The following is a 487587-nucleotide window of genomic DNA, read 5'->3' on the forward strand; positions in this document are numbered from 1 at the left end:
TAGGAAAAATGTCACATTTGAGTTTGGGTTGTTGACCTAGTAGAATTTAGTAATGAAGAGTACATAAGTCACTCAGTATACATGGGTGGGTCTCAGTTTGTCAATCGGAATAAGATGAACTGCCCTACAAGTCATAAAGGAAGTATGCAGAATAATGAATGATCTCATTTTGGCTCTGGTAGACACATGTGATTGATTCTTGGAGAATGCCTCTATAGATGAATAGTTCTAACTGTGTTGCATGTATATTTGTCAATGTATATTTTCAGTGATAATTGTTCTCATTTGGAGACAAAGTTAATGTCAATGGTAACATTGTTTAACTCTAGAGAAGTTTCCTAAAGTTTTTGAGGGTCTGGTGAATTTGGGAAGAAACACATCTAGAAGATTGAAAAGAATGGATTAGTAATGTGTAAGCTATGCTTGGATTATCAGAACGGTTGGTGCAAATACTTTGAGAAGTTGGGTAAACGTTTGTTAGTGGATTGAGACCTTGGAGATAAGCAAAGCAGTCTGACTCATGTCCCTAATGTGGTTTCAGGTAAATTTACTTTCTGAGTTTCATAAAAACTCTGATGCTATGACCAGATAGCTGAAAAGTAGGTTCACACTAGATAATCATATTTGATTCAACCTATTTGAACGTAGGGAGGATAGTTATGCTGAGCTACTTTCATGTACCAACTTCCTACTAATGAAGAAACAGTCATAACATGGGTAAAATTTTAGAAATTTTACAAATTAGTAAATGGACACAACCTTCCCCCTCTTTTGCTGGATGTTATAAAAACACTGCAAATATTTGAACTTGAACTTTATTTGTTTATTTTAGCCCTTAGCCATTTGGCAGTAAAGTTATTAGAACTTGGGCAACACAAAGGAAAAATGAGAGTAAAGGGAATCCGTTCAAAACAAAGAGAAGTGACGGAAAAGTTTATATAGTTCTTACCAAGAGAAGCTAGGAGACAGACAGCTGCATGGGCTAAATTCTCTCCCAGTGATCAAACTTCATCTTTGATCTTTATCTGATATGAAATAATATTTATCTACAAACTACAACCGTGGCAAAAGATCGCACATTTAGTACTTCTTACTTTGACCTACACCTTCTGCAAAATGCTTGATACACAATAGTGATTTTGTTGCATTACCTCACACATCTTTATAAAAATTGTCACTAGAATTCAGTAACAAACTGCATTAACTACCAGAGCTCTTACATAAGAATTTACTGGCCTAAAAAGCAGGCCAGATTTCCATGAAGTAGTAACTGGTATTGGTTGTGCCAGTGGCTGATGGTAAATTTAATTGGAAATAAAATTTATTGAATCATTATGGATCTTCCTATAAGATTAAGGCAAAGTTAGTGGAGTTTGTTGTTATCTTTTCACAAATATTTACAAAATGCATTTTTATAATGCCATGTGTTAATATTTTTTCCCCTCTAAAAACAAGTAAACTTTCAGGGTGCCTCTGTGTTGTGGAGAAAGCTATTTACTAGTTGGTACTGCACATTAGTTTACAACTTTATGTATTATACAACTAAGTGATGGATTGATAACAGATATTTAGTTGTTTCTTTCCACTTGAAAAATGAAAACATGTCAAATAGCTTTGAAATGGGAAATAAATTTGTTGACAATATGAAACACTGCTTAATACTTCTATGAAAGACTTAGATGGAGTTTTCCACAATATATTGTAGCAATTACAAGACACCTCTTGAAAGGATAAAAAATGCTGAACAACCATACCTTTAGAATATGAGCAGCCTGTGGATAAATGTATTCATATTAGGATCCGTACTTTTTTCTGGCTTAAAGACTTCTAAGCTCATGGGAAAGTTTTTGTGAATAAACACCTCACAAATTCTCTTGTTCCTGAGTATATTTTCATTGTATGCTATGGTTGCATTATTTAGAATTCCTATGCATGTGGTTATTTTTGAATCTATGATATCATTCTACTATCTTAGCATATATGAAATCTCTCATAGTAAGTATATTTCTATCAAGTTTTTCTTATATTTCTAGTAATTTTTACTGCTATAATATTTGTACATATAGATTTATACCCTATCTGATTTCCAAATTTCATCTTTTATTGTTATAGAATGCCTCTCCTTTTCTTAGGCAGTGTCTATAACCATTAATTCTTTCTGGTCTAACATCCATTTCTTTTTGTTTGTCTTACTCCAGTCTCATATTTTTAAACTTTCATTATCAATTATTTTCACATTTTTTGTGAACACTATGTATATAGCTGTTTCTGTTACTATTTAGTGTAATATGTTTCTGCCTTTTCATGAGAGACTCTAATGCACTGACATTAGTGTAACAAGTGATACACTTGATTTTAGTCTTTGAATCTTATTGCTTATTATTTAGTTTACTCTGCTATGACATCTTTTTTAATTCATTTTTCCGATTGGCTCAAACTTCTCCTTCTTAACTTGAGAAATTTCAAGAAATTTTCCATCCCATTAATCACCTTCCATTTTCAGGTACTAATAATCTATTTTTTCATTTTATAAAAATAAAATTAATTTTCCCATTTATTTCCAGATACTGTGTTCTCCAAGTTCTTTCTTTAGTCTAAAAAAGAACATGTCATTTCCCCATGTTATTTTTCCATTCCTATATGAGATCTTGGGAATTATTTTACATCCCTCCAACCTTCTACTCAGCCCCAGTTCTTGAGTTTGGCCAAAATAACTTAGAATTTCTAATTCCAGACAAATATTGTACTATCATTGGCAGTATGAATCTTTGATGCCAAAGCCTATGACACATTCCTATGCTTTGCCTCCTTGCACAAAGTTTACGAACTCCACAGGGAAGAAATATCCACAGGGAACCAACAGTGAAGGGAAGAAAGCCAGGGTTCAAATATATAAATTGGAACATAACAAAAACAAAACAAAATACACAGAACAGCCAGAAAATTGAACTGTATGGAAGTTCGACAACCAAGGATTTAAAGAAGACATATTCACCCAGGCAGGTAGGAGGGGTGGAGATGGGGAACCCGAGCAGAGAAGACATGGTGTGGCAATTGTGAGGCAGTGTCAGCAGTGGCCAGTGGAAAGGGCAGCCCTACATTAGGGATATCTGGGGAGTGAGCTTCAGGCCAGACCATGCAGACCGGGGTTCCAGTGGCAGGGAATAAAGCCTCATAAGTCCTGGTTATAAAAACGAGTGGGTGTTTGGGCAGTAGAAGAAACTGCTGGTCTCTCAGGAGAGTCTGTTGAAAGGGCCAGAAAGGTCCTAGAATATATATAAACCCACCCACCCTGGGAATCACAACCAGGGCAACAGCTAGAGGGGCGCCAGTTGCATAAGGAACTGGAAGTGGGGTGAGTGCAGAACAAGCCTCCAGCAGCCAGGCAGCAGCATTGTCCCCTCTCTGACCCCTTCCCCACATACAAAATGGTGAAGTGGGCTGCACCCACCCTGGCAATTACTTAAGGCTCAGCCCCATATAACATAACAGGTGTGTTAAGACCTGTTATGTAGTCAAAGGAGCTTACCTAATACACAGAAACAAACACAGGAAGGCTGCCAAATTTAGGAGACAAAGAAATATGGCTCAAATGGAAGAACAGAATAAAACAGAACAAAGAAATATGGCTTTATTCTGTTCTTCAAATGGAAGAACAGAATAAAACCTCATTAAAATAACTAAGCAAAATGGAGAAAACCAACCTATCAGATGCAGAGTTCAAAACACTGGTGAGAAGGATGCTCAGAGAAATCATTGGGTATAACAATCATAAGTGAAGAAATGAATATTACGCTAAGTAAAATAAATATCCACAGGGAACCAACAATGAAAGGAAGGAAGCTGGGGTTCAAATCAATGAATTGGAACATAAAGAAGAAATACGTAGTCAACCAGAATAGAATGAGTAAACAAACACGTAAAAGAATAAGGAAAGACTGAGAAGACTCTGGGACATCTCCAAACATGCCAACATCTAAATTATAGGGATATCAGAAGGAGAAGAGGAAGAACAAGAAATTGAAAGCTTATTTGAAAAAAATAATGAAGGAGATGTCCCAGATGTCCCAGGAGATGTCCCAGGAGATGCCAAATTTCTAATTTGGCAAAGGAAATAGACATACAAGTCCAGGAAGCACAGAGAGTCCCAAAGAAGTTGGACCCCAAAAGGACCACACCAAGACACATCATAATTAAATTGCCCAAGGTTAAAGATAAAGAGAAAATCTTAAAAGCAGCAAGAGAAAAGCAGAGGGTAATGTACAAAGGAGTTCCCATAAGACAATCAGCTGATTTCTCAAAAGAAACTTTGCAGGCAAAAAGATACTGGCAAGAAGTATTCAAAGTGATGAAAAGCAAGGACCTACACCCAAGATTACTCTATCCAGCAAAGCTATCATTTAGAATGGAAGGGCAGATAAAGTGCTTCTGAGATCAGGTAAAGCTAAGGAGTTCATCATCACCAAGCCCTTATTATATAAAATGTTAAAGGGACTTACCTAAGAAAAAGAAGATCAAAACTATGAACATTAAAATGACAACAAAATTACAACTATCCACAACAGAATCTATAAAACAGAAACAAACTAAACAAAAGCCAGAACAGAAGCAGAATGTTAGCTATGGAGATCGTCTGGAAGGTTGTCAGTGGGGAGGAGAGAAAGGGGAAAACGGGGGAAAAGGTACAGGGATTAAGAAGCACAATTGATAGGCACAAAATAATTGATAGACAGGGGGATGTTAACAACAGTATTGTGTTGTAGACCACTCTGCCTGGTTCTAGGAATTGTAACTCTACTCCTTGTGGCTAAGGGCGAGGGACGACCTTTGGAATGTAAGCCACAGGAGACAAAGCTTGTCTCTAGTAGCAAACACTGCCTCAGTTTCCTCTCCCTGCCCCCAAAGATTGGTCTGAAGTCAATGACGGGTAAGACCCCTCACTGCAGAGGACAACCTAAGCCAGATTCGATCACTTGGGAGGCCTTCATGGAAGGACTCCAGGGACTGCAACAAAGAGGGAGCAATGGACTCTCGCCCCCTGGCTTTGACATAGCCTGAGTCCCCATGTCCTCTGGGAGAAGCGCTTCCTGGCTCTAATCCTCTTAAGCCTGAATACCTGGTGGAGAGGGGTGCAGCTTCTTGCCTTGCAAGAGCATGTCCTGAGGAAAAATCTGGCATTCCAAAGACTCCGGATAAACCTGTGAAATCTGCTCTGCTAAGAGTGCTTTCATTCATATGTTAAGGGTTTGAGAAAGAAACCCTAAAACTCTTCCTAACAGACTCTTGACTCAGACTAAGCCCTCAGATTTCTTTGAAATGTTATCTACTGTTTGATCCTTGCTGCCCTGTATTCCTGTGTATTACAACTCAATAAAAGCCCCTGGAGAAGGGAGCTCAGTGCCTTTTTCCCCTGAGAAACTGGCCACTGCTCACGGCCTATTTCCTCTGGGAAAATGGCCACTTCTCCCCAAGCAGATCACATCATGTCTCAGTCATGATTACTCTCATCCGTGGTGGCTGGGGGGACTTTTGAGGAAAGTCACCCCCACAGTATAGGAAATGGAGAAGCCAAGTATACTTAAATGTATAAGCCATGGACATAAAATAAGGGGCAGCAGATTGCTGGAGAGAAGGGGCATACCACTCAGACGGGGGCAAAGGGGGAAAAATTAGGACGGCTGTAATTGCATAATCATAAAATATACTTTAAAAAGCATAGGACACATTTCCAAAATATCTTTTTTCATTGAAAGGCAATTTCACATTGTAGTTATGAGCTTGGGCACTGGATTCAGACTACCTGGATTTGTGTCTCAGCTCACCTGCCTGCTAACCATGTAAGTTGGTCAAATAAAAATGTTTGTGGTCCAGAAGAATAATAAAAGAATAATAACATCATAGTGGTTTAAAACACCCACATTCTTTGAACTTCCCTTCCAAAAGTGGAAATTAATTTCACTCCTGTTTCATGTATCCTGAATTTAGTCTCACTTCTCATCACTAGACAGTGTGTGACATCTGAGATGAGGTCATAAAAGGCACTGTAGCTTCTGAATCTCTCTCAGAATGTTCACTTTGTGGAAAGGCAGCTGCTATGTTAATAAACTCAGATAGCCCTATAGACAGGCCCACATGGGGAGGAACTAAGGCTTCCACCCAGTAGCCATGTGACTCGGTCATCTAAAAAGTGGATCCTTCAGCTCCAGTAAAACCTTCAGGTGCCTGAAGCTCCGGCTGGAAACATCAGTATTCCTTTCTCACATCCTTAGATGGTCCATGGCCAAGCTTAATGGAGACTTTGCCAAAGAATGTTTGATTTCTTTCCATCTTGTCTCTAACCATGCTGCAGGAGGTGTAAATAGGAGATGGGGGAAAAGAATGTTCTGGAGGAAACAGAATTTGGAGGAAGTTACAGTTTGGTGCATGACCACTTCTTATATCCCATAGGGTTGGGCAGGGGGGACTGAGGTCGGAACATAAAACTTTTGAAGTTTGCATGTAAGCTGGACCTACATTATGCTATCTGCTTCTCATGTGGAGATTTCTGAAGGCAAGAGACTCTATGCAGGATCTGAGCCAAGGAGGAGATGGTGGAATCACATGGTAAACGGAGTCACTCACCTCCTCTTTATCTCAGAGGATAGCAAGAAAGATATCTCAGAGGATAGCAAGAAAGATATCTGAGAGCAGCTGAGGGATAGAAGTTAGTTGTGAGCTAGCCTGGTGCTAGATCAGTGGAAGAAAGATGGACATAATTCTTCAATGAGCATGCGTGATTTATGGGCTCCAAAGAGAAATGCAGCTGAGTTTAGGCTTAACAGGGGTTTAGAAAAACACACCTATTAGCTACATGGAAACTATGGAAACAGCACATTAGTAATAATTTAAAAATCAGACTCCACCTGCCCAGTTTCTGGACAGGACAAGCTGATGACCCCAGCAGTAGAAGACAACATGGTCCAGCTGTTTCCACCAAAGAAACATTAGTCACCATCACTCATTTAAGTAGATTCTCTTTGTGCCTTCTCCTCCATTCTTTCTCCTAGAAGCAGGAACTAGTGATGAAAATGTGCTGATACTGACAGTACTTGGATTTCACTGGCTCATTATTTGTGACTGTTATTATTTGTGACTGTAAAATAAGAGATTTTATAGAAAATCCTAGATTGAACTAGATGATTAAATAAAAACATTCAATTGTCTCATACCAAGTGAGAACAGGGGCTCTGCAAATAATAATACAGTTGGTTATGGAAAGGGTGACTGTGCACTAGTGGTTTTACTGGGACACACTGGTTTACACCTTGTGTTTAGGCTTCATTGTAAGGAGGTATTGCAACCATCTCATCTGACCATGAGGGGACAAGCCTCATAACAGAAGCCAACCATCTAAGACTAGAAGAAAAATTCCAGTAATGTAGGTGTTTGGTTAACTTGAATTAACTTGGACCTGCCCTACCGCTATCTTCTTATCAAATGAGGTAATAATTCCCAGTATTCTTTAAGCCATTTTGAGATTAGTCCCTTACAGCCCAAAATATTCTGACACAGCATCCTCAGTGGTTCATCAACATTTGATACATTCATTAAATAAATATGTTGATGTCTGTCTCTTCTATGTAATATAAATATGATCCGAATATCCATCCAGAAATTATAGTTGGTCTGTAATTACAATATTATTCCTTCTCAGCCTTCCTGTACTATTCTATACATAGGCAAAGCAAATTTGAATCATTATGTTGATTAGACAAAACATAACCAAAAATCAGGATTTCCTATTATACATTTATTTCAATTATAGGAAAAGCCAAAACCTTTCTTTCCTATTTAACACTTCTCTAGAAAAGTAGTTGAAATAAACTAATACTATTTTAGAATGATTTGTGAACTATCTAGACCAGAATAAGGATGTACCCACAAAAACTATAGGTATAGGTGCAGTTGTTTTAGAAATAAGATCTTTATGAAGAAAACCTTAAATGATCGACTAATCTTAACTGATTAAATAATTTTTTAATAAATTTCTTTTTAAAAAATATTTTACTTATTTGTTTTTAGAGAGAGAGGAAGGGGAGGAAGAGAGGGAAAGATACATCAATGTGTGGTTGCCTCTCGCAAGACCCCTACTGGGGACCTGGCCTACAACCCATGCATGTCTCCTTACTGGGAATTGAACTGGCAACCCTTTGGTTCACAGGCCAGCACTCAATCCACTGAGCCACACCAGCCAGGGCTAGACATTTTTATTAAATGAACCCTTAGCCAGTGCATCTTTTTATGATTGCAATAATTAAAATATAATACATATTCAAATCAGTAAGTGAATTTGTTAAAACAATATGCTCAGCTCACTGAAGACTCTTGAATTAACACAATTCAAGAACCATATGTTTATATTTCATAGCATTTACCTCATCTTAGTTTACTGACTGTCCTGTCTTGCACTACAAGAAATTTTACTTTGATTTCATTTTATACTATTTATAGGCTCATATCCATAGGCCATAGGCCGCATCTAGGTATGAATATAGATGAGGAGTTTTTCTTCTTCTTTTAATTAAAAAATACATGTTTTATTGATTATGTTATCACAGTTGTCTCATTTCTCACCCCTTATTCCCCTCCACCCTGCAAACCCCTTCTCACCCACATTCCACCCTACTTTAGATCATGTCCATGGGTCATACATTTAAGTTCTTTAGCTCCTACATTTCCTGTAGGAAAAGAACTATTCTTAACCTCCCCCTATCTATTATCTACCTACCATTTATGCTACTTATTCCCTGTACCTTTTCTCTCATTCCCCCTCTCTCCTTCCCACCTGATAACTCTCCGCGGGATCTCCATTTCTGTGATTCTATTCCTGTTCTTGTTGTTTGCTTAGTTTGTTTTTGTTTTTGTGTTATTTTATGTTCAGTTGCCTGCCCTGGTCCTCCATTCTGGCGGCAGAGCCCTCTCCACCTGGCTGCTTGTCTCCACCCCTCCTACGGGTCTGGATGAATGTTTCTTCCTTAACTCCTTGGTTATCAGACTTCCGTACAGTTTGATTTTCTATCAGTTCTGGTTGTTTTTTGTTTCTACATTTTTTGTTGTTCTTCTTTTGATTGTGCAAGGAGGCATAGTGTGTCTACCTACCTCTATCTTGGCCAAAGTGGGGAGTTTGTTAATATACTTGAGAAATACCAGGGAAACAGTCTGATTAGTTTTTCACTCATTCGATCATATTTCCCACTACTCTGTTCAACTTTGCGAGTAAGATTCATGACATGATTTTCATTTCATATGAGCAACCAGCAAAATGATAATTTCATTAGTTTTTCTGTACTATGTTCTTAAAACAATTCACGTTTAAAACAGTGAAGGAAGACTTCTTTTTTTTTTTTAAAGATTTTATTTATTTATCTTTAGAGGGGAAGGGAAGGAGAGAGGGAGAGAAACATCAATGTATGGTTGCCTGTCATGAGTCCCCTGCTGGGAACTGGCCTGCAGGGAACCGGCCTGCAACCGGGTATGTGCCCTGACTGGGAATCGAACCGCGATTGTCTGGTTCGCAGGCCCGCGCTCAATCCACTGAGCTACACCAGCCAGGGCTGGAAGACTTCTTTTTATAAAAGAATTTGGGAAGAAAACTTACTATTTTTTTCATGTTGCTATCCTCAAGTTGCTTAAAATCATGTCACTATGATTTTAAGGTATCTTTCAGAGATTTTAGGAAGATCATTTAGCAGGAAAAGTACAAATAAATTTATATTGTATTACAGTAAACATTTTTTTCTCCTAAATTACTTTTGAAATTATCCTTATGCATCTGGTAATATAGGAAGAAGAATTTGATGGAGTAATGTAATGGGGTAACTTGGGTTTTAGTTCCTGTAGTTCAGGGGTGTCAAGCTCATTTTCACTGGGGGCCACATCAGCTTCACAGTTGTCTCCAAAGGGCCAAATGTAATTTTAGGACTGTATAAATGTAACTACTCTTTAACAGTTAAGTGAGAGCTCTGCACTGCCACCAGGTAGAAACAAGGTGCTGGGTGAAATAAAACAAGGAAAAGGGCCAGATTCTGCCCACAGGCTTTATATTTACTACCTATGCTGTTGTTGGAAACTGCCCTGCCTGGTTCAGAAGCTATAACCCACCCATGGCTGAGGCTGAGTGATCGACTTTTGGACCATAAGCCACTTAAGGAGACAAAGCTTATCTCCCTGGCAGGGGTGCTGCCTCTGCTCCTTTTACTTCACCCTGCCTGGCCCCCAGTGTTGAACTGAGTTCAACAGAGAAAGAGGGTGATGGACCCTCACCCCTCAGCTTTGACATAGCCTGAGTCCTCATTCTGTCTGCAAGAAGTCTCCTAATCTCTTGGCCGCCTTACTTCCCCTGCCTGACTTAATCCTGAAACAATGCCTTAAGCCTGAAACAATGCTGGAGGTGAGTGTGAGCTTGTGCTGGAAAGGGCAGGTTCCCTAGGGTGATCAGGCCTAAGAAAGCAAGCAAGCAAAAAATCCTATGAAATGTGCTTGGCTAATACCCCCAATTTAAATGATAAGGGTCCAAGCCTGAAATGAATTTGTTTCCCTCAAGTTTTGTGGCCCTTTAGCTATCTGATCCTGACACAAAATAGGTCCTCAGAGTTCTTTGAATGTTATCTATTGTTTAATAATTTCTGCCTGACACTGATTGATGAGCTTTATTTCAGTGCAAATTAAACCCAATAAAAACTTGTCAAGGCAATGGTTGGAGAGCTCTCCTCTTGAGAAAGTGGCTGCACCGTCCCTTTTCCTCCACAGGACTCAATAGTCTGTTTGAATTTGTCTTGTAACTCATCCACAATGTCGTGGACCCCATGAGTCCGGGTTTGCATCATGCTGTAGTTGAATCCTTGTTTGAATTACATCTGGAGGAGATCCAACCGTGACACACAGCTAAGGCAACTGGTAAGGGTGATGGCAGACAGTAAGATTAGGTCTCAGTCTCCAATCATCATTCAACTTTCGCTGTCCTCACAGCAACTCATCCATTCATTTTTTAAAGGGAGCTTTGAATAATTGAACAGTTTTTAAACATAATCTTCTAAGCAAAAAAAAATTATTCATTGACTCGTTTGTTTAACAAATTATCTTTAAGTAACTACCATGTGCCAGGCACTGTTCTAGACATTGAAATACAGTACTGAACAAAATAAATTCTCTATGCTCATGGAGTTCATACACTTATATACTAGTTGAGAGGAAGAGCCACATGCAAACAAAAAATGCAATTCAGGAAATAATAGGTGCTATGAAAAAAAGTAAACCATGGGAAAGGTTATGCAGAGTGCTGGGTAGAGGTACTAGTTCATATAGGTTGGCCAGAGAAGGCCCCTGTGAGAAGAAGACATTGAAGAAGAGAGTGAGCCCAGTGGATTCTGAAAAAATATTCCTAATATAGATAATAGTAACTCCAAGTTGCTGAGGCATCTTTGTCCTAGGCAGATCAATAAGCAGAAGGAAAGTGCTGTGGCTGGAACATAGTGTTCATGTTTGGGTGATGGGAGATCAGTACTTCATAAATGGTTTTGAAAATCATGGTAAGAACTTTGGCATCTTCTCTGACATGGGAGATCATTGGAGGTATTTGTGCAGAGGAATGATAGGCTTTTACTTAGAACACGAGTGGCAGACCCAAGGCCCGTGGGCCAAATCCAGCCCTCCACCTTGTTTTATCCAACCCGGCACCTTGTTTCTACCCAGTGGCAGTGCTGAGCTCCTTGCCCCTAGTTAAGGAGTAGTTACATTTATACAGTCCTAAAATTACATTCGGCCCTTTTAAGGCAACTGTGAGGCTGATGTGGCCCCCAGTGAAAATGAGTTTGACACCCTAACTTAGAACACAAAAGGGTTGCTCTGGCTTATCTGTGAAAAATTGGGTTGTAACGCAGTAAAAATGAGGGAGAGAAATTAGGTGATTGCAGATGTTCAGGTGAAGGCCGATGTCTTGGACTAGGGTGGTGTGACAGACTGATTTCAGTTGATGGGATCAATTAACACCTCCCTGCTTATTCTTGTTCTCCTTTGAGCCTGACTTGCCTGCTGGAAGATGGGAAGGCATGTGGAACAGAGCCCATCATCGCAGCTGAAATCACTCTGGATCAGCCCACTGGCAGCTGCTCAACATATGTGAGCCCCACTCAAGACCAGAAAAGCTCGCCCAGCTGAGCTGAGCAAGATCAGCAGGGCATCTCAACTCATAAACTTACAAGTGTAGAGGAAGTTGTGACACAAAATTATGGAATTATTGTATGGACCATATTTATTGTATTGCAAGAAGCAGATGGCAATTATGGAGGTGACTGAACCAACTGGCTTGAGTAAGAGAAGCCATGTGACTCCAATATTCTCCTACTGGACAATTAGAATAATGAATATGAATCATGGAAGTGTATATGTGTGTGTATGTGTATAAAAAAAAATATATATATATTTTAATTCTATTCCCAAGGATATGTTTAGTGATATTATATAGAGAGGGAGAGAAATTTTGATGTGAGAGAGAAATATTGATCAGTTGCCTCTTGTAGGTACCCCAACAGGGGATCGAACCCACAATCTAGGTAAGTACCCCGGAAGGGGATGGAACTCACAACATTTTGGTGTACAACACCACTCCAACCAACTGAGCCACCTGGCCAGGGCGGTGGTGGATACTGAATGCAGATTGAATCTTTGTTCAACATATTGGGACTCATCGAAATGAAAATCATAAAATAAAAATTGTCCTCAATGTATAAAAATTCCTGAAGTAGTTTTCTTCTTTCTCAAGGAAAAATCAAACATCAGGATGGCTTTGGCTAGAGATAGAGAAATAAAAACTCAGTTAAAAAGCTGCTTCTCTTTATCACTTTGCTAAAGGCGATATACCAAAGTCATACACCCATTTTTTAAAAAATAACCAGACTTTGAATAAATATTCCTCCATCTATTGTGGAACTGGATGCTGGTAGATGCTGACCCTTTACTTGACCAGGGCTTTTTCCCTCCAGCTGCTGTGATTGCTAGTAATGGGTCACAGCTGCCCGTTCTCCTGAGACTGCCCTAAGCCACTGGGGCTCATCCACCAGGGAATGCCTGGGTGCAGGGGTGAACAACTCTGTGGTGCTGTTTACACTCCAGAGTTGCTCCATGATCAGATAGAGGCTGGATCTCAGTGGCATCCCCATTGCTGCTTAGCTCCCTTTCTTGGTTCTCTCCTGAATTCCTCAATCTCTCATTGGTATCCCCTGAGAGTACTCCCTCAGTAGAACACTTGGCTAAGAATCCCTGCCTTATGCTCTGTTTCTAGGAAACCCGAGATAAGACATAAAGCATTGGACAATTTGCTAAGTACTCTTGGCCAGTGATACCATCAGAAGAGAAGTATTATTGCCATGATTTTTTAATATTTGGATAGCTAATTTAATTGTCAGGACACATGGGCATAACATCAATTTCATAGAAACATTGAGAGCGTGCAATACAATATTTTCCATGATTTATTGAATGATATCAGAGAAGGAAGTCACTTTAACATTTTCATGAAAATAGATTTTCTCAAAGGGAAGAATTGTGTGAAGAAATCTCAGAGTGTTTATTACATAGTAAATTATTAGTAATTTGGACTGATGAAGAAAGCTAAATAGAATTAATGGGAAAGGCAAATATTATTATTAAATGTCTCCAGTTTGTGGCATTTAACCAAAATGATCACTTCATGTTGGGGAAGCATCATGTTAATAGTTTTTCATGCCAATACAGTAACTTATGCATTGACTTTTATAAAGTTATTAGTGTGAAATTGGGGAAAAAGAAAACAAGTATTAAATATAGAGAAAAAAGTTAATTTGGGGAAAGCATATGTAAATACCATTTTAACTAACTCCAGGGGATTCTCACTATAAGTTCTTTGAACTACATTTTGTTTATTTTATTAACTATTGTTTGTTAAAACCACATTGAAAGTGAAGACTATATTGGTATCACTATAAATGTTGTGTTGAAATTGACCTGTATCTGTAACTATGTATAAAAATGTCACAAACCCCAGCCTTAATTCTGAATCATACTTTATGTTATGGCTACTCTATAACACATAGTTCATAAAATTAAATGGTATGTTTGAGTATGATAGAAATTAAAAATTACCTAATATAATTCCAAAAGAAAGAGATGTTAGAGAAATCTAGTCTGATTTTGACATTACTCAGCTAGGAAACTGCAAGTTAAAAGATTAAGTGACTTATTCAAAGTCATGGAGTTAATTAGTGTCATGCCTGGAACTAGAAGGCAGAGTAAGATGTAATAAACATACTCATTATAAGGTATAACTGTTGTACTTGTTATTCTTATCTTTAAAAAGAATGAAAATACATTGAGAATAAAATGGAAAATTGATAGTTATCAATATAGTTATTTCGAATAGTTCACTTATCCACATAATTCAGGTAAAAGTCCCCATCATAATTTAATCCTAAATTAAATAAATATTTTAAAGGTTTTATTTATTTATTTATTTTTAGAGGAAGAAGAAGGGAGGGAGAAAAGGAGGGAGAGAAACATCAATGTGTGGTTGCCTCTCACATGGCCCCACTGGGGACCTGGCCCACAACCCAGGCATGTGCCCTGACTGGGAATTGAATGGGTGACATTTTGGTTCACAGCTTGTGCTCAATCTACTGAGATACACCAGCCAGGGCTACACCAGCCAGGGCTTAGAATATTTAATACTAATTTTCCAATACATAGAAATTAAAAGAAAAAACCCTAGTGATATTATCTAGTTGCTTCCTCATATTTAAAATGTTTAATTCATGCAGTTAATCAGAATCTTCAGCACTTTTGCTGTTTTCTATAACTGTGCTGCTTCAAGTCACTTCCTTTTGGAGAGCTCACAGCTAATAAGACAAATTTTGGTAGTGTTGTGCGGAATGTTGTTTAGGATTACTTAGTTCAATACAGCAGGACTTCTTAAACTTTTAATGTACATGAGAATTGTTGGGAGTCTCCCTGCCTGGTTTCAGGAACTGTAAACCCCTCATTGCTGAGGCTGTGACCGACCTTTGGACCATAAGCCACTAAGGAGACAAAGCTTATCTCCCTGGCAGGGGCACTACTTCTGCTCCTTTTTTCATAACTGGCCTCCAATGCTTGATCAGTTAGCCAATGACGGGTAAGATTCCCCAAGGGGGGAACTACCTAAGACAGGAGTGAAGACAAGTCCAGCAAAGGACTTGGGGGGATATGGAGAAAGGGGGTGATGGATCCTTGCCCCTCAGCTTTGATGAAGCCTGAGCCCTCATTTCTCCTAATTACTTGGCTATCTTGCCTCCTCTGCCCGACTTAAGTCTGAAACAATGACCAAGGGCTGTCCAGCCCTGTGCTGTCAGGTCTCGGTAGTCCATGTGAATTTGTCTCATATCTCATCCATGACACTGCGGGCACTATGGGCTGGTGCACGCATCAAGAATCATCGAGATATTTTGCTAAAAACATAGATTTTTAAAATGCAAGGTCACAAAAATGAAATTAAGAAAACTGTTATTTACAATAGTAACAAAAGAATATTACATCAGAATTTTTTTTATAACAGAGTGCAAGACTTGTAACTGAAAACTATAAAACATTGTTGACAGAAATTAAGCCATACCTAAGTAAATAGTAAGAAATCCCACATTCATGGATTGTAATCCATATAATCAGAATCCATTAATCCACATAATGCATTAATATTGTTAAGATAGCAGTATTCCCCAAGTTGATCTACACGTTCAACAAAATCCTTATCAAAATTCAAGCTTTTTGCAGAAATTGACAAGCTCATCCTAAAATTTGTATGGAAATGCAAGGGTCTCATAGCAAAAACAATCTTGAAAAGGAACAAAGTTGGAGGACTAACACTTTCGATTAAGAAACTTAGCTCAAAGCTACAGTAAAAAAAAATGTGGCATTGGTGTAATTGTGGACATACAAATTAATGGGACAGAATCAAAGCCCAGAAATAAACCAATATACAACATTTATAATCAATTTATTTTTAATAAGGTTTCTAATTTTTTAAATATATTTTATTGATTATGTTATTAAAGTCGTCACAATTTTCCCCCTATGCCCCCCTCCACCTGGTACCCCATTTCCTCCAGCAATCCCCCCATCATAGTTCATGTCCGTGGGTCATGCCTACAAGTTCTTTGGTTACTCCATTTCTTATACTGTTCTTCCCCACCCACCCCATAATATTCTTAACATGCCCTGTCTGTTTGTACCTACCAATTTGTGCTTCCTAATCCCCCACCTTTTCCTTTATTCTTCCCCTTTCCCCTCCCAGCTGATAACCCTCAAAATGATCTCCCTATCTATAATACTGTTCCTGTTTAGTAATTTGCTTAGTTTGTTATTTGGATTCAATTATTGGTAATTACAAATGTATTGCCATGTTAATGTTCATTGTTTTGATCTTCTTTTTCTTATATAATTCCCTTTAGCATTTTATATAATAATGGCTTGGTGACGATGAACTCCTTTAGCTTTAACTTGTCTGGGAAGCACTTTATCTTACCTTCCATTCTAAATGATAGCTTTGCTGGATAGAGTAATATAGGTTGTAGGTCCTTGCTTTTCAACACTTTGAATAGTTCTTATCTTTTCCAACCAGCAAAGTTTTTTTGAGAAATCAGCTAATAGCATTATGGAAACTCCTTTGCAGGTAACCCTCTTCTTTCCTCTTGCTGCTTTTAAGATTCTCTCCTTATCTTAACATTTGACATTTTAATTACAATGTTTCTTGGTGTGGTCCTCTTTGTGTTCATCTTGTTCGGGACTGTGCTTTCTGGACTTGTATATCTATTTCCTTCACTACATTAGGGGAGTTTTCTTTTATTATTTGTCAAATGAATTACTTGCTCTTCCTCTTCTCCTTCTGGCACCCCATGAGTTGGCTATTGGTACATTTAAAGGTGTCCCAGAGGTTCCTTAGCCTATCCTCAGTTTTTGAATTGATTTTTATTCCTGCTGTTCTGATTGCTTTTTTCTTCCTTGTGTTCCAAATCATTGATCTGATTCGTGGCTCCATCCCCTCCACTGTTGATCCCCTGTGGATTTTTCTTTTCTTTTTTAAAGTATATTTTATTGATTATGCTATTACAGTTGTCCCAATTTTTTTCTCTGTTATCCCCCTTCCTCCCTGCACCCCCTACCTTTCAGCATTCCTTTACCCCTTACTGCATGTCCATGGAGGGTACATATATGTTCTTTGGTTTCTCTATTTCTTATACTATTCTTAACCTCTTCCTGTCTATTTTATGCCTACCAATTATGTTTCTTATTCCCTGTACCTATTTCCCCCCATTTCCCCCTCCCCTCCCCACTGATAACCCTGCATGTGATTGTTATTTCTGTGACTCTGTTCCTGTTCTTGTTGTTTGCTTACTTTTTGTTTTTGTTTTTTAGGTTCAGATGTTGATAGTTGTAAGTTTGTTTTTATTTTACTGTTAATAGTTTTTTTTTTTAATCATCATCTATTTCTTAGATAAGTCCCTTTAACATTTCATATAATAAGGGCTTGGTAATGATGAGCTCCTTTAACTTGACCTTGTCTGGGAAGTACTTTGTCTGCCCTTCCATTCTAAATGATAGTTTTGCTGGATAGAGCAATCTTGGATGTAGGTTCTTGCCTTTCATGAGTTGGAATACTTCTTTCCAGCCCCTTCTTGCCTGTAAGGTTTCTATTGAGAAATCAGATGATAATTTAATGGGCACTCCTTTGTAGATAACTCTCTCCTTTCCTCTTTCTGCTTTTAAGATTCTCTCCTTATCTTTAATCTCAGGTAACTTAATTATAATGTGCCTTGGTGTGTTCCTCCTAGGGTCGAAGTTCTATGGGATTTTCTGGGCTTCCTGGACTTGCTGGCAATCTATTTCCTTCACCAGGCTCCAGAAGTTTTCCCTCATTACTTGTTCACATAAGTTTTCTATTTCTCACTCTTCCTCTTCTCCTTCTGGCAAACCTATGATTTATTATTGGAGCACTTAAAGTCATCTCAGAGGTTCCTAAGCTTCTCATTTTTTTTTTTGAATTCTTGTTTATTCATTATGTTCTGGTGAGATGTTTATTTCTTCCTTTTGCTCCAAATCATTGATTTCAGTCCCTGTTTCCTTCCCTTCACTATTGGTTTCCTGCACATTTTCTTTTATTTCACTTTGTATAGCCTTCATATCTTCCTTCATTTTGTGACTGAAATCAGTTAACTCTGTGAACATCTTGATTACCAGTGTTTTGAACTCTGCATCAAATAGGTTGTCTATCTCATCACTTAGATTTTTTACTGGAGTTTTGATCTGTTATTTTATTTGGGCCATATTTCTTTGTCTTGGTGCACCCATTACATAGTAAGGGACAGAGCCTTAGTATTCATCCAGGTGGGGCAACCCATGTTGCTGCATTGTGGTGCTATATGTGCAGGAGGGGTCAAAGAGGGCACAGTGCCACTTCCTTGGCTCTTAGTCAGCTTTCAGTCACTTCCCCCACTACCTTCAAGGAAACTAGGCCCTTTCAGGTGCTCATTCCCAGGCCGGTGGATTTGAAAATGCTCTAGGACCCTGTAGTCTCTCCAGTGAACTCTCCTGTGAGGCTAAGAGCTTCTCTCGCCTTTGCAACCACTACAGGATTTTCCTACTAGGGGTTTTTAGTCTTTAGTTTTCAGGTCATCCAGACCCATCCTCACCCTGACAGGTTTCTAATTTTTAATGCAGAGAAAGCTTTTTTGATAAATGGTGCTAAGATAACTGTATATCAGTATATAAAAAAAATAAAGTTGGATCTTTACTTCCCATCTTTTATGATAAATTAACTCAAAATAGTTCAAAAACTTAAATATAAAAGATAAAACTCTTAGCAAACAACATAGGAGTAACTCTTTATAACCTTAGATTGGTCAATGGTTTCTTAGGTATGACACCTAAAGTAAAAGCAACCAAAGAGAAAATAAATTTCTGGCCAAGGTGGAGGTGTAGGTAGATACACTGTGCATCATCGCTCAACCAAAAGAAGGACAACAAAAAGTTTAAAACAAACAAAAAAAAACCAACCAGAACTGCCAGAAAATTGAACTGTATGGAAGCCAGAAAACCAAGGAGTTAAGGAAGAAACATTCACCCAGATGGGTAGGAGGTGGAGAGACAGGCAGTTGAGCAGAGAGGACTCATGGAAAGATGGTGGCTGGAGGAACAAGCAGTCCCACATCTGCATCAGATAAACCAGGAGGAACAGCTGGAGAGTGAGACAGACCACACAAACCAGGGTTCCCCTGCAGGGAAATAAAGCCTCACAGCCTCTGACTAAAAAAATCCTGTGGGGGTTGAGGCAGTGGGAGAAACTCCCAGCCTCACAGAAGAGTTGACTGGAGAGATCCACAGGGTCCTAGAATGCACACAAACCCACCCACATGGGAATCAGCACCAGAAGGGCTCAACTTGCTTGTGGGTAGTGGAAGAAGTGACTGAAGGCCAGCAGGAAGCTGAGAGTGGAGCAAGCACCCTTGTTCTCTCGTGAACCCCTCCCCCACATACAGTGCCACAAGGTAGTGACTGGGTTGCCAAGCTCTAGCGAATACCTAAGGCTCCGCCCCTTACTACATAACAAGTATGCCAAGCCAATATATATATATATATATATTCCAAATGAAAGAAAAAATCAAAGCTCCAGAAAAAATACAATTAAGCAACAAAGAGATAGCCAATGTATCAGTTCCATTACCAGTTCAAAACACTGGTAATCAGGATGCTCAGAGAATTGGTTGAATTTGGTTGAAAATTAGAAGAAAAAAATGAAGGCTATGCTAAGTGAAATAAAGGAAAATGTACAGGGAACCAAAAATGATGGGATGGAAACTGGGACTCAAATCAACAGCATGGACCAGAAGGAAGAAAGAAATATCCAATCAGAAAAATATGAAGAAACAGGAATTCAAAAAAAATGAAGAGAGGCTTAGGAACCTCCAGGACATCTTGAAATGTCCCAACATCTGAATTATAGAGGTACCAGAAGGAGCAGAGGAAGAGCAACAAGTGGAAGAGGTATTTGAACAAATAATAAATGAAAATTTCTCCAATCTGGCAAAGGAAATAGACTTCCAAGAAATCCAGGAATCTCAAAGAGTACCAAAGAAGTTGGACCCAAGAAGGAACACACCAAGGCACATCATAATTACATTATCCAATATTAAAGATAAGGAGAGAATTTTAAAAGCAGCAAGAGAAAAGGAGACAGTTACTTCCAAAGGCATTCCCATAATACTATCAGTTGATGTCTTAAAGGAAAGTTTGCAGGCAAGAAGGGGGTGTAAAGAAGTATTAGAAGTCATGAAAGTGAAGGACCTGCATCCAAGATTATAGCAAAGCTATCATTTAGGATAGAAGGGCAGATAAAGTGCTTCCCAGATAAGGTAAAGCTAAGGAGTTCATCTTCACCAAAACCTTATTATATGAAATGTTAAAGGGACTTATCTATGAAAATATGAACAGTAAAATAACAAACTCGCAACTATTAACAAAGGAACCTATAAACAAAAAACAAAAACCAACTAAGCAAACAACTAGAACAGGAACAGAATCACAGAAATGGAGATCACATGGAGGGTTATCAGCAGGGAAGGGAAGGGGGGATAGGGGACAATGTACAAGGAATGAATAGCATAAATGGTAGGTAGCAAATAGGGGGAGGTTAAAAATAGTATAGGGAATGTAGAAGCCAAAGAACTTATATGTACAACCCATGGACATGAGCTAAGGGGGAGGGGGCGGAATGAGGGTGGGAGGGGTATGTAGGGCAGAAGAGAATAAAGGGTGGAAAATGAGACAACCGTAATAGGGTAATCAACGAAATATATTTTAAGAGAAAAAAATAGATGAATTTGTTTTAATAAAAAAATTAAAATGTATGTATCAAAGGACATTATTAAAAAAGTAAAAATACAATTCATGGACATAGAAGAAAATATTTGCAAATGATATATCTGATAAAGTTACAGTATCCAAGATTATATAAAGACCTTCTATAACTCAACAATAAAAGACAAGTGACTCAATTCAAAAATGAACAGAGGATTTTGATTGTCTTCTCCAAAGAAGGTAAACAAGTGTTAAACAAGCACAGAAAAAGAACGTCATTGATCTTTAAGGAATGCAAATCAAAATTACAATAAAATACAACTTCATACTCACTAGGGTTTCTATAATCAAAAATAAGAACAAAAACAAGTGGTGGTGAGGCTGTGGAAAAATTGAAACCCTTAAACCTTAATGAGAAGAATGTAAAACGGTGCAGCCACTTTGAAAAAGTTCACACTTTATCAAAACCTTAAACATAGAGCTATCATATGATGCAGCAATTTCACACCTAGGTTTATATCCAAGAAAATTGAAAACAAGAGACTTCTGCCAAGATAGAGGCATAAGTGGAAGCAGTTCGCCTTCTCACACAACCAAGTTTAAAAACAACAAAGTTTTAGCAACAAAAACACAGCCAAACCACAGAAAATTGAACTACACAGAAGTCTGACAATAATGAACCCTTCAGCCAAACTGGTAAGAGGGGCAGAGCCAGCAGCAGAGCCGTGTCAGGCAGAAAAGATCCACCAGACAGACCCGGCGCGCTACCCAGGTGCACCAGCAGCCCTGGACAGATCCCAGGTGTGGAGTAGCGGGTGGACCCACTGAGGGTGCAAGGTGTTGGACCCACTGAGGGCAGACTGTGGTCACACATTCTCGCACAAATAAACTGGTGAAGGACCTAGCAGTGGTGAGACAGACCGCGCAGGCCCCAGCAGTGGAAAGCAGCAGAGAGAACCGCCATTGTCCTTCTCTGACTCCGCCCCCACATACAGCGTCACAAATCAGCGACCTGGGTGGCCCCTCCCTGTCTACACCCCCACATACAGCATCACAAAACAGTGACCTGGGTGGCCCTGCCCTGGTGAACACCTAAGGCTCTGCTCCTCATACCTAACAGGCACAAACAGATTGAAACATGGCTCAAGAACAACTCAGAGCCCCAGAGCCCATAAATCTAAGCAATGAAGAAATAGCCATACTTTCAGATGCACAGTTCAAAACACTGGTGATCAGGATGCTCACAGAACTGGTTGCTTTTAGTCACAAATTGAAGGAACATATGAAGGCTAAACTAATTGAAATGAATGAAAATACACAGGAAACCAATAGTAATGGAAAGGAAACTGGGACTCAAATCAAAGGAGTGGAACAGAAGGAGGAAAAAAAATGACCAAACAGAAAAGGATGAAGAAACAAGAATTCAAAAAAATGAGGAGAGGCTTAGGAACCTCTAGGACAGCTTTAAACATTCCAACATCCAAATTATAGGGGTACCAGAAGGGGAAGAGGAACAGCCATGAGTGGAAAATTTATTTGGACAAATAATAAAAGAGGCAACTTCCCCAATCTGGCAAAGGCAATAGACTTCCAGGAAATCCAGGAAGCTCAGAGAGTCCCAAAGAATTTGGTTGGATCCAAGGAGGAACACACCAAGGCACATCATCATTACATTAGCCAAAATTAAAATGAAGAAGAGAATCCTAGAAGCAGCAAGAGATAAGGGGACAGTCACCTACAAGGGAGTCCCCATCAGACTGTCAGTGGATTTCTCAAAAGAGACCTTACAGGCAAGAAGGGGCTGGAAAGAAGTATTCCAAGTCATGAAATCCAAAGACCTACATCCAAGATTGATCTATCCAGCAAAGCTTTCATTTAGAATGAAAGGGCAGATAAAGTGCTTCTCAGATAAGATCAAATTCGAGGAGTTCATCATCACCAAGCCCTTATTATATGAAATGTTAAAGGGACTTACCTAAGAAAAAGAAGATAAAAAAGATGAACAGTGAAAGGACAGCAAACTCACAGTTATTAAGAACCACACCTAAAACAAAAGCAAACTAAGAGGACAGCTAGATCAGGAGCAGAACCATAGAAATGAAGATCACATGGAGGGTTAGCAACAGGGGAGTGAGAGAAGGAGAAGGGGGGAGAAGTTACAGAAAATAAGTAGCACAGATGGTAGGTAAGAAATAGATAAGGGGGAGGGCAAGAGTAGTATGGGAAATATAGAATCTAAAGAACTTGAGACATGTGGTCATAAACTAAAGGGGGGGAATGGTGAGGGAGGGGTGTGCAGGGTGGAGGGGACTGAAGGGGGGAAATGGAACAACTGTAATGGCATAATTAATAAAATATATTAAAAATAGGAAAAAAGAAAATTGAAAACATGTGTTAATATGGACACTACGCAAGTTCTACATAAGTGTGATAATAGCCAAAAGATACAAACAATCCAAATATGATATATCTATAAAATAAAATACTCAGTTATAAAAAGGAATAAAGTACTGATATATGGCACAAAATAGAAATATCATGCAAAATTTATTTTCAGTGAAAGAAGTCAGACACAGAAATCAAATCTTATAGGATTCTTCTTACATAAAATGATCAGAATAGGCAAATCCATGTTGACAGCAGGTTAGTAGTTGTCTAAGGGTCAGGGAGGGGGGAATGAAAAGTGACTGCTCATGGGTCCAGGATTTCTTTTTTCCCTTCTCAATTACATTTGGCAGATAGTATTTTATTAGTTGCAGGTGTACAAGAGTGATGAGACCTGTATTAGCTTACAAAGTGACCATCCCAATAAGTGTACTTTCTATCTGACACTATACATAGTGGTTACAATATTATTGACTACATTCCCTATATCTTACACCTTCCATTACTGGTTTTATGACTGGAAATTTTTGGAGTGATGAAGATAGTCTGGAATCAGATAGTGTTGATGATTGTACACTTCAGACGAGATTGGGCATGTTCAGGGTGGTATGGCCATAGACTGAATCGTACGCTTTAAATGGTTAAATTTGATGGCATGTGAATTATAAAAATGCAAGATTGGAGCGTGGCCCAGAATTCTCATTTTCTTAAAGCTCTCAGGTGATGTTATGCACCTGGTTCACAAATCATACTTGGTATAACAGGAGTTTAGAGAACTCTTTCTGAGATCTGGGTGCGGCATACTTCAGCAAGTAATATTAGCAGTGTAGTTGTATTTTGCTGGAAAGGGATATCACTCTTATGTTAAATATATCCTATGTTAAAGTGGTAACTGAGCAACAGATATTGGGTTAATGTGTGATGTACATTGTCACAAGGGACATCCTCCTATCTCCCTAAGATGGTATGTATAACGTACATCTTATCACCCCACCCGCCCCTACCCCCTTAGGGACAGAGTAGGCTCTAGTGGAACGAACATCAGGGATGCTACATCTGGGAAACTAGACAGTAGACTAAGAACTATATCAAGCTGGGACCAACCAGGAAAACAGAATCCATTCATAGCATTTAACACAGGGGAAAATTTACTGGGAATTTTTTGCATAGTTAATGAGTGAATAAGATGACAAATGGGATAGTGAGACACCCTAGATTTTAGTAACAGTAGGAAACCCCTTACATGCCTTGGCTGTTAAGGAAAGAGCGTGTATTAACAAATTCCATGGGCCAGATCATACCCAGGAAATTGAAAGCAGTGAGTCTGTCTCACTCTCTGGCATGTCAGGAGCGGGAAATGCAGAGGGAACAGCTAGAGGCACCACACAGGTAGAAAGGACGGGAGAAACGCCCTGGCTTCTCCCTTTCTCCCACCCTCCACATCCGTGTGGGTTGCTATAACAAGATCCACAGACTGGTTGGCTTTCAGAATAATTCATCCTCATAGTTCTGCAGGCTGGGAAATTAAAGCTCTTGATGTTAGCCTATTTGGATACTGGCGAGAGCTCTCTTCTTGGCTTCCTTCTTGCTATTTCCTCTCATGGCAGAGAGAAAGCTCATCTCTCTCCTGCTCTTTTTATAAGGACCCTAATTCTACCCACCTGGGCTCCACCCTCATGACAATTGCTTCCCAAAGACCCTGCCTCCAAATAGTATCACATTGAGGATTAGGGCTTCTATATATGAACTTGGGAGGAAGCAAACATTCTGTCCATAGTACTCTAGGATCCTGGAAGGGCCTCCTCATAGCTAAAATTCATTGGAAATCAGCCGACATGCCAGCTGGTCCCAGCCTGGGAACAGTATATGGGATCAGCCCAGAACAAGGGAAGAAGAAGAATGGAGAGAAAAATCGACCAAAGACTAGCATAAGGCCTTAAAGGAAGGAGTTATTTCTCATTTATCATCATAAATGCCAAGGAATAAAAAAAATCAGAAGGCCTGGTTGAAAAGCTCTTTCATGTTTCCCAACTTTGGCTGCACATTAGAAGGTTTTTAAAATATACTGCCACACTGCACCCCAGGCCATTCAAAATCTCTCCGGGTGGGACCCAAGTATGAGTGTTGTTTTTTTTTTAAACTACAACATGCAGCGAAAGTTAAGAAAAACTACTTTAGGAAAAGATTTTTGGCAGATAATATTTTATGTATCTTAGTATTAGGATTTACAGTAACAGAGAGCATCATTTTTCTACTGGCCTTGTATCACAGTAGGAAACCGGAACAAGAGAAGAAAGGAAGGAGACAAGCAGAACAGACAAGGAAGGTTCACGAATAGGTTTGTTTTTATGGCGACTATAACATTTTAGAAAGATGTCTAAAAGGAGAGCAAAATATTGAGCTGGCAATCATAATCAGAGCAATTCAAATAAAGAATCTGACTAAGGAAAATAAAATCATTGGTGTTAGGTGGTGGAAATAAGAGAAGTTAAGCTAATAAATCCAAGAGAAATTAGACCAGCTGCACACAGAAGAGACAGCCACAAAACAAGAAAAGAGGCAGAACTGGAGAAAAGATTGCATCCTTTTGACCACAAAAAGGTGTAAGGGACCACTTCCCTCTTGAGGGAGTGGCCAAGGCAGCATTAGCACTCTCCCCTTGAGAGAGTAGTCCTGCCTGTTCCCTCTTTCCACACAAGATTGTTCTCGCTTGTGCATTGATTCTCCTCATCAACCACAAAACAGGCGGACTCTGCTGGACAGAGTCTACAACAAAAAGGTCAAACCACAGGATCCAAAAGCATAATAGAAAACCTAGAGGTGGGGTGACATCATTAGACAGTGTTTGTGCTGCTTCTGGTTGCCCAGGAAATGGGAACCCCTTCCTCATTCTAAGAACAGCATAATGAGGAAAAACATAAGCAATATAGTCACAAATAATTAGAGGCGGATTCAGACCTGGTCCAGGGAGCTTCCTTGGAGAAAGGCTAGGTAAGAATTGGGGTGGGATTTATATGAGAGGTTGTAAGAAAATAAATTTAATTTATGTGTGAAAGCCAGAAGTTGAGGCTTCTGTAGAGTGTCTAGAAATCAGGAATTAACAGGAGGCTGCTTCTCCATGTTGTCTCTTGATGCACTGGGCAGGTTTATCTGGGAATGCAGATTCCAGACAGCTGGGGCTTGGCTGGTTCTCCACTCAGAAAGTGGAAACACTGATGTCTGATGTAGAAGGAAAAAAAAATCATAATTTACAAAATTTACTCTGCCTGTTAGAAATATGTAAATGCCAATTTTTGTTTTGTTTTTACTCAGTTGTTCTGCCTCTCTAGATGCTAAAAATTCTAGTTTTAATATTTTAACTTCTTAAAAGGATTTTATTTATTTATTTCTAAAGAGAGGGGAAGGAAGGGAGAAAGAGAGGGAGAGAAACATTGATGTGTCAGAGAAATATCAATTGATTGCCTCTGGCACACACCCCAACTGGGGACCGGGCCCACAACATGTGCCCTGACTGGGAATCAAACAGGCAACCTTTGGCTTTGTGGGAAGACACTCAACCAACTGAGCCCCACTGGTCAGGGCCCACGTTTTAGCATTTTAAAAACATATTGTAAAGGGATTATCTTCACAAACTATTTTTGATATTTAAAGATATTTTTAAGTACTTTTTTTATATCTTAGGACAGAAATTTAAGTACAATATTTTAATTTTAAAGGTTTTTTTTCAGTGATTAAAGCAGAAATTGAAATGCTTAATGTTTTAGAGCAATGTTTCTCAAACTTTCCTGTGTACAAGAATAACCTGGGGATCTTGTTATAGATTCTGCTGGTCTGAGCTGAGGTCTAAGATTCTGCATTTGTAACAAGCTCTGAGGTAATTCCACTGCTGCTGCTCTAAGGACCTCACTTTGAGAGGCAAAATTTCAATTCATTAATAGCAGTTAGCAGGAAATACAAATGGAAATTTGGTAGTTAAATGTTAACCAAATATACTGTTCTTGTTTCATGAACTTTTTTTCACTTGTGGAAACACTTTTTTGGTCATATTTTCCTTTTGTAAATTACACAGTAATGAACTGTTATAAAAATTCACTAATTGTAGATATGGGTGGAGTAAAAGAAACTCACAGTTATTAACAACCACACCTAAAACGAAAGCAAACTAAGAGGACAGCTAGATCAGGAGTGGAAACATAGAAATGAAGATCTCAAGGAGGGTTAACAACAGGGGAGTGGGAGGAGGAGAAGGGGGGGAGAAGGTACAGAAAATAAGTAGCATAGACAGTAGATAGAAAATAGATGGGGGGGGACAAGAATAGCATGGGAAATATAGAATCTAAAGGACTTGAGACACATGGTCATAAACTAAAGGGGGGTAATGGTGGGGATGAGGGGTAGGGTGGAGGGGAATAAAGGGGGAATAGAACAACTGTAACAGCATAATCAATAAAAAAATTAAAAAAATAAACTTTGTACATATTAAAAAAAAAGAAAAGTCCATGTTTATTCTCCACCCTTCTCCTCCCTCAGTCTCTTCCTTTTGTAGATAATAAATATTTTGGTATAGTAAACTTTCTGTATATGTAGATAAAAATAAATGGGAAGAGAATGAATATGTTGGTATTTATTGAGAACTTTTACAATGTCACAGTCATGCTACGTAATAAATTTACCTGCAAATTCAGTAGTTTACACAACAGTAAGCATTTTGTCCTCACGCTTGGGGTCTCATCTAGAACAGGCTTGGCTAAGCAGCTCTGCTTCAGGTGCTCTGTCCCAAAACAGAAACACCTGTCTGGGTCTGCATTCAAGTTGGCTCCACATTTCATTCTGCAGCCTAAGCTGAAGCCGAAGAAGAGCAGTTACTTGGGATGTGTCCTCTTCATAGAGGATCACAATTGCCAAGAAGACAAGTGCAACATTCAGGTTAATGCGATGTCTGCTAACTTTGTTTAAACAAGTTACGTGGCCAAGCCCAGAAACCAAGCTGTTCACTCAGTCAACCCTAATGTCATGGCAGAAGGGTGTATTTATAATTTCATTAGAAGAAAATAAAGAATTGTGAGTTTTTCATCTATGAAGCCATTGACACTATTTTCTTTCTAGCTTTTCTTCTATGTTCTGTTCAGCCTTCTGTGCCTTGTGAAATCAACTTCATTTAAGTCAAATTTTCATAAATTGTCATTGTTCTTCTGTCAGAAAACACTGGGTAAGGAAAAAAAGGGTCACAACCCTTCTCCTCTTTGAATGACTCCACCTCAGTGACAGTCCAGAACAATGACTAATACCAGAGAATCAAAAAATCCCCAATGGTTTCCATGTGTTCATACAGGAACAGAGCAGAGCAGTTACTTAACAGTTTGGGGAGGGCCTTTGTTTATAGGGTAGAGCAATAAGCATGTTGGTTTCTTTCCTAATTTGTTCTTCAGCCACAGCCAATGGGATTTTCATTAAGGGGCTCTAATCCATTTTGAAGTTTTTGTCTGCAAATTTTAACAAATAATCTCAGTTTCAAAGCTATTTTAGTTGCCTCTAACACTTTACTAATTAAATATTCTTCATTCCACCTACATACCAGAAGGAGGTTTTCGCTCTAATTTTTCTCTGTGTTTGGACATTTTGACCTGTGCAAAACTATCTCAGGGTGCACAGTAGAAACCACGATGCTCCAATCTATATGTCCTTGGCCAATCTCTGGATTCACTACAGCCCTATGTATACCCATCCCCTCTACCTCAACCAGCCACACCTATCTGCTTGCTTCTCTGTCTGTATGCAGGGCAACCTGGAAGTACCATAGGTTTGTGCTCTGGAGGAACCTTCAATTAGTGAGGAACTGGAGCCTGTGCATAGACACCCAGCTCCAGTCACTCAGTGGCACACGTTAATAGAAAGACCGAAATATGCTCATGTACACACACTGCCTTTCCTTCCCTGCTTTACTCCCCACTCCCTTGCAGCACTTCCTGGGGTCACCACCCAAATAAACTACTTATACCATGCCCTTGCCTCAGGGTCAGCTTTTGGAGAAACTCTAACTAGGGCTGCAAGTATTAAAACCTGAGAGGTTTCCATAAAATTCACAAAACTCAGATCACCTAAAGAGATAAAACAATTTATATGCAGATAAGAAGTAGCTAGCAGATGGCATTGTTTTGTCAGGGCTGGCAAATTAAAATGAGTAGTAACCAAATACCAAAAACATGAATAGGAAGAAAAACTCCCACCCAGGTGTTGGTCTCTGTTTGAAGCAGAGGGAAGGTGGAGTTTGGTTCTTAGCAAGGGCAATGCCCCCGAGGCCCTGGTGTCTTCTGATCTCCAATTTGTGTCTCTTTCTGGCTGCCCCTTGGTCTGAGTGCCCCTTTCTCTATCCAAAAGGGATGGATATGATCCTGTGCTCATTATTTCCAGAGCAGACAGACTTGCATTTGGTTCATGTACTGCTAAGAGAATGGTCTCAATCATTCTCTTGTGCCCCAGATGACCTCCTTTGGCCCACCTGCTTACAGTAGCCAGTTTGATGACTGGCAGCACCTTCCATCACCTGGCAACACCAATCTCTTGCTTTCTGTCCTGGAGCTTCTCTTTTGCCATCTCTTAAGATGCCTTCTGGAAATCATTCAACTGTTCTGAAGCATGGATTAGATAGATACAATCCTAGAAGTTCAAGGTCATGAACACCCTGCAGAAAAATTCTTGACCAAAGGGAGAAGAAAGCTGATGGATAATTTCTTGTTTATCCTTCTGGTGGACAACTTTGAGGTGTATTCTATGCAGCTTTTTAGAGCGCCCCCTGGAGGATTGAGCCAAAACTGCCCATGGTGTTTAGCTTGACAATTCAATGTCTTCCAGTAGTTTGGGGATGAAGTGCCCAAAGTAAACTTTCTGCACACATATGCTATGCCCAGCCCAGTTCTCTAGGGAACCAAGTACAGCTTAGTTCCACATCCCAGAATATCAAGGTTACTTTGTTTCTCCGTTTCCAATGGCTCTTCACAGACCTTTCCAGCCCAGTAGCTCTTCTGTTGCTGTCGTGGTCTCATCTTGTTCTCCCATGAACGAGAGTGTGAATGTCTGAAAAACTGGAATTTTGCTGCTGATTAGCTACTCTTAAGGAACTAACCATTTGTAAAAATATGAACAAACACTTAAGACCCTAACTTCTGGACCTTCTTGTTGAATTTTGAGAATTCTGATAAGCTCATTCCTCTGCTGATGGTCCTCCATTCATTTTCACCTTTCTTTGAAATTTACAGCATTTATACCTGTGCATTCAGGTTTGGTGGGTTGATTGACTCAGAAAAATATTTAATAATATTCATGGCATTTGGAAAAGCACTATTGAGAATACAAAGCAGCTGAGGAGAAATTGCTGGAATTTAGAGATAATTTGAGGATGAAATAGGGAAAACTTTACAAATAACTAAAGCAAGTAAAATGCAGAATGTAGTAAGTGTGGCAAGCTTTGACAAGGTGTTATGATGGAGAGAGAAATCACATACAGTCAAAGCTGTAAGATAGAGCCTTCGTACTGTTTCTCATTGCGGTAGTGAGGGATGAGGCTTCTCCTGGACCACAATGAGAACAGCAGAGGCAATGGCAAAAATGCTCTGCTTGGCTAAGGCAGTTTTGAAGGAATATTTTTAAATTAAATTTGTGAAACATTTTGGTGACTCTGTACAGTTAAAGCTCCAAAGGCATTTCAACAAGTTTTAGTACTCTGCCATCAAATGGCTTGTTTATCCTTTCCACAATTGAGTTTTTAGAGTTATAAAATGTATCTTTTCTGAGGTTGTAATGTCATAATAGATGAGTTTTTGAATCATTCCAACTCTTCATGCCTCCTGGGTATTTCTGCTCATTTATGAGAACTTCATTGCTATTCATGTGTAGATGGTAGTTTGACCTAGAAAGAACAAAACATTAAAAATAATGATTACATAATCCATGCTATCCTTAATGAACTATTTATTATGTTCAGAGAGCTACAGATATTATATTACTAACAGATTGTTCACATAATAGTTATGTCTCACAAATAGGATATTTCTTAGCTTGAAATTCTTAAGCAAATTCTGTTTGTTTCTTTAAATTAAAAAGGTTGGTATTAGGGTATGTTAATGACATTTTTGTTCCTATAAAATGAAGAGCTAAACTAGCTGAGGTCTAAGACTACTCTAGCACAGTGTGTTCTGCAAACCAGCAGCATCCATGCCACCTCTGGGCTTTTAGAAATGCAGAATCCTGGGCCCCAGCCCAGAACTACTGTCTCAGATTCTGCATTTAACAAGATGTCCAGTGATTCATAAGAACTTTAAATTTTAAAAGACTCTGAAGTACTATTTTCTACAACTATAGTTTTACGAGTTTTAAGAACTAACTTTGGCTTTAATTGCAGTAATACCTGACATACAGGACACTCTTGAGACACCTGGTGACTGAGGTACTTGGGTTTTAGAATATATAAGTATATTTTGAAATATTAATTTCTAGTAAAGATTTTCTGTTCCTCCTAAGAAAAGCCCAGTTATAGGTTTAAAGGACCTTTCATTACAATAGTGCTTTTTTCATGTACTGATCATTTATGTACTACTGAATCTCAAGGAAAGTTAGGTTTTAGAAACTTAGAACCACCTTAATAGACATATATTGGATGTATCTCTTGGGAGGGGGTAAAATAACATTTTATATTTGCCCAAATGGTAAATGTCTAAGTAGTGTATTCAGTTATATTCAATAATATTATGAAATTTTATGCTGGTTTTTAAAGAATTTTTTTCTACGCATTGAACTGAGTAAGGAGTGGCGTCATTACTCCAGGGTTTGGGAGATAAACCCAGCCTGAAGCACAATTGGTAAAGAAGCAAATTGACACAGACTCTTTGGAGGACATATCTACAGCTTTTCAGTGGGCATACATTCTGAAAGAAAAGTTTCACTTTGGAAATCTATAACTACATTCCCATATGTTTATAGAAAAATCTGTACTAGAATGTTCACTGATACCATTTTACATAAACATGAAAACTGGAAATTACCTGAATGTCTGTTATCGCTAGTAAAGAGATACATTGCTGTCCAAGATATGTTATTAGATTCAAGTACTTATACAGATTACAAAGACACATTTAGATGAGCTATAGATATAGGTGTATGCATAGACAATGCTTGAAAGAATAAATAGCAAGCTTATCACAATGGCTGCCTCTAGGAAATGGCATGGTGAAAAAAATGGAAGACTAACTTTTCAGTTATTTATTGTTTGATTAAAAAATAAATCTACATTTTAGAAATAATTATTGTTTTTCTTTTGAATATCTTCCTGCTAGCCAAAAATTATATATGGTTAGATTAAAACATAGACTTATAACCCATATGTTGTGGCTCAGTGGACTGAGTACCAACCAGCCTGTGAATCAAAGGGTTGCCAGGTAAATTCCCAGTCAGGGAACATACCTGAGTTGCAGGTGGGGTCCCAGTTGGGGGTGTGCAAGAGGCAACCACATACCGATGTTTCTGTCCCTCTCTTTCCCTCTCCCTTTCCCTCTCTCTAAAAATTAATAAACAAAATCTTCTTTTAAAAAATATAGGCTTAGAAATTTTAGAGTGTGTGCAAGCTAAATAAATTAAAAATAGAAAAAATTCAAGAAGAGTTACTCAGGAAAATATTTCTTAGCAATTCTCAGCTGCAGGGTTCTGAGAAAACTGAATTCTGAATTAATAAGTTTCCTATTATTAGTTTAAGATATTTTGGTATATGAACAACACTTAAACTCACTTAGAAATTTTTATCTTTTAAGGCACCTAGTATATTTTTAAAAAATGAATAAATGACCAAATTGGATTAAATATTTGGATATATTTTCAACATTTACTTCCGAGAATTTGAGTGGTATTATCTATCATTCAACCCCTCAGCTTCCCTCTGTGACTGTACATGTAAACTGTGAAAATCACATCAGAGCCCAAATATGAGACCTACTAAAAATGTCAGCCCTAGGCCTGTTCCCTCCCCCTCTGTGACTCAGGCCCTGAGAGAAGAGCCTCACTATTTCTTCCACCATCCAGAAATAGTCACACCTGAGAGAAAGCAGTGAGTTCAGCAAACTGGGCGTGTTTACGCTTAGGAATTGTTTGCCAGTGCTGCTTTCCATATTAGCTATGATTATGAGACAAATTGTATGTCACTGTCCCAAAGTAACAAATAAAAGAATATATAAAATAATATTAAATAAAACATTCATTGTACAAGCAATAGCCTACATAGAAAACCTTTTTCCTTCCTCCCTTCCTTCCTTCCTTCCTTCCTTCCTTCCTTCCTTCCTTCCTTCCTTCCTTCCTTCCTTCCTTCCATTGAGCTATGATATTAGTTTCTGGAGTACAACGTAATTGCAGATTTTTCTTTCACAGATAAGCCACAAGCCTTCTTGGTGGTCAAGGCAGTGATGAAACCATAAAATAGTTTCACTTTTTAAAACACTAGCCAGTGCCTATCTCTAGCATAGTGCTTATTAAATTGACAGGTATCTAATGCATGACTGTTGATTAAAAAGATAAATGAACAAGTATATAGTGCAATCTGGGAGAAAATCCTTGATTAGCATTCAAGGGAATCACACTCCATGTTGGAATAAGTTATTAAAATCTTATTTAAAATACAGTACACTTATAGGGCATTTATTATTCCTTTTGGATAGGAAGAAATGCTACACTAGTTATTGTGGCAGACAGATTACCCTGGGGTGGTGCATTTCATTCTTTTCCGATATTAAATACTTTGTTTCTCTAATTACTTATTTGGAACCGAAATGTGCTCATATATAACCATGTGCTAGATAAAATGAGGAGTGAGCTGGCATATTAAAATCTGTGGCTCTCTTCAATAAAACTTAATGAGAAAATCTAATTAATACTCATAATAGAGAACAATTATTTCCTTTAAAAAGATAATCACCTTGATGCATTAAAAGTATTTTAGTTGACTAATATTTAGGGTTGACCAAGCAAAGCCAGGTACCATTACCGTTACTGCAATCCAAAATTGAACATACCAAAGTTTATAATGTGACCAAATGGTTTGATCTAAAAATGTTGAGGTATTTAATTTCCAATACATTTATCCCAACCTTTAAAAAATGTTATATAACATTCTATGGGCTACAAATTCCTGGCCCTGGCCTGACCCTTGAAAAGTCTGTGGTTTAATGGGAGGAGACAGGGGCATAAACACACTTACAATATAAAATCAGTGCTATGCTCAGATGTAAGAAAGAACAACATGAACTCACAGTGACAGTAGAGATTTAGAGATTTGTTTAGCCTGGAGCCAGCAGGAAAACCTTTACTAAATTGGAGGTATTTTAGTTTGAAACTTGTTTGTACTTTGTCCAGTAAAGAAAAGAGGACATGAATAAATGAGTAAAGGAATGTCCCACTCAGAAAAAACAGCACGGGCAAAGGTAAGGAGGAGAAAACACTCACTGTGTGAAAACCGAATACGGGACACAAATCATGTCTTATTTATCATTGTCAAGTTACTGACAAGCCATATAGTATCTGTGTGTCTTCTTTTAAATGTACTTTCAAATAGGAAAAACAACAAAACAAATTGCATTTTATTCAGTTAACTTGCTTCTTTCTGACTGAGGAACATGCCTCTCTCAGGAACAAACAGGTTTGCATTAGTATTTATCTTGTTGCTGTGATAAGCATGTCCAAAACAGTGATACCAGGTCCAAGAGTGCTAATGCTCAATTGAATTAAATAGCTCCCATTGGGATATTATTCCCAAAATAAATTTGAGTAAACATTGAAAAACAAACAAACAGTGATTTTTAGAACAAGAGGTTCTGAGTGACGGCCAGTGGGGTGCATGGGGAAGTGTACTAAAAATGAAGCTGCAGAGATAACGCCCGTGCAGGCCAGCTTGGATGGTCTGAGGGACTCCCTGACCAACCCTGAGTCCATTTTCATGCAGGAACATTGCTATGGGTTCTCCCATTTCTTGCTTAGCTTGGCTGCTGACCCCTTGCTAGTTGCCTTGCTAGTAGACCTAGTGCCCATCCCTTGCTTCCAGATAAACCTTGTCCAGAATCAGGTCTGTCAGTACTTGCCCATACTCTCCACCCAGCACCACACCCCTGACTCCTTAATCTCCATCCTGTGCACCCTGTTTGCAGTTGTCCCTTTTATCTTTTTTTGTTGTTTTTCCATTTGCACTAATATAAAAAAATATAATCTCATTTCTCAGGGAACCCAGAAGATTAAAAAAATATGGATATGACTAGAAAATTCAGATAGTTCAGAAAGAGATGACATGAGTAGTGAAATTCTGTCGTTTCTCTACAGATCTCTTTCCCCAAAGGATGTGATATTGTTAACTTCTTGTGATTTCCTTCTGGGAAAACTAATGTGTAAATATGCTTTATTCTCTCACAGGGGTAAACCTTATCAATTCTATTTTCTGAGGCCATGCTCCATGTCACCCAAAATTTCAGTATATTTGCAATTTGAAAAGTACTTTCTTTGGGTAGTTTTAAGTTTTTCTTGTTTTTGGTTGCTTGTCTTTTCAAATTTTAATATTGTGTTTTTCTTTCTCTCTCTCTTTCTTTTTTCTTTCAGGTAGCTTCATCAGTAAGTTACCTATTCTATTACTTTGCTTTTCAACTTAATCTACTTTTCTTTCTTTCCAGTTCATCAATTTTGTTTTTATCTTTATTTCCTTACCTTTCTTTGGGTTTATTTTGTTATTGTTTTGTAATGATTGGTTTTGAGTAGTTAATTCTTTTGTTTTCACTCTTTCCTTTTAGTTATGTGGGTATATAAGGCTATGTATTTTTCTGTGCTTTCAGGTGATAATGTTTATTGTTTTAATTATAATAACTTTCTAGATACTCTGCAACTATATTTTCATTACTTCTTTGATCCCAGATGTTTTATGGGAGGAAAAATAAAAATTTTCTAGGTAGTTGCAGTTTTTCTCTTTGATTTGGTTATTATTTTTTAGGCTTACTTTGTGTGCATGTGTGTACATCTAGAATGTAGTCTGTACTATTTCTACTTTCTTTTCTAATACATGGAAAATTTTATATATGAGGGACTAAAATAAAATAGTTTATTTTTTATAAGGATGTGACACAATACATTTTTATAACTTCAGGTCAATTTTTGTTTAGAACTTAAAATTCTTATATATGTATAGCTATTTTTTCTAGCATTTTTATAGTTTATGATTTTTTTGTTATGATATTTACTGGTTAATATTTTTGCTATCTTATTTAAGTAATTTTTTTGCTGTGAATTCGACTTTTAATCTTTATGTGTTTTGTCTCTTTTAAGCTTCTCTTCTCTGATACTAATATTATACCCTCAACTTTACATTAATATTTTACTGGTCTGGATTCCTTTATACTTTAAAAGTTTACCCTTTTAGTATTCCTTTATTTTATATTTCTGCATTTTATACAATATGTATTTGTTGCTATTTACTCAATCCATGATAAATGGTTTTTACTCATTTTAATTTTGACATTTTTAAGAGAAGAGATATTTTTAGATTTATTTTTGTCATCTTGATATCTTTTCTGCTTTCTTTCTTTTTCTTAAAAGATTTTATTTATCTTTAGACGGGAAGGGAAGGAGCGAGGGAGAGAAGTATCAATGTATGGTTGCCTCTCATGCGTCCCCTGTTGGGAACTGGCCTGCAACCCAGGCATGTGCCCTGACTGGGAATCAAACCACAATCCTCTGGTTAGCAGGACCGTGCTCATCTTTTCTGCTTTCAATATTATAAATTCAATTTAACTAGCCTTTAAATTTGTAAACTAATATTCATTTTACCAGACTTTTTCTAGATTTGGACTTTTGGGAAAATTATTTAGATACTTCTTTGCCAGTGGCAGATTCAGGCATGGAGTAGTCTCAGGTATAGGACAAAAAGACATTAATTATACAGGACTTTCTGAGAAGATTGCTTAAGCCATTGAATTCTTCTCAAAACCAATAGGAGTTTGAGGAAATCTAGCATGAGAATAGTTACTGTGAAAAAAACAAACAAAGCAAAAAATACTTAGATCTAAAAGAATGCATTTCAACACAAGTTAGAGTGGCCCAGAAGTAGTGACTAAAAATACTGAGTAGGCATTCCCAAAAATACTAAGTAGGTATTACTGCTCAAAAATTTATGGGTCAGCTGGTTGGGTCTTCTGGTCTCAGTGGGCTCCCTCATGCTTCTGTGGCCAGGTGCAGGTCAGGTACGTTGTTCTGCTGATCTCAGGTGGGCTTTCCCATGTTTGGGGGTCTGTGGCTGGTCTGTGGCTGAAGACTGGTCTGGTGTGGCCTAGACTAGGACAGTTGGGCTCTGCTATGTATGTACTCTCAACCTCCAATAGTCTTGCCAGGGCTTATTCCCAAGGTGTTGGCAGGACTCCAAAATAGAGAGCAAAGTTGGAGGTCCCATGAGTTCCAGGCTGGGAACTGGTTCACTCTCACTCCTTACACATTCTATTGGCCTAGTCAAGTCCCAAGGCCAGCCCAGATTCAAGAGGTAGGAAAACAGGTACAGACACATGCTGAAGAGAGTAGTTATGAAGTCACCCTGCAAAGAGCACACGGGGTCAAAGAATTGAAATACTTTGGCAATCAATACTCCATATGTTACTACTCAGGATTAAAATCCTTCGCATTCATACTCTCCACTTTGTGCACCCCAGGCTTTCTTAGAGTCTTCAGTATTCTTCATTAGAAGACTATTTCATCACACAAAAAAATGAAATGATGTCTATTTTGAAACAATTCATTTGGGGACTATCATAATGTGCTGTCCTGTGCCCTGAGGTCAGCATTTCCATTTTGAAGTTCTGAGCTTGTTCAAACTCTGGAAATATAGAAAATGTTTATATAACCACATGAGAACTTTCCATGAATCTATAGTTTTTAGACTAAAAATAATTGGAGAAAATCAATATTTATTTATGTATTGGCATTTAAAAACACTAGTACAAATGTAAAAAGATAGATTTTATACAGCTGCTGATAGCTCTTATTATAGTTATGTCTATATCACATATTATGCTTTTTCTCTGAATGATTAATTATATACCTAAGATTTGTGAGCACACAAATACAGCCCCATGCCTCCATGAAAGTTCTGTTTATACTACTTTTCTCAGTCATACTACTAGAACTCTCTAGTTAAATAAACTGAGATGTGAACAGCACAACCCTGAGAAACAAGAGCTTTTCCAAATATATTTGCCTAAATTTAGCAGGTCTACTTCGGAAACATAAATTTTGTTTTAAAAGAAATCTGTAATTTGGTCCTTTTGAACTTGTCATGACTAACAATGACATCAAATCATAGTGTCAGAGATGTTACTTAGTAAAACTGTTGGAGATCAAAATTTGAAATAAAAAAAATTATCCAGAATGCATACATCATTATTTTTTCTTATGCAGAAAACCATTCACATGTAAAGTGAAATGGGGATTCAGGCATTCTCAAATACTTCAAGTGCTACTTGATTGAATTTTAGTTACCCTTGAGAGGTATATTGGGATAATTATTACATATGATGAAAAGAGGGTAAAATTACTTGCTCTGATAAGTTCTCTCTTTTGTGATCAAATATATTAGGTAATATGAAATGAAAATTTTGAAACAATTATGGTATCTCATATAATTAAAACCAAATTTAAATAATTATCTAATTGATTGTCTTTATTATAATCTATTTCTGTCAGTGGTCTTTAAGAACAATTAAAATAGGAAGGCTATTAGCTATTTATCCATAAATGAAAAATTTTGCTCTGCTCTTAATGATGCCTGGCTACTAATTAAAGATATATTAAATTAATTAAATAAACACAATGAAAGAAAACTAAACCCCAAAGAGACTGTAGTCTAGACAAATTATAAATAAGGATATCTATTTTCCAGTAAATATTTTGAATTGCATTTCCATATTTAATCTCATTTAATCAATACAACAACCTAGTCATCAGTTTGGGCAAGTTTTATTAAATAAACTGTGTACTTATAAGTTTACATGACTGCCCAAGTTCAGCTAGTCTATGGTGGACCCAGGATGTCGCCCACCCCAAAACACCTGCTCTCTCTACCAAAGCAGTACTGACCTCTGGCCCTATCTGTGGCCCTTCTGTACACTTTAAGAAGTTGAGATACAAGCAGTGTAAATGGAGTTAGAGAAAGGAAGTCAAAGAACACACAATGAAACAATGTTCCCCTCTGAAAAATGCCACTGAAAGGATGGATTCAGCTTCTAAACACTATTTTCCAGCATATAAGCCCAATCTGTTTAATTGACATCATGGAAAAATCTCAAAAAGTAAAGCATGTGGATTTCAACTCCTATATTAAACTTCACTCTGTCAAAGTTAAGCTTGCATTTTATTTCATAAAAAATAAGAACCAATTAATAATAATATTGATAATGGTATTGATTATAAAGCTTTGTATTCTCTTGTGCCTTGTGGGCATAAGAGACTGCCCAGCACCTACTCACCCTCCTTATGAAAGAAGTGCACTTCTTTGCCCTAGTGATGTCATGTCACTTTCTTTGGCCAAAGGAATGTGACCCAAAGTGACAAAATAATAGTGTGCTAACTCCAAGCCTACATCTTAGAAGTCAACACAGTGTCCCTCTGCCCTTGTGCTCATGCCTTTGCCATGAGAATATCATGCCTCAAATAGCTTCCAGTCCAAGGAGGATGAGGGACTTGTGGACCAGACATAGACCCACTATGCAGCTCAGAGCTCAGCACAGCCAGGCCCAGCCTAGAATCATTGGTATAAGTGGGTGAAAGACCAAGCCTAATGGAGGTATTCACATTACTCTTCTCCAGTGAGTGGGAGTTATAGCAAATCTTTAAGCATACAAACAAGTGCCAATATTACATCTTACTAAGATTATTCTTGTAGTCATGTGCAGGAAAAATAAAAACATGATTTCAGTTTGGTGCCAGGACTAACATGTAATGAAGCAATATGAAGATTAGCTAGAACCATGTGAAGAACTCAGTGTTGGAAATTTATCCAAAGGAAATAATGAAGCCAAACCTCTGGAAATATAGTTGCCACCTATTTGGGGATTTTTGCATAAGAACAAGCACACAGAAAAGTTTGTAGCTGTTTTGTATTGTCCTTAACTTTGGTCTCTCTTGGTAGGAGTCTTCAGATAAGGCCATCAGTTCATTGTTATATTTTCTTAAAAGTATGTGAATGGCCTTCCTAAGAATTAACTACATCTGAACATCAAATGAATTCTTGACTCATCTTGTTCGAGACTGAAAGCAAATTGAATAAATGTGCTGTTAAAACTGTTATGAATTGTTTTAAATTCATATAAGAACTAGCAGTACTTATTTGTAGGATTTCTGTGCTGGGGCTCACCAGTATTAAATTCTTCATTATGAAAAGCTAGCTAACTACTTGGGACAGGCCATAGTCATTAGTGTCAAATAGAAACCAAATAATCACTGGCTAATAAAGGTAATTTAATGATAGAGAGCCTAAGGCAGTCATTTTTACTCTGCCCATACATTACAACCACCTGGGAATATTTATTTAAAAACATATTCTCTGATGAGAATTTAAAAAATTCCATTCTTTAAAAAAATATATCAGGGTATTAAAAAGTACCCCAGCCCAAAGAATTACCATTTTTAAAAGCTTTTCTGGGTGATTTTACTGTGCAATTTGGAGTTAAGAGTGGGCATGTATGTTTTATATAATTTTTAAAAGCCAAATAATCTCAGTAGTTTACCTACACAAAATGCCCATGAAAAGCATCATTCCTGATAGCCTAACCAGTTTTAGCATGTAGTTCAGTGTCATTAAGTATATACACATTGTTTCGTTACTATCACCCCCATCCATCCACAGAACTCTTTTCATTATGCAAAACTGAAATGCTGTACCAATTAAATCATAAATCTCCACTGCTCACATGGCCAGTTTCTGATAACCACCATACTATTTTCTGTCTCTATAAATTTTATAATTCCAGATACCTCATATAAGTAGAATCATACAATATTTGTCCTTTTGTGAATATATTATTTCACATAACATAGTATACTCACAGTTTATCCATGAGGTAGCATATGTAAGAATTTCTTTTTTAAGACTTAATAATATTCCATGGTATGTATACTCTACATTTTGTTTATATATCCAACTGTCAATGAACATTCTACACTTTGGCTGTTGTGAGCAATACTGTCTTGAACATGAGTGTACAACTATCTCTTTGAGATATTCCTGCTTTCAGTACTTTTGGGTATATACCCAGAAGTAGAATTGCTGGATTATGTGGTAGTTCTAGTTTTCCTTTTTTAAGGAATCAGCATGCTGTTTTATATAGCAACTGCACCATTTTACATTCCCACCAACAGTACACAAGGGATTTAATTTCTCAATATCTTAACTAACACTTGTTATTTTTTGGTTTTAATAGTAGCCATTCAACAGATCCAAGATGGCAATGGAGTAAGTAGAAGCTACATTAACCTCCTTTTAGGACCAACTGGAATTACAACTAAATTATAGAAAAATCATCCTGAATAACCAACTGAACACTAGATAGAGAGAAGCCTTATATCTAAGGACTTGCGGAAGAAACACCACCACGACAAGACTGGTAAGAACTGTAGAGGCATGAGAGGGCTAGCTAGGCTCCCAAGGGTGGCACTAAAGTTCTGGAGAGATATTTCAACAGTTGGGGGGTTCTCCCTGAGAAGTGTGGGTCATAAACCCCAAGCTGGGTTCCCAGGCCTAGAGCACCAGAACTGAAAAAGGAACCCAAATAACACTTGGCTGTGGAAAGCAGTGGGAGAGAAGGCAAGAGATGCAGAGATCTTAAAGAGCCAATGCACAAAATCTTATTAGCAGCCACTTATTATGGGCTTGGCAGAGGGAGGGCAGAGTGGATTAGAGCCATGAGAGGAAAGTCTGGGGTTGGTGGCTCTGTGGAGAGAGTTAAAGGGTCAGCTACAAGAATCCCTGTGCTGAGTCAATTCCCATACTGCAGAAGCCATCTTTCTTTGATAGAGTACTTCCCTCCTTGTAGCATCAACCTGGAGGGAGGTAGTAGCACAACTGGCAGGGATACCTTTCTCTCCATGCTGTGGAGCTTAAGGCTGGCTTCTGAGGAGTATAGCTGGAAGCGCTTTCAGTGACTAAGCCTAATAGAAAGCCTGCAGGTGAAGGCAGATCACTAGAGCTTTGAGACTTCAGCTGACCCTCCCTCAGGCCCATTGCTGGTAAAAGCTGACTTTGGTGTTCAGCTTGTTTCTTTCTGCACACACTCAGGGCCAACAGAGGGAGCCACAAGCTGTAGATCACTGATATCACCAATAGGTTGCCCAGAGCCAGACAGAGGCAATATCTGACATAGGCCAGACATAGGCAGTATGAGAGTCTTTGAAGATCTACCTAATACACAGAAACAAAAATAAAAGAGGTAGCCAGAATGGGAAGACAAAGAAACAGGCCCAAAATGAAAAAAATGAGAAAATTCTTCAGAAGAAGAGCTACCAATTTTGCCATGGATAATACACACCCATGTTTTTATGCCAATTATACATGGGATTATTATGTCCATTATTATACTCATGATATGTAATCATTATACCCATGTATAATGCTCATCCTTCTTTTTCCCTCAAAAATTTGGGCAAAATTGTACCTTATCTATGATAAATAAATTGTAGGCAAGCAATGTATCAGATATATAGTTTAAAGTAATGATTATAAGGATATTCAACTGCATTTAAAAAGACACAGAAACCATAAAAAAAACTGGTCAGAAATACAGAATGCAATAATGCAAATCTGAAATAAATGATACACTGGAAAGAATAGAGTAGGTTCAATGAAGCAGAGAATCAAATCAGTCATTTGGAACACAAGGTAGAAAAAACACTCAGCAGAGGATCAAAAAAGAAAAAAAATTAAAAAATGAGGAGAGTTTAAGGGACCCTTTGGGACAACATGAAGTATAACAACATCAGCATCACGAGGATACCAGAAGAAGAAGAAAGTGAGCAAGGGATCAAACCTATTTGAGAGCTTCCAGCCAAGATAGAGGCATAGGTAGATATTCACTTGCTTACACAACCGAAACAAGGATAACAACCAATTAAAAAAAAAAAACCAACAGAACTGCCAGAAATTGAACTGTATAGAAATCTGACAACCAAGGAATTAAAAAAGAAATATTCATTCAGACTGATAGGAGGGCAGAGATGGGTAGCTGGAACAGAGAGGATGTTTGGCAAGGTGGTGGCTGCAAAACTAGCAGACCCACATTCACGTGTAGATAAACCAAGAGGAAAACTGGAGAGTGAGACAGACCAGCAACACAGGGTTCTAGTGCAGGAAAAGAAAGCTTCAAAACCTCTGGCTGAAAAACCTGTGGGGGTTGTAGAAGAGGAAAAAATTGCTAGTTTCACAGAAGGGTTCATTGAAGGGGCTCACAGGGTCCTAGAACATACACAAGCCTACCCACCTGAGAAGCACACCAGAAGTAAACATTCACCTTGTTTGTGGGTAGCAGGGAAAATGACTAAAAGAAGGATGAGAGCTGAGCAAGAGGCATTGTTCCCTCTCTGACCCCTCCTCCACATACAGCACCACAACACAGCGAAGTGGGTTGCCCTGCCCTGGCAAATACCTAAAGTTCCACCTCTTAGAACATAACAGGAGTGCCAAGACAAAGAAAAATGGCCCAAATGAAAGAACAGATCAAAACTCCAGAAAAAGTACTAAGCAATGAGGAGATAGCCAACCTATCAGATGCAGAGTTCAAATCACTGGTAGTCAGGATGATCACAGAAATGATTGAGTACAGCCACAAATTAAAGGAAGAAGGGAAGGCCATAAAAAATAAAATAAAGAAAAATATACAGGAACACAACAGTGAAGGGAAGGAAACCAGTACTCAAATCAATGATTTGGAACAAAAGAAAGAAACATTTACCTGGAACAGAATGAAGAAAAAAGAATTCAATAAAATGATTAGAGGCTTAGTAATGCCTGGGACAACTTTAAACATTCCAACATCTGAATCATAGGGGTGCCAGAAGGGAAGAAAAGTAAGAAATTGAAAACTTGTTTGAAAAAATAATGAAAGAAAACCTCACCAATCTGGTGAAGGAAATAGACATACAAGTCCAGGAAGCTCAGAGAATCCCAAACAAGTTGGACCCAAACAGGGCCACACCAAGACACATCATAATTAAATTGACAAAGGTTAAAGATAAAGAGACAATCTTAAAAGCAGCAAGGGAAAAGTAGAGAGTTACCTACACAGGAGTTCCTGTAAGATTATCAGCTGATTTCACAAACAAAAAACCTTACAAGCAAGAAAAGGCTGGAAAGAAATACTCAAAGTCATGAAAGGCAAAGATCCGCAGCCAAGATTACTCTACCCAGCAAAGCTATTGTTTAAAATTGAAGGGCATCTCTTCTTGGCCTTTTGGCCAAGATAAAGTATAAAGTTGAAGGGCAGATAAACTGCATCCCAGATAAGGTACAGCTAAAGGAGTTTGTTGTTACTGAGCCCTTATTATACAGAATATTAAAAAAATTTATCTTAAAAAAAGATCAAAACTATGAACAGTAAAATGACAATAAACTCACATCTATTAATACCTGAACCTAAAAAAAAACACAAAAAACAAAAACAAACTAAGCAAATAGTTAAAACAGGAACAGAATCACAGAAATGAAGATCACATGGAGGGATATTAGCAGGGAGGGGGAGAATAAGGGAAAAGGTACAGGGAATAAGAAGCAGAAATTGCAGGTACAGAACAGACAAGGTGAGGTTAAGAATAGTATAGGAAATGGAGAAGCCAAAGAACTTGTATGTACAACACATGGACATGAACTAAGAGGTAGGAATACTGGAGAGAAGGAGGTACAGGGTGGAGGGAGATAAAAGGGAGAAAAAATGGGACAATTATAATAGCATAATCAATAAAATGTACTTAAAAAACCTATTTGAAGAAATAATGACAAACACCTTCCCTACCCTGGTGAAGAAAAAAGACACACAAGTCCAAGAAAGTTCATAGAGACCCAAACAAGGAGGACCCAAAGAAAGCAACACTAAGAGACATCATAATTGAAATGGCAAAGCTTAAACACAAGGGGGGAATCTTACAAACTGGCAGAGAAAAGCACTTACTTAACTACAAGTGAGTCCCCCTTAGATTGTCATCTGTTTTCTCAACAGAAACATTTCAGGCCAGAAGGGACTGACATGAAATATACAAGGTGATGGAAAGCAAGAACCTACAACAAAAGCTATTATACCCAGCAAAGCTATCATTTAAAATTGAAGAAGAAATAAAGAACTTCTCAGACAAGAAAAGTCTAAAGGAGTTTCTTACCACTAAACTAATGTTGCAATGTATGTCAAAGGGCTTCCTTGAAGAAGAAGAAAAAACAAAGGAAAAAAACAGAGGAAAATAGTTTAAAATACAATGCAATAAATGCATATCTATCAATAATCACTTTAAATGTAATAGGCTTAAAGACTCCAATCAAAGACATAGGGTAGCTGAATGGATAAGAAAACAACACTCACATATATGTTTTCTCCAAGAGACACACCTCACAATGAAAGGTACACACAGACTGAAAGTGAAGGGTTGGAAAAAGATATTTCATGTAAAGGGAAAAGAAAGTAAGTTGGGATAGCAATACTTACACCTGACAAAATAGACTTTAAAACGAAGGGTATAGTAAGAGACAAAGAACACTACATAATGATTAAGGCAATAAAAAAAATAAGAGGATATAACACTACTAAACATTCATGCACCCAACATAGGAGCACCAATTATGTAAAGCAAATATTGATGGACACAAAGGGAGAGACTGACAGAAAGATAGTCTTAGTAGGTGATTTTAATACCTCATTGATTTCAATGGATAGTTCTTCCAGACAATCAAAACAAGATAGCAGCCTTGAATGCACATTAGATCAATTGCACTTAATTAATATCTTCAAAGCATTTTACCACAAAGCAGCAGAATATAAATTCCTTTACACATGGACTTACACATGGAATGTTTTATAGGATAAACCATATGTTAGGACACAAAACAAGTCTCATTAAATGTAAGAAAATGTAAATCACTTCAAGCGACTTCTCTGACCACATTGCTATGAAACTAGAAATCAATCACAAGAAAACTGAGAAATAGAAAAAATAAGTGACATGTTATTAAACAGTAAGTGAGTCAACAAAGAGATCAAGGAAGAACTCAAAAGATACCTCGAAACACATGAAAATGAGAACACAACAATCCAAAATCTGTGGGATGCAGGCAAAACAGTGCTAAGAGGGAAGTTTATAGCATTACAGGCCTATCTCAAGAAACAAGAAAAAGCTCAAATGGAGCCTATTCAAATATTTAAGTATATTTTATTTTACACTTAAAGAAACTTGAAAAAGAACAAACAAAGCCCAGAGTAGGAGGAAATAATAAAGATCGGAGGAGAAATAAATGAAATAGAGTCTAAAATATACAAAACATCAATGAATCCAAGAGGTGGCTCTTTGAAAAGATAAGAAAGATTGACATACCTTTAACCAGATCCATCAAGAAAAAAAGAAAGGACACAAATAAATAAAACCAGAAATGAAAAGGCAGAAATAACAACTGACACAAAAGAAATAAAAAGAACTGTAAAAAAATAGCATGAACAGCTATATGCCAACAAATTGGACAATCTGGACAAAATGGATAAATTCCTGGAAACATATAACCTTCCAGAATTAAAACAGGAAAAATCAGAGAACCTGAATAGACAGATTACAACTAGTGAAACTGAAGCAGTAATCAAATACTCCCAACAAATTAAAACCCTGGACAGGATGGCTTCGCAGTTGAATTTTACCAAACATTCCAAGAAGAACTAATACTTCTTCTCAAACTATTCCCCAAAAATTAAAGAGTAGGGAATACTCCTAAGCTTATTTTTTGAGGCCAGTGTTATTCTAATTTCAAAATCAGGTAAAGACACTACAAAAAAATTATTGACCAGTATTTTTTAAAAATATTTATTTATTTATTTATCTTTAGAGGGGAAGGAGAGAGGGAGAGAAACATCAATGTATGGTCACCTCTAGTGTGTCCTCTGCTGGGAAGTGGCCTGCAGGGAACTCACTTGCAACCCAGGCATGTGCCCCGACTGGGAATTGAACCGCCATCTTCTGGTTCGCAGGCCTGCGCTCAATCCACTGAGCTATACCAGCTAGGGCTTGACCAGTATTTTGGATGAACGTTGATGCTAATATCCTCAAAAACTACTAGCAAACTGAATACAGCAATAGATGAAAAAGATTATACACCATGATCAAGTGGGATTTACTCTGAATTTGCAGTTGATACAATATTCACAAATTAATAAATGTAATATGCCACATAAACAAAATGAAGGATAAAAACCACATGATCCTATCAATATATACAGAAAAAGCAACTGATAAAATTTAGCACCCATCTATGATAAAAACTCCCAGCACAGTGGGAATTAGGAAACATACTTAAACATAGTAAAGTCCATATATGACAAACCCACTGCCAGAATCATACTCAAAGGGCAAAAACTACAAGTTTTCCCCTTAAGATTAAGACCAAGACAGTGATGGCCACTTTCACCCCTTATTAAACATAGTACTGGAAGTCCTAGCCACAGCAATCAGACAAGAAATAAAATGTATCCAAATTGGAAAGGAAGAAGTAAAACTGTCATTATTTGCAGTTGACAAGATTCCACAAAGAAACTAGTAGAACTGATAAATGAATTCAGCAAAGTAGCAGGATACAAAATTAGTATCCAGAAGTCTGCTGCATTTTTATATGCTACTAATGAACTATCAGAAAGGGAAATTAAGAAAACAGTATCATTTACAATTGCTACAGAAAGAATAAAATACCTATAAATAAATTTAATCAAGGATGTAAAAGACCTGTACTCAGAAAATTCTAAGACACTGAAGAAAGAAATTGAGGAAGGTACAAAGAAATGGAAGCACATACTGTATTTGTGGATTTGGGCTAATTAACATCACTAAAATTTCCATACTACCCAAGCAATTTATAGACTCAATGCAATTCCTACCAAGATATCGCTGATGTATTTCACAGAAGTAGCATGAATATTTCAAAAATTTATATAGAACTACAAAAGACCCTGAATAGCAACAGCAATCTTGAGAAAGAACAAAGTTTGAAAAAATCATGCCACCTATACTATATCAAACTATACTACAAGGCCATTGTAATTGAAACAGTATAGTACTGGCATAAAAACAGAAACTTAGATCAATGGAACAGAATAGAAAGCTCAAAGATAAATCCTTGCCTTTATATTTAATTAATATTTGACAGAGGAAGCAAGCACATACAATGGGCTAAAGATAGTTTATTCAATAAATTATGTTTGGAAAATTCAATGGGTACATGCAAAAAAAAGTGAAATGAGCCTTCTGATGTTACACACAAGAATAAATTTAAATTCGGTTAAAGGCTTAAATGTTAGACTAGAAATCATAAAAATCCTAGGGGAAAACACGAGCAGTAACATCTCAAATGTCACTCATAGCAACATTTATATATATATATATATGTGTGTGTGTGTGTGTGTGTGTGTGTGTGTGTGTATATATATCTATATATATATATATATATATATATATCCTCAGGCAAGGGAAACAAAACAAAATAATAAACAAATGGGACTATGTAAAACTAAAAGGTTTTTGCACAGCAAATAAAATCATCAACAAAGTGAAAAGATAAGTCACTGAATGCAAAAACATATTCACTGATAGATCTGATAAGGGGTTAATATCCAAAATTTATAAAGAACTTATAAAACCGAACACCAGAAAAACCCATACAACCCAATTTTTTTTTTTTTAAAAAGAGCAATGGTCCTGAATAGACACTTCTCCAAAATGACATACATACAGATGGCCAACAGACATTTGAAAAGATGCTCAATGTCACTATCATGAGAGAAATGCAAATTAAAACCACAATACAACATCACCTTGCACCTGTCAGAATGGCTATCATCAATAAATCAACAAACAACATGGACTGGTGAGGATGTGGAGAAATTGGAACACTTTTGCACCATTGGTGCGAATGCAGATTGGTGCAGCCACTGTGGAAAGTGGTATGAAGTTACGTCAAAAAAATAACAATGGGACTGCCTTATGACCCAGACATTTCACTTCTGGGAATTTATGTGAAGAAATCTGAAACACTAATTTGATGCAATATAAGCGGCCATATGCTCATTGCAGCATTGTTTACAATAGCCAAGATTTTGAAGCAGCCCACCTGTCCATCAGTAGATGAGTAGATAAAAGAACTATGGTACATTTACACAATGGAATACTACTTGACTATAAAAAAGGAATAAAATGTTACCCTTTGCGACAACATAAATAGACCTGAAGAACATTACGCTAAGTGAAATAAGTCGGTCAGAGAAAGACAAATACATTATGATTTCACTCATATGTGAAATCTAATGAACAAACTGAAAAAAAAACCCAAAGAAAACAGACAGTTTCATAGATAGAGAGGAGGTTGACAGCTTGGGGTGGGAGTTGTTGGGGGTGGAGGGATCAAGCAAAAAAGGAAAATGGCTCATGGACAGGGACAACAGTGTGATGATTACAGGGGACCAGGGGTACATGGAGGTGGAAGAGAGTATAAGGGTGATAAATACTAATAAAAATTCAATAAAACTTTAAATAAATAAAAAAGTAAGAACTATATCGAGCCATTAGAAATAAATTTTAAAAATGTTTCTTTTAAAAAATAGTGGCCATGCTAATGAATATAAGGTGGCATCTCATTGTTTTGATTTGCATTTTCCTTGTAATTAGTGATGTAAAGCATCTTGTCATGTACTTACTATTTGTATACATTTTTAAATTTATTTTTAAAATATTTTATTGACTATGCCACTACATTGTCCCTTTCCCCCTTCATTTCCTTCCACACTCCCTCCCTCATTCCCCCCCTTTAGTTCATATCCGTGTGTCTCAAGTTCTTTAGCTTCTACATTTCCCATATTATTTTTGCCCTCTCCCCTGTCTATTTTCTATTTACCATCTATGCTATTTATTCTCTACCTTCTCCTCCCTTCTCCTCCTCCCACTCCCCTGTTGCTAACCCCCCATATGATCTCCATTTCTATGGTTCCACTCCTGATCTACCTGTCCACTTAGTTTGTTTTTGTTTTAGGTGTGGTTGTTAATAACTGTGAGTTTGCTGTCCTATCACTGTTCCTATTTTTTATCTTTTTCTTAGATAAGTCCTTTTAACATTTCATATAATAAGGGCTTGGTGATGATGAACTCCTTGAACTTGACCTTAGCTGAGAAGTGCTTTATTGGTCCTTCCATTCTAAATGAGAGCTTTGCTGGGTAGAGCTATCTTGGATGTAGGTCCTTGTATTTCATGACTTGGAATATTTCTTTCCAGCCCCTTCTTGCCTGTAAAGACTCTTTTGAGAAATCAGCTGACACACTGATGGGAACTCCTTTGTAGGTGACTGTCCCCTTATCTCTTGCTGTTTCTAGAATTCTCTCCTTCATTTTAATCTTGGGTAATGTAAATATGTTGTGCCTTGGTGTGTTCCTCCTAGGGTCCAAGTTCTTTGGGACTCTCTGAGCTTCTTGGATTTCCTGGAAGCCTATTGTCTTTGCCAGATTGGGGAAGTTTTTCTTTATTATTTCTTCAAATAAGTTTTCTACTTGTTGCTCTTCCTCTTCCCCTTCTGGTACCTCTATAATTTGGATGTTGGAATGTTTAAAGATGTCTTGGAGGTTCCTAAGCCTCCTCATTTTTTTGAATTCTTGTTTCTTCATTCTTTTCTGTTTGGTTGTTTCTTCCTTCCTTCTGGTCCACTCCATTGATTCTAGTTCCAGTATTGTTTCCATCACTATTGGTTCCCTGTGCATTTTGCTTCATTTCACTTAGTGTAGCCTTCATTTTTTCATCTAATTTGCAAGTAAAATCAACCAGTTCAGTGAGCATCTTGATCATCAGTGTTTTGAACTGTGTATCTGATAAGTTGGCCATCTTTTGGTCATTTACAAGTATTGGCTCTGGGACTTTGAGCTGTTCTTCTGCTTGAGCCATAATGTTTTGGTCTGTTTGCACCTGTTACTTTTGAGGGGCAGAGGCTTAGTTGTTCACCAGGGTGGGTCATCCCAGTCCCTGAGTTGTGACTGGGGGCAGGGTCAGAGGGGGAGCTATGGCATTTTTTCCACTCTCTCTCGGATATTGATCCCCTCTGCCACTTCCCACAAACAAATTGGGCCCTTCTGGTGCTGGTTCCCGGGTGGGTGAGCTTGTGTTCATTCTAGGACCCTGTGGGTCTCCCCAGCAAAATTTCCTGTGGGGCTAGCAGCCTCTCCCAGCCCCTCAGCCCTAGAAAGTTTTTCCAATCAGTGCTTTAAGGCTTTATTTCCTGTCACTGGGGCCCGGGTTGCGCGGTCTGTCTCACTGATCGTTTTTAAACCTGCCTGGTTTATCTGCGCGTAAACGTGTGTCTGTGGTCAGCCTGCCGCCTTGCCAGCTTTACTAGGTTTCTGTCTTTGCCTGCCCCAGTCGCCAATCACTGCCTCTTCCTGCTGCGACCCCTCTCTGCCCCTCTTATTGGTCTGGATGAATGGTTTGTTGTTGTCGGACTTTGGTACAATTTACTTTTCTGTCTGTTTGGTTGTGTTTTGTTTCTAAATCTTTGTTGTCTTTAAATTTGGTTGTGTGAGGAGGCACAATGTTTCCACTTATGCCTCCATCTTGGCAGGAAGTCCTATTTATACACATTTTGTAAAGAAATGTCTACTAACTTTTTTACCCCTTTATAATCAGGTTTGGACTTGTTTTTGTTTTCTGAGTTGTAGGAATTATTTATATATTTTGCATATAAACATCTTATGAGATACATTATGCACAAATATATTCTACCATCTCTTGGGTTGCTTATGCAGTTTGTGGGTTGTATTCCTTGATGCACAGTTTTTAATTTTGATGTAGTATAGTTTATATATTTTCACTATTTTTGCCTGTGCCTTTGGTACCACATTCAAGAAATTATTGCTAAACAATCCATTTACTTTTAGCAAAGTTTGTCTTCTAAGGCACAAAGATGATTTACAATGCAAATCAGTTGAATAACTTGAATTAATTTACTCATTCAAAACACAGGATATTAATGAATAAAATTAACATTGGAAAATTCTGAGGTTTTATTGAAACTTTTTTGAAAAAGTATTAAATTTGTTTAACTGGTTGATTACTTTGCCTGAGGTTTCTCATTAATGTCTAGTTCATGGATTCTTTCAAAAAGAAACACAATGGGAAACTTTTGAAGTCTAATTCTAACTATTGTGTCTTTGTTTTGTCAAACTGTCTAGTACAGTGGGTAGCTCAAAGCATCTACTCAATTAACCTTTAAAATAATAAAACATTAGCCCAACAGTGGCTATTATTTATGCCATGTATTCATTTAATGGGTGAACACATTGAGATCTTGAAAGAAAAGTATTCTCAGTAATCAATACTGAATACATCATAGAAGCACTGCTTGCAGAGACAACAAAAATGCATGGGCTTAGAAGGCTGGACAACCTGTCCAACCACTGGGGTAACAGACACCTATGGAATGCAGGTGTGCATATGATGTCACTCTTTCATTGTGATTAGGTGTTACAATAAGAACATGGGGATATATTTTGGTCTCCAAGAAAATTTACTTCCAGCCCTAGCTGGTGTGGCTCAGTGGATTGAATAGTGGCCTGAGAACTAAAAGGTCGCTGGTTTGATTCCCGGTGAGGGCACATGCCTGGGTTGTGGGCAGGGCCCCAGTTGGGGGCGTGTGAATGGCAACTGGTACCTCTCACACATTACTGTTTATCTCTGTCTCTTTCTCCCTCCCTCCTCCTTTCTCTAAAAACAAATAAATAGAATCTTTTAAAAAAATTTACTTCAGGAGTTTTGCCCTCAATTCTATAAATGCTCCTGAAAACTATGGCCTTGTCCCATGGGTACTCCAGTTATGCATCCCTGAATTATTAGCAAGACATTTTGAGAGACCTTCTGTGCAAATTGCCATCTTGGCTGACCAAGTTTTGTATCTAACTCATTTTATTGTGTAAAGCTTATACTATTTTGACACCTAAAGAAGCCTTCTAAGTCATTAGATTTATATCCCCTTCTTTTTAAAAGGAGGTCTAGAAAGGCAGTCATTTAACACAAATAAACACCCCAGAGGGGTGTGGGTTAAGATCCTAATTGGACTCCGAGATCCAAAAGCTTATATATTGTTAGAAATATTTCCAGAAGCAGGAACAAGAAAGGTACAATAGGTATGCATTCCAGGTCTTGAGTTCCCTCCTTGTCTTGCAGGTTCTGAAAGCTTGCTCTCCCTCAGCCATCCACAAAGCCAGAACATCTTTGGTATCTAGTACCTCTAACCCTTGAGCCTAGTACCAAAGCCATGGGACCTTCCGCTCATAGCCCTGGGTCCACTTCAGCAGGTTCCACTGTCCTCAGAAATAGGATGATGAACCCTTTTTCAATTTTCCCCACTTTCAGCTACCTCTGATAAAAAGGGCTTTATTCTGTAAAGATTAACATACTCAAAGTGTTGCTGTTTTCTGTGTTCACATAAAATTATATTGACAAGATTGCCAATGTTCCAAAATGTTTAAAGTCATCTGATTTTCCAAATAACAACATCCACTGGAAAATTATTGGGCATCTGGATGGGTCACCTGGGGTTGAATTAAATTTTTGATATGCTGTGAAACTGGGTCAGTGCATTAGAATTGCATTTTAATAGTTATGAATGTGCTAATAGTTGTGAATTTAATAACATGCTGTTCCTCAGAGCAAATTGGCAGCACTCCCAGATTTCAGGAAGCTTATAAGAAATGAATTTCAAAATTCCTGATTAACAAATATATATAAGAAGTCAGAAAAGATAAATTAAGAATCTCCTCTTACAGTATACAATAAAACCTAGATTATTTTAGTAGTTATGATCATAAATGGGGCCTATTTGCACTGCAAAGGGCAACATTGTTTCATGGTGTGAGTAGCAACTAGAAATTCAGAAGAAGAAAAGTTTCTCTTCTGAGAATTTTTTATTCCAGTGAAGTCACTGTACTTGGCCAACTATTTTTTAGATGGCTTAATCGGGCAAAACCAGGACAAAGAAATGGGAGTTGTAGGGGCTTGAATTTGTATTGGATATTATACAGAACTTCTTTAACAACAGGCTCCCTGTACAGCTCATGCTTATGCAGAAATGGGACAACCACCTTTCAAAGATATTGAAGAAGGTATTTCTTAATTGGATGAGAAGGGCACCCAAAGACTTTCAAGGTCTTTTTTAAATTTTAAGACCATGCTCTTACATTCTGTAAAATGAAGCCAAAAGGAATTTTAACTGAATCTCTCTGGTAAATAATACATCTTAGAAATGAATTCTCACCTAACAGCATTTAGAATTTATTAGAACTAAATCTAGGTTTTCTGGAACCCACCCATGGGACAGTCACGGCTTTTGGATGTGAAAAGGACCTAAAGGGAGCTGCAGGAACCTGGTAGAGCACAGCACCCCAATGCTCTGTGGAGCCGGCAGGTGCTCTGAAGGCAGCTGTAAGATGAGCACATGGTGGAGGTTGAGCAAGCCTCAAAGATACTCAAAATATAAAGCAGTTTTGGTTTCTTTTCTTACCGAATCATTACCATTGACCCTAAATTTTTTTACATTAGAAACAGACAGGAGATGAGAGGTCTAGGACAAATGGTAAACACTGTGCAAATAGTCTTTTGTTGGGGTACAGCTATAGCCCATCTTCACCTGGGTGGTAGCACAGTCAAGTACAGATGTTTCTTAGGTATCCAAACACTTATGCAAGGCAAGGTTTTATGTTTGATCATACCCAAGGCTTGCATGTCATGCCCCTTCATCCTTTGTCCATACTTCTCCCTCTTACCCTTGCCCCTTCTTTCTATTTAGGACGTGTTCTTTTGTCACTGCTTAATCAAAGTTGACCTAAGCTGTGTCCTCATCCCTCCGGGTCTTCTAGATAAGTCAATAAGCTAATTAAAATTTAAAGACAGAAAAAAAAAAAAACAACCCAATCTGTGTAATCCTTCCATGTTTGCATAATAGTTGAGTTTTCTTAGAACTGAAAAAACCATTTCACAAAATAATGCTTCTGTAATTGTAATTCCATGCAGGTGGTCAGGTTTATAGTCTGGTGTAGTTATATACGTCACATGCCACAAGATGGGTCACCCCCTCTACATCTGGGTATAAATGTGGAAACTACATGATGATGAATTATCTTAAAATTCCTTACTACAATCTGTACTCATTCAACAAAATGTATTTATTTCTTCTGTAGAGAGTTATTGTACTCAAACAAATGCCATGGCTAAAACATATATAACATTATTATATGAAAGTTAGTTCCTCACTTTCTAAAACTTAAGTATAGCCTTCTTTATTGTGCTTTGGTTTATTTTTTATTTTTGACACATTTTCCTATTTCTTTTTCAGCTTTATTAATTAGAAATTATACTTATTCAAGGTATACAACTTGTTATATATAACTGTATACCGTATTTTTTATTACAAGACCCCCCCATTTGGGAGAAATAATGGTTGTTAATGCTGCTGTTGAGTTCTGTTTACATTTGCATTGGTGAAATATTAAGTTATTTTTGTTATTAAATATTTTACCACATTTTTTGCTTCAATTTTTTCTATTTTCCTCCTCTAAAACCTAGGTGCATCTTATAATCCAAAAATATGGTATATTTAAAGTATGCAACTTGATGTTTTGATACAAATATACATTGTGAAGTAATCATTGCAAGATAATTAACATATCTATCACCTCATATAGTTAGCATTTTTTGTGTGGTGAGAACACTTATGATCGACTAAAAATTTAAGTATTTATAGTCCATGGGATTAAGTTTATTATTTTTCCTATTGAGTACAATTTTGCTACTTTTTTCATAAGGAGTTCATTTGAGTGTTACCTTATATAGAGACTAAGGTTTTGGTTTTTTGGAAAGAAATACTTCAAAGGGTTATGATGTCAAAAATCCTCTAGGCATTGGAGATGAAATATGAGGAGAAGGGCTTGGCTCTAAGAAGTAGTAATCACAATGACTACAATAGAATCTACTTACCAGAGTCTTCTGCAAGTTAACCAAATATTGTTCCTGTGGAAAATGTATTTATGTACTATAAACATATAAAATTATACCATAAAACCCCAAACACAGGACACCTATTATGGTCACTTATCTGACAATAACCAAGACAAAGCTGATTCATTTGCTTCTCTGAACCAAAGCAATGAAACAGAAATAAGGTACCAGGTGATTCCAAATGAGTCCAGTTTCCGGCTTTGAAGTATCACTATTAGATCACCCTGAATTTTTTTCCCTCGCAATCTCCCGTTTTCACAGCACACTAAACCAAAGAGAGTAAATCTCCTTCCCACCATTTCACATGCTCAAACATTGTTTTTGCTCCAAGGACCATTTTGAAAATACATCAACCAGTGGAGCACAAATACTGATTACCTTTGCCACTTGGAGCCCAGGAATAAACAGCAACCTGTAGGTGGAAAGAACATCCATGTTCTCATACTTTCTCTTCCACTAAGGCTATAGCCAAACTGCTTAAAAGAAGAGTGAAACAGAAGCTTCAACCTTTTGACCTGTGTCTAACCATTGCTCAGGAGAGATAATAACATGGGTAGGACTCCATGTTTTTCTGAATAAATGGTACTTTGAGCTGAAAACAAGAACTGTTGTAGTCCCTATAGAGGCCACCAAGTCCATTTTTGGAAAACGAAAGATAGTGATCAAAAGCATTAGTTTATTCTTCTCCTCTGACATCAAGCATGCATATTACTTGTATTATCTCATTCACAAAAGGGAGAATTAAACTAAATATTCCACATGCTTACCTTAAACAATATCTCTCATATAGAATAAAGATACTGGTCCAAATTCATTGATTAATAAATATAATATTGTGCACAAGTTTCTTTGTTCAGTAAAAATACCACTCAGGAGTAGTGAATGCAGAGTTAATGGAACCAGAAGCTTATACAATTTGGGGGCAGGATGTCTTTTTAAAAAGATACCTTTCAGTTGGTTGGGTCCAGTGTTCCAGCAAATCTTCCCATGGGTCTCCTTGCTCCAGAGAGCTCATCACTTTTTACGAGAAATAACCACTTTCTTTGGACAAGAAAGCCCTTTCTCTTGAGGCTGGAAAATGAACAGGAACCCTTCCGGAGCAGACTTTCTCTATATTGCCTGCAAATGGCTTCCCAGAAGCATGGTTAGAAGAATCCAGTACCCAGATTCTGCCCTTGTTGATGTCACAGCTTTTTTCCATCCCCGTTTTGAAAACATAGAGAAGGACTAAGATAAAAATACCTGTGACTGCTATGAAGTAAACAGCATATAGGATAACAAAAATGGCTAAAGCAAGCATGAGATCCACAATGAAAATGATCAGCTTTGCCAACATGTCTGCATTTCTCCTTGTTCACAGAAGGTACTTAAAAAAATCACAAAGGCACCCACAGTGCAATTATGTCTTTTTAAGATGTGGGCAGGAAAAAAGACATTTCCAGACATGCTAAAGGATGTTGCAATTCTTCCCAGTATCTACCAGGGAGGCTGTAGAATATATTGCAATTTTTGATTTCTCAACTAGTACAAAACAGTGACTAAAGGTGAAGCATGGGATATTGCTCCACCGTAACTACTCTGGTGGAGAGAAGTCCAGGGGCTCATTTTGTCCCCTAACTGTGTAACTGAGTCACTTGGACTGGAATTTTCAAAGGTAGGAACACACTAATGTGATGCATTTATAATATGCAAGGCTACTATAGAAATCTGATGATTTTTTAAAAATTAAAATATACTAGTCTATTATAAAAATAAAAATAAAGCCATTTCAAACATGCAAAGACTCTAAAAGTTTGCCTCATTTGCATGTGTTTGAAAAAATGCTAGAAGGTATAATCCAATAAAAATATCTTATTTGTTAAAAGAGGATTACTTGGTGTATAGAATTTAACCATAGAGAAATTAATTAATTAGCTAGTTAATTAATTAACCCCAGAATCACTGCTCAGCAGCAGATACACAGGTAATAAATTCACATTGGAAAAGGAAGTTAGTTAGTGAACTACCAGAGATATTCTTTAAGAAAACAGTCACCTTCCTGTATTAAATGGTATGATTAAAAAGCATGATTATCTAAAAACAAGATATCCAGGATATTTCTTAGTTAACAAGGTAAATGAAATGTAATAAGAGAATGCAAGAACATAAAGTCGAACAATAAGGCATGGTTCTCAAATGAAGCAAACAAACTGAAGCATGATTTTGAATAAGCGATGAACTACGAAACATGAAAATCTATTTATTCTCAATATTCAGAAGCTTTACTCTAAGTAGCAGATCAAGAATGTGAGACTGTATTGCCAAAGAGTTGAATCATACTGCTTGATTTCACAATGAGTTTCTCCAAAAGCTTAATATTCTAAATGCTGTCTACTAGTATTATATTTTTAAGTACCAAACACACACAGAAACTATTAATTATAGTAATAGAACAGACTACATAGGTTATAAACCTCGACAATTTCAAAGTAATGGAATTTAGTTACAAAGTTTGGAGGCATAGTGAGGGAAATGGAGAGAGTGAGGGTGTACTGATTTCTATATCTTGCATCGCTGAATTTAAGGGATACTGTCAAATATCAGTGTAAGAAATAAAAATTAGGTATAGTTTTGAAAATAGTACAGAGGATCAACACAAGATCTAAATATATGAATTTTAAAAGATTGGTGAGATAGAATGTGTTTAAGAGGGTGTTAAATTCTTCATTTTCATGGCAGGAAATCAACAGATACTATTCAAAATTGCTAAACAAACTAGATGTATATTATCTAGACCCGAGATGTCTGATATGATAGCCACTAGCCACATGTGGCTATTAAAAATTTAAATTTAGTCTGAATTGATATGTGCGCTAAGTATGAAATACACTTAACATTAAAAACATGTATAAATATCTCCACATTTTAATATTGACTACATGCAAAATGATAACATTTTTATATGTGATTTTCATATATGATATATATTTTTATATATAACATTTTAAAATTATTTTCACCTCTTTCTTTTTGCTTTTTGAAGTGTGACTATTAGACCAATTAAATGTGGCTCACATTATATTTCTATTGGACAGCATTGGTCTAAAACTCTAGAGCTAATCACCAGGAGACCCCAAACCAAAGAATGTTAAAAATGGTTTCTCTGGAGGACAGGGTAGATGTGCAGGAGGAAAGACATTATATTTTCATTTTGTCTCATTTTGTATGGTCTCAATTTTTATTACCACCTCCATTATTTTTATTATTTTGAATAAACAGTTAATAAAATACAAATAAAAAAAAGTGCACAGTAAGTACAAATGCTGATACATTTTTCAAAAATGAATTTAGTGAGTGGATTGAAGGCAAAAATCAAAAGAAGAAAGTGAAGAGAATAATATAGATAAAATGTGAAAACAATATACCTTTTAATATATGAGAAAAGAATGAGAGGAATGGTAAGTAATTATAAGTGGAAAGGGAAGCTAAAATTATAAAATGCATCATATTCACCAATAGTTCATCTTTTAGTCTAAAATTTAACTTTAGTAATTATTGGGTAACTTTATACAGATTAGATAAAATAATAAACATGAAATAACTAGTAGATAATGGAATTGTGATGGTTGATAACAGCTGTATCTAGCTTTATATTTAAGTAATACATTTTGGCAAAGACATAGACTTGTTGTGAGTGCTTCCTTTAATTTTTAAAGTATATTTTATTGATTATGCTATTACAGTTTTCCCAGTTTTCTCCCTTTATCCACCCTCCACCCTGTACTCCCCAACCCTCCAGCTTCCCCACCATTAGTTCATGTCCATGGGTTGTACATAAAAGTTCTTTGAGTTCTCTTTCCTATACCATTTTTTCTTTCCCCATCTATTTTATGCCTGCCAATTATGCTGCTTCTTCCCTGTACCTTCCCCCCCATTCCTTCCTTCCCACCTCCCCACTGAAAACCCTCCAGGTGATGTCCATTTCTCTGATTCTGTTCCTGTTCTACTTGTTTGCTTAGCTTTTGTTTTCATTGTTTTTCTTTTCTTTTAGGTTCATTTGTTGATAGTTGTGAATTTATTGTCATTTTACTGCTCAAATTTTTTAATCTTCTTTTTCTTAGATAAGTCCCTTTAACATTTTATACAATAAGGGCTTGGTGATGATGAACTCCTTTAACTTGGCCTTATCTGGGAAGCACTTTATCTGCCCTTCCATTCTAAATGAAAGTTTTGCTGGATAGTGTAATCTTGGACGTAGGTCCTGGCCTTTCATGACTTTAAATACTTCTTTCCAGTCCCTTCTTGCCTGTAAGGTTTCTTTTGAGAAATCCATGGGTAGCCTTATGGGCACTTGCTGCTTTAAGATTCTCTCCTTATCTTTAATCTTGGGTAACTTAATGATGATGTGCCTTGGTGTGTTCCTCTTTGGGTCCAACTTCTTTGGGACTCTCTGGGCTTCCTGGACTTCCTGCAAGTCTATTTCCTTCACCAGATTAAGGAAGTTTTCCTTCATTATTTGTTCAAATAAGTTTTCAATTTCTTGCTCTTTCTATTCTCCTTCTGGCACCCCTTAATTAGGGTATTGGGATGTTTCGAGTTGTCAAAGAAATTTGTAAGTCTCCACTTTTTTGAATTATTGTTTCTTCATCCTGTTCTGGCATGATGTTTATTTCTTCCTTTTCTTCCATATCATTGATTTGAGTCCTGCTTTCCTTCCTGTCACTGTTGGTTTCCTGAATATTTCACTTTATTTTATTTTGGGTATCTTTCTTTTGTTCTTTCATTTTTTGACCAAGCTCAATCAGTTCTGTGAGCATTTTGATTACCAGGGATTTAAATTCTCCATCAGATAGGTTGGCTATCTCCTCATCATTTAGCTCTCTTTCTGAAGTTTTGCTCTGTTCCTTCATTTTGGCCCCATTTCTTTGTTCAGGGCCCCAGTTAAGTTCTAAGTTGTAAGGGGCGGGGCCTAAGTATTCACCAGGCAGGACAACCCTTCTTGCTGTGCTATTGCACTGCCTGTGGGGAAGGGGCCAGAGAGGGAACAATGCAGTTCGCCTGCTCTTCTCTAGCACACTTTTCAATAGACTCTCATGTGAGATTGGGAGTTCCTCCCACCGCAGCAACTGCTATAGTCTGCAGCCCACTTTGAGTCTTAGTTTCCCCTTAAATCAGCCCCGCCTACTCAGCCCACCACCTTGCTGGATTTCTCTCTGTCCACCACCTTGCTGCTCTGTTTGTTCTATTTGACTATTTCTTTAATTCTGTGGTTGTTGGACTTCCATGCAGTTTGATTTTCTGGCACTTCTGGTTGTTTACTGATTTTAGATTGTTTGATGTCCCCCTTTTGGTTGTGTGAAGAAGCAAAGGGTTTCTACCTACATCTCCATCTTGTCTGGAACTCATAAGTGCTTCTTTCTTAAAAGAAGCTTGTTCTTAACTAAAGGAAGTGATAAAGAACTTCAGGATCAGACAGCCTTAAATATTATCTTGTAAATTTAACCCTTTAAGCTTATAAAGCTGCTAGAGAAGTAACATCATCAGGGGAAAAATTCAGATTTTCTCTTATTATTGCAATTAAAGAAAATTTAGTAAAACTAAAGTTGCATACATTATTTAATAAAACAAAGTATATATTAAAATTTCTTCAAAATATTATATAAAGTTTAATTAATTTTAGTAATAATTACAAAAATATGAGTTTGGTCTTTCTGTCATGATGAACAGTATGTTTTCAGAGGTCATGTTAAGGAAACTTCTTTGTTGCTAAGAATTTCTTCCATCAAAAATGCCTAAAAAATTTTCAGAGTGGTAAACAGAAATGTAACGTAAGTATGAAACAATTGTCTTTTTGGATCATTGCTTTTAAATGGTCTCCACTGTGTAATTTTACAAAAGAGAGGACTATATCCCACTTTTATTTTTGGTTGTCTTTAATTTCCCATTAGAACATCTTGAAATATGCATTCAATGGTTTATGCTAACAGATTATATTTATTGTGTGGAGGTATTGAGATTTGTTGGTAAATTCTTTTTTATATATATATTTTATTGATTATGCCATTACAGTTGTCCCATTCCCCCCCTTCATTTCCCTCCACCCTGTACACTCCTCCCCCCACCTGCCCCCCCTTTAGTTCATGTCCATGTATCTCACAAGTTCTTTAGCTTCTATATTTCCCATACTATTCTTGCCCTCTCCCTGTCTATTTTATCCCCACTGTCTATGCTACTTATTCTCTGTACCTTCTCCCCCACTCTCCTCCTCCCACTCCCCTGTTGTTAACCCTCCATGTGATCTCCATTTCTGTGGCTCCACTCCTGATCTAGCTGTCCACTTAGTTTGCTTTTGTTTAAGATGTGGTTGTGAACAACTGTGAGTTTGCTGTCCTTTCACTGTTCATATTTTTATCTTCTTTTTCTTAGATAAGTACCTTTAACATTGTATATAATAAGGGCTTGGTGATGATGAACTCCTTTAACTTGACCTAATCTGAGAAGCACTTTATCTGCCCTTCTATTCTAAATGAGAGCTTTGCTGGATAGAGCAGTCTTGGATGTAGGTCTTTGGATTTCCTGACTTGGAATACTTCTTTCCAGCCCCTTCTTGCCTGTAAGGTCTCTTTTGAGAAATCCACTGACAGGCTGATGGGAACTCCTTTGTAGGGGACTGTCCCCTTATCTCTTGCTGCTTCTAAAATTCTCTCCATTTTAATCTTGGGTAATGTAATTATGATTACATTATGTGCCCTGATGATTACATTACATATGTGCATTACATATGATTACATTACATATGTGTTTTGGTGTGTTCCTCCATGAGTCCACCTTTTTGGGGGCTCTCAGAGATTCCTGGACTTCCTGGAAGTCTATTTCCTTTGCCAGATTGGAAAAGTTCTCCTTTATTATTTGTTCAAAGAAGTTTCCCATTTGTTGCTCTTCCTCTTCCCCTTCTGGTACCCTATGATTGGAATGTTGGAATGTTTAAAGATGTCTTGGAGGTTCCTAAGCCTCTCCTCATTTTGCTGAATTCTTGTTTCTTCATTCTTTTCTGTTTATTTATTTCTTTCTTCCTTCTGATCCACTCCATTGATTTGAGTCCTAATTTTCTTTCCATCACTATTGGTTCCCTGTTCATTTTGCTTCATTTCACTTAGCGTAGCCTTCATTTTTTTCATCTAATTTTTTACTAAAATTAACCAGTTCAGTGCACATTCTTATCACCAGTGTTCTGAACTGTGCATCTGATAGGTTGGCTATCTCTTGGTCGCTTAGAAGTATGGGCTCTGGGGCTTTCAACTGTTCTTCTGCTTGAGCCATAATGTTTTGGTCTGTTTGTACCTGTTATGTGTGAGGGGCGGAGCCTTGGGTGTTCACCAAGGGCAGGGGGGCAACCCATGTAGCTGGGCCGTGATGCTATATGTGGTGGTGGGGTCAGAGAGGGAGCAGTGGTGTTTGTTGGACTCTCTCTCAGGTTTTGGTTCCCTCTGCTGCTTTCCACAAGCAAATTGGGCCCTTCCGGCGCTGGTTCCCAGGTGAGTGGGCTTGTGTACATTCTAGGACCCTGTGGGTCTCTCCAACAAACTCTCCTGTGAGGCTGGGAGCCTCTCTCGGCACCTCAACCCCTGAAAGTTTTTCCAATTGGTGTTTTTAGGCTTTTATTTTTATTGCTGGGGCCCTGGGTTGCATGGTCTGTCTCACTGACTGTTTTTAAACCTGCCTGGTTTATCTGTGCACAAATGTGTGTCTGTGGTCAGCCAGCTGCCTTGTGAGCCTTACTGGGTTTTCGTCCCTGCGCTGGTCCCAGTCTGCTAACCACCACCTTTTCCTGCCGGGACCCCTCTCTGCCAGCTGCCGACTCCACCCCCTTACCGGTCTGGATGAATGGTTGGTTATTGTCAGACTTTGGTACAGTTCAATTTTCTGTCTGTTTTGGTTGTATTTTTGTTTCTAAATCTTTGTTGTCCTTTGAGACAACAATTTGGTTGTGCAAGGAGGCACAGTATTTCCACCTGTGCTTCCATCTTGGCTGGAAGTCCTTCTCGGTAAATTCTAATAAAGATTATTTACCATATTTTTCCATCTACAATGTGCGCACACATTTTTGTGCACATTGTACATGAGATTATGTCCTCATTATACCCATGTGTAATGTGCATCCTTATTGTTTCCTTCAAAAATTTGGACAAAAAAGTGTGCATTATACACAGCAAAACACAATATTTTAGTTCGTAGGCCAGTGGTCAATCCACTGGGCCACATCAGCCAGACCTAAAATATAGTATTTTATACAAATAGGTTTTGGTAGGAAAAGTGAGTTTGAAGCATTAGAGAATAAAAGGTTTCAACATAGGGAGGAATATGGAAAGGCTGAGCTCAGAGATTATAGCAAGCCTTACCTTCCTTCCAGACTTAAAACAGATGCGCCTCAGTTGTGTGAGACCCTGCAAGCATCAATTGAGATTGTGGTTTTTTGTGTCTCTCAGTGAAAAGACTAAAAGACTTTATGTTTAATTCTCACCCAAGTATATGTTTAATAATTATTTTCAGAGAGGGAAAAGGGAGAGAGAAAGAGAAACATAGATGTGAGAAACACAGATAGGTTGCTTGCCATCTATACCCTGGCCAGGGATCGAACTCGCAACCTGGGTACATGGCCTGACCAGGAATTGAACCTACAACCTTTTGGTGTGTGGGATGATACTCCATCCAGCCAAGGAAAAACTAAGAAGAGTTTAAATGTAGACTGATTTCAGGCTCCGGATTAAAAAACAGGGGAATTCTTTCATCAAACACATGAATCCTTGGTTCTTATCCTAAAATATGACTAGATCTAGAACTAGTTATAATAGAGATCAGTGCTTTCATATGTGAAGAGGTGACATATGACATAGATTTTAATTAATGGATGGCTTTTTTCTTTATGTAAATTACAGTAGATCTTAATTATAAGCACCAAAGATCACATTCAACTTTTCATACAAATGTCCCACAAATTCATCCCCAATTATTTAAAATACATTTTAAACCAGCAACAACTAAGGCTTCAACCCATGTAAAACTATTGCATGACTCCTGAAGTTAAATCATACGTTTAATATCCCTTACTTTCAGACCATCAAATCCCCTGAGACTCACTATAAATCTCTCTACTTCTATCCCATAAATACTTGGGCAGAAACATTCCGAGTGAAATGATGCTGCGACTTGATTTATGTACATCTGGACTTTGAACCCATTGGTTTTCCAGCACTCTATCAATCTTTATAAAGTCCTGGTAACATACTTGAAAAGAACTGCAAGGCCCTGAGTTAAAAATGAGGCCTGGGTTTTTGCCAGTGTTACAAGATAAGGAGCTGTGTGACCTGGCCCTTGCTGTGTAGCTGGTGATGGAGGACTGGTGGCACTTTGGGCTCACTAGCCCCCTTGGTGCTGCTGCTTATCCCTTAAGTCAACTTCCACATCCTGAAATGACAGCTGCTGAGAAAGGTCCAGAGTGCTTCAATGCTTGAAATTCCTAGCATTTCTTTTATGAGGTTAGGTTGAAACTGGTAGAGCTTACTTGCATTTTTACCCTATTAATTTATTCAAATAGAAAGCTCCCTAAACCTAATGTAATATAATTCACTAAGTCTGATGATTGCATTATTATTCCTAATATTAGATGACCCTTCCTTCCCATAAAAAGATCAAAGTTTCTAGGCCTGTTAACATCAGACTTGGCCATGTGACTTGCTTTGGTCAGTTAATGTAAGCTAACATCATTAGCTATCTTGCCTATCTCAAAAAGTTTCCAAGACTATCAAGTGCTGAGAAAGAACTTATAAAGTTTATGAAGCATTGTTTTGTTGTCTTTTATTGTTCACTTTGCTGTACAACATGATTAATTTTGCTTTGATTGAAATTCTTTGAGAGATAGCAATAATTTAGGATGTTTAATGGATTTACTTGATGAGACCAGTTTCTTTTTATAAGACCATTGGACTCAAAAACAATTCGCCTCCACAAATCAGTCTTAAAATGCATGTCGAAAGTGGTAAAATTTCACAATTTGGTTGATTATTTGCGTCAAATTTTTAATTCCAAAGTGACTTTCTTTTTATACCTGGACCTCTTTTTAAACCATGGAGACTGATTTCACGAAATTAACAGGAAGATGATGAATTCATCACAGATTAAAAAAGAAAAAGAAAAGAAAATCTATTCTTCGTGCACAAAACAATACTTTAAAGATTCTTGGCTATTTATTAACAACCCATATGGTTCCTTTTTCCTTTAGCAAGACTAATGTTCCTTTTGAGAGATATTTTGAATTTTACAGAACTTATTGCAAAGTATCTATTGTTTTAGTTTAGGAATTCAAGATTATTCATTCTAACCTTTTCCCAAAAGATTACTGTGGAATCATTCTACTATATGTTGTAGAAATCAGACGCTCTCTGAGTTTTACTCTCTCCTCTGTTTCCAAAGGCCTTTGTCCCATTGAGTATTATTATCCATGTGGGATAATGGATAGTTCAAGTCAGTTAAGTCTGTTCAAGTCAGTTAAGAAATATCAGAGATCTATTGAGTAGATATCCTTCCTTGCAATATCCACATAAAAAGGACATGTTGGCCATAGCTTTGGTCTGAGACATATAACTTGAGCCCTTCAATTCAACTCAATGAGATAATGATACGTGATGCCTCAAGTTCAAGCAGGAGAAGCCAAGAAATGACACTGACATTTCTTGAAGAATTCAGAAGTGAGGGGTATGTTTTTGTCTTGAGTTCTTTCTGACAAATATTTTTCTCAAAAATGTTCCTTCCCCCTGTGTTTCTGGGTACTGCGCATAGCAATAGCACCACCTATTGGCCAATGCTATCTGTTTTATTTGCTGTGTTGAAGATTTTGTCACTACTCCCTTGAAACATACGGAGAATTCAGCTTACAGCTTCACTTTTATCATCTACCTTGTTTCTACTGAGTAGCTTTTTTTGCGGTTTTAAGCTTAGTTCAATAGCTTACCAGTATTAGAAAGAAAATTCAAGATAAGCTGTTTGTTAGGTCCTAAACTCTCTTCTTCGAATAAGTTGTTTGAGCACTGTAACTAACAATTTTCATTAGTTTTTCTATTATAGTATAGTGTGAATAAATGAGCCATCTTAGGAGGCACATAAAGTTAACTGTTTAATAATACTGGCTAATTAACCTAATTCAGTTTTTATTTTCTTAACCGTAAGTATTGTTTCTGCTGTAGATATAGACATAATAATAAACCTAGAGTTATGAGTTTATATTAACTTCTTGTTTAAATGGAACTAGAGAGCATATTACGTATATGTGTGCGATAGCATCTTGAGAGGACTTTATGAATATGTCACTCATTTAAATATCACACTTGCAGAAGACATGAAAATTCTACTTTATTTCTATTTTTGCCGAATTGTGAAATTGACCAGACAAAATATAAGTCAAAATTCTTTTGAAGCTCAGTGTAAAGACCTCCATGCCAAGGCTGACTTCTAAAGGAATAATCAAATTGACCACTAATAGTCTTACCACAGCTTCCTGATGTTTGGCAAATGACTTGCACACAATAAGGGATTCATAAATATTTTTAAAATAAAAGAAGGGAAGAAAGAATGAGTACAAGGATTAGCAAACCATAGTGCATGTAGGTCAGGTTCAAAGCAGAGACTGAGACACCTATGTGATATACCAGAGAAAAACTCTTTGGGAAAAACCCATAACAAAGGGAATAAAGCAGGATCACAAGGATGTGGTCATAAATAAGGTCTAGCCTCAACCAAATCCCATGGGAGAAGTATGGAGCGCAGGCCACATCACAAATTGTATTCTCCTATCCAAGTCAGTCACTGGCTGTAAGTTCGTCCCCAGTTGCATAGAGGGAGACATAACTTCCCTGGCAAGATATCTCTTACACACTGAGATCAATTTTCTGGAGAAGAAATAGCTGCTATTCATTAGCCTCTAATATTCACAGCAGCTGGGAGGTGGGCACTTTGGCTTTTCTGGGGCATCTGGGCAAAAGGTATCCAGGTGAGGCTCTAAAGGTATGCTTCCAGAGTGTATCATTTTGGACTTAGTTTTGTGTTTAAAATGCATTCAATGTTCACCATCAACCATTTTATTTAACTTTCTATTCCCAAGGTTTCTAATTTTTATTCAACTCTGGATTGGACTTTATTTTCAAAAATTTCCTTTTAAAAAAAGAGTTCATGGGCATGACAGCTTGTATATGACAAGGACTGTCCAGAAAGGATCCAGCCACACACTATGAAAAATAAAGATACTTGTTGAAGATACAAGAAACATTGTACATAAGACAATGATGCCTCATCCCCTTCAAAGTTGGCACCTTTCCAATAAAAAAACATAGTTAACAAGGTCCTGATGTTGCTGTGAATTTGCCATACCTTTGTCATATTTTCTTCAGGCGTGGAGAACGAAGCAACTTTCACTGGGATGACTGAGGCTTTATTTCCGGCTCTATAGGCACAGACCCATGGTTCATCTTCGGTTATGACCTTCATGAGGAAATGAAGGTTCCTCATGATTCATTGGTAGCAGTTCATTGGTAGCAGTTTCAATGAATCTGGTTCATTGGTAGCAGTTTCAATCAAGTCATTGGCACAGTGTTCCTTCTGTTCTGGTAGCAGAAGCCATGGAATGAATTTTGTCATGACATGTTTCATGCCAAGATTCTGCATCAAAATTTTGGACACAGTAGTTTTTGGTATCCACGGGTCAGGTTCTAGTTCTCACACTGTCAGTTGCTGATCTTTGTTGATTGCAGCCTGCACACATTCAACATTCTCAGGTGTTCTGCTTGTTTCAGGCCTTCCAGAATGTGGGTCACTTTCAACAGATTCTTTACCATCTTTGAAGTGTTTGTGCCATACTTTTATTTGTGCTGCACTCATTACATCATCCTCAAAAGCCTTCTGAATCATCTGAATAGTTTCCACAGAGGAATGTTCAAACTTAATGCAAAATTTGATGCAGAATTTTTGCTCTACTCACTCAGTCACTTTGAATGTGACGGCCACACCGTACACATGCTCACTCAATGGTGTCTACTGCCCACACTGACTAGTACAGTGAAGTCATCATTGTTCACACATGTGCATTCAAGTTCACTCTCCTTGGCTGCCAGGTCATATTGATGCCATGCAAACTGTTCTCATTATATTAACTGACTGGCCTTTTCCCAAACAGAACTTGTATTTGAAATGTTTGTTTTGTCTTTACACTTGAAGGACTATTTAGAGTTTATAAAAGTCTTTGGTCCTACTTTCTTTTTCTCAGTCTTACTCTAGTCTTCTGTTATTGATATTTACTGAAAAAAGTATAAATAAACTTTTTTCCTTGTATGTCACTTACTTTTCCTGCTTGTGATTCTCATGTGATTTTTTTTATCCTTGAACTTCTGTAATCTTATCAGCATATGAGTTTGTGTCTCTGTGTCTTGTATACTGTGCCAAGTCTCCTTCCTATTTTTGGGGTGGTGGGTATATAATGCAGTATACAGATGACATATTATAGAAGTATACTCTCAAAGCTATATAATTTTATTAATCAATGTTACCCCAGTAAATTTAATATTTTTAAAAAGCAAACAAAATGAAACTACTGCAGAGTAATATTGAATGTAAACTGTAATTTAAAAATTTAAAAAGTAAACAAAGTAAAAAAAAGTTGGTTCCTTGATTGGCATGGCTCAGTGGGTTGGACATTGTCTCACAAACTGAAAGGTCACTGGTTCAATTCCCAGTCAGGGAACATGCCTAGATTGCGGACAAGGACCCTGGTTGGAGGTGTGCAAGAGACAACCAGAAGATGTTTCTCTTGCACATGGATATTTCTCTCCCTCTTTCTACCTCCTTTCCCCTCTCTCTAAAAGTAAGTAAATAAAATATTTTTTAATGTTATATAAAGTTGGTATGTTTTATAACTAAATTCCTGAAATTTGAGATCTTATTTTAAATTCACAATCTTTTTTTCTCCTCCTTTAGCATTACAACCAGAATTCTTATCTCTTGTTTCATGACAACGGTAATAAATTGACACTTTAGTGCATACTTCATCATTTAAGGCATTCTAATTTATAGTTTTATTTAAAGTTGTACCTTCTTTCTTTAATATTTTATTTTATTTTATTTTATTTATCCTCACCTGAGGACATGCCTATTGATTTTAGAGAGACAGGGAGAGGAAGAGAAACATTGATGTAAGAGAGGAACATTGATCAGTTGCTTTTTGTACATGCCCTGATTGGGGACCAAACCCAGGGCCTAGGCATGTGCCTTGACTGAGAATCGAACCCGTGACTTTTGGTTTACAGGAGGATGCTTCAACCAACTGAGCCACACCAGCTAGGGCTTTTTTTTACCTTAAAAAAAAATAGATATAAAATTTACATATCATAAAACTTACCCGTTTAAAGTGTACAATTTAATTTTAATTTTTTAGTACATTCAGGTCATTATATAACTAAAGAGAAATTTTATACCCATTAGCCATTACTGATAATTAGTCCTTCTCCTGACGAGTCCCTGACAACCACTAATCTGCTGTTTGTACAGATTTGCTTATTCTGGACATTTCATATAAATGGAATCATGCAATATAGGGTCTTTTATGTCTGGCTTTGTTCATGTTAGCATAATGTTTTCGAGGATAATCCATGTTGTAACACATGGTAGTACTTTATTGCCAAATAATACTTCATTGTGTGGGTGTACCACATTTTATTCATCCATTTATCTTCTGATAAACATTTGGGTTGTTCCCACTTTTGGCCTATTGTAAATAATGATGCTATGAACATCTGTGCACATACTTTTGTGTGGACATGTTTTCAAGTCCATCAGGTACTCTTTTTCTCTTTATAGGTGGAACATTTCCCCCTCTGTTTATCATTCTTCTTTCTGTGGTGTGTTTCAAGAGGGATGTGAAATAAAAATTCTTTTACTCTTCTATCGTTAATCAGAAATTCCCTTATCTAAACCTCAGATATAAAAACTAAAGCCCAAAGAGCTCACTTATATAAATTGCTCAGGGGCACCAGCCAGTTATCAATATAACTGAGAATAAAAGTTTGAGTTTATAAGAGCACTTTGTTATAGTTTTCTCTTATGTTTCCGTAATAGCTTGATTCGTTTTCTCCTAAATACTCCAATTAGCTTTTGCTGCATAATAAAATACTTCAATATTTAGTGATATAAAATATCAAACATTTATTGTTTTTCATAAGTCTTTCACAACTGGGGAGTTCTGCTGATCTAAGTTGGTCTTGGTGGGCTTATTCATCTCAGTCAGCTCTTGACCTACTAAATGTATTGTTGTGATCCTTAACACATCCAGGGTCTTAGCCGGAATGATTTACTGTAGCTTCTCATGGACTCTCATCCTAAAACAGAGCAGCCTCATGCCAAAGTCAGGGCTCCAAAAGAAAAAGAAGGATGCAAGTTCTGCTGAGGTGCAGACCTGGCACACCATCACTTCTGTGCTACACTGTTCCACACAGGACACTCTGGCTGTGCCCCCTCCAACCTCCTGTGTGCTGTGTGTGCCTCCTGTTGTAGCTGAGCCTTGAATGCTATTGTCATGTCAATGGGAGGGATTTATGCCCAGGCTAAACAGCTACAGTGACTGGCTGTGACCAGCAACCACAATGGAGGATCAGCTGTGCAGGGGTCCACCCCACAGAATAGGACTTACTTCTCTGGCCTTCTGAGTCTTCCCCTTGAGTATGGTGCTGTGAAGGTGGTTGGGTGGTGCTTCAATGTGGTCCAAAGCTGTCTGTGCATTGGCTCTGGAGCCCCCCAGAAGGTACAGGCCAAGGTCAGCCACTGCCTGTGTTCTGCCTAGGCCACCCAGACTGAGCAACAAAGCAATATCAAATGGCTGCTACTTATGCTGGGCTTGGAGGTACCCAGGAGACACCAAGCTGTGTACCAAGTCAGGCTACTGCTAGTCCCAGGCCTGGGGCAACTTAGCAAAAGTACAGGGCATGCTGAGGTTAGATGTTGCTTGTCTGAGAGATTTTAGAAAAGTCTGATGTGTGAGCCAAGACAAGCATAGAAAAGGCACTGGAAACAGGTTAGGTAGACCCACAAGTTTAATGGGGTGAGGTCTCAGGGAATCACCAGGGTGAGTAAACAGTGATAGCCAAGCTGATGGAGACTCAAATGTGGTACCTGCCTGCCATTTCTGTGGAGTGGAGGGTTCATCAAAGGAAAAATGGCCCTTGCCACCACGTCTTTCTGCAAGTAAGTTTCCCAACCCCTAAGGTTTCACACACTGATGCCAGACACTTCAGTTACTTCTTGTATGCCCGTAGTGCCTTTCAAGCTGCTATCCCAGCACTGGAGCTCAGGGAGAATCAGTCTGAGGTGGTTCATCCATGGGCCCTTCAAGAGAAATTAATTGGGACTCCAAAAGCCCTACATCACACTAAGCCTCAATTTTTACTGGCTTTTACAGCCATGAGTTCTGGGGGCTTTTTTCCCCAGCACTAGAACTCTGGACTTGGGAGTCTAATGTGGATCTGGGACCTCTTACTCCTCAGGGGGAACATCCACAGCCAAGATACACCTCCCAATTTTTATCTGCTACACATGGGTTTGGGACCAGCTTGCTCTGTATCTCTGCACCTCCTACCAGTCTTGATGTGGCTTCTTCTTTAAATCGCTGGTTGTAGGACTTTCTTTATTCAGCTAGATTTCAGCTCATTTCGAATGATTGTTGTTCTGTAGTTGTAATTTCAATATGCTTGTGGGAGGATACAAGTACACTTTAAGTCTAATTTTTATTTTATACTCCACTTCTAAAAAGAATTTGAAGTGACATATTTTTAATGATACAAAATAGGTCATTATGAGTAAGTACTGGAAAGAATGGAGGAACCGTTTTATAATAGCAATGTTCCAGAAACCTGATACATTGTAGTTGCTTTAGCAATTATGGCAAATAGGGAAACAAAACTAGAGATCTCATTTTCAGAGAAACTCTTCTTAGAGGAGTTTATATAGCTTCTCACATAAAGAACATCAGCATGTAATAGATGTCATCTATAAACATGGTTTTATAGAATAAGTAGAAACATGTTTCTTATGGCCATTTCTCAAACTGACTTTCAATTAAACCCAAGGTATTAAACCCTAGCTTAATGATGACTTTTCTGTGGAGAGCTAAACTAAAATAGTCTAGGAGTGCTTGTTTCTGGTATACCAACTCAACATAATGATAGAGTTTCAGGGATGTAGGCTAACAATAAATTTTCACTTTCCTGAAAATTTTGCTCACAAGTGTTTGCAAACATACTTGCTACTGGAAGGTTTCCAAGACCAACAGATTCAACACTGAACTTACTCAAATGTGCCAGAAGTATATGTTTTTATCACTGACTGAAATGTGATCTACAATAAAGTTTATATACAGATCACTAGGAGATAATACTAACATATTTTTGTGAAAAGGAATTTCATGATAAAGAGCTCACTGCAGAATACAAGAGAGTTGAGAAAATGATTCTAAGGTATATTTACTCAGGAATGTCTTCTCACATTGTCTCACAATGTCTAACTCATATGTTTTTTATGGGTAAAGTTTGTTCTTATATTTTAATTTCTTTACATTCCCCATAATTTAATAATGAAATCAATGAATCCAGGTTGAATGAGTAAATGAGTGAATGAAGATATAGAGAAGCAGGAATTTGATAGAGTGGGACCATTGTTGATGGTAGAGATCTGTGGAACTGGGAAGGTGGATGTGTTGGCTATTTTATTTCTCCCCACCCATTCCCTGTCTCCTCTCCTCTGCTCTGTGTCCCAGAAGGCTGATGGCTTCCAATGGGATTACCTGCTTCTCTTGTAATTTGATGCCATTTTGGATTTGGCGAATGAGAAGCTCTCTGAGAGATCACAGTGAGAAAAGAGCTCAGGGTATTTATTTCCTACTACCTGTCAGCTTTCAGTTTTCAGTTCTGGAAACTTCTGAGTCCATCAATAATTGTCTATAGCATCCATCTGGCAGCCCATCTTCCATGGCTCCATCGGTCACATCAACACTGCCCCACATCCTTTCAAATCTATGGGTGGTAGCAGCTTCCTGCTCTTGCTAGTCTCTGCGCATCTCATCCTTCCTCAGTGGTTCTTTTAATGATGCCCATACCTCTATAAATAGTCTCTCCATTGATTGTCTGAAAAAAATGCTGTTTCCTGCTAGGACACTGACTTACAGGGTAGAAGCTATTATATTATGATTAAATAGAAATTTACAATAGATTATTTGTAAGTAAGGGGAAATAGCAATGAGGTTAGATATTATTTTAAGACTATATAACCTGGTTGTCTTTTTAGAAGATGAAGATTTATCTCAGAATATTTGCTTGGCCACCATAGAAGTGAAATGTAGGTGGAAGGCAAGATTTAGATATTGCAATGAAAAGATTAGTGGGAATAAAGATGAAAGCCAGCACCAACCTGGATATAAAAAGTGGTGTGTGTGTGTGTGTGTGTGTGAATTAGAGTAGGTGAAAATGCAAGAAAAGCTGGTTATTTGTTTTTTCTGCAAAATATGTTTAAGTAGCTCCTGGATTTTAAGGTAGGTGTGAGAGAAATAAACAATTGAACCACTTTTTAAATGTTGTAACTCACGACAAGAGATTCAGTGATAAATAGTCAATTAGAATTAACTGGCAAGATGGTGGCCGTAAAGAAAATGTTAGTGTTTTTCTCACCAACCAAAATGCAGCTGCTTTTTTCCTCTCCTGGAGCTGCCACTACCAAGCCTATCAAAACCATCATTTGGAAGAACTATGAAGTAGACAAATGCTTTTTTATAAATCCCCAACTTCATTTTTCATAAAATGCTTCAATCAACAGATCAAATTAATTGAGGGCTATAGAGGAGAAAGGCCTTACCATGAAACCACCATGTCCTTAGTAGAGTCTTGATATTTTCTGTGCGCTCTGCTCTCTCTCTTCATTGAACATCCCTTCCTTCCCAGGATTCTAGTTAAGATTAAGTGAGACAATGTTACACGAAAGCCCCCAACACTGTTCTTGGGCCAGAAAGGGCAACCAGTAATTTTCTCATTTGTTGGGAGATGAGTTTTCATCCAGCCTCTGTCTTATTATCTATGAGCTTCTGAGCAAGTTACTTAGTCTCTGAGAGTTTCAGTTCTTCATCTGAAAAATGGGAGAATATTATAGCACCCAACTGTGATGAGATATGTAATCCACATAGAATGAATGCTGTGCCCTTCTCAGCGTCAGTTTCCTCATTAGGATCATTTTGATTCCATTGAATTGTTGACCAGGAGTAAATGAGATAACACATGTGAGCTTCCACACATTCTCAATGCATGCCCTTCTTACCTCATTTCCCCAACCCTTGTGATTTTCATCTGCAAGTGACAATTTGTATGCCACATGGAGGAGGTAGTGGGAGGGAAGTTCTTGCCTAGCCAATTGAGTATAGTAAGCCCATAAGGCTAAGTGACTAAGTGACAGTTCATTTGGCCCACATAAAGAATTTTTATAAGAGGACACAGGCAAAATTAAAGGCACAGAGATGGGGAATATGTAAGACCATATTTCAGAGCAATCACAATCTAAGGCTTTTTCTCAGAAAAAGGGGTTATAACTAGGGATGATGACTAAAGCCAAATTGCAGGTGGTAACCTTGAATAAAAGGCAAAAATAGTTTTGTTTTTATTTTCATTAAACAGTGTGGATCCACAGAAGGCTCTTAAGAAGACAAAAGGTAGGCTGTTGGATTTAGACAGGAAGCCAGACATGAAGACAGATCCTGTGGACTCTACATTTTGAATGAAATCATTCTTAGTTTATTCATGAGAATGAGGATATAACGAGTGACATCCATTGAGTCTAATGAACATGCATAGGGAGAGAAAAGATGATTTTACCAACTATTGTGTCCTCAATGCCAGCATTAAAAGTTATATTGGAGTGACTTATCCATATGTCACAGAAGATGTTTTATAGGCTGCTTTGCATGTTATCCTCCATTTGCCCACCCCTTCACATAACCAGATTCATTTTCTGCCCTCCTGTGCCCTGTTTAATGCCATGGGCCAAAGGGTAATAATTCCTATGAACTTTCTGCCCTGGTCTTCATTGTCCTCTGGCTTCTGGTTGGATTTTGGAGGCAGCAGCAGGACATAGGATGGTAGGAGAAATGAGAGAAGTCAAGATATTCATTTCTCTGGTTCCCTCCCTAATTTTGTCATGTCTGTGGCAGTGGTTGCCAAAGAGCCCCTGTACTCATTCTGGTCCATTAATAGTACTTTCTCCCTTTGTCCTTTCAGGCCCAGGCCCAATGTAGTCATAGCTTTCCACCATTGCTAGTCTCCTGGGTGCTGTAACCACCTTGTGGGTTCCTTTAACCCCACCCACACCTCTGTAAGTCACTTGAACCATCTACATTGGGTTCTGTTTCCCAGTAGGATCTTGAATGAGTTGCTAAGCCATGGTTGAAACATCATGAGATTTGAGAAAGTCTCGAGGGACTTCTGTATCCTGGCCCTGGTCTTAGTGCCAGGACATTCAGCACCAATTATTTCCTTTCACCCCCACTTCCCCACGTCTTAGCTATCTCACTAAATGTTTCCACCACCCACCCAGTTGTTCACACCCAACTGAACTATTTTCTGTTACTCCATTTCTCTCACCTTTCACCCCCTATCCAATCTATCACAAAGTCTTGTCACCTCTTTCTCCAAAGTATATCCTGAATCTGCCCACTTCTCTGCACCTCCACTGCTCACAACTTAACCCAAGACCTGTATCATTTCAATGGTCTCTTAACTGTTCTCCCTACTCTCTCTTGCCAATTCATTTCCCCCCCCAGCAGCTAGAGTGATATTTTACAAGTAAATTAGACTACATCACTCTCCGGCATCCTTTAAAGTTTTATGTTGCTCTTACATTAACTCCTAAGTCTTAGCATGAATGAAAATCCCTGTATCATCTGGCCCCTTGGGTAACAGCTCTTACTTCCTTGTCTTTTTCTTACTAGGATATAACCACCCAGGCTTTTACTCCATCCTTAGAACACACCACACTTATGCTCTCAGGGCATTTTCACTTGTTGCTTTCTCTCCCCAAATCTCCACCCACAGTTTGCACATGGTTTTGTCTCATCATTCAAATCTCTACTTAAATGCTCTCTTCTCAAGGAGTCTCTCCTTCATTATTCACTATAAATTATTGCTCCTTCTGTGTTACTATCACATCATGTGTATATTTTCCTTACTGTCTGAAATTCTCGTGGGTGTTTTCTGAAAATTTGTTGTTGGTTTTTTTTTAAGTTTACTCCTTGCCTTTCCCAGGACCTCTAGAATTCAAACTGCAAGGGAGCTGAGGTCTTCGTCTCATTCCCCTCTGTACTGGTAGTGCCCAGAAGAGGGCCCAGACATCATAAGTGATCTAAAAATATTGGTTGAATGAGTGAATGAGCAAACATCTTATATACTGAGAAAAAACAGAAAAGAAAACTCAAATGATCAATCAACAGTTGGAAAGAAGCAGAAAAAAAAAGAAAAAGATATTTGCATTCATTCAATGGAAAACAAATTAAAAAATTGCCAAAATCAAGTCTTGACCAAGTATTTTAAAAAACAAAACTTGCAAGCATTACCTTGAGAATGTCAAGTGGTACACTCATTTTAGAGTGCAATTTGGCAGTAAAAAATTGAAAATGTGCTTAACATTTGACTTAAAAATTCCACTTGTAAGAATCCATATTAGCTTGCATATTTTCATGAGCACATATTATGACAGTATTTATTATAGTACTTTTGTATTAACAGAAAAATTAAAGCAACTAAATGTCTATTAATGAAAAAGTAAATAAAATGTGACATATTCATATGATAGAAATACTATACAGCAATCAAAAAAGATGACTGTTAGGTATATGCATGTAAAAGCATAAGTATGTAAAAACCAAGTAGTTATATTTCCAAAATATAATTTAAAGTCAAAAATAGAAAGATGCACTTTTTGGTATCACTTATGTAAATAAAAAACACAGTTATTGTTCAAGGTCTAAAACACGGAGTAGAAATAAACCCACAATTTGTTATTATTACCTTTGGGGGAAGAGTATAGGGATGGGAACCCAGAGGATTTTTCATGTAAAGGGACTGTGTTTATAATGTTTTATTTGATTCTGAAAGTAAATATAACTAAATATTAACAATTGTTAATTCTGGATGATGACCATATGAGAGTTTTTCCATTTAAAAAATTAAAAGTTATATTCAATAACTTTTAATTTCTAAAATAAAATAAAATAATTAAATGATGTCAATTATATATCCCTAGGACAAGGAATATAAAGGAAAGAACAAACAAATGGGACTACATCAAATTAAAAAGCTTTTGAACAGCTAAAGAAAACATCAACAAGATGAAAATGGACCCAACTATATGGGAAAACATAATTGCCAATGATACTTTGGACTAAGGTTTGGTCTCCGGAATATATAAAGAACTCACATGACTCTACTCCAGGAAAACAAACAACCCAATTAAAAAATGGGCGAAGGACCCAAACAGACACTCCTTCAAGGAGGACATACAGAGACACATGAAAAAAGGTTCAACATCACTAGCCATCAGAGATGCAAATTAAAATCACAATGATATTACTTCACACCAGCCAGAATGGCCATCATAAACAAATCAACAAACGATAAGTACTAGAGAGGCTATGGAGAAAAGGGAGACCTAGTGCACTGTCAGTGGGAATGCACACAGGTGCAGTCACTGTGGAAAACAGTATGGAATTTCCTCAAAATCCTAAAGATGGTACTCCCTTTTGATCCAGCTATCCCACTGCTGGGATTATACCCCAAGAATTCTGTCACCAATTCCAAAGAATGTATGCACCCCAATGTTCATAGCAGCACAATTTACAGTAGCCAAGTGCCAGAAACAGCTTAAGTAACACACATCAGTAAATGAGTTGATCAAAAAACTGTGGTAGATTTACACAATGGAATTCTACACAGCAGAAAGAAAGAAGGAACCCCTCCCTATCCTTCTGGACCGCATGGATGGAACTGGAGAGGATTATGCTGAGTGAAATAAGCCAGGCAGCGAAAGACAAACACAATATGACCTCATCTATAAGTGGAACCTAAACAACAAAACAAACAAGCGAGCAAACTAGAACCAGAGACATGAAAATAAAAAAAACAAACTGACAATGATCAGAGAGGTGGGGGAGGGTAATAAAAGGGAAAGAAGGGCATGGGGTAAGTCAACGGGTATGAATAGAAGACTCATGGGCAACGACGATGGTGAGGGGATTGACTGTGGGAGTGATGGGGGCAGGGCTGGGAAGAGCAACAGACAAAAACTTGGGACGACTGTAACTGAACAACAATAAAAAAAAAACACCAGAAAAATGATGTCAATTATTTGGAAGTGGGAGCAACTGGGAAAGACTGACTATCAGAGGGATGCAGAGGCTGAGAAAATAGCTGAGTCAGGCTGCTGACTGCAGAAAGGGGATGCTATTAGGATTTATGCCTGCAGGCCCTCTGCTGGCTACAGCAGTGCAACCATTACTTTCTGTTGCAAGTTTTGGCTACAAAAGAGCTCTACAGGAGCTCTTTGTCCACTCTTCCGGAGAAATGCCTCATCCTGCAGTCCCTGGGCTGTGCTGCAGAGGACCTGAGGCCTGGCCTCACTCAGGTGTTAGCTTCTTCTCAAGACCTGAGTGAATGCTGTTGATATGACCATGGGCATTTTTATCTCAATTAATTTATTGTTTTCCTGTACTTAATACAATGTCAGTGAAATTTTCCTGGAACAAACCTAACCCAGTCAGTTGGGGGAGGGAAGAGAATTAGTTTTAAAGTAGTTTAAAATGATGAAAAATAAATCCTACACCAAAGAAGAAAAAGATTTCTTAATCTTACAGTATGTCCCCATTTCACCCAATTGGCTAAGTTTCTTAATATGAAACAAACACACCCATTCCACAATTGTAATGGCAACAAAAAAAGTAGAATGACAAGAACCAGGACAAGGCTTCACATGTAGTCATATGAATCCATTCCCCCTAAAATGGGTGAGGGACCTCTCATCATCCAGGATTGAAGAGCTGAAGTCTGAAAGTGAGCTGGGCCCTCTCTACATGTTGCCAAGGATAGGCCCAGCTCACCTGTACCCAGGTGGAGAAAAGCTGTGTCCACAGGTTCCTCACCTTGCTGCCTGGGAAACCATGGTAGCAACTATATGCAGAAGTCCTTGCCTCTGCCTAGATTTATATTATTTTTTATATAATTTAAAGGACTAGATAAAATTGGATGGGTTTTCCAGTTACATCATTGACTAGCTAGTGTGGGCCATGAGTAAATTACTTAACTTCTTTGGTCTTCCATTTTCTTGCATTGTAAAGTAGTTGTTGGAAGGCTTCAATGAACCCATGCATTACATGAATCTATATTAGGCACATAGTCAATGTCAGCGCCTTTTTTGTGAGCTAATGCGAGCTTGGATTGGCCTTAAGAAACACCTGCTACTCTGGCCAGTAGTACTACTTTTTGACACCTTTGTGCCAAAAGAAATGGGCTGTAGTGAATCCAGAGGTTCCCCCAGCAGAACACCCATCCTTTCACACTCACTAGAAAAGTTCTAGCTTTGCACATGCTGCCAACAGCCTTTATGACCCCTCAAATGCAGCACGATAGGAGCAGAGGCTGAAGCAAGGCTATAGTCTGGGTTTCCTTTAAAGAAACCAAAACATTTCATTTCTTGAAAACATTTTTAATGTGTTTCACCATTTAAGAACTTATCATTGCTTTTTCCTTCATCTATATATAAAGTAGCACAATTACCATAGCTTATCACCAGCAGAGGTTAGAAATAAAGTCTTGTAAAGAAATCTAATACCCTTTGCTTTCTCAGCCTTTACCAGAGCAGCTGCTAGTTTGTTTGATATAATACATTTGGTGCCAAACAAACTGGTAGATGTTATCACATAATTTCAGAATATTGTTTCATTCATGGATCAAGTAGAGAATTGACTGTTTCTGTCCCAATTTCTCACCCACACCTTTACTCCAAATTTATTCTTTTTCTTTCTGTTTACTCCTTTGTGGGAAATATTTTGACATTTCAATCTCCTAGCAAAGATGGTGATTTGGTGATTGAATATACACATTTGCTTTTTTTCCCCCTCCAAAGGCCTATTAACAAAACAGTAAAGTTATTTTTTTAAAGAGAGTAAAAACCACTAGTAAGTACAAAGGACAAGAGACGCAACTACACCACAAAATGTTGGAAACTGGGAACTGGACGGATGACAGGAACTTGATTAGCAAACAAAACAAAGCTCAATTATAAATCTGAAGTGGGGGAAAATGAGAAGCAATCCAATTAACACCCTCAGTGACCTCTAATAGGCCGTGAAATCAGCAGTATTGGGTACTCCAGAAAGTGGGCAGGAAGAAGGGGACAAGACAAGGGATTGATTGGGAGTTTCTTAAGGAGGGTTTATTCCAAGATCCTATTGTCCACTTTATGTAGCTGCACAATTGCCCTTTTGCATCCTGGTAAAATATAAGTATTTACATTTTGGAAGAGGGTAATTGAGAGGTCTCTGGACTGGGAAGGGCTCTAGGCACAGTTGAGAGTAGAATAGATGCCATAGTGAAATCAGTGAAGTTCGGGTTTTCTGCTGGCATTGACAGACCACAAAGGAAGTGTGCCCATGTAGGCCATGGCTCCTGACCCTACTGGCCCTCTATTCCTAGCCTGGTCCCTTGCTTCACCATTAGGGTGAGCACTGTGAAGATCCAGCCCTCCTGTTCAAGTTCTACAAAGTGCCCACAAACTACCCTCTAGCTCATCCCTTGGTTTTGGGTGGGGGACTTACACTGGTGTGTGGAGTGAGTAACCCTAAGAAAGGTAGATTGAGAGAAGTCCACACAGTCCCTGGAGGCAGGTTTGAGGTAATTCGGACAGAAATCCTAAAGCACAGTCTAGGAATGAGGGACAGGCCCTCCTGACCTTGGGGAAAGGCAATCCAAAAAAGGTCTGGAGCAGTGCCCTTTAAAGAAGATTGCCCTGGCTAAAGCAATCAATGGTCCTGTACTGAGTTTAGCACCAAAAGTCCACATCCCAGGAAGGTCCTCAGTCCTGGACAAACAATGATGGTTGGTAACACTGCCAGACTTAAGTGTGGTACTGTATTTATATACTCAAGTATTTATATACTTAAGTCTCTTCCCATTTATTTAGTTCCCAGAGTGCTGTCAGCAGGGCCTATGTCTTCCAGGCAGGAAATTAGAAGTCTCCTTTTGGGGAATCTGACCTGCCCAACAAGAAAGGACTAAAGACTTTGACATTAATGATTTCCTCAGAGAACTCCCTTAGATGCCTCTACAGTAACGCCCACCCATTAGCTCAGAGCATCCAAACAGCTCTTTGGGGACCTAGGTTTAACTATAAGCAGACAGCAAAGGATCAGTAGGCATTAAGGAAATCCTTAGGCATAAAAGATTAAAACCAAAAGAAATAGGAAAAAATAAAAGGGTTTTTAGAAGGTAACATGTTGTGCCAGGAGACGAAATGTTAAAACATCTAATTAATATCTTCAGAATCATATAAGAAGATTTTGCATATATGAACAAAAGAATAGGATGTTATAAAAAGATGTGTTCAGATTTAAAAAAAGAGCTCTTAGAAATTAAGGTCTGAGAATTTCTACACAAAAGGAAGACTACAGAGATAGAAATTAAGATAAAAAAAGAAAAGGGAAGATAGAGTAAACAGTCCAGTCTAAAAGTCCAAAAAAAAAAAAGGAACTTCAGACAAAGAAATCAGGGGTCAAAGAAAAGGAAACCATAATTCAAAAAATTCCCCAAACTGGATGGACATAAATTTCCAGATTAAAAGAGCCCAGCAAATGTCAAGCACAATGAATGAAAATATGCCTATGCCAAGATACTAGAGTAATGCCAAAGAAGGGACAAAAAGAAGATACTACATGAAGAAAAAGTCACAAAGAATAAAAGTTGAGAATGGTCTTGAACTTCTCATAACTAACACTAGAATCTATAAACAACAGGGGAATGTCTTCACAATTCCAAAGGAAATTTATTTTTGACCTAGAATTCTGTACCGTGGCAATGTGTGACTCAGTGTGAGGACAGAACATTTTCAAACACAAGATGTCTACAATTGTTCTTCATCAAGCTATTGGAAGATATGTGCCACTAAAGCAAATAAATAAATCAAGAAAAAAATACAGGTTTTAAGAAACATAGAATCCAATACAGAAAAGAGATAAAGAGAATCACCTCAGGGATGTTGATTCACAAGGCACAGGACAAGTCTCATGCTTTCTGGCATGATAAGAGCATGCCAGAAGGCTTTGGGAGTAATTTATTTGAGAAAATGAAATTATTGGAATAATAATATATCTGAATATTAAAGAAGAGATAAAAGTCATTGAAGGGAATTTGGGGTTGAGTTGCAAGAAAAAATCCATGAAGAATTAAGGAAATGAGAAAAAACAGATAATTATTAATTATAAACAAAATTTAGTTTTCAAGAAATGAAAAGTCATTATAGTATATCACATAGATCAGTCGTGGATAGCATTTGTGTATTATTTATATATTGTTCTAACTCAAGTTGGGATATAACTACCCTAAGAGAGTGCAGAGAGGGATAAGATGCCTTCAGTGGGGGATAAGAGAGCAGGGAAATGAAGAAGAAATCATCATTTCTTATAATAGGGAGAGAAGTAATAATGACCAATAAGGAAAATTAAAAGGGAACAACATAAGCACACAATTTTAAGCAATGTGGATATTCAGAACAAAAGAATAGCATAAAAGCTTGAAAATATTTGCCTGTTGGAAGAGACCAATGACTGTAGAGGTGTGGAAAACTGTCATTTTTCATAACAAACATTGGGAAACTATTTTATTCTTTAAATTATATACATGTGTAACATTAAATTACCCCTCAAAAAAAGAACAGGAAATTCTAAGCTTCCTTTTATTTTGTACTTTCTATTTAAAGATTTTCATACAACAATTTAAATGTCTTTATTTAAATGGATTCAATCATATTGATTAGAATAACTCACAGGAGACCATAGTGATCCTGTTTTAGCTTTAGGTTATATTTAGTTTATTAAACTGAAAGGAATCCAATAATGTGGTTTTTGCTTTTCATTAGGGAAGTACAGCATTTTTTAATGAAATGAGAAGTTTAATTAGCTTTGTGTTCATGAGCAGGATAAAGTGAAAAGTTTATTTATTTAGAATTATAGGAAAATTAGATCTCATTAATAGAATAGTTTGATTTTGTAAGTGTGAAGAATCGATTGCAAAAATGTCTTTAGTTCTTCGCCTTTCTTACATGCATTCTCTGTGTAATGTGCCTTTGTGGCAACTTCCATTGATAGGTGGAGTCTATTTCTCCACTCTGGAATCTGGGCTGGCCTTGTGGTATGCTTCACTAATGGAAGGCCATGGAATCGTTGGTGTGCCAGCTCTGAAGAATCCATGTATATTGCCACACTTTCTCTGTGAAACAAGACAGACTATTGGATTGAATGTGGGAGACAACATGGATGAGAACTCACTAGCCCTAGCCAAGTCATGTTAAAACATCCTAGAGCTAAGCATGTGAGGGAGGCCCACTTGGGTCAGCAGAGCTGCCAACCCAGCCAACTCCTGTTTGCTCCTGTAGAAACAGGAGTAAAACCATGTAAGACCAGAACTGCCTAGCTCAGCTGAGACCCCATGAGCAATAAAGTTTATTGCAAAGCCACGTGGTCCCCCTTTTCTCTCCAAAAGTTACATGGTCCCAACCTTACTCTAAGCTCTCACACAAGCGCTGTAACCAGGGGGAGTTGCCACCGAGTTATGTCATGGGTTGAAGTCACTCCTGTTTCCCTGGCTCAAAACTTGACCACAGTTATTTAACATATCCATGAAACCAGATAAGAGTTATAGATATGTTAAATAACCATGCCCCAGGATAGTAGCAAAACTGTTGCTATGCAGAATAGTTCTCAATGGCCTTGTTCAATGTGTCCCATCTCACAGTTCAGACTTATGGCAGGGAGGACGTACTATATATATGTATTTTTAAATATTTTTGGGCACTCTGAGTTTTGGACCCCATTACAAATCCCATCAGTCCCTGGCTATACCCTATTGCAAGACCAGGAAAGCTAAGGAATCTTACAAGTATTGACTGGATTTAAATTGTCTCTAAATGAAGGGTGGGAATTAGGCACGTGGGAAAAAAGGGAAAATGAGTAGAAATTAAATAATTTATTCTGGCAACAGGAAGGGGGCCAGTGGAGCTGGGATGGGACTCGTGTGATTGGTAAAAATCAGCACTGCAGGGAACTCACATCCTCCCCTGACCAATATCCATTGCCTAAGACAATCTTCCAGAACAGTCTCCACAACACTGAAGAGCCCAAACTAACTGCTTCTTTCTATGACTTTGTGATTCAAGACTAATTTCATTTGGAGAACCCAACTTGCTAAAATTATGTGAAAAACTTGGTGCAAGTCAGGATTCAAAGAGACAAAACTTGAAAGTTTGGGAGTTAGGACTTATCTTTTTTAAATATATTTTATTGATTATGTCATTATAGTTGTCACATTTCTCCCTCCTCATTCCTCTCCACCCTGCACACCCCCTCCCACCCACATTTCTCCCCTTTAGTTCATGTTCATGTGTCATAAGTTCTTTAGCTTCTACATTTCCCATGCTATTCTTGCCCCCATCTATTTTCTATCTACTGTCTATGCTACTTATTTTCTGTACCTTCTCCCCCACTCTCCTCCTCCCACTCCCCCGTTGCTAACCCTCCATGTGATCTCCATTTCTGTGGCTCCACTCCTGATCTAGCTGTCCACTTAGTTTGATTTTATTTTAGGTGTGGTTCTTAATAACTGTGTTTGCTGTCATGTCACTGTTCATCTTTTTTATCTTCTTTTTCTTAGTTAAGTCCCTTTAACATTTCATATAATAAGGGTTTGGTGATGATGAACTCCTTGAACTTGACCTTATCTGAGAAGCACTTTATCTGCCCTTCCATTCTAAATGAAAGCTTTGCCCGATAGATCAATCTTGGATGTAGGTCTTTGGATTTCATGACTTGGAATACCTCTTTCCAGACCCTTCTTGCCTGTAAGGTCTCTTTTGAGAAATCCACTGACAGTCTGATAGGAACTTCTTTGTAGGTGACTGTCCCCTTATCTCTTGCTACTTCTAGGATTCTCTCCTTCATTTTAATCTTGGGTAATGTAATTATGATGTACCTTGGTGTGTTCCTCCATGGGTCCACCTTCTTTGGGACTCTCTCAGCTTTTTGGATTTCCTGGAAGTCTATTTCCTTTGCCAGATCGGGGAAGTTCTCCTTTATTATTTGTTCAAAGAGGTCTTCCACTTGTTGCTGTTCCTCTTCCCCTTCTAGTACCCCTATATTTCACAGGTTGGAATATTTCAAGATGTCCTGGAGGTTCCTAAGCCTCCCATCATTTTTTTCTGAATTCTTGTTTCTTCATTCTTTTCTATTTATTTGTTTGTGTCTTCCTTCTGGTCCACTCCATTGATTTGAGTCCCAGTTTTTTTCCATTACTATTGGTTCCCTGTGCATTTTGCTTCATTTCCCTTAGTGTAGCCTTCATTTTTTCATCTAATTTGTGACTAAAATCAACCAGTTCTGTGAGCATCCTTATCACCAGTGTTCTGAACTGTGCATCTGATAGGTTGGCTATCTTTTGGTCATTTAGAAGTATTAGCTCTGGGGCTTTGAGCTGTTCTTTTGCTTGACCCATAATGTTTTTTTGGTCTGTTTTCACCTTTTATGTATGAGGGGCAGAGGCTTAGGTGTTCACCAGGATGGGGCAACCCAGTTGCTGTATGCGGGGGCGGGGTCAGAGAGGGAACAATGGTGCTTGTTCCACCCTATGTCAGATTTCAGTCCCCTCTGCCACTTTCCACAAGCAAATTGGGCCCTTCTGGTGCTGGTTCCTGGGTGTTTGGGCTTGTTTACGTTCTAGGACCCTGTGGGTCTCCCCAACGAACTCTCCTGTGAGGCTAGGAGCCTCTCCTGGCACCTCAACCCCTGAAAGTTTTTTCAATTGGTGCTTTTAGGCCTTATTTCCCATCACTGGGGCACTGGGTTACACAGTCTCTCTCACTGCCCATTTTTTGCCTGATTTATCTGCATGCAAATGTATGTCCATGGTCAGCCAACCTGCCTTGTGCGTCTCACTGGGTCTGCTCGTTTCCTCCCCACACCTGCGTCTGCTAACCACCACCTTTTCCTGCCAGGACCCCTCTCTGCCAGCCGCCAACTCTACCCCTCTCACCAGTATGGATGAATGGTTCGTTGTTGTTGAAAGTATGAAACAATGAAAGTATGAAATCCCATTAAAGCTTGCTTTCTCTCCATGCACAAAAGACAGCACTGGCAACATATTTTGTCAACATTGAATCCTGTGAACAGAGTGCTAAGTTACATTTTTAAGGCATGATCCCATCTTTTTTTTAAGGTTTTATTTATTTATTTTTAGAGGAGAAGGGAGGAAGAGAGAAAGGAAAGAAACATCAATGTGTGGTTACCTCTTGCATGCCCCCCACTGGGGACCTGGCCTGCAACCCAGGCACATTCCCTGACTGGTAATCGAACCGGTGACGCCTTGCTTTGCAGGCCGGTGCTCAATCCACTATGCCACTCTAGCTAAGGCCATGATACCATCTTGAATAACATGGTGTTCAAAATTTATCTAGGTATTATGAGGAAATAGTAGAATGTTATGAACAAATTTTTTCTGTGAGTAACTAAGGGCTAAAGTTTCAGGTGATATCTATAGCCAAGAAAGCTTTCCTCCTGCTCTCCTTTCATGATTGAAACCCTCTCTTTCAACTGCAGACCTCCCACCCTCATTTTAGCAATCTGTGAAACTTCCCTTGTATCACTGAAATACACTCTAAGTGGGGGTTTCTTTAAAGACCATGTAGAAGTTAGAGCTTCTCTAAAATGCTGCTGACTGGTCCAATTTGCACTTATATATGTAGTACAAAGAGAAACTAGGCCTATGTGGCTTTGAATGGTTCATTTAAAATTGCCTTATTTCCTATGGGCCAAAGTGGCAAGAAGAGCTGAGACTCTCCTCAGCTTTCTCTCCGCAAAGTCTATCTGAAGTTAGGATGGCCGTATCATGTATTACTCACACTGAAACACTTTCTAGAATTAAAAAGAGGGCTACTAATAATTATACTCCAAGTAAATTGAGTCTGTTGGGGCAAGGAATAAGGCAGATGGAGATTCCAAAGAAAGATCAACTCTAGAATCCCTTGCCCACAATGAATTGTCATGAATCTATCTACTGACCATCAAGGTATCAACATTCTACTAATAACATGCTGATCAATGTTGCTCTGGTTTACAGATGCCGATTGTTATTAGTATGTGATTGCAATTGATGTCAGGCTTAATCCCCCAAGTTAGTTAAATATATAATATACATATTTTATACATCTTAATTTTCTATTTTTCTAAAGAAGAGCATTTTTGGCTATTCTTAAACTCCACAAGATTAATTAAAAATAAATTGTTCCCCACTTCCTTTTTCTTTCTACTTGTATACAAAGCTGTGGCTAGGAAATATCATGAATTAACCAAAGGACTTTTAAAAATCTCTTTAGTTTCTTCTCTGTATTTGCATTTCTTTACAATGTATATTCAAAGAGCTCATCTGGTTTTCTTTTACAAACCAAGGAGAATTGAATTATTAAAAAGTCCATTTCAAATGTCAACAGAAAATTCTTTTCCTCTTCCTTCATTGATCCTGGGCCCTTTCAAGCCTGGACATCCAAAATATATTTACATATTTTATTTCTATTATCTGGAATGAAATAACTTGAGTTTGATCCTAATATAGTATAATTTTAATACAGAAATAAAACCTAAAATGGTTAGTATTACAGGAAGCTACTGTTCTTGTGACAATTTTCTACTCTACGGCAATCCCAAACATGGTGCTATTGAGACACATTAATCAATCAAATATTTCTTGAGTAACTCACATGTCAGCTGACCTAATGCTACAGGGTGTCCTGGCCTGCTCTGGGTGAGTGGGGCATCACATGAAAAGGTGGTTGGTCACAAAAAACAAAAAAGAATATAACGTTTTATTTTTTGTTTGTTTGGTTGGTTTTGAAGTCAGACCAATGGTTTGCTTCAGGAGATTTTGTCATGATGCACCCACAGAGAGAGCAATATAATGTTTTAATTTAAAATTTTCCATTCATTGTGATAATCATCTGTCTCTAATTTACATACTTTTGTATATCCATCTAGTTTAGATATTAAGTTATTAAGAGGGTTCTTTCTCTAGTTTTATACATCTGGGCTAGAAATTATCTAGTATATCTTAAACTCTAAATGATTTGACAGCTCTTCTAATCAGTTTCAGAGTAAAGATTTGTGCAAAACAAAACTGAGGACTGCTCTCTGACAATATATTCTCAGTTTTATATGGCCCACATGGGCTTTGGTGAGAGCAGGGCATTTGCCTATAATGATAATAGACAATGTCATTTCCAGAGACATCCGGGTTTGGTAACTTAAAGGAGCAAATGGCCCTGAAGTTGAATTATATGATTTTCACTCCAATAAATACTCAGGGCCAAAAATAAACCATGGCAAGCTGCAGAGAAATCAGGCAGCTTGAATAAAGCAAAAATAAGTACAGCTTTATTTGCTATTTTTATTATTAATTTTAAATGTTAGCACATCTTATGTCAGGGAGGAGCCAAAAAATTCCACCTTTTGTTGGGATTTTTATTTTAGCTCTTTTGAGTAAGTTTCTGACAAGATTTTATTATATTGGACTTTGGCAGCAGCATTCATTAGCACAGAATGTGTATTGCCTACTGGAAACAGAGAGTTATAATGGGCAAAGATTGTGTGTGGCAGGGACAGGCACTAGGAATAGTAAAGGGTAATTAATTTAACTTGGGAGTTTTCATGATTATCAGACAGACAAATCTCAGAAGATTTCCCAGGCAACTTTGTAAGCCTGGGGGATATTCGGTGATGATAATCCTGGAAATCATTGTTGACAGCATTTGGAATGAGGTGTTGAAGGAATGGCATAACAGTTTGAATGACTCCTGACAGCATTTTCCTTGGTACATCATCCCTTTTTTAAGTTATAAGAGCATTGTAGGTTGAAAGGTACTCAAACCATCTAAAAATAGGCAAGGAAAAAACAAAATCTCCTTCTCCCCAATCCCATTATCCTGAATCCATTGTTGTTAACATTACAGTGTGGATTATTTCAGAATCATTTCACACACGCAAACATACACACTGAATCAGCAATGTAGGTCTACCAAATTTTTTTTGTAGAGAACTGGAGATGGATAAACTACATATATATTTTTCATTTTTCAAAAATAAGATCTTTCTATTGTTCTGCAACTTGTTTTTTTTTTACATTTACTAATTGTCATGAGCCTCTTCCATGTCGGTCCTTACAGATATACTTTTAAAAATCTGTATGAAATTCCTTAATGTTATTGTACAATTTTAACATTGCCTTTATGATGAACATTTACATTATTTCTAATTATTTGATATTAAACCAGGACACAATAAACTCTATATATCTTCCTCAAAGTTTAAGTATTTTTAAAGGTCAGATTGCCAGATAAAGTACTGTTAGATCAAAGATTTTTGGATATTGATTGATAATAACAAGTTATGTAGGGGATACCTTCTTAAACTTATTTTCTCACCATAGGTCAATGAGAGTTCCTTTATTCTGCCAATATTTGATACTATTTTTTATTTCAGTGAATCTAATTTTTATTAAAATGTATACAATTATTTTCTGATTGCTAATGAGAAAGAAGATTCTCTTATACTATATAAGTCACTTTTATTTCTTTTTCTGTGAATTATTTTTGATATCAGTTCATCATCCTATCTTTATTGATTCATAGAAACTCTTTGCATATTAAAACTTCTGGTAAAAACTATGCATTGGAAGTCATTTAACTTTCATTCCAACCTTCCAGCATACGGCAGAAACTTGATTTTTCTGACTTTTCTGAAACTTGGGTGCAAACATGATCTAGGAGGCACCAGTCAGATGCATTTACAAAGTGCTTTGTTCAGAAAAGGGGGAAGAAAGCAGCAGGGCCCAGGACACTTATTCCACAGACATGAGTTGGGGTGGAGGTGGTTTGGTGTTGGGACCAATGGTTGCAATGTCAAATTTCTAATCTGTGTTCAGCTTCTCAATCAATCTGCTTCCTTAATTAATGAAGGCAGCACTCCTGAGTTAGACAAATGTAGCCTGGATTTGTCTTAGCAGTAGCAGAAGATTCTGGGTTTCGTAGCTTCCTGCAGGAGCCATAGTCAATTTTCCAGATCATACCTAGGGCAGAGTGGTTTTTGGAGCTGGAATGAACTTCTGTGTGTGTGTGGTTCTCTCTTTTTTTCTTTTTTTGGGGGGAGGGGGTCTATATGCTGATTTTGTTTGCACCCTAGTCCCTGTATTAGATTCTGTTCAGCCCAAAAAAGCTTGTGTAGATTTCTTTGTCTATAGCTGAAACCTAACATTACAGAAATAGTATCTGTTTTAAACTGTTACATGTATTTTTCTACTCTGTCACTTATAAGTTTGTATTCACTTTATAGTTTTAAAATTTTTGAGAAAGTCAAATCTAGTAATCTTACCTTTATGAATTTGGGATTTTGAGTCGTACGCAGGAAGACCTTCTTGAACCCCAGCATATGGTGCTGTGTTTCCTTATGCTTCTACCTTTATGACTAAGACTTTATTCCACCTAGATTTTACTTCTTAGGGCATGTGTAAGTAATTGATTTTATTTTCTTTTCCAAAATGGAGGGATAACTTATACAATAGTAATATAGTTAATAACTTCCCCCCACTGAGTTAAAATAATAATTTCTCATCTATCATGAATCTATTTTTGAGTTCTTTTCCATTATGTTATTTTTTTATTTCTGATCAGACACCATACTGTTTCTTTATAATCTTAAAATATAATTTAAATTTCTTAATTTAGTTATAATAAGAAATAATAAGCATAAGTTTAAGTAACTAGTCAAGTATCTAGACTAGCAAGAAGCAGAACTCAGTGTCTGAAAGTTCCCTGGGGTCAATTCTACATTGTATCCATATTTGTATTCATGACCATGGCAATGGCAACTGGCATATGACAAATACTTTTCCAGTAAACAAATGAAACAATTAACTTCTTTCATATAAATGGCACAAAATTATAAAACTGACAATCTGATTATTGTTAACAACTATTTTATAGCATGTTTTATATGAAGTTCATATCGAGTTCACACGATCTTTGATTCAATCACCCATGCGTCCAAAAGCAGAGGTTAGAAAAGCTTTGTGTGCAAATTCACAAATAATGTTAGTACTAAAACCCCAAAGAAGCAATAGTAGAACAAAACAAACTATAGTCTGTCAAAGAAAATGAAAATATAGAAACTGTTAGATCCCTCAAAATTTGGAGTGTTGTGTGTGCTGTTAGCAAAAAGTTTTGAAGATAATTTAGTAATGAAAATGACTATGATATGTTAGGCAAAAAACCCCAAAACAAAATATGTCGTTATATAAGAAATCCTTTTTTCTATATCCAGCCTTGTTTTAAAGGGAGTCTATGGAGGCATTACCGAAAAACTTTGTATGCATTTGCAAAAGCAGTAGAAACTCAGAAAATAATGGACTATTTTTATTGTGGCGGTGACAAGACTATGTGTAATATTTTGGTTTATTTTTATTTTAATTAATGCTAATTTAATAGTGCCTTTACAAAAAATAAATAGTTCTTTAAGCCCATTTAAAGGCATTGGTTAAAAATTTTTTTCAGTGATAGACAATGTCAAGGCTGGAGTCCCATAGAAAATAAAGCCTGAGGCAAAATGTGCTAGTGCTTTGTGGTGGATTGTAAAAATGTCCCCAGCTCTCTGCTCCTTTCTATGTTAATATATTTACAATGTGTCCCCATGACACCCTTCATGTCCACCACCTCTCAAATCTGGACCAGGTTTGTGATGGGTTTTGCCCAGTGAAATGTGGTGAGTGATGATGTGGCAGTGCCGTTTAGGCTTAGAGAGGCCCTGCATACTTCCACTTGCTTTCTTGCAGCACTGCTGCGATGAGAACAGTGGGACCAGCTAGCTGGAGGACGAGGTGCTTGTGGAGCAGTATTAAGCCAGCCTAGATTAACCAAGTTTTAGTCAACCTAGCAACTGACTAAGCTGAGGCCAGAGGAGTTACCCACCTGAGCCCAGCCCAAATAGCCAATCTACAGAGTGACCTAAATAAATGCATGTTGTTTTTAAGCCACTAAATTTTGGAGGTATTTTGTTATATAGCAAAACCTAACCCTTCCATGCTTTGGGGGCAATGAGAATGAGGAATGAAAGAAGAGAAAGAAAATACAAAGAAGTGCCATTTAGAGCTGGCCAATTTAAAAAACAAACAAACAAATAAGCTGATAGCTTGTGTCATAGCAGAAGTGTTCTGGAAGGACCTTATGGAGACATAGCATTTCGGAACAGGCTGTGAAAAAGAGGGAAATAAAAAAAAATTATCTGCCAGACACTTTTACCTCCCATCTCTTATTGATCCAAATTTGCTCCACTGAGAATTAATACCCATGCATTTCTTAATTGTGTTATACTGTCCTGCTAGTCACTCCAGAAAAGCTTGAGCTCATGAAAGTCAAGATAGTAGCATCCTGGGTGAATGTGGTAGACTGATTTAAAGAAATGTCCTCCATTCTTTGCTTGGCCTTATAGCCATATACTTTGCAATATGACTTTGCAGTTTCTCCCATTAAGTGGTAAAACCTCTTTTTTGGTGCCTCAAATCTGAGTTGGACTTTCATCTTGCTTTAGTCTATGGAATGCAACAAAAGCAATTTTGTGCCGGTTCCAAGCTTAGATCACTTTTGCTTTCTCTCTTTGGACCCTCGTCTGTCTGTGTGAAAAAACCAGGACTAGCCTGGTGGCTGATGACTCAGTCTTCCCTGTTTGGTAACAGCCAACAGCTAGCCAACTGCAAAAAGAAGAGTCACCTAGTTAATCAACTGCTGACTGCATGCACGTGAGTGTCCAGCCAAGACTAGAATAACCACCCAACTAGGTCTAGGATGAATTGCTGTCTGAAGATGGTGAAGGGATAAGACAAAGAATGTATATGCATGGCCCATGGACATGGACAACAATGTGGGGATGGACTGTGGAAAAGAGGGGTGGCCTGGGGGAGAGGGTCAAAGAGGGGAAAACTGAGACAACCATAATAGCATAAATAATTTAAAAAAAGACTGAATAAGTAAATAACTAAAAAAAACAGAAATATAAGACCTGAATGTTTAACTGCTGTTTTAATCTCTTAAATTCTGAAGTAGCTTTTATGCAGCAATAAATTACTACTTTGTGGAGTGATAAATGATAGAATGAGCTGCAAGTGAGGGAGTGGCTCACACATAGAATCAAAACTTGAAAAGGTTCATAATTTTAAAAATCTGGAGCACTCTGAACATGCAAACTTACTTATGCCATTGTATGTTTGGATTGAAAGAGTTTGCTGCAAATCAGTTTTTAATTAGTTGAGTTCCAATATAATGAGTTTTTAAAAAATCCTTCTTTTAAAAGCAATACATGATACTGACAAGCAGCTTGATTGTTTTTTGTACTGAAAAGTGTTAATAACCCATTCCCTTGTTTTTCATTAATTGTTGATTAATTTCCTGTGCAATGGATAGACTTCTTTATAATGGTAAAACCTGAAAGAAATGTTTGCTGAGATTGGTCATCCAACACAATGGACCCACGTTATTTATATAACAGGGCAGAGCGGTATTATTCTCCATCTCCAGGAAAAAATCACTCTTAAATGAAGAATTATGACTTCTCAGTTTTATTGCCCATAACATGGGGTTAATGGTAGCATAATTAGGATTTTAACTCATAATTGCTTCATTTTCATAAGGTGGTTGAAAATTTTCCTTTTGCTTTAGAGCTAGGTGATGAGATTAGTGTTCCTGACCCCTGGTTAGGGGGGAAAAAGAAAGACCAAGTATGGCAAGACCCAACTGAGATTACTAAGGAGACACTTTAAATGTTTTTTCTAATTAGTTCTAGGTAAGTAGTTAAAAGCAGAAGAGAAATGCTATAAGCAGCATCTCAGAATTATATAAGAGACAAGCTCTATATTTTTACCTCATAATACTATAATGAAATATTTAAGTGGATTATAATTAACTCAGCTTTGAAGTGAAACAAACTATACCTAAGCATTTGTCTCTTTAAATCTTGCTCCAAACCAGGGTTTCTCAGTCTTGGCACCATTGACATTTGGAACCAAGTAATTCTTTGCTGTGGAGCTGTCCTATTCATTGTAGGGTGTTTAGCAGTTTCTCTGTCCCCTGCTCATTAGACACAGTAACTGCCCCACTGCACATTTGCGACGATACTAACCGCCTTCGGACATTGTCAGGTGTCCCCTGGACACAAAAGTGCAGCTACTTGAAAATTTCTGCTCCATTTCAGAATCTTATATGGTCCTTAGGGTAATAAGCCAGGAAACAATAAGCTCTCTGTATATATCTTTCTCAAAGTTTAAGTATTTTTAAAGGTCAGATGGCCAGATAAAGTACTGTTAGATCAAAGATTTTTGGATATTGATTGATAATAACAAGTTATGAAGGGGATACCTTCATAAACTTATTTTCTCACCATAGGTCAATAGGTCAATGAGAGTTCCTTTCTTCTGCCAATATTTGATACTATTTTTTATTTCAATGAATCTATTTTTTTATGAAAATGTATACGATTACTTTCTGATTGCTAATGAGAAAGAACATTCTTTTATACTGTATAAGTTGCTGTGATTCCTTGGGGGCTACTGTAGAAAATGTTGGGAATACCAAATAAGTGAGACTTCAGATTTCTTAATACTACTTTAACCACAGAAGCTCTAGTTTTGTCTGTTTAGTAAGTCAAGTTTTATTGTAAAATTTGTCTTAAAATAAATTGACGCTAAATTAAAAGTTTTAAAATTTTTCCCTAAATATGGAAACATATTAGTACAAAGATTCAGGTATTAGTAACAAAAAATTACTTTTCTAGAAAGAGTATCTAAAAAAATATCCAAAAGCCTGTTATATTCTAATGCTGTTGGGTCTCCATCCACCTTATGGGAAAACTTTTGGCTCATACAGTCATGACTCAAGTTCATGGCAGCAACATCATTTATCATCAGCATCTCTAGGAAGAAATACAGCAACCTCTTAAGAATTTGAGTTGCACTTGCCATTCTGGAAAGGGATGTCACTGGTCACAAAATAGGCTAATCAAGAGAGTAGGGAGGGTTAGCAGAAGACACTACAAGTGCTGCCTACCATATGTTACTGAAACAACTTAAAACATACTCTCTTGTATGAATCAGAAGAATTTAAATATTAGTTTCTACAATAAAATGCAATGTTATTATAGCCATGAAACATCTTTGTCAAAAGAAATTTTATACAGAATCTTAATATATAAAACAGATAAAAGAACTTTACAGAGCAACAGGAAGTTATGGTCCCAGAGGCTCAGCCAGGCACTTAACATCAGTAGTAGGTTAGAAGATTATGTCTCCATAGAAATATGAAAATGAATGATCTGTATGAACTTTTATATATCCGTATATGATGGCTGTAATCATTACAAGGTTTTATGTATCGAATGAATGGGCCAGTCCACTCTGCTATGATTGCACATGCATAATATCTGACCTTAGTGGGCAATATTCTTTCTGGTTATAAAATCAAATTTTGTTCTTTATAATCAAAATAGTGAAGCTGAAATTATTCCCGAGAGCCTGATTGCTTTTATTGAATTATAATTTATATAAAATGAAGCACACAGTTCTTGTGTTCAGTTAAATTAGTTTTGAAAATTGAATATGGCTGTGTAACCACTACCCAAAACAAGATGTAGAACTATTACCACCCTAGAAAGTTCCCACGTGCCCCTTTCCAGTCCAATACTCTCCAAGAAGTAACCACTTTCTTAATTCAATCACTGCATATTAGTTTTGAATGCCCTAGACTTCACATAAACAGAATCATGCACTATTTATTCTTTGACTCCATTTTCCCCCATGTTGTAATAATGTCTGTAAAATTTACCCATGTTGTTTTATGTATCAGTAATTGGTTTCTTTTTACTAAATTGTATTGAATGGCTCTATGCATCCTTAAAAGCTTCCCTTTATGCACTATTTTTGTGTATACAGGACATATTTTATGAATATGAAATCTCTACCAAAGTGGGTTTTTTATGATTTTTTATTTAGATATAATCTTCATATGATAAAAATCTACTTGAAGTTAATCCAGCACTTGAGAAAAGATCTTTTTTTAAACTTGCTTTTGTCTTCCTGTCCTGCTAATATGATCATCAACTTTTAAAGCAATTAGCTATGTAAAAATAATCAGCATTGAAGAAAAGAGCTGAATTTACAGCATACAGTCTTCAAAAGCATTTGCCTTTTATGCAACAAGAATAATGTGGGCTTAATCAACAGATGTGCCTAATGAGAAAAATCTACCTCCTTGAACTTTGGGGGAGGTGAACATTATTTTAATACATCACTTGGGACTGCTATAAATTTCTTCATGATAAAATGTGATGAGACCACATAGGTTTATAGGAACGCTCAAAATGTCATTTAGGTGAGAAGCATTTAATCAGACATTAATGTTGGCAATGCCCACCTATTTAAACTGGTCTCTAGGCATGTTTAAGTCAATTGCTTAACAAACAGTTCTTGACTACTTGCTGCATTTGAGGCCCAAAGCTCACTGTAAGTCAATAAATATCAATGAGTTATGGCTAGTGATATATGAGTATATCTATACAATTATTATGTGTATCTTTTATTTACTTTTCTCCCCTTTTCTCACTACTGATATTTTGTCAAAGTAACTTAACTAAATAAAAAGGAGAGGTCCAAAGGAAATTTCGTATATGCTGCCTTTCTTTTAAAATCCCTGTTTGCTTGGTGTTCTAAGTACTGTTTAAGCTAACAAACTGTGTGTGTCCGTGTGTGTGTGTGTGTGTGTGTGTGTGTGTGTAGAGAGAGAGAGAGAGAGCAGGATCAATACAGTGGCATTGGTCCGGTCAAGATAAGATAAAGTATATAAAACAAAATGGCATCACTGGTGTCAACCAAGATGGCTGCCAGTCAGCCATGACACTTTGGTTCAAGAAGAGAAACTACTTAAGTCATGCCAGACATATCTGGCAAGGATGCATGCCTAAGGTATCTGTACACATGACCAGAATAGATGTCTCTGCAGAACAGGACCACCCACAGATAGGCTTCTGGCAATATTCCCCACATGCCATCAGGGGTGTCAAGACACTTATCCAGAGATGCAGAGGTGGGGAGTGAGTACCAGGCCTGGTGAGCCTCTTGTCTATTCCTTGAGACAACCTCAGAGCCAGGTTGCTCTGTAGGGAGCTCACTGAGCAGTCTACCAGCTGACTTATAAGAAAGACTGTAAGGTGACCCTCTCTCAAGGAGCCATTTAGGAAAAGGCCTTCAAAGTTGCTTGTGACTCTGTGTGTGTGTATGTGTGTGTACAAGGAAGTAGTCTTTCACTGACCGTAGCAGAGCAAAAAGAGAAATTCCTGGAGAAGAAGATGGGAAAACCAAATACTGCCAGAGACAGCTCGAATTTTGCAAGTTGGATGAAATTAGAGTAAATTATTTTCTAAAGTTTTCTTTCCTGCTTCCAAAAATGAAAAAACCAGTAAAGGCACATATGTCTAATTTCAATACCCAGAAAATAAGACCATCAGTTAGAATTTTCAAAGCTAACTGCAGCTAAAAGACCAATTTTTGAATAGTCCTACTCCTATTTTTGCCTTACCCCAAGATCATATATTTAATTCACTGAATTCTAAATTATAAATTTAAAAGGTTCTATTTCTAAACATTTGAGGGCTTCTGTAATCTTACCAGAAAAATACTCCCCTCCCCACAAATTCTTAATCTTCATATCGTTTATCTACCTATTGCTATATAGATGGATAGATAGATATAGAAGAGGTAATTTGTGTTAGTTATGTACTGCTACCTATTCATGTCAGGACCTTCATGGCTGACTTTGCCTTCCTTGGTTGGGTATAATTGCAATTCTAATATTCTCATGACATAAGATAGACTTGTTTCTAAATCACTAGTGACAGGTGCCATTCATATGAGTATTCGTATTATTAATTTGTGTAAGTATTTGAGTATTCTTCATTGTGTGAGTATTATTCTTCATTCCTTTCACTGGATCAGAACACTGTGAGGAGTTAGATGCAGGAACCATGGTTTGTTTTCTCTCTCTCTGTGTTTCTTTCTCTGTCTCTCTCTCATTATACTATAGAATGGAAGACTAAATGACAAAGTGCTATAGAGATCAACAGAACTGGGTTCTCAATTATAAGTACTATATAAGTGGAGAAAGATTTCATTTTGTGTATTTTCATGCGAGTACAAGACTAGTTAAGAAGCAGGTTTCTCCAATTTTCTCCTGCTCTACTAGTTTTCTGCATCCGGTATAAATAACAGTATATTCTCATCTCACCTAATCACAGCCCAACGCACCACTTTCCAGCTTGTTCCACCCTAACTACAATGACATCTCTCTTCTAAGTTCACCAGTACCCCAGTACTGTCAAGTTTATACGTCTTTGTAATTTCTTATTTTTTAAGACCTGCTGCAGCTTTTGACACCACTTGTTATCTATCCTTTTCTTCTTTTCACTGTAAAAAGTGTTTTAATTGTAATAAAATACACTAATAAAATTTACCATTTTAACTATTTTTAAATGGAATGTTCAATAGTGTTAAGTATATTCACATTGTCGAGCAACCGATACTCAGAACGTTTTCCTCTTGCAAAACTAAAACTCTGTATTCATCAAACAACCCCTCCTTTCCCCTCCCCACAGCCTCTGGCAACTACCTTTCTGCTTTCTGTTTCTATAAATTGAACTACTCTAGATATCTCATATAAATGGAGTCACACAATATTTGTATACTGTGCTTTTGAAGTGATTTTCTTCTCTGCCTGCCATGATATTGTATCTCTGTCAATTTTCCTCTGTATCCTCTCTCCAGAAAGTCCCCCTCCCTCCCTGGCACTCCCCTACCTGTGACACTTAGGGTTGCCCCACAACCAGAACCTGAGACAAAAATTTGCATGCAAGTAATTTCAGAGGTGATCCTAAGAAACAATGGTTTGAGAATGGGGAGGTGACGGAGAAAAGATGATAAATGTACATTATAAAAAAAATGCATTACCATTATGGACAACTAGGCTCTGAGAGACAGTACAGGACATAATTTAGAGCTGTCCCCACTAAATGGGAGAAGACTGGGCATCTACCTGCCACTAATGCTCAGTCCTCTCCAGCTAAGGACTTTTCCTAGGGGTGCTAACTCCATGGTTTTCCAGCCCAAGTGCTTCATGAGCCACTGTGTGCTATGGACAGAATGTCTTCAAGCAGGTGGTGCAAGTGCTAGCAGAGGAGCAACAGGGAAACTGGAGATATCTGCTAATGTCCTCTTTCCTCTCTTGCCCTTCTCCCTCTACACATGGTCTCAGCTAATGCATCTTATTAATGTCCATGCCTTATGTTACCTTTTATATGCTGAAAACTTCTAAATATTTGGCCCAGATTTTTCTCCTGTGATCTGGATTTTTATATACATCTGTTTACTGGATAGCAAGTTCTGGGGAGGGGGGCGGTTATGGTATCTAAAAATCACCAAATCTGTTTTTTTTTCCTTCTAACCCTAACTGTGGCTGTGTACCACCCCTCACCCTGCTCTTGTACCACTTCCACCCCCACCTTGGTTAGTGAAACAGGGACTCCCTCTGTCTCCTGGGCCAGAAATCCAGTGGTCACCTTGCAGGCCTCCTTCACAAGCACTTCTCAAGGTTACTCAGTAATAAAGATCTGTCAATTCTAATTCCTCAAAAGCTCTATAGTACATCTCCACTACCACCATGGTTATTTTATATGAGTTCTTATTACTTCTCACCTTGACTATTGCAGTATTGTCCTAATTTCCCCTCCTTTTTCTTCAATTTAAGCTTCATCTAGTTCATGCCTCAGGCAGCAGGAAGCATGATCTTCAGCTGTAAATCTGGTCACATTAATCCCTTGTTTAAATTCTTTTAATGGTGATTGTTGCAGTTATTCTAAAACTCTGTTTTATTTTGTCAGTTATAGAGACATAGATTTTTCTCTTTTGCTACTTTCTGGAGAAAGTGATAAACAATAGGAATTAAGCATTTCTTAAATATATGAGAGATAGCCTTGGCTGGTGTAGCTCAGTGGATTGAGCACGGGCCTGTAAACCAAAGGATCATGGTTTGATTCCCCTTCAGGGCACATGCCTGGGTTTCAGGCCAGTTCCCGACAGGGGACACATGAGAGGCAACCATACACTGATATTTCTCTCCCTCTCTCCTTCCCTTCCCCTCTAAAGATAAATAAATAAAATCTTTAAAAAAGTATATGAGAGACAATACTTATAAAACCAGTGAGACATGGGTGTTTTGGAAAAAAGTTCTTAATAATCAATTTAATTTTTTTATTCTTACTTGCCCATTTAATTTCTCTCTACTTTGATTATGTTTGCAGTTATTTTTCTAAAAAGTGTTCATTCCACCTAAGCATTCAAATTGATAGACATAGAGTAAGTCACAAAATTCTTTTTTATTTTAAGTATTGGTTGCATGTAGAGTTTTCTCTTTCATTTTATTGATTTATTTACTTGTAAATTTTACTTTTTCTCCATTTACTCTTGCTGGAAATCTGTCTTATTAAGCTTTCAAAGAACTAGTGTTTGGTTTTGCCTAATTATTGTCATTTGCTGTTATTTCTATTATTCACAATTTAGTAAATTTATGCCTTTATTTAAACATTTTTGTCTTTGATTTATTACATTTGCTGGCCCATTTTTCATATTATTTATTTGCATGCTTACTTCACTTTATTTTTTTGCCCTTTTTGGTTTCTTTATGTATGTATTAAACTATCTATATATTCTCCCGTAGGCACTCCTTTTATGTCCCTCAGAATCTGACATAAAGTATAAAAAAGAAAACTCCACTTCTCTCTGCTACACACACATTTGACACCAAATGCATAAGTTTTTTCTCCCTACCAATTTTCTCCTCTGACCAATTATTTGATATCAGCCAGGTGTCCTACAATTCAAATAATTCTGACACTATCCACCCAGAGTAAGTGTTGGGAACCAGTCTGCCTGGTTTCAGGAGTTGTAACTGCCTTCCACGGATAAGGCTGAGTGAGCGACCTTCAGACTGTGAGCCACTAAGGAGACAAAGCTTATCTCCCTGGCAGCAGCACTGCTTCTGCTTCATCCATCTCTGGCCCCCAGTACTTGGTCAGTTAGTCAATGACAGGTATGACCCCTCAGAGGAGGGGCAACCTAAGCCAGACATGATCACTTGGAAAGCCATCAAGGAAGGACTTGGGGGGCTGCAGCAAAGAGGGAGTGATGGACCTCCCCCCCCCACCCCCAGCTATTCTGACATAGTCCGAGTCCCCATTTCCGTCTGGGAGCAGCACTTTCTGGATCTAATCTACTTAAGCCTAATAACCTATGACAGGGAGGGTGGTGCAGCCCTTTGCTGGCTAGAGCAGGTTCCAGGGTGATCAGGCATAAGAAAGAATTTGTAAAGTCCTGTGAAGCCTGCTTTGCTAAGAGTGTTTTCATTCATATAATAAGGGTTCGAGCAGGAAATGACTATGTTTCCCAAAGTTTTTGCAATCCCCTTACCTGACAGACATCGACTCAGATTAAACCCTCAGATTTTTTTGAAATGTGATCTATTGTTTGATCCATGCCGCGTGACATTGATCGATGAGCTTTATGTGTATTCCTGTGTGTTACGAACCTAATAAAAGCCCTTGAGGAAGGGGCTCTTGGTCTCTCACAGGGGTTCTTGTGGTCAAAGATTGACCACATTTCCTCCCCAAGCAGATCATGTCTTGGTAGTTTCATTTTCATCTGTGGTGGACAGGGGGACTCGTGGGAAGAATTGCTCCCACTTCAGATGCCAATCATAAGTTTAGGCCTTCTATACTTCGGACCACCTTGCTGTAAATCTGGGATTCCCACAACTCCCTTCTCATAATTTGATAAATCTTTATCATGTTCTTATTAATATACCTTATAAGAGGTTTTCTGCAAGATGGATATTTCAATATGTATTATGTCTATTTGTATAAAAAAATGATGTCCCACTTTTTTCTGACAAATAAAATGTATTTGGCTGATAATTTAAAAAATAAGGCCCAGAGACTTCCGGTGAGGATGGAGGCATATGTAAACATGGCTTGCTTCATTGCATGACCACATCAAATTACAGCTAAACTATAGAACAACCATCACTCAGAGCCATCAAAAATTGAGTTGAATGGATGTCTAAACACTGTAGAATTAAAGAAACCACATTCATCCAGACTGGTAGGAGGGACAAATATACAGAACATGCTGGTCCCAAAGCCATGTGTGGTAGATACAAATTCCAGAGGGATATCTTGGGAGCAAGGGGTCCCAGTCCCCCACCAGGCCCCCTACAGGCCAGGGTTCCAGTGTCGGGAAGATAAGTTCCTATAAATTGTGGCTGCAAAACACAGTGGGGATTGAGTCAGTGGAAGAAACTTCTGAGTCCCAAGCAGTTCCTCTTAAAGAACACACAGATGTACTTTTTGATTCACTTCTTCTGAGCTCCAGCACTGGGGTAGCAGCTTGAAAGGCACCAGTGGTCTATAGGGAAGAACTGAAATGTCAGGAATCAAGGCAGGAGCTGGAGGATAGCTCTCTCCCAGAAATAAAGGAGAGCAGAGTTCATTGTTCCTTTTCTGAATCTAGTGCCCACAGAACCACAAAGCCTGCAAGTGACAGGCAGGTGCCATATCTGAAACTACATCTGCCTGGCTAACACTGTTTGCTCTGCCCTGGAAATTCCCAGAAACTCTGTCCTACTCAACTGATGTGCCCACTCAAGCTGTTAACGAAGGCTTTTACAGGTGAATGGCTGCTCTTGCCTCAGGCTTCACAACTTCCTAATTCTCTCAAACAAGCAATAGACCACTTCAGTGAACTCCCAGCCCCTGTACTTCTTGCTAAGTGCCCCAGGCTCAGCATTAGCAGCAGCAAATTTTGGATCACAGTTTGGCTTTGCCTCCAAGCCCAGCACAAGTAGCAACCATCTGCAGATTGCTTCATATCTCATGCAGGCTGGCCCTTGACAGAACATAGGTGGAAGCTGACCTTGACCTGGACCACCTGGAAAACCACAGAGTCTGTGCACCTAGTGGAAAGCTACACACCATGTTAGAACACCACTATCCTGCCTCTGCACAGTTGATTTTTCATGGAGGGCAGAGGTTGGTGGTCAGTGGTCACAGCTAGTCCTTGCAGCTGTGTAAATCCCTCCCATTAACCTGCCAACAGCAATCAAGGCTCAACTACAAGATGAGGGTGTACTCAGCTCATGTGAAGGGCTCATCTCAAGTACCCACCTTGAGTGATAGGGAAGGCTGTTCCACTGAACCCCACAGGACACCTACTGTACTAAGCCATGCTACCAAGACAGGGAGTCATAGCAGCTCTACCTAATACACAGAAACAAACACACAGAGGCTGCAAAAATGAGTAGACAAAGAAACATGGCCAAAATCAGATCAGAACTAAAGAAAAAGAACTAAACAAAATGGAAATAAGCAATCTATCAGATGCAGAGTTCAAAACACTGGTTATAAGGATGCTCAAGGAACATAGTGAGGACCTCAAGAGCATAAAAAGGATCCAGTCATAAATGAAGGATACACTAACTGAATGAAATAAAGAACAATTTACAGGGAAACAACATTAGAGTGGATTAACTCAGTGAAATCTATGATTTGGAACATCAGGAAGCAAAAAACAACCAATTAGAACAAGCAGGAAAAAAAGATCCAAAAAACAAGGATAGTGTTAGGATCCTCTGGGACAAGTTCAAGCAGTTCAACATTTGCATCATTGGGGTGCCAGAAGGAAAAGAGAAAGAACACGAAATTGGAAATTGACTTGAAAAAAGAATGAAAGAGGCCAAGATGGAGGCATAGGTAGAAATACTGTACCTCCTCACACGACCAAATTGAAGGACAGCAAAGATTTAGAAACAAAATACAACCAAAACAGGCAGAAAACTGAACTGTACTGAAGTCCGAGAACAACGAACCATTCATCCAGATTGGTAAGAGGCGGAGTTGGCAGCCGGTGGAGAGGGGTCCCAGCAGGAGGAAGCAGTGATTGGTGACCTGAGCGGGCATGGGATGAAAACCCAGTAAGGCTTGCAAGATGGCTGGCTGACTGTGAACACACATTTGTGCTCAGAGAAATCAGGCAGGTTTAAAAATGGTCAGTGAGACAGACCGTGCAACCCAGGTCCCCAGCAATGGGACATAAAGCCTAAAAGCACAGACTGAAAAAACTTTTGGGGGGTTGAGGTGCTGGGAGAGGCTCTTAGCCTCACAGGAGAGTTCTCTGAGGAGACCTACAGGGTTCCAGAATGTACACAAGCACACCCATTCAGGAACCAGCACCAGAAGGGCCCACTTTGCTTGTGGGAAGCAGCAGAGGGGACCAAAATCTGAGAGCAGAACACCATTTCTCCCTCTCTGATCCGCGCCCCCCATCACAACCCAGCAACTGGGCTGACACACCCTGGTGAACACCTAAGCTTTCACCCCTCACATGTAACAGGTGTGAACAGAACAAAACATTATGGCTCAAGCAGAAGAACAGCTCAAAGCCCCAGAGTCAATACTTCTAAGCAGCAGATAGCCAACCTATCAGATGCACAGTTTAAAACACTGGTGATCAGGATGCTCACTGAACTGGTTGATTTTAGTCACAAATTAGATGAAAAAATGAAGGCTACACTAAGGGAAATGAAACAAAATGCACAGGGAACCAATAGTGATGAAAACAAATCTGGGTCTAAAATAAATTAGGTGGACCAGAGGAAGAAAGAAGAAAACAAACAAAAAAGAATGAAGAAACAAGAATTCAAAAATAAAAATGAGGAGAGGCTTAGAAACCTCCAGGACATCTTGAAACATTCCAACATCCAAATTATAGGGGTACCAGAGGGGAAGAGGAACAGCAACAAGTGGAAGACTTATTTGAACAAATAATAAAGGAGAACTTCCCCAATCTGGCAAAGGAAATAGACTTCCAGGTAGTCCATGAAGCTCAGAGAGGCCCAAAGAAGGTGGACCCATGGAGGAACACACCAAGGCACATTATCATTACATTAGCCAAGATTAAAATGAAGGAGATAATTTTAAAAGCAGCAAGAGATAAGGGGACAGTCACCTACAAAGGAGTTTCTATCAGACTGTCAGTGGATTTCTCAAAAGAGACCTTACAGGCAAGAAGGGGCTGGAAAGAAGTATTCCAAGTCAGGAAATCCAAAGACCTACAACCAAGATTGCTCTATCCAGCAAAGCTTTTATTTAGAATGGAAGGGCAGATAAAGTGCTTTTCAGATAAGGTCAAGTTCAAGGAGTTCATCATTACCAAGCCCTTATTATATATAATGTTAAAGGGACTTATCTAAGAAAAAGGAGATAAAAATATGAACAGTGAAAGGACAGCAAATTCACAATTATTAAGAACCACACCTAAAACAAAATCAAACTAAGTGGACAGCTAGATCAGGAGTGGAGCCACAGAAATGGAGATCACATGGAGGGTTAGCAACAGGGGAGTGGGAGGAGGAGAAGTGGAGGAAGGTACAGAGAATTAGTAGCATAGACAGTGGGGATAAAATAGACAGGGAGAGGGCAAGAATAGTATGGGAAATGTAGAAGCTAAAGAATTTGTGACACACGGATATGAACTAAAGGGGGGAAATGTGGGTGGGTGGGAGTGTGCAGGGTGGAGGGAAATGAAGGAGGGAAATGGGACAACTGTAATGGCATAATCAATAAAGTATATTTGAAAAAAGAAAAGAAAAAATAATAAAAGGAAACTTCCTTAATTTGGTGAAGAAAATAGATATGGAAGTTCAGGAAGTATAGAGAGTCCCAAACAAAGATGAAAGCAAAGAGGCCTGCTCCAGTACACATCATAATTAATCTGTCAAAGATTATAGATAAAGAAAGAATCTTAAAAGCAGCAAGAGAATTACCTACAGGGGAGTTCCCATAAGTCTGACATCTGATTTCTCAACAGAAACTTTGCAGGCTAGAAGGGATTGGCAAGAAATATTCAAAATCATGAAAAGCAGGGAGGGGACCTACAGCCAAGCTTGCTCTATCAAGTAAAGCTGTCATTTAGAATCGAAGGTCAGATAAAGAGCCTCCAAGACAAAACAAACAAACAAACAAAAAAAACAACTAAAGTTCATTATCACCAAACCATTATCATATGAACTGTTAAAGGGACTTATTTAAAGAAAAGAAGATCAAAACTATGAGTAATAAAATGGCAAAAAATGCATATCTATCAACAATTGAATCTTAAAAACAAACAAAACAAACAAGAAGAACAGAGAAAGTATCATGGATACAGTTAGCTTTTTAATGGTTTCCAGGTGGGAGGAGGGTGTGGGAAATTGGTGAAGAGGTGAAGGGATTAAGAAGTATAAATCTGTAGTTACAGAATAGCCATGAGGATACAAAGTACAGTATAGGAAACAGAGTAGCCATAGAACTTACATATGCATGACCCGTGGACATGAGCAATGGTGTGAGGATTAAATAAAGTTACAGGGAAAATAAAAAACATAAAAATAAGGCCCAGCTTTGCCAATTAAGTCACTCAGGGGTCTTTTTCATGAATTGATCTATAGCTCTAATTTTTGATAAAGAAAATGTATTTAAGGCATGTAATATCTTCAGGCATTTTAGAAAAATATTTTATTCACAAGGCATTAGACATTAATAATATTTTGATTTTCTAACACTTTCCAGTGTATATCTTTAGGTGAAACAGTGAAAAGCCTACTTAATAGTATTTGATTATTGTTGGTAAATCCTCTTTTGTTATTCCTCCCAGAAACTGAGATATTGAACAACTTTAGTGACTGGGATACAAATGCTTTCCCAAGTCTGGGGGTTTTTGAGTGTTCAGCAAATTGAAGGAGGGCTTTGTCAGGTCCACTGTTTATGGAATCATTAAAAGGTTTTTATGATGAGTTACCATCATATATGATGAAATATCATATATGATGGTTTTGGGATATATCTGGAAAGTTCAAATAACTGAATGCCATGGCTATAACTAAACTTCCTTCAATCTTGTGTACTCTTTATGAGAACAAGATTTCACTGTTATTATATATGCAAAAAAAATAGAAATTGAATCTATGATTAGATTTATGTCCTTATAGTATTTCAAAAATATATATCTTTTTCATAAATATTCACAAATATATGAATTGGAAAAAAGTCTTATTTATGTCATTTAGAGATATATTTGCAAAAACTTTAATTTTTGTGTTAATACTTATCAAATTTTAATAGATTTATAATTTTTATTATTTATAAATTACTAATAATTATAGTGCTATTTCATTATGTTTTTAATATATCATCCTTTATGGTAAAAATTTTTTCAATTTATTATACGTATTTTTGAACTTTAGAAAAATGTTGAATGAACAATAAAATTTTTCAAATATAAAACAAATTACAGTAAAAAAATAATGAAAAATGACTGACTCTCATTGGAAAATTTCTTCTTTTTAATGAATGATCCCAAAATTTAAAATGCCATTTGTAGTTAGATTCCTTTGGATATATTTAAACTATGATGTACAGTGTTATTACATCATTGGACTCCACTTAGAATTTGGAAGGGGATCAATAGTTCGTCAAACTTAGTTTGAGATTTGGCAGCAAAACATTTCAAGGCCACTGTCTTGGAATTCTACTCCTAGGGAAACAGGTTCAAGTGTGGGCAGTATCAGGGACACATAGCATCCCAGCCACCAGGTGGTAAGGGTGCTTTGAAAGTGGGATGGACTGTGTTAGAAGTACAGATAGAAATATCTCAGAAAAAAACCTTTGTTGTTCTCACTGCCAGCACAGCTAACCTCTCATCTCGGTTTTCATGGCTCTTCCAATAAAACTCCAGTTCCTGCAATTCATGGCTCCTGCTAGTAAGAAAATTATGCAAAGTTCTGCCTTTTTGTGTCATGCTAGACTAGAGTATTCTTTAACAAGCTTGCCTGAAGTTCACCTGGTGGGTTAGGGAAGTGCAGTTCGATGTGAACTTTCTGTGCTGTTTGGCAATGATCTGTATCTGAGCTGGTCGATGTGATAGCCACCAGTCTCCTGTGTCTACTGAGCATTTGCTATGTGGCTAATGTAATTAATGAACATAATTTTAGCTTTATATAAGTTCAATTAACTTAGGTTTAAATAGCCACATTCGACTTAGTTACCACATTGGACAGAACAGCTCTAGTATAACAGACCTTTGTAGATTTACTGTTTATAGTGCTGTTGATTTGGGCCCAGCTTCTCCAAAGTTAAATGTTAACTTCTAAAAGACTGATAAGTTGCAAATCAGTTCTATCCTGTATTACAAGGCAATAAAACTTTCATTGCACTATAGTATATTAACCAGTTTTGTATTTAATTAACAATCTTATTTCAATAGTTCTTTCACTGACAGTATGTGCTTCAACCTTTTGAACTCTTAATTAGACTTATCATCCTATTTCTGCCATTAATGGGGTTCTACTATTTGCTATTAACTGACATATGTTCCATATATATTTGTGAGAAAGAAGTGTTATTGAGGTTTTTGAAAATTATACTCTGATCTTGCTTCTCATTTGAATTTATTTACTATTTACTGAGTTCATCAAGTCCTGTGGTTTTGCTCCTGGTTACAAGCCTGAAGTATTTTCTAATGACTTGGCTCTATTTGGAGCTCAATTCCTATTTATATTTGCTAGAGAACAAATTATGGATTTTAGAGTCACTTAAACCAGAGCTGGATCTTAACTTGGCTCTGCTATTAATATCACTGTGTAACTTGGAAAAAGTTATTATGGAAAAATAATAGGAACTACCTACTAAGATTGCTATGAGGAGCAAATGAAACATCATAGTAATAAGTTCAGCATTGTGCTGAGTAATGGTGTTTAAAACTAGTGTTTTAAACACTAGTTTAAAAGTGTTTAAAGGAGATAGGTGTTGAGCCTATCTCCTTTCTTCTTACTGGCCTGTGGCCTTTAAGAGCTTTGGAAGCCTTCTTCCCTGCTCACCTTTTACTGAATGTTCACTGAAGCCACTGTTATGGGTTAAATTTTGTCCCTCTAAAGTTCATACATTAAAGTTCTACCTCCTGGTACCTCAGAATGTGACTGCATCTGGACATGGGGTCTTTAAAAAGGTAACTAAGCTAAAACTCAGTCACAAAGGTGGGTCCTAATCCAATAGGAATGGTGTCATAAAAAAAGGAAACTTGGATACAGGCAGGCACCAAGGGAAGACCCTGTGAAGACACAGATGAAGATGGCCCTCTACAGGCCAAGGAGAGGGGCATCAGAAGAAACCAATCTGGCAGGCACTGTGATCTCAAACTTTCAGCTTCCAGAACTAAGAGAAAACAAATTTCTATTTTTTAAGTCACCCTGCCTTGGATACTTTAGCACAACTGCCCTAGTGAACTAATACAGCCATTTAAAAATCAAATGGTCTATGAGATCAGTTAAAATGCAGAAGTTCCTTAAGAAGAAAAATACTTTAATCTTCTGTTAGTCATTAACACTTGAACATGAATTAAGGCCAAACACTGAAGTGAAAAACTGGAGAGATCGGACTGGAGACTCTGGTTTCCCTAGAGTTACCAAGGAACTATCATTTGCTTATGGAAAGGGTCAAAGAAAGGGAGTAAGGAATGTAAGCACCAAGTGTTCACATGGGACAAATGTTGGCTGGCCCATCATGCCAACTCAACCACTAACAGATTTTTTTAACAGACCATCAGATCAGTTAACTATGGCTAAGCAACAACTATCCAAAATCTAGTAGCTTAAAACAACTCTATTTCTCATAAATCTGTAGATTGGCTATGTGGTTCTGATGATTTGGATTGGGCTGCTTCATGAGCACCCAGTCCCTTGAGGCTGACTGATCTAGGATTGCTTTAATCTGGAAACTTCAGCTCTCTTGGTCTCTTCCTTTTGCAGGCTGGTTCAGGCTTGTTCTCCTGGTAGTGTCCAGAATCTAAGAGTGAGATTGGAAGAGAAGAAAACTCCTGAGACTCATGCTCGGAACTGGCACAATATCACTGTTGCTTCATTCTACTGGCCAAAGATAATCCCAAGGCCAGCCTGGAGTCACTGGGTGGGGAAGTCTCCTAGTAGGAGGGCTGGCAAAGTCACCTTGGAAAGGAAGTAGATTTAGGAAGGAGCAGATAATTTGAACAATTTTTGTAATATGCTAAAAAAATTATAAGCCTAGTATATATTACATTTTGATATTTTAGAACTTATGCACTTTTTGCATCAGTGCCTTCTTGGGTTCTTTTTCCATCCACAGAGGAAAACATGCATTAAAAGCTGCAAATTGTGGAAAATTAACAATTACATGGGTTAAACTTTCATTTTCTTTGGTTTTCACCTAATGCAAACAGTATTTTAAGTATAAAATAATCACAGGAAGGAGTTTCTCCTCTCAGGCCTCTTACAGTATAAACACATTGTCTATCCAGATCTCAAAATATACCCTCTTTACAGGGCATGTGTCAGTATTTGTGCATTACTTCCTCCCAAATGCTGCACACTGTACTATGTCTCCCATTATTGTCCCTCTTTCTTCCTCCTCCTTCTTCCTGTGAAATCTGCTCTAAGAGTGCTTTCATTCACATGTTAAGGGTTCGAGAAAGAAACCCTAAAACTCTTTCTGACAGACTCTGACTCAGACTAAGCCCTCAGATTTCTTTGAAATACTATCTACTGTTTGATCCTTGCCACCCTGTATTGCTGTGTATCACAACCCAATAAATGCCCTTAGAGGAAGGAGCTCAACACCTTTTTCTCCTGAGAAACTGGCCACTGTTCAAGGCCTTTTTTCCTCTGGGAAACTGGCTACCTCTCCTCCCCAAGCAGATCACATCATGTCTCAGTCATGTTTACTCTCATCCGTGGTAGTCAGGAGGGACGTGTGGGAAAAGTTGCCCCCACATCTGAGGAAGAGAATAGGTAAAGGTTCCAACCAGAATCTTTAAAAAAGAATCAAATAAAAAATGAAATGGTGGTACAAAGTGTACTTCTTTGGGGAAACTTAGGAAGTACAAAACACAAAAGCAAACAGAAAAAGGAAACAGTCAAACAAGGTATTGGAAGGTAGAGGTCTACAGAAAAAAATACAAATACTTTCAAGGATTTCCATAAAACTTTCAAAGTGACAAAAGCCTAATCAAGCTAAACTCAGCCAAAGGATGAAGTCTGATCTCGTGCAGGTTCAAGAGAAAAAATCAAGACCTGAGGCCAGCACAGAGCAGCTACCCTGGGAAAGCAGAGGAGCTGAGAGAACCACTCGAGTTGCAGTTTATTATAAAACTCAGAAAGACCTCAGGGGAACTCTTGTTTACAGAAGAGATAAAATAAAAGGAGTTTTAAGTTTTGAATAATTGCATTAGGCAGCTGAAATAACTGGCGAATAGACAGAGTGAGAAGATAAAATAAATCAGGAATGACAGATGATACGTATCTCCTGGATATAATCGTTGTTAACAATAGCTGGAAAAGATTGAGGCCATTTCCCACCCAAACTGAGTGATGAGGTGTCAACCAGGCATGAGCTGGAAGAACAAATAAAGAACGCGAGATTTGTTCTCTATATTCAGCAAAGCTCTGTTGGAAAATAAATGCAAAACCTTGCAGCACAATGTAGGGATCCTGAAAGCACATAAAGACACAGTTCTGTGAAAGAAGCTGGTTTAGGAAGAGAAAAAACAGGGAAAGAAACAGCAAAAGCAGTCAGCTGCAGAAATGTTGAACACTTAACAGGCAGAGAATTCAAGAACTGGAGAGGGGGAGAGAATTACAGAAAATAGAAGTAGTCATATACAATTCATGATAAGAAAGCTCATCACTGCTTAAGATCAAAATTAATACCACTATGAAGGGGGACCCCATAAAACTGAGAATTATCTTCTGGAGGGCAGGCCCCTTGCAGTACAGGCTTCCCCTGCCAGGTGAGTGTTCTGGGAACCCATCTGTATCAGTGTACCAGCTGGTGTTGCAGTAAGAGGCTGTGTTCAGTGTCAGTGAATTTTTTTTGGAGACTCCTTCAGTGCATTTGCTCATTTCACGCTGGGTGATTTACAAGCATACCTGCCCACCTTGCACTGAGTGTTTAGCAGTTTTTGACCAAAAATGGCATGACCCCTATGCCCCACCCTTCCTACTCACCTGTTCTCACCCCAAGCGAATTTTTTGTTTGTTGGTTTGTTTGTTTTCCTGGATTAAAAAAAAAATTCTCAAAAAGAAATGTTTTGCTGATGTGGAAAAGGTGAAACCAAAAATGTCAGAAGCACTAAAAAGCATCAAAACTGATGAGTTCAAAACTGTTTTGAAAAGTGGGGAAAAAAAGTCTTGATAGGTGTATTACATCAAATGAAGAGTACTTTCAAGATGACTAAAGTTTAAACATGTAAGAATAAATACACAATTTTTAATAAATATATTCCAGTTTGGGGGCGTCCCCCTACTCATATATAAAAAGAGAAATACTCCAAAAAACCAGAGACTCTAAAACCAAACCCAGAAAGACTTAATGCTGAAAAAGCCCAAAAGAAATTTTCTAAATCAGTGGCAAACTACATTGTACATTAGAATCACCTAGCAGGCTTGTTGAAACAAACTTGGCTGAGCCCATCGCTGAGTTTTTGACTCAGTAGATCCAGGTGAAGCCTGAAAATTTGCATTTTAAGTTTTCTCCTTATGATGATACCACTGGTTCAAAGATCACACTTTAAGGACCACTTCATTTTAGAATCGCCTTGGCACCTTTTAGAGTTATTCAACTAGAATCTCTGTATGTGGGGCTCAGGCATTGCTATTTTTTGAAGTATCTCAAGTGATTCTAACACAACCAGGGTGGAGAACCACCACAGTTAGCCAGGATGGTTCTTTCTACCAATCCACTGAACAGTTTCTGGCAACATATTATCTCCCGTGCCTGCTGATGACATTTTCACCTTCAATGTTTTTCTTTTTTCTTGAAAGATTTATCCAGAAATGGACAAGGCCAGGCCATGGACCTCTACCTGCTCTAGGGCATCCTCTGATTTATGAATGGAGTAGTAACTGCTTCTGTATGGATTCTGATGAAGCTCCATTGAAAAACTCAAGGAGCCACTTGGATGATGATAGCTCATGCCTTTAACTCTGGTGCCAAAGCTGCCATTTCTCCTCCTTACCCTCCCCACCGTTCCAGCTTTCTCTCACCAACAGAAGGTTGTCCACCACCTGTTGGTCCATCTGGATCTCTGACTGAAGCCTGGGAAAATCACCTTCCTTTTTCACTCTTCCTTCCACCTCTGGTTTTTGCTGTGCATTTTTTTTTGACCTAAGTAAATGACCTTAGCTTTTAACAAAAATAAGAAACTTGCCTTCTGACTCCGTGAGAGTAGACTTGGGCACCCAAGTTTTAAAATATCCAGACTCTCTTGGTTCAAGAAAGATCATATTATTTGGTCTCAGATGAACATTTCTGTCTTTACGCCCACACCAAATCCAGTGACTTTTTACCTCCAGCATTTGCAAGATCTTTTTCAGTCTGAGGTGTGTTGGCATGTCCTCCGCACACTCGCACACGCACACACACTGCTCAGAGCAAAGGACAAGGCATAGAGTTCCCCCAGGCTTTCAGTGTTAAGACAATAAATGGACTATTTAAATATTTCACTTGATTCCAGGCCTATATTATTTTCCACTTTCATTGAGGTAGAATTTACAGACAAAAGTAATGCACAGCTCTTAAGTGCAAAATTTGATGAGTTCTGACTCATCAAACTAAATGGTGAGTTTAGTTTTGGTTCTGACTAAATAGAACCAAAAACAACATTTGGAGCATCTTGGAAAATTCTCTTATGTCTTCTCTCAGTCAGCCCAGAAGGCAATCTCTGTCCTGGTCTCTATCACTACATATTAGTTTTGCCTATTCTTGACCTTCATAGAAATGAAATCACACAGTGCATCCTCAGTTGTGTCTTTTTTTGCTCAGCATAATGGTTGTGAGATTTATCCATGTTGTCGTGTCTCCCAAGTTTATTCTTTTGTATTCCAGAATATTTCTTATTTCGTTATTTGAGTACTTCAGAATTACTTTCTCCATGTTTACATTGATGGATATTTGAGTTATTTTCAGGGTTGGGTGTTATAAATAAAGTTCTATAAAGATTTCTGGACAAGTCCCTTTGTGGAGTTCTGTTTTCATCTCTCTTGGGTGCATTTCCTGCCAGGAGGGCTAGATCATAACCATAATATTGAACTTAATAAAAGAAAACTTTGAGGTTGGTTGTATGATTTTTACACCCCAAACAGAAATGTATGAGAGTTCCATAGCTCTTTATTCCACCAATACTTAGTGTGGCCCGTCTTTTTGATTTTAATTATTCTGGTGGCTTTGAAGTAGTAATATTCATTATTTTTGCAGAAATGTTTTTCAATGCATGCTGACCTGAAATTGTCCAGATTTGAACAAAGTTACTTAATATTGAGGCTTGTATTTAATTTTTTAAAGTTTGCTACCAAAGAAAACTGTCTTTTGAGCTACAGTCTCCTTCTATGTTATGACCTGACTAGTCTATTTTTAATTATTTAGTTCATGTGATTTTAAATGACTTACAATGTTTTAGAAATAAGATAAATGCCTGGTAAATAAAATTATTTACAATTAGCTAATTAATTAACTAAAAAAAGATGGGCTAGAAGAGGTATTAAAACAAAATGAAATGTTACTTTTCATTAGACTATTATTAAAATTGCTTCCATTTGTTACTACTATGTATGCTTTGATTTCTATTATTTGGTTTTATTAATTTTTAGCGTAATATGAATTTAAAAACCTTTTACTTAGGTATCCTGCATAAAATAATTGCTCCAAATTTTTAAGAAAAATTGGTGTGTATAATCTACAGCACTGATTCCCAAACTTTTGTAAAAATTCAATTTGGTAAAATACAAAGATCCAGGCTCTTTTTTATGCTTCAAGAAACATAGTTGCCCTGGCTGTTGTGGCTCAGTAGACTGAGCAGTGACCTGAGAACCGAAGTCACAGGTTCAATTGTAGGTCAGTGCATATGTCTGAGTTGTTGGCCAGATCCCCAGCTGGGGGCATGCAAGAGGCAGCCAATTGATATTTCTCTCCCTCACTTTCTCCCTTCCTTCCCCTCTCTCTAAAAATAAATAAATCTAAAAAAAGAAACCTGGTCATGTTTTTTATTGGTTTTTCAGGTGATTCTGAGACACACCACAGTTTAATAACCACTGCTCTACAGTATATCCCAGCATGAAAGAAAAATCTTAATTATGGTGCAGTTGTCAGTAGTGACCAACAGGTGGCTCACTGGATCACAAAACTGTTTAGGGAATCATTTCATTTGCATATCAAGGCCTTTCCACAGAAATAAGTAGTCAACAGTTTTAAGTAGACTACAGTTACTTCTGAAGAATAATTCAAATGTCCTTTTCTCTTAGTGCTTTTGAATGTGTGACTCGTAACAAGTCTTCTAGACACATGTGCAGAAACTTCCATTCTTGAATGTGAAAATAGTCTTTAGATTTATTAAGCTGCATTTTTTCTTAAAAAAAAAAAAAGAAAATCTTACCTTTTGTGACAGAATGGATGGACTTAGAGATTATTATGCTAAGTGAATTAAGACAGGCAAAGACATATACCATATGATCTCACTTATATGTGGGATCTAATGAACAAAATAAACTGACAAACAGAAACAGAGGCACGGACACATGGAACAGATTGACAGCTGTCAGAGGGGAGGGGGGAAGGGGGACGGATGAAAGAAGATGAAGGGATTAGCCAAAGGACACGCAGGCACAACTCACAGATAAAAACAGCAATGTGGCGATGGCCTGAGGGAAGCAGGGCTGGGACAGGTGGAGGCAGGCAAAGGGGAGGAAAATGAGGCATCTGCATTACTGTCAATAATAGAAATAAAGGAGGGGGAGAAAAATTCAAGTTGTCAAGATAAAATGCTTTATAAATTATACAGCACTTGACTTCAACAAAAAGTCAGGAAATGATTCATTCTGCTCTGGTTTGGGGCTCAAGAGGGTAGATAGCCTTAAAAGTTCACAGTGGGAATTACTTCAAAGATTAAGAAGCTGCTCCTTAGGCCTGGGTTTAATTACAACTGATCAGTTGCAGTGATTCTGGCTGCAAAGTTGGCTGGCTTTGAGTTTTCTGGGAAAAAAACCTTGCTGTTTGGAGTGGTACAGAGTGTTCTTTCTGGGTGACAGCTAGGCAGGCATCACCACTTCACTCAGATGCCCCACCCCCACCCAGTCACTGTGCCCTGTTCCAAAGCAGGCAGTGATTTCCCAGATGAGTCCAAGTGCTCAGTTCAACCTGGAACTGATCCATGGTCTCGCAATTTCACATAAAGGGCTCCAAATAAGCCTGAGGGATATACTTCATTTATTCACATCGGTAAACATATTTACTGAATGCCCACTCTGTGCCAGATAATAAATAAGATCTGAGAACTAAGACACAAAAGGTATCATTTAGACTTGGAGGCAGACAAGTGGTCAACTTGCTATAGTTGTGTGATACTCATCGCACCCGTAATTGGTGGTTGGATGCCTGTTGTTTTCATTGCCACACCCTGGTTACCCAGCACAACGCCCAGCCCATGGCATCGACTTAACAAATATTTTCTCAGTTATGTGTAATAGCTAATGTTAATAACCTAAGTCATCTCAGGTCACTAGGAAAGAACAAGGAACAGTTACAAGACTCAAGTGATGGAGTTAGACCTTTGGAGTAGTTCTCTTTGATTATATTTATAGAGTAATCTGTACTTTTGGGATTTTATAGCAAGACTGACATTATCCTGCCCACCTTCCCTCACCACTCACTTGTATGCTTACTGACAACACGTAAGACTCAACACCCAAGGGCTTTTTTTTTCTGGCTTGTACTACACCCAGTTGATACAGGAACTCTCCTGCAAGAACAGCTTTCCACCCATGACTTCCAGGCATGGGTGGATAAATTCCCCAGCTTTCTTTGCTTTACAGGTGAGATAACTCTGAAGTTGCTCTACACTGTCTTTTAGAGTTCCTCAATGGGATTGATTTCTCTGATTGCCCACAATGGTAACTGGCTTAATAATACACCTTGGACTAGATTATTCCCATTCTCTCTCTCACTCTTCTTTGTTCACCAACTTCAATAATTCTCAAGTAAAATAAAACACTGGAGTTCTTTCCTAGGGTCTGCTCCAGGGGGAATCAACCCAGGGATAAACATGAGCTGTCCATGCGCAGGGGGGTGAGAGGTGGGGAGAAGCATTGGTGACCTGGAAGCACAAGGGAACTTGAGACTGAATAGTTGACAATTATGGAATGTGGGCTATGAGGGTTGGAAGCAATGATAAAGGGTCCTGGATGCTAATCTAAAAATCTGTATTTCATTTTAAAGGCAGTGGGAAAGGAGAATATGTTATGACCTAGCTGTAAGATACAAGCAAGTGTAGAAGATGCTAAAGAATGAATGAAATAACCCATGACAAGAGTGTACTACTTGTATTATAAACACCTCCACATAAAACCACACATAAACACATACATACAAGTTTGCAAAGGAAGTTATAGGTGTTCACTGATTCCCCCTTTCAAGCATAGCCAAGGATCTCTTCAAGGTTTCTATAAGACTGTTAGGAACTCCGAACACTGAGAAGACAAGAGCATTAAGGAACAATAGCGTTTAAGTACAGACAAGGATAAAGAAGGTAGAATAAGAAGCTGTCTCTGGAACAGGAAAAGACTTAAAGCACAGTTTCATAGGGAAACAACAAAAGGTGCTTTTGGTGGAGCCACTTTGGATTAGTAGGAGATGACAGAGTGTCACTCTCTAGTTCTTCAGGGAATATTTCATGATGGGGGATAAGACCTGAAGTCTCCCAAGTGAAATTCAGTTAATAACGTATTGTTGGTTCTAATGGTATTAGTTGTCTGGTAATTTGTAATTAGTTGTCAACATTTAAAAATTAAGAAATGTATATATTTTCTTGAAAAAAATATTGAAACATCTAGGCCAACATTCCCAGCCAATTTCCACTGTCTGAGTAGTTGCTGTCCCTGTAGAATATTGTATGGGATTTCCAACTGGCTCATTTGCATGACTGTCCTGGTTCCTATAAACTTTCAAATCTTTGAATTTTAGCATTTAACAGTAAAGTTTTTTTTATCTCAATACTCACTTCCACTACTCATTTATTCACTCAGTTGTTCATTACCATTTATTGAATGTCTGCTTTCTGCTAGGTACAGAAAGACAAACTTGACTGTTCTAGCTCCAAGCTATTTATAGCATAGGCGATAGAAGCAAAAAAAAAAAAAATGTAGACTTAGAAAAATCCTGGTGGTCTGTTGTACTACATCAAGAGGGTCCAGGGCACTATCGTGGTATTATTGTGTTTGATCACAAAATTCAGAGATTTATTTTCTCCTGATAGGCTACTACTAATTCACTGATTAGGTCAATTACTTGAGTAACAATGCAATCATTCATATCTTTTGGGAGTTGAACAAAGAGGACCTCGAGTACTAAAGAAAAATAAAGAGAAAATTTTGAGAGAATACAAAAGAAGGCAAGCAAGACGTTTTCCTGGGTGAAGAAGAGGAAGGAGAACTTGGTAGATACTTTTAGTTCACCACTAACAGGCTGGTATCCCCATGGGCCAATGCACCCATAACCCAGCTTCTCTAAATATTGGTTGCTGATGGCTCACAGCTGCACAGAGTTACTATCAGGCAGTGGAAGCTGCCTTCTATGGCAGGTTAACCCCGAACCCGATTTCTCCTCCCCCCCTTCCCCTCTAAAGATTAAAAAAAAAAAAAAAAAAAACCTTCCTTCTGGGGGAGAAGTACTTTCTAGAGCCAGCAACTGATACACGGAAGGGTACACAAGGCCAGGTGAAAATGCTGCAACTCATGCTCCAGAACTCCCTGTAGGATAGGACTAATGCCAGATTCCAGGTGAGACCACGTCCTTGGTTGCTTTTATGCTCTCTTCTAACCTGGTTCCCCACACCTTTTCTCCTGAGAACTCTTCTTCAGTTAATCACATATTCCAAAACCCCCTTCTCAGGCTCTGCTTCCAGGGAATTCTGACCAACATAAAACACAAAGACCCATAAAACTTTTATAAGTAGTTGTCTCATTAACAGAGAATAGAAAAATATCAGCCTCTTAGGGTGCGATCACATCTAGTTTTTGCAAAACTAGATCATTGTACAATGATATAATAATAGCATTTTATAATTTATATACCACAATTAAGTTTGAAATTCAATTTCAAACTTGCAGTTCTCTTTCGAGACCATTGTATACTGTCCTAGATATATGTACATTTCAACATTAGAGAGAAATTATTAACTTTAATTCCAATGATAAATATTATGCTCATTATAGGCTGCTGAAGGCCTTCCTAGGAACAATAACTGTCAGTGAGGTAGGTTTCTGTTGGTTTGTGATAGCAGATAGATTTCAGTCCTGGCAAAGCCAAGGACTATTAAATCTGGACTACTGATCTCTAGAAAACAATTGGCCTACAGGTTATCTAGATTCTCATTTATTCAGCAGATCAGGAAGATGAAATCAGAATGGAACAGCCTGCACCATCATGTTGTTAAACCTTAAGAAGTCTTTCTGCCCTGTGGAAAAACTTAAGCAGCTGCTTCATGATCTTTCTTTCTGCTATTTTCAAATTTCCTACCTACCTCTACCTCATTCTCTGACCACATAGTATAGAGAGCAAGTTTGCATTTTAAGGAGACTGAGAAGGATGATGGTTGGGTATTTAGGAATATCAATTTTTTTAATCCTTACCCAAGGACATGCCTACTGATTTTAAAGAGGGGGAAAGGCAGGCAGGGAGGGAGGGAAACATCTTTGTGAGGGAGAAACATCGATTGGTTGCCTCTCAAACACGCCCCTGACTGGGAGCGGAAACACAACCCAGGCATTTGCCCTGCCTGGGAATGAACCTCCTTTGACCTTTTGTTTCACAGGATGATGCTCCAATTGAACCACACTGACCAGGGAGGAATATCAATCTTTTGACCAAATAAATACTGGGATTATCTTGTTCGCTGCAGCTCCCATCTTAGATATACTTACACATCTGGGGCCCACCCACACTGACATGTACACTCAGTCAGTACACCCTTATTCACATTCCGTTCTCCCAGGCAGTTTAATAAGGCACAGTACCATTTGAGGAAAGAGTGACATCATATTCACAGCAGAAGGAAAAGAACAGAAAAGCAAACCAGTTATTGTCCTTTTGGACACCAAACGCTCAGGCTAAGTTCACATAGAGTTGTTCAAGTTGTCAGGAATAATGTAGAACCTTTTCAGAAATGTATCAATCTTTGTCCCAAGAACGTGTTCATCCCCAAACTGAAAACATGTTGACAGCCCTAGCTAGGAAACAAAGGTTTCTTGATTGGCTCTCTTCCCTGTTTTAGATAACAACCCCAATGCTGGTGACACAGTCCCCCTATTGCACTTTCATTTTCTTCACTAAACATATCACTACTTGACTTGTTTGTTTATTACTTGTCCTACCTCCATACCCTACGCACACCCCACAAGAACAGAGATACCACTGTGTTGTCTATTTTGTTTACTCTTCTGTCCCCAGCAACCAACTAGTTCCTGGTATATCATAGATGTTTAACAAACGTTTGTTAGATAAATGCACAAATGACAATGGCAACTGCAGATGCATGAATTGAGAAAATGAGAAAAAGGCAGAATGCAAGAACCAGTAAATAAAAAGATCTTGAAAACATTTCCAATACTCAAGAAATATCTTTACCACATTTTCTAAATATTTAGAGCAGCGCTGATGTATTCTGCATTCTATCTGCTGGATCTATAAGCAATCCTGGGAAAGGTTATTTTAATACATGAAATACACAGTTTTTCTTTCCTTCTCACTAAAGAGTTTATTCTTGCTGCCAAACTAAGCAGGACACGTGATGTACATATCATGTGATTAGACACTGAAGGTAGGAAGAAAATATGAAATTGCTTAGTGCAAAACCTCAGCAATCTCATCCCCTATGCCATGTGCTTCACTCAGGATGAGGCCAGGGCGAGGGTGAGAGGAAATCCAAAATGGCTGGAAGACTGCCTGTTAATTGCTCTCTCAGGCGCTAAAAGTACCACCTCAAGGTGACCAGGGACCCAGGCTCTTCCTAGTTTTGGGGCCCACCATGCTTTCATACCCAAGTTCACCTCGTGGTCCAAGATGGCTGCCACAGCTTAAAGGCATTGAAGGATCATCAAGGCTCAAATGAGGAAGAAAGTCAGAAGGGTGACGAGTGCTTACCTCAAAAAATGCTTCTCCCCTCCTAGTCCCAATTCTGTTCATGCATCCTCAAGTTCTATACTACACTTATGCTTACATTTCATTGGTTATGCCCCCATGACATGCATACTTAGCTCAAGAGAGGCTGGGTAAGGCAATTTTCTTTTTTTTTAATCAAACTGCATTGCTGCCTGAAATGAAATTTTGATTGTACAGCAAGAGAAGAAATGGTGAATAGATATTGGGTGGTAACTTGTAGTCTTTGACATGCTTCAGATAAATTCTTTATCTTCTTTAAGCCTCTGTTTTCTCATCTGTGAGACAGACATAATAGAATTGTCCAGAGTACTGTATGAAATAATGCATACAATGTCTGTGGTACAATGCCTGACAAGTAGTAAATATTCGATGTAGTTGTTATTATTATAATTACCATCACTGACCTCCAAGGGTTTAGCATTTTCTAGGGCAGACAAGTCACACATGACAATATGTAAATGATAGTGAAATTCAGTAGGGGGCGATATCTTTAAATCAGTAGGACAGATGAGTGTTACAGATATGAGTGGGAAGCACAGAGTTGGGGAGGATTTTTGCTCTGCCCTGTGAAGTAGGTAGGGTATAAAAGGAAGAGAAATTAGGTGCCCTCAAATTTCTTAAAAACATTTTTCTAAAAAGCCTTTTTATGCTTGTACAGCAGTTGCTGTTATCTGTAGGGGATAGGTTCCATGACCCCCAGTGGATGCCTAAAACCAAGAATAGTACCGAATGCTATATATATTACGTGTTTTTTTTTCTATACAAGACATACACTTTATGGCTTCTCTTTGAATATCCGAATTTCCAGCATTACCACTCTTATGCATTGGGGAATTATTAACTAAAATAAGGGTTACTTGAACACAAGCACTAAAATATGGCAACAGTCAGTCTGATAACCAAGATGGCTAATAGGTGACTCGTGGGTCAGTAGCATCTACAGCGTAAAAAAGGTGGGCAAAGTGAGATTTGCATCCTGGGCAGGAGGCAGTGGGTCAGCCAGAGATTTCTTCTGCTACTCAGAACTCTTTGAAATTTAAAACTTATGAATTATTGATTTCTGGAATTTCTATTTTATATTTTTCAGACAACAGTTGACTGCAGGCAATTGAAACTGTGGAAAGTGAAACTGTAGATAAGAGGTGGAGGCAGGGTAGGGGCCACTGTAATTTAGTTTACTGAAGACAATTAACTAATATATTGCCATGGATGGAAGTCACATCTTCATTTCAAGCCAGCCAGCAGCCACTTTGAAGTAGGTAGGGAGGAAAGTGTTGTTTTGCTACATGGGTTTCTCTATGATTTATTCCACTGTTTGGAAGAAAGAAAAAAGAGATAGTGAGGGAGCTTCACCCAAATGGGGAATTTCTTTATGGAAGGCAGCCATGGGAGTAATTCCTATAATTAAGAAGCCATAATAAACAGCTGTGAGAGACTCTTAGTCTGATAAATGATCTATCTTGAGCTAGACCAGTGTTACTCATGTGGTTCATGGACCAGCAGCCTCAACCTCACCGGATAGGTTGTTGGAAGTGCAAATTCTCAGGCTTACTCCACTCTGAAGTCAGAATCTGCATTTCTTCAGGATCCCCTGATAATTTCTATGATCTGTTTGTGAATCACTGGTATACAACACACTCCCACTCTGAAGAAGTTAATATTTGAGAAGAAATAAAGCATAAACCCATTACAATGAGCAAAATAGTGAATGCCTGGGACATTTCAAGTGATTCCAGAATAACAAGGACTTTATATTAAACCTGTAGGAATATTAAAACCATGTCAACCTGGGAGAATTTCATTAAGAACAGTTATTGTTTATCTGCCTAATATCTCTTACTTTTTCTGCAAACAGCACCATCTCCTTCTGGCAACTTCTGACTCTCACTCCATCCACATAATCCTCATATTATCATCAAAGAAAGTCTTTTATCTTGGAGTAAGTCAGCTCCCAGCACAGGTAGGTTGCACACACCCCCTTAGAAGAGCCTGTTTTTTGAAAGACACTCATTAATTATAAATAGGAGAAGTGCCAGGTCCTCATTGGTGGCTTCTGGCTTCATTAGTGTTGTCCACACACTGTTCAGCACCACTTCTTGTCTCTGCCCCAGCAACCACCCCGCATTTTGAGAACTCAAAGCATTGAATTGTCAAGGGAGACTTACACAGTCAGAGAACAGACCTAAAACCAAAACTTTACAATAACTCAGTGAAAGCAGGAAGTCACCAGTCACAGGTGAAACATTCATTTCTTGGTATATCTGAGACTGAGACACAGATCCCCAAATGACCATTTTCTTTTCCCTTATTTAACAGAAGATTCTTTCTGACAGTGTATGTGGAAACACTACTTACACGTATATCCGTTTCCATTTTTTAAAAGATTTCATTTATTTATTTTTAGAGAGAAGGGAAAGGAAGGAGAAAGAGAGGGAAAGAAACACCACTGTGTGGTTGCCTCTCACACGTCCCCAACAGGGGACCCGGCCCGCAAGCCAGGCATGTGCCCTGACTGAGAATCAAACCAGCAACCCTTTGGTTTGTAGGCCAGCACTCAATCCACTGAGCTACACCAGCCAGGGCTATCCATTTTCATTTTAAGGAAGCTCATCTTATGCCTGGTTAGTTACAGTTTGCAGTACAGTTACAGTTTGAATAACTTTTCGTTATTCAGGTATCTATGACCTATGAATCCATAAATTCCAGTTTTGTGTACAGTAAGTAAAAAGGAAAAACAGGCATAATCCGTAAAAAATATGGGTAAGGACTCCCTGGTATCACCTTACCAATCAACACCATTAGTGTGTTTACTTACGTCATTTCTTCAGGTCATTACTACATTTATATGGAAACTTTGACTGAATTCATTATTTCTAGTTATCTCTGCTAAGAAGGGAATGGTTACTGGCATGCAGTTTTTTCTGATCCCTAAGAAACCTGCTGGAAGTCCTATATTTTTCACTTATCAATCTGTTTTGTCAGTAATCTAACCCAGAAATCTACAAACCATTCTCAATGCCATGCTCTCATTCTTCATCTGTATCCAATAAATCACTATGACCTACATCCTGTATCACACCTGAATCTATTTTTTTCATTATCACTGTAGTTGAAGACTTTATATTCTCTCAGCTAAACACTGTGATCTCTTGGCTTATCTGCCCACCTCTAATCTCTTCCTGCTCCAATTTACTGTCAAATAGGTTTCTAGAGTGACCTGTCTAAAATATACATCATGTAGCCCTGGCCAGTGTGGCTCGGTTGGCATGAGAAACAACAGATCGATATTTTTTCTCACGTCAATATTTCTCTCTCTCTCTCTCAATTCCCACACTCAATCCCTTCCTCTATTTCTAAAACATCAAAGTGAAAATGTCCTCAGGTGAGGGTAAAAAATAAAATAAAATATACATCTCCTAAACTGTTCAACAGTTTCAATGATTCCTTTGTGGCTGGCTGTTGCTGCGTAATAAACCACCAAAAACTAAGGGACTCAACCAAACACTAATTAATTTTTATAGTGTTTGAGGTTGGAGATGCACTGATCTCAGATGGGCTTTTTAATGCATCTGTGTGTCAGCAGGGGCGCTGCTCTAGGCCAGTTTAGCTGAGGTAGGTTAGCTGGAGCAACGTCATTCCACATGTCCTTCAATCCTTCCTGGGACTAGCAAACTGACCTAAGCATCTCCTTTTGGCAATAGTAGTAGCACAAAAGCACAAGCCCCAGCACACAATCCATCCCATACCCCTGCTGGCATTATGTTTCCTAGTTTCTGAGAGTTAAGGAATGTTACAGGTCATGTAAAAATATATTTATGTATATAGTTTTACCTGTGTGTGTATACACACACATACGCACACATACAAGAAAAGGTAAAATTTGGGGCAAATAATGCAGTCTACCATTTCTATTTTCCAAAGGACAAAATCCAGACATGATGCTTATGTAGCCACTGCACATGGGAGCTTTGTCATCTCCATGTTTTCCTCCCAGGTGGTTGACTTTTCAGAGCTGCTTCTTTCAATAACTATACATATACGTCTAGTCCTTGACATACACTGTTGTAGTGTATTTACAGTTTTGTCTCCTTGATGAGACTAGGAACTCCTTGAGAGCATTCTTATGTCTCATTCACCTTCATATCTTCAGGTTCTAGTACAGGTCCTGGCCCTGAAGTTGCTTAAGAAATCTTTGTTGACTTGAATTGAAAGTACATCTTCTAGAGTCGAAACATGTTTTGTGTTGTACAAGATGTTTCTGGTAGTTCTGGGAAATTTAATCAACTGTTGAGGAGTTGAGGAGATTCTTGGGGAGCAGTCTCTAGCCCCTGGGAATTTGACTGAGAGGAGAAAGGCAGATTCTCAGGTCCTGGAGAGACTTGAATATCAGGCAGTTCGTAGGAAGGGAACAACATGAGATTCAATAGCAGAACTCAGGTGGAAATTGGGAACCTATGGCAGAAAAAAAAATGCAGAGACCCAGTACCATTCAAGAACAGGAAGCATTTGATTTTGAGCACCTGGGAGTTGTGAATATTTTAAATCTCCCATGTCTGAGGTCAAATTTTGTTCTAAAGGACTATTGGTGGAGTCAAATAACCCCATCTTTGAGAAGTGAAGGCAAGTGGAAAAGACGAACTGATCATTTCCTGGCAAATTCTTAGAGCCACGATATTTATTAACCTTGTCATCAACAATAACATATGGTCCAATACCAGGGTATAAGATCAAATCCCAAAGTGAAAAAGATGTTTGACTGGATGCTGAATGAATCTCTAGTTGGCCTAAGATGAAATATGACCTACATGACATAGTTTGCCAATTCAGTGATAGAAAAAAGAGAAAATTAGTAACTACAATGGATTTGTTTTCTACACACACATACACAAACACATCTCAAAAGAATTTGATGAGATGACATATGAATGTGGCCAGCTGGGCTTCCTGAATAGTATGTGCAAAAAGAGAAACAAAATCAAAGGGTTTATCAAACATCTTTTAAACTTGCAGGGGTGTCCAACCTTTTGGCATCTCTGGACCATACTGGAAGAAGGGCTGTCTTGGGCCACATGTTAAAACACAAACATTGACAAAAACTGATCAGCAAAAAAATAGGTTTTAAGTAAATTTATGATTTTGTGTTGGGCCACACTCATAGCCGTCCTGGGCCGAAGGTTGTATACCCTTGCAAGAGTCTAACTTAATCAGTATTATAAACATATAGAGCCTCAATAGGATAAAGGAAAGGCCAAGGTTGATAATTTCTCATTATTAAAATAAAACAGGTATCACATATAAAATAAATGTTATAATTTGTAACTGTTCTTTCCTGTTTATTTTTTTATATATTTCTAATGGTGTTTTTACTTACTAAGACATATTTAAAATAAGGGAATAAGAAGCAAGCTGTTTCCTTGAATGGATTAATTAACATAGATCATTAAATTCTTCCTGTGAGAAAGAAGTTTTGTAAGGGACAAAAGAAGGAAGTCACAAGATTTTATACCTACAATGTTGTAAACACTGTTCTACATGCTTTATTAATTTTGTTTCTTCCTAAATAGCCTTTTGTAATGAGATCTAAAATTTTTCTTGGAATTAATTCACCTTCACAAATAAAATAATCTTCTGTTTCAAAATGTGTAATTCCTCAGAAAATATGCCTCTAATATTGATGTTATTTGCAAAGGCTATAAAAAGTCCTATATAAAAAAATTAAAAATAGGTCCTTCTTTTACAGCACTTACGGTTTAGCTATATATTTACATCAACTCTAATGTAGGAATGTAAATTAACATAATCCATGGGAAAAAGAAATTTGTGATACATATTTGTGATACCCTTTCAGAAAATAAAATATTTCTTCTAGCTTGGAGTGTCAGGTTGATTTCATGGGACAAAGAGAAACTGACATTTAAAGAATGGGTTATATTTGGACATGAAGCAAACACTTCATTCATGTTATATACGTATGTTACACATACGTAATAGTTCTGCCCACTGATAAGACCTAGAAGCAGCGACAACCCAGTAGCAATGAGGACACATAGAACCCAGATGTTGGCTTCTAAATGCCTTTCTCTAATAAACAGAATCAGGTTTCTTATAACAGTGGTTAATTTCAAGTCCAAGACAGGGAAAATATACAGGTCCTGAGGTGAAAACCCCAGTCCTTGTAATATCTTGCAGCTCCCGAAAATTAGGAATGTCTTGGAAAAGAAAGGGTCGTGTAAGAAGGTCACAGGAGCCACCTGAATGAGCAAGCAGTGACCAAAGCCTGAGCTTGCTGATATGCAAGTATTGCCTGAAAATGCATAAAACAAAATAAATATCCAAGAATTCATACTAATATAAATAAATAATTAACTATATAATGGAGGAACAGAGACAGCTTTTCTTTACAATGTAATCATGATTGAAATATGATGTTAATATTATTGATTAATATATTATTAACATACAAAATTTCTTCTACAATATTACTAAATGTATTAATATAATATAATTAATAAGTATAGAAGAAATGAGAGAAACTGGAACTCGCCATTAGACAAACACCACGGTAACAAATGTAGGCAGAATCCTCCAGTGAATGATTAAATCAATTGGTGGAGGAGAAGGGAAATTTTGAGGCAATCTCAAAGTATCTCTTCAAAGGTGGTTATTAGTTAAAAAAGGGGGAAAGTCATAACTTATAATATGGAACAATTTGAACACACACATCTCTTACACAAAGGTTCACGATAACATTATTATTAATAAAAAATTATGGCAGGGCTGGGGGAGAATCTCCAAATACCTAAAGAGAAAGAAGACATAAATAGAGGTAAATCACCCAAAAGAATACTATACAGCAATTTCATGGATGATTCTCATTATTTTTATTATTATTTTAATTGTTGTTCAAGTTTTCTGCCTTTTACTCCCATGCCGGCCCACTCCCCCAGCCCTCCCTACCTCCCTCCCTCCCATTTCCACCCCCCCTTAGTTTTTGTCCATGTGTTCTTTATACTTGTTCCTGGAAACCCTTCCTCTTTTCCCCAGGAATGAATTCCTTCCTCTTTCCTCTCTGGTCACTGTTAGCCTGTTCTCTATTTTCTTAGAGACTCAATATCGAATGAAAAAATTCTCAGAAGACTATACAGAACATGGTATGCTGAAAAAGTCTAAGAACAATTAAACAGAATAACATGTATCTGTTTTCATTAATCTACATAAGTGTTTATAATTTATATAAATTATCAACACAGAATTCAGGATGGGGACCATGTTGGGGGAGGAGGAAGATGGAAGAAGGAAGCCGCACACACATATATGCAAATGTTCGTTAGTTTCCAGTTCTTGAGTTGAGTGGAAGATCCAAGAATATTCACCTGAAAGTAAGTGAATAAGGAATAGGTGAATGAATAAAAGAGGGCCGTGTATAGATTGGTGATAGCATGCCAAGAAATAGGTATCATGCTAAATCCCACCTTGAGCACTCGAGGGCAAGCAAAAATAAAAAGCCAGTGAGTATAAAGAGGGGAAATATTCCTAAGTTTATCATTGATAGCAAACTACACATATTTACTGAAATTCGTCAGTAAATGCCTCCCCTTTCATTTACACATTCATGATGGGTAGCCCTAAGCATTGAATTAAAGGAAAGACAGGCCCTAAAACAGTTGCACTCCTAGAAACCAAAAAGGAAAATCACTGTGTGGCCTTCTACCTTTTCATTCATTTTATGAGTATACAGTTTTAATCATTTTGGGTGAGTTAAACCACCAGCTAACTTCAGAGAAAAAAAATTGTATACAGTAGGGACTAAAAAATAGGGTCTATCAGATAAACGACTTGACTTGAGGTGTGAAAATGAGAGAAACTCAGAGCTGTTAGAAACTATATACAGTTTCAGAGTTTTATTCCTTTGAACAATTGGGAAACTGTAGTAGTTCAGGGACCTCAGTCATAAAGATAAAAATCTCATCTGGTGACCATCTTAAATCTTATAGCCTAGGTGCCTCACATACCTCAGCTAGTCCCAGCCCTGGGTCTAATTCACGTAGTTAGGGGTGGAACAAAGCTGACTAATATATTACTGTGCAGGTCAGTCCTTTAATGTTTGCAATTGCCAAGAACGAGTAGCAATTAATTAATTAAAAGTTGAGTTAGACTTTTAATGTATTCAACATAGAGTTAACAGTTTAATCAGCTGACAAGAAAACATGTGCCATACTTGCAGACGGAACTAGGAAGTCCTTGACCAAGTCTGGTTCTCCATGTGATAGGGGATATTATGACTGCCTGTGCTCAAAGGAAGCACATTTATTTAAACACAACTCATGACCATTGAATCGGTAGAATGGCTTCTGTACACTTAATTCAAGAATTGATTGCATTTAAATATCACTATTAAGTGAGGCAACAAGAAAATTCTTTGAACCCTCCTTTCCCCCGAATGCACAGATGAACATGTAGACAATTTTTCTTCCTTCTCTATTTTTTCTCCACACCCGCACCCCTGATAGGAAAAAGGCCTTCTGTCATAAACACACAATAGAGTTGTGTTATGAGATAATCATAAGAGAAATATTTGTGTTAAGATGGTCTCTGCTGAAGAAAGTAAATATCTAAGGAAAGCAGATATATCAGTAAACCTGGAAATGAAACTAGAATTCTAGCAGAGGAAGGTGTGAAAGGGATGGAGGAAGGGAGACCAAGGGAGACAGAGGGAATCTCCAAGGGCTTTACTGGATATTGCCTTAGAGGGAACCTAAGAGAAGTTTGTACTGTCCTGTGGCATCCTATGTATTCCTGTCAGCCAGGAATAATTAAATGAGGCTGGTGCACTCTGTTGAAGTTCTGCACCTGAAGTCCTTCCAACCCCTGTGAGCAAAGCAATGGGGTTGGAGCACAAACATCCAATGTTCATTTGGAACTACAGAAAGCTGGTGTTAATAACATCTCATGTACAGTATATACACATGACCAGGAGTCAGGAACCCTGAAGTCCTATCCTGCCCTACCACCAGCTGGATGTTTAACTTTAGGCATGATCTTTTAAGTCTGCCCATCTCTTAATTCTATGACTCTAACATGCATACTATTTTACACCACTTACAGTGCCACTTGGGCATAGGATTTAAACCCATTGCCTCTCAGAGCCTCCATATCCCTATCTAAAATATGAGGTTTGAAATACCTTCTCACAGGGTTGCTTTGAGTTAATTACATGCGAGATAGTGGAAGGCACATGATATTATCCATTATAGGTGGGCTAATAGAAATATGTAATAACATAAATACATTTATAGGTAATAACAAGCCTTTGTCTGAACTAAATACCCAACAACAGTTAAATATCTATTTCTATATTTGCTATCAGGGCTGGTAAATTTATGAGAACTAACCACATTCTTCAACATCTTTAGACTCTGGTACAAAGGTGTTTTGTATGTATAGAAAAGTATGCAAAATAGATAGATAGATTTTATACTGCTTTACTTAATATGCTTTTTTCCCTTCAGTCAGGCAGAGAAATTAATAATAACTTGTATTTCTGTTTGGGGGTGGATTTCTTTCTGAAACTTAATAAGTGGCATTGGGTTCACCATTGTTGTTCACTCCCTGCCTCTCCTATTTCCTCAGGCTGATAACTATGGACTACTAATATTCAAAATGTTTTAAGTGGTTAAATATATATCTCTTCTATGAATAGAATAGTTGCAGCCATGGAATCTTTGAGCTGACAAGGGGTTCTGGGACCCTCTAGTCCAGTTTTGGCATCTCATAGGTGGGAAGCAGGAGGCCCCATGGGGTCAAATGACATGCCTGTGTGCACACAGCTGTTGGAGGCAGAACCAAGATTAGAAACATCTTCCTGGGAATCCTAGACCTGTTGTCTTTCCTCAGCACCATTCTAAGAAAAATGCAAAATTCATTCCTGGGTGAGTTAGAAACTACCCGGAGCATGCTCAATGCTGGACTGAGGAGACACACAGTACTTGAGAGGCACTGACTTTCCTAAGGCCAAGCGGGTGGTGTTAGAAGCGCCTGGAACTTGGTTCTCCTAGCTCTTAGGAGTTTCCCAGGGGCATGTGAAGTCCTTTCATGAGTGTAGCACACTCTGTTTTGTTTCAACCCCATTTGAATTTGCAGTGTTGTTTCTCAGCCATCCTTTGTTCACTTAACTCAGCTTTGCTACTTCTCCTTTCTCAGTCAAAATAAGTTTTGTGGCCCTGCCCACTGTGCTATATGAAATTTATAGTAAAGACCTTTGTGCCGTGGCAAATGTCAGTTTTCCCCCAAATGGCATTCTGATAAGGCCTTGTGCCTCTTGTGGAACATGGTGGTTGTTAAAGGAGGGAAAACTTCCTTGGCTTCTTAAGTCAAAAGTCAGAGTTAAGCCATTTTCAGATTGATTTGATGTGTGTTTGGTGGGGAAATAATTGCCTGCCCTACCCAGATTTCTCCTCTCCTTTCCCCACATCAGGATGACTGAAAGGAGAAGGAATGCCTGACTATATCTGGCATTACTCCAGGGAAGTGAAAATGATGAATTTCCTCAATAAGTTATGGAGTGAAAACTATACATATACATGTTCAAACAAATGTTTCAAAAGTCATTTTAAAAGGGAGAACCATAGCATGTCTGTTAGACTGAAGCAAATACACAAACAAGTTTAGGAGGGTGTCTGGTAACTGCTGCTCACAAAGCCTTAATACAATGAAGACTTAACAAGAGACAGTAAGAATCTTTATCTTGAAGGATCAGTAACTAAAGCACATTCCCATCTATCAGGACCCAGAGGATTTGGACTGTGTGCTGTTTGGACTGCACTGGGTTTATTCATGTACTGCACATTTGGAGCAGAGATTCCCAAAGTGCAGTCCCTAAAACAGAGGCATCAGTATGGCCTGGGAACTTGTTAGAAATACAAACTTCCTAGCCTCGCCCCAGATCTACTGAACCAGAATCCCCAGGGGTGGAGCTCAGCAATTTGTGTTTTAGACTCCTCGGTGACTTTTATGTACACTAAAATTTAAAACCATTAGTTTAGAAATTTTGAGATATAATTTTAAAGGTGTAGGGAGGCTCCAACCTCATTTAAAATACCAAATCAATGTGTTAATTTTCTTGTATATGAACTTAACAGAGAATAAAGACTTAAATCCATGAAATCGGGGGTGGACAAGTGAGGGGGGTTGACTGTGAAAGGGGAGAAGCAAGGAGGCCAAAGAATAAAATAATATGTGAGCATATAAAATGTTTCTGCTGGTTCATCATCACCAAGCCCTTATTATATGAAATGTTAAAGGGACTTACTTAAGAAAAAGAAGATAAAGATGAACAGGGAAAGGACAGCAAACTCACAGTTATTAAGAACCACACCTAAAACAAAAGCAAACTAAGAGGACAACTAGATCAGGAGCAGAACCATAGAAATGAAGATCACATGGAGGGTTAGCAACAGGGGAGTGGGAGGAGGAGAAGGTACAGAAAATAAGTAGCATAAATGGTAGGTAGAAAATATACAGAGGGCAGGGCAAGAATAGTATGGGAAATATAGAATCTAAAGAACTTGAGACACGTGGTCATAAACTAAAGGGGGGAATGGTGGGAAAGGGGGTGTGCAGGGTGGAGGAGAATGAAGGGGGGAATAGAACAACTGTAATGGCATAACCAACAAAGTATATTAAAAAATAAAAATAAAATGTTCCTGCTGTATTGTAGTTTCTTAATAAAGTCATCAATAGATGACTCAATAGATGTCAATAAATAAGTGACATCTAAGCCCCAAAGCATCTCCCATTTTACTTTTCCCCACTGCTCAATCCAAACTGCAACCTTGATCATTTCGAAGCTGAATAAACATTATATTAAAATAAAATTAAATTATGGTTTCAAATTAATACAAAGAAATTAAAAATGCATGCCCCTGGGAATGTGGCCCACTGTGGAGGCGACCACTTTCAAGAGGTCCCCCGGTGTCACGGACACGCGTGAGTGAGTAAATATGGCCGAGACATGCTGAATCTGTTTGGGGATGGAGGCATGGGCTGTGGCCAGTTTCTCTGACGAGAAAAAGGCCTCGAGCGCCTTTCTCCATAGCCTTTTATTGGGTTGTAATAGACAGGAGTACAGGGCGGCAAGGATCAAACAGTAGATAACATTACAAAGAGGTCTGAGGGCTTACTATGAGTCAGAATTGCAGAAACTTTGGGAGACATACTCATTTCCTCTCAGACCCTTATCATATGAATGAAAGCACTTTTAGCAGATTTCACAGGTTAATCAGCAAGTCTTTGTGATGCCAGATTTTTCCCCAGGGCACACTCTACAAAGGCAAGGAGCTGTACCTCTCCCCATCAGGTATTCAGGCTTAAGGAGATTAGAGCCATGAAGCACTTCTCCCAGAGAACATGGGGACTCAGGCTTTGACAAAGCTGGGGGGCGAGAGTCCATTGCTGTCTGTTGCAGCCCCCTGAGTCCTTCCATGAAGGCCTCCAGGTGATGGAGTCTGGCTTAGGTTGCCCCCGCTGGGAGGGGTCTTACCTGTCATTGACTTCTGACCAAGCCCTGGGGGCAGGGAGAGGAACTGAGGCAGCGTTTGCTACCAGAGACAGGCTTTGTCTCCTGTGGCTGGCATTCCAGAGGTCGTCTCTCGCCCTTAGCCACAAGGGGTAGAGATACAATTCCTAAAATCAGGCAGAGCAGTCTACTACAGCCCACCACAATAGAAGTGTGTGTCTAAGTGTCCAAAGTAGGGGTGAGGTGGGTGGACTCAGGCACCTGTCATCTCATGGAGCCATCATTTTTTTGGCCTCAGAGGCTGTGGCCTCTAGAAGGAAGAAGGGAAAAGAGAGTGTGTAGAAACCCCACCTTCTTCTTAAAACATGATGCTCAGAACTTCTGCTCCCATTCCAGTAGGGAGATTAATTACATGGTCATGCTCAGGTGCAAGTGGGGCTCAGAAAAATGGTCCCTGGTGGGCAGCCAAGAGTCCTCCTGCCACAACTCCACATTACCAAAAAGGAAGCATGAGGCTTTGATGGAAAGTCACCTTTGATGGGCAGGGGACAGGACAGAGGGTCTATGAAAGAGGCTGCAAGTGTAAGCAGGTCACAGAATAACATGTAAGGGAGCAGCCTCAAATAGTACGGTAGGCAGGGACCTGACATTTAATAGCCTTTAATAACATGATCTTTCCATTCTCACATGGTCCTCGTTTAGACAATACTCTCTTTACAAAGGCTGCTGATTGCCCCCAGGTCAACAAAGTGTGGGATCAGCCATACTGTTTCACCATGTGATTGCTATAAATCTCTTACAGGCAGCCTTAATGCCTAAAGAGAGAGATCTTGAAGGATGTGTAGGAAGTGAGAAAATATATCAGACTTGCATCCTGGGAAAAAAGATAAAAAGTTAACATAAAACAGAAAAAAGTGCTGAAATAGTACATGCAAGAGCCAATTTGTGTATGTATGTGTGTGTAGGAACCAACCTATTAACAGCAGTTATCCATGGGTAATAAGATAATAGGTGATATGATGTAGAGAAAGGTGGCAATTTTTTCTGCAATGTGTTACATCCCAAAATCGCGAGAGAAAGGACGGAGACCTTCAGAGGTTCAAAGATGTTACTTTATTGGCCAAAGTTTTACCTGCGCAGGGCGAACTCTCGGGCGAACTGGTGCCTCCGGATGCACCAGTGCCAAGATGGCTGCAGATGAGAGTCGCGCCTAACGCTTACAGGCTAGGGTTCTTATAGAAGAGAGCAAGCAAGCAACTTCCAGAAGCAAAAGGTGGCAGTTAGCTATTGGCTCAGGGGTTTATGCTAGGGCTCATGATCTTGCTGATGATTGGCTGGCAGGACTCATGAACAGCTCATGCTCAGGTTAGCCATTGGCCTAGGGGCTCATACTAGGGGTAAAAATTTTCCCCCCTAACGGATGTTCCAAGAAGCTATCTGCTTGACCAATTCTTATTGCTTCATGTTCTTTTCTTAACTTCCTGGAACATTTGCCCTGGGGTGGGTGCGGTCCCCCCACCCAAGCTTGAGCAAGCAGCTAAGGTTGAACAAACAACTTAGTTTTCTTAAGACTATTTCCCTTAGCCCCTAACACAATGCATGTGTAATACTTTGCAATAAAAATTAATGAATTAATTTGAAGAAGGAAGAAAAGTGAGAAGGAAGAAAGAGAAAGAAGAAGAGAAAGAAATACAATGAAAAAGAAGGAAAGGGAAGGAAGAAAAGAAGGTGGAGGAAAGGAAGGGAGGAAGAAACGGAGAGAAGAAAGAAGAAATTAGGTTTGTTTGTTTTTCTGAAGTAATATGTGAGATCCCATCACCAATATCACTATATTAATTAATTACTAAATTAATTAATCAATATAGTAGTTAACTAATTTCTAAAATCCAAGCAAAATAACTTGGAGTTGGCTGACTTACCTATCTTTCTACTTCTTTTGTCACTTTTCTGCCTTTCCGGGAAATTTTCTAATTTCCTAGTATACTTTTATAAATTAGAGTCCAATTTTTTAAATTCTCAAAATGTTTTTTCCTCAAGTGTTTCTTTTTTCATAATATTTGTTCCTCTATCATGAATATACATTTTCTTCTTTCTCTGGCAACATTATGGTTTATATTTTAATGTTTTCCTATTCACCTCACTGTCCATCCAATATTCCCAAATTTCATCCTCTCCCCAGAGTTCTTCTCTTACCTCTGTCAGGTTTCTCATTTCCATCAATGAAATTAAGTATGAGATGCTTAAAGATCCTTTCCTGAATCTTTCAGTTAGAAAACATCAATGATTGTGGTTCTAAGCAACCAAAGATAAGGCTTCTTAGTTGAGTGCATAGAGTGCTAGAAACTTGTTCTCAAAACCTAAGGACCCTTGAAAACTGTAGAGATTGCTGCAGCCTGATGTTAAGAAAAACACAACTCTAGTCTAACAGCTAAAGCTATAGGTTGTTATTATCATTATCATGTTGTCAATCTTAATAATCTGGCACTTGTAAGTGATTGTTGGTTTTCAGTCACAGTTTAATCATCTCTTGGTATAGCATATGATCTCAGGTTCTGGACCTTCAAAAAGCTTAAGTCTATTTTCAACAAAGGAGTGAAAATATACAATGTAGAAGAGAAAGTCTTTTCAATAAATGGTGCTAGAAAAATTGGAAAGCCACATGCAATAAGATGAAACTAGAATTTGTCATCATATACACACAAAAAAATGACCCAAAATGGAACAAAGATCTAAATATAAGACCTCAAACAATAAATTACATAGGAGAAAACACAGGCACTAAACTTATGGACCTTGGTCTTAAAGAGGATTTTATGAATTTGACCTCAATAGCAAGAGAAATAAAAGCAAAAATAAATGAACAGGACTATATCAAACTAAAAAAGCTTCTTTACAGCAAAAGAAACCATCAACACAACAAAAAGGCAACCACCAAAATGGGAGAAGATATTTCCCATTTCCCAAACAACATCTCCAGTAAGGAAAACGAGTAGTAAAAAAATGACAGGCAGTGTGCTCTTACTTCTGTTTTTGTTTTTTAAAGAAAGATTCATATAACTCAACAACAAAAAAACAAATACTCCAATAAAAAAGGAGAAATTGGCAGAGGACCTAAACAGACGCTTCTCCCCAAAAGACATACTAATGGCCAACAGATATATGAAAAGATGCTCAACTTCACTACCTATTAGGGAAATGCAAATCAAAACTACAATGAGATACCACCTCACACTTGTTAGAATGGTTATTATCAATAAGACAAGGAATAATAAGTGTTGGAGAGGTTATGGAGAAAAAGGAACCCTTATTTACTGCTTGTGGGAATGTAAGCTTATATGGCCATAAGGAAAACAGTGTAGAAGTTCCTCAAAAAGTTAAGAATAGAGTTACCACACGACCCAACAATCCCTCTTCTGGGTATCTACCTAAAATATTTTTTAAACATTTATTCATAAAGGTATATGTATCCCCCCCCAGCTGGTGTAGATCAATGGAATGAGTGAGGGCCTGCAAACCAAAGGATGAGAATTTGATCCCCAGTCAGGGCACATGCCTGGGTTGCAGGCCAGTTCCCAGCAGGGGACACATGAGAGGCAACCATACATTGATATTTCTCTCCCTTTCTCCTTCCCATATAAAGATAAATAAATAAAATTTTTAAAAAAAGATATATGTATCCCTATGTTTATTGCAACATTATTCATGGTGGCCAAGACATGAAAATAACCAAAGTGTTCTTCAATAAATTATTGGATTAAAAGGATGTGGCACTTATATACAATGGGATACTACTCAGCCATAAGAGAAGGTGAAATACTGCTATTTGCAACAGCATGGGTGGGTCTGGAGAATATCATGCTAAGCAAAATGAGTGAGATGGAAAAAGTCAAGAACCATATTTTACTCATGCGTGGGATATGAATCTGAAAGCAACAAATGAACAAAAAAGACAAACAAACAACAACAACTTGTAGACACAGACAGTAGTATGGTAGTTACCAGAAACAAAGGGGAATGAGAGGAGATAGTAAAGGGTAATCAGAGTCAAATACATAGTGTCCAATATATGGAAAAAGATTTGCATGATAAACACACAATGCAATATACAGATGATGTATTATAGAATTTTATTCTTGAAACCTATATAATTTTATTAACCAATGTCACCCCAATGAATCTGATTTAAAAAAATTTTAAAGGCTAAACCCCAGTTCTTTGAAAATGTAATAAGCCTTCCATGGCCTTCTAGCTGACACCTCCTCTGCCTTGTCTGTCATGTTTTACTGCTCATGTCCCACACTCGGCTTTAAACTTTTACATCCAGAGGGTAATGACGGTCCCCGAAGGGGAGATGTAGCTTCGTTTGTGGTCTCTAATCACTGAGCACCCCTTTGATTACTGTTCATTATCCAAAATTGGTCCTGCAGAAATTTTTTATTCCAAAAGCTAACAAATATATTTTCATAGCATTTATTTTTCTTTTTTACTTTAACTTAGCTAGAGTTATTTTTGGTGGTTTCCATCACAAAGTCTGTGGTCTGCCACCCCAAATCTCCCATAAGTGGCCCACACACTCCTGCCCTCTGTCGAGGCACTGTTATTGCTACATCTTCAAGCCTTGGGTGAAACCACTGTTTTTCTAGAGCAGCTAATGCCAACTAGGCAAGAGCCATCATCATCATAGGATTAATGAAATGTCTATTTACATATTTACCTTGACAGTCGATTTTTATTTTCAAACCAGAGCTTACTAACATAAAGGAATTTCCCAAAGGAAGAATCCATATATTGATCATTTAAAAGCATTTATTGAGAGTCAGTTATGGGAGCTGGACACTTGCGGCCCCTGTGCCACTGCCGTAGCAACAGGCCTGGGTGCCGGGGAGTCAGCTACAGGAGTCGGGACACTCTGGGCCCCTGTGCCACTGGTGTAGGAATGGGCCTGGGCACTGGAGGAGTTGGCTACGGGAGCTGGGACACTCAGCAGTGGTAGGAGACCAGCATGGGGACCAGCAGAAGAGTACGTGGAGATGGAGAACATCAAGATACCTGAAAGAGTCTGCATCACTGAAATTCACAGGTATCATACCACAGAAGTTCACACCATAAACCCAGGGAGTCAGAACAGATCAATTTTAGAAGCTGAGACTAACAAGAAGACTCTCAAACAATGGGAAGACAAAGAAACAATCCCCAAATGAAAGAAAAAGCAGAAACTTCAGAAAGAATATTAGATGAAATAGAGGCTGATCAACTATCAGATAGTGAATTCAAACACACTGGTTATTACAAAGTTCAAAGAGCTCACAATGAGCTAGCAGAAACTAGAGGGGAACTACAGTGATCTCTCTACAAACTACATCAACATGAAAAAGGAAATAGAAACTATCAGCAAGGGACAACAGGAAATAAAGAATACAATTTCTGAATTGAAGAACATAGTAGAAGTTTCAAAAGTAGAATGGATGAGGCGATGGATTGGATTAGCGAGTTGGAGGAAAAAGTAGAAAGCATCTCACAGAAAGAGCAAGAAAATAAAAAGAGGCTCAGAAAGAATGAAGAGGGATTAAGAGAAATGCAAGACAATATGAAACGTAATAACGTCCAAATAATAGGAATACCAGAAGGAGAAGAAGAAGAACAAGGGATAGAAAATGTATTTGAAAGAGTAATGAGAGAAAATTTCCCTAATTTGATGAGAGAAAAAGTCACACAAATCCAGGAATCACAGAGAGTCCCAATCAAGAGGAACCCAAGGAGGCCCGCTTCAAGACACATCATCATCAAAATGGCAAAATTCCAAGACAAAGAGAGAATCTTAAAGGCAGCAAGGGAGAAAAAAGAAGTAACATACAAGGGAGCCTCAATAAGGTTAGCTACTGACTTCTCAATGGAAACACTCCAAGCAACAAGAGAATGGCAAGAAATATTCCAAGTAATGAGAACCAGAGGCCTACAACCAAGGCTACTTTACCCAGCAAGGCTCTCAATCAAGATAGAAGGCCAAATAAAGAGCTTCCAAGACAAAAGAAGCCTAAAAGAATACGCCTCCACCAAACCAGCTCTACAAGAAATACTAAAAGGACTGCTTTAAGGGAAGGAAGGATAAAAGGGAGACAGAGAGGAACACAGGTACAAAAATGGCAATGAATAAGTACCTATCAATAATAACCTTAAATGTAAATGGATTAAATGCTCCAATCAAAAGACACAGAATAGCTGAATGGATAAGAAAGCATGACCCACACATATGCTGCCTACAAGAGACCCACCTCAGGACAAAAGAGCATCACAGACTAAAAGTGAAAGGCTGGAAACAAGTTTTCCAAGCAAACGGACAAGAAAAAAAAGCTGGGGTAGCAATTCTCATATCAGACAAAATAGACTTCAAAAAAAGGGCTATAAAGAGAGACCCAGAAGGTCACTTCATTATACTCAAGGGAAGAATCCACCAAGAAGACATTAACATTATAAATATATACGCACCAAATAGGGGCACCCAAATATATCAAGAAAATCTTAGAGGACTTCAAGAAAGATATTGACAGCAACACAATTATAGTAGGGGATTTGAATACCGCACTGTCAAAAATGGACAGATCTTCCAAACAAAATATCAACAAAGATATTGCGTCATTAAACAACACCCTAGATGAAATGGACTTAACTGATATATATAGAGCCCTTCATCCCAAAGAAGATAAATACACATTCTTTTCAAATGCACATGGAACAATTTCAAAGACAGACCACATGATAGGACACAAAACGAGCCTCAACAAATTCAAGAATATTGAAATCATACCAAGCATCTTCTCTGACCACAAGGGACTGAAATTGGAAACCAACCCCAAAGGAAAAAACCAAAAGCACCCAAAATCATAAAGACTGAATGGTATGCTATTAAACAACGAATGGGTCAAAAATGAAATTAGGGAAGAAATCAAAACATTTCTGAAAACAAATGAAAACGAACTTACAACAACCCAAAACTTATGGGACACAGCGAAGGCAGTCCTGAGAGAAAAGTTTATAGCAATACAGGCCTACCTAAAGAAGATAGAAACATTTCAAACAAACAACCTAACCCTACGCCTGCAAGAACTCAAGGAACGACAACAAAGACAGCCCAGAGCAAGCAGAAGGAAGGAAATAACGAAGATCAGAGCAGAACTTAATGACATAGAGACTAAAAGCATAATTCTAAGGATCAATAAATCCAGGAGTTGGTTCTTTGAGAAGATAAACAGAATAGACAAGCCTTTAAGTAGGCTCATCAAGAAAAGAAGAGAGAGGACACAAATAAACACAATCAGAAATGAAAGAGGAGAGATTACAACTGATACCACAGAAATAGAAGGGATTGTAAGAAATTACTATGAAGAACTGTACGCCAAGAAATTTGAAAACATAGGGGAAATGGACACACTTCTAGAAAAATGCAATCTTCCAAAACTCAATGAAAAAGAAGCAGAAAATCTAAATACACCAATAACAGCAAAAGAAATTGAAACAGTAATCAAAAAACTCCCATCACACAAAAGCCCTGGACCAGATGGTTTCACAGGAGAATTCTACAAAGCATTTAAGGGAGAGCTAAGCCCTATTCTCCACAGACTATTCCAAAAAATCCAGAAGGATGGAAAACTCCCAAATTCTTTTTATGAAGCCAGCATCATCCTAATTCCAAAACCAGATAGAGACACAACAAAGAAAGAAAACTTCAGGCCAATATCGCTGATGAATATAGATGCTAAAATCCTCAACAAAATATTGGCAAATCTCATCCAACAATATATCAAAAAGATCATACACCATGACCAAGTGGGATTCGTCCCAGGGATGCAAGGATGGTTCAATATTTGCAAATCAGTAAACATAATACAACACATAAACAAAAGCAAAGACAAAAACCACACGACCATATCAATAGATGAGGGAAAAGCTTTTGATAAGGTACATCACCCATTTATGATAAAAACACTTAGCAAAGTGGGAATAGAGGGAGCATTCCTCAATATAATAAAGGTTATATATGAGAGACCTATAGCCAACATCATACTCAATGGGCAAAAACTAAAATTTTTTCCACTAAGATCAGGAAAAAGACAAGGAGGTCCACTTTCACCACTTCTATTCAATATAGTATTGGAATTTTTAGCCACAGTGATCAGGCAAGAAAAGGAAATAAAAGTTACCCAAATAGGAAAGGAGGAAACAAAACTGTCACTGTTTGCAGATGACATGATAGTGTACATGGAAAACCCTACAGACTCTACCCAAAAACTGCTCAAACTAATTAATGAATTTGGCAAAACAGCGGGTTACAAAGTCAATATCCGGAATTCAAAGGCATTTTTGTATACCAACAATAAATCAGCAGAAGCAGAAATCAAGGAAAAAATCCCATTCGATATAGCAAAAAGAAAAATAAAATATCTGGGAATAAACCTAACTAAGGAGGTAAAAGACCTGTATGCAGAAAACTACACAGTCCTAAAGAAAGAAATCAAGGAAGATACAAACAAATCAAAACATATACCTTGTTCATGGATTGGAAGAATTAACATCATCAAAATGTCCATACTACCCAAAGCAATATATAGATTCAATGCAATACCTATTAAAGTACCAATGGCATATTCACAGACATAGAACAAACACTTCAAAAATTTATATGGAACCATAAACGAGCCTGAATAGCAGCTGCTCTTTTGAGAAAGAAGAACAAACTAGGAGGAATCACAATACCTGATACCAAATTGTATTACAAGGCCACTGTAATCAAAACAGCCTGGTACTGGCATTAAAAACAGGCACAATGGAACAGAACAGAGAGCCCAGAAATAAACCCAACTCTCTACAGTCAATTAATATTCAAAAAAGGGGGCAATAACATAAAATGGAGTAAAGATAGCCTCTTCAACAAATGGTGTTGGGAGAACTGGACAGCTACGTGCAAAAAAATGAAACGAGCACCAAGTTACACCATACACCAAAATAAATTCAAGGTGGATAAAAGACTTAAATATAAGCCTTGAAACCATTTAAGTCCTAGAGGAGAACATTGGCAGGAAAATCTCAGATATTTCACGCAGCAACATTTTTACTGATATGTCCCCTAGAGCAAGGAATACAAAGGAAAGAATAAACAAATGGGATCTCATCAAAATAAAAAGTTTCTGCGTGGCTAAAGAAAACAGTATTAAATTTAAAAAACAACCAACTATATGGGAAAACATATTTGCCAATGATACCTCAGACAAAGGTTTAATCTCCAAAATATACAAAGAACTTACACAACTCAGCTCTAAGAAGGCAACCAACCCAATTAAAAAATGGGAAAAGGACTTGAACAGACACTTCCCCAAGGAGGACATAAAGAAGATCCAGAGACACATGAAGAGATGCTCAATATCGCTAGCTATCAGAGAGATGCAAATTAAAACCACAATGAGATACCACTTTACACCAGTCAGGATGGCTATAATAGACAAAGCAACAAACAACAAATGTTGGAGAGGGTGTGGGGAAAAGGGGACCTTAGTTCACTGTTGGTGGGATTGCAGACTGGTACAACCATTATGGAAAACAATATGGAATTTTCTCAGAAAAATAAAAATCGACCTGCCTTTTGATCCAGCAATTCCACTGCTAGGATTATATCCAAAGAACCCCAAAACATCAATTTCAAAGAACCTATGCACCACAATGTTCATAGCAGCACAATTTACAATAGCCAAGAGTTGGAAGCAACCTAGGTGCCCATCAGTAAATGAATGGATCAAAACATTGTGATATATATACACAATGGAATTCTATGCAGCAGAGAGAAAGAAGGAACTACTACCCTTTGCAACAACATGGATGGAACTGGAAAGCACTATGCTGAGTAAAATAAGCCAGGGGTTGAAAGACAAATACCATATGATCTCACCTTTAACAGGAAGCTAAACAACAAAACAGACAAGCAAGCAAAATAAAAACAAATACACTGCAATAGAGAACAGGGGGACAGGGACCAGAGGGGAGAGGGGAGGGAATATAAGGGGAAAAATGGGAGGGATTTAGAGGAACAAGTGTAAAGGACGCAGGGACAACAACTAAGGGGGGTGGAAATGGGAGGGATGCGGGGTGCATGGGGGAGGGGTGGGCTGGAATGGGAGAAATAAACAGAAAACTGTACTAGAAAAATAACTAAATAAAAATTTTAAAAAATAAATAAAAGCATTTATTGAGTTTTTACTTTGGACCAAACTACTTAGGTCCTGGGAATGAAAAGGCAAACAATATACCATTTCTCTTTTCAGCAGCTCACATTCTAGGTCAGGAGACTGACATGTGAACGGGTAATGATGGGACCTTTTCTAGGTGTCAAGGTGATGGTATCATCAAAGAATTCAGAATATCACAAGATAGGTGACTTTTCCTGAGTTTCTAGAAGGATGAGTCAGAAGTTTTTTGATGTATAAAAAGTCTTGCACATATAAAGAAATAGTTTAGAGGAAGTGAGGTTTTAAGTCATAAATATGATGTCATTTAATATTTATTCAATGAGTTTTAAATTTTAGCTTCCTGAATTCTAAATTGTTGATTCCTTGAAGAATTTTCTACTTAATGAGGATTAAATGAGAAAGCAAAGAGAAGATACCTGAGATGATATAGGCATTCACCAAATAATATGAAATCCTTTCCTTTGACATTGATACATTTATTTTAAGAATATCTTTCATTAGGGTTGTTCAATCAAATTCATAAAGTCCACTATTTTTAAAGATATTTTATATTTTATGCAGCACTGTTGATGTACCTTCTTTTACACTATTTAATCAAAAGCTCTTTTAGTTCTTGGAATATACTTATAATGGGTATTCTGAAGTCTTTGTTACATCCAATACCTGGTTCTTCTCACAAGTACGTTTAGCTGCTTGTTCTTTTTCCGGTGTATTGTTCATACATTTCTGTTTCTTTGCATGTCTTACAATACTTTGTTGAAAAATGGATATTGTAGATGCAAAAAACTAATAAACAGAAACTTCATTTAAATGAGGTAGGGATGCCAGAAGGGGAGGTCTCATGCCCTATGTTAACACAAAGCAGAGCAGGGGAAAGCCTTTATAACAACCTTTCCTAAATTCTTACTCCCCTCAACAATATAGCCTCCTCTTCTTTGTTCTAGAGGACTTGCAGGTGGTCCATCATGGTTGCAATTCCTTGTTGATTCAAAATAAACCCATTTTGCTGGAAAGATATCTGGCTTATGTTTTGTTTACAGTCATATTATATGGGTAATATATTATAGTCACTCTAGGTCTTCTCTCTCACCTTTTCACCTACTTTCAGTGCTTGTTATTATTATTTGCATATTTATTTGTTTAGTGACTAGGTGGATTATTTTAGTGGAGTCTATTTCTCCCACACAGTGTGAAGCTGTCACCATAGATAATTAGCTAATTATTAATAAGGTGGGAAGCAAAGGGAACCAGACATTATTGAGCTTGATGAGCTGGGGAGCATAAACCTGCTTGTTTAGCCAGAAAGCTACAGCTTCACATATTCCAGGGGATCACAATATTGCCCTGCCAAGGATTAACACCCCTCTCTTTCCCCCTTGGTACCAGATTGTTTTGGGGAGCAGGAGAAGGTAAACACATGTGTAATAGAAATCAAAGTGGCACAGCGGGAGGTGCTTGACCATACAGGCCCATCAGGCTAACTTGGGAGAGAAATCAATTGGCTTAGGGGGTAGACCCATGAAAGCCTGTGAATGCTTAGGAAGTTTATTGGTTATTTTGAGAAAGTTCCTGGTCTTTTCCAAGCCCAGGATAATAAAATCCCAGGAACGAAGAGTTCTCTCTTCTAGGCAATTCATCCTCACTCTGTGTACTCAAGTGTTTTTTATCCATAACCATGTGGCCCTAGTTTCCATGTGGCTGATGGCCACAGAGACTTCAAATGCAGGCTCCAGGCAGGAGCCTAGATATGACAGCACAGCAACAGATTGCAGCTGGGAACATAAACTAAACTAGCCAGATGGTGAGAAAGGCTGGACCAAATGAGCTTTAATATGGCAAAGAAAATCTGGATACTGGCCTTTGTTCTGGCCTTGCTGAAGACATGGTTGGACTTTTTCAACGGTGGCACAGATGGAGATGGGACACAGAGGCAGACTTCCACCAGACTAAATCTTGTCACACCACAATCTTCCTTGTGTGGGTCAGTAAAATGTTTTTCTCTTCATCCCATGAAAGAGTTCTACTTCCACCAGCAACAAAGCCTCTGATGATGCTCCTAGGTGTGTGTGTGGGGGGGTGGGGGTAGGGGTGGGCACTGCAGCCTTAGATAATCCTACAGTCACCCTGAGAGGCCAGTGATTTGGGCAGAGCTTTCCATCTCTTTTCCTGACCATGTCCAGCAGTTAAGGTGCTTGTTTTCTACAATGTCCTAGGGCATAATGGTTCTATAGTCTAATACCATCAAATTCAGTCTCCTTTGAAAAGATAGTTATCAAAGTCAGTGTTTTATATTTGTTCTGAATCCAAGAAAGGATTCTTTCTGCTGTCTCTTGACCCCTTATCTCTGGCAAACAACCTATCCCACAATTTAACCTCTACCTCCAATGAGTCTACCATTCTCCTTCCAATTACCTTTCATGACGCCACTGTCTTTGGAGTGACCTAATCCTCACTGTTGCAAATGAAATCAACTCCTTTGTGAAGAGATTATGAGCTGTCTATTTGGAAGCCTACCTTGTTAAGGAGGCACTATCTCTGAGCCTGGATCCTGGATCCTGGGGACAATGCTACATCTCTCTCCAAATGACACCTCTGCTTTAGGAGCTGAACTCTGGAAAGAAGGGAGAAGCAGTAGTCTCAGGTCATCTCAGCCTGCCTTTCTTGTCATTGAACCATGGCCTTGCAAGCTGAGGCAAGGGACCCTAGTATTTTCAGAGGTGTTGCACCCCAGGTGGGGTCTCCTTCTCACCGGTGGGGACTGATGGAAGGAGGGGGCCTCCACTTTTTGGCTGAACTCTCCCAGAAATTAGTCTTTACATAGGTAGCTGGGGTAGGGTGAGAAATAATGAATTCCCGCTCCTTCCAGTAAGATAGCTCTCTGAACTAGAAACTAGGGTGTAGAGGGAACACTGTGTTCTTTGTTGCACCTATCTGGATGAAGTTTTTGTCTTGCTGATTTGGAAGGGTAGAGAGAAAGAGTAGTCCTGGTTCAAATACAACAAAATCTCCCTGTTCTTACTGCAAAGGGCCCCTGAACCTGAGTGGGTCTGCCTAGGGCTGGCAGGTAGTATGTGGGCTCTTGACTTTGCACAGGAAAGATTTCACAACATGAGTCCTGGTGATTTTTAGAGGATGTTTACTAAAGCTGGGGACAGCCCAAGGAAGGGCTTAGGATATTGAAAGCAACGGGAGAGCCTAAGCAGGTTTGCCTTGGCTCACTAAGAAGTCAGAAACTAAGGGGGCCTTGGGGACAGGTTCAGGGGATTAGCATGGGATGGGCTGCCACTCCCCTTTGCTCCCCTGATTGCCAGTGACATGGGGACCCTTAGAGTTTAGGCGATGTGTATCTGTGGGGAAAGGGGTGGGCATGTTCCCAAGAGGGAGAGCACAGAAAGGAACTTTGTTTTGAGGGGCTTTAAAGGCTAGGAGTTTAGGGGAGGTATTACTGAAGAATTTTAATAGAATATTCACCAGCTTTATGCTGATATACCAAAATGAAGTTTATTCTTTTAACTTTATCTGTCTCTGTGCTCGCAAATGGCACTAATTGCATTTCTGCTATCTATCTCCTTGAACAGGATGATTGAAGCTATTTACCTCTGCTTCGGGATAGGTGTAAACCATTTACCCTTAAGTGTCCTTGGTTTAGGGAAGATGGGATTTACTAGATGGTTGCTGTCAAGTGCTTATTTAATGATCTGTCTTAGATTCCCTAATCTGCTTGTTCTAGCTACTAGCCTGTTTCACTCTTCACACATTTGGGTAGACTTTCTTGAATAGATATTTCTTTACTTGCTGTATGCCCTTACCATTTCTAGAGACTTGTGGAAAAGAAGGTGCCATTACTAGACCTGACAAACTCAGGGGAGACCTGCATGGTGGCCTTCGCATACCTAAGATAACCACATAGGATGGTCTGAAATTAAAACTTCTAACTAAAAGCTGTTAATGGCAAGCAGTCATGTCCTAGGCTAGAATCTTCCCTGACAAAAGTCAATCACCTTTACCTCAATTGAGCCTGCATATTGTCTTTTTGCATCTGCAGTAACATACCTTTGGAATGTCAAGGTAAATTCCCTTTTTCTAGACCCCCTCCCAGTACAACAACTACACGGAAACAAAGAACACAAATCCCCTCATTGTTATTGTTATCATGTTAATTGTTGACTCTTAACTATCCTTTACCCACCGGTGTAAAAGAAGTATTGTGTCTATTGTTTTACTTTTATCCAATCGCAGAGTTGTCCCCCACTTTGCTTTTTCCAGCCTCCCTGATCTATCACCAGTGAATTTCATGTAACCTAGTCACACCTCCTCTTTTGATTGTAATGTATAAAATAAGGTGCAAAACTGCCATTTTCTGGAGCATTTTCTCAACTCGTTGAGGTTTTGCTTCCCAGCAGTTGTTGTCAGTTTGGCTCAAATAAACTCATAAGAAAATTCTTACAGTTTGAAAGCTTTTTACATTGACAGACTTTATTCTTTAAGGATTTTGTTTATTTCTTTTTAGAGAAGGGAAGAGAGGGAGAAAGAGAGAAACATTGATCATTCTGAGAGAGAAAATGATCGGTTTCCTTTTGTGAGGGCCCCAGCTGTGGACCAGACCCACAACCCAAGCATATGCCCTTGCAACCAGAAAAGCCAACATTCGTGCTGCCAGTCACCTACCAGACCCAATAAGGGGAAACAGGTTTGAATCTTTCTTTTTTTTTTCTTTTTTAAATTTTTTTATTGATTATGTTACTGAACAAGAGGTCCGAGGGAGGGGCAATACAATATTTGGCCCACCTAGGGATGCCCAAAACTGCTATACAACAGGGGCCCCTCCCGAAAACAAAATACTAAAATCTACTGGGCCCTTCTGTCCGCCGCCAATTGGAAAGACATCTCTTAATGCCAGAGATTTGTGAAAAGGAAACAAAATGTTTATTTAATGCTATTCAGGCCTAATGCCTCCACTAAAATAGCAAAGTCCTTTAAGGTATACACCTACACCCACACAGCGCTCCCTTCTCCCACTGTCCCAACTCTGGGTACCGTAAATCAGGAAAAGAGCACAAGTTTGTGTTTCAGGCCCCTGGCACCGTCAGCTGTGTCACTGTGCAGGATCTCGAGTTAATCCAAAGTACTGTGGTACCCTCTCATGGTCCACTGGCAAGAGTCCTTTGTACCCAGTTCCAGTCAAAGTCTCTTTTGCTTTTCAGGCCACGCGGCCAAAGGGGGCATCCCAGAGCTGCGTGGGCCTCTTCTACCAAAGCTGCAGGGGTTCACGCTCCACCAAAAGCGCGTTGTCTTTCTTCTTCACCTGGCTGCAGGGACCTCAATTCTGGCAAAGCTGCGTGATTTTCCCTTTCACCTGGGCAGTTATCCCCTCATGTCTTAGAGCCCATCTTTTCCAAGCACTCCCACAGGCCTTCTCACTCAGGAGTGCAGCCCCTAGTTTCTATCCTCAGTCCCTGCTACTCCCTTCTCCCTGGCTCCAAACTTGGCCACAGCTATTTAACATATCTATGAAACCAGTTTAAGGTTATAGATATGTTAAATAATCATTCCAGAGGTTAGCTGCAAAACTATTGCTATGCTAAACAGCTCTCAATGGCCCTTCTCCATTGTCCCTTCCCCCTGGGGGGGGGGGCGGTGAGGACATCTTATATGTCTCTCCAATATTCCTATACACTTTGAATTCTGGACACCATTCCAAATCCCTTTCTTGGGGGCCTCCCTGGCTGCACCCTGTATCAATTATGCTGTTACAGTTGTTCTATTCCCCCCCTTCAATTCCTCTCCACCCTACCTCCCGTCCCCACAATTACCCCCCCCTTTAGTTTATGACCATGTGTCTCAAGTTCTTTAGATTCTATATTTCCCATACTATTCTTGCCCACCCATCTATTTTCTATCTACTGTCTATGCTACTTATTTTTTGTACCTTCTCCCCCCTTCTCCTTCTCCCATCTCCTGTTGCTAACCCTCCTTGAGATCTTCATTTCTATGTTTCCACTCCTGATCTAGTTGTCCTTTTAGTTTGCTTTTGTTTTAGGTGTGGTTGTTAATAACTGTGAGTTCGTTGTCCTTTCACTGTTCATGTTTCTTTAACTTCTTTTTCTTCGATAAGTCCCTTTAACATTTCATATAATAAGGGCTTGGCGATGATGAACTCCTTGAATTTGATCTTATCTGAGAAGCACTTTATCTGTCCTTCCATTCTAAATGAAAGTTTTGCTGGATAGAGCAATCTTGGTTGTAGGTCTTTGGATTTCATGACTTGGAATACCTCTTTCCAGCCCCTTCTGGCCTGTAAGGTCTCTTTTGAGAAATCCACTGACAGTCTGATGGGGACTCCTTTGTAGGTGACTGTCCCCTTATCTCTTGCTGCTTCTAGGATTCTCTCCTTCATTTTAATTTTGGCTAATGTAATTATGATGTGCCTTGGTGTGTTCCTTCTTGGGTCCAACTTCTTTGGTACTCTCTGAGCTTCCTGGATTTCCTGGAAGTCTATTTCCTTTGCCAGATTGGGGAAGTTCTCCTTTATTATTTGTTCAAATAAGTTTTCCACTCATGGCTGTTCCTCTTCCCCTTCTGGTACCCCTATAATTCGGATGTTGGAGCATTTAAAGATGTCCTGGAGGTTCCTAAGACTCTCCTCATTTCTTTGAATTCTTGCTTCTTGACTCTTATCTGTTTGGCCATTATTTGCTTTCTTCTGGTCCACTCCATTGATTTGAGTCCCAGTTTCCTTTTCATTGCTATTGGTTTCTTGGTTTCCTGTGCAATTCCATTCATTTCAATTAGTTTCACCTTCATATATTTGTCTAATTTGTGGCTATAATCAACCAGTTCTGTGAGGATCCTGATCACCAGTGTTTTAAACTGTGCATCTGAGAGTTTTGCTATTTCTTCATCGCTTAGATTTATCGGCTCTGGGGCTTTGAGATCTTCTTGAGCCATTTTTGGTCTGTTCGCACCCTTTAAGTGTGAGGAGGGGAGCCTTGGACTCCCAGGTCGCTGGGTTGTGATGCTGTATGTGGGGGCATGGTCAGAGCGGGGAAATGGCAGCACCCTCTGCTGTTTCGTGCTGCTGGGTAGGAGCAGAGCCTTAAGTGGTTCTCCAGGGCCGGGCCACTCAGAGTCGCTGGGTTATGATGCTGTATATGCAGGTGGGGTCAGAGCAGGGAAATGGCGGCGCCTCCCTGCCGCTTGCCACGGGGACCCGCTGGGTCCCAGTCCAATTGCCCACTCCCTAGCTTGTCTATCCGTGCACAAATCCGAGACCACAGTCAACCCGCAGCCCTGCTCCCTCGCTGTTTTCCCGAAGTTGCTCGCTTGGTCGCTCGCTCAGTTGCTCACTAGGTCCAACCTTGAGCCTGGATTCCGTGCACCTGAGTCCATCTGACCGAGTTTTCCTGTGCAACCCTGCTCCACCAGCTGCTGGTTTAGTCCATTACCGGTCAGGCTGAAGAATTTGTTGTTAACAGACTTCCAAAAAGTTCAATTTTCTGTGTTCTGGCTATGTTTTCTGTTGCTAATATTTAGTTGTCTCTAAACTTGGTTGTGTGAGAAGGCACTGCATCTCCACCTATGCCTCCATCTTGGCAGAAGTCCCACACCGTCGGTTTGCATCTTTATGGGTGCTTTATTCAGATGGCCGGTGCTCTAAGACAGCAGGTTGGTACCCTAACAGACTTTAAAGTTCATCAGTTAAAAGCTGCCAGATTCTTTCATCTGTGTCCTGGGCAGTGTGGGCCTGTCACCCTGGAGCACAATGGCTCAGAGACGATTACTTGTCCTCCTGCAGCATAAAGGCGGCACTCTTTGTATGGGCTTCTGGAGGCAAGGCGGGTCATGCCTTCAGTTCCTGAAACAATAGCTTTTTACACACATCGATTACTAAGCTTATTAGCTATTACCTGAAACTAATATTTTTCTAATATTTGAGTCCCCCATCAAGAGCATTACATTGAAAGACTTTAAATGTTTATATACATATATATATGTATATATGTATATATAAATTTAATATATATAATATATACAGGTGGGCAAAATGGTTTATAACTGTGAGTGAACCAGTTTGTTCTTATATTAATTCATTATTATATTGTTTATTTGTATTACAACTGTAAACCTACTTTGCCCACCCCTGTATAATATATTTATAAAGATATAATATAAATAAATATGTGTGTGTAATTTTTACCAATATCCCCGAGAAGTAGGTCCACAGATCTCCTTCTTACTGTCCTGACAGAGAATAATCTCCTTTTTATCTAGTACTTTTGTCTGTAAGTTCAACTTTATGGGATATCAAGACTGTGATCTCTGTTTTCCAGTTTATATTAGCATTAACAATCTTATTTTTTTTTGCATTTTTTTGTTATTCTGTTTTAGATCTGTCTTTTGTATTCTGCAGATAGTTGAACTTTGTTTCTAGATTCTAACATATAATCTTCCATTTTTTAAATTTACTTTTTATTTTCAATGCCTGGGACCATATTTATCATTTATTAGATATCTGTGTGAGGAAGTTTGCTTTTTCTCCAGAGGCCTGGGTAAAAAGGGTCCCCCTAGGTCTCCTGGGAAAACCCAGGAGTTGTCAAAATTATCTGTCATTCTTGCTGGAAGTTGCTCAGATATCAACAAAATTAATCTCATTTTTCAAAAATTAATGGCTTTATTGAGGTATAAGTGACATACAACAAATGGCCCATATTTAAACTGAATAATTTAATCAATTTTGACATATGTATGCACCAGGAAACAATCACTACAAGCAAGGTATTAAACATAGCCATCACCTCCCAAAGTTTCCTGGTGCCCCTTGTGTTTCCTGTGTTCCTTTCCAAAATGAACCACAGCTCCTGACCTCATTTAGCTTATTTTCCCGTGTTTGTTAACCACAACACAGCACGGATCTAACCAGGCCCACCTGAAGAAAACTTCAATCACACATATATCAGGCCTTTCAGTGTCTCACAATGGAATTGCTTTATCTTTAGTCCAATGGTCTGAGGAAAAGGACTGACTTTTCTTAAGGATTCAGGTGATATCTCCCAAAGATCTTGCTATATACTGGGTAAAATAAATAATGGAACTGTTCAAATCAACTCTAGAAGAAACAGATGTCGTGTATGTGATCTTAGTCTCACCTGACTTTTCCATATTTTAATATTTTCTTTTTGTATTCATCTGTATGAGTCTTTAGAGGAGAATTTTTGACAAGTGTAGGTAGAAAAAAGAAGAGCTTTATTAGATGCCGCCAGCTGCTTATTCTAGCTCTCCAAAGTCTCCACAATAAATGTCTTTTGGAACATATTTGTTGTGAAGCATCATGGCTGGCTAAACGTGCCTAGTTGGGATAACAGATGTTAATTTGTTTACCAGAATAAAGTAGAAATCTAAGTATATTTTTCATAGAATGCCCCACATGGATGACATAAACATTTTAATTAGTCCAAACAGAGTTTGGTTGTTTTTACTTGAAAATTCTGATACATTTTATGTATGCTCAAAAATGTTAACTGTACAGTCTATTTTTAAAAGTAAAGGAATGTGTAAATTATCTTATTTAAACCAAAGAAGATATTGTTTGTGTCTTCTTTGTTATACTTAATTAATTTCAAATCTTAGAGTAGAGGAGAGAGCTAATATTTGAATCAGTTAAGAGCACAGACTTTGAACAAGACTGTCTTGGATGGAATAACTACCCGATTACTAGCTGTGTGATCATAGGCAAATTACTTAACATGTCTGAGGGGATTATTTCATCATCTTTAAAACAGATATTAATAACACCTACGTCATAGAGTAATGGTGAAAATAAAGTGTGATAATACACAGGGTAGGGCAAAAGTAGGTTTACAGTTGTTCTTATGAAAAATAATATAATAATTAATAAATAATAACACGAAAATAAACTCTGTGTTTTGGACACTCACAACTGTAAGCTTACTTTTGCCCCACCCTGTATATACAATACTAACCACAATATTCTGGACCATAAGTGTTTTTATTTTAATTATTATTCTGTGTATGAAAATAATAACCAAAATAAACATTTTCCTTGACGACATGATTCAAAAAGCAAGGCAAGTGGGTCATAGATTTGAATTTAAAATTTAGTTTTAAATATATTGACATGCAAATACGATGACACAGTTTACTTTATTGTTGAATTTTTTTATCACTTTGGGACAAAATAATAGTTCTAAAAACATATGGCAACAAAGGTTGAAAATAGCTCAAAACTGCTTGCAGGGAGCTCTGCCTGAGAATATTGAGTGAGAAAGTGCACATTCATTATTTCCCATAACCTTCTGAACATTCGTTACTCAAGTAAGTGCTCAGCCTTGTGAACAAAGCCCTTTGTTTTTGGTGGATCTGGCTATTTCTTCTTGTATTCCTTAGCCCACTACATATATATGTAGGGCCTTCTGCAGTCCTCTGTAAACTACTTAAAGTGGAAAAAAAAGAACCTACTTCCCCTACCATATTACTATGCTCCTTGATCCCCAGCACCCTTAACCCCAGTGCGGCCCTGCATGAGAAGGTCAGAAGGGGAGGTGTCATAAAGGAGGATGTGGAACAGTTATGTACATATGCATGAGCTTGCCAGTTCCTGTGATGATCATGCTCTGGAAATGGTCCCCTAATTTTTGAGGGCAGGTCAATAAAAAATGTACCAGTGGCTAAAAACACAAGTGCTCACTTGCATTCTTTTTTTTTTTTTTTAAATTTATTTATCTTTAGAGGGAAAGGGAAGGAGAGAGGGAGAGAAACATCAATGTATGGCTGCCTTTCGTGCGTCCCCTGCTGGGAATTGGCCTGCAGGGAACTGGCCTGCAACCCAGGAATGTGCCCTGACCGGGAATCGAACCGCGATTTTCTGGTTCGCAGGCCCGTGCTCAATCCACTGAGCTACACCAGCCAGGGCCTGCATTCTTTTTTATTGTAGTTGGCTCACATCTATGTTACGTCTTGCTGCCTCCCTCTAGGCTGGCTGCAGTCCCGTGATGAGTTCTGGCCAATCTCATGTGAGTAGAGGCACTGAGTGCCACTTGTTGCCCTGACCCAAAAAAGCAACTGACACTCAACCTATTTTTTTCATCCACTGCCTGAATAAGTAGACTTCAATGACCTAGACAGGAGACGCACACATGGAAAGAGCCTAGATCCCTTATGTAACAGATTAGGTGGATGGTATATTTTAAGTGATGCTCATCACTTTATTATGGACACAAAGGAGACCCCACACAAGCCTACTTCTTTATAAAATTATAAAGAAGGCAAATCTTTTTTCTTTGATTCTCTATCCCTCTTTCAATACCTTATTCTCTTTTCTTTTTTCCCACTCCTAATTTTTCTCTGATAGGCTCCACTATCACCCCATTTGCTAAAATTCCATTTGCTAAAATTAACATTTATTGAGTACCTAATAATATATCTTAGATATTTTGCAAATTTCTATACCAATTATAGATACTATCTCTAACCTCTGTATCAACCTTATACACAACGATCTGTTATTAATCTAATTTGACAATCGAGGAAAGGAAGCACAGAAAAGTTAGAGATCACTAGTAGACTATGGAGTCAAGACTTGAATTCAGAATGTTGAAATTTACTCACTAAGCTGTACAACTTCCCACTACATTCTAGGTGTCCATTATCCTTAGCTGTGTGTACCCTCTACAGAAGTTGTTTTCTCATGTGATTCACCAAGCATGTAACTGTTCCTCTTTTTATGCCCTTTAAAACACCCTATCCTGCCCTGACTGGTGTGGGTCAGTGTTTTGGGCATTGTCCCACAAACTGAAAGGTCACTGCTTTGATTTCCCAAAACAAAAGGGCACCTGCCTGGGTTATGGGCCAGGTCCCCAGTTGGGGGCGCATGAGAGGCAACCAATCTTGCTTCATGTTTCTCTCCCTCTCTTTCTCCCTCCTTCCTCCCCTCTGTAAGAATAAAGAAATACAGTCTTTAAAAAAAAACACGTTATCCTAAATTTCATTTCTTCAGCCAGTTGCTCTGCAAAGAGACTAATATATTAAGAGTTTAGTGTTGAGCATTCACTATGTTAAAGCATTAGTATTAACTATAATAGACATGGTAATATCATATAGAATTTGGTGTCTGATTTCAGTCTCTTCATCATTCAGTCATCTTACCCTGATCTGAAATCCAAAAAATTAGAAAGTCCTGAGGTGGGTTTTGAAGTATTTTGGCCCATTACTCTTATGAGTAATATAAATCATACCCAAAGAAAGTAGAAAAGCGTGTCCAATAAGCCTGCAAAAGTGGGCAGAGAGCAGAGTGTCAGGAGCACATAGGATAAAGTAAGCATAGATTGGAAAGAAGGAGGTAAAAGAGGTGGGTGGTCTGGCGTAATTCCAGAAATGAATTCCTCAAAGTGCAGTACCTTTTTACTAGTATATATCTATATGATGATTCTGTGCTTGCTGAAGAGGCTAGAATAGTCTGAAGTATGATAAAATGTCACAATCACATAACCCATCCATAGGGAAAAGTAAAGTAACAATACTGTGAGGGAGTTCAGATGATATATCATGAAGGATAAATGCCTCTGAGTAGAGAACACCTGGACAGATTTTGTGCTAAAAAGATATTATGAAGAAGGCAATCATTGTACTAAGCTTTCCTGTGCTCAAAAATGGAAATGTGGGTATTTGGAGAAAGGGCAAAATGGCACCACACTCAGTGGAAGCTGCATGAGTGAAGGCATGGAGATAACAAAGAGCAAGTTGTTAAATTTTCAGGAGAATGTAAATTGCACAAGCAGCAGCACTAAGGGATGAAGGTGAGATGAGCAAGGAAAAGGAAGCATTCACAGGTGACTGAGGTTTGGAGGCTGGGTAATGGGGTGATAGGGGAGCCTATCAGAGAAAAACTCCTCAAGCGAAAGAATTTGGGGGAAAAAAAGGAAAAGGACCAAAGACTGAAGAAAACTTTTGGAAGAAACTCTAAAGGTATTTTTTTAAAAGACATAAAGATGAAAATCTCTGAACCATCAGAACCAATAAGGCAATGGAGATTTTCAAGAAGCATTGGTGTGACAAGAAGAGAAGTTGAGAAGTTGAAAAGCACTGGTTGGCACTCCCTCAGTAAGTGTAGGAGACCATTCTGAGTGGTGTGGACCCAGCTTCCACCCAGGACCCACAACCGCCCACAGATAGGTTCTCCCATGTGGAATCAGGCCTGCAATGTGCCTAGGCTGCTGTGAGACTTGCTTTTGCTAAAACTCCCTCACCCTGAATTAAGACAAGGGCTTATTGTAAAGCCCTAAAATCCATGCTAAACCTTCCTAGGATCAGTATAACCAGTACAACCACTTTTCCCTTTTCATTTGCAAATATCCTTCTGTGATGTGATTAGCGGCATTGGCTCCTTTGTTTTCCATAAAAAGGTAACCACCTAAAGCAACCTGTGCATAGTAAATGAGAACCATCAGGTAATGTGCGGAGAAACCCAATAAAGGCCGGTCATGGCAAGGGCCAAGGCTTTTGCTCCCCTTGAGAGAAAAAGCCATGCTGTCTCTTTTTCTCCACCAGACTTGGTAGTCTGCGTGAATGTCTCACTTCATTCATAATGATGTGGACACTGAGGACTGGTGTCTGCATCAAATAAGCATTCAGTTGTCACCTATGAAGTGACTGAAGCTGTGCCACAAGCTACATATAAAATATTATAAGCCGGAGTTCTTACATGCAGCTTATTCTAAAGCTGGAGAGATTAACAAATAAATGAGGAGGAGGAAGTGGAGGCTATTACTCTCCGGGGAAGCACTGAGAGGCTCTGAGAACATGATGTATAACGGGTAGGTGTTTAACCTAGGAGACACTTGAGCAGATTTCCAGCCAGGAGAATAAAGCCTCAATGGACGAAACCTTAACATGCAGAAGAAGGGTAGAAAAAAACAACTGATAGAGGTAGAAGAAGGGATGGTAGTAGGAGCAAGGCTTGGAGAGAAAAAAAGGTGGGCTTATACAGAAATTTCTGTGGTGGAAAAAGTGAAAATGCAGAGAGCTAAAATCAAGTGACTTTGAAATTAATAATGTTTGGCATCTAGTCATCTTCAAAGAAGGAGGAAGTGAGGATGGGTGGTGAGGATGGGATTTCTACTTTCCAGAGAGTGGAAAGTTTTGGCAGAGCATCTATGAAGAATATCTACAAAGACCATACTAGATTTTAATCCATCAATCACCATGTATTTATGCAGCATCTAGTCTATGCCCAATGATGTATGTAGTATGAGATATATGTCAACTGTCCAGAGTGCTGGCAGTTGCTGCTAACTTGGCCATATCAACAAATGTTATAAAATGTGTCCTCTATAGAAGTCACTAAAAAAAAAAAAAAGAGCAATTTTGGATTTAGGTCCTTTGGGCACCCAACTCGCTCTCTCTTTCCAGTTTAAGACTAAAGCACTGGCAGCTAAATTTAAGCATTTTTAAGTCAACATTATTTTTAGCACTGTTTCATTATAACCTATATTTTGTATGCTTGACTATGAGTACATCTTTTTAGCTTTTCATTGCAACATTTATAGAATCATGCATGGCTTTTAATTTAATAAATTATTGTTTAATACAAAAGATGTAAAGTTATGAACATGGAGCATCCAGAAAGAACCATTTTAATTCAAAGTTCAAAGAATACATGGATCACCAATTTAGTCAAAACATGTCAAAAAGAAATTGAGAAATGGTCCAGAAATTGAAAAAGACAAAAGCATCAAGATAGAGACAAATGTGTTTAGAGAAATAGTGAATTTGAAATATTGAGGGAGGAAATTCAAGAGCAACAGACACTGTCTCTGGTCCACTGATATCCCTTCAGCATTCAGCTTTACAACGTGCTCTGATGTCTGACTGAGCAAAGCCTAAAGCTTTCTCTTGCTTCCAGAGCATTATTGCTAAACACAGGAGTACCATGAATTCATGTCCTTGGGATGGTCCTTCAATGAATCATGGATAGAATTTGATCTATAAATATTTCAGATTCCTCATCCCCAGATGGGACAATTCAGAGGCATGTCCTACCATTTATCTCAGCAGGATGAGCCTCAATTTTCCACAGTTACAACCTCTTCATCAACAGATACTGGTTTCCTTTTCTTCCCTTCTTACCTCCCTCTGTTTTACTCATTTTCTACATTCATTTCCCCCAAATAATGACTTTTAGTCAAATTCTTGCCTAAAGGCTTTGGTGGGGAAGGTTAGGTAGTGGAGGGATGGAGCAAAAAGGAAAAAGGACTCATGGACATGGACAACAGTATGGTGATGGTGGGTGGGGGCAGGGTTAAGGGGGTTAAATGGTGATGGAGAAAACACAATTAAATTTTTTTTAAAGAAAATTCTTGCCTAAGATGTGCTTCCAGTGAAACTGAGCCTAACATGTGGAATAAAACAAAATTCCTCTGGAAAAGAAAAGCATAAAATTCATTAACATAGACTATATCTTCCTTATAAATCCAGTCTATATCCAGTTAAACCACCATGTACCCAATTCTCCAAAATAGAAATCTAATATTTATATTTGACATTTCTTCTTCCTCACATCTTATATTCAAATCATCAGCAAGTTCTGCACTTTTACTTCCTAAATCTCTCTCAAATCTATTTCTCTCTAGCTCTGTTTGCACAGGTTACATGAATCTTTATCATCTTGTTAAATGAATGAGTAAAAACCAAATGTGGCCCTTTCAGTGAGCATGAAAAGGAAATTTTAAAAGAGAGGTTAAGGGTTTTGATGAAGTGAATGGGTGTCTGAACTGGAAGAATGGAAAGGATAGTAGATAAAGAGGTTGTTGTGCAAGATTTGGAGGGGACTAATTTGGAGATATTAGGAAAAGAATAATAGACTGACCTATTTTGCAAGTTTGTAACCTAAGATGAAGATGGAAGTCAAGGAAAGAGGAATAATTCAACTAATATTAAAGACAATGAAGACAGAAGCAGATGACAACAAGAGATATAGTGAAGGAATAGAAAATAATAACTAGGTTTTGTGGGGGGTTTTTGAAAAAAATTTTAATGCCAAATTGCAAACATATACAGAGGTAGACAAAATATTACATTAACTTCAATCATTAACTAGTGGCCAATCTTGTTTTACCTCTATTCCCACCCACATTCCTTCACCAACTAGTTTATTTTGAAACACACCCCGGGGGGCATCCCATTATTTCAGAAAAAATTCACAATTACTTAACTTCGAAGCTTACTGTCTTCATGTCTGTGAAATGTTTAATTGGCAAGTAAGTCACGGCAGATAAGAACACGGGGTACTTATTTTAATCAAAAATTCCTAAAGAGTCACAAAACTTGGCCCTTTCTTCCAATGAGGAAACTGAGCCGAGGTGAGGAAGGGTCCTGGCCTCAGTCCCAATGCCCCCGGGCCCACCCCCGCCTTGGTGCCTCGGAGGCGGTGCCACGCACTGCACTCCATGGGCAGCCGTGAGGAGAGGAGTTGCGGTAACCTCGCTGAGGACTTCCCATTGGGCTTCCATACAGGACCCCGAGGCTACGAAGACTGATGTAAATACGGATCTGGGGTCTACAACAATTAAGATTTGGGGTAGCAGAAAATTGCAAATAGGTAAAACCATCTCTCTATATTTAATATATGATGACTAATGTGTTAGTCAACTGAGAAAGCTCATTTGTTTTATTTGGCATAATTCACTTCAGAAAAATTATTATTGCTGTTCATTAACTTACATTTATTTTCATGGGGCTTGCAAATGAGCCTTTAATAAATGGCTCCAGCATCTTTCCAAACAGAAAGTTGTGCTAGCTGGTCTCTTCTTATCTTCCAAATTTTAAAAGGAAAGTACTGAAAATATTTAAGAAACTTCCCCTCCTTGTATGGGAATGCATGGCCATAACAAATCTGGAACTAAACCACAAGAAAAAAAGTGATCTTTCAGGTCCTTACAAAGAACACTGGAGGATCATGATGGAACGGCTCCTTGTCACGTGGTCTAACACCATCTGCTGTCCTTCAGCAAATGTCCAGGTGGATTTCATTTCTGGTTTCCGGAAAGAGGGGGCCAATCAACATGGAAAAGCTGTCTTTGATTATCCATCACAATCACCCAAGGAGAATCACAATTATTTTGGGTTTCTACCATCATTCTTGTAAAAAGCCTCATGGTTTTATTTTTGACCATGAAATCTGCTTCTGAATTTAAGAACAATAATAATACTAGTGGTTTCTTTTTTTCCTTGGGTTTGTTTCTTATGGCAGTAGAAAGGTCTAGCTTGAAAAATGTCTGTCCTATTCTTTTTCAATACCTTTCACTTAGTTTTCTGAGGAATTATGTATGCTTCCTATCATTATGAGAGTTTAGAGTACTTATATGGCTTGAAGGGTACCTCAGATTCAGGAGTCAAATAAAATGGCTTCAAGTGGAAAAAGACTCTGAAGAGAAATAAAAATCTATTTAAAAAATTCTATTTGAAGATTTTCCCCAAATGTTCACAGTACTTATGTCATCTCTTTTTCCAACTGGTTATAATTGTCTGACCATCTCTATAACATAGCTGGTGTCAAAAAGAAGGAACTCCTGTAGAATTGTAATTTTTACATCTTCCTCTCTGTCTCTTTCTCTCTCTCTCTCTCACCTTGGAATAAGTCTATGCTATTTGCATATTGTATTTTGGTTTAACATATTTTTTTAAGTTGATGAGATTTTTACCTAAGCATGAATTCAGAAAGGGTCAAAGGAAAACACTGGTTTTATTCTTAAGTCCAAATAATTACTGATTATAAGCTAAAACTTTCTGCTAGCAATTGTTTTAAATTTAAAAAAATTCACATTGAATATTTTTGAATTTGTGAGGAAAAGAGTGACAATTGTCCCAAATATCTCTTTCCCTGTCTCTTCTTCAATGGTAAAGTTTCCATATTGGTTGGTCCTGTGGCCACTTGGAATAAAGATCCTTTTCAGCCTTGCAACTTGGTCTGGTTATGTGACCAAGTTCTGGGCAATGATATAAGCAGGAGTAGAGGGTGCAACTTCTGAGAAGTACATGACATCTCTTCTTCAAAACTTCTTCCTTCCTTTAAGCAGCCATGAGAGACTGGAGTGGCGGAAGCTCCAGCAGCCAAGGTGGACAAGATCAACTTGGGAACAGAAGCCATGGCTTTCAGGGCAGCAAGATAGAAATAGTTTAGGACTCTTCCACCAGAGAGCACCATTTAAATTCTGGAATGATTGACTTTTTGAATCAGATGTCTTGAATATGATAGCAAAATTAATTTCTATTTTTATAGCCTTATTATTTGGGGACTTTCTATTACTCATAGACTCTTATATATTTAAAAAATTGGATAGTGTCCTACTAATAAAGGATTCTGGCAGATGCCATTTCCAAGTAAAATCTAAGTAATGATATGTATAATTGCAATGAAAATTTTCAAGAAAAATCATTAAGCCATCAAGACCTTTTTACAGAAAGAAAAGACCAAAAGAAAATGAAGTTTTGTGCATAGTTTTTTTACCTTTTAAAAACTATATATTTCAAGTGTGTCATTAGTATTCCATATAATGAAATTGAACTTATATGTAACAGCATAAAAAAATCTGACTTCCAACTGCCAGTACCAGTGATGTTTTTGTCTAGCACTTAATCTAGCAACAGAACCTGCTCTTGCTGAGCATGGAGCAAGTTGGATGTGCTGAGGAATTAACAAGCACCCCCAACTCAGGACCACCCCTGAACCAATGACTGAAAAGAGATCATTTATAAATATCCCAGCTCCTTTGTTCTATCTAGTGGATTAATTTAAAGGCATTTGTCTACACTGGTTCCTAGAGCTCGCCACTAGGATTAAGCTCCTACCCAGACTAGTAACCAGCTTGACAGCATAACCTTTATTGGCTTCTTGCTTTCCCTTGCCTCATTTCCTCATTCTACTATCATTGTTTTTTGGGTTCACATCTTAAATAAACTACTGCACATGAGCTCTTACCTCAGAGTCTGCTTCTGGGGCATAGGAACTAAGGCATAACATTTACGTATTGTATGAGTGGAAGTAAAAACATTATGACCAGGGGAATGATATAAATAAGAACATGACATAACTGCAAAGTAGGCCAACAGTGTCTTTCCTCTCTTTTTCTTTCAGTCCTTAGTGGTAGAATGGAGCGAGGCATTAACACATCCCTAGAAAATAAAATGATTAGTAAATAATGTGCTTGGAAAATATAATCCTAAAACACTGGGTAAAGTATTTTCCCATCTCCTTTAAGTAATTGGGATGAATTGGCTCCAAGTAAAAGCAAGCTACTTTTCTCTTGAGAAAGAGTGTAAATAGTAATCATTGTGCTTATTATTTTCCCTCAATATATAAAAAAGCCTCAGATATATAGCAGTTAATCAATAAATATTTATTGAGTAAAAGTATGGTAGAGTTCTGACTGATGTGGCTTAGTTGGTCGGGCATCATTCTGCACAGCAAAGGGTCATTCATGTGTTTGATTCCTAGTCAGGGTGTTACCGAACAAGAGGTCCGAGGGAGGGGCAATACAATATTTGGCCCACCTAAGGATGCCAAAACCGCTATACAACAGGGGCCCCTCCCAAAAAAACCCAAAATACTAAAATCTACTGGGCCCTTCTGTCCACCGCCAATTGGAAAGACATCTCTCAATGCCAGAGATTTGTGAAAAGGAAACAAAATGTTTATTTAATGCTATTCAGGCCTAACGCCACCCCTAAAATATCAAAGTCCTTTAGGTTGTACACCTACACCCACACAGCACTCCCTTCTCCCACTGTCCCAACTCCGGGTACCGTAAATCAGGAAAAGAGCACACGTCTGTGTTTCAGGCCCCTGGCACCGTCAGCTGTGTCACTGTGCAGGATCTCGAGTTAATCCAAAGTACTGTGGTACCCTCTCATGGTCCACTGGCAAGAGTCCTTTGTACCCAGTTCCAGTCAAAGTCTCTCTTGCTTTTCAGGCCCCGCGGCCAAAGGGGGCACCCCAAAGCCGCGTGGGCCTCTTCTACCAAAGCTGCAGGAGTCCGCACTCCACCAAAAGCATGTGGCTTTCTTCTTCACCTGGCTGCAGGGATCTCCCTTCTGGCAAAGCTGCATGGTTTTTCCCTTTCACCTGGGAAAGAGGGGGTCCGCACCCTGCCAAAACCACGTGGCTCCCTCTTTCACCTCACCAAGAGGGGGTCCTCACTCTGCTGAAACCGCGTGGCTCTCTCCCAGGCCTTCTCACTCAGGAGCGCAGCCCCTCATTACATCCTGAGTCCAAGCCCTTCTCACTCAGGAGTGCAGACCTTGATTACATCCTCCTGAGTCCCCTAGTTCCATCCTCAGTCCGGAGAGCAGCCCTTAGTTACATTCTGAGTCTAAGCCCTTCTCACTCAGGAGTGCAGCCCCTAGTTCCATCTTGAGTCCCCCTAGTTCTATCCTGAGTCCCTAGCCACTACCTTCTCATTCAGGAGCGCAGACCCTAGTTACATTCTGAGTCCAAGCCCTTCTCACTCAGGAGAGCAGCCCCTAGTTACATCCTCCTGAGTCCCAGTCCACTCCCTTCTCCCTGGCTCCAAACTTGGCCACAGCTATTTAACATATCTATGAAACCAGTTAAAGGTTATAGATATGTTAAATAACCATTCCAGAGGTTAGCTGCAAAACTGTTGCTATGCAAAACAGCTCTCAATGGCCTGGCTCCATTCATCCCTTCCCCCTGGGGGGGGCGGTGAGGACATCTTATATGTCTCTCCAATATTCCTATACACTTTGAATTCTGGACACCTTTCTAAATCTTTTTTTGGGGGGCACCCCCTTGGCTGCACCCTGTATCAAGGGCACATGCCTGGGTTATAGGCCTGGTTTCCAGCACAGGCATGTGCAATGAGGCAACTGATTGATGTTTTTCTCTCACATGGATGTTTCTCTCCCTCCCTTTCCCTATAAATAAATAAATAAAATCTGAAAAAAGAAGTATGGTAAAGAGGGAAACAAAGTAAAGTTAGCAAATTGGGTGATCACCCTATAAGAAATGAGAAGCAAACATAGAGTCAGAGAAGATATTAGCAATGCATAATCCAATAAAGAACCTCAATTCAGAGTATGTAAAAAATTGTAAAACAATTACAAAACCACAAGTCCATAAGAAAAAAATGGTCCAAAAAAACCCTTTGCATTATATCTAAATGACCAGTAAGTAGGTGACAATGTGCTCAACTTTATTAGTCACCAGAGCAATGAAATGTAAAACCACAATGCAACACTATATTTTTAACTGCATTGGTTTAAAATAAAAAGAGAGGCAATACCAAGTATTCACAAATATGTGGAACAGGTAGGACTGTCATACACCTCTGGTGGAAGGAAAAATTGGTACAACCAGTTTGAAAATTCTTTGGCAATATTTACTAAAGCTCAACATTTATATTCCCATTGATGCCCAAATTTCACTCCTGGATATATAACCAGCAGAAGTACATATACAGTTTTACAAAAAACATAGATCAAAATATACATGAAAACAATATTAACAATAATTCTAGACCTGGAACAACCCTGATGTGCATCTATAGAAGCATGAAAACATAAATTGTGGTAGAGTCAATAGATAAATTTATAAAAATGAAAATGAATGAACTACAACTGCCCACATAACATGCATGACTCTCACAAAAATAATATTTGAGTGAAAGAAGCCAGATACAAAAGAGTCCAGGCTGTAAGTTTCCAAATATATACAGTTTAAAAACAGTCAAAATTCTTCTATGCCATTAGAAGTCAGGAAGGTATTTATTTCTGGGAGACATACTGATTTTAAAGGAGCAAGAGGGGGACTTCCTAGGTGCTATTTATCTCAGTGGTCCCACAACCACCCACCAGTTTAAAGATGTGTGAGAAGGATCAACAACATTTATCATGAAGTTTTTGTCATTGTTAGTTATTTATCACAGAAAAGGATACAGTGCAGGAATAACAGAAAAAAAATAATAGTCAAAGACTGGGAAGGTCACATATAGGCTTTCTTGTCCTTCCTCTGCAAGGAATGCATAGACGCATTTTCTTCTCCAGCTGTGAAGTGCAAGGACATATGTGAGATGCCAATACTCGGGAAAGTTGCTTTGAGTCTTGGGGTCCAAATTTTTCAGTGGAGTTAATCACATTCCAGCCACATGGCCAGCCATGATATGAACCCCAAACCAGGCCTGAGATGCATGGTATGAACTTTTACATTTACTTTAACAAACTGGCAACTTGGTTCATTTTGACCCACTGCTTCGGGCATGTAGACTAATATCTTTACCCAGTTACTATGTGAACATTCCAGTATTTTAGTTCTCAGAGTTGACCAAGGATCATTACCATGGCTACAGAGATAAATGAAAATGGAGTAAAACAGATCTGCTCTGTTAACTCTCATTCTCACTAGTAATGTTATTTTTCTTGCTCTGGGGACTGATTATATGGGTATGTTTATTTTGCATTTATGTGTAAATATTATACTCCAAAGTTTAAAAAACATTAGACAGTTAGCTATCCAGAGCCATCAATGAGCTCAGTTAAGAAAATAAATACTTTCCCCCACATTCTTGTAACATTACTGAAACCCTGGGAAGTTATCAAAAAAACATTAGAAAACTATTAGGGACTATCAAAAACAGAGGTAACTCTAAGATGTCAAGAGAATGAGAAAGTGAATTAAATTCATGATATTGACTTTCAGAACATGTTTAAGTAGGCATGTAGTAGTAATTCTGTGAAGACTTGTATTTGGATGTTTTGGCTATTCTTTAATGTGTCTGAAGTGATTGAAACAACCAAATTCAGAACAAATTTGCAGTTTAGATAAATTTTTATGGGAATTTAATTGATTGCAGAATTTATGTTAAAAGTTACTGAAAACACATTTTCAGATGTTTTTCTATTATGTTTTTAATTTTAAAATTGAGTGTTAAAATATATGTGTAATAAAAAGTCCATAGATCTTAATATCCTCACATTATCAGTCATCATATGTGAGCTGCCCTGGGAAGAACTGTGTGGCCTTGGACAGGGCAGCTCTACATGGCTGAGGCAGACCTCGAAGGTGCTGAGGGTTGAATGCCATCTTCCAAGAACATTCCCAGGGCCTGGGCCACAGTTCTTCCTTGAAGAGGAAGATAGGTGGTGCATCACAGAGCTCGTCACACCTAATTATTTGCTCTTTCATGTCACCTAGGGGCCTTTCAGACACCCAGATTTCATTCTGAATTAGTAGACATGAAATAAGGTCAGTCTTTATTACAAATAAACTTCCCAGATAATTTTGATGCACAGAAGTTTGATAACTACTCTTTTATCTGTTTTTAATTTTTATTGTATTTTCCACTACCATTTAGTCTCCTTATACCCCCTCCCCTTGCCCCCACAATCACTACACTCTAAGTCTGTAAATCGTTTTTCCTTTTTGCTCAATCCCTACCCCACCTAACCTCCCTCCCCCACTAGCTGTCATCCTGTTCTATATCAATGAGTCTGTTCAGTTTGCTCATTAGATTCTCCATATGAGTGAAATCATATGGTACTTGTCTTTCTCTGACCAGCTTATTTCACTTAGCATAATATTCTCCAGGTCTATCTATACTGTCTCAAAGGGTAAAGTTTTCTTCTTTTTTATGGCAGACTATTGTTCCATAGTCATTCAATCAACTCATCTACTGATGGATACTTGGCCTGCTTCCATATCTTGGAAATTGGTAACAATGCTGCAATGAATAATGCTGAGTTCCTATGTTCTTTTGAATTAGCATTTTTGGTTCCTTCAGTTATATTCCCAGAAGTGGCATCACTGGGTCACAAGGCAGACCCATTTTTAATTTTTTGAGGTATCTCCATCTTCCTTTCCACAGTGGCTGCACCAGTCTGCATTCCTATCAACGGTACAAAAGCATTCCCCTTTCTCCACATTCTCATCGATACTTGTTGTTTGTTGATTTATTGATCATAGCCATTCTGACAGTTGTGAGATATTTCATTGTGGTTTTGATTTGCAATTTTTTGATGATTAATATGTTGAGCATCTTTTCAGATGTCTGTTGGGCATTTGCATGTTCATTTGAGAGAATTGTGTATTTGGGTCATTTGCCCATTTTTCTATTGGGTTGTTTGTTTTGTGGGGTGGGTGTTGAGTTTTGTAAGTTCTTTATAAGTTTTAGATATTAACCCCTTATCAGTTATATAAGTGAATAAGTTCTCCCATTCCGTGGGTAGTCTTTTTATTTCATTGATAGTTTCCTTTGCTGTGCAAAACCTTTTTAGTTTGACGAACTCCCATGTGTTTAGTTTTTCTTTTGTTTTCTTTGCCCGGGGAGATATATCCAACAAAATATTGCTATGAGCAATGTCTGAGACTTTGGTGCCTATGATTTCCCCTAGGATTTTTATGGTTTCAGGTCTAATATTTAAGTCTTTAATTCCTTTTAGGTTTATTCTTGTATGTGGTATAAAATGGTGATCTACTTTAATTTTTTTTGCATGTATCTGTCCAATTTTCCCCACATGATTTGTTGAATAAATTATCTTTAACCTATTGTGTGTGCTTGCTTCCTCTGTCAAATATTAATTGATTATAAAGGTGTGGGTTTATTTCTCAGCCCTCTATTTTGTTCCATTAATCTGTATGTCTCTTTTATGCTAGTACCATGCCCGTTGGCATGGTTCTTTGTAAAGATAAACAAGACTGACAAAACTTTGACCAGACTCATCAAGGAAAAAAGAAAGAAGACTAAATAAAGAAAATCAGAAATGAAAGAGGAGAAATAACAACTGACACAAAAGAAATTCAAAGGATTGTAAAAATATATTTTAAACAATTATATGCCAAGAAACTGGACAAACTGGATGAAATCCATAAATTCCTAGAAACATACAATCTTCCAAAACTAAATCAGGAAAAATCAGAGAATCTGAATAGACAGACTGTACCTAGTGAAATTGAAGGAGTAACCAAAAAACTCCCAACAAACAAAAGCCTTGGACAAGATGGCTTCACAGGTAAATTTTACCAAACATTCCAAGAACTAACACTTCTCCTTTTCAAACTATTTCAAAAAATTAAAGAGGAGAGAGGTCTCCCAACCTCATTTTATGAGACCAGCATTATCCTAATTCCATAACCAGATAAACACACTACATAAAAAGAAAATTACAGTTCAATATCCCTGATGAACATAGATGCAAAAATCCTCAATGAAATATTAGCATACTGAATACAGCAATGCATCAAAAAGATCATGCACCATGATTAAGTGCGATTTATTCCAGGAATGCAAGGTTGCTACAACATTTGCAAATCAATAAACATGATTCACTATATAAACAAAATGAAGGATAAAAACCACATAATCATATCAATAGATGCAGAAAAAAACATTTAATAAAATTCAGCACCCACTTATGATGGAAAACTCTCAGTAAAGTGGGAATTGAGAGACCATATCTAAACATAATGAAGGCCATATTTGACAAACCCACTGCCAGCATCATACTCAATGGGCAAAAGCTACAAGCATTCCTCTTAAGATCAGGGGCAAGGGAGAGATATCCACTTTCATCTTTTATATTCAACACAGTACTAGAAGACCTAGCCATAGCAATCAGACAAGAAGAAGAAATAAAAGGCATCCAAATTACAAAGGAAGAAGTAAAACTGTCTTTATTTTCAGATGACATGAATTGTATATAAAGAACCCTAAAGATCCCACCAAAACTACTACAACTAATAAATAAATTCATCAAAGTAGCAGGATACAAAGTTAATATCCAGAAATCTGTTTCATTTTTATATGCCAATAATGAACTAACAGAAAGGGAAATTAAGAAAACAGTTCCATTCACAATTGCTTCAAAAACAATAAAATACTTAGGAATAAACCTAACAAAGGATGTAAAAGATCTGTACTCAGAAAATTATAAGATACTGAAGAAAGAAATTGAAGAAGATAAAAATAAGTGGAAGCACATACTGTGTTCATGTATAAGAAGAATTAACATCATTAAAATGTCTATACTAACCAAAGCAATCTATAGATTCAATGCAAATCCTATCAAGATTCCAGTGATGAATTTCATAAGACTATAACTAATATTGTAACAGGGCACAGCCAAGAGGGGGCCCCAGAAAAGGATTTGTGATGGGGTCCAGCGTTCAGGGTGTCCAGGAAATATTAAGATGTCCTCACCCCCCCCCCCCACCCCCCCCCCCCCCCGGGAAGGAACAAATGGAGCCAGGCCATTGAGAGCTGTTTTGCATAGCAACAGTTTTGCAACTAACCTCTGGAATGGTCATTTAACATATCTATAACCCTTAACTGGTTCCATAGATATGTTAAATAGCTGTGGCCTTGCTTTGAGCCAGGAAGAAGGGAGTGGCTTCTACCCAGGATGTAACTAGGGGCTGTTCCCCTGAGTTACAGCAATATAGCACCTGCATGAGAGCTTGGATTTGATTGGCTCCACGCCCTGGGGCCATAACTGCCCAGACTAATGATGGCAGCCCAGTAAAGCTGGGAGAGTAAGAGAGTCCTGGCAGATGTAACTGCTTATAGGAGGAGTCGGAAATGGGGCCGCAAAGGAAGATGGGTGCTGAGATTTAAATGCAGATGGCAGTCACGTAGGAGAGAGCCACGTGGTCTCAGCAGAATTAAGACCCCCCCTCTTGCCAAGGTGAAGAGGAGAGAAAGCCACGCGGTTTCAACAGAGTTAAGACCTCCTCTTGCTGAGGTGAAGAGGGGGGGAACCATGTGGTTTTGGCCAGAATGCAGACCCCTGCAGCCAGATGAAAGAGAGAGCCACATGGTTTCAGCAGAGTGAAAGAGTACCACACAGCTTTGCCAGAATGGAGATCCCTGCAGCCAGGTGAAGAAGAAAGCCACATGCTTTTGGTGGAGTGCAGACCCTTGCAGTTGTGGTAGAAGAGGCCCACGCGGCTTTGGGGTGCCCCCTTTGGCCGCGTGGCCTGGAAAGCAAGAGAGACTTTGACTAGAACTTGGTACAAAAGAACTCTTGCCAGTGGACTGTGAGAGAGTGCCGCATAACTTTGGATTAACTCAAGAGCCTGCACAGTGACACAGCTGACGGTGCCAGCGACCTGAAACACAAATGTGTGCTCTTTTCCTGATTTATGGTACCCAGAGTTGGGACAGTGGGAGATGGGAGCACTGTGTGGGTGTAGGTGTATACCCTAAAGGACTTTGATATTTTAGTGGAGGCGTTAGGCCTGAATAGCATTAAATAAACATTTCATTTCCTTTTCACAAATCTCTGGCATTGAGATATGTCTTTCCAATTGGCGGCAGACGGAAGAGCCCAGTAGATATTAGTATTCTGTCCTTGGGAGGGGCCCCTGTTCTGGAGCAGTTTTGGGCATCCCTAGGTAGGCCAAATATTGCCCCCCCTCGAACCTGTTGTTCTGTAACAATATTTCTCTGGTATATGGAACCAGAGAAGGCCCTGCACAGTGATCCTGAGAAAGAACAATGTTGGAGGAATCATGCTACCTAATATGAATCTATACTATAAAGCTATAGAAATCAAAATATCTATTCTTTTAGATATTCATTAAAAAACCTAGTGTAAGGTCTCTGGGCCAGACCTATGTCCTCTGCTTGTAGAACAACCTTCCAACTTCAAAGTTCCTTCCTTTGATATAATAACTCTATGAAAAAATGCAGAACTGTATTTTGAAGATAAAAAAACAGCTTAGAAAGCATAAGTAACATGCTCAAAGTCATACAGCTGCTAAATATTACTCAGGCTCAAACTTGCCCATTCCTGCTCCCTTGCCTACTCCAGTTCCTCTCTCACTCTCTCTCTCTCTCTCTCTCTCTCAAATATTTAAAATTTACCATTGTATTAGTCAAAATGTTTTTAAAGTGAAATAAATTCCTTCATCATTCTTAGAAACTTTTCTAATATTCCATTAGTGCTCTTCATATAAGAATACAAGTTGGTCCCTGTTGTGTTAAAAATAGATTTCCCACTATATTTTACCCAGCATAGATGATCACATGGTGCTGGCTTTCATCCTGGCAATAGCTTTTGCTTTAACGCACAATACCAGATACTGAAAAGAAACTGTAATAGTCTCATCTAATTTTTTTCTGAATAAATCTTTTATAGATCGTTACAAGACAGAGTTTGGTTTTCAAGAAAAAGAAGAGACTATTAAATTCCCCACCAAGAGTCAACTGAGGTTTTAGGTGGCATTAGTGAGGATGTGTTTTAAATGAAAAAGCAAGTTAAAAATGAAGATGCGGGTGGTTTTAATGGGCAGAGAACATTTGTTTGATTTGGTTTGGTTTGGTTCTGGTGTGAGCACATGATTCTGTCTAAACCACTAGGTCTCTACAAAGCAAAGAGAGGTGACCAATAATCCCTCCAAAAAATCCAGGCTGCTCTCCATGCTGACAGCTTTACTAAATGACAAGTGAGTCAAACCTTCTATCACTTGGGCATGGCCAAGGGACCATGGCTGACTTGTTGTAGATACAGTACTAGTGGATGAGGTTGTACTTTATTTTCCATCATTTGACCTCAATATTAAACAATGGCTTGGAAATGCATTTAGGAGTAGCCTTTATATAATGGTGTTGATGATATTTTTCTTCTTACAGAAAAAAATCTGGCATTGATATTCATCAGCATGCTGGGATTTCAGCAGGATAGAAGCAATTATACACACTTGTGTATTAGCAACTTACACAAGCCAAAGGCCTTAATTGCTTGGCTGGCATGGCTCATACTTTCTGAGTATATATGATATAGAAGCAGTGAATATTTTAACTTTCAAAAATATGACATCTCATTCAGAATTCTTAAGTTTGTTCTGGAGTAAAGTTCAACCCAAAATTTAGGTCCTAAATCATTGAAAGGGATTTTATACAAATTTCACTGAAATCTGTGACCTTAAATGGTCATGGGTTTCCCTTTCAGAAAAAGGATAGAGCTCACTAAATTGGATAATTTGCTATTGCTAAAGGCTAATGGCCCTTACAGCCCAGTTCTCCAAAACTTCAGCTGTTCTCTTTCACCAATAGAAATCCATTTTTTCTCCACTGACTTATAATGTCTCCACTATGATACGAAATTCCTATATAGATTCAGTTATTCCTTGTGGGGGCAAATTTTCCCGCAGTTCCCCCCCCCAGCCCGCCATGGATGAAAGTAAACATTACCAAGATATGATCTGCTTGGGGAGGAAAGGTGGCCAATCCCTCAAAGGGGAAGAGCCAAGAGCCCCCTGCTCAAGGGGCTTTTACTGGGTTTGTTTGCACAAGAATACAGGTAAGGATCAAACAATGGGTATCATTCAAAGAATTATGAGGGCTTATTCTCAATCAGGGTCAGATAGCTAAGGAGCCATAAAACTTTGAGGAACAAACTTCTTGCTTGGACTCTTATCATTTAAATGAGAGCATTCTAAACAAAGCAGGTTTCACAGGATTTTTACATATTACTTCTTATGCCTGATTTACCTCGTATACTCACCCTTTCCAGCACAAGGCTGCACCACCTTCCCTATCATAGGTTTTTAGGCTTAAGGGAATTAGATCCAGGCAGTGCTTCTCCCAGACAAAAATGGGGACTTGGGCTATGTCACAATACCCAGGGGGACAAGGGTCCATCGCTCCCTCTGTGTCACAGCCCCCCAAGTCCTTCCATGATGGCCTTCCAAGTGATTGTGTCTGGCTTAGGTTGCCCCTCTCTAAGGGGTCGTACCCACCATGGACATCAACCATGCTTTACGGGCAGGGGAAGAAGCAGCACTTGCTGCCAAAAACAAGCTTTGTCTCCTGTGGCTCTCATTCCAGAGGTCGCTCACTTAACCATGGGGGCGGGGGCAGTTACAGTTCCTGAAACCAGGCAGGGCAGTTCCCAACAATTCCTGGTCTCTTCTGTTCATTTGTTTATTTTATGCACTGATACCAAAATGTTTTAATTTTGATTTCCTTCAGGCCATAGAAAAAAAACAGACTTCTCTGTGTACTTGTTAATGGGAAAGCTGTTGTTCTGTTACCTTCTCTAGCACTCCTCCTGCTTTTCTGCGTATTCTCTCTCTCACCACTTTTTTCTTTGTAGTTGCTTCTTACATCCACTCCTTTCATGTCAGTGTTTGCCCCAGTTCCATATTTTGATCACTCTCACTTGATATGATTTTCTTATTTTTATTTTATTATTTTTTTAAGTCCTCACTCAAGGATATGTTTTTATTGATTTTAGAGAGGCAGGAAGGAGGGGAGAGAGTGAGAGATCACTTGCCTTGCCTCTCGCACTCACCCTGACCAGGAATTGAACCCGCAATTTAGCCATGTGCCCTGGCCGGGAACTGAACTCACATGTTGTGGTGTATGGGATGATGCTCCAACCAACTAAGCCACCTGGCCAGGGCAATAACGTTTTTTTAACTGTGTTTTCAGCTGAACCCCTACCTGGCATGCCTTCCATACTTCCTTGCTGAGCCTCAGACATTCTTTTTACTGCCTACTTGATGTCTCAGAGTCCTGGGGGCTTTCTTAGGCCCTTCTGTCTCAACACATTAAAAAAGTTGAGCTGTATATTTTCTCCTCCAAACCTGTTCTTTCTCTTTCATTAATTATCTCTGCCAGTAGCAACACATCCACAAAGTTATCCCAATCAACTGCCTGAAAACCATTCCAATTATTATCTTTATCACCTACATCTTCTTGGATACAATATCCTCCTGATTCTACTTCTTTGATGTCTATCAGATCTATTTTGTTCCCCTCCCCCCACTTCCATGGCCTTATTTGAGCCTTTGATCATTCATCTCAGGGGCTACACCAACAGCTTTCTTCCCAATCTATTCTGGGAAAAAATAGTGCTCTATTTCATTGCTGGGAGTTTTTACAGATACAAAGCTAATTAAGTCACCCTTAAACTACTTCCCTGTCTCTCCTTGACCATGATGGAATTTTAAGTGCCAAGGCATGGCATCCAAGGCCCTTCACCAACCAGCCCCTTCCTAGTTCTTCAGACACATTGACCCTGCCCCAGTTTATCAAACACTTGCCTTTTCTGAATGTCCTCTCATGTAAGTGTGTCTTTGTAAATCCTGTTCCCTCTACCTGCAATAGTCTCTCTCCTCTGCAAATCCTACCTTACCTCCCCTGGCCTACCTTAATTTCCCAGAAGACTCAGCTTGATGGTTATTTCATTTTGAAAGCTTTCCTCATGACCTCTGTGACCATAGCTAGATGAAGTGTCTTTTGTTTTTGCTCTCAAAGTGCCTTTGAGCAATCCAATCTGTCATATATTTGATAATGTTTATTTATTACCACCCTTCTCATTGACTTTGAGCTTCTGGAGACAAGGATTAATTCAGGGCCTCCAGGGCCTAGCTTAGTGCTTGACATATAGGACTGTGATGTCCAACATGGCAGCCATTGGCTATATGTGGAAAATTAGACTTTCATTATTTAAAATTAAAAATTCAGTTCTTAAGCCACATAACCCACATATCAAGTGCTTAATAGCCATACATGGCTACTGGCGGCTATTTTGAACAACAGTCTATCATCACAGTAGGTAAAGAATAGTCCATCATCACAGAAAGTTCTGTTATACAGCACTGATTTAGGGAGTGCTCAGTAAGTATTGGTGAGTTAAATGTGAATGAATTATTTTTCACTGAAGTTTTTATTGAGCCAGTTACAGATTCACAGGTAATCCTAAGGAATAATACAGAGAGATGTGTTTACCTTTTAATCCAGTTTTCCCCAACATCTTACAAAACCATAGTACACTCTCACTACCAGGATCGTGACATTGATATAATTCACTGATCTTACTCACATATCCCTAATAGTACTTGTGCTCGTTTTGTGCATTGTATTTAGTTTTGTACAATTAAATCATATGTATATGTTCATATGTTTACCACTATAGTCGAGATACTTCCATCAAGATATTCCCATCACCAGAAGAATCTCTCTTTTGCCCTTTCAAAATCACATCCACTTCCTTCTATACCTCTCTCCCCCTCCTTCAACCCTGAAACCACTAATCTATTTTGCATTTCTAAAATGTTGTTATTTCAAAGTGTCATATAAATGGAATCATATACTATGCAACCTTCTGGGATTGCATATTTACCCCTCTGGAGATTCATACAAGTTAATGCATGTATCAATAATCTGTTTCTTCTTATCGCTGATAATTATTTCATGGTATGTGTACCAGAATTTGTTTGACCATACACCTATTAAAGAATATCTAGGCTGTTTCCACTTTTTGGCTACCACAAATCAAGCTGCTATGACCATTCTAAATATGGTCATATTTATGGTCAAAAAATATGACCAGTACGTATTTTTTTTATTTTTCTGCAACAAATTCAAGAGTACAATTGCTGGGTCTTCTGGTAATTGCACACTAAGTTTTATAAGAAACTACCACACTGCTTTTTCAGAGTGGCTGTACCATTGTATAATCTCACCAGCAATGTATAAATTATCTGGTTTCTCCTCATCCCCACCAGCATTTTGCGTTGTCAGTATTTTTTATTTTAGCCAGTCTGATAGGTGTGTAGTGATATTTCATTGTGGTCTCAATTTAAATTTTCCTACTGTCCAATAACTGAACATTTTTTCATGTGCTTATTTGCTATTGGTGTATCTTCTTCAGTGAAGTGTCTTGTCTTTTGATCATTTTCTAATTGGATTTTTAAATTTTAATTGTTATTTTTTAACTATTAAACTTTGAAAATTCTTTATATATCCTAGATGTCAAGATGTGGTTTAGACTTCTGGCCAAGATGGAGGTAGACACACTGTGCCTCCTTGCACAACCAAAATAAGGACAACAACAATTAAAAAATAAAACACAACCAGAACTGACAGAAAACCGAACTGTACGGACAACTGAGGAGTTAAGGAAAACACACTCATTTAGACCAGTATGAGGTGGGGAGACAAACAGCCAGGCAGAGACCATTGCTGGCAGACCCAGTGAGGCGGCAGACTGTGGAGCAGGGTACGCAGGGCTGCAGCTGGCAGGCAAGGCAGCAGCGGGAGGACCCACCAGGGGGCAGATTGCAGACTGAGCAGTCCCACATTTGTGCACAGGTACACCAGCAGAAACAACTGGGGAGCGAAACAGACTGGGCAACCTGGGGTTCCTGCGAGGGGAAATAAAGACTCAAATCTCTGATTGAAAATACCTGTGGGGGTTGAGGCAGCAGTGGGGAAAAGCCCCAACCTCACAGGAAAGTTTGTTGGACAGATCCATGAGGTCCTAGAGCTCACACAAGCCCACCCATGTGGGAATCAGCACCAGAAAGGCCCAATTTGCTTGTGGGTAGTGGGGGAGGTGGCTGACATCTGGCAGAGAGTGAACAATGACCATTGTTTCCTCTCAAACCCCTCCCATGCATATAGCATCACAATGCAGTGATGGGGGTTACCCCACCCTGGTGAACACCTAAGGCTCTACCCTTCACTATGTAACAGGTGCAGCAAGACAAAAAATGGCCCAAATGAAAGAACAGATCAAAGCTCTGGAAAAAATATGACCAAGCAATGAAGAGATAGCCAACCTATTAGATGCACAGTTCAAAACACTGGTAATCAGGATGCTCACAGAATTGATTGAATTTGGTCACAAATTAGGTGAAAAAATGAAGGCTATGCTAAGTGAAATAAAGGAAAATATAGAGGGAACTAATAGTGATGGAAAGAAAACTGGGACTCAGATCAATGCTGTGGACCAGAAGGAAGAAAGAAACATTCAATCAGAAAAGAATAAAGAAACAAGAATTCAAAATAATGAGGAGAGGCTTAGGAATCTCCAGGACAGCTTTAAACATTCCAACATCTGAATTATAGGGGTACCAGAAGGAGAAGAGGTACAGCACAACTGGAAAAGTTCTTTGAACAAATAATAAAGGAGAACTTTCCCAATCTGGCAAAGGAAATAGACTTCCATGAAGTCCAGGAAGCTCAGAGAGTCCCAAAGAAGGTGGACCCAAGAAGGAACACACCAAGGCACATCATAATTATATTACTCAAGATTAAAATTGAGAGAATCCTAGAAGTAACAAAAGATAAGGAGACAGTTACCTACAAAGGAGTTCCCATCAGACTGTCAGCTTATTTCTCAAAAGAGACCTTAAAGGCAAGAAGGGGCTGTAATAAGTATTCCAAGTCATGAAAGGCAAGGACCTACATCCAAGATTGCTCTATACAGCAAAGCTATCATTTAGAATGAAAGGGCAGATAAAGTGCTTCTCTGATAAGATCAAATTAAAGGAGTTCATCATCGCCAATCCCTTATCATATGACATGTTAAAGGGACTTATCTAAGAAAAGGAAGATAAAAGCTATGAACAGTAAAATGACAACAAACTCACAGTTATTAACAACCATACCTAAAACAAAAACAAAAACAAACTAAGCAAACAGCTAGAACAGGAGCAGAACCACAGAAATGGAGATCACATGAAGGGTTAACAACAGGAGAGTGGGAGGAGGAGAGAGGGAGAAAAGGTACAGAAAATAAGTAGCATAGATGGTAGGTAGAAAATAGACATGGGGAGGGTAAGAATTGTATAGGAAAGGTAGAAACCAAAGAACTTATATGTACAACCATGGACATGAACTAAAGGGGGGGAATGTGGGTGGGTGGGGGTGTGCAGGGCAGAGGGGAGTGAAGGGGGAAAATTGGACAACTGTAATAGCATAATCAATAAAGTGTACTTTTAAAAGAAATGTGATTTACAAATATCCCACACCTCCCCTGCAGTGCAGTTTGTAGCTTGTCTGTTTATTCTCTTCATGTGGGCCTTAACAGAGGCTACGTTTTTAACTTGTTTGTTTTTCTATGTCTAGCTAAATGATTTTTTAAACTTTGTTTTTATTATTGACATTATTATAGATGTTCTCATTTTTCCCCTTTGCCCACCTCTACCTGGCCCCTGCCTCCTCTCCTCTGTCCATCACCATACTGTTGTCTATGGGTTATACATATGTTGTCTTTGAATAATCCCTTCACCTTCTTTCATCTAGTCCCTCCTCCCCATCACCGCTCACAGCTGGCTGTCTGTTCCACATGTCCATGCTTCAGCTTCTATTTTGTTCAGTTTATTTTGTTCATATAAGTGATTCTACATATAAGTGAGGTCATATGGTATTTGTCTTTGCCTGACTGGCTTATTTCATTTTGCTTAACACTCTCCAGGTCCATCCATGGTGTTGGAAATGGTAAGAGTTCCTTTTTTTTACAGCTGCTTGGTATAACTTTAAAAAAAAACATCAATACGTGGTTGCCTCTCTTGTGCCCCCAACTGGGGACCTGGCCCACAACCCAGGCATATGCCTTGACTAGGAATTGAACTGGCAACTCTTTTGTTCACAAGCTGGCACTCAGTTCATTAAACCACTCTATCCAGGGCACATTTTTAATTTTGATGGCATTTAATTTATCATCTTTTCCTTTATAGATGGTTTTGGTGTCAAATCTAAGAACTCTTTCCTAGACTTAGATTCTGAAGATTTTCTTCTATGTTTCATTCTTTTTAAATTGAATTTGTTAGGGTGATTTTTGTTAATAAACTTGTATAAGTTTCTGGAGTACAATTCTATAATATATCATCTGTATATTGTGTTGTGTGTTCACTACCTCCAAGCCAAATTTCCTTCCAGCACCATTTATCCCCCCTATACCTTCTACCTTCCCCCACCCACCTTTTTCTCTGGTAACCGCCATACTATTATCTGTGTCTATGAGGGTTGTGTTTTTTGCTTACTCCCTTCAATTTTTTCACCAGGCCCCTCACTCTCTTCCCCTCTGATAGCTATCAGCCTTTTCTCTATCAATGAGTCTGTTTCTATTTTGTTAATTAGTTTATTTCTTCTTTAAGTTCCACATATGAGTGGAATCAAATAGTCTTTGGCTTTCTTTGACTGGCTTATTTCACTTAGCATATGCTCTCCAGGTATATTCATGCTGTTGTAAAGGTAAGTAAGATATCTTTTTTTTTTTTTTTTTACAGCTGAGTAGTATTCTACTGAGTAAATGTACCACATTTGTTTGTTTGTTTGTTTATCCACTCATCTACTGATGGGCACTCGGATAGTTCAAAATATTGGCTATTATAAATAATGCTATTACAAATATAGGGGTACTTATGTTCTTTTGAATTAGTGTTTCAAGTTTCTTTAGATATATTCCTAGAAGTGGAATTGCTGAAGATATAATGCATTTCTATTTTTAATTTTTTGAGGTAATTCATTCTGTTTTCCACAGTGGCTGCACCAGTGTCTGCATTTTCACCAACAATGCATGAGGGTTCTCTTTTCTCCACATCCTTGTCAATACTTGTCCTTTATTGTTTTATTGATGACAGACAGGTGTGAGGTGATTCCTCATTGTGGTTTTAACTTGCATTTCTCTGACAATTAGTGACATTGAGCATCCTTCCATACGTCTATTGACGATCTGTATGTCCTCTTTGGAGAAGTGTCTATTCAGGCCCTTTGCCCATTTTTAAATTAGATCGTTTGTTATTTTGGTGTTCAATTTTGTAAGTTCTTTATAAATTTTGGGTAATAACTCCTTATCAAATCTATCAGTGGCAAATATGTTCTCCCTTTCTGTGGGTGGTCTTTTTATTTTGTTAATGGTTTCCTTTGCAGAGCAAAAACATTTTAATTCTCTGAGTCTTATTTGTTTATTTTTTTCTTTAGTGTCTCTTGTCTGAGATGATAAGTCAGAAAAAATATTGTTACAAAAAATAGCTGAGACTTTACTGCATACGTTTTCTTATAATCATTTTAGGGTTTGGGATATCACATTTAAATCTAATCTATTTTGAGTTTATGCTCATGCGTGGTATAAGAAGGTGGCCTAGTTAATTTTTTTTGCATGTATTTGTTCAATTTTCCAAATATAATTTAGTGAATGGACTTTCCATTGTATGTTCTTGCCTCTTTCGTCAAATATTAATTGACTATAAAGTTATGGGTTTATTTCTTTGTTCTCTATTCAGTTACAATTATCTATGTATCTGTTTTTATGCCAGTACCATGTTGTTTATATTACTATGGCCTTGTAGTATAGTTTGATATCAGATAGCATAGTTCCTCCAATTTTGTTCTTCTTTCTCAAAATTGTTGTGGCTATTTGGGGTATTTTGTGGTTCCACACAAATATTTGGAATAATTGTTCTGTGAAATATGCCATTGGTAACTTGAAAGGAATTATATTGAATTTATAGATTTCTTTGGGTAGTATGGACATTTTAATGATGTGGATGCTTCCTAGCCATGAACATAATATATGTTTCTACTTATTTGAGTGTTTTTCAACTTTTTCATCAGAATCTTATTATTTTCTGAGTACAGGTCTTTTATATCCTTGGTTAAGTTTATTTCTAAGTATTTTATTCTCTTTGAAGCAATTGTGAATAAGATTGTTTTCTTACTTTACCTTTCTGATAATTTATTATTGGTATATAAAAATGCCACTAATTTCTGAATTTGTTTTATCCTGATACTTTACAGAATTCATTTATCAGTTCTAGTAGTCTTTTGGTGGAATCTTTATAGTTCTCTATATACAGAATTATGTCATCTGCAAATACAGACAGTTTTACTTCTTCCTTTCTGATTTGGATGCCTTTTATTTCTTTTTCTTATCTTATTGCTATGGTTAGGACTTCCAGTATGTGTTGAATTAGAGTGATGAAAGTATACATTCATGTCTCGTTTCTGATCTTAAGGGAAACCCTTGTAGCTTTTGCCGATTGAGTATAGTTGGCTGTGGGTTTGTCATATATGACTTTCATTATGTTGAGGAATGTTTCCTCTATTTCCACTATGCTAGGGAGCTTTTTATCATAAGTGGGCACTGGATTTTATCATGTTTTTCTGCATCTATTGATATTATCATGTAGTTTTTTCTTTTGTTTATGTGGTGTATTACATTTATTGAGTTGTGGATATTGTACTAAACTTGTATCCCTGAAATAAATCCTTGTTGATCATAGTGTATGATCTTTTTAATATATTGCTGGATCTAATGTGCTAATATTTTATTAAGGATTTTAGCATCTATGTTCATCAGGGATATTTGCTTATAATTTTGTTGTTGTTGTTGTGTCTTCATCTGGTTTGGAATTAGAATAATGCTGGCTTCATAATATGAACTTGGGAGTCTTCCTTTCTCTTGAATTTTTTGGAATAGTTTGAGAAGGAGAGGTATTAGTTCTCTGAATATTTGGTAAAATTCACCTATGAAGCCCTCTGGTCCAGAATTTTTGTTTTGGGGGAGTTTTTTGTTTATCACTGCTTCATTTTCACTGGCTATAATCTATCTTTCCAGATCTGAAACTTGCTGCTTTCTGCTCTGATATTGTCTGAAGACAGTCATCAGGTATGTTGGTTCAAGGTTTCTGGGAGCGACTTTCATGCATACCAATGTCAATACCAATGTGACTGGCCTGAGTAACCTGTTGGGAGCTGCAAAACTATCCACAGTTTGGAGGTGCCTCTGCTGGGCCTGGTTGTGCACATGAAGGACCAGACTGTGTACCATGGCCAGCTATTACCAGCACCAGGTCCAGAGGCAGGTCAGTAAATGTTCTGGGCATGCTGAGATCTGCTTCTACCTGCTTCCACCTGCTGAATGCCTATCTCAGTCACTGAATGAGCCTCTAGCAGTACTCAGGTTATATGAGGTAGGTTCTCAGTAAGTCACTGGGTAAGGGGGAGTAGTGTTCATTGAATTTATACAGGCTCAAACTTGGTGCCAGTACTGGGCCTGAAGCCACTCAGCAAAAGTCCCCAGGTATACCAAGTCTAGCTGCCACCTACTGACTGCTTGCACTCCTTTATGTTGAGGTGGGATCTCAGCCAGTCATCCTGATGAGGCTAGTAGAGTTTATCAGGTCCCAACCAACCAAGATTTGACTGTGTGAAGGGAGGGCTCTGCACTGCTCAGGTGTTTCAATGACAAATGGCCCTTGTCCTAGAGCCACACAACTCAGTCTGTCCCCAATTCAGTGAGGGGGAGCCTGAGTTCAGCAGGACTGGGCCCATGGCAGTGTGGAGAATGGTGCTAGGTCATCTCTGTAAGCCGGAGATGCCTATTAGGCTTTGGGGAATGGGGGGTGTGGTCCCCACCCCAGAGCCACACAATTAAATCTGTCCTAGATTTTGCCCAGCCCTTACAGGTAGGTCAGAGTCACCAGGAATTGGTAGGTGTGTCTACTGGGAGCCTGGACTGTGGGGCTAGTGGATCTCCCATGAAGGGGAAGCACCAGTCAGGTTGACAGAAAAGTAATGCAAATGGCCACCATCCCAAAGCCACACAACTCAATCACTGATACCTTTTGAGTCTGCTCAGACCTCTACACCTCAGCCAAGGCAGCTGATTTCTCAGCAAGGTATAAGCTCTGCAGGCTGAGGGGAGAGGGAGTCCAGAGGGTGGGGCTATTGCTTCCCCCAAGGCTGATGCAATATGAAGAGTAGTGCTGCACTGAAAAAAGATGGCATTTGTAGTGTGGGAGAGTGACTCAACACAGGTATCCTGGCTGCTGTTCCCTCAGCTCTTGTCCCAGAGCCACAAACTCCAGACTCGACTCACACATCTCTAGTCCTGCCCTCCTTCTACAGGCAAGTTAGCTCCCTAAGAGTGTGCCTATGTCTCTAGCAGATTTCTGTCTCCGATGAACAGAATCTCCACTGATTTTCACAGCCAGTTGTTATGTGAATGACTTTGTCTGGCTCTGGTGCTTTGGGCTGGAAAGTCCAGCTTGGATTTGAGACTCCACACTTCTCAGGGGGAACCCCCACACATAGGCAGCTGAGATATTCCTCTGAAACCTCAGCTGCTGCCTGTGGGAGCAGGGCCAGCTCTTTTTCCATCTCTGCCCTTCCTACTCGTCTTGATGTGGCTTCCTCTGTAAATCCTTGGTTGTAACACTTTTCTTCAGTTAATGTTCATTTGGTTACTCAGGATAATTGTTCTATAATTTAGCTGTAATTCCAGTTTTATCCTGGGAGGAGGTGAATCTACCTTCTACCTATTTTGCATCTTGGATCTTTTACTTTTTCTGAGTTTTATACTTTTACATTTAGGTCCAATATCTATTTTGAGTTAATTTTTTAACACTCATTTTGTTTTTGCAACCATAAGTACTATCCATCTTCAGAAATGTCTTCTTATTCCATAATGAAACTATGTACCAACTTAACAATAACTTCCATCCTTCCACATCCCTCAGCCCCTGGTAAATACTATTCTACTTTCTGTCTATGAATTTGCCTATTTTGAATTTGCCTATTTTACTCAACATATACCTCATATAAGTAGAATCACACAATATTTGTCCTTTTGAGTTAGACCCACTTCACTCAGTATATTGTTCATCCATATTACAATATACTATATTTTGTTTATCCTTTTATCAACCCAACATTTGGGTTGTTTCTATCTTTCGACTATTTTAAACAAAGCTACTGTAATAATTGGTGTGAAAATATCAGTTTAAGTCCCTGCTTTCAATTCTTTGGGTACATTCCCACGGGCAGAATTGCTCGATCGGGTAGAATTACCTTGTGGTAATTCTATGTTTAATTTTTTTGAAGAATTGCTATACTATTTACATAGTGGCTATACCATTTTACATTCTCACCAGCAGTGCACAAGTGTTCTAATATCTCTGCATCCTTGACAACACTTATTTTATTTGTTTTTTCTTTTCTATATAGATCTCTTCATCCCTGTGGGTATGAGGTGGCACCTCACTGTGGCTTTGATTTGTATTTTTGGCTAATGATAGTGACCATCTTCCATGTGCTTATTGGCCATCTGCATATGTTCTTTGGAAAAGTGTTTATTCAAATTCTCTGGTCATTTGTAAATTAGGTTGTTTTTGTTGTTGTTGAGTTTTAGGAGTTCTTTATATATTCCAGATAGTATTCCCTTATCAGATATATAATTTGCAAATATTTTCTTCTGTGCTGTGAGGTGCCTTTTCACTCTATTGATTGTATCTTTTGCACAGAAGATTTTAATTTTATGTAGTTCAATTTATCTAATTTTCTAAAAAAGTCTTTGAGATTATTAGGAATTGCATTTATTAGTACTGACATCTTACCAATATTAAGTCTTCCAGTCAATAAACATGAGTTTTTCAATTTATGTGTTTCTTTTAATTTCTTTCAACAGTGTTTTGTACTTTTCAGTGTGTAAGTCTTGCACCTCCTTGTTAAAGTAATCCCTAAATATTTTAGTGTTTTTTATATTATTGAAAATTAAATTGTTTTCTTAATTTATTTTTTGATTTTTAATTAGTAGTATATAAGAATGCAACTGATTTTTATGTGCTAATTTTATACCTGCACTTTTGTTGAATTCATCTATTCTAACTTCTTTTGGTACAGGATCCTTAGAATTTTCTACATACAACATCACATTTTCTGCAAACAGAGATGATTTTACTTCTGCCTCCAATTTGTATGCATTTACTTCTTTTTCTTATCTAACTGTTCTCGCCAGAACCTCCAAGACTGTGTAGAATAGGAGTGGCAAAAGTGGGGATCCTTGCATTGTTCCTGACTGTAGGGGAAAGGGCCTCATTCTTTCACCATTGAGTGTGATGTTAGTTGTGGGAAAGTTCATTTTTTGCCTATGCATATCCAGTTGTCCCAGCACCATTTTTTTTTTGCAAAAGCTAGGCTTTGTCCATTGAATCACTTTTTCATTTTCCTCCAAAATCAGTTGGTCATATGTGTGAACCTATTTCTAGGATCTCTATTCTGTTTCATGGATCTACGTGTCTACCCTTCTACAAATACCGCATTGTCTTGATTACTCTAGCTGTAGAAAAAGTCTTACTATTGGAAGAAGTAATTCTTCCTATCTTATTCTTACTTATTTTGCTATTCTAGAGCCCAAGATCTTTTATATAAATGCTGCAATAAATTTGACTCTGTTTACAAAGTCATACTGGAATTTTTTGTAGATGTTTCAGTAAACATTTAGATAAATATAGGCGGAAATTCATATCATTGCTACGCTAAATCTTCTAATTCATGAACATAACACATCTCTTTATTCATTCGAGTCTTCTTTGATTTATTTAACTAGTATCTGGTAATGTTTTAAAAAAGATTTTATTTATTTATTTTTTAGACAGAGGGGAAAGGAGAGAGAGAGAGAAGGAGAGAAGCATCAATGTGGGGTTGCCTCTCATGTGCCCCTTACTGGGGACCTGGCCTGCCACCCAAACATGTGCCCTGACTGGGAGTCAAACCAGCAACCCTTTAGTTCACAGGCTGGTGCTCAATCCACTGAGCCACACCAACCACGTATCTTGTAATTTTTATCATACAGTTCCTGTACATGTTTTGTTAACTCTATACTTAAATATTTCACTTTGTTTGGAGAAAATGTAAGTAATATTTTGCTTTAAATTTTATTGTCCCATGTATACCAAAATACAATCAACTTTTGTGTGTAGATCATGTATCCTGCAAGCTTGCTAAACTCAATTATTAGTTATAGAACTTGTTTTTGTAGACTTCCTCACATTTGCTAGTTAGACACTCATATCACTTGCAAATAGAGACAATTTTGCATATTCCTTTTCAATCGAATGTTTTGTTTTTGTTTTTATTGCCTTATTGCAGTGGCTAGAATTTCTAGTACTATGCTGAATAGGATGGTGGAAACAAACATGCTAGTCTTATTCTACATCCTAGAGGAAAAGCAGTTAGTCTTTCACCATTAAGTTTAACGTTAGCTGGGGCTTTTTAGATCTTTTAAATGAAGTTCAGGCAATTTCTCCCTATTCTTCACTTGCTAAGATTTTTTAATCATAAAAACTTAGATTTGTCATTTTTTCTGCATCAGTTGATATAATCCTATTTTTTTCTGAGTTGGCTAGTATGGTACATTAACTACTTTTTAAATTTGAATTCTTGTTCAAGTACAGTTTTCTGTACTTGACCACCCACCCGGCCCTCCCCCTCCCTCCCATTCTCACCCCCTGCCCAGTTTTTGTCCATGTGTCTTTTATAGTTGTTCCTGTTACATTAACTAATTTTTAAATGTCAAACCAGCTCTAAATCCTGGAGTAAACTTCCCTTGAGCATCATGTATAATTCTTTTTATACACTGTAAGGTTTGGTTTGCTAAAATTTTTTTGAGGATTTTTGCAGCCAAGTTCAAAAGACTATTTGCCTGTAGTTTTTCCTCCCCTATTGTGTTTTTTAGTTTTAGTGTCAGAGCAATGCCGGCCTCATAAAAATACATCAGGGGGTATTCCTTTTCTGTTTCCTAAGGGAGAGTGTGTAAAGGAGGCATACTTGGGAGCTTCCAGGTGAAATGTGAAATTGGACCCCATACTGGGAAGGAAAGGAGAGATCTAAAAAATATGCAGAACACTCCGGATTGGTAGGTGGCAGTTTTAATAAGCAAAGGAGCTTACATATAAGCCTTGTCTTGGATACCCACAAGACGAATCCATCTCTGCACACACCAAGTTTATCTAGAAGCCTTAACTAGGTCTAGTCACATATACTGTCCAGGTGGTCTCAACAATACGTTATTCTAACAAGGTTTTATCCTTGAATTTGTTTCCTACTGTGGGAATGGTGGGCAGAGAATACATTCCAAGGACAAGGTAGGGAATAAGGAGCCTCCAATTACCCAGATTCAGCCCATGGATCAACAGGCGATCGTGTCTTCTGGATGAACTCTAACAACTTCCAATACTGATTACAGGTTATTTTCCAACTTTTAAACCCGTGAGCCATGGAGAATGTCTATTACTTATTTAAAAATAAAGTTTTTGAATCCCTCTGACAAATCAGACCTATTTTGTGTATTCAAAAGTGATGTATTCAATAAATGTATTAGTCTGGAAGACAAAGTAATGTGTTACCCAGATCCCTCTTAAGTAAAGGACCCATCTTTTCAGCTGCAGGGATCATAGTCCAGGGAAAGCTTTTAGCTGTTCTCTTCTTCAGGGATTGCCTCAGCTTCAGAGAGCTGCCTTATCTCAAGTTCATGCCCCTTCCAAGGCAGTGCATGTAATGATTAATGTTAATATATAAAGGACTGTACCAATTCGGAAAAACTCTGAAGGGTCCTCCTACCTCCAAAGCTTCCTGGAGGACTAGTGGCCAAGACTGTCTTTGGCCTGCATGGTAACTAAACTTCTACCACTGCCCATTCTTGCTGCCTTTATCTCCCACAGACAGGTGTCTGTCCTAAGCACCCTGCCTGGTAAACTCTCAAGAAATTTTTTTATGTAAAAAGAAAACCCTTAGGACTTAATGCAATGTAATATTTAGAGAAATGGTCTTATTACTCATTTATAATGTCTCCCCTCCTTCAATCCTAAATAAATTTGAGGCAACTAATAATAACCATAGTGTCTAACCAGTAGAAGCAACCATAGAAACACAAGCTTTATCTATAACAGTAAGAGTATTTTAAGTGATTAAAGCTCAGTGTTTTGAAGGAAAATGTTAATAGATACCAATCACTCACAAATAAACAACACCTGTATAAAACATTTTCTGGCATTTGCATCTGTGCCAGCACACATATAAGAAAGTCAAAAATAGAAAATATTTATGCAAATAAAGATGGGGTGGTGTGGGAGTGGTGGGATTTAGGGCTACTTGGGTGGCTCAGAGAATAAAAAGATGGATTTAGAGACTCCTATTCCTTTAAACAGAAAAACAGGACACCATGTACCAGGACATAGTTCTCCTTTATACATAGGAATATTGAGGGAGAAAAGTAATCATCCATTTATCATACGGTTCCTCTTTTCTTGTGGCAGCCAGACATGGAGGGCACTGAGTGAATGAAAGACAAACAAGAGGGAAGTGGCGTATATTGCACCATTAACTAGAAAGCTGTTTTAGAGTTATTGAGTATAACAGAGTACCAATAGATACAAACTCTTATTTTTAATCTGCTATCCAATTATGGGAACAGATGCCACATCATAACTAGTTCCTGATGGTACTGTTAGGGCATCTGAGGACAGACAAGGGTGAGACTTCTGTTCCAAGGCTGAAAACTCATGACTGGTTTGGTGAATGTCTCTTTCTTACTTGTAGCATAGACAGTGAAAACTATGGACAATTCTGAAGCCTTTGGAGTTTGGGAAGAAAGTGGACAACTGGGAGATTGAAGATGAATCACAAGATATTACAAGCTTCATCTTTCATCAGAAAGTCCTGCCTCTTCTTGGTACATAACCACTCTACTCTTATCAGTCTTCTTAATTAGGCAAGCCCATCCTTACCATTATAAATACACCAAATTGACACTTTGATAACTAGTCTGAGATTTTGTCCCAGTTCAGGAAAGGTAGGGGAACAACCAAGACAGACTGGTTCCAATTTGAGTAGAGGCTCAACTAGTAACTACTTTGCTAGTCAACTAGCAAACAGAGCATGAAGAGGTCTAGGATCCCATATCCCCTAGGCCTCAGTTGCTGTCAGAAAGTAGCCAGTTTGTGCCGGTGCTCAGAGCCCAGCTCTTCTGAGATTCCTCTCAGGGCCAGCAAAGCACCGTCACCCTCCCCGAGGGTGGGAAGGCACCTTCATTTGTTTGCAGCCACAGCGTCTGTGGGCAGAAGGGGCCTCTGCGGACACCAGAGACCATTTCTGGGCAGGTTGATTGAAGGATGGCCATTGGGAGGTCACAGTCTCCACATCCTTGCTGCTCAGTTGTGGTGGCAGGACCAGGTGGCAACACACCACCTGGGAGCTAGTTTTGCTAGTAGAATCTCAAGAACCAGTTTTGCTAGCACTGAATCTGAACCTGCCTGCTAATTGACCCACACATTTAAGTTTAAGAAACACTGGTCCAGGTGGAAGCAATGAAGCTAGCTGAAGGATCTCTCAGCCCCGCCCCCTCCCACTCTCTGCTCTCCTCCTTAGCCAAGCTCAGCCCTGCATTTGTCCTGCACAAAATTTCTGCAAAACCGGGGTGTGTGGGGAGGGGGCGTGCAGGAGCTGCCCCCGCCCGGGAAGGTAGAGGACAAGTGTGATTGGATGGGCGAAAGGCGGCTTTCTCCAGCTCGGGGCTCCGCGGAGAGTAGACACTCCCCCGACCCTCCCCGACACCTCTCCACCCCCACCCCCCGCAGCGGCTACCGCCTGCCTCCCGCCGGCTGCCACGAAAACCCGGAGCAGCTGCGTGTGCTCGCGGAAAGTCCTCCTAGGGGCGACGCCGGGCAGCTGGGCATGCTCAGTAGCTGGGGGAGGCTTGGGTGGAGAGTAGAAAGCTTTGGCTCAGCCTCCCACCCCCTGCTAGCGGCCCCCGCACCCCTTGCCTCCAGCCCGTAGTAGTTGCCCGGCGTGTGCCCGGCGAGACCACGAACATGGCGCTCTTAGCGATGTAGGAGCCCAGGCGGAGAAAGGGATGAGGCACCACCGCTTCGCTGACTGCCAGCCACCAGGTAGGCAAGCGCGCCTGGAGGGGCTGCCTGGGTGGATATGGACGCGGGGAGGGGCGCTTGCGAGGATGCGCACGGCTGGGACCCGGGGCATCTTGCTTTGCCGGGAGAGGATGCAAAGCGGACATCTGTGACAGCGCGCAATTGTGCATCTCCTAGGAGATGTCAAAGGCTGGGGACCCGCTGGCTGGAGGGAAGGGATGTGGGGACCGCCCACCGCCCCCTTCACACACACCCTTGCGCTACCATCCAGCCTGGGCTCTCCGCGGGTCAAATAAAGGATAGTTCCTTTCTGCTGAGTGGGAGGGCGTGGAGAAGAACCTCGGATACCAGTCTTGGGGGTGCGCTGGTCGACCGGACCGCAGGCAAGACCAGCACCAGTTCTTTGTGTATACAGCCGTGCACGCCCGGGGGTGTCACGAAGCCTGCATCTTCAGAGGAGTGTTGGACGTATTGCCAGGGCAGGATTCCCGTGTGGTTTTTGTCTCTTGGCAGGTGTGAATTGGAAGATGCAATAGCTGAGCCTTTATGGGGCTGTGTTTTCCTTTGTTACTTGCTTGAAGTGTGTGTGCGTGCGTGGTGGGTTGTAATGGTGAAAGAGAACTTCTGCTTGTGGGCACGCGTGTGGGCAGAGTGTGGAAGAGGATCTCGGTTCCAAACTCCTGTCAAAATTAAATGCTCTGTCGGCCTCCTGGAGGCACCCTTGAAAAGTCCGGAGGCAAGCGCCCAGTTTGGAGCTCTTCTCGAACCCATGCGTGTTTATCTGGAGCTTTAAACATGGGACACAAGTTAATTCAACATAAGATATCAATGAAAGGAATTTGAAGTATTGAGGCTATCAGTGGTGGGCCTTTTTTTTTAAGGCCAAATTAATAAAGACAAAAAGAAGCTGGCATAAAGCCAGATGAAAGTGTCATAGTTAATAGTTAATGATAGTTTAGAAGGCTGAACACACTTTGGGGGAAATCAGGAAACCTGGCATTCTATGAGGTTCTACCAAGAAAAAGCCACAGAGTCTTGGGTGACTCACAGAACCTCTCAGCACATCCTTTTATCTTCTGGGCTCTGGTGGCATGTAGACACTCTCACCTGAGTCCAGATGGACTAGATGATCTTTGAAGCCCCTACCGTATCCCAAAATAATAACTCTGTCACACTATATTAGTATATCTGTTATATTCAGCAGTACAACTCAGGAAGGGAAGGTAAATTTAGAATATGCCTTTATTTTCTGCCTCATAACTTAAACGATGAACATCTTTGTCTACAAAGTTTAGAGACACTTCCCTTTTGTACATACAGCATTTATTTTATGGTCTCTTTAGCAAAAATGAGTCAGTCATCAAAATGAACTGAGGAATGCTTTTGGAAAATGCATTTAACTAAATTAAAGTCATAAATGTCCATTCTGATAGTACCTTGACTTGGAATACATATGTGCAAAGCAGAAGCACTGTTAATGGAAGCAATGCAAGTTGATGACAAGTTCATTGATAGATTTGGCCTTAGAATAAAATTTTTCTGTCCCTGTGTGAATGGGTAGAGATTGATTGTACTATGTCCTTGCAGTCTGCTATTTTGGAAATAAACGTGAGTTTTAATTGCAGTCACTGAAAACACAGTTTGGCATTGCCTCTCCTTCACTGTGTCAGAGCTTGCTGTAACACTGCAGGTGTGAGAGGCAGGTGTTCTGTCTAGGTTGTGGTATCATCTTGGTGATGAGACAGCTGAGTTTGGGCTCTGACTCCCATGTTTAGCATTGTGATCTTGGGCAAGCTATTTCACTTTACCAAGTCTCAATTACCTTGTCTGTCAAAGAAGCATAGGAAGACTTTAGGTAAGTAAGTCTTACCTCAGTGGGTGGGTGTGTGGATTGCTTGTAATATAAACCACCAAGAAAGTTGTGGGGACCACGACAATAGGAAAGAAAAGGGATGTTTATTTAACCTATACTAGGTGCCTTGTATCATGCTAGTCAGGTTCAAACATGTGATCTCATTTCATCTTCTCAACTGTATTAGTTTCCTAGGGCTGCCACAACAAATTACCAAAAGCCAAGCGACTTAAAACAAAAACTTATTCTTTTACAGTTCTGGAGGCTAGAAGTCCACAATCAAGGCGTAGACAAGCAGGGTGCCCGCTGACACCCCTAGAGGAGGATTCTTTCTTACCTCTACTAGTTTCTCATAGCCCCAGATACTCCTGGATTTGTGACAGGATAACTCCAATCTCTGCCTTTATCTTCATGTGGCAAAATTTCCCCTTTTTATAAGGACACTATTCATACTGGATTTCGGGCCCATTGTAATTCAGTCTGACTCCATCTTAACTTGATTACAGCATAAAGACCCAGTTTCCAAATAAGCTCACATGCACAGGTTCTGGTTGGGTGTGAATTTGGGAGGGGGCACTTTTCTTCCCTGTATACCAACAGTCCTATGAGCTGTGTTTAATGAGCACATAAGCAGAAGGTAAAGATAGAGTGGTGTGGGTTCAGAAATGACTTTAAAGGTTATTCAATCCATCTAACATATTTGAGGTTTAATTTATCCAGACTTGGTAGGAAAGAGCAGCATTCAAACACACCTCATTTATACGAATGTCCCTCACCTGGAAACCTAGACAACCCATGATGTCAGTCTTGAACAGGTAATATACCATATTTTTCCATGTATAGTGCACACTTTTTTGCCAAAATATTTGAGGGAAAAAGAAGCGTGCATATTATATGTGGGTAGTACCTGAAATACATCATATCTCTTATGTTTTGTAATTATTTGTTACATAAAATTTCTTGTACCATAATATATTTTTTAAAATGCTAAAATTTCTTTATAGTATAAAAAAGTATCTAAACATAAATAAATAAATAAATAATGAATTAAAAAATTAAAATGAAAGGTTTGTTTTCCCTCAAAGTTTGGACCAAAAACATGGGTGCACATTATACATGGGAGTGCATTATACACAGCAAAATACGTTACCTAACATACCCTGCCCCAAATGGATTTGTTAATCTTTCTTTCCTCCCTTTTGCTACCCCACCAACACAATGAAAACAAACAATAGAAGTCCAAATTAAACAACAGAAATAACAATAGCAACAAAAATACCCCAATCTTAACACTTTTCTAACCTTTCTTATCCTGGTAAATGGCACCACCGCCCATGAAGTTGCTTTAGCCAGAAACTAATAATCATCTTTGATACCTCCATTCTCTTTGCCTTCCACATCCACAACCACCAGTCTTACAAATTCTGCCTTCTACTCAGACCTCTAAATATGTCTAGAGAGACTCTTCTTTTCATCCCCCCCCCACCATCATCAAATTTCAAATTGTCATCTCTCACCTGCACTATTAGTATACTTTACTAAAAAGACCCCTGGTTCCTTGCTTGGCTTCTCCAGTCCTTCATCCGGAATGTATAGGATCATATCAATTTCCGGTACACGTTCCTGGGACAGAGTCCAGAGATTCTCTCAGAGCCTTGGGTACTTGGCCACCTCTTCTTGTGCATCTCTTCCTCTTGTCGCTGTCATACTGATCTCCTCTTTCGAATACCCCAAGCACTTAGCCTGTATGCTTTGCAATTTTAAGCAATACCCATCCTTTGGGCCTTTTTGATTTCCCTTCCCCATAACCCAAATCTCTGATCACCTTTCTGTTTTTCTACCATAGCACTTATGTTCTATTTATTTATTTGGCTCTTAATGTGTTTCATGTAGATATTCAATAAATTTTTAGCGAATGAGTGAAGGAATATAAATATTCTTCCTTGCAGCATTTTCTGTGCCAATTTAAAGATCTTGTTTTTTAGAAAAATTTTCACTTACTACCTTGTATAAAAGGAGCAATTTAGAAACCCATTCTGACTTCAGAAGAGGAGTATTCTTGGGTTTAACAAATACATCTTCTAAAAATTGGTTTTAAGTGAGCGGTTAATAATTGAGTAAAAATCTTTTCTGGCAACTGAGGATTTTGAAAACTATATCAGTCAGTCAACAAATATTTAAAAAATACTTGTTGGACATTTATATTTGCCATGTTAGGCCCTAGGAGAACAATGGTGAAATAGACTTTTAGCCTTCTAGAGATTAGTACTGAAACATAATATATTATGTATAGTAATAATTAAAATCAATGACATTGCTTATTGAGTTTCTGTTTTATGCCAGCCTCTCATCAGTCCCTCTCCATACTTACTGCTATAGACAACCCTCCAATTTTTCACAATAACACAGAACCCAGATCAGATTCACAACAAATATTTGATGAGTTAATAATTAGTAGATACTTTTATCCTGATATTTTAAAATAGAAAACATGTTTATCTGGAGAAAAGGGTATTTGTTTTATTAATTTATAATTATATATACATTATAATAGATATACACATACTTTATATGTATATATTATATGTATGTATTAAACATACATATATAATATACAATATACATACATATACAATATATAATGTATACATATATTGTGTATAATATATGTGTATATACATATATGTATATAACATATATATATATATATATATATATATATCCCTGCAGTTGCTTTCAGAATACATCTAGGTGAGCCCTGTTCTGCTTTAGAAGTCATCTTGCCTATTGTCATTGTCCCTGGGGTTAAAATAAGAGACAGATTGCTCTCTGTATGGGAACAGGTTCCTGGCGTTTCTTGGTCTTCTGCAGTTGTCAAAATTCATAATCACCAGCTGAATTGTTTTATTTGTCCTGTGGAATCCACATGAAAAGGGACTTAATGTCTCTCTCATTCAGAGCTTTTTTTTTTTTTTTTGGTAATTTTGAATAGCAGGACTGAGTACCCGAGGGAAGTAACTGTGGTTTAATGCAGGGACACAGGTTACACTGTAGATTTCTAGGGCATCCTCAACTTCATGTCATTTTATTATTTGCATAAAAGGTGATTTTTAAAATAAATATATTTGTTAATGCATGTGGTTAAGCATAACTTTTTACCTAAGTAATGAAAAATCAGACATTGTGTCTTTGTTTAAAAGTGAATGGTAAATAATTGAATCAGTTAAAATCGAAAGAAACTAAAAAGAGAAGTCAGTAAGGTGGGTGGTTAAAAAAATAGCTACCCCAAATGCTAGTGTTTACCAACTAAAAATACAATAGAAAATGATTCTGTTTATGAATCCACACAAACATAAATTACCTAGGAAAAATAGTAAATGTACACAAAATACTGGAGACTAATAAACTATGAAATTTTACTCAGACAAATGAAAACATATCTTATTCTAGGGTAGGAAGGTGGATGTTATGAACTGGTTATGTTTTCATGATTAATTAGTTTTATTGCATTGGGATTTGGGAAAATTTGACAAGTGATTTTAACATTGGTCTGGGAAAATATCTATATGACAAAAGTCAAGAAAATTTTGCAAAGGAATATATGTGGGGTAGGTGGTAGGTCATCTTTCGAGAAATAAAAATAAATATGATCATTAAGCTATAATGACTATAGCTGTGTAGTATTGGTGGAAGAATTAATCAATAGCTCAATGGAATAGAACAGCCCAGAGATAGACTCAGGTAGTTTTTGGAAAGAGACCTGTAACTGAGAAAGCATTTTGAAATAGTGAAGAGTATTTGACAAGGTCGAGGAAATTGTCTTATGTAGAAAACATTCAACTAAGAACTTCTGCTTACTTGGCTCACTAGACTAAGTTCCAAATAAATTGGAAAGTTTACCTGACAGATAAGAAACAAAGCTAGAGTAACATATTTAACCATTCTAGGAGCAGACTTTTTTGGTGTAAAATTAATGGAAAGAATCACACAACAGAGGATAGATTTACATATACTTTAAATTTTCATATGTAGAAAAATACAGTTTAAAGCAGAAAGCAGTCATGGAGAAAAATATTGACACCAAGCATGACAGAACAGACAGTGTAATAGTGACACTGAATTCTTGCATATCAGTAAGTAGAAAATAACATCCCAATAGAATTGTCTGAATATCTGAATAAGTAATTTAAAAGGAAGGAATAAAAAGGATAGTATACATATTTAATAAATATCCTTACTATTAATCACAGGAATGGAAATTAGAACAAAAATGAGATGCCATATTTCATGTATTAAACCAGCTGTGTGTGCACACGTGTGTGTGTATGTGTGTATAAAAATGGCACTGGCAAGGACGCAGTGAGAAGGGCATTCTCACTGGTGCTGGGAGGAATTTACACAATAAAACCCTCCTGGAGAACAATTTGAAGATATTTGTGAAAGCTTTTAAAAGTTTAAGTTATTTGACCCAAGTATTTCCCTGGCTTTTTATTTTACTTTTTTTTTTTTTTTGTCTACTAAGGAAGTGGATGCAGACCAATTTTTATTTAGAGAATTATTTATATAATTTACAATAATAGCAACAATGAAACAACTTATATAACTAAAAATCGGGGGTCCCAAATAACAGCCTATTGCATAAATGTTAAAATTGATTGTTTTGAAAGTTATGTACTCACATGGAACAAACTTTGTCACTTTCAGCGGAAATAACCAGCTGCACTGCTGCATCACAATGATGTGTTTTTTGAAATGGAACTATCACATAGGCATATAAAAGATGAAACAAAAACAGAAAGTTAAGTAATGGCTGGCTGGTAGAAATATGGATGGATTTGCTTTTATATTTTTATACTTTTCCAAATTTTTCAAAATGTAGTCAATGGTAACTGTTTTCTGGAACAATAAACCCCCCACTATTTTACAACTATGGCAGTGATACACATTCAGGTTGTAATTATTCATTTACCTAACAAACATTCACTGATTATCTTTCTTACCAGGGGCTTTGCCAAGTATTATACAAATGAATAATTTGTATACAAATGAAAGAAAGTCTGACTTGAACAAAGAGAATGTACTAGAAGGTTATCAGGGAGCTAAGAGAATTGCAAGATTGAGTGGGGTGGGGCAAAAACGATAACAACCTTCACCAAAAGACAGGCTTAGAAGCCAAGCAGAGTCCAGCCAGTTCCAGGGTCTAGATATCAGGTTCTAGAGAAACGGCCAAGAACAGCCTGCTGAGGGCTGGGCCACAGGCCTCTGGTGGTTATACTTTGGGGCTTGGTCACCACACTGAGCCCACTTGGTATTTTTCTACATACAGAAGTTTAAAGTATATTTAAATCTGTCTGTCTTTTGCTTTTTGATTCTTCCCATTAATTTTATATTAAAAAATCTCTTCCTTACAATGTTTAAATATTTTCTTCTAGTTTTGTTTCTTACCCGACAGGTAAACTTTCTAGTTTACTTGGAACTTAGTCTAGTGAGTCGCGTAAACAGAAGTTCTTAGTGGAATGTTTTCTACACACTTAGCCAATTTCCTCCACTCTTATCAAATACTCTTCACCAGGATTAGCAGGCCCACTGTCCCTTTTACGGTGAAAGAAACAAACAAACAAAAAAAAATGGCATGGTTGCTAAACAACCAAAGTCAAACTAAAACAAAAGACTAAAAATTGCCCACCACCCCAGGACTTGGAGGTCAACAGCAGTGAGTAGCAGCCATCTGTCCCTCCCATCGATAGGGAACATTCACTGAGATGTAGAGCCACTCCCAGTGCAGGGTTCATGGTACAGGACAGGGTGCACCTGAGTGCCCCACACAGGAGATGCAGTTTTCTCCTGGTGTCCGTACTGATAAGTCCTGAAGAAGCTGGCTTTTCAGATCTTAGTGTAGGGGCAAGGTTTTTGAAAGGGAGATCCCATTCTCAGGTAAGACAAGAGCCAGTGAATGGATTGCCCAAAAGAAGTTGTTTAGCTAGAAGTAAGAAGTATAGTTTGGAAATAGAAGGGGCACTCATGCAAGTCCAGGGTTCTTTTTATTCTGAATTAGCTGACACTTAGCAAGTCCTACAGTAATGTCTGAGTATCATCATTATTCAAGAATAATGAACTTTTAGGTCAAATAACTTTTGGTCCATAATACTATAGAGTCATCCATAGATCAGTGTGCATTCTTTCTACAGTTTGCATCATAAACAGAAACTATCTGTGGTTGATCACGTATTTTAATGTGCAGGTTCATGTTGCTTTGAAAACTATTTCTAAACTTTCCCAGAGGAAAGAAAACTTGTAAAGGGAAGGAAAAGAGGTAATTATTCTTTAATTGCAAAATAAAACAGGACAGAGAAAAATTTCAATCACCAAGAGGTGCCCCTGCCCTGAACATTGCATGATAAAGAGCTGAGTGGCTGCATCTATGCAGTCATGCCCTTCTGTGCCAATTAAAGAACCTGTGTGTCACCTTGGCCCCTCTGGGTCCTGCTCTACCTGTGCAGGACCTTAGACTTTCCAGCTTTTAAGGCTCATGGCTCAAGGGGGCCTGAGTTAATGGGAAACGTGGATGGAGTTTGGGCACACAGATGTTGTAGTCCACACACAAGTGCTGGAGGCCAGGGTAGAAAGAGCAAGGGATAGGGGTAGGAGGCTGGTTCTTATTTTATCATGTTCTGGAATTCAAGAATTCTGTATTTAAGCCTGGCTTCTAGGTCATTGTGTAGGCACATTTTCAGGCTAGGCACATGGACATATTTGATAATTTTAAAAAATTATCTTATTGTTCAATTACAGTTGTCTGCATTTATCCCCCACCATTCCCCCTCCTACTCCAGCCAAACCCACCTCCCTCCCTTGCTTCCACCTCTCCTGCTTGGTTTTGTCCATGTGTGCTATTTAATAATTTTTGGCTTGAATTACCAAACTTAAATATCTTAGATTTAATAATGAAGAGTCCATTTGTGCTCTTGCCCCCTCAAATATTAGGATCAGGCCCACTTGGGTAGCTGTTTTAGAATAACAGTCAGTTGTACACACACACACACACACACACACACACACGTGTTAGCTGCCTGTGCAACATCAGTGCAGATTATGAGGAAAGTAGAGTGCACGTCTGTGATGATAGCTAGTACCTTGAACAAGATGTGCGAAGCCCTCATCCAGCTATTGTACCCAGGTATCCTAATTAATCTTCATAGAGCTCTATAAAATGGGTCATTCAAGGTGAAATATTATCCAGGTGGCTAGGGCAGCAAAGAGCAGTCAAACCCTGGCTCATCCAAATCCAATTGTGCTCTTTGGCAACTGAGTAGGTAAGAAGAGAAGTTTTGTTTGGAGTCCTTGAACCTTTAATAATTAAAAAATTGCCGGATTGATCAACCCACCCTGACTCTCAAATCCTCTGAGTTGGCATTTCTATTCATGCAGATTTTCTCATGAAAGGAAGAGGAAGTGCATTGACTGCCTGCCTCTGCTCAGTATTATGATTAACTGAATGATCAAAGCCCCAAATCAATATTCAGTGGCTTTTGTAAGAAACAAATGTAACTTATATTTTAAAACAGGTGTCAGTCAGTATAAGATCTCCTCTGCCATCTGTGTCATTGGTGCTGAAGGTAAATTGGCAATGGAGACTGCCCTTATTTTTCCTTAAAGCACTGGTTCATCCCCAAGCCTCCATTACCCCATTGTCCAACTGAGTCAGGATGGCCTTATCCAAACATGACTGGTTCTATCAGTCTTTTAATAACAAATTACAGGGGGGTGGGCAAGGGCTCGCTCCCTCACACCTTCCGTTCCAAATATAAGGTCTATGATAAAATCAAAAGTCATTTCTTCACTTTTCAATTAAAATTCAAATTTAAGGTTATATCTGATACTATTTAAGAAACTCTTCTAGTTACTTTCTGAATAGAACTTGATCCAGTTGCTTCTAGGCATGGTCATTTGACTTAACCAAATGGACATGTGCATAAAACACTGATTTTCTAGCTAATTGTTCCTAGCTGTCAACTGAGTTGTTCTCTCGCTTAATTTAGCTTCACTGCAATTTACTGACTCAGGAAGAGAACTTCCTGGAAGGGGAGAGTAGAAAACTTATAGTCATTTGTTTAAAAGACAAATGCTTCTCCCAAAGTAAGAACAGTTACTACTTGGGTATGATTTAATCTCTAAATATATAAATACCGCTGGAGGAAGGAGTTAAAGGACCCCCTCACCAAAAAAAAAAAAAAAAAAACCTTACAGAAACTGAATACTGAGCCATCCTCATCTGTGTGGTTTTTAGAATAATGTCACTTCCGCTAGGGTTTAGAAACATGCAAACAAGTAGTAAAAGGAATTTTCTAATAATACTTGAATTCATGACTTCAATTAAATAGTAGTTTGTTATACACTTTATAAGAGTTTTTAAGCTACCAGCTACCTCCAAAGTCATGTCCTATCTTCTTACTACTTCAAGTAGACTCCACTTACCCTTTTCACAACCAAGGCTTCCCTAAATCTCACCAACTTAAAACTTTCTCGCACACACCCTTCCCCATACCCACTGCCACTCCTCTTAGCATCTATCAGTAAAGCCTTGTGTGAACTTCCTGTCTATTCCCTTTCTCATCATTCCCACTCCAAAATAAACACCTAGTCATCTATCACTTCCTCATTGAAAGCTTCCTACCTAGCTATCATTCCCCTCCCCATCCCCCCAAAAGACACAGAATTCTTCCCATGGTTCTTGGTCATCCCTTTCAAAGCATTCAACAGTGTTTTGTAGATGTTTTCTTGCTTGACTCCCTTCTTGCACTAGACTGAAAACTCTTCTAGAGCAGATATCTTGTATCTTGGTCTTTGTATCCCGAGCACCTAGCTTTGTGCATGACATGTCAGGTCTTTAATAACTAAACATGTTACTTAAACTAAAAAAAATGAGCCCAGATGTCAAAGGGAAATAGTTGAAAATTCTGGAAGGGAACCTAGCAATGATATAATTCATTTCCTTAAAAAATAGTTTCACACTAACATAAAAATAGTTTCACACTCATTTTCTATACTCTATAAATGAAAGATGAGGCAGGAGAGATTAATATTATCTGTTTCTGTTACAAAAAAAACTTTAAATATTGGGTAGGTGTATAATGCGGATATTCTAAATACACTGAAAAGAGAGAAAGTAGTGAAGGAAATTATAAACTCACAGCAAGCTTTCCAACAGTAGAGTATGTAAACTGAGCATCTTGCAAAACATTAAGAATAATTATTTGATTACTATATGCAACTTACGCCTACTGCTCATTTGTCCCACACCTGGCATGAATGTGCTTGGTTGGTGACGTGGCCCTTGCTCGAATATCAGTTGATTTTTATACTGAAAACTGGGGTTTTATTTAGTTCTGCCCAAGTCTTCGGCACCACTTATTTTCATAGTAACAGGTGCCCTAAAAATGAGGAAAACTAGGAAGGATTGGGAGAGAAGTTAATCAAAGTAAGTAGTCCAAGCAAGGGGCTTTCCACTGTGAGACCTAGGCTGTCTTCAGGCTTTTGGTCAGGAGTATTTGTGGCAGGATTATCACAGAGAAGATTCTAGGGTGAAAACTGGAAGGTATTTTAAAGGCAATTCATAGCTACATTCCATGAAAAAAGTTACCATGTTTTCTTTAGCTTGGATGCCTGTGGTGGGTACCTGCATTGGCATACCAGCAGTCTACAGTGATTGAAAGAAACACTTGCCACCCAGAGCCGGATAACCACTAGGAATCGGGGAACAGCTGATCCAACTGGAGACTCTTACGGCCTATGAAATACAGTTGAACTGGCTGTCCTTTCAAAACTGGAAGATGTAGGAAAACACTGAGCTTTAGTAGGTACTAACATTTGACAATGCTAATTAGAGTTTCCAGTTTAGTGCGAAATTCCCCTAAAATCCAGATTTTGGGCTTCTATTTTTTTAAAAAAAATTATGCATACATAAACACAAAATTTGACCACACTAACCATGTTTTCTCATGGCAACCATCTACGTTGGCAGAGTAGCAGCTGCCACCGCCCTAGGCAGGTAATGGAGTTTTACTTTGCCGCAGTCCCTATCACTCTCTACCTTGTATCATCAGGTCATTTTACATGTTTATGTGAACCTCTTGGTCCTTGAAGGCTGTTGAATTTGTAATCTTTGCATTAGAGATGATTGTCCTATGGTTTTGGATTATTTTATCCTTATTGTATATTGTTTCTTCTTAATTCCATTTCCTCAAAATGAATGAATTTACTTAATAAAGTTAAGGTAAATGACATTGTAAACAGATACATTTTTTAAAATTCCATTCTAGGGAAAAAAATTAACCTTAAGCCTTCTGTGCCGGTATGAAGTTAATTTAAAATGTAGAGTTTGAGGAGAGTTGGTGGGAATATTTGCATAGTTAGGCTTTAGTAACTAAACTTTTTAAATATTTTTCCAGCATTAGAAGATTATAAAGAATTTCCTTGTGTGTTTCATTTGAACTAAACTGAAGTAGAAAAATAAGTCATAGGTTCTTGAGCTTGCTGGAGGTAGAAATTATTAGAACTCAAAAGCACGCTATCATATTTCATGTGATATTATCATCTGGAAAGTATAAAACATTGAGAATGCAAATATGCCCACAGAAGTGCAGTAGAACCTTATAAATGATATGCATTCTATAGAATGGCTGGCAAAATCTCAAAATCAATATTGGAATCACCCAGAGTGACTTGAAATAATGATATCACTGTACCTTACAAAAAAGTAATGAAAAACAAATGAGATAGAAAATTCCGGAGTTATCCCTAGAGTTTTCATTTGCTTGAGCTGGGGGGTGGAGGGGAGATTGATTGATTTCAGGAGTGTTTTTTTTTCTTTTCTTTCTATTTTTTTCAGACCTCAGTTTTATTGTAAACACAGAGCACACTGCACCCTGTGAAGGCGGTTTTCTTTTCCACACAGACCAGGGTGTGCGGTGACTGTAGATGTCACTGTAAACCAGACACAATGTTTGGTTCTAAGTTAATCACTTAACTGGTGAGTTTATAATAAGGATGATTGGACCTGTTTATTAGGGTGGTGTCTGCTTGCTTCTGCTTTGTCCTTTGATAGGATAGATAAAAAAAAATAGGAAACCTGCTATAATGAGCATTCCCAGGTAGTCATTCAATTCAACAGACATTCATTATGAACTACTGTGTTTATCTGAGGTGGCACTTACCCCTGTAGAGTAAGTGAACATAAGTAAAAAGTCCCTCATATGGAAGGAGAGACAGGTAGTAAACAATAAACATATAAGAAAATATATGGAATGTCAGAAGGTTATTATACTTTGAAAAAATAGAGTGGTTCATAAGGGAGATCAAAAGTTCTGAGATGGTGACAGGAAAAGTTTAGTTTCCAAGGGGGTGGGGGGCATATCAGGATATGCCTCACTGAGAAGGTAACATTTGAAGGAGGGGAGGGAACTACCTGTGTAGAGATGCCCTGTGATAGATATTAGAGACCATCACAGGCAGAAAGAACACAGTACAAACACTTCAAGGTAGAACACCTGGCTTACCTGAGGAAGTATGAGGAGGCCAATATAGTTGGAACAAAGTTAGTAAGGGAGCTGCAGAAGGAGACAAGGTCAGGGAGGTGGGCAGTCAGAACTAGTAGGCAGAAATGAAACACACCTTGACCTTTTCTCTGAGCAAGATGGGGAACCATTGTAGAGATTTCAGAGGAGAACAGAATCTGACATAGTTTCTACAAGTCCCTTTCTAGAGAGAGGGAAAGTGTGAAAGCAGGAGACTGATCAGGAGGACAGTAATTCTGGAGAGAGATGATGATGGTGATTTGACCAGGTTTGTAGCAGTGAAAGTGGTGGAGGTAGTGTTTCCTGAGGATTGAGTACAGGATATTAGAGCGAGGAGTCAAGGATGACTCCAGGGTTTCCAGCCTGATCAACTCGATCAGGGGTGTCAAACTCATTTTCAAACTCAAAGTTATTTCGAGATGAATGAGATAATGTAACCACAGGTGATGAATTGGAGTCTTAGATAGTGAAGCATGCAGCTGTTAAATGCATCTAATGTTAAAACATAGGACAGAAGTAAGCTACGAATGACCTTATGATGAAACAGAAAGGATAAATTATTCCCCAGGACTAAATCATTTACCCATGTAATGCAATTGCATTCTTTTAGGGCACTGGTGAACCAGTTGGTAAGCCATCTCCTCCAAGGCATTAATGGAACTCTGTGTCCCCACTATACTAGGTCCTTGAATAATGTCATTTCATTTTAATGTTGAAGAGGAAAAAAAAACTGATGCCCGTCTGGGGCCACTGTCTGTGTGGGTCTCCTTTGAGGACTCTGGGTTCCTTCCACATCTCAAAGATGTACATTTGAGGTGAATTGTTGTGTCTACATTGTCCCAGTCTGAGTGAGTGTGGGTGTGTGTGAGTGCACCCTGCGATGGAAGGGCATCTGTCCAGGGCGGGCCCTGTCTGGTGACCTGAACTGCTGGGATATGCTCCAGCCACTGGCCGCCTGCCACCCTGAACTGGAATCAGAAGGTTGGAAAAGGATTACTGTATTTTGCCATGTACAACGTGCTCCCGTGTATAATGAACAGCCTGATTTTTGACCCAAACTTTCAGGGAAAAAAACCCTTTTATTTTAATTTTTAAATTTATATTTAGAAACTAAACTGATTATTATATTCCAGAGTATTATTTCACATGTAGATATTGTTATTACTTTCAAGCATTATGCTTTTAATGTATAAGCATAAATAATTTAAAAATTTTATATACATAGATAAGGAATTAGTACTATCCATGTCTAATGTGCATCCTTGTTTTTCCCTAAAAAATTTGGGCAAAAATGTGTGCATTATACATGGCAAAATACAATATCTTGTTTTTATTAATTTTTCTTAAGAGTGCTTAGAGCTCCATTTATTTCAGTGTTTAAATTACAAGTGATTTGGGTCTTTTGTTTTTAGAAGTTTGGTGGTGTTTTTGTGATTAGAAATATGCTGTAGGAACTTAACTCTTATGTCAATTAGCCTGTGATAAAATTGGTTTCATCATTGTACTTAAAGTTACAGTCTCCAAGAACCTATCATTGATGTTAAGTGAGGACTTACTGTAATGTGCTTCCTGCTGTGATCCTTTTTAGGAATAGATAGCAAGAAAGTAGGGAATGTTGGAGAAACTATAATAAAAGTTATGTCTATTGCCTAGCTAATAAAATGATTTTAATGGGTCTAAGCCTTGCTATAAACCCCACACTGAAAATAGTTTTCAGTGGAGAAAGAAGAGTATATAACATGTATGATGAGAGCAGAGAGACAGGTCTTAGTCATATTTCTATGTTTGAATATAGTAATTGTTAGTGAATTTTAACTGGGTGTGGAAATGTACTTGACAACAAGAAGTGAGGAATGGATATTGGACAGGCAGTTAGCAGCCTGCAGTGAAATTTAAAAAATAACCCAGATGGTTCCCTTGATGAGAATGTATGAGTAGGATAAGTGTTTTAAATGTATGAGGGAGAGTGTTTTAAAATTGGCCATCTGCTTCAAAGAATTGTTCAGCAAGAAGCAAGAAGGAGATGCAAAGTTAAGGAGGTCATATCAAGATTGTCAGTAGGACATTTAGGCTTGGCAGGCCCCAAATCATTGTGCCCCTGCAATAGCAGCTTTTAAGCCTTGGGTTTGTGATATAATTTTAAGAAATGCATCATTATTGGTATAGCAAGGATCCTTCTAGACGACACCTTGGATGTTGGAATTTCCACACCAGACAACATTTTGGATGCTGGAGTTTCCCACTTGGAATGCCAGAAATGTGTAGAGAATCCTTTCAAACTTTCTGGTGTTCCTGGTGGAATGAAGAGAAGAAATTTTGGGAGAGCTATCTGAGCCAGAAGAAGAGTGGTCTTGAATAGCTATGTATCATCAGCACTGAGCCCTTCTTGACCATCTTTGGTTGCTCATTGTTGAACTTGAGTGTTGCTATAGTTTTACCCTTCCATGGTCAGGACGTCAGGGATCAGTATACAATTCTTTCATGTTCAGGACCTAAATGTTGTAAAACTTCAGGGAACACTGTTCACATCTATCTGGTTCATGTGAATGGTGCCTCAGGGAGTGTTTTAGTCCACAGCCTGAGTGGCCTTCTGTACCGATTCTGCTTGTTGTTGTCATTGATTCAGTCCAAACTTTGTGAAATGGAAAACCATATCTTGTAATTACGTTTTCTGTTTTCCTCCCTCTTGACTGGAAGAGGCTTGAGGGAAGAAGGTAGATTTATGTATGCATAATAAAATATATCACATAACACCCTTTACCGAGTTGCTGAATACCTCTTTCCTAAATACACAAGTGAACAGTAACGCTGGGACTTGTTGAGACTTAACTGTGTGTTAGCCTGTGTCAAGTATTTCATCTGCTTATGTCCCTTAATCCAAACAGTGGCCCCATGGGAGTACACATCACCTTAATTCAAACAATGACCCTATGGGGGTACGCATTGCCTTCATTTCTCCTTTGAGGATGTTGAGATGGCAAGCAGAAGGTGAATGAGTGGAAACAGTGAGTGGAGATAATTCTTTCAACAATTTTGGTATGCAGGGATTGAAAGAGTTACAAACAGAAGGTTTAACTGAAATAGGATGTTGTGTTGAGGGAGAGCATTTCATAGAAAGATGGATGATGGACTTGGTGTGTTTCAGTGTTGATGGGAAGGATTCAGTTGTGAGTAAAAGATGGAATGTGTAGTTGAGAGAACTGATAATTGACAATAATTCAAAGATGATCCCAGGCGGCAGAAACATGGATGAATAGACAGGAGGTTTTTTCTTTTGGAACAGCAGTAAAGGAGAGGAGGGAAACTCAGTGTTGAGAACCTAAAACTTCTCATCTGGAGACTTTTCTTTTTAACTTTGAAGAAGTAGGCAAAGTTAGCTATTCAGTTTGAGGGGACAGTTGTAGTTGTCATGGTAACAATGCAGGCCCTTTTAAAGGAGAGGGGACAAGGTATGAAATGAACTCTGCAGAGATTTAGAGAGACTGAGTCAGTCAGTCAGAGACGCTAGCATTTCCATGTATTTCCAGCAGTTTATATTAAATAAACCATGGCTGCAAATTAAAAGTCTAAGTACTCCTTGTTCTTGTACCTACCAGAAAAAAAATTTTTACCCAATTTAATTAGAATCTAAAATAAAAAGAATAAAGGCCTTCTGCACATAGGGGAAATTTGAATTTTATCCAGTGCACTGAAAGAAAATAAGCTTTCCTTCTCTTGATTTCTACTTTTTGATTTGGTTTCATGAAAGTTGGCATTAGGAGGATTTACTGAGTGTATTCCTTATAGGCTAAAGTTGTATTTGTATCCATATGATTTGGAAAGTGGAGAGTGAGTATCTTCAACAAGATTTCTTTTGCTTGAAAGAGACTGAACTCAGATAGATCCAACTTGAAGTGTACAAGCAAGCTAGGAAATTATTGACCAATAGAGCTAAAAAGTCCGGAAATACAACTGAATCAGGATCTCAAAAATATTCTCATGGTACCATTTCTTTCCCGTATCTCAGCTCCACATATTTCTGTGTGGGCTTCCTTTTCAGGCAGATTCTCCCATTTTTGGGGAAAGATGTCCTTCCCAACCCTGCACTCTGCCCTCAAGGTTTATATCCTACTGATTTCAAAATCCTGCAGAAAATGCTTGAGGACCCAAGCATTCCATCAAGTCTTAGGAATGAATTTCAATAGTTCAGGTATTACTATCCTGGGACACATGACAGTGTCCATTCCTAGTTTTAGTCGTTTAGCCTGGAGAATGTTCTTGCTCCTCTTTGAGTCCAACCCCTCCCTGGTGTTGGAAATCAGAGTATCTTTTTCTCAAATCACCTGGACCAAGAGTAGGATTAGAGAGGTTTAATAGGGATTATCAGGATGCCAGTATCAGAAGCAGGAGCAACGGATGTAGTCATGAAAAAATTTTTTTAGAGTGCATAAAAGTAAAATTGCCTGATGTAATAATATTATTCTCTACTAAGTTTTCTGGCCCAGTGAAATTTCTCTGGTCACTGAGTTTTGGCAGCCCTAACTTACTAGACTGATTGTATTTGAAAATACCTACTTTTCCCCCTAGAAATGGATTAGCAGCTTCCAAAAACACTATATACAGATTCTTTTTCCTCATCTTCTTGTGATCTTAACTTTTTATCTTTGTGTCCTAATTTTGCCACTGGACTCCTGTTTCTATTTTGGAACCTTGGTAGGAAACAGATTTGTGTGGATATACTGACTTAGTATGAAATGAAAATGAAAAGTCATTTGCATATTTAGAACCTCACTTAATAGGAGGAAAATTGGTGATAATTGCAACCTAAATGTTTCTCAGGGAATGAACCCAGCGTTAGTGGGGACATGCTGTCATACCAGGCTAACATGAAATGCATGCTCCCGATCCCTCAACTTCCTAATATTTTCTTTCTTTGGCTTTCTCAGGCAGAGCATGTTTTCTCATGATTTAAGTAATTGGTACCATGTCCTGTGTAGCTTCATGTTTTGTTAGGTCAGTTCAACTTTTGGACAAGACAAATAGGAAACTATCTTTGGTAATTACTGTTATTTTGGCTCTCATTTAGTTGAAATGATGTCCAGTACCTTTATTTGTGTTATTTTTGCCACCCTAGCTGCCAAGCTGTGTTCTGTTTGAATACTGCTGTATCCCCACCTTTTTGTTTGCGTTTGGATGTTCAGGCATTCTGAAGAAAGTGGCATACTTAGAATTCTGCATAATGATTACCTTCAGCCCCTCTGAAACCATAATGATTTCATCCTTTCCATGGAATAATTTCAGATATATACTTTAAGATAATTTCATCTGTCCATTAAAACATTAAATATTAGTGGCTTTAGGAATATCAGAGTCTGTGTGCATCTGTTGGGGTATATTTGCTTTTCCTGGTATGGTTTGTGTTATTGGTTCTTTTTGTTTAAAGATTTTATTTATTTATTTTTACAGAGGGGAAGGGTGGGAGAGAAGGAAGAGAAACATCAATGTGTGGTTTCCTCTTAAGCATCCCCCACTGGGGACCCGGCCTGCAACCCAGACATGTGCCCTGACTGGGAATCAAAGCAGTGACCCTTTGGTTTGCAGGCTGGCACTCAATCCACTGAGCCCCACCAGCCAGGACTGGGTTATTGGTTCTTATAGATACTCTACCTCCTATAAGACTCAGCTCTGTGAGCTGTGTTCCCATATTAATGGATTGACAGTCCTAGATCCCTCTCATTCCCTTCTTGTTACCTCCTTTTGGATTCTCTTCTTGAAAAATCTGTGTATTCTTCACTTCCTCCTCTAAAAAGACAAGATTAAAGTTTTCCTCTCCTTCCAGGAAAAATAATGTTTTCCCCAGAACAAGTTTACCTCCAGACCAAAAGGCAGAAAAAACAGAGAAGTTAATTTGAAGGAAGTGTTCATTCTAAATTTGCATCCCCCCCCCAAAGAAGCCCAGCATCCTTTAATTTTTACAACAGAAGTTGCATATTTATTTTGGAGATGGCAGCTGAATTTTGTGTGAGAAAGATAGCTGCTGACCCCAGCTGTGCTGAGACACTGGAGTCTCGTTGTGTCTGGCCTTCAGCTGGCTCGACTTCATTAATTCAGAATTGACAGCTTTGGAATTTGATATAATTCATAGGGTCTAATCTGGTGTATAACTCTGTACTAGCCACGACAGTTAACTAAGCAAAACCTCATTCTTACAAAGGCAATTTGCATAGTGGTAAGACATTGGATTCTGAACTGGGCAGGCATGGATTCTAGTCCTTGTCTGGACTCTTACTAGCTGTGCAAACTGATCAAATTTATTAGTTACTAAGAGCATTGATTTCCTAAGCGTAAAAAATATACTATTAGGTTCATCATTAGGGTTGCTATGGGTTACCAACATTTCTGATTCAAAACATGACTCTGGTTTACTTTCTACACATTTTTTACCATCTGAAATTACCTTGTCCATTTACCTGTTTATTTTTTATTATTTTTCTCCTTCACTAACAAAACACCTCTACAAGATCAAGGACCTTGTTTATTTTGTTCAGCCTGCTGTCTTCCAGCTTGGCAGAGGGCCTGGCACATATTGGGGGATTAGTACATGTGTTGAATGAAAAGAATGAATGAATTAGTCAAGCTTAGCACAGAACGAGGCGCTGAGTAGCCACTCAGTAAATGCACTTTGTTTCACTTGCTGACGTGAGAGACTGTGCTATATGTGGACTTGAGAGTCTTTCATTTGGATGGAATTATTTTTATGTATAAATTTAAAATCATGGAAACTTAGTTTGAAGCTAGTGGTTAAGATTCTACTTCTAACACAAACTGTTATTATGTTGAATGCCTTTTTTCATATGTTCTTAAACTCATACTTAAACCATGAGAACCATTAAAAATTTTGCTTCAGTAAAAGAAATACCAGAGAAGTAGAGATGTGTTGTCATAAGCAGTCAGTAGCAGGTACAAGAAAAGAGTTCTGTCATCCTGTCTCCCATTGTTATTGCATGTCCGTGTAGTGGTATTGCAGTAGAATAATGAACCTAGTGATGGTAATGGTGGTTCACTTTTATTTCACTTTTAATATGGCAGCTATTATGTTCACAATAACCCCATGAGGTTAATATCTCAACACTGTGGCAATCCCCATATTTCAGATGACAAATCTGAGGCTTTAGAGAGGTTTTCACCCCAGGTCCTACTGCCACTTCTGAACCCAGAGAAGACGCTCCCCAGAGCCTGCCCTCATAACCACAAAGCAGTACTGACCCCAGACTGCCAATCTCCTGTAATTCAGAACTTTCATTACATCCAACCACCCTTCACACTGCAATTGCTGAGAACCAGAGAGAGCCACTGAAGTGTGACTTGGAGTTCCCTGAATAATGCATCCTTGTAAGAGCAGAGTCTTCACAGTGTCTTATGAGGAACCATGTGTGTGGCCTCCAGGAAGAGGAAATCAGAGAAGCCACTGTTGGTTTGAGTTGTTTGAGAGTCAGGAGGGAGCTATTATCTGGCTTCTGAAATAGAGCTTAATGGCTCTTATTCTCCCTTGAGTAGGTTGGTGGCACTATTATTTTTTTAATTTATTAAGTTTATTGGGATGATATTCATTAATGATATTATATAAGTTTCAGGTGTACAACTTTATAATACGTTATCTGTACATTGCTCCCCACCTAAAGTCTAGTCTCCTGTGATGATATATTTGCCCATTTTTAGCCTCTTCAGCTTTAATTATCATTCAGTAGGCAGAAGAATTTTTTCAAATAGAAACAAGTGGAATTGCTACAGTAGACCTTTAATCATAATAAGGACTTGTTTTTGAATCACTAGGGGCCACAGTAAGAACTGATGATTCAGAACACAAAGAATTATAACAGAGACAAGACCATTACAAAAATGATACCCGACAGTGATTTGACATAGGATAGTAACTCCTGTTCCATGTAAACATTAGGAAAGGTCTGGCTTCAGGGATGGAGCAGTGGGTATGGTCTACGCCTGAGTGTGTGACTTTCAAGAGCTGCTCCAGAGGGAAGGATGGCCCAGTAACATCACCTGGACCCCAACAGTACCTTTCTTCCCAAGGAATCCAGGCACTCCACGATGCATTTTAGTTTTCACTTCTTGTGTTTCTGGGAAATGGTGGCAAGTATTCTTATTGCTGTCTTCAATGCAGATATTAAATCAGATTAATATGGCTAACAGTATAGGTAGCAAAGTATCACACAACCTCTGGGTGGCCACTCTTGCATCATTGTCGATATGTGACTAGGTATTAAAACATGGAGTTTTAGGGTATTCTGATTCCCATAGTGATTCATAACTGTGAGCTTCTGAATGGGAGGACATTCTACTAGGAACTTGTTTTTTTAGTTTTTATATATGCCTAATGAGTGACATATGATAAGCTTTAACTCGATAAACCCAAAAGAACCCTTTTTACAAGGTAAACTAAAAATTCTAACTAATAAAATAATTCTGTAATCGTAGTTGGGAACACTTTTTTCTTTTTGAATGATTTATGAAATAATGGTGCATCTTGCAATTCCTGAAAGAATTCAATGAAATATAGAAATATTAACCACAAGCAGTTTTGAAGGTATGCTAAACACTGTGTTAAACCTTTTATATGCATTATATCATTTATTTTATTACAGTAGTCTCTCCTTATCTGCAGGGGACACGTTCTAAGTCCCACCGTGGATGCCTGAAACTACAGGTAGTACCAAATCCTATGTATATACTATATTTCTTCCTAAACATATGGATCTGTGATAAAGTTTAATTCATAAGTTAGGCACAGTAAGAAACTAACAATAATAACTACTAATAAAATAGAACAATATACTGCAGGAAAAGTTATGTGAATGCGATCTCTCTCTCTAGTAGCCAGTCTCATAACCTAGAGGGCTACTGAGCGACTAATGGGTGGGTGGGCGGTGCGGACAGCATGGAGACACTGGGCAAAGGGGTGATTCATATCCCAGGTGAGACGGAGAGGGACAGCCCAAGCTTTCATCACCCTACTCAGAATGGTATGCAATTTAAAACATAAATTGTTTACTCTGGAATTTTAATTTTGCTATTTTTTGGACTATAGTTGGCTGACTGAAACTGCAGAGAACAAACTGAATAAGGGAGAACTACTTATTATAATTTGTTTATCCATTTATCTGTTGATGGACATTTGAGCTATCATTTACCTGGTATAAATAATGCTGCTATGAACATTGATGTATAAGCTTTCGTGCATGTGCTTTTGCTTGAGTGCATATCCAGCAGTGGAATGGTTGGGTCACGTGGTAGGTGTGTGTGACACTGTAAGAAATTGTCCACCTCTCTCTGTGTGAGAGTTCCAGTGGCTCCATGTCCTTCCCAATACTTTGATCACTTTTTTCATCTGAGTTTATCCAGTGGGAGTGGTGCATCTCTCACTGTGGTTTGAATTTACATTTCCCTAGTGACTGCTGATACTGAGAACCCTTTTATGTATTACTGGTCATTTACATATCTTTGGTGAAGTGTGTGTTCACATTTTTGTTCGCTTTTAAAATTAGGTTGTTGTTGACAGTAAGAGGTTTTACAAATATATTCTAGATACAAGGCCTTTGTTAGATATGTATTTTAAAAATATTTTCTTTCAGATTATGGCTTTGCCATTGTATTCTTATAACAGTGTCTTTTGCACGGGCTCTGTTTCACTGGGAACTAGAACAGTGGCTGGCATGCGATGGTGCTCAAAAATTTTTTGTGAAAAGCAGATTCAGTGAAAGGTGATCCCCTAGCAAGTATCTTAGATTCCAAACCCAGTTTGAACAACCCCAGAGCCCCTAATCTTAATCAGAATACATTACACATATAGGCATGTATCAGATTGATATAATGAATATTATGTAATGTATTCCTTGAAGGAATTTCTGATATAAAAGAGCAATAATAATAGCTGACATGTTTTGTTTGATTACCATATGCCAAACCCTGGTCTAAGCACTTCTCATTTATAAACAGACAAAAAAATGAGATAGGTGCTATAATTGCTGCAATTTATCCCTATTGTGAAAGTAAGGAAACAGGCTGATGGAAATAAAGTCACCTTTTCCAAAGTCACCAAGAGGGAGACTGGTGAAGCCAGTGCTGGAACAAAGCATTCCGACTCCGTGGCCCACAGAGGGTGGGACATACAGATAGATGGGATGGAGGATGGCTGGAAGGAACACAGTCACTTTTTCCATTACCCAACTTTACATTGTTTCACTGGCTGTCAAACATATGTCAACTTTTATACTTTTGAAGGGTTCTTAAACATTACATTTTAAAAGAATTACATGTATTCAGGTGTTGGACTGCATAACATAAAGACATAGACAAGATTGGCTGCGGCTCAGGAGTAGACCCCGGTGTGGGTGACTCAGCCATGGTTGCTGGGTTCTGTGGGCCACTGGCCACACAGCCTGCCCCCGAGGGAAAGCAGTTGGCCACCGGTCACCCCTGGTTCTAGTGGCATCTCCCCCTTTCCTTCTCGTGCTACATCATTAGACCTGATACTCAGCTATTACAAATGGTTCTTACAAACTGTGTAAAATACCTAGCTATTTACAAACTGCACCAGCATTTGACTGGCTCACATGTTAATGTCTGTACTGAACTGTTCTTTGTTACTAAAATGAACCTTAAAAATATTTTCTTTCTTTTCCCCTAAATTCTAGGAACACATTTCGTTTTTGGGGGGGGAGGAAGAGAGAAAGGGAGAATGTGTATATCTATATCTAAAGATACATATATATGTGTGTATATATACATGTCTAGATAGATATACATACACATATAGATTGATTTGTAAAGAGAGGATCATTGGTCAGCACTTTGTAAACAATCTGCTGCTCGTTTTATTCAATTTAAATATTTCAGAGTCATTAAAAAGATATTCAAGTAGTGCTTAGGCAGCACAGAATGCATGAAAATCTGTGGCAAATCATGCGATCTATATAAACCATTAGACCACTTCTGCTGCTGATGTGGCTACCAGATGTCTCTTTTGTGAGCTGACTTTCACAGTGTTTTCCATATCAGTCGAGTTATTCGAAGACTTCCTTCCTGAATGTTTCCAACTGTGTGTATGTATATGTGTACATAATGTGGAGTTGTATATAGTGAAATTTAACTTTGTAAATCTTTTATTTACCTATGTCAAGAAATGGGGGAACCTGACTGCAAATTTTTATTAGTCTATGTTAAGAAATGGATAATCCTTTGGGGTAGTACAGATAGAGTACATTTTGCAATGAGATAATTTTAACAGCTACTGGTCAAAATATTATTTCAAATTTGGCATCAGAGTTGGAATTATACATCGTAGTGTCTGGAGATGTCAAAAAAGCACATATCTGCTAAATTAACTCTACTTAAACATTACCTTTGCTACACTTTCTGTTTGCCTTGCTGACATGTGTGTCTTTCTAAAAAAGCAGCTGTCGACTTTAGCTACATGCTGGTATCACCTGGGGAGCTTTAAAAATACTGATGTCTGGACCCCATTCAAAGTGATTGATCTGAGGTAGGGTTAGGATGTCAGGATTTCTGAAAGACCTCCAGGTGCAGAGGAGGTTGAAGACACTGATCAAAAGGTAGATGAAGCATTGAAGGGGCATGTCTGACTGTGGACTTAACTCTGCCCAGGAAGGGTAAGGGTGGTAAAATAAAGCCAGTGAGTCTCAGGAGGAAGTGCTTGCCATTTTAGCATTGGAGGGTCGGTCTTCAGTGTTAGGGAAATGCTTCCAGAATGGAAAGTCAGAGGGAAGATAAATGGGATTCCTGGGCCAGAGCTTTTCCAAAGTTTGACAACTCAGAAGGACAATGAGGCTTCCTCAAAATAAAAATTCTGACCTTGTAGCCTTTCAAGCAGTGTGAAAACAGTAGCCTTTCAAAGGGTGGTTCATGTGCCACACATGGTATACAACATGATATTAGGTAGCTGACAGATAAAATGTTTAGAAATTCTTTTTTTAAGCTTTTTTAAAGCTTTTTTTATTTAATTATTTTTAAGTACAGTATTCTGTATTTTACCCCCATCCCAGCCCACCCCCCCGTGATCCCTACCTCCCTCCCATTTCCACCCCCCTTAGTTGTTGTCCATGTGTCCTTTATACTAGTTCCTGTAAATCCTTTCCCTTTTCCCCCTGAAATTCTTAGCCACTATGCAATTATTTAATATGTATTAAACATATAAAAGGCATATCAAACCTGTGATTTTATGAACTTATGGTCAGTAGATGAGAATAACTTTTAAAAAAGATTTTTATTTATCTTTAGACAGAGGGGAAGGGGTGGAGAAAGAAAGGGAGAGAAAAATCAATATGTGGTTGCTTCTCAAACATCCCCTACTAGGGACCTAGCCCGTAACCAGGCATGTGCCTTGACTGGGAATTGACCTGGTGATCCTTTGGTTCACAGGCTGGCACTCAGTCCACTGAGCCACACCACCCAGGATGAATAACTTTAAAAAAAAATGAGTCAATTTGAAATTGGTTTAAATAAAACTATCAATTAATTATTGTAGAGGTGGTATGTGGCAGAAATAAGGAACATGGGATGTGAATAAAATTTAAGATGTTGAAAAAACATTGGTCCAGGAAGGACAATGCATCTTAAATAATAAAATAACAGCATGTAGTGCTCCAGAGCTGAGCTTTTGAAATGCAAAGTGTCCACATATCAGTGTCGGAAACATGGCACAGACCTTGAAGCGCACTTTCAGCTGGTGCAGAGACTGGGAATTCACTGGGCTTCAAAAATACAAAGATGACAATTAAAACACTTGAATAAATGGTGTTCTCAGTGAAAAGAAAAACCAGGAAAGGCTTACCTTCCTTCTAAAGAGGCAAATGATAAAAGATAGAGATGACAGGAGAAATGAAAACTATTCAAGCTGAAACTATTCAAATGAAAACTATTCACATCTGATTTTTCATCAGCTAGAATGAACTAGAACCCAACGAAGTCCAACATGGATTAGCAAAGATAAGGTCCAACTGTACATCCAATTAAATTCCTAGTGGGGGAAAATATTTGCCTGCAAGATCATTTAGTTGTCTCAGCTCTTACTTTACTTTGTAAAAGGAGGTATTTTTGGCCTCATGTTCTTATCTCTTTTTCATTTCTTTAAACACAGGTTTATCTCATCATCATCTGATAGCTCATTCCTGATACAGGAATCTGCATCATCATCTTTATCAGGCTTCCAAAAACATAACCCAGTTTTTGATTGCCTCAACAGAAAAGTAGTACCAGTTGTTCTCTAACTGGATTGTTCAGCAGAATCACCTGGCTATTCTTTATGGTTAGTTCACAATCCTGAGTCTCTGATTCGACAGATCTGAATCTCTATTGTTATGTAAGCAGCACAGGTATCTCTGGGGCATACTAAAGTTTTAGGATATTGGTTGAGAACTTGGAAGTGATGGTGATGAGGTTTTCCACACTGGTCAAGCACAGGTATCCCCCGTAGAAGCATCTTTTAAACAAAATTATTATAAATAATGTAGTCATAATAAGGTAGAAAGAATAATGTAATGATTGCTCATATACCTACTACCCAGCATAAGGAATAATACACTTCTAATTTAGTTGAAGTCCTTCTGTGAGCTTACCCCCAAATAGCTTTGCCTTCTCTCGCCCAGAAATGATCATTCCTGTGAGTTTTTAATTAGCAGCTTTATTGAGATAGAATTACTATTTTATACAGTAGAAGTCTACAGGTTAGTGATATTCACAGAGTTGTGCAACCATCACCGCAATCAGTTTTAGAACATTCTCATCACCTTAAAAAAAACAAACAAACTAGTAATTATTATCACTCAGTCCTTTTTTCCCCACTGCACCAAACTCTTAAGTCCTAGACAACCACCAGCATACTTTCTCTCTGTATGAATTTACCTTTTTGGGCATGTCGTATAAAAAGGATCATACAACCTGTGACCCTTCGTGATTAGCCTTTTTTACTTAGCATTATGTTTTTAAGGCCCATCCATGTCATACCACCTATCAGTATTTCATTTCTTTTTCATGACCAAGTAATATTCCAGTGTATGGCTAATACCACATTTTAATTATTCCTTTATTAGTTAATGGGCATTTGGGTTATTTTTTACTTTTTGGCTATTGTGAGTAATGCTTCTTCTATAAAAACCTGAGTACTAGTTTTTATGAACATATGTTTTTAGTTCTCCTGGGTAGATACCTGGAAGTGGAGTTGTTAGGTCATTTTGTTACTCTCTGTTTAACTTTGTGAAGAATTGCCAATCTGTGTTCCAAACTCGCTGAACCGTTTTGTGCTCCCACCACAGTTCCGGATTCTCCACATCCTTGTCACTTTCTTCATGACCTACTGGATTCTAGCCATCCCGGTGGGTGTGGAGTGGGATCCCACTGTGTTTTTGATTTGCATCGCACCGATGGCTACTTAAGTGGAGCATCTTGCACGTGCTTATTGGCCATTTGTTTATCTTTTTTGAGAAAATGTCTATTTGTTTTTGAATTGGGCTATTTGGGAAAGCTTATAACTCATTTATTTTAAAAATAAAAATTACGGAGTGATAAGAGTTTTTAAATATACATACATTCTGGATCCTAGACCGTCATCAGATACATGACTAGCAAACATTTTCTCCCACTCTACAGATCATCTTTTCACTCTTATAGTGTCCTCGTACGAAAGTTTTAATTTTGATGAAGTCAGATTTATCTAATTTTTTCCCTGTGATTGCTCATGCTTTAACTGTCATCTAAGAAACTGTTGCCAAATAATCTGAGGTCATACAGATTCACCCTGTTTTCTTCCAAGAATTTTATCATTTTAGCTCTAACATTTAGGTCTTTGATCCATTTTTAGTTAAATTTTGTGTATGATGAGAGGTGGTGAGAGGTCAAATTCATTTTTTCGCATGTGGATATTTAGTTGTCTGACATCATTTGTTGAAAATATTGGGCTGGCCAAAAAGTCTGTTATGTTTTTTCCTTAAAATAAGACACACTTTCTATTTTCCACTGATATCTTTATTGATTTAGATATTTTGAGTATGTCGGCTATCTCTTGCTATTATTGGCTTCTCGTGGGTAGAGGGCCAGGAGTGCTGCTAAATATCTTCCAATGTGTAAGACAGCCCGACAGCAAAGAATTATTTGGCCAAAACATCAATAGTACCAAGAAACATTGCAAACCACTTTTGACATGTTCAGTCAGTCACAGCACCCTTTTCACACACTGCAAAAATCTTTTTTTTTGCATTTCAGTTGTATTTTTACCTTTTGTGAAATAATAAAGCTTAATACACTGAGCACATTGCATATCTTCTTCCATATTCAGTATTAAAATGGCTGCATATAAATTCACCCATATTTACATTTTTTTAAATGCATGCTGACATGACGACTATCACAATACAATCTAACAAAATTGTTTCAAATGAAATTAAAGACGACTAAGCACTACTAGAGCCACCATCATATGGAAAAAACATAACTGACTTTTTGGCCAACCCAATACTATTCTTTTCCCATTGCAGTGTCTTAGCACCTTTTTGGATATATGCTCAAAAATATCGATATCAGGATCTCAAAGAGAGAGCTACACTTCTGTGTTAATTGCAGCATTATTTACAACAGCAAAAGACATGGAAACTTAAATGTCCATCAACAGATAAATGGATGAAGATGATATGGTATATAGATACAATGGAATATCATTCCACCTTAAAAGAGAAGGAAATCCTGCCATTTGCTACAACATATATAAATTTGGAAGACATGATGCTAAGTGAAATAAGCCAGACACAAGAATCTTAAAGTAGTGAAGAGGAGGGAGACTCAGGGAGGTGTTGGCTAAAGATAGGTATTTCCACTTATGCAAGAAGTATAAGTCCTGGGGATATACTGTACTTCATGGTACACAGAGTGAACACCGCTATATTGCATATACTTGAGAATTTAAGAGGATAGATGTTATGTTAAATGTTATTTTCAAGAAAAAGAGGGGGAGGACACTTTTAGAGGTGATGGTTAAAGTTATGGTATTGTATATAGCGATGGAGTTCCACAGGTACATACTTATCTATAAAGTCATCAAGATGTATACATTAAATATATGCAGTCTTTTCTGTGTGCCAATCATGCTGCAATGAAAAATATTAGAGACATATCAGGACAGGGTGAATCTGTGTGACCTCAGATTATTTAGCAACGGTTTCTTTAAAAGTCATACATCCCCCCCACCCCCCCCCCCCCACCTCCCTCCCCCCCCCTAGTTCCCTTCCCTCTCCCCTCTTTTCATTTTACGCCCAAGGAGATAAATCCTCATCTCACCCCTTTCAAAAGGTAGTACTCCTTCTTTCTCTCTCTCATAGAATTCCATGGAATTACCAAGTTTTGATCCATTCATTTACTGATGGGCACCTAGGTTGCTTCCAACTCTTGGCTATTGTAAATTGTGCTGCTATGATGACAGCTAACGCATGAGCAATCACAGGAAAAAAAATAGATTTGAAAAATTACCTGCAGTGCTTTGCTTACTGAATCTGTGGCTGACCCCTGAGATTCAGTAAGCCTCAGAAGGCACTTGGAAATCTATAGTTATATAGGGTGGAGCAAATGTTCATATGGAAAGTAACACAATAACAATAAAGAGTAAACTGTGTAAATTGTGTTCTGTGTAGTCAGGACTGGAAACCTATTTTTGCCCCACCCTCTCCAAGCACCACCAGGGAACTCTGTGGTCAAGACAGTGCTTCACTGACCTCTGTGAGGACATGCCTCACTAGGGCTCTTGTTAAATGCAAATTTTGATGCAGCAGGTCTGGCGTGGGGTCCTTGAGACCTGCATTTCTAACACGTTTCCTGACTGTTGGTGACACTGCTGGTGCAGACCACACATGTTAGTGGCAAAAGGCTAGGGGGTCTTCCTTAGTAGCTGTGACACAGGTGGGCTTCTAGACACACTGTTAGGCTCTAGACACACTATATGAATTCTTTTCCATATCACTCTTTGCCTTTATTTACTTTAATACTACCAAGATAATGAACTTATCCAGTGGGTGTATGGTGCCCTTTTACATCAGGTTTGAGGGACAGTTTTTGAAAAAGCTTCAGGATTTTAGTTCTGGGCTGCACAGAAGACAGGTGGAGTAAGGAATGCTTAATTAAGAAATGGACTTACTGGTTCCTGAACAACTTACTAACTCTAATGTTTCCATTTATTTTAATTCTACTTCTTCCCAGAAGATGTCTATTGGCAGGTTGTTTTCCTCTTACAAATGGTACTTTAATACAGATCTAGAATTGCATCCTGATTTGCCTAAAAGTTCATTGAGATAAATCACAGATGCTGGATTACATCAGCTTTTCCAATATCCAGTTGGTCTGCCTTTATTTCAGAAATGGTCTATTTTGAAGGATAACGTGTTATTCCTAGAATCTTCCTTTTTTTCCCCCTTTTCTTAACTGCAGTTCAGTCATCCAAATTGTTTGGCTGTGTAATATCTCCATTTTCACAGGAAGAGCATTTACCCATTTCCTCTCTCATGAAAGCTGCTGTTGCTTAAGCACTTTGGTGAGGTTTATACTTTCCAGCCCTCAGTGTGTGCCAGGCTGTGCCCTTGCATATCATCCGTGCTATCTGGGCTTGATGTCCTAAGTGGTTATTGATTTCCCAGTAAAGGAGTTTTGTAGTTTCAGGCAACTGCAGCTGTTAATTCTCTATGTGAATTTCTAGTAAACTCACATTTTTAAAAAGAGCATTTCTTGTGCAGTATTCACTTTCAGAACAGTGACAATGTTCTAAGTTAGGAACGCCTGACTTGGTTGTTTGTCTTAGTCCTTCACCGTTCTCTAAATTGTTTCAGGAGCCTTAACTAACACTGTCTTAGGGTTAATGGTGATCTTCTGATACAAAATCTTTTTGATGCAACAATTTGGTGGCTCTGTATTTAGCTTGTTTTTGAAGCATGGATCGAAACTGTTATATTTTCTCAATTTTTAATAAATAGTGTTTTCAGTATGAGTAAGAGTAGTCCATGCACATATTCAAAATAGCAAATGTTCCATAAGGGAATAAAATGAAAATTAACACCCCTGTCAGCACTATTGCTTTTGTTGATTATCACTTACTTAAAATGGCATTTTGACACCTCGGTTTCTCGAATGACACAGAATCTCTTCAACCCCTACTCTGAAAAAAATGGAAATTTCAAGCAATTATATTATCTTTTAATTTTCCTACTTCTGTCCAACTGCCATTTTCTCCACATTCCAAATTTATATATTTTCTCTTAGGACTTAATAATATATTTTATTTTTTTAATATCTTTTATTGATTATGCCATTATAGTTATCCCATTTCCCCCCCTTCATTTCCCTCCCCCCTGCACACTCCTTTTCATTAACCTTTCCCCTCTTTAGTTCATGTTCATGTGTCCTAAGTTCTTTAGCTTCTACATTTCCCACACTACTTTACCCTCCACCCTATCTATTTTCTCCCCACTGTCTATGCTACTTAATTCTCTGTACTTTCTCCCCCTTCTCCTCCTCCCACTCTCCTGTTGCTAACCCTTCATGTGATCGTCATTTCTGTGGTTTCACTCCTGATCTAACTGTCCTCTTAGTTTGCTTTTGTTTTAAGTGTGGTTCTTAATAACTGTGAGTTTGCTGTCCATTCACTGTTCATATTTTTATCTTCTTTTTCTTAGATAAGTTCTTTTAACATTTCATGTAATAAGGGCTTGTCGATGATGAACTCCTTTAACTTGACCTTATCTGAGAACCGCTTTATCTGCCCTTCCATTCTAAATGAAAGCTTTGCTAAATAGAGCAATCTTGGATGTATGTCTTTGAATTTCCTGACTTGGAATACTTCTTTCCAGCCCCTTCTTGCCTGGAAGGTCTCTTTTAAGAAATCAGCCGACAGGACTTCCACCAAGATGGAGGCATAGGTGGAAGCACTGCACCTTCTTGCACAACCAAGTTTAAAGACAACAAAGTTTTAGCAACAAAAACCACAGAAAATTGAACTACACAGAAGTCTGACAACAGCACACCCTTCAGCCAAACAGATAAGAGGGGCAGAGCCAGCAGCAGACCAGGGTCAGGCAGGAAAGATCCACCAGACCAACCCGGGCGCTCGACCCAGGTGCGCCGGCAGCCATGGGCAGATCCCAGGTGTGGAGTGGTGGGTGGACTCACTGAGGGCTGATTGCGGTCACACATTCGCATGCAGATAAACCGGTAAAGGAGCTAGCAGTGAGACAGACCACGCAGGCCCCAGCAGCAGGAAGCGGCAGAGGGAACTGCCATTGTCCCTTTCTGACCCCGCCCCCACATACAGCATCACAAACCAGCAACCTGGGTGGCCCCACCCTGGTGAACAACTAAGGCTCCGCCCCTCATACATAACAGGCACAAACAGATCAAAACATGGCTCAAGAACAACTCAGAGCCCCAGAGCTGATAAATCTAAGAGATGAAGAAATAGCCAAACTTTCAGATGCACAGTTCAAAACACTGGTGATCAGGATGCTCACAGAACTGGTAGATTTTAGTCACAAATTAGAGGAACATATGAAGGCTAAACTAATTGAAATGAAGGGAAATATACAGGAAACCAATAGTGATGGAAATGAAACTGGGACTCAAATCAAAGGAGTGGACCAGAAGAAGGAAAAAAAATGACCAAACAGAAAAGGATGAAGAAACAAGAATTCAAAAACATGAGGAGAGGCTTAGGAACCTCCAGGACAGCTTTAAATGTTCCAACATCTAAATTATAGGGGTACCAGAAGGGGAAGAGGAACAGCCACAAGTGGAAAACTTATTTGAACAAATAATAAAGGAGAGCTTCCGCATTCTGGCAATGGAAATTGACTTCCAGGAAATCCAGGAAGCTCAGAGAGTCTCAAAGAAGTTGGACCCAAGAAGGAACACACCAAGGCACATCATCATTACATTACCCAAGATTAACATGAAGGAGAGAATCCTAGAAGCAGCAAGAGCTAAGGGGACAGTCACCTACAAAGGAGTTCCCATCAGACTGTCAGCAGATTTCTCAAAAGAGACCTTACAGGCCAGAAGGGGCTGGAAAGAAGTATTCCAAGTAATGAAATCCAAAGACCTACAACCAAGATTGCTCTATCCAGCAAAGCTTTCATTTAGAATGGAAGGGCAGATAAAGTGCTTCTCAGATAAGATCAAATTCAAGGAGTTCATCATCACCAAGCCCTTATTATATGAAATGTTAAAGGGACTTACCTAAGAAAAAGAAGGTAAAAAAGATGAACAGTGAAAGGACAGCAAACTCACAGTTATTAAGAACCACACCTAAAACAAAAGCAAACTAAGAGGACAGCTAGATCAGGAGCAGAACCATAGAAATGAAGATCACATGGAGGGTTAGCAACAAGGGAGTGGGAGAAGGAGAGTGGGGGAGAAGGTACAGAAAATAAGTAGCATAGATGGTAGGTAAAAAATAGATAGGGGGGAGGGCAAGAATGGTATGGGAAATATAGAATCTAAAGAACTTGAGACATGTGGTCATATACTAAAGGGGGAGGAATAGTGGGGGAGGGGTTGTGCAGGGTGGAGGGGAATGAACGGGGAAATAGAACAACTGTAATGGCATAATTAATAAAATATATTTAAATAATAAAGTATCAAGATACAAAAAAAAAATGAAATCAGCTGACAGTCTGATGGGAACTTTTTTGTAGGTGACTGTCCCCTTATCTCTTGCTGTTTCTAGAATTCTCTCCTTCATTTTAATCTTGGGTGTGTAATTATGATGTGCCTTGGTGTGTTTTTCCTTGGGTCCACCTTCTTTGGGACTCTCTGAGCTTCCTGGACTTCTTGGAAGTCTATTTCTTTTGCCAGATTGAGGAAGTTCTCCTTTATTATTTGTCCAAATAAGTTTTCACTTGTTGTTCTTCCTCTTCTCCTTCTGGTACCCCTCTAATTGAGATGATGGAATGTTTAAAGATGTCCTGAAGGTTCCTAAGCCTCTCCTCATGTTTTTGAATTCTCTTTTCTTTCTTCCTTCCTCTGGTCCACTCCATTGATTTGAGTCCCAGTTTTCTTTCCATCACTATTGGATCCCTGAATATTTTCCTTCATTTCACTTATTGTAGCTTTCATTTTGTCATCTAATTTGTGACCAAAATCAACCAGTTCTGTGAGCATTCTGATCACCAGTGTTTTGAACTGTGCATGTTAGGTTGGCTAGCTCTTGGTCACTTAGAAGTATTGGTTCTGGGACTTTGATTTGTTCTTCTGATTGAGCCATTTTTGGTCAGCTTGTGCCTGTTATGTGTGAGGGGCGGAGCCTTAGGTGCTCACCAGGGCAGGGCAACCCACGTCTCTGGGTTGTGATACTGTATGTGGGGGTGGGGTCAGAGAGGGAGCAATGGTGTTTGTTCCACTCTCTCTCAAATTTCAGTCCCCTCTGCCACTTCCCACAAGCCAGCACCTTTTCAATCAGTGTTTTTAGACTTTGTTTCCTGTCTCTGGGGCCCTGGGTTGTGCATTCTGTTTTGCTGCTGGTTTTTGCTTCGATGTTTACCAGGGTGGGGCAACCCAGTTGCTGGGTTGTGATGCTGTAGGTGGGGGTGGGGTCAGAGAGAGAGCAATGGTGCTTGTTCCACATTCTCTCAGATTTTGGTCCCCTCCGTTGTTTCCCACAAGCAAATTGGGCCCTTCTGGTGCTGGTTCTTGGGTGGATGGGCTTGTGTATGTTCTAGGACCCTGTGGGTCTCTCCAACGAACTCTCTTGTGAGGCTGGCAGCCTCTCCCAGCACCTCAACCCCCAAAAGTTCTTTCAATTGCTGCTTTTAGGCTTTATTTCTTGTTACTGGGGCCCTGGGTTGCACGGTCTGTCTCACTACCCAATATTTTGCCTGGTTTATCTGTGCGTGAATGTGTGTCCGTAGTCAGCCAACTGTCTTGTGCATCTTACTGGGTTTGCTCGATTTGTCCCCGCACCTAGTTCTGCTAACCACCACCTCTTCCTGCCGGGACCCCTCTCCACTGGCTGCCAACTTCACCCCTCTTACTGGTCTGGATGAATGGTTCATTTTTGTTGGCCTTCAGTACAGTTCAATTTTCTGTCTGTTCTGGTTGTGTTTTTGTTTGTAAATTATTGTTGTTCTTAAATTTGGTTGTGTGAAGAGGTACAGTATCTCCACCTATCCTCCATCTTGGCCAGAAGTCTTAATCATATATTTTAAAATCAATTTCCTTTTCTGAATTCTATATGTAGTAAGTTATGTAATTTTTGCATAGGGAACATTTATATGGTACAAAAATCAAAACACAAAATAGTGTGTAGATAAGGCTCCTTTCTCTGCTCCCATTTATGAAGTTATTCCTCCCCAAATGGAAGCAGTATTATTAATGTCTTGGTTACCCTTTTATACGTTAACAATGCACATGGAAGACACGTGTGAATACCATCTCCTTTCCCAGTATCCACAGTGAGGCCTGCATTAAGCATTGTTTATAGGACACTGCAGATCCCCTTGTACTCACTTGTCTCTTCCAGTCATTGAAGTGACCGCCAGCTCATTCTGGCCTGCAACCATCATCTTGCAAGGTCAGCCTGTCCTCACTTCACAGTGTGCATGAGCCATATGCATTTTGCCTTCTTTGTTTACATCCAAAGCATTGGGACTCTGAGACCCTGCTGACCACACACAAATGCACAACCCAGAGACAGGAGAAATTAGTGTCCCATAGGGATGACCGTTGACTATGAGAATCAAGTGACAGTTAAAGCATTCTTTTGGTAGCCCAACCATCCTAAGATGCATTTCTTATGGTTTCTCAGAGGATGACCCCACAAGATTAAGGGAAATCAGTCTTTCTAGTGGTGAGGAGCTCTGTAAGCATTTTTAAAAATTAAATTGATTGTGCTGACATTGGATAATAGAATCATATATGCCTCGAGTTACATTTCTAGGATTCTAGATCTTTTTTGCATTATGTGCCTACAGCCTAAAGTCACACAATTTTCTGTCACCACATATTAGGCCCCTTTCACTCCCCCACCCTCATCCTCTTTTCTCTGTAACCACCACATTGCTGTCTATGTCCATGAGTTTCAGTTTTGTAACCCACATACGAGTGAAATCATATGGCTCTTAGCTTTTTCTGACTGACTGATTTCACTTAGCATAATATTCTCAAGGCCATCCATGTTGTCACAAATGACAGTATTTCTTTTTTCTCTTCTTACAGCTGAGTAGTATTCTCTAGTCTATATGTACCACATCTTCTCTATCCAGTTTATCTCTCTAACAACACTGGTCATTTCTGTATGTCAGCCACAGTGAATAAAGCTGCAATGAACACAGGGGTGTATATATCTTATATACCTTTGTGAACATATACATGTTTTCAAGTTTTAGGGTCATTTTTGCATTGGCTCCTTTTGCCTCTTTGTTTTAGCTCCTATGTCTTTCACTCTTCCTTGCTGAGGTTGCATTTCCTCATAAAGTAGCAACACACAAACGTTTGCCCCAGAACCCCCTGCTTCATGGTATTTTGGTGACCTTCAGTTTGAGTTAATTTTATGTGTGGGATTAACTTTAATTTACCTCACACTATTCAGAATTGAGACACTTTAATTCACAGGTGGCAAACAACAGGCCCATGGGTCGAGTCTAGTCTTCTACCTTGTTTTATCCAGCTCCACACCTTGTTTCCACCTGACAGCAGTGCTGAGCTCTGGCCTAACTGTTAAGGAGTAGTTACATTTATATAGTCCTAAAATTACATTTGGCCCTTTGAAGGCAACTGCAAGGCTGATGTGGCCCTCAGTAAAAATGAGTTTGACACCCCTGCCATATTGGTTTCTCCTACAACTAGCCTGAAATAATAAGATTTTACTATATTCAAATATTAGATTATAAATCTTGCCATTATCATATTTAATTAAAATATATTTCATATTATGGTGGGAATAGAAGAAAAATTTAATTTTTTTCCCAGCTGGCAGAAATAGTTCGGGTACATATGTTTTATGCACTCATGTATACATTTTTTTTTGAAAGAGAGAGAGAGAGGTGAAGGGAGGAAGAAAGAGACATAGAGAAACATCAATATGAGAGAGAGACATCAATTGGTTGCCTTCCATATGTGCCCTAACCAGGGTCCAAACCCACAACCCAGGCTAACGCCCTGACCTGCAATCAAACTTGTGATCTTTCAATTTGTGGGTGATGCCCAACCAACTGAGCCACACTGGCCAGGGCCACACACACATAGTTTTTTTAAAAAATCTATCTCAGTTCTTAGATTAATGTCATAGATACTTTTCATGTGATTAAGAGACTCCAAGAAACTTTGTCTAAAAAAAATGCTGCTTTAAGTACAGAATAGGAAAATATTCAGAAAATAGGATATTGTCATAAGATACTAGAGTATGCATCGAGTTCTTTTTACCTTCAGCAAATCGAAATTTTGAAGATTGACATTAACATGTATACCAAGCAGAGTTTAAAAATTTAAGACTTTGCATGAACAAGAAGGAATTAGCAGGATGGGGGCATGTGTCCTTTTTTCCCCTCGAGGGGAGTCAGTGTTTCATGTTACTGTCCCTTTTCTTTGTGCAGGTTGCAGTGAAGCAAAGAGTGACCCACTTAGTTATTCTCAGCCATGACCTGAAAACCTCCTTGACAGGGGTTGTATTTAAGGTTTCCATGATCTGTTTTGCCATAGGGACAAGAGTGATATTAAAAGAGGAAGGCTCTATTTGGGAGTTTTTTCTTTACTGATTCCTTATCTGACTATACAAATTTGTAAGATTAAAGTGGTTAATTAGACATCTCCCTCTTGTCTAACTGTACTCCTCTTAGAAGACTTTTCAAACTCCTCTGCAGTCTTGGGGTTTTCAGAATGTGTCTTTATATTCATTTCTCTCACTGGTTAGCTTGTGCAATGGCCTTTGCCTCTTCCAGTGGTCTCTGTCCTTCTGGAGCTGGCAGAATAAAGTAAAATTGCTAACTTCTTAGTGGAGGGAGAGAGCAAGCAGGTTGGCAGTAGGTTGACATTTATAACTTAGATTTACTTCTTAGAAGGTAGCCTGTGAAGATAGCAAAGGTTGTTAGGCCATAATCAGTCATTTCATCAGGCACAGAGATGTTGGAAATAAATGTACCTAAAGCACCACAATGACCTGCATCACTATAATTCAACCCCTCCATCTGGTATTACACATTTATTTCTTACTTGCTGACCCTATTTATTATCCTGTCAAAACTAGTCTTACTGCTAGTGTATTGGGAAGTAGAAGATCTCTGAGTACATTTCTCTTGCCATCCCATAGGCACAAAGTTCAAAGGGATGTTAAACTTTGTGCTAAACAGTTATGAATTTAAATGTAAGATTTTTTAAATGGTTGGATAATAAATTTAAGATTTAAAAAAGTAAAAGGACCTTTTACTTCATGCTTATAGCTAACTGAGAAACTCAAATAATTTGGTTGGAAAATAAGCTATGTCAGAAACATAAGTAAACTCACTGTACCTTTTTCTGTTATCTTTATGAAAGACACATTCCCACCTTCCATGTATCTCAAAGTTGGAGAAGAAGGTAAAGATTCTTGTTTTAGCTCTTAGCAAGTGCCTCAAAGCCAGAGGATCAGAGAAGATGGTTCTATTTTATTAGGAATTATTCCTATAGATTGTAATAAAGGTTGTCTCCTCATAAATTCTATCCTTGAATCTTTTTAAAAGATTTATGATGATGAAGTCTACACTGGCTTTCACTTGTCAATTATTTACTGTGTCAATATAAGAAAGGTCCAAACCTGTGAAGATTTTTTATGAGTTTATTTGAGCCAAACTGACAACCCACTTTGGGGAGTAAGATCTAAATGCTCTGGAGAATAAGTTTTGCAATTTCTTTTATGCATTTGAGTTTGAGGAGGGAAGTAAGAAATCATGTGGAGGTGAAAGAGAGCAAGGTGGGGATCTGATTACAGGATAGTTAACAAGACTATGTGCTCTCTTGGGGGTGATTGCAGTTTATTTCAAAGATACTGTATTTTTAGGGCTATAAGATGCACTGGACCATAAGATGCACCTAGGTTTTAGAGGAGGAAAATGGGAAAAAATTGAAGCAAAAAATGTTGTAAAATATTTAATAACCTGTGACCCTGCTCCACCACTGCCCCCTGCCCCTAGCGAGGCAGGTATGCTATATTCAGACTATAAGATGCACCCCCATTTTCTCCCAAATTGGGGGGAGTACGTCTTATAGTCCAGAAAATATGGTGTGTTCACTTAGATGCACAGAAATAATGAACAGGGCTTGCTTAAGGCAAACACAAACTTTTTACTAAGAAGTTGTATGTCTGGGGCATGACTACCCACCATGACCTGCCCAGTTAGGAATTTATGATCAGATCACCCAATGAGGTTAATTTCCATAGAATCCCTTTTCTCATTTATAAAATGCTTCTTTTTTATTTTAAGATTTTATTTATTTATAGAGAAAGGGGAAGTGAAGGAAAAATAAAAGGAGAGAAACATCAGTGTGTGGTTGCTTCTCACGCACCCCCTACTGGGGACCTGGTAGGCAACCCAGGCATGTGTCCTGACTGGGAATTGAACCAGTGATTCTTTGGTTTGCAGGCCCGTACTCTATCCACTGAGCTACACCAGCCAGGGCTCTATAACATATTTCTTTATGGTGCCATTCTAGTGTGTGTGTGTGTGTCTGTCTGTCTGTCTGTCTCTCTCCATTCTCTTCCTTCCACATAAGGCTCTATTTTAGGCCAGATATTTATAAAACATTTAAGTATACCTCATGTTTGGTGGTCTCCAGAAGGTACTTTATCATTATAAATTTCTCTCTCAAGGTGTGATATCCAGAACAAATAGAACACCCATAAGAATCTTCATAGGACAGAACTGAATGGGAATATCACTGCAGTGAAGTGTGGAACACATCGCTTTAACAGAACCATATCATACTTTGGACTTATTGAATGTTCTAATTAAAAATTCTGAAACTGGGAAAGTCAGTGTTCATGCTGCCTGTCACTACCAGAACCAGTAAGTAGAGACAAGGATTGAATATTTATGGGCACTTTATTCAGATGGCCAGTCATCTGAGAAGATGGTGGGTTATGTGCCCTCAAAAACCATCTTAACATCTCATTTTGAGTCTACCTTTTTATAAGGAGAAGAAAGGGTAGGTAAGGGGTTTGGAAAAAGAGGTTAATTGGATAAGAGTTGCAGTCCAGAGGTGCTTTTCCTAGTATATCTTTTGATCAACAATTCCTTATCTGCATCACTGGGTTCCCTCCCTGGAACACAATGGCTCAGATACTGTCTCCATTGCTTTCAACCCTCTAGAGCACAAAGGTTGAAATGCTTGTCAGCCTCTTGAAGTCATGGTCATGTATTCCAGTTCCTGGAATAACAGCTTTCTACATGCATTCATCACTTAAGCCTATCAGGTACAGCAAAGGCCAAAGTCTTTAACTTTTGAGTTCCCCTATCACTCTGGCTCTTTTTCTCATAAGTTGTGAGGTTCCCCATGCTGTTCTGGTACATTTCATTTTTGGGTACCTGAGTGGAATAAAAGATAAGCAAGCAAACAAGACAGAAATGACCAAAAGATAACATTTTTCACCTATTAAATAGACAAAAATGAAAAAAAGTTGTTGGGCAGGCATACAGTGCATTTGTCTTTCATGTGCCTGGTGGACAATTATATGAAGTTTTTGGAGGGTCATTGTGCAATATGTACCAAAATTTAAAATATGCATGTCTTTTATTTAAAAACAGTTTTTAAAATGGACATTTCTAGATATCTATAAAGGATGTCTTCACCACTTATCTAGTTACTATCCCGTGAATTGTGAGTATACTCACTCTTTTGCAAAGTCATTTTAGTTCTTTTGCTCTCTTTCTCTCCTTTACATTTGTGTGTGAAAAACAAATAAATCTCCCTTCCCCTCAAATCTCTAGTAGTGAGTGGTTCTCAAACTTTCCACTGCATCAGAATCACCCAAGGGCATATTCAAACAGATCGCTGGGCTGGGCCCCATCCACCAACCATCCTGGTACAAGTAGGTATAGGGTGGGGCCAATAATTTTTATTTTTAGTAAGTAATCAGGTGAGGTTGATGGGCAGGTCCACTTTGAGGACCACAGTCTTGGATGAACCAAGTCCTTTATGATTGTCACCTGAGAGAATCACAGCTGGCAGATTGGTGTCACCATATATTCATGAGCCCCAACTTTAAATGGAAGTAAAACACCACCTGGAAATTCTAGCTAACTTCCTTTTTCATTGTCTACAGAGAATTTTACATCTTGGTTTTCCTCTTCAGACTTACCTCTTCTTCTCAGAGACACATAAGTATACTATGCACAGTTTGACTGATGGCTATTCTCCTGCTTTCTTGAGAAAACAGCAACTGCCAGAGGAAAAATTCCTGGCAACTTATTGCAGATCTACAAAGCAGCTGTGTCTGAATCCCATTTTCTTCTTTATCCCTTCTTTCCCTGAGGGAAGTTAAGAGACAAATCCTATACTTTACATCCTTTACTTTCTAACCTTTTCCAGATTTAGTTGTTTGTTTTTTTATTCCTCCCTTGCCATACTGGATTACTCTCATTAATGCACAAACATGTCGCAGGATTTTTAATGTTAAAGTTGTACATGTAGCAAAAACTAGGAGCCATTTTGACTTTACAACTCCTATAATTACTCCACTTTTCTGCAGACTTTTAAAGTGAAACCTCTAAGAGTTGTCCTCATATACTTCCCATACATTCCAATAACTGGTAAATATATTCCAGTCTGGTTTTGTCCCCAAATGCCACTGAAATCGATTTCCCTGTCATGTCCCAACCTCTCAGTCTAGCAGAGCTCTTAGTCCTCTTCTGTGTAACATTGACCCAGTTAACCTCTGCACAGCCGCCTTTGCTGGGACGATCTCTGCAGCTTGTGTGCATGACTCGTCTGCTCTCACCCCAATTTTCCTTTGTAGCCTTATGCCCCTCTCTTTGGATGATATTCAGCCATTCATAAACAGATGAATCTTTTATTTTATGTGGAGAACAGACCTTTATTCTGAAATCTAGAATCTTACATATACCTAATTGGCATCTTTACTTGCTTGTCTAATAAGCAACTAGAAATTGATATATCCAAAGTGGAACTTTAGATTTCTCTCCAGCCCTATCCCTCTACCATTTTTCCCTGTTTCAGAACAAAGGTATCACACAGTTGCTCACAGTCAAGCAGGAGTTCTTTGACAATCCCCCATCCTATCTGCTATATCTAGTCCATCACCAAATTTTTACTTTATTCTTTAATTTCCCATTGCCTTTCCATTTCCATTTCCACTTCCATTGCCTTGACCCTAGATCAAGCTTACCACTATGTCTTTCCTGTACCCACTAATAATCCTCGACAAGTCCTCTTTCCTTCACAGCAGCTAGAAAGAAGGATCTCTTTAAAATGCAGATGAGATCATGTGACTCCCTCACCACTCTTTGGTAGGTTTCTATCACATTTGGAATAAAATTTAAATAAAATTCTTATTTAGCTTCCTGTAAGAACCACCCATCTTCTGCCTCTTCAGCTTACTTTTGGTCTATACTACCTAATCTGTAGCAATATTCATTGTTTTTTAAAAAATTTAATTTAATTTAATTTAAATTGTTGTTCAAGTAGTTTTCTGTCTTTTACTCTCATCCCTGCCCCCCTAGCCCTCCCTACCTCCCTCCCATTTCCAACCCCCCCACCCCAGTTTTTGTCCATGTGCCCTTTATACTAATTCCTGTAAATCCTTCCCTTTTCCCCCCTGAAATTCCCTCCCTTCTGCCCTCTGGTTGCTGTCAGCCTGTTCTCTATTTCAGTGTCTTTGGTTATTCAGTTTCCTAAAAAACAAGGTTTCCCACGAGGGCCTTTGCATTAGCTATTGCCTCTGCTTACATGTCACATGCCTTTGCAACCTGTCTCATTTTCATTCTTTGAGTCCCATCTTATTGGTCACCTCCTCAGAGTGATATAAGTCACTTCCTTTTGTTTTCTTCTCTCATAGTACAAGTTAAAATTTGAAGGGATTTGTTCATTTTTGTTTTCTAATGTATTAGACCCTTCCAGTAGCTCTAAACTCTGTGGAATTAGAGATCTCAACTGTTAACTTCTAAATTTCTAGAGTCTAGCTCACTGCATGGCACATGAGTGCTCAATAAGTTTTTGTTGGGAGGCTGAGTAATGTTTATTAGAACATTGCTTTTAACAGCCAGAAATCTGGCCACAATGTAAAGGTCTGTTTATTTAATGATTAAGTTATAAAACAATCCACACGAAGCTTTTTTAAAGAAGTAAATTTGCATATGTGCATACGGGATTCATGTGCATATTAAGTAGAAAAAGCACAGCTGGGTCAAGTTCTCTGACAGAGCCTTCCAAAGACCTGGGAGGAAGCCATTCCAGGTAGAGCCAGCAATTTGAGCAAAGCCATGAAGGTGCAACCCAGTCAATAGGGAGAGGTGCCTAGGGAAATTGCTTTTATGAGGCCCATGCCTCACCCACAAAATGCCTTTGAAAGGGCTCTTTGTTTGCTTTATCACCAGCCCACAGGCCTTGGATAAAGAGCAGATTTATGCAAAGTGATTATAAGAGTTGTTTGATTTAGACCCCAGTGTCTGGTTTGAGGTTGTACTTTCAAAAATAGTTTTTTAAAATATATTTTATTAATTATGCCATTACAGTTGTTCTATTTCCTCCCTTCATTCCCCTCCACCCTGCGCACCCTTCCCCCACCATTCCCCCCTTTAGCTTATGACCACATGTCTCAAGTTCTTTAGATTGTATATTTTCCATACTATTCTTGCCCTCCCCCCATCTATTTTATACCTACCATCTATGCTACTTATTTTCTGTACCTTCTCCCCCCTTCTCCTTCTCCCACTCCCCTGTTGCTAACCCTCCATGTGATCTTCATTTCTGTGGTTCTGCTCCTGATCTAGCTGTCCTCTTAGTTTGCTTTTGTTTTAGATGTAGTTCTTAATAACTGTGAGTTTGCTGTGCTTTCACTGTTCATCTTTTTTATCTTTTTCTTAAGTAAGTCCCTTTAACATTTCATATAATAAGGGCTTGGTGATGATGAACTCCTTGAATTTGATCTTATCTGAGAAGCACTTTATCTGCCCTTCCATTCTAAATGAAAGCTTTGCTGGATAGAGCAATCTTGGATGTAGGTCTTTGGATTTCATGACTTGGAATACTTCTTTCCAGCCCCTTCTGGCCTGTAAGGTCTCTTTTGAGAAATCTGCTGACAGTCTGATGGGAACTCCTTTGTAGGTGACTGTCCCCTCCTTATGTCTTGCTGCTTCTAGGATTCTCTCCTTCATTTTAATCTTGGCTAATGTAATGATGATGTGCCTTGGTGTGTTCCTTCTTGGGTCCAAGTTCTTTGGGACTCTCTGAGCTTCCTGGATTTCCTGGAAGTCAATTTCCTTTGCCAGATTGGGGAAGTTCTCCTTTATTATTTGTTCAAATAAGTTTTCTACTCATGGCTGTTCCTCTTCCCCTTCTGGTACCCCTATAATTCGGATGTTGGAACATTTAAAGCTGTCCTGGAGGTCCCTAAGCCTCTCCTCATTTTTTTGAATTCTTGCTTCTTCATCCTTTTCTGTCTGGTCATTTTTTCCTCCTTCTGGTCCACTCCTTTGATTTGAGTCCCAGTTTCCTTTCCATTACTATTGGTTTCCTGTGTATTTCCCTTCATTTCAATTAATTTAGTTTTCACATGTTCCTCTAATTTGTGACTAAAATCAACCAGTTCTGTGAGCATCCTGATCACCAGTGTTTTGAACTGTGCATCTGAAAGTTTGGCTATTTCTTCATCTCTTAGATTTATAGGCTCTGGGGCTCTGAGTTGTTCTTGAGGCATGTTTTGATCTGTTTGTGCCTTTTATGTATGAGGGGCAGAGCCTTAGTTTTTCACCAGGACGGGGCCACCTAGGTTGCTGGTTTGTGATGCTGTATGTGGGGGCGGGGTCAGAGAGGGACAATGGCGGTCCCCTCTGCTGCTTCCAGTCACTGGGGCCTGAGTGGTCTGTCTCACTGTCAGCTCCTTCACTGGTTTATCGGTTTGTCTGAAGGTTTTTTTGTTGTCAGACTTCCGTGTAGTTCAATTTTCTGTGGTTTGGCTGCATTTTTGTTGCTAAAATGTTGTTTTTAAACTTGGTTGTGGGAGAAGGTGCAGTGCTTCCATCTATGCCTCCATCTTGGTGGAAGTCCTCAAAAATAGTTTTTAAAAGTATTGTATTTTCTAAAAGGATTGGTAAATTGTTTGTGCCTGCTTAGCCCACTCCTTGAATGTTGAGCTGCTTTCAGTGAGAGTCAGGTCCACACCCAGCCTGCTGTACAGGTGGGCAAAGAGAGACTTTTTGGCCAGGGAGAGCTAGGGGCCAGTATTTGGGAGCCCTGTGTGTGTGTGTGTCTGTGTGTGTGTCTGTAGATAGAGGATATGAATGGAGCCTACACCTGCCTTGTTGACTTGTGTCAATCTAAAACTATTCCCAAGGTTCCGCTTTAGGTGACTGGGTGAGTGATGTGGGTCATTCACCAAAATTCCAAATGTAAGAGAAGACAGAGCAAGGACATACAAGGAGTTCAGTTGTGGAAGATGTTGGACTGTGAGTCCCTGAAGGTATGGAGGTGAATATGCCCAGGAAGCCTATGTCTTGGAGCCTATGTCTATGGCTTAGAGGTGACATCTGGACTATAAGTTAAGTTCTTTTTTTAACAGGTGATTTTTTTTTGGCTCGCAGCAGTGAATGAACACAATACAGTGAGAAGAGAAAGAGGAGGGAATGATGTTGAATGTTGGATCTTACTATCATGTAAATGAAATGGGCCTGAAAATTGATCTCTAAGAGGGGGGGGAGCAAAAAGAAGACTTCTCAAATGCATCTCACCCATTCCCAGTGCCTCAGAGAAGCCAGGGAGGATGAGGACAGACCCCACTGCTTTTGGTCAATAGGGAATCAAAATCAACTCTCTTGTAAGAAAAATGTCAAGGGGCAGTGGGAGTGGGTAAAACAGAGCGTGTCCCCAGTGAGAGCTCCCCTTTTGTGGAGTTTGATGATAAAAGGGGGTGAGGGGAGTGGAGTGATGATCAGGTGGGGTTTGGGAGAACACCAAAAACAGGATCTATGACGTAAAAGGAAATGGAGTGTGTCAGTGCGTAGGACTTGCCCTTGATCTTTGTAGCAATATGCATCCACTTGGAAGCTGCTCCTTGGTAGCTGTAGACAGTGGCACTATTCTTCGTTAAGTGGCTAGGCACATTATTTTTTTTCTTTTTTCTGTTGGCTTTGATTAGATCTGAGACCTATTGTGAATAAGGAGTTTATTTTCAGAGATACTCTCTCCTCTTTCCCTCTTTTTTGATTCAAGATCAGACTATAAAATACTAGAATTCTTCATAGGTGACTTATTTTAGCAACCCCTCTCCCCTTATGTAAGGTTCCCACCCGAACTTTCTCTCCTCCCACTCCCTCATGCCCTGGAATAGGTTTCTCTCTCCCCTTTCTTCCCCTTCCCACGCTTAACCTTAAAATAAAGACTTATCTCTCTTGGGGGCTCTTTTGCACCATTTGCTCTGTGACAGGCAAACAAATTCAATTATTTGTTTTATATGAGATGTGTGGTTTAATAATGTCATGATATGGTTTTTATCTTCACCTTGATTCTCAAAGCCTTGTGCCAAAAAAACAGTTGATCATAGAAATTTCAAACATAGTAGCAGAACAAGTGGAGAAAGTTTGGGGGCAGAGGGTGGCACAGTTTGCTTTGCCCCAGCAAGAGGCAGGCTCTTTCACCTGCCCTGGGTTTGCTGCTGGGTTTGGAGTAGAAAACTATGCTGGGGGAGGAAGTTTCTTATGTTCAGTTCTCTGACAGCTCCCTCCTCAACTTCTTCAGGCTTCATTTGCTTGCATCTTGGGTATGGAGAGAACACTGCCCTTCACTGCCCTTCACTGCCCTTCCCCACTATTCCTGATGTTCATCAGCATCTTTTTGCAAACCCACATGGTTAGAATTGTGAAGAAAATAGCCACTTAGTTTTATTGGTATCATTCTAGGGCAATTTTTGACTGATACCAGTCCATGTGGTCCTCAGCAATGACTCTGCAGTGGATCTCTGGAGATTAAGGGACAGGGGGGTGTTTTATTTTAGCCTCAGCAAGATATTCAAGAGAGAGTTCCTTGGCTTTCCACCCGAGTTCCTGGTCTTTCCAGTCTTTCGCTCACTACCATAAGAGACCAGAAAAGGGAGTTCAGGCATGGTGCCAGCAATGTTGTGAACCCTTCCTAGTCCAAGGAGGTCAAGCCTGAAGTGCTCTTGAAGTGACCTTGAATACAAATTCCGAATGATGACAAGAGTAAAAACTTTACAATGGCTTACTGGAATCATTTTCCTTCCTAGTGGAAGACATAGAAGTTAAGTGACTTTTTAAACTTAGAATGTAAATGCTCACACCTTCAAGAGCCTAGTATTTCACTTTGAATTGTGAAGGCATCTGGTGCATATTGTGAATGGCAGAGCTCTTTGATAGCCATCTGTCCCCCCAAACTGCAGCCTTGCCAGCAAGATGAAGCAAAAATGACACCTGCTTATACTAAGAGTTGTGAATTAGGCATAACTTTCTACACCCATAGTGTTGCATAAAGAAGAAGGACAACACACTAAGCAGAAATTTTACAGAAATATTCAAATATCCTTGCGTCCTATAAAGAAGGAAGACAGCGCACCGAGCAGAGATTTCACAGGAATATTCAGATATACTTGTGCTTCATAGAGAAGAAAGCACACCAAGCAGAGATTTTTATGGAAATGTTTGGATGTACTTCGGTAACCAAGACTTTGCCTGCACGGCAGTCACCACCTGCTTTGACAAATTTTTGCATTCGGCTGAGATGGCATGCGAGGGCTTCTAATACACTAGGCTAAAAACCCTCTTAGGGCCCTCAGTGGCCTTCTTCTGCTAGGTACATGCCATTCCAGGGGTCACATTCTAGTTTGGGCATCTTTGTGAACAGAAAACTCTGAGGACTGGGTTGAGGTCTTTATTCACCTATATATCCTTGTACCTGTTAGTTCTGATGGTTATTAAAAGCTCTAAGACCTGAGATTCACAGCAGAGCTGTGTTCCCTTGCTGGCTGGCTGGCTCAAGTGAGCTACCCCCTTGGTTTAACTGCTCTTCTCTTTTCCTGTGGTGATAGGATAACTCTAGAATGCAGCTGAATCTTGGGGCCTCTTTGATATGTACCATGACAAGAAAAGAGAAGGGACTTTCAGTGATGGATAACGGTATGCATAAATTGACCAACAACTGTTTTCAGCAAAAGTGAAAGCATAGCAGTGGCTCAGATATGAGCAGAATATAAGGGAAGACAAAGCACTTTGTGTGAGGTCTTTATTTTTGCAAGGTGATAACCAGGCTTTCTCTGCACTGCATCTGCCAGACAATACCTTTGAATAGAGGACACTTCTTTTAATTCTCACGTTGAAGCTAACACTTGTGTTTTGATCATATATGCCCCACTTGGGATTTTGAACACCATGAAAGTGGGTTAGCAGTTTAGGATTTGGGTGGTGGTGTAGAAGGATTTCACCCTGATCTTGATTGAAAGCTTGTCTGGATTAGTAGTGATTAGAGGATGTCTCCTGACAAGTTTTTTTTGGAATCTTTCAGGGTGAGGTTTCAGTAAAGAGACCAGGTGTCTATTGTGACAAAATGCTCACCAGGGATAGATCTTTGCCTTTTTGCTGGAGACACATTGTCTGTGGATGCTTGATTGACATTCCTTTATAATCCTTAGTTTGATTCATCTCAGAGTTTCTGTGTACTAGCATTAAAGCAGTTGGTACAGCCCTGTAACTAAATCTATTAGCCATTACTGGTATAAGAACACATTCAGTGGAATTGATGCTTCCTTTAATTTATGTTTGTTTAGTGAAAACAAAGCAAATATTATAGGTTTCTTTCCAGTAAAGGGTGTGGGCTTTGATTTATCCAGTAGTGTGTTTGTATACACACAAACAAACACACACACAGAGGTGTGATAGAACCAACTAGTTTTCAGCCATTATTAAAAATCATGTATGCATACAATTAAACAATTTCATTTTAAAAGGCAACACACTCAAAACTCACCATTTCCGTATTACTTTACTACATTTTACTATTATCTATGCTCTTGTGGTTATTTACATCTATTGTACGTATGTGGAAATACTATATGATGTTGTATCATGGCACATCTGGTCTCAAATCTATTTTAGCAACATTTGGAACTTTTTGGCAGGTGGGAGAGCCAGCTGTTACACATACACTAGCTCACCACTGTAAATGTACACACACACGCTTTCCTATATAGGCAAATCTCTTTCATAACCATGCAGAGTTAGTTTTTTTATAGATGTAGAAATTGAGACATGTTTATAAAAAAGTGTTAGTTTTTTAATAGATATAGAAACTGAGACATGTTTAAGTAACTTCCAAAGGACTGCATTCATACTTTAATTCTCCTAACCCTCAAATACTTAAATGAAGAAGCAAGCATACAGAGAATATTTAGGGAAGACTGAAGCTATACCAGAATAGAAGTAAAAATCAGAGATTTGAAGAAAGAGACAGAGAGCTATGTAGAAACAGAGGGGATTAACAGCCTAGGCAGAGGGTCTAGCCAGTGCAAAGGCCCAGGGGTGAGATCATGCTTGCTCTTTCTGAGGACAAGATGGGTACTGTAGGGCTGAAATAGAGAGAGGAAGGGGGAGAACTTGGAGACCTGAGAGATGCAGGGCCAGATGACTAACCACCTTTATGAAGTCCAGCAAGTAGCTTTTCTCTGGCAAGTAACTTTCCTCTATGGGACTTGTTTATTCTGCCTTATCCATGCTTATGGTTAGAGTAAACTGATGGTAATGTAAGTGAATTCACTGCAAGTCATTGTTAGTAAAGCTAAGACATGAGTATAGCTCAATAAGTGCTCTTTTTCTTTTGATTAAAAAAATTATGCTTTCCACGCCGACTGGTGTGACTCAGTGGATTGAGTGTCATCCTGCAAACTGAAAGGTCACTGGTCCAATTCCTGGTCAGGGTACATGCCTGGGTTGCAGGCCAGGTCCCAGTTGGGGGCATTCAAGAAGCAACTGATCAATGTTTCTCTTGCACATTGCTTTTTCTTCTCTCCCTTTCTCTCTTTCTAAAAAAAAATAAATAACATTTAAAAAGTTATTTTTCCTTAAAATTTTTCCCTGTGATCTTCAGCAGCTGCATGATGAGTGATTCAGTAATACTTATATATACCCCTCAGAGATACCTATTAGCCTATTTAAAATTTATGTAAAACCCACAGTCTGATGCAACTTAACTTCATCTGGGATTACCAGGGTCTGCCTTTAGCTATTTTACTGATAGTGTGGTAGAAACCCAGCAGAACACTTGTTTGCACTTTTCAAATGGCCAAGTCTAATAGATCATAAAAGGGTAAAAAATATTGAAACATACTCTGTATTTTGAAAATCCAGGTCTTCTGATTTTTACAAGTCATTCATTATCCATAAAATATGTTATCAAGTCCCCATATCCACATATAGATTATATGGGATATGGTAGAATGTTGTTAAATAAAGGTATAATATAAATGTAATGGGCTTCTATGGTTTTGGCAACATTCTGTTTCTCTTTACATGAGTGTGTTAAGTTTGTTAGAATTGAATAGGATGTACAGTTACATTTTGTGCACTTCTCGATATGTGTATTATATTGTAACTTTAAGAAATATTTCTTAAGAATGAGAAGGGTTTCGAGAGAAGGGAAAGTGTTTTCTCCACCGGGCCAAGGAAGCAAGACACAGAATGAGATGTGGCTAGAGCTAGAATGACAATGGCATGTGTGTGTCACAGAGAGGAGATACATCATTTCACCACAGGTAGCTGCTCACTGAGCACTTACTGTGTCCCAGAGGGAAGATAACGTGGGCTGAGATCCTAACATCACTCACAATCCACTTCTGCCTTGCCTGCCTCTTCCATCAAAGTTGGATAGCTCAAATACTTAATTTTCTAGCCTCCCTTCCAGTTAGGTATGGCAATCTGAATTTGTTGAATGAAAAAGCCTTTTTAGAGGGAAAGACTCTAAAGGGAAAGACTCAGTGGACATACTGCCTAATCTTTTTTTTTTTTGCTTTCTCTTTTCTTCATCCTGCTGGAATAGGGCCATGGTGTCCAGAAGCAGGTCAGCAATCATTCAGCCAGGATATGACCAGCATCAGGACAAAGGCCTACATACTAAGAATAGAGGGTGGACAGATGGGAAGAATGAAGTCATATGGATCAGTGCTTCCCATTGGTCAGTCTGTTTGACTGACAGGCAGGTTGGGTAGGTCAGAGACATGTGCATTAGACCATTTTAGGACATTGTCCTGACCTGGAGGCTGCTTAGAAAGTTGTTCTTTGTAAAATTGACACCATCATCCACAGACATGCTACTTTTAACAGTTCTTTAAGTGTTTAACATACTGGATATACTCTTGTATGTCATATGATCTAATAAACCAACTTTTGTTGGTTTTATTTGTTGATTGCCAACTTTTCAAAGTTAATTTTTACTGATTTAAACACTTTTCTCTCTAATTTGTAGGTCCTTTTTTTTGTTTAATCCTCACCCAAGGGCATGCTTACTGATTTTAGAGAGAGGAAAAGGGAGGGAGGGAGAGAGAGAGAGAAACATTTATGTGAGAGAGAAACGTCAATCAGTTGCCCCTCATACACCCCAGCCAGGGACCCAACCTGCAACCAGGCACTTGTGCCCTACCCGGAATCAAACCCAGAGCCCTTTGGTTTATGGGATGATGCTCCAACCAACTTAGCCACACTGGCCAGGGCTCACAGGTCTTTTTATTTTATTCTCTTCAGATGTTAATCTTCCGTCATCCTAGTCTTGGGGCCTTTTTCTGTACGAGGAAACATTTTCAACATTTCCATATCTGCAGAGAATACATTTAATTTTTACTTGGAGACTTGATAATTTTCCATGAAAACACACTCAGAGGGAAGTGGAGAGACTGAAAAAGAATTTGATAAATTTGAAAAGTTGACAAAACAGACGCTGTGATGCTCTTGGTTGAGCTAGCACATTTTATCACAGCCATTTAGAAGCTGTACCATCAAAATCCTTTGATCACTGTCACTTGTCATCAAACTTTGCTTCTGTTTGCATTATGTTGTTGCATTTGTGATCATACAAATCATATATTACTGTACTAACACAGTGACAATTTAAATAATATAAATATGTTAATTTGCCAACTTGAAAGAGGAAATGGGTTCAAGCTGTTTAATTATTATGGGTGAAGTTTTTACATCTTTTCCTCAAATAATTTATTAAAGACATGAATTCTTATAATGATTATAGGATATAGACAAGAAAAATATCTAGGAATTATGATATTTAGTTAAAGCTACGACTTGATGTATGTGTTTTGAAAGCCAGAAGATACAATGAAAAATAAAGTGAAGTGAATAATATTAAGACTTAGTGAAACCATTCGACAGGGGTATGATATTAAAATAAAGAAAATGCTTTTCATTTGAAACAAAACTGCATCAGTTTAATATGAGTTTCTTCAATCTATTTCTATATTTGTCAGTAGAGAGTAAGAGAGTTTAGGTAAGGAGGACTGTGAAATTCTAAGCAATGGTGTGGCTGTGTCTTTTCTCTTTTAATTTTCTTTGTTGCTTTTTACATATGGTCCTGCCTTCTACTTCACAGAGAATGTAGTCCATCTGTGACTTGCATCTCTGCTCCCCTCCTCCCACCCGAGGCTCATGTATTTATAACACCAAGCTTACTGCAAACTGTGAGCCTTTAATCTCGTCTCCTCCCACCTGACCCAGGACTTTGCATCTCCAGATGAGCCCTCCATTTTACTGGTATGTGCAAAGTATTTCTTTCTTTCTTCTGTTCTCAGCCCACAGAATACCATTAGGTCTCCACCACTTGCCTTTTCCCTCAAGCAGCTGCTCTCTGTGAAGGCATTTTCCTCCAATTTCCTTGAAATGTTCATGTATTCTCCTATTCTTCCTTTAGCCTAGGGCAAGGTTTTTCTCATTCTCTCTTCTCCTAGAACTCTACAAGTGGCAAAGTTCTTAATGAAAATAAAAATTTAAAAAACCATAAAATTCCAACAAAATCATTTAAATTCTCAGTCCACCTGATCCCTGAAGATTCTCCATCCCTCCTTTCTCGATTCTCTTTGCCTTCATCATTTCTTTGCAGTTTTCTTCACTCTCTGTAAGGAGATTTTTTTCTCTGCTTTCCCCCATGAACTGCAACCAGCCCCACGACTCCCACAATGATTTCAACAATAGTTACCACCGAATCTGGGTCTCTTAACTCCAATCTCTCCCTTTATTTAGCATTAGTTATGTATTTCCAACTTGTGCCTCATGTCTCCATCTGGGTGATATCTTAAAAATACACCCCAGACTAAATTTATTTTCCATCTTTTCTCATCTTTGAAGCCACTTTCCATCTCCAGTCCTGTATCCCAGCACTGGCAGCCCCAATGCAAAAAATTAAACAAGCTTCAGTATCCTCTTGTAAAAATACAACAGGAGGATTAGCAATGGCCTTTTCATTAAAGTTTAAACCAGTGAAAAAACCTGTATTATCTATATTTTTGGTCTAACCTGAGATTCTTGTGCTCGATATTAAGAGGACATTGGCAGCTGCTATTTAATTTTATTTTTTACCTTTTTGTGAAACTTAAATTAAGATTTTATTGTAGAATTGTAGTTGATTGATATACCCCATTTCTTACCCAGAGTTTACATTATAAGTAATTTGATTCATGCATTGAAGGGCAATTGAGATAGTTAGAATAATTTTACAGATGGAAGATTCTTAGCATAATTAAATTCATTAAACAAGGAGATGAAAGCTGTTTTGGCCTTTGGGATCTTTGAGAGTGTCATATTAAATAAGACCCAATCAGTAGAATGTTTCTTTCTCTTCTTTCTTTTTTACAAAGAGTTATAACATTGAATTAAAATTTAAAAATTGAGTCCTAGAGTTAATAAATTTAGACTTAGAGTATCATATGTATACATATGCACATATATAAACCTATAAAATAAATATTAGAACTATTTAAACACATTGTGTTAACATATACTAGTAGGAAGAAACAAAATAGACTTCTTTCCTGAGGCTAAAGATATAAACCTTTTTCAGAGTTTTACTTAGTCTGTAATAGAATTCAAGATGTTGATTTGGAGAGTTTCTCAGGCTTCTTAGTCTATTGCTTAGAATTGATGAAACAGAAGTTCAGAACATCACACAGTGCTTACAGGCAGAAGTGGAAGCAGGACTTGGTACCTGAATTCATACTTCAGAATGGGAGTAGCGGGGACTTGGGTGTATATGCATATGTATAATGATACTTTAGTTGGATATATGACTTGGTGCCTCTTGCATCAACACTGTGATCTGTCCCATTTTCACAGTTTGGCAAAGGAAAAGAGTAGACTATTCCCTTTAGCTTTAGAAGTGTTTGATGATTGTGGTTGGGGATCTTTTGCTGAGTCAATATAGTTATCATAGAAGTTTGCACACAGTAGTTTAGTGTCCTCCGAAGAGAATTCTAATACATACATGGGGGACAAATGTGCCAGATGAAAAGAGACCTCTTCAGTATTGGGAGTACAGCTGCATATTAGACCCAAAATTCTATTTAAAAGAAACAAATGTGACAATATTGGGTTGGCCAAAAAGTTCATCACAGTTTTTCCATACAATGGCTCTTGTAGTGCTTAGCTGTCTTTAATTTCATTTGAAACAATTTTATTAGATTGTATCATGACAGCTTATCAAAATTGGTGAATTTCTTGCAGCCATTTTAATATTGAATGTGGAATAAAGTGGGCAATATTTTATCTTATTATGCTTTATTTATTATTTAAGAATGTTAAAAATTCCACTAACACACAAAAACCAGGTGTGTACAGTGTATGGAGAAGATGCTATGAAAGTGTCAAAAGTCATTTGCAAACTTTCTTGGTGCTATTGACATTTTAGCCAAATAATTCTTTGCTGTGGGGCTGTCTCATGCATTGGAAGATGGTTAGCAGCACCCCTGGCCTCTACCCACTAGTAGCCAATAGCAGGAGAAAGCCGACATACCCAAAATATTTACCTCAATACAGTTATTGGTGAAAATGGAAAATGTGTCTTAATTTTACAGGAAAGAAATGTGATGGAAGTTTTGGCCAGCCCAATATTTTGTACTTAAAGGAAAATCAAAAAATTACTTTGTAGTTAGACCATTTATTCTTGTGAGAAATGATAACAAGATGAGTTTGGAAAATTATTTTTGGGGGGTGGGGAATGAGTCCAGGACTCTGCACATGGAATTGTACTGCTCAGCAACTTAAGTTGAATCACAAACTGTATCAAAGACTTCACCCAGCTGTCCTGAAATGTTATAACATATGAGTAAGTCCACAGATGCAATTACCACGTTAGCTGTCCCAGTACTGAGTTACTGGTGTTCAAGAGACTCTTATTTAACATAATAATGGCCCCAAAGTGCAAGAGTACTGAGGTTCCAGAGAAAAACCATTAAGTGCTTTTTTTAAGTGAAAAGGTATGTATGAATAGGAAAAAAACATAGCCTATATAGGGTTCGGCAGTATCTGCAGTTTCATGCATCTTCTGGGGGTCTTGGAATATACCCCTGAGGCTAAGGGGTGACTACTGTAGTGACATCTCTATAGTTACTTCTGGTGTCTACTAATTGGCTCTTTACCACTGACACTCTGCCTTCGCTTGCCACATGCTGTTATCATCTTTTCTTTCTCTGTTCCTTTTCATTACTTCCTAACCACATCAAGTCAATGTGTAATCTTCAGACTTTGGGTTTTTCTTTTTCATTTTTGAAACCAGCTATAAGAAGTGTGATCTCCAGACAAATAAGAGAAGACAAGAACATATAATTTACCAAACGCACTGTCCAATATTTTATGTAGAGCTTAAACAATGGTAGGAAAAAGCTTCTTTCTATTACCATTCAGATGGATTATGGCACACTCACATGAGTTTAGGGGCATGCTGTATTTTTGATATTTTATTGATTATGCCATTACAGTTCCATTTTCCCTCTTTCACTCCCTTCCACCCTGCACAACCCTTCCCACCCACATTCCCCCAGCTTTAGTTCCTGTCCATGGGTCATACATATAAGTTCTTTGGCTTCTCCAGTTCCTATACTATTCTTACCCTCCTTGTCTATTTTCTACCTACCATCTATGCTACTTATTCTCTGTACCTTTTCCCCTCTCTCCTCCTCCCACTGCCCTGTTGATAACCCTCCATGTGATCTCCATTTCTGTGGTTCAGACCCTGTTCTAGTGATTTGCTTAGTTTGCTTTTGTTTTTGTTTTAGGTGTGGTTGTTAATAACTGTGAGTTTGTTGTCATTTTACTGTTCATAGTTTTTATCTTCCTTTTCTTAGATAAGTCCCTTTAACCTTTCATATAATAAGGGCTTGGTGATGATGAACTCCTTTAACTTGACCTTATCTTGGAAGCACTTTATCTGCTAGCTTTGCTGTATAGAGCAATCTTGGATGTAGGTCCTTGCCTTTCATGACTTGGAATACTTCTTTCCAAGTATAAGCCCCTTCTTGCCTATAAGGTCTCTTTTGAGAAATCAGCTGTCAGTCTGATGGGAACTCCTTTCCCTTCTTTTCTCTTGCTGATGTTAGCATTCTCTGCTTAATTTTTATCTTGGGTAATGTAATTATGTTATATGTGCCTTTGTGGGTTCCTCCTTGGGTCCAACTTCTTTGGGACTTTCTGAGTTTCCTGGACTTCCTGGAAGTCTATTTCCTTTGCCAGATTGGGGAAGTTCTTCTTTATTATTTGTTCAAAAAACTTTTCCAGTTGTTGCTCTTCCTCTTCTCCTTCTGGTACCCTGTAATTCAGATGTTGGAATGTTTAAAGATGTCCTGGAGGTTCCTAAGCCTCTCCTCATTTTTAAAAAAATTCTTGTTTCTTCATTCTTTTCTGGTTGGATGTTTCTTTCTTTCTTCTGTTCCACTCCATTGATTTGAGTTCCAGTTTTCTTTCCATCACTATTGGTTCTCTGTACATTTTCTTTTATTTCACTTAGGCTTCACTTTTTCCATATAATTTGTGACCAAATTCAGTCAATTCTGTAAGCATCATGATTACTAGTGTTTAAAACTGTGCATCTGAAGGGACTTCCACCAAGATGAAGGCGTAGGTGGAAGCACTGCACCTTCTCGCACAACTAAGTTTAAAAACAACAAAGTTTTAGCAATGAAAAGGCAGCCAAACCACAGAAAATTGAGGAAGTCTGACAACAACGAACCCTTCAGCCAAACTGGTAAGAGGGGCAGAGCCAGCAGCACAGCAGGGTCGGGCAGGAAAGATCCACCGGACCAACCCAGGTGCTGGACCCAGGCACACTAGCAGCTGTGGGCAGATCCCAGGTGTGGAGTAGTGGGCAGACCCACTGAGGGCTCAAGGTGGTGGACTCACTGAGGGCTGAACACGGTCACACATTCGCACACAAATAAACCAGTGAAGGAGTGAGCAGTGACACGGACCACGCAGGCCCCAGGGGCAGGAAGCAGCAGGGGGAACTGCCATTGTCCCTCTATGACCCTGTCCCCACATACAGCATCACAAACCAGCAAACTGGGTGGCCCCGCCCTGGTGAACAACTAAGGCTCTGCTCCTCATACATAACAGGTGAGAACAGATCAAAACATGGCTCAAGAACAACTCAGAGCCCCAGAGCTGATAAATCTAAGTGATGAAGAAATAGCCAAACTTCAGATGCACAGTTCAAAACACCGGTGATCAGGATGCTCACAGAACTGGTTGATTTTAGTCACAAATTGAAGGAACATATGAAGGCTAAACTAATTGAAATGAAGGGAAATGCACAGGAAACCAATAGTAATGGAAAGGAAACTGGGACTCAAATCAAAGGAGTAGGCCAGAAGGAGGAAAAAAATGACCAAACAGAAAAGAATGAAGAAACAAGAATTCAAAAACATGAGGAGAGGCTTAGGAACCTTCAGGACATCTTTAAACGTTCCAAATCCAAATTATAGGGGTACCAGAAGGGGAAGAGGAACACCCACGAGTGGAAAACTTATTTGAACAAATAATAAAGAAGAGCTTCCCCAATCTGGCAAAGGAAATTGACTTCCAGGAAATCCAGGAAGCTCAGAGAGTCCCAAAGAACTTGGACCCAAGAAGGAACACACCAACACACATCATTATTATATTAGTCAAGATTAAAATGAAGGAGAGAATCCTAGAAGCAGCAAGAGCTAAGGGGACAGTCACCTACAAAGGAGTTCCCATCAGACTGTCAGTGGATTTTTCAAAAGAAACCTTACAGGCCAGAAGAGGCTGGAAAGAAGTATTCCAAGTCATGAAATCCAAAGACCTACAACCAAGATTGCTCTATCCAGCAAAGCTTTCATTTAGAATGGAAGGGCAGATAAAATACTTCTCAGATAAAATCAAATTCAAGGAGTTCATCATCACCAAGCCCTTATTATATGAAATGTTAAAGGGACTTACTTAAGAAAAAGAAGACAAAAAAGATGAACAGTGAAAGGACAGCAAACTCACAGTTATTAAGAACTACACCTAAAACAAAAGCAAACTAAGAGGACAGCTAGATCAGGAGCAGAACCATAGAAATGAAGATCACATGGAGGGTTAGCAACAGGGGAGTGGGAGAAGGAGAAGGGGGGAGAAGGTACAGAAAATAAGTAGCATAGATAGTAGGTATAAAATAGATAGGGGGAGGGCAAGAATAGTATGGGAAATATAGAATCTAAAGAACTTGAGACACGTGGTCATAAACTAAAGGGGGGGAATGGTGGGGGAGGAGTGTGCAGGGTGGAGGGGAATGAAGGGGGAAATAGAACTGTAATGGCATAATTAATAAAATATATTTTTAAAATAACTAGACAAAGATATTAGAGAAGAAAAATAGAAGTATAAATAAGCAGATATAGGACAGAATCAGTTTTTTAAGAAAAAAATTAACAGAGAACTTTAATATAGCAAACACTAAATTCTCATTCCATAGAAATTTAAATATGTCACCAAAGTATACAGATGTTGCTTACAGAGTCCTTGGAAGACCATAATTATTCTATTTCTTATTTTGCTAAATACCTTTTTTATTGTATTATAAAAATAAATATATGTGGTTAATAAATTTTAAAAAACTGCATCTGATAGGTTGGCTATCTCTTCATCATTTAGTTGTATTTGTTCTGGAGATTTGATCTGTTCTTTCATTTGGGCCATTTTTTTTGTCTTGACACACCTGTTATGTAGTGAGGAGACAACCTTAGGTATTCATCAGAGTAGGGTAACCCATGTCGCTGGGTTATGGCACTGTATGTGGGGCAGGGGTCCTAGAGGGAACAATGGCGCTTGCTCCACACTCTCTGCCAGATTTCAGTCATTTCCCCTGCTTCCCACAAGCAAAGAGGGCCCTTCTGGTGCTGATTCTTGTGTGGGTGGGTTTATGTATGTTCAAGGACCCTGTGAGTTTCTCCACTGAACTTTCCTGTAAGGCTGGGAGTTTCTCCCACTGCCTCCTGAACCCCCACAGGTGTTTTTAATCAGTGGTTTGAGGCTTTATTTCCCCATATGGGGGCCCTGGGTTGCACAGACCTTCCCCCTCCTCACTTGTTTTCCCAGTTTATCTGTGCACAAGTGGGGGACTGCCCACTCCACCAGCAGCCACCTTGCTGGGTCCACCAGCTGCTGCCTTGCTGCAAGTCCTGTCTGTCCAGCTGCCCATTTCTGCCCCTCCTACTAGTCTGAATAAATGTGTCTTTAGCTCCTTGGTTGTCGGACTTCCACACAATTCGATTTTCTATCAGTTCTGATTGTTTTTTGTTTTTTAAATTGTTGTCCTTCTTTTGGCTGTGCAAGGAGGCACAGTGTGTCTACTTATGCTTCCATCTTGGCTGGAAGTCAATATACTGTATTTCTTTGGGCAAAGCCAGTTCATCTTCCAGACAGATTTTCTTGGGTGGTCTTCACTACCTTTTTTAATTTACCATAGCCCTTCTTTGATTTTGAAGGGAGTGAAACCTGATTTCTCAGTATGCTGACTTCCTATCTTAGTTTGAGTTTTCTCTATATAGACACCTGGGGTGACTGCGTAGGGTATGCCTCAGTTTTCCCACTGAGTGCTGAGGAATCCAACACCTTCCTGGCTGAGGGTTGCTTTTGGGGTATTAATACTCTGACATGTCCAGCATGCCTTGCATATAAACTGAGCACCTCTCCTTCACCCACAGGCCAAGAGGAACATGTGAGGAAAGTGCTGCTGGCCCTGGGGTAGGCCCAGGGAATATGCATGACCACTGACAGCATCTGTTTTATTCTTTGTCAAACACCAATGTACATGCACCACATTTTCCAAGTGTAGAGACTAATGTATGAAAAATAATAGTTCTGATTTATTAGTATTCAATGAGAAACACAACCACCAGGAATCCCAAGTACATGTGACCTGACAGTGATAACCTCTCTTTGTGGTCATATCCTAGTGAGAAGCCAGGTTATCTTCACAGGAGACTGGGGCTTTCGGAGTTGGTTTCATGAGCTTTTTGGCTGGTGTTATTGAGCTCTGTAGACCAATGGCACTGATCCCCAAAGGAGAATGTTTCTCCATAGGGATGGGCTGGAGACTCCTGAAAAACCCTCCTTCTTGGATTTGATTATTGCTTTCTTTTATAGACATCTTGCTGTTTATTCTTTTCTTCCTAACACACAATCCAGTTCCTTAGCCATGAGCATTTAACTGGTTGACCAAAAAAATATATATTTTTTATTTTCACCAATAACAGTGTTGAGGTGGATATTTTGAATATATTGGCTCTCTCCTACTATGGCCTTCTACTGGGTAGAGGTCAGAGGTCCTGCTAAACATCTTCTAATGCATAACAGCACCACAGCAAAGCAAATTATTAGGCCAAAATGTCAATAGTTCCAAGAAACTTCACGAACAACTTTTTTCACAAACCACTTTTGACATGTTCAACCAATCACAGCACCTTGTCCATACACTGTACAATTTTTTGTGTGTTTTAGTTGCACTTTTACCTTGTTTGAAATAATAAAGCATAATATGCTGAAAATGTTGCATATTTTCTTCCATCTTCAATATTAAAGTGGCTGCACAAAAATTTACCAATTTTGATAAGTTTTTTAACGCACACTGATATGACAGCTGTCACAATACAATCTAACAAAATTATTTCTAATGAAATTAAAGGCAACTAAGCAATTCTAGAGCCCTCATATGGAAAAAATGTAATGGACTTTTTGTCCAACCCAATATTTATAATCATAATCCAATTTAACCTCTCCAGGTTACCTTAATTTGGTTTGGAGGGTCACCAAATAATTTCTTAGTCACAGCTCCAGATGGATGCTCTTATTTGTTACTTTTGGATTAAAAAAAATGATTTATTTACTTGAGGTTAAATTTAACTTCAGTTTTAGGAGGTTATTCACTGTCAACTTTACGTAACCCCCTACAAACATTTTCTTGATAAAATTCAGTGAGTTCATGAAGAACAAATGAACAGTAGTTTATTAAGGGGGGAAAAGTGATGTATGTTCATTCTTGACATTGCTAGAGTGGAAAGAACCCTACAGTACATTAGGTTGAGCAGTATGAATCTGGTAATAGTCAACCACTTTGACCTATAAAATGTCCATTCATATAGTTCAGCTGACATAAAGATAATCTTCCCTTTTGAAAAGTAAGTCAAGATGTTTGAAATATAGCTGCACAGCTTTTAGGCAAATCCTTCCACCTCTTTGGGTTTTGTTACTCATCTGCAAAATCAGTTAGACTGAAAAAATTCTATGAAGATTTTCGACAATGACTCTCTTTGGTTTATGAATCTTAAAGGAGACATAAAGACTCTGGGATCTGGGTCATTGCTTTGACTGCCACAAGAAATCTTGTTTCAAGAATGTTTGTTCCTTTTTGTTGATATCTTGCTTTCTTATATCTAAAATCTCATGGAGGAAAAGGGTGTTACTAGGTATGTTTGTACCTAGGAGCACTCCTACGTTTATCTCTAATCCTTTCCTAATCTCTTTCTTACAGAATAGTTTTGTCTTTCCCTTAAGACAGCTCTAGTCTGAGTTGTCTGTTCCCATGGCAGCCTTAAATAAAAGGGGATGACCTCTGCTCTTTATCTATTCTTGACAATTTGCTTTTCCATTTATACTAATATCAGAGCCCTGTCTGACAATGAGGATGACTTCCTGAGAGCCCTTGTTCCCTGTAGGACCCCACTTGCAATTCTTCAGACCCACTGCAGCCCAAAATCCATTGATCCTAATCCTGCCACCTTTTCACTATCCCTCACCTCCTTAATGTCCTCATGTGCCATGTATTTCAGCTCAGATTCTAATCTTCATAATTATAATTACACTCTTATACTTTGCATACGTGGTCCCTTTATTGTTCCTATTTTCTTGGCAAAAGTGTATTTTCTCTGATTGCATTCAACTCTCATTCACTTGTTGCTTTCATGTGCCCAGTTAAACACAGCTGGAGAAAAATATACTATCATGCTGGCTGGTTTCACTTTACATTCATGACCACAAACCACTCATGAGTCCAAGAGCTGCTGGTAGCCTGATTATATTTCCCCAAGTCCATTAAGTCTCCTGTTCTCTTAGGCAAACAACTTCATGCCTTCTCTTTTCTCTCTCATTCTAAACTGTAGCTGATAATTCTTGTTTCATGAAGAAAAGAAAAGCCGTCAGAATAGAATGCCCTGGTACTCCTCACCATCACACTACTGACCTGGTACCTGCACTCATGTTCTCTGTCTTTGTTTCTTTATCTCAAGATGAGCTGTCTGTGCTCCTCCCTGGGTCATAGGGTCAACCCTACTTCTTAGGATGTAAAGTACCATCCTATCTTATCTGCTCTAGTAACTCACCTCTCATTCCTGGATCATTAGTTTTACCTTTCTGCATCACAAACATATGCTCTTATATATATATTTTTTAATCTAAAAAATAAATTCCCTGGCCCTGGCTGGTGTAGCTCAGTGGATTGAGTGAGGGCCTGCTAACCAAAGGGTCGCCAGTTCAATTCCCAGTCAGGACACACGCCTGGGTTGTAGGCCAGGTTCCCAATGGGACATGCATGGGAGGCAGCCACACGCTGTTTCTCTGCCTTTTGTCTCCTTCCCTTCCCTCATCTCTAAAAAATAAAGAAATAAAATATTTAAAAATAAATAAATAAATAAGAAATTCTCTGGATTTCAGGACCCTCTGGTTATGGTCCCATTTCTCTACTCCACTTTAAAGTAAAACTGCTCAGTAGGAGTCTTCATACATCTCTACAGGATCCCATCATTCCACATCTCCTGGTTCCATATTCCTCCACTAACTACTACTGATTTCTCTGTGCCATGGTTAGTGTTTAAAGAGCTTCTTCCTCTAGAAATATTTAATCTCAATACCAGAGGCTACATGTTATAGGAAATGGCTGGTTGGTGGTTTAAAATAGATGAAAAGAAGAGGAAAAAGAGCCAAATATTTAGGGAACGAGAAAGCCATTCCATTCCATCACCTTTGTGTGAAGCACTTCAGTTTACTCTGTGCCTTAGATATGCTCTCTCTAGCCCACAGCTGAGCTAAAGCTGCAATAAGTCTGTCTAACTGGGCTTGAAAGAAAGCTTGGAGACCATTTGTTCTTTTAAATCACTTTGGTTTGCAATTGTCAGATTCAATTTTGAGGGGAAGAGTTGAGAGCATCATTGAAAGTAAAAAAGATGGGAAAAAACTACAGCCAAATCTGATAAATGATGTCAAAGTCTTTACCCTGTGGGAAAGAAGTATTTTTAGTACTGATGGCCAAGGAGTCACAGGGACACCTGTGTACCTATGCAGACTGGCCAGGATGTGGAGGAACTATTAGAACCTCTGCCTTGTATTTTGATGTTATGTTTTATTCCTTGAGCAGACTTTGCAGATAATATTCACTCTACTGATTATGAGAGAGGAATGCTTTATCACCACTCACTTGGAAACGTGTCCTGTTTCAATGTCAATTTATTTATGCTGTGGGTCAACATGCCCCATATGCCTGTGTTTTCACTTAGCAACTGAATGTTAATTGTGCTAGATTTACTATGCTGTGCTTCTGGTGAGTCAAAAGTTCAGGCTTAATTAGTTATACCTCTGCTTTTGTGCTGTGTTAAGAGGGATGCTTGTCATTGGGTTATTTCGAAAATGTTTAGAAATTACAGTTAGAGGGATTTCTGGAAAAGTGTCAACAGTTTGGGAGGTATAGTTTATTTTCTTTTAAAATTCTCTTGCACAAACAGGACAATTGGATAGCAAGACTGAAAACCCATGGACATGTTTAGAACAAAACTAGGTGATAAGGCACCACCTGGAATCCCAAGTATAAGTAGGACAGGACAATCCTGCCAGCCCTACAAGACCTGCCTGGAGTCCCTGTCTGGCAGGAAGAAATGGAGGGAAGCAAGGATGTGACTGAAGGATCAGAGATCGGGGAAATCCCAGACTGACCAACAGGTCCTTGGTGGAGCACTTAATGTTGCCTGGAAATATGCATTTCTTCTTTATTCATTTACATTTAAAAAGACTTCATTGATTGTCCACACTGTGCCAGACCCAATTTTAGACACTAGAGAGACCACATCAAACAAGATGGAAAAGATCTGTCTTCTGCATACTCTTATGTTTATTTTTATGTGGAGCTCATGTTCTAAAAGAAAAGCATATAGACAAATAATGTAATTTGAGATGTAGGTGTGCTAATGAAAATAAAGGACAATAGGAAGGAAACAGATGACTGAAGTAAGGAAATTCTTTTGTTACAGAATAAACAAATTCTGTCATTGAAGAGGTGACCTTTGAGCAGGCAGGTATGTGTACCTTAGGTGACCCCTTTAATAAATAATCAGGATAATTTTTGCGGTGGTCTGAATGTTTGTGTCCTTACCAAACTTCATATGGTGAAATCCTAACCACCAATGGTGATGGTGTTAGTAGGTCAGGTCTTCGAAAGGTGCTTAAATCATGAATGGGGTTAATGCCTGTAGAAAAGAGGTTCCAGAGAGATTCCTCACTGTTTCCGCCATGGGAGGACACACTGAGAAGGTGCAAGCTTATAAACCAGGAGGAGGGCCCTCACCCAAATGTGACCATGCTGTGATACCTTGATCTTGGGGCTTCCCAGCCTGCAGAACTGTGAAATTCTGTTGTCTATAACCTACCAAGTTTGTGGTATTTTGTTACAGCATCCCAAATGGACTAAGACAACCTTGTCGATATTTTGATGCAGTATTAAAAATTATTTACTTAAATAGGTTAATCATTCTGCTTTGCAATCCTGACATTTTACATTTTTTCTTCATGTAATACCAAAGGCTGCCTCAGTCTAAAATCTGAATGAATAATTTGGATAACACAACTGCCCTTGGCCAAATAAAAATGATATTTATTGCAAAACAGGAGCTCAAGAGGAGTTTCTAAGACTTTTCAGTGGAAAGTCAACCTTGTCTTGACTTAAGGGATTCAGTTCTACTACATTCAGTGTGCTGATTAAGGTGGCTGCTGTGGTTGTCACATAGCCATGTCTTAGTGTGGGAACAAAAAGCCATCAGTCTCTTCTCTCATCTTTCTCTTAAACAAATAAAAAATATTGAAATATAAATACCAAAAAGTGTATATATCCTAACTATTCAGCTTGACATATTTTCACAAACTAAATCTATTTGACATCTAGCAACTAGATCAATAAACAATATAATTAGAATTCAAAAAGTCTCTCGTAGTTGCCTTTTTCATAACTACCTTCTCCAAGTGTAACTAGTTGTATAATTTTACATTTCTAACATTTTAGATTAATTTTGCCCATTTTGAACTTGAAATGGAATCACATACTAAGTACTATCCTGTGTTGGCTGCTTTCACTCCTTATGTTTGTGAGATTCATAGCCTTTTTGTGTGTGTGTGTGTGTATAATTATTTTCATTGCTTTATAGTATTCTATTGTCCATTCTACTATAGATGAGCATTTGAATAGGAGCCAGTTTAGGGTTATTGTCAACAGTACTACATTGAACATTCTAGTACCTATCTTTTAGTGATCATATACCTGCATTTTTTTTGGATATTCAGGGGTGGGCAAAAGTAGGTTTACTGTTATAACACAAATAAATAATACAATAATTAGTAAATAATAATACAGGAATAAATTCTGTGTTTTACATACTCTCAACTGTAAGCCTACTTTTGCCCACCCCCTGTAGACATTATAATAGGAAAAGTTTTTCCCTACTTATAAGGAACAAGGTTTTTCTTGACATTCTGTGTCCAATTTCTTTTCAAGCCTTATTGATCACTCTTGAGTCATATGCCCATATGCTATTTGTAGCAGGACATGGGAAAGAAAATAGCTAGTGATGTGTCATTAAGCAGTCAGTTCTCTGCACAAGGATTCACAAAGTGGGGCTGGCTTACAGTGTTTGCCATTTCCCTGGTGTAAATACTCCCACCACAGTCATTTTAAGGTACTGATGTTACATCCAGCAGCTAAGCAAAACAGCTCTCTTAAGCTAGGGCCAGCTGGCTCCAGCATACCACTAGCTTTCATTTTTACCCCTTATAGTGGAAGTTTGGCTTTGTCAGAAAAGAAGAGGATAGGGGAAGGGTTGAGAATGTTTTTTCTGTAGACAACCAGAGCTTCTGCATCACTTATTGAATTATTGCCATGGATATACTAATAAACCACTATTGTAACCCAATTATTATTGTTATAAAATTTTGACTGTTGAAAAAATAGGCTTTTAGTGACTTTTAGTTATTACAGACTAGTCTTATGCTGAATTAATAAATACAAATTAATAAATACAAATTATAGCAGCTCAACACAGTTCATGTCTCACCGATGCCATGCCCTCTGTAGCTCAAGCAACCCTTCCTTGAAGCTGTTCTCAATGCAGTGATTTAGCAGCCCAGGTTGTGCCCATGTTGTGACTCCTCATTTCAACACTCAGGCTTCATGGTCACTGCTGAAGCAAAGAGACAATGAGGGCTATGCAGGGATTTGTAGAAGTTTCAGCTCAAAAGTGACTCATCATTTCTACTCAGAGGTCACTCATTGGCCAGAACTAGTTACTTGGTTCCTTTCAACTGCAAAGGCAACTAGTAAATGTGGGAGACACATGGATACTTGATGCACTGTAAATGCCTTGGCCACAGAGACTATCCCCTAGGGGCCATTTGTTATTTTAAAAATTAATTTGTATATATTTCCATCCTCACATATATCTGAATTATTCTAAAAATTAACTGACACCTACACTCAAAGAATTACCCACTAGGAATGCATTTTCTCATAAAATAGAAGAAACTCTTTATTGAGCAATAATGGGATTAATTTTTATTAGAACTATTTTCCGTATATGAGTTAATGGGATTTTGTATTGGACTCTGCATTCAGGCTATATAATACTTTAAACATAATGCTCATTTTGCAAACACCATACTCATGATTGATCTATATAAGAGTAAGCAATGGATAAGAAAACCACTGGGTTAAAGTTTTTTGGACAACAGAATATCTATATAGTCTTAAAAGCATCACCTACAGATTGTTATTACTTACAAAAGGAAAATATGCCATTCAAATGTAATATTGCCAATAATGGAACAAACTGAACCCATTTGGTTCATAAGATGCATTGAGAAAGGATGTAATGTCATCTATGCAAATTTCTGATTTAACTGTTAAATCTGAAGGCAATTAGGAAAAAACATTGGGCAAACCAAATTGAGTACCATCCTTGAAAAACTCAGATGTACTCTTAGAATGTTAATGTCATGAAAACCAACACAGTGTCCTAGATGAAAGAGACTCAGGAAACATGATGACTAAATCCAGGGTGTGGGTTTAGTTGGGTCTGGATTGGGTCCTGGAAAAAGATCAAGCTATAAAGGACATTATTGGGACAATTTGCAAACTTTGATTATAGACTATATGAGGTCTGTCTGGGAAAAGTCCAGCCATTGTTAATATAACAAGAACAGTTTGCACGACATTAATGTAACCTGGCAGCCAAGGACAGTGGACTGAAATGTGTATGTGTGAACAATGATGACTTCACTGTACTAGTCAGTGGGGGCAGTAGATGCTATTGTGTGAGCATGTGTACTGTGGGGCCATAGTGTTCAAAATGAGCAAGGAATCTGCCTCAAATTTTACATTAAGCTTGAACATTCCTCTGAGGAAACTATTCAGATGGTTCAAAAGGCTGCAGCCCTAGGCAACTGGTGATTGACAGCTTCATCACAACAACACCCTGCTCATGCATCACATCTCATGCAGAGTTTTTTGTGAAACGTCTAATCACCCAGGTGACTCAGCCCTTCTACAGCCCAGATTTGGTGCCCTGAGACTTCTGGCTTTTCTTAAAACTAAAATCCCCTTTGAAAATTCTGAAGAAATTTCAGACCATCCATTGGTGAGATTCAGAAAAATATGACGGGGCAGCTAATGGCAATTGGGAAAACTGTATGAGGTCCCAGGGTGCCTACTTTGAAGGGGACCGAGGCATCATTGTTCTATGTACAGTGTTTCTTGTATCTTTGTATCTCTAATAAATGTCTTCAATAAATAATTTTTCATATTACATGGCTGGATACATTTAAAACAGACCTCATATACTAGAAAATAACATTATATCAGTGTTAAATTTTCTAAATGCAATCAGTATATTGTGGTCATGTTGTAGAATGCTTTTGGTCTTAAAAGAAATATGCTGAATACTTATGAGTGAAATGTCATATCTGTAGATAATTTTCAAGTGGTTCCCCCAAAAGTTTATGCATATATTATATACACATGTGTAAGTATCTGTATAACTATGTATCCATTTAGACATGCACATATACAAATGGAAAGATAGAGAAAGCAAATGTGGCAAAATGTTAACCTTTGAATGTAGATAAAGATTACATGGGTGTGAATCCTCTACTCCTACAACTTTTCTATAGTTTTCCAATGTTTCAATGAAAAGTTGAGAAAATACTGTTCATTCCACTTATTCTGAAGTTTCATAATTTCATTCTATAATATTTTGGCAAAATGTCAACCTTACTGTGATCAACTTCACTGCATTGTTTACATGTGTATGTCTATAATCAGGTAAATAACTAAGTTCTAGAGGAAGCATTTTTAGTAGTCACCCCTACTATGAAGGTGCCTAAAACATGGAAAAGATACTGTCCAGAAGCAGAGAAGGCCTTATGTGGGTTTAATGTGACATCGTGCCTGGGACCTGATAAAAAAATAATGAGATCAGGGAGAGAGTAAAGCTGAAGCTAATCCCCCCATTATCATTTCTTTATTATTATTATTATTATTATTATTTTTAATATTAAATTTTATTTAGTTACTTTTCAAGTACATTTTTTTAAATCTATTTCTCCCATCCCACCCGCCCCCCGCCCGGTCTCCCCCCTCTCTCCCATTCCCCCCCCAGTCCTCATCTCTGTGTCTTTCATACTTGTTCCTCAAAATCCCTCCCCCTTTTTCCCCTTAAGTTCCCTTCCCTCTCCCCTCTGGTCGCTGCCCACTTGTTCTCTATTTCAGTGTCTTTGTTTTTTTTCTGCTTGCTTGTTTGTTTTGTTGTTTAGGTTCCTGTTAAAGGTGAGATCATATGGTATTTGCCCTTCAACACCTGGCCTATTTCACTCAGCATAATGCTTTCCAGTTCCATCCATGTTGTTGCAAAAGGTGGTAGCTCCTTCTTTCTCTCTGCTGCATAGAACCCCATTATCATTTCTATCAGTTCATATCAGCCTGCAGTACTACCTGAAATTGGGGGGGGGAATCTTTGTCTAATTTTTGAATGACAGTAGTGGTACTTTGCATGATTATGCTGTGAGGAAAGCTCCTTAGCATAACGTGCAGTGCTAAATGAATAAGCTGTCTTTTTAGAACAGGCCCTGTAATTTCATGGGATGAATAGAAATATCAGATGAACTTCAAAAAGAAGCTGAATACGCATTTACTCTAAAACATCAAAACCCAGGAATTCTGTGCTGGGAATTTCTGGGATACTTTCTGGCCATTCTCTCAGAAGTAGATTGACAGATTTGTAGAAGTAATATTGACAGTGGCCTTTTTGTGAGTTCGAATCTGATTGAGAAAACGCCCAATCTGTGTGGGATAGTTTTGCTCAGAGGTGAAAACAAGAATCATCTTTTTGGTTTTTCCCAGAATGAATTTTTGATCAAACTAGTCATTCAACTCTTAGTACTGGTCTTCAGGTGAGTAGCACTTCCACTTACATATTTTAAGATGTTTTCATTATTTTTTCATTGCCCTGAAAGTCTAGAATGAGCTTTTTAAGGTTCTCTTTTCTTCTTTTTTTGGTTCTGCTTTTTGAAACACATTTAAAAAATGAAAGCCATCATTATTTGCAGTAAATCTGCCTCATATGGCTGGAACAGTGGCTGCCACAGCTTCTCAGGGAAACCACATGGAAAGGGCATCCACGCTGTTTGATTTAATTACAGATATCTAAATACCCTTCAATACAAGCTCTGGAAAAATTGAGGGCAGGTGGATGCCTCCCAGTAGGATAGCAGCTTATTGCAATATGGAGCTGAATATTTACCCAAAAGTTTTTATTGGACTAAAAGGCTCATAGAACAGAGAATATATATATATTATGACCTGAGTGTAAACCTTAGACTTAGAGCTCGAAATAGTTTCCTGGGGTCTTAGAAGATCCTCTTTTCAATGACCCAACATTCTGGGAGTCATTCCCAGTTGTGTTTGGGTAAACATTGTAACAGCATTACTGTGGGCTTTACAAAGGATCCGTGCAGGGGATCAGAAGCACGTCCTTCTGGACTTTGTACCATGGACAGCATCTACACTTGAGGTGGGGCATTGTGTAGAGCAGAGCTACTCAAAATTCAGTTCACATTTATCTTCACCCAGAAAGTTGTTAGGGATGCTAATGGGCCCCACCTACTGGGTCAGATTGTCTTGTGCTAGGGCCCAGGGAAGTGTATTTTAACAGGCTCTCCCAGATCATTTTGTGAACACTTAACAACCTTAGATCTCCAACAGGTGTGAATTAACAATCAGCCATATAACTGCTGAACACTTCTCCAAAGATAATCATGATAATCTGTACATTTTGCCAAAGAAAAGTTGTTTCCCAAAATGCAGATGGATGAATGCACTTATTTATAAGATGTTATATAGAAACAGGTTCTTAAAAACAAATGTGCTACAAAAGAATTTCCTTAAAACATGGCATTGTTATCAGATGTTTAGCAATGAAAAGAAATAGTAAAGAGGCAAAGCTACATTGTGCAGTACCTTGCATAACTCCTGTACCCTCTAGATTATTTTTTCTGGGATTTCCTGTTATAGTACACAGTGTTAAGTGAAATTTTTCTCATTTGAATCTTTTCTATAATGGATGCTAGTTTGCTTTTTCTCTGGGAGTTCTTAGGAGCTAAGCAAATATTGCATTCGTGTGTAACTCTTCAAGGGACTGTGTTGTGGCTGGAATCACTAAGGGTTTGGTCCCTTTTGGAAAGCAGATATAAAATTAAACTCAATAATCCCTGGGATCTGGTCCTATGTTGGTAAAAGCTTTGTAACCTTTCCTTTCCTTGGACATGACCTCCAGGCAAAAGATAAAGTGGATAGTTCATGGAGAAGGGGGTCTGTGCACTGGACTGTGGTGTTTCTTGTCCTTATTAGGGCAGGGGTTTCTCCTGTCTAGAACCACGTGTTTTATGTTAATTAGCTGCTATGTTCATTTTAGTTTCCCCTAATCCAGTGTGTGGTAGGCCCTGAGTTGTATTAGCACTGGCTGATTTTTGTAGTGTAACTACTCTGACCATGGGGTCAATTTCAAACTAACAACCTGAGGTCACTGCAGTGGAGCTGGGACAAGTGGCCTCACCATTCTATGCCAGTTCACAATGCCTGGAGTCTCATGAGATTAAAGAAGACAGGAATTGTGCTAGTCCTTGGTGGACATGGATTGGAGGGAGGTATCATTTTTAAATATATTTTATTGATTATGCTATTACAATTGTTGCATCCCCCCCTCCCTTTGTTTCCCTCGACCCTGCACACCCCCTCCCATCCACATTTTCCCCCTTTAGTTCATGTCCATGGGTTGTACATATAAGTTCTTTGGCTTCTACATTTCCTATACTATTCTTAACCTCCCCCTTGTCTGTTTTCTACCTACCATTTATGCTACTTATTCTCCGTACCTTTTCTCTCTCTCTCTTCCTCCCATTTCCCCACCGATAACCCTCCATGTGATCTCCATTTCTGTGATTCTGTTCCTGTTTTAGTTGTTTGCTTAGTTTGTTTTTGTGGTGTTTTTTAGGTTCAGTTTTTAATAGCTTTGAGTCTGTTGTCATTTTACTGTTCATATTTTTTATTTTATTTTCCTTCAATAAGTTCCTTTAACATTTCATATAATAAGGGCTGTGTAAGGATGAACTACTTTAACTTGACCTTATCTGGAAAGCACTTTATCTGCTCTTCTATTCTAAATGACATCTTTGCTGGATAGAGTAATCTTGGATGTAGGTCCTTGTCTTTCATGTCCCTTCACCTACATACAGCATCACAATAAAGTAATCTGGATTGCCTTGCCCTGGTAAACACCTAAAGCTTCACCCCTTACTACATAACAGGTGCACCAAGACAAAAAAAATGGTCCAAATGAAAGAACAGTTCAAAACTCCAGAAAAAATACAACTAAACAACAAAGAGATAGTTAACCTATCAGATGCACAGCTCAAAACACTTGTTATCAGGATGCTCCAAGAACTCATTGGGTACTTCAACAGTATAAAAAAGACCCAGGCAGCAATGAAGGTTGCATTATGTGAAATAAAGAAAAATCTACAGGGAAACAACAATGACAGGAAGGAAACCAGGACTCAAACCAATGGTTTGGAGCAGAAGGAAGAAATAAACATTCAATCAGAACAGAATGAAAAAACAAGAATTAAAAAAAAATGAGGAGAGGCTTAGGAACCTCCAGGACATCTTTAAATGTTCCAACATCCGAATAATAGGGGTGCCAGAAGGAGGAGAGGAAGAGGAAGAAATTGAAAATTTATTTGAACAAATAATAAAGGAGAACTTCCCCAATTTGGCAAAGGAAATAGACTTTCGAGAAGTCCAGGAAGCTCAGAGAGTCCCAAAGTTGTACCCAAGGAGGAACATGCCAAGGCACATCTTAATTACATTAGCCAAGATTAAAGATAAGGAGAGAATCTTAGAAGCAGCAAGAGAAAAGGAGACACTTACTTACAAAGGAGTTCCCATTAGACTATCAGCTGATTTCTCAAAAGAAACCTTGCAGACAAGAAGGAATCATTGTTGATACACAGGCTTGGCATTTGGAGAGGGAGACAAATCTATTGGTCTTCAGTAGACAAGGAATATTTATGTGTTTGACCCTATTTCTTTCCATGTGAATGTGTTTCCCCCTATGCTGGGGAACTACACAGCATTTGATTCTATGTTTGTGTCAATAGCAAGATGAGTTCACCACAAAACATAAGGTTAGGAAGGACATCAGGTTTGGGCTAAATGACTTAGCAACACCCTTTTTTCCAGCTAAGACTGCTCCATGAACAAAAGATACATGTGCACATTATTCTTCATTGTCCTAAAAAGCATATGTTGTGTATATTGCTCTTGTAGGAAAACACAAAAGAGCCTGTAATTCAAATAAGACTTTGAAGTATTTTCCAGGGGCACCATACTTCTGAAGCAGAGTCCTTCACCTATAAGGATCCTGTCATTAAAATATCAAGATGAGCAAAAATCCACATTTTCTTTTGTCAGTACCTGAGTCCAATGTTTGATCATTCTTTTCAACATGAGGCTGACAGCCTAAAATATGGGATAAGTTATGCACTATAAGACAATAAAGAATAGGTGTATTTTATCTGGGTAACTAATTTATCCATTTCTACCAGGGTATTTGGGAAGAAGAGGAAAGGAATTCAAGTAAAAGTGTAAAAACAGAGCAGCATGAAGGAAATTAGTAGAGCTGGGAATGAAAATGCTCTCAGAAGACCTGGAATGTGTGGAAGGTTTGTTTCATTAGTGCATTCAGTATTCATTTACATGGTTCTTCAAATCAGGCCAATTTATGAGGAAGAAAATGATGAGGCATCTAGCATAAGGACTCAATTCCATGTTGAAATATGACAAAATCCTCTATTTAATCACAGAATTCTCTTAACTCCAGTGTCTCCTTTTAAAAGAACTTCCCAACAGAATTAAAGAGGAAAACAGAGCTATAAAATAGTCTTAAAAACTAGGTTGAGTGGAATCCAAAAAAAATATGTAGGAGAGAGAAATCCCTATAATAGATTGGATGAAATTTTACTTTTACATTTTATTTTTATAGTCACATGTTTAATTTTCATTCTGTCTTGGATAACGTAGAATAATAGGTGTGATAGTCACAAAGGATATTATGATACTTTAGCTTTAAGTAATTAAGTTGATGAAGAGATGTAATAAAACTCCCTGGTGGATTAAAGGTATGGAATGTGTCTAGTAGGTTTTTTGTTTTGCTTTCTATATTATCTTTAAAAAAAATTTAAATTTATTTTTAAGAGAGAGGGGAATGGGGGAGGAGAGAGAGGGAGAGAAAGAGGAAGGGAGGGAGGGAGACATCAATTTGTTGTTCCACTTGTTCATGTATTTATTGGTTGATTTCTATATGTGCCCTGACTGGAGATCAAACCTGCAACCTTGGCATATTAGGATGATGCTCTAACTGACTGGGCTGTTTGGCCAAGGTATCATAATTTCTTAATTTGGGTTCTCCCAGAGAAAGACCTTGAGAGAAGAGGCTACGGCAAATATAGTTTTTTGGGAAACTGCTCCCAGGAGATACCAGGGCTAGTGAGGCAGAGAAGGGAAATAATTCAATGATGGGTATGTTATCAAGTGAGTTACCCTTATGAGCAACTGGTGCTCAGTCCTGCTGGGGAATTTCATAGAACTTCACAGAACACGCCTCTGAATTTTTCCAAATGAAGGGCAAGAAAGCTGGTGTATTTACATAACTAACTTTCCACCTTTGGCTAAAGGCTCCTTCAGGGTCACTATTTGACACTACTGCCCTGGTGTTCAAAAAGGGTCTCTGAGTTTCCATGGCCCACTGGTGGAAAAGTACAGGTATTTGCACTAAGGAGCCTTCTCCATGCTGAGGCAAGATATCCTTAACACAGCACTGTCCAAAAAGTTTTGTGCAAGTAACTCATGTATGTCATTTTAAGTTTTCCAGGAGCCACATTAAGAAGTAGACACATGTAAAATGAATCTTGAGAATACATATTTTAAGCTGGTATATCCAAAATATTATCACTTTAACATACAGACAGTATATACATTATTAATGTGATACTTTTTTTGCCCCAAATCTTTGAAATTTGGTATGGATTTTACAGTAAAGCACATCTCACATCTGAGTTCAAACTAAAGACTTTTCAAGTTTGCAGTAATCACATGGGGCTAGTGTATTAGGCAGTGCAGTTTTAGGGTTATCCCTGTGTTTGACTTCCTGTTTACTGTATTTGGGAGCATGTGTCATTTCGATATGTCTTAGTAACCCCACAGTCAGTTTCACTCAGTATGTAAAGGACCCAAATGCGTGGAATCTGTGGCCCGACCAATGCTTTCTTTTCTCAACTAGATTATTCTGATTTCTCAGGACATAAAACCTGGGAAATGCTGTCTTCTGCTTGCTTTGAAAACTTGAATATTTTAAATGTCTTTGCAAATGTATTTCCTTCTGTTTTGTTAATATATCAAAGTAGAGTTTCACTCATAAAAATTAGGTCATTTTTTTGCACGTAGCTGTCCAGTTCTCCCAACACCATTTGTTGAAGAGGCTATCTTTACTCCATTTTATGTTACTGCCCCCTTTGTGGAATATTAATTAACTGTAGAGAGTTGGGTTGATTTCCGGGCTCTCTGTTCTGTTCCATTGGTCTATATGCCTGTTTTTATGCCAGTACCAGGCTGTTTTGATTACAGTGGCCTTGTAATACAGTTTGATATCAGGTACTGTTAACCCTCCTACTTTGTTCTTCTTTCTCAAAAGAGCAGCTGCTATTCGGGCTCATTTATGGTTCCATATAAATTTTCGAAGTATTTGTTCTATGTCTGTGAAATATGCCATTGGTACTTTAATAGGTATTTCCACTGCTGGGATTATATCCTAAGAATCCTAAAACATCAATATCAAAGAACCTATGCACCACAATGTTCATAGCAGCACAATTTACAATATCCAAGAGTTGGAAGCAACCTAGGTGCCCATCAGTAAATGAATGGATCAAAAAATTGTGGTACATATACACAATGGAATTCTATGCTGCAGAGAGAAAGAAGGAGCTACTACCTTTTGCAACAACATGGATGGAACTGGAAAGCATTATGCTGAGTGAAATAGGCCAGGTGCTGAAAGACAAATACCATATGATCTCACCTTTAACAGGAAGCTAAACAACAAAACAAACAAGCAAGCAGAAAAAAAAAAACAAAGACATTGAAATAGAGAACAAGGGGATAGTGACCAGAGGGGAGAAGGAAGGGAAGTTAAGGGGAAAAAGGGGGAGGGATTTGGAGGAACAAATAGGAAGGACACAGGGATGAGAACTAAGGGGGGTGGAAATGGGAGGGAGGTGGGGAGCAAGGGGCAGGGGAGGCTGGGATGGGAAAAATAGACAAAAAACTGTACTTGAAAAATAACTAAATGAAATTAATTAAAAAAATTAGGTCAGCATTTATTCTCTTTTCTTTTTTAAATTAACATACAATTAACATAGAACATTAGATTCAGGTATGCAACACAATGATTTGATACTTGTATATCACACATTGTACATTTTTTTCTTGTGGTGAGAATTCTTAAGATCTACTGTTTTAGCAAGTTTTAAACATACAATATTATTGACTATGGTCACCACCCTGTATATTGCACTATTCACTTTTCCTGTCTCTCTTCACTCACCAAATATTTATTGAACAGCTTTTTTTGGGGGTGAGGCACAGTTAAAGGCACTGTGGCCTTACTGTAAAAAAAAACCAAGGCTTCGCCTTCATGGGGCTCACATTTTGGTGGAAAAGGCTGCTGGTAAACAGAACACTATGTAAATAAGTGCCATGAAGAACAGATTTTTTTTTATAACTTAATTTTTTTAGAGCAGTTTTAGGTTCACAGCAAAATTAAGAGGAAGGTACAGAGATTTTTCATATATCCCCATGCACGTCCAGTCTCCCCATTATCAATGACCCCCACCAGAGTGGTATTTACATTTGTTGCAACTGATGGACATGCATCATAATCACCCAAAGTCCATAGTTCACATTAGGAAAAGTGGGCACCTAGCAAATGTTTTTACAGTGTGTTATCAAGCTTTATCTTACTGTAATCAAATTCCATGTATATAAATCAAATACCATATGTAAAAATAAATAAGGTACTGGTTATTTAAAATTCTCTTTTAAAAAAGGATTCTTCACTTTTGAGAACTTTTCATTTAAGGGTTCCTTTAATTACGGAGATTCTTGATTTAGATTCTTTCTTTGAACTACCATAATTTACAGGGGACTTTTTGGGATTTACCTGTCCTGTAAAATGAGTTACAGTAAATCTGGTTAGGAGGATGTTTACACTGCTGTATTTTGCATCCCTGGGTGCCTAATTTATGGACAAGGCCCACATCATACTTCCCCAGGGCTGCCAGATGCACGGGAGAACCACTGTGCCATCTTCCGGGGTAAATTTTAAAGACTTTTGCAAAGTAATTGCCAGCAGGGCAGGTCAAAGACTTTCCATTTGCATGTTTCCACTTGAACCCTAGGAAGTATTTATTTGAGCTGCTGATATGAACAAGGCTCTAATTTCTGTATTAATTAAGGTTGTCTTATTTATTGAGTGGAAATGTGAGAGCATTTAATAATTTAAAGACTTGATTTTTTCAAAGCATAATTTACTTCTGAGGTTTCAGACACCAAAGAAGAAAATGTTAACTTGAAGAAAAGGCACTTGCAAAGATTTTACTGTGGCTGAATGCATATGCAGGATATTTCTGGAGTTATATCACGTTAGGAAGATTCTTTCAGTAGCATTTAACTGGCTGAATGTAATAAAGTAGAGTGTTTTATTACATAATAATTGACTCCAATGGGTGTGGGTATTTCATTTGACTATTAAAGTAATGCTAATGTAACTGTAGTTGAAAAGATTACATTTACTTTTTAAACCTCTTTGACACATCAGATTAGGTCAGTTGGTTCATTGCTTGAGATCATACATTTACTTTCCACAGATTTAATTTTCTGAAATATGTTGCTTCCTGAAACTTCTTAAGCTATTTCCCAGTGGACAGAGATGGTGATTGAATTCCTTTCTATACATCTAATATCTTAATTTTTCAATGTAACCAAAATAAAAACTGATGCTGTCTATTTTTAGCAGTAAGAAACTTATTGGTATGATCATGTATGTGACTAAGAGAGTTGATAAAAGTTGAGCCTCAGGCTTTGCAAACAGGCAGGCGCTGAGGACATTCTTGGGGCGCCTTGGGTTGGGGTCCCTAGAAGCGGAGCATGAAATGGGATTCTTGTGCAGATGCCCTACTGAGGGAATTTTCTCTGGAGAAAGCTGTAAGGAAGTAGAAGAAGAAGATAGGGAAGAAGAACGAGTCAAGCAAAAATAAGGGTTCAGGGGAAGTTGAGCCTCAGCTTGATTCCACAAGGAGTTCTGGAGCTTAATATCATCACAGAATTATTCCACCTTGAGACAGAGAGCCAGGCTTTATGCACTGGTGTCAGCGATTGGGCAGGGACTGCCTCAGGAGGAAGGGCAGCCTGCCCATCCGTGAGTCTTGCTGAAGTGGATCTCTGGTGAAAAGGGTTACCAGGTTTATAGCATTTGCCAATTTCCATGTGGTAAATACTCCCATCACGGTCTCTTTCAAGCTACCAGTGTGAAGTGGCTGGATGTGGAGTTGAAAAGGAATTTCACAATAAGCTCTTATGAATTACTATGGAGCTGGCTCCAGGAAATCATTGCTCCCAGGCACATCTTGGAGAGGGGATTCCTGTCTGTTGAGGGCAGTTCTTCAGGAAAAGGGTAGCCTGTAAACTATCATGAGCCAAAACTGACAGCAACTGGGAATAGGTACACTGGCCCATGAACAAAGATCTGGGAAATATCTGCTAGAGGCTGATGAGACATAGGGAACGTGGTGAGCATCACACAGGTGGAACAGGACTGTCGGCAGGCAGGCCTCTGCTGCTGTGGCCACTACGAACTGCCATTGTACCACTCACTCAAAATGCAGAGTCCTTGAGAAAGTTTAAGTTGGTCCTACCTGAGGTACATGCCCCCTCTTGTTCCACCAGGAAGGTACGAGGAAATTTTTAGTCCACTATGCTTCAGTGGTAGAAAGGAAACACTGTCAAGGCCATACAAAATTGGGGGGAGTTATAATGTCCCCCAAAGGACTCTAGAAACACACGCTGAAGGGAACTGGAGCCTATATAGCATTGTTGACCAAGAACATCTACCCTAAGAAAACATCTTAAAAAAAATTTATTTGAGCCAAACTGACAATAATTACCAGGAAGAAAAATCTCAATGGATTGAGAAAATGCTCTAGAGAATGCAGTTTTACAGCTTATTTTATACAGTAGAATAAAAGGCAGAGATGTAAGGGGGTTACATGAAATTCATTGGTAGTAGATTAGGGAGGTGGGAGAAAGCAAAATGGAGAAATTTGCGAGATTGGATGAAGAATAAAATGGAGAGACACATACTTCTTTTGCGTTGCCGGGTACAGGAAAGTTAGTTAACATTTACAGAACATAGAAAGGGTATGGGGAGCGAGGTAACCATGAAAGGTTCTGCAGTTTTGTACTTTGGTGGGAGATTGTGCCTTTGAGGGGAAAAAGAGGATTACTTTTATATTCCAAAAGTATGCTCTCTTAGATGCAAAAACATAATAGAAAAGCTCACTTGAGGAAAAGACTGACCTTTGTCAAGGAAGCTACAGGCCTAGGATGTGACTCCCCAGCATGACTCACTTTTAGTGATGAGCTTTTATGTTTGGACCATTCTGTGTAGTTACTTTTGGTCTCTGAGTTTGTAGGCCCTCCAGATCAGCCTACCTTGAGTTTGTCAGGTTTAGTATCTGGCCTCTTCTCTTATCCATAGAATTAATGGCAAGTATTTAGTACATATGAAGAAGTTGGCAGAACTGTAACAAAAGCAACTAGCATTTATGAAGTATTTTTTTATGTATGCCAAGAATTATTTGCCAGCAGTTGTTTCAGCTACTCACTGTTCTGTGGCAGAAACTGTTGGTTGCCTCCACACTAACTTTTCTACCAAACTTCCTCCTTGGTGGCAGAACCCTACTACCATTAAAGAAGCTAAAAAAAAAAAAAGCCAGATGTCAGCTTTCCCAACATCCTTTGCACATAGGTCATAGACACAAGATCCAATTCTGACCAATGGGTCCTGAGAGGAGGTCTTTTGGGAAGTGAGCCTTTGGGGAAAGAGCTACCTTTTCTATAAAGGAAAATCCCAGCACCTTTTATTCCTGCTCTAAATAAAGTCAGAACATGATGCTTAGAACTGTGTTAGCTATCTTGTGATAATGAGAGGAAAGCCAAGAAAATCACAGCAAAGCTGACTCACAACCCTGACATTGTACTGTTAGATGAACTTCAACACCACCTATTTGTGGTATCATCGTTACATAAGACCTTAAACATGCCTATTTATTTATTTTTCTTTTATATGGGTGTTCAGTTATTTGATATACTTGTTTTATGTTATTTAATATCACAGAATCCTTTAAGAGGTATATTCTCATTTTCACTTCACATATAGAGAAACTGAGACAAAAATTATTAAGTAACTTGACAGAGGTATGACAAAACTTCAGACTTTTCATTCTCACTCCGGAAGCTGATCTCTTTCTCTATGCCACCCTACTTTCTTAAATATTAGCATTCCCTGTTGACTACGTTCTGTATGATAAAGACCTCTCAGTTCCTTATCATATAGATAAAAAGTTGTTTCATAAACACCTTTTTTGTTTGTTTCCCCAGACGAAAAAAGTCCTCAAAGGGAGCTGTTTTGCCCATGTGGAAGAGGTTAAGCAAAAATTATTAGAAACACTAAAAGGCTTCGCAATTGATGAGTTCAAAAACTGTTTTGAGCAGTGGAAAAACTGTCTCAATAGGTGTACTGCATCAAATGGAGGGTACTTTGAAGGTGACTGAAGTTTAAATATGTAAGAATCGATACACAATTTTTTATAAATAAATTTTAGTTCTTAGGGGTCCTGTCTTGTACCTGTAGCAGGAGCTATTTGCCTGAAGGCCCTGGGAGAAATGCAGGCTAGAATTAAGACAGAGTCAGAGAGAGCCAGCATTTCACTCTGTTGCAGTGCCAGCCTGCAGACTGCAGTGGAAGAGTGAGCATGGGAGAAGGACCAGAGAGATGAGCACTTGGGCCTTGATGGGCACCTGGGCAGGTCCCTTCATCTCTCTGACCAGTGTAATCACCTATAACCAAAAGAGGAGGGCCCCCAGTCCTCCTGGTGGACTAGGTTTTTCCTCCCCAGTCCGCCTAGCATAATGCCTAGAAAACAGATATGCTCACCGTCTTTTATCTTTTCTATCCATCAATTATTCATGTGGGATGCAACATGAAGTCAAGGAAAATTCCATAGTCAAATCTCAAAGTCTAAGAATATCATCTCAGTTTAACCTCACCATAGACACATAGAGAAAAGGGGGATGGAAAAAGTTAGATACTTACCAATTTCCCTGAAGACAGAAAAAGTGGATGTGATGAAGAAGGAGTTATGGCATAATCTCAGGGTGTGGAAGAGAGGAGGCAGTACTGATCTAACTATCAGCTGGTGTGGGAGTGAGCACCTGAAATTCCTATCAGCCTTTGAATGCCTTTTCTGCTATGACAAGGGTTCTAACCACAGACCTTTCAATCACATGTCTGGCAATGCCTTCTCCAGTGACTTTTCATTTTTGTGTTATCAACTGTCATCACCAATATGTTATCTAATTTTTTTTTACTATATTTGGGTTTGTGCTCAGAAGTAACTGTTGCCCTGGTTCCACTGAAATAATCTGGGCTGCCGTAGAAAAGGAAAGAAAGTTTTTAAGTCTGCAGTGAAGACTTAACCAAGAACAAAAGTGAAAGGACAGAGAGCAGCAGTTATGGGATTAGTGTTCGGGTATAGAAAGGCTTGCTGATTGCTGGATTAATTGACTAGTTGGCCATTCTAGTACATTGGATTTTCTCTAAAAGTGAGAGCCTTCCCACCAAGTAATAATACTTTGCTATTTTAACCATGAAGTACTGAACACTGAAGGCCTCTGCACTCTAAAACCCGAAACTCTCTTTATGAATTAGCATTTCTCTTGCCTGGATCACAGCTGATCTGCGCTGAGTTCAAAGCGGCTGCCCAGACTCTTGTTAGGAGCTCTTCTAATGCAATTTGATATCCACAGGCTGTTTCCTTATTGTCAGGGATGCTTTTGTTCCTGTCCAGGATGGTTTTGTTCCTAAAGAGATATGATCCTCACCTTCAGCCTGATAGTCCTACAAGACTGATTCCTGGATAACTCAGGTTTCTTGGAGTAACCAATGAAAATGTCAGTGGAAACAAAGCAAGAGAGGTCTGGCAAATAGGGAGGGTGGGGCATGGAGGTCATGATGTTTTTGGTCAAAAACTGCTGAACACTCAGAGCAGTGTGGACAGGTGCACTTGTAAATCACCCATCATGAAATGGGCAAATGCTCTGAAAGAGTCTCCAAAAAAAAATTCCCTGAAGCTGAACAGTCTCTCACAACAATACCAACTGGTACATTGATACAGATGGGTTCCTAGAACACTCACCTAGTGGGGGAGCTTGTACTACAAGGGGCCTGCCCTTCAGAAGAGCATTCTGTTTTTTGGGGGACCCCCCTCATATGCTAATTATTAGATGAATTTTGCTTGAGGCTGGAATTTTTGCCAAAGATTTGCAGAAGTCTCAAGACTGGACTCATAGCAGCATGGGTCAGGGACTGGAGGGGTAGAGGAGACAAAGAGATTTAGAGATTTTGTGCTCTTCCTGGGATATCTGTTGGTGCCCAGTGTCACGAACCTCCTGCCCTGCCCATTCTCCCTTCCTTTGACATATAAGAAGTCTGAGTTCTGGGCCTCTTAACTGGATTTTGGATTTGTGTAAGCATTGAGGTCATTTCCTCATGTTCTTGAGTTGGTGCCTTTGTTTTGTTATGTTGTTTAATTTCTTCTGTGGGAAACTCAAATGTCTCTCCAGCATTTAAAATAAACACATTAAAAGGTTTATTTAGGTAAGTAGCCCCTAGTGGACATTCTCTTTGGATGGAACTAGAAGGCAGATAATTTTGTGTGGTGTCACTATGAGCACTTCCAGCTGTATTAGTGCCATTGGAATGATAAATCTGATACAGTGGTGCCTGTGGGGGGAAAAAACTCCTGAGTCTTTTTTAAAATAATCTTTTATTGTCGTTAAAGTACAGTTGTCTCCATTTTCCCCCAACCACCTCCCCCCCTCCTCCCTTGGACCTACCCCCTTTGGCTTTGTCCATGTGTCCTTCATACATGTTCCTTGAAAGCCTTTCCTCTATTTTCCCCCATTACCCCCCTCCCCTCACCCTCTGATTACTGTCAATTTGTTCTTTTTTTCAATGACTCTGATTATATTTTGCTTGTTTGTTTTGTTGATTAGGTTATTGGTGCCTTCTTTATCAATAATTTTTTTCTTACTCTAAACTCTGATGCTTATTGCTTTTTAAGAGTCAGGCACACATACCTTGAATCAGTAATAGCACCTATTTGGAACCATTTTTCAACAGGCCTCAGCAAAATCTGAAAGACATGGCATGGTTTTCATGATTTTTTAATTGGGGCTCCATTTATGAATTATCACATTAAGAGAAGCAGGTAAATAAGTGTGTGTGTGTGTGTGTGTGTGAGTGTGTGTAAAGTGTCCTTTGTGGTAAAATAGTGGGTAACTCTTGTTAACTGACACCTAGAATCTTAAAAGAATACGTACATTTCTGTGAAACTTGAATATATACTTAAAAATATATATTTTAAATGACTGCAATTAAATGAAAGGACAGGAATTTATCATACAGTGGTGAGCAAAAGTAGGTTTATAGTTGTAATACAAATTAATAACACAGCAAGTATTAATAATACACAAATAAACTCTGTTTTGTGTACTTACAACTGTAAACCTACTTTTGCCCACTCCTCATATTCCTTGGTCTGTCATACATCAATATAGACTTCCCCTCCAGTGATACATTATTCTCAAGTGACATGGCCTTTCTCTGATTATGATAAATATTACCTTGGGGCTACCTATAGAATGAGAAAACAAATGCACATTTTCTTGAGTGGTTGATGCACTTTTATAAATTATATAGTATAAACATCATACTTGATTCCTTGCTTTCTCATTGTAACAGTAGGTTAGTGCTGTGTAACACGCAATAGCTCAAAATTTATTGATTTTTAAGAATCAGCATTTATTTAACTCATTGGTCTGCAGGTCGTCTAGGCAGCTACACTGATCTAGGCTGTGCTTCTCCATTTCAGCTGTTTGGCTTTCATGTGTGTGAGGTCAGCTGGAGATCAGCTTGGGTTTGACTGGTCCCAAATGCCCTCTCCTGAAATTTTGGGATGATTAAGGAGTGTCTCTTTCCAGGTAGTGTCTCATATTTCAGAAGACTAGTCAGTGTGTTCTCATGGGGGTGGCAGAGTTCCCAGTGAGAATGGAAGCTACAAGGCTTTTTGAAACCCAGCCTCAGAACTGGTTCAGTATTATTGCTTTTCTCCCATTCAATTAGCCAATGCAAATCATATATCCAAGCCAGATGCAAGAAATAGGGAAACAGACTCTACCTCCTGAAAGGGGGAGCTGCAAGGTTATTGCAAAGGGCTTGTACACAGTGAGGGATGGAAAAATTGGTGGTTATTTTTGCAGTTTCCACATGCCGATTCCCCATGTTGAATTAGTCAGCATTTTCTATCTGTTCTGTCATTTTAGCCAATGGAAATGGCTAAAATATTTTAAAACTTCACTAACAACCACTAGTAATTCTCAGTATCACTAATCTAAGCCACTAGGTCACCTTGTTGACCACAGCAACTCCCTAACTTATCTACCTAACTCCATTCCTGGTCATCTCTAATCCATTCTCTACACAATAGGCATGGTGATCATTTAAAAATAGAAATCAACTCTTGTCAACTTCTCACACTTAGAATGAATTTATTCTCTTTTCTATGTCTGAAGTGTCCCACAGTGATCTGACTTCTGTCTGCCCAGCACCAGCCTTAGCACTTCCTATGAAGTCCCAGAGCACAACAAACTCATTTTGTCTCAGGGACTTTGTAGCTGCTGGATCCTCTTCCTGGTATGTTCTTTCTCCCACTTTTCATATTTATTTCTTCTCATTTAATCACATCTTGTAGAGGGTCCTTCCTTAACCACCTTTGTCCAGTAGGACGCTATCTTCTTAGCATATTGCTTTGTGTACTTCCTTAATAATACTGTTTGGTTTGTTAATTTACATGTTTATTGACTATCTCTTCCACCAGAATGTGCTTTATAAAGTCAAAAATAGTATCGGTTGTTTATGGTATTGTACGTAGTAGTCACTTAATAAATGTCTGTTGGTCTACAGAGCAGAACTCCTGCATAAAACTTTTGTCAAATAACCAAACCAAAGAATACTTATAACCTTTTAAAAAAATGTATATTTTTATGGCTACACATTGTTACACATCATAAATACTGATCATGACAAATGATCTTTTATTATGGAAATGGAATCAGGATGGTCCAAAAAATTAAAAGTGGAGCATCTGATGCTCCATATATTGTGATGACATTTACAAAAAATATATATTAGTATGTTCCTTAATTAATACAATGCAAGTAAACATTTTAAGAATGGGGTCTCTGCCAGATGAAGGCCTCAGTACTCAGAGCATCGTTTCCCAAATAGAGAAAAGAGCTCTCTGAAATTGAATTTTATTCATGCTTGAGAGAGAAATGAAATCTCTCCATCATGAAGAATGGGTATCAGGTGCTTTTGATTTCCTTTTATCAGCTGCTAATCGGAAGAGGCGAGGGCAGAGAAGCAAGCTAATGAAGAAGGCAGCCGTTTCATAGGCAGTTGTGTTGCAGGAAGCTTTGTGATTGTTAATGAGATGATGGCCTTGGGAAATACATTGTGAGAGGGAGAAATGGAGGAGGAAGTGGAATATTGCAAAGCCTCTCCCTGGGTGGATAACATCTAAACGTGTTCATGCTAAAATGTTTTTGAGTCATGAGAACTAGGTTTTGAACAAGAGACATCTAGTGTTTGGAAGATGCTAAAGGACCTTTTTCCTTACAGGTCCTTTATATATTAGTAATTATATTATCTCTTTGCTTGAATAGTTTAGAAATACTGTAATGTACGTTTATAATTTGGAAGGGTTGCCAATTAGCTGTAGTACCTGGGAGAACTTCCTTCTGGAGTCTGTAGAAACCAAGGAAGCTCAACTCTCAGTTTCCCAGCCTCTTTTGCAGTTAGGGCGCAGGCCCCTGGCATGGGCTTGGGCAATCAGATGAACATACCCTAGACTATGATGTAAAGAAGCAGACCAGGAGAGAATCTGTTTTATCGTAGACCTAGGCATTGGCAGTTGGGATTATAGGGCCAGTACAAACTATGACCTGTGCCAATGGTGGTGGCTTTTCAAGCTCTGTGACAGCACATGTTATGTTCTCATGGACAGATAGGGGTGGAATTCTAGTCATGGTCCCTTTTAGCCTCCTTTGCCTCTCCCTGGTTCTTTCTGCAGGCTACCAGCAATGTTATATTACCTGTTACTTTTTAAATAAATTCTTTTACTCTTCAATAAAGCAGGGTCACTTTTTACTGCTTACAGATAAGAACCATGACTAACTCACTCCCAAAGAAAATGCTAACCATGCAATGAGTACTTCTATATCCTCCTCAAAACTATATAGTCCCTTGTGTGATTAACATAATCATATGTTAATGTGTCCAGCACCATGCAAATAATGAGATTCTTATTTAGGAGGATTTAAAAGCTTCGTTACATTGGTTTCCCAATTCTTTTATTAAAATTTTGACTATTTTTTTGAATTAGATTTTTTTCAGTCAATGTTATGTTTCACTCTGTTTTTTTAAAAATGTCGCTTTTAGGAAAATCTAGTTGTATTAAATAGAATTAGTCCATTGAACAATTTTCTGCTGGGCATGATCACCCTCACTGTGTGTGTTGGGAAGTAACGGAGTCAAACAGTTCTGCTGCCTCCTCCACTGAGAGAGTAATCCCCTCTGACGGAGAGTGTGGGCAGGCACTGATAAAGGTTAGTGAATCATATAGTTGAAGATCTGTGTGACTCAAAAATTGTTTGTTTATTTAAAATATTTTATTGGGTCCTTGCTAAAAACCAGAAATTATAAAGCACGGGTGAGTCAGAACTGAGACTTAGGTAATTTTTGTTTGGGAAGCACAACTCTCAAGAGCATACAGTCTAGGGTGGTGGAACCCCAAGTCTGGCCCTCGGACCCATGCCATCTGCACACCGTTCCTGGCCAACAGTGGACGAGGGCACTTGTGCCGGAACACCTGTCATTCATCAGCTGGTGTTTCTCTATCTAGAATGTTGTCATTTTTAAGAAACTGAATTAATTGGCATCTTTGTGCAAGTTCCTAATTTTGTCACTGATCATAACAGTTTATGTTTTGGGGTACTTTGAGTAGCAGTAATTTTAAAAGGCTGGAAATAACAGGTGATTACATTCATCTTTGGAATAGCACAATATGCCCTCATATTTGCATTCATTTCAAAACAAACATTTAAATTAATACTTATTTTAAAGCCACTATTTATTATCTGTTTCTTTTCATAAGTGAACCCTACATAGGCATTAGTACATACAAAATACTGTTCTGGATTTTCTTGGGTTTACAAAATCATCAAATAAATCGATGGTCATCAAGATTTTTAGCTGTGTAAGTGAGAAAAGAACAATTGTATACATTCAAATACCAGACATGGTCAAAAGCTTTGGGGTTTTTTTGATAAGAGTTATAGCCCAACCCTCAGCTGGTGTGACCCTGGAACCAAAGGGCCACGGTTTCCTGGGTTGCAGGCCAGCTCCCCCGTAGGGAGTGAGGAAGAAGCATCCTCACATTGACGTTTATCTCCTCTTTCTCCCTCCCTTCCCCTCTTTCTCAAAATAAATTTAAAAAATCTTAAAAAAAGAAAGATAGCCCATTAGAAAGCTCTGTCTATACAGTATTTTAAATAAATGTTTGATTAGTTGACTGTTATATTTTTATCTCAGATTTGTATATGAGTGTGTGTTAATAGCTCTCAATAAGTCTTTAAATATTCATTTCCCCCTGACTAAGGGAGAATGAAGGAGTATTTGTAGATAAAATACTGATACTAATAAAATAAGACATTGGCTTTTTTTGTGAATAGCTGAAGGGTTATTAGTATTTTTTTAAATCATTCAGTCAAATAAAGCACCAGATGTAAAAGCTAAAAACGTTTTTGATCACAGTTGAACTGGAGACAGCCCAAGCACACCCGTGGTGTTGGAGGGCGGAGGCAGGCTATGTTTGGAGGACACCGGCTGGAGGGCAAGGGAGAGGCGTCCGAGGTGCTGCACGTGCTTTAGGCCTGGGCTGTCTAACGTGACAGCTACCAGTAACTGTGCCTACTTAAATGTCAATTACTTAAAATAAATACGATTCAAAGTTAAGTTCCTCACTTGTACTAGCCACCTTTGACTTGCTCAGTGACTCTGTGGCTAATGTACTGGGCAGCGTGCAATTATATTTTATTGTATTTCCATAATGGCAGAAAGTCCTCCGAGAGAGTGCTGTGTTAGACCACAGTCTGGGTTGTGACTGAGTGTACTGATGTGTCAATATTCATTGAGTTGTGTACTTAAGATTTATGTACTTTATCATAGTATTTGTCAATTTGAAAAGTATATAGAGAGAAAAATAGATATTTGGTTCTGTTGGCTTTTCCTCTTCAGCTAGAGGGATGTCTGTGTCATTTTTGGACTGTGGGAGGAACCCTGGGCAGGGACTTAGTTGATACAGAGAAGATGTGTTCTGTTCTTGTACAGAGGTGGCCCCCCTTGGGCAGGGCATGCCAGGGACACCAAGTAAAAGCACACTGTCAGTTTTGGAAGATCAGTACCACGGAAGGAAAGACCTGCTGTCTCATGGGAGATTGGAAAGTTTTGGAAACACTTTTTATTAATGCCAGTCTCGCTCTTGTCATTTGAAAACCTTGCTCCTGCTTAATGCAGGTGAGACACTGGCTAGAGGGCAAGAGACAGGCTTCCAAGGTGCTGCACATGCTTTATCTTTTCATTGCTGATTTCTGGGGTGAGAGAGTGGCGGGGGGAGCTGGGGCAAAGCTAATGAGGAAACAACATAGAAAATTAAACGGATTCACAATTTCTTTTTTCTCGTGGTTTTTACATTGACATTTCCCCCTTTTGTCCTCTTATTTTTTTCCAGGTTTTGAGAATTTCAGCAGAGTTAACTCACTTTGTCTTAATTTATTCAAAGCCTATCACGTAAAATGCAGTCTAGGGACCAGAAGCATTGATGTCACCAGAGCTTGTCATTGGGTGCCCCCAGTCCCACAAGCCAAAGCCTGCATTTAAAAGGAGGTCGGTGTGCACACTGCAGCTGGAGAGGCTGCTGGAGTCCAGAGTTAACGGCTGCAGAACCCAGAGCACCCAGAATATTGGATAACTGCACTAATTAATTAGGTTGGTTACTTTGTAGCCCAGTAGCCAAGATTAATTGTAGATATTAAATTGACCGTCTACTGTCTGCCAAGTTTAACAGCTGTGAGGACTTGTCCCCTTCTTGTGGTATTTCTCATCTCACAAAGAAACTGCACCCCCAGTTTCTCACCTGTTGAAGTCCACTTTCTTATAACAAGCATGTGGGGTGTCAAATGTGTTTTATATATTAAAAGTGAAAATTACCTTTTGAAGTTGTGTCATTCAGAGTGAAAAAATGATGTATAAGAAGATAGGCACACCATTTTAAGCCTTTGACTACAGCAATGGCAATTTAATAAGATGGCAATTTACTAAAAAATAGCTTGGTACTGACATCTTTCAATTAATCTCTGAAGGAAGAAAAAATAGCCTCAAATGTCAGCTAATTAATATTATTTATAGTTATCTTTGTAAGGTCTGTTCTGTTTACTTTTGACTTCATTTTAAATCAAATACTGAGGACATACTCTGATAACTTAATTTGGAAGGAATAAAGGGCCTGTACAGTTTCTCCTTTATCCCCATCAACCTGCTGTTGAAACTTCTTCAGCAGCTCACATCACAAGCAAATAAATTGCCCATTCCCCAAGAGGCCTCTCAGAATAGCTGGAATGAGCTGATTTTGTACAAATCATAGAAGCATGGAAAGTAAAAGTTGATATTGAGGGCTATGTGGAAAAGAAACGAGAACTAACTCTGAGTGCTGTGGGCAACCATTAAACCCAAAGGCAAAATGGAGGTGACTGTGGGTTTGTTTGGAACATTATTCAGGGGGGTCATTCCAGCACACTCGCCTGGAGGTGTGCAAGGACTCTGCCCTGTTGTTGCCTGGTACCAGGAAGGTAGCTAAGGTGGTCTGCCATGGGTTCATTCGGCCCACAATCTACCCCTGCACCCATTTAGCTACTCAGCACAAAGTTGATGATTTCCCCCCAAACTCTAAATTTGTTAATATTTTCATTTTTATCTATTCATTGGACATATTTAAATGCCCATGAAGAACTATATACTGGAGATGTTAATGCAATCAGATAAGTCCTTCATTTTGATGAGCTTATATGGTCTAGCTCTTATATAAGTAGCACAGGTCAGTTTTGCCAGTAAATGAACTAAAAGCAAAATTGTTTGTTCTACAAAAAAAGCCATATTGCTTTTTCAGCTTTTTGTTTCTATTTAGTAAACTCGGATATTTCAGGGCATCTAAAGATGTACGTATTCAATTCCTGTGGGCGTTGTAATCAATTGGCACAAACCTGGTGGCCAAAACAGGAGTTTGTTTTCTCACGGTTCTGAAGGCCGGAAGTCTGAAATCCGTATCAACTGGCTGAAATGAAGGTGTCAGCAGGGGCGCTGTCCCTCCTGAGGTTCTAAGAGGAGGATTTGTTCCCTACCTCTTCCCGTTTCTGGTGGCTGCCAGCATTCCTGGACTTGTGCCTACATCATGCCAGGCTTCAAGGCAAACCTCTTCAAATCTCTCTCTTCACATCATCCTCTCCTCTGTGTGTTTAATCTCCCTCTGTTTCCCTCTTCATAAGGATACATGCCATGGCATTTGGAGCCTGTCTGGCTAAGTCAGAAAAACCTCCCCCATCTCACCATCCTTAACTTAATCACATCTGTGAAGTCTTTACCATATAAGGTAACATTCACAGGTTCCAAGAATTAGGGTATGGATATCTTTTGGAGGGCTATTTCTCAGCTGGCCGCAGACTTCAAGGAATAAGGGCATTTCTCTTTAAGATGTTGCTTATTCTTAAAGAATAGATGTTGTTTCTAGCACATCCCATTACAGTGTTTACCAGGAGGTATGGTCTTGTCAAGGTCAACACTTCCTCAGGGACACCCTTTTAAAGATGGAGAGAGCAAGGAAGTGATAGACCCAGGGTTAATTCTCTTCCTATACATGGATTATGTTTTAGATTTAGAGAGCATTTATTTATGACTATACCCAGATATTGGTGGAACTTTTGAAACCTTACTGTTTGGAAATGAAGTACATAAGTAAATCTGGGAAAGTAAAATTATTTTCTTTAGTCCATCCTGAATTGACTTTGTGTGTGTGCTGTGTGAGTGTGTTTTCTACAGCTGGAGTACAGAGCAAACAAATGAAAGGGAACTATGTAACAAGAAGGGTTGCAGGCATGTCTGCTGTTTGCAGAAGTTGGCATATTTGCTTATACTGAAGATGCCTCAGGGACTTCAGCTAAGAGAATGATCATCAGTGTGTGTAATTTATTTATGGGATATTTAGATGCCTTTATTGCACAAGATCGAAAACAATTAAATCCTACTTTTATCTGATGAATGAAAGATTGACTTGAATAGAGTAACGGCACTCCTACATTCATTTATGGGCAGATCTGTTTTGGTTTCACAGTTAGCCTTGTTATGAGAAAATAAAAGTAAGGTGATTTTCTCTTTCATTTTTATTCATTTGGCTTTTGCATGGAAGAAACAGTGTATTCTTGGCACCTGATATTTCCAGTACCATCTGTCTGTTGGTTTCCTTGCTGTGAACAGATTCCCAGTATCCTGTGGGTGTGTGGGGAGAAAGATCATTATTAGAATCTTTTCTAAGAAGGTCAACACTGTGCAGCAACTGAATGCCCTTGGAGTGTGAAGGTTGGATAGAACATTGCTTTATCCAGCTCTCCTTGCTCTGTGCCTTAAGAAGACGTGGTCATCATAGGACCACTGCTGACCTCCAACTTCCCTTTATAGCTTCTAAAGGTAGGATTTAGAGTAAGACCAACATGGCAGATCTCTGAGTAGCTACTTCTAATGTTGGCCTGACATTTTTCAAAGTGTTGCTTTCACAGGAAAAAAAACCAGTGAGGATTTTTTTCTCTGCTGGATCATTGGGATCCTACTTAGCGTTACCTGAAGAAGTGGGTTTATCAAAGATTTCATACAAGACCTCGAGAGATCCCCAGCTGTTAGCTAGTGGCCTTATCACTCCTCCGACAAAGACCTGTGCCCTCAGCACTATGCTTATATAGAGCCTGACAGTTTGTAGAGCACCTTAGGGTTTTTAAAGCAATTTTATAGATGTTTCATGTTTTCTCCTCGGAATAACCCTCTGAAATAGTCCGGGCAGGTATTAATCTTGAATTTATAAAATTGAGGCTAAGAGAGGTCAGATAACTTACTCAAAGTCATATCATTCTTAATCAGCAGAGTGGAGGTTAGAGCTCATTTCTCCAGAAGCTTACTCCTTATTGTTAACTGTGATAGACATACTCACATTCCTTCAGGGACCTCCTGGATAATATCATTTAAAGGTGTTGGGACGGGTAGGAAAAGAGTGGTGGGCTCAAGGGTGATCTAATGGAGTGAGGACAGATTTTGAAGGTATTGTACTGTCAGCCTCTTTCCCACCCTCCCTCCCTCCCTCCCTCCATTTTTTGTCAGTACGAGTGCAACCTTACTAGGTCTCAGGGAGGCATACATTTTACACTCCCATCTTTCAACTTTGCAGACACTTTGAAAGGTAAAGTACATGAATCTGCAACTGTGGGGGACCTTGCATCAATAAGGTTAATGAGAGGCCAATTGGCAGTAGCATTTGGCGGTGTAGTCTGAGATAGATATGTGCAAAGTGACAGAGGAAAGATTTGGAATGGTTGGCCTGGTGCCTTGTGTTGGTTCCGCTGCAAAAGGCTGAGCTGTAATATTGGGGTCTGAGAGACCATGTAGTTAAACTTTTATTTTCAAGTATTTTAGGGAGCGTAGGTGGTATAGCAGTTATCAACTACCACAATAATGCTTCATAAAAAAACATAACATCAGTGGCATATTGCAGTAAGTATTTATGGCTCATAGGTCTTGCAATAATCAGGTGTTGGCTATAAAGCTCTAATGATCTTTTTTTTTTTTTTTTTTAGAAAAGATTTTATTTTTAGAGAGAGGGGAAGGGTGGGGAAAAAAGAGGGAGAGAAACATTAATATGAGGTTACCTCTCACACGCCCCCTCCTGGAGACCTGGCATGCAACCCAAGGCATATGACCTGACTGGGAATCCAACCAGCTACCCTTTGGTTTATAGGCCAGCACTCAATCCCCTAAGCCACACCAGCCAGGGCTAGTCTTGATGATCTTTGCTTGGATGTGCTCTCTTACATATCTGCACTTGGCTGGCTATTGGCTGATCTCTGCTGGCGCCAGCTGGGAAGACTGGGGCAACTCTGCCCAGCGCCATTTGTCTCACTTTCCAGCAGGCTAGGCCAGACATGTTCTCAAGAGGAAAGCAGTAGGGCAAGGGCAAAGGAGGAAAAAGACAAGGTCTCTGAAGACCCAGCCTTGGCTTAGTAAACTATTATTCTGTCGGACAAAACATATCACCTAGGGTGGAAAAATGCATCTCACATTTTTGGAAGAAACTCCAAGGTCACATATCAAGAGGTAGGGTAGGAGGACAGCAATTATTAAATACTAGAGGCATTACTAAATCTATCAACACAGTTACCTAACAGATTAGGAATTAGTAATAGGGTAGAGCCAGGCCTCTTACTCCTCCCTCACACTAATGCCTTTCACATCAGTTCTGGAGAATCTCAATTTATTTTAGGTGCTGCATGTACCACCCCCCAAATAAGCCCCAGGTATTTTAGAATCGTTAGTTCCCTACTATGCTCCCTGCTAATCCCCCAGTTGTGCTGGGCCCTGTGCTCTGCCAACACTTCCCTAATCCCTGCCTCGATATTAACTGTTAGTTTTATAGTTTGCAGATCAAGTCCAGTGGTCACATCAACATTTTTACCATGGAAGAACATTTATAATTTATTTTCCCTATAGACTCTGTGTTCGGAAACTCTTTTGTACCACAGTTTTTAATCATTACTTTTGTCTTGAAAAATATAAAACCTGCAGCTGCCAAATAGAGCTTCTGGTTGGCGTGACCTACCGCACTGAGCAAAAGCTCGACAAAAGTAACAATAATTTCTACTTCAGTAAGGTTGGACCTGCATTTTCACAGGTAAATACCCAAGTGTGGTTTTAGGCCTTTTGACTCTTTACTGATTCCAGGTTCAGAGTCTTGGTGACAAGATACACTTCTATCTTGACCATTTTTTTATAACCAGATCCTTCTGCAAACAAAACATCTTTCCCTTGTGTTAGTCACTCAATCTGGCATTCCCTCAGATTAAGGTTGGAAAATTGTTGATATTTCAGAAGTGATTGATTATCCAATCTCACTCAGAAAGTTCATTAATCTGACTCCTGACAACAAGTTGAGGTGGAGGTACAGGTTCATTTTGATGATGTCATTTAGCTCTTGGGAAAGACTTAAAAATTTAGAGGGAAGATACTCTTCCTTAAGCAAGTAATTTGGTTAACCTCCGTGAATTTCTGGAGATTTAAAATTCAACTTCCATAAAATATGGTAAGAGTAGTGTTAGAGGTTTTAGCAATTGTAGTTTAATACTGTATTCCAGAGACATAAATTGTGTCTCAGATGAGTGCAAGCTTTTCTTTATCTCCGTATCACGGGAAAGGCCAGATATGGAGATCATTTTACCCAGCTAGAATATTTTGTTCTTTGTTTGATTCCAGCCAAAAGAAGAAGTCAGTGATCACTTAGAAAATGGTTGCAAGCTGTGATTTAAAAATAAAAATTAAAAACAAAGACCCTGTGTTGATTTAACTACAGAAGGAAGGATTTTTTTAGTATGGTATAGTATTGATATTTGAGGGACTTTGCATATATTATAGGATATTGCAAAAATGAATAATGTACCTTGAGGTGTTTGTGACAGGAAGAATAACCCCTGTCTGCTTTTTAAAATTTCTCAATCATTTCTTAAAACAATACAGGGGTTGAGCAGTGCTATGTAATAGAACTTTCTGTTGTGATGGGAATGTTTTATATCTGCACTGACAATGCAGGAGCCATTTGCCCTGGAAGGTTATCAAATTAATATGTGGCTAGCACAACTAAGGAACTAAATATTCTTAAAAAAAACATTTTGTTGATGTTAACAGACAAACAAAAAAAACCCCTGCTCATCATGAAACTATCAACATAATGAAGACAGTGACCATTTCTATCACCCCTGAAAGTTTTCTGGTGGCTTTTAAAAATCTGTCTTGTATCACCCCCTATCCAGCCTCACCTCTGTCCCCAGGCAAACACTGATCTCATTTCTGTTACCATATGTGATGTTTCCCAGAATTTGAATAAATGAAATCATATATACTTTTCCTTAGTCCTCTTTCACCCAGAGACCTTATTCTGAGATTCATCCAATTTGTACCATAAATAATTTTCGCCTCAGTTTGAAATTACATTCAGAAGAGATACAAACAACTATAGGCCGGGAATAAATAACCTCAGTTCAATTAAGAATATTAAACAAAAGTGCAGTGGAAATCACATTTTCTTGGATGATTAGACTGGATCTGAGAATATTGATAAACCTTTCATCAAAATAAACATTTATGGGGATTTATGTATATAAATTTTACTCAGGTTTTATGTCCCTCCTCCACAAAAAAGAGTTCATTCCAATTTATTGTTAAGCAGCAGTCTGTAGCATGGATATTTCACAGGTGATGCAAACATTCACCGGTGGGTGGACCTTTGGGTCGCTTTTGGTCTTTGGCTGTTCCCAGTGAAGCTGCTGTGAGCAGGCACGCAAAGGCCTTTGTGTGGACGTAGGCTTCGACTTCTCTTGAGTAAATACCTAGGCAGGAAATGACTGGATCATTAAGAAGGCATATGGTTATCATTTTAGGGGACTGCCAAACTGTTTTTTTCAAAGTGCTTCTACTCTTTTACATTCTCCCAGGAACATATGAGTCTTTGTTCTTCCACATCCTTAGCAAGACTTGGTATGGTTAATCTTTTCAATTACAGAAGTTTTAGTGAGAGTGTGGTGGTACCACATCATGTTTTTATGGACATATTTTCATGTGCATACTTATCAGTTTATATTCATGAAGTACCTGTTCATACCTTTTGTCCAGTTTTTAAGTGCGTTGCTTGGTTTCTTAAAAAGTATCACAGTATTTGAGGATTTTTTATTTTGAATACAAGTCTTTTGTCATATTTATGGGTTTAAACTGTTTTTCTCAGTCTTTGGCTTGTCCATAATTTTGATGGAGCATAATTTTTCAAAAACAATTGTATAGCTCGTGCCTTTGACATTGTATCTAAGAAATCTTTGCCTGTGACCACTAAGTTTATCCCTATGTTTTCTTCTAGAAGTTTACATGGCTTATTAATATGGTAGATTATTTTAAATGTAAACCAACCTTGCTTTTCTGCAATGAATTCTATCTAACCATGATGAATTATCCTTTTGATATACTTTTGAATTCATTAGGTAAAATTTTTATTTAAATTTTCATGTCTGTGTTCTTAATGGTTATTGGTATGTAGTGGTCACTTATTACAATCTCTCTCTTGAATTTTGGTAACAGAGTGGTCCTTGTGTAATAGAGTGATGTGGAAAGCATTCATTAATTTCCAGTTTTCTGGAAGAGTTTGTGTAGAATTGATATTGTTTCTTCCTTAAGTGATTGAAAAGTTTCACCGCTATTGTTATCTGGACCTAGAGTTTTTGTTGGAAGGTTTTAAATTACAAATTCGATTTCTTAAAAATAGTTATGGTACTGTTACTGACTGAGCTTTGGCAGTTTTTTTCTTAGGAGTTAGTTTATGTCATACAAGTTTACAAGTTCATTGTCATCAAGTTTTTCATAGCATTTTTTTTATCCTTTCAATATTTGTGAAATCCATAGTGATACCCTTCTATAATGATCATTTTGATATTGATGAATCAAAAATCACAAGGTCATGTCATCTTTTTTCCCTGATCAGTGTTTCTATCTGTTACCAATGTTATCAATCTTCTCAGGAAACAGGTTTTGATTTCATTGATTGCCTTTCTCGATTTTCTGTTTTCTATATATTGCCTTCCACAGTGGCATTTACTATTTACTTTCTTCTACTTTGGGTTTTATTGTTCTTCTTTTTCTAGTTTGGTTAAAGTAGATGCTGAGGGCATTGCTTTGAGATCTTTCTTATATTCTTTTATTAATGATTTAGTGCTATAAAATGTCCCCTAGGTACTAATACAATAGCACCTCTCAAATTTTTATATGTTGTTTTTTATAATAAAAATTCAGAGTAAATAAAGATTTAAAAAATAAAGATTAAGAAAATGTAATCTTTATTGTATTTTTTCCATTACCATTTAGTTCCCTTATACCCTCCTCCCCCCAGCAATCACACTGTTGTCCATATCCATGAACTCTGAATATTTTTTAATTTCTCCTTTGATTTTTTCCTTTGACTTATTGTTTATTTAGTAGTTAGTCAAGAAATACTTGGGAACTTCTAGGAGATTTTTCTGTTATTGTTTTCTGATTTACTTTATTGAAGTCAAACAACATACTTTGTATGACTGAATCCTTTTAATCTAATTGACACTTGTTTTATGGCCCCAAATAGAGTCCATATTGCTAAGTATTCTGTGTGTTTTTGACAAGAATGTTGATATCTTGCTGCTGCTGGTTACAGTGTTCTATAAACATCAATTAGACCAAGCCAGTTGTTACTATTGTAGTCTTCTATAGTCTTTCTTATTTTCTGCCTGCTTACTCTATCAGTTATTGAAATAGCATTGAATCTCCAAAAATAGTTGTAGATTTGTCTATTCTCTCTGCAGTACTATCAGCTTTTGCTTCATGTATTTTTAGATGCGTACACATTTAATATTTTAGATCTTGATGAATGTTATCCTTTATCCATATGAAATAACTGGTTTCATCCTTGGACATATTTTTTGCTCTGAAATCATTGTACGATATTGATACAGCACTCTGGCTTTCTTTTGATTAATTTTAGCATATCCTTTTTCATTATTTACATTCAATTCATTTGTGTATTTATCTGTAAAATGTGTTTCTTGTAGGCAGCTTATAGGTGGGTCTTGCTTTTTTATTTAATCTGACTTTTCTGCATTATAATGGGCTATTTAGACCATCTTTATTTAATGTGATTATTGAAATGTTGTGCTTAATGCTATCATTCTTGCTATTTTTCTATTTGCTCCATCACATTTCTTCTTTTTTTTTTCTGAAATGGTTTTTTTTATTAAATTTATTTTTTTAATTGATTATGCTGTTACAGTTGTTCTATTCCCCCCTTCATTCCCCTCCACCCTGCCCCCCCCATCCCCACCATTACCCCCCTTTAGTTTATGTCTATGTGTCTCAAGTCCTTTAGGTTCTATATTTCCCATGCTATTCTTGCCCCCTCCCATCTATTTTCTATCTACTGTCTATGCTACTTATTTTCTGTACCTTCTCCCCCCATCTCCTCCTCCCACTCCCCTGTTGCTAACCCTCCTTGAGATCTTCATTTCTATATTTCCACTCCTGATCTAGCTGTTCTTTTAGTTTGCTTTCGTTTTAGGTGTGGTTGTTAATATCTGTGAGCTTGTTGTTCTTTCACTGTTCATGTTTCTTTAACTTCTTTTTCTTAAATAAGTCCCTTTAACATTTCATATAATAAGGGCTTGGTGATGATGAACTCCTTGAATTTGATCTTATCTGAGAAGCACCTTATCTGTCCTTCCATTCTAAATGAAAGTTTTGCTGGATAGAGCAATCTTGGTTGTAGGTCTTTAGATTTCATGACTTGGAATATTTCTTTCCAGCCCCTTCTTGCCTGTAAGGTCTCTTTTGAGAAATCTGCTGACAGTCTGATGGGGACTCCTTTGTAGGTGATTGTCCCCTTAGCTCTTGCTGCTTCTAGGATTCTCTCCTTCATTTTAATTTTGGCTAATGTAATTATGATATGCCTTGGTGTGTTTCTTCTTGAGTCCAACTTTTTGGTACTCTCTGAGCTTCTTGGATTTCTTGGAAGTCTATTTCCTTTGCCAGATTGGGGAAATTTTCTTTTATTATTTGTTCAAATAATTTTTCCACTGGTGGTTGTGTCTTTCCCCCTTCTGGTACCCCTATAATTCGGATATTGGAGCGTTTAAAGATGTCCTGGAGGTTCCTAAGATTCTCCTCATTTCTTTGAATTCTTGCTCCTTGACTCTTTTCTGTTTGGCCATTATTTGCTTTCTTCTGGTCCACTCCATTGATTTGAGTCCCAGTTTCCTTTTCATCTCTATGGGTTTCCTGTGGAATTCCATTAATTTCCCTTAGTTTAGCCTTCATATGTTTCTCTAATTTGTGGCTATAGTCAACCAGATCTGTTAGGAACCTGATGACCAGTGTTTTAAACTGTGCGTCTGAGAGTTTTGCTATTTCTTCGTCGCTTAGATTTATCTCTGGGGCTTTGAGGTCTCCCTGCGACATTTTTGGTCTGTTCTGGCCCTTTAAATGTGAGAAGCGGCGCCTTGGACTCCCAGGTCGCTGGGTTGTGACGCTGTATGTGGGGGCGTGGTCAGAGCGGGGAAATGGCGGCACCCTTTACCCGCCAGGGCTGGTCCAACCCCCACTCCCTCGCTCGTCCGCTCACCCGCAGACAGGCCACCGCAGTCAACACGCAGCACCGCCTCCCCACCGTCTCCTCAGCAGTCGCTCACCCGGTGGGTCGCTCGGTCACTCACTAGGTCCAACCCTGGGCCTGGAACCGTGCGTCTGGATTCGCGCGTCTGGATTCGCGCGCCTGGGTCCGTCCCACCGGAGCCCTCCCGTGCAACTCCTCACGAGACACCGGTTTCGCCCCTTACCGGTCGGGCTGAAGAATTTGTTGTTAACGGACTTCTGAAAAGTTCAATTTTCTGTGTTCTGGTTGTGTTCTCTGGTGCTAATATTTAGTTGTCCCTAAACTTGGTTGTGTGAGAAGGCAGGGCACATCCACCTATACCTCCATCTTGGCGGAAGTCCACATTTCTTCTTTTATTTTCTTTCTTTTCACTCCTAGTGCAAGGCACATGAATTTCTCAAAATATCTTTAGTTGACTGTCAGTTTTTTTGGGTGGAGAATTCTAGATTAACAGGTTTTTTCTTTCTGTCAGCACTTTGAAGATTTTTCTCCCCTGTTGCTGTTTGCATTGTTTCCAATAAGAAATATGATGTCACCCTTATTTTTGCTTTTCTGTACATGATATGTTTTTTCCTCACTGCCTTCTGCTAAAATTTTGTCTTTAGCACTGTGTTTTAGCAATGCAATAACAATGGGTCTTAGTGCAGCTTTCTTTGCATTTGTGTGTGTGTGTTTGGGCTTCACTGAGCTTGTTATATTCATGGATATATAGTTTTCATCAAGTTTGTAAAACACTCACCTATTTTCTACCTTCAGCTATTGTTTCTGTCCCTTCCTTTGTGTCATCACAATTAGAGAATCCACTTACACTCACATTACTCCACTCGAAGTTGTTCCATGGGTCCCTGGCATAATGTTTTATATCCTTTCTCTGTGTAATTTAAATAGTTTCTATTGCTAGGTCTCCAAAGTCATTAATCTTTCATTTCTCAATATCTAATCTGCTGATAATCTTATCTAGTGTGTGTTTTGCATCTCACACATTATATTCTTAGATGTATTCTGCAGTTGATTGGTTTGTGTCTGAAACATTTGGAAGACAGTTATAATCACCATTTTAAAGTCCTTGTCTGATGCTAATAATGTTGTCAGTTGTAGAGTGGCTTTGATTAAAGGATTTGTTTTCTACTTTTTGTTTATAGTTTTCTGGGTTGTTTGTTTTTGTTTTTGTTTTTTTTTTGCTTGCTAGGTAAATGTGGATTGAATGCCAGGTATTGTGTTTTATCTTATTAGCTGCTGGATATCTTAGTACTCCTGTAAATATTCTTTGCAACACTTACTTGGAAACAGTTCGATTTGATCTTGCTTTACTATTTGTTAGGTGAAACTGGAGCTGCGCTTGATCTGTGGCTAATTATGACTGACTGCTGAACACTTTACCTGGTGACTGTCCCAAGTCTCTTCAAGCTTCTCATACAGTTAGCTGATTGATAGAGGGCTGGCCATTTTTACCTCAAAACATTTTGGGTGATTCTTCCCCCAGCCTCAAATAATATCCTCACATGCTTGCACTCATTGGTACTCAGCTGAATTTGAATTATGTCCTACAAACAGCTGGAGTTTGTCTTCTCTCCCTCTTTCTCTTTCTCCCCTCTCCATTTCTTTCCCTCTTTCTCTCCCTCTCTCCCCCTCTTTCTCCCTGTCCCCCACTTCATCCCTCTCTCACTTTCTGCCTCCCCCTTTCCTCTTATACTCTCTCTTTTCCCTCTCTGTCTCCCCAGCTCTCCCATGTCTGGTACTCCATCCTAAAAACTCCAGCTGCTTTGGTCTCTCAGCTCAGTCTATACAACTCAGGATGTCTATTGGTCCTTTCCTGGGTTTCCCTTTCCTGCGTAACAGCCTAAAAAACTAGCTCTTGAGCTTTAGTTTTCTTATGTGAGAAAAGTCAAAGTATCTAGAACCAGTTGGTAGGGTTCTTGAAGAAGGATATCATATCCATAAAGCACAGAGGTAATGAGCACTTATAAATGTAAATTCCATTTTCCTTATATAGAATCACATATACTTCCCTGAACAATAATTCGGAGAAATGGCAGTTCACTTGCCACTCTTGAGTCAGCCCCTGGGAAGCCCATTTCTCTCATTCATTGTTCCATGGCTCCAGGATGTCATAGCATCCTCTTGCCAGCTGTGCTTGCCCCAGGCTGGTTGACTCTGCTTTCCTCATTTCTGCAGAACACTTATAATTCTTAGGGGAATATTTACTAGCAGACCTTACTAAAGATTCTCAGAGATAAGTTATAGCAGATAATGAAAGAAAGCTGTAAATTTGTGTTGGTTATTGATATTACTACATGCACCAGAAATTTTCAGCCACAGGGAATTCTCTTCAGCTGTGTGCTACATTGTTGGCCTTGACTTTGCCAGGTCCTGGAGATTCTCTCCCATTTCTACCTTCTGCCCTCTAGTATTCTCTCTGTCTCCTTCTTCTCTCGTCATTCTTTTTCTGATCTATCCAGTTGCCTACTCACTATTCCCAGTTTTACTCTTCCATGGAGGCCAAACTAGCTCTCTGCTTTTCCCCAGCTATACCTTTGGCTTACTTTTCAAAAGTAAGCCAATGGGAAATCTAGTAGAAGCTTCTTAGGGTCACCTTTTTGTCGTAATGGTATTTAGAAGAATTTACATTTTTGTTAAAAGGAGAACAATTCTCATATAAATAACTCAGCCTTAGTAAGTCATTCAAAGTTTGTTTGGCAAAGCCAGTTTAGGAACTCTTGCAAGTGATTCTGCTTTGGCCTCTTTTATCACAGTGGTGCGCTTCCCGGCAGAGGCTCAGTTCTGATGGAGTGGCTGGGAGACTTCCTGAAGTCTCACCCATCTTTCAGACAAGTCATCAGGCCAATTACAAAGATAGGCAATGTCCTGTTTTCCACCTCAACATCAATGTCCATTGCCTTCACAGCATTGATCCCAGTACGTAAATATGTATTTATTTGTTTAATAGGTTGCAAACCATCTTCCTTACTAAACTATTACTTTTGTGAGGCTAAAGGACTGTGTCTGATTCATGCATACTTCTCTGTGTGTTGAACCAATGTCTGCCCCTTTTCAAAAAATATTTTTATTTATTTTTAGAGAGAGGAGAAGGGAAGGAGAAAGAGTGGGAGAGAAACATCAATGCGTGGTTGCCTCTCATGTGTCCCCTACTGGGGACCTGGCCTGCAACCCAGGCATGTGACCTGACTGGGAATCAAACCAGTGACCCTTTGCTTCACAGGCCTGTGCTCAATCCACTGAGCTACACCAGCCAGGGCTGTCTGCCCTTTTAAGCATTTTATAAGTGCTTATTGTTGAATAGTTTTGAGAAAGTAGGTTCTTTCTGGCACAAAATAAAGCCCAGTGCAATACAACCAAAGGATTATGTTTATCAGCCAGTAGCAATGCTATTAGTGAGTAAGAGGTAGAGGATGATGTCTCTTCCAGATTACACTACTGTTTTAGGGTTATTAATAAGCAAAGCTGGTATTATAATATGTCTTTATCCAGATACCATCTCTTCTTAAATTAGAGAGCATTTAAAAGCTTTGAGCTAACTGGAAGAAAGTGTGTTCATACAGAGATCTTATTACGTAGGATGTGGGTGCAGGTGTGAGTGGAAGGAGGAGGACATGGGAGAAGTCACTGATAGGTGGGCCTAAGATTAAAGTGCCCCTGAACTCTGAACAACCTTTGTGTAGAGGGGTGTGTAGGAGAGGGGAAGTGTGTGGGTACTTATGTACCAAGTAGCATTGCATGGTCAGAGAGCCCACATGAGTTTCTTATATCACCAAGGCTTGGCAGCAATAATTATGTTGGTGAAAGCATGGAAGGGCATAGACTGAAAATGTCAGCCATGTCTTTGGTGCTGGGATTCTGAGTGACTGTTTTTCTATCTTGTGCTTTATATGCTTTTCCAGCTTTTCTACAATGAACAATATATATATTCAGAGAGGTTTTAGTGTATCACCTTTACCATGTATATTTGGTGAAAGTTATTTTACCATCTCATGGAATGCAAATTAAAAGCCCTTATTATATGAAATGTTAAAGGGACTTATCTAAGAAAAAGAAGATAAAAAAGTTGAACAGTGAAAGGACAGCAAACTCACGGTTATTAACAACCACATCTAAAGCAAAAGCAAACTAAAAGGACAGCTAGATCAGGAGCGGAAACATAGAAATGAAGATCTCATGGAGTGTTAGCAACAGGGGAGTGGGAGAAGGAGAAGGGGGGAGAAGGTACAGAAAATAAGTAGCATAGACAGTAGGTAGAAAGTAGATAGGAGAGGGCAAGAATAGTATGGGAAATATAGAATCTAAAGAACTTGAGATACATGGACATGAACTAAAGGGGGGTGGGGGTGTGCAGGGTGGAGGGGAATGAAGGGGGGGAATAGAACAACTGTAATGGCATAATCAATAAAATAAAAATTAAAAAAAATAAAAATAAATAAAAGCTACCCTAAGGAGCACACACTCTAAGTATTGCTGAGTTATCATGTAATTTGATAGCCTTAAGGTTTGCAATGTTGATTGATTTTAGTGTACGTATGTTATTTAAAACTTTTTCCTTTAAAAAACTTTTAGAAAAAAAGTTTTTATTTTCTACACAGTACCACTTTTTGTCTAGTTTTTATGGCTTATTAACATGCAATCTTTTATTTGACCTCATGGCTCTGTAGACCTTTTCAATGAACTCATTTGACTATGGAAAAATTACTTACATGTCAATTTTTAATGTAAATGAACTCCATTTTAAAGACTAACAATTTCATCAGAAGGTGATTATGAAATTATTCTATTTTGATATTTTATATTCACTTCAGATTTTCTATATTTTTATGATTTATTCTCCATGTTACAAATATAAATAAACATGTTGCATTATTTGCTTGGGATGTTTAACTGAAGCTTAATGGATTTTATTTTGGCACACATTAATGACCTAATAATTTTTCTACCTGCAAAGTATTTGAGTTATGAGTGAGACAATTTCCAATGACATACTTCCTCTACACTGCAGAGTCTGTACTTTAAAACTGGAATATTTAAAAACTAAAAAACCCAACTAGCTGGTTTCAACTTTTGCACTGCTAACATAATTTCTATTAAATTCTTCTCAGAAAAGTGTGTTAATGTACTATATTTGAAGTCTTATTCTTTCCTTCTTTGGTGACTGTAATTTCTAAGATCTTTAAGTCATCACAACAAATCATAGAATACTCTAGATTTGCAATGCCCAGTATGGGAGTCAGATAGGGCTATTGAGAACTTGAAATGTGGCTGCTCCAAAATGGGATGTGTTGTAAGCATTAAATACACACTGGACTTCAAAGATCTATTATGAAAAAATGAATGAGAATATTATATTGGTACATGTTTTATTGATGATATTTTGGCCATATTGGTTTAAGTAAAATATATTATTAAAATTAATTTTACCTCTTTTTAACTTCTTAATACAGCTATTAGAAAATTTTAAATTATACATGTGACTCATATTTGTTGTCACATTATACTTCTATAGGGCAGTGCTGCTTTAGAGCTTCCTCCTTCACCATGGGGACATGTTCTATCAAAATTTGTTGATGAGTGAAGCCCTCAGTCCTTGCAAACTGGTTTCCACCAAACTCTCTGCCATTATGTCCATGTCCACTGGACCGCACTGAGGTGCCTCTGACCATATATTGCAACACAGGAATTTTCCCTGCTCTGACCTTTGGGTTTTGTTTTCCAGAAACATTTCCTATCAACCATTGATATAATAAATCCCAGTCACTTTTCAATTGGATGAGTCTGATCCCTATACAATAGATCAAGGATTAGCACAGAAAACCAGCTAACAGGAATTTGAAGTCAACAATCAAGAGACTAATGAAATAGAAAGTCACTTGCTTGGGCTAACAGTGGTTGCTGGGGTCCGCAATTTCACGTGGCTGTACGCGTGTATTCATTCCAAGGGAGTCAGCATGCCGTGTCAGAACTCACATCAACATATCTTTTCCAGGTTTTTTGTTAAGAGCTTTTACCTTTTATGGAGAATGAATCTTCAGAGTCTAAGACTCTTTTAAGCATGCACATATTTTTGCTTTTTTTGTTAGAGGTTTGTGATGCAGAATGAAATATTAAATACTTAAACTCAAAGAATGGGCTCAACATTCTTGAGTTTCTTATTATAAAAAAGGTAGTGATTATAAAGTACAACTCTTCATAGGATAAGTATTTCATTATTTTTTTTCTGAAAACACAGCAGTACAGTACCAGTTATAAATTGAAATATTCTTTTTTGTGTGGTAATTGTATTGATGAAAGCTGCTATTTTATTTTAACATAGTAATTATAAAAGGATCAAATTAATTTGTACTATTTTTATGAGAAATATGAACTGTTAATATATTTTATTTATTTATTTTTAATATATTTTATTAATTATGCTATTACAGTTGTTCTATTTCCCCCCTGCACTGCCCTCCACCCTGCACACCCCTCCCCCACCATTCCCCCCTTTAGTTTATGACCACGTGTCTCAAGTTCTTTAGATTCTATATTTCCCATACTATTCTTGCCCTCCCCCTATCTATTTTCTACCTACCATCTATGCTACTTACTTACTGTACCTTCTCCCCCCTTCTCCTTCTCCCACTCCCCTGTTGCTAACCCTCCTTGAGATCTTCATTTCTATGTTTCCACTCCTGATCTAGCTGTCCTCTTAGTTTGCTTTTGTTTTAGGTGTGGTTGTTAATAACTGTGGGTGTGCTGTCCTTTCACTGTTCATATTTTTTCTCTTCTTTTTCTTAGGTAAGTCCCTTTAACATTTCATATAATAAGGGCTTGGTGATGATGAACTTCTTGAATTTGACCTTATCTGAGAAGCACTTTATCTGCCCTTCCATTCTAAATGAAAGCTTTGCTAGATAGATCAATCTTGGATATAGGTCTTTGGATTTCATGACTTTGAATACCTCTTTCCAGCCCCTCTTGCCTATATGGTCTCTTTTGAGAAAACCACTGACAGTCTGATGGGAACTCCTTTGTAGGTGACTGTCCCCTTCTCTCTTGCTGCTTCTAGGATTCTCTCCTTCATTTTAATCTTGGCTAGTGTAATGATGATGTGCCTTGGTGTGTTCCTCCTTGGGTCCAACTTCTTTGTGACTCTCTGAGCTTCCTGGATTTCCTGGAAGTCTATTTCCTTTGCCAGATTGGGGAACTTCTCCTTTAGTATTTTTTCTAATAAGGTTTCCACTCGTGGGTGTTCCTCTTCCCCTTCTGGTACCCCTATAATTCGGATGTTGGAACGTTTAAAGATGTCCTGGAAGTTCCTAAGCCTCTCCTCCTTTTTTTTGAATTCTTGTGTCTTCATCCTTTTCTGTTTGGTCATTTTTTTCTTCCTTCTGGTCCACTCCTTTGATTTGAGTCCCAGTTTCCTGTGCATTTCCATTCATTTCAATTAGTTTAGCCTTCATATGTTCCTCTAATTTGTGACTAAAATCAACCAGTTCTGTGAGCATCCTGATCACCAGTGTTTTGAACTGTGCATCTGAAAGTTTGGCTATTTCTTCATCGCTTAGATTTATCAGCTCTGGGGCTTTGAGTTCTTCTTGAACCATCATGTTTTGCTCTGTTCGCACCAGTTACAATGTATAAGGAGCAGAGCCTTAGGTGTTCGCCAGGGTGGGGCCACCCAGGTTGCTGGTTTGTGATGCTGTATGTGGGGGCGGGGTCAGAGGAGGACAATGGTTGTCCCCTCTGCCGCTTCCTGTCACTGGGGCCTGCACGGTCTGTCTCACTGCTCACTCCTTCACCGGTTTATCAGTTTGGCTGAAGGTTTCGTTTTTGTCAGACTTCCGTATAGTTCAATTTTCTGTGGTTTGGCTATGTTTTTGTTGCTAAAACTTTGTTGTTTTTAAACTTGGTTGTGCGAGAAGGTACAGTGCTTCCACCTACACCTCCATATTGGCGGAAGTCTCCTGAACTGTTAATGTATATTTTAATTGATAAGTTGTCATATTTTTTAAGATTCACTATAGTAATAATTATTTTAAGTCTGCTATGGTATATGTATATTTTACATGTGCATTATTATGACTGTTTAAACAAGTGTTGTTACAGTTGGTTTGGCACCTCAAAACTCTATATAGCCATATGTACGTATGTTAAAGTAATGGTATAATGGATTTCCACATTTTTTCTAATAATGTTTAAAGTTAGATTTATACTGCTTTTTTTCTAAGAGAAATATTTTATCTTTAAAGGAATTTCATTGAACTTCCAGCAGCACTTACCAATATAGGGAGCCTGGCGTGAACTTTATGAGCTTAAAATGCTCTGAAGACATCATTTCGGCTATTTATGAGGTCTTCCACAGGTACTTCCACTGCTGTCCCAGGCCATGGGCTTCCAGCTCAGGTGGTTTGGATACAGTGTGAGTTCACAAAGAAAAAAAAAACATTGTATTTTAATCTGCCCCCTTTAAAAGTATTGCACTAAGGTAATGAGCCTCAAAGTACAAAGTGAGATGGAAAGATCATCTTTCTTCCTCTTTAAAATATGAGGCTGGAGAGTAGAAGTCACACATCCAGATGGTACAACGGCAATGGAGGTGACATATATGAGTGACACATAATGAGCTGGGATTGTGGAAAAGTAAACAGCTTATGCTCTTTAAATGTTGCTTAGGAATTCTGTTTGATAGCACATAAGACAGAATAAAATAAAGAGTGTTTTAGGCAAGATGGCAGTTTTCTCTCTTATGAAAGACGACTTTAGGCAGAAAGTCTGAGAGTACAGTGCCATCACAGATACAGGGTTTCCTTTGCCATCACAGATACAGGGTCTATGCATCACATAGCAGAGTGCTCCAGTGTTGAAATGAGGAAGAATGTACTATTGCTCATAGGTCTGTAAATAAGTTCGGAGAATTTTCTGGTCCTGGCTGGTGTTTTGACTGCATTTGTAGTCCTCATTGGGTTGAGTAAGTAGCTCTGTTGTTATCAACTGAATTTTCATATTTGGAAGACCGGTGATAGGTAATTTAGTATGGTCCCAGCTAGGACAAATGGGTCCTACCCCATATGACCTCTCATCATTCTCCAGCATGAAGTATTTCCCATACCATGTGGAAGGCTTCCCATACCAGTGGAAGGCTTCCAAGTAAGTACACCCACTCAAGGCCTGTTGAGGTCTAGGCTCAGATCTGATACTCTGCCACATTCTCTTGTCCAAATCAAGTCATAAGGTCATCCTAGATTAAATGGGTTGGGAAACAGGTTCCACATCTTGATGTTGCAAAGTTCATGAATAAACAAAATGCTGAAAAAATTAGGCCACAATAAATCTATCATAAGTTTCTGCTACTTCGGCATCTCCCTGAAGAGAGGAAGGATACATGGCTTCTATTCTTACCTCATGGTCTAAGATGACTGCTGTAACTCCAGGCATCACCTTGGTTTTCCAGGTAAGAAGCAGTAGAAAGGGAGAAGGGCAAATAGGGATCACATCTTCCTTCTGACCTGTCTAATGGACTTCCCTTCAAGTCTCACTGAAACACTTAGGCTTATACATTACTGACCACTCCTGGCTTTCAAAGGATATATATTTTTTTTACTTGATACCTTGTGCCCATGTTCTGGAAGCCAATAGTGATTCAGTAACCAGCAGTATCAGACATAGTAACCACAGGATCCAACTTTTATTTTACTTTGATTATTGGGCAGTGTTATCAAATATTCTGACTTTTCAAAATACAAATACAGAAATTTTATGTGAAATCTCCTGTATAAATATGTGAATACAGGGAAGCGACTTCCAGCCAAGATGGAGGTGTAGGTACCTCCTCGCACAACCAAGTTTAAGGACAACAAAGATTTAGAAACAAAAACACAACCAAAACAGACAGAAAATTAAACTGTACCAAAGTCTGACAATCATGAACCATTCATCCAGACAGGTATGAGGGGCAGAGCTGGTGGCTGGTGGAGAGGGGTCAAGTCAGGAAAAAGCAGCTGGATTGATCCAGGCATGCAGGCGGTGGTTGGCAGATCCCAGGCATGGGGAGGCAATGAGCAGACCCAGTGAGGGCACAATGCAGCTGGTTGATTGTGGTCACACATTCACATGCAGATAAACCAGGCAAAAAAAAACCAAGCAGTGAGACAGACCATGCAACCCAGGGCTCCAGTGATGGGAATTAAAGCCTGAAAACACCAATTGAAAAAACTTTCTGGGATTGAGGTCCCGGGAGAGGCTCCCAGCCTCACAGGAGAGTTTGTTGGAAAGACCGACAGGGTCCTAGAAAGTACACAAGCCCACCCACCCAGGAACCAGAACCATAAGGGCCCAATTTGCTTGTGGGGAGTGGCAGAGGGGGCCAAAATCCCAAAATCCAAGAGAGAGTGGAACAAACATCATCACTCCTTTTCTGACCCCACCCCCAGTCACAACCCAGGTGAATGGGTTGACAGCCTCCGTGAACACCTAAGCTTTTGTCCCTTACATGCAACAAGTGCAAACAGACTAAAACATTATGGCTCAAACAGAATAACAGCTCAAAGACCCAGAGCCAATACTTCTAAGCAACCAAGAGATAACCAACCTATTGGATGCACAGTTCAAAACACTGGTAATCAGGATGTTCACAGAACTGGTTGAATTTAGTCACAAATTAGATGAAAAAAATGAAGGCTACCCTAAGTGAAATAAAGGAAAATGTACAGGGAACCAACACTGATGGAAAGAAAACTGGGGCTCAATCAATGGAGTGGAGCAGTAGGAAGAAAGAAACAACCAAACAGAAAAGAATGAAGAAATAAGAACTGAGCAAAATGAGGAGAGGCTTAGGAACCTCTAGGACATCTTTAAATGTTCCAACATCTGAATTATAGGGGTATCAAAAGGGGAAGAGGAACACCAACAAGTGGAAAACTTATTTGAACAAATAATAAAGGAGAAGTTCCCCAATCTGGCAAAGGAAATAGACTTCCAGGAAATCCAGGAAGCTCAGAGAGTCCCAAACAAGTTGGACCCAAGGAGGAACACACCAAGGCACATTATCATTACATTAGCCAAGATTAAAATGAAGGAGAGAATTCTAGAAGCAGCAAGAGATAAGGGGACAGTCACCTACAAAGGAGTTCCCATCAGACTGTCAGCAGATTTCTCAAAAGAGACCTTACAGGCAAGAGGGGCTGGAAAGAATTATTCTAAGTCATGAAATCCAAAGACCTACATCCAAGATTGATCTATCCAGCAAAACTTTCATTTAGAATGGAGGGGCAGATAAAGTGCTTCTCAGACAAGGTCAAGTTAAAGGAGTTCATCATCACCAAGCCCTTATATGAAATGTTAAAGGGACTTATCTAAGAAAAAGAAGATAAAAATATGAACAGTGAAAGGACAGCAAACTCACAGTTATTAAGAACCACACCTAAAACAAAAGCAAACTAAGAAGACAGCTAGATCAGGAGCAGAACTATAGAAATGGAGATCACAAGGAGGGTTAGCAACAGGGGAGTGGGAGGAGGAGAGTGGGGGAGAAGGTACAGAGAATAAGTAGCATAGATGGTAAGTAGAAAATAGACAAGGGGGAGGGCAAGAATAGTATGGGAAATGTCGAAGCTAAAGAACTTGTGACACATAGACATGAACTAAAGGGGGGAATGGGGAGAGGGAGATGCAGGGGGGAGGGGAATTAAGGGGGAAATGGGACAGCTGTAATGGCATAATCAATAAAATATATTAAAATATGTGAATACATAACTCAAACATTTAAAATGTTTATTTTGAAATAATTTTAGTCCCACAGAAATTGTAAAAATAGTACAGTTTCTAGACATTCTTCCTAACTAATGTTAACATTTTATATGGTAACATATAAAATTATCAAAAATAGGAATTTAGAAATGGTATGACAATGAATCAGGAGTTGGCAAGCTTTTTTAGTAAAGGGCCAGATAGTAACAATGGTAAGTGTCTGGTTTTTTATTATTGAAGCACAAAAACAGTCACAGACAACATGTAAACAAAAAAGAATATTGGTATTTTAATAAAATTTTATTATCAAACATAGATGGCATCCATATTTGACTCATGAGCTGTAGTTTGCCAACCCCTAATACAAACTAAGCTAAAGACCTCATTTGATTTCATCAGTTTTCCCATTAATGTCCTATTTCTGTTCAGTCCAAGAACCCAAATTCCATTTAGTTGTCATGTCTTCTTAGTCTCCTTCAGTAAGACAGTTACTCTTTCTTTTCTTATCTTTCATGAACTCAATGCATTTCAGGTACATTAGTCGGCTCTTTTGTAGAATGTTCCTCAGTTTGTATTTGTCTGATGGGCTTCTCATGATTAGATTGAGGTTATGCATAAGTACAGGTACATATGCGTGAGTTAGTACACACATATATTTCCTGACTCTGACTGCTGAATGGACCTGAAATCAATGACATCCCAGTAGTAAAGAGCATACTAGCCCCCAGATCTAGATTTCTACATCCTATTCTCTAATGAAAGGAACCAGGGCTCTTTGGAGAAGTTGTTGATTCCGTGGCTGGGGCAGAGAAAACATGAGTTTTCGAAATGTGTATGTTAGAAAATAAGATAGTGCTCAGAAAAGAGCAAGAGCATGTCCAGAGAGCAGAATATGGGATGAACCCATTTGAAGGAGTTCCCAATGGCCAAAACTGGGAGAAGTTGAGCAACAAAACACAAAATGAGAGTTTTAGATTGTAACACCTAGAATGAAATAAATATCCCCAAGTACATGCTGATGTAAATAAATAATTGGATACATAAACAAGATGAAGGGGCAGTTCTCCTTTATGGAAGATTTCCAGTTAAATACAAGGAATTAAAATAAATTCCTATGAATGAATTAGAGGAAATAGAAAATTGCCATTAGGCAAATGCTGCAGTAATAATTGTTGCAGACATAGTCCACTGGCATTTGCTAGAACCAGCAGGCTGGCATTTGTGGAGAACAGGATATCTGTGCACTCTAAAGAGTGCCACCCCCAAATATCTGCTAATTACAAAGGGGGGAAATAGCAACTTTTTACTGCTGGCAGATATCACTGTAATTAAACCATCAAGCTTAACATCACCAGTAACAAGACTTACCAACACTGTGAACATGCATTCCGAACATTTAAGCAACAGTTTAGTTAGTGATAGTTTGCCTTATATTATTGGTTTGAAGCCTCTACCTTAGAGCCCACCTTTGATAATATGTAATTTACCACAGCTTTGTCATAAAAGTTAAAAAATAAATAAATGGTATTTTCTGTCTCTTAGAAAACGTTTTCTTGCTAACTAGAAAAAAACGAAGTATGACTCAATCACAGTAGGTTAAATTAAGTATACATGTGTTTGGTATTCACTATATTAAAGTCCTAGAGTTGGTACAATTTCTAGAAAAAAATATACTACATTTAAAAAAATAGAAGGCTCTAAATGGTTATGCCTTTGGGCCAGTCATTTAAAAAAATAGCTTATACTTTGACTATTCTATTCAATTAAACATCCTAAGGTTTATCTCTTTCTAGCACATACAGCTGATCATTTTGCTTTAGGTACTAACACTTTAAGTTCTAGATAAAAATTCTTGTGCTTTTTTTTTCTTTAAGCCAGATAGTCAAAGTTCTGTCATGTTTTGCTTTGCTTAAAAAAATTCCTGTGCTTCATTTTGTCATGCATTTGGTGAATTTCAGTTCCATCCAGAATCACTTACTTTGTCAGGATTGAAACACACTGGCCATGAAAGATGGGTTTCAGAAGTGAAATTGTTGTGTGTAGCCAACACAGAGAGAGCCAGGGTTGCTGAGGTTGCTTCTGCTTTTTGACTTTGGCCTTTCTAAGTTGATTGAACTGTACTTGTGCTTTATATATATTCTTTAGTTGATTCTAAATTTAAACTTTTGAACAATCATGTTAAAAAAAACTAGCCAGTGGCCCAGAAAATAAGAGTCATAAACCTAAAGATCCATGAATTTAGAATGTGTGCCTATGAATAAAAATTGGGTAGGAATGTAAATGTTTGGGATGAGGTAATACTTTACAACAAATTACAAAATTAAAAAGCTGACAATGCAAACATCCCAACATGAGAAACAACATATTTTTATTAATAGACTATCCCAGCTTTATAATACATTTCAGTTGAAAATGTTTATATCTCTACCTTTAAACATCAAAATTATTTTGAAACACTGTTCTATAGAGAGAACAAAAACATAGTTTTTCCTTCAAGATGTCTGATTGGAATTTATTTTTACTACTAACATTTAGAAAAATATGTTTGGGTATCACATCTTCTTATCAGTACTGGCATGTATACTTATTTAGAATGATCAAATTTGGGAACACCTCTATCACATTTCTTCAACATATGAGCCCTAAGAAATCAGTGTATTTGTGATTAGCTTATATAGTCACTAATCTTAATATTCTTTAAATTGACAAACCATATCACCAGTTACACATCAGTGTCTTCCTTGTTATAGCTATGTTGAAGTTTATATTATCTTCATAATAATCATTTATGTGAAATCAGGAAGAATTTAAATATTTCCTGCTGTTCATATGATGCATTTGACTTTATCAGTTGAATTATCAAACAAGAACCAATCCATCACTTCTGTTCACAACTTCTCTCAGTGATTGCTCTGGGTATGATCTGAAAGTTATTTTTGATAACATAGGCTCATTCAAAGGCAGAATTATTTCTGTTAATTTAATTATTTTAATTGTTTCTGTTTCATATTTCATTATTTTTTTAGGTGTCTCTTATTTTATTTTTTTCTCTGGAAGTGACAAATTTAATCCCAATATTTAAAAATAATTTTTTCTTTATTTTAATTGTTCAAGTACAGTTTTCTGTCTTTTACTCCCATCTCAGCCCACCAAACCCAGCCCTCTCCACCTGCCTCCCATTTCCACACCGCCCTAGTTTTTGTCCATATGTCTTTTATAGTTGTCCCTGTAAACCCTTCCTCTTTTCCCTTGAAATTCCCTTCTCTATCCCCTCTGGACACTGTCAGCCTGTTCTCTATTTCAGTATCTTTGGTTATATTTTGCTTGTTTGTTTTGTTTAGATTCCTGTTAAAGGTAAGATCATATGGTATGTGTCTTTCACCACCTGGCTTATTTCGCTTAGCATAATGCTTTCCAGTTCCATCCATGCTGTTGCAAGGGGTAGGAGCTCCTTCTTTCTCTCGGCTGCATAGAATTCCATTGTGTATATGTACCACAATTTTTTGATCCATTCATTTACTGATGGGCACCTAGGTTGCTTCCAACTCTTGGCTATTGTAAATTGTACTGCTACAAACATTGGGATGCATAGGTTCTTTTGGATTGGTGTTTCAGGGTTCTTAAGATGTAATCCTAGCAGTGGATTTGCTGGGTCAAAAGGCAGATCCATTTTTAGTTTTCTGAGAAAATTCCATACTGTTTTCCATAATGGTTGTACCAGTCTGTAATCCCACCAACAGTGCTCTAGGGTTCCCTTTTCTCCACAGCCTCTCCAACACTTGTTGTTTGTTGCTTTGTTTATGATGGCCATCCTGACTGGTGTGAAGTGATATCTCCATTGTGGTTTTAATTTGCATCTTTCTGATGGCTAGCGATATTGAGCATCTTTTCACGTTGTCTCTGGATCCTCTGTATGTTCTCCTTGGAGAGATGTCTGTTCAAGTCCTTTGGCCATTTTTTAATTGGGTTGGTTGTCTTCTTAGAGTGGAGTCATGTAAGTTTTTTTGTATATTTTGGAGAATAAACCCTTATCTGAGGTATCATTGGCAAATATGTTTCCCCATACAGTTGGTTCTCTTTTTATTCTAATACTATTTTCTTTAGTATTAAAGAAAATACTATTTCTTTAGCCGTGCAGAAGCTTTTTATTTTGATGAGATCTCATTTGTTTATTCTTTCCTTTATGTCCCTGGCTCTAGGGGACATATCAGTAAAAATGTTGCTGCATGAAATATCTGAGATTCTCCTGCCTATGTTCTCCTCTAGGACTTTAATGGTGTTACAACTTATATTTAAGTCTTTTATCCACCTTGAATTTACTTTTGTGTATGGTGTAAGTTGGTACTCAAGTTTCATTTTTTTGCATGTAGCTGTCCTTTCAACACCATTTGTTGAAGAGGCTATCTTTACTCCATTTTATGTTGTTGCCCCCCCCTTTGTAGAATATTAATTGACCATAGAGACTTGGGTTTATTTCTGGGCTCTCTGTTCTGTTCCACTGGTCCATGTGTCTGTTTTTATGCCAGTACCAGGCTGTTTTGATTACAGTGGCCTTGTAATACAGTTTGGTATCAGGTATTGTGATCCCTCCTACTTTTCTTTCTCAAAATTGCAGCAGCTATTCAGGGTTGTTTATGGTTTCATATAAATTTTTAAAAATTGTTTATTCTATGTCTGTGAAATATGCCATTGGTACTTTAATAGGTATTGCATTGAATCTGTATATTGCTTTGAGTAGTATGGGCATTTTCATGATGTTAATTCTTCCAATACGTTAACATGGTATATGTTTCCATTTGTTTGTGTCTTCCTTGATTTCTTCCTTCAGTGTTGTGTAATTTTCTGCTTACAGGTCTTTTACATCCTTGGTTCATTTTATTCCTAGGTATTTTATTTTTTCTTTTTGCTATATTGAATGGGATTTATTTTCTTGATTTCTGCCTCTGCTGTTTCATTGTTGGTATAAAAAATGCCTTTGATTTTTGGATATTGACTTTGTATCTTGCTGTTTTGCCAAATTCATTTATTAGGTCAAGCAGTTTTGGGGTAGAATCTATAGGATTTTCCATGTACATTATCATGTCATCTGCAAGCAATGACAGTTTTCTTCCCTCCTTTCCAATTTGGATGCCTTTTATTTCCTTTTCTGAATGATTGCTATGGCTAAGACTTCCAATACTATATTGAATAGAAGTGGTGAAAGTGGACATCCTTGTCTTGTTCCTGATCTTAATGTAAAAGCTTTTAGTTTTTGCCCATTGAGTTGATGTTGGCTATAGGTCTCTCATATATGGCCTTTATTATGTTGAGGAATGCTCTCTCTATTCCCACTTTGCTGAGGGTTTTTATCATAAATGGGTGCTGTACTTTATGAAATGCTTTTTCATTAAGTGTTAGCTCTTCCTTAAATGCTTTGTAGAACTCTTCTGTGAAACCATCTGGTCCAAGGCTTCTGTGTGTCTGGAGTTTTTTGATTACTGCTTCAATTTCATTTGCTGTTATTCATCTGTTCAGGATTTCTGCTTCTTTTTCATTGAGTTTTGGAAGATTATACTTATCTAGAAATTTTTCCATTTCACTTAGGTTTTCAAATTTCTTGGCATACAGTTATTTGTAGTAATTTCTTACAATCTTTTGTATTTCTGTGGTATCAGTTGTAATCTCTCCTCTTTCATTTCTGATTGTGTTTATTTGGGTTCTCTCTCTTCTTTTCTTGACGAGCCTGCTTAAAGGCTTGTCAATTTTGTTTATCTTTTCAAAGAACCAGCTCATTGATCCTTAAAATTGTGCTTTTAGTTTCTATGTCATTTAATTCTGCTCTGATCTTGGTTATTTCCTTCCTTCTACTTGCTTTGGGCTGTCTCTGTTGTTGTTCCTCAAGTTCTTGTAGGTGTAGGGTTAAGTTGTTTGTTTGAAATGTTTCTATCTTTCTTAGGTACGCCTGTATCACTATGAACTTCCCTCTTAGGACTGCCTTTGCTGTGTCTCATAAATTTTGAGTTGGTTTGAGTTTGTTTTCATTTTTTCCAGAAAAATTTTATTTCTTTCCTAATTTCATTCTTGACCCATTTATTGTTTAATACCATGCAATTCAATCTCCATGATTTTGAGTGTTTGGGTTTTTTTCCCTTGGGGTTGGTTTCTAGTTTCAGGCCCTTGTGGTGGGAGAAAATGCTTGGTATGATTTCAATATTCCTGAATTTGGTGAGGCTTGTTTTGTGTCCTATCATGTGGTCTATCTTTGAAAATGTTCCATGTGCATTTGAGAAGAATGTGTATTTAGCTTCTTTGGGATGAAGGGCTCTGTATATATCAGTTAAGTCTGTTTCATCTAGGGCGTGTTCAATGCCACAATATCTTTGTTGACATTTTGTTTGGAAGATGTGTTCATTTTTTACAGTGGGGTGTTCAAATCCCCTACTATAATTGTGTTGCTGTCAATATCTTTCTTGAAGTCCTCCAGGATTTTCTTTATGTATTTGGGTGCTCCTATGTTGGATGAATATATATTTACAATGTTTATATCTTCTTGGTGGATTCTTCCCTTGAGTATTATGAAGTGACCTTCTGTATCTCTCTTTATGGCTTTTTTTTTTTTTTGAGGTCTGTTTTATCTGATACGAGTATTGCTACCCCAGCTTTTCTTTTCCTGTCCATTTGCTTGGAAAATTTGTTTACAGCCCTTTACTTTCAGTCTGTGTCGGTCTTTTGTCCTAAGGTGGGTCTTTTGTAGGCAGCATATGTGTGGGTCATGCTTTCTTATCCATTCAGCTATTCTATGTCTTTTGATTGGAGCATTTAATCCACTTAGATTTAAGGTTATTATTGATAGATACTTATTCATTGCCATTTTTGTACCTGTGTTCCCCTCTCTCTCTCTCTTTTTCTTCCTTTCCTTAAAGCAGTTTCTTTAGCATGTCTTGCAGAGCTGGTTTGGTGGAAGTGTATTTTTTTAGACTTCTTTTGTCTGGAAAACTTCTTATTTGACCTTGTATCTTGATTGAGAGCTTTGCTGGGTAAAGTAGCCTTAGTTGCAGGCCTCTGGTGCTCATTACTTGGAATATTTCTTGCCATTCTCTTCTGGCTTGGAGTGTTTCCATTGAGAAGTCAGCTGCTAATCTTACTGGGGCTCCCTTGTATGTTACTTCCCGTTTCTCCCTTGCCACCTTTAAGATTCTCTCTTTGTCGTAGAATTTTGCCATTTTCATTATGATGTGTCTTAAAGTGGGCCTCTTTTGGTTCCTCTTGATTGGGGACTCTGTATTTCCTGGGTTTGTGTGACTTTTTTCTCTTATCAAATTAGGGAAGTTTTCCATCATTACTTTTTAAAATAGGTTTTCTATCCCTTGCTCTTCTTCTCCTCCTTCTGGTATCCCTATTATTCAGATATTATTACATTTCATATTGTCTTGCATTCCTCTTAGTCCCTCTTCATTCTTTCTGAACCTCTTTTCCTTTTCTTGCTCTTTCTGGGTGTTTTTTCTACTTTGTCCTCCAACTCACTGATCTGATCTTCTGCTTCATTGATCCTGCTTTTGATTCCTTCTACTGTGTTCCTCAGTTCAGAAATTGTATTCTTCATTTCCTCTTGGCCCTTGTTGATAGTTTCTATCTCCTTTTTCATGTTGATATAGTTTGCAGTGAGTTCATTGTAGTTTCTCTGTAGTTTCTGGTAGCACATTGTGAGCTCATTGAGCTTCCTGATAACCACTGGTTTAAACTCAATATCTGATAGTTGAGTTGCCTCTATTTCATTTAGCATTCTTTTTGAGGCTTTCTCTTTTCCTTTCATTTGGGGAATTTTTTTGTCTTCCCATTGTTCGTGAGACTCTTCTTGTTAGCCTCAGCTTCTTAAATTAATCTGTTCTGGCTTCCTGGGTTTATAGTGTGAACTTCTGTGGTAGAATACCTGTGAGATTCAGTGGTGCAGTCTCCTTTGGGTATTCTGGCACTCACAGCTTCCACCTACTCTTTTTTGTCATCAGTTGGAGAGGTAAGGCAAAATGGTTTAAAACATCAAGAGAGTATTCTATGGCATTTACAGTAGCAGCTGATAGAAAAGAGATAGGAGATTTTTGGGCTATGTAAAGTGTTAACCACAATCTTCTGCTCAACTAGCCACTTTTTAGAAGGGATGGAAATGAGATAAGACTCTTGTTGGGGAGGGAAGGATTGTGAGTTGGATCTAGAAAGCAGTGAGGTTGTGGGAGGTCAGATTCTGAGGTAAGGTGAGAATAAAGGGTAGTAAATAGGTGTAGTGTGTGAGAGAATAGAATTAACCACTACAATAATACAATTCAGGAAACTGTGAAGTGGGCTAAGATCCGGGAGGGGTGTTGTGTAGTATTTACAATAGTATGAAACATCTATTATTTACAATAATATTACAGCAACAATCATATGACAAAAATCTATGAGATCTAGATACCAAGAATAGGGAGTATAGGACCTTGAGTAGAATGCTAATGCAATACAATTGAAGTGAAGGATAGTAAATTAGCAATACCCTATGAATGAGAGAACAGGGGAAACCTGTCAAATGATACTATATAACCAGCCAAACAAAGAAGACTATACAGAAAAAAGAGGAATACAAAAATACTATTAAAATAAAAGATATAAGTATAATGAAAAATAATAATATAAATATGCAATAACTTGCAGGTCCTCTGTAATAGCAAAGTGAAATTTGTCTCTCTGTCTCAGCTGTTGGGATGCTCCCTCTTTGGGTCCAACTCTGTTCTTTTCACAGTTTCAGGGGTTTTTTTTTTCCTCACTTGTGGGTATTTGAAAAAAAAGGCAGAAGAAGGAAGGAAGAAGAGATAAAATTGGAAATAAAGGAAGGAGGAATAAAATTAGAAAGAAGGAAAGAGAAGCAAAAGGATTTGAGAGATAAAAAATAATAAAAATTAAAAACTACTTAAAAAATCAAACAAACAAAAAAACCTCTTGCTGGTTTCAAGCAGGCCAGACTTGTTTTTCTGTTTCTGCTGGCGTCAGCAGGCTGAGCGGTGACTGATAGGGCTTTTCTTCCTTTCTATTCAGCACTTGCTCCCCTCTGCAGGTCCCTGGGTGTGGGCTCCAGGCCTCCCGAGGCGTGCTCTCTCTGGGTTTATGGATGTGGGCTCTGGGCCTTTCGAGGAGGTGCACTCTTTCCAGTTCCCATGGGTGTGAGCTCCAGGCATTCCAAAAAGTCTCTCTCCCTAGGTTGTGGGTGCACATTCCTGGCTAGGCCACCTCCGGTCACATAGACTCAGGTATACACTCTTCCCAGGGCTATGTGGGGGTGCTCACAGCCCCTATGTGTTTGCCACTTAGTCCTTAATCCCCTCTCTGCAACATCAAGCAACCAGGTCTCTCCCAGTGCTGCTCAGACCCTATTTGGCCGGGGAGGGAGAGCTGACCCAGCTGTCTCCCAAGAGCCCCATGGCCGGCTCAGCAGGCACCCGGCCTGGGGCTGCAGCCTCCCTGGTTCCCTCGCTGATCCCAGGGCCCTTATTGTCCTGAAGCACTTTCTTTATCTTCTGGTTTTTCAGTGTCCACTATAATTTTTGATCTCCTATTTTCATATATGCTGTGGTACTGGTGGCTGTCTGCTCTGTTCCTCCATAGATCGGCCAGGTTTCTCTCCCATGTGTAGGGGGAGGTGGAATCCGCTCCCTCTTACCTAGCTGCCATCTTCTTTAGCCTCACAGTGGTTTTAACTTGCATTTGTTCGATGATTAATGGCATTGAGCGTCTTTTCATTTGTCTGTTGGTCATCTGTATGCCATCTGTAGAGAAGTGTCTACTCAGGTCTTTTGCCCATTTTTTTAATTGGATTGTTTGGGAGACTTCTTTGGTGCTGAGTTCCTTGAGTTCTTTTTAAATTTTAGATCTTAGTTCTTTATGAGATGCATCATTGGCAAATATGTTTTTCTGTATTGTAGATTGTATTTCCATTTTGTTGTGTAAAAACTTCTTAGCTTGATCTGGTCTCATTTATTTATTTACTTATTTGTTTCCTTTGCTGGAGGAGATATATCAGAGAAAATATTAGTATGAGATTTTACTAATGTAAAATTATGTCTGAGATTTTACTGCCTGTTTTCTTCTAGGATTTTTACGGTTTCAAGTCTTAAATTTAGGTCTTAAATCAATTGTGTATGGTATGAGAAAATGGTCCAATTTCATTTTTTGCACATATCCATCCAGTTTTTCCAACACCATTCATTGGAAAACTATTACCCACTTCATGTTCTTGTTTCCTTTGTCAAATAGTAGTTGACCATAAAGACATGGGTTTATTTCTGGGCTCTCCATTCTGTTCCATTGCTCTATATCTGTTTTTTGTTTGTTTGTTTGTTTGTTTGTTTTGTTGGGTTTTTTTGGCTAGTACCAAGCTGTTTTGATTACTATGACCTTGAAGTATAGCTTGATATCAGGTAGTGTGATTCCTCTAACATTCTTCTTTCTCAAGATTGCTGTGGCTATCTGAGGTCTTTTGCAGTTCAGTATAAATATTTTGAATACTCATTCTAGTTCTGTGAAATACTCCATTAGTATCTTCACAGGAATTTCATTGAATGTATAGATTGCTTTGGGAACTATTGACATTTTAATGATAGGAATGATATTAATTCTTTCTATCCATGAACACAGTGTATGCTTCTACTTATTTATATCTTCCTCAGTTTCTTTCTTCAGTGTCTTATAATTTTCAAATAAAGGTCTTTACATCCTTGGTAAATTTGTTCCTGAGTATTTTGGTTTTTGGTGCAGCTATATATGGAATTATTTCTTATTTTTCCTTTTGTGTAGTTCATTATTGGTGTATAATAATACAACTGATTTCTGGATGTTTATTTTGTATCCTGCTACTTTATTGAATTCATTTATCAGGTCTAGTGGGGTTTTTTTGTGGAATCTTTAGGGTTCTGTATATACAGTATCATGTCATCTGCAAATAATGACAGTTTTATTTATTTCCACTTTGGATGCCTTTTATTTCTTCTTGTTGTCTGATTGCTGTTGCTAGGACTTCCTATACTGTGTTGAATAAGAGTGGTGAAAGCAGTCCTGTCTTGTTCCTGGTCTTAAAGGAAATGCTTTTAGTTTTTGCCCAAGGATGATATTGGATGTGGGTTTGTTATATAGGGTCCCATCCTAGAGCTATACAACTCAGTCTGTCCCAGACTCTGTCTGGAGCCTGAGTTCGGCAGAGAGGGCCACTAGGAGCTGGGAGGGTGGGGCTAGTGGATCTTCCATAAGTGGGAGTCACTGGTCAGCCTTGTGGGAAGATGAGGAGCGTGGCCTCCACCCCAGAGCCATACAACTCAGTCTGTCCTGGATTCTGTCCAGACCTTCTCTCCAGTGAGAGGCAATCAGAAGTCTGAAGGGTAGAGCCTCCAGGAGCTTGGAGGGTATGGGTAGGCTATCCAAGTTTCTTGGGAATGTGAGGGGAAAGGGCTCCCCACCACAGCCACACGACTCAGTCACTGACACCTCCTGAGTCTGCCCAAACCTCTGCTCCCTGACCAAACAGCTGACTCCTCAGCAGGGCTTGAGCTCTGCAGGGTGGGATGACAGGGAGACCAGAAGATGGGGCTATTACTTTCCCCTAAGCTGGTGCCATAAGGAAGAGAGTGCTTCACCCAAGACAGATGACATCTGTGGTGTGGAAGAGAGATCCCAGCACAAGGATTCTGGTGGCTGATACTTCAGCTCTCTTCCCAGTGCCATAGACCGCAGTGTCTCTTTGTGTGACTCTAGTCTATTCCACTCTCACTCTGCCAGAACCCTGCATGAGTAGCTGCAAACAAGATTTTGTGAGTTCCCCCTATGAAAATGTGCCTGTGTCTAGCAGACTCCTATCTCTCCCTGGTGGACAGAATCCCCACTGATTTTCACAGCCTGATGTTAGTTACATGGCACCTCTTCCTGGCTCTGGCACTCAGAGCTGGGGAGTCTGGTGTGGAGTTTAGACCACACACTCCTCAGGGGGAACCTTTGCAAGCTTACTTATTTCTCCAGAATATTAGCCACAGCACATGGGAGCAGGCCAGCCCTTTTCACAGCTCTAATTATCCTACCAGTCTTGATGTGGCTTCTTCTGTAAATCCTTGGTCATAAGACTTCTGTTCAGAAGGGAGAAGGGAGGGGATAAAGGGGGAAAAGGGTGAAGGGTCTACAGGAACAATCATAAAGGATATATGGACAACAACAGGGGGGATGGAAATGGGGGAGGGAGGTGGGGAGGGGTGGGGGGCAAAGGTAGAAAACTACTTGAAAACCAATAAAAAATTGTAATAAATAAATAAATAAATAAATAAATAAATAAATAAATAAATAAAATGGGCAAAGACTCAAACAGACACTTTTCCAATAAGGAGGGCCCAGAGACATATAAAAAGATGCTAAACATCACTAGCCATCAGAGAGATGCAAATTAAAACCACAATGAGATACCACTTCACACCAGTGAGAATGGCCATCATAAATAAACAACAAGGGTTGGAGAGGATATGGAGAAAAGAGAACCCTAGTGTACTGTTGGTAGGAAAGCAGACTGGTTCAGCCACTGTGGAAAACAGTGTGGAATTTCCTCAGAAAACTAAAAATGGAACTGCCTTTTGACCTGGCAATTCCACTGCTGGGATTACATCTTAAGAACCCTGAAACACCAATCCAAAAGAACCCATGCACCCCAATGTTCATAGCAGCATTGTTTACAATAGCCAAGTGCTGAAAGCAACTTAAGTGCCCATCAGTAAATGAATGGATCCAAAAACTGTGGTACATTTACACAATGGAATATTATGTAGCAGAAAGAAAGAAGAAGCTCTTACCCTTTGGGACAGCATGAGTGAAACCAGAGAGCATTATGCTAAGTGAAATGAGCAGGGAGTGAGGGACAAATACCATATGATCTCACCTTTAATTGAAACCTAATCAACAAAACAAACAAGCAAGCAAAATATAACCAGAGACATTGAAATTAAGAACAATCTGACAGTAACCAGAAGGGAGGTGAAAGGGGATAATGGGGTGAGGGGAGAAGGATTTTCAGGAACAACTATAAGCACACATGGAAAAAACCAAGGGGATTGGAATCAGGGGAGGGTGGTGGGGATGGTCGTGGTGGAGTATTGTGGAGTAAATGCAGACAACTGTAATTGAATAATAATAAAATAATTTAAATTAAGAAAAAAGACTTCTATTCAGCTAGTCTTCAGGTGGTTATTCAGGTTGATAATTCTGTATATTAGTGGTAATTCTAGTGTGGTCCTGGGAGGAAGTGAGTATAGCTTCCACCTGCTCTACCACCATTTTAAATCTCTAATTTCCCTACATTCTTTAATAAATAAATATTAAAATGATATAAAAATGTTCCCTTAAATAAACAATCACCAGAGAAGGTTGATTTCTCACTTGCTTTAATGTCACTTTCAGAACAATTTTGTATATTGCAGTTAAACTCTATGTTCAAACTTTGTTGAATTTTCAAACAAAAATTTTTAAACTATATTTTAGTATACTTAATATGTTGATGATCCCATATTGCAAGGCTTAAGCTTTATAAAAGTCAGATTTCCTCCATACACATGTATCCAGAGCTGCAGGGTGTGGAGGAAGTCATTGTGTCATGACGTTGGCAGTGAGGATGTATAGGTGTCAGAGAACATCTGGAAGCTGTTGCTTCATTCGATGACTAGCAAACACTGAACTATAATGGAAATTGACTCTGGAACACATAAATACATCCCACTGTTTACAAAACCAAAGCATTCCCACCTCACATTTCCTTTTAGCTTGAGCCCCAAAATAGCTATAACCACCCCAACTCCATGCAACACCTAGAAAAGTGTGATGTAGGAAGTTGAAATGCAAAGAGACAGCTGTCTTAACCAGTTGCTGTTAAAATATCTTACATTTTTATATTTTGCAAAAATATATAACCATGTGAACATATTCTAAGGTTCTTCTTAGGATGTCCGTGAACAAGTGAATGGCCATAAACCTTTGGTTTGTGATACATTAATCTTTTTTTCCTTATTGAGCAGGAAAGATATCAGAAGTCAAATCAATGAAGACATTAATGACAAATTAGTAACCGAGTGTTGGCAATTCAACAAAATCCTGAAAATCTTACATTTGAGAGAAGTGTCTGAAACTTGCCAATAACCCTTAAAAAGATCATACTCCAGGACCAAAAACTTTAATAAACTCTTTAAAACTATTAATTAATTTTTTATTAGTCAATCAGGCTGGCCTTTCTTGGAATGGGCCTGTACAAGTGAGGGAGCCTGGGTTTTGTGGTTCATTTATTTATTTATGATTCAGTTTCTGCTATTAATTTTTATCTAAATGAGCTCAGGGACTTGAAGTTCAGATGCCCAGTTAAAAATCCTTGCTTTAAAGAAGGAGGGGAGTGATTATATGATCTCACCTATAAGAGGAATCTAATAAACAAAATAAACTGACAACCAAATCGAACCACAGGAATGGAAACATGGAACAGGTTGACAGTTATGGTTGGGGGGAGGGGGATAATGGTGGAAAGAAGGGGAAGGGGCTAGACAAAGAACATGTATGAATGACCCACAGACATGAACAACAGTGTGGGAATTGACTGGGAGTGGGGGGTGGGATGGGCAGGGGATGAAAAAAAATGGAATAACTGTAATAGAATGTAACAATTAAAAATGAAGAAAAAAAAAAGGACTCCATGGCAGCCCTTCTTTCTTGGCATCTGTCTTTTTCTCTCCCTAAGTTCCCCCACCATTCCTTTATCTTGTCCTCTGTCTTTGGAAATCTAAGTTCAGCAGGATCAGCATGGCCAGGTGCAGATTCATTGAAGTAAAGATTAGAGACTCTTCGTGTTCCAGAGACATTATTACTGGTTTTTGAGTTATTATATTTTACTATTTTTTATATCAAATTAACTTCATTTCTGTACAACTCAAACACTTAAAAATTTAATGTTTCTAAGCCTAATGTTGTATAGTAATTCAGAGTACCTAAAGTTCTTACACACACATTATTTTATTTAATCCCTTGAAAATTGTGGGGGTATGTGCCATCATGTGAACACATGCTGTTGTTACCTTGAGTTCAGAATGAGGGAGCTCTGGTACAGAATGGTTCAGTCAACTTGGGGTACTAGCAAATAAAAACTTTAAGTGCCTTTTCTATTCAACCAGAAAACCAGTGTATCCACGCTTAATTGTTCAGTTGATTTTTCAACATAACAGGCAGCTACTCCTAAAATAAAAGTCAATACATTATAAATTGCTCTTCCAGATGAAAAGAGCATTGACATGGGATCATTGTCTATAGTTCACCATCCTGAAAGGCTTGATCCTTCCATTGTCTCAAGGGGAATGTCTCATAGAGGCCAGACATCTAAATGGTATTTTTCTGTTTAAAAATCAAGTTTCATTATTTCTTGAAAAGAAAAACAAAATAGTTCTCAACTCCTATTCGAGGAAATACAAAGACAGCAAGTAGTTCTGTAGGTTCCTGAGAAGTTTCCCAAGAGAGTGTTCACTGCAGTCAACAGGTGCATAAATATTACAACAATGCAGTCCCCCATGTTACAGTTATCTGGCTTTGAATGAATGAAGCCTTTTTAAGTGGATTAGATTTTCTACTTCCCTGAAGTTGTTTTTTCAAATTTTTAGTGTATCTGTTACATTATTTTCTCCCATGGAAGCAGAATATAGCTTATTCTAACCATGAGGAAAGAGGAAGGGATGCTGAGTTCAACTCTGGAAATAAATATTTTACTATGTAGAAAGACAGAGATCACAGAGGGGCAGGTGAGTAGCAGGAAACAAATGTGATATTGTTTTCAATTGCTCGGAGGTTTATATTAAACTGTCCCCGCTGGCGTGTTTTCTGCTTGGCTTTTACACTGCCAAACCTGGCAATGAAACCCTTTGTGTACTAGGGTTTACCTATTAGATGAAGAGCGTGGCATCTAGCCGAAGGTATGGGATCATCCACATTGTAAAGTATGCGCAAAGAGAGAGCTATCATAAAGTGGCGCAGCACTGAAGATATATTTTCAAGAAAAGATGATCCACACTAATTTATTTTGGAAAGATTCTATTTTGGTAAAAATAGTGAGAAGGTTAAAAGCTAAATCGTGTGCTAGGCTTTTTCTAAAATATATTCTTTTCTCTTTACCCTGTTGTCTCACAGTTGCTGGGAGACTTTGACCTGATGGTGTTTAGCACTGTTCATAATTTCATATTTAGTGGAGTTCATTTGGCCAGAATGTAATATTAATGAGGCCAAGGTCAGAGTCTATTCTCTTTGAGAGAGAGGAGAAAAAGTTATGTTTTTCCAACATAATAGCACAGACTACATATCAAATCTGCCATTCACAAATTTGCATTTTGGGGTACAGGGGGAAGCAGATAAAAGGGTGAATAGTGCAACAAACATCTGAAGATTGCAGGGCTGATGGGACCCCTTTCATCCTGGGTTTAAAGCACCTTAAGTTTTATCTGCATCAGATATTCATCCTTAAATATGTGGAGGGAAAAAAAAGTGTGCAAGCACTAAACTTTTTGTACTGATATAGTTGATGGTAGTTTTCTTTTATATATAAAATAAAATCTTCCAGTGTTTTAGTGATTTGCCAGTAAGCCCTGAAATAAATGCATATCTCAGAGTCAGTTGCCACTGGTAATAAAGGTTTTGTTTGTTGTTGTTTGACCTGATGGTCAAGGAGCCCAATATTGAGGGGTCAATTTATCAGACAATATGTGGAAACAAAATGTGCAAAATGGGGTAGACTTATGTGTTAAAAAGTTATCTGTGCTTCTTTCATAGCTGCATCTCTATTTTTGTAGCATACATTACAGCCATTGAGATGCTTTTTTTCCTCATAAGTCAAAGTGTGGGTGAACTATATATAACTTTTTCAAGTTATTCACAGGTGATAGGTTACTACTTTTAGGTTTTAAAAGTTAAATTCAGTTATCTAAAATGCTGCTTAGGTTGGTTTTATAATTAATGCAAACAAGAGCCAACATTTTATGCTATTCATTATTGGCCAGGAACATTACACAGGCCATTTTTACCACACCCTCAAGGCCACTCCATGTTATAGAAAGTGGGCCACCTCTCCAGTTTTTAGATGAGTAAATACATTGTGGGAAAATGAATTGTCCTAAACGATGCAGCCAGTATAAGGTGGAGCCACATCTGTTGATTCTAAATCTAACCCCTTCCTCTTAAAGGTTAGATGTGTTAAACTCTATTAGAATTAAATATTAAATTTAATTGGCATCTGCACCTCATATTCAGATGTACTCTACCAATTGCTTCAGAATGGTATAGCCATTATCAGAATGTAGTCTACTTAATATTCAGATTGCTATTTTTGTGTTAGCAGTGGCAATATGGTTTTATGAGATGTACTCATATAGATAATGGTTTCATTATCTATATCAGTGGCATGTTTAAAGAGAAAGACATTTGAGAGGAGAGTTTTAGTGATGATCCAGGCATGTATTAAAGTAAGTTTTTGGCATCTGATTTATTATTAACCTGGTTATTTGCAGAATAAATAGAAAATTAAAATTAATGGTAATCCTTGTAAAATAAGCTCAAAGCAAATATTGGATAATTATAAATATTGGATATTGGATAATGTTATTAACAAATTATAAAAAGAAAATGTATTCAATTCATTCTGTTTTTCTGGGTAAAGGAATTATTTTTGTAAAATGTACTAAATTATGTTATTGTTAAGTGGTAGACCCATATGATTACATCAATCCTGAAATTATATTTCCTAACAAGTTGACTTCTGATATTCTGAAATAAATGAAGAGAATATCACAGGACTTTAAAAGGAACTTCTACTTATATTTTAGATTATTTCGAACTACATTTTTATTTTCAATTATAGCCAACATTCAACATTACCGGTTTCAGTTGTACAGCATAGTGGTCAGACATTTCTTGTACCCACCTGGCACCATGTGGAATTATTATAGTATTGTTGACTGAATTCTCCATTCTGTATTTTATATCCCAGGGACTATTTTGTAACTGCAAATTTGTATTTATTCGTCCCTTCACATTTTTCATCCATCCTCCTAATCCCCTTCCCATTGGCAACTCATTTTGAACTAAATTAATAGCACATAAAAGCTGAGCTTCCAGAACCATCCTCCTAAGATTTCTTGTTACCTATGCAAGACATTGCATTTAAGCAAGTCCAGCTAATATTGGCAATGGTAGTTTAACACCAGGGCATGATTTTCAGAAGGTTATTTTACCAACAAGTTACTTTCCATGAACTTCAGATTATTTGAGGTTAAGGTTTTCTTTCCTCCCTAATCCTCACCTAAGTAAGGATTTGTTTATTGATGAGAGAGAGAGAGAGAGACATCCATCAGCTTTCTGCTGCATGCACCCCAAATAGGGATCAGACCTGCAATCTAAGTACGTACCTTGACCAGAGATCAAATCTGAAGCCTTTTGGTGTATAGGCTGATGCTCCAACCAGCTGAGTCATCTGACCAGAGCAAATGAATTGAGGTTAAGTTTAACCACTTTAAAATATTGAAAAGTAAACTTAATTGGAAAATCTTTGCAACAACTTTAAAACATAAATCTGTATTCCTAAGGAAGTCTCATATATTTTTAAATGCACTGGAAAGTAGATACTTAAAGTGTAAAGCCTTAAAAGTCATAGAGTACTGGCATTTTTACAGATAATACAAGCCTGCTAAGTGTGTACATTGTGCCTACAGTTAACTGATTCAGGTAATAAAATAAAAGCAGGCATTTCTTATAATTATTCAAGAAGAGAAAAATGGAGTCGTCTTCTGGGTGCAGTTTGAGTTTTCCCATCATGAATAAGGAGGACTATAAGCCTATAATTATTTTCAGGGAAGTTTCTGTACACTTGTCTGAAGATTGGATGAGCAATGATTAGTATCAGGAAAAAGTAAAGAACCGGATCTGGAATTTGTCCTTTTAATAGGTTAGGAGAGAGTAACTGCTTTCATTTCCTGGATCTTTCATGAAGCATATGAAATCTGGATTTACTCTCCTTCTACCCTACCAGTAGAATTTATTTTTTACTCTTTAAGTAGCAGTACTATGCTGAATTATAAGCAAAGTTGGGAAAATAGATCTACGTATAACTTTGATTCAGCCAATGTGTATACAGTCAATCCTCATTTATTTATAGATTTTGTACAGCATTTGCAAATTCACCTCCTCATTTCATTTGCATTTCTGTGCCTTTCACTGGTGATTTTGGTGTTTGGAGTGGTTCCCCAGCATAGTGCTGACGTGCTATCTAGTGCTCCAAGTGCAGGAAGGCTCTGGTGTCCCTTACGGAGAAAATACGTATCTTAGACAAGCTTCATTCAGGCGTGAGTTACAAAGCTGTTGGCTGTGAGTTGAATGTTAATGAACCAACAATAGATTAAATAGGTGTCTTTAAACAGGAACACACATAAAACAGTAACATATTGGTTGATTGATGAAAATGTTGGGGGCAGAGTCTAGCAGAAACCTAATCCCGCATTTCCCTTCAGAGCAGTAGCTCAGGGTTCGCAGCAACGTCACAGACCATAGCTCCTATGGATAGTAAAAACTGACAATATTAAACATATCTGATTGCAGATTAGTGGGCTAGGCCCCAGAGATTCAGGGACCAAAGGCACCATTCCTGTCCCCATTGGTCTAGCCATGTGTTGGAGACACAGACTCACTGTGGAATCATTAGAGAAAGTGCTGAGACAGATGCAGGCAAGGTGCCGGGGGAAGTCTTGTAGCGCCTGGTGTGTACAGGTAATAACATGCAAATCAGTAGCTATGTGCCTGAGGGAATGATAGAAACAGTTTGAAAAGGACGTACAGCATGTGGGAGAATGTAAACGAGTTTATATGTTCATTTTTAAACAGCATAATGTTGGTGGGGTGCTGATTCATGTAGCTACCATGTTGTTACAGAAATACACTGTGGCAAGATGCTTCCACCTCTCGCCAAAATGGACACTGGGGAAAAATGAAGAGCACTGAAGAACTCCAGCGAGAAACTGCACAACAGAAATAGCCACACTCCTCTGGAGTCTGATTCACCCGCAGCCATCATAAAAAAGGTAGGGGAATAAATTATGTCATGGTTTGGCCTTTTTAAACTTTATTTTGCATTTTTCATGCACACACATGTTGGGACATTATTTGACCACAAAAAAGAAATTAGGCCATTTGTGACAACATGGATGGGCCTTAGCATTATGCTAAGTAAAGTAAGTCAGACTGAGAAAGTCAAATACCATATGATCTCACTTAAGCATGGGATCTAATCAAGTTTTAAACAACTGAACTCACAGATACAGAGAACAAACTGGAGATGCCAGAGCCAGGGGAGCAGGGGGGGTTGGGCTAAATGGGTGGAAGGGGTCAAAAGGTACAAAGTTCCAGTTACAAAATGAGTTATGTACCAGGATGTAATATTAATAATATATTGTATATTTGAAAGTTGCTAAGAGAGTAGATCTTAGAAGTTGTCATCAAAATAAAATAATGTTGTAATTATGTGTGGCGAGGGATGTTAACTAGACTTATTGTGATTATTTGGCAATATATGCAAATATCAAATCATTATGTCATACACCTGAAACTAATATAATGGTATATGTCAATTACATCTCAATGAAAAATAAAAATATGCAATAGTAAAAAAGCAGAAAGTTTATTTATTTATTTATTCAACAAATACTTGTTGAGTGACTGCTATGTGCTTGCAAATTGTTCTAAGCACTAGGGATATGATTATGAACAAAAAAAGGCAGGGATATGGGCTTGAAGGAGCTGACATTTTAGTGGAGTAGAGGAGTAAGTAAATAAATGCAAAAAATTATAAATAAACACAGCTGTTAATAAAGTTTAGAACATGGTGAGCAGGTAATGAGATAGCAGGTGATTGAGGCTACTTAAGTTTGGGTATCTGAGCAGACCACTCAGATAATTTTGAGCTGAGAGTTGAATGCTGAGCAGCCAGCTGAGTAAAGGTGTTAGTGTGGAACACTATGTGCCATGAACCAGGATGTGGATGGATATGCTCAAGGGTCAGAAAGCAGACCTGTATTCCTTTGAGAGCAGTTTTGGAGAAGCATGACGTAGAAGATGACATTGGAGAGCCCTTTAGACATGGAGAAGTATCTTGATTTTACTCTGATGGAGACAGAAGCCCTTGGGAAGTTATTAGCAGAGGAGTTTATATTATATTCTTAAAAGGCTATTTTGCTTTATTTATCTAAAGGGTGGGGGGCTTGATAATAGTGGAAAACAGGGTGCTGCTACTTAGATAATGGTGAATTGGCTTTGGGATATGGCATTCAGGATAGATGGCTTTAAAGTATATTTTGCATCTACTTCAGCTAGATTAAACTAAATGACCACCAATGCTTCTTGTGAATCCCCAGCATAATTCTAATTTTCATATGAAGGGTATGCTGTTCACTTTTGTTTTAACATATAAAATTCAAATGGTAATTTATTTTGCTGTTTTAAAGAACAACTTATGGTGTATGTTTGTGGCCCGCTTTCGAAACTTAGAGGGGGTTGATGTGAAGTTGTGAAAAGAAATAAAATTCTTCCTTGAAATCTCATGTTTCGGCAGCTTATCTTAGAACCCTTGGCAGCCAGAGCTTCCAAGTTTCTGCAGCTCCTCTCCTCCTTCTTGCCTGGTTCCTGACTTCTAACAACATTGTTAGTCAGACCATGAGAGGTAGATGATATGAAAGGTATTCTTCCTGATAAGAAACTTATTATTATTTTAAGGACTAGAGACTTAGACTTCAAGACTGAAACTGTTTTTAAAATTTATTTATTTTATCCTTACCTGATGAGGACATGCTTATTGATTTTAGAGAAAAGAGAAGGGAGGGGAAGAAAAATATCCATGTAAGAGAGAAAAATCTATTGGTTTCCTCTTGTGTGCACCTCAACTGCAATGAAACCCGCAACCCAGGCATGCGCCCCAACCGGGAACTAAACCTGCAACCTTTCAGTTTATGGAATGATGCTACAACCAACTGAGCCACACTGACCAGGGAAAGACTGAAACATTTATACTGGATTATTCCAAGGCGGAACATTTAAATAAAAACTAAAATACTTCTTAAAATTGGTGTTTCAAAAAGACAAGACTATGTACCACAATTTTTTGATCCATTCATTTACTGATGGGCACCTAGGTTGCTTCCAACTCTTGGCTATTGTAAATTGTGCTGCTATGAACATTGTGGTTCATAGGTTCTTTGAAATTGGTGTTTTAGGATTCTTAGGATATAATCCTAGCAGTGGAATTGCTGGGTCAAAAGGCAGGTCAATTTTTATTTTTCTGAGAAAATTTCATACTGTTTCCCATAATGGTTGTACCAGTCTGCAATCCCACCAACAGTGAACTCAGGACCCCTTTTCCCCACAACCTCTCCAACATTTGTTGTTTGTTGCTTTGTTTATGATAGCCATCCTGACTGCTGTAAAATGGTATCTCATTGTGGTTTTTTAATTTGCATCTCTCTGATATATAACGATATTGAGCATCTCTTCATGTGTCTCTGGATATTCTATATGTCCTCCTTGGAGAAGTGTCTGTTTAAGTCCTTTTCCCATTTTTTAATTGGGTTGGTTGTCTTCTTAGAGTGGAGTCGTGTAAGTTCTTTGTATATTTTGGAGATTAAACCTTTGTCTGAGGTATCATTGGCAAATTCTATGCAGCAGAGAGAAAGAAGGAGCTACTACCCTTTGCAACAAGATGGATGGGACTGGAAAGCATTATGCTGAGTGAAATAGGCCAGGTGTTGAAAGACAAATACAATATGATCTCACCTCTAACAGGAAGCTAAACAACAAAACAAACAAGCAAGCAGAATGAAAACAAAGACACTGAAATAGAGAACAGGGGGACAGTGACCAGAGGGGAGAGGGGAGGGAATTTAAGGGGGAAAAAAGGGGGGGGATTTGGAGGAACAAGTATGAAGGAAACAAGGACAAGAACTAAGGGAGGTGGAAATGGGAGGGAGGTGGGGAGCACCGGGTGGGGAGGGGGACTGGGATGGGAGAAATAGACAAAAAACTCTACTAGAAAAATAACTAAATAAAATTTTAAAAAAAAGAAAAATAAAATAATGAACTTTCCAAAAGCAAAAAAAAAAAAGACAAGACTATGTGGATTTAAGCAAGGTTTTCCAGAGAAACTAACACTCTCCACAGTGAGGGCTTTCTGTATTGGACTACATGACAATTGTGTAAGTGGGGGGGGGGTGGTTAGGGGTAGGTGCGGTTAGAGGGTAAGGAATTATGCAATGACCTTGGCAAGTGGGGCCAAGATTCCAAGAAGCCAACACCCACTATTGGAGCATGGGCCACCCTCAGACTGTGTTCAGAAGAATTTTCATGATAACTCAGCCAAACGCCATTTTAAGAGCTCAACAAAGTACAGATTCCTGCTTTCTATTATGCACGACTTTCTGAAATGACTCTAAATTTGGGTGCTGTAACAACCCTTCTTCCATCTACCCCGGACCCTTATCAAAAGGCTTTGGTTGTCAGAAAACAGCCTCAGTGCAGCAATTCTACAGTGTCAGGTAATTGAAAACCGTGTAAAGCTGCAGTAAAGGCAAAGGATAGAGGATAAGGTGCAGCAGGAGAAAGCAAGCCCAGCAAACATCAGCGAGGACTGAGACTTTCTGGTACAGCTCCCAGGGTCCTTTCTCCATCTCAAAGGCTGCACTTCATTTTCTGATTATGACCAAAATACATATGTGACCCCTTTGTCTCAGAGGAGCCAAGACTGAGGCTTACTGAGGGATATTTTATATCCCACAGCTCCAGTAGCTAAAAGCAGGCTTTGCAAACAGGTAAACGGGTGCAAACCATCCATCCATATGATTTAAATGAACAGTATAGGGTACCTCTGGGGAAATTTTGGACTTTTAATAGCATATTATAAATCACTAGCTGGTATATTTCACTTCTGTTTTGGCTAAGAATCAATATCATGGTTCCAGGTGCCCTTCAGGATAAGCACAGAGGTACCCAAAATCAACTTCAAGTTAACCCTATCTTCATATACTCAGAGAACTGAGACATGTGAATACCTTTGAGAAGACCTAAAAATGTGACATCATATTCTGTGATTGGTTTTGTCACATACTGTATTAGATACAGCTCTTTGATTAGCTGGGGAGATTATTAAGGCTAGGAAGTAGTAATTGGATTCTGGAGCAATGTGGATAAAATAAAACAGAGAGAGTAGCAGTATTTTAGGTTGGTTTCCCTGGACTCAGATAATAAGACAAAAAATTTAGTCAGTCATGTTTATTTGGGAGGTGGTGCCATTTGGGGGGGAGTGGATATGTGAGGCGGGGAAGAGAAAGAAGACAGAAAGGGTGCATTACCACTGCTGTGACCAGGAGGCCCATGATCTCATTGGGTAATTCTGGGATACAGTATGGAACATACCATGGATTTCTCCTAAGGACAAGGAAATTAGGGTTTATAGCTACCTTCTCCCATCTGGCTTGGTTGAGGGCTGCTCCCTTAGGAGGAAGTGGATGATGTTAACTCTCCTGCATTTGTGATTTGCCATATATGTAGACCAAGGGGGCTCCCGCAGTCAGAGGAAACCCCCAGGCAGAGTCCCAGGTGTTTGCCATTGGAAGCCACCATCATGTCAGTATGCACAGAAATTTCATAATTCCAAGGGGATATGGATGGAGCTCCTACAGTTCCTGCTATAAGAAGTGATACAACGGCAATGATAATCATGATCATATTATTGAGCTATCATTTATTTACTGTATGCCATGTGTTATACCAAATGCATTATATGCATTTTATCATTTCATTCCTATTTGTTGGGCACTCTATGCTGTGGTAAGGGGTGGCAAATCTATATCTCATCACCAAAGTCCTGCAGTGTATACATGATCCTAGTCTTTATAGATAATCAGATCAAGTTGAGCAAAGTTAACCAAATTCTCTGGAGTAACACATACAGGAAATAGAGTTGGGATTCAGACTTGGGTTTGCCTCCAAAAACCCTCCCTGGGCATCATTGCAATCCTGGATTAACTAATCAATCATTGATATTTTTCTGGTGCCCATTATTGAAGAGTTGGCAGTTGACAATAATGTTATTGGATATAAAACAAAAATTGTCCCTGTTCTCAAGGAGATCACACATTTGTGGAAGAGAAAGATAGGAAAACAAGTAGTGATAAGGGCTATACTGGAAGTATACTGTAGCTGTCAGAAAAAATAAAGAAAGGGAGTATCCATTGTTTCTGTATAACAAATGAACACCATGACTCAGTGGCTTAAAACAGTAAGCATTATTGCTCATGAGTCTTTGGCTGAGTTGAGAAGACCTAATCTCAGTCAAGTTCATTCATTCATCTGCAATCAGCTGAACATTGGCTGAAGGACTGAATAGTCTAACTGACTTCACTCATGTATCTGGTAATTGACTGGATGAAGCTGGGTCAGCTCAGTTCTCCAGCAGGCTAGGTTTATTCACATGGTGGCTAAGGAAGGTTGAAGAGAATGGCTGAAAGTGTGCAAGGTTTCTTGAGGCCCAGGCTCCAAACAATCACTTCTGCTATATTTTATAGGCCAAAGAAAACCACAAGGCTCTGTGGAAATAGACTTTCCACCTCTTGATGAGAAGAGCTTCATGGTCACATTTTGAAAGGGCTTTGACACAAGGAGAGGAAGATCTAGACTGCAAGCTACCAAGAACAGAAATATCTACACTTGATCTTAGCCAAAAGGCCAAGAAGTGATGGGAATAGAAGCATCTGGGTTAAGGTTCACAGGGTGAAGAAGCATTCCCAGCCAGAAAAAGTAGGAAGCTACTGTAAGGCAGTATGTGTTCAAAGACCTAGAAGCGTAATGTCTCGTAATGCTATTGGGTGACTTGGGAATGAAGGTATACAACGATGAGAGAACAAGAAGGGGCAAGCACCATGGGATAAACAAGAAATCTGTAAAATGTGTCAAAATGCAGGAAAATACAAGTTAACTTGCAGGCAGAATAATATGCTTATGAAAAAGTGATAAGCAAATGGGAAAACGAATAAAGGTCAGGGAGTGGATGATCGAGTGGACAGATTACTGTAGCCACATAATTAACAAAAAGATAAGATTTTTCTCTTGTGAAAGGATGTATGGTTTGTATTTATGTATTTATTTCATAAAGGAAAAGAGGGAAGAAGGCCATAACTTGGGTGCTTAGAGAAAAATATGAGGTTGAGAGTGGGCTTAAGTACAAGAACTTTTCAGCCTCTGTGTTGGTGACTTCAGGAGGGTAATGCAAAAATGCAGGTTATGTGATAGAATCTCTTTGTATGGTGCACCTTCCATAAGCATGCTAAGCATATTGAGTGGGTTTTGGTATAAATTTATCAAGGATTTTTGCATTATGGTCCCACACTGATATTCCAAGGCTCTGGACCCCACCAAGGCCAAGTTCCTGGGCAGATAGATAGAAATTGACATTAGGGATCTGTGCATGTGTGTTTCTACTGGGATGTGTGTGTGAAATGGTAATTTTCAGTTCATGGATTTTTTTCACTCCAAGATTGAATTGTGTAAATTAAATAGAAGCCTTATTCTGCAGTATTCCTAAGTGACTTTTATTGTTCTCCTGGCCTGTGTTTTAAGTATGATGCTCTCCCAAGTCACCAGGTACAGCACAATTTAAGTGTGAGGCTTAACAGGTTGACATGAGCATCTCCAGCTCCTTGGAGGCAAAATGGGAACTTGACCGGAAATAAATGCCGGTAAGACACATGAATGGAGAACCCCGGCCAGAACATTCACTGTCATTGGCTTGGGGAATGTATTACGTTCATTCTTCTCTCCCAAATATGTTGGTGATTCTTTGCTCCCTATTTCTGAAAAGTTGAGTTAATGGTGGCATTTTCAAAGAGGTAAAACAAGTGAAAAAATTACATAGGTAAAGCTAAATAAGAGCTAAATCTGATAGTAAAGATACAAAATCCAGTGAATACTCTCTGGCAACCTAATGACTGTTTTGTTTACTAAGGTTTTTTGGGGGAGCAGATACCTCCCCACTCCATTTCCCCATCTCCCCTCCAGAGGTCACCACCATCCTAAGTTTGTATCGATTCTTTGCTTAGAAAAAGAACCAAACATGAATGTGTTATTAATGTTTGCTTCCTTTTGAGCTTTATGATAATGATCTCACACTCATATAGTTTACAGATTTGCTCATTCCACCAAACATTTATGTGTCTAAGGTTTCACCTATGTTGTGACATGTAGCTATAGTTCATTTTCACAGCTAAATATTACATTGTGTGAATATATCACCATTTATTTATTCTCCTGTAAATGGACATTTCTCTTGTCTCCACGGTCTGTATTATGAAGGTCCCATGATCATTGTTTATACATCCCCTGGTGCATGTGCAAATGTTTCTCAGGGCCACATAGACAGAAATGGGTTGTTCAGGTATGAGATAGACAGATGACCAATCATCCCAGTTGGCCTGCATCTGAGGAGTTTCCTACACTGCAGGATATTTAGTGCTGAAACCAGAGCAGTCTCAGGCCAACTGGTATGAATAATCACCTTAAATAAATATGTGTTCAACTTTACAACATAATAAGAAACTGTTTCCCAACGAGATGGTAGCAATGCACACCCCAACCCAGCAGGAAATGGAAATTCCCCTTGAGAGCCTTTCTCCCTATTCTTGGTGTTCTCAGTATCTTAATTTTTTGCCACTCAATTGTGTGCGAAATGGTATCTCACCATGATTTGAGTTCCCTGGTTGCTAATGAGGTCTGTATCTTTTTATGTTTTGTTCTCTATTTGTGTTTTCTTGCCTGTGAAATGTCTTCTGTATCTTTTGTTGTTTTTCTGTTGAATTGTTTTGTCCAGCGCATCCCTTTGTATTCTCTTGGTGTCACCACCAACTAATGACATTTTGTCAGCAGTAGTTCTAATGACATTTTGGACTGAATAATTTTTGTTGTGGGGTCTGTGCTTTACATCATAGTATGTTTAGTGTTATCTTTGGCCTCTACCCACTAGATGCCAATAGCTCCTCCTGTTGTGAAAACGAAAAAGTCTCTAGACATAAAAATATCTCTAGTCACATATTCCCTAGGGGACAAAATTGTACCTGGCTGAGAACTGCTAACCCAGATCCTTAGCTTCTTGCTCATGTGTGAGAGAGAAGGAAGTAAACCAGATGCATTTCCTCTCCATTTCTCTCTCTGGTGGCCCATTCCAAGGCATATATCCCTGTACTGTGCATTTAGAGGTGTCCCATGTCATTTAGAAGATGCATTTGCTGAGCTACTGGCCGTGTTTCTTCGTGATTTAGGCAGTGTGGTGGCCAGGACAGTAACGCATCACCTTGTCCTGCTGCCTATTCTTCCTGCTTCATTTCCCTTCTCATCCCTCTCCTACCTTCAGAACCCATATTCCAATTAGAGTATTAGCACTGAAAGTTTGTCTCAGGGTCCATTTTCTAGGAAAACTAAGCTAAAACAAAAGGTTGTACAAAGGAGACCTTGTGGATTTTGGACATGATTTACTAACCTGTCTGAAAGCAATAGGGACATTGTGTGTGTGTGTGTGTGTGTGTGTGTGTGTGTGCGTGTGCACACACACCCATGTGGTAAATTGGAATGAAAATAAATCCTGATATTCAGCAGCATCAAAATTATTTAAGCTTTCACCTGAGTAAACTGGGATAAGACTTAAGTGGAAGGTCAAGTGTTGGGAGATCTAGTAGCTGCAGTACACAATGAATGTTAGAGCAGTGATGATTATATGGATTGTGGGGTAGGGTGACTACTCCCTTTCATTTTGTTTTGACCTTTGTTTTTTAAAGTTGCGGTAACACTGATTTACAACATTACATAAGTTTGAGGTGTAGAACATTATAATTTGACATTTGTATATACTATGTTATGCTTTCCAACAAAAATCGGTAGTTTCCATCTGTCACCATACTCTACAGCAGCTTGGAAAATGACATATCTCTGGTCATTGCAGGGCAGACTGTGATGAAATCCAGGCCCAGGATTGGAGTTTAAGGTTGGCAGAGCTGCAAAGGAGACTGCACAGCTTTGTATGATTTCTTAATTCAAACTCATGGCTCTGCCCCACAATGATGCTGAGACCTGGGTTGAGTTCACTGGGACAGATGATATTGAGAACCTTGAACTCCTAAATTCCCCTAAACCATTCTGGAGGACAGGGGAAATTTCTTCTCCCCTGACAAAAGAACAGCCTACTTCACTTGAAGCAGGTGCTTCATAAGATGATGATTATTCTCCTTCAGATCTTTCTACTACTTCTAATTGCTCCAAGATGATAACTAGAATATAGTCTCACAGAAGAAGTATCATCCCTTGTCCAGAAAGAAGTAGCTTATACACTGAAAAATTGAAGGACCTGGCTAATAGTGCCCTCAGAACCAAGGAAACCCATGTGGGAGTGGACTTGGAATTTTGGGGGGGAAGGGGAGATATACTAAAATTGAATCAGAGGTGATTTCTTGATATAGGGGCATTCACTCACAACCCAAGATGCAATCATTTGTCAAGGACACTTGAAGCTGGTCTTGAAGGTTTTTTTAGGTTGGTACTTCGAAGCCTGTACACTGTGATGACCTATAGCAAATGGAGAGGAAATCCTCCAACGCCTTTGATGCAGCTTTGAAAAAGGGTCAGACGGCTCAGAGAGGAGGGTTAGAATGGATATTGGGATGGTTTCAGGTACAATCTAAGAATCTATCACTTGAGTATATTCCTAACTGACCCAGACGGTCCAGAGGACACTTCATTCCCCCAAAAATAGTAAGATGGCCTCTGGGGAGGGGTGCTGGAACCTTAGAAAAGCTAAAGGCTGTCATCGCTTGATGTTCAGAGGAGGTGTCTAGGAGTTGGACTTCCCAGTACCGCTGAGGTGATGGGGCCCAGAGCAAGGGAGACTGAGTAGCAGGTATTACTGTTACAAGCAATGTGGATTTTACCATAATAAGCAGCCAAATAAAAGCACCAGTCAGGGTTCCCTGAGCTACAGGGATCTGATCATGGCTAAAGGGCCTGGAAGTCTTTGTGACAAAATAGTTGAGCAGCTAATCAGGATGCTGCACAATTTGGGTAAGTAGGAGGAAAAAAATCAAGAAAATATGACCATGGAATATCACTGCCCCTCCCAAGTTTCCACATTGGAATCAGTTCACAAGTGCCAAAGGAATCATGATAGTCAGCTCACGTTTATCATTATTTCACTTTTAATTATTTTTACATTTTATACGTTATTTTGTACTTATCTGCTAATTATCATACATGAAGTACAATGGGAGTGGACACCAGTATGTTATTTTGTCAACTCTTATTCTTGGTATGTTTCTCCTTGTGAGGTATGTAATGCTTGATGATGTATGAGAGAATCCTTAGGGCCTAAATTGAGGATATTCCCAATGGAGAGTATTGCTCTACTTCCTATTAATAAAGTCAGGGGTAACTTTCACCCTTTTTCAAAGTTCCATTCTAGGTCTGTCTCTTGGGCTTAACTGCCCTACCTTGCTTTGTGAAGGGCCTAAGGCTGGGTCTCCACCTCATTGTTGTCATTTCCACATCCCCTTAGGTCTGTCCTGCCTTTTTCATTAATTTACTCTTAAGTGGGTTCTCTGGTTCCATTTCTCTGTCATTTATTTTGGTGTGGCAGGGGATGTTCAGATGTTTCTTTTACTATCTAGTGAGCCAATTTTCATCTTAAAAATGTATTCAGGTTATTTTTGTATTTTAACATAAGGAAACTTCAGATTATCTAAAATGCATACTACCAAAATGAAGTAACTCTAGCAGTATGAATATCACCAAGTGCAGTTAGGAACTGTCCAGTGCACCAATCATAATGGGATTGGGTTTGGTCCAGGAAATATTTAGTTGAGCAGATCAGAGGGGCTGCTTTTCTCATTGTCAAATATCTTGCTCACATGAGTAATAGATATTGATCAGAACACAGGGCCTGTGGGTACATAACCTGAGTAAAGTTTCACTAGTTGAAACGAGCTCCCTGGCTCTCCTCTCCATGCATTTTCTTATGGCCATTTAACAGAGACTATGGCCATTTACAGAGATTCAACATATGCTGAGCTGTCCCTCTTATTTCTGCCATATCTTGGAAACACGCCAGTATATAGTACTTTCAGAAAGATTTCCACATATTCATAGTTGGATATGTAAAAAACACAACTTCTTGACTGTCCAGAATACTCTTGCCTTTGGAACTACCAAACCTCTGTAATGTCAAGGAGAGAAATGTGAATGAACTTGACAGACGAGCCGTGGGGTTCTCATGTCCGCAGAGACTAGGCAGCACAAGAAACAGCAGGTGGTGGTGGGAACCAAGGCAGGCTGTGCCTTTCTGAAGCAGTGGCATTTAACTCCAGTCTGTTATTTCTCTATGGGAATGTAGCACAGGTTGACTAGATATCTAATTTCATAAAGAGAAACTCGAAAGCTGGAATTTTCTGATATTATATCTGCCAGTTTTTAAACATTGATTTATTAAAAATAAACAAAAATATGCAAACAACAAAGAACCTGATTGTGTAGGAAATCAAAACACATTTGCAGGCAACTTGCAAATTTAATCTTGCCTGTAGACAAGTTCAAATAAACAACATGTATTGATAGCTTGAGATTGATGAATTTCAGAAAGTAAATTTCATCTGCATGGCAATTTGATTATTTTTGCTTTTGTTTGCTAGGTTTTTGCTTGGGATTTTTCCCCCTAGTAAAAATTAAAAGCCTACTGGATACTATATTGATTAAAGCTACAGGCACAACAAAGATATTGTGTGTGTGTATAACATGGAAACATGCAAACAACTCAGAATCTTAACAAAGTTGCACTATGACCCATCAATACCTGCCCTGGATTTATTTCCAAGGAAAATTAGTACTTAACATGTCTATTTATAATATTCCCAAACTGGAAACAAGCCAGATGTCCATCCACAGAAGAATGATAAATAAACATTGTTATTCATTCACTGTACAACGATGAACAGAACATACTACTGATAAAACAACATGGGTGAATCTCACAGACATTACGTTGAGTAAAAGAAACCAGGCACCGAAAAGTATGTATTTGTGACTCCATTTTTATGGCATTCAAAAACAGGCAAAACTAAATTGTGGTTTGAGAACTCAAAAACTAGTTTATGTTATAGAACTCTAGGAGGTACACAGGAGCCTTCTAGGGTGCTGGCAATGAATAGTCCTTCTCATGAGCCAGGGGGTGGTTTTATGGCTGTAAACGGTGGATATTTCTGTGATCTCTGTGCAATAAATAGAACATCAGTAACTACATGGGCAGCAGGGGTTGGTACAGTGAGTTCTGCAGCTTGTAGATGACCTCTGAGTAATTGAAAGGAAATTTTCAAGTGTCATTGTTTGCCACAGGTGTGAGAGAAAAGGGAACTGACCCCTTGAGAGTCAGTTCCTTCCATTCCTCTCCAACTTGTGATGTCTCCATGGCAAATACACGTATGTATGGAGATGAAAGCATTCTGCTTCCCCATGTGGCATGATCGTCCAATTTTTCCAAGTCTTCCAGGTTTCCCACCTATGAAATAGTTCTTTAAGCCATCATAGACATTTAGCGTTTTCCATAAAACCAGCAACTTAAAAGAGTGTTGTTAACAGGAACTAGTATAAAGGACACATGGACAAAAACTAAGGGGGGTGGAAATGGAAGGGAGATGGGGAGCACTGGGGGATAGGCTGGGATGGGAGTAAAAGACAGAAAACTGTACTTGAACAATTAAATAAATAATTTTTAAAAAAAGAGTGGAGCTTTGGAGAGTGTTACTGTGTACACTGTTCCTGTACCTTTTCCTGCAGTATCCTAGTCTCTGCACATTAAAAAAAAACGTAGCAGATAAGCCCTCTCCCCTCATTCACAAGCTTAATATTTTTTTACAGTTCCCCAATGAATAGACTTAGTGTAGGGAAACAAGCACCACAGTCTGTTTCTCTGCCGTGAGATATTTATGCTACCACACAGATTGCTTTTCATGCCCCGGGGCAAGTGCTGCCCCCACAGGAAGCAATTGGAAAGGACCATAAAAGAGCTCCCAGCCTATTTTATTCAGCATCTGTTCTTTAGGATAGAAAGTGGTCAAAAGGGGCGAGTGGCTGCAGTAGAAGTAAAAGAGTAACTGGAAAAGTGGATGCACATGCTCAGCCCTTAGGCCTGGAAGGGCTTCTGCTGATACAATCAAGACTGTGTATTCCAAACACATGTATAGGTAGGTCCAAGTTGCTTATGCAGCTTCTTGCTTAAGTGGCATGAAGTGTGAGAGCCTGAGATCTGGTTGAAATACAGGGGATGCAGAGATGGGTGTTGTGTTGTCACAGCCCACGGCTGACACTCTCACCTACCTTCCTAAAGACCTTGTTCCTAACTGAAAATTTTAGGCACATCTTCACATAGTACTCAGAATACAGAACTACTCAGAATCTCTGTAAAGCACTTGTCTTACTCATCTGTAACCTAGGAAAGATAGGAAAACTTGGAAAATGATTTTTTTCATCAACTTCCAGTTATTTTTATGTATTTTTAAAAGCACATTAAATCTCATGACAATAAGTTTCATGGGAAGTTTGGCATTTTATTTCGTGTAACTTTTATTTGGCAGAATCAAACGTACCTAATTTGGGAGTCAGGGGACCCCAGTTGTTTTTGGTTGCATCCCTTTGAGCCTGCAATGCAGTCTTGAGCTCACTTCTTGATGTTTCTGAGTACAGAGTGAAACAACGTGAAAATACCTTGTGTCTGCCTACTCCATAAGTTTGATATGAAAGAAAATGAAAGGCACTCAAAGAAAGTGGAAAGTGTGAGGTCATTGGAAGGTATGATCAGCATTACCCCTGGATTTACGAATCATACCAAATGCTATCTCTGCAAACATTTCTTGGATGACATTCTCTTTGATTCATGCAAGTGGTGTTTTCATTTTTATGGGAAAGGCAAGTGAGTGTCTTCAGGTATGGAAGAATAACTAAAAAGCATGGGTTTTAATGGGAGTGAAGGAAGTATACAGTTAGAATATAAAATAGTGACCTTTATTCTAGCTTCTCTTTCTGGCTAGCCAAATGACATTAAATAAAGAAAAGTTTTTTTTTATTTCCAAAATAGGAATTAATATCTAACACCCTGATCTATTGACACTTAAGAGAAAGGTTGTAAACGTGAAAGAAATCATATGTGAAAAGACTTTAAAAGTATAAATTAAGACAACATGCAGCTAGGGTTTACACCACTTTTTTCTTCTCAGAAAGGATTTTAAACAATATGTTGAGGGTTCTGAAAAGATTAATCCAGCCACCTATCCAACTTGCCATGCTATCTAATTAATTTTCTTCTTTTACAAATCCCAATAAGTATAATAAGTAGCAAAGGCACTGTACTGCCAATTGATCACAAAGGCCAAACAGTTCTCACATCATGGGCTGTTGTCAAATGCTTGGAAACCCTTTATGGCCAATGTTTTATTATATCAATGTTGCTCATTACTTGGAAAAACGTATAATATATTGTCCAAATGAGGACTGGTTTGAGAACAAAAAAGAGAGCTGTTAACATTTATGCCAGGATAACAGTGGAAACTAGGACTGTTCTGGGCCAAAAATATTGTTTAAAGGCTTCTTTTTTCAGTCAAGTCATAATTATGTCTAATATGTTCTAACTACAAGGCTATTTGTGGGGAGGATTTAAAAAAACAGTTTAACTAAGTATATTTCATGGTTCTAGTTTTCAAGAAGCCAGAGTCTATGTGGCAAGAGAAAGCTATGAAATGCAATGCAATGCAATGCTGCAAAAAGAATAAATGAAAGCCATCATGTTAGTAACTGTTGGATTGAGTGGGGTAGAAGTTCGGAGACTTAGACATGACTGTGGAGACTCAGACAACCTTGGGTCTCTGAGAGCCTTTCTGGGAGGGGAAGACTTTCACTGGGTGGAGAAGACTGCTGGGATCTCAGTAGAGTTGGAGAAAGCAAGATGGTAGGCATTGCAGGCAAATGAAATAGCTTGGATAAACACAAAAATAGGTGGGTTTCCATGGCCTTGTGTAGAAGGCAGAGAAATCTTTTCTCTGCTATAAAAGAATTTTTTAAAAGATAAAATTTATTCCTTTAACAAATATTAATTGAGCACCTATAGTATTATGGGCAATGCTCGAAATGCTAGGAATTCAATAGTGAACCAAACACAAACCTTAGCTTATGGGGTTTATATTCTAATCTATTTTAAGAACTTCCCTTGAAAACTGCATCTGTTCTGTATGAATGTTTAGATGGCAAGACTGATTTAAAGCCAACTGATTTTCTAAACTAAAATCTGAGACGTGGAAAAAGGTTTATCAAGCAGCCATCCATCATTCAACAAACATTTGTTATGAACCTGCCAGGTGCCTGGCACAGTGTTAGGGGCTGGATTTACCACAGTGAGAAACATGGGGAAAGCACCCTGCCTCTGAGGAGACATTAATCTAACAAAATTGGGTCTCCCATATTATATATCTTGAGCCACAGACATGAATGTTAAAAAATAAATAAAGGTTCTTCCAGCACCTCTTTATATATTCACTTTATTCATACAGAGCTAATAAGGGGAAAGCAGTTATTTGCTTTCCTCTATAGTACAGTTTCCTTGCTCTGATTCTTTCTGTGTAGGCCCAAGTCTTTGCTTCTGCAAATTTAATAGATGCCTATGGCAATTGGGAATCAACATCAAACAAAGACATCTTTCTTTCACATGTCTGCTGCAGAGTGAATTAGGCCATGAGAGAGGTGTCTTGGAATATGTGAGATGGTAACCTGACTATGAGGAAAGCCCCCCCACCCCCTGACAGCACTCTGCTTCGGATAAGACAGTATATATAAAACATTGTACAACAGAGCTAGTATCATTGTATAAAAAGGAAATAACCCCATTATTCCCAGAGTTCTGGAGCACATATCAGAAATCAAAGAAACACAGATTGTCAGACCTACCCCTGGAGACTCTGATTCTGTGGTAGTGTTGAGAATTCGCATTTCTAAAAATTCGAAGTGACGCCTGGGTGAAAAGTCCAGAAGCTACATGTTGAGAACCACTGAATTATTCTTTAAACATGTGGGTATAATATGACTACCCACTAAAATAGGTTGATCTATAGATATGTAAATTATAATAATATTTATGAAGGAGGCTACTATGTTTATACTCCATATGGGAGCCACTAGCCATATGAGGCTTTTAAGGTCTTGACATATGGCTAGGGCTATATGTCCAAATAAAAATATTTTGTATCTTTTACATTAAATAAAATATATTATTAAAATTAATGTCATCTGATTTATTTTTACTTTTAATGTGGCTACCAGGAAATTTATATGAACCCGTGGCTTGCATTACATTTCTACTGGATGACAGTGGTCTATGAAATTTTCTAAATGTGTGTCCTGAGGCTTTGGAGGCTTTTGCTTTTTTTTTCTTAGACTTTGGATTCTTTTAGAACTTAAGAGTTACCAACAGAGAAAGACTAGGTATTTTGCTTTTCTATATAAATAAGTGGTATACATTTTAATGGTACCCTATTGATTGAGTTTGTTTTGAATAACAGCAAGATAGCATTTGCTAGAAAGAGTTTTTCAGTAGATGCTTGACCATCTCTATACCTTAACTGCTATAGTTGGTGGATCAGTTTCTCTTGAGTTTGCTTTAGTTCCTTGGAGTGGCTAAGATCTGCTGTCCTTTAGAAGCAAAGGCTGTAAAGGCCATTGAACTTCCCTTCTCTGAGACATTTGGACCCCATTGGCACAAGTCTGTCACAGAAGGATTGTATATCCAAGCTTCAAAGAGTATATATATGACCTTGGTAGAGGCAAAGACTTTTAAAACAGGTCTCAGAATGTAATAGTTATAATAATAAAATTGTATCTAAATACTAATTAAAAATTAAGTACATGTCTTCATCAAAAGCAATATTAAGAAAGTGTAAGAAAATTATAGAGTATGAACAAATGTGTGTATATATATATATATATATATATATATATATATATTCCACAAAAGACTTTTATCCAGAATTTATAGAGAACTCCATCAAATGAGTAAGAAAAAGGGAGATAATCCAATGGGAAAATAGACAAAGGACTTGAGCAGGTATGTCACGAAAGTGAATATCCAAACAGTCAATGCATGTGAAAAATGCTCATACTCATTAATCATTAGGGAAATGCAAAATAAAGCCACAATGAGATGCTACTACATACCCACCAGAATGAGTATAACAACTATGAATGAAGATGTGAGCAATTCATAAGCTGCCAGTGGGAAAGTAAATTGCATATTCACTTTGGAAAGCAGACTATAACTGTGTACTAAAGCCATACGCACATACCCTTGACCTAGCAATTCCACTCTTAGGTTTCTGTATGCCCGACAGTAGTGCATCATTACATGTGTTCACCAAAAGACAAAAACTAGAACATTCATGGCAGCATTATTTCTGATCATTTCAAACTGAAATCAGCCCAAATACACATAGCAACATTAGAATAAATTGCGGTATAGTCATACAATGGAAGAGTAGACAGAAATGTGAAAGAATGTGGCATACAACAGCATGAATAAATCTCACAGATGTAATGTTGCATAAAAGATACTTGACCTAAAAGAAGACAGGCTGTGTGATTCTATACATGTAAAGTTCAAAATCAAGCAGAATGAATCTCTGATGAAGGAAGGCAGGATAGTGGTTGATCTTTGCCAGAGCTGATGACTAAGGCACAGCTGGAAGGAGGCTGCTGGCACTTTCCCCTTGATCTGATCTGTACTATGGCTTCAAGAATGTGTTTCCTTTGTGAACATGCACTAAGCTATACACTCTGTGTACTTCATGTATGTTTTAATTTAATAAAAGGCTTACTTTAACAACAGATAGAAGAGGAAGCACAGTTAAATCCCCATGACTGCCCCAAACTTAACTCTTTAAACACACACACACAGCCATAGCTGTATCCCAGAACTTAAAACTATAGGCTGCAACTGATTTATAGAAATTGTTTAATGAGGTTTTTGAAGCTATAAGTTCATTTTATTTATTACAAATTCCTCATTAAATGTATTATTTAAAATCAAAATATAACCACTGGATTATAGAACCTTAAAGTTTAAGTAGTATATTTCATATTCTATTCGATATCATGTAGCTAATAAATCCTATATGATTCAACCTGTTCTAAGAAACATTGAAAAAATAAAGGTCCTCAATAGAAGGCATGTTCTATACATAATGAGATTTGAAAAAATCTATAATTCCAAAGATTGATGACGATCATAAATTTATACAAGTCATCCAGTTATTTACATTAGATTGAAATGATAAATTATATAGAGGTATTACTTTAGAAAATATAATCTGTTCAACACAGCTCATTCAAAAAGCTTCCATGAGTGCACTGATGTATTTTTTCTTTTTTTTTCTCTTTTTCTTTTTTTCTTTCTAGAATTGTATTTTTTTAGTGGACTGCTACATTCAAATGAATATATTTAAATTCACAAAATGTCATTAGTAATGACTATGCCATAAACATCATTGGCAAAATTTTTGTAAAGGAACAAAAGGGGGATAATGAGACATGTTTTCAACTCTCAGTAAAGAGTACCAAAGCAAGTATTTTTCATGAAGAAAAACAGAGAACAATGTTCAGTAATTCACGCACAACTTGAACTAAAAGACCTCTTCACATTGGTTCTGAGGATTGAGGACAAAATGAGTTTTTCTAATCAAGTGGTTCATGTAAAATAAAATGTGGAGCTACACATATATAGGTTTGGCTTAACTGTGGACCCACTTGTTTTTTTTAAAGTAAGGTAATTAAAAGAAGGAAAATAAAATCAAAATACCTTTTAAACAAAGCAGTTCTATGTATAGCATCTGTCTTTTTCACCACTTACTGGGGAAAAGTGTCCAATAAAATGTAAAATGCAGCATGCACAATCGTAATCTAAAAACTTCTAATGATAACTTATTGCAAATGGCACTTGAAGTTCACCACCACAATGGAGAACCGGCCCCTTGTTCATTCACACAGCCCTTGCACCCCAAATTTAAGTCAACAGGGGTAACAATCTGGATAAACAGTTTGCAGCTGTGCTCAGCCAGTGAGCCCCACACTCCTGGTGGGAGCCATGCAGACAGGACACTGCACTGTCTTGCTCCTTCATGGTGCTCTCATCCTCAACCAGGCAGTTGGGCAGCTCTGTGTTCTGTTTCACTTCCACAGCTATATCCAAGCATGAAACCAGCATCTCTTCTCCACTTCCACTTTTCACAGTGAAAGGTTTGCTGAGCCTTCATAACCTGGTTGACATCACTGATGCCAAAGCCTGTGCTTTCAAGTCTGAATGGATTCACACCAGACATCTTTGAATACCCATTTGAAAAGTAAAGCTAATAACACCTTTTGTTTTTCACAGAGCCTCTTCACATAGATTTCTCCAAGACATATCATCAAGACAATGTACATGCAAAACCACTGTTTTGCCACATTTGTTTATAGTTCTCAGAAAAAACTGAGCTTTCCTTCCACATGAATGTATTTCATTGAAACTGTCACCATCTGCCATGTTGGAAGATTGAGTGTATAGATTTCAGAGGCCAGCAGTTTTGTTTTGCCTGGAGTTGTAGTCTAGTCTCAATGTGGTTTCTTCTTCTTCTTTTTTAAATATTTTATTTATTTATTTTTCGAGAGAGGGGAAGGGAAGGAGAAAGAGTAGGAGAGAAATATCAATGTATGGTTGCCTCTCATGCGTCCCCTGCTGGGAACTGGCCTGCAGGAACCAGCCTGCAACCCAGGCATGTGCCCTGACTGGGAATCGAACCTCTATACTCTGGTTCGCAGGCCCGCGCTCAATCCAATGAGCTACGCCAGCCAGGGCTTGGTTTCTTCTTTAATTCTGTAGTTGTAGGACTTCCATTCAGCTCAGTTTGTGATGGTTCTAAATAATGGTTATTCTATAGTTTCGTTGTAATGTTGATGTAGTTGTGCAAGGCTGTGAGGTGTGTTTACCTATGCTACCATCTTGAACAGAAGTCCACATCCTTGATGTATTTTCATAGGAAGCTAGTCTTAGTGTATATTTTTATGAAGTACTAATGAACTAAAAGTTATATGTCTCAAAAGTTACATGACTCATTTGTTCAAACACACTTTTTGGTTTTAGTTTATAAGTATACAATGGCAATGAAGTAACATATCTATGTATGACTTCGAAATGCTACATTACGGACGTTTCCACTAATTTAATACATTATATGGCTCTTTGAGTTAGAAATGACTGCAAGTAACTATTCTTTGGTTTTATTAGCATCACACGCTGAAGACTGTGCACATTGTGAGAGAGACAGACAGACACAAGGAGAGAGGAAAAATAGAAATGAGGGAGCAAAGGAGAGATCAAAAGATAATGGAAGCAGAGAAGGAGAGAAAAGAAACTACTACAGTAGGCTCTCATTTCTACATCAATTTCTTCATTTGGGAGAATTAAAAAGTCAGATCAGTTTCTCCTTTCCATACTGTTCCAGAGCATCACTTGCAGAGCATTAATGTATTATCTCACTCTTAGATTATCAAGAATAATGTTAGATTTATAAAGAATTAGTTGCTTTTATCCCTTTTCTGAAAAATGTCAATTGCCTTCACAAATGGTCAATTATATCTCTCCTCACAAAGGACTCATTTTTCATTCATGGGACCAGATGTTCATTCACTCAAGTTGCACGGGACATAGAATAGGTAGACATATGTTATGATATTGATCCCTGATTTGCTGGTAAGAGGGGAACTAGCATTGCTTCTTTTAGTAAACCTATGAGACAGAATGTTGGTTTTGTAAGTTTGAGTGTTGGTGGGGAGAGGGGGAAGGTACTTCTTTTTTTTTTTTAAGTGAAGAACTAATAAGATACTTGTCTGCCAGGTTCACGCAGCTGCTAAGCCAGTACTGACCCCTGCAAAACTCACACTCTTTCCAGGATAACATCCAGACTCCCAGTTTCAGAGCTTCGTCATTACAACACACCCCTAAGTCTGTCTGAATGTCATAATTACACATTTCCAAAGTTTTTTTAATGTGATGTTCCTTTCTTATAACTCTTTTAAATTTTTTATGACTTATTTTAGAAAAAGAGGGAAAGAGACATCAATTTGTTGTTCCACTTATTTATGTATTCAGTGTATGTACCCTTACTGGGAATCAAACCCACAATGCTGTTGTATCAGGATGACATTTGACCAACTGAGCTACCCAGTCATGGCCCACATTTCCAAAATTCTTATGTATATTTTACAACTATGTAAAAAGGCATCATGAGTATGTAAGTACTGGGATTATGTTTAATTCTCAATGTTTTTTATTCCCACCCCTAAATTAACTTAATAAATGAAGTTAAATCAGCTACTTCAAAAACTATGGAATTGGAATTTCTTTGGTATCAAATACGTTCCTTTCCATCATATTATATGCAAGCATTTCCATGGAATAAAATATAGCCTAACTTCCAGTGGAAATAAAATTATGGTCGACCCCTACTAGGGTTCATAGACAAATCCCTACACATACAGTGGCAAAGATGGAGTCCTAACACTTCTGAATCATGTTTTGGGACTGTTTTTCTGTTTTACTATGGAAGATGTTATACAAACAAGTAATTTAAGAAGGGAAATGCAACAATGATCTTTAACATTCTAGTTGCTTTTACACAAGGAATGTAGCTTTAGTATTTTTTGACATTAATGTCAAATTGGGTACAATACTGGGGGGAAAGGTCCTATTATTTGGCTGTTTTATTTTATATGGTGCTTTAAAAATATGCTCAAGAACTCTAATAGAATGAGTGACTACTAAATATTACTTCTCTGGGAGAATGTGTTGTAAGCAGAATTTGAACAAATGATGCACTTACATGGGCAGGTTCACTGATATCTTTGCCCATGAACTTAAATTTGAGTTCACATAGTAAGGTTAGCTTAGCAATCTTAGACACTTTAGAGGGCGGGAATGGCAGCCCCATTTCAAGGTCAGTCAAGACTTGTGATCACTTTTCAAACCTTTTGAAAACAAGTATTGTTTTTATTTTTTAAAGATTTTATTTACTTCTTTTTAGAGAGAGAGGGGAAGAGAGGGAGAAAAGGAGGGAGATAAACATCAGTGTGAGAAAGAAACCTGTCCTTTAAGCCAGACATGTGCCCTGACTGGGAATTAAACCGGCAACCTTTCAGTTTGTGGGATGACGCTGAGCCACACCAGTGAGGAAACAGTATTATTTTTAAACCAAAAGTCAAAATTAATGACCCCAAACAAATAAAATTGTACAAATACCATAAATTGCAAAGTGAATATGAGGTGCTATTAAAGTCCTATAATGAAATAATGAGCAAAATTCTTTGGATATAAAGAATATGAGGACTTGTTATGTGGTTTCATCTTTCCTTTCCCTGTAAATAAGAGATTGAGATTTGTGACTTATTTTGTAAATCATAATTATTAAAATTAGGTGATTCTTAAAACTGAGAGTGGCCAGAGATCTGTGATGTGTTCACATATTTTTGTCCAGAGCAGGAATGGAGATCCATGTAAAAGATCCTGCCTTTGGAGTGGTCGAAGGAAAATAAGGTGGTTTCCCCTTTAAAGCCTACCAAACGCAGGCCATCCAGTCAGCGTGTTACGGATTGGATGGGTGGCTGAAAGAGGATCGTAGGTCCTTTTCTTTCCATAGGGTCTGTGATTTTGGTGACAAGAGTTCCCTAGGGCCTTTGGAGGACTTGTAACTGCAAGAACAGTATTTCTTCTTTACCCTCCCTCTTCCTTTCCTCACCTTTCCCATCACCATCTAAGCATCCTTAGTAATCCAGTGCATCCACCTTTTGGTTCAGATGCTACTCATTTTGTTGTAAGTCTGTGGGTTTTCTCCTGGTAACTCTGGTGTCCCTGCATTTGAGATATCTACCAGTTCATCTCTTCTTAGGCTTGTCTGAGTGTATGTTTCCGTGGGGCAGCTGTAGGGCACACAGATGCTGCTGTTTCCCTGTCTGTGTCCCTGTGGCCTTTTCTGGCTCTAAAGCCTCTATGTGGGGGGAGTGGGGAGCAGATAGGAGTGGTGAAGAACTAATACCTCTGGGAATACCTCTCAGCCAAAGATGGGTAAGTGTTGATAAATAAATACTGCAGCTTCCCAGCTGCTAGATGAAATGTAGGGAACAGGGGTAGGAGACTGTTGTCTTCCACAGCAAGACCGAGACCCAGTTTCCCACAGCAGTAACTTGCTCATAAACTTGTGTTGGTAGCCTTCCTTTGCCTAAATCACTATCCTACTTTCCTTGCTTCTTGGGACTATCTTGCAAATAAACTACTTATACTTAAGTCCTTGTCCCAGAGGCTTCCTTCTGGGGGAACCCAACCTAAGGCAACCTACTTCTCCTTTCAAAGATGACCTGATAGGCCCTATGAATGTTGTGTTTCATCTGAAAGCACTCTCTTTAGGAATTAGCAGTCCACACTGTGAGCAGCCACCACAAACACCAGGTGGGGATGTTTTAGATGTGCAATGGTTAGCCTGTCCACTGCAGGACTCTTGCTGCCATCAGGATTCTGTCTTTTATGACCACAGGCCCCCATCATCTTTCTGACCAAGGGCAGAGCTGCTGGCAGTTTTTCTATCAACTGACCTAAAGTCTTTCACTTACAAATAGCCACATCTATGTGATATTTATGGCTGGCTCACTAGGCAAAGAAGACAATCTATTAAGGGTGGAGTCAGGTGTGCTTTTCAAAGATCTAGAATAGAGCATCTTATGCTAAAAAAAAGGGCATCTGTATAGAGAGGTCCATGTAAGCTCTTACTGTCCGCAGACCATAGAAATGGCCTAGAGCTCAGTATGTTTGAGTTGTCTCTACACATGCATGTAAGCATGTACATGTGTTTGCACATGAATTCATAGAAATACTCAAGAAGGAGTTGGTTGTTAAACTACTCTCATCCTGAATCCCAATGTATTATAAACCCCAAAGTAGCAATTATGGGATGAAAGGGATCAAAAAATCATTGTAGATAAAGACTTGGAAAGTGAATAATCTATTAATCTAGCCCACAGACAACAAACACAAGGCCCCACAGGCCAAATCTGGCCCTCCACCTCGTTTATCCAGCCCGGCCCCTTGTTTCTACTTGATAGCAGTGCCGAGCTCCTTGCCGCTAGTTAAGGAGTATTTACATTTATACAACCCTAAAATTACATTAGGCCCTTTGAAGGCAACTGAGAGGCTGATGTGGCCCCTGGTGAAATTGAGTTTGACACCCCTGATCTAGTCCAAGTGACCAAAGATAGTTGTCTCCAAGCCAATTTTCAGGGAGTCCCTTGCCTACTGAAAGTTTCATTGCAAGGTTTCAAATCATGAAACACTTGAAGCGTGAAGCTGGGGGAAGGCATAATTGTTGGTGTGGTTAAGTGGCAAGGGGCTTGGTGTACCCAAGAGAGTTACACTGACGGATATAGACACAAAGGAAGGAGAGGGCTAAAGAAGGAGAAACAATCAAGAGTCTGTTTGAAATCAATTGAATGTCCATCTGCTATGGAACTTCATCGTAACACTGATTACAGGTAATTGGTACTTGGCTGAGTAGATAATTAGGCTGTCCATGGAATTAAAGGATGCAAAGGGCTGGTGAGTTTATTCTGAATCCTGATTTCCTCCTCTTTCTGAAGCAGAGTTTGAGGACTGGCATGTGGCAGACAGAACCTCCCAGGGCTCCTGCCGCAGGGAGGGTGTTGACAAAGCAGTGGCACCTCCTGACTCAGAAAACAAATGAAGCAGTACCTGAGAAGAGAAATATGCAACTGCAGACCTTAATGATAAGAAATAAAGGCAATAAAGGCACATGGCCCAGTGGGAACAGTTTGAAATATCACTTCGGTATCAATGAAGTTGTGAGTCCAAATCATTTTCTAATGATTCAGAATGCACATCTAAAACAATGGGACTGAGTCCACGTTGTCACTGTACCTGCAGTGATGGGACTTTGTCTGTAGTGACATGGCTGTCCTTTATACCCAGTTGAGACTCTCATCACTTGGCTATCATCACTTTGTAGGACTGACTAGAAAAAATGAGTAGTTAAAATTTAGATAGCATTCATATTTGCCAGGCAAAGTTGTTTTCGTATGATAACCCTTTGAATAGTAACCCTGAATGGTTTTTTTTTGTTTTTTTTGCTGATGGGGAAACTGAGGCAAGGAAATCCAAGGTTGCAGTGGTTAAGTGACTCTACTCATTCATTTCTATCCTGTGCATAAGCTCTGTGAGCTTCTTTGCCCCGGTGGGTTGGGGGGGATTACCAGTGTTTCCCAGACTCTGCTTGCACCTGACTTTGCTGGGAGACTAAGAGGCAGGGGCCATCAGTGGGCAGAGAGGGGTGCTGTCAGCACCAGAGAAGAAAACTGAAGCATGAGAGCCCATACCCGCCCTAGACAGATGAGCAACAGTAGAAGAAGGGGCACCCTGAGTCATGGTTACTACCGGTTTCATAAACAGGCATCTTTTCTCTGTTCCTAAAGGACTGGGAATCATCTCAACTCCATTTTGAAGAAGCTGCTCAAGTTCAAAGTAAATGAGCTATCAGCTCCTAAATGACACAAAGTACACATGGTGGAAAGGTAGAATTTGAAGCAAAACATTTTACTGGCTCTTCAAGGGGCTCTTAGAAGTCTAGTTGGGAGGCAGGAAGCCCGCAAAGTCTGTGCTTTGCTGACCCTGCTGCTTTCCCCTTCCTTGCCCTGGTTTCCACCGTGGCAGTGCTCTGGCAGGTTTACTACTGCTTTCACCTCCCGAAGGTGCCAGCCTTTCTCTCACCTTGTGTCTGTTTAAATATTTGTAACATCCTGATCCAAGCCCCTGCTCCCCAGCGCCCCTAACCCACACACCCCCATCTCAGCTCGGACTTCATTGATCCAAACGTTGGTTACAGAACAAATATTCTTTCTCTCTCTCACACACACACACACACACACACACACACACACACACACAGGCACACCCATATCCTTTCCCAGGTGACTCTGAATCCAAGCACTTGTCACACTCTACTTAATTTATATATTTATTTGTCTGACGGCTCCTGAGGACCAAGGCTCTATTTTGTGCACCAGTACATTCTCAGTTCGAGGTGCCTGGTGGACAAGGCATAAACATTAACTGAATGGATAAGTGGCCCACCTAAGTGACCCCAAAATATATGTGGCCATATCTGGAGCCACAGTTTGCAGCATTTGAAATTAATCACCATACATTTATGTGTCTAGCCCCATGCTTTTGAAAAACATGAGACCTGGGGAAACCCTAACTGGTGAATATCTGGAGTAGCCCCTGAATCACGAGAATCACATGAAGTAATATTTTCAGTAGCAGTATGGAGCAATATATTCAGAATGGAGAAAATTGGAATTCAGAATGACATGATAAAATTGCAAGTGTCAGAATAAAATTCAGTGAAGAAAAGCACAAAGAAGTGTAAGTGGAGACGAGAAATAGTTTATAATTGAGATGGAAAATGATAAACTCCAGGGAGGAGTGTCATTCAATAATATCCAGCAGGGATGATGTGACTGAAGCTTCTCTAAAAGGAGAATACTGGCAGTGTATCTAAAAGGAAGACTGTGTAGACCTGATGTCAGGTGTGGTGGGTCTCTGAGCACCACCCGCATGCATGCACTGAGCCTGGGGCCAAAGGCTCTCTCTTCCATCCTGAGCAAGGCTGCACAGCCTGGAAACAAGATAGGCTGGTAGTCCTGGTGATTAACACCCCCAGGAGTAGCTCTCTACCCACTGATCTCTCAGGAGGGGACAGGTAGCTCCTTCACCCTTTAGGTGACATAATTCTGAGGCACATTTGACAGTTTTTCTCAGAGTTCCTGAGCAGGATTGAGCCTTACTCACATGCTTTTTAACTGGCTAACTAACTCAGACCTAATTAGCTCTCTTCCCCAGAACTGAATGTAACAACCCCCTTCTTCCCCTAGAGTGGTCCCTGTACTTCCCAAATAAACTGTTTGCAGCCACTCCTTGCCTCAGGATCTGCTTCAGGGGCAATCTCTAACTTCAGGAATGCATGGGTCAGGGTGCAGGGAAGAACAAGAATCCACCTCAGGTGGTTCAGAGGAAGACAACTTCAATGCAAAGGACACCTAAGGGTTAAGGAAGCAAGCAAAAAGATAGTGAGTTCCCCAGGAACGTGACTGTCTCTAGGCCTAGGGGGACAAGGAGTGCAAGTGTTTTTTCAGGCACTATGATCACAGAGGCAAAGTGCCAAAGCAGAAAGGGAGAGGGAAAGAAGTACCCCAGCTTGTGTCTCCTGCTGCCCTCATGTCATCTGCCAGTGTCTCTCCCAGTGGCCCAAGCCATCCAGACACCAGTCACCACGGGAGTGGCCAAGTGGTTCCCACGGGTCAGGCTCCTGGGGGGAAGAAGTGCCAATATCAGGTTGGGCCGAGCACACAGAGAATAAATATCTCACACGGTGGTCCTACGCAACACTCTGGGATCTTGGCTCCTGCAATGCCACGTCAGGTTTTTTTACTGAAGGACTCAAAGAGCCTTTCTTACCCACTACAAGGATGATTCAAATGTTAAGTTATTAAGACCCCTTAAGGAAAAAGCAAGGCCCATTTAGCTCAAAAAAAGAAATATGAAAGATCATTGAATATTGTTCATTGCATGTAGCAAAATTTGATAATCAAAAGGATGGGTTCCAACATAATGGATTTTTTTCATCAGAAACTTTAAGGACAAGGATGAGAATAATGCAGGCTGAGTGGGGCTGCACCTCATCACATAGATGATATAATCGACAGATGAAATGTGCAGTAAATAAGTAGTGGCACAAATAGCCCTAACAAATGACATTTATTAAGCGCTTGCTATGAGCACTGTAAGTATTAATTACCTCTCGAAGTCCTCAAAACAGCCCAATTATATAGATGGTATTTTTCCCTTCGAGTTAATTTGCCAAGGCTGCTATAACAAAATAGCACAAACAGGGGGCCTTAAAAAACTGAAATATATTGTCTTACAGTTCTGGAGGCTAGAAATATCGGAGATGGAAGTTGTCAGCAGGGTTGGTTGCTTTTGAGAGCTGAGAGGAAAAGCTGTCCCATGCTTTTGGCGGTTTGCTGGGAGAATTTGGCATTTCTTGGCTTGTACTTACCTGACTTCATCTTCGCTTGGTGTTTTCCCTCTGTTTGTACTTGTGTCCACATTTCCACTTTCTAGGACACCAGTGAGTGGTATTGGATTAGGGCTCCCATTGTTGCCCCCAAATTAACTAATTACATTGTAACAACCTTATTTCCAAATAAGGTCATATTCTGAGGCACTGGGGGTTAGGTCTTCAACATATAAATTTGAGGGTAGGGGACACAATTGAACCCATGATACCATTGTCAGTTGAGAAAACCGTATCAGCAGGAACTTAAGTAATACAAAGTTTACCCAACTAGAAAATTTTAAATGTTATGCAGTGTGCCCTAAAGCCACATTTGTCTGAAGCATGAGGCCAGCATTATGTATGGGCAAGGTCAGGATTTGCTGAAGATTAGAGACATTAGGACCAAGCTGTCCCCAGGAAGGAAAGAGATTAGATGAAGGTCTGGAAGGAGAATGTGTATCTGTAAACCCTAAGAGGTTAGGGCTGGCGGGGGCTCCTAGGAGGAGGAGAAGGGAAGAAAGTCAAGGTAGATCCTCTGTCCAGCAGCCTCCCAAACAGAGGGGCATCTGCCACAGTGGGCATGCTACCTACCTCACCCCAAATGTCCCCAAATTACCATCAGGAAAAATGCTAATTCCTGACTGAAGAAACACTGGACATGAATGAATTCAATCAGTTCGGTCATTAGTTTTTTGAAAGGGATGGAGAACAGAGATGTATTTACAGAAAGCAAAAAAAAAAAAAAAACCCTTCAGGATGCTGCATGCACATCCTCAGGACATGAAAAGATGCTGCTTAGCAAACCCATGTGCCCAAATTACTCATGATAAAGAAAACTGACATATTATCAATAGCTTCCTTTCTGTACATTTCCAAACCTTGAATGCCTTGCCTCCCTGGAACCTTTCTGGAAGCCTGCCATGCCTCCTGATATAGTCAGAGAAGGCAAATCACCATAATGAACAACTACAATATTCCCATCGGCTTAATGCAATGGCTGTTTTCTATCCTTCATTTCCCAGTCCAGCACGAGCTGTAGTCCATCAGCCTTCCACATACTCATTTAGGAACCGGAATCCTTCGGGAGTGTCCCAGAGTCACATAACTGGTACAAGTAGGAGAGCCAGGACCTGAACCCAGGCAGTCTATTTCCAGAGAGTAAATGTGCCCTTAACAACCTGCAGATCCTGATTCCAGTCTCTCCATAATGGTAGCCGGCTAACTTCTATAACAAAGCAATTAAATTCCCCATGGCCTGGCACAATAAAAGTGTTTCTCGTTTACCTCACAATCCACCATGAAAGGTCCTGGCTGGCAGCCTTCCACATACTCCATCAGGGACCCAGGCTGCTTCTGTCTTTAGATCCACTTGTTTCTCTATCTAACTGCCACGTGAAGAAAAAAGGGCTGAGAATCACTCAAGGGAATTGCATGGGTCCTGCCTGGAAGTGGGATAAATCGGCTGCCATCCTTATTTCATTGGTCTGAACTCAACTGCATGACCACACCTAACTGCAAGCGTGGCTAGGGAGAGGAATCTAAGGGGCGCTCAAGAGAAAAAGGAAACAGCTTCTGTCACAATGTAAAATCTCAGAGCAATCCCTGTGTACAAAAAGAAGAAGAGAGAAAATTAGGCAGAAGACCAATCCTCCAGATTTCACAATATTTGTAAGGAATCTTCACGTGAGCTTGCACTAACAGAAACTACCTTGCAGCTGCAAACATAGGCAGCTTTGCTCTCTGAAATTTCTGAGAAATAAAAAATGATCATTAGCATGAATGAGTTTGTTCATAGGAACTTTATTCCCAAGAGAATGGCTAATTGAGGCTTCTGTGTAAAAATATTATTCACAGATTGTGGGACTTTCTTTTTTTCTATTCCTTCTGAAAACAGAATAAGAGGCAGTAGCCTGAATTGCAGCATGATATTTTTGGTTAAACAGAAGTTTGAGAGAGAGAATGCGACTATATGTACAGAATTCCTCAGTTGGTTTGTGAAATCCCTGGAGGTTTCTAATGAACAATGTGGGATCACATCACCCCCAAAATGAAGAGTATCAACCTTTCCATTAGTTCTCAAGTAGTGTGATTGCAATTTACTTAAGAATGGGGTTTCAAACCCTAGCATTCTAATTCCTGGAATGGAGTTAGAGTAACTGTCAGCCTGGCAGCTGCTTCCACAGAATCCATAAAGCTACATTCTAGAGCTTGAACACAATCAGGGCTTTCTACTTAATCCATAGACCTGTCCATGTGAACATCCAATGGGTGAGGAGCTGTGTGCAAGATGGTACCCACCTCTTTGCCTCCTGCAAAGGGCATGCCATTATAGACTCACCCTCTTAAATCTCTGTAAGCACATAAAGAACCACAAGAACATCGTGTGGCACTCGTACACTGTGTGGCTCACCTCAGTGCGTTTTCCATTTCTTCAGGACCTTGTATCCTCAGGTTTAACCAGGTTTGAATTCCCCAGACGAAGAAGACCACTGAAATTTCAAAGCAGCGTTTGGGCCTTTTGGCCTCTGCTTGGTGTATGGTGTTTGAGCTTTGGGATCTGTCATTTTTTCTGCATCCGGAAATGCCTGGAGAGGAAAGGAAACTCAGGATGTCACCTCGTGTACTTTCCGGTCTCTCCAACGTCCAGGCCTCTCTAGTTCCAGTAGCTTCCTGGCACCTGTGAACATAATTGCAGAAGAGATTGTCAAGCTCTGTTGGTTGTTTTAGGAGGAAGAGTTTATACTCTACTCTTTTTAGAAATGGAAATTCAAAAAAGAGCATAGTTTAATAGTGGAATCTAGCAACAGGAAAAGGTCAATGTTAAAAATGTGCATTACCATAAGGGAAACTTTCTTGGAATTTTCGAGTCACACCCTGTCGATGACCAGTAATTCTGTTTGTCTGCCCAGCCATCCTGGCTCCAGTCTGCTCATGTGCCATTAAAACAAATCCATGCAATAAAACTCTGTAAAACAAAAAAAGCCACAGAATAATCAGACACGATATGATTTATTTTAAATTATTTATTGAGTGCTGTTAGTACCTCAGGCAAAATACAATATGCATATTGGTTATTAAAATTAAACACCACCAGCTCTCTTTAATCTTGGAAAATTTTGTTATATCTAAGTTGGACATTTCCAAGCATTAGGCGTTGGCAACAAAGAAGGGGTTGGAATCTTTGTAATTGTTCTGTTACTTAATGTTGCTCTGCTTCAGATATTGTTTTAGGATCCTAAGTGTGGTCACTCAGGCCTCTCCTGATACACTCGTGTCTAAGGCTGTCCACTCACCAACATTCAAAGTGGAACTAGGAAGAAGAGGCAAATGCTACTGAGTGAGGGTCCTACCCTGAGCCTGTCAATCCTGACGCTCTGTTACCCTTTCCTGTAAGTTGGGAGTGCCAGACTGGGGCTGGAGGGCAAAAACCAGGGCATGAATATGATGGGTGTTATTAGAATGCCAAGGTGCATGAGATTTGTTTGAAAAGAGAGTTCAAGAGTAGCAGGAAAACTGAACTTCATATTAATTAATGCAGAATATATTACTAGGTGAAAGACAATATTCTTCTTTGAGATAGAAGAAAAGGGACTCTTCTCCTCCTACCCCCTCCCTCCCTCCCCACCCCGCCCCATCCCTGCTCCAAGAAAAAATACTGTTTTGGTGCGTCCCTAGGATATGGCTCTGAGTTTCTTTAAGAAGATGTGGTAGTTTTCCTGTCTTTAGATAGTCTTCAGTAGTAAAATCTTAGAGTCCCTGAAACACTTGCCAAGTATTCTCTAATTTTATTGCTAGAATATGAGATGTGTATTCAATACCTAAAATTTTCCAGCTGAAAGTAAATACATCTGCAACATAGAAAATGTGAAAGTAATGTATTCATGTATTTATACATATTTTAAAATTTATTTATTTTTAGAGAGGGGGAAAAAGGGAGAAAGAGAGGAAGAGAAGCGTAGATATGAGAAACATCAATCAGTTGCCTGTCATTTGGGGGGCAGAACCTACAACCTAGGCATGTGCCCTGACAGGGAATTGAACTGACGACTTTTCACTTTGCAGGATAACACCCAATCAACTGAGCCATACCAGTTTAGGGCAATATTTAAAATTTTTGAATATTACCTGATATACAAAACTGTAAACAAAATTATGAGACTAAATTAACATAGTTTTTTTGCCCTCCGTGAAAGGAATGATCACCAATCAGCATGATTCTGTATGCAAAGAAAAGATTGCATTTCACATATACGTATGTATTTATATGTTTGTGTGTACACTAATCAACCCTTTCGACAGTCTCCGAAAGGCTTTTATTTATTGCTATTGAAAGAATCTTCACATTGAAAAGAAAGGTAAGAATTTAGAACAAGTCCTTTTCTCCCTCTCTCTCTCCTGCCCAGTCATGTTTTCCAGCAAAGCTGGCACATTGGTAATGTTCACACACTCCCCAGAAATAAGAATCCTATTGGATGCTCTCCTGTTTTTCTTTCTGGTGATACAGTCATCACAGTATATTAGGCCCATCAACAATGACAAATTATAAAATTTCAAAATTATCAAGTGTAGTATTTTATATATTCACATAAAAGATGTAAATTAATTTAGTTTTCAATAATTCATATATTGCTTAAAGCAGTTATTTGTTTCATTGTCTTGCCTTACTAATTTATAATTAAAGCTACATTACAAGGAACTGTTACAGAATTGGAAAATAAGCATTGCTCATAGCAAGTTGCATCAAATAGTCTTGTGACTAAACAGAACAGGCAGCAAGACACATGGTATCAGTTGACTCATTCATTTATCACCCACAAATATGTTGGATGGTTGTGCACATTGCTTTCCTCCTTTAAAAACACTCTTCCTCTGGTAAATTTTAATTTAAAAGTGTGAACTGAACACTGTAAACAGAATGGGGAAGAAATGAATATTGGGAGTGATTAATTATTGATCTGTTGAGAGTTTTTTCCATTCATTTATTCATTCTTATACTGACATGGTGAACAAATATTTAAAAGCACCTACTCTGTGCCATGCCTTGTGCTAAGCACCATTGGTTGGTCCTATGTGCTCTTTCAATTTCAAATTAAATCTTTTGTCATTGCAAAGTGTTCCAGCCCCCCCTTTTTTGTAATTTTTGCATTAGAAGGTGACCCCCATGTTTCTGTGGGTTTTCAGCTGGACTGTTTTCACTCTTCCCTCTCTGTGTTTCATTTTTTGTCATCGGTATTCAGTTCTACTTAAGAAGCTCCCAGGATCTCCATATGCTGGATCATTCTCGATTTGTGGAGATTCCTTTGTTTGATTCCGTACTTATAATTTTTAAATGTATCATTTTCTTCCAGAAACTGGAGTTCCTATTTAGGAAGAAGTTGTAAGTGCCCCACCCTGGTCCCCAGGAGCCCCTATTGGGCCTGTGTACCATTAACCCCCACGATGGTGAGTGCTGGCTGCCAACAGCTCACAGCTGGCCCCTTCTCTGTAGAATTGCTGTAGCCTGATAGAAGTATCTCTACCCAAGATGCTACACTCACAAGCAGTGACTGACACAGGAGGACAACTTGTTGACTCCCTAGGCTGGGAGGCAACTAGTGCTCCAGGGCTCCCTGAGGAACAGGCTGACACCAGACTCCAGCTAAGCCCAAATCCTTGCTGAGCTCCAAGCCTCACCTACCCTGTTGTCCCAGAGCATTCCCTCAGTAAGTCATAAGCTGACAAATTCCTGCTTCAGGCTCTGCCTCTAGGAACCCAACTGATGACAGCAAGAATGATGCCAAGTTTTTCTATCCTCTTTCTGCCAGATAGGATGTTCTAGTTTCTTCCACTTGTCCTCTTTCATATTCAAATAACAGACTCAATTAGATTCAATGACAAAGAGGACTCAGCAGCAATATCTAGTGAAGGAAGAACCTGAAAGAGAGGCAATCCTCACCCCAGCTGGTGTGGTTCACTTGTTTGGAGGATTATCCTATAGATTAAAAGTTTGCAGGTTTGATTTCCAGTCAGGGCACATAGCCAGGCTGCAGATTTGATTCCTGGTCAGGGTGCACAGGAGAAGGCAACCAATTGCCATTTCTCTCTCACATCAATGTTTCTCTCTCTCTTTCACTTTCTCTAAAAGCAATGAAAAAATGTTCTTGGGTCTTGGGTGAAGATAAAAATTTTTTTAAAGGAAAGGCAATCCTTTAGAATAAAATTCCAGGTTCATTAACTTCAGGACCCATGAAGTCTCAAATTTGGGTTTTGTTTTGTTTGTTTGTTTGTTTTTTGCTTATTTGTTTATTTTTTTTGTAAGGAAGGAAGTTTCCGTTCCACATACATGTGTTAAATCTGTGTGTCTTAGTGAACAGACTTTCTCAGTTTTAGGCCAGCTCAGAAGTCACTGTTAGAACTGTGGGTCTCAGGAATAACAAGCACAAGGAGCATGGTGAAAGCAGATTCTGGAGCTAGTCTTGCTGGTCAGGAGCTGGGCAATTGTGTACTCCTCTCAGTGAGGCTGTATCTTTCTCATTCCGTTTCACTGCCCCACTTCCTGCCTGCCTTGGAACTTTGCTTCCCTCTTCCAGTTGACCTGGAGCCATTATGCTGGGCAGGTCTGATTATAGCACAACAAATCATGGGGTGTTACTTTGGTCTTACTTGCGTGCTAACTAGCAGAATCTCCCAGATTTCTGATTCCAAATGCACATCTCCAATTTAGCTGTTTACCTTTTCTCAGTGGATTTTAAGTTTCTAATTGGCCTGCTTATGAATAGACTGACTTGGTCAGCTTATGAAGAGACTGCACAGGGCTCAGCAGGCCTCCCAAGAGTGCCTGGGTTGGTGGGGGAAGACCCTCAGTATACAACAATTAGGTGGCCCTTCAGTAGGACCGTTAGTGGAGGCAAATTGTCCAGAAGGGATCTATGGACAGAGATGCCCCATAAAATTTGTAACACAATATGCTGATGGATAATAGGAGCTAGAAAGGAGTTTTTAACTTGATCATTGTAAGAACAGATATTTTAGGAAGTTGAGAGGCAGATAAAGTTCCATTAAACCCATCAGATAAATTATAAGGGAATAGTTTGCACTATTATTAACCTCCCCTCAGATAACCTATACTGGACCAGCCTTTAGAGTATTGTCTAAAGTGGTTGCCATTAGGCACATGCGACTATTGATATTTAAAAAAAATTAATTCAAATGGCATAGAATTAAAAATTCAGTTCCTTGGTCTCACTAACACATTTGAATGTTCAAAAGCCACATGGGGCTCATGGCTGATCTACTGGCAGCTCAGATGTAGCATATATCGATCTTGTTGAATAGTGTTTTGTTTTGTTTTTTAAGGTTACTGTTTTTATTTAAGGGAAGAGATTTGAGGGGCTCATTTCTTTGGAGTCCTTTTTCTCTTTTCCAATAAATATGATAATAAACACACTTTGAACCTCTTTTCTGGAAATACATTAAGGACATGGTGCCAGATTTCTTCCATCTGTTGTAACAGGAAGGGCAACTGGTATTTTGTAGTTATTTTAAATGCAGTAAGATGTGAGATGCACCAAAAACATTCTACATCCTGCTGTATTAAGATTTCCTTCTTGCCCATGAAATTCTTCCTTTTGTGTGGGGAATGAATTGAGGTAAACAGATAGAGAAGAGGAGGTGGACATTATCCTTTGTGTCTCTACACCTGAGGGTCAGAAGGGATCTCATGGGTCTTCCTACATACATTCCCCACCCAATGTGTTTGCTGCATCCTTTATAGGTAATGTGTGTTTCTGCTAAACAGTTACCAAGTGTAGACTGTTGTTCATGAGCCCTCTGTTTGTATTCATACCTCCTACTTATATGCATGGATAAAGTAAAAAACACAAAAAACAAAGAAAACTCACTATTATAATTTGGGTTTGAGAAAATACACATTTCTAATTTGGGGGGGAATATACTAAATACCTATTATGGGCCAGCATTTTATGTATAATAACCACAAATACTGATAAATGTAACAGGCATTCAATGAATGTTATGTGTGTAATGGGTTGCCCACCCCCCAATGACATTACATACGATGTGGAGTAAAACATATCCATGGAAACCATTTTAAAAATCAATACATTAATTCCTATGCTACCTTCCAAAGCTGAATTAACCTAGAACATACAACTATTTCTAGCATTACTTCTGCAAGAAAATATATTCCCTCCTCTGATTCCTTCCCTTTCTTTTTGTTTGTTCCTTCCTTCAACCAATTTTATATTCAAAGACTAAGAACAAAGGTCTCCCAAATCTAGCTTTCCATGGGGGCGGGGGTGACTGATTTTCCTGGAAGGATCAGGAGTTCTGTGGCAGGAGAAGGGTTCATTTTAAACCAACAGCTACTTTTACAAGAACACATGCTTGGCTGGGTTTCTCCTCATGGGTTAAATCAGGACACAACGTTGGAAATCACCCTGTGGCTGAATCTCAGCACCCAAACCAAGGAGAGGTGCCCCAGCTTGAATGTCGCTGGGTTGATGATACAGCCCATCTCCCCTTTTTTGAAGAAAACAAAGTGAGAACAAAAATCCTTTTATGACATAAGTCCTTATAAAGACTGTTGGAGAGATTTATTCAGATGATAACCCAAGAAAGAATTTTAGTCTCAGGAAAATAAAGGAAGAAAGCCATTTAATATAATTGTACTCGAATATAGAAGAAAAAGCATATATGAACCACTTAAAAAGAAAACAATCACTCACAGAAGTAAAAATAGAAAATTCTCCAAGATATTTCTAGGAGACTAGTTATGTGTTTAATAATGCCATAAGTATAAATAAATATATAAAATAAAAAATAGCATGTAGCTATATTTCTCTGAGTTCTATGGTTTCTCTGAGTAACTATGGTTTCTATTTCTAGAGAAACCATAGTAAGTATACTTTATCAAATGTAAAATAATAGCCCTGGCTGGTATAGCTGAGTGGATTGGGCACGGGCCTGTGAAGCAGGGCATCACTGGTTTGATTCCCAGTCAGGGCACATGCCTGGGTTGCGGGCTAGGACCCCAGTAGGGGACACGTGAGAGGCAACCACACATTGATGTTTCTGTCCCACTCTTTCTCCTTCCCTTCCCCTCTCTCTAAAAATGAATAAATAAAATATTTTACAAATGTAGAATAATAACTAAATAACTTTTACTTCAAAAAAAATGGGGATTGCCTGCCACTTGAATACTTGTACGTGTCCTAAAAGGCATGTTACACATGTTGTATGACAATATATGTAATTACAATTATAACCATATTTAGGGCAAGTGAGTTTTATTATAGAAATGTCCACTGGTTTCTACAAATGGCAGCACAGCGTTGGATTTTGTGTTCCGTGACCCACGATGCATTACCAGTATCTCTTACGTTGCTGTGGATTTAAGGAAAGGAACTCTCTTGAATATGCTGTGGATGTTGGGCATTTACAGGCATGAGGGGAATCAGATGGTCTGCAGCGTGTCAGTGGACTTTCCCTTTCAGTTCTGCATTTAGGTAACTGTGTCTTAGACACAGCACCTCCAAATCAAATTAGCAAAATTGAAAGTGTCTCAGTAAATTTTCCCAATAGGACAGCGTTTATTACATCAGTCAAGTAAATGGCACCCCGTGGTGTCCAGAAACAGCTAATGCAGCTTTTAAAAGATGCTTGTGTTTATTGGTCAGAGCATGACACTAATGACAAGGTACAAAAATGAGGTTCTCAATCCCAGCATTATATGTTGATAAAGTCTGCGAGTTCCATTTCCAAGTGGCCAATTACCTTTCTGCTTATCTATCCATTGATTCTGGCGTAATCTTGGCCATTGTTTTTAGTCATAAGAAAAGACAAGGAGGAGGAGTGAATGGCTCAGCCTTCATGAAGGACCATCCTGCTGAAGGCATGGATATATCAACTTTGTATGTTAATGCAACATTTGTTATTTTTCCATCCCTGGAGGATTTAAATTCAGTCAGGAAGTGACCCTTTTATATCCAATGTGCAGATGACATCTCACAAAGGGTGAAAAAAATTAAACTGATCCAAGATTTCTCCCAAAAATAACAAAAACAGACAGATATTTTATATTGCTTTGTGTTTGGGTTTCTATCAGCCTTCGGGTTGGTTTTATTTGCTTTCAGTGTGAGTTTAGTCTGTGTAGGAGAACTATGTATTTTAGATTCTTACAGGGACACTCCAATACTTGGCTAACTCTTTTCAGAGTGTAGAAATTATAGAGTAATTCTTAAAAAAAAAGTTATTTTTCTGAATGAAGGTTATAATGACTCAAATAATTTAAGACAGTTCAAGAAAATTCTCAACATTTTATTTCTCAGATTTTAATCTATTTGCTATAGTGTGCAGCAAAAGTAGGTTTACAGTTGTGAATTCACAAAACATTTTATTCTTGTCTTATTTATTAATTACTGTATTATTTTCCATAGGAACAACTATAAACCTACTTTTACCCCACCCTGTACTTATAAACTTTGTATTCAAAAATTGAATGTTTTTAATATTAACTTCTACTTTTTTAAAGTGACTTGGGATGCTATGAAACATGTTAAGCAGGAAATAGTTTGGAAATGTATTGACATAGAATGTAACAGTTCACCATTTTCATATGTGACACATATGAGAATATGCAGACACACATAAATCTGCATGTATACATCATGGGCTTTAAATTAGGGAATTCTGGGTTCTAATGATCAATTTCTGTAAAAGACACTACCCCTAAACTTAGTGGTGAAGACATAGACAGCTTTATGATACCTCATGCTTTTGTGGGTTAAGAGTTCAGTCAGCCCTTGGCTGGGCGATTCTTTTACTCTACATAGTTGGATGGAGAACCCTCTGTGGTATACAGCCATAGATAGACTGGTCTGGAGAGTCCGAGACATTTTCACTTCCACGTCTGGACCTTGGTGGTGATGGCTGTAAAGTCAGGCTCATCTGGCATTGCCAACTGGAGCACCTGCACACAGCCAATCCAGCACGATCGCTTCAGGGGAGTTGGACTTAGTACTTTAAGGGCAAGTGTCCCAGGAGACAGAAAATGGAAGCTGTGAGTCTCATCAAGAATGAGCCAGAACTTCTGGCACAGAGTAACTTCCGCCACATTCTCTATTGGCGGCCCAGATTTAAGGGCAGCAGAATTTTACTCTACATCTTAATAGGAGAAGTGACACAAACTATAGTGATGTTTAATGTATCATTCTCTGTGCCCTGACTAATGTGGAGAAATATGGTATCATCATTAAAAATGTGTGAGACTGGCTTTGATAAGCTGTGAAGCTCTCTCTTTCTCATTTCCTCATCTAAAAACTGAAAATAATAATAACATGTATCAATATCTCATGGAGTTGTGCTAAAAGTCAATGTGATAAGCAACACAATCTACACATACACAGAGATACAAATATACATGCAAAGTACTCAAAAATTTGCTGCTATTTGTAGTTTTTTTTTAACTTCATCTTAGGTTATGGTGGGGGCTAGGAAGGAGATGGACGTTGTAGCCAGGAGTAAGCGGGTTGCCTGGAGAGCAAGAAAGTGAGTCCCATCGATTAGGCAACAATCCGTAACTCAAATTTGGTGTTTCCCACTTGGTTTTGCTTTTGTTGAAGAGATTTTTCTCAAAGTGCCCATAGTATTGAAGAATGATTCATGCCCTCTCATTCCTTCTGTTACTCCTCCTGGACTGTCCCTTTGCTGTTAGTGGCTTCTGTGGAGAGTTAGGATGCTGTATCGTACTTGTTTCCATACAGTGGATGGAAAATCTCCATGATAGGATTCAATTATTCCTTCCAAAGGGGTATGTACATATAAATGTCTCTGTTCAATTATATTGGACTACTTTTCATGTGTGTTATTCTAAAAAATAGTGCTGGACTCTACTTTTCTTCCTTCCCTTCCCTTCTTCCTCATTTATAAATAAACATAAAGCACTTTCTTAGCCAGTTAATTAAGATAAAGTTTAAGATGCTCTAATACAGAGTCTCAAACATCTCAAACACACAATGTCTCCAACAAAGTAGATGTTTATTTCTCTTTTTCTTAATAGCGTAGGCGTGGAGGCAAGCTCTGCCCTATCACATAGTTCAGGGATTTAGTCTGAGAGCCACCCTCAAGATACGTTTCTAATGTTCTTCTAATGGCCACCATTTCCAAGCAGGGGGAAGAAAAATAGGAACCAAGTCCAGGACAAGCATCTCTGCATGTTGAAGACAGCCTAGAGGTTGCATACATAATTTTCATTAATAATTTAGTCACATGGGCACAGGTAACACTAATGAGAATTACAATTTCTAGCCAGGCATTCTTGTGGCTTAGAAGAGATTTGAGGGTGGTTTTGATCTGTGGGTACACAGTTAATTGTTCTCTACATTTGTTGCCCCTCAACAAAATAAATCAACTTTTGGATAACCAATGCGCAACAGTGATTACTATCCAGTTATTACTCCACACCCCACAAGTTGTGCTGCCAAAATATGCCTCTGGTGTCTATTTTTTGAGAGACTCTTTAATAAAATAATTTGACATTTATGGGTCAGGGCTGTGTCTCAGTGAATATTTTTCTGATCTTACATGTCCTTTAGCCTTGTATTTATGAGGCTATGATACAGAACACAAGGCTGGAGGCTACACACCACTTTTTATAAACAAAAACTCTCATCCATGCATGACTCTTGCCTGTGGTACTGCCGAGGATATGGGATAACTATAGAAGAATGTGGGAGAAATAATTAAAAACAACAGCAGCAGCAAAATACTCTCTTGGTTCTTCTGAGAAATGAAATTGTATTCCATGCGGTTCAAAGATACCTAACTAAGTTCCATTGTGTGACCAAAATGTATGTCTCTGGATAGATTATAACTGCAATAGTGCCATTTTCCTACCATTATACATCTTGCCAATTTTCAAAGTCCTAATTCCCACAGCATCAAAGAAGCATAGAGTTTTAGAGCTGAATCAGTCATTGGAAGTCTGATTTACTGTAGGAAACCATTGGAGGTTGAATCTCTTGTGGTCACTTTACTTACATAAAAAAGAAGGTGTGGATGCATTGAACTGTTTGGAGAGATAAGGGGAGATGCTGACCTTCTTTTCATTTGGATTGAAGTATTACACCTTGGTTAGGATCTACACATTTCCTCTTCCAAGCATTGCTTAGATGACATTATTCAGTACCAGAGATGAGTCTTCACTCTAGGTTGAATTCTCACATGTTGTCTTTGACCTTAATGGGAGAGACTTTGCTGTTTGTATCTGACCTATTTGTAATTTCTCTTTTCATAGGCTAAAGTATGCAGTCATTTGTATCTGGCTTTTTTCAATCAACATTTCATTTGTGAATTTAATAAACTTTTCTTTATAGTTCCTCCTCATTGCTGTATATCATTCCATCATAGGAAAATACCACAATTTATTTATGCACTGTATTACTGATGGCCACGTGGGTAATTCCCAATTTGGGACTCTTGAACAAACAGGCTTTTCTATATAGCGCATATAGAAAAGAAGACATGTTAAGCAATAGCATAAATGACCTTTTTAATTCAAAAATCTATTCTTTTCTACTGAGGAAATATATTTTAAAATTCCCCCTGTGAGTGGTAATGTGAGTTTCCTGTCTTTACTGAGAGCTCAGGGGTAGCCTGCTGGATAAGGGCTCCAGCATGTAGCTCTGCCTTTCATTTTCAGAGGAAAGGGCAGCCTTTGCTGAGATTATATATTTCATAATTGTGACACTACAGAAAGCAGGAAAAATAAGCTCCTTTTCCATTTAAAAAAGAGCCAGAAATCCCACCATTCTCCATCAAACCTACTCAAATTAAATAGTAGTAATAAATTGAATGCATTTGCCACTCTTTCAAAGATCTGAATTTCAGAGTGTTGTGATTGTGCACAACAGAGAAAGGGAAATGACAGCGCCATTTAAATAACCCTCACTAGAATCTACTCTAAGTGCATTGCAGACACAGGCTCAAGATGTGGAAATTAGGAGTCACTGTTCTAGAAGTATTTCATCCCTTGAGGTTTGCTTACTGGGCCAACACAGAGGATGGCCTCATAGGAACATGCAACTTCTAGACTAAATTCAAGGTTTGGTGAAAACAAAACATTGCCCCAAATCACTGATCTCTCCACTTGCACTTTTTTTTCCTTATTAATTTATATGTTTAAAGGAACAAAATTCTATTTGTTATCATATATCACAATAAAGTCAATCTTCTAAAATATGCAGCAAGTTTATTAACAACTTCATTGGCAGTCTTTCTTTGGGCGTTACTGCTGAAATTCTGCATAGTGGTTGCTAATCTTCATTGTTGCTACTTCATATTTGTGTCTCGTTCTTTGGTTCATTAAGTATAATGTGAAAATTATACATTGAAATCCAAATAAGTTTGACATGGGCCCTATATCTACCACTAACTGGACAAGTGATCTTAGCAATGATTTCATTCTAATATTCAGCTTTTTTGTATTTAATATGCAAGGGTAATGCTATTGCTAAAACATAGTATTGCTATCAGAAAAAAATGACATGTATATTAGGGTAATGCTCCCTGTCATAATAATTAAACCCAGAATTTCATTAGCTTACCCAATATAATTTTATTTCTCTCTTGCATGAAGTCCAGTGCGGGGGCTCCTGGTCAGCAGGAGGGTCTCCTCCATGCAACAGTTCAGGGACCCAGGCTTCTTCTACCTTGAAATTTTACCACCTCCTTGAACTTCATCTTTTTCTGCACCCTGCCAACAAACAGGATAGCCATGATCTCAAACTGACTGACTTCACCTCTATGCACAGTCTATCGGCAATGACAATCTCATGGCAATACCTGGATGCAAAGGGAGCCCAGAATGTAGTCCCAGGCTGAGCACCCACTTCTTAGGGTGAGCGCCACATGACAGAAGGTGAAATCCATATACAGGGTAGGGCAAAAGTAGTTTTACAGTTGTGGGTATGCAAACACAGTTTATTCTTGTATTATTAATTATTGTATTGTTTTCCCTATGAATGACTGTAAACCTGCTTCTGCCCCTTGCTTTACATTCTGTGAAATCCATTTACATTGGGAAGCATTTCGTTGTTCTTGCTGTTAGTGTTTTAGTTACTTTTTTCTGTAATCCCTTTGTTCCCTGCCAGCATCCCATAGTCACACTGAACATCATCATGTTATCTTAGGAAAGTGACCAGAGAGTGGTCACAGTATGAAATGTAGTTGCATTAATGCCCAGTGCATGCTATACCCCACTGCCAATATTTTGCTGAGTTAACAAATGGTTCTCCATCAGGTAGAAACCATACTACTAAATCTTAAACCATCAGATTTAGAAAAATGTATGTGCTGCCATTATCAAAGAGTGACGGTGAGGGAGATGGGCAGACAAACCCAGGCTTCCACTGTGGTGTATTGGGACCAGGGAGGCTGAAGAGCACCCCCAGGAGGCTATGCAAAGGAGGCTGACCCTATATGACTATCTCCCCACAATACTACCCACTCTGGACTAGGAAAATGAGTACTTATGTACCCAGATAACATGCAATCAGATACACATCTTAATCCAAGTCAAGTTTTGTTTCAGTTCAAGTCACCAAACATTCAAATCACTCCCATTCCACTCAGAGAAAAGGAAAGTTCTGCAGTAGTAGATGATGCCCTAAATCACTGCTTTTCAAACTGGTTGGGCCTCAGAAACATTTGGAGAACTTCATAAAACACAGATGTCTGGCCTCCACCCCAGAGTTGCTGATTCATTAGGTTTGGAGTGGAACCCCCAAAATTTGCATCTTGACCAAGCTGCCCAGAGATGCTGATGCTCCTGCTCTAGGGACCATGCTCCAACAACACTGCTAGGGCCCTCTGATTCCCGTTCCATTGTCCTCATGTCTCTGTCCTTTTGCTCACCCTTCTCCTGCTCACTGGCCGCCTTTTGTGAAACCCCCCAGGCATGCTCCACATCTGGGCCTTTGCACCTGCTATTGCCTCATTCTAGAACCCTTTACCCAGGAATGCTCATGGTTTCCAAAGAGCATTCGGAACTTTACCCAAATATCACCTTCTTAGGTACATCTTCTCTTTCCTGACTGCACAATGCAAAATTTCTAACCTGCCATCCCAACATTCACTATCCCCCTTCCATGCCTTTTTCCCCCTCCCCAGTCCTTATTCCTTTCTAATACATTAAATAATTTACCTACTTATTTGTGCATGTTTTTCTCCTGGCTGTAACATGAGCTGGGAGGCAGAGATCTTCCTCTGTTTCCCTGATGATTCTTCAGCACCCAGAACAGAGCCTGGCTTAATAGGTACTCAATAAAGTATTTATTGGAGAAAAGATAAAGACCAAGGGAAGAAAGAATGGCGAGACCAGCTAAACGTGCTCTATGACAGATTTAATCAGCATGGAGTGCAAATTACATCTCTCTACACAGCCAGTTTGTTGTACAATTTGCTTGCATTACACAATCCTGAAAGCGTTTACCTCTCTGTTGCCAGGATTATCCTCAGGCTCTTCTGCTGGAGTTTGAGAGCCTCGGGTGACAGGCATTGAGTGAGAACCTGGAACTGTCTTCCAATAGAAGTAGGCAACTTCAGGTTTGGAAGAAAGTTATGGTATCTGAAGCTCATTGTTGCTGTTTTTGCTACTATTATTGGGCCCTTCAGCAGGTCTGATTTAGGCTGCACCAGCATTCTGGCCCTTTCTCTCTGTCATACTTGCTGTTGTCTAGAAGCAGTGTGAGGAGCGTAGCCAGAAGGTGAGCATTATGCTCTAAGGCAGGGGTTTCTGTGCATGGAAACTTCAGTTTGAAGCTGACACCCCATCAGGAGTTTTGACCAATATTCTTCAACAGGGCAGAGTTTCTTAAGCCTAATACTCTATTTATAAAACTACATATAATCAGAGACTTCAGAATTGGATAGCTAGCCAGGTGACTCTTCCGACAGTCTCAAGCCAGTGTCCAACTTCTGTGACACTTGGTAGCAATGCTAAGAACTTATTTTTGGAAATATGACAAGTACCATCACCCAAGTGGAATCCATATTCTCTCACCAGGAGGTGGTGGTAACATATGATCCTCAGAGAAGAAAGAGCAAAATTAGGCAAGTGTTTGTGTAATTCATCTGACCAACCTAAATAAAGCAAAATGAGGGTAATTAAGGTTCTTTTTCTCCATGTGAAATTCCAATACATCATATTTTCTCTTCTTGAAGACCGAAGTCTCTAATGTTGTTAGTTTGACATTGTTTCTAATTATGATTTATAAGAGATCTAATTTTGATTGCCAGCCACATATATACGCATACGCCTATATGCATCCGCTTCTATTTCAATTACCTGAGGAGTTTGCAAATTACAGTATGGCAACAACCACCATGTATTTCATAATTTCTGTTGAAAAGACCTCTACAATCTTTATCCCAATATGAGAGTTTGGAGGCCTTTGTACCTGCTGCAGGGGCATGTAGCCCCCCGTGCAGTAGCCTTTTAAGGAGAGAACAGGGATCCTAATGTGCTGTCCTGAATGAGCAAGTGCCAGAAATTGGAGTATTCTGCCAATTCCTAGATTTAGAGAATATTCTCAATGGTATGCTGGAGTTGACTTTCATGGGCTTGTGAGAGACAGTCGTGGGCATCTTTTAAAAATCCTTGCTCAGCAATGTTGTGTGGTAGCCTGAACTCAGACACGCAGGGAATACTTGTACCACAGAAATTGGCAAACATGGTCAGGACTTGTTAGTCCCCACTATGGTCCCTCCCTAGTTGTTATCAGCCCACCACTGTTACTTGTTGTGATGTATTTTAAACATGGTTCTAATTCTCTGTCTCTCCCCATAGCCATACCCTTGGCAATCTCTCTTTGTAGCTCCTTTCTTTAAGAGGTAGACTCTGATTCTCCACACCTGGAACCTAGGCTGGACTTATGACTTGTATTAGCAATGGAATTTAGTGGGACCAGTGGTATGCCTATTCCAAGGCTGAGTCTCAGGAGGCCTTCCTTCTGTTTTCTCTCCCTGATACCACCAAACAAGCCCGTGCTATCCTGCTGAAAGGTTAGAGTCCACATGGCCATCCTAGACCAGTCAGTCTCCAGCCAACCCAGAGCTGACCATGAACACTTGAGTGAAAAAAGGCAAGACCAGAGTCACCTACCTGAGCTCAGCACAAAATGCCAGCCACAGTAGTGTGAGGTAAATAAATGGTGGTTGTTTTAATTCACTAAATGTTGGGTGGCTTGTTATGCAGCATAAGCTAACTGGTATTAATCTACTCACAACTTCTAGTAAGTTTTTTAAGCAAATAAATATGAGAAGTATTGTCAGGATTAATGTATGGGCCAAAGTCTATCTGAGAAACTGTGTTCCACTTAGAAACTATTTTCTGTATCAAGTTTTCTACCTATTATTCCCAGAAGTTTGATGGGAATATTGGGCATTAGTATCTATGGAGCAGAATACAAAAGGAAACTGTAGAATCTGGTGCTGTCTAGGCAATGCCTGCTGCAAGATGGTGGGTCACTCCCTTCCCCACATCCATCAGTGTTGCTTCAGACACACAGACTGCTTCTGTTGCTTAAATAAGGCTTCCTGGGGTCACTGTCCTTGGTGTTCCTTCTGCCTGGAATGCTGGTGTGAACTTCAGAAGACTACGTCTTTTTACCTACAAAGACTGAACTTTAGGCATTTTTCACCCATATCCATGTCACAATTAGGCACACAATTACTTTCCTCACAGCTACTCCACACTCATTATTCAACAGAAATATAACGTGAGGCACACATTTAATTTTAAATATTCTAGTAGCCATATTTTAAAATTTTAAAGAAAAGTGAGTTTATTTAATTCTAATACCTAGAATATTATCATTTTAATACATAATCAATATATATTTTTTAAATTTTATTTAGTTATTTTTCAAGTACAGTTTTTTGTCTATTTTTCCCATCCCAGCCTTCCCCGCCCCTTGCTCCCCACCTCCCTCCCATTTCCACCCCCCTTAGTTCTCGTCCCTGTGTCCTTCCTATTTGTTCCTCCAAATCCCTCCCCCTTTTTCCCCTTAACTTCCCTTCCTTCTCCCCTCTGGTCACTATCCCCTTGTTCTCTATTTCAGTGTCTTTGTTTTTTTTTTCTGCTTGCTTGTTTTGTTTTGTTGTTTAGCTTCCTGTTAAAGGTGAGATCATATGGTATTTGTCTTTCAGCACCTGGCCTATTTCACTCAGCATAATGCTTTCCAGTTCCATCCATGTTGTTGCAAAAGGTAGTAGCTCCTTCTTTCTCTCTGCAGCATAGAATTCCATTGTGTATATATACCACAATTTTTTGATCCATTCATTTACTGATGGGCACCTAGGTTGCTTGCAACTCTTGGCTATTGTAAATTGTGCTGCTATGAACATTGGGGTGCATAGGTTCTTTGATGTTTTAGGATTCTTAGGATATAATCCCAGCAGTGGAATTGCTGGGTCAAAAGGCAGGTCGATTTTTATTTTTCTGAGAAAATTCCATACTGTTTTCCATAATGGTTGTACCAGTCTGCAATCCCACCAACAGTGAACTAAGGACCCCTTTTCTTCACAACCTCTCCAACATAATCAATATTAAAACTAGCAATTTTCGAGATCACAAAAAAACATGTTCACAGTTTATTCCAGCTTTATCCATAGTAGCCAAAAGCTGGAAACAACCAAAGTGTCCCTCAGTAGGTGAATGGTTAAAAAACCAGGACACACCATACCGTGCAATACTCCTGGGAAATTAAAAGGAACTAGTTATTGATATACAAAACAACTTGGGTGGATCTCAAGGGTATTATGCTGAATGCACAAAAAAAGCCAATCTCAAATGGCCATAGACTATATAATACCATTTATATAAATCTCAATATTACAAGTTTATGGTGATAGAAAACCGATTAGTGGTTGCTGGGAGTGAGGGTAGAATGAGGGCAATCTTCACGGCAATGGAACAGTTCTGTGTTTTTACTGTGTTGGTGGTTACACAAATCTACACCTGTGACTCAATGGCATAGTACGCACTGTACCAGTGTCAAATGCCTGGCTTTGACATTGTGCTATGATTGTGTAAGGTATAACAGTGTGGGGGAAGGGGAACTGGATGAAGGCTACATAATACCTCTCTGTACATTCTTTTTAACTTCCGGTGATTCTGTAATTATTTTAAATTAAAAGGTATATTTACATACATGTATGAAACGCTTTCACATTCTTTTTATATGAATTCTACAGAATTTGGTGTCTGTCGTACGCTTCCTGCACATCTCGGTTTGAACTAGCCCCATGACTGGGCTCAGTAGTCATGTATGCTAGTGGCTAGTATATTGAATACCACAGCTCCATCATATGACCTTATTTTGTTAACATCATAGTACTTTTTATACTTTATAATGTTTTTTTCTTCTCTGCAATAATTATACCTAAAAATTATTGAATGCACATTCTGTGTCAGGCATGTTTTATTGTGTTTAACAGACATTAGCTCATTAAATATTCACATTCGTGCTTTGACATAGATATTAATTATTAATTGTGAGAAAACCGAGCCATGAAGGGATTAAGTTAGTGGCAGAGCCAGCATTTGAACTCAGAAGATCAACTCTGGGCATTACCATACTCGTCTGTCTTTCTCCTCCACCAGAAAGGTTCACCTCTACTCGTTAAGGTCTTCCCCCTAACCCCACCACTGCTTTGCCTGCACTGCTTGGTACTCAGTAAGTGCTTAATACATGTCTCTTAAGGAAGGATAAAAACCTACAAGGAAAAAGTCTGAGAGCTGGGTTCTGTATTCCAGTAGCAGCTGTATGTTTAAGTTTGGTTCCTTAGAAGCAGAATCTGAGGTAAGGGTTCAGATGCATGGCTGCAAGTCACACCCCATGGGCTGCCAATCTGGTTAAAACCACAGATTATTTTCATCAAGGGAAATATTTTCTCCCAGGGGCCATTAATTCAACATTTATTGAGCACCTACTATATAAGTGTGCCAGGCACAGATAAGATGGATATTGACTCATATATATATATATATATATATGGGGCTTAAAGATTTACTAAGGAAGACTAAATTTATTTCTTGAGACCATTTATAAGAAAGGAGAATGATCCAGGCTTTCTGAAAGGCAAATTGCCAGCATTTAAAAATTTTAAACATACATACTCTTGCAGGCTGAATTGTACCTCACCACTCATATGTTGAAACTCTAACTGCCTTGAATGTGACTATATTTGGTGAGAGTATGTAGAGGCATTTTAATTAAAATGAGGAATTGTGGGCTTTATTTCATGTGATTGGTGTCACATTTAAGAAGAGGACGTTTGGGTGCACATGGGTACAGAGGGAAGACCATACGAAGACAGAAGACAGACATCTATCTACAAGCAGAAAGGAGAGGCCTCGGAAGAAACTAATGCTGTGGGCACTTTGATCTCAGACTCCTATCCTCCAGAACTGTGAGAAAATTCAGCTACTTAAGCCACCTAGTCTGTGGTACTTTTATGTGGCAACCCTAGCAAAAGAATACACGAGGCTTTCATCACATTATTTCCGTAGCTGACATCCTGTGCCACCGAACTGCTCGTATTCATACAGAGTGATGCATACACCAGGATTCACAGGAATGCTGTTCTCGAGAGTCGAATAAAACTGAGCCCTTAAATGTTAATCAATAAGGGAATCAAGAGATGAATTATAGTACATTCCATTTTACAAAATGTTAATGCTGTTCACAAGAAAGTATTGATATGTGTTGTGACATGGGAAGAGAGCCAAAACTTTGTTTAAAAAAACTAGCCAAAATAGGTTAAATGACATGAAAAAGCTGATCCCAAAACAGTGAGCATAGCATTGCCATGTTGCTGTCTGAAAATTCATGTGTGCCTTAGAGGAGGGCACCCAAAAAACCCAGAGTTTATTTATAAAAACTTGTGTATTTATTCTTACATGTTTAAACTTTAGTCACCTTCAAAGCACTCTCCATTTGTTGCAGTACACCTATTGAGACAGTTTTTCCACTGCTGAAAACAGTTTTTGAACTCATCGATTTTGATGCCTTTTAGTGCTTCTGCTGTTTTTGTTTCACCTTTTCCACATCAGCAAAAGGTTTTCTTTTTGAGGATGTTTTTTATCCAGGGAAACAAAAGAAAATCACTTGCAGAGAGATCGGGTGAATAGCGGGAACACAGGGGTCATGCTGTTTGGGGCCAAAAACTGCTGAACATTCAGTGCAATAGGGGCAGGTGTCTTGTAAACCATCCATTATGAAAAGTTCAAACATGTTGAAAGAATCTTCAAAACAAAACAAAACAAAACAAAAAAACTACTGAAGCCAAATGCAGCCTCTCACAACAACACCAGCTGGTACACTGATACAGATGGGTTCCTAGAACACTCACCTAGCGGGGGAGCCTGTGCTACAAGGATCCTGCCCTCCAAAAGATAGTTCTGTATTTTGGAGTCCCCCCTCGTAAACAAACAAGAAAATATCCAGGTTTGGGATTTTGAAATGAAACAGGTTGTGGCTGTCGACTTTGGGCCTTTATACTGTATGCATTTTTTATTGTTTGAACTGTTCATGACTTGTTTTACTTTTGGTAACATAATAGTTATACAAGAGACTGTGGAGAATTAAGAAGAGAGGGATTCTGGGGTTCAAAAGTGGCCTCCTTGAGGAAGCTACTTTTGATCTGAGACCAGAAGGGAGACTTAGGGTGAGGATTGAGATGCCGGGGCAGGGGAGGCAGAAGTTGGAGGTGGGTACAGGGCCTTTAAGGTAATGGAGGTGACTGAGGACAGAGAATTCCATGCAGGGGAGAGGAGATAATGCCCTCAGAGAGGTGTGCAAGGAGTGCACCCAGGGAGCCCTGTGAGCTGTGATGAGGAGTCTGATTTGGTTTTAAGGTCAATGAGAAGTCATAGAAAAGGCTGAGGAAAGAAAGAGCAGGATGCGATCATATTTGCATTTTAGGAAGACTGGTCTGCTTGCAGTGTGTGGGTTTACTGGAAGGGGGCAAGTTTTGTTGAAGGAAAACTTCGCTAAAAGATTTTGCAGTGTGGGATGGGAGTAAAAGGTAGAAAACTACTTGAACAACAATTAAAATAAATAAATAAATAAAAGTTCAATGTCATATTTATTTATTTATTACATTTTTTATGGTTGTTCAGGTACAGTTGTCTCCATTTTCCCTCAACCACTTCCCCCACCCCAAGCCATCCCTGCCTCCCACCTTCGATCCCATCCCCCTTTGGTGTCATCCATGTGTCCTGTATAGTTCTTCCTGAAAACCCCTTCCTCTCTTCCCCCCTTTATCCCATCCCACCTCCCCTTGGGCTACTGTCAGTTTGTTCTTCATTTCACTGTCTCTGGTTACTTTTTGCTTGCGTGTTTGTTTTGTTGATTAGGTTCCAATTATAGGGGAATCATATGCGAGGGGTGTCAAACTCATTTTTCACTAAGTGCCACATCAGCCTCACAGTTGCCTCCAAAGGACCAAATATAATTTTAGGACTGTATAAATGTAAGTGCTCCTTAACTAGGGGCAAGGAGCTTGGTGCTGCCACCAGGTAGAAACAAGGCGCTGGGCTGGATAAAACAAGGTGGAGGGCCTTTGTGTTTGCCACCTGTGTCATATGCTATTTGTCTTTCACAGAGTGGCTTATTTCACTCAGCATAATGTTCTCCAGATCCATCCATATTGTTGCAAAGGCTAGGAGCTCTTTTTTTCTGCTGCATAGTATTGCATTGTGTAAATGTACTGTAGTTTTTTGATCCACTCATTTACTGATGGGCACCTAGGTTGCTTCCAGCACTTGGCTACTGTACATTGTGCTGCTATGAACATTGGGGTGCATGGGTTCTTTTGAATTGGTGTTTCAGGGTTCTTAGAGTATAATCCCAGCAATGGAATTGCCAGGTTAAAAGGTAGTTCCATTACACCTTTATTTTTAGATTATATTATGAACCCATCCCAACTTTTTTTTTAAGATTTCATTTTTTTATTTTTAAGAGAGAGAGGAAGGGAAGGAGAAAGAGAGGGAGAGAAGCATCAGTGTGTGTTTGCATCTAGCACGCCCCCACCAGGGACTTGGCCTGCAACCCAGCCATGGGCCCTGATGGTAATTGAACCAGTGACCTTTTGGTTTGTAAACCAGCACTCAGTCCACTGAGCGACACCAGCCAGGGCCCATCCCAGGTTTTTTATATTTTCCTCTGAATCTCAAATGTGTGATGAGTGTTATATTTTACCTAAAAGCAGTATAACTAAAAGCCTGGTGAAGCGTTTTGTTCCCGATGCTGAGGCTGTGACAAATGGGTGTCTGAGCAGTGACATCTCAACAAGGGGAGAGTGTGGCTGCTACTGTCCCTGCCGCAGTACAGTTTCTCAAGCAGCCATCTCTCTTCTACCCATGACAGGCCCGTCATTAAACCTAAATTATCTCAACACAGGTGGGTGTTTCCAAAGTACTTAAATAGCCATTATTACATTTACCAAGTTCTTCAAAAATCTCCTCATGAAAGGAAAAATCTCCTCATGAGGGAGTCAGTGAGAAAAGAATCACTCTTGAGATGTACATTAAAGGCACCATCTTTTTATTCTCCGCTCTTATTCTAAGAATCCAGCTGTCCTGCTGGCTGAAAACCTTAGGAGTCTAGTAATTACTAGACTTCTCAGTAACTACTGACTTCTCACTTCAGCTCTAGGGCTTGCAAACATACTCCTAAGTAGTTGTCATTGTCCGTGCCAAAGGTTAGAACAATACCATTGAGATGGTGAGGGGGAATGTGAACAAAAAGATGAACTCCACCACTTCTCATAGTGTCCCTGCCCCACCCCACCCCCATCTTGAAGAGGCCCCTCTCTGCTAACTGCCTCCTCCCAGTCAAAGCTCCTGCAATATGGCAACGTATGGCATGGCCAGACCTATAGAGAATTTTTATGAGTTTATTTGAGCCAAACCGACAACATATGTTTGGGAGCAAGATCTCACATGCTCTGGAGAATAACTGCTGTGGAGTTTGTTTTGTGCATTTGAAATTAAGGAGGCAGTGTCAGGAAGGTGGCATGAAGGTGGGAGAAAGGAAAATGGGGCTAGTCACAGGCTAATTAAGATTATATGCTCTTTTGAGGTTGGTCTGCTTTAGGAGGAGTCTGAAAAGAGGCGTTTTCAAAAGTGTACTGACCCGGATGCACAGAAACAATGGCCGGGGGTGGGGAGGGCTTGCTGAAGGCAACAGTAACCTTTTACTGAAGAAGTTACAGGCCTGGGGCTGACCCTCCCAGCTAGGAATTTATTATCCAATCACACTGTGAGGTTACTCTCCAGGGGGAAACCCCTTTTTAAAAATCCATGAGTATATCCTTATTGGTATGATTATTATGTAATATAATATGTAATTACATACATTGCCAGCATTTTGAAAAGTACAGCTATTTTCTATTAGTATGTCACTGATAGGAAAATGTTCTTACTGATTATTCCAGCCCAAACCCCATTCAAATCTCTTGTGAGCATTGCCAGCATTTTGAAAAGTACAGCTATTTTCTATTAGTATGTCACTGATAGGAAAATGTTCTTACTGATTATTCCAGCTCTACAAATTAATAAAGAATGTTGCAAGTTGTAAAAAAATATATAATTACCAGGTATATATATAAAAAGTTAGACTTTGAGCATGAAAGTTGAAAATGGAATTCATAGTCCTGAAACTGACTTCTTGAGCCAAAAGTATTCAGGAAGAAAAAAAAAATAGTTAGTGCTGATTTTCTGGGCCAGTAAGCATGTTTGCAGTCAGGTAGTTTTAATATCTTCTTGCAAGACCACTTTATTTTTTACATAAACATGAATGCTCTTATCAATTCTCCTCCTCATATTTATGATGGTTAATATTATATATCAGCTTGACTGGCCAAGGGACCCCAGATAGCTGGTAAGCACTATTTCTGGGTGTGTCCATGAGGATGTTCCTTTAGAAGAGACTGTGATTTCAGCTGATGAGCTGAATAAAGCAGATGGCCCTCTCCAATGTGGGTTGGCATCCTCCATCCAATTTCTTGGGGGCCCAAATAGAACAAGAAGAGAAAGGAAGGGTGAACTTGCTCTCCTTGCTTGAACTGAGACACCCATCTTCTGCCCTTGGATATTGGTGCTCCCAGATCTCATGCTTTCAGATTCAGAATCTGACTGACCCCATCAGCCTCTGATTCTGAGTCCTCTGGACTCAAACGGCACCACAAACTTTCCTGGTTCTCCAGGTTGCAGACAGTAGGTCATGGGACATCTTGGCCAACATAACCACATTAGCTAATTCCTATAGTAAATCCTGTTGGTTAGGTTTCTAGGGAGATCCCTGACTAACACAATGCTTATACCATAAGCTGAGGACCTGTCAGCTGGTAGACATTTTGGAGAGGCTAGAAATAGGGGACATTTGTTTATGTTTTATCTGTCATATATGATTTCTTTACATGCCTCCATCTGCTCATCCAATTGCTAATATGCAGTTCAACAATCAGAGAAAAAATATTTTTTCCAAAACTACACACCACTTTCAGTGGATTTGGCTACCACAGAATTAGGTGGAATTTGCCAGTACTCAAAAACTTTAGCAAGTAATGTAGAACAATAGAAACAAGGGTAAAAAGGGCCCAAGATTAGAAATCGGCTCATGGTTCAGACATCTTAACACTCATTCTCCAGGTAGGGAGAACCTAAATGGTCTGGTGCCCTCTGGAAGCCCAAGTCGTCATCTGAATATTAGCCTATAGGATGGATTTTTAAAGTTTTTATTTGAATGTATTCTGATGTATATGCTTCTTTTAACATATTTGTTTCCAATTGGTTTGAAAATATTTTAGGACAGAAATATAAGACACATGGCTTGCCAAAAAGTGTAAGAAATGCAGTGGGTTGCCCCATGATAACTCCAAATTCTGCTTCCCAGAGGCAACCATATGCTTTTCCAGTTTGGGCATTTTTTTCTTCAGTACTTTACATATGGACAAAAATATATGTATGCAGCCATATTAAATTTAGGCAACTCCATCCTTTTATTTTTTTGCTACAATAGATAGAATTTAGCTTTATTATGCAAGCTGTCCGCCTCTTCTATTTTACCATTAAAATTATTTTGGCTATTTTTAGTTATAGCAGTGACTGGTCTTTATGTTTTGTGATTTTTGTCACTGCTTACTAGTGAGCCAAGAATTCTATTATTATTATGTTATCTTTCTATTCCAATTTTTGGTTTTTCCAAAGTTTCTTGTCTTTCTCCTCTTGTTGTAATGGGCTTCTTTATAATAATCCCTTCATTTTTAAAAGACCTTATGTCTTGCTAGGTGACATGTATTTTTGTTGTTGTTCATCTTCAAATTCCCTGTTGCTTTATGATGTCACACAGCCTCCATCTACCCACCCTACCAGCCCACCTGTGCATCCCAGGCTGGTTCCAGGTACATGATTATTGATTCTGCCTAAAATTCACTGTGAGTAACAGTAATCTCATACTGGTAATGGAATAGGACTTTGTGATTAAATAGTCAATACCAGCCATAAAGAGCCAAGTCTGGGCTCCACTCTGGGCTCCACTCTGGGCTCCGCTCTGGGCTCCAGCCCTGGAACAGCAGCTTGAAGGGTACCAGAGGCATATGGGGAGAAACTGAAGTGTCTGGCATCAGAACAAGTGTCAGGGGACATTTTCCTTCCAGACAAAACTTCATAGACCAGGCAGCAGCCATTGTCCCTTTTCTGAGCCCTCCCCCGACACAGAGATACAGAGCAGATGGCACCATATCTGAGACTCCAGCAACTTTGTTCACATTGGTTGCCCTACCCTAGTAATTTCATCAGTCTCCACCCCATCCAACTTTCAGGTGCATTTTTTTACATTAGGCCATGTTACCAAGATAAAGAGTCAAAGCAGATCTACCTAATACATAGAAACAAACACAGGGAGGCTGCCAATATGAAGAGACCAAGAAATGTGTTTCTTTGTTCCACATGAAAAAAACAGAACAAAACTAAAAAAAAAAAGAACTAAACAAACAAAATGGAGATAAGCAATCTAACAGATGCAGAGTTCAAAACAATGGTTATTAAGATACTCAGGGAACTCATTGGGGTACTTCAATAGCATAAAAAAAGACCCAGACAGAAATGAAGGTTACAGAAGTGAAATTTTTAAAAAATTGCAGGAAATCAACAGTGGAATGGATGAAACCAAGAATCAAATCAAGGATTTGGAAAATAAGGAAGAAAAAACATTCAATCAGAATAGCAAGAAGAAAAAATCCTACCCCTCCCCCCCATCACCAAAAAAAATGAGGCTGGCTTAAGGAGCCTTTGGGACAACTTCAAATGTACCAACATTTGAACTATAGAGGTGCCAGAAGGAGAATTAGAAAGACCAAGAAATTGAAAACTTACTTGAATAAAAAAGGAAAGAAAAGTTCCCTCATTTGGTAAAGAAAATAGACATACAAGTCCAGGAAGCACAGAGAGTCCCAAACAAGATGGATACAAAGAGGACCACTCCAGAAGATATAATTAAAATGCCAAAGGTTAAAGATAAAAAGAGAATTTTAAAAGCAGCAAGAGAAAAGTAGAGAGTTATCTACAAAGAAGTTCCTATAAGACTGTCAGTTGATTTCTGAGAAAAAAAAATTCAGGCTAGAAGGGACTGGCAAGAAGTATTGAAAGTGATGAAAAGGAAGGACCTACAACTTAGATTACTCTATCCAGCAAAGCTGTTGTTTAGAATTGAAGGGCAGTTAAAATGCTTTGTAGACACAGTAAAGCTAAAGGAGTTCATTATCGCCACTGTGTAACCCATAGTTTCCCACATTTATTTGACTAAGGACTCAAATCTCTCTCTCTTTTCCAATACTCCTTTCAGAGAGATGGTAATCCCAGGAACACACTTTTTAAAAAAAAAAGATTTTATTTATTTATTTATTTGTTTGTTTTCAGAGAGAGGGGAAGGGAAGGAGAAAGAAAGGGAGAGAAACATCAGTGTGTGTTTGCTTCTCATGTGCCCCCTACTGGGGAATCTGGCCTGCAACCCAGGCATGTGTCCTGACTGGGAATTGAACTGGTGACCCTTTGGTTCCCAGCCCATGCTCAGTCCACTGAGCTATACCACCCAGGGCCCAGGAGCACACTTTGGTTAGTGAAAACTAGCAGGTGAATGATCACATTTTGTGTAATAATAAAACAAAGAAATTAGGAAATGGTAGAGATTAAGTCTCAAAATGCCTAATATTCCCTTCATCAGGGAAGACACTAGCCTAGGACTGACTACCTGCCACGACCTGCTTTTAGCCAGGAAGTTTCATGTTCAGACCATCCTATGTGGTAACTTTCAGTCTCGGCATTTGTAAGGTCACCATGCAGGCCTCTCCTGAGCTTGCTGGGTTTATTTAGCATGTGGCCCCTTTTCTGTCCATGCTGCCAAACAGTTCCAAAAGGTCCTGCTAGAACTCAGAAGCAGGAGGAGGTTTTCTGTGCTCTTGGTTTACTTGGATGGTGAATAGCACGGTCTTCTGTGTTGGAGGTTGCCTTGACTTGAGCAGTATCAGCAGCCCTCCAGCCTTACCTGCTTAGTGACTGAGTTCTACTCAGTCTCAGAAAAAGGGCTGAAATCTTTGGAGAGATAAGAGAGGACCCAAGAAATTCCCAGAATCTCAGAGTTACCTTATTAGATCTCACCATATCCACCAACCAACATGTATTTCTAGGGGAACAGGGACTTCTAAGAAGGGCAGGATTGTGTCCCATAGAGAAGGCCAATGCAGGGAGCAATGCATTGCCCAGTGATGAAAAGCATGCGCTTTGAGGTTCGGACCCTCCCCCTTTGCCAGTTTCTAACCTGGGCTCTGAGCTTCTGTAAAATGGAGATGCGACAATAACACCTCCTGTGAAGAAAACAGTTATCATAGCCAGCCTGAGACTGCCTACCCAGAAAAGCCTATTTGCTAAGTTGGCCCTTGGCTGGCATCTGGGAACTTGGGTTTTAGGTGGGTTCCCCTCATTCCCCCATAACAATGGCTTACTGTGACGAAACAGTTTATGCTAACAGTATGGTTTGTGCTGAACCCTTGCTTTCCTTCTGGAATCTGGAATTTTGGCACAGACCCGGCAGAGGGTGCTTCAGTGACCCATAAATTCCCTAGATAACGAGTCCCTAATGAGCTCCCTGGGTAGACACAATTTTACATGTGTTGTCACAATTCAGTGCTGGAGGTATTAGTCACGTCCTGTGTGAGTCCTCTGGGAGAGGCCCCCGGGGGACTCGTGCCCAGTTCCCTCCAGACTTTGTCCCACACGCCTTTTGCAATTGCTGGTTTTGCTTTGCATCCTTCCACTATAATCAATTACAGCCATGAATATGATTGTACGCTGAGTCCTGTGAGTTCTCCTAGCAAATCAAACTTGGGAGTGGCCTTGGGGATGCCAGATATAGGGTTACTGTGAATTTTAAGTGAGATCATACACACTGAACATTGAACACCATGCCAGGCACCAACTAAGCATAGACTCATCAGAGAGAAGAGACCGTGCCCCAAGCAGATCTTCACTTCCCTGCTATGTTGCCTCTGCCCCACAGTGCTAGAAAGCATGAGGGCTTGGTCTGCCTTCCTCCTGAGTGTGGGGTTCCTCAGTGCTATCCGAGTAATGACTGCGGCTACTAGACTGCCATTGTACACCACAGAGAGTCTCTCTCTGCGTTTAGTTGGGTGTGAGCTTCGCAGGAACGTTGCTTTAGGATTCGGAACTTTTATTTTTCTTTTCAGTTGCTTCCTCTGTAACACTTTCACTCAAACTTCTTAGAGTGCGGGACTGTATTTATTACCATTTAGGTTACAGTTGTATAGTTTCACAGGATGCAACATGGGTAAATTCATTCAGCCTTGGGTTTTCTCTCTACAAATGTCTTATTTAAAAACAAGAACAGTGTTCATTCATTAATAACTTTCTTTTTTATACTCTCACTTGAATGGCATAGCAACCACTGGGAAATTCAGTCAGGAAGAGAATAGTGAGACATTTCTATTCTGGTTCTAAAAATGTTCGGCCTTACATTTTTAGTGCTTGTTCAGGTATAAATACATGCACAGGAACTCTTCTAAAATAATTTTTCTAAATGATTGTTTTAAAAAATGGTCATAGGTTTATTAAAATGTCAAGTGGACTTAGCCAACATGTGACCAAATTATATCTTCCAGTGTATTTTTATTTTCACTGAATAACACTGAGAGGTGGTGTCTAGCCCTTACTTCCTTGGCATGACTTCCCAGCCACTGAAAACAGTCCAGGCCCTCAACCACCTGGACAGCGGCATCACAGTCAAGATTCCTCTGAGTTAACACAATTAGTTACCCAGATTGGACATTGTTACTTGAGACTTTGAAGCAGCAAAAACAGAAAGAAAAATGGGCCTCTGAGAATGCAAGGAATGGAATAATAATCAGGTCTTTGCATTTCTGTGACAGTAAGGTTTTTCCCTGCAACAATTTACTCCACAATATAATGGCATAAAGCAACAGCAATTTATTCGTGTCCTGATTCTGCAGGTTAGCACTTTGAGTCCAGCTCAGCTGGATGGTCCTTCTGCTTGTTTGCCTGGGCTCACCTGGTGGATGGCTGCAGGTCAGCGAGGCAGCTTTTCCTCCAGGGCTGGCTGGGCTACATGGCCTGTCGTCCTCCAGTAGGGTAGCCTGGTCCTCGTGCTGGCTGTTGGTTCCAGAGCAGCAGCACAGATTGTGTCATGCTTTCGGTTGTCCTATGGGCTACAGCAAATTAGATGTTCAGGTTCAGAGTCAGTGTGGGAGAGGCCCACCCAGGGCATGGACCCTGGGAGACGTGAATGTCTGGGGTCATTCCTGGGACAATCTGCCATAACTGGCTTCCTTCACTGTTTTAAACTTTGGCATTGGTGCACTCAAAAGTTTAAAATCAATTGATCAATAATTATGAACCTACTGGTAGGAAGGTACTTAAGGAATTATATATATATGTATATATGCATTACATATGTGTGTATAATATATAATATAATATATATGTGTGTGTATGTATATATATATATAGTTTTCAAGGAGAAGCAAATCAAGGCATTTTGAGCTTTTATCATATTTTATTAGTTTTTGATTAGCACCTCATATTAGTTTTCTAAACTAGTCCAAAAATAACAAGCAGGATAGATGGGAGAAAGGACTTTGGAAGAGTCTGGGAGTTAAGGTTGTGAAGGATCTTGTCACTATTGATAGAATATATATTCAGTGCGGTGATCTGAATGTGAGCCAACAAAATGCCTATGTTGAAACCCTAACCCCATGGCAGTGATACTTGGAGGTGGAGCTTTTGGGAGGGGTTTAGCTCATGAGGGTGTAGCCCTCATGAATGGAATCTGGCCCTTATTAAAGAGGCCTGGGAGAGCACCTTTGTCCCTTCCACTGGGTGAGGTTACAGCAACAAGACAGCCATCTAGGAAGCAGGTCCTCCCCACACACTGAATCTGCCAACACCTTGATCTTGGACTTCTAGCCTCCAGAACTCTTGAGGAACAAATTTCTGTGTTTTTTAAGCATCCCTCCCCCACTCTGGTATTCTGTTTTAGCAGCCCAAACAGACTAGATACCCAGTGGGGGATGTAATAGGAGCTTGAGAAAACTGGAAGGAACAGGAAGATCCTGCTTGCCAAGAGTACAAAAAAGAAACAGAAATTTTAATGATGGAAAAAGGGAAGAGACGAAAAGAAGGAAGGAGGGAAAGATCACAGAGAATAAGTAATTTGTACCTGGCATTCAAACCCAGGTTCTCTCACATGCTTTCTATACCACGAAAAGATCATGGTACTGAAAGAATTTTTAAAACATGTAACACCTGACTATTTAGTCAGTGGCACTAGCCTTTTTTTTCTTTGAATGTCAAATAATAAAATGACAAACACCACAATGGCCTTCCAGTATGAATGAATCAAAATTACACCTATTATTTTATCAGATTGGGTAAAAAGATAATGTAATGTATTTTTTGGTGTGCTGCAGAATTTTAGTAATTAGTTTATGTGTGCCAAGAGATAAAAAAAGGTTGAAAATTGCTGGTGCAGAGGAATTAATGAAAAAGCGTAACTGTGAATGAATTAGTTTTCCTTTGGTCTTCAGCTGGCAGGATATAAATAGCTGCATCTTTTCTGTTTCCATTTCCCAGGTTTCTGCATCATGTTTGGAAAGAAAAAGAAAAAGATAGAAATATCCGGCCCGTCGAACTTCGAGCACAGGGTCCATACTGGGTTTGACCCACAAGAGCAGAAGTTCACAGGCCTGCCCCAGCAGTGGCACAGCCTGCTGGCAGACACGGCCAACAGGCCCAAGCCCATGGTGGACCCCTCGTGCATCACGCCCATCCAGCTGGCGCCCATGAAGGTAGGGCCAGGGTTTGTCTGTAAGTTGACTTAAGAAGCATGTCCTCATTTGGTGAAGTGTATCATCGTTATGGACAAACCATAAAATGCCTAAGCCGTGTATTTGTTTTTAAACATCCACAGGTTAGCCATAATTATTCTTCCGTGATTATAATGCTCACCACTTACTATAAACTGCAGCACAGGCAAAGGAACCTCTCAGTTTTAGATGTGAGATCTTTTGTTAAATCAGACACATAAAATGCAATCACACAATAGGAAACGTTTATTCCACTTGGAATGATGGTTGCTAATCTTTATACTGAAGAATATTGTCCACTCCTTCTGGTAATGATGGGCAAGAACTTTTTATTATACATTATTTAGACAACACTTTGTTGTTTTGCAATTGCCCTCAGAATGTTTAAACTTTTCTTCTATATAAAATTTATTATTAACATATTTTATAATAAGTGATTTTATGTATGTGCATATATACAAACATGCATATGTATACATATACAGGTTTTTATATGTAATTATATATATTTATATAAGTGTACATACCTATATATTCAAATTTGTCTTTATAGTCTAAGAAATAGCTGTTTCAAATAAAAGTGAATCATTTGAGTCCTGGAATAGGATATGATTACCGTAAAGAAATGGCTAGTAGATTGTTGGGAATAATTGCAATTAAAGCAGAACTCAGACTCAATAAATTCCATATACATTAAGTTTCTACAAAGGAAATCCACCCATTGCAGTTTTCTTCTGTACCTCAGAACAAGAATTCATAGACCATCAAATAATTACTCCCAAAGCTCCACATGGTACTTAAACATTTTTGAAGTTTATCCTTGTGTTGTCCAGTAGATTGGGTTCTATTCTGTATCTCTTGCTGATTATATTAGTAGACATCTGAGGTGCACAAATACCTTACTCTATGTTCATGAGAATATTGACTATGTTATATTTAAATGATAGGAAAAACAGAAGCGTGTGCATCTTTTAAAGGTTGCAAAGACGGACCCTAGGTAGCGAATTATGGAGAATGCTTATTAGGTATCATCTGAGCTGACTAAATTAGAACTGCAATTGTATTGTTCTGTGTTGCCTTGGTCATTCTATCCTGCTGTTGACCTTGTGAGTGTGCTCTGTCTAAAGATCAGTATAGGTTCTTCTAACCCTGTGTCTTGTGATTTTGATTTTCTAATAGGATTTTTGACACTTTTCAGGCCAGCTAAAATGAAAATACACAAAAGATGAATATTTGAGAAGATAAATCTGTAGGGACAAAAAGACCTATTATAAACAGGTATTGAATAATATTGAATAGAAACTGATCAATTAACCAACTCTACTGGTTAACACTAGGCAATATCTTACCACTGAATGTATTTTCCCCCAAGAGAAGGCTAATGCTTGAGTAATGACAAAATAGAAGGGTGGGTCAGATGGGACAACGAGGGACTGGACAGTGTAGGGGTTCGTGTATGGCTCAGTTAGGAGTTCGCTGTTCCTTAGTCCCCCACGTATGGAGGGCACAGGTCTGAGATCAACAAATTGTTTTATTACAAAATGAATTGATCCATGTAAAGGTCGGATCCAATTTAAAGTGTGCCCATTACGCTGATTTGATATGTAGTCTGGCAGGTGTTAGGGACACAGCAGTTCAATGGGTATGAATGTTCAGGAGGATGCGGGGAGACTTTCCGACTGTACATTTGTCAAAAGATATTTAAGAAAAACATAAAGCTTACAGAAGAAATAATGTGTTGTAAAGATTGTTAAATTTTTATTAAGGAAAATGTAACTATAGAATGAAACTTATTGGGCAGATTACCTATAAATTGAAACCTCTTGTCAAAAGCACCACTTGAAAAGGCCCACGACAGTGTCCATGAAGCTGGCTGGAACCAAGGCTGTTAGCCAGAGGGCAGGCTGTTAATCTTTTGCTAATGTTATCTCTGATACTTCCACACTTGGGAAAGCAGTGGGGAAAGCAGATTTGGACTCTCTCCCTCCATTTGCTGTGTGCCTCTCAGCTTCCCACCGCCCCAGAAATGAGGAAAAGCCTCTCACTGGCCCCAGGTTCTCACGCTTGCCTAAATCCAGGAGATTTGGGCAAGGTCACCTTTGTTCCAAAGGCGTGGATAAAGCCAAAAGCAAGATTTATTACATGCCTTCATTTCTGCAACCCAACCATATCTAGAAACTTCTGAAAAGCAGTTTTTCTTATATTAGTGAAGTTAATATTTGATGGGCCCCATGCTGGCCCCTTCAACTCTTTCTCTTCTCTCTTTTTCTCTCTCTCCTTCCCTCCTTCCTTTCCTCTCTCTTCTTTTTTCCGATTTCTCTTATACACACACAGCCCTCTGAAAGTTAAAAAAAAGGAAAATTATATCAATCACTAAAAGTACCATCTTTCTTTTTTTACTATAGTGTTTCACTTAAGCTCCCTTAACATTTCCTTTTAAAGACTGAACAGCCTTTAGTTCAAATGACCTAGTGGTTAGTCAAAAAAAAAAGAAAGAAAGAAAGAAAGCTGATGTGTCCAGGGTAATGGAACTTATCACAGGAAACCTGTCACTGCAGGTCCTTCCATTTGGAGAAGGTAAGGGCATTAACCACACACCTTGTCCAGGCTGCTGACTGTCTCATCCCAGCACCCAGTGTGACAATTCTGGAATCACAAATGAGTGGATCCCACACCCGCAACTCTCTGGGACAAGTAGAAAAAAACTGGGCTTTCATATTCCATGATCCTGGAATTTGGAAGATGGAGTCTAGGGTCCCAATCAGAGGTGGACAACTATGACGCCATGACCAAATGTTCAGTCACTCTCTCTCAAGAGTTTAATATCTGCAGTCACCCTCAAGGCCAAGGTAAACATAAATAGAATATAGCATTTCAAGGTAATCTTCAATAGCAGGTTGTATTGGAAAGTCATTTATGACCGATTGATGGTTTGATCTACTTCTGAAGGCTTTCTCTCTCGCACTAATTAATATGCCTTGCCCAGCATTCCTGCAGTGACTGTAGTCTCTTGCTTTAATGCCACATAGTGACAGAATGCAGGCAGTGGTTCTGCGACCACTTCACTTTGACTGTTTTACCCCAATTCTATTCCCAGAGCAGACGTTCATGTGAGGCAAAGCAGGCATCAAATCTACAGTAATGTGCAGTTTTGCAGAAATACCCCTTGAAACAGATCTGAACAAAATCCACAACAGTATTACCAGACATTGGATAGTGTTTTACCAAGTATATAATCTTTAATATTTATTATTTTATGGCATTCTAATAATAACCATTTAATGGTTTTTACCCAGTCACATAGATGAAGAAACCTTGACTCAACACAGTGGACTGATCTGTTTAAATTCACTCAATTTCTAATTTGAACCCAGATCTAATATCAGAGACCCAGCTGCTTCCGATTGCCCCACACCCTTCTCTCCTCCTCCTGTGGCTTTCTTCCTAAAAGAGTTAGTGATTACTCTGTGTGCCCCCTCCCAAGTATTTGCTTTTGACAGGAAAAATACAATAACAATTCCAAGGACAGAACCTCATTTTGCAGTGTCAGATAGATGAATGGGGTGGTGGTACTTCTGAGCAGGAGAAATTTCCTTGGTTGCTTCAAGTAACATAAGAAAGATTGATTGGCCTAGAGAAGTTTGGCCAAAAAAACAATAATAACAATAATCAGAGATGTCGGTGATCAATCATGGCCCTGATCAGGCGTGGTTGCATAGGTGCCTCACCTATACCATCTGATGGACTGAATTATTTAACTCAGTCCTTCATTGTTCTTGCTGTAGCCTCATGGAGGGCTAAGAACTTCCCCACCTCTTAAATTTGGACTTGGCCATGTGCCTTGCTTTGGCCAATGGGGTGATAAGAGCAAAGGCTTGAAATGTACAGTTGAGATTTACCTTAGTGCTTTTACCATCACCATAAGGATGTGCCCTGGAGAGTTCAGTGATTCCAGAAGAGTGAGCAAAAGTACCCGGGCCCAACTGCATCTTTTCAGTTTGAAGGAGTTGCCCCAGCCCAGGTCCATTATATGAGGTCTGTCCAGAGGGTATCCAGCCATGCAATAAGAAGAACAGAGACATTTATTGAAGAAGATACAGGATACAAGAAAACATTGTACATAGAACAATGATGCCTCAGTCCCCTTCAAAGTGGGCCTTGGGACCTCACACAGTTCGCCCAGTTGCCATCAGCGTCCCTGTCATATTTTCCTGAATCTCATACATGGTCTGAATTTTCTTCCCTTTCAAAGGTGATTTTAGTTTCGGGGAAAAGCCAGAAGTCACAGGGCACCCAATCTGGGCTGTAGCGGGCTGAGACATTTAGGTGATTTGATGTTTCACCAAAAAACTGCACTAGAAGTGATGCCTAAGCTGGCACGTTGTTGTGATGAAGCTGCCAATCACCAGTTGCCCATAGCCGTGGCCTTCTGAAACACCTGAATAGTTTCAATGGAGGAATATTCTAGTTAACAAAAAATTTCTTGCAGAGTCATTATTCTATTTGCTCAGTCATTTTTAATGTAACACCACACAGTACACATGCTCACTCAGTGGCGTCAGCTGCCCCCCCCACAAGTGCAGTGAAGTCATTATTGTTCACACATGTGTATTCCAGTCCCCTCTTCTTGGCTGCCAGGCTGTATCGATATCTTGCAAGCTGTTCTTGTTATATTAACAATGGCTGGACTTTCTCCAGACAGACCTCTGTCTGGAATTACACTGAGTGTTGGGGTTGTTGTGCAGTATTATTGGACAACTGATGGATATACTACCTCAGCCCTCCTTTCTTTTCAAACAAGGGGTATTTACTTCATCTTTTAGGTACAATCATACTTCATTTTGAGCTTTGTTTCATGCACTTCAAACTTGTGTTTTTCACAAATTGAAGGCAAGACCCTCCAACAGCAAAAAGATTACAATTGGCTTTATTGTGAGACTTGCTTCATTGTAATGGTCTAGAGCTGAGCACTGTGTATCTGAGGTACTCCTGTTCTGGGAAGCAAGGTTAAAGGAGTTGCTGAAAGTTCACAACTAGTAACTGGAAGAGGCCCAGGTTTTAAACCCCAACCCCTGACTCAAAAACCCATTCTCGTAACCACCACACCACCCTGCCTCCTGATGATAAGGGTGTGTTTAGATACAAGCATTTCATGCTTAAGTGCTGCTAAGTCAAAACAAAGTCACTTCCTTCACACCTAGTCTTGCCTTTTCATCTGACAAATGACCCAGGTAGGTCAAGTGAATTTTCCCAAGGTCACAGAGCAAGTTGATGTCAGATGTCAGATACAGTTTCTGTGAATAGGGATGCTTCTGATTCAAGCAGTTAGAAAGCCTGGAGTTAGCTCATAAACTAGCACTCACTTGAGAATCTGACAGGGATATCATTTAAATGCCTACCTCCCTGCTATTTCTTATCATTACTGCCATATGACTTTATTTTCTAGTTGTAGAGTACTCAGAGCTCTCTGCAGAGTCTTTCATTATGCATGTAATCCACACAGTCTTCTCAAGTGAATTAGGCAGGATATTTAAGCAGGAAATGTCAATGAATGTGTGCACCAGGAAGCAAATGAGTAAATGCCCAAATGCGGCCGCTCACTCTGTCTCCAGGATGGCCTGGCTGCTATTCCAGCCGATCACATCTGCAGTCAAACGGCAAACCCTCGGAGCACAGCTTCCCTGCAGGCCCCTGTTGGTTTCCCAGTGAGAGGCCTGCTCTGAACCCCAGTCAGCTGAACTCTTCTGATGGGGACGGTTGTGCTTTCATAACTGGAAACTTCTATATAAAGGGAGATGATATTTTCAGGAATGCCTTATTTTGCCCCAGTGCTTCTCTCCCAGAGGGGGTGACCGAACTGAAAATAATCTTCTAAATCAAAAGAAAAAAGCATGTGGCTCTCTGTGACTCCCACACATGCTCAGAACTTGAAAGATTTAATTTTAACTCTCATTTAGCATCTTAACAAAAATTGGGGCACTAAGGTGGCAACTGTAGGCTTCTTTGTGGTGCTGTCAAATGCTAGAGATTTTTATGACTGTTGTCATGTAATATGAAATACAAGCATTACATTGTTGACTCTGTTTAAACTAGTAAGAAAGCAGTTTATCAATACTTTGATCATTTCCAAGCACCACATCACTATCCAAGTGATTGGACACCATTGCTCTTACCAATAATGTTAAAATTTCAATGAAGAAAGTTGTGCCCAAGATGGCACTAATCTAAGCATGTGCTATCATTTTCTTGCTGGATAACAAGTTACCACAACCTTCATGACCTAAAAGAACAAACTTTGTTATCTCACAGTTTCTGTGAGTCTGGAGTCTAGGCAAGGCTCGCCTGGGTCCCTCTGCTCCAGGTCTAACGAGATGCCAGCAGCTGGGCTCCACTGCCCTCGGGGGGCTTCTATGGGGAGGAGTCCTTTAGGTTGTTGGCAGAATTCTCTTCCTTGCTGTGGACCTCATGGAAATTTGCTTCTTCAAGACCACAGGAGTCTCTGCACATGTCACAACAGAATCATGAAATGATACCCCAGCCCTGATGTCACATCATGTAAAACAAAACCATGGGAGTGACATCCCATCACCTCTGCCATGTTCTACTGGTTGGCAGCAAGGCACAGGTCCTGCCCTGACTCATGGAGAAGGGGTTAGACAAAGGCAGGAGCCCCAGGAGGGGGGCCTCACCCTAGGGCTGGTCCACTCTGGTCCCCATTGTCTCTCCCACATGCAAGAGACATTCACCCCAGCCCAAGGTTGCCTGAGTGTCATCCCGTTAGGACATCATCTTAAAGTTAAGTCAGGGTCAGGTGTGGGTAAAGGGCTTGCATGTAATCTATTAATCACAGCTGCTGGGGCACAGCTTCTCTTCCCCTGTGCACCTGTGGAACTAAAATGACCAGTGTTTGACCCCAGCCCTCCCAGCATGTGACGGTGGGGCAGGTATAGGGGAATAGTTACAGACATTCCAGTCAAACCAGTGAGATGGAAGGGGAAAAGGAGTTGCTGGCCCAGAGCTCTTATGAAACCCAATCTGGAAAATGTTGGGAGATCCTTGATTAGGTTTCAGGGACGAGGGACCATCCTGTGTCTCAGGCTCCACCCTCTGGTTCTTGGTTGTGCTCTCCTTTTTCGTGAAAGGTAGCTTGCGTTTGCAGCGGAGCAGTTTTGTCAGCCCACTTCCCAGTCAGTAGAATTCGACCTGAGTGACAGCTTCCTTTTGTTTTGTAATATCTCTGTCCCTTGCAGTCAAGCTAGCAACACTTCTATTTAAACAATTTCTCAATAACTTTGCAAACCTTGTGGGGATTTCACTGTGGTTCACTCCTTTAGAAAAAAGTTCATATATATATATCCTCACCTTGAGTACATTTTAAAAATTGATTTTAGAGAGAAAGGAAGAAAGAGGGAGAAGGGGAGAGAGAGGGAGAAAGACTTTGACTTGACTGCGGATCAAAACCGCAACCCGGGTATGTGCCCTGACCAGGAATCAAGGGCGCAGCCTTTTGATGTTTGGGATGATGCTCCACGCAGCTCAGCCACACAGGCTCCACAGACACTTTTAAGCTAAACCGGCTTCTCCTTTGGCCTCCTGCTGAGACGACCGAGGGACAGTGCCCTTCACCTTCCTCGAGGGTCTCTGGTTTGAGAAGATCTGTGAGGCACACCCTTAATTTCTTAACAAGGCCTTTGCGTGATTCATAGTCTGCCCTTCAGTGTTTCCAAGTTTTTACCAGCTGCACCCTCACACCCTCAGAACATGTTTCCTGAGAGGCCAGCTCTTCATTGTCACATCTTTGCCATCTGGAGAAGCTCGAAATTTTTTAAGACATGAGATTCTGTTTCCTTTTTTTAAAAGTTATTTTTTCAGTTACTTTCTTTCCTCTTGCATTTTTACCGGGAGCAGAAGGAAACCAGGCAGCACCTTCCGCACTTGGAAACCTCCTTGGGTGTGTGACATTTGTCGCATCCAGCATCTGCTTCCCACAGAACTCCAGGAGACACTTTTGCCAAACTTCCTGCCACTGCAGAGCAAGGACCCCCTTCCTCCAGCTTCCAATTACACCTTCCTCATTTGCTTCTGAGCCCCGCCATCAGCATCCTCAAAGTCCTAAGAAATGACAATTCTGACTCTTTCTACTATGTTCTTCAAAATTCCATCAGCCTCTGCTCACTTCCCAGTTACAAACACTCCTGTATCATCAGGGACTGAATTGTGTCCTTCCAAAATTCGTATGTGGAAGCCTTCACCCTCACCGCACGTTAATGCATTTGGAGATGGGCCTTTCAGGAAATAAAGTTAAACAAGGTTATAAGCCTGGAGCCCAAACCCTATGGAACTGGTGTCCTTATAAGAAGAGACACCGGGGCATGCAGTCACAGAGAAAAGATTGCATGAGGGCACACAAGATGGTCATCTGCAAGCCAACAAGAGAGGCCTTAGAAGAAACAGCCGTGCTGATACCTTAACCTTCAATTTGCAGTCTCCAGAACTGTGGAAATGCATCTGTTGTTTAAGCCGCCTGTTGCAGTACTTCGCGATGGCAGCCCTTGCAAGCTAATGCACACATGTTTATTTGTTACAGCAACACCCACATTCAGATACCAAAATCTGTAACCAGTTACCATACTCAGCATTTAGCAGTGCACATTTATTAACAGCCTTACAGTTTTCACTGGTCAGGAGTTGGGCACAGTTTAGCCGGATCCTCTGCTCAGGCTCTCACGGCTGAGATCCAGGTGTCCGCCGGGCTGCCTCCCCATCCAAGGGCTCGCCTGGGGAAGAATCTGCTCCAAAGCTCACTTAGGTCTTCAGCAGAATTAATTTCTATGCACCAAGACCAGGAACAGAGAGAAGTCAAGAAAGAGTGTGTTGATGGGCAGTAACTGTTGTGGGCAGCCGGAGCTCGGTGCTGACAGGGCTGCCCTGAGAGGCTTTCTAGAACACATGTCAGACTTGTCCCACGCAGCAAGGAAGCTGGGGCATCTGTCCACCCCCTCCGGTCCCTCACTGTGTGCAGGTGGCACCCAGGAATCCATCTCCTGGCAGAATCCACCTCCCCTGCCCTTGACCAAGCATTCCCCAGCAGCCAGAAAACACTTCCAGATCGAGAGAATCAGGAAACCTTCAGTGCAGACAGGAGCTGCCTGCAGGTGACCTCCCACTGGGCTGAGGGGATACAGGCGCAGCACCAATGACAGCTGCCGTCAGTGCAACATCAGCTTTCGTTTCTTCATCAAATACTGGTGGTGAACTTACCATGTTCTAGGCAAGGAGGTGCTAGAGAAAAGGGATATTTGATCGCCATTGCTACAGAGTACACAGTCTAGTGGGAGAGGTAGAGTGGTACAGACAAACAAGATATAATAAACGTTACAACAGAACAGATAACAATGGATACGTAAACATTTTGTTGTGAAAGTTTTGAGAGTGGACTGAGGACGGAATGGCTATACATCTTAGAAAACTTAGAGAAGATAGAATTTTGGATTTGGAAACAATGCAGTCTTATATTTATGCCTAATGAAAGGATACCCCAAGATGAGAAAGTAACTTTACCAAGAGGCCGTGACAGCGTCTTGCTTAAAAGCCCTGTGGAGCCAGACTATCCAAGATCAACCCAGAACCATGGTTCTACCTGTTTCAGATTTTGGACCTTGCACAAGTTACTGAACCTCTGTGGGCTTCCGTTTCTTAATCTGTTAAAAGTGGATATAATAGTGCTGCTCAAAGGGCTGGTGTGAGAACTTAGCAGTCTAATACATTTAAAATATTAGTGGTCAGTAAATTTGTAATCATTTTTATTGTTATTCTATTGCAGTTACCCCCATTTTCCCCCTTTGCCCTCCTCCACCCATCTCGCTCCCCCCACCCCCTGTTCCCGCAGTCAATTCCCACACTGTTGTCCATATCCCTGGGTCATTCATACAAACTCAATTATCACAAGTACAAAGGATAATAAAATTTGCCTTTTTTAGAAGAGCAATGTTTTGGGTTTTTTTCTTTTACAATCAACAGAACAAGGACTGTGGATGTCTCGATTTTATAGATAATTCTCTAAGTTACACAAAATGCGAGTCCTCAGAGTTGGATCCCTGAGAACAGCGGAGACCAGCAAACACCCTGGGTCTGTTTCACTCTGGGGTGCTTTCAATTGTGTTTCCTCAGGCAGGTCTCCAGGGATCTCTCACCTCAGACCCACAGGAGGCTGCTGCTGGCCACTCCTTCCCCTCGGAAGCAGGAGCCAGAGAAATGACTGTTCTGGCAGCAGCATCTGTGGCCTTGGCAGGCCACCTCTGCCTGCCTCCTCGTCTTTGCTAAATCTGCCAGCTGTTCGGCTGAGAGGCGGCATCCGCTGGAAACCCCACGCCAAGTTCACTTCCTGAAGGCTGCAGGGGTGGGAAATAGGTGGTTTTTAAAACAGCACCAAGGAGAGATGCTTGTAGAAACACATTTCTTCAGAACCTCAACATCCCAAAGCCAGATCCCAAATTTGTGGAGCAGGAAACTGAAGAAGTGAGTGAAGTACAGTAAACCCTTCTCCCAAAACGGAACTCTCTGGTGTGTTCAGCAGATATTTTTATTCATAGAAGAAAATGAGCTTCTTTGGGAAATTATTTGTAATAACCTTTCATTTTTTTCAGCATATGAGAGTGATACTTGAAATATAGGAAACTGTGAAGAGCAAAATCTATTGTATCTCCACTGCCCACTGTTGAAAGTTGATGTATTTTCTTCCATCATTTACACACACACACACACACACACACACACGGAAGAGCAAGATTGATTATGACGTCCGCACAGTTTTTAGTTCACTTTTTCCACCTAGTGCTGTGGTTCCCAGACTTTCCTGGGTCACAACACCCAGTGTCCCAGTAATTTTGCCACAGCAACCCCCATTGATTCAGTAGTTCAATCCAAACAACTTAAATATTTAACAAGTAATACATATAAATTGAGATTAAAACATTTTTTGTCCTTTCAAAAGCAAACCCTAATGGAATGTACACATCTCTTGGGTATTGCACATCTTCAGCCTTGGAACCAGGTCAGGTACCACACCTTCATTTCCTGTTCCGTGTTGATTTTTACATAGAACTTGCATTTAGTTAAATTTATTGTGCTGACATTGGTTACTAATGGATAGGTTTTAAGTGTATATTTCTATGCTGCATGATCTGTACATTGCATTGCTTGTCCACCACCGACTGTCAAATCATCTTCTGTCCCCATAGATTTGCCCCCCTCTGCCCTTTACTACCCCCACCCTCTGGTAACCACCCTACTGTTGTCTGTTTCTGTGAGTTTGTTTTATATCCCACATACAAGTAAAATCATACGGGTCTCAGCTTTTTCTGACTTATTTCACTTGGCATAATATTCTCAAGAGCCCTCTCTGCTGTTGCAAATGGCAGCGTTTCATCTTTTCTTATGGATGAGAGGTGTTCCATGGTATGTATGTACCACATCTGCCTTATCCTGTCCCCTATGGAAGGACACTGTGGTTGTCTTCGTATCTTGGCCACTGTGAATGATGCTGCAGTGAACATGGGGGTTTATAGATGTTTGCAAATAAATGTTCTCAGATTTTTCAGGTAGATACCCAAAAGGCGGACTGCTGGGTCATATGGTATCTCTGTTCCTGATTGTTCGAGGAACCGCCATACTGTTTACCATAGTGGCTGTACCAGAATTTGCTGTTTTGTGTCATGACAACTGCCAAATACGCAGCTTTGCACTTAGTGATGTTGTTAAAAGGCATGCGGTGCCATCAAATGTGGAAACTTGACCTACCTGGACAAGGCGTCTGGCGGAGGCTAGCTGTACTGTTTCCTCCAAAAACCGAAATGCCCCTGCCGCACCGTGTGCTCACAGCAGTCCTCTGTGCACGTGGCGTGCAGCTGGAGGGCTAGGACCCTACCTGTTGTCCCGTTGGCTGTGGCACTGTTTTCAGTGGCTCATGAGAGCAGATCTGCCGATTTGAAAACCCTCTAGCGCTGGAAATTTATGTTGATTGCTAGCTCATTTTTTTGGTAAGTTCATTCATTGTCTTCAAAAGGGTAAGAAGTTCTATTCTTTTATGTAAGAGTATAATTTTTGAATGCACGGTTACCCATTGTTGTTTGGTCTGTTTAAAGGCCAAACACCTTGCAGTTTTTGAGCCCAGGTCGCAGGATGGCACCCACAGACTTGAGTGCTGTGATTTTCCACCTCCCAAATCTTTTCTTTCTGGCTTTGATTTGGCCTTAAGAACAATGAGCCTAAAACAGGGAACGATTTTTCAGCCATCAGCTATGCTTTAGATTTCTAAGTTAATGAATAAAAACAAAGCCAAGGAATTGGCAGGACTGTGTGAGTTAGCAGCAACTGAAAAAAATATTCACCTAGAACACAGAAAAAATGCAGACAGTTAAAAATAGCCAACTTAATTTCACACCAAAAACCTGGGCTCTGCACTGTCTCTTACCCCACTGGTGAACTTGGCTCTGCGAGGAAAGACATCTTGTGCAGCCTGGCATTCTGTGTCTCTCCTCAGGCGTAGTGTTCTAGACAGTGGTTCCGGTTTGGAGTTAGCTCTTCAGTTAAGAATAGATCCCTTCCCTGTGCTGGGTTAACCTTTCCTTGGCTCTAAACTACATCTTCCTGCCTTGTAAGGTGGTTATGTGGATCAAGTCAAACAAGCAAGCAAGCAAGAGCTTCACAATACAATTGCTGGCGAGTTTAAGGTGGGACTGATGGAGCAGATTGTGGAGGTGGGTGGTACAGGTGATGGAGGTTGTGGAGGTTGGTAGAGGTGGTAGAAGTGGGGATGGGACAGGAGCTTTTAAAAACTTTCATGAAATGCTACCTATACCACGATTATTTTGTGCCCAGTTATAAAGTTCAGTTGTCTGCAAACCCATGTGAATATTAGGTTATGTGTGCTCCTTCCTTCCAAATGTGCTGGTAACACATTCATGCCTGGTTTTTCTTTAGGATGCAGGGCTGGGGGTAATAGTACTAATGTGTTTATGGAGATATGGCCTCATGCGCACCTTACTATGTGAAGGAAGGTAATGTTCTCCTTAGTTGACAGGTTAACTTTGGGCCTAGGTAGTGCTGGGGGCTTGCCAAAGACTACAGAGCTGTCACACAGCAAAGCTGGAACATGTGCCCACCAGGCTCATAAGGTGCCAGGGCCATTCTAGGCACCAAACCCATGTTTAAGATGGTAGTTGCTGAGGGCATAGTGGCATTAGTAACATATTAGGAGGCATGGGTGTGGGGAGAAAACATAAAGGTTAATTTCAAGAAAGCAGGTAAGTTAGAGGAAACTTTGCTTTACCTCTATAATATTTCCACACAATCCTAGGCATCTCAGGATAACCTTTCTGTAACCACCTTCTAAGCGTACAAATGCCATTGTTTTCCAAGTCATTCACCACAGTGATACCTTTGTTAAGCTTTCAACACTTCATTTATTCAACAAGCTAGATATCGTGATAGTGCTTGCGTAAGCTGTGAGATGTGTGTGTCTATGACTGAGATGTTGGTGATGAGCAGAGGCTACCATTTTTTTATAGAATTGAACCAGATTTGAATATCCTGGTAGAATTCTCCCATGCCTTATTTATCTTTATAGCAAAAATTCTCTCCTTCTGCCAAAGTCTGAAAAGAGTATACATAAGTCCCTCTCTAGGATTGTGATTTTTAATATATTTTCCTTGTGACCGGGTATTTTCTCGTATATGATTTCACATGGCAATGTTAGGCTGAAATTTTTCCTGAACTACGGGGTGTAGGTCACCCTGGAGTGGGCTTGTTGGGTAATAGCCATGTATACCCTTGAACCGAGTGAGTTCCGCCAGCTGGCACTCCGGAATGGCAACCCCAGCCCACCCACCGGGGAGCACAGGGTGCATCCCCTTACACTCGGACCACACCCTGGCATTGGAAGGCATTCTAACATTGGCAGTTCCAAGGAGGGTCTTGTTGTGGTTTTTATTTCCATTTTCTGATTGCTAATATGTTCGGTTATCTCTTCTCATCATTGTTAATTATTGGGCCACTCATTCCGTGCATGGCCTGTTCACATCCTTTGCCAGTTGTTCTATCAACTTTATGGCCTTTCCAGTTGCATTGTGGGATTTCTGTTTGCATCGGTAAGAGTTTATCTAGTGCACTTGACTTTACATGCCCTCTGTTCTGATGCGTCCACAGCTGACGTGTTTTCGTTTACGCTTCTCTGGCACCTCTCTGCCTGAAACTGCATTTCCTTCGTGCGTACGTGTCCGCACGGTCTCGTGAGCGTGTGTTGCTGTCGGGCTCTGTGCCGTTTGGTCCTCGGTCTGTCATTTACTGGAAGAATCCAGTGTCGTGACTCACCTATTTACTTTACTCCTCCCGTATTAATGTTTCATTTAGTGTTCATTGTTTTCTCCTTTTCCTTCTTTTACTGCTAATTTGGCCATGTTGCTCTTCATTTGTTAACCCGGAGCCCTACTTTTCCATTCCGTCAGTGGGTATAGAAATTCCCCTGTTCTTGGTGGCACATGCCTCCTTCCTGCTATGTTTCCTAAACAAAATCCCAACTAGTTCCCCCAGTAGGACGCACCGTGTCCCTGAAGTAATGCTATATTTCTTCCCTCTGCCCCACCCCACTCCAATGAGACAAGACATTTAGAAAACTTCCATCCATTTCCTTTCTCCCCCTTCATCACTTCTTGTGACCCAGGGACTTTGAAATACTTTTTCTAAGTCCTTCTAAATGCTTAAAATTTGATGAAATTATTTAAAATTTCTAGCACTAAACCCTCCTTACAGTATTTCAAGACTCCTGTTTTAGCGGTTTCCTGATGCACATGGCTGGACAGTCTTCTCTGTCCTCTCAGAACGTGCACACCTGTGCCCGGACGGAGACGGAGCGACAGAGGCAGGACACACAGTAGGCCTGCGCCACACAGTAGGCCCCACAGTAGGCTTGCGCCACACAGTAGGCCGCACAGCAGGCCGCACAGTAGGCCTGCGCCGCGCAGCAGGCCTCTGCCCCTCTGCCCCGGCTCTCCCCTCTCCCCTCACCTGAAGTCAGTGTTCTGTGCGGCTCAGACGGAACGTGCTGCCGTGATGGAAGTACCTCACACGCCTGCCACCCAGCAGGCAGCCACTAGCTACACAGAGATATGGAGAGTATGACTCAGAAATTAAATATTTTATTTAAGTTAAATTGATTTAAATGAACATTAAATAGCCACATAGGCTAGAACCTACCTTTGAAAGACAGATCAAGATCATTTGTTATTTGGATAGAGTATCAACTTTGGTATTATCTGTAAACTAGGTTCATAGATGCTTTCCTAATTCTAACATATGGTCACATATGTGTATTTGGTTTTGGCTTTGCTGAGAGTGTTCTGTCTTGTTCCAGCACAGGCTTCTCGGCTTATTTCTCTCAGGTTGGGTTCCCGAGAACCGGAGACGGGATCCTGGTGCAAGTGGTTAATTGAAGGGCAGTGCTGGGGAGGAAGCTACCACGACAAGGGAAGGAGGGCAGGAGGGGAGAATGAGCTGAGCAGAGATGTGATTTCATTTGGACGCTGGCCCCAGCACCCCCACCCGCCCCCGCAGAGAGCTCTGGGTGCGTGGCAGTGCAGGGTTTTCTCACCCTAAGGTGACAGGTCTGACTTTTATTCTCTCTTATTAACCAGCCATTGGCTGCAGGCCACCCCAGAGAAGGGCATGACTTCCCAGGCCCCGTGAGAGGAGGCTGGGAACCCAGTCGAAAAAACCTAGGGGGGGGGGGGGAGGCGTCTCAGGAGACAGGACAGCCCGGGGCTGAGCCGCCAGAATCACGGCCCTCATAGAGGGGGTCTGGGCAGGCTCCCACACTGTCGACTTCATGCCCTTTAAGCTTCAGGTTTTTAGAAAATAAGCCTATTGATATTCTCATTCTGTCTTTCCTGGAAGTATGTGGGTTTCTGTTTATTCTTAGAGTTAAGAAATTTTCCCAGATATGCTGAGCTATGCCTTGTTTTTTGCTTTGTTTTGTTTTAAATCGGTCCTGCTTTGAACTCAACCCTTTTAAGCTGCACACTGAGGTATTTCTTGGGCTCAGGGAAATGGTCTTCCATGGTCATGTCCACCATCTCCCCCTTTTCGTTCTTTTGGCACTGCTGCTATTTTGCATATTGTCCCCCACCACCACCTTACGATTTTTACCTGTGTGCTTTTACAGGCTTCGAGACCTGACTTCCACCAGCCAGGCTCCCCTTCCTGTCGCAGCAGTTGACCCTCTTCTTCAGTCCATTCACTGACCTCTGGCGCCAGACATACTTCGGTGCCACGCTTGAATGACCAGAGGTGCTCCTGCTGCTTTTCACATTTGAGTTGTCATCCATCTCCCAGTAGCTCTATTTTGCTGGGTTTTGGTTTAATTTGTTCCGAGCCAACATACCTCTCTCTCTCTGGCTGCTATAGATTCCCTTAGTTGGGAACATACACACACACACACACACACACACACACACACACACATTCACACTCTAGTTCATGGATGTCTCTATTGGCTATTTTCTTTCCTAGTAGTATGTTCTTGCATGGTTCTCCTGCCTCCTGCATTCTTTTTGAAAAGACCCATATTCACAAATCTGTTCTTCCTTTTCAGGTCACGTGGTTTCAACAAATGCCTGCCACGGGCCAAGCCCACTGCCGTGTGTGGGGGACACAGCAGTGAATAACTGAGGCGTGAGCCTTCCTCCCAGGAGTGTTTACTCCACAGGGGAAATCAGTGTAGATGTGAGCCAGAGAGATGGTGGTAGGGTGTTGTGAAGGGGCAGTAAAAGGCGTGCTAGAACAATAGCAAGTCCTTGTTAACATTTCTGCTCTTAGTTCCCACGAGTTGTCACGAGAAAACTTCCTGGCATGTGTCAGTTTCATTCCACTTCATCCTTGGGCAACATAACAGAGAATCTAGAACTGCGGCAGTTTGACAAGTGGTCGGGAACATGGGTAATCTCCTGCCGGAGACTCAGGGAGAGAGGTCCACAGAGACTTTCCCCAGTTACCGAATGGCTGCCCAGTGGGAGGGGCATTTAGATCCTCTAAGAATCCCCTAGAGGGAAAAATAGGAAGGGCTATGTAGAGAAAGCACAGACAGGCCAAAGTCCTACGCAGGATTTGGAAACAAGGTGTGTTCTGCAGCAATCTAATGGGCCACCTGGGAAAGTGTTGGTATTCTCATCATTAGGGATATCCCAGTAGTTGTAGTACCCACGTACACATAAAAGGCACCTGGGCACAGCAGATGGGCCTAGAATGAAAGCCAGGAAGGGCTGGAGCAGAGAAGTGATGAGGAATTGGGTGCCTGAGAGGGTAAGGACACCCATGCACCGTGGGAGGATTGGGAGGGGTAGAAAGGGCATTGGAGGCACGAAAAGTGTGGCCCCGGTTTGCCGGTTGTATCTCCTTCAAGGAGAATTCAGCCAAGAATGGAATTGTTTTCCAGTTATATCTTGCCAAGTCTTAGATGACAGCTGAGATTCCTAACACTGAATACAGCCATGCTTTTTTTCTCTTCCAGGCTCCTCTTTTTCTCTTCTTCTCTGTTTTCTCTCTGGTCTATCAAAAGTAAAACAACAATAAAGAATAGAGTGTACTTTTTGTACCACTCCTCAAAACCTTCAGCCCTGAAACGTATGCTATGTTATGAATATATCCATTCATTCAAGCTTTCTTTAATTCGCTTGCATGTTTTACTTAGAGAATTGTGCCTGTCGCCAGGCAGGTGCTCAGTAAATATTTGATGATTGTATTAATTCGGATACATTCCAGCCCATAATAGTTCCTCATGTGTATTAACATATGCCTCAGCAGCAGCCCCGGGCAGGCAAATCTTAACACAGAAAACACTGCAGCTGTACAGAATAAAGCTCTCTGATTGTAATGTAGTAGGCTGATAAAATCTGGGAGGTACCTGATGTCCTTTATACATGTACATAAAGTAACTTTAAACTTTATGCATTAGGCATCTACCTCATCTGTTAAAGTTATACAGTATTTGCTATATCATCTGGCATTTAATTGACCTGTTCCTTCACCCTTGATGGTGTTAGCCAGCTTTGTGCCTTCAATAGAGTATGCTGCCATCTAATGGTACTGAGGCCACATTACAGGCCTACCCACCTTTTATATAGTATTTATAAAATGTTTCCATTATGTGTTAGTATTAGCTCAATTGAAGAATAAATAATGGCATAATTTCTTAGAGCTTTAAATTTTTCTTCTATGTTTTTTTTCAACTTGGGGACACAATTTAGATTTCTTTGATGTTTTCACAGAGAAATTTTTAAACGTTTCACTTTTTGGTTTTCCTGATTTGGTAAAAAAGCTACTGAAGGATTCTTGGGTCCCAGTCTCATTCCTGCAAAATAAGTAAATCTCAGCTTGTTTCCTCTTATTTTTTTTCCCGGTAAGGGGTCAACTTGTCAGCTATTTCTAATGTTAGCCCATAGAAAAATCATTTGGGAAGAATTACTTAAAATACAAATTTCCAGGGCTCAGTCTGCAGAGTTTGATTCAGTGTTTTTGAGAACTACTCAACAGCTTTCTTTTCCTTGGTTTCCCTTTAAATTCTGGCTCTGTCAAGAAAAATGCAAAGGTGCCACCTTGTGTCCACAAGTAGTCTGTGCAGCCTCACTCACAATTAATTGAATGTATACTACAGCAGGTGGTGCTACATCAGATACAAACATATTGAAGCTTTAACTCGTCAATGTTTGCAATTATAAATGCAGTTGAATCTGCATTTCATTAGGGAAGCCAATGCTGTAGTGAGAGAAGCAAATGTTATTCATCAACGCACTTGGAACCATTGGTTTGACCTCCCTTTTGAGTTATGACTTGGCCTTTTTCTGAACTCAGGTATATGCCTCTCAGCCTTGTTGTGTCTGAATCACATTTAACTTCAGTTGCCCAGCTTTTTGCAATTATTTATATTTTTACACAACTCTAGAAAGACCCAAATGAAGGGATGAAAGAAAACAATTTTGCAGAGAAAAAAAAGATCATTTCTCACCCTTCCTTGTTTCTACTAACTATAAGCAACAGACTGCTAAGAAAATCAATAGTATTCTACCTCCACTCACCACCTGCCCCAGACTTCTATCCTTAGGTCTTAACTGCTAACAGAAAGGGAAAATTGTCAGGCTCCTGCACAAAGAGGCATGCTTTTCTGGGGTCACGGGCCTCACCTGGGCACTGCACCCCAGCACATCACCCTACTGTACCACAAACCCTCGATTCCCACACTACTGGCCAGCAGCTGCAACATTCCCTGGGAGCTTGTAAGATGCAGAATCTCCAGCCCAGACCTGCTGAATCTGATTCGTAACAAGACGTCCAGATGATCCGTGTGCTCAGTAACGTTTTAGAAGCACCACTTTAGAGAGCACAGGGTTTTAGCCTGAGAGAACTTTGATTCCCCTCCGAACACCCTGCTTCTGCTTGCTGGGTTCTCAGGAGCGTACACTAGTCTGGAAGGATGGGCATTGGGCAGATCTGGCATTGGCATCAGAATCTGTCTTACTTCCCATGTGATTTGGGCTTGCTCCTTAATCTCTCTCAGTCTCTCATTCCTGGCTGGAGTATGTGAACTCTGATACTAACTTCAGGAAAATGTTATGGGCTGACGTATGTAAAGTACCTGCTGTAATACCTGCCTCATAGACTGTTGTTGATAAATATTAGTACCTTTCTCTACCCACCCACCTCCAGGTAAAAGCATAATTGAGTATAGTTTCAACCTTGCTTGGTGTGGTGATTTTTAAAACTGGCCACACCATCTCTTGGACACTTTCCCTATTGGAGGTGGTATCTATATTCCCTCCTCCTTGATTCAGGATGGGCTTCTGATTCCCTCGAAACCAGGAGAACGTGGAAGCAGCATCACTGCAGACTCTTCGTGCTGGGTACGGGACGACCACGCAGCCTCCTTCTACCTGGCTTTCTCAGGAAGCTCACTCTGGGGGAAGCCACACTGTGTAAGGAACCACCACACCATGAGGCTTTGTGCAGGGAGGTGCTTGGTGGGACAGCCCAGCTGAGCTCCCAGCCAAGAGTCACCATCAACTGTGAGGTGGTCAGTGAGCAATGGGGACCTCTAGTCCCTTGTGCCTGCAGCCCAGCCAGCATGTGACTGCAATTACAGTCAATTGCCAGCACCCTTTCCAAAGTCCTGACCCACACAGTTATGAGCAAAGAAAACATTTTTGGGGGGGGGACTCATTTATGCAGCGACAGTACCTGGAACACACTTTGGCATTCTCTCATTTATTACTTCAACAAAGGACCGAGGCCAGGAGTCAAACATATGATAGCCTACATGCCAAGCATGTGATAGCCTACATGCCAAACATGTGATAGCCTGCATGCCAAATCTAGCCTGCCATCTGTTTTTATGGTGGGGGCGAGGGAGGAGGTTGTTCTTGTTGTTGAATAGATCTTATTTTTAGAGCAGTTTTAGGTTAGGAGCAAAACTGAGCAGAAGGCGCAGAGGTTTCCCATCCACCCCATTGCCCCTGCAGATGCACAGTCTTCCCCACTGTCAGCACCCACTGTGCTCCGTCAACCAACCCTGACACATTGTCACCACGCAAGAGCCACAGTTTACACCAAAGTCCACACAGGACATGCACATTCCGTGGATCCTGACAAATGTAAGACAACAGGTGCAGTGTGTAGTTCATCTGCCTGTGTGGACCATGTCTTGATATCTACCATGTCTTGATATCTACCATGTCTTGATAGCTCATTTACTTTTAGCACTGAATGATATTCCATTGTCTGGATAGACCACAGTTTACTCATGTACCTCTATCTTGGTTGTTTCCTCATTTTGTAACATAAATAAAGCTGCTGTACATATTCACATGCAGGCTTTTGCAAAGGTGTAAGCTTTCAATTCATACAGGTAACTGTTAAAGAACACGACTGCTGGATCACATAGTAAAAAATACTGGGTTGGCCAAAAAGTCCATTGCATTTTTTCTGTACTATGGTTCTCTTAGTGCTTAGTTGTCTTAGCTTCATTCAAAACAATTTTGTTAGATTGTTTTGTTACAGCTGTCATATCAATGTGCATTTAAAAAAACTTACCAAAATTGGTGAATTCTTGTGCAACCATTTTAACATTGAAGATGGAAGAAGATAAGCAACATTTTTTGGTATATTACACTTTATTATTTCAAGAAAGTTAAAAATGCAACTGAAATGCAAAAAAAGACCTGTGCAACGTATGGAGAAGTTGCTATGACTGATCAAATATGTCAAAAGTGCTTCGCAAAGTTTCTTGGTACTGTTGACATTTTAGCTAAATATTTCTTTGCTGTGGGGCTGTCTCATACATTGAAAGATGTTCAGCAGCACCCCTGGCCTCTGCCCACTAGAAGCCAATAGCAGAAGACAGCCAACATCCTCAAAGTATACAAATCAATAAAGTTATTGGTGAAAATGAAAGGTGTGTCTTTTATTTTATGGAAAAAACTAAATGGACTTCTTGGCCAAGCCAATATATTTAGTTTCGTAAGGAGCTGCGGAACCGTTCTTCAGAGCGGCTGTGCCAGGCCGCAGCATTTTGTGTCCCCATCAGCAGGGAAGGAGAGCGCCTGTTGCTCCACATCCTCCTCGGCATTTGGTGTTGTCCGTGCCCTGAATTTCGGTCAATGTCATGGGCGCCCAGTGATATCCCACTGGTGTTTCCATTTTCGATTCCCTAAGGACGTAGAATGCTGAGCATCTTTTCACGTGCTTGTTTACTATATATGTATATCTTCTTTGCTGAGGTGTCTGTTAAGATCTGTTGCAGTATTTTCTTCCAGGCTGTGGCTTATCTTCTCATTCTCTTGACAGCGTCTTTCACAGATCAGAAGTTTTAAATTTTAATAAACGCTCAGCTTATCATGGATCAAGCCTTTGGTGATGTATCTGAAAAGTCATCTCCATACTCAGGGTCCTCTAGGTTGTACCCTGGGTTACCTTCTAGACTTTTAGAGTTTTGCATTTTACATTTAGGTTCACAAAACTAAAAACTGTATTTTGAGTTAATTTTTGTGAAGGATGTAAGGTTTGTTTCTAGATTTGCTTATTTATTTATTTATTTATTGCATAGCAATGGTCAGTTACTCCAGCACCATTTGCTGAAGTGAATATTTTTTGCTTTTTTATACTGTCTTTTGTCAAAGATCAATTGACCAAACATATGAGGGTCTATTTTGTCCCATTGATCTATTTCTCTGTATTTTAGCCAATACCACACTTTGTCAATTGCTATAGCTTTCTAAGTCTTGGAGTCGGATGGCGTCAGTCCTTGGACTTTGTTCTCTTTCAAGTTCTGTTGGCTATTCTGGGTCTTTGCCTCTCCAAATAAATGTTAGAATCAGTTTGTCAATATCCACAAAGTAACTCCCTGGGATTTTGATTAGAATTGCATCGAATCTGCCCTGGCTGGTGCGGCTCAGTGGATTGAGTGATGGCCTGTGAACCGAAAGGTCACTGGTTCAATTCCCAGTCAGGGCACATGCCTGGGTTGTGGGCCAGGCCCCCAGTGGAGGGTGCGTGAGAAGCAACTGATCAATGTATCTCTCACACATCAATGTTTGTCTTCCTCTTTTTCCCTCTCCCTTACCCTCTCTCTAAAAATAAATAAATCTTTAAAAAAAAAGAATTGTATTGAATCTATAGATCAAGTTTGGAAAAACTGACATTTTCACAATATTGGGTCTTTCTATCTGTGAGCATGGGCCATCTTTCCATTTATTTGTTCTTTGTAGTAGAATGCTCTGCCTAGTTTTAGAAACTGTATCTCTACCCCTTGTGGCTAAGGGCAAGCGACGACCTCTGGAGTGCCAGCCACAGGAGACAAAGCCTGTCTCTGGTAGCAAACGCTGCCTCAGTTTCTCTCTCTGCCCCCAGAGCTTGGTCGGAAGTCAATGATGGGTAAGACTCTTCACAGCGGGAGGCAACCTAAGCCAGACTCGATCACCTGGGAGGCCTTCATGGGAGGACTCTGGGGGCTGCAACAGAGAGCAATGGACTCTCACCCCCCAGCTTTGTCAAAGCCCAAGTTCCCATGTTCTCTGGGAGAAGCACTTCCTGGCTCTAATCCTCTTAAGCCTGAATACCTGTTGGGGAGAGGTGTAGCTCCTTGCCTGGCCAGAGGGTGCCCTGGGGAAAAATCTGGCACAAAGACTTGCTGATAAACCTGTGAAATCTGCTCTGCCAAGAGTGCTTTCATTCATATGATAAAGGTCTGAGAGGAAATGAGTATGTCTCCCAAAGTGTCTGCAACTCTCTTCCTGACAAACACTGACTCATACTAAGCCCTCAGATCTCTTTGTAACATTATCTACTGTTTGATCCTTGCTGCCCTGTATTCCTGTGTATTACAACCCAATAAAAGGCAATGGGGGAGGGTGCTCCCCAGAGAAACTGGCCGCTGCTGACCTTTGTCTCCCCTGAGAAACTGGCCACAGCCCACTCCTCCTCCCCCAAACTGATCTCATCATGTCTCGGTCATTATTCACCCACTGGTGTCCATGGCACCGGGGGAACTGGAGAGAGTAGTTGCCCCCCCAGTTCTTCTTTTGTTTCTTTCATCAATTTTGTAGTTTCCCTCGTACCTATTTTGGTAGATTTAGTACCTATTTTGTTAGATTTATACTGAAGTGTGTCATTTTAAGGAACGCTAATGTAACTGGTACTGTGTTTTTAATCTCAAATTTTGCGTGTCCATTGCTGGTACATGGGAAAGTGAATGACTGCTGCCTGCTAACCATATATCCTGCAACCTGGGAGAGGGTTTGGGGTCGATTCTTTTGACTTTATGCATAGATAACTTTGTCACCTGTGAACAAAGTCAGTTTCATTTTTTTCATTCCCAATCAGTATGCCTTTTTTTTTTTTACTTTTTTTATCGCCAAACTGGGATGTCCAGTAAGCTATTGAATAGGAGTGGGAAAAAGGGACATCCTTGCCTGCTTCTGATCTCGGCAGGAAAGCTTCCAGTGTCTCCCCTCTAACTGTGATGTGAGGTTCGGGTTTACTGCGGGTGTTCTGTGTCAGGTTGAGGGAGATCCTCCTACTCCTTGTGTGTCAAGTGTTTTTATCATGAAGGATTTTGGATTTTGTCAAATGCTTTCCCTGCATCTGTTGATGTGATCATGTGATAGATTATATTAGTTGATTTTCAAATATTGAACCAGCCTCGCTGAAGGGTTGTCCTTCAAAGATGGGTTGTAGGAACTGGTCATTAGCCACAGAGCACACAGAAGCCAGGGAAAAACCTATGAGAAAAATACAAGAGACCCAGTGGATCTAAATAGATGATGAGCAATGTCTGTGACAAAGACCAAAGGCACAATTACCAGATCAAAGAGGGAATACCTTAGATCTTGCAAATACGCCAGCACTTTATAGTTACCTCTTTGTAACTCAAATATCAGGCACATTTTCTGTGTTCAGTTAAATACAGTGAATGGATGAGGCTGAGAATTCTCCGAGCCCTCTGCACCGTGCAGGCTTGCTCTGCAGTCGGTAACGGAGAAACAGCACCCTCCCCCCACCACACACACAGGCAATTTTATTTGAGAAAAGTGGGAATCACTGATGGTACAGGCCCTGTGTGCAAAGCCACATTGAAAATCTACCTGGGGCCGCATATAGTGAAGGTGTTTAATCATAGTCTGGTTATTTGAGAGGCACAAACTAATTCTTCCATTCCTTTCATGTCCTCCCTGGTGACTAGCCTGGTTCTAAATACATTCAATGCAGAAACAAAGACAAACTTGATCAGCCCACTGCATACACAGGTTTTGTATATAGCAGGGTGATGATTTCACCTAGATACTTGAATGAAGTTGCTTTTATCTATTTTCAACACAAGAGGGCAGGCTTGAGTCTGCTTGAAATTTGTGTTTCTCACAAAACAATGGCTCTGACTAATTTTTAAACAAAACAAAACAAAGAAGCAAAACCTACTACACTTGGCTACCTCAAAGGAAAATTACCATCTGATATTTTACTTCGTCCCTAATCATGTACTAATTACAAGCCTTCTGTGGACTGCATTTAAATGTGTTACTGTCCATCTGTCCTGCCTGTGTTTCTTTCTATTCCCTTTGGGGCGATTTTTGAGGATTCATTTGCATTTCAAACAGAGAGATACACTATCTATGTCAGAGGTCCATCAGCTAATATAGGGCTACAGTTTCCAAATTCCTAGAATAAAAAAGCTGCCCAAATCAGTCATTTTCCACGTGTTCTTGTTTTGTCAGTGTAAGATCGTTCAGTGGAGTCTGCCCAGTGGCCACAAGCAGAAAAGCCCTGACGTCCCTGCCTCTGACCCCTGCCTCTGATGGCTGTGCTGCTGGCAGAGGGCTGGCCTCAGAGGTCAAGGATGGTGGTTCACCAGCCCATGTGATCCCTCGCCATAAGCCCCTGCCTTGCAGAAGGAAAGTAATGGTTTATATCTGTGCCTGCTCAGTCCCCTGCAGTGTCTCTACCTGGAAAATAGTGATTTCACACTGAGGCTGTGCCTTGAGCTTGGACATGTGGGCACCTATGCAGGGTTAAGGTGCTTCTCTGATTCTCATCAACCTGGAAGAAGGTGACACTAGCTTGGCTGACTAGGTGGCCAGAATGGGCTATAAGTGCAGGTGCCTCTTGATTTGACTCATTCTCATGGCTCTGACTCTAGCTGAAGGCCAACTAGTCAGCTGGCAAATTATAGACACTGGCCTGGGCCCAGGGATGCGAAGGCACGTCCCTCTGTATTGTTAGAGAGACCACGTGGGTCAGAATCCCTCCTCGCTCCCAGCACCACGAGGTTGCCAGGACCCACTTACACAAAGCCTGGTGTCTGGCTGCAAAGGGAAGCCTTTCTCAGACCCTGTGAAGGGCATGGAATTCATACTTTCCAGATAGTGGGTATAGCATGGTGGAGAATAATCATTAAATTTGCTATTTTTGCAGATGTTTTGCTTTATTTCTTATCACACTGCATATCCTCTCTTCCTGGAGTTTCCCCCCCCCCCCCATTCTCATTTCTATCACCAGTGAAGGAGTAGCGCCTGGACAGTTTAATTTATTAGGGTTGTCAGGGCCAATCTACCACTGGTACCAAACACAGTGGAAGGGGACCTGTCCAGATCTAATCTGAATGATTCAAATAGTGTTTCAGCAGCTTCCTGTAAATGAGTTCATGTGAGAGGTGCCCGTATTAATCTTGTTTTAATATGAGAATATGTGCACATTGCACACACATTCCTCTTCTTTTTAAATGCTCTGTCATGTTTTGCAGAGAAGACATTTGATATTTAAAATATTTCCCTTTGGTTTTGAAAACGAGACTGAAAATCGAGTGCAAGGACCTTACTTGGGGTCCAGGGTGCCTGGACCTCATTGCACAGGAGCAGTGGAGCTCGCCGATCAGCATGGACCCGCCCCAGGGAGCAGCGTGTGTCTACTCGGACTGCTCAGCTGTCCTCAGGGAATGGGAGTCCCCGTGGCTACAGCATTTGTGGAAAGTCCTGACTTTTCATTTATACTTCAGATAGTTTCATATTTTCAGACAAGTTGTAAATACCATATACGAACTCTTTGTCCTGAATCTGTTGAGGTTAAGTTGTCACCAATGCTCCATCACTTCCAAACCCCATAGTGTGTATTTCCTACCAAAAGGAGCTTCTCCTGTATAGCCAGCCACACGCTGCCATCAGATCAGGACATCCACACTGAGACTTTACAGCCACTCGGTCCTCAGTAAGGTTCTGCAGGTCCCAATAATGGCCTGTACAGCAAAAGATTCCAGTTGCAAATCGCATGTTGCATTTAGTTGCGGTGTCTCTGGTCTCCTTGAGTCTGGAGTAGGTCCTCAGCCGTACTTGGTCTTTTCTGAGTGTGGCACTGCTGAGGAGTACAGGCCAGCCATTCAGTAGAATGTCCCTCGGTATCATTTTGTCTGTTGCTTCCTCATAATTGGGCTCAGGCGACACTTCTTGCCAGGCCTGTCCGAGGTACAATGCTGGGTCTTCCTGCTGCGTCTGGTCAGGTGCGATGTGTCCTGTTGCCGGTGGCGCATGCTTTGAGTACTCAGTGAAGGTAGCACCTTTTCCACTGTAAGGGTGCTCCTTTCCACTCTGTAACTAATAATGATTAATAAGTACTGAAGGGGGCAGTAATTTGAGAATATGAAATATGGTTATTTTTAAAACACAGGTCAACAAAAAGTTTCTTGATCCCAAAATTGAATTAATTTTCTTAAAAAGCTTGGCTTTCTAAAGTTTTTTTTTAAGATTTTATTTATTTATCTTTAGAGAGGAAGGGAAGGAGAGAGAGAGAGAAGTATCAATGTATGGTTGCCTCTCGTGTGTCCCCTGCTGGGAACTGGCCTGCAATCCAGGCATGTGCCCTGACTGGGAATTGAACCACAGTCCTTTGGTTCTCAGGCCCACGCTCAATCCACTGAGCTACACCAGCCAGGGCGGCTTTTTAAAGTTTTCATTCCTGATGCACGTAGGCAGAAATCAACTCAGGGTATTCCCATGTTTCTCATTTCATGAGGTTGCAAGACCTGCACGCCCTCATTTCCACTTTTAAAAAGTTTTGACATTTAACCTATACACAGAAAGGTACACAAATCATACATGAACAGCCCAACACACTTGCACAAACAGAACACGCTGGATCAAGAGGTGCCACATTATTACACCTCCCCCCATCCTGGCAGATGCCCACCTTGTGCACCCTTCTGTTCCCAGTCACCCCCAAAGTTACCCACAATCCATCACAGATCTAGCCAGTTTCTGAGCTTCACTTTAATGGAATGGTACAGAATCTGCTTGGTTGTGCCTGGCTTCTTTCAGGCAACATTACGATGATAAGATCCATCCTATCTGTGCCACTGGATATATTTGTCCTTATTGTGTCTCCCAAGCTACCTTCCAGAGTCAGGGTCTTTTCTTTCTTTGTTGTTCAGCAAACACCTACAAAGCATCCAGAATGGCAGGCAGAGATAAGCAGCAATAAGCACACCTGTGACCATCTGGACTGTCCACATTCTCTCCACTTGTAACCCAATGGGGAAGCAACAGCAGTCTGCTCTGGACCTGGCTCTGTCCCAGGTACTGACACACCCTGTCTCCCTCTATCCTCCGTCCAGTCAATCTAGCAATACATCATTATGTCTGTGTTACAGTTAAGGAATCTGATGCTTAGAGAGAGAGACTTCTGCAATCTGCATAAGGCCTTAGCGTGAACAGATGGCAGGGCCGATACTCAAACCTACATCTATCCATGTGCAGTCACATGGATGCCCTGTCTCATATCCCGTGAACCCCCCCTCAGTTTACCTGAGCCATTGGTGATCTGATCTCATGCTCCGGGTCCAAGGCCTTTCTCTGATGTGACAGGTCAGCCCAGAAATGCCAGTGTAGTAATTCCTCCAGAGATGATCCTTACTCAATAAGGAAAGGAAGTTGCTGGGTGAATACTTTCACTTCCTTGTCCCTTAGTGGGATGACCCCAATGCGCAATCTGTGTGCAAGCTCGGAGGGTCCTGCAAGATGAGCCCTGGTCACCCACAGTGGACAGCTCACTGATGTGCCCATTTTGAATTTCTCTCATTTCCATTGCCCTTCACTCAGTCTCACTCAGTTTCCTGGAGTCTCCTCCCAAATGAAAAACCTGCACTCAAGTCCTTAGGATCTGCTTTCAGGAGAACCCAAATTAGAACACCTGTTCTCTCTGCGGCTCCCTGCGATGCGTTACTTAACACTTATAAATGGGGTACATTCCAGATTACTCCCCAGAGGTTAGCTGTACCAGCGCCAGGAGCACCCTCCTCCCAAAAGGACGCCTGGCATTGCACCCATCGGGAGGAAAGCAGTGTCAAGGCACCACTATCTGGTTCTCTTCCCTCCGAGAGAGTGGCTAAGAGGAGAGGAGGAGGCAGCCAAGGGGTAGAGTAGACTGGATCCGAGAGGCTCACAAAGCAGAGGGATCCATCAAAGGGCCCACGTTTGGATGCAATTTTTGAATAGGGATTTACAACTGTTTCAGAGCAAAAGCTTTGGATGGAAAGACTCCTGGCTTCAAACCTGATTTCTTCTCTTAAACTAGCTGTGTGATCTCAACTGTGTCACTTCACCTTCCCCGTACCTGTTTTCCCCTGCCGTATTGTGGTAGTAATTCTGTTGCTTTCATGGGGTTCTTGAGTGGGTTAAACTGGAAAATATATGTAAATCCCTTACATACCTCCCAGGCTATATATGTATCCGGGCAATGTGACTGTGCTGGCTAAAGCATGGATTTGTAACCATGTGGCTTGGGTTCAAATGCACAACTTTCCTTCTTATTGGCTCAGACCTTGATTTCCCTATTTGTAAAATAGGTATAATAATAATTCATGCCTTAGAGAGTTGTTATGAAGATTAAACATTGAAAAACAGAGAGTGGGTAAGGAGAGTGGGAGAGAAAACTTCAGTGTGTAGCACATCAAAAGCAATATAATGTTACACATAAACCTTGACAAACAACTTGAATCGGAAGCTGTCTGGAGACAGACAGGTGCAGTTGTAGAGTATGGATCCAGACAGTCTTGGCTAACTAACATGTAGGAGGCACATGAGCTGGTCAAGAACAATGTGAAAAGACAGTCCTGAATTTTCCTCTGGACAGAAGCCCTGGCTTAGTTGGAGACCAGGTGGGGAGAGGCCCAAACCCTTAGGTGCCCGGAGGCCACTGCTCTGGTTAGAGTTGGGCGGCAGGTAAAGCCTCCGAGGAACAAGACGGCATGCATCAGAGGGGTTCACAGGAGCAGGAGGAAGAAAACGGAGGAGATAGAGTTGACGAAGGTCCCCAGAATGGATGTCTACCTCTTTCCCACCAGGGACCTGGCTGCTGCTTATATGTCCTCCCTCCCCACCTAGAGGCACTTCTAGGTGACAGCAAATGCTGCATCTCTCCCTAAGAGCTCCATCTGCTCAGAAAGCCACTGCATCATTGGGCAGGTAGCTTATAGGAGATTGGCTGCTTCTCTTTGTAGAGGCACCTGTGACATGCCCTTTCCAGGTCACTGTGCCTGCTAGCTTGCTGTGCTTTGCGACGCTTCTGTGTTGAGGGCTGTCCTGCCCATCTTCCTGGGTTCTGTGCCAAGACAAAATGGGGCCAAATAAATCAACACAGCTTTCCCATCAAAGACACCTCTGTTTCGACCATCTGTGACTTAAAGGAATAGGAATTAAAATGCATGACTGATGATACATGTTATTTTTGTTTTGTTTGCTTTCTGCTTTGTTGTTTTGTTATGTTGTTTCCTGGTTACAGACTAGATTAAGTAAATGAGTCTCTTTGCCTGCACAAGCTCTATTACATACACATTCAGGCAAGATGAGGAATTCCTTGGGTTACGTTCAAATTATTCCCTAAGAGGAAACCCGACTTAGGTTGATAAAGAGGATCCTTCCCCTATCTGGCTCAGATGCTCAGGTCACATATGACTGATTTCAAGCAGCTCTGATTCTTGGCTCTAACAAATATTGCACGTAAACCAAGATTTTTCACTCACTACCAATCTAGCATGGAAATGTCCTGCAGTGCAAAATGATAAGGATAGAATGAACTGAAAAAGGAACCTTTAGATTCTCAAGAGCTGGTTGACAAGTCAGCCTAAAGCTCTATCCATAAAGATGATAACTACATGGTAGGTGAAGATCTATACTGGGCACATTCCAGGGGCTTAGCTCCTCAGTATCCTCAGCACCTAGATTCGAGAGGGCTAGTCATGGGCAGTATTATTGTTTAGATTGTATATTAGGGAAGTTCAGAGCAGGACACTCCTGGAATTTTATCCTGACTTCACCACTGTATTGTCAACTACAGTGGCAAAAATGCTGTGTAACAAACAACCCCTAAAAATTTACAGTAGTGTTTTTATTGCTCATGGGACTGCAGATTGGTGGTGGGGTCACTATTTTTCAAGCTTCAGGACAGCTGGAGTTGGCTGCAGGTTTTAGGTTGGGTTCAAGTCTGTTCTAGGTGCCCGTTGGGGTGATTTTTGGTTGAGCAAATGCCCATATCAGGCTATTTACAGGGAAGAAGGCAAAAACTCAGGGAACTAAGTCAAACCATGTGAGCACATAACAGCTTTTGCTTGTTTCCATTCACCAAGTTTCCCATATGCAAAGCGAGCACGTGTCCGGCTCAAAGTCAGTGGATCAAAGTTCTATACTCACTCCCTGGGAGGAACTAAAAGTCACATGCAAAGCCTTGAACTTACAGATCACTACAGGGGAGTAAAGAATTGAAACAATCTTTCATTCTACTACAACCACTAACAAGCTACAGAGCCTGGGACAATCATTGCAACTTCTCTTTTCTCATTTGTAAAATGAGGCATAATAATACTTGGTTCTTGAGGCCATTTGGAAGATTAAAAGCAAGCATTGGAGAAGAGCACATAGTGGGTGATTAAAAAGTAACTGGATTGTAACAGAATCCATGCTTTCCACCGTAGACCCCTTTTTTCTTGATTTCTTTCCCTCTGGCATTTCATGAACAATACCTCCCTCCTCCCAATTCCTGAATGATTTTGCTTGTCCTCCTCTCACTGCCAGGACTGATACAAATTATTGTACTTGCACCTGAGGTTAGGATCATCCTTGCATTTTCCTTTGTGTTCATACTGCAAGAAACACTGATTGAGATCCAGATTATCAGCCTTATGGGGTGAAGCCCATTTACAACACAGCTCCCCCTTACCCTCCAGGTGAAAAGTGTAGGCATACCAGATCTGTGCCAGACAGATCTGGCAATGATTTCTTAGACATGACACCAAAAGCACAGACACCAAATGAAGAAAATCAGTAGATGGGCTTTGTCAAAACTTAAAACTTTGTATATCAAAGGACACTGCCAAGAAAGTGAAAGCAGGCACTGCAGAACAGGAAGAAATATATGCAAATCCAATACCTGATAAGGTATTAGTACCCAGAATATATAAGACCTCCTACAGTTCAACAACACAAATAAACAACTCAATTCAACAATGGACAATGGACTTGAATAGACATTCTCCAAGAAGATATACAAAAGTGCTTGAAAAAATACCCAAAGTCACTGGAGACTGGGGAGGTGAAAATGCAATTCAAAACCACCATGAGATGCCACTTCTCACCCATTGGGAAAGCTAGTATTTAACAATATTGTAGTGGAAATAAATGTTTCAAGAATGTGGTGAAATTGGAACCCTCGTGCACTGCCAATGGGAATGTACTATGATGTGGCTGCCATAGAGGACAGTTTAGTGGTTTCTCAAAAGTCAAACAGACTTTCCATGTGATCCAGCACTTCCATGTACCTGCCCTATCTGCACTTCCACTATCTGCCCAAAATAATTGAAAGCAGGGATTCCAATAGACTCTTGTACACAGATGTACACTGCGGTGTTTTTCACAGTGACCAAAAGGCAATCCATCCACAGATGACGGGGTAAAGAAACATAATCTATGCACTTAATAAGCTACTGTTTATCCTTAGAAAGGAATGAAACTCTGACATGCAACAACATGGATGAACTTTGAAACATTATGCTGAGTGAAGCAAGTCAGATGCTCGGACAAATACTGTATGATTTCACTTACATGAGGGACCAAGGAAAGGCAGATTCATAGAGACAGAAGGTAGATTAGAGGTTGCCAGGAACTAGGGGGAGGTGGAGGGACAGTTATTTTTTAGTGGATACAGTTTCTGTCTGAGGTGATGAGAAAGTTCTGGAAACATAATAGCAATGGTTACACAACACTGTGAGCGTACCTAACACCACTGAATTATACACATGAACATGATTAAAATGGTTTATGTTATATTATACCTTACCACAATATTTTTAGAAAGAGCTTAAAACAGTAAGCATTTGTTGTTACAATTCTGCAAATTGGTAATTTAAGCTGCGCTCAGCTGGCAGTTCTTCCAGTCTCATCTGGACTCACTCATGCAGCTCTGGTCAAGTGCTGAGTGGGCTGGAGGCTGGCTGGGCAGGGATAGCCTCAGCTGGGCTCCAGGCTCTGCTTCACCAGCGTTTCATCATTCCCCAAGCTGGCCCAGGCCTGTTCTCAGGGCAGCTGGAAGGGTCGAAGCTGCACAGCCTCCTGAGGGGTAGGTTTGAATGGGCAGGGCATCCGTTTGGGTGCATTCTCTTGGCCAGAGCAAGTTGTGTGGCAAAGTTTTTTCCTGTGTGGGACAGGAAAAAAAAAAGCCCATCTCCTGATGGGAGGAACTGCAGAATCACAGTGCAAAGAACCTGGAACAGAAAGGAGAGAGGAACTGGCACCACTTTTTTGCATCAAGCTACCGCAGTTTGACACTGTCAGCACAGAGCGTGTCTGGACACCAAATGGTCTGCAGCAGGATGGGCTTATGTATCTAACTTAGGAATTGTTTACAATAGAGTATGGGTGCTTGTTGGGGCACATAATGGTCTCTCCCAGGCATTAACTTCCTGTTAGATTATTTTTCAGTCAAGCCAGCTACTTTTGAGATTTAGTGCTTTGTAGGTGCACTAACTCTTTGGAGCAGCTGAGACATGGAGAGTCTGTAAAACAACAGAATTTGGGAGCTGCAAGGGAACCAGGCAATCTCAGTGCAGATGGGAAATACAGACACAGCAAGGCAGTCTTGAGAAAGGCTTCATAGTTGCCAATGACAGAACTTGAACTAGACCCCAGATGCCAGACTCACCATCCAGCGCTCACTCAAAGACATATCCATGGCCTCATTTTCCTTGAAATATGCAAACCCAGCTCAGCCATTCAAGGACTTGATCTGCCCTTTGGGACCATGCAATGTAACGTGTGGTGTGCAAACCAGCAGCACCAGCTTTATCTGAGAGCCTGTTAGAAACCCAGAACCTCGTGCCAGACCTGCTGAATGAGAGTCTGGGTGTTAGCACGAGGCTCAGGGGGATTTGCGTGCCCAGTAGAGCTTCAGATGCAGTGTGTCAGGACACTGGTTTGCAACCTTGGCTGCTCACCGGACTCTCCTGGGACAGACCTAAAGGTACTGCATCACTGCAGAGACTGTGATTTATTGGCTGATGGGCAGTCTGGAAATAAGGATTCTTGAAAAATCCTCAAGTCCCCAGTTCTCCGTAGTCCACCAAATGTGCCAAAGATACTGGCAGGTTTTTGTTAGGTTTTTCCTTTGCACAGTGTTTTCTTAAACAGTAAACACAACCTTCAGAAGACCATAAATGATGACCTTGCTTTAGTGTCCTGGGTCAGATGTAGGATTAAGGGATTTATATTTTTCTAAGGAATGTTTAAATGTGTTTTTATGAGGAAGGAAAGTAAAATGTGGGAACTGGTGATGGAGAGAAAAATCTTTAAAAGGTATTTTGTTCTCAAAAAGGTATAATAGGTACTTAGTGTACAATGAAATTTCACATAGTAACAAGTTGACTAATTTTAAATTCAATAAAAGATTGAGAACCAAAAAAATAGAAATCATGAAAGAGAGAAAAGACAATAAAAAATACAAATGTCTAAACCTGGCACATAAACATAATCGATAGAGTTAAGGTACAAATTTGATTTATCCAAGCCTCCTGGGAATCCGATTGAAACAGTTATAGAATTTTTGCCAGTAAAAAAGGATAGTGGGGGAAACGGTCTTTCCTACAGGAAAGCAAAGGTTTCTAATTATAATTTGTAAGTAAGTGACTCACGAGGTCTTTCTGTGGGGACACTAAATGACACGGTGAACCACGTCTTCAAGAAAATTTCTAGGGCAACAGCAAGACTAGATTTCATGTTTCTTACAGTGTCTTTTTGTTAAATCCATGGTCCCAATATGAAAACACAAATGATGGAATACAATTTTGGGAAAGGGAAATATAATATAGTTTAAGTCTTTTCTGGGTGTGTGTCTGTGTGTGTAGCTTTATCTGAGATCTAACTTAGGAAAGAAAGGGGAGTGTAAAATCATGGTCTCTTTAGGTTTGGCCAGTTGCTGTCACCACCCCACCCCCAGAGAGAGAAGTGGATTGTTTCTCTGTGATGATACACGGGCTCTTGCTGCTCTGTTAACACCTAGTAAACCTTTTTCAGGCTCCTGCATTGCAGACTTAAACTTGCCCTCTGGGATAATTGAACATAGTCATAACAGGATAAATATGCTCCAGAATTAAATCACAGAACACATTCTAGAAATGTAATACCCCACCACTGCCCTTTGTGTTATGACTCAATTCTTTCCCCCTTTTTGTTTTGGATGATTGTTTTGGGTTTTTTTTTTTATAAAACAAAGAAATGACCATACTAATCTCAAATTCAAGGATGTACAGGGGTGTCCAGCCTTTTGGCATCTCTGGGCCACACTGGAAGAAGAAGAGTTGTCTTGGGCCCCACATTAAATACACAAACACTAATTAAAACTGATGAGCAAAAATAAAGTTTTAAGTAAATTTCCGATTTCGTGTTGGGCCACATTCATAGCCATCCTGGGCCACGTGGAGCCCACGGCCCGAGGGTTGGACACTCTCAGTCGGGAATATCTTTTCTTTGATAACACATCTATATGTGTGTATGTGTGTGTATGTAAACATACAAATGATATGACAAGTATATACAGAGGGGGGCAAAAGTATGTGTACAGGATAATACAAATGCAGAATACAATAATTAATAAATAACTGTACAAGCATAAACTCTGTTCTGCAAACTCACAATCATAAACCTGCTTTTGCCCACCCCTGTATATACCGTATATGCCACAGTGAAAGGTAACTGATTTTCAAAATCTCAACTGAATGGAAATCATTTGAGTCATGAAAAGGCGACCCCAGGCAAGCTGTCTACCAGCGCTGTTCAGACTTCAGTGTACACGTGAATCACCTGGAAGTTTGTTAAAATGCAAAACCTGATTCAGTAGTCGAGCCGAGATTCTTCTAGCTAACAGGCCTCCAGGTGAGATTGATGCTGCTGGCCTGTGGACCGGACTTTGAGTGGGGGGAGAAGGTATACTAGCAACATGGTTCCCACCCTTGGCTGCACCTGGACTCACCGGCAGCTTTAGAAATCACTGACACCTGGAGCAGCCACCCAGGCTGCAGTTGCTCTGGGGAGAGGCTTTGGCTTCAGGAATGTTCATAAGCTGCCTGGGGATTCCAATGCGCTGCTATGACTGAGGCCCACTGCAGCCGGAGCTGCGCCTCCCACTACCTCAGTCTGTCCTAAGAGCTGTTAGAAAACCTCAAGGTGCATTCTTTAAACCTTTTACGAGGTTTCGGAAAGATAAAATATTTTAAATGTGAACAAATCTTATTGAGAGAGGGACAGGTCAGGGGAAGAAGGAGAAAGAAAGACCTGTTCATCCTGGGGGGAATGAGTTTCATTTTGCAAAAGAAAAAAAAACCCATGTGATTTTATTCTGTATATATGAACAGAACAGCTTATATAAACCAAAGGAATGTTGAAGAGTTGGCGTCTCTGCTGTAGGAGGACAGTGCCACAGAGTCACCGATTTCTCTGGGCGAGCCAAGTCAGTACCTAGAGAGGCACCTGGCCCCACTGGTGGGAAGAAATTGAGGAGGAAAGGAGCCCCCCAATGCCTAATAGCATCATTTCTTTGTCATTTGCTAAGATACTAGACTCTTCAGTGTACACTCCTTTATCTTAGACTGGTTTTGCCTCCTGTCTGACCCCGTACCCACCCACAGCCACGACCCCCAACATCTGCTCTTCTCCCTCTCCCCACCTTGGACCCTCAGTCTTCCAACCCTGATGCATTATCCTTGCCCATCAGCCCCCTCCTTTACTAATGATCTTCCGACTTAAACTTCATAGTTCACCCACGTTCTAGCCCTCACCAGCACCTACCTGCTGCCATCCATTTGTGGCAAACGCCCAGCAAGAGCTCACTCACCCATATGCCCAGTGTCCCACCTTCGCCAAAGCTGCCTTCACGTGCTACATAGTCACTGGAAAAGCAACCACCAGGTTTGGTGCTGCTCCAGTGTATTTAACAAAAGAATAAGTTACGTATAATAAAAGACAAATCATAAACATACAGCTTGTTGAATTTTTACACAGGTATATGGTTGTGTGACTACCACCCTGATCCAGATATAGAACATGTTCATCACTCAAAAAGTTCCTTTCAGCCTGTTCTTCATGAACCCCCTTGCCCTAGAGTCAATCATTATTCTAACTTCGATCACTAAAGTGAAATGGATAACTAATAACTAAGAAAGTTTGGGGAAAAGCGGACCTTAATGTTTAATGGGCTTTGAAGTTCCGTATTTCTGAAACATTTGGCCAATGTGGGGCCCAGCTTTTCTCCGCTCTTTTCTCCCATGGGGGCGTGAATGATTCTTGACCTCTAAGATCAATACATTTCTGAGATATTAAGTACATAATTACAGTACCAACTCCCCACTTTAAAATGTTATTTAACTGCCTAGCAGTTTTACTTCTAGATTAGCAATTTCTTAACATGTATTATGCTGCAAGGAGATCATTTTCATGTTTGTTAAGGTCACTTAAAATGCCAGGTGGAAAACAAAACAACAGAAATTTAAGTATCTGATGCTTAAAGGTAAAATCTTACTGACTGAATTTAAAATAAATATGTCTTGTGCTTCCTTATATATTCTACAAAAGAAAGCAAATGATTTTGACATTTAACATTGCATATTACTAATGCTTCAAGAATCATATATTCAGTTGTTTTTATAGGCAGAGCTGGCAATTGATGTGTAGACCTCACATTTGTTACTAAATTTGTAAATGTCAGAAACACCAGCAAATGCAATGTAACAAGACTTTTTTTTTGTTACAGTGGCCTAATTTTGAAATTATTGTAAAGGCTAATTGTTCCAAAGAGCCATCAACTTGTTTTACCACAGTTCTGATGATCCTGAGTTTTAAACATTGTTTTTCAAGAAAATTTTATTTTTGGAAATATTTTTAAAAGATTTTAATTTATTTATATTTTTAGAGAAAGTGGAAGGGAAGGAGAAAGAAAGGAAGAAAAACATCAATTCAAGAGAGAAACCCACAACCCGGGCATGTGCCCTGACTGGGAATTGAACCAGTGACCTTTTGGTTCTGAGGACAATACCCAACCAACTGAGTCACCCTAGTCCGGGCTGGAAATATATTTGATTACTTTGCCATGGCAAATGCTTGCATTGCTTTCATTGTATCACAAAGTGGGTAGGGCTTATTCTAGTATGCTTTTTCTGTGTTTTCCAAACCCTTGGAGCTTAAATCTGAGGATGCTATGGTTTTCATATATAGAGAGAGGCAGAATTTATAATAGGTAAGAGTAGGACTTGCTTTCAAGTTCTTCCCTAGCAGCTGAATGACATTGGATAAGTTACTTGGCCGCTCTGAGCCTCATTTCCCTCTACAGAAAAAGACAATAATGCCATCTGTCTCAGAGTCTTGTTGTGGGCATCAAATATGGGGAAAACACTTCTAGTTGTCTTGTATACAGGGCTTGTTTAGGTCAATGGTAGTGACCAGAAGCTCGTTTAAACCAGTTCATGGAAGGGTGGCAGTCATTTTATTTATCTTACAAATTATATAAAGCTCAGATCCCTAGTAGGGGAGGGGGGTAAACAACTGTTTATCACCATTACATGCGTGATGCCTAAGGTGAGCACACCACCCAGCGAGACTTCCATGAACTTGCTTCTCTGATGTTGCTTAAAAATTCCTTTGAGAATTGGATTTGGTTTCTTATTCTCATGGATTGACTTGGCCTACACATCAGATTGCTGCAGGAGAGGGAGGACCTGTGTTTAAAGTCCCCTCCTGCCACAGAACCATGGACTGTAAATGAACTCAGTGGTCCTTGGTAGCCAAGTGGCCACACCCCACTAAAACCACACATCCAACTTACTGAGAGGCTTTCTTCTTTTTCAGCACAGCCCATGAATCAAACACAAGAACTGCCACCCCCGCCCCCAAAATGGAACCTGTACAGCTGGAGACACTGTAGGTCAAGAGTCAGCAGTGTTCTGTAAAGGTCCTGATAGTAAGGACGTATCGGGTCCTTTCGGGCCATGTGGCCTCTGTCTCAACTCCTCAGCCCTGCTAACCATGGCGCAGATGCAGCTATTCAGTCTGATACGCAAACGGATGTGGCTGTGCTCCAACAAAACCTGACTTGCAAAAGCTGGCTCTGTTTGGTCCACAGGACATGGTTTGCCAACCTCACTCTGGACCAGTGCTGTCCAGTAGAAACATAATGTAAACTCCATATTTAATTTTACATTTCTCTGTAGCGACACTTAAAACATCTCAATTTTTAAAGACTTTTAAGAGATGGACTAAAAAATCTTAAGAGGTGAAAAGGACAGATGCCTTACCTAAAAAACAACTAAAACTTGCTAAAGCAAACCTAATATTTCATGGCTTAATTAAGAAATTTTAAGTGATGATAGGAAACTTTGCATAATTACTAAAGTGCTCATTTATATATACTATAAATAGAACCAAAATTCTAACCGTAAGGCTACACCAATTTAAAATTATTTTAGCCATAAAAAATCTTAAACCAACTCGGAGAAGACTTGGCCATACCCCGCCGATATTTCATGCTGACTCATCTTTTATGGGCCAAAGCAGATGGAGGGTTTAATGATCAGCACAGTTCAGGAGGAGCCTGTACCCCAGGACTTACCTCTGGTGAGTTTCCACTCATATAGTGTCTCTTTCTCTATCACCTCAAGGGCATCCAATCCCCACCCAGAGGCATGCCAGCCTTTCCCACTTTGGCAGGTTTACCTGCCCAGGTACAAATAGTCCCAGGTCCTAGTTGTATGCCTCCTTTTTTTCTGCATTTCCCTACTCTAAATGGTGTGGAGGAAAGGGGTACGCAGAGGAAATGGGGCTGCTGATCTAGGATAGCTTCGGCAGCCGTGGCTCACCTCCGATCCTGCAGCTGGTCGGCCCAAGCTTGTTCACCTGGGAGAGGCAGGGGACAGAGAGGGTGGCAGCTAGCATGGCTTCCTGCAGTCCAGACTAAAAATGGTATGATGTTACTTCTGCCACCTTCTTGTGTCTATGAAAGCCATATGACCACCCCAGGTTCAAGGGTGGGAACATAGGTTTCACTACCTCCCAATATGAAGACCTCACATTGCATGAGGAGGGGAATAATTGTGCCCATTTTGCAAGCAATCTATCACGGAGACTAATATCAAACTACAGGATTGGTCCCTATGTGATGGATTTTAATGGATTGCCTTCCTTCACTCCCTTGCATGAATTTACTCTGTTGGTGTCCCTGGAGCCTGTATGGATGCCCTGGGGCCCATGGCCAGTGCTAGTTATGGAGAATCAGCCTGGGTACACTTGACTGGGATACCAAGACGAAGTCTATCTCAGCTTACTCTCTTTTATTCCTGCTCTGCTTTCTAATTCTGGACTCACTGGTATCATTATTATATAGTAGCTAAGGTAATTCCAGCTGCTATAACATATTAACCCTTCCATCTCAGTAAATAAGCTTAACAAAATAGGAGTTTACTTCTCAACCACTTAATATCCAGTGTGGATTTTCTTGGCCAGAGCATGGCATTCCACCTGTTCGTTCATCAATGCAGGTCCCATCTTGTGGCTCTGGCACCCGCTGGCCCTAAGAGTATCCTCCTAGAGCTTGTCCATCCAGCTGGAAGACAGGAGAATGGAGAGAAGGAAAAGAGTTTCTTTGTAACTTTGTTCTGGAAGGAAGACACGTCACATCCTACTCATATTCCCTGGGTGAGAATTGCTCCCTTGGTCCATCTAGGTGCCAAGAGTGCTGGGAAATGTGGCTCCTGGCTGACAGCTTTTCAGCAGCACATTTACACTGCGGAGGAAGGGAGCACACCCCTTTGATGGTCACCTAGTACGTCTGCCACATTGATTACAAGTACTGATATCTAGGTCCAATGGAGGAAGAGAAGGTGCCCTATTGTACTTTATTTTCTTTATTGTGAAATATATCACAGGTCTAGAAAAGGTGTATTGGTCACCTCGTATGTCCCATCTCACACTTTCTAGGCTTGTCTTTTTCACTCCCTCCATCACTGGAGCAACTAACTGTAACTCACCTGTTACACCACTTACCTCTGCTTTTGGACAGGGCAGTTTCTTTGCTGCCACCTTCTGGGACACATGTGGGAGTCCCCTCAGCCACTCTGAGGCAGGAGATGGGAGCAGGTGTATGAATTTGTCCATCTTCATTCCCTTGAGTGCTCAGTTGAGACTCAGTCTTCGCAGCTTTTCCCAAGAACTGAGCCCCAGTTGTCCATAGATAACCAGCTGGATGATTCACCCTTGAACAGGGTTCACTGCTTCCTGCTTCACCCTCCTCACTGTGCCTGGACCTCCCTTTCAAAATAAACTGCTCACTTGCAGGTCTTTGTCTCAGCTCTGCTTTTGAGGAACCCAGGCTAAGACAATGAGTATAGCGCATGGAAAGCTTAAAGAATAGTATTAAATGCTTATATCTGCTACAAGTTAAGAAATATATTGTGGACTCCTGTCTTATTTATTTCAGAGCTCCCTGTCCTTAGAAATGACTTTTTGTTTTTGTTTGACTAAATGAATCAATTAATGAACAGAGATGCTTCCACAGACTTCATTGTTCCCTAGACACTGGTCCAGGAAAGAGCAAGCAAATAGTAGATCAATCCCCGACTATAGCACTCATAGTATCAAATTGATTTTAAACACAAACATAAAACCCTGGTCAAACTACTTGATCTAACTTCAGCCTGACTACATCACATCTCAAGCAGCAAGAACCAGGGCTATAAACTGTTCACATTTGCTGTGCCCGGTTAACAGTAAATAAATAGAAAGTCGCTGTCAGAGAATATCTGTGTATGGAACTGGTCACTAAGTGTGTTGAATTCTCTGTGCTTTAAAGGCAAAGAAAATGGCAAACAATAGAACATTTTCCAATTAACTTAATGATGAAATGATTTCTACAAAATTTAGAAAACCTTTTTTTTTTTAATCCTCACTGGAGCTACACTCACTGATTTTAGAGAACGGGAAGGAGGGAGGGAGAGAGAGACATGGATGGGTTGCCTCCCCTATGCTCTCTGACCCGGACTGATCCTGCAGCCGTCGGGTGTGTGGGACAATTGCTCCAACCAACTGAGCCACGCAGCCAGGACTACAGAGCCTTTCTTAAGTACATTCTACTTGCTTGTAATTTGTGCAGAATGGAATTTTTTAGTTAGGAAAGAAGTTATTTTTTTGGATTCCACATAATTATTATTTTGTTATTTCTTTAAAAGGGTCTTATGGTTAGAGACCCTCACCACTGCCTTCAGAGATATCCTGCCTTAAATCTCATAGTTTCTTGGAATATGTGATTCTCAATTACCCAATTAGCCCTACCCCCTATGGTTACCAAGGAAAAAAGAGGTATATGTAGAAAACTGAAAGAAAATAGAAGATCTGAGGTCTTTGGTGTTAGGAAAGTCAACAGCAAATTAGTCTTTCTTCCCATAAGGACCCAAGTATATCTGGTCTGTTGGTTTGTTGTGATTATGTGCCCAGCTGTTTCTAGCCACCTTCTTTCATAAAAAACAAGGGAGTCGGTTCCTTGCAAACAGGGCAAGAATTTAGATATATTGCTTAAAAGTAGATACTTTCCGAGAGTCCTGGTTTGCTCTCCAGTCGTGGGACTATTTAGCTCATTGACCTCCTGGGAAGTATTTACCCGGAAAGACAAAATGAAACACATTCTTGAGGAGGATGGAAGACCATGTTTTTGAAAAAGATATGTGAGGTCTTATTAGGGCAACGTTGTTAATTACACACTTCGTTATTGTCAAGGTTAATACAGTCTGTGAGAGCAGAGGCACTTTTTCATCTCTTCCTGGGAACAGGGGGAGACAGCTGTTCTTAGCGACAGATCCATTACAGCTTATCACCAGCCAACAGCCTGAGGAAGAAGCACCATGAAATATGGCCGCTGTCACCAGGAGCCAGAGAGGCGCTGAACTAGTTCCTGCACAATGGAAAGACAATGAGAACCATGGCTTCAAACTTAAATAGATTGGGTTACATTGATTTTTTTTTTAAATGCCTGGCTGTTCCGCAGCATGAATTTCACTGATACTCTTGCCCTTATTGTATTATTGATCTCTATAAAATGGCACAATCTTACTTTAATAAGCATCAAATACCGACAGTAATAAATAGTGGTCTTAACATTTTTAAGCCTGGTTAAACCATGTTGTAAAATTCTGCACGTGTAGATTGCGTTAATACTGGCCTGCTGCTTATGATTCCTTGAAGTGAAGCCCTTGTCGGAGAAACAAATATTGCTTCAACCCTACTTTAACTGGTCTTCCTGATTAAACAAGGCTCTTATACTCTTCTTTTTAAAAATCCAGGGGGTAGGACATGTCAACAATTTATTTGTAATAAATATTTATATTATGCAAGCCCCTTCTTTTTAGCACTGATATAATTATTTTCACTGAGAGAATGACATATGCTTTCTTAAGAGTGATACATTTATACCATCAGTAAACATTTTCAAATGCTGAAAAGGAGATTCAAGAAAAACCATGCCTTAGGTATGCTGTGCTTTGGTTTCTTTGAGTTTTGTTTGTTTGTTTGTTTTTACTGTGGAAAAAATATTTTCTTTTTAAATGTCTGCAACCAGACCTTCAATTCTCTGGTCCTCAGGTTTTATTAGAGGGTCCGGACTCCATAATAATATCATGATGATATAGAGCAGGTGTATTAAAATGGTGAAATCTGCTACAGTCTTCATTTTGCTTAAACAAAATAAGCATTATACCTTCCTAAGGAATGGAAAAATATTGAACAGTGTAGCTTCCAACAGCCAACTGTAACATTATATAATTTAAACATAATGTGTATCTATATGTTTAACACTATATATGCATATATAAAACATATATATTTAACACTATACTCTCTCTACATATAAAATACAAAATCCTACTATACTGAAAAATTGTATCTCAGTCTAACATTTGTATTATGAAAGTAACCCTGGTTGTAGAAAATCTGGCCCCCATCATAGCTGTTTAGAAATTTCCTGAAGATGAACAAACAGATTTTTCTTGATATAAACTCCACAGGAAAAATAGAAATGTGCTCTTTAATGACCCATTGAGTACACAGTGAAGAGCAGATCAGCAGCCTCATTGCCTGGGGACTTGTTTGAGGTCCGGAACCTCAGGCCACTCCTCAGACCTACTGAATTAGAATCTCCCTTTAACAGAATCCTCAAGGGATTTGTTTGCACACTCAAGTTTGCAAAGTAACTCTCAAAATATAAATCACCCTTAATTTCCCTACTCAGGGATGATTACTTTCAATATTTTACTACATTTCTATTAACCTTTATTTTCCATGCATATGAGGTCTGTTCAGAAGGTATTCAGCCATGTCATATCAAAAATAGAGATATTTATTGAAGAAGATACAAGAAACATTTTACATAGGACAGTGATGCCTCAGTCCCCTTCAAAGTGGGCCCTTTGGGACCTCACACAGTTCAAATTCCCATCGGCTGCCCTGTCATATTTTCCTGAGTCTCATCCATGGTCTGAAATCTCTTCCCTTTCAAAGGTGATTTTAGTTTTGGGAAAAGCCAAAAGTCACAGAGCACCAAATCTGGGTTTTGTGGAGCTGAGTCACCTGGGTGATTTGATGTTTCACCCAAAAAATCTCTGCACAAGATGTAATGTGTGAATGGGCACATTGTTGTGATGAAGCTGCCAGTCACCAGTTGCCCATAGCTGTGGCCTTGTGAATTGTATGAATAGTTTCCATGGAGGAATGTTCAAGCTCAATGCAAAATCTGATGCAGTTACATTGCTCTACTCACTCAGTCATTTTGAGTGCAATGGCCACACACTACACATGCTCACTCAAAGGCATCTACCACCCTCACTGACTAGTACAGTGAAGTTGTCATTGTTCATGCATGTGCATTCCAGTCCACTCTCCTTGGCTGCCAGGTAATGTCAGTGTCACACAAACCATTCTCATAGTAACAATGACTGGACTTTTTCTGGACAGACTTCATATATTTCAGTTTAAATATTGAGAGTCTGCCCTGGGTGGTGTGGCTCACTGGATTGAGTGCTGGCCTGTGAACTACAGGGTCACTTGATCAATTTCCGGTCGGGGCACTGGTCTTGGTTGCAGGTCAGGTCCCCAGTAGGGGGCACACAAGAGGCAACCACACATTGATGTTTCATTCTTGCTCCCTCTCTTTCTCCCTCCCTTCCCCTCTCTCTAAAAATAAATTAAATCTTTTGAATAAATAAACATCTAGAGTCTAACTTTATTAATTTTTACAATTCAAACATTACAATTTTAAAAAGATAACAGAATGTTGATCATGATTTGAAAGTATTACATTTTTAGATCTAATGAGTAGTATGAATCTATAATAGTTGTAGTTAATTTGTGGTACAGCTGTTTAAATTCTGGACATTTGTATTTAAAGTTAAAGTCATTTTTTTAAGTCTCTACATCAATTATTCTTTTACTTTCAACATATGAAGCTGAGATTTATTTCTCTATTTGTGTTTGCAGCTTCTTTTTTTTAACCTAAATTATTACCACCCTAATTTAAAAGTAAATTTTACCCATAATATTGTTAAATAACTACCATTTATGAGTACTTATGTATGCCAAGAATCATGACTAATTTTCACACAAATTATTTTATTGAATCATCAAATTAACTCTATTAGGTAGGGGTTTATTATCACCATTTTTTGGATTAAGAGATCAAGGCTCTAAAACCTTAAACAACTTGCCTAATATCACATTGTTGTGAGCCTAAGATTCAAAACAAACAGCCAATATTACACTGTTTTATAAAAATATTTTTTACTCAGTAAATGGTCTTTATTTTTTTCTTCTAAGTAACATTTAACACACAGCAATGCTTAATATTTCTACTTCCACATTGACAAATATAGAGAATTCTATTTATTGTATGTGCCACAATGATTTTGCACGTGAACTGAACATGCTCCTCTGGATACGCAGTGAAAAGTACGCAGAACAGCAGCTCCCCACCTCTGAGGCCACTGATTAGTGTGTATGCCGACACAGCAACCCACTAATCTCAGAAACCAGAGTGAACATACTTGGGGGCCAAAAATTACAAAATAGCTGTTTATGATTGTTTGGTTTTCAGTTTTCCAAGTGTAAGACATTTATCACACAATTAATAACAGACCTTAATTATGTTATTGTTTAGTCATTTAAAAATATTCACAGATTGTATGGATAGAGACATAAAGATATTGTAGGTGTCTACTATAGCTATCTGTGGATATTATTGCATGGATGGATGGATGGATGGATAGATAGATGGATAGATAGATAGATAGATAGATGTTTCTTTTTGGCATCTAAAGCTTTCTCTTTTTTAGTATTCCCAGAAATGAAGTAGTTTCAAGTCTACTCATTCAACTTATTAAGGAAATTGGAAGGGTTTTAGTGGGAAAATAAGGAGATTTAAAGGACCCAGCAGTTTCAAAGGAATTATTCAATAATGCTCTGATCTCAAAGGAATCACATAAGCAGGGATTTTTTTCCCTTCTCAATATCTGTGTCCTGGTAGTAAATTTTTAAGACTAATAGTCCAACCCCCATCTTAGCCATTTATTAATTTCCTGAGGATGAACAAACAGATTTTCTTGATGTAAATTCCCAAGGACAAGTGATTCAAATGCTAATTTGATATGAGCAGGGAACTCTTTCTTCATAATCACAGTTACCTTCATAGCCCCAAGGATGGTGACATCAGAACACAGTCTGATCATCTGTTATCTTCTCAGTCATTCAGTAAGTGATAAGCTGGTAATTGCCTCTCTTTTTTTCTTCAATTCTGTTATTTTCCTCTGGAACTAGATAATTCTCCTCTTCCTAAAAACTTTTCACAATTTTTAGTTTCTTCTTCTCTGATATTTTCCTTATAATTTTTATGTTTTAACTTGCCTTTGTTGATGAGTTACATTTAATATCCTAGTTTATTTTACATTTACTCATTTAGGTCTAGCTGAAGTCAGTGTGTTTATTGAGGGAATTAGCAATTCCTATTGCCATCAGTCTCTAAATTCCTGTAGGGTGGGAAGTACCACTAAATATCAAGTGAAATTACCCATTTTACAGACTGAAAAATGAGTAAAGAAAAAAATATAAAAAATTACATAGCAAATGTGGCTGAAATTGAGACCAGAAGAATTATCCATACTCTGTGAATTCAACATATTGCTAAGGGTAGAGTAGGTAATAGAAATATACTCCTCAATGACCCATTTTTGATGGGTTGTCTTATCACACACCAAACCTTTGCATTGCTAACTGGTGCTAGTTTATTTAGCTCAACAGTCTGAAGACTGCCTTGGAAAGGGAGCTAGACTGGGTGCAAGAGGACTTGGGTTTCAGTTCCAGGTCTATGACATACCCATTGGCAAAGCCAGCTCTGAGCCAGTTTTGCTCAGCAAAAGGAGTAGGGGACCTAGATTATCTCTAGATTCCTTTCCACATTAAGATACTGGAATTTATTCTGTGGTCCCAGAGCGGAATATTTCATGTATTCAGAGATGGGAAAGGTGAAGGCAGACAAGAAAAATTAACTGAAATATTAAGACAGACAGCATTTAGAGAAATGTTTTTTTCTAGGATATAGACCCAAAGATAACATTGAATTTGAAAAACTCTAATATAGTTAACTGTTATTTGTCAAGTTCAGAGAAAGTATGGATAACATTTTGCTAAGGGGTTATCCAAGTAGGTCTGACAATTTAGAAGGTACTTAAAGACGTAGGCACATCTTACAACCATTACTCATGTGGCATACCGGTCAACACAGATGCCTGGAATTAAAAATACCCAAAAGCTACTCGAATTTCTCATAACATTTTCTTTGAGTAATCTGCCTATTGTTCACAAAGAGAGAGTAGGAAGGTGCAGAGGGTAATTTCTGCCCAGAATTCTGGCTAAAAAGACTTTTAGTTGATATACTGTGTTATAAACAAACTGATGCTATTTCCTTAAAAAACTCATCCAAATAATATTGAAGAGGAGACCAAGAGTTTAAGTCCACAGAGAGTAACAGCACCTATGTGTAAGAGATATTGAAGAGCACCCTGAGCAAATAGAGAGGTTGTAAGCAGGTAAAATACACCTGCAATGCAATAGGAAGCTGCTCAAATAGACATGATATTTTTGAGGGTGAGTTACTAGCATCCATATTTAAGGCACTAGAAGACATCCATCTTATTCCTCCTCTTCCTGAGCTGCTCACCCTTCCCTGTTCACAGGTATTGTTTCTCCTCGTTCATCTGTTGGGGTGGGCACAGACATTGTTGCTCTGAGAAAAGGTCCAAGTATATACATATGCAATATGGTTCTCTCTGGGAGGTGCTCCAACAGAACATCACCTACTTTGGGGATCAGTCAATCATTCAATCAATTTATACCCTCCCATGTGCAATCACAACTTATCATATAATGGAACTCTATTCAGTGATAAAAAGGAATCATAAAAAATAGGCTATTAATTCACAGAACAACCTGAATGAACCTTAAATGCATTATGCTAAGTGAAAGAAGCCAGACCAAAAGGCTCCATACTGTGTCATCTCATTCATATGATATTTCCAAAAAAGGCAAAATTATAAGGATGGAAAAAAGATCAGTAGTACCAAGGGTTTAAGGAGAATGCAGTTTCTAAGGGAAGCTCAGGAGATTTAGGGTGAGCAAGGGAGCTAATCTGTATGGCACTGTAATGGTGAATACATGATGCTTTGTATTTGTCAATACCCATAGAACATTCTAGTACAAAGAGTGCACTAATGCATGCAATTTTTTAAGTCAACCAGGAGATCAGAGGACCTCAGGATAGAATGCAGACTGTGACAAATCTAACTAGTAAGCATATCAGACACAACCTCATTGAAGGGGGTGTGAGAAAGAGATAATAACCTAAGCAACTTTGGAAAACAGTGCTTTGAATGGGAATAATAAGACCAGAATCAAAAAGAATTATATATAAGCACTGTATTCTGATTGGTACAGTTGTTTTCCATGCCGTTACAGGGTAATATTCTGAAGCTTCTATACAGGTATACTGGCATCAAACAAATTAATGAATAACAGGGTGAGATCCAGGTTCTTCACTGTCACAAAGGTGAGGGGGGTTGGGCACTATAGATAACTAAGGGGGAAAGCTAGAATGAACCATGTGGTACTAGATGAAGTTCAGAGACAGTAGTATAAATTCCTGTTTAGCTTAATCCAGATCAAGATGGGTAGATATAATAATAGATGTGTGCATATGCATGGGTAAGTCTGAGCATACATATATACGTTTCTTAGTTCTGTTCATGAGAGGGATTGGGTGCAATGCCATACCCAGCTCCCAGATACTAGTTTCCAATATCATTCTCATAAATGGCTTCAGGGGGAAATGGCCGATTTCAGGTCAGGGGCAAGACAAGAGGAGCCTGGATAGGGGCTTGTCAGAGGGACACAGCCTGAGAAAAACTCTCAATCCAAAGCTGGAATGATTTGAGCAGCAAAACAAATAGCATAGTATTGGAGTATAACCCAAACTATAAGACTAATACCTATGATTTCATCTATACTAACAGAAATAAATGATTGAATAAATAAACAGATGGGGAGAATAGACAAGTCCCTTGTGCACAAGAATTCCAAATACCCCCTGCCAAGGAAAAAGGGCTTGGCTCCCCTTTCCTTGCGTATGGACTGCATTTAGTGTCTTGCTTCCAAAAAATGCAATGTGGAAAGGGTGGGGGGTAGTGTGACTTTACAGTGTGGAACCCTGGCAGACACTACTACCTCAGCTGGCTGATCAAGACCAGCATCATCAATGACAAGCCATGTTGATGGTGTACACTCTGGATGTGATGTGCTGAAATCCATACGTTGCTCTGTGGTCCTCTTCCCCAAAACCAATAACCCCAGTTTAACCATGAGAAAAACATCCGACATCCTCAGTTGGAGGATATTCTGCAGATTGCCGGACCAGTGCTCCTTAAAACCGCTAAGGTCCTCAAAAATGAGGAGAATCTGAGAAACTGTCATAGACAGACCAACGAAGATAGACAAATAAATGTAATGAGTTATACTGACTGGCACCGTGGAACACTGGGAAAAAAACTCATGAAATCTGCATCAATTTTGGCATTTAGTTAACAGTAAAGCAAGATGTTAACAAGGGGGAAGCTAGGTGAAGGATGTATGAGAACTCTATTCTCTGCAACTTCTCTGTTCATCTAAAACTAGTCAAAAACTAAACATTTATTGTGAAGAAAGGGGTAGAGACCAAAAGTATTAGTCCAGAACCAATTTGGGGGGATGGCACAAAATCTTGTCTTTCATGATAGATAGTTTTATAAGCCCTGATCTGGAAAAACATTCCCTAGGACAACACTGACTTTTTTCCAGTTTGAAATATTTTTTCCTATGGTACAACTGAGATGGTTTTGAACTCCTTGTTACTTGCTCAAACATATTTTTCTCTTAAAATCCCGAAAGTCTAAAGTCACAACACTTTGTTCTTTGTTTTTTTTTATCCACTCCCACCCTATTTAGCTGCAAACCTTGTCATTATCAAGGTGCGGCTGACTGGCTCTGTGCTTTTCTTCTGTTCCTCGTGTTGCGGTGTTGTTTAGGTTCATTAAAGGGGACATCTGGACTTGGCAATTTGTCACCACGATTCAGGTACACCTACGCTGTTACCAAGCCACCCGCAACTCCGTGGTGATAATCCACGGAAGTGTGGTCATAACAAGCATTACAGCTGGATACTTCATGACCACATCACTTTTGATCACCAGTGAAATCACACAAGTAATGTTCATGCTACTCCTTATTTACAGTTCAGAAAGCTCCTTTTTCTTCTAAGAAACCTGTTAACTTCAATTATCACGCATTTCCCAGGAAAGAGTAAAAACCAGAAAGTGCAGTAATTTCTGTGTATGTTAATATTCAAGTAACAGTGTTTACTGGGTTTGCAAATAATCTGTGTAATGAATGTCAAAGCAGAGTCTTTTATAATCAAACAGACTGTTAAAATTATCATCATCAGCTTATTGTTCGATGGTTAGGGCTGAATATTTAAGTGGAGAAAAAAGGGGAGGTATTTCTTAAGAACTGGCAAATAAGTAAATAATAGCTTAAATAGTCTTCTAAATGGTTTTTAGATGTTTAATTGATCTCTCTACAGAGATCGGTAAGGAAAAATTTGCAATTTGAGATAATTATTTAAATACTTTATTAATTTCACTACTGAAGTCAATCAACAGTTTTTGGGGGGTAAAAATCTTTTTTATGAAATGTCCCTGGGGTCTGTGTCCCCGAGTTTTAAAGTGGATGGAGTGGGCGTGGGATTCCTCCCTCAATTCGGAAGCCTGAAATGTTTCCCTTCAACAGTATTCCTTTTATTATTCCTAGACAATCGTTAGAGGAAACAAACCCTGCAAGGAATCCTCCATAAATGGCCTCCTGGAGGATTTTGACAACATCTCCGTGACTCGCTCCAACTCCCTAAGGAAAGAAAGCCCGCCCACCCCGGACCAGGGAGCCTCCAGCCATGGTCAAGGCCACCGGGAAGAAAACGGCTTCCTCACCTTCTCACAGTATTCCAGCGAATCCGATACCACGGCCGACTACACGACAGAAAAGTACCGAGAAAAGAGTCTCTATGGAGATGATTTGGATCCGTTTTATAAAGGCAGCCATGCGGCCAAGCAAAATGGGCACGTAATGAAAATGAAACACGGGGAAACCTACTATTCTGATATGAAGCCTTTGAAATCCGATATTGCCAGATTTCCTGTGGATTACTACACGCACTTGGACTCGCTGAGCAAACCAAGTGAATACAGTGACCTCAAGTGGGAGTTCCAGAGAGCCTCAAGCAGCTCCCCTCTAGATTACTCGTTCCAATTCACGCCTTCTAGAACTGCAGGGACCAGCGGCTGCTCCAAGGAGAGTCTGGCGTACAGTGAAAGTGAATGGGGACCCAGCCTGGATGACTACGACAGGAGGCCAAAGTCATCGTACCTGAATCAGACGAGCCCTCAGCCCGCCATGCGGCAGAGGTCCAGGTCAGGCTCGGGGCTCCAGGAACCCATGATGCCCTTCGGAGCAAGTGCATTTAAAACCCACCCCCAGGGACACTCATACAACTCCTACACTTACCCTCGCTTGTCGGAGCCCACAATGTGCATTCCAAAGGTAACGTTCGCTGCCTCCTTGTCCAGGGTGTGGGACTTTCCCCAAAGTTGGTGCAAGGACCACTTTCTTATCAGTTCGATTCAAAAGTGTTGGGTTGCCTTTTGAATGAGAATTCATCTGATTTCTGCTCACAAGCCCCAAGAACAGAAAATTTAGGGCAAGGCACATTTATTTATTAAAAGTCCTTTTGGGGCTCTCCTATGAGGTTTCTAGTTAAAAGGCAAAGGAATCTTGTTTATTTGAAAGAACGTAGTAGAATATGAGCACATCATGTTTATCATAACTTCTGTGTTAAGGAGTATATGATTGTAGATCATTAGGTGGAATAATACAGAGGTCCCTGCATTCTGGCAAAGTTTATGTGGCTCTGCTGAAGAAGAGAAAAAATCAGGATAATGTGGTTTTTTAAAAGTTATCTTTATTCCACTGAAGGGATGATTTTTTTCATTTTAAAATTATGATCACTTTACTATTATTGTCTTGAAATATCATTTTTTGTATGAAATTTTGGGGTGATAGATAGAACCAGGTTGCTGGACCTATTTTTGTGTGTGCTTTTATTTCGTTTGTTCTAACAGCTCTCTCGATTTAAAAACAAAAACAAAAACATTTTTTAAAAACACTAGCTGCTGTAAATTTTCTTTGAAATGTAACTGATGATGATACCCCAAAGTTTGGGGACCACTGTTGGAGAAGTTACTGAACCTAGAAGTATAGACTTTGCAAAATACCTTGGAGAGTGTGCAAGTAAGTAGTTTATTTTCCCATGGTAAGTTAGAAATGTTTCTGCTACCACCCCGGTGTGGCAAAGTGAAAATGGGGCATTTGGTGCTGGGCTGTGGATGACACAGAGGTCTCATGCTAGTTGAGAGGGACGTGACTTCTAATAATGTGATAACATTTGGACAAACGCTTTCCAGCAGCTCTATGGGCCGAACAGTAAAGTCTAGAAGGCTGACCTGCCTGCATTCATCTGCTTTATTGATGGTGGATAGTCAGTATTTTTCTTTGCTTACTATTTCTCATAAGCCCTACCCAATGTGTTGAAGTTACTTAAGGACACACTGGGAGTGCCTTAAGCCATACCTTAGGGAAAAAAAAAGCTTTCACTTTAGTTCCCGATACATAAAATCAGAAACAAAGACCTGCAATATGTACCTCCAGTTAAACTTTAAATACTGAGAATGTTTTCCGTCTCACTGTGTTACTTATTTGAACTCCCATGGTAACGGCATCATGACCGTCTCTACTCTGTATGCTCTGACCATGGCAGTTGTTGGGAAGAGGTCTCACTGATTGACAGGCAAAAGCTATGTGAAGCCGTACACAGTATCGTGATATATGAGATAGTTTATTCGATTTCCTGTGCATATAACTCATCTGAAGGAACCCCTTTTTGGTTCTAGAATGAAATAGAGAATTAGCACATTTCAGATAGCTGAATCTAGTAACACTCTCAGGTTTTTGAACATTAGTGGTTACTTTATGTAGCAGTAAAGAATGTAATTTTTTCAGCTTTAATGAGGTACAATTGACAAAAATTGTAAGATAGGTAAAATTTACAACATGATGACTTGATATATGTAAACATTATAAAAGAATTCTCCTCCAAATTAATTAAGACATCCATCACCTCACATGCTTATTTTTTCAGGGAGGGGGATGAGAATGTTTAAATTTTACTCTCTTAGCAGATTCAATTTTACAGAAGAGTTTCATCAACTGTAGTCACCATGTTATACATTAGGTTTTCAGACCATCTTATAACTGAAGGTTTGTACCCTTTCCAACTTCTCCCTCCTTCCCCCAATCCCTGACAACCACTTTTCTACTCTCTGTTTTGATGAGTTCAACTTTTTTAAAAATATTTCACATATAAGTGATACCATACAATATTTGCCTTTTTTGTCTGGCTTATTTCACTTATCACAGGTACTTTCATGTGATTGCAAATGGCAAGATTTCCTTTCTATTAAGGCTGAATCATATTCCATTGTACTTGTGTGTGTGTGTGTATTTGATCCACATTTTCTTGACCCATTCATCTGTTCATGGACACATAGCTTGTTTCCATATCTTAACTCTAGTTAATAACACAATTGTCACGGGAGTATAGATATCTCTTCTGGATTGTGATTCTGTTTTCTTTGGATATACTCATATATCCAAAGATCTTCATAAAGGATCCATTTCATTTATTTTATGCATTCCCAACACTTTTATAAAAACTCCTCCCCTTATATCCTCCTAAATTAATTGACCATATTTCTGGGTTCTCTGTTCCATTGCACATAAAAACATAAACATAATTGGTTTTTATATCCAGGGGTGGAATTGCTAGACCACATGGTAGTTTTATTTTTAATTTCTTGAAACACCTCCATACTGTACTGGTTGTACCAGTTTACATTCCCATCAGTAGTTCAGGGTTCTTTTTTCTCCACCTCCCTGCCAGCAATTATCTCTTACCTATTTGATAATAGCTATCTTTACAACTTAAAGATGACATCTCATTGTGACTTTGATTTACATTTTCCTCATGTTTAGTGATGTAGAGTACCTTTTATGGACCTGTTGGCCATTTGTATGTCTTCTCTGCAAAAAGGTCTATTCAGATCCTTTGCCCATTTTTAAATTCTATTATTTGTGCATTCTGCAGGAGGGGGCTGTTGTTGTTATTTAATTGTATGAGTTCCTTGTATATTCTAGATAATAACTATCAGATACATGTTGCAAATATTTTTCTCCCATTCCATAGGTTGCCTTTCCATTTTGTTGAGGGTTTCTTTTGCTGAGCAGAAGTTTTTTAGTTTAATTTAGTCCCACTTGTTTATTTTTGCTTTTGTGGCCTTTTCTTTCAGTGCTAAATTCAGAAAGTTATTGCCAGGACCAGTGTTGGAAAGCTTATCCTATGTGTTTTTGTTTCTTGGGCTTATGATTTCAGGTATTACATTCAAGTCTTTAATCTATTTTGAGTTGATTTCGTGTATGTTGTAAGGTGAGGAAGGATCCAGTTTCATTTGTTTACACATGACTGTCCAGTTTTCCCAACACTATTTATTGAAGAGACTATCCTTTCCCCATTGTATATTCTTACTCCTTTGTTGTAAATTAATTGACCATATTTCTGGGGTCTCTGTTCCATTGCACATAAAAACATAATTGGTTTTTATGCCAAAATTATACCATTTTGATTACTCTTACTTTGTAATATAGTTCAAAATCAGGAAATGTGATAACTCCAGTTTTGTTCTTCTTTCTCAGGATTGCTTTGGTTATTTTACGTCAAGTATGAATTTTTTGTGTATATTCAAACACTTGTGTTAGGGAGCTGTTTTAGGTCAATGTCACAAAGAAAACTTTGTCCAGAAGCTGTAACCTTTCAGCCATGGAGTCATATTTGGCTCATTGACCTGATTGGCCCACCCAATACTCATGTCCAACATCTGAAACATCAAGATATTTAATCTAGCAGTCTCCACTTCTGGGTTTCAGGTGTTTCTTGGAAAAAATGGGGTGATCTGGTATCTCTGGGCCCACATTTTTGCATAGCATTAGAAATAGAACTGGCTGCAGATAAAGGCTACTCCACTAGAAGGGCCATGCCCTGCTCAGCCCACTTCAGTTTTTTCCAATTAGCCTAATACCTACAGGCATTTGGAATTTAATATAACCATCAATGTCCCCTGCCCGGTCATTTCACAATAGGAAAACTGAAGTCCAGAAAGTCACATGGCACACAGAATTTCATAGTTAGTGGGCTGCAAAACGAGGACATGAATACAGGTCTGGTGCTTCTCCTAAATCCATTATTTTCCTCATTATATGGGCATATATTCAAGTGTTCAATTGCATTTGCCAGTCAAACCAGTGGACATGAGAGGTCCCATGGCTACTGGAACTTTAGGCAAAGTGCAGGAATAGGAAAAGGATGGAGAGAGGGAGGGGAGGAGGGAGACTGGGGATAATTGGCTCAGTCCTTGCCAACTACCTCTTCCTGCAGATTTTCCAATATAAGTCAGAGTAGACCTGCCCTGAAATCCAGTTTTGTCAAACCCAGAAACAATGCCTGAAACCATTGTGGCTTAGAAAAAAAGATGTAATATTTAGTTCTACCCGGAGTTTTTCAGCTCTTATCATCAGAATTCCACAGGAGCAAGCTGTTCCATGTTTCACAGGAGACCTGTGAGAAATTCACAAGTACATTTTATGGGAGGGTAGGAAGTGGGAGCTATGTTAGTAATTAAAACGTTTACTTGTTTAAAAATATAACATCTCTCTAAAAAGACTTAGGTGTCTGTGTCTTTAGGGCTATACTCTTAAAAATCTGCCAACCACATTTGGATTTCCTGCTGAGGAAAGAAATAACAATCATGACTCACATAATTTGGCCTTGTTTCATGGAAAATGCTAGAGGCTTGTGGGTAATGTTCACATCTCTAATAATAAGAGAAAGTACAAATCTCATGTATATCTCTAGATAGAGAAAAAATGATGAGGGGGGTGTGTGTGTATGAGAGAGTGTGTGTTTGACACCAGTTTTACATTTAGCCAAAAAAATAAAAATTCTCTCCTCTAGTGTTATCTGCCTACCTAATTTTTCTATGAATTTGACAGAAATCAAGGATGTTACAAAATCTGTAAATGATGGCCTCTATCTCCCTACTTTATTATTATTATTATTATTATTATTATTATTATTATTATTATTATTATTTGCTTAGGCTTAAGCAAAACTTAAGAAAAAATAAAACCAAACAAAATCCATGCAGCACCACAGAACTGTCGAAATGACCACTTTCCATTCTCATTTGCAGACAAGCCTGCCTCATGAGGGAGGGAAAACAGCTGGAGAGATTGTCACCGTGCATCTGGTTTGCTTATTCTGATGTTCTCCAGGTACCAGGCAGCTGCTGGCTGGAGTGTCTCATCTGGTGCAGCACATCCATTCCTTGCTCTGGCTCCAACCCCTGAGAAGGCCCTAACAAAATCACAAATTCTGCCAGTTCACTCCACACTCACTGTGCTGTCTTGCACTCTTTGTCTAGGTGAGGAAATGGGTTTTGAGAGGCTCAACAACAGCCAGGTCAGTCAGCCCAGAGCAGAGTAGAGCCCAGTTCTCTGGGCTCAGACCCTTCACCAGACATTGGACACCTCACCCAGTGGCATAGGAATAGTGTCTGTGGGCAACAAGTCTTACAAGCAGTGGTGAGGTTCCCCCTAGGTTGCATCATCCTGTCTCTATAGCAGGATTACTCAACTTTCATGCTACAGACTTTCTGTTCTTGGTCATTCTTTGTTGCGGGGGCCTATCCGATGCACTGTAGGATATTTAGCAGCATCTCTCATCTCTACCCACGAGATGCCAATAGCACCCCTCCTTCACTTGTAGCAACTGGAACATCTCCAGACACTGCCAAATGTCACATGGGGTGAGGAAGCGAAAGCAGCCCCAATTGAGAGCTATTATTATATGGCTACTGTTTCTCAAGTACTTTTTGACAATGAAGGGTGTAGGTTCTGGAGATAAACTCCCTGGGTTTGAGTCCTGATATTGCCGCTGATATCTGGGTAGATAAACTGCTTTACTGTGTGCCTCTACTTCTTTATTAGGAAAAGAGGGTAAAGAGCATCCCTGCCTTGTCGTGTTGGGTAAGGGTTAATAAGTTACTAATGACAAGAGTGCATGAAGTTTATATGTGTGTATGGATGGGTGGCGGCTGTGATATGATGCTGAGGTTACTCTGTGCCAGCATTTTGTAGACATTACCCAATGTAGTCTACACGACATCATCTTCTTTTACCAGTAAGAAGCTTAGATGCAGAGACCAACTCTTTATGGACTTCCCAAGGAAATGAGAGCAAATGGCTGAGCCAGGATCCAAGATTAGTTTTGTCTCACCCCAAACTCTATGTGTTTCAGAATATTCCCATTTCCAATGAAGAAAACTGAGGAACATAAACACAGCTCAGAGGTCTTGGGGTCCAGATGCACAGACACTGCAGGTGCCCTCACCTTGCTAGTGAGGAATGGGTGATGATTTCCACATGGATTACCCTTTATTCTGTCTGTTCTTGGTAGGGTAGAATCTTCTGAGGAATTCCTTAGTGCTCCCCAGGCTGTGATTTGTGGGTAAAAGCTGGACCATGGGCTGCAAAGGAAGCGTTAAGAGTAGAGACCCCTGAGACTCGTACACACTCACTCTACCTTGAGTGATAGCCTTACTTGGTTTCATAAAAGACAATCCAGATGTTCTCACCCATTACAGAAGGCCTTTAAGAGCTCAGGTTCTGGGATCAGATTCCCAAGTTTCCAGTACTTACTAGCTGTGTGATCTTATCTGTGCCTCAGTTCCCCCACCTGTCAAGTGGGTGTTTCAATACCTACTTTGACCTTGTCCTGAGGATTTAAAAAGGTTAATAAATGGAAGGGAGTTAGGACATGGCAGGCACTCAGTATTAGCCCTTATTCCCAGGAATATTTCCAGTTGGCAAACATGTCACCATTATTTCCTCATGCCAACCATAAAAACATCCTGTCTCTATAATCTTTTACACACAGCATTTTCAAAGTATGGGGACAAGTTCAAGCTGACCTTGCCCTCAAAGCCACTCTGCATAGCCTAATTAGTCTGGGTGTACTCACTTTTACAGATGTGGAGTGGGGGGGTGGGCCACAGAATGCCAGATCGGCTATGTGACTTCCTCAAAGCCATGCAAGGCCTTAGTGGCTGAGCTGGCATAAGGACCCCAGCCCCGCCACCCCAGTGCTTGCTCTGCTCTCTAGAAGGAACGTGAAATTCTTATACATCCCATGAAAGTCGGAAGCTAAGTGAGAACAGATGTTTTAGCGACCTTAAAGCAAGAACCACCATAACATGGGTATGTAGGTGTGATGGTTCTTCCCAACCAATAGCCCGATTTTAGCTCTGACATCTCCACCTCATAAGGAGGCAATGTGGCCAGTGCTGCAGCCCAGGATGCCCCAGACAGATGGCATATTAGGTGATTCTGGGTGAAGGTGGAGGATGCTAGAGAACCAGTGGCATGACTCCCTTTGTTCTGGAGTAACCAGTGCAGTTTGCTTTACCTGGCAGGGAAAACCATTGGAACCAGTGTGCTAAGCCTTCCTGCCTCAGTAACTTAATGACTCACCATTCTTTGTGGCGCTGCCAGGCCCAGACTCAGCCAAGACTCCAGGAACAAAAGTGCAGCTCCTTGCCTGCTAAGGATCCCTGCCAAGCACCTTTCAGAGATCCTGTAAAGCCTACAGATGATGAAAGGGCAATGCTGGTGAAATTGCCCTTATGGCTGCACCAGAAGTCTGAGGTGGGCATAGTGGGATAGGAGGAGGGAAGAGAGATTGAATGAAAGAAGCTCTGAGTAGCTTAATATAACCATGGGTATTATTGTCTTTAGATATTTTTCTTTATAGATAGGCTTCTGTAGGATGTTCACTGAGGCTCATAAAATATCCGAGGAGGTGATTCAGAGTAATGTCGCTAACATCTGTTCCATCTGATGGAGACTTTAGGTGTCCGTTGCATATGAGTGAACTTACTTTCCTATGAATGTTTTTGTCGTTCACAAAATGTATTTTGGTCATTATAAGTGGATGTTCCCACTACCAAATTAAAAAAAAAATGAATCTAACCTGACTCTGACACATTTGAACCACATTCTGCAGTAGAGAACTAGTGCCCAGATTCTCCAGCTTCTTGTCACTGCTGGCGGTGACACCTCACAGGTCAGAGTAATCTGCTCTTGAATAGAGGATGCCTTCTTACAGTTGTGACCAGCAATGTTGGGGGCTAATTGGATAAACTGGTTCCGAGGTGGAGGGAGAGCCTGGAATACTGTATACTTGAGCCTGCTGATTGCAGATTTATTTATTTCTTCAAATTACTAGGATTTGCCTCTTTGTAGAGGTCATGAGCCTCTTGTCTGAACTATCTCAGTGTGAACTTGCCATGTATATTATAAGTCAGGGAATGACATGACTCCTCCTACTTCACGTCAAAAGGTATAAATTCCTACATGCCTGAGTAGGAATATGATGTCGTGGTTTTGGAAAATGGACTTGCAAAAACATTAGGCATAGTGCATGACTTTCTGCTACATGAGGATTGGAAATCCAGCAGGTGTCTGATCATCCAGACCTTCCCTACTCCCTAAGCTTTCTGCATTAGGAGATACCTTGACACATGAGGTCTCCCAGGGCCTGTGGATGACCACAACTCATGGGGAGTGACAGTGCACATGTACTTGCTTCTTTCACCTGAATCGAACGTCACCACAAGTTTCATGTTGTGTCCCATTATCATCTGGCCAGAGTGACTCTAATAGGGTCTCTCCATTTTATAAGTGAAAAGAAGTAATTGGGGGGAAACTGACCATGGTTGGGCACACGTCAGTCACAGTTGGGCCTCAAGCAGGGACTGTAGTTGCTGTTTTATTGGGATGCAGTTGGAGATGAAACAGTTCCCTAACATCCAGCAATCCAAGAGACAGACAGAGCATTCAGCACAGCAGACACCTCAGAGGGGGTAGCAGAGGCTGGAAACTCAAGGATGGAGACACATAAGCCATCAGCCACAGGCCAGACTATCTGTCCCCATCTGAGAGCCAGAAGGGACTGCCCATCAGCAGGATTCCTGCCTGAGGCTGGGAGAATTTAATTGCAGAGCATAACCAGAGAGAAACATAGGAGTTAACATACATTTGAGTCGCAGGGTTTAATGAATCCCCTTCCCTCATTACCAGGCTCAAAAATTTTCCTCTAGAGAAAGCCAGTTACTGATTCTCTGTGGAATTGTTTTCCTTCCCAAAGACAAGGTTGGATCTGTTATAGCACCCTTTGAGTCACGTAAGAGCAATTTGAGGTATCCTGGCCTTGCTCGGGTCTATGATTCATTTGCATCCCCCGTGTGATTTATGTAGAGCAAGCAGTACCCAGTCTGGCTTTTTCAGGTTGGAGATGAGCAGTCCCTTTGCTTTATTGTCCCCTGAAAAGGTGTATTGGAGCATCACACTCGAGCACCAGAACCAGCTGCCTCGCAGCCCCTGTAATTCTGCAGGAAGTGGAAAGAGAGACTCTCCATTCTTCATGGAGCATTCGCACTCCCCATCCTGTGGGCACATGCTCACACACACCCACAGTCCCGGACCTGTCCTCCCTGTCACCAGTACAGACCATGGTGACAAATAAATGCTGAAGCAGGGTTTTTCCCCTTCTTTTCTTTTTCCACCCTCCCCCCACCGAGCTTGTTTCTCCAGCCTTGGCATAAAATGGTCAAATGATGTTCTACTGCAGAATTCAATTTCACAGTTCAGTTAGGTCCTTGATTACACTGCCAAATTCAGATTAATGTGCATCTGACTAACATGGATCAGGGGAATTCTGGCTGACAGCCAGCTGTAATCAGAGCAATTGATAGCTGCGTGGAGTTTAATGCCCTGTCCACCCCCGTGTGCCACTGGTGAAATTGATTGATTAAATGAATCCATTGCTATAATCATGTATAATTCTGATACATCACAAGCCTGTGTCTGACCCTATCCTTGGAGATGTTTGCATTGTGGAAGGGTAGTTTGGCAGAATTGTTAGCTGGGGATTATTTACTTCCATATAATACAGCCTTTTAAAAAATTTTTGCCTGTCTTTTTGATTGGGTTCGAACAGAGATGTGAAAAAGCACATTTCTTTAAGAATTAATTTATATGGTATACTAACAGGCATCAGGAAACTAAAAACATGAATGGATATCATTAACCATTTCAGAGAGAAAGGAAACCAAAACTGCTTGTACGTTCTTTCAGTAGTTTTAAAGATTCCTATAGAGAAAATTCCTTCTCGGAATGTATCCAATTTTCATGACAGTTAGTGGCCTTGGAACAGCAGCTAAGCAGTTTAGCAGCCTGGGTGATAATTTGCAAAAATGATCCATTCTTTTCTTATTATATCTTGCCATATGGAAACCCCTCTCAAAAGTATGCAGACCATGGTTTCATTTCTGTGGGGTTAGTTTTCTACAAAATCACAGGTCTGCTGTCTTTGGAAGAGTGGAGAGGAATCTTCCTAGTCTCTCTTCATTGTTTCCACTTCTGCAGAGATTCCCAACCCCTGCTCGGGTTCCTATGCCCTTGCAATATTTCTTCAAAGGTAGAATACATGCTTAGATTTTTTGGAAATGGTTTGGATAGTGGGAGGGTACATTGGATTTGTTTATCAAGTATCTGTACCTTTCACTCACCCAATTCTACTGCATTGAGGTGTCACTCAGTGATTAACCCCTACATCCCTCCCACGATCACACGGGCCTTTTCATATGGACTCCACATGTACTTCCTTTTCTCTCCTAGACTATACCTGTAAATCAGGCTGTAGAAAAGGTTGCCTGGCTCAAGCTTTACCCCTTTGCGGCAACTCTTTCTTACATTCATGAACCTGCGTATATGTGAAACAGTATATATAGACAAATTCATCGTTTGTGTTTCATTCACTTCCAAATATAGGATGTCATGGAAAAGATGATTTAGCCTAGGACAATTAAATAATTAGAGCAGTTTTAAGAGCCATGTAAAAGAGCCAGGGGCTTGTTACAAAAACTTGGCTTTCTTTTTGGGGAGAATCCATGGAAGAAAGTTTGGGCATTGTTGTAGCTGAACACAGAATTCCACTGTGGCCAAAAGGAAGATGAAAGCGATGAGTTGTGTACATAGATGATCAGCTTATTTTGCTGTGATGATTATTCCCTTTTTGTATATTTTGAGCTGAGTTCTCTAAGCCAATGCTTTTACAAAAAAAACAAAGCAAAGCACTGTTTCTTGCGTGTCCTTTCTGCAGGCATTACTGTCCACTGTTTTCTGACCCGGCTCTTGCATTCCACAGCAGGCTGCTCAGACATCTGTGACCCCAGTGAAGCACCCTCGCAGGCTTGAGCTCTGCAGTTGTCACTCCCCTCTGTGCCCACCGCTGTCCTGTCCCTCTCCACCTTCTGATTGTTGAAGGATATTTCAGAACATATCAGGGGCCCAGATTCTAAAGCAGCACTGTCCACATTAGAATCCCAACTCTGTATCTTAGCTTTGAGCACTTCGTATGGCCCACTTAAACCCCTGTGCCTCAGTTTTCTTATCTGCAAAATGAAACAATTATGGGGCCTATTTAATTGTGTAACAGTTGTGTTCCATGATGGATGGAGAGGCACCTTTTCCACTTCCAACAGAGTCAACAGGGGCTGCGAGGCCACTGGTTCTGGTGCTTGAATATGATGCTCCGAGCCACCTTTTCAGGGCACAAGACAGCAAAGAGACTGCTCATCTCCAACATGAAAAAGCCAGATGGATTGCTGATTGCTCTGTGTAAAGCAAATGTAGGGGAAAAGTGAATCATAGGATTAAATGCAACCATGTACATCAAGAGCTCATAACAACCCCTGGCGCATGGAAAGCACTTAGCAAATGTCAAGTGTCATTATTAACATTAGTATAATGCTATCTATTCTGCAAGGATAGACTTCTAGCAGAGTACTTGGTTAATGAAAGGGGCCCAATAAAACACACTGCATTTTACCAAAGAGAGAGCATCCAGCCTTGCTTACGCATCTCGGGGAAATGAATATTAAAGGTAGAAACGCCAAGGTAGGGAAGCAAGCAGACCTGTGGTGACACTGTGCCGAGCACGTGGGGCATCTACGTCCCTCCCACTGGGAGGGTAGCACTGACCTGAGCAGAAGAGCTGGGTGTTGAAGTCTCCTTAGGACTACAGTGACTCTTGCCTTAGACTACTCAGGAGCAGTTTCACCTCCCTGGGCCTGTTTTGTCAACAGTAAAGTGGAATAAATGGCCCCCTGCTTGACTGTCAGAGGGAAAAAGGATGAGGCCGGCCACAAGCGCGCAAGCCAGTGATACTCACCATCATGACCTCCACAGTTGGGTCATGAAGACCCAACTGAGGCCAGTGGGTCAGCGACACGGTGGCCTCAAACAGGGCCACTCATGCATTCCTCCTTCACAGAGTCAGTTATTTACCCACCATCTCCTCCTTGAGTGGATGAAAGTTCGGAGGGAAGATCATCTGTTCCCTCACTCGAGATAGGCAGTCAGTTGTCCTTTGATGTGCAAATCTCAAGTTTGGTTCCAAAAGTTGTCTCTTGAGGTAGTGGTTTCTCCTCATCCATTGCTTTTTTATGAGTCTGCACCTTTTGTCAGCAGGCATGAGAAACAGTAGCACTGTTTTGTGTCAAAGACCTAATCTCAAAGTGAATAACTTTAGCTCCCAGCGCGTAACTCTGCACGACCCGAATCGTCCCGTTCATTTGGGCACGTGTCCTCCCCTGTGTGCCCCAAGCTGGCTGGCAAGCCCGAACCCAGGAACACCACTGACGCTCCAGGAAGAAGAAAGCAGCCCAGTGCAGTGTGGAGCAGTGTTTGTGACTCCTACAGGATACAGTTCTTAACTGTCTCCTTTCAAACTAACACGGTTTCAAAATAAAAATTATACACCCCTTTTTTATTCACCGGCTGGCCTGCGACTAGGCTCGGCTCAGCTGATCTCCAGCTTAGTTTAAAGGGAGAACCCGATTATTTAACTCACACTGACATTTTACTCCCTCTACCCTCGTCCGCTATATATGCCAGTTTTCCTCATGTACAACCAAAATCCAGGGGCTTAGGAAATAAATCAGCTAGATTTTGAGTATCGCATCTTAATTATAATTCAGTGCTCTATTTATGAAGGAAGATTGTCTGCTTATTTTGAGGATGAATATATAGGAATATATGTCACCAGTACATTGTACCTCTTCAATAAATGCTATTTTATTAATATTGTAGTTAGTATTTACTTTTTCTTTTATTTCCACTGCTGTGCTGAGTGCTTTGTGTGACACCACCACCTAGAATGTGCCGGCCAGTCACTGTTTGAATCCTCTGACGTGCATTCGGTCCTTCAGAGTTCACAGTGACCTAAGGAAGCAGGAATTATTCTTATTGCTACCACCTCACAGACAAGAAAATGGAAGCACAGGGAGTGTACATAACTTGCCCAATGTCACAAAACTTGTAAACGGCAGAGAAGAAGATCTGAGTCCAGAGTCTGGTTTCTTAAACACTAGATTGCTCCAGGTTGCCACAGCGAAGCCTCACAAAAGTCCTGTGAGGGAGGTATTATGATCCCCATTTTACAAATAAGGAAACTGAGGCTCAGACAGGTAAAGTGATTTGACTAAAGCCCTCAGAGTCAGAATTCAAACCTAAGTCTCTCTCTGAAAACCATGGGTTCTGTTTGCTCTGCAATCAGGGTAGGGCAGTGGCTTAGCCACTCCCTGGTCACCGCTGGTTGGTGGGAAGCCAGCTGAATGGAGGACTCACCTGAGCGTGTGCTCTCAAGGCCAGGGAGGGCTGCATGACCTGGCTGTGCAGGAGGTCAGCACTGCCACCTGGCAGCCAATGAACAGTGCAGAAGAGCTGAGAATGGTGCCATGGTAGCAATTTTCAGGAGCCCACTGTGTGCAGATCTTGCTCCCTGACTGGTGGAATAGGTTTCTCGTCAGGCTGTGTGATGTCCCAGGAGCTTGGGACACCGCCTTTCTCCAGGCAGCCACCATGGCGCCAGGTCCAGTGAGCAATGTGCCTCAGCCTCTTGTCACTTCTAAGTGGAGTTTGACAAGATGCATTACTCTTCTCAAAATACTTTCCTCCCTTGGCTCTAGGACACCCTAGTCCCCCCTTTCTTTCCCATGTCACTGGCCACTCCTCCTGCTCTTTCTGGTCTTTACATGTAGCAGTCCTTGGATCTTCTCTTACACATGCAACATCATGGCTTGTAATGCCAACTCAATACTGATCAGATTCATGTCTTTAGCCTCAATCTTCTCTGAATTCAAAGCACATCTTAGTCTCCTAAGTGACATCTCCTAAGTGATAGTCTCCTGGGAGACACACTTAGTCTCCTAAGTATACATTACTAAGTGATGCATAGTAACTTTCAAACATAACACAATACTAACAGAACTGTTTCTGTCTATGTATTAGTTATCTATTGCTGTGTAACAAATTATCCCCAAGACTTAATGACTTAAAGCAACAATAAATCCTTCTTATCTCACATCCTTTCTGTGCATTGGGTCTCCATGACTAGGTTAGTTGGATTTTTCTGGCCTAAAATTGTAGTCAAGATGTCAGCCCTGGCTACAGTCATCTGAGGACTTGGCTAGAACTTGAGGATCACTTCCTAGACAGCTCACATGGCTTCTGGCAGGAGGCCTCAGTTTCTAGCTGGTTTTTGACAGGAGGCCTTGCCACTCGGACCTCTCCATAAGATTCTTGAGTGTTCTCATGACATGGCAGCTGGAGAAAACCAGAGCAAGTGACCCAAGAGAAGAGGGAAAGAAACCACATGCCATTTTGGGCCTCAGAAGACACTACCATTTCCACCACATTCTTTTGCTCGTATGAAGACACCTAGTACAGTAAAGGAAATGATGAGACAAGGGTATAAATGTCAGGAGGCAGGGATATTGGGAGCCATCGTGGAGGCAATTACCTCACCCCAAAACCTATTCCTTTCCTTGTGCTTCTCAAATCATCAAATGACTTGGTGCTCAGGCCAAAATCCTAGGAGTCGTCTTTGATTCTTTTCTTTCAGATTCTATTCTAGACCATCAGCAACTCCTGTCAGCTCTGTCCTCAGACCCTCCCCTCCACCGCACCACTCTTCACCCCATTTGTAGCACCTGCCCCAAGCTCAGCCCCCATGGACTGCAGTAAGCTAGTTGTCATCCTTATTTCCAGTCTTACCACCTAAGTCTCTTCTCCTTCAGCCAGAGTCAAGACCATGTTACTCCCCTCTGCTCAGCAACTTCCAGTGGCTGCCACTTCACTCAGAGCAACGACCAGAGTCCTCGCTATGGTCTACATGATCTGGCCCTTGCCTGCTTCTCCATTCATTTTTCCACACTGTCCCCCTCTGTACTCCAGGGGAGTCTCTGTGTTGTTCCTCAAGACAACAGGTGCCTCAGAATCCTACCTGTTCTCCTGGCTGGACCACCCCTCCCCCACACTCATAGGTTTGTTCCTTCACTTCAACCAGGTTCCTGCTTGAATGGCAACCCCTCAAGACAGAAAGCACTTTCCTGTCCAATATGGCACCTTATCACTCTCAACCCCCCAACTCTGCTTTACTTTTCTTGTTACTACTGAACCACATACTATATATATTAGTTTACTTGCTTATCATCTATCTCCTTCTCTGATGTATAAGCTGCAGGAGAGCAGAGATACCATACATTTTTATTATAACCAGACCTTCCCACAGCATGTGAAATAATGCCTAGCATATATTAGTTCCTCAAGTATTAATTTGTGGACTAAATGAATCAATAAATGTACTACCTGGCAGCAATTAATTCATGTAGAACAGTGCCAGCCAATAGAACTTTCTGCAGTGGTGGAAATCTCCTCTATTTATACCATCTGATGTGATGACTGTTAAAAATACTTAAAATGTAACTAATGTGACTAAGGAACTGAATTTTTTTAATCTTAGCTTGATTTTAACTAATTAGTCACCTGTGGTCAGTATCCGCCATATTCGAGTAGGTCTAGACCTTTGGGGTGGACGGGGTGGGGAGGGGCATGTTGGTGTCATTCTGCATCCATGCCAGTGGAGTGCTAGAGACTTTCTGAGGTACTGTGTCACAAAGGAGGCCGAGGTCCAATCAACAAATCTCTTTCTGAGCACCTTCTGTCTGTCTGGCACTGTATTGTCATCAGGATCTTACAGGAAAGAGTTCATGGATCAATTACCGCTTTCTGTCCTGGGCAATGAGGTGAACATAGTGTGATATGGTCTATCCACCATCCCTGATCTCAGTCATTCCAGGGGTAAATGGAGCTCCTTCCTGATTTCAGGAAGGGGCCATATGCTAGAACCCATACCTAGTGTCCTGTAAGCCTCTGGCTGGCTTTCCCCACCCCTGCTGTGTCCGCCCTCCCCATTGTCCTGCAAACTCCCTAATCCACTCTTCAAACCAGAGTTGATGTTCTTCGATGGAGTCTCTTTGAGGGCTAACCAAATGTCTTTTTTTTTAAGATTTTATTTATTTATCTCTAGAGGGGAAGGGAAGGAGAGAGGGAGAGAAATATCAATGTATGGTTGCCCCTTGTGAGTCCCCTGATGGGAACTGGCCTGCAACCCAGGCATGTGCCCTGACTGGGAATCGAACCGTGGTTGCTTGGTTCCCAGGCCCGCGCTCAATCCACTGAGCTACACCAGCCAGGGCCCAAATGTCTTTTTCACACACAAGCCCCTGCAAATTTTATTATTCTCAACTATTTTGTACTTAGTGAGAACATCGCATACACAGCACCCTCCCCTCCTACCCACGGTGCCGCTTTCCATGGTCTCAGTCATCAACCACCACCTGGAAATATTTAATGGAAAATTCCCAAACCAAACAACTGAAGTTTTCAATTAAACTGAGTCATATGATGAAACCTCATGGCGTCATCACACTCTGTCCCACCTGGGACATGAACCATCCCTTTGTCCAGCATTTCCATGCTGTATATACTCCACTCCCACTTTAGTCACCTAGTAGCCACCTTGGTGATCAGATCAAGCGTTGCAGTGTCTCCGTGCTTGTGTTTAAGTAACCCTATTTTACTTAATAATGGCCCCACAGTGTGAGACTAGTAATGCTGGCAGTTTGAATATACCCCCAAAAGCCATAAAATGTTCCCTTTAAGGGAAAAGGTATGTACGCATAGAAACATAGTATATGTTTTCTTCTGTACTATTCAGGGTTTCAGGCATCCACTGGGGTTCTTGGAATACATCCCCTGTGGATGGGGGGGGGGACTGCTGTAATAAAAAGCTGTTAGCACAGGGGCCATGTTTTTGCTTTTGCATGCATCTGCTATGTTAGGTATGTGAATAGTTCATACCACCCTCTAGTATGAACTAGAGTTCAGGAGGTTGTGTGTGTGTGTGTATGTGAACAGAGATTTTAATGGGTTGGTTTCTCTGATTGTGGGGGCTGGAAAGTCTAGAATGTTCATGGAAGGTTGGCAGGCTCGAAATTCTGGCAGAAATTGATGTAGTTGTGAGTCCAAGGACCATCTAGATGCAAAAATCCCTCCTCTTTGGGTGACCTCAATCTTTTCTCTTAATGCCTTCAACTGATTAGAGGCAGCCCACCCATGTTAAGGAGGATAATCTGTTTTACTCAAAACATACTGATTTAAATGTTCATTACATCTAAAAATTACCTGTACTGTTATAACTGCACCAATGTTTAACCAAGCAACTGGGTGCCATAGCCCAGCCAAATTAAAACATAAAATTAACCGTCATACTCTTAGTTACAAAACTTGGTTATATAAACTCACTTTTTATTGGCATTTACCACTCCACTGTCTCACTTCATAACTCCAGAGATCACATTCCACTACTTACATTCAAATCCAGGCCTCAGAGTCTGCTTCTGGGGAATTTGATAGGGAAAGGGGAAGAAAGAGCCTGGATGGGGAGATTGGAGGTCAGATAAAGGGGGTAAGCAGGGGTAAACCAATACCGTGAAAGGTAAGCTTCACCCTGACCAGGCTGTGCAGTGATGTTCTTCCTCAGACCAGCCATGTGTTAGCTCACCAACCAACCAGCTGTGGTGTTCAGATGTAACATATGAATATTCTCCAACCTTGTGTATCTCCGCAGGTGGATTATGATCGAGCACAGATGGTCTTCAGTCCTCCACTGTCAGGGTCCGACACCTACCCCAGGGGCCCCGCCAAACTACCTCAAAGTCAAAGCAAAGCGGCCTACACCTCAAGCAGCCACCAGTACCCATCTGGGTACCACAAAGCCACCCTGTACCACCACCCCTCCCTACAGACCAGCTCGCAGTACATCTCCACAGCTTCTTACCTGAGCTCTCTCAGCATCTCATCCAGCACCTACCCCCCACCCAGCTGGGGCTCCTCATCAGACCAGCAGCCCTCCAGGGTGTCCCACGAACAGTTTCGGGCTGCCCTGCAGCTGGTCGTCAGCCCAGGAGATCCCAGGGAGTACTTGGACAACTTTATCAAAATCGGGGAAGGGTCGACTGGAATTGTGTGCATCGCCACCGAGAAACACACAGGGAAACAAGTCGCAGTGAAGAAAATGGACCTTCGGAAGCAGCAGAGACGAGAACTGCTTTTTAATGAGGTAGATGGCATGTTCGGGTCATCCTTTCTCACCTACAGAACACTTATTCCCATTTCAGAAATAGTACATGTGCACTTTAGGACATCAGAAAACTGTGAAAATATAAATGTGAAAGTAGCATTGCCCATAACCCTTCCTTCTGGCCTCTTTCTATGTATGCATGGCTGCTGCCTTTACAAGGTACTTCATGTGCACAAGCCACTCTGCCGACCATTGATCTGGTTTTATTCTCACAACACTGTGAGGCAAAAAGATGTCATCACCATAGCAACAAGGAGATATGGACTCATGTAAGTTAAATGACTAGCCCAGAGTCATACAGCAGGTTGATGGCAGATTCCAAAACCTCCTGCTACTCTGTCTCTGTGGGAATATATTCATTTTACACTGTATATCCTCTGTAGCCAATTTTTAAAAATCACAATAAACGGAGGCAAGTTTACCAATGGACTGACTATCACTCTTTAGGAACTTTAAAATATTTCATCCTCACTACAGAACTAATGAATTTTTCCTGTAGAAAATATGGAAAATATTCTTTTTAAAAGTCTTATAATTCTATAATCAAGAAATCAAGAATATATTAATATTTCAGTATTTCCTTTCTATATTTTTTCAATGTAGAGAAATGATATATAGTATTGATTTCCAGAGAGTTTGTACCACTTTGGACTTCACCAATCATTGGATACTATCATGTTATCTCTGTTAATCTGATAGACAGATTAAATCATAGTGCTGTAGTTAACACTGTTGTTACTAGTGAGGTTAAATCTATTTTTAATTGTTTATAGGCCATTTATAATTTCTTCATTAAATTCTGTTCTCTTGGCACAGTTTTCAATGAGGGTGGCAGCATTTGCCCCATTGATTTGTAAGAGCTCTGGATATGTTAAGGAATTAATACTTTTCTATATACTTGTTGCACCTATTTTTCCACTTTCTCATTTTACCTTTCAACTTGCTTTTCACTTGAGAGTTCTCAAATGTGCATAGGTGGAAAAAATGAGTGCCTGCATCCAGGGACAAAACATTTAGAAGTGTTTGATGATTTTGTGGGGGTCTTGAAGAGAGAGATGAGCTTTTGTGGGTGATAACTCTAAGTCTTAAAGATAACGAGTCAGGATTCCAAGGTTAGACATGCCAGTCTTTAGCAGAGAATGTACCACCCACATATTGCTCTCAGAGCAGTAAACAGACACTGTACAAAATGCAGTCAGCAGTGACTTTGGACGCTCCTCTGTAGTAGCTCCAGCTCACAAAGGTGTTCATTTCTATCCCATGCTCTGAACCACACAGAGAGCATCAGGTGAGTGGGCTTCAGCTTCTTCCCAGTCCCCAATTCCTGATTTCTGCAACATATTTCCCACAATGCCAGAATAGACAGGGCAAATATAACTTCAACAAATAACTCTGTAATGTATTATTTAACATTAATTCCAAAAATGTCACCAGAAGCAGCCTCAGAGTAGCGATTCCTGGAAGCTTTTTCTAGTAAACAGATTCTAGTTGGCTTTTTTATGCCTAAGTCATATTTGTCTTTACCTTCAAGGCTCATCCTCCATATATAGCCCAGACCTCTCTGAAATTCAACCCAGACCTTCTCCCAAGAAGTTAAGTTGGCACCATGTGGCCCCACTCCTAGTAACTGTTTACTTCATTCACTTGTGAGACTTACCATTTACTCACGTACCATGAATTAGCGATGCTTTTACCAGGTTACACAGCTATAGAGTTTGGACAGCACATTCCGAAGGAAATCCTTAGGGGTATCTTACCATATCCCCAGAACAGGCAACTCACCTCCCTCTGTGCATGCAGCCTTGTCTTGGTTCTGCCCATCCTCACTCCTTATTCTCCCCGACCCAATGTCTGGTTAAGCCACGATTTTCTCTAGATTTCCTAACTCGATTCCCTTTAATTATACTAGCTGCTGTCAGTCAATCGTACTCACAGTACAAATGTGACCCCAAGAAAACAGGAAGCCAATTTTCACTGCCACGAGTCAAAAAGTATCTTTGTTTGCCCAGGTTGTGATAATGCGGGATTACCATCACGACAATGTGGTCGACATGTACAACAGCTACCTTGTCAGCGATGAGCTCTGGGTCGTCATGGAATTCCTAGAGGGTGGTGCCTTGACAGACATTGTTACTCATACCAGGTAAGTTTCTTTATTATCCAGACAAGCAATTCAAGGTATTTATTATTCTCCTCTGGGGGAGGCCTCAATGACTGGCTGTCTTTATGAACTCTTCATGAATTGTAAACACTTTGAAGTCAAGGACCATGAATACCTCTTCCTCTATGTCCCCCAGGTGCCTATTACAATATCATATATGTGTAGTTCATTCATCCAATTAACATTTTCCTTGCCCTCCAGAAGTTCATTAATGCCCACTGGTTTTAAATCAGCAAGCTTCTGAGAATGAGATTTTGGTGACAAATAGTAGAAATTTTCATTTCTGCCTAGATACCAAAAACTAAACTTCATTCTCCTGAGTTGCCATGTCACTGGTATGTGTTGGTACATGAAGGATACCTGGGGAAGGAAGGGGCGGGTGGAAGATCAGTCAAAGATTTATGTCATAGTAACAAACATATAACACAGAGAAATTTTTGACTCTGTGTTTAAATAGTCTGAAAGTAACAACAGCTAATTACCCTTGTTACATACCTCCCTGATGTGTCAGTTTCATCAAGTGTTTATCAATCACTTTTCATGTGCCGACCTCTTTCCTGTATGCTGGGGAAACAAAAGACACAAAAGAATAAGGCTGAGAAACATTCTCTCAAGGAAGTCACAGATTAGAAATACATACATTATACTGCCTGTGCAGAATTTGAAAGTATGTATGCAGCATAAGCATAAAGAACTTATGCAACTCAGTACCAGGAAGACAAATAATCCAATTAAAAAATGGGCAAGGACCTGAATAGACACTTCTCCAAGGAGAACATACAGAGGGCCCAGAAACATATGAAAAGATGCTCAGCATCACTAGCCATCAGAGAGATGCAAATTAAAACCACAATAAGATACTACCTCACACCTGTCAGAATGGCTATCATTAATAAATAAATTGACAAACAAAAACAAGCGCTGGTGAGGATGTGGAGAAAAGGGAACCCTAGTGCACTGTTGATTAGAATGCAGACTGGAGCAGCCACTGTGGAAAACAGTATGGAATTTTCTCAAAAAACTAAAAATGAACCAGCCTTCTGACCCAGCAATTCCACTCCTGGGATTATACCCAGAGAATCCCGACACACCAATTCAAAAGAATTTATGCACCTCCATGTCTGTAGCAGTGCTATTGACAATAGCTGCTTCCAAATCCAGACAAGATTTGGAAACAGCCTAAGTGCCCATCGGTAGATGAGTGGATGAAAAAACCATGGTATATTTACACAACAGAATACTACTTCAGCACACAAAAAAGGAAATCCTGCTTTTTGCAACAGCATGAATGGAACTGAAGAATATTATGCTAAGTGAAATAAGCCAGTCAGTGAAAGACAAATACCATATGATCTCACTTATAAGAGGAATATAATGAACAAAATAAACTAATAAGCAAAATAGAAGCAGAGGCATAGAATCGTGGAATAGACTGAGAGCTGTAAGAGGGGAGGGGAGTTGTGGGGGCTGATTGGAAGAAGGTGAAGGGATTAGTGAAAGGATATATATGAAGAATGCATGGACATGGACAACAGTGAAGGGACTGATTATGGAAGTGGGGGGCAGGTGGGTGCATGGAGGGTAAACGGGGAAAAAGTGGGACAACTGTAATAGCATAAACAATGAAATTTTGTTTTTTAAAAAAGAAGAATACCTGAATGTCTCTATAAGGGAGAGTCAAGAAAGATTTTCAATATGAGGTGAAATCTGAGTTGGGTTTTGAGAGATAAACAGGAGTTTACTAAGATAGAATGTGGGAAGAAAGGGACATTAAAACACAGAAAAAAAGTATACACAAAAAAAAGAGTATATGCTAAGACAGTGCTTCTCAAATTTTAATATGCAAATCACTTGTGGGTCTTATTAAAATACAGACCCCAATTCAATGTACAGAGGTGTTATATTCCGAATTTTAAAAAGCTTCCAGGTGATGAAGAAAATTCCAAAGGGTGAAGAGGAACGAGTAAGAGAGAGCAGGGTCATTGTGTAGGGTCTGCAAGAACAGCCATGAGGAAGAGTGGAAAGCAGCTCTCCTAGGCAAACTCTCCCCTGTGCTTCCTCTAGCCTCAGGCCTCCAGCACTGTGATAGAGGATATCTTCCAGTGAGGATTTAAAAAATAAAGAGAACAGGACTTCCAGTCAAGATGGAAGCATAAACACACTTCATCTCCTTACACAACTACAGAAAAAATTACAGCTAGACTATATAATAAATATCAGTCAGAACCATCAGAAAATCGAGCTATATGGAAGTCCCACAACCGAGGATTTAAAGAAGCCACATTCATTCAGATGGGCAGGCGGAACAGAGACACAGAGGCAGGCAGACAGGCACAGAGAGGAGAAGAGGCACGGAGACAGTGAAGTGGCCCCACATTCATTTGTGGTGGATAAAAACTGGGAGGGATACCTCAGGACCCATGGATCCCAGCCCCAAACCAGACCACCCAGCCCAGGGTTCCAGTGGCAGGAAGATAAATCCCATAACTTCTGGCTGTAAAAACCAGTGTGTGTTGGGGGGGTGAGGTAGCAGAAGAAACTGCCGGATTCTCAGGAGACTCCTCTTAAAGGGCCTGCATGGACTTAGTACTCACACAGACCCATCCTCTCTGGGATTGAGCTCCAGGGCAATAACTAGAAGTGCCCAGTGGTATATGGGGAGAAAATGAAGTGACTAGACATAGGGTGAGTGCCAGGAGACAGCTTCCTCTCAGGCAGAACTCCAGAAGCCAGGCAGCAGTGTTGTCCCCTCTCTGATCCCTCCCCCACACAGAGCCACAAAGTGGTGACATGGGTTGCCCCACCCTGGTGATTACCTAAGGCTCTGCCTCATTCAATTTATAGGTGTGCTTTTCTAAAATAGGCCACTCTGCTAAGACAGGGAGTCAAAGCAGCTCTATCTAATACACAGAAACAAACACAGGGAGGCTGCCAGAATCCAGGCTGCTGGATAGAAAGAAATATGGCCCAAATGAAAGAACAGAACAAAGCTCTAGAAAAAGAACTAAATGAAACATAAATAACCAACCAATTAGATGCAGAGTTCAAAACAATAGTTATCAGGATACTTAAAGAACTCATTGAGTATGGCAACAGCATAAAAAAGACCCAGGAACGAATGAAGTTTACATTAAGCAAAATAAAGAAAAATGTACAGGGGACCAAGAGTGCAGGGGATGAAACAGAATCAAATCAATGATTTGGAACATAAGGAAAAAAAAAAGCATTCAATCAGAACAGCAAGAAGAAAAAAGGTTTCCAAGAAAAAACTGGGATTGGCTAAAGAGACTCGGAGACATCTCCAAATGTACCAGCATCCAAATGATAGGAATTGCCAGAAGGCAAAGAGAAAGAGCCAGAAATTGAAAACTTATTTGGAAAAATAATGAAAGAAAACTTTCCTAAGAAGGAAATAAGCATATAAGTCCAGGAAGCACAGAGAGTCCCAAACAAGTTGCACCCCAAAAGGACCACACCAATTCACATCATAATTAAGATAAAGACAGAATCTTAAAAGCAGCAAGAGAAAAGGAGACAGTTACCTGCAAAGGAGTTCCCATAAGACTGTCAGCTGATTTCTCAAAAGAAATCTTGCAGGCAAGATGGGACTGACAGGAAGTATTCAAGCGATGAAAAGCAAGGACCTACAACCTAGATTACTCTATCCAGCAAAGCTATCATTTAAAAGGAAGTGCAGATAGACAAAGTGCTTCCCAGAGAAGGTAAAGCTAAAGGAGTTCATCATCACCAAGCCATTATTATATGTAATGTTAAAGGGACTTATTTAGGGAAAAGAAGAAGATTGAAACTATGTACATTAAGAGGCAACAAATTCACAGCTACTAACAACTGAATCTAAAAAAACAAACAAGCAAAATAGTAACAGAGTCATAGATATGGAGGTCACATGGAGGGTTATCAGTTGGGAGGGGGAAAGGGGAGAATGGGGATTAAGTAGCATAAATTGGTAGGTACAAAATAGGGGGATGTTAAGAATAGCATAGAAAATGAAGAGCCAAAGAATTTATATACACACCCCATGAACATGAACTAAGGGAGGGGGACTGCTGGAGAGAATGTGGGTATTGGGTGGAGGGGGGCAAAAGGGAAAATTTGGAAAACTATAGTAACATAATCAATAAAATATATTAAAAATAATAAATAAATAACTCCCAGTGATGCCAAAGCTTATATAGTTCATGGACCACATTTGGAGAAGCAATGTTCTAAGGAACAGATGTACAAAATGTTACATGTGGGAATCTTTAAGTTTAGTCTTGCTGGTAAGTATAATGCCAAAGAGTTAAGAGATGATTGTTATGAAGGAGAGGCATTGGATATTAGCTAATGTCCCAAGTCATTAGTGAAAAACAATAGGGGGAATGCAAGGAAGCAAGAAAGCTTTGGGAAACCCTGTGAAGAACAAAACGTGCTATTGTTTTCTCACTAAAATGAGGCAAGATTTCAATCATGACCCCTACAGCTCCCAGTCTGTGAAACTGTCTAAAAACAAAAGGACACTGTACTTTCTTTACCAACATGTCAGCTGATAGACTCCTGGTAGTGTAGCCATTGACATGCCCACCACCCAAATACATAAGAGCAACCTAATTTATAGAAACAAATATACTAAAGAGACCTAAGAACAAGACAAATGTAACTTACATATAAAACAGTTCATAAAAATATATCTGGAAGAGAGGCTTCAGGTAGCCACTCATGTCTCTAGAGTTCTCCCTTTGTCAGGGTTCTTTTCAATGCCTACTTTGTATCAAATGAATGAAGTTGAGATGCATTTCATCAAGGAAGTCACAGATTAGAACTAAATACATTATACTACCAGTGCAATCTCCTCTGAAACCAGAAATACCTTTTTCAGAGGGGTGCAACCATGAAATGTGGGAACCATGTCCCATGCTGTCTTGCCTTTCTCATTGCCATGGTGCATCTATTAAAGCATCGTCCCTTCACACTTAGTTATTAGGAACTAACTAGCTCCAATTTCCTTCTTGAAAGAAGGATCTGGAGTGTAAGAAACTTCCAGTTCTTGAAGGAGGGAGGGGGGTTGTTAGTGAGAGGCAGGGCAAGTCTCTGTGGTCCAAAGATCACTTTGCCCAAGTCCTGCCTTGGAGAGAACTGAGGTTGTCCCCATTTCCGAGATCAGAAAAAAAATCTGTGGAAGTTGAAGAACTTGCTCAGGGTCACATAGCAGAAACTCCTGGAATCTTGATGCCATTCAGTGCACACTCTCTGTAGGACTGTGGAAGTATAAGGAATAACCTATAAGAGTCCAAAAAGTACATTTTCATTAACAGTCCAAAAACAAAAACAGTGAATGGACATCTCTGGCCCTTGGCTTATGTTTGGACCTTGTCACCCTCATGAACAGCTTTAGGTCTGTGAATCAGAACCAAAAGAATTCCTTTTCCTTGCCTGTAGATTTCCCATCCAGATATGGGCTGGTTCGCTAGAATGCTAGGGAGCTCCGTCTCTGGATCATTTCAAAGATGTTCTGAAATCTGTCCTTGCTTCTTAAATGTTATTTTCCTTCTAGAATGAATGAAGAACAGATAGCTACTGTGTGTCTGTCGGTTCTGAGAGCTCTCTCCTACCTGCACGATCAGGGAGTGATTCACAGGGACATAAAGAGTGACTCCATCCTCCTGACGAGCGATGGGCGGGTAAGATTTTCATGTTGGGCCCCTCCATGTGTTAGCTTGCCCCTTTGCCCATTATGGATATTGTTCTCCTAAGAGCACTTTCTCATGATTCTCATTCTTTAGTCACAAGTCACCCACTGTCCTTCCCAAACGTCTTACAAAAAGGAAATCACCATCCTCTGTGTCATCCTGTTAGTCAGAATTATCTGGGGCTCAAATTTGATGGATAATTTTCTACATCAACAATGAGTACAGGAAGTAATGAAAACTATGGAAATTTCTTTTTCTGCCACATTCTTATTTTGTTGGAGGAGATCGTGTTTTCTAGGACTTCGTGACCCTGTTCTTGTGAGTATACATGTCTGCAGTATCTGTCGTTGTCCCTGCAGGAAACAGATGTCACACTGCAATGGACCATTTGAGGAGAGCTTAATAAGGTGTGGGCAGAGGCAGAAAAGTCAGGAGGATTAGAAAAGCACATGAGGATTAGTGTGGTTCTCCAGAATGCAGTGTTGCTCTTACCTGGGGAGGTGGGAACTGGCTACCAGAGCCTGTAGACAGATATTGTGGCGTGAAGAGGGCTGCATGGCAGGAGTCAGGGCTTCAGTGGAAACCAGACCACAGCAAAGCTGCAGGATGGGAGCTGGGGGAATCAACACCCCAGCCTCACTCTGGTCCTTCCTTCCCTTCCCCTGTGGATGCTTCCCATTGGCTAAAGCAAATAGGAAGTCATCAGTAAACACAGGTTGGCCTCCCAGGGCTCAGAAAGGGTAGGGGAAATAAGATCCAGGGCAAACTAAAGATACCCATCACAGGAGCATGTCTCCAGGCCTAGATTTCTGCATTTCCCATCATCACAACTTCCTCAAGGGATACTGTTGAAACTGATCAGCCACGCCGTGGTATGAAAGAACTTAGAATTCAACGGCCAAGATGAGAATGAGTTGACGTTCCACAGAAGGTTTAAATGGAAGTTTTGAAGAATAAGTTTTCGCTATTTAGGTCCTTTTAACTTCCCTGAAACTTCCATTAAAGGTAAGAGCTCTAGGATGAATGGAGCCAGCTGTTCCTCTGATGATCCGTGTTACAACCCAGCAACCTCAGCCATGTGGAAAACATTCATGTCACATCAGAATTTGCCCAGAATGGCCAGAGGGCAGCCAGAGGCAAACGACAGCCCTTTGGCTTTTTTTCTTTTGTTTAAAAAAGAATTGTCAATTTTAAAGCAGAAATTTATTTTTTAGAAGTAGATTTACACTTGTGAGTATGCAAAACACATCATTTTTTCTTGTGTTATTATTTATTATTGTATTATTTTCTATATGAAGATTATATACATATAATTTGCAAACTTGGGATTATGTTTAACAGACAGCTTTAAATCCTGCTTCTGCATTGTTCTAACTAAAAACTTTTAAAAAGAGTATATAGCAGTCCGTTTTGCTTTATAACAAACACTCTCGTTAGTGGCCTAAAACAGCATCCATGTATTTGTTCATTAGTCTGAGTCAGCACATGCTCAACTGGGACAGCTCACCTCTGCTCCAGGTGGCATCAGCACAACTATCTGTTTTATTTGTGGTCTGCATGCAGTTGACAGCCTCCCTCATTTGCCTGGCACTTGGCTGGCCCTCAGCCAGGACAGTGCGGGGGTGATAGCCACGTGTTACTCATCCCCCAGCAGGCTAGCCCAGGCTCATCCATGTGCTTCCTGTGGCCAGGTTCCCAAGAGCAGCATCAGAGGAAAGCCCAGTGCACACACACTTCTGCACCCACCACTGCCTTACATCATGTTTGCTAACATCCCTTTGGCCAGTCACAAGGTCAAGCCTAGATGTAAGGGTTGGGGAAATAGACTTTACCTCTTGATTGGAGAAGATGCTAAGTCACAGTGTTAAGGGATGTGGATGCAGGAAGGGGACGAATATGTTCCCCTTTCTGCACACTTTCCCACAGAACAGGAGAGCTACAGGAAAACAGCAGGACCCCTTTCCTGGCCTGACTCAGGAAAGCCAGAGATGAGGCCCCCTGCCCTCAGAGCACAATTTGCAAAGCATTAAAACTGGTCCACAAACCAGCTCTGGGGACTGGTGCAAGCAAAAAGAGCAAAGCAGGGCACTTTCAAGCCAGACTTCCTTTCCTCGTTTCTGGAGACATATGACAAAGGCTTTCTTGCTCTAGGTACATGTCAGATGTAAAAATCAGACATGACACTAAGGTAATAATTCATTGTTTAACAGCTCACTTAAATATCTCCCCTTCCCCACAAGGTATTAAAGTTATTGAATCATTCATTATCATTCTCGGACAGAACCTGTTTCAAACATTGTCTGCATTTCCATGCACCCAACAAAGTGTTCACAGGGACCAGCACATTGTTAGTGCTTTAGTCTTATTGGTTTGTTGAGTCACTCATACAATAAATATTACCTGAAAGTCAACTGCTCCAGGGATGGTTCTAGGTCCTAAGAAGGAATAAAGCAAAATCACTACTTCATTAAATATATTAGGGGCACGGAGGTGTGGTAATAAAGAAATAGATAACTACACAAATAAAGTCACCACCAGACAGGCAGTGATAAGCACTAAGGCTGCTGGAATTATTTCATTTAAGCAGGGGGAGGAGGGGGGATGGGGCAGAGCCGGTCAGTTATAGAGACCAGTCAGAGAAGGCCCTTCTGAAGAGGTGACCTTATAGCAGAGACTTCCGACTGATGAAGCCTGTTGCTCTCAGGGGTGTGACTGTTCCAGGAAGAGGGTACAAGCCTCATGTTGAGCGGATCCTGTTTCTCTTGGCCAGAGTGTGCTCGTCCAGGTTCAAGAACAATGCACTGTGTTGACTCCACGGGGCTTCTTCAATTTCTAGACAGAAAAAATGTGGTTTTAGATGGAATGTGGTTACTCTAAGAAAAGTCTGAGAATACAGTTTGTACTAATCTATTAGACCATGGAGTTTTATGGAGAAGACATTTTTGTTCATTTATTGTCATTATAACAAATCACCCCAACACTGAACGTCTTGAAGCAGAAGTCATTTTAGCATTGTCACGTTGCTCTGAGAGTTGGTTGGGCCCACCTAGCCAGTGCTGCTCTGACCTGTGGTCAGACGATGAAGGGAGACATCTTCCTCCGTCACATGTCAGGTAGTGAGTGCTGGCTGATGGGAGGGTGTGCAGCAGGAGCCGGCGGCCTGGACACCTGCGACAAGGTCTCGCCCTATGGCCTTCCTTGCAGCATGGAGGCTGTGTTCCAAGAGTGAATGTCCCCAGAAAACAGGGTGGAAGTGCAGGACACTTTTATGACATAGCCTAAAGTCAGATAGTGTCACTTCCACTGTAGTCACAGCCCTTTCAGACTTGGGGAGGGGGCGGAACAGAAAACCTTCCTCAGTGAGAGGAATTGAGTCACATGGAGGAAGAGTTTATGGACAGGGCAATATTGTTGTTGGCTTTGGGGAAAATATTGTCTGTCACACAAGCTGTCTTGGGTTCGCTTCCTGTCTGCAGACATTCAATGTCATTAGCCCTTAGAGAAATACAAATTAAAACTAGAAGATACCAGTGCACATTTATCAAAATGGATGAAATGAAAAACAATGATAACACCTCTTACTCGTACATGGCTGGTGGGAATATAAAATGGTACAGTCACTATAAAAAATAGGCATTTCCCTTCAAAACTAAAAATGGACTTACCATATCACATATACTTCAGGGAAATAGAAACTTATTTCAGCACATAAACTTGCACACAAATGTTTACAGCAGTTTTATTCATAATAACCCAAACCTAGAAACTCCCCTTATATCCTTGAAAGGGAAAATGGTTAATTAAACTGTGGTGCATCTGTACCATGGCATACCACTCAGCCAAAAATAAATAAATAAACAAACAATCAAACAAACAAATAAATAAATATTAAAAGGAGTGAATAAGGGATACTTGATGAATCTCAAGGAATATATGATGAATTTTTAAAAAGCTATTATATAAAAGAATTACACTGCATAATTCCATCTATGTAACATTTGTGAAATAATATAATTATAGAAATATACAGAAAATCTGCAGTTCCCAGGGGCTAGGGACTCAGAGTGTGTGGTTATACAGAGGTAGCACTAGGGAATCTTTTGGTGAGGGTACAGTAGAGTACACAATCCTGGTTGTGATTATGCAAGGCTACCATGTAATACAATTGCAGCGTATATACAGACATACATATACTACAGATATAGTTGATGAAATTGGAATAAGCTCTATGTACTATACCAACAGCGATTTCTTGGCGTTGATATGGACCTACAGTTGTATAAGATGCTAATATTAGGGGGTGCTGGGTCCACGTTTCTTTGCAATTTCCTTTGTATTTTGAAATTTAATTATTTCTAAACAAAATTGTTTAAGTGAGTTATTCAGATGTAAAAGTATAAATTCTTTCTGGCCTCTTTGACAACTAGAAAGGAAATTATTTGCTATCAACTGAAAGTAAATTGGTCATTATTTGTCCATGGCAGAAATAATATCCAGTGAATCACTAATTTGTCTTAAGCAAGGGGAATGTGATGTTTGGGGTTTGAGAGGGGAAATAAATTAAATGTCACAAAGTGGTTGTAAGAACTGAGTGAAGAAATTGGTGTAAAGCTGTAAGATGTAAATGAGGTACAAGGGAGACACTTAGAGAGAGGGCAGTCCCTACCCCACCCTTGCAATTGAGGGCTGAGCCAATTCATCTACAGTCTGTTCTTGGCCTGGGGCTTGAATTTGAGAGATGATACTCAGGGGCCACTAGCCAGTGAGTGATCAACTTTTATCAAATTCATTGGTTGGAATGAAATTCAAATCCATTACACTCAATGCCTTTATTAAAAAGGGACAGTCTCCAGACCCAGAAGGTCCATGTGTTTGAGTCCTCTCCATACACCAAGGTTGCAGGTTTGCTCCCTGGTCAAGGCACGTACAAGAATCAACCAATAAATATGCATTACGTGGGACAACAAAGCGATATTGTGATATTTCACTTTCTCTCTCCCTCCCCCCACTGCAAACAATTAAAAAAACAAACAAACAACCAACAGGGACACACACAAGTAATCTTTCTGGTCATTTTTTTGCTATAAATTGCCACAATTTAAAAATTGGGAGCTTTCACATGAAATTTCCAATTTCTATCTTCTCTGCCAAAAAATCACAGGCAGCGCCGTGCCTGGATTCACACATGGCAGGAATGGAGGCTGTGTTATGAGGGTGAGTAGCACCAGGGCAGATGCTGCTGGGCCCCCACCCGGAACTTCCAGTTTGTGCTCACCAGCTCCTCCTCCAAATGCCAAAGGCCACCAGCTGCATCTCTTTACCTGGGGATTTTCTCCCTCCACCCAGTTGTCTGCTTTTCTAGTACAAGGCAGGCTGGAAATTCCAAGGAATTAACATCCACACTCCCTAGGAACAGCCCAGAAACAGATAATGGGAGCTGGTGTATAAATACCGCAGCTCTCAGCCTTGCGTGCAGTAGGTCTGAGGCACAGGTCCTCCACAGTCTCCCAGACTTCCTCAGCAGGATTCAGATCTAGTTTACACTGTGGTAACTTGCTGGGTAATTTTTTAAATTAACCCTTGACCGACTGCCTTTTCTTTTCTGTTGTACTTACCCATTTCTCTGCTAGTGTTCCCTGTATCTCCCTAGCACTGAATTCTTGTCTCAGGGTGTGCTTCTGAGGAGCCCAAATGAACACAATGTCCACAGACAATGCAAGGTGGCTTGTCCCTCTCCCACAGGACTTGAAGGGAGGGTAAAGAATAGGTAAGGGGGCAGAGACTGGCAACCAGGGATTTATGACCTTCCCACACCCTCTTTGCTGTGCCCCTGACCATCAGCTGGAAGTCAGTGTTTCTTTCCCAAAGGTGTACACCCCTTGTTTTTTCACACAGACCATGTAATTCATTGATATTTTTTGCCTGAGTCTCTTGGGCATTTGAGTTGTGTTGTCTCTCAGATAACTAGAATTTTATAATTAGAAGACCTGAAGGCTATTTCCCAAATGTTCTTCTTAAGTAAACATAGACTTGGTCCTGTTAAATAGCTTCTTTCTTTTCTTTTCTTTTTACAAAAAAATTACATTTATTCTATATTTTAATTTGTATCTGTAATTACAATTACTGGTGTTCCTTATTACTATCTACTGTCCTTCCATCCTGAAAGGTTCACTTAATGTTTCTTGTAAGGCTGGTTGTGTATTAACAACTAAAATTCATTTCTTTCCAGTGGTCTCTGAGCTACACCAAGTCTCTACCTGTCTTCCCTTCCCTGCCACTCCACACAGGTTACTTTTCCTAATTCAGGAATTGCAGCATGGGAAGTCAGGAGACTCAGATCTGAGTCCCACTCAAATACTGTTGTATAGTCTCGGCAAGTGCCTACTGCCCAAATGGCAGAGGGACTGGCTAAAGCCTCTGGCTGTTTCAGCTTAGCCACCGTGATACCCTCCTCCTGCTCTTGGGCATGGCAGCTGAAGAAGTGGACCTTAAGCCGGGGGCATCATCATCTCTCTGGCCCCTTCCGTTACCTCTCTGTTCCTTGGTCCCTAAGTCACTGCTCTTCTTAAAACAGTTCTCAAACTCTAGTGAGCCTCAAAATCCCTGAAGACCTTAGCAAAAAAAGCAAATTCTTGGGCCCCACTCCCAGAGTTTCTGATTCAGTCAGTCTGGGCTGTACCCAAGAACCTGCATCTCTAGCAAGTTCCCAGGGGTTGCTGATGTTACACATGTTGGGTACCATTGCCTTATATGAAACACTCAGGAACCAGGCTCAAAAGCCTGCTTTTGTATCCATGCAAAAACCTGGAGCAGATGCAAGAATTCTTTAGGGTGTATGCAATTTACAGAATGAGAGTTTTACATTCTATTTTAAACCTGTAACTTTTGTGGATAGCCTCTTTTGCTCTGCCTCCCATGTTTTTCTGGGGCCTCTGATTCCTAGCCAGGACACATTGAAATGGATAGGATCTCAGGTTTAAGTAGCAGCTTTGTGCTCTTAACTCTAGTTCTTTGGCCCCCTTGAAGCGAGTTCCATGTTCTTCTTTAAGGGAGCAGGCAATGTGCTAGCTACAGTTCTCTTGGCCTAACTGCATTAGCAGGACAAAGGTGGTTTCCTAAGCAGGCACACTGCACAATTCTGTCTAAAATAAGGCTCAGCTGAGAGTCTATGTGATTTGCTTTTAAGGTCTGCCTACAATGCCTTATTATACTCATTACTTGAGTTCTCATTATCTACTTGCAGATTTATTTGGATGAATGTTGTGTGCAATTATGTTCTTTTGGAAATTGTCTCCTTTATGTACTTGGATGAGTCAAAAATACATATGCAGAAGCACTTGCACTCCGACAATAAAATAGGCCTAACTTCCAAGGGTCGAGTTTCAATTTCTCATCTTCCATTTTGTCAGGGAGATAATTATTACTCTGGCAAGTGTGGGGTCATTTTGTGTAAGTCCATAAAGAGAAAGCCATGCTAGAGATACTGACATTAAAAAGTATCAATACCAAAATGCAAATATGTTCAACTCCTTAATCATGCAGCTTTCTTAAATTTACAGGCCAAAAAAATTGGCAAAACTGTTCCTCTTCTGCCATCTGTGTAGTAGAGTTACAGATTCACTCATAAACAAGCTCTGAAAATAACTGCACACACATGCACATGCAAAATTATAATTTCACCAATTGTGAAAACTTACCTCAACTCACAAAGTGGAATCTAGTCTGTGGAACTACACAAAGTTCCACAGGCTAGATTTTTTTCAAAACTCTTTTAAAATTCAGTCTATTAGTTTTAGTATGCTTAAATAATTTAAACATTACCTATCAAAGTTTAACCACATTATTATAAGTTTTAACTGGTACTTTTAGAACCTCAGCCCTTGTGATTTGGCCATCACATTACTCCCTCTTCACACCTACCACCCTCATCTTTCTTAAGGTGGAGTCTGGGAGAAAAGGAGATAAATGTGAATTGTGGGACCTCAGGATGAAGGAGAGAAGACTATCTTCTTGTTCCTCCGTAGTCCCTGACCTGACAAAATTGGCCCATTCTGCTACCTGGACTGGGGACCACTAGGATTAACAGGTTCCCTCAGCTGGACTTTTCAAAAGTACATCTCTGCTGTACCTTGCAGCTCCAGCCTCTTGCCATAGTCTTAAAAGTCATCTTTCGGGCTGACTCCATATCTCAACTATAGGCTTGCAGTGAGCACCTACTTCCCCAGTCCCTCTCTGAGATTTGATGGAGCTTCTGGATTTCTGCACAACGCACAAAAATCTTCTCCCTTGCACTTGTGGGGATGTGTGCTATTCAGATATTTGATTGTGAAGTGAGCTGTCTTCAATGAGTTTATGATGGTTTCATGGAAGCCAGTAACATTGCTTAGGTTTACTTCCATCCATTCTGTGCCATTTCTTCATGGAGACCAGATTCAGCATAGCCAAGGCTGATGTTCAGCTGGTATTCACTAGCATATCTATAGTCATTTTAAAAATATTACCATATTTTCATGCTTGTTGGTAAATGTCCACTGTTTCAAGTCATTGGAGTATCCAACTTCCTTTGCCTCATTAAAGATGGATACCACTTAACTTTCTGTCTAGATTCTGATTAGTGTAGGTGAATCTGGTTATTAAATATTTTGAATATTGCCTCCTCTCCCTTCTTTGTGTGGGGATTTGTGCCACTCGGATATATCTGAAGCCCACCATCATCTGTTTGGGGTGGTGGGAAGTGATATATAATAAAGAGTTGAGGCCTGATGTAGTCAAATCACTGCTCTTCATTCTCTTCTTCACGTAATCCCAGGACTGTAGGATTTTTCCACTTCTCTGAACTGTAAACTCCTTTTATAATAGGGCACCAAGGATTGTGGACCAGCTTCCATGGACCCAGAGCTTTCTTCTTCATACCACATGGAAATCTGGGTTTGATTCTTGGTGTCCAAGCCATTATGAAAATCATCTTTCCACTAAACCAACTTTCTTTAGCATTAATCTGGAGCAATCTAATCTCCTTCAACCCAAACCACACCATCACTGACATTGTCCTGATTAGGAAGAAGATTATGAACAAGGAAGTGGAAGAAGAAAAAGCACATTCATAATATCTAAAATATCCTATTCATTTGTACTTTAACTTTGATTTTAGAAACAACTGTCTTCAGTAAGTCAATGATGGTTTCAGAATAGCACCAATGTGTCTATTACAGGACCTGCTATCATATATATGTGTCAATATAAAATAAAATCTATCTAGTAGCATTTGTTTCTTGAGTACCTATTCTTTCCCAGCTCTTAAGGAACACGGGAAGACTTCACAAGTAAAAGGCAAAGCTGTTGCCCCTGAGGAATATTGCTTCTATCCAGAGGAACAAAATTAGCAACAGGAAACAGTTCAAGATTGAGTGAGTGCTGAGTTCTCTCAAATCTAGAAAGGAGAAAGATCAATATGGACACATGAAAAAAATTCTGGAGGAAGCGAAAAGTGATCAGGCTTTAAAGTATGCTTAAGGATTGAATATGCTTTCCCACTAAGATTAAGAAAAAGGCAAAGATGTCCCTTCCCACCAATTCCTTTCAATATTATACTAGAAATACTAGATAATGCAATAAGACAAGAAAAAAGATAAAATATATGCAGATTGGGAAGGAAGAAATAAAACTGTATGTTCACAGATGACATGATGGTCTATGTAGGAAATCCAAAAGAATCAACACAAATAACACCTAGAAGTGGTAAAGAATTATATCCAGGTTGAAGGATATATCATTAATATGCAAATGTCAATCACTTTTCTATATAGCAGCAATGAACAAAATAGAATTTGCGATTAAAAACACAATGCTATTTATATTAGTGCCACCCCAAATTTAAATACTTAGTTATAAATGTAACAAAATATGTACAAGATCTTATAGGCAAAACTCTGATTAATGAAACCAAAGACCTAAATAAAGGGAGAGCTATTCCATGTTTATGGATAGGATGACTCAATATTGTCAAGATGCCAGTTCTTCCCAAATTAATCTATAAATTCAGTGCAATCCCAGTCAAAATTCCAGCAAGTTATTTTGTGAATATTCACAAACTAATTCTTAAGTTTACACAGACAGGCAAAAGATCAACACACAATATAGCCAACAAATATTAAAGAAGAACTAAGTTGCAAGACTGACACTACCTGACTTTAGTGACAATTCACACTGTCATCTTTATAGGCAGTGTGATATTGGCAAGAGAATAGATAAATAGACCAATGAAACAAAATAGAGAGCCCAGAAATATGTCCATATAAATGTAGTCAAGTTTTCTATGACAAGGGAATAAAGGCAATGCAATGGAGTAAAAATGGTCTTTTCAACAAATGGTGCTGGAACCACTGGATATCCACATGCAAAAATTAGATAGAGACACAGACCTTATCCCCTTCAGAAAGATTAACTCCATGTGGAAATATACTAGATGGAAGTATAGGTTTAAGACTGGAAGAGAGAAGTCTGTATTAAGCATGGGAGGTAAAAGAGTATCTGGCAAGAGTATGTAAAAAGAGAAGAGGGGAGAGTTCAAACCTGAACCCTAGGTAGCCCCAATATTTAAGGTATAGGCAGCAGAGGTAGAGCCAGGGAAAAAATGCTGAAAAATGTTCAGAGAGGTATGAAGAGACTCAAGGGAGAATTTGTGCCATTGAGACTTTACCTTTGATTTATGGAAATTTAAATTTCAAATGACCATTCTGAACCATTGCCAACCAATGCCTGAATGACTTGTCTTTGAATGTGTATTCCATTACATCACTAACGACCCTAGGGGCAGTCCTCTTCAGTGAGGCCATCAAAGTTCATAACAGATCATCATGAACAGGAATCATACCTTCTAGAAATAAACTGAATCCATGTCATCTGGAATATATAAACTGGCACAGTGCCTAATGGTTCAGCATATTCTTAAGAGTATTCTTAAAAGCTCAGTGCAAGAGTTTTCAGGCTTTTTCAAAAATAATATCTAAGATAAAGAACATACATGTACATTGGCTCATTAGGGTCACCATCTCACACCCCTAGTGCTAACACTCAGTTTTGATGCCATTTCCAACTTTTTGCTCATATTGCAACTTTGATGGTCATGAGCAAAGGAGGAAAACAAAAAGAAAAAGTGAGCCAATATTTAACATATCCTATATAAATGAGGTCTTGCAATAATTCAAATGCAGCAGTCAGGTTGTTTATTTGAATCTCTCAAGGTACTTAGAAATCTAAATGTGTTTGATGCGAAAGAACCTTAGCTGCAGCAGTTTATATAAAACTCTTATTAAGAATAGCAATTTACTTACACTCATCTGTTACACTGAAGTTGTGGGTTTGAATTTTAATGACTTTATTGTTTGCAGTATACTTAATTTGTAAATGTTTTGGTTTCAGTATTTTATAGAAGATATGAGCAGCAGGAGTTTAAACATTTACCTGCTGGAGGCATGAGAGTTTGTTTGTTTGTTAGTTTGTTTTTATTAAAATGGCTTGTGCTTTTCCACTAAAAGGGTTTGACAACTCCTTCACCAATATTTCCAAGACCTGTTAATGAGACCGTTTTGTTTTGAATTTTAAAGTCTCTATGTATTTCTGGATCTTCAAGCCAGTATTTCTAAGTTTTTCATTTCTTGCCTTCCTTTACTTTCCAGATAAAGTTATCTGACTTCGGTTTCTGTGCTCAAGTTTCCAAAGAGGTACCGAAGAGGAAATCCTTGGTTGGCACTCCCTACTGGATGGCACCTGAGGTGATTTCTAGGCTGCCTTATGGGACAGAGGTAAGGGGATGACAGCTATCGTTTGAGAGAGGCAGGGCCTGAACACCCTCAGGGATACAGTGGTTCTGAGACAGTTAATGAACACAAGAGATCAGGGTGATGACCTTTAACTTCACATTTGGCCCCCATTCACTAGACTCATCACAGAGGAGGCAGTGGCAGAAGGGAGGATGTTGCCCCAACACTGACCTAAGGGCGTTTATTGAGATGGACACTGGGGGAGACTGATTCAAACTCTGATACCCCCTCCATGGCAGACAACCACAGGGCAAGATAATGCAACTTGAAAAGTGGCCAGAGACACGCACAGACAAGCAGGTGTGATGATTCAAAGGGCAGAGGGTCAGAAACAGCTCCATGAGACAGAGGTAGTAATTAGATAAGCGATAATGTTTTCCCATAGAAAAAAAACATATGTGAATATTACATGTCAGAATATGGCATAATTCCTGTTTCCTCTGGAATGGAAACAATTGCTCATAATTACTTTAGGGATAAGGTTTAGATTTGTAAAAATGGGAGGCCTTCTAGAGGAAGAGTAGTGTGAGTAGAGGCTCTGAAGCATGCTAGACACTACACACAGTTGAGGCGAGGAGCTCCCTCCAGCTGGGCTCGGCACAGTGTTGCCACGTGTTGTGGTGCGGAAGGAGACTGTAAGAGAGGGGAAGCAGCACAGAAGAAGTGGCATGGATCAACGAGCTAAGGATATGAGCATAAGTTAAGGCAGATTCTGCTCTCTTTCCCTTGCGTGCCTGCCCTTGGATGAGTACTCAACTGATTTTTCTCACTGTGGTTCCAAGAGCATAAATTCTCCATGAAGGTCACTGCCAGGGTTATAACAGGAATGCAGGTAACTGATAAGAGGTGTAGTGAGGCTCTAACAGGGAAGGGACTGTAACTGGTAATTTATAGCACAGCTGGGGCCTCTCATTGTCCAGGCTCCCCATTCTTTACTCAGAAAGAATTGCTTGTCATCTCTTCCTTTTCTCTATTCCCTGAAAATGGTTTTATAAAGCAGGACTTTGTGCTTGCTGCTTCAAAATGATAAAACACAAAGGAAAGAACTCCAAAGCGTGGGGTGGGTGGGTGGGGGCAGAACTGTTTTTAAAAATCCAATCAGTAGAAGAATCAGAGTATACCGTGTTGTGCAATGTAGCTCTTTGCAGTTTGTTATGAATATCTCAAAAACTCTTCTTATTTCTTTTACAACTTAAATGTAACTTTCCTCTCTGTATTTATAACATAAAAGTTTGGATTTTTTTCACCTGCCCTGGTAGACACTTAGCCACCAAAATTGGCTAAATCAACAGGGTAAAATTATATAAAGTTCTAAACTTCAGAATGTTAGGATATTTATGTGTACCTAACTCTCAGGATCTTCACTGAAGTTGTCTATAAAAAAAACAAATGAAGCCTCTGAGCAAACACTCAGTAACTCAACAATTCAGTGTTGAGTATAAATCTGTGTTATAAATATTGAAAGATTATAAATACCACATTAGTTTATGAATGAGTATGAATCTGTTGGTTCCCTGGACACATCCTATGTTGCAAAATGTTCTCTGCGCCTGAAATAATCAGAGGATTGTGCCTAACAGGTGGACATCTGGTCTCTGGGGATCATGGTGATAGAAATGATTGATGGTGAGCCCCCCTATTTTAATGAGCCTCCCCTCCAGGCAATGAGGAGGATCCGGGACAGTTTACCTCCACGAGTGAAGGACCTACACAAGGTGAGACGTGGCATCTGTTGCTCAAGTTCAAAATTTTCTTGGATTTTTCAGTCTCCCTGAAGTTTTAAAGACTGGTACATCACACCCAGGAGTAGAACCTGGTTTATAGGCAGGGACTTTGGAATTAGAGTCACTTGGATTCAAATCTCTGCTCTTCCTGTTCGCTCACTCACCAAGGGATTCATCCCCTCCATCTCTGGAGTTCATTTGTAAAATGGGGTACAATCAGATCCTCTCATAGGGTTGGCTAGAAGAGTAAATCAGGTGCTTCACTCAACACTGCCTCATTGAGCACCTACTGTAGGATAGAGATTGTTCTGATTGCAGGGGATATCACAGTACAAGGCCCCAGGTTCCCTGACTCTTACAGAGTTTGCATTCTAGTTGGGCAGGCAGATAATAAACTACAAACAAATAGCTGCACAAAGTAATTTCAGAGACTGGTACGCGCTATGAAGAAAATAAAATACCATGATGTTATGGAGTCTGCAGGAAAAGGTTGAAGAGCAAAGGTAGCCCTTTCTGGAGAGAGATCACCCGAACTGTAATGTGAATGGAAAGAAGCAAGCCATGCAAAGATCTGGGAGAAACATGTCCCAGGCAGAGAGATAATAAGTGCAGAGTTCATAAGCCAAGAGGACAGCTTATGGCTGAGCAAAGTGAGCAAGGAGAAAGGCTAGTACCAAAAAGGTCGTCAGGGGCTAGACTGTGCAGGGAGATGAAGGACGTGGTCAAGGGGTCAAGTAACAGCTCTCCTGTTTTCCAAGGATTGACTAGTAAGGTCAAACTCAGAAAAAAAATGATGCTAAAATGAGACGGCCACCAATGAGGACAGGGACCTCTGAGAGGACCAGTACTGTAAACACTGGCCCTACATACACCTCCCCTCCCATCTCCTTCATGACAATTAGAGAGGGGAGTGGGGCTGTCTTTTAGGGGAGACTAGTTTATAATGATGGCATCTCCTCTTCCCTCAACCCTAAACCTTAGGGAAGAGCCCCAATAAAATTACTCATACAGGGTGCATGGACCTGATGCCCCCCCCCATTAAAAAGGGAGACTACTTGAACTGAACAGGAGATGGAAACTTTTCCTGCATTGGACTAAGTTTAAATAATAAATGTGGTTTAAATAGAATGGTATCAAAATAGTGTCATACCTGATATAAATGAGTGTGATGTTCTCTGAATTCATGTAAAAGAGCAGCTTCGATCCAACTGCTCAACAACTGGAAACTGCCCAAGGTTGTTTCCCAAATAGAGGATAAAAAAATATGTGGTATAATCCAACAGTGAATACTATACAACAATGAAAAGGATAAAACCTTTGCCTCACATTGTATCTCACAGATACAATGAAGAGTGAAAGAAGCCAGAGAAAAGTTGACACTATATGACCCTATGACTCTATTTCTAGAAAGGAAAAGTACAGGAAAAATTAATTAATGCTATTGGAGGTCAGAACCTCCAATAGCAATTAATGCTATTGGAATGGTGACCCTTTGCAGGGAGCTGGGTACTCATAGGAAGTGGACCTGAGGTAGCCTCCTAGAATGGAGAAATGTTCTACATTTGTATAGAGATGGAGAGTAAAGAGGTATAAATATATGTGAAAATAGGTATGTTTTACCTATTATAAAATATATACTTAATATTTAACATTTATGCATTTGAATAAATGTAAGCTATTCCTCAAAATTAAATTATAAGAAATACAAGGGGAAAATACTCTCCATGTCAGATATTCTTACAGAAGCCTAAATGGTGGTGGTTATTAGAAAAATGAAGCTAGCTATTCCATGTTTACCACACTTCATCAAGCAAGAATGGCCAGTGCCTGTGCACAGAAAGCACCTTTTCATAGCTGCTATTATCACTATTAACATTATAATTTTATTTAGTAAATAAATTGTCATTCTTCATCACACTGTCACTTACTCCTATCATTTCAAACTTAAAGAAGGTAAGGAAAACACATTAATAAAGGCAATACATCTTCTTAAGCTGTTTCTGGAATTTGATGTTGATAGAATGATACTTTATTTTGCCTTGTATAATGCACACCAGTGTTTTTGTGTACATTATACACAGGATTATGTAATCATTATACCCTGTATAAAGCACATCCTTATTTTTTCCTAAAATATTTGGGCAAAAAAGTATGCACTATACATGGCAAGATACGATATTTCTGGGAATTGGCTGGGATACCATTTTAGGGGAACTGGGTTGGCTCTCTGTGTTTGTCCTCAGTATGGTGTCGATGTTTTCACAGGTTTCTTCCATGCTCCGGGGATTCCTAGACCTGATGTTGGTGAGGGAGCCCTCTCAAAGAGCCACAGCCCAGGAACTCCTTGGACATCCATTCTTGAAACTGGCAGGTCCGCCATCTTGCATCGTTCCCCTCATGAGACAATACAGGCATCACTGATCAGAGAATTCATTTAGGTGACAAAGCTAGATGAGGACATGAGAATAATTCAGGAGAACAAGAGAAAATCACAGAACATGCAAAAGGCCTGTGCATTCTAACCAGCTGATTGGTGAGACAGTGTGATGACCAGCAGGGTTCAACAAACCAGGGCATCTTCTTGTGTCTTGAAGAGGCATCTCTCCACTGACAGCTGGCATGATCATTGGGAATGCAGCTTTCATAAGTCATTATTATATTTTTCAGCCCTTCATCCAGCAAATCAGAAGGACTCAGTACAAACTCCGTTATGATACATCCTAGCCACATGCAGGGTAACGCATAGGATTTTCTATATTGAAAGAATACTTTTCTGGCAAAAAAAAAAGAAAGGAAAACAAAAAAGCACTTTTTCTTAATGGTAGCAGTGTAATGTATTTTGCAATGAATTTGTAATTTTCTGTACGATAGTTTTGATAATTTATAGTACTTTGATGTCGCGTAGCCATTGTATCAGTTGAAGTAATACTTGTTTACTAGCAAGAGTTTGAACAAAGCCTTTCCTACTTTTTTATCCCTTTCAGAGAACCAACGATTCTTTAGGAACTTTGAATACTGAATGACTCTCAATCACCGTCAGCTTTAATAGAATATCTTTCTTATCTTAACAAGTGTCTTATGTGATGGAAGAATTAAGAGTGATGGTGATGGTGGTACACATTTCATTTATCCAACCAAAAATAAAATTTGAGCCACAATATACCACCAAACTACTTTTTGGGATAAAGCAAAATACTTTGAGAAATCTCATTTTCCTTTAAGACTATTTTAGTCACAAACCCATTTCCCCACACCAGGATATTTCCCCTGGTGCCCTGTCTCTAATGGGTGTGACATCCCCTTGTGGCCAAATTTCCCTCCCAAGGAACAGCTTCAGTGCTAGGATCATTGGACTCAGTCCCCCAAGTTGTGTGTTTCAGAATGTTCCAGTCTCACAAAGGGAAAGGACCTAGAACAGGGCAAGATGTTTGGTTTCGTTTGTCACTGTTTTCAAAACTCCGTATGCTAACACACCAAACTCTTGTCTGTATTTACCTTTGTACCACAGTATTAATCACTAGTGTTCATGTGTTGTGCTGGAAGTCTGAACCGACTCTAGAGGGTGAACTAGGAAGGGTGTGACCTGACTTCAGTTGTAATCATGTTGTGTGTTTCCAGCATAGGAGAGTTGTGCTGCTGACTAGATCTTCTCAAATGTTGATAAAATGAATGACTACTACAGTACATTTTGTGTTGCTTGTTGGATGAATTTGCATGTTAACTGTAGGCCAATATAGATTTGCCTTTAAAATTCTGAAAGAGCTACATAGTCATCATTAGTTTCTATTAATTATGCATCAAACAAAAGCCATTTGTTACCAAACTGGAAAACCAGAGGCTTTTCTCAATGACTTTACAGACTGTAACAAATAGGAACTTAAATTCGTGGAAGTGCTCTGGTTGCTCTAAGCATAATTAATAATTTTGTAATTAATAGGTTGCTAATTATTTATTATAGTTAAGAGAGAAAAAAGGCATAAAATGACCGTCTACTTATTAGATTTTTCAATCTTCCCCCAAACTGGAAATGCCTCACTATAAACAGAATCTGTCATTTTATTTCCTAAAACTCAACAAGTCAATGTTTTATGTAAAATATTAAAATAGTAATATAAATGTGTAACAATAAAAACCATCAAAATCCAAAAAAAAAAATGGCAGTCCTAAAAGTTCCTGGAACAGATTATATGAATTTAGCCAGGACTATGTAGTAGAAAGAAAAGAAAAAGGAAATCTTTTTTTTTAACCACAATAAATATCAAAACCATTGCAGAAAATAGTGGACTTTGGATTCCAAACATTTTTTGACAGAGTAATGGAAATTTTTCTGTAATATTTCTTATCACTCAGTATTTTTTAAGCTATTTGTTGAGTTTACCAAAAGCTACTGTAGCTTAAGGTTTTGTGAGCACTAACTATTGGCAGAAACTGCACTTGCAAATAAAAATAAATGTTTGCCTTTTTCCCATTGTGTTATTAGAAACTCTGCTGATTTCCCAAATTTGTTTTCTTGAGTAACCAAGAATGGTTTTGTTATGATCTTGGGGAATGCAAACGAGTTGGTATGAAGTTGCATGTCACACCATGATGACGTCAGCCAAAGACAAATATTCCCATCCCCAGAGGTTACAAACAATATAAGACTATAATATAGATATCACTGCTGAGGAAAAATAATTATTAAATTCTGGAAGTCCAAGTTCAAGCCAAATTCATAGTTTAAAACTCCCACTCTACTTCCCAGTTCCAAAGGTGCTGAACTGATCTGAAGGCTTTTTACCAACAAAAAACATAAAAAGATGTTTGGGGCTTAAAGAAGGTGGGGTGAGAGCTCTCCGATAACCCAGAAGAGGGTGTTGCCCCCACCCCTTTTCATTTGGGTAACAAAGGACATTAACATTTACCCCATGGAGATGAGAGGAACAATTATTTATAAAGATTTTATTTCTCAGATAGAAAATTCAGAAAACGAAAACCCTTAGGTTAGCCTGACATAGCATGATGAGAAAGGATGTAGTATGTTGTCTGCCAGGGATAAGGAAGATGGAGGTAACCTTTCCCAGGTAGGTCCCCAAAGCCATTGCAAGGCATGGAAGAAGACATCAGCCTCCTTTGGCTATGATGGATCATGAAGAAGGAACAAGAAACAAGGCAACCCCCTTAGCTAAGCAACGGGATGCCCAACCTGGAGAACGAACTGGAGGTGTGCACCCTGGTGGGAACTAAAGCGAGCTATGGCTGCTTTTCTGCAGGGTGAAGGGGTCAGCGGGGAGGTAAACCTGACTCTGAAAACTAAGTGTGCCATCTACACTAAGATCACTCTAAACAGCTGAGGGTTCAGACTGCACAAAAGAGATTCAGGCATCTACCCTCCTTCCACCAGCATCTCCAAACAGCCGATGGATTACCAGAACCTCCCTTCCCAGCTGCTCCTTATAAATTTAGGCCACGTATTAGTGTGGGACCCCATGGCTTGGAGGAGGAGGTTGGAAGAGAAAAAGGGTAATAAGAGCACATCTTCTGTTTCCTGCCCCTGCCTATCCACTGCTACCTCTTTACCTTTCTCTGATGCAAGTTTAGCCCAAGTGAAGGGAGGGGAGTTATTTAGAATTAGAATGAGATTGATTTTTTTTATTGACTGAGTCATGCTTGTACCCCCACCATCCACTGGGAACACGGAATAGAAATCCCTGGAAAAATAAAATTATTGCATGAAGTTAACAACTCAGTGAGTCCAGACTCCTTGCTCAAACTGGTGACATGAACTGCATTGTGTCATCAAGGAGATGGCAGTGAGATTCCGGGCAGAGAAAAGATAAATTTGGTCCAAGTAGGTACAAAATGTACAAGCAGGGACAGTTCTGTGTCCTTCAAACACGTGGCAGTTCTGTGACATGACACTGTGCAAACTCAAATTGTGAGATAAAGCCGGTCAACTTGAGCCTTGAAATGTGTGCATTTTGAGTTGTATTTCCAAGTCAAATGAACATTTTACCTTAATGTGAGTTCTGCCAAAAAAGAGAACCCGAGCCAAAGACTTTAACATAAATAATTTATTTGGGAGATGATTTTAGGAAGCTCACTCAATGTGGCAGAGTAGAGAAGTGAAACAAAGAGGAGAGAGAAATTAACAAAAAAGTTTTGATGAATGGGTAGCCATGACAGGCAAATGGGGCTCAATTCCACTGAAGACCTTCTGGGAAAGATGCTCCAGAATTGTCCTTCTGGGGGTGGATATGCTGGGTATTTACCCACCACCTCCTAACCCTCACTGGTTGAGTGCGGTTCCTATAGCTTCAACTCTTTGAGTGTCCATCTTGCCAGATACATAGGCAGTTTGTTCTCTCTAATAAGGGGAGAGGCACAGAAATATACAGAAACCGCCAAAGGTGAATTTTGGGAATGACTGAAGAAATGTGGGTGGGGTCCTGACAGTATCTCCTATATAAATAGAAAATGAAGGACAACATGAGGACTTGAGAAAAGGAGAATTGTTGATTTCTGGATCAAAGTACATTACTCTCAAAGCAAAGTATTCCTTATCTTGAAGGGTTTGCTCAGGTAGTAAATACTTTTATAATTATACCTCATCAGCAGCAGCATTTTATAAAATATACAGCTAGAAAGAACTTCAAGGTTTTTTTTCTTTAAATTTTTTAATCCTCACCCAAGGACATTTTTATTGCTTTTAGAGAGGAAGGGAGAAAGAATGGAGGGAGGAAATGAGGGAGAGAGAGAGAGAGAGAGAGAGAGAGAGAAACATCAGTGTGAGAGAGAAACATTGATGTGTGGCCTTCTTGGACATGCCCTGACTGGGGAATGAACCTGCAACCTGGTATGTAACCTGACCAGGAATCAAACTGTGACCTTTCAGGTTATATGGGAAAATGCTCCAACCAACTGAGCCACACCAGTCAGGGCTGACTTCAAAGTTTTATAAAACAATCCATCTTAACTGAGGTAACCAAGGCTCCCAGCATTAATCATAATCTGAACAAAACACACACACATACACACACGCACTGATTTTTAGTTCCATGAGGGCAGGACATTTACCTGTGTAACAGACTTTTATTTTTATTTTAGAGAGAGGGGAAGGGAAGGAGAAAAAGAAGAGAAACATCAATATGTGGTTGCCTCTTGTATACTCCTTACTGGGGACCTGGCCCACAACCCAGGCTGGTGCCCTGACTGGGAATTGAACCAGTAATACTTTGATTCTAAGGCTGGTATTCAATCCGCTGAGCCACATACACCAGCCAAGGCAGGTGTTTACCTGTTTTGTTCATTGATATGTCCCCAGCACCCATACTAGGGTCTAGAAAACACATGATCAGTGGTAACAAATATTTATCTCATCTCTCATGAGAGCCATTGTGAGTCCTTCCCCAGCACACAACCTGACAGGTTCGGTAACTTTAAATGGCAACTAAAGCCACCATTAGCCCTGGAGTTCTTAGCTTAATTTCACACCTGGGACCCTTTTGCCTGTCCAAAGCCTATGGACTCCTTCTCAGGATTGGGGGAAAAGTGGTTTTAAGTGCATGAAGTAAAACACATCAGCTTGCAAAGGGAACCAAGTAAAGTATAATTGCCATTTTTTAATGTTTATGGTTATAAACTATTAAATAACAAAATCTTGTGAAGGTCTACCATAGTTTCAAAGTGAGGAGGAAATGACTTTCTGAGATTTCCCTAACAACTATAATGTAATGATTTCTACTGATGACAAATACACCGTTCCCGCTATACTACAGTGGATCGGTGCCTGTATTCATAACTGAGGGGAATACTGCCTTTCATAGGAAGTTAGTAAAAACGAAAGGTATAATTTTTTTCTACCCAAGTTCATGGACCCTCCCACCTAAGTAGTTTACTAGGCTGGGGTCAGGGGGCAGAAATCCCTGCACAGAAACATACTCTGAATCCAAAATAGCTCTGGCACGGAAAACTGTGGATACAAGGCTATAACCCCTGCTTCAGTCACTTTGAGTCTTTTTTGAACTTGTATGGCAGGCAAAATCAGAATAGGCACATTAAGAACTATACTAATAAAATATTAAAAATAACTTCTATGGAGCACTTCCAAGTGTGCTAGGCAATGTGCTGGGGACTTAAATGCACCGTCCTGAATCCACAAATAACTTCGAAAGGATTGGCGAGTCAGCCCTGCTTCAGATGAGAACATGAGCACCGAGAAGCCCAATAATTTGGCTAATGTTGGAGGTAGGCTGACAGTGAAGGATTTTTTTCATGCCTGTTCCTGCTGCTGCATAAAATTACCTGGGGAGTGTGGTGAAACTACATACAGATTCTAGGGTCTCAGCACAGAGATTCTCACTGAGTCTGGGATGATGTCCTAGAATCCGAAGTTTTTCAGTGGCCCCCGGGGTGATTCTGATGGAGG

At 39.5% G+C, this 487587-nt stretch overlaps 1 protein-coding gene, 1 long non-coding RNA gene and 1 pseudogene across 4 annotated transcripts; 1 reads left to right on the forward strand and 2 right to left on the reverse strand.

The window, feature by feature from the left end:
• Positions 1–23423: 23423 nt before the first annotated feature.
• On the reverse strand, positions 23424–57992 carry LOC119042694 (uncharacterized). Of its 2 annotated transcripts, XR_005081270.2 has the most exons (3): positions 57532–57992; positions 27954–31186; positions 23424–26499 (listed from the first exon to the last, which is right to left on the reverse strand). It is a non-coding gene; the product is annotated as an uncharacterized LOC119042694 (long non-coding RNA). The 2 variants fall into 2 exon arrangements; XR_005081269.2 differs by lacking the exon at positions 23424–26499 and having other exon boundaries at positions 27888–31186.
• A 134555-nt stretch (positions 57993–192547) lies between these two features.
• PAK5 (p21 (RAC1) activated kinase 5) lies at positions 192548–483155 on the forward strand. Of its 2 annotated transcripts, none has more exons than XM_037136449.2 (10): positions 192548–192624; positions 325401–325549; positions 387003–387217; positions 438766–439551; positions 457271–457762; positions 459793–459926; positions 465499–465625; positions 477313–477438; positions 479037–479171; positions 481446–483155. In XM_037136449.2, the coding sequence occupies exons 3-10, from the start codon at positions 387014–387016 to the stop codon at positions 481599–481601; spliced, it is 2160 nt and encodes a 719-aa protein (XP_036992344.2). In that variant the 5' UTR covers positions 192548–192624; positions 325401–325549; positions 387003–387013; the 3' UTR covers positions 481602–483155. The 2 variants fall into 2 exon arrangements, with proteins under 2 accessions (XP_036992344.2, XP_053527221.1); XM_053671246.1 differs by lacking the exon at positions 192548–192624 and adding an exon at positions 245984–246020.
• Positions 344629–347512, reverse strand: LOC119042683 (armadillo repeat-containing protein 1-like; annotated as a pseudogene).
• Positions 483156–487587: the final 4432 nt, after the last annotated feature.

Source organism: Artibeus jamaicensis, unplaced genomic scaffold (genome assembly GCF_021234435.1).
Source record: "Artibeus jamaicensis isolate MK-2021 breed Jamaican fruit bat unplaced genomic scaffold, CSHL_Jam_final contig_685, whole genome shotgun sequence".
NCBI classification, from domain to species: domain Eukaryota; kingdom Metazoa; phylum Chordata; class Mammalia; order Chiroptera; family Phyllostomidae; genus Artibeus; species Artibeus jamaicensis.

Coding starts and splice junctions, on each gene's coding strand:
- PAK5 (XM_037136449.2), top strand. CDS start 387,014: ATGTTTGGAAAGAAAAAGAAAAAGATAGAAATATCCGGCCCGTCGAAC. Junction 439,552..457,270: donor CCACAATGTGCATTCCAAAG/GTAACGTTCGCT, acceptor GTATCTCCGCAG/GTGGATTATGATCGAGCACA. Junction 465,626..477,312: donor TCCTGACGAGCGATGGGCGG/GTAAGATTTTCA, acceptor TTTACTTTCCAG/ATAAAGTTATCTGACTTCGG.